Source organism: Heptranchias perlo, chromosome 28, assembly GCF_035084215.1.
Source record: "Heptranchias perlo isolate sHepPer1 chromosome 28, sHepPer1.hap1, whole genome shotgun sequence".
NCBI classification, from domain to species: Eukaryota; Metazoa; Chordata; class Chondrichthyes; order Hexanchiformes; family Hexanchidae; genus Heptranchias; species Heptranchias perlo.
In genome coordinates, this window is record NC_090352.1 from 25391936 (window position 1) to 25968651 (window position 576716).

At 41.9% G+C, this 576716-nt stretch overlaps 1 protein-coding gene across 1 annotated transcript; it reads right to left on the reverse strand.

Annotated features, from left to right (window-relative positions):
* Positions 1 to 28890: 28890 nt before the first annotated feature.
* Positions 28891 to 358341, reverse strand: sez6b (seizure related 6 homolog b). Its single transcript, XM_067967882.1, has 16 exons — positions 358326 to 358341; positions 356777 to 357643; positions 349129 to 349262; positions 245167 to 245359; positions 138034 to 138219; positions 126423 to 126591; positions 125639 to 125805; positions 115704 to 115898; positions 107105 to 107243; positions 70564 to 70760; positions 59617 to 59811; positions 43896 to 44087; positions 40647 to 40841; positions 39843 to 39881; positions 34767 to 34884; positions 28891 to 29056 (listed from the first exon to the last, which is right to left on the reverse strand). Exons 1-16 carry the CDS (start codon positions 358339 to 358341, stop codon positions 28891 to 28893), a joined length of 3168 nt encoding a protein of 1055 aa, XP_067823983.1.
* Positions 358342 to 576716: the final 218375 nt, after the last annotated feature.

Here is a 576716-nt window from a genome sequence, read left to right on the forward strand (position 1 = left end):
AACATTCTATGATTCTATAAGAGGTCAAGGCACCTGGTTTGAGTGGATTGCATGCTGTAGTAATTAAGGAAGTAACTAATGAAATAGGTCACATCCTGGTGGATATCTTCAGGAAATCATTGGAAATGGGAATGGTACCCAAGAATTATAAAGCCAATAAGATAATCCTAGGAATGACAAACAGATGAGCCCAAATTAATTAAAACATTAAGGGACATTTGAAGGATGGAATAATTAAGTACTAAGAGAAATATAGAATATTAAGAGGGAGTCAACTTAGATTTATGGGAGGGGGGTCATATCTGATAAATGTATTGGAATTCTTCAAAGAAATAATAGAACTGATGGAGAAGTGGAACTCGGTGGAAGTTGTACTTACAGAATTTAGCAAAGCTTTTGATGCAGTGCCACATAGGAAATTAGTTTACAAGTTTGGAAGACACAGAAAAGGGAAGCTTCTTAAGTGGATATAAAAGCCCTTTTATATTACAGGCTGGGTCTTGGGACAGCAGCCAGGAACACCACTCTCTCCCATTTACACTGAACCTGCACTATAAGTCTCCCGTTGTGCAGAACAACTGCACACACACGTTGTTATGCTGTTCTGACTTCATGACACATAAAGCATCCAGTGCAACAAAATGAATTACATCACAACTTCATTATGACGGTGGCACATACATAATGATGTCAAGTGTTAGGAGGGGGGTGTCTGAAAATTCTTCCCAATCATGGAGCTGCCAGTGCAGCACTGTTAGTGGCCAGAGTTTGATTGGTGACAGGTGGTAATGACTATGTACAGCAGCCTTAAAAATAAGCAAAAAAGATCTGGTGTATTGCCAGAGGAATGAAACTTAGGAAGTAATAATGAAGGTGTACAAATTTGTAGTCTGGCCCATCTAGAGCACTGTGTACAATTCTGGTTCCTGAGCTAAAGTGGGAACATGCAGGTATTGTAAAGGGTATAGTGAAGAGCAACTAAATAGGTACCTTGTAATAGACAACAGGGCTATGAGAAGGGGCTTTAGTAATCGGGAATGTTTACACAGAAATAAAGATGGTTCAGGGGAGATGTTCAAGATTCAAAGGGGTGTAGATAAATTGAACCCTGATAACATATTTGACATAATCACAAAGCAGGAAACAAGGGAATGCAGTCTCAAGATCGTAAAAGGGGAGATCAAACAATTTAGATTTAATGACCCTGAATTTCCTCAGGATCAGAGGCACACTGTCAGTGTATTTAGCGTGGAATACATTGTAACCCATGGAAATTCAGTTGGGACCCAGATTTGCCCAGGCAAGAAGTTTCTGATGGAGCATGTGGTGAGCAGAACCTCCGTTTGTCCCAAACATGGCCCAAGTCACTGGAGGAGGCAGGATCTAGGGAAGGGCATTCCATGTCAGATATTTCCTTGACTTGTGCCTCTCTTCTGCCGAGCAATCTGGTTGCCAGGAAGAATCTAGCCTTTTGGTTGCTGTATGGGTGGAAGTGTGACTCCCCATGAAGAAAAGCTAATTCGTTCATCCTGCCCTAAACCCAGATAATCCAGTGGGGTCAGAGCAGAGGTCAGTGTAACATCTCTGCTGTACTTACACTGGCAGAGTGGGACCAACGATTTTTGGGGACAATTGTTTTGTTCAGAACACAGAGGGAGACAGTGGAGGTGGATGAAGTTGCAAGTTCAGGAGGGAACCACATAGAAATATGGCAGAGAAGATGATTGAGGAGTATGAGATCTAAGCTATTGTATATTTTTGTTCTGCTGGACATTCCCCAATGGGGGTAAATTTTCACGCATACCACCTGGGCATAAAGTATTACCTGGCAAGAGTATAGAAAGGAAAATTGGTTGGGGTAGATCATAGGTCTCCAATGGAGCCTGCCCGATTTTTGTTCCATTTGAAGGAAACTCTGGCAGCTCCATTATAGATGTATGATCCTCCCCACCTGATTTTCCTCTTTGCGCTCCACCCAGGTGATATTTTACACTCAGGTGGTACAGACAAAAATCTACCCCATGATCTCTTTTGGTCTTGCACATTCTTAACTTGTAGTAAGTGAAAAAATATTGCTTAAATATGACATACGTGGCTTGAAAAGATATTTCTGCTTTGAGATTTAAGCTTTAAGGAAAGACAATAGAGATAAAAATTTGAGTCCACACTTACGGTGGAAAGCTTCACCCCCGGTCGCGTATATCAGAAATTTGGGCCCGATCTTCCGACCATTAAGCTACATGGTCAGATAATTGTTGCATGCCCTAGTATCTCTATGTGTGCTTCCATAGGCGAGGCTGTGTGCACTGCGCACTAATATAGAAAGAGTATTATTTTTATAAATGAAGTAGGGATGCAACATTTTGTTGTAGATTTCCTTTCTCATAAAGCAGACTTTCCGCTTGTATTATATTTTTATGGGTCTTGATGATGTACCAGACTCACATGAATCCTGATTGCCTCAGCATGCGAGTCATATTTGCTCAATTTTTTTTATATTGAGACTGCAGATCCACAATCCGTTCCCCCATGTATTTTTGTTTATGCCATTGTTAATGCATCATGGGGAAAAGCACACGTGTCAGTTATTCTTTAATTAAAAAGATAAAAGATGTAAAACACTCTGCCATCTCCAGAATGTTTCAATGGCAGCACACATGTTACAAAGGTTCCCTCTCCAATTCACCAAGATACATGGTTCAAATTTCCTTCATCTGTTATATTGATCCCATGGATAAAGTCACAGTGGGTAGGTACTGGACGTTACTAGTTGGCTAAATGTAACACATGGATGGATATCCACCTAATGGAGTATTTGGGACAAGTTGACAATCAATGTTATCAATGAAACAATTCAAAAGTGTCATTCATCTTCCCAGTGCCTCATTTGTCCTGAAATCAAACAGTTACTTGTACATTTTCAGACACGTGGAAGTGGACTAAATATACTAAAATTAAGCAGCAATGGGACCCCACATGCCCAAAGACATGGATATAAAGCCAGCCTATAAAACTAGGCTCACTGTACCTACTCTAATGGGACATTTCAAAAGCTGAGTTCTGATACTTATGCAGGAAATAGAGTTTGTCAGTTACTGATGAGTTTACATTTCCAAAGACATCTGCGTACAATAACTGTGCTGCTAAGCATTGACTGCAACAAATCTTATGTCTGGGATAGGGGTAGGAATTCCAATCTCAGGATATGCAGAGTTTTAATTACGAGGGGTTTTCTCATGTAGTTTAAAAAAGAAAGGAGGTGACTGTGCTGGAAGAAAATAATCATTTCTATACAGGACTAAATTGGGTGTTTTCATGTATTTAGCAGCACTGAAACTGGTAAAATGGTTAAGGATGCTCAGGATGACTTCTGCAGCTATGATTCTTTAGAACAATGTAATAAACTCATAATATCTGTTATGCAGCCACAATTGAATTTTACATTGATTTATGATGGTTTTAATGGAGGTATCAACTTACTCAAGTGATGTTTATGCTTGTATAGGGAGTTTATATTTCATTGCCTTTAAAGCGGCTGCGTCCTTGTGCCAACACAACCCTTAATTAACTATAAGTGTTTTTCCATGCCCTTCTCTCCACACAAAATATTGTAACTTGAATCTTCACATTGTACATCAACTGGACAACGAGCTTGGAACTGAGAACATACTGATTCCCACTGGAAAACAGATTAAAATTTGCTTATGTACAGGGTGGAGTGCTGTACATTTGCACCATTACTTCCCGATTTTACATTGGTATCACAGCTCAGCTGGTAAGTTCAGGCTGCAGTCAAAGCTTCACTTTCAGCCAACATTGTGTGCTGCAGGAAAACATTCTATTAAAGGGCAATGTTTACCATTGTCATATTTCAACTGAAGTTTAAATATTAATATTGCAACATAAATTCAATGAGGTAGATCTTGACTTTGTGTGATCGTGTAAAACAGGTGATAAGGAGTCGGCAACCCGTTTTACATCTCTACCGATCTTTATTTCCATTGAAGCCAATTTTGGGTCCACTGTGAAGTGCAATGTTTGTGTGAACATAGCATTTGTTACAGAACAATGCCTCGTTTTCTTTTCACACTGACACTGCTTTGCCACTATATGAATATAGAATTATCAGCAAAAACAATCTTGTAACAACAATTATAACAGGAGCAAATGGAAGTGTTTTTGGCATGTTCTCTTTTCTATTTCTTTATTTTATTTTTGCTGACTAAGCTGAAGGATCTTCACTGGGGATTGGAATAATTTTCCTGTTGGCATTCTCTGTCCAGCATTAAATACTTTCAGGCTAGATGCAACTTTAAATTGTCCTCCATGTTGTCCCAACAATGTGCCAAACACTATTCTCAGCAGAACACCCCCTACTGGCTTGACAGGACAATTCCACTTCACACGTCAGCCAACTGACTGAAGTTGCCCAATTGGTGCCAAAAAGTCGATTTAAATTGACTGGGTGCTGGGTTGAGACACTGGAGAAATCTTTGATAAACCCCACAGCTGTCAGAAGGAAGAAACTTTCATCCTGCCTGTCTGCATTCAGTTCAAAGCCAGATCCTATAATGAGATAACGGTGTTCGAACTGACTGTGATACCTCGATCCACGTAGATTTGTATTTTTAGTTACCAAATATGCATAAATAGCCATCTCATTGTTACATATTTATAATGTTCAAGCAATGAACAAATTCAATTCAATGTTGTACACACAAGTACAGCAGTTATTATACCTATGTAGAACATTTGGTAGCCTGGCTTAGTTGGTAGCACTTTCACCTGAGTCAGAAGGTTGTGGGCTCAAGCCCCATCTAAGGATTTAAGCATGTAACCTATGCTGGCTCTCCAGTATTGAGGGAATGCTGTGTTATTGAAGCTGCTGTCTTTTGAATGAGATCTTAAACCAAGGTCCCATCTGCCTGTTCATGCGGACATCAAAGATCCCGTGACACTATTTCAAAGAAGATTGCTCATTCAAGGAGCAGCAAGGAGTTCTTCCAGTGTCCTGGCCAAAAGGAACACCAACAAAAACAGATCAACTGATCATTCATCACATTGTTGTTTGTTGGATCTTGCTGTGTGCAAAATGGCTGCTGCATTTGCCTACAAAAATTCCACTTTGAAGTAGTTCATGTGCAGTGCTTTAGGATGTTTCTGAAAGATGAGATGCTTTATAAATGCAAGTATTTAAGGGTACGGCTATAAATTTATTCCTGTAGGTTTAGTCCTGAAAGATGCCTGTATATTCTGAAAACACTTCTCTCCCTTTGTTTGCCTCACAGCACCATAAGGCCCCCTGCAATAGCAAGGTGGGGGGGTGGAAATTCAAGCAAAGTTCTCTAACTGCAGCCAATAGTACTCCTTAATTACCTAGTAGAAGGCACAGTTCAATAAGGTTAAGCCAGCTTACTTTGAGCCCCTTCCCAATGGAATGAGCAATTTCAAGGAAATATTCTGCCTAACTGCCCAGTTGGAAACTGATAAAACTCATGGTCAAGGCAGGTAGAATTTAATAGCCGCATAAAAAACTCAGCAAATGCTGGAAACGCACAGCAGACCCATCAGCACCTGAAAACAGAAAAGATAGGTTAACACAGGGTCTTCATCGGAACTAGCAACGTTCCAGCAAAAAAATCTACGTCCAAAACACTAACCTATCTTTTTGTTTCTTAGGTGCTGATGAATCTGCTATGCAATTCCAACAGTTTTGTTTTTACTTCAATATTTAGTAATGGCTGCCTTGAGACGCAAACATATGACTTTCTAGCTGTACGACAAATTTGCATCGCCGCAGAACACTGTTAGCTGTTTTGAACATTGAGGGAACACCTACCTTTGCCTGATTAGAATTTCCCAAGGTATGAATAGGGTAAACCTCCTAAGCATCAACTTTCATCGAAATTGCTGCAGGTAACCTCATTTTACAGCAGTTTGGTGTATTTTTCAGAAGTGAACCACATTAAGCAGCAGTTTTCAGTCACAGCGAGAATTATAATTTGGCAGAATGATTAGTGGTTGTTAATAAAGAAGAGTTTAGCAAGTGCCATTTATGTGCATGTCATTTTACTTGGTTATACCACTTACTGGATGCCCTCTTTTTCTGACATGCTTGTAAATCTGTCGCTGCATTTTACATCTTGTCCCAACAATGTCACTAAGTGCAGCTCATTAAAGCTGGTAGCTACTATATTCATTTTCTTAAACATATAGCCAAGTACGGCTTGGGAAACCAGAAATATATTTGGTTTGGCAAATCAGCGAACACCAGTAAAAGTGCAACAATGTCTATCAAATCACAGCCACAGTTGTTCAAGAGGCACTTTGCCACATTTTCAGAAAAAAATTGTTTATTGCAGATGTGATACTCTTTTATAAAAAGAAATGTTTGTGTGTTTGTTTGTTTTGGGAGGAGGGGTGGGGGGTGGTGGCCTAGCACATTCAATTTATTTATATGAGAGAGAGCTGGCTAGTTGCACTTTTGCTACATTTATGTCTAAGAAGTATGTCATTACGACTGTAGGAATGGCTGATTGCAATCATTGACCTAATTCCTTTCAATGAGTCATCCTTGAAAGTTCTGGGATTCTGTAAACTGTTTTGCATGGGAAAGGAATATAACAGACAGATGATTGGTAGTATGACCAACTCAATGCCAGATCAATGGGTTCACAACCGGACTGCTCACATGGGGGGATTCTCATCTCGATAAAGGAGAAGGTAAAGGGATGGGGAGAGAGTCCAAACCCACAGTGAATAAGCATATCATCCATTGTTTGAGTGTGAGGAGAGGCCTACATGAACCCAAAGATGATAATATGTATATAGGGGATTAATAATGGGAGAGGTCATGAATAAAATAGGAGAATAATTATAAAACTGTACAAACAGAAGTAAACAGCTAACTTTGTATGCAAACCAGCAATGTCTGTACATGTGTATGTGAGTGGATTGTATTGTTAGGATAAGGTGCAAGCCATAAGCTGTAAATGACAACAGGATATATTATGGATATATGATTGAAGTATATTATACATTGTAGGTGCAAGTTATATTGGGTTAGGTTCTTTTTTGTGAAATTACAGTATTTACACAATAATTATATGTAACCTTTTCTGGATAAAGTATCATCATGGTCCTTAATTCAGGCTCAATATGAGGATAATAAGATTATTTCAGTCAGCCTAAACTTGTTACCATGTCGTGATACTTCAGCTGTGTAGTGTCAAGGAAAATGGAACATTACACTAACAGTGGGCAACCGGATGAAGTTAAGTAAACGTATATGTTGTACCAGAAATTTTTTTCTGACTTTTTTTATTACAAAGTTTTTTTTTGTATCAACACAGTTTCTACTGAGAATGCAGAAATAATTTTATTTTCCTTAGTAGTTATGCTATGCCTATTTTAGCCCCCTAGGTTCAGGTTTTGTGACTAAACAAGCCCTTTAGATGTAAAGGGCCCAGCCTGAACTAGGCCAATTGATCCGGTCCCAAAAAGGTTTATGTAATGCACCATGGGAAGATAGATAAAAATGCACATTACCACAATTTTACATTTTAAAACATTTTACATTTTAAAACAAGTGAATAAATACATTGTAAAAGGCTCAGAATTTGGATTATTTTTATCAACTAGAATGGCATTCTTTAACATTGAAGAATAATTATCATGTGACTGTGTCTACAATGCACACAGAAATGTACAGGTACACCTATTACTTAACTCAAACTCACTGGACAAGCAGATTGACATTTCATTGACACACATAAGTGCGGTTAGTCTTTATTCTTTGTTGGAGAGAAAAGTTGTTTTGAGGAATAGGCTTTGGAAAGCAAAGCGGATTTCAAACAGTCGTGAGGGACAGAAGGGTAAGAAGTGCTGAGAAATTGTCTAGAAGGCAAGAGGGCTTTTCTGTTGTGAAAAACGTCCATCTTTAAATTGAAACCTCATATTCTCGTGCCTCCTGAAAATGAAACAACATACAGTAGAGCATCGTGGTATTTTCATGACAGATGTACTCAGCATTAATGATAGGTGTTATTAATGAAAGCATTGAATACAATATTGATTAACACAAGTGTGTCATCCCCGCTCCCCATTATCCCTAATTGCCAAACCTTTAGCCTGCTGAGATCTCCATGGCAACAATCAGCAATGCATTGCAAACACAGTTGTATACCTGTGAATGGAGACTCCGGGTTTAAAACAGATTGTCCTCATTGCAAGACCAACGTTACCCGAGATAGAACAAATAATTAAAAAGAAATGGAGAAAAAGAACAAAAATGCAAAAAAGAGCTTATAGAAATGTAAAGTTTTGTGAAGTTCACATGTATATTGCTCACAAGGAATGATCACATACCTCTATCCCAGCTCCCAAAACAGTGCAAAATCTCCAGATTTGGCATTTCTGAACAATAATAGCTTTGCAACTTGAAAGTCAACATATTTGTAGGCCCTGTGCAGTGCTCTGCTAATTGTTGGGAAACCTGTCTTGCTGCTGAAATTGTCCAGGTTGTTGTCTCCAACAGGGATATTCCTATTTGACACCAGCCACGGTGCAGAAAGGCACATGTACAAGTATGATAGATAATGTCACGATGCTCAGCAACAATATCATCTGTTGGACTGTTTACTATCGCCTATATGGTTGCTGGAAACAAGGGATATTAAACACATGGCCCAGAAATTTGTTTGTGCCAGTCCTGGGCCTGTGCCTGAGTGGGTCGGCCCAAGGTGCACCCGAAATTGGGCCTCGGGCCTCATTTAAATGAGACCGGTGAGATGTGGACACTAACTGGACGTCCCCAGACAGCTCGCCAGCGAAGAGGTTTGGCATTTCAGGCCACTACATTGCTGGCAGCAGCCCTCCAGTAAGAGCCGAAAGGGGAAGGGAAGGAAAGTGGGAGGGGGCGACAGGATGGGGGGGGGGGTGGGGTTACCGGGGGCTGGCAGAGGTCTGCGGGACTGCAGTGGAGCCAGAAGGAGCACTCCTGCACCTCTCAGCTCCAGATACCTTTTTGGTGGCAGCCTGCAGCAGTCCTTTTAAGGACCGCTGGTTGGGCTGCATTACAATTTTGCACAGGAGGCCTCAAACAGGTGTTAGGCCCCTTATTTGCATATTCAAAGGGCCGAATGCCTATTTCAGGCACGGGCCCTAAAGGCCTTTTTTTTTGCCGATACCAACATGGCGAGCAGCATACTTCCAGCTCATAATGAGTGTGTTCTTCCTGCCTGTTATATTGGAGGCTTAGGTGCCTGTTTAGTGGCATCGAATTTCTAGGCCATGGTGTTAGTTCCTTACCACATTTCATTTGATTACGGCATTTCCATGGCAAAATTGTCATTGTTTGCGATGAAAACACAATAATACCACCATGTGTACTGCAGTTTATAACCCAGGCATGCACGGTGGTGTGCTGGACAGCAAAGTATGTCTAAGCTTTTTATCCACCAATGAGGCAATTGTGTTAAGAATAGCCTTTGTCTAACCTCCAGGCTTATGAAATTCAAACCGGACAAACCAGCGAATAAAAATTGTAAGGATAAATAGGACTGAGTTACCTGGCCTTCGAGGACTGGATTGCTGGGGCTTGGGATATTTTTTCAATGTTAAAGGTACAACATAAATGCAAGTTGTCTCTGTTGTTGAGTCTTCAAATAGAATCATCGTTATACAACTGGTGGTGGGGAGGGTTACTTCTTGCTACTTTTTAGCACAGCTATAGTTCAAATCATGAGTCTTACATAAAGTGTAAGGAAATATGCTCAACATTTTAATTCCCTAATGATTTACCTTACTTACATTTAAGGGGTGATTGAGCGATCCTGTACTCCCAGCAAGTGTTAGGGCTACAACATCCTTTAACCTTGATCCTTTAACCTTGTGAGTACGGTTACATCTGGCAACGTTGGATCACGGACTCACACCTTTAGTAAATTGTATCTTTTAATTTTAGTTCTGCACTGCTATTTTGAAATGTAACAAAACCCATTGTAAATAAATTGCAGTAAATACCACACAAAATGCATGATTAGGTTATCAACTGTTGGTAAATACATTTAAAAATATATTATTGTATTTCTATGTAATTCTATATAAATATATTTAATTGGTCTAATTCTCTCCCTTTTTAGCACACAAAATTAAACCCAATATATATTTTCAATATGTATTTATTTCATATATTTAAAATAAATGAATTAATGTTCATGTTGAAATAGCACAGATGGGAATTTATGCAAAAATATAAGCAGATCCACTAAAAATAGTGCAGAGAGCAAAATAACCTTTAAAATTTGTAACAGATTAATCTGCTGGCAGATAACCTCTTTTTTTTAGCTTGGATAGTAAAATCATCCAATCAGTTAGGTTATTTTGGTTCTGACTATTCCGTTGGGTCATTTAGACCGATATGTACAATCAGATTTCCACAAACCTGCTACAAAGTGCAGTTTTTAGAAAGTATAAAACGACTCTGGAATGAACAAGCACTTAAATAAAATGCAAAATACTTCAAATGCCGGTCATCTGAAACAAAAACAGAAAAATCTGAAAACATAATTGGTCAATCAGTGCCTGTGGAGAACAGATAGTTGATGTTTCAGTTCTGAAGTAGGGTCTGAACCCAAAACATTAACTGTGTGTTGTTCCCTCTGAGGCGTTTCAGCTTTGTCTGTTTTTGTTCCAATACTTAAGTAATCTATGAAAGGAAAATGCAGCTGTTTCGAGAACTATTACTAGCAAAAAACAACTGGTTTCCAGAAACTCGTTGCTGCAGCCTGAAGCTATTTTGTGCCGTCTAATTGTCAAAGGCCAGGTCTTTGTGCGCCTCGATATTCTCCCTGTTGATTGACTCTTTCCCCTTTTCATCCTCTCTCATTTTTGTAGGTTATTTTCTTCCGTCTCCCACCTAATTTCTTTGTTGAGAAGGTTTTGCAGGGTTTTCAGGTGTTTAGCTACCTAATTTTTGACTGTTCACTAGAAAGGCACACTGAGATGAAATAAATCAGCAACTTGACTTAGAATCATAGAATGGTTACAGGACGGAAGGAGGCCATTCGGCCCGTCAAGCCCATGCCGGCTCTCTGCAAGAGCAATCCAGCTAGTCCCACTCCCCCACCCTATCCCTATAGCCCTGCAAATTTTTTCCCTTCGAGTACTTATCCAATTCCCTTTTGAAAGCCACAATTGAACCTGCCTCCACCACCCCCTCTAGCAGTGTATTCACAACCACTCGCTGTGTAAAAAAGTTTTTTCTCATGTCGCCTTTGGTTATATTGCCAATCATCTTAAATCTATGTCCTCTGGTTCTTGACCCTTCTGCCATTGGGAACAGTTTCTCTCTATCGACTCTGTCTAGACCCTTCATGATTTTGAATATCTCTATCAAATCTCCTCTCAGCCTTCTATGCTCTGCGAACAACCCCAACTTCTCCAGTCTTTCCACGTAGTAATCCTTCATCCCTGGAATCATTCTAGTAAATCTCTTCTGCACCCTCTCTAAGGCCTTCACTTCCTTCCTAAAGTGTGGTGCCCAGAATTGGACACAATACTCCAGTTGTGGCCGAACCAGTGTTTTATAAAGGTTCATCATAACCTCCTTGCTTTTGTACTCTATGCCTCTATTTATAAGGCTCAGGATCCTGTATGCATTCTTAACCGCTTTCTCAACCTGCCCTACCACCTTCAACAATTTGTGCGCATATACCCCCAGAGCTCTCTGTTCCTGCACCCCTTTTAGAATTGTACTCTTCTGTAAAGATTGACTTCTGTAAAGACCTGATGGACACTGGAAACTCAAAGTGGGAACTGCATGGGAGACCCATACCCTACCACTTGGTGGCGTAATAGGTCAGCTCAGCAACATGCTGAGTGGGCCACCCTGCTCTGTAGTTTGCAGTTGCAGATGATTGCATAGTAAAGCTACCTTACGCTAGTTTACAACAGTTTTCCATCTGGGCATTTGTACACTTGTAAAATGCTGCAACTTAGATTGAACAAGGTTTGCTACATTCTTCTACTTGGAACATTACCAGTTTGCAGAATTCTATTTATGTGCAGCAAACTTACATTGGCTTATTGGCTTTTTGTGTACCTGTTGTAAATTTGATTGCTTTTTGTCCCCTGTTATAAATGCTGTGTCACAACAGTCCAACATTGAGGAAGACCTCAAAGATTGCTTCAAATCTAGACATTAAAAACAAATTTATTAAATAAACGCTAGCTTAGACCCACAATGATTTTAACCTTCAAACTCAGCCACTTCCACTCTTCCTGTGCTCCCTAGAGAATTATAGTAAAATATATACACAAGAGGAATTTTAACTCCTCCAACCCTTCCTCCCCAACCAACCTGGCAGAAACCAAGTGGAGCGGGAGTTAAAATGGAACGGGTCAATTTCCCACTCGGTGGTGATTTCAATGCCCTGAATCAGACGGGAGCCTCATACATTTATACAAATTGAGGTCCTTTGACGTATATAGGACTACGATGATATTTCAACTGCCAACTGAACTGGTGGCTGCCACGGCTCAGTGACACCTGATCTGCAAGAGGAAGGGACCCTGTAATGAAAGTGTTAAACTTTCCTTTGTGAGGCCTGGAGGAGCAGGAGTCTTTCGCCTCCCACTCTGTGACTTACCTGAGCACAGGCGAGCAGCCTCTGGGTCAGAAACAGGCCCAGACTAAAATCTACCCCACTGACTCACCATTAAGTGGAAATAGTTTCTTCCTAATTTACCCTATCAAATCCCTCATAAGTTTGAGCACCTCCATCAGATCTCCACCTAACTTTCTCTGTTCTAGTGAATCTTAACACAGCAAAAAGTCAAACCCTTTAGGAGAGGAAGAGGAGAAAATTGGTGAGAAGTACATAAGAAAAAGAGGATGTCCCTTTAAGGGGCGGTATTACTTTCATAAATAAAATTTAAAATATTCTTAGGTTACTAAGCAAGTAGTTTTGATTTTTAATTTTTTTTTTAAAAGTAGGTATTCCTTGGATTTGCTCATGGTGTGTCAGAGGATACACTGGTACAGGTTACATGATACATGGAGTTACAACAGTTCCAAGTGCCTCCAGCCTGCAAATATGTCACGGGGATCTGTTTACATAGGGAACTCACATTAACCGATGACATAGGCACTTTTCAATGTAAAATGTTTACATGAATAGCATGACTAAAAATCATGACAACAGGAAGTGAAATTTATACATGAATGCAGTTGGATAGGGTTTCAGCTATTTTGGAAGCTGTGGGAGAGCGTGATGTCCGTAACCCAATTCCGAGCGTTTAAATGATCCCAACGACACAATTGAGGATGCACATTTTCATGGGTCTGTGATTCTACTGTCAGGATTGCAATGTAAACGTAGGTTGCTCATTTGTGATCTAAACTATAGAAGTGTCTATTTCGTCTGTAGACCTAGAATTATGTTGGCTGTCAGATAGTAAAGCAGTGCACAATATAACCACAGTGTTTGGGTCACCACAGTCCCCTCATACTCACTCAGAATGCATTACCACATGCTCAGCCAGTGGCATGGGATCCTGACCCATAAAAGAACATTGCTGTGAGCTTTTGTTTCTCCTCCAGAGTTCACTGAGAGGCCCTTGTTTACTGTCTGTTTACAGAACAGTTTGTGAATTTATGTGTACACTGCACACATTCACAAGTTCTAGTAATTAACACATTATGTAGAGTTTTAGCCAATGCTATGAAGTAGGAATAACTTTAAAGAATATTGAAAAATAATTTTACCCACAAAATTCATCTTATTTAGCACAATGCTGAGCGGATGTCCCATGAATTAGGAATCCACAGCTTTGAAAGTGACAGCTTAATAATCAAAGAAAGATATTTCCTAGACCCCCAGCAGCCCTAGTGGCTAGAGCCTTGTCTGACTCCAGGCCAACAGCACAAACTGCTGTTATAGTTGCAGTTTGTCAGACTTATTTTATAAAAGTACTTTTCAAACTCCATTCTCTTTCTTTGCAAGAGAACCAAACCCGAGTTGCATTTCTTGAGCAGCGTCTTAGAATTCCAACCTGCGGCATGTTATACCAAGAAACTCCTGCCTTCCTTCCAATTTCCTACCCTGGGCCCCGTGATTATGCTGATTAGGCATCTGAGGGGCTTCTGTTGCTGCTGATGGACCTTATTGAGGTTCGGAGAGAAACATTTTTCTCTGTGGATGCAGATCAAGTTCACAGTTACTGTCTCTCGACAATGTTATAGGCTTCATTTTAATCAGGCACATCAAAAAGGAAGCAGCAGTACAATTCTAATAATACAATTCAGGAAGGGCATTTTCAGACAGAAGTTCAAACAGCTAAACCTGAGCTTCTGAGCCTTTTCCGTTCTGAAGAAAATTGCAAGTCTATTAAGGTCCACCGATCAAATATATGTTAATAGCACAGAACACTTGTTGAATGACTTGCTGTACTCACAAGAGGGGGAGAAATCTTATTGCCTTCTTATGTCATGGAGTAGGTAATAACGAGACTAAGAATTCCGTTTGTAAAATGTGCAGTTCAAAAAAAAAGCTTCAAAAGAATCTTGCTTGCAAAAAACTTTACGTTCACAGTTTAAAAATTCACTGGGTTTCTTTCATCCTGTCTTGAAACCAAAACTGTTGAGCAAATTTATAAAAACAAAATAGTTTAAGATAGTTAGCCTGAAAGACTTGAAAGGCATTGTCAAAAAGGAAAGGGATTACTGTGTTAAAACAAAGCTCAGCAAGACATTCCTGTTCATTTTAATCCACTTGAACGTCAAACATTTCTTGAATTTCAATCTGAAGCAAAAAACATACCAAATGAAAACCTCTATATTCTTCCCATTACCCAAGGACATCCAAAATATTGTTCAGGACAGTTGATGGACTTAAGAATGATAATATAGCTGGATGATCTATCACTAGTAGGAGTATGTCTGTGTGAGATGAGTACATATTGGAGATTTGGGTGAGGTCTATTTTCCTGATTTGTGGCCTGCATGGTTTTCCATCCATTGAAATTAATAGATGCAAAATTGTACAGATCACAAATTGACTGTGCTCTCATCAGTGGCAAAATTCCCTACATGTGAGGCTCTGTGACAGGAGGAAGGTGACAAAATGGAGAAACCTAGGATGGGAGTTTCATATGTCAAGGGTATAATGATTGAAAAAGTGGCCACCAATGGTAGAGCAAAGGGAGCAGGGATCAGGGGAGCAGAGGGTGTTTCAAACACTATGGTTAATTCTTAGCTGAAAACCTGTACTTACACTGCTATGGACACCAGAATGTTTAGAGTTCACAGTGCTCAATGTCATTTACAATTCACATTCCTCAGAGGTGAAAGTTAACAGCACAGAGGTGTCAGGGCCACATCTCATATCCCACATTTTCATAAGGAGCTAGCAAGTGTCATTATTTGGTTGTTGGCACTATGATCTGCATTCCTAAGTATGGTTGTTAGCACGAGTGCCTGCAATTCTAAAGCATAGTTTTAGCACCATGCCATGCTGATCTGGTTATTAACACCGTGTTCTCCATTTTTAAGTGTGGTTTGGTTGTTAACACATAGGGCTCGATTTTACAATGGTGGCGGGTTGGCAGCAGGAGGGTGGGGGAGGTGTGAAGGTGCGCAAAGCAAACCCGCATGGACAAAACTTACCGTTTCCGACGCGATCGCATGTTGATTGATGATGATTAACGTCCTCTCCGGGTTTCGCGCCCAGCAGCTAGCCTGCTTGACAGGCTGGCTGCCGTCAGGAGCTGCAATACGGGGGTGGGCGGGGGGAGGCGAGAAAGAGATTGAGCGAGACGTCATCCGGCGCTGGAACTGAAGACCTGGAGTGGCGGGGGGGGGGATTGGAAGATCCAGCACTGGACTCGAAGACCTGGGGGGGGGGGGGGGGTGGTCGAGGGGAAGAACCGGGGGTGGGAGGGGAGATCGGGGGAAGTTCGGAGCTGGAGAGATCGGACATCGGAGTCGGATGCAAAGGTATGTTCATTTAGTGTTTTCACTTCCTTCCATGGTTTTTTATTTAATTTATTTAGTTTCTTGTTCCCTGATTTGGCCCTTCACACCTGGTTTCACCTGAATGAGGTACATTTGGCTCTTTACTGTCGTCCCGCTGGCTTTAATTGCCGGCGGGACTTCCATTTTCGGGTTGCCCGCTCGCACACAGGTGGGTCCCTGGGAAACTCGGAAGTCGGTGGGTTGGAGCCGGCTTCCGAACCCGAACGGGATTTCCGCGATTTTCAGAGCCTCCCCATCCCCAACGCACCCACAATTGCCTCCTAAAATCACCCCCATTGACCTTGATTTCTGGGCGTGGTTTGGTTGTTAACACTGCGGTCTCAAATTCAAAATGTGGTTTGGTTGCTAGCACTGTGACCTGTATTTCTAAATGTGACCTGTATTTCTAAATGTGACTGTGTGCTTCTTTACTTTCTATTCTTGCTTTTTCAGTTAAAAGGAACAATCAGAAAAATTTGTTGATTGAATCGCAGACAAATAGACAAATTAAACCTGTGGGGGGGGTTTTCCTACAGACTTGATTTCTGGTCCACCGACTTCTGTTTCTTCTGGAGAAAGATGGCTCAAAGAGGTTGTCATACAGATTTTTTTTTTAAAAAGGACATCGATTGAATCAGATGGACATCAATATGCTTTTGGTAGTCTTCAGAACGTCGCAGTTCCTTCATAATTGATCATTTCAAGATTAAATTTTGATTAAGATTCTCATGGTTAACAGGCCAGTGGCAGTCTAGCTGAGGAGAAAAGGTGCCAAATCTGGTCATCGGGATTGTAATGTGTGCAAAATCCAAGAACCTGTTGTTGTCTCCAATCCTTTCCAAATGGTGTTGAAGGTTCTTGAATAGATATTGTCCAGAACTTGGGGGAAGAACCAAGTCTGTTTTCCAAAATTTTCACTTAATTAACCTCAGTCCGTACGGGAGCTTTCTTCATAATTCCTCATTAGCAAGTCAGAAAATTTACTTTGAGATTTCTGACCGTTTCGAGAAAGATAGAAATGCACTTTGTACAACTTGTTCAAAGCATGTTGTCTTGAACCTGATCTCTTCTTTCCCCTTATAGAACATTGTGATGGTAGAGCTCTTCAGGGAGTCCCATCCATAGTTATAGATGATTCGGTCAATCCAAATAAATGTTCTAAGGATTTTGTAGAAATTTTTTCCCCACAATTTTTCTTTGCGCACAATTTAACTCCGGATGGTCTAACTGTATAAGATCTTCAATGTATATCTGTGTCATATTTCAGGATCTTTTGACCAATTTTCCACAGAAAGGTTTTGGAAAAAAAAAGGTTACCATTAAATGTTGTGTTTGAATGCATAGTATATTCACAGCAAGTTAAAAAGGCTCTTAAATGATCGGTGGTTAAGATACTAATGCCAACTTTAAGGTTCTTTACCCATACACTGTAAATAATAAGCAATTTGTTAGCATGCCTTGCCAATTGTAAAAGACCTCACACTTTGGAGGTGAAATCGATCTTGGATGGTAGCACAAAACGATGATAGTGAATGGTCAGCCAGTTTTACACTTCGCCTGATTTTCTTTTCCATCGGCTTCAAGGGAAAAGAAAATCGTGCAGAAAATAGGCTGCCAATTCAGCAGCATCTGTTTTGCGCTCCAGCTCAAGACAAATTATTATTAATTTGTGAAGATTGAGTTGTACTGATTGAATTAAGGCAGTCCAATCATATCAGGCCATGACTCATCTCAGTCTGCAGTTGGACAGATTTAAGAAGTACGCATACGAAAGACGTGAATATCCAATTCCATTCACGAGGGGTTACAGAGAAAATTGAGCTCAGAGTAACTACAGTAGTTGCACTCTCACCTCTAAGTCAGAAGGTCGTGGGTTCAAATCCTACTCCAGGGACTTGAGCACAAAATCTAGGCTGACACTCCAGTGCAGTATTGAGGCAGCACTGTCGCAGGTACTGACTTTCGGATGAGATGTTAAACCAAGGTGGACGTAAAAGATCCCGTGGCACAATATCGAAGAAGAGCAGGGAGCTCCTCCCTCGTGTCCTGGCCAATATTTATCCCTCAACCAACATCACCAAAACAGATTACGAGGTCATTATCACATTGCTGTTTGTGGGACCTTGCTGTGCACAAATTGGCTGCTGCTTTTCCTACATTACAACAGTGACTACACGTCAAAAGTACTTCATTGGCTGTAAAGCACTTTGGGATGTCCTGAGGGTGTGAAAGTTGTTAGACAAATGCAAGGCTTTCTTTCTTTTCTTTTCAGTTTTCAAGCAGATCAGCTCCTCCTTATTTAGTTATGCATAGCGTTCTAACGCAAATCCTTAGAAACATCTGTATGCAAAACTGCAGGCATCAGAAGCGAAATAGATATGCTTTTCATCTGCACAGTGGGTTTTACTTAGCTGGTTTGCTTGAACATTATCACTACTCTTAAAAGATGAAACCTTAACATTGGCGGCTCTGTGTTTCACTCTCAGCTGATCCTCATCTACAAAAAGAAATGTAGCTGGGTATCACAAGTAGAGGTCAAGGAAGAAAACCTGCCAGAAATTGTAGCAATCAAGCCAGGAAAATAGATAAAAGTGTGTCTGGGCTGCAGTAACAACAAAAAGGTAAATTACAGAAGAAAACCTTCATGCCAAAATCATTGATCAACATGCTGGGATACAGATAGACACCACTCACCATGCCCCAACAGCTCAGCTGATGTCTTTTTCTTTTAGACTGTTTTACATTTGCCAATTCTGTAGCTCAGGCCATCGGAAAGTGATGTCCATACGACAGCTCCCCACCTTTGCAGTTTTGCAGGTCTACAATTCTACAATTGGCATTAGGGAGTGAGTTTTAGCAATGTAAACTTGGGGAGTAAGTGCAGGTCTCCCCAAGACCCGTACTACAGAAGTGCCAAATGTAAAAGTACTTTTAATCTCACTGTTTTCCTTCCCGTTTACCTATTTTTCCCCCTACCTGTCTGTCTACGTTGCCTTGTTTTTATTCTTGGTCTGTTTCTGTACCTACTTTTTCTTCCATGGTCTGTCCTTTTCCTCACTTCCCAAAACATCTGCTGGTCTGTGTTGCATGGCTACATCCAATTTCAGGCTTCTGTTAACTCTGATTTTGCACAACTCAATTGGCTTGAAATGAATGATTCTGTGAAAGTCACATCAATTTCTGATACAAAAATTAACAGCGACTCAACCCATGATACAAATAAAATTAATAACTCAAGCTGGTGATTAAACATAGGAATCAATAATCTCTTGACATTTTAATACATTATCCACTCGGCCTTTGGACGTGATGGACTGGATTTTTCTTTGAATGGCAGTGAGCATCAGAACGGGATTTCCATCCGTCCAAGTGACGGTGCCTTTGACCCAATAAAATTTCCTGAAATGGCCCTCATTATGCATGCGCAGGGGTCGGGGGGGGGTTTATAGTGATAATACCACTCCTCATTGGTTATCATCACAAGGGGCGGGATTCAGTAGGGCTGCAGTGTTTAAGTGTTGCAGCTGATTAAAGGGGTACATGTGTTTTGATAACGAGCAGGAGAACGGTGCAAGGATGAGTCAGGAAGGAGCATCGTAGCGGGTGGGGGTCAACAGCAAGAATGGTTCCCAGATGTTCTACTTTATCAGTTGATGTCCTACTTGCAAAAGTAAGGGCAAGGAGAGAACTACTCATGGGGGCTGGGAATAGGATATTACGCACAATAGCTGAATGTTGCTATGATGTAACCCATTCCTATTAATGAAATTGAGAGGATTGTTGTATTGGGGCTTTCAAGGCACATGGATGCCATGAATTTTTCACTGATTCCATGACCACGGTGAGGGAGCTGTGATTGAAAGAAGCGGATCGGAAATTGGCCAAAACACTGTAGCCCCAATTCATGGACCTGTGCTAACTTTGAGAGCGGCCATCCAGTGGGAGTGCAATATTGGTGAATTGTGTGGTGGAGCCTTCCCACTTATCCATCATCTCAGCTATATGCATGAAACCATCTCCACTGTGTGCGCATGAGATCGATGCTGTTAATTCATTGCTCTTTTGAAGTCTGTGCCTAAGGTTTGGGTCCCTAGGTGCCTCATCCAAGGATAGGCATCTCTGTTCCCTGATCAACAGTTTAAAGGGCAGCGTATCTTGTGAAACATTTTGTCCATTTATATGTTGATGATTTTAGTCAAAATATCTGGAACCACAAATTGAAAAGATCATGGTGCAGCAGATGGTGAGTTTCTTGCATGTAAACCAACCATTGCTACTGCCACATCAGCACTACAGGGAAGTTCTCAGAGCAATGTTGCTCTGAAGGCTCAATGAGTTTATCCTGAGAGTAGCTGAGTCATAGAGATCAGGAGGTCCCAGATTTAATACACGACTTTTGCTGAGTTTGTTGATCTGAGCCAGGGTGGCAGTAGCTGCACGACAACAGACATCAACGCTTTGGGTTAGAGAGGGGAAAATCAACCAGGGTTGTGACTTCTGATCATTATCCAGTGACCTTTGCTGGAGGTGCATGAGTGAATGAGAACAGGATTGAGCTCAGTTGTGATTCCTCCAGTGGTCGAATAGTCTGCGGACACTCAGCGTCAATCTCACGAGCAAACAATCTTTGGCCGAGATTCTGGAGGTTGCCTAGCACCCATGGAACTGTAGTTAAGCATGAGTTGATGGCTTGAACAGAGGACGGGAGAAAATTGGAAATAAGAGAAAAATATAAATTCTCACAGCAGACACTTCCAGGAATTCAGTCTGCTCTAAAATTCCTCCGAACAGCAATACTACTCCTGTAGAAACATGCTACACCAAATCCAACCGGAAATCTTTCAAGATGATTGGAGGGACTGCAGAGAACCAGACAACGCAAGACAATCAGGCTGTTTATATGACATGGTAAATGTTGCTCCATTTTAAAATTCAACATTTTTGGATTATCCCTCTTTGACTTAGGTTTACCTGTTCTGATGGGTGCTGAGTATTTACAAGCATCCAGCCTCTTTGCCAAAAAAAAGAAATCAATGATTTAGCAAATAATCTACATCATGCTCAGAACTTGAAAATTTACTATTTTTTTTGATAGGATTTGATGGATTCTGACAGGATTTGATGGAGAAAGCCAATATTTAGCAGGGAGAGGCTGGAGAAACTGTTACTATTTTCATTAGAACCAGGAAGGTTTAGAGGAGATCTGATAAAGGTGTTGAAAATTATGGGGGATTTTGATAAGGGAAATTGGGAAAAACTATTTCCTCTGGATGCTGAGTCTGTAACTCGATTGAAGATAATCACCAAAAGGAGGGAGGGGGAGATTAGGAGATTTTTTTAAAAGTAGAAGGTTAAGAGCAGCAATGTCATGGGAAGACCATCACCCCCAAATTCCTCTCCAAGTAGCACATCATCCTGATGGACATATACCGGTGTTCCTTCATCGTCAGTGGGTCAATAGCCTGGAATTCCTTACCTAACACCATTGTGGGAGCATCGTCACCACAAGGACTAGAATAGTTCAAGAAGGCGGCCCGCCACCACTTTCTCAGGGCAACTAAGGGTGGCCAAGAAATGTGGCCCTGCCAGCACTGCCCACATCCAGAGAACAACTTAAAAAAAAATTTACATTAATATTTTAGCAGCACACATGGTACTTCATAGAATCATAGTCGTTTGTGTTTTCCATTCAGGCTTATGTCTACTTTTGCTGGTAGAGGTCACAGGGAGGGAGATAGTTGCTGCAGTGCATCCTGTAAATCAGTGTTGTCCAAAAGACTGCTGACTAGCCACAGATGGCAATACCGTTTTAGCTATGTGCACTAATTTTTAGAAAACATCTTATACTCATGCAATATAGGTAAATGTACTTCAGATGTATTTATCTACTTAACCAACATCTATCACCTTTCAGTATCCAAGGATGTAAAACATTCACAATGATCAAAAAACACTTGCACACTCTGCTTTTGGTTTCACCCTTTTACCAACAAACGCACAACAAGGTTAAAGTATACATGCATATGCCGTGCAAATGAGTATTCAGATCACATGCCCAACGATGGTGTCTCTTACTCATTCACCAATTAGAAATGCAATTAGCCACATCTGGGTTCCCAATTAGCTACATGTGGCTGGTGGCCATTACACTCCTGACTTGAGCCTTCTCAATGGTGGAGAGGCTTTGAGGGGCCAGCAAGTGAACCACTCATTGCAGAATACCTAACCTTTATCCTGTTCTTGTAGCCATGGTATTGATATGGCTATGCCAGTTAAGCTTCTTGTCAATGGTGACTCCCCCCCACCCCCCAAGATATTGATGGTGGGAGACTAGGCAATGATGGTACGGTTGAAGACCAAGGGAAGATGATCTTGTTTAAGATAGTCATTACTTGGAACTTATTTAGCGTGAAGTTATGTACCACCTGTCAGCCCAAGCCTGGATGTTATGAATGAAGTGCCTGAGCAGCATTCAAATCACACAGCACCTCTCTGAAATGGGTGAACATAAGAAATAGGAGCAGGAGTAGGCCATACGGCCCCTCGAGCCTGCTCCACCATTCAATAAGATCATGGGTGATCTTTGACCTCAACTCCACATTCCCACCCGATCCCCATATCCCCTAGAGTCCAAAAATCTATTTATCTCATCCTTGAATCTAATCAACATCTCAGCATCCACAGCCCTGAGGGGTGGAGAATTCCAAAGATTCACAGCCCTCTGAGTGAAGAAATTCCTTCTCATCTCAGTCTTAAATGGCCGACCCCTTATCCTGAGAGTATGACCCCGAGTTCTAGACTCTCCAGCCAGAGGAAACAACCTCTCGGCATCTACCCTGTCAAGCCCCCTCAGATTCTTATATGTTTCAATGAGTTCACCTCTCATTCTTCTAAACTCCAGAGAGTATAGGCCCACTCCACTCAATCTCTCCTCATAGGACAACCCTCCTCATCCCAGGATTCAATCTCGTGAACCTTTGTTGCACCACCTCTGAGGCAAGTATAATCTTCCTTAGATGAGGAGGCCAAAACTGTATGCAGTACTCCAGGTGTGGTCTCAACAAAGCCCTGTACAATTGTAGCAAGACTTCCTTACTATTGTACTCCAACCCCCTTGCAATAAAGACCAACATACCATTTGCCTTCCTAATTGCTTGCTGTACTTGCATGCTAACTTTGTGTTTCTTGTACGAGGACACTCACTGAACACCAACATTTAATAATTTCTCACCATTTAAAAAATATTTTGTTTTTCTATTCTTCCTACCAAAGTGAATAACCTTACATTATTCTCTATCTGCCACCTTCTTGCCCACTCACTTAACCTGTCTATATCCCTTTGCAGACTCTTTGAGGGTGATTTTAAATCCCAAGAACAGGTGGTTGGGCATGGGTGGGAGTTGAAAACAATTGTTTTTTGGGTCGCGACCACAACCCGGCTTTATTTCCGGGTTTAACGTCGGCGTGTAAAAGTACAGGCTTCCCACTGGGAATGCAAAGACCGAAAATTTTGCGGTTGCGACCCAAAAAAACAACTATTTCCAACTCCCACCCGCCCCCAACCCACCCGTTTAAAATCACCCCCTCATCGCTTACTTTCCCACCTGGTTTTGTATCATCAGCAAACTTGGATACATTACACTCGGTCCCTTCATCTAAGTCATTAATATAGAGTGTAAATAGCTGAGGCCCCAGCACTGATCCTTGCAGCACCCTGCAAGTGGAAGGGGAAGCCTAGGTTAAAAATTTAAATTGTTTCCCTACGTGACCTTTCCCTTCCACTGTTCCCCCTTCTCCTCCCCCCCCATCCTAAGGAAGATAATCACTGGCTGCTAGTGCCTGAAATTGTAGCTCTTGTCCCCTTCCCCAGCCGCCCCCCCACACTGCACTATCGGCTCCACTGTTTAGTGAATGATATGTTTTGAATCTTTGAGACTAATCAAATGGATCACAGTCCTATACATTCCTATGTTTCTAAGGTGAAGCATTGTTCTCAGATACTTTCCCCACATAGGGAAAGTCGCTCTAGGACACTCTCATATTCTCCCTGTGGAGCATGCTGAGTAGTAGAGGCCTAACAACATGTTTCTGACTATCCTCTTAGCCAGGGAATGGGCGGTGCTGCTGGGGTAAGCATGTTGGGACTTTTTACTACGTTAAAGGCACGATATAAATGCAAGCTGTTGAACCTAGTGGGAAAAGTCTTATGAATAATAACAATTTGGAACTTTAATCAACATTGATTATAATACTGTAAACTGTTATGTGAAAGTTGATTAGAACCAAAGTAGTTTAACAGCACAGAAGGAGGCCATTTGGCCCATCACGTTTGTGCCGGCTCTTTGCTGGAGCAATCTAAAACTAATCTCTCTGCCTTATAGAATCACAACAGTTTATAGCATAGGAACAAGCCACTTGGCCCATCAGTCAAGCCTACTCCATTTTGTTCACATGGTTTACTAAGTCTGGTCTTTTTTCTAATGTCAGCATCTGATGAATTACTATGAGTCCTGAACGGGCTGTCGAATTACAGCCATGGGGACAGTAAGGGTTCATGGCTGTTGAAAAATGAAAGGACTGTTATGTGGTGAGATTCTGTGACTGCCTCCTAGAAATGGAGCTGCTAATATTTTCTGGCACTGTGACATCTTGACAATGTTTTTATCAGCCTAGAGACATTTCTGCAATGATCAGGAAGGGACACTTTTGACCTCCTCCGCAGCATTAAGATCAAAGCACTGACATAGATCAGGAGCAATGGCTGGGTCAGGATTAAAAAGTTTAAAGATGGTTTTTCTCAGAAAAAGGTGACAGCCAAAACAAATGGCTGAAATGTGTGACTATAACAAAAATCTGAGCTGGCTAGGTCAGAGCCAAGCAGCCATTTTTAACTGAAGCCAAGAAAATTTGTACTGACTCAAGGATGAAGTGGTCTCTTAAGCCAAATTCCTTTCCAGTTTGGAGTCGAAGCCACTCAGCCAGTAGGCCTTGCGTCAATCTGCTTGACACCTCTTGCTCTCCCGTGAGCTAAACTCACGGCCAAGTGAGACGATAACATGAGCAAGCGATTATGTTAGCCATAGAGATGTCTATTATAGTTTTAAACTCCAATCATTGCAAGTGGTAGGGCAGCCCACAGGAAGCCAAAGACTTAAATGTCATTGGCTCGAAACCAGCTCTGTAAATTAATTTTGGGGAGCAAAGAGCTGTTAACTCCTTGTCTCCAGCTGCGCTGCTCGTTCTCTGCGACAGAAAATGGTGCCAGGAATATTTCAGCATCCAACCCCAGAGAGCCAATAAGGAAAAAACACAAAATGAATAAAGAATAAGAAACAACAGCAAACAAAATGAACAGATGCCACACACTTTAATAATAAATTAGTATTCATCCACAGTTACTAGAGACCATATTGATTAGCAATCACACAATCCAGTTTGGCGCAATTTTCTTATAGTAAATAACAATTAAATTGGGAGTAAATCTTTGTGCATACAGTACAATCCTTTAATCTGACTGGCATTAGGTTTTTTTGTTTAATATTCCAACTGGCATTGCATGTCATTGCAAATAAAGTTTTTGTACTGAATATACAGATTTTTTTTTCTCCCACAGGGCATTTACTATTGTGTATTTTATTTAAAACTCACAAACAAAATATTATCGAATCCATAACTAGAATTAATGGACCATACGGTAATGCTTTGAGTATGTTTTGGTCATTACTGTTTGTATTTGAAAGCTTAATTCGTCAGACAATCCGGTTTGAAAAATAAATCACCAGCTTGCAAATAACAGTCATTTTTAACAGCTGGAGAAAGGATTCCAAATGTAGCAAGATATCATTCTCTTCGACACAGTTTGGTTGCGCACAATACTTTCTTAAGAATAAAGATTCAATACTCGATCTATTTGTAGATAATTGCAAGTCTAAAATCATAAAGAATTTTCATTTTGTTTTCAACTGGGGTTAGGACTTTTGTGGGATTCACTGCTTTAATATTTTGGTTCAAGACTGATAGCAATAATGCAGGTTACTAGATAAATTGTCACATCATTTACTGAATGTCCACTAAGTACTCGGACAAAATTTTACAAGACCCCATGTGATTGCCAGGGCCTCACATGTGATGGTTGGCTTATTGGAAAATGATGGATGTATTACCTGCCGTCTATTAAATCCAATGGAGCAGGGTCTTGCAAAATTTCTCCCATAGAGTCCAATTTTCCTCCCTGCACTAAGGGTGCAAACAGCATTTGTGAGTGAGAAAATTCGACTTGCTCCCCCTGATAGGGCTGCCAACTCTGGTTGGACGTATTCCTGGAGGTTTCATCACATGACCTCCCACCTCCAACTGCCCAACCCAGTAAAACAGCCTTTTTTAAATCTCCAATATTTTTATAATAAACAAAAGTATTCAAAGAAAATGACAAAAACACCCTATGATTTTTTTCTCCCAGGTTGCTTGCAGCAGTGCCCAGGAGATTAATCTTTAATTCCTGGAGACTCCAGGTCAATCCTGGAGGGTTGGCAACCATACCCCATGACCACATGGCAGGGCTACCTGCCCATATTGTAGTCGCGTGAAGGTAATAAGAAGCTATTGCCTTGGTTCCATTTACTTATTTTTCACTTTGCTGTGGCCAAGCTCTACACAGACAAAGATCAGTGGAGTGAAATTATTCTGGGCAATTTCAGCAAACAAACATTAAACATGTTTGTATGAAATTCAGTTGTCTGTTATTTTAATGGAGCCATTGTCTCATTTATTTTCAATGTGTTAAAGTGTCCGTTAAAATAACAGAGGGGACGGGGGAAGAGCAGGCGATCATTGAGGAGGAGGGGTCGAAGGTCTGGCTGTGGGTGGGATGATTTTTGCGGGGCGAGGAGGAACATTTGTAAACATTCATAAGCTTACCTGGAGCAATTTACGAATGGCCTCCATTGGTTCCTTGAAGGACCATTGGTTAGGCTGTTCTACATCGAGTGCCCGCTGCCCTTTGCAATGTTAAAATTACATCAGAGTCCCATCCACCTCATCGGACCCCAATTTGTACAGATTAATAAGGCTCCCCATCTGTTTCAAGTGGGAACGCTGGCTGCCTAAATCAAAAATTGCATAGGGCGGGCCTCGGCCACTAGTCAGCATTGAGATTTTTATTCCTTGTTTTATTCTCTCTACGCCCTGTTTAAGTTGCAGGGAGATGAAAATCACCCCTGTGTTAGTGCAGCCGGCCCTAATGTAAAACTGCCAGGACTCACCAAGACCTGTGGCCCGTTTTTAATGACTTACCTTTGGTGAGCTGCACACAGTCATTCCTCCTGTTTGTAACTCAGAAAGTGACCACCGTCAGTTCTTGGCACTGAGTAGGAAAATAAATTGTCAATCCCAGGCCATTATTTTGCTCAGTTTTGGGCAGCAAAGAGTGAGAGGAAAAACTGGACCCTTGATTTGTAAGAACAAAGGGGTTATTACCTCCTCAGCAGTGCCTTAAATATAAATATAAAGAAGTAGGAGCAACTGACTGTGCCAGCATCCACAATGGAAAAGCTTCTTAATAAAAGTGAACATCAGACTTTTCATACTAGAGTGAAAAAAATCCAATCCCTGTTTACCCATAGTAAATTAAATGGGGTTTCACCTCAAATTACTCCGTTCACCACTTGTAGCCAAAAAGTAGGCACGAGCTTTAGGTGTTGCTCCTTGCTTTATACTGGAAGCTTTTTTGCTCAAAATAGTGAACGGAGCAAAATCGGCCCACAAGTGAACTATTTCTAAATGTCAGCCTCTCTTGTCCAGGACTTTGTTAAATAATTTACAGCATTTTAAAATCCTGGATCATGGGGTGTACTATACAAATATTTTAACAGGGGAAAAAAATGAATTTCAGCATCAAACGCCTTTTAGATTGAGGTAAAGGGGGCATGGCCCACAGGACCAAGGTTAAAAAGAACAAAGGAGAAGATGAGGTAAATCATAAAGTATTGAACAGGTGATCACAGGCTTGTGCTTTAAAAGCCTTTAAACTGGATGTCAGTGCATGATGACGACTCCCTAAGGCCTGTTGTAAAGCAGTGAGTTCAGTCATTCTGCACCCGGCCTATGGGGAAGTTATTTTTAAGAGCCTGCAAAGTATGCACCAATTCTCAGATAAACTGCTGACGCTCCAGAATTTTCAAAATGTCGGAAACCGCATTTGCATTCTTCTTGAAAAGGACAAAGCAAATCTCAGTAGCTTTGGATGCATTTTGTTCATTATCCACTAATAATATAGGCTCTTCTGGCCAGATTGTTGATATATCAGCTGCCCCTGCATCCCTGAGAGACAGACGATGTTTTGCCAGGTGCTGAGAAAGCTGGGAGTCGGAGGCAGAAACCTCTCAGTTGTGCTGGTAAGGCCTCTTAATAAATATAGGATTTCCAGTTCACTGTCAATCTTTACTGAGAGTGACTGGCTTTCGAATCGCCCAACCCACTTTATTGCACGTTCATATTCAGTAACACAGTAATATCCTGTTAGTGTCCTAATACCCAGAGATACTGCACCAAAGTAACGCTCACATCATACGTAATCGATTCTAAAGCAATATATACACACACAGAGACTGCCAAGAATATAAACATAGACCTGCTAACTTATATAGAAATTCTTGAAGTTTTCCAACAAAATAATATGTTTAAAAACAAACATTAAAAGGAAAAACACACCCAAAATGTCACAACAAAAATTATATTGAAAATAAATTAGAATGGTAGTGATTTTTTAAATATATAATGCAAAGAATTTGTGAGACGACAGACTGATGACATCAGTACAGTTTCATGCCAATGGCATGCAGCCGGTGAGAGGACGACAGTGATGTGATGGAAGCTGCTCAGGTAAGGACAGGTGCACTTTCAGGATCCAAATCCCTCAGCTGGAGGGGCTCGTTACTTACTCCTGTCTCATATATGGGATTGTCGAATGCAGATTCCACAGTGATGTGATTGTAGGGATGAGGGCCGGCCAGTGGCAACCTTAATGTGGACTTTCCCTGGAACCTGAGAAGAAAAGTGCGGTAAAAGAGGTCGTCTCATTTCAGTCAAATCTCTTCATGGAGAAAGAACACTGCATGTCAGGTGGAGGTTACAAATATTCAGTTGTCACACAAACTGAATGCTGATGAACCCTTACACTATAGGCAGTCACAGAAAGTTCAGTGCTACCTATTGCTAAGATGCTTTTAAGGGACAGCTAGATAAACACATGAGGGAGAAAGGAAAGAACAGAATTATGCTGATAGGGTTAGATGAAGAGGTGTTGGAGGAGGCTCGTTTGCAGCATAAACACTGGCATGGACCAGTTGGGCCGAATGGCCTGTTTCTGTGCTGTACATTCTATGTAATTCCCGAGCTGGTCAGTATTTGAGATTTTAGTGCATAAATGGTGCCATTCATAAACGGCAAATAGCTGAATCATACAGAGCAGAAAGGTTCCAGGTTCGATCCCTGGTTGGTTTTGAGTTCGTTAATTTGAGGTGAGGCAGTAGTAGAGGCCCTATAATTGGCCTTGGTGCCCCTGTGTTAGTTTGGGGAAAATCATCCAGGCATCCTATTCCCAATTGCTAATTATTGCTGGAATTGTGCTTGGGTGGAAGTTGGATGAAGATGCAAATGAAGCCAAGATGGGGCCTACGTCTTTAAAATTTAATCCCTAAACTGGTTGAAAGGTTAGATTTCCAGTCAATCAGGAGACCGCATAGAGTTTGATGTGTTTGTGTTATCAGAACCACCAGGTCAAATATTGACATTTTATCGAGCTGTACTTTATAATTATGAAATGCCCGATAAGACAACTTTGCAGAACAGAAAATCAGATGGGCTTCCTAATAATCGTACAACTTACCCTCCCCAGCCCACTCGATTTTCCTGTATTGACTGCACCTAGGCGATCTAATGTGCCAAGGCGCAGGACCGGGAAAATGTATCCAATGTGTGGCACAGGGAGAAATGAAGCAATTGAACACCTGACGATTGTTTAAAATGACAGCTTCCAATTTTTAGCCTAAAAGTACATTAGTAATGAATATTTTTCCAACATGTTCTGATTTACGTCCTTGAAAAACTGGAGCAAACTTCAAAGCAGCTTAACTTAAACCTATGTAAGGAATCTTACAACACCAGGTTATAGTCCAACAGTTTTATTTGAAAATCACAAGCTTTCGGAGATTATCTCCTTCGTCAGGTGAGTGAATGAGTGAAAGGTTCTCAAATCGCATATCTTATATTAGGCTGGGACACGATCACACCAATCAAAGGTGTCGTTGGTGTTCAGACAGGTTAGCCACGGAAAACAATACATCCCAGTATACTGAATACACAATGGGTCAGATTACAAAGCCAGAGAGAGAAAGAGACCCGAAAGGCAGAGAGAGAGAGAGAGAGAGAGAATGTTCAGTTGTATTAAAAACAGATAACTTTTTTTTCCTGCTGGTGGGGTTACGTGTAGCGTGACATGAACCCAAGATCCCGGTTGAGGCCGTCCTCATGGGTGCGGAACTTGACTATCAATTTCTGCTCGACAATTTTGCGTTGTCGTGCGTCTCGAAGGCCGCCTTGGAAAATGCTTACCCGAAGATTGGTGGCTGAATGTCCTTGACTACTAAAGTGCTCCCCGACTGGGAGGGAACCCTCCTGTCTGGCGATTGTTGCACAGTGTCCGTTCATCCGTTGTCGCAGTGTCTGCATGGTCTCGCCAATGTACCATGCTCCGGGGCATCCTTTCCTGCAACGTATGAGGTAGACAACGTTGGCCGAGTCACAGGAGTATGAACCATGTACCTGGTGGGTGGTGTCCTCTCGTGTGATGGTGGTATCTGTGTCAATGATCTGGCATGTCTTGCAGAGGTTGCTGTGGCAGGGTTGTGTGATGTTGTGGACGCTGTTCTCCTGAAAGCTGGGTAATTTGCTGCGAACAATGGTCTGTTTGAGGTTGGGTGGCTGTTTGAAGGCGAGTAGTGGAGGTGTGGGGCTGGCCTTAGCGAGGTGTTCGTCGTCATCAATGACATGTTGAAGGCTGCGGAGAACATGGCGTAGTTTCTCCGCTCCGGGGACAACACACCCGGACGTCCTATCGTTTCAGGCAATGGAACCCTGTGTGAGAACCTCTCTGGATACGTTGAGGGCATCCTGAAACCCATCGTACAGGGAACCCCCAGCTTCTGTCGTGACAATACAGACTTCCTACAAAATCTCAGCACCCACGGACCAGTTGAACCAGGAACACTTCTCACCACGATGGACGTCTCGGCACTCTACACCAGTATCCCCCACGATGACGACATCGCTGCAACAGCTTCAGTACTCAACACCAACAACAGCCAATCTCCAGACGCCATTCTACAACTCATCCGCTTCATCCTGGATCACAATGTCTTCACCTTCGATAACCAGTTCTTTACCCAAACACACGGAACAGCCATGGGCACCAAATTCGCACCCCAATACGCCAACATTTTCATGCACAAGTTCGAGCACGACTTCTTTACTGCACAGGACCTCCAACCAACGCTATACACCAGATACATCGACGACATTTTCTTCCTATGGACCCACGGCGAAGAATCACTGAAGAGACTACACGATAACATCAACAAGTTCCATCCCACCATCAAACTCGCCATGGACTACTCCTCAGAATCGGTTTCTTTCTTGGACACACAAATATCCATCAAAGACGGGCACCTCAGCACCTCACTCTACCGCAAGCCCACGGACAACCTCACGATGCTCCACTTTTCCAGCTTCCACCCTAACCACGTCAAAGAGGCCATCCCCTATGGACAGGCCCTGCGAATACACAGGATCTGCTCAGACGAGGAGGAACGCGATGGACACCTACAGACGCTGAAAGACGCCCTCGTAAGAACGGGATATGATGCTCAACTTGTCGATCGACAGTTCCGACAGGCCACAGCGAAGAATCGCATAGACCTCCTCAGAAGACAAACACGGGACGAAACCAACAGAGTACCCTTCGTCGTCCAGTACTTCCCCGGAGCGGAGAAACTACGCCATGTTCTCCGCAGCCTTCAACATGTCATCGATGACGACGAACACCTCGCTAAGGCCATCCCCACGCCTCCACTACTTGCCTTCAAACAGCCACCCAACCTCAAACAGACCATCGTTTGCAGCAAATTACCCAGCTTTCAGGAGAACAGCGTCCACGACACCACACAACCCTGCCACGGCAACCTCTGCAAGACATGCCAGATCATCGACACAGATACCACCATCACACGAGAGGACACCACCCACCAGGTACATGGTTCATACTCCTGTGACTCGGCCAACGTTGTCTACCTCATACGTTGCAGGAAAGGATGCCCCGGAGCATGGTACATTGGCGAGACCATGCAGACACTGCGACAACGGATGAACGGACACCGTGCAACAATCGCCAGACAGAAGGGTTCCCTCCCAGTCGGGGAACACTTTAGCAGTCAAGGACATTCAGCCACCGATCTTCGGGAAAGCGTTCTCCAAGGCAGCCTTCGAGACACACGACAACGCAAAATTGTCGAGCAGAAATTGATAGTCAAGTTCCGCACCCATGAAGACGGCCTCAACCGGGATCTTGGGTTCATGTCACGCTACACGAAACCCCACCAGCAGGAAAAAAAAAGTTAGCTGTTTTTAATACAACTGGACATTCTCTCTCTCTCTCTGCCTTTCGGGTCTCTTTCTTTGTAATCTGACCCATTGTGTATTCAGTATACTGGGATGTACTGTTTTCCGTGGCTAACCTGTCTGAACACCAACGACACCTTTGATTGGTGTGATCGTGTCCCAGCCTAATATAAGATATGCGATTTGAGAACCTTTCACTCACTCACTCACCTGACGAAGGAGATAATCTCCGAAAGCTTGTGATTTTCAAATAAAACTGTTGGACTATAACCTGGTGTTGTAAGATTCCTTACATTTGTCCACCCCAGTCCATCACCGGCATCTCCACATCATAACTTAAACCTACTCAAATCGAACAACAACTGTTGATTATTGCAGCCGTGAAGTGTTTACCAATAGTTCTGCTTCGATTTGGTCAGTTTTATGATAACACTGCTAAAGGTCGCACCATAAAGTAGCAGAATGTGGGCTCTTGTCCGCAGTTCTCCATGCAGTGAGCTTCTCGTCTTGGGGGAAGACACAGCACAGAGCCCAGGGACTTGTCCACAAGGATAGCAAATCACCCTGGATGGCCATCATGTACATTTTTGTGTCTGGTTTCAGTGTCAAAAACTGGGGCCTCGGAACGGGATGCCCCCCCATCTCTCAACTCGGAAATTTCAAAAAGGTGGGGAAAATTCAAAGTAACAAATGCAAGAAAGTTTAATAATGCAGATGATTGTGAAGCAAAGCCTAGCTGAGTGTGCAAATTGGAAACTGTCTCTCTAATTCCCTCCCCAAAGTACAATTAAGACCCTCATCCCAAGGTGTCAGATTTTAATTCAACCTATAATTGTTCTGGTTGGATGGATAACATTATCTCTGCATTTTCTGTGGCAAGGGACATTTCACATTTAATCCTTGAAATGTGTCAGATGAACATTGTTAATTCAATTACTGGTGTCACAATCAAGAAGAAGGCGCATTTCATTAAGGGCAGGAGGTCTTTGTGCTCAAATGAGACCCAACAGACAATGTAGCTTGTTAAGTCATGGCCATATTTTTAAGATGAAGGTATCCCACTATTAATAATTGGAAGAACACAGCCCACTAAATCCATCATGAAGTTAAGAGACATTTACTAGATTGCTGTGTAGTGACCTGTTCCTGTCTATTCATAAAATATTTTGACATGGCAACGTAAAAAATAATGAATGGGCTTTGCAATAAGGAAAATGCAATTTTTTTTTGTTCGTTCATGGGATGGGGGCGTCGCTGGCGAGGCCAGCATTTATTGCCCATCCTTAATTGCCCTTGAGAAGGTGGTGGTGAGCCGCCTTCTTGAACCGCTGCAGTCCGTGTGGTGAAGGTTCTCCCACAGTGCTGTTAGGAAGGGAGTTCCAGGATTTTGACCCAGCGACGATGAAGGAACGGCGATATATTTCCAAGTTGGGATGGTGTGTGACTTGGATGGGAACGTGCAGGTGGTGTTGTTCCCATGTGCCTGCTGCCCTTGTCCTTCTAGGTGGTAGAGGTCGTGGGTTTGGGAGGTGCTGTTGAAGAAGCCTTGGCGAGTTGCTGCAGTGCATCCTGTGGATGGTACACACTGTAGCCACTGTGCGCCGGTGGTAAAGGGAGTGAATGTTTAGGGTGGTGGATGGGGTGCCAATCAAGTGGGCTGCTTTGTCCTGGATGGTGTTGAGCTTCTTGAGTGTTGTTGGAGCTGCACTCATCCAGGCAAGTGGAGAGTATTCCATCACACTCCTGACTTGTGCCTTGTATATGGTGGAAAGGCTTTGGGGAGTCAGGACGTGAGTCATTCGCTGCAGAATACCCAGCCTCTGACCTGCTCTTGTAGCCACAGTATTTATGTGGCTGGTCCAGTTAAGTTTCTGGTCAATCAGTGGAGATTGGCCCAGGAAATTCACAAGTTGTCTTCAATGGTGCTTTAAACAGGCTTTCAGCAAGTTTACTTGTTAATATCCTTCATCTTGTTCTTGCTGTCATGAAAACTTATTACCAATCAGCTTCAGAAGCTGGATATATAGTGTCACTAAGTTCAGCCTCTGCTGTTAATTTTGCATTTTCTGTACATACTCACTTTGTGAAGTAGAAATAGATCCCACCAATGAGCAGAGCCACGACAATCACAGGGATAAATACTGCGATGGCAATATTATTTCCTTCCATCTGGTTCACAGAGGCCGCGGCTTTGGCCACTGCAAGAGAAACGGGGACATTACGCACAAGAAACAATATGCATCTCCTGATAGACACATACACAGTATACATCCATAAATATATAAAATATATGAAGGGATACATATTGGTAGGAAGAATGAGGAGTGGCAATATAAACTAAATGGTACAATTTTAAAGGGGGTGCAGGATCAGAGAGACCTGGGTGTGCATCTACACAAACCTTTGAAGGTGGCTGGACAAGTTGAAAAGGCTGTTAAAAAGCATATGGGATCCTTGGCTTTATTACTAGGGGTGTAGAATACAAAAGCAAGGAAGGAATGCTAATTTATTAATCACTGGCTAGGTCCCAGCTGGAATAGTGTGTCCAATTCTGGGCACCACGCTTTAGGAAGGATGTTAAGGCCTTAAAGAGGGTGCAGAAGAGATTTAATAGAATGGTACTAGGGATGAGGGACTTCAGTCATGTGGAGAGAGACTGGAGAAGCTGGGGTTGTTCTCCTTAGAGCAGAGAAGGTTAAGACGAGATTTGACAGAGGTGTTCAAAATCATGAAGGGTTTTGATAGAGTAAGTAAGGAGAAACTGTTTCCAGCGGCAGAAGGGTCGCTAACCAGAGGACACAGATTTAAGGTAATTGGCAAAAGAACCGATGGCGACATGAGGAAAAATTTTTTTTTTACACAGCAAATTGTTATGATCTGGAATGCACTGCTTGATAGGGTGGTGGAAGCAGATTCAATAGCAACTTTCAAAAGGGAATTGGATAAATACTTGAAGGAGAAAAGTCTGCAGGGTTATGGGGAAAGAGCAGGGTGTGGGGCTAATTGGATAGCTCTTCCAAAGAGCTGGCACAGGCACGATGGGCCGAATTGCCTCCTTCTGTGCTCTATGATTTTAGGGAGAGGATGGAGGAGCATCTTCCAGGTTGTGGTAAAATCTGGAGCTATTTCAGCCAGGTGGAGAATTCAAAGCTGGGTTGAAAATTGGGTATTCACCAAATTGCTACTGGTCTGAATTGACCCCCATTTCCATAGAATCAAAATTTTACAGCCATTTGGCCCATCACACCTGTGCCAGACCTTTGAAAGAGCTCCCCACTTAGTCCAATACCCTGTCCTTTCCCCATTCCCTTTGAAACTTTTCTTTTGTAAATAGTTATCTACTTCCTTTTTAATAGCTATTGTAGATTCAGCTTCCAGGTAGGACTGTTTCTGGTCGAATATTGCATGTTGTAACAATGCTCGGCAGAAAAGAAATTCTCCCAACCTCTCGCTTTGGTTCTTTTGCAGATGATCTTATATTTGGACCTTCGAGTTACTGACTCACCGACCAATGGAAATATCTTTTTCTGATTTATTTTAGCAAAACCTCATATTTTTGAACATCTCTACTAGTTTTCCTCTTATGCTTCTTTGTTCTAATGAAATTAACCTCAGTTTCTTTTGTATCTCCTTATAAGTAAAGCCTGGTATTATTTTAGTGAAACTCTTCTGCACCAGCTCCATGGCTTTGGCATTCTTCCTAAAGTACGTTGCAGGAAAGGATGCCCCGGAGCATGGTACATTGGCGAGACCATGCAGACGCTGCGACAACGGATGAACGGACACCGCGCAACAATCGCCAAACAGGAGGGTTCCCTCCCAGTCGGGGAACCCTTTAGCAGTCAAGGACATTCAGCCACCGATCTTCGGGTAAGCGTTCTCCAAGGCGGCCTTCGAGACACACGACAACGCAAAATCGTCGAGCAGAAGTTGATAGCCAAGTTCCGCACCCATGAGGACGGCCTCAACCGGGATCTTGGGTTCATGTCACGCTACACGTAACCCCACCAGCAAAAAGGGGGAAAAAATTTATATGTTTTTAAAAATTCTCTCTCTCTCTCTCTGCCATTTTGAGTTTCTTTCTGCCTGCCTGTGTAATAGACACAATGTATATCTAGTGTACTGGGACGTGCTGTTCTCCGTGACTGGCCTGTTTGAATAACAACGACACCTTTTGATTGGTGTGATGCTGTCCCAACATAGTATAAGATATGCGATTTGAGAACCTTTTCATTCATTCATCTGACGAAGGAGATAATCTCCGAAAGCTTGTGATTTTAAAATAAATTTGTTGGACTATAACCTGGTGTTGTAAGATTCCTTACATTTTTCCTAAAGTAAGGCACCCAAAACCTGGAATTTGTGTAATAAAGATCTCAGCAATAACCAACCAGTAACTTGCCTTCATGCAAGGGGTCAAGATATTTTACACAGCAAGATGCTTATCTTCCCACATTGCCTCTCTTTCCTTCCACCTTACTATCTTTCTGCCTCTAGTCTCTCCTTTCCTCCATACATTTGAGGAGTGCATTAAATTGACTACAATGGCAATATTTAATTTTTTGAAGCAGACTTTAAAAATGAAAGTAAGCTACTGAATCTGCATCTGTGCTTTTGTAGTATTGGAATATATATATATTTAGAAACAGGGTAAAGTGGCCTCAGTGATCTAAGCTGCAGGATAGTTCTGCATAAGTACATCTGATTTCCCAGTATAAAATCACAATATTCATCCAACTCGCACCTCTCCTTTTCAGCCCTGGTCTTTCTCCTCCAGAAGAACATCCCCACTTCTTCTCCAGTTGTGCCCTTGTCCTACTCTCGTAATTGAAAGTAGTATTCCGGATTTACCTTTTCCATTCCCTTAACTGTCTTATATGTCTCTATAAGATCACCTCAGATGCCTCCTTGCCAGGCTGAATAAAACAAGTTTCTCCAGACTTTCCTCATAATTCAGACCGTTGACAGTAGTGTCAACCTTTGCTTTAGTGGTAGCACTCCTGCCTCTGATTCAGAGGTTTCTGGGCTCATACTCCAGAACTTGAGCACCATAATCTCGGCCAACACTTCTGAGGGAGTACTGCATTGTCGGAGGTACCATCGTTTGGAAGAGACCTTCTCAGGTAAAAATCTCATGGTGTTATTCAATAAAGAGCAGGAGAGTTCTCCTGGTGTCCTGGCCAACATATGATCTCTCATTCAACAAGTTAAGGTGCCTCCAGAAGTGGGTCAGTGTCTCTCTTACAATCTATGTCATCTGCAACTCTCAGCATTTTAAATATACCTTGATCATTGCCTCGTTTCAATCCTCTTTTTTTCCCAATAAAAACAAGTTCATTTCCACAAATCTTTCCTGACAACTGCGAGCACTTAGTCCTGGAAGCATAACAGTTGCTTTGCTTGGAACCCTCTCCAATACTTCAAGACCTGTTTATAAACCCCCATCCCGCTGGGTAGGAATAGTGCGGGCAGGGGGCGGGGCGGGTTTAGATGATGGGAGGGGAGTGTTTGCGCTGCATTCCTGTTGTATTCCCAACCCTCCATCCACCTTAACTTGCCTGAATTCAGGCCCCAGAGGAGCGGGGGCCCAACTTAGAGGGCCTAAGTTTATGTTTTGTTATTTTGTTTAAATGTTAGTTTGGGCGAGCCATTTACTTCTTGAATTTTGAGTGGTATCACCCGTATAATGGAAAGCTCCTGGTGATACATTCCCTTGGGACTGGGCTTCACTCAGTTCCACGATCCACAGACTTATTTAAATGAGGACCCATTCATTGTATGCATGTTTTCTATTTCCTAATCTACAATGCAATACCTAACATTTATCTCCATTAAAACTTTAAAGCCCTTTTCATTACTCACCGAAGGCAGGTCATGGCCTGCAACACTTTATACTTTGTGAATGGATTAAATAATTTGTTGATCTTTTGAACTACATGGAGCATTATTTGCTACCAAGCAACACTCTTGGCACAGATTTGCAAGTAAATCAGTAGTTGATTACATAAACCCATCAACTGCCCAGACACTACAGTACATTACTGGCAATCAGATATTCCCTGGAGCTTCAAGTGCAATAAAAAGAGCATGGGTTAGACAATCCACAGGCTATCTTGATTTAATGCATTTGTTTGTTGATGTAGCATAATCATTCCACTGCTTTGTAATTGACATAGTATTAGAAATGGCTCTCCTGAATCTGGTAGACAGTCTTCCTAACTAGTATAGGTAGTAAGGGGTCACTTTTATGAATTCATATTCCCAGTGCAATTTCACCCGCAGGGAGCATAGATCAGGAATGTGGGTCCATGCTTTCTATGATTTTCCATCTGTTTAATTTTAAGGAATGAAAAATTGTGGGAGTACGCACCCAAATCCCCAACATGAGTTCCCAGCGGGCAAATTTCTGCCCCGGAGTGTGCAGTCTTAACATTATCAGATAAAAGGGATGACCTGGACTATCTATTTGGGGGGAGTTTATGTACTTGAGATTTACATGTTAAAGGCAGAGTTTGATCTCTGAGGCATTCCCAAGTCAGATATATTTGGTCACCCACATCACTTTCAAAGACTGAAGTTATGGAATGACAGATACTTATGGGCACTAACAATGCAGCAAGAGCTGGGTGAGAAATTTTACATCAAAATAAGAAAAATAAAATCAAGATTACAGTTACGTTTATTTCAGTAATAATATAATTTCAGAAACGTTCAGTGGGTCTGCATTGGTTTCGAGTGCCAATTTATAAATTATAGAGAATTATTTTTTACGATATATGTGAGAGAAAGATTGGTGTAATTTGAAGATTCAAAAGTGCAAGGATTAATGAACAATTCATTTACTATCAAAGATGGGGCCCTATTTCAAGTCCATGTCAGAATGTGAATAGATCACACTTGAAGATGATTTGGCCTTGCATTCTGCATTAGAAGTCTGCCTATTTGAGCAGGAGAGGAGTTATCACCACATCAGGCTGAAACCATTGAATCCGAGATACAAAGGAAAAGATATTTATAAAATAAATCAATGTCTTTTCTGGGGGTATTCCTTTCAGAAGATGTATCCAATGAATTTATGTTGTTCTTGGAATGTGGGCAACACTGTCAAAGCATTACTCATCCCTGAGGGCGTTAAGAGTCAACCATATTGTCTTACCTTCAAGTCTACGTTCATTGAAGTACTTGTCATAAGCAACTGAAATAAAAATCAGATGGATGTCATTTTAAACAGAAGCAACACAGCGTCACTGTTTTACCATGAATGAATAAGTCAAATTGCATTTTTGTTACATGGGATTTGGGGATTCTTACCAGGGTTTTGGGGATTGAATACTGTGATTTTATCCGTTTGTAATGAGATTCCTTGGTTTATAATAACTGATTAAGTTGAAATCTGTTTTTATTAAATGGATTACAAGGTTTTCTGGGATATTTACTGATGCTTTAGGGATTACCTTCTGTGATTTCCCCCCCCTATTATTCTGTAAAAAGAAATGCAAAGCAATGGCCTTGACTCTGATCCACTCTTCATACCAAATGCTTCTTTGGTGGCCCAGTGATAAAACAAACTGCAAACAGCAAAGTTCTGCACCCTGGAGTGATGGAACACAGGGTTCTGCCCACCCTTCTCCACACTGCAAGCTGCCTGTTACACCTAAGCCATTAAAGGGAGGCCCATAGGCAAGTGGAGTAAAATTGGATAAATTAGAGACCGAACGATCACGTGTCATTACTGTCAACTTCCTAACAAATGAACGTGGAAAAAAGCATTAGCAGAGTGCACATGCACGACACTCCAAGCCAGAGAACGCAGTCAAACTAATAGCAAGCCCATTCAAAGTGAATAAAATGCTATATTATTTTTGACAAAGCAGCTTTTTTCCCATAAAAGCAATGAGGATCACAGAAAATAAGCAAGACTTCATAGTTTTCTCTGTACATCAGGTACTACAAATATTACCTTTGCAGAATGGAGGTGGATTGCTCCACTCTGAGGGGTGTCCTGGAATGCACTTGATGCTGGCTTCTCCTATTAGCTCATAGCCATCATAACAAGCAAACCTCAAGGTCTCCCCTGCTTGGTACAATCTCTTCTCTGTGGTCTGGTAACCATTGTCAGGTACCCCAGGGTTGTGACAAGGCTCAAATACCTCCGCTACAAAAATCAACACCAAAGATGTTTTCAATAGTCATAAAATAAAAAAAGAATAGATTTCAGTACATTTCCTTTAATAGAATTGCACAAGTGTTGCAATATACTATCTAAAAAACAGTCTAATGGCACGTAATAAAGAGACATCAATATAAATTGTCTCAATGACTATCGTAACAGTGAATGGAATTCCCATTTGTAGTAATGCAGCTACCCTATCCATGCTCCTTGGCATTAGTTATAATGGTCTGTTAATGAGCACTGGGGTTGGAGGCATCTCTCCATTTCATTTACATGTTTCCCAGTTCGGAGGACTGCTGCATGGCATGATGGGAAAAAAGCTGCTAGAATGCTAAAAGTTGAGGAAAATGCACAATTACAATGAACAAACCATATCAATGGAGACAGTGGGAGGAATTCACAGAGATGTAGGTGAAACAGGAAAGAAGACTGATTAATGGTCCAAAAGCAGAATTGGATATTAAGTACAGAGGAGACCAGGCAGGGCTTAGGAAACAAAAGCAACTGAAAACACAGTGCGAGGGCAAAGTTGGCTTTCAATCCAGACTACATATTTGGACATATAAAGTATATGGGTGTGCGGGCTTTGGCTCTCTTCAGAAATTGAGGCAATGTTGCTTTGGTCTGGAGGTATCTTAGCTTGTCAAACATTTTTTTTTGTGATATGGTGATATATTACTTCAAATGAACTAAAAGTTCAGTAAAGTTTGATTCATTTAGACACAGTGCAAAAGTGAATCAGTTAAATTACAGTGTCTGGGAGAGGTTTTACTTTGTTGGTTGGAGTGCACTATTTAAACGCCTGTCGTTCCCTTCTAGGGGCGAGTGTGAGAAATTCAGAGAGAGGTGTGAGATGTGTTATCTCTGTTGGCGTCTTACTGCTAATATGATGGCCTAGGCTTTCCACCTCTCCCTCGCTGATTTTTAGGTGGCTCCAGGGCTGGCAGCGGTTGGAAGCTACTCGGGGTGGTACTCTGCTGCCTATCAGCCTCCCCGCTATGTTCAAGGGGCCCAGCACTGTCAGGGCATGGGCAGGTATATGTCGACAACATGCAAATGAGAGAAACACAGTGTTTCCCACTATTTGCACATCCTGCATGCTGGACGCAGGGTTTGCTTGTTAGGGTGCGGCATCCAGTGTTCAGAGGTTGGCAGAGAAGATTGGCATATGCAGACGTTCTCAGAGCATGGCCCAACACTGGATTTTCTTTGAGATTTTAATTTTTTTTACTGACAGCTCACCAGCTGCCTCTTCCTCCACTGCAGTGGTAACCCCCCCACCTACCCACTCGATAACCCATCGCAACAAGTCTGTCTCTGTTTGCAGATAGGTAACTCCCTGGTAAAGGCTGGTGAGCTGAACCCCGACCCGGAAATGACCCTCTGGCTGGAAATGCAGCCGGAATCAGGGGGGCATCTCCAGGACAGGCAGATGTTCCTACCTGCCAGAGGTGCATCTCCATCACATTGGGGGTAGGGGAGCCTAAGCTGATGTGACCAACTTGACAATGACACACGTGCACAGAAGGGCATTTCTCTTAAAGGTACAGGCTACGTAAATACAAATCATGTGAAAGGACCCAAATTTGCCCTCATGTTTTTGAAGTGTGCCCAATTTTGAATTGATTTGGGTTTTAAATTCATCACAGAGTTCATGCCTACCGGGTCACGATCGAAACAGACGAAACATGAAGAATAAAACCAGGAACGTAACAAGATTGTTATGAACGTGTGTCTGAAAGCACTACTTTAAAACTGTGACCCGAATCTTTCACTTCTCATGGCACGACTGCCAGATGAAGCCATGGTACTAACTCGAGGGGAGCAACACCTCCCACTGACCTGAAACACTGGTGCATCTGCCATCCAAAAGAGTGCTAAGGGAAACAACTCAAAAAGTATAGGTTTCAGTTTTACTGGCAATCCATTAGTATCATTGAATGTAACATTAAAAAAAACAATATTTTAATTACAAAGTTGACCTATTTTTCATCTACCCTGCTCCCTGCTGGAAGTGGCCATTTTGTGAGCAAGTGACATTAGCCATAAAACACCAAGAAAAGCTTGCCAGCTCATTCACACCACCAGCTCCCTAAGCATGTTGTGAAATAACCTTAACCTCATTCTTCAATTTTTTTTTCATTATAACAGCAGACATGTTGATTAGTGAACAGCAATCAATCCCATAAGATTATACTAATAAAATGATTGGACTTTCCCTCTCATGCAGAGGATTAAACTGACAGTCTTTACTGTATTAACAAGCTGTTGCACACCGAACTGTCAATTCTGAGGTATTAATTTTTCTTTCTCTCTCTCATCCGAAAGACGGCACCTCCAAACAGTACAGTGCTCCCTCATTATTGCACAGAAGAGGCAGCCTAGATTATGTTTTCAAGTCTCTGGAGTGGGGTTTGAATCTATGGCCTTCTGACTCAGAGGTGAGAATGGTAACAAGGCTGACACCCATTTGACATATTAAATTAGAAAGCCAACCTTTTAACTTTCAATGCAACTCTGAGGAACTACTTAAATTTAAAGCATCTTTAGAAACAAACCCGAGAGTTTCAGTCTAATCTGTGAAATTGGAGGAAGAGGCAAAAATGTGTGTCTCTTGAGAAGTACGGCACACAGTGTAAAAGTGTGTAATTGTTCGTACAGCTATCATACAGGATCTGTATGCCATTAATACAAGGGAATACGCTTTTTCCCAGAGTGATGTACATCATAAATGGCTAATACATTAGTTTGGAAATACTGAATAAATGAATACTTCTCTAATGCAACTTGTCCTCTCAAATATCACCTCTTCTGGAGTAGATTTACAATGTAAGCCAATTTACGGTACGTAAGGACAGGAGTTGACGGTGAGAGATACGGTACAAGATAGGTGTGAATTGCCAGTTTCTACTCAGTGCACGCTCTGTGCACACCAGAATGAAAAGAAGGGCTCTGAAGTTAAAAAGTTTACACATGCAACAAATCTGGTATGAAGTACAGAACGCATAGGCAATCAGTAAAGGTTAATGTACTCACGGATACACTTAGGAATCCTGTCACTCCATTTGGGGTTCCCAGACTGTCTGTTGTAACATGTCAATATACTGCTCCCAGCCAGTGTGTAGCCTTTGTTACAAATGTACTGAACTGTGGAGCCAATTGAAAACTTCGGATCTGAAATAATTCTGCGACTATGATCGATGTCACCGGGGTCAGCGCAGAATATAACTTGAGAAAGAAAACACAAAACAAAATATTAAAAAGCAAAACCTGTATTTAGATGTGTTTCATTTGCCTATGATTGAAAGATAAGTTGTTTGACCAAACCCGGCTAATGCTTTCTCTACTGATTCCACTACAGGAATTCTCAAAATGGAGACCTCCCCCAATGGCTCAGTGGGTAGCTGAGCAAAACAACAACAACCACTTGCATTTATATCTCTGTAATCTCCTCCAGCCCTACAACCCTTCAAAGTCTCTGCGCTCCTCCAATTCTGGTCCCTTGCGCATCCCGGATTTTAATCGTTCCACCAGTGGCGGCCATGCCTTCAGCTACCTAGGCTCTAAGCTCTGGAATTCCCTCCCTGAACCTCTCCGCCTCTCTCTCCTCCTTTAAGATGCTCCTTAAAACCTACCTCTTTGACCAAGCTTTTTGTCACATGTCCTAATATCTCCTTATGTGGCTCGATGTCAAATTTTGTTTGACGATTGCTCCTGTGAAGCGCCTTGGGACGTTTTACCGCACTAAAGGTGCTAAATTAATGCAAGTTGTTGTTTTTGTATAGCATCTTTAACATTGTAAAATGTTGCAAGGCTCTTCACAGGAGCATTATCAAACAAAATTTGACTAGAAAGGCCCGTACTCTGGTCTGTGTTTAATTAACTTATATCAGCCAAGGCAGTGCAACTGGGTTAGGAAAGGGAAAATCGACCATGGTTCCTACTCCTGATCACTAATCAATGGCCCCTGCAGGAATTGTGCATCTGCAGAGCTGGCTTGGATAAGAAGTTCCCTGTTATCTATTAGCCTGTGAACACTCACTGACCTATGGCCTCTTGGGTGAGGCACTAATGTTGACTGGGCCCTGGGAGCTTTGGCCCAGCACGAGTCAATGCCTTTGGTGGAGTGGAGATGGAGGGGGAGGAGGTTGGCAGAGAGAAAAAGAAAAATCACCATAAATGGCACAAATATGGCAAAAAAAATAGCTGCTACTCTATTTTAAAGGAGTGCCTTTATTTTAAATATGAAATATTTCATTCCTGTCACTGACATTTCTTTCCATGGCGAGTGACGACAGTGAAATAATTAATATTCCTTCCACAGGCGGGTTAATTCAAAATCAAGTACATAACTTACCTATTATAGGTTTTACTGTTAGATGCTTACTCTCACTTTGAAAAAGAAAGGAATAAATGCTGCTTTTCTGTCTATTTTCCTGAACATTTTTTTCGAAGTGTGCCATGGTGACACTCTTTCCATATCACAATCTCAGTCCAGTTTTACTCCACTGAAGGAAAATGTTGAAACAAAAAGTTGTGGGATGTTCTTAACCAGTTTGGGAAAGATAAATAGCCTGAGCATCAGAACCAGCACCATCTCCTGTGCACAGTCAGAATTGAGTGGAGTCGCCCCTATATTTCCCCTTAACTTCAATCCATTCCTGTGCTGTGTGCACCTTAGGGAAAGTTCCAGGGTTCTCCAGAGGTCATTGAACATATACAATTTTCCATCATTGATATTAATCTCAAAAGCTGGTTTACACTGCATTTCGTGCTGATCCCAAGTTGGAATTCTCAATTCGCACTCCCATCAGATGAAGGAACTCCCTACTTAACAGCACTGTGGGAGTACCAGCCACAGCACAGTCCTACACTACATGGACTGCAGCAGTTCAAGAAGGCGGCTCACCACCAACTTCTTGAGGGCAACTGGGGATGGGTAATAAATGCTGACCTTGCAAGTGACAGCCATATCCCGAGATTAAAAAAAAGTTCAGTGCCAGGAATGCTAAACCCTAAAATTGACATAGGGGTAGATTTTCCGAATTAGAGCTCCCAGTGTAGAGCTCTGCACTCTGCGACGGCATGTTGCGGATTCGGGCATGGAGGTGATCATTCCCTGCACAATTTTCCTTCAATTAGTTTTAATCGATAGAAAATTGTGTGGTGGAACTTACCTTCGTGCTTGAATTCATCAAGTACATTCCCATACAAAAGACATGTCCTTTTGTCTCTCGTACTGCACTTAATACATAGAATATGACTAATTCTTTGACATATAGTACAGCTTGCTATAAGTAATATCTCAGTGAATCATTAACTGTTGTGTTTTTAATCAGTGACATGTTTACACAGAATCTGTCTAGTCAGGTAGGTTCTCATACAATAAGTATATATGAATGACAAATGATGCACCATGTGGTCCATGCTGCTAATTCTGTAGCGCTATTGGAGAGGGAAGAAAATCAGAGTGGGGAGAGGTGACAACACATGGCAACATTCACTCCGAGGACTCTGACGTGTTTCAGAGCGGCTTTAGTCCACTTAGCTGAAGGGTACATCGATCCAAGGAATGTCTAGGCCTACACAGTCCCTGGCATTTTAAGGGAGGACAGCCAGATCTTCAGAATTGAGCACGGATTGCGTGAAAATGTTGCTGCAAATTAACCATCTCCCTCTTCTCTGCCATTCCGGTGAGAAAGCCAGTATCGAGTTAAAGGTATAGCTTTTAAAGGACCACCAGGAGAGTCACTAACACAGATCTAGATTTATGATTTGAGCTGTACATTGTGGAGAGCAACCTAAGAAACATGAGCCTAGGGCATAAGGGAATAGAGGTGGTTCTTTCATGGAAATCTACCACTTTTCCTTCAGAATCCCTGACCTCCAGGGCATTTTTATCTTTCTCCAGTGCTGCCAACTCCTGACCTGCAGGCCTCACACAGTCAACAGCACCGGCAAATATAAACCTGTTGGCCTCCAGATGACTGAAAGCAACGGAGACCTCCCCCCGATGAGCCACTAAAAGCGCTGAGCTGGATTCAACGCTTCGGCATGCTTATGTCATAATGCAAAATTGTGTTAAGGACAGAGGCGAGAGTGCCAAGGCAAAATGGGACTGAGTGAACAGCTCTTTCAGAGAGCTAGCAGAGGCAGGATTGGCCAAATGACCTTCTGTGCTGTAAAATTCCACGATTCTAAATCAACAACAAAATCTTGCAATTATATGGCGCCTTTAACATATGAAAAAGTCCCAAGTCACTCCGCAGGAGGGTAATCAGACAAAAATTGATACCGAGCCAAAGAAGGAGACATTAGGACAGGCGACCAAACGCTCGGTCAAAGAGATAGGTTTTAAGCAGCGTCTTCAAGGAGGAAAGAGAGACAAATAGGTTTGGAACGGGAGTTCTAGAGCTTAGGGCCGAGTTGTACATGTTTCTCGAGGACACCATCTCACACAGTTAATTACTTCCCTGCCTTGCACTGCTGGTGGGCCTGGAGGAGCAGGAGTGTTTCATCCAGGCCCAACAAGCTCACCTGGCCGACAGAACCCCTGCGATCGGCCGACCCCTCGCCTGCCACCCCCCCACCCCAATCCTTGCCCCCCACCCCCACCAGGATCCCTGGCGCTGGAGCTCCCCAATCCCCGATGCTGGCTGACCCCCCCCCACTCCAATCCCCAATGCTGGCTGGACCCCCGAATGTCCTCCACATCCCCCTACCTCCGATTTTTTCCCAGAGCCCCGATCACTCGCTCTCCTTCCTTCCCTCCTCTCTGATTTTCAGCTCCTTTCCCTTCCGACAGGCAGCCAACCGGTTAATCTGGCTGCCTGGCGTGTGAGAAACCTCGAAGTACAAATACTCACCTTCAATTGAGTTGCGAGCGCAGATTGCGATGCGTTCAATTGATTTCCGGGTTCCCCACGCAAATATCTACGTATGTGCTGAGTACCTGTTCTGAGATAAAATCATGCCCCATGTGTCTGCAATGTAAAATCCCATGTGTGACCTCTCTGCAACTGAACATATTCAAATGCTGTGCATGTACACTCGCTTCCAATACTGCTGTCGGCCTCTGAATTTGCCCCGTATTGAATGCCCTGTATCAGCGTACTTTTAATCAAAAGAGTATCACCAGGAAAACAACTGAAGTATTTCATCAGCAGATGTTGAAATCTGATGTTCACAGCTGACCCAGGATTATTTTACATGCATGAGTAATTTTCAGTTCAGATCCCAAGGCCCAAAATTGCAGTTATATCAGAAATATTACTGGCTTCGTCCACAGGATGCTGCTTTGTCCTTGGGGCCCTCCAGAGACCCAAGAAGCTTATTCACACCTCAGCTGCACATATTGAAATCCATGTTCGTGACCTGTAACCATGCTTAGTCTTTAGGTGGTTAAATCAAAGCTCCGCTTGACAAGTTTTGAAGCTTCACTGGGAATCTTGTAAAACGTAGCACAACAGATAGCTTGCGGTGAGTTACAGGATCGGAATTCCATCATGAGACTCTGATGGGATCTCCAAACGCAAGAGCAAAATTGGAGTAGTTTATGAATTACTACTGAGATGAGAAATTAAATGAAACCCTGTAACTCATTGCCTGCTTATTATCCTATACCTATTCATTTTTTTAGATGTTTCTTTTATTTTGTACAATTTTACAGTGACTGTGATTCCATGATGGGGGAAGCATAATGTAGGTGGGGACGGGAGGGGTGTTAAGCTAATATTGATGGAAGACCTGAGCATTTTAGAGTTTTATTTCAAAACCATCGGGATCAGGCAGTATTTATACATAACTTTCCCTGCGATTACTGGAAGGACTCTGTTGCATAAAGTGATGACCTGTATAGCCAACAGTAGCATAATACAGATTATCTTTGGGGATCAAGCAATATTTATACTGAACATTCCCGAATAGTTACCTGGGCTTAATAGAGGAGCAGTGCATGACTAGGCTGAGCAAAGACCCCAGAGCCAGTTGATGATTTAGCAAGGTACAGAGCATCATTCACTGCACACATGGACCCACTCCTGCTCCTGCCCACAATCCTACGCATAACTAAATAGAAAGGTTTGTCATTCATTAAAATATGCAACCCACGTTAGAAAATAATTCATGTTTGTGTCCAATAGGGAATTCAGGAGAAACTTCTTTACCCAGAGAGTGGTTAGAATGTGGAACTTGTGACCACAATTTTACAATGGCTGTGATTCCATGATGGAGGAAGCATGATGTAGGTGATATTAAGCTAATATTGATGGAGGACCTGAGCATTTTAGAGTTTTAGAGGTAAGGCAAATAGCATAGATGCATTTAAGGGGAAGCTAAATTAGCACATGAAGGAGAAAGGAATAGAAAGATATGCTGATAGGGTTAGATTAAGTAGCATGGGAGGAGGCTCGAGTGGGGCATAAACACCGGCACAGACCAGTTGGGCCGAATGGCCTGTTTCTGTGCTGTACATTCTATGTAATTGTATGGAGGAGGAGGGGTAAGCAGGCACATATGACGTGTTCATCATACGGCAGATAAGCACGCCACAGCTTTTTGAAGCCCCTCGGAGATATGGGCCATCCGGGGCTGCTGACCCTTCTGCACTACTCCTGTACAATAGCAGTAATAGTAAGATATGGGGAAACTAAAAGCCTTCATTCAGCAGATACTTTATGTTAAAACAACACTTTAGATGCTTGGACCAGTCGAGGTGGGCTTTACAATGTGCCTCAAAATTTATAGTAGTATGCCACACAATGTTGCCATGGACAGAGGCCTCAGAATAGGCTTGGGTGAAGAACAGTTATAAGTCATGGAAAGCCACAAGGATTATGGTGCAGCAGCCAACAGCAGCAGATCAGGCAGTGCGGTAGGGGAGGCAGTTTTGCCTGTGCAAGAACAGTGTTTACAAAAATTAAATTTTGGATGTAATGAATTTTATAATCCAGCAGGTGGTGCTAACTCCACAATAGATATCCTATTCCTCAAACTGTCGCAAGCTGCTTAATGCAATTTTGCCAAATTGATCATGACATGAAAGATTTAGGAATAAGCTTAAGTAACTGGACTTTGACTTTCTCCCTTGCATGCGTTAATTGGAGCATGGATATTCTTTAGATCGAAGTCACCTAGTGATGGTTCTGTTGTTTACATGACGACTGCTATAGAACATGAAAAAATGGAAGAGGCTTAGTTATTAATATCCAAACCTCTAAGGCGGTCATCCAGGGAACTGAGCCAACTGGTTGCTTTTGACAAGTGTTGTTGGAATCCAGTTATCAGTTACATTTTATTCTACAGGTGTTTGCGATACTTTCAGCAGCATAATTAAGAGCAGTGAAGGAGGTAGCTGCAACTGTTTTTTTTCAATGCAGGCTGCCAGTGGCATAATTGGCGATGGTCAGGCTGGAGGCCACACACAGCAAGGTGTTTGCACATCTTCCCTTCCCTCTCATTATACTTAATTCTCACTCACATATTCAGCATGATAACCTGCTGGTGCATTCTGCTGTCACTCATCTGTTACATCATACCTTTGCCACTATATGCATACGCTTGTCCTTCTCAAAATGGCATCCAGGTCACAATGAAAAACAGGGCGGTACTGAGACGAAAATCGCCCCCGACTATCAGCATCAAGCACTCACGTCAAATACAGATTGGCATAAGATACAGAATTAAGCTTCCCGTTACACTGTCTCAATTTAAACCTCAGAAGAGCACCTGGAGGCTTTCTGAGTGATTGTCAAAATCATGAGGGGTCTAGACAGAGTTGACAGAGAGAAGCTGTTACAATTGGCAGAAGGGTTGAGAACCAGAGGATATAGATTTAAGGTAATTAGCAAAAGAACCAAAGGCAACTTGAGGAAAAACTTTTTAAGCAGCGAGTGGTTAAGATCTGAAATGCACTGCCTGAAAGGGTGGTGGAGGCAGATTTAATCGTGGCTTTCAAAAGGGAAGTGGACAAGTACTTGAAGGGAAAAAATTTGCAGGGCTACGGGGAAAGGGCAGGGGAGTGGGACTAGCTGGATTGCTCTTGCAGAGAGCCGGCATGGGCTCGACGGGCCAAATGGCCTCCTTCTGTGCTGTAACCATTCTATGACTGTCAATTTAGTATCAGTTATTGCTGCATTATGCCAGGGTGGAACAGTAATCATGACCGTGCTGAAAGGTATTGGCTTTTCAGTTTCTGTTTAAACTGTGCTAGCCTGTGGGGTTAGATCTTGCACCAGAGAGCAAGGCTGATTGCAGCTGAGTCAGTGATGGACTTCCCATTTAAGAAACAGTTGGAACTGTGATGGGGCACTGTAGCTTTTTCTAGATGAAGGAGCTGTGATGGGCTGAATCCTCATCCATATTTATTTTGTGATCCAAAGTTGCTTTAAAACCGAGCATTTCATTAGCATCAAAGAATGAAAGTTTTCATCACACTGTGGGAGTTGAGGTATTGAGGGCGGGCCACATTACACACCATATCTGACTGATAACAGTGGCTACGTAATCTTTTCTCAGCCCTCTCCCAATGCTTCAGGGAAGGGTAAATAGCTCAGGTTAAGCTAAGGATGAGATGGGGAACTTACTAAGTGAAGAAGCACAGGAACACAAAACTGTATGCTGCCACTCTCAGTGCATCAAAACAATGCACTGCTGGGCTACTTCACAATGTTTACATCTTCATTGGAATCAGTCACTTATGCAACACGAAGGCCCCTCAAGTAGGGAGTAGCAGCATTTCAGTGACTGGGTTTAATCCAACATTTGAAAAGCACAAACATCAAAGAGGCATGTCACAGACTCTTCCATCACCATCCCAGGGTATGTCCTGTCCCACCGGCAAGACAGACCAACCAGAGGTGGCAGTACAGTGATATACAGTCAGGAGGGAGTTGCCCTGGGAGTCCTCAACATTGACTCTGGACCCCATGAAATCTCATGGCATCAGGTCAAACATGGGCAAGGAAACCTCCTGCTGATTACCACCTACCGTCCTCCCTCAGCTAATGAATCAGCCCTCCTCCATGTTGCGCACCACTTGGAGGAAGCACTGAGGGTAGCAAGGGCGCAGAATGTACTCTGGGTGGGGGACTTCAATGTCCATCACCAAGAGTGGCTCGGTAACACCACTACTGACCGAGCTGGCCGAGTCCTCAAGGACATAGCTGCCAGACTGGGCCTGCGGCAAGTGATGAGTGAACCAACATGAGGGAAAAACTTACTTGACCTCGTCCTCACCAATCTACCTGTCGCAGATGCATCTGTCCATGACTGTATTGGTAGGAGTGACCACCGCACAGTCCTCGTGGAGATGAAGTCCCGTCTTCGCACTGAGGACACCATCCAACGTGCTGTGTGGCACTATCACTGTGCTAAATGGGATAGATTCAGAACAGATCTAGCAGCTCAAAACTGGGCATCCATGAGGCGCTGTGGGCCATCAGCAGCAGCAGAATTGTATTCCACCACAATCTGTAACCTCGTGGCCCGGCATATTCCTCACTCTACCATTAACAACAAGCCAGGGGATGAACGCTGGTTCAATGAGGACTGTAGAAGAGCATGCCAGGAGCAGCACCAGACGTACCTAAAAATGAGGCGCCAACCTGGTGAAGCTACAACTCAGGACTACAAGCATGCTAAACAGTGGAAGCAACATGCTATAGACAGAGCTAAGCGATTCCACAACCAACGGGTCAGATCAAAGCTCTGCAGTCCTGCCACATCCAGTCATGAATGGTGGCGGACAATTAAACAACTAACGGGAGGAGGAGGCTCTGTAAACGTGCCCATCCGCAATGATGGCGGAGTCCAGCACGAGTGCAAAAGACAAGGCTGACGCGTTTGCAACCATCTTCAGCCAGAAGTGCCGAGTGGATGATGCATCTCTGCCTCCTCCCGATATCTCCACCATCACAGAAGCCAGTCTTCAGCCAATTCGATTCACTCCACGTGATATCAAGAAATGGCTGAGTGCACTGGATACAGCAAAGGCTATGGGCCCCAACAACATCCCGGCTGTAGTGCTGAAGACTTGTGCTCCAGAATTAGCCGCGCCTCTAGCCAAACTGTTCCAGTACAGCTACAACACTGGCATCTACCCGACAATGTGGAAAATTGCCCAGGTATGTCTTGTCCACAAAAAGCAGGACAAATCCAATCCGGCCAATTACCGCCCCATCAGTCTACTCTCGATCATCAGCAAAGTGATGGAAGGTGTCGTCGACAGTGCTATCAAGCAGCACTTACTCACCAATAACCTGCTCACCGATGCTCAGTTTGGGTTCCGCCAAGACCACTCGGCTCCAGACCTCATTACAGCCTTGGTCCAAACATGAACAAAAGAGCTGAATTCCAGAGGTGAGGTGAGAGCGACTGCCCTTGACATCAAGGCAGCATTTGACAGAGTGTGGCACCAAGGAGCCCCAGTAAAATTGAAGTCAATGGGAATCAGAGGGAAAACTCTCCAGTGGCTGAAGTCATACCTAACACAAAGGAAGATGGTAGTGGTTGTTGGAGGCCAATCATCTTATCCCCAGGACATTGCTGCAGGAGTTCCTCAGGGCAGTGTCCTCGGCCCAGCCATCTTCAGCTGCTTCATCAATGACCTTCTCTCCATCATAAGGTCAGAAATGGGGATGTTCGCTGATGATTGCACAGTGTTCAGTTCCATTTGCAACCCCTCAGATAATGAAGCAGTCCGTGCCCGCATGCAGCAAGACCTGGACAAAATCCAGGCTTGGGCTGACAAGTGGCAAGCAACATTCGCACCAAACAAGTGCCAGGCAATGACCATCTCCAACAAGAGAGAGTCTAACCACCTCCCCTTGACATTCAACGGCATTACCATCGCCGAATCCCCCGCAATCAACATTGGCCAGAAACTTGACTGGACCAGCCACATAAATACTGTGGCTACAAGGGCAGGTCAGAGGCTGAGTATTCTGCAGCGAGTGACTCACCTCCTGACTCCCCAAAGCCTTTCCACCATATACAAGGCACAAGTCAGGAGTGTGATGGAATACTCTCCACTTGCCTGGATGAGTGCAGCTCCAAAAACACTCAAGAAGCTCAACACTATCCAGGACAAAGCAGCCCACTTGATTGGCACCCCATCCACCACCCTAAACATTCACTCTCTTCACCACTGGCGCAATGTGGCTGCAGTGTGTATCATCCACAGGAGGCACTGCAGCAACTCGCCAAGGCTTCTTCAACAGCACCTCCCAAACCCGCGACCTCTACCACCTAGAAGGACAAGGGCAGCAGGTACATGGGAACAACACCAGCTGCACGTTCCCCTCCAAGTCACACACCATCCCGACTTGGAAATATATCGCCGTTCCTTCATTGTCGCTGGGTCAAAATCCTGGAACTCGCTTCCTAACAGCACAGTGGGAGAACCTTCACCACACGGACTGCAGCGGTTCAAGAAGGCGGCTCACCACCACCTTCTCAAGGGCAATTAGGGATGGGCAATAAATGCTGGCCTCGCCAGCGACGCCCACATCCCATGAACGAATAAAAAAAAACCTCCCATCTGGGACTCGGAATGTATTTGGTCCAATTAGTCCCTATTTTGTCACAAGTTATTTTCAAGAACATTAAAGCAGCTTCATACTGGATCATTTTAGAACATGCTCATTTCTTTTGTTTATATAATACATAGCTAATGACAAATATCATCTACATATGTACAGCTCATAGTTAGTTTAAAAAGAATGAAAAGTTTTGCCCATAAGGTAATTCTGTGTTTATCCAAAAGAATCAGTGGTTAGGTCCTGGCGATCTGCTTTACAGCCCTCATTTAACTCTCATTTCCTCTTTACACGACTGGCTGTCGCATTGCATCATATTGAATGTAGATGGTGCTACAGTTCATACCGTATTAAGACTTTTTTTTTAAGTAATAACAGCTTTCAGTCCAGATTTTAGCAACCGGAGATTAGAGGCTTGCCACATAAATGACTATTTGATGATTTGATATTATGTCAGCGACCTCTGGCTCTTGACCAAGGAAACATGGATGTGGGAGCCAGCCTAGCTGTAAGTAAACAGTAGAACAATACCTCGGTGCATGTGAAGTCATAATACATACAAACATGCTGTTGACATGTTCACTGGATTATGCAAAATAATGGCAGAAGATGGTTTCGTCACTAATTATTGTTGACAAATTCCAAAACCCAGTCGGTAAACTTGGCAGCAGAAATGGCTGCTTGCATTTACCTCGTCTTTGACAAACGAATCCTCGGATTCTATTTGCAGCAGACAATAGTCGATAGTTACCATGTGAACCAGATTTTGGGAAAGTTCAGGCTTGGTTGATATTTTAGCTATGCTGGCTACTTGTTATTCTGCTAGAAGTAAAAGGTTTCATATTCGTTGGCACCGCACCTCAAGAAGGATATATTGACCTTGGAGGGGGTGCAGCGCAGAGTCACCAGAATGATACCGGGGCTAAAGGGTTAAGTTATGAGGACAGGCTGCATAGATTAGACCTGTACTTTTTTTATATTCATTCATGGGATGTGGGCGCCACTGGCAAGGCCAACATTTATTGCCCATCCCTAATTGCCCATGAGCAGGTGGTGGTGAGCTGCCTTCTTGAACCGCTGCAGTCCGTGTGGTGAAGGTTCTCCCGCAGTGCTGTTAGGTAGGGAGTTCCAGGATTTTAACCCAGCGACGATGAAAGAATTCCCTTGAGTATAGAAGATTAAGGGATCTAATTGAGGTGTTTAAGATGGTTCAAGGAATAAATAGGGGAGATAGATAGAAACTATTTCCTCTGTTGGGGGAGTCCAGAACAAGGAGGCATAACCTTAAAATTAGAGCTAAGCAGTTCAGGGGTGATATCGGGAAGCATTCCTTCACACAAAGGGTAGTGGCAATCTGGAACTCTCTCCCCCTTCTGTTAAGGCTCGGTCAATTGAAAATTTCAGAACTGAGATTGACCTTGGAGGGGGTGCAGCGCAGATTCACCAGAATGATACCGGGGCTAAAGGGTTAAGCCTTTGCTATATCCAGTGCACTCAGCCGTTTCTTGATATCAGGTGGAGTGAATCGAATTGGCTGAAGACTGGCTTCTGTGATGGTGGGGGTATCGGGAGGAGGCCGAGATGGATCATCCACTCGGCACTTCTGGCTGAAGGTGGTTGCAAACGCTTCAGCCTTGTCTTTTGCACTCACGTGCTGGACTCCGCCATCATTGCGGATGGGGATTTTTGTTGGGCAAGAGTATTAAAGATTACGGAACCAAGGTGGGTAAATGGAGTTAAGATACAGATCAGCCATGATCTAACTGAATGGTGGAACAGGCTCAATGGGCTGAATGGCCTAATCCTGTTCCTGAGATCCAACTGCTCAACAAAGAAATCAACATGAATGGGCTAAGAATTAAGAGATTTTGTCTTCATTACTATATTTGATGCATACTGGTAGATTTTCCATGGCACTGCTCATGAGGTGTGCTCACGGTGAGTTGGAGGATACTTATTGCAGTGGGGAGGGGGACTGAGACTGGGGAGGGTTGGAGAGTCTGGGATTGGGAGCACTTTAGGAGAAATTAGAGGCTGGGATCACCAAATGGGTAGGTCTGGGGAGGGTGGGGGTGGGGGCAGGGTTCAGGAACACTTGGAGGAAGGGGAGGGGGCTATGGGTTTGGAAGCACTAGTCAGGGGTTGGGGTCTGTGGCTGCCAGTACTTAGGGGGTTGGGAGTAATAATGCTGTATTTTTTATTACTCAATAGGAGTAACAATGTTGTATTTTTATTGTTCAATGGGAGTAACAATGTTATATTTTTATTGTTCAATGGGAGTAACAATGCTATATTTTTATTGTTCAAATAAAACGTTATTTGCATGAGGGTTATTCCTTCCATGTTGCAATGACACAACAGCACTGAAGGCCTGTGTATGATAATAACTTAATATTGCTTAGTCTGATAAACCATTGCCTTTATACTTTGTAGGGCAGGACTGGGAACATCTCAAGGTGGGATTCTCCTGTTGGTAAGCAGGAGGGATTACCCACAGTAGTAGCAAGTTACTTTCTCTGCTGTCATTGTTTTCTCTTGCTGGCAGCAGGGAACTTATTTCAGTATTTCTATTTATCAGTGGGGGAGTGGAAGACTCCCCGGTTGCTCCAAGCTTCCAAGGCTGGAGTCCTGCAGGCAGGTGAATATCCCTTCTTTTCAGTGCCCTGTGTGACTTTAATGCTCCTTTGCCATGGCCCTTTTGACTGCACAGGTTTAAACTTGCAAAGGGGAGCAGGAAACATTTCTCACTCTGTTCCAACTCCATTATCTGGTATGTGGTATTAGTAAGCCATTACTGCTGGTGTGGGATGCCAGTGGAAAATGGATTTACCAAATGGAGCACTGGTAAAACCATTAGGAAATTGGGCACACCTATGGTAACCAGTAGAAACCTCTTGTCCCTCCTCACCATGGTATTCCAATACAGTAAGCTTTGAAAACTTCAATGTTCGAATTATAAGACAGTTTGATTCAGATTAGGTGATGCAATAGTTTCATTTTCTACCCCCCTTTCCCCTAAAGTCCTTGAATATGTGGTTACCTCCCAAAACCTGTGCTCATTTCTTCCGCAACTCCATGTTTGAATTTCTCCAATTAGGTTTCTACCCCTCCCACATCACTGAAACGGCCTTAACCAAAATCCCGAAAGACATTCTCTGTGACTATGACCATGGTACATTATCCCTTCTTACTGACCTCGACATCTCTGCAGCCTTTGACATGGTCAAATACACCATCCTCGTCCAACAGCTCTCCTCCATCGTCCAGCTCAGTGGGACTGCCCTGGCTTGCTTTCACTCTTACCTATCCAATTGTAGCCAAAGCATTCCCAGCAATGGCTTCTCTTCCAGTTCTCACAATGTTTCCTCTGGAGTCCCCCAAGGCTTTATCCTTGGCCCACTCCTCTTCCTCATCTATTTCTTCCCCTTGATGACATCGTCCAGAGACATGCGGACAGCATTATACATACCCTGATGACGCCTGGCTTCACCTCTCCATTACCTTTCTTGACCTCTCCTCTGCCTCCGTGCTGTCAGGCTGCTTGACCAACATCCAATCTTAGATGAGTTTCAATTTCCTCCTAAACACCAGGAAGTCCGAAGCCATCGTCTTTGGTCACCACAAATTCTTTATCATTGCCACCAATTCTACCCTCCCCCCGACCGCTGGCTCGGACTGAACAAGGCTGTTTGCAACTTTGGCATCCTATTGAGCTGAGCTGCTGGTCCCATATCCTCTTCATCACAAACACTGCCTACTTCCACCTCTGTAACATCGCCCACCTCTGCCCCACTTTTGCCCATCTGTTGCTGAAACCTTCATCCAAGTCTATGTCACCTCAACACTTGACTATTCCAAAGAGCTCATCAAAAACTAAGCAGCCTGTACCCTATCTTGCATTGACTCCTGTTTGTCCATCACCCCTGACCTCAACTACATGGGGCCTTCATTGCTTAATTTAAAATTCTCATTTTTTTTTTGTTTAACTCCCTTCATGGCCTCACCAATACCACCAACACCACCCCACCCACCCCAACCGCCCATCTCTGTAACTTCCTCCAGCCCTACAACCCCTGCCCACACCCCTAAACTCTCTGCTCCTCAGACTCTGGCATTTTGTGCATTCCCTCCCTCTCTCTTCTCCACCACTGATGGCTGTACCTTCAGCCACGTAGGCCCCATACTCTGGAATTCCCTCCCTAAATCTCTGTGCTTCTTCACCTCCCTCTCCATCTTTAAGAACCTCCATAAAACCCAACTCTTTGACTAAGCCTTTGACCCCTCCTAATATCTCCTTCTTTGGCTCAGCATCTATATATTACGTCTCTGCAAAGCACCTTAGGATGTTTTTCTATGTTGAAGGTGCGAGATATCTTACTGTTGCTGCCACCACCTTCTCCCTCCCCCAGGAAGTGTCTGGCCTCAATTCAGTGATGTGCAGCGACATCATGACTGAGACTGGGCAGGCTGCAGCTTAGGGATTCAATGGGAAGGCATCTTTTCCCTTCCACTCTGTCGTGCAACACATTAATAAAATATCCCAGTACTCCAACCAGCTGTACCAAGTGAACGTGCTTTAAATATGACTTAGCTAAATAAATGTAAAAAGGAAAATTTGTGTGTGTTTACAAACTGAATAATTTGTTGTATGATACATAGCAAGGGTTTAAAATAATTTTATCCTTTTTTCTTATTTTACATAATTTTTCCCCCTTTATCTCACCAAAGGGACCGACTATAACCATTACTTTGTGGGTTTGTGTGTCTGACTGACGCCTTGTGCAACTGTAAATATCCATGAAGTCTCCAGCTGAGGTACCTGCCTCAGTTGCTCTATTAACCTAAACTCACATGAGTTCATGTAGTGTTGAATGGCTGCAATCTCTTTCCAGGTGGGATTTTACATAAGAATCTGGCCTTTCTCGATTCAAGAAGTAAAGGCAGCCATAAAAATACCAAAGCACATACAAATTCAAACATTTTTCTAGTGGCAAAAAGATAAATGTATAACTCTCAATTATATTCGCAGTACAAGTGCTGATTGATAGTCATAGCTGCCAATCGCCTTTCAGCAGAGGAGGCAAGAAGGGTCACACTGCACACTGGAGCAGGATTGGAAATTTCTGAGATAACCCCTTGTTCCATATAAGTATCATTAGGTGAAAAAAATAACCATATTAGTATGCGATTGTAAGAAGGGAGAAATCCAAGAAATAACTCACTCTTCTCACATGTTGGGGGATCCCCACTCCACGACAAATCCCACTGGCACATAAGGATGTCTGTCCCTGTGAGCTCGTATCCCGGATAGCACTGGTATGTCACCACAGTTCCATGGATTAATTCAGGATGGGAAGTAGTTTTCCAGCCGTTCGGAATTTCTGCTACTTCTGGGCAGGTATCGTTTCTCAAAACCTCTGCGGAAGAAAGTCACCGTGGTCACAAAGGGAATGGTGTTACACCAAGTAAGCAGCATCCAAAAGAATGTGTGAAAAAATGTTTGCCTAGTTACATATTTTTCATTATCAAAATGGCAGAGATTATGTGCTGCGTTTCTCACAGGTAATTAAAGTGAGGGAATCAAGAACCTGCTCTTCAGTTCTAGAAATAAAACATTGAACCAGTAATATCTATATCGTAGGGTAGGCACTGCAAATTCTGCTGGAACAAAATTCTAATTTATTTTTATATATTATAGAAGCCCACTATTGGTCTCAACTCGATGATGTCACATGATGATAACTAACCAAAAACTTGGATTCTGATCGACTGTCTCATGTTAAATTCTAAAAAATAACAGACATGAGATTCAAAGAGGAGAGAATCAAATGAAAGTCTCTTACTTCACTGTGGATTCAATTAAGCTTCCACTGACTTACCCCAAAGTGTCCAACATGTCCATTACATCATATTCCACGTTGAGGAACTTGAATTTAATTTAATGTAAAAAGCGATGTGTCCTTTGGTGACTTTAATCTTGTTGAGCAATTCAATGTGACCACTATTTTTATACATCAAGTGGGAGTTTTAGCAGTGTCTAATTTTCATTGATTTGAGACAACTCATGAGCCACTGCTAACATTTTTAATTCCTGAATCTGGCCCTGTCTCCCTTTCTCAGATCTAGATTTTCTGCTTGGGTTACACTGGCTCCTGGGTATAACTTGAGCTGAAGGGATCGAGAAATTCTTCAGGACAGCTCTGCCAGTTCCCTTCTCACCCTTGACACGTCTGGTATTTTTACACCAGAAGTGACATTGGGATATAATATGGGTGGGTGCGTGACAATTAAATGCAAATGATGGGAATCCCTCATACAATGTACTTTCCAACATTTGGGCCTTAGAAACGTTGGATCAAGATGTGCTGGCGTTCAAAGAAAGAAAAGAATGAACTTACATTTATATAGCACCTTTCACAACCTCAGGGTGTCTGAAAATGCTTTACAGCCAATTAAGCACTTCTTTTTTTGAAGTGTAGTCACTGTTGTAATGTAGGAAACGTGGCAGCCAAAATTGCTAACAGCAATGAGGTAATGACCAGATGTTGGTTGAGGAATAAATATTGGCCAGGACACCGGGGAGAAGTCCCATGCTTTTCTTCAAAATTGTGCCATGGGATCTTTTACGTCCACCTGAGTGGGTAGATGGAGCCTTGGTTTAACGTCTCATCCAAAAGATGGCACCTCCAACAGCGCAGCACTCCCTCAGTACTGCACTGGATTGTCAGCCTAGACTTTGTACTAAAGTCTCTGGAGTTCAACTGGCTATGGACGTTGCAAGGGTGCTTACAAATGAAAGGGTTTTAAAGCCTGTACTGTCGATCATAGAGCTAAAGTGGTTTTTAAGGGAAACAAAGTTGAATTATTTTTACTCTACGCTCAGCCCAAGGCCACTGGCAATGCTACAATGCAGCAGGCCCTTGAGGCCTGTCAGAGCTATTTTTTGGCTGCTCCCAGGCAGGCTCCCAGGTGGAGGGCAGGGAGTCCAACCAAAATTATTCACACAATCCTGACCACATGAACTTGGCTAGGGCCTGGTGCGTACCCTTGCAGTGGGCCAGAAATCTTGCACCTGTCTCCCACCAGGGGTTATGTCCAATTGGAAGATCTAGGCCTCTAGATCTCCATTACATACATTTGAACAATGACGGACAGGAAAAAAACTCTCTGGTCCATCCAGCCTGTCCCACACAATTATGATACCTTGTGCGTCATAATACATACACTCCCCACCCTACCCGAAACACTGCTCTCGGTATCAGCCGTTCACTTCATTGAACTGCATTGTTTGATCAATCTTGAATGAACATTTGGCCTGCCATCTGATTGTGTTAAAATGCCTGAATAAAAATGAGCCACCTGAAAGTTAATGCCCATGCTTTTAACATAGTCAGATAGCAGAATAAGTATTAAAACGAAAGAAGGTTGAGCCATCCCTGGTATTCAGCGAGGTGATTAGGAAGCTGCAATAGTAAGCTCTGTAACACACAATGAGGTGCGAATTTTGGCCTTTTGAAAATTAAAGTTGGGAGCCAAGCAAAATTAGGACCGATAGGAAGCAGTTGAATGAGATTTTGTTAGTCATCTCTTGCATTTATTAAATTCTTAAATGTTCAAACCCACAAACAATGCAAATTTGTTGGATCATGCCCCATCCACTGGTATTTGAAGGCACTCACTAGTCTTTAAATACTTCTGCATTCTTTTAGAATTACAAAATTTAAATTAACTCTTAACGTTGCAAACGTAGCCCATTCTCACTATTCCCAGCACCAGTGGCATTAGACCTACCCACTTAGAAAATTCAAAAGCCAAGATGTTTACACCTAAAAGCAGCAATGGGATAAGTTAGAGCAATGTTCTTTTCTTATTAATGTCATTAATCTGACAGCAAGGAGCAGTTGTTAGGGAAATGTCGGAAGGCGAAGGACAACTGGGCAACTGCTATTTTAAAAGTAGCCTAGTTTCTCCACATTCTGTTGCTTTGGGTGTAAAGGGATAAGTGGCAGAGAAAAAAACCATGTCCCTGTGGTCTCAAGCTCCCTCAAAAAGGAGACCAGTAGGTGTTTTTTCTGTTGATAGTGCTACATCCTCTGGTAGTGGTGAGTGCTTATGCTATTGTTGTATTGGTCATGTTTCCCACCTGTTGGAGCTGGATACATGTCCTCTGTGTCAGAGCTGGGTAAACATCCCTCTTTGTCAGTGCTGGACATGTTTCTTCCAAGTTGTAACTGGGTACCTGTCCCCATGTAATGGTGCTGGGTACCTGTCCCCATTTAACGGTGCTGGTTACCCGTCCCCATGTAACGGTGCTGGGCGCCCGTCCCCATTTAACGGTGCTGGGCGCCCGTCCCCATGTAACGCTGCTGGGCGCCCGTCCCCATGTAACGCTGCTGGGCGCCCGTCCCCATGTAACGCTGCTGGGCGCCCGTCCCCATGTAACGCTGCTGGGCGCCCGTCCCCATGTAACGCTGCTGGGCGCCCGTCCCCATGTAACGCTGCTGGGCGCCCGTCCCCATGTAACGCTGCTGGGCGCCCGTCCCCATGTAACGCTGCTGGGCGCCCGTCCCCATGTAACGCTGCTGGGCGCCCGTCCCCATGTAACGCTGCTGGGCGCCCGTCCCCATGTAACGCTGCTGGGCGCCCGTCCCCATGTAACGCTGCTGGGCGCCCGTCCCCATGTAACGCTGCTGGGCGCCCGTCCCCATGTAAAGGTGCTGGGCGCCCGTCCCCATGTAAAGGTGCTGGGCGCCCGTCCCCATGTAACGGTGCTAGACGCGTGTCCCCATCTAACTGTGCTCAGCGCGTGTCCCCAAGAAACGGTGCTGGGCACCTGTCCCCATCTAACTGTGCTGGGCACGTGTCCCCATCTAACTGTGCTGGGCACGTGTCCCCATCTAACTGTGCTGGGCACGTGTCCCCATCTAACTGTGCTGGGCACGTGTCCCCATCTAACTGTGCTGGGCACGTGTCCCCATCTAACTGTGCTGGGCACGTGTCCCCATCTAACTGTGCTGGGCACGTGTCCCCATCTAACTGTGCTGGGCACGTGTCCCCATCTAACTGTGCTGGGCACGTGTCCCCATCTAACTGTACTGGGCACGTGTCCCCATCTAACGGTGCTTGGCATGTGTCCCCCTGTAACGTTGCCATTGTGTATTGTCATCACAGCTTGTGGTAAATCACCATGGGGGTAAATTTCCCTTTATTTGTTCTCAGGATGTGGGTGACACTAGATCCCTCGGTTCATCATCTTTTAGTAATTGTCTTTTATAACTGAGTGGCTTGCTAGGCCACTTTGTAGGGCATTGAATCAACCCTATAGTTAGGTCTAGTTACATGCAGGCCAGACTGGGTAGGGGAGGCAGGTTTCCTTCGCCCAGTGAACCAGTTAAGTTTTTACGACAATCCAGTAGATTGCCAGATTTATTGATTCCAATTTCACAGCTTGCTGTGGTGCTATTTGAACTCATGGCCTCTGGGATGTCAGTCCACTACACTACCATGACTCTCTGTTTCCTCCGTTCGGTAGTTGCAGGGAGATCGTAAAGTAGTTCTTTATAAAGATTTCATTGCATCTAAAGCACAGAGGAAAACAACCGTCATGTGAGAATGTTGATGATCTCTTCCAGATCAACTGTACCTATCCACTGTTCACATATATTTACCACCAGTACTGTCTCACTATTTTCATACAACAGGATTTCCCTCAGATTCCTGAGATCTTATGAAACCATTCAATGTTCAAATTTAATTCAAAGACTCCCTCTTCTCCCCCTTTCCCCTTGCATGGCTAACCACGTGTTCATTTTGAATAACCATTGTTCCTAATTTTCATTGCATCCATGTGCTCCATAAAGATGGTTTCCATACCAAACTATAACATTATGATAACAAATTTGACCGCTTAAAGAGATTTTAGGCCACACTTCTGTGATATTCTATGCAATTCCTACCTCATCAATTTGTTATTGTTCAAGTACCTCTCGTGTATAATTGGCTCCTAAATGTATCCTGCAATTTATGCACACATTGTACAAGCTGTGAGATATTTTAACTTGCAGACTAATTATGCTCAATTAGCTGTTTAAGGCGCTTTAATGGTTACAATTCAATCTGGCTCAATTAACATTGCAATAATTAATCCGTTCATGTGTAGGGAGAGTAGAATGAATAGTACTGTATTAGAAAAAGATGAATGTGCAATTCATGTGGTTGACTTTTTCTGCATCATATACTTCAGTAATATATGTAGATGACTATTATTTCACTATTGCAGGCAAATTACTTCAAGCAAGCTATATCTCACAAGAATTGACATCAAAGGGCAGTGCAATAAAAAGACAGCTGCCCTTTAATTTTGCACAGTGAGCACTGTTGCCCTTTGTGTTGGTCACTGGCACGAACTTGAAACCTAGAAGAACTAAATTTCCTTTCAGCTTTTAAAATGTATTTATTTCTGTAACCTAACGGAGTCCTACTCAGTAAATGTCTAAAACCAGACACTATAAAACTGCAGTGCGGGAGACTAGCATGCAAACATGAAATACCTGCAACTTTTCCTGAATGCAAGCGTTGCTTTTTTAAAAAAAATCATCGTACCCAGATTGCCACTGAAATGTAGAAATTAAAGCAGGCTAATGAAATAGAGGGCAGGAAGAGAAGCAAAGTAATTGAGATCAAAAAATAATTTTTAAAAAATGAGGGGCCATTCGTATTTTTAAGTTATGATTAACAGGGTTATCAAAACACTGAAGGACAACTAAGAAGGGCCAGAGAGATCAGAAACTTTGGTGCATAAATCACCCCTTTATGTTTGCTTGTGTGCTCTTTGAATATAAGGCGCACAACCTGTATGAATTTCCTAAACAAAGCAGCAACTTTAAAAACGAGGCAGTGATTGATATGCTGCTGCGAGCTATAATCTGCATTTTAGGGTAGCACGTCAGGCTGCATTTATATTGGTGTTGGTGGGATGTTTCTCCACGAGCAGGTGTTACAAAGCTGTGAGTAACCCTAATTATAAGCCCTAATATGGACCCTAATTAAAAACCTCAATATAGGCCGGCCAGATTCAGTAAGGCCAGTATCAGGGAGACCTGCCTTTTTTTAAAACTGAGCATCCTAGATGCCAGTATTGGCAAATCTGGACGGTTTGCATTGGGGTTGCTGCCAGCAAATACCTGTGCTTTGGGAACTGGAGGTGCAAACACTCCACCAACATCAATGTAAAAGAAGGTTCAGTTGAGTTGTGGCTACCTGAGGTACCTTAACCTAGACAAACGTATGGGAGTCAACATTCAGTACCATGATCTAAAATAGGTTACAGACATTGAAATCAGGAGGGTACAGTGTGGTGTTTTGGAAGAGGAGATTTGCCACTGGGGATGGGAAAATGAACAAGATCTTTCCCAAATATGAAAGACTAGAATTTGTGACAAACTAAGTGTAAATGAGTCAGGACAGCTCCATACAACTCAATGAATATCTGTAGTTCAGTGCCAGTGTGGAGATCGTCTGTTTATTCCGTTTCTAATTGTGCATGGTAATTCATTCTGGAAGAATCCATGCTGACACTGAGCACATTAAAATTGACAAAGGCGGAAAAGTATAAGTGGCACTTTTATTGCGCCTGCTGGCTAGTGCACCTACACCATGAACTGACACTTATTGTTAGTTTAACAATGCACTAAAGTAATGCAGAAGATGTAGAAAGACCTGGAGTGTAAGTGGACAATTTCCATTTAATTTGTCACAAAGCAGCGCAAGGAAGGACCATCAATGTCAACTGTCTCAGATTGCGTATATGGATGAAACTTTGATGACTTTTCACCTCCCGTGTATGTTGAATCTGATCAGTGCCAGCAAAGTATTGGGGAAAGCGATGAGACACGAAAGGATGCACTTCACGCTCATGCTAATATGTATTGCAGATGATTGAAACTAATGTTGATCATTTTTAATTGTAAACAATTTTACAACACCAAGTTATAGTCCAGCAATTTTATTTTAAATTCACAAGCTTTCGGAGACTTCCTCCTTCCTCAGGTAAACATTTACCTGAGGAAGGAGGAAGTCTCCGAAAGCTTGTGAATTTAAAATAAAATTGCTGGACTATAACTTGGTGTTGTAAAATTGTTTACAATTGTCAACCCCAGTCCATCACCGGCATCTCCACATCACGATCATTTTTAAGGTCAAGGCATTGACATCTAATGCTAAGTTTCCATTTGAAATAATTGCTTGAACACACCAGAGAAGCTGGATGGACAAAGATGGTACCAAAGACAGATTGCAGAAGGTGTGGAATTTGCACACGGGAGCATTTTTGCCTAGCGCTCTGTGTTAGTGTGGCATATAACTTGAATGCTCAACACTGAATGACGAACCAGGTGAAAGATTTGAGAATGGATTTCTGTGTGACATAGGGGGTCTCACTTCCACCTGGTGTCAGTGGTCCTTTGCCTGAAGAAACTATTCAAGGTAGTTTGGAATTGCGTGGAGTCAGGTGCCGGTTTCCTAACCGAATACTGGTAATAGAAGGAAGGAAAGAAGGAAGGAACAAACGTAAATTTATCTAATACACTTCAAAAGTACTTAATTGGCTGTGAAGCACTTTGGGACGTCATGAGGTCGTGAAAGGCACTGTATAAAAAGCAAGTCTTCCTTTCTTTCTTCTTTCTCTCATGTCCTCAGGACGTCGCAAAGCACTTCACAGTCAATTAAGTCCTTTTTGAAACCACGGATTACACCAAGTACCAAGCTGACATCACCAAAACAGGCAGCAGTGATGATAATGGTTGCACAGAAGACGCTGGCAATTGTCGCAATGACAACAGAAACAAACAAGGCTTTGAAACTATTTGAACATTCTGATTCCAATTCCAATTTTAATTTACAGGAAAAGTTTAGCCGCTACATTATAAAGTCAATATTCAAAGTTGGAAAGCATTCACCATTAAAAGCCTGTATTGTTTTTATTGCGCATGCACTGTTAAAATGTTGGTCCACATCATATACATGCATCATAGGTTTTCGGAGGATTTTTGGCCAGTAAGTAGAGGTTGTCTTATACTTGGGTTGCCCTATATGCGGGAATATATAGTAACTGCTAAATTAACTGATTTAATATATTCTATTTCCTTTTTGAATTTTACACTTCAAGTTGTTTTGTCAAACAGTATCAGAACTGCAAAGCAGATAAAGAATGAATAAGAATAGAGAGGGCATTAAGGGATTCACATTTTGTTTTTGGTGCATTCCTAACACTTGTACTATTAGTACAGTATAGTTCCACTGTCAGTGGGTTTTCCAGAGAGGAACAATAAAACCCATTTCCTTCATACTGACACAGCTTCATAGCGTAGAATCTAATTATTCTTCGTATTGGAATTTGACTGAAATGATATTTTATTTCTGTCCCCATCTACCTTAATTTGAAGTATTGAATTTTGTGACACAGACACAGCCTAATATTCTGCCTGTACACTGAAAATTCTTCATTTAAAGGTCACCTTGAGGCTAAACCAAGATACAGTAGGTTTGTAATTGAAGTATTTTATCATCATTCCTACCCTCAGGACAATCTGCTGATTTTAATTGTAAAAATACATTTAGGCCAAATTTTAGCAATAAAAGCCCAAATTTGCATTATCTGCGCTATTTCTTTTTGGTTTGTTTCTCTACTGCTTACAATGAAATCTATTTTTGGGAGGAGTGTGATTTCCTTTGAGAAGGGGTGCAGTTATTTGCTCTGATACTGAGTGTGCTATCTCTCACTAAGTGTGGTGAGCACTATATCTAGGCTGACACTTCAGTGCAGTGCTGAGGGAGCACTTCAATGTTAGAGGTGCCATCTTTTGGCTGAGACCTTAAACCAAGGCCTTGACTACCTGCTCAGATGGACATAAAAGATCCCATGACACTGTGTGAAGAAGAGCTGGGGAACTTTTCTGGTGTCGTGGCCAACATTTATCCCTTAACCAACAACACTAAGCCAGATTATCTGGTAATTTATCTCACTGCTGTTTGTCTGCAAATTGGCCGCGGTATTTGCCTCAATCACAACAGTGATTACAGTTCAAAAGTACTTCATTAACTGTGAAGCGCTTTGGGGCTTCCTGAGACATGAAAGGTGTTATATAAATGTAAATTCCTTCTCTCTTTCTAAAGGCAGCATACACTCACCTCCATCAATCTCAACAACAGCCCGCACAGCACTGAACTCAGCAGAACTGTCAATTTTAAATTGAATGGAAAACCTGCCTGTTTTAAACATGCTTCTGTGCTGGTGAGTCAGGCATGTGCTTAAGGTAACATTAGCTTGCTACTGTACCAATGGAACGGACGTGGCTGATTAAAAAAAAGTGCTGGCAGCCCTCATCAACACAAAGGAGGTAAATTTGACTTTGACGACAGTGTAAAACGGGTGATATAGGATCAGCTGGCCATTATACATACATCTGTCCTCATTTCCATTCTCATTGACTTCTATGGAAATGAAAATCGGGAGACATGTATAACGGGCGGCTGAATTGATACCATCCGTTTCACACTATCGCCAAAAGTCAAAATTACCCTCAGAGGTTTTTGTGGATAATTAAGAATGTGGTTAAGGGGTGCACAGATATTTGAGGTTCCAATGTATTCTTTTCTATCAACACTGACCAGGTCTAGTGAGATAACATACACATCATTAAATATTTACATTGTACATAAGGTCTACTTGTAAAATATACCAAATAACATACAAACAAACCCATCATTTTCTGAGGGATCTATGCCCCAGCCTCACCCCTAGAAAATCTTAAGGCTTTCACTGGCTGCATCCCCCTTTCAAAATCATCGGTGGCTGAGATCAGTAACTCGGTGGTGTGGCTGACAATAGGCACAAACCCATAGCCCCACCACTCCGTTTTGCCCAACATTGTACTCTCAATGCATAATGTCATTGCACCACCTTCAAACAAAACAGTTCTTTATTTTCACCGGAGAGATCTATTGGGCCAGCAATAACCTCAACCAAAGAGCAGCAAAGCTTGAAGTTTGACTGAAAGCAGAATGTATTGTGGATATTACAGTTAAACTTGCAACTACTTTTGATGGAAGTAAAAATTAATTGGTGATGCTGGAGCAACTGATATATGTAAATATATAGGAGGCCCAGCTGTGGGGGGGCGGGAGGGGGCAGCTGAATCAGTTTTGAAGTCTATATAATGCCCCATGCTATTCCTATCATGAAGAAATCAAGGGAGGTACAATTTACTGTTGCTAATGCCTCTGAAAACCTGAGAGTTTTGATTAATTTTACTTGGAAAATCTCAGCCAAAATCACCTTGTAAAATGGAATTAGATCTACTTTTCCAGTTACAGAACAGTACCATCAATCATTCAGATTATTAAAGCAGGTCCTCTTTAGATCACTGTTTCTGCAATTTTAATTATTTTGATTGGCACACTGAGCTGAGATTTTTATAATTATGTGTCAAATCTGTTTGCTAGAACAATTCTTAAATTAGCCATGCTTAATGAAACAACAAAGGTAATTAGTGGCACAGTAATAAATTGTTAGACTGACCTTTAAAGGTTGTGGAAACTTTCTACCAATGATATGAGGAACAATGCCTGAATACAGCAGAAGGGGCAAAACTGGAGGAATTGAAAACTCCTCTGATGGTGAATAGTTACTGACTAATAGTTGACCTCAGGCTTCTCTTCCTGAGAGAATTTCACTGGGTTTGTCTTAGGGAGTCCTCTTTCTGCAAAACTCATGTGTTGCTTCCAACTGGCAAGACGACGAATCATTATGATTGATGATGTCCATGGAGACATCCATAGCTCAGACTATCCAATCCTCATAACCTCATTACAACTGTTCAGCTATTATCCTGTGTCTCACTAACCTTTTGCCATGGGAATAAAGTTAATGAACAACAAGTGTGGCAGGATAATGGAAATGAATGACGTTGGATCTCAAGCTATGAGCACCACAATAATAGCCATTATTTGTGGTAAATACATACAGCAGCCTAATTAACAGTTGTATGAGGTATATTCCACAAACAAAGCTGTGAAAATCCTGAGTGCAGTTTATTTGCAGGACCTGCTTGTTTGCAGTTAAAGCTAGCAATTGTTGAGTTTAACTGGACAAATGAAATCTTTTGGCTCACCATAGAAATGAACGACAAATCCCTGTTGATATCCAAACACATTGCTTGCTGGATCAGATTGGAACTGGATGGTGACATCAGCCATGGTCGTGTACAGCTTGAACTGATGGTGGGTCCCTGAATACTGCCCCAATATTCTTGCTGTTAGGTCATCCCCATCATAAAAAGTGAGAACATCATTCTTTCCCATGTTTAACCTGTAAAAGGCACACAGTTGTCAGTCACATTTGAAATTAACATTTTCCTAGGTAGGTGGACAGAGTACGACTGGGTGTGATCCCAACAGACAAATGGTATTGTCTATTAAGGCAGTAATGAAGGTATGGATTGAAAATCCAATATATTATTACAGTTGCTTTAAGTGTTATGGGATCATTATATCCAGTCTAGTCAGCAATCAGCTGTGTTGCCTATTTCACTATAAAAGAATGCTGGAGCATTCATTCTAACAATACCGAGGGAGAAATGTGCCCAAATCATGAGTACATCTGTACGCATAGTCATTGCACCCAAGAGTAGAGTAATAAGCAATACCAATAGCTTTAAATGTGAAACTAATAGATAAAACTGAAGAGTGGCTGGATGATTTTGTATTCCACCGCATGCTTCCTTGTAGTCCAGGATTTTAGCACACCACATCACTTTGGCATAAGATAAAATTGAACACAAAAACAGACCCTAAAATCTAGATTAAACATAAACATTTGAGTTCACCTCTCCCCTAAGACAATGCATTTTGTTTATTTTTATCACAGCAGAATGACTGAATTTAAGTTTTACTTGTGTTCGGCAATGAAGCAGAATGATGAAAGATTTTTATAAATCAATTGTCAGAGCATTTCTGATCAATCAAGAGTGTATTCTTCCACGATTAGAAAACACTGCCAATGGCTGAGAGCAGGCTGGAATGCAGAGTCTCTGGCAGAATGCACCTTGTTTCCACAGCAACCCTCTGACATAAGCATTAACTGCTCAGAGCCAGTGCTTGAGAAAACATTTTCATATCTCCTTGACAGCACCTGAAATGTTTTAACCAACAATTTGTAAAATTGTTAGAAGGGTGCAGGGAGTATCTCTCAGTCTCAAATTATGTGGGATGGTCACGGGAAAGGATTTACAAGAGGTGAATTAAATGGAGTTTTTTTTTGTACATTGTTCTCAGCACATCAGAAACTCTCTTATTCTTGTCTAGAACCTAAGTTAGAACATCCGATAAGCAACAGTGGGAACCCAGAAAATAATTCATAGAATAATGTTGGGAAGTAAAGATGTGAATATTAAAAAAATCATTCTTGGGATATAGGTGTCGCCAGCAAGGCTGGAATTTATTGCTCACCCCTAGTTGCCCTTGAGGGATGGTGGTGAGCCTTCTTGAACCACTGCAGTCTGTGTGGTGAAGGTGTCCCCAGGATTTTAACCCAGTGACAATGAAGGAATGGCGATATATGCTCATGTCAGGATGGTGTGTGACTTGTAGGGGAACCTGGGGGTGATGGTGTTCCCATGCACCTGCTGCCCTTGTCCTACTAGGTGGTGGAGGTTGTGGATTTGGGAGTTGCTGCTGCAGAAGCCTTGGCGAGTTGCTACAGTGCTCAAATGGTGGAGGGGGTGGATGTTTAGGCTAGTGGATGAAGTGCCGAACAAGTGGACTGATTTGTCCTGGATAGTGTCGAGCTTCTTGAGTGTTGTTGCAATTGCAACCACCCAGGCAAGTGGACAGTATTCCATCATGCTCCTGACTTGTACCTTGTAGGTGGTGGAAAGGGTTTAGGGAGTCAGGAGGTGAATCACTCACCGCAGAATATCCAGCCTCTAACCTGCTCTAATAGCCACAGCATTTATGTGGCTGGTCCAGTTGAGTTTCTGGTCAATGGTGTCCCCCAGGATGTTAATGGTGGGGAACTTGGTGATGGTAATGCCATTCTATGTCAAGGGGAGCTGGTTAGGCTCTCTCTTGTTGGAGATGATCACTGCCTGGCACTTGTGTGGCACGAATTTGCTACTTATTAGCCCAAGCCTGGATGTTGTCTAGGTCTTGCTGCATACAGGCATAGACTGCTTCATTATCTGAGGAATTGCAAAAGGAGCTGAACACTGTGCAATCATCAGCAAACAGCCCCACTTTTAACCTGATGATGGAGGGAAGGTCACCGATGAAGCAGCTGAAGATAGATGGGCCTAGGAGGCTGCCCTAAAGAACTCCTGCAGCGATGTCCTGGAGCTGAGATGATTGGCCTCCAACAACCACAACCATCTTCCTTTGTGCCAGATATGACTCCAGCCACTGGAGAGCTTTCCACCTGATTCCCACTGATTGCAGTTATATTAGGGCTCCTTGTTGTTACACTCGGTCGAATGCTGCCTTGATGTCAAAAGCAGTCACTCTCACCTCACCTCTGGATTCCAGGTCTTGTGTCCATGTTTGGACCAAGGCTGTAATAAGGTCTGGAGCCGAATGGTCCAAGCAGAACCCAAATTGAGCATCGATGAGCGGGTTATTGGTGAGTAAGTGCCATCTGATGACTCCTTCCATCACTTTGCTGATGATTAGGAGTAGGCTGATAGGGTGGTAATTGGCCGGGTTGAATTTGTCCAGCTTTTTGTGGACGGTACATATCTGGGCAACTTTCCATGTCGGGTAGATAACAGTGTTGTAGCTGTATTGGAACAGCTTAGCTAGCTTAACTGTTCAGTGCACACAGCCATTTCTTGATGTCACGTGGAGCAAATCGAATTGGCTGTTGACTGGCATCTGTGATGGTAGGGACCTCAGCAGGAGACCGAGAAGAAACATCCACTCAGCACATTTGGCAGAAAATGGTTGCAAACGCTTCAGCCTTGTCTTTTGCACTCACGTGCTGGGCCATGCCATTGTTGAGGATGGGAATGTTCATGGAGCCTCCTCCTTCCGTTAGTTGCTTAATTGTCCACCATGATTGGGATGTGACAGGACTGCAGAGCTTTGACCTGAGTCATTGGTTATGGGATTACTTATCTCAGTCTACAGATTATTGCTTTCACTGTGGAGAATTCGTGTAGTCCTGTTTTGTAACTTCACCATGTTGGCACCTATTTTTCAGGTAAGCCTGATGCTGCTCTTGGCTTGCTTCCCCTACACTTCTCATTGAACCAGAGTTGGTCATCTGGCTTGATGGTGATACAGGAGTGAGGGATATGCCAGTGATTACCTGTGGCGTAGTGCTTATGTTAATCCCCAAGATCAATCATGATTTACGTCTTGATAAACTTCCAGGGATTACAGCCCAAACATTATTCCTCTAATATGGACATCATTACATATCAACTGCATCGAGCATACAGGATGTTGATGTACGGTCGACATCTTTCATCAACAAAACAGGCCTGGATTTTATTATATAAATAAATTATGTTTTTAAAAAAAAACAAATACAAGAAAGTGGTTTCAAGGTTGCAATCTCATCTCAAACCCAGCTGAGGGTTACAGAGTTTGAGTGACATCATCTAAATATGGGATTGTGTCAATATTTGAACATTTTTCTGTGTGGGGAATCCCTTGCAAATACTGACACGCTCCTTGGGACCCCTTGTCCTACTTCCAAAAGAGTGCATCAGAAAAAACAAACTGCACTATTTTTATTAGTATATACAGAAAATCTATGATGAGAACGCTGCCTCATAATGGCCCTCAGGAATCGATTATCCTTTGCACAATGTGTTTTCAGTTTGACTTTTATTTGTGCTTGTGCTTTTTCCTATTGCCCCCTGATCATTTTACAGAATAATGGAGTGGATAGCAACTGAAAGATTTGTGTCTTTTATTTGAGAAAATGAGACACTTTTTGTAAGATATGGCTCCATTTTTAAATTAGCTAGCTTGTCGCAAAGTCTCAGGACACGATACGTTGTCATGTCACCCACGATTTCTCAGCTAATATATGCGGGGGCGGTGCTCAGTGTCATGTGGCTGTGACTGACACTCCTGACTGGTTAGTTGATGGATTCTTGGGAGCTGTTGCTCGGTGAAAGTGGAATACCATGTATCACTATAATATCCTCTATTCCCATTCTTTATAGTGCTTGCACTCTGAGTTTTAATTAAAAAATAAAATACATTAATAATAAAGGAACAAAAAGTGCAAAGCTGGCCAAATTCCTGGGAAAGAAAACATCAAAGTTAGAGTCTTAAAGCTAATTTATACTGCACTTACAGCCGGACAAGCCAGGATGATCCAAACTCATTGCAATCCCCCTGGGTTTATAGTTGGAGTTAAATTACCAGCCTAACACATACACTCACTGGCACTTTCCAGCTGAAATGGCAGGAGATGTAAATCCAACCAGATGGAAATCTGTCGCCTCTCAGCTCTAACCAGTTAATGTGGACAACTCCTAACTGCTTATACTGGACCTGTGATTGCAACTTGGCTGCAAATTTGCAACAAATGCTGCAGTTGTGCAGTATAAGCAGGCTCTCTAATTGATCAAAAATATGAAAGATATTTAAATGTGGGCATTTTTAAATTTGCTAGAACTCATCAGGTTGCCAATGCTGTCGAATGGAACATTTTTTCTAGCATTAAGAGGTTGCAGGTCAAGTCTAGTGTAGGCACACATTGGCAGAAGCTCCTCCCACTCTGCCTCAATAATGCGCATCAATCTGAACCTTAGAACAATACTTCTTACTGCACTAGCATGAATTTCTCCATTTTCGATATCGGCCATCCTTGTTGCCTCTCTGAGATTGTTGTAAAAGGCCCATTTTGTGGTCATTAAGTTTAGGCTTAGGTTATGGCGTAAAGCTAGCTTAAAAAGACGGTGAGCTGACAGCTCACAATTGAAGGTCAGGTCACTTATGTAATTATTCATAACTGCCCATGCAGCTTTGGCTTTGGGTAGGGAGCTAGCCTGATGGGTGCTGTGCAAAATTGGCCATCAGTTCAGCCTTAAAGAGACATGTACACTTAAAGGTAAGTGGCTGCATATGGGGACAAATATTGTTTCAGCATTTATAAAGCTTCAAAATGAGCATCAAATATTTGTCAGCCTTTGCTGAGAGAGATGTGCAAGGCAAAAATGAAGTAAAAGTAAACTTAATCAGGGCAAACTGTGGGAAATTGTGGACCTAGGAAATTGAAATAATATTTGTGGGCTTAATGAGGCTTTTGGCGCCATCAGCGAGGGCTTCACGTGATCCCAGCACAACTTGGCCATAAGAAACAGGCTGTACGATCCAGGCACACAGTAGTGCAAGGTCTACCCTCAGGATTGCTGATGTTTCCATCCCAGTTGTGCACATGCATGACCAGTACATAAGATTGTAAAATTTACCTATCAGTGCCAAATTGTGAGCAGTTTTGTGCGGTACACTAAAAGGGTTACACTTTACGGTTGGGTATTGTGTTATTAGAACCTACCTGGCCATTAGGCTGCATCTGATTTTGTAGGGTGAGCTTCAGTTACTTGGGCCCCAATTTTAACATCAAATTGCAGGTGCCTCGGGGTGATAGTTGAAGAACCAAATGTACCTCATTGAGGTACTTAATGTACTTTAATTCTGACACAGTAGACAGTTAAAACGATTTTAAGTTTACCTGGGTGGCTTTCCCACAGCTTCCGATTCACGCCTGGTGAAACCAAGCACGAAGGGCTGGATCAGGCAAAAATAAACAAAATAAATTGAATAAAAAATCATTGCTCAAAGTTAAAATACAAAATAAACATACCTTTCTACCGATGCCACCTGTGCCCCCCTGCTCCGATGTCCCCCTCTCTGATGCCCCCCTCTCCCCCTGATGTCTCCCTCTCTGATGTCCCTTCCGCCCCCCCCCCCCCCACCCCCGATCTTCCCCTCTCCCCACCCCGATCTTCAGCGCCCTCCACTCTCTGTTCCAGTGCTGGATGACATCTATCTCTCTCTCTTTCTCTCCCCCTCCCTGACATTGCAGCTCCTGTCGGCAGCTAGCCTGTCAATCAGGCTGGCTGCCAGGCGCGAGACCTGGAAACAACTTTAGTCACCATTAATTACATCGCGATCACGTCGGAAAAGGTAAGTTTTTTTAAATTCGGGTTTGCCACACGCACCTTCACCACCGCCCCTCCCCCTCAACTGCCATCCTGCCGCCATTTCAAAATTGAGCCCTTGGTGTGGGCATGCTCCTGGCCTATATTTGGTCTGTCATTGGGAGCCCACCAGAGGAGGGCAGAAAATCACGTGTAAAGGACTACTTACAAGGGGTGATTTACCCTGCACTCACTAGGAATTGGTTTGAGACTTTCCAAACTGACTTCATTTAGAGCCAAAGGGAGGAAATCTTCATGCCTTCATGCCTTCAGTCTGGGCTAGATTCCAACCCAGATCCAAAAGGCACTTAAAGGTAAGTGGCTGCAGATTATACTTCCAGATTATACTTCCAAAAAAAAACTTTATTTTTCTCCTCATTCTGTGGTCTCCTTGGATTATGGATCAACTGCATCAAAAGCAAGAAAGTAACCAGCTCCCAGGTCTTGATCTGTGCTGCTCTGAACTAACTCAAATGAGTTTCCCTCCCTCTGATTCTCTCTGCTTCCCTGTAGGACGTCTCAGGCTTCTACTCGTAGAGACCTTGAACCTGGACCATTAGCCTATGGTGCCAAATGTCCCTACTCCAACATACTGCTCCATCAGATTCTTAAAAAAATATCAGAAAACTGTGAAGTCAGTCAAAAGGAATATAGAATGTGATTAAAGTGAGTACATGATCTCTCGATGTGACTAATGCTAATCTTTGCCATGCTGGTGCTCATGGAGCTAGAATTAGATGACATCATGAAAGATAGGTGACCATCCCTTTAAATTGCTCTCCTTACAAAATACTTGTGTCAGATTCTTGATTCTTCTGCGATTCAAATGTTTTTGTTGTGGGGGGGGGGGGGGGGAATGGGGGATGGGGAAAAGCAGAATAATTAGTATTTCTAGCTATTTTACACAGAACAAAGTTTCATTGCCTCAATTCAGTGATGGGTAAGATGAAATACAAGATGCACTCCCTGGCCTGTGCTCACTGCTGGGCATTATGGCACTTGTGTCCTTAAGCAAACCCCTGGACGGTAAGCTAGTTCCAGTCATCTAATTGTAAGAGCGTCAGACACAGATGGCACTTTGCAGCAGCACAAGGTTTCTGCAGTGGCAGCCACACAAGAGGCAAAAATGCACTTTCTGTCTGTTCAGAGTACAGACAACCCTGAGAGCTGCTGGGCTCAGGTCTTGTTGAAAAAAAAGCCGTCATAAAACAATAACGGAAGTCGCTTTTGCACATGATTGTCTCATGCAGACTGAATGTCACCTTGACAACATTATAATATGAACAGCCACAAATCTTTTTCAAGACCAGAGGGTGCCACCACTCTTAACAAAATAAATTTCCATACTGTAATCTTCAGCTCCGTCTTGTGATGAAAAATTGCCTCTGCTATCAACACACGCCTGCTTTGTCTCTATAATTTACCTCGGCTCGATGTCTACCAAGAACAAGATATCAGGAAACATTGCATACCTTTGATTAGATGCTGCATGCAATGTCAAACTTCCCCCACCCAAAATTAATGAAAAGCCATTATATATCAACCATCGCCGTGACCTATTACCACTGTTTAACTTACATCATAAAAAAGCCCCAGGATATTAATTACCCCGACAGCATGTCATAACACATACTCTGTAAACACTACTGTCGACTCTTCTGATTCTCATGGCTGCCCACGAGCCAAATGACATCCACAGCATTACAAACCACTGACACTTTATATGTCTTTGATATTGAAAATGTGTCTGGCAGAATTCATTAGGGGGGTAATCTATGGCAGTAAGCTGTAATAAGTACATGTTTTTGTAGTAGTGACATTTTTTTTATAAAACCTTATCAACCAAAGAAAAGATATCTGCCTGATGCCAAAGGCATATGAGCTACTGTTTGAGACACTTGTGTTCTTCCATGCTAGTGTAGGTAAGAATATTAGACAGGCCCTGCTAAAATGTATTCCAGTGCATAGATAAAGGAACAGTATTTCTTGTACTAGCATCAGACAGGTTGTGGCAGCTCAGGATCAATGTTACTTCAAGATCAATATAACCGTGATCTAGAGCAGGGTGACTCACTAATTTTTGTCAAGAGCTATAACTCAAGCAGTGTTTTATTTGAGAACCACTCTCAGGAATCTTTTATCAATGCACCATTGAGTGAACCAGACATGGGTCTGCATCCAGAAATCCTCACACAAGGTCAGCTCCTGATTTCATTAATCCTATTATGAGCAATTGCCTACTGGAGGATAAGTGTCCTGTACTCCCATCCTCCCCCCAGCCCCTGAATGGAAAAATAAAAACTATCATTTAAATTTTTTTCTTGTTATTTTATCTCTCCTTTTTGGTTCTCCCTCCCTCTTGCCGTATTAGGAATCGTTTCCTGAGCTCTGAGGCAGAGTAAATAACTTGCTCCCAGGTCTCTGCCAATGCTGTTCTATATGAACAAACGAACAAACAAACTTGCATTTATATACTGCTTTTCACATCCTCTTTCTTTACAATAGAAATGTAGCGCACTATGTTCTCCTTCTCTCCTGAAAGCATGGATCTCTTTCTGGGGTATGCTTATAGGGGCAATTTCCAGTACCTCACCCACAAAACCACACTTCATGTGTGAGCCTTGGCAGTGTCAACCACAGCGGGTATCAGGTCCGAGCCAATACGTTTACATCTGATTTCCACACATGAACTTTCAAGTTGGATTCACTAGATAGCGATCAGGTACGGGGACTCTAGCTTATTTCCCTCTCCCCAGACTGGGGCCCCATGGCTAACTGCGTCACCCCATCTGCTGCCCTGCCCGAGATCAGCTAACTCGGCACAGAGTAGAAGTTGAGCCTGGGACTTTCCTCATCTGTATGGGGCACTGTATTCTTCCATCTCTGGGACCTGGTGTTGAACCCAGCTAGGTAAATGAGATTAAAATCTTCTCTCTCCATTAATTCTGAAGATACTATGGGAAGCAAGTATAGATAGTCTCAACCCAACTTCTTTTGAGTGCAAGTTCACAATGCAAAACTGACCACAATTTAGCACAAAGTCGTGCTGAACCAGCGACTGAATCAGAGCGGCCACAAACGGAAAAGTTAACAGTTGGCTTTGTGAAGCGGAGTCCCCTGCACTCGGCTGTACTATATCTGACGTGGCAGGGCATGAGGTGACAAATTAGGCAAAGTGTTTAAATGCCCGGCACTGACATTGTTTGCCTTGAGAAGCGTAACAAATAAATGAAAAAAAAACCTCTTAGAAAGGTCACAGAAAGGTTACAGCGCGGAAGGAGGCCATTCGGCCCATCGAGTCAGCGCCGATGTTGTGCTGAGACTCCAAACTTGATTATTTTTCCAATTAGAAAGGTACAGCTACGACATTTATTGTGAATTGGCAGCCAAGTTGCAATCACGTGCTCAGTATAAGCAGTGAGGAGCTGTCCATATTAACTGGTTAGAGCTGAGAGGTGGCAGATTTACACCTGGTTGGATTTACATCGCCTGTCATTTTCAGCTGGAAAGTGCCAGTGAGTGTGTGCATAGCAGGCTGGTAATTTAACCGCAACAATAAACCCGGAGGGGAGGGGGGACTGCATTGAGCTTGGGTCATCCTGGCTTGTGCAGCTGTAAGCAAAGTAGAACTAGTCTTTAGACTCCAGTTTTGATGTTTACTTTCCTACCTATTAGTCCTGCTTTTGTACATTGTTCCTTTATTATTAATGTATATCTTTTAATTAAATGCAGAATGCAAGCACAATAAAGCATAGAAATCGATTATATGTCAGTGATACACGATGTCCTATTTTATAGAGTACTAGCTCCCAAGAATGTATCACCTAACCTGTCAGCAACATCAGAGAGATAGAAATTGTCAGATGACAGTAAATACAATTACGGAATCAAGGAACACTATAATCTTCCTGAACTTCTGTTTTTGGGGCAGAATTGCTTCAGCAGGGCTGAAAGGGTCCATTTCCAGTGGAACGTTCTTGCATTGCCACTTACTGGGATATTATCAGCCGCTATCCTGAATCCACGCACTCCCCCATCTCAGTTTGTGCCGGTGGGTGAAGGTATGCAGAAGAGAAAATGCTTTCTCTTCCCAATCTCCTGGAGAGACTAAGTGGCTGATTTTCAATTGCTGCCTGGCTGTTTCTTGCCTGACAAAGGGCAGCGGCAGGGAAAAAATGGGAGGGGGTTCCTCAGCCGCCATTTGGATGCCCAGCTGCCGCCTTCTGCAATTTTCAGGCAGGCCTGTTAATGAGCATGCCTCTCCGAAATATGTGGAAATTTGCTTACATATGCAAATCAGGGTTCTACGCTGGTTGTAGGACCCCATTTGAAATTTTAAGGTACAAACAGGCACACACTCATGTACCTAACCTAAATGGACCATTGGAGGTTGAAAGCAGCCTGGAATATTTTTAGGCGGAGGGGAATTTTGCTGGGAATGCTCCTCTCCTCCCGGTCTCACAACAGCACTGTGGCCCACTGCTAGCCACTAGGTGGACTCCTCACCCCCACCCTGCTGTGCCTCTCCCCCGCTTTTAGTGCTAACTTCCCCGCAGTGTGACAAGTTGCCCTCTAGCACTCAATGAGGTCTCCGCAGCTCGTCAGAATTATGCTGGTAAGGCCGGAACCTGAAAATGGTTCGGGCCTCTCAATGCTGACTTCAGGCACATGGTGAGGCTGTGCTTACGGATGCCAACCCTCCAGGATTGGGAATTGAAGATTAATCTCCTGGACACTGCTGCAAGCAACTCAGCAGAAAAATCACAAGGGCATTGAAAAAAATGGTGTGTTTTTTTCATTTTCTTTGAACACTTTTGTTCATTAGTTATTGAAATATTTGAAATGGGAAAAAACGCTGTTTGACTATGCAGGGCCGATGGAAGTGGGAGGTCATGATGAAACCTCCAGGAACACATCCAACCAGAGTTGGCAACCCTAGCCGTGCTGCTGACTTCATGCCTGATTTGGGTGGAAGGTGAAAAAACCCTCCCTCCTAAGTTATATAATTTGAATTGCACGATCATGTAGGAACCTACCCAAGAATGGCTCACAATCAAGGAACAGGATACAGTCCAACTTAAGAATCATTTACCTCAAACATTAGAAGATGCTTTTACCTTGCTGGAAATAAAAGTCTAGTTTCGAGAGAGCAGCTCTAAACTTCCATTTGCACATTGCTCTCACCAGTTTATTTGAACTCATCTGTAAGCCCTATCAGTCAGGAATTTGGGGGGCCCATTTTTTGCACGTGCCACAGCACAATGGCATCATCTCTGTTTCTATCTCAGCATTTCAATTGGGTAGCTTTTGGTGCTACTGGGTGCTGGTGATGCCATAAGGCTGGCTCCACAGGGTTTGAATGCACCAGAAGTGGAGCCAGTAAATTCAATGGCAGTTCACAAGACCCATGATGAAAGTGGTCTCCGGATTCACCAGACAGCACAGGTTGGGCTGTTTCTATTTATGAGTGCAGCTGATGGTGGACAATTTATTTGCCCGTTGGCACTCTTCCAAAGTAGGGCTCATGCACTTTCTCTTCCCAATCTGCAGCTAAATTCACCATCTCCACTTCTTCCTCAGTCTCCTGGAGAGACCAAGTAATGTAATTTAGATTGCGCTATATTGTAAAAAGAAATCCTGCCCAAGAACGCCTCACAGACACAGACTGGATTTCTTTCATCTTGCAATGGGTTTGCCTCAAACGATTTGTCGTCAAATCGGCTAGTTACTGCTGCATTTGGAGGCAGTCTCTTTGGGGATGAGCAAAAGGTCAGACTTTGACTTGCCTCTTTGAGAGGTTTTCTGTCAACATTTTTAATGCTCCTGTTGATTCATGTACTTGGAAATAGCTCAGCTCTATTGTTATGAATGTGACGGTTGCTTTTTTGATAAGATTTATCATTTCACCTGATAAATGAAAGAGCAAACAAAATCCAACATGACAAATTGAAACCTTCGCTGATTCTGTTCTCCCACAGCTTGCCATAAGAGGGTGCTCAATGTGCAGCTGCCAAACAACAGGATTTTATAATCAATCGCTCCATATTAAACGATTTGATCTTCAATGGCGGCACTGACAGACAAAAAAAAAATTGGAACATGTTTCGACATAGTTTGCATATCAGATAACGGAAAGCGGACTTATGAACAAAAGAGTTGAGCTGTTAAATGTGTGTGTCTCAGGAGTTGTGCATTGCCCTGGATATTGGAACAATGGGTCAATTTAGGACAAAAAAATCAAATAATAAATATATTTTCAGAATAATAAATATATCTTCTTTAACATGGTTTATACAGTGTAATTATTTTCAATGATAAATTAATCCTGACAGTACCTCACAGTTTAATGCGGCCTCAAACATTTTCAGTATTGCAAATCATGTAAATGACTTACAAATGCTGTAAAGCAAACAGTATTTATGAATTATCTAAAGCAGAAACAATAAATTAATGATGAGAATAATGTTTTACACAGTGGAGTCTTGAGACATGCTTATCAATGGGGAGCAACGAAAAGTCTTCACCAAACATTACATCACATTTAACATCTTTCTCTAAATTTCTCAGTAAAATGGCTGCTCCGATGCTTGTGATAAGAGACTTGTTTACAGTCTTACTTTAAGATACGGAGTAGCAATTGATGCAATTACAGTTCCACCACTGACTCATTTGCACATCACCAAGACAGGAAACAATGTGACAGTTTTAAGTGGGAGGTCTGCTTGCTGGTCATGTACTACACAATACATAAGGAAAGCAGCACTTTAATCACCAATACTCCCTGCAGCAAAATCTTATATCAATATTTAGCACTTGCCTTTGATCAGTTTAATTATTGGATACTTTCGCAGGAAACTTTTGTGGACTGTACAGTTTTTTTATAGCAGACAGACAGGTTTTTCCTCAACCTCTGTCAGAAAGACAAATTCTCAGGTCACCTGTGGTACTGTCGTAGAAAGGTTTCTCCCTTATTGTTAGGTTATTTTATCCTGCTTCATTAGGTCTTCCTGTGACATTCGCCAAGGGCACAGTATAACTGCCAAGTCCGACTCAGATGAAGTGAGACTCACACATTTGGGTTTCAAAATGTGACCACGCCATCCCCCACCTTCCTAAAATAAACATAGCTCCAGGTTGGGTAATTCTCTGAGTTCTTGCTGCCAACAGGGAGCCTTGCTTGTCGAGCATGCGTATTGGTGATACTGGCTCAGCGGTAGCACTCTCGTCCCTGAGTTAGAAGGTTGTGGGTTCAAGTCCCACTCCAGAGGTTTGTGCACATAATCCAGGCCGACACTACAGTGCAATAGCGAGGGAGTGCTGCACTGTCGGATGTGCCGTCTCTCAGATGAGACGTTAAACTGAGGCTCAGTCTGCCCTCTCGAGTGGACATAAAAGATCCAATGGCACTATTTTGAAGAACAGCAGGGGAGTTTTCCTTCAGTGTCCTGGCAAATATTTATCCCTCAACCAACAGCACTAAAAAGCAACTATATAGTCATTATCACATTGCTGTTTGTGGGACCTTACTGTGCGTAAATTGGCTTTCATGTTTTCTATATTACAACTGTGACTACATTTCCAAAATACTTAATTGGGTGTAAAGTGCTTTGGGGTGTCCTGAGGTCATGAAAGATGATATGTAAATGCATATCATTCTCTACTGACCACGTACTGTGCCTGAGAAGCAAACATAATTTAATAATTCCTTCACTTCCACATTTTGGAAGAAAATTTTGTTTTAACTGTAATTTTAATTTTGCTTCCAAAGCTGTCCCAGCCATTAAATTCTCTGAGTGAAAGAGCCTTGTGATGGATCTGCTTACAACTTTACTTTAAGGTATGAGGTAGCAGCCGCCACAATTACAGCTCTGCCGCAGACTCGTGCCCAAGCCACTAAAACATGGAATAATTTGACAGTTTTAGTGGAAAACATGCCCACCGAGTCACTCGCCACAATACACGAGGAAAACAGCAATTTAATCACCACCATTCCCTTCAGCAAAATCTTACATCAATGTTTAGCACTTTCCTCTGATCAGTTTAACCGCGGTATCATTTCGCAGGGAGCTTGTGCAGTTTGGAGATAACCAATGTTTAGTATTAAATAAAAAATGAACAAGTGTGCTGTTTACATTCAATTAAAAATGGAGTGAAATCCTGATAAATGTATAATCATGCTGCTGAGACGCTGGAATCTTGAAAAAAGGGCTAATGGGAATGGCACGGAGAAGTTCAATTCTTTGATTTGATATTGTTCTGTACTCCAATTCTTCTCTGCAGAATTTTTTTTTAATATGTGATAAATAGATTTACTCCTTTATCTCCAGTAGGTTTCTACAAAAATTCTCCCCTCCTCTGGTAGCTCACGGGCTAACACACTGACATAAATCAATACAGTTGTTACCGCACGTATTTTAAAGGGGCTATGGGCTTATTTTAAATGGGAGAACCGTGTTGAAATAATGCAGAAAGCAAATTCATGGGAATGTGTTAAAAACTGCCCAATCAGAGGCAATGAAAGCCTCTGAAGGCAGTGACTGAATTGGGTTATGGATACACAGGTGGTAGCAAACCCTCAACTATCTCGATCATTCTGTGAGCCCAGAGTTTGTCAACGGGCTGTTTGACTATGGAGGCATCACAGCCATGCCTGTTGGACACACGCACACACACATTTTCTAAATTGGGTGGGGAGTAAAACAGGTGGCCAATTTGCTATTGCCTGTTTGTTTGCCTGGCAATAAAAATTAAAATTTCCACACACACACGCACACACACTTTCCTGCAGAGATCACTGGATATTGATCAAGTTGGAACCTTTAATACAACTGGTCCTGATGAAAAGCTCCATCTGAAACACGAGCCTATCTTTCCCTTGAAGATACTGATTGACCTGCTGTGTATTTCCAGCGTTATCTGCTTTTAAATCGCACTTCCGTCCTGTACCTCCAGATTATCAATGACCTTGATAAGGGTCGTAGTCTTGTAAATCCCCCTCTTCCTGTCACATGATACAAAGCAGCATGGTAGAACTCAGTGGCAATAGTGGCAGCCGTTAGCAGTGGTGGGGAAAAACACACTGCGGACAAATCCCGAACAGGGACTCTTATAAATAAACAATAAAAGGAGGAAGACAGGTGGTATATATTACAACAAAAAAAGATCTTTAAGAATGTGTTCAAGGGGTTGATTCCCTCTTGGGGTTCAGAAAACATCAATAAAAGCTTGAATTTTGGTGCTAGCAACGCAATTCTGAACTTCTCTAACACATTTGGCCTTGCGCACCCTTTGTACAAAAGTACAAGCAATTCATTTGAGCCACTTCCTGCGATTGCTACAGAATCAGGTATATGATGATTACATTGGACACACCACACATCCATGGAGACAGTAGGAAAGCAGACAACGGACTATCTGTGTCTTCTGTGATAATGTATGTGATCGAGTTACTACAAAGATGCCTCTCATGTCCCTTGTGGAGTGAGGTGTCCCACATAGCTGTCGAAGAAATTACAAAGCTCCTTTTTCCTTCATCAAACTTGACTGATGTCACAGACTCATGCATTTCACTCGGAAATGTAGCCAGGATTAATTTCTACAACTGCACAATTTTATTTTTGTCTTAAAAAGAAACTACAGGAAGTGACTTAACTGTCAATTCATACTTGATTTAAATATGGCATTATTAACGCCAAAGCTCCCTCTTTTTTGTTTTACTTATAATCCTTTAACTTTTCCAGAATTTGCCATGCCACTCGTTTAAAACAGGTCTAATTGTCATGATATTTTTCATTTGGCAACAGAGAAGAGCCTTGTAGTATTTTTGACTTAGCAGTGTCACATGTAACTGGTTTGTTTGACATTATTTATCTAGTGTGTTTTGTGGAGCAAACGAATGAAGATTTGCCAAATGCTTCATCCTGAAGAAAATTCTCCTATAAAAATGTAACTTTTGTCCTCGTTTTGCTCGGTGTCCATTTTGCCTCACGGCTTTGTGAAGTGCCTGGGGATGTTTGTCTATGTTAATTTATGCATGATCTTGTTGTTATTATTGCTGAAATTTTGTTGACTGTACAAAGGCTGCCTGGACTCTGCACTATTACTCCAAAGTCTCCTGAATGAACTTATCTACCTTGAAGTTTAAAGGTCTATTAGTTCCAGTAAATCCGAATAAAGGTTATTTTGGTGAATTGAGAATAGCAGTGAAAGAGGATTATGGGTTAGAACATTTTTTCTTCACCTCTCGAGACAAGGCTTTGACTCCAGTTTGTATTGCCTGGATTAAAGCCTCTTTGCTTCTGTCAGATGTAAGGGACTCGCACGGAATAAATCTCAGCTCGGCTGCTGGTGAGTATGCATCTGCAGCACATAACTCTCTGCAATTCAGAAGCAACTGGCATTCTGACTCAAAGGTGCCTTAAGGACTACTGATGTGGGAAGTGGAAAAATTCATAATGGTGCAGCAGGAGGTGTTTTTCTGATTCTGGGGTTAATGTACAATGTGGGAGGGGGTTCTCCGATTGCAATGTGCAACATAACTGCAACAAATAGGTGCACCATTCCATTAATTGACATAGTACGAGGAGGAAATCTTCATCCGTTCTTGGGGTAGAACAGAGGGAGGAGCACTCTTTATCTGGCCCTGCTATATCCGAGTTGGGAGTACTTGACGCTAACTCTGGGGGCGGCCTAAATTCCACATCGTTGCACAATGATAATCAATTTGGCAGAGCACTGGCCCATGCTCGACTGGCACGGGCGTTTGGACTGCCGTTAAATTGGTTGGGGCCTTTTTTTTTGGTGGACCTGAAATGCACTAACAAGTTTGGACTCCCGGGTGTCAAAAAAGGATGTGCTTTATCCTCCGGCACCAACAACACTCACTTTGATGAATGAGCACAAAAATAGAAACGGCACACATCAAAATCATTTGCATTTTTTTCCCGACAAAAATATTTTTTGAGACAGTTTCAAAGTTGCCATCCTCAGAAGGTGGAAAGAAGTAAAATGTTCCTCTGAAGGGAAGTTGTCCAGCAATAACCTGATTGTGCAAATTGATCACAGTTGATACACAGAAATTCATAATCTGTCTATTCCTGATCATAGTGCTCTTCTCAGCTCTGCTGTAAGAAATTGACTTGCAAATTGTTGAAATCAGGACTCATCGTATTGTCTCTGAATCCAACTCATTCTTTCCCAGGTCCTGAGACTGTTCACATCCCTCAGTCTTTCCTTCCCACAGGCTTTCAAAATTTGAGCTTGTGTCAGCTAATTGCTGCTTTTTGATTAACCCCATTTTCTCTCCTTTTCAATATTGTTAATATCCTGTACTTTGAACTCTGCCTTCACCTAAGTTTCTCATTTAAAAAAGTATCTTTTTGTCTTCATTAGTGATGAGAGAAACAATGGGCAATGTTAGTGTTGGCTTTGTGAATTATGCTCAACTGAATATGAAGACAGAGCAGTAGAGAGACAGAGAGGCTTAACTATGGAATTGCAGAGATTGGGACCTATGCGGCTGAAGGCAGGGCTAATGGTGTGACGGAAGGAAGGAGGGGATGGACAAGAGGTCAGAGGAACAGGGAGTTCAGGGGTGGGAGTTTGTAGGGCTGGTGAAGGTTACAGGGGGCAAGGCCACAGAGGAATTAGCACAAGAGAAGGAGGAGGACAAAATACATAAAATGAACTGGGCCCAGTGCCTGCTTTCAAATGCAGCCAACACGGTCATAATAAAGAAATATTATAGCCGTTAATGCTTTTATGACTGCTGAAGCAGGTGTTACTGTGTGTGCAGAGCCTGTCACCTGACTGCTGTCTCCAGACAGAGACCCACCATGCCAGAAACCCAAGGAACGGTCTACTTTGCAATAAACTAATCAATCAGCTGTCATTATGCATTTTGGCCAAAGTAATCACAGGGTAGGTAATGCCGAAAAACGATTACAAAGAGCAAGAAATGCTAATGTTATTAAGGGAGCTGCAGATTAATTTATTTAATAAGGCTCTTTGCATATGCCATTGTAATTCTCAAATTGTCACCGCTACAACAGGCCAGTTGTACACATGGATCACAATGTTCCCACTTTTCAATTAAGTTGCCAGCATCTGTTTGACTACTTTTGTTGAGAATAATTTGCAGGTGGTGTTTGCAGAATTCTTAATTCACGCCTTACAAGCCTTGTAGGTTTAACCATCAATGGGCCACGGTGAACGAAGTTGCTCCATTTTAAGGCAGGCGACTGATATCCACAGACCTGTCAGCAATGGACAAAGCTGAGGTGTGTGATCTTCTGTTGCAAACACTATAGCTGAGGTATAATTAAAAGCGACAGATGCATCCATCAGTCGGCCCGCAGGGAACCCCAACTGGCATTCATAAATACCTCTTCTCTCCTTGCTCTTATCCTCTATTTCCTGACTTTCTCTTTCTTCTCTGCATTTCTTTCCCCCCCTCTCCTCTTCCTGGCCTGCCTGGCTGCACAATTTGCACACGCTCTCATTCCACAACAAGAGGTACCACGGTGATTCTCTGGAGGTGGGGTCAGCAGCCACAATGGCAGCGAACGCCTCATCTTAAAACTATAACACCTGGGAGGGATAGCAACCAAAATGGGCGCAAAGCGGACGGGGCTTCTGCAGCGCCTGCCCAATGACTTGAGCGAGAGGCACAAGTCATTTCCAGGTTTGTGTCTCATTTCCATATGATGGGCAAGGTGGCAATGTTACTTGAGCTGGGCTTTGGCAGTTTGCCCTTTGGGGGAAGGGAATTTGGGCAGGAGTGACGCCATTTAAAGGCAGCCTGCCCCTCTTAAAGGGGAGGTGCATTTTGTCTGTGTTGCATGTTTCTGCGTTTGAACATGGAAAATACAGTCAGACTGATTTTCAGACAACGCCATGGAAATCCTTGTGGAGGACGTCTACAAGAGGATGGAGATCCTGTTTCCAGCTGATGGGAGGAGTGGGCCAAGGCAAATAACCCGCCAACGGTGGGTTGAAGTGGCCGAGAAGGTTAATGCATGGAGAATCTCGCCAAGGACCTGGCAGCAGCGTCGAAAAAAATGTCAACGATCTGACCAGAGCTGCTAAGGTAAGTCCAATCACACCTCTCTTACTCTCTGTTCAGCCCCATACTACCTGTAGCCCAGCATTCGCAAACCTTCCTTCTCCCACTTCCCATCCCTCACCTTCAATCACAGCAGCACACCTCTGCACCTCCTTTTGCTGCCACGTGCACACTCTGTACCTGCTCCTGCCATCACAGTTAACCCCCCCCCCCCACCCTCACCTCCCTACACCTGTTGCTTCTTTCATGCACCATCCAAATTATGTTACCCTGCCACACACATCTTTGCAGCACTTCAACAGGCCACACAATAACACATTCCTTCTTTTCTTGCAGGTCAAGCTGGCACATAATAAAAGGGAAGAGACCCACACAGGACGGGGGCCACCATCAACCCGAATGCTCATGCCAATGGAAGAGGCTGCCACGGATGCAGTGTGCAGAGGCCAGGCCAGAAGCGTGACATGCAGTGAGGCTGGAGGATAAGTCCTGGCCATCCTACTCTCCTTTTGTTTTCTCACTGGACTCTCTCCCTCACACACGCTGTACATTAACCTGTATCCAGCTGCCACTCATCTGCTACCACACTCAACACTAACAACTTGCAATTACATAGCACCTTTAACATGGTAAAATGTCCCAAGGCGCTTCACAGGAGCATTATCAACCGAGCCATATAAGGAGTTATTAGGACAGGTGGAAGAGATGGGTTTTAAGGAGGAGAGAGTGGTAGAGAGGCGTAGAGGTATAGGGCGGGAATTCCAGAACTTAGGGCCTTGGCAGCTGCCACCCCTTGTCCTTCTCTCCTCTTTCCAAGTCCATTGCAAGTCGTAGGCCCAGCTGCAGCAGAAAAAGAGTAGGACAGTCCTCTGGAAGAAGTGCCAACACTTGCTCTCACCCTTGCAAGCACCAGGTCAGAAATCTGCACTCTACGCATTCTAGAGAGTCAGAGAGTTAAAGGGGTCTGCACAGGGCAAATCGCTGAGCACAGGTGAGCAGAAGCCAGGGCCGGGGGAAAGGACTGCCCAGGAACCAATTGTACGAAGAGCGGGCTTGTGTCCCATCTCTCCATGGAAGGCCCAGATGAAGACTTCCAACGCTCAGCCTATAGAAGAAGACTGATAGCCACGCACTAGCAACTGCTCAATGCATTGGACTGCCTACCAGGGAGTATGTGCACAATGTCAGACAGCGTGGAGGAGTCCCCCTCCAGCTTGTGTGAGGTCCTCGCGCACGGCATCGAAACACTGCAGTCAATCATGGAGCGGGTGGTCACCTCAATGCACACTGCCGGAGGGCTCTTAGCCTTTGGCGACAGCTCTGATGGAAGCTCAGACTGGTGCCAGTCAGGCTCTGGGTTCCACTGTCACGGCCTTCAGGAGAGATGGGGAGAAAACTGGCTACAAATCGAATTCAAATGTTCCCATATTGACTGGTGTATCAAAGTACACACAGATTTTTGACCATATGATAGTTGCAAAAATAATGGCGAATTTCTAGTGAGGATTATTATTGGACAAATTTTGAGACAGGTACCAAACCCTCAAAGATTATTTTTATCCCTTCCTTTATATATTATTTCACAAATTCCAGATCACCATCAGTAGAGTTCAGACCGGCCTTCAGGATGTGCTTAAGGGTGTTTGTTCATAGTGACTCACCCTTCAAATCTCCCTCTATAGTTTTTGTGAAACGGGAAGTTACATACATTTTTGCTTGTTGCCTTCACCTTGGGAACACCCCCACGCAGGGAGCTACAGGTACAGAGACCAGCGAATGAACTTTAAATTGTACATCACGTTGGAAGATATTTCTCATTATACCATCATCGCCCCTTCAAGTCTCAATCTCTTTCAACCCTCAATAAGTATTAAAAAATGTATCCCCTCACACCTGTTCTGGTCACACATTCAAGACCTGGGGTTTTCTTATATTCAGATTACAGCAGGTTCCATGAAAGGCAGCTCCGCTGCAGACCCTGAATACACCCTGTGGGCCATCTGTTTCACAAGATTCATTTGCAAGAGAAAAATGTACTTGGCCTTTAAGCGTGTCAGCCTCAGTGTTTGCACAGTACAGTCTGCTTGTTTAAGCCTTTTCACAGTGCAAGTCCACTCGAAGTCAACAATATAGTGTTTTTTAATGAACCTATTGCCAGAGTCTCCTTAAATTGAATTGGAATTTATCCATCCTATTAACGCGATGAAGTTCTAATCCAGTAAGCAAGTTATTTTTCTCTGCCGCCAATGAGAAGCATAAGCTGTTTTTATATTGCGCTGGTGCTGTGTTAGTGCCGCCAGGTGCAAGTCTCACACAACCAAATCCCATGTCAGCTGGCCAGGTTTGCTCAGGCCGACAGCCAGGAAGACCTACTAAAAAAAAATGTCTTCATGGCCTTAAGTGTATCCTGGTGGTACTACTGGCTGTGCGGTATGGAAGTGTTAGGAGTCATCACCAGATCAGCACTAGGGCAATATAAAATGCCTGTAAACCATGTCCACAGGCGCACATGAGGGCAGTTCAGTCTCTGAGGGTAAATTTAACTGTTGGCGATAGTGTAAAACGGGGGTGATATGGGATCAGCTGCCTGTCATACACCAAAGTCAACAGAAAGGAAAATCAGGTGAGATGTATAATGATCGACAGATCTAATATCGCCCGATTCGCACTATCGCCAAGAGCAAAAATTACCCCCTATGTGCTGCTTAACTTCACCTCGCAAGGTGTATTTTTCCAAATCTAAAAGAAGCAAATTAAAGATTTGAGGGGAGGAGGGGGCAGACTGTCTTCATGAAAGTTTGTTTGACTAAACCCTTTTTTCCCATCCATTCACAAACACGGAAAACAGTGACACAAATCAAGGTGAAACACATGAATTGCAAATGATGTCCTTGTGACAACAATGCTCCAAAGCTCTGTTGGTGTGCCCTCTCCAAGAAAAAGAAAAATTGTCAAGCACTTTTTTCATGAAGACAGTATCTTTTAAAGGTATGTCATGGAACATTATCCATTTCCTTGTGGCTCAATTCTTTTGAAATCTGGAACCAGTGTTAATATTTCTTTAAAATGGCCCACCTTATTGAATAAACTAAAGTGTGCTAGAATTAGGGAAAATTAGTACAAAAATTATATATTTTTGTGTTAAAGGGAAGTTTAAAAAAAATTTGCTCACTTCCAGTGGACTATTTAAGCAAAATTGTATTTGGGCACAATGTAATGAAGTAAAAATATTCAGAAGCATCAATAAATAAATCTCTCTTATTGTCCATTTGGTCAGTTTTCTTACTTGTTTAGAGACTGAAAATAAATTTCAATAACTGACTGATGCCGACTTGGGGTATATTGGAATTAACTAAATGCAATTGTTTCTTTTGTTTTTCATAACCAAGCCCTTCCTTGTGTGAATGTAAAAGTCACATCCCTCCTTTTATCAATTCTCTTTCCAGAAAAGCAGGTTTTCAGTACGTTCCTTATTTGGAGTGGAAGGCAGTCTAACAGGCGAAAGGCAGAGTTGTGAACAACATTTCACAGTTCTATGCACCCTCGGCCCTTAAAAAGTTTAGTTTCTGCAAGGTTTCAGTCTGTCTCAGTTGGTAGCACTGACATTACTGAGTCACAAAGTTGTGGGTTCAAGTCCCACTCTAGGACTTGTGCACATAACCCAGGCTGACAATTCAGTGCACTACTGTGGGAATATGCGTCTGTTCTGGTGGTTCAAAGAAGATCCCATTATGCTATTTGAAGCAATGAGCAATCCTCCCCCAACCAACAGCACCAAATACAGATTAAGTGTCATTCATGTCATTGTTGTTTGTGGGACCTCCTCTGGGCAAATTGGCTGTAACGTTTGCATACATAATGACAGTGACTGCACTTTAAAGTAATTTATTGTATAGGGTTGTGGTAGAAGTGTCGCTCTTCCCCATTTTATCATCGCGAAGAAGGAAATCCAACCCACCTTTCTTTTGTTATTTATGTTGTATTCCTTCATTTTTGTGCCTATGGTATTGCTGTATCGTACATTTGGGTGCTGTTGATTAATTAGCTATTTCTACGATCCAAAGATGGGGCAGACTCCATTACGGCAGTGTATCCTAACTCACACTAAGTCCCGTTCACCCATCACCCCTGTGCTCGCTGGCCTATGTTGGCTCCCGGTTACGCCTCGATTTTAAAATTCTCATCCTTGTTTTCAAATCACTCCATGGCCATGCCCCTCCCAATCTCTGTAACCTCTTCCAGCTCTACAACCCTTCAAGATCTCTGCACTCCTCTAATTCTGGCCTCTTGCGCATCCCCTATTTTCATCGCTCCACCACTGACGGCTGGGTCTTCAGCTGCCTAGGCCCTAAACTCTGGAATTCCCTCCCGAAGCCTCTCTGCCGGCCTCTCCTCCTTTAAGAGATTCCTTAAAATACACCTCTTTGACCAAGCTTTTGGTCACTTGTTCTAATATCTCCTTATGTGGCTCGGTGTCAAATTTTGTTCAATACCATTCATGTGAAGAGCTTTTGGATGTTTTACTACGTTAAATAGCCTTCTGGATGGGATTCTGAAAGAAACCATCAACTTAATTAATATACCATTGTTTTTAGAAGCAAACATCTCAACAATTATATGAAGTGAACTGGCAATTTGTGTCATGTGTATAAATGCAAATTGTTGTTACTGAATAGAGATTCCACAGCACAGAGATGCAGAATGATGGGGAACAACCTTTACACCGTGACCCACGGACGGGGGCTGGTGCTGCTCTATGGTATGGGGTTTTACTATTGCAGCAGCCTGTTGCAGTGGCGTTAATGTTGACGTTTTGTTTTTGACTGCATAGTTATGGCTTTGTGACCTTCCCTGGGTGGATGCGGTGATGTAAGCCCTCCTTACGTGGGACCTTGCGCTATATAGACGGTGTTATCCTTTTAATTCCGATCCCATCAAAACTGACCCGACAGTATCGTATGCGCGATTTAATTTACACGCAGCTGGAGCGAATGTGATTAAAAACACATGACACAAATTGCCAGTTCACTTCATATAATTGTTGAGATGTTTGCTTCTAAAAACAATGGTATATTAATTAAGTTGATGGTTTCTTTCAGAATCCCATCCAGAAGGCTATTTATTATGCGCCTGCTTTGCTCCACACTTCCCATCTCTCAGTAAATATGTAAATGAGCAGGTTCTAATTAAAAAGCTGAACAAATTGGTGGCATGAATAATCTATCACAGTTTAGACACTACAGGCCACTCATCTATTGTTGTCACATGATATGATAATTACATAAAACACTCATTTTTACTACTTTGCAAAACTGGCTATACTCAAACAGATGATTTTCCTAATGCTTTGTTACGTCTATATTTAACCGAATTGAAAAAATACTCTGATGTATATTTCCCTAATTATAAAAACTTAATGCATATTTTAGATTATAAAGTGCTGGCTAACTTCAGTGGAATTGCCCAGCGTCTCTACCATGTGGTTACACTCAAGACATACTAAAGTTGCCTTTGTTACATCTCAGGTCACACACATATCCCAATTTAAACATTTCTTTCCCTTCCTTTCCCCCACTCCTCAGTGCCCACTGCAGTTGTTTTCTTTAGAAGTCCAGTAGAGTGGCTAATAATCTTATTTATTTGGAACTCCAACAGAGGCTGCAGTCAGATCACATCAGAATAGCTCGAGCTGAATGCAGTCTTGCAGGGTTTACACTGCCCATATTAAATTCATAAACCAGGCAGTTACCACATTACCAGCCTGACACATGCAATCTAGCCTTTCTCGACCACAGAAAATGCAGGAGATTTTGACCAGGTACGAAACATAGTCTGACACACAAGTCTTTCTTTACACATCTGCTTGGCCAATTATGGAGTCAAGAGGTCAGGATTTTTAAAACGAATTCATGACATGAATTGGTTACTCTGCAATAGGTCCTCCTAGCTGCATGCCGTAAATTTGTCACTTGCATGAATTTTTGGTAGAAGTGGAAACAGGGTTTTAAAAACTTCAGTGCAGCACAGTGGAGTATTTCCAGAAATCATGTACTGACCGCCATTACAGTCCAATCTTCAACCCTTTCACTGCCCACCTAGAAATAACAGTTTCAATTTTTTGTTCTGAACCCTTAGGGCTCCAAGATCCCAGTCAACCAACGATTAAAGTCAGGGTCCCTGGTCAACCACTGGTTGAAGTCAGGGTCGTGGTTAACTACTGGTTAAAGTCAGGGTCCCTGGTCAACCACTGGTTGAAGTCAGGGTCGTGGTTAACTACTGGTTAAAGTCAGGGTCCCTGGTCAACCACTGGTTAAAGTCAGGGTCCCTGGTCAACCACTGGTTAAAGTCAGGGTCCCTGGTCAACCACTGGTTAAAGTCAGGGTCCCTGGTCAACAACTGGTTAAAGTCAGGGTCCCTGGTCAACAACTGGTTAAAGTCAGGGTCCCTGGTCAACCACTGGTTAAAGTCAGGGTCCCTGGTCAACCACTGGTTAAAGTCAGGGTCCCTGGTCAACCACTGGTTAAAGTCAGGGTCCCTGTTCAACCACTGGTTAAAGTCAGGGTCCCTGGTCAACCACTGGTTAAAGTCAGGGTCCCTGGTCAACCACTGGTTAAAGTCAGGGTCCCTGGTCAACCACTGGTTAAAGTCAGGGTCCCTGGTCAACCACTGGTTAAAGTCAGGGTCCCTGGTCAACCACTGGTTAAAGTCAGGGTCCCTGGTCAACCACTGGTTAAAGTTTTGAGCTTACACAAAATGCTGCTGAAACGAACCCTATTTCGGTGTAATCTCCATTATCTGCAGTTTAATTAAATGCCAAAAGGCTTATCGCCTCGCCTATTGGCATCTATCTCCTTCTGTCTGCCATAAATCACCCTCCTAACCCACGAATGATTAATGAAAAGCAAAATACTGCAAATACTGGAATTAAAAATAGGAAAAGCTGGAAACACACAGCAGGTCAGTCAGCTTCTGTGGAGAGAAGAGTCAACACTTTGGTTTTGTAATCTTCTTCAGAGATGGACACGCATATTAATAGGATCAAAAAAGGGGGAAAAAAGAAACGAGCAAAGAGAGACAGTATCAGCTGGCTGATGTAACAAATCATCTGAGTCAGGTAATAGAGTCATCGAAGAAATTCAAGACATTAAAGAAACAAGGGACATGTGAATGGCATTGGCAGGGTGAAGCCAAGGAATCTGAAAACGGGAGAGAAAATGGGATGGAAAACATCGGATCAGCTTTGAAATTTAAATAGAAGATGCTGGCAAAGTGCAGTGGGTCCACCAGCTCCAAAAAGAGAAAGAACAGGTCAACTGTGCTCTGACACAGGGCCTCCCTCATCCAAAACATCAACCTGTCTTCTCCCCTTCTCCTCACCTCCCCCATCCACACAGGACATTGACAGCTCTGCCTCTACTTCTCCAGCAGCCCCTGTTGTAAAGGAAATGGAATATACAGCTGAAGATACTTAAGTCAACGTTCAAACCAGAGGGCTGCAGGGTGCCTTGAAGATGAGATATTGTTCCTGAGGCTTGCATTGAGCTTCGTGAGAACAGTATAAATGGCCAAAGACAGAGAAGTCAGGATGGGAATGGGAGAGGGACTTAAAGAGGCCGGCCAAAGGAAACTCAGGGTCACATTTTCACACAGAATGGAGGTATGTGGCAAAGTGGTCCCTTAATTTGTGATTTTGTATATTTTCCATATCATTTTCTCACATTTCCCTTAGGCTTCCCACTGCCTTAGCCAGTCGCATGTCCTTTGTTTCTTTATTACATCTTTCTATTATTTCTTACATCATCAAGCAGTCATTCTACTGATGCCTACTCTCTGCGTTTGTCTGTTTTTAACCAGATTCCCTCCGCTCCCCCCTTTTTCTGACCCTATTAATACGCTTGTCCGTCTCTTATTTTTCAGTTCTGCAGAAACCTGAAACATCGACAGTCTTGTTCTCGCCATAGATTCTGATTGGCCTTGCTGCGTGTTTCCAAGAAGGATTCAATTTAAGTTATTTTATTTGCTTTGTACTTATTTTCATCCGCACACTTAACATATTCCAGCATCATATGGGGAGCATCAACATTTGGGAACTCTCCATTATCCCTCAGGGGGTTCCCCTCCTTAGAATGGAGGTTCCACTCTATCACATCACCGAGATCAGGACCATGAAAAGAACATTCCACTAACTGAAGTCTTGTCCCTCTAATATTTTCACACTCTTAACCATTCCTATCCTGCCTGGCAGATTATTCCAGACATTTATCAACCTCTGTATGAAGAAGTTCTTTTTGATGTCCGATTTAAATTTATTTTTCACTAGTTTACAGTTACCTCCTCTGATCCTTTTTTTTATTTTGAAGTAATAGTCAGGATTTGCCTCATCTGAGCCATTTATTGTACTATATAGTTCAACGAGTACCACTTTAATTATTTTCTTTCCAGGCTGTAAAGACTGAACTTTATTAACCTGTCCTCATATCTTCCCCTTGGAATTGTTTCTCTGCATCTTCTCCAGTGGCTGCACATCTCTTTTGTAGCTCAGTGATCAGAAGTGTGGTCTGAGCAACATAATTTTACAGGCTCAGCATTATCTCAGTAGAGCACTCTCTCACTATTCTGGCTACATATTAAGATTTTATTAGCTTTTTAATTGCCCTGCCACATTGTCTATACATTGACAATATTACATTGTCAATAATACATCGACAAGAAAGTCCCCTTTCTCAGTCACTCTGTCCTAATTCTATTTCATGCTCTTTGTAGTTATATTGCACACAGTAGGGGTAATTTTCTGAGTACGTACAGACGGTGGGGGAGCCTTGCCTGTTGACAAGTAACCGGCAGGGTGCTTGCTATTTTCCCATATGCACTGCTGGCGGGCAAGGCTCCAGGAGATCAGAAATTGTAAACAATTTTACAGCACCAAGTTATAGTCCAAGTTATATATAAAAATAAAATCGTTGGACTATAACTTGGTGTTGTAAAATTGTTTACAATTGTTAACCCCAGTCCATCACCGGCATCTCCACATCATGGAGATCAGAAATGACCACCACTATCCCAGAAAATGTGTAACACTTGGCCTTAAATTTTACCTGCCATCCGCCCGCCAATCTGCTGGAGGGATCGAAATTCTTCTGAAAATTCACACCTACATTATCATCTCTTACTCATCTTCCTATCTCAGTGTTATCCACAAATTTGATAATCTTGCTTTTTCAGAATCCAGGTCATTTATGTAAGCGCTGCAGGACCCCACTCAACACCTCCTGTTGTCAAACAAAACTCCCTCTAATGAGTACTGTTGTGTTTTGTATCCTTTAACCAACTCCTCACGCAGTCTTTGGATTCCCATGGCTTTCAGCTTATTTAGCAGTTTTAATTAATTACAGTGATAAAGCTGTTCATATGTCAGAAGTAACTTTATTAACCCTGTACTTCTAGAATAAAGAATTAATAAAACAAACTTTAACTAAAAATAAATCCTTTTGGTTGTCCTTTCTTCCCCTTTCCCTCATTCTTTTTCCTCTATTTTTATTATTTTAACTTTACTTTAAATCTATTTCTACATATCACATGATATGTACAAATGTGAACTGTTCACTTACCCATTTCTTTTGTCTCCTCTGTCCCATCTGCCTTTTTAGAAGTAGGGCCCACATTAAAAATAAATTGGTTTCAAATTGGCTAAAATTTGCTTGAAATTTTTCCAGCGAGTTGGGGCCCCAGAGGTCTAAGGATTGACATAGGCCTGATTAGGCCTACCTCTCTATGGTTTTATTTTTACAATTTCCTTGCTTCCCCTCCCAAAGGCATCGTTAATTCCTTGCTGCAGTACAGTTCCAGAGGTATTTCGCAGATATGCCCATTCATGTATTAGCCTCGACAGTTAATGTCAGTATGGTATTCAACCCTCCAGGCATTAGAGTCAAGCTCGGTGCTGTCCTCACCTGACATCTGTACTTCCAGTAATGGCCACTGGATAGCAATCGGGAGCAGGAACCTTGTCTGATTTTCCCCTCCCTAACCCAGGGATGGTGCAACCAATTGCAACGTCCTCACTGCTGCCCCAGTTATGATCAGCTAACTCAGCTCAGATGTCCATGGGACCTCCCAGGTCTGCATGTCTCAAACACTCACTCGACAAAACTGCTGCGCCATCATGGGAACATTTGTGAAGTTTTAAAGCATCAAAACAGAAAGTAGTACCACTTCACCAGTCTCAGCAAAAACTGGCAGACAGACTGGGGCATAAGGGGGACATTACATCCACTGGGCTCGTAGAATTAAAAAGCTCTGGGTTGAAACGATTGAAGGAAAGACGTGCAACATGAAACCGAGCTGAGAGAACCTGGACCTGCTTTACCCTGTTAACAAGTTAACTTGGCAGCAGATTTCCCATTTCATTTATGTAAAGGTCTGCAATCACACACCTTCCCATGCTCCTAGCTATCAGTAAATTGATCTGACATCTTTCAATGACCCAGCATTGCTAATAATAGCAATATAATAGAAATTCAACCCATTAATTTGAACTGTCAGATAAATCTGTAAGTCCTATTCCAGGTAACCTTGCCACAGGATAGAAGTTTTAGCACAGTCAACTCCAAGTGAACACAGACCTGATCTGAGCATAATAAGGGCACATTTTCCAAACAGTGGAATTGCTTATGGAATGGGCAAATGAAGGCCAGGAAATTAGAGCAGAAATCTATATCGTCAGATTCCTGCCTGAATTGGGCAGCATTTAATCTTACAATCAGCCTTCATACAGAACTTAATCTCACAACCAACCTTTCAAATGGATGGAAATTGTATGGAATGAGATTGCACCCATTCCCTGATTTTATCACAGGCTTGTTAACTTGAACTGCAGGGTTTCTGATGGGTAGATTTTTCACAGTGTCATTTTCCTTTGGATATTTTTTCTGATTACTGATTAACTGGAATTTTTTTTTAAAACAAGATTTTTGATTGCTGCTGTCAAAAAGTGGAATACAGAAATCACTACAGGTGTACCTTTCAACTTGTGTTTTTTGGATGAGGAAGGACATGAAGAAACAGAAGGTCTACACCAGAGGCGCACTGCCCACACCTGCCCTTATCCACACATATGTTTGTGCAAAGACAGGAATACTGACCTGGAAATGTCCGAGGCTAATGGTGTTCACAGGATCTACTTCAGCAGGAAGGCAGTGATGGCTGCTCAACAACATCCAGCACATGGATGTTCACCATAACCTGGGAATTTTATGTCTCAGGCTCATATCAACGTCCTCACAGGGGATATCAACAATATCAGTCAACTGACAATGCACTGATGCATCAATCAGGTCACTGATGTGTTGTTTGCCAGAGAAAAAACCTTCGTCACTTTTCTGGCACCAGAATGAGTGGACATTCAGTCAGCTATTTTTCTATTTACTCTAACAGCTCTACATATCAACAAAGGCAGCTTGCATTTACATGGCACCTTGAGCATAGAAAATATCCCAAAGGTACTTCATAGAGTATGCTAAGGGGAGAGTTAGGAAAGGTGATGGCAAATTTGGTTGGAGATGCATTTTGAGAAGCCTTTCGAAGGCAGGGAGAGAGGTAGAGAGCCGGTGGGGTTTAGCAAAGGAGTTCCAGAGAGTGGTGTTGAGATGGCTGAAGACTCTGCCACCAACGATGGAATGGGGAAGAGGTGGGGGGTAGGGTAGGGTAGGGGGTGGTTTGCACAGGAAGCCAGAACCAAATAACTGGAGGGCGTGGAAGAGGACAAAAGACTGGAGCAGGTTGTAGAAGCAGGATGGGATGAGGTCATGGAAGCATTTGTAGAGGAGTATAAGTATTTTAAATTTGATGTACTGTTGATGACAGGGAGCCGGTGTTGGATGGAGGTGATGGTTGAGTGGGCTCAGTGGGGACAGGATATATACAGCAAGGTTTTGGATGAGTTGGAGTTTATGGGAGGTGGAGATTAGGAGCTTGGGAAGGTGGGCTTTGGATAATTCGAGTCTTGAGGTGATGAAGGTGTGAATAAAGGCTTCCGTGGCAATGTAGGTTAGGTAGGGACCAAGCAGGTAACGTTACAAAGTTGAAAGTCATCCCATCCTGCTTCTACAACCTGCTCCAGCCTGATGTCCTCTTCCATGCCCTCCAGTTATTTGGTTCTGGCTTCCTGTGCAAACCACCCCCAACCTCCTGTTGAAAAGTTGAAAGTAAATGGTCTTGATGATGGATAGGATAAAGGGCTCATCTGTTAATTGTATGATTTACATCAATGAGTGTTAATTGTATTCAGGCGGCGGTTATCAATTGGACACTCTCTTGTCTCCTTTTTATAGGAGAGCTTATCGAGGTTGTGTTGTGTATATAAGGGGAATCTCAATGAATAAAAGCTGGGAAACAACTAAAGGCCAGGTTCTAGTATTCTATCCTTCACCACATGGCTTTCCATTAAAACTTCATCTCTGGTGAGCCTTTGCAGAGCCATCTTATATAGTTTCACGAGATCCCCTTTCAACCTAAGCAAGCAGCCAGGTAGAGAGATGGAATCAGTGGCAAGGAGGCAGAGTTTTTGTTGGGAGCTGAAAAAGATGGCTTCGGGTTTCCCAATATTCATTTGGAGAAAATTCTGACTAAACCACAATGATGCCAGACAGGCAGGCAGATACCACAGAGAAGGATGTCGAGTTAAGGGAAATGGTGGAGAGGTAGAGCTGGGTGTTGTCAGCAATTATGTGGAAGCTGACCTCTATGGATGATATCACTGAGGGGCAATGTCGATGAAGAAGAGGAGGGAACCAAGGGAGGGTGGAAAGGATGGGTCTTTGGAGAATGCTGATGGTGGCCATGCAGGGATGGGAGGAAAAGCCATTGCTGGAGATGTATTGGAAGCTGTAGCTGTGCTGCAACAAGTAGGATGGAACTGCCCTTACCTGGATTCCCAAGTTGTACATGAATTCACCTCTACCTTGGTTACCTGTTCCAGTACAATTGGAAAAATAGGAGCAGATTTCTCCACCCACTGAGCCACCAAGACCCATAGTGGTGCAGCTCCTGTGAGGAGCCGCTGGCAGTAGCAACGACACAAGTAAGATTTTGTCGTGCGAGTGCCATGAGAATCAGTTGGAGAATTTGACCTGGAGTATAATTGTATCTCTTCCAGGAGAGGATGGGCTTCTTGTTTAGTAACATACTGCAGTATACACAAGGCTCCAATTTACTGAACCATCAGTTAGACTAATAAGTGCACTATAGTTTTGCACAACGTGTTCTGAAAATGAATGCAGATTCTCTTGTTTGCTCTAAGATTTAAAAAGATCTCTCATTTTAATGCAATGAAATGGGATAACCTTGTACAAAAACTTAAGGGTAGGGGGTCTTTGTGTCTGATATAACACACAGAGATTCTGCTAATGCTGAAAGAATCGAAACAGATGATTTTTAATCTTATTTCATCCCATTGAAGCCCTGTGTTGTTCTACAGGCTCTCTGTGCCTTTTATGCTGTTTCAATGCTCACTGCATCTTTCTGACATGCGGCTCCGATATTTACAGGGAGGGAGCCAGGGGGGAGAACACGGAATTCCCGGGGACGCGGAGATCCTGCCGAATTTAACGGCAGGCCCTCATTATCATCTTTTTATTCTGTTTCCCGGCCAGATGCCGGGAGGGAAAAGTAGGCAGCAGAAGGCCATCAGGAAAGATCGGAATCAGACCGGCAATCGGGAGGGAGGGAAAGATCACTGGTTGAAAGGGCAGGGGTGGGGGGGCTCGGCAGATCACGGCAGCAAGTAGTGGCCGCGATCGGCAGAAGATTGCTTAGGGGGCCGGGGGCCGGGGGCGGGGCGGGGGGGGGGGCACTCCCTTCTGCAGCCAGCTGCTCCCATTTCTGTTTAACTGCCAGGTTTCCCACCCGGTCGGCAATCGTTAAATGTAAATCAGGCTCCCAACTGCACTGTAGGATATGTTGCAGTTATATCTGAATTGCACATTGGATAAATATCAAATCCTAGATTCTTTACTTATCTTCATGTGGCTCCAAAGGCTAGATTTCTCATTAGGAATTATTTTAATGCTGGTGTTAAAATAACACCAATTGGAAAATCAAGGCCCAAAAGTCTGAATTCACGCAAAACTTTTAATATAATTTCATTCATGCCTTATGATCACAGCAGCGTTCTCCTGAAATCAACATTAACTTGCGTGTGTACAGTACCCTTCATGTAGAAGAATGTCCTAAATACTTTACAAAGTGGAAAGGAGATCACAAGCATGAGTTGGGAAGGATTAAAAAGGGTGGGAACATAAAAAGATGCTCTGGAGATAAAAAAAATAATTAAGGGCGACTTCTGAAGGAAGGGAAAGGCAACATGGCGAAGAGGTTTTGGGAGAGAGCTCCAGAGAGCAAGGAGGGTGTTGGGTAATCCAGAGACAGAGGAGTAGAGGGTACAGGCTGTGGATGAAGATGATTATTTGAGCATTGTGGTGAAGTTGTGGAGATATTTGAAATAGTTCATTTTTTTTTCAGTCTCACAGCAAAGAGTCCTGCAGCTCTTGTTATAGACGAGAGTGGAACTATAGTTCCCTTTTGTCTCAGTTATTTTTATACTTAAATGGACAGAGCTACATTTATATATTTTAAGAATAAATACATCTTAATGGCTTCGTCTCAAATGATAAAACATGAACAGAAGCTTGCAGCACTACATTTGAAAATGACAGCTTACCAATGCTTCTAGTTTATTCAAAAAGATTTATTTTAAAGCTCTTCTGATTCCTTGGTATCCCTTATGGTTTCTAAGCAACTTCTCTTACCTCTGACTTCCATTTGTTTGAATCCAGCAGCTTTATTCACGACAATTCTCATTGTCTCGTTATTCTTGGGCTTTCTTTTGTCCTTTAATGTTTTACTATTCTTAAACCATTATTGATTTCATATCTTGGAATCTTTTCACACTTTTGAAGTGTTTTTCTCTCTGGACTTGCCTTCCCTGAACTCCTACGCCAGCTTTCTGGTATTTGCAGCTCAGCAACCATTAGCATGGATTACCGTGGTGATTATCCTCATTACCAAATGGTACACAGACTATATAGTGTTGCTTTATATTTGACTTTCTGGATCATTGTTTGAAAGGTTACAGGTGTGCCCTTGTTTGTTCAGTGGGTAAATGCACTGTCCGCCGTGCACTGACCCACACAAGTGTACCAGCTTTGATCCCTAGTCCGTGCTGAGCTAGCAGACCTCAGGTGCTACAGCTGGCCTCCGAAGCATCGGGTTACAGAGTGGAAACCCGAGCCACGGCTCCCAATCTTTCTCACTACCTGTACGTCCGTGTGAGCTTTACCATTTGAGGAGCGGGGCTGTGCTTGACTGAGGTGTCCCGCATTTGACTAGCTCGCTGACACTCATTGCCTAAGTTCACACATGGCCAAAATAGCCACAGGAGCGAGGTGATGCTTGGATGGTGCTGTCCATAGAGCTGTAACCCAGCACGAGTCATTGCTTTCAGGAAAAGAGAGACAAGGGTAAAGAAATCTGGTGTAAAAAGCTGTAGGTACAAAGGCGAGAGTAAGATGTCATTAACAAAGCACTGTTGGTTGTGATGATGGATTGGATGTACTCTGGCAACAGACTCAGTTGTCAAGTCGACACTTGGAGCAAGATTCAGAACACATGATGAACCGGAGATAGACTCGGGTCACGGGTGAATGCTGCTGTAAACGTTAAAACAAGTGCAGAGTGTTTGGGGGTGACATGGGCAAACAAGCCCAGGCTTAAACTACAGACTGAACATTAAGGCCAGGATTGACATGTCTGTCATTCAGCTTTCAGTCACATTCAGAGGGGACAGCACCTTGTCTCACCAAACAATTAAAAACATTTTCATGTCTGTTCATATAAAGATTAGAATAACAATTCAATAACAACAACAACTGCATTAACAAAGCAAAATACACAAAACAATAATTTCAAAGGGATCTCTATAAGGTGAACTTCCAGAAGTGAAACCCAGGGGAGATTTTTTTGATATACCCAGCCTTGGTGCAGCAGATAGTGATAGTGAGGTATACAAAGTATCTGGGAATAGTGTGTGTGTGTGTGTGTGTGTGTGTGTGTGTGTGTGTATTAACATCTTGTTATAGAGGCCCATATAGAGATCGTAGTAGAGCCTGAATATTGGTAATAAGGTGGAGACAACCAATTGTTATTCAAATTTAGCAAAAGGTCAATAGTTCTGTTTATGCAAAACAAAAAGGATCTGGTTTCACTCCAGTTTCTGTACTGTGTTATTGATGAGATATAATCTGAGCTGACTGCAGATACTTTGCCAGCAAGTCAGCTCTGCTTCCTAACAAACAATGGCATATCTACAGGGTCATCGCAGGTCAGTCAATGTGTTCAGCATTGGGTGTAGGTGGAGAATGTGCTGCAAATATCCAACTAATGTTACTGGCTGCAGAATGCAGGTGAGATACCTGCAGCTGTGGGATATACTGCTTGTGAGACATCTACCAATTAGAAAACACATGTATGAAACCCAATGCAAAAGAGCTACTATTTACACAAGCAACTTTACAGCACTCATGATATTTAAAATGGACGGGGTTGCGGGGGTGGTGGGGAGCATTCAGGAAAAGGTTGGCCAAAGGGAGTCTGAATGAGATTTTTGAAGGTTTGCAGGAGGGATGGGGAAGTTGCAAGGCAGAGATGCTGAGAGACGGTGTTCCAGAGGGCAGGGCCAGGGATGGTGTAATTGGGGGAGCATGGACCAAGCGGTAGGCTGGTGCTGGAGGACTGGAGGGTGTGTAGGGATATGGGGTGGAGGAGACAACAGAGGATGAGGGGATGACAGAGGTAACGGGGGTTGTGGCCATGGAAGGATTTGATGGTGAGAACAAATATCTTAAAAGTCAGTGGAGCTTGGTGAGGAGAAGGGTGTTGGAGATGTGGGCCTTAGAGCAGGTGAGAAGTCAGGTCCTGGCATTCTTGGTCACTTGCAGTTTATGAATGGTCGAAGCAGGAAGGCCTGGAAGAAGAGTGCTTGAGAAATTCAACCATGAGGTTTAGGGTTTTGATGGGCGAGGGGGAAGGTAGGGGCAGAGGCGAGTAATGCTGAAAGAAAGCAGCCTTGCTGACAGATCAAAAATGGGGGAGGAAGCTGACGACAGCCAGGTTCTGCAGCTCTGAGCTAAGCCTGAGGTGGTAGCTGAGGAGGGAGATGGAAAATGACTGCCGAATTGAAGTTCAGAGCATTTAGCAGGTTAATGAGTATGACTGTATTCTAAATGCTCACAAAGCCTTATGTCCTCCTCACAGTTAATAACTTTCATCTCTCACAGTTTAATTTCCACAGGTCTGATGAACCTAAATTTCCAATTCCCAAGCCAGTTGTGGTATTCATGGCACGGTGAGTGCACAGTACCCTTTGCACTATTTATCACTTACACTTGCAGGTCTAGCATGATCCGCTTGTCTTCCTCAACGTGCATCCCCCAAATGCAGTCCTGACCCTTGTCATAGGCTTCTGGCCAATTGGGAGACAGCACAACTCCAGCAGAGTCTGTAATCTCCCCGCTGCAGACAGCTATGATAGAACAAACACTGTTAGTATCTTCAGACAGCTATAAAGTAAACCGCAGACAGCCCCTACTGAGACATTATATACATGGTCCAAACAGTTCAGAGTCACCAAGTAGCTCTTTTCTTTAACTATTTTCTGCCATCTCTAAATTTTCTTGAATCTCCTTGCTGTAATTTTCCGCATGGAAATTTGTAACCTCTTAACCATTATTTTTATATTTGCCGGTGTTTTTATTCCTCTTTAACTGCTTTCTCCTGTCTGTAATCAGATGTAGAAGTGACAGTCAATATGCTTTGCCAATCCCATAACCTGAAATCTTCCAGCAACCATTTGTATACAAAGGCATCACCTTCGACAATAACAACCTGTGCTAAATTTGACAGTCACCACAATGGTGAATAAGACCATGTCAGCCAAGGACTGTATTAAGGTGTTGGCCACATAGAATATTCGGATGTCAAGTCACAACCAAAGTTTGTCATATCCTGAGTTTCTAATGTGGGCTCTTGGGGGCGATGTGCACCAAGCAGAGATAAACATCCCTGTTTCCTGTACACAGGGGAAGAGAGCGGAAAAAGCAGAGGGAGACCTGACGTTGTCACTCTTGACCATCTCTAAGTAACCAGTTGTAGAGCCCTTGGAGCAGTTTCCCTGATCTGTGTTCTTCGTGGAGATCTTGGGCAGGGGAAATCTAAATTTGGATGGCAAGAAATAAAGAAAGATAAAATATATGCTTCTTTCACGATCGGTGCAGCTGAAGAATTTGGTGCCACTGAATGGTGGATTTCTCAACTTTCCTGGATTTTCAAATCTCAGGTAAGTTACTGTGGGGAGATGCTGTGAAGAGGTCAGGCGGAGAGGAAGTGAAAAGCAGAGGGAGAGGGGCTGCCACATCTAGTGACTGGCTCAAGAGCAGTCGGCAAAAATACAGGGAGCTTGCCTTCCCGGTGCGGGAGGCGTATGGGCTGCATGCAACGGCTGTTTTGAATTCTTCCCTCATACACAGAATCTACTGGCAAAAGTGACCTCGTGAACTCAAAGGAATGAGTATATTAGGGGATTCTTATTCAAGTAATTGTTTTAGAATGAAGTGGAAACCTGAAGTTCACTGTTCATTTATTAATTTTGACTTCATTCCCTTTCAGACCAGAATTTCAATAATCCATTGTTTCAATTAAAATATCATCCAGCAACAAAGTTGGCAAAGTATTACACTGCAAGCATTGTGCATTGTACAATTTATGTCCATATTTGGCTCTCAATAATATGCACCTCTGCAAATTCTGATCATTTTCCTACTAATTGTAATTGTGTAGGAGGGGCCTAGGAAGCTGACCCTTCAATTTCCCATGTTGCTCCCTGTGAGGAAATGCTTGGCCTCTACTTGCCTCACATAGTCCCACCAGTTCAGCTTTAGCCTTCTATATGATCTCTGCCCAGCCACACAACACTTGCCCAGTTCGATGCAAACTTCTCATTGTAACACATTCTGTTGCTATATGTAAGCTACTCATCATTGCTCTCCTCTGAGCTAATATATACTCCTTGCATCTTACTTATTCCAAAAGCAACCAGCCTCCATATATGCCAACCATTCACATTTTACATGTGCAGTCAGCATTTTGCATCCAGTGTCCATGTTTATAAGCAAAATGCAGCATCGACTCAGTGTCGATCCCACTGACTCAGCTGCTCTGTGGTCACCTCGTGACCACCATAGCTCAGTTTTAATGATACCACTCCATTTCTGGCTTCTATCCGTTGCCTGGGATTGAACTTTTACAGGAAACAAATATGATAATAGGAAGTGACATCACATTAATCATGAACGTGTCCAATCTTCCTGTATTACCTTATAACAAACCTTATTGACAATTGGGGGGTTCTTGATCTCACAATTTTGCAAGATCAGGATTTTCCACTCAATTAGGGTTGCCAGCTCTGGTTGGACTGTATTCCAGGAGGTTTCATCACATGATCTCCAACCACCTCGCCCTCACACTCCAGCCACTGGTTGCCCGACACGTTAATAATGTATCAGTAATGGCGGCAACAACACCCACAATCCTCTGTGCTCCAGAAACTGCTCTATCCATCATGTGGTTTTACCATTCGAGTGTGTATGTGCCAGGGCCGCATTGCATCCTGGGTGCATAGCGGCCCTGCTGTTTGTTGCAAGTCCCACTGGAGAGATTTTTCTCTCTGGTTGCTCGCAGCAGTGTTCGAAAGATTAATCTTCAATTCCGGGAGACTCCAGGACAATCTGGGAGGGTTGGCAACCCAATGCCCACTGCTTACAACAGAGTTGGATTCTCAAACAAAACAGCAGTAGTTAGGTGACAGGAGCCTCAGTGAAGGAGTAAATTGTGAGGAGAGTCTCTGTGAACTAAGGAGGGGAAGGGAAACAGTATATTAAGTGGGGAGAGGGGACAGAGCATCTTTGTGAACTGCGGGGGGGGGGGGGGGGGGGGGAGGGTGGGGAGGATGTATACTTCTCAACTGGCTGAGAAGGAAACCAGTACCTCAAAACTTTGGGGAAAAGGATGGCTGTGAATGGAAGGATAGGAAGGGGTGTAGTTAATAGTTTACTGCTTTAAAATTCTGGAGGCAAGTTTTTTGGCTACTGAAAATACTCTTGCCTCAATCAATTACTCAATAGAATCCCTCACTTCCCCCAGAAGTGGATGAGGCAGCAGGAGAATCCGCAGCTAGACAGGTGAGAACAATGAGAGACACATCAAAATCAGGACATGCGCAAGGTAGCGTTGGGTTTTACTGTAAAGTTCTTAGTCAATATACCCGTCTCATGCTCTTGACGTGGATTTAAAAAAAAATTCATTCATGGGATGTGGGCGTCGCTGGCAAGGCCAGCATTTATTGCCCATCCCTAATTGCCCTTGAGAAGGTGGTGGTGAGCCGCCTTCTTGAACTGCTGCAGTCCGTGTGGTGAAGGTTCTCCCACAGTGCTGTTAGGAAGGGAGTTCCAGGATTTTGACCAAGCGATGATGAAGAAACGATGACATATTTCCAAGTCGGGATGGTGTGCGACTTGGAGGGGAACGTGCAGGTGGTGGTGTTCCCATGTGCCTGCTGCCCTTGTCCTTCTAGGTGGTAGAGGTCGTGGGTTTGGGAGGTGCTGTTGAAGAAGCCTTGGCGAGTTGCTGCAGTGCATCTTGCAGATGGTACACACTGCAGCCACGGTGCGCCAGGGGTGGAGGGAGTGAATGTTTAAGGTGGTGGATGGGGTGCCAGTCAAGCGGGCGGCTTTGTCCTGGCTCCTGGTCTGCTGCCTTTCCTGATCCTGATCATTCCACTGCTCCCTACTCCCTTAACATAGGGAATCAGAGCTCCCCATCCTCCATTTGTGCTGGTGGTGGCTGGTAGACTTCTGATAGCTGACTGCCAGTTGTCTGGCTGGGCTCTGGTGGCTGGTGGCATTTTCTGGTCTGACTCGGCTATTCATTGAGCCATTAGGAGAGCGTGTTTTGTGTATTAATTGTATGGTGTATTTTAGGACATGATGAGGTAGTGTACACATTATAAAATATAAACACATGCACATAAATGAATAAGTGTGTTGTGATGTATTCTATAAAGTCAACTCCAAAATGCTAGAAAAAACTTACAATTAAGCGTCAAAAATCTAAATTTCCTGGGGGAGAATTGGGGGTGGGTTGCACCTTAACCCTCTAGAAGATACGTCTTGTGCACAACATACAATATCCACTGCTAACATTGCTGCTTCGTCATTGGGGATAAGATGAATGTCTGTGTTAACTGGAGGGGTGGGGAGAAGGGGAGAATAGTGCCTTTGTGTGACTATAGAAACAACTTATCAGATGTAGCAACAGAGAGTACCAATACATAGCCACAATTTTTCTGAAAGAAATTGATGGAAAATCCTTCAGATTTTCCCGCAATTCTCTGCTAAACAAGAGGGAGTGTTGGTTATGCTTGCAGCATCCCCCACCCCTCCCCCTTGCACTTTGTCTAACTGCATGTTGTAGACTTCCTATCTCGGCCTCCTCCCGATATCCCCACCATCACAGAAGCCAGTCTTCAGCCAATTCGATTCACTCCATGTGATATCAAGAAACGGCTGAGTGCACTGGATACAGCAAAGGCTATGGTCCCCGACAACATCCCAGCTGTAGTACTGAAGACTTGTGCTCCAGAACTAGCTGCGCCTCTAGCCAAGCTGTTCCAGTACAGCTACAACACTGACATCCACCCGACAATGTGGAAAATTGCCCAGGTATGTCCTGTCCACAAAAGCAGGACAAATCCAATCCGGCCAATTACCGCCCCATCAGTCTACTCTCAATCATCAGCAAAGTGATGGAAGGTGTAGTCGACAGTGCTATCAACCCACACTTACTCACCAATAACCTGCTCACCGATGCTCAGTTTGGGTTCCGCCAGGACCACTCGGCTCCAGACCTCATTACAGCCTTGGTCCAAATATGGACAAAAGAGCTGAATTCCAGAGGTGAGGTCAGAGTGACTGCCCTTGACATCAAGGCAGCATATGACTGCGTATGGCACCAAGGAGCCCCAGTAAAATTGAAGTCAATGGGAATCAGGGGGAAAACTCTCCAGTGGCTGGAGTCATACCTAGCACAAAGGAAGATGGTAGTGGTTGTTGGAGGCCAATTATCTCAGCCCCAGGACATTGCTGCAGGAGTTCCTCAGGGCAGTGTCCGAGGCCCAACCATCTTTAGCAGCTGTTTCATCAATGACCTTCCCTCCATTATTACGTCAGAAATGGGGATGTTCGCTGATGATTGCATAATGTTCAGTTCCATTCGCAACCCCTCAGATAATGAAGCAGTCCGAGCCCGCATGCAGCAAGACCTGGACAACATCCAGGCTTGGGCTCATAAGTGGCAAGTAACTTTCACGCCAGATAAGTGCCAGGCAATGACCATCTCCAACAAGAGAGAGTCTAACCACCTCCCCTTGACATTCAATGGCATTACCATCGCCGAATCCCCCACCATCAACATCCTGGGGGTCATCAATGACCAGAAACTTAACTGGACCAGCCATATAAATACTGTGGCTACAAGAGCAGGTCAGAGACTGAGTATTCTGCAGCCAGTGACTCACCTCCTGACTCCCCAAAGCCTTTCCACCATCTACAAGGCACAAGTCAGGAGTGTGATGGAATACTCTCCACTTGCTTGGATGAGTGCAGCTCCAACAACACTCAAGAAGCTCGACACCATCCAAGATAAAGCAGCCCACTTGATTGGCACCCCATCCACCACCCTAAACATTCACTCCCTTCACCACCGGCGCACAGTGGCCGCAGTGTGTACCATCCACAGGATGCACTGCAGCAACTCGCCAAGGCTTCTTCGACAGCACCTCCCAAACCCGCGACCTCTACCACCTAGAAGGACAAGAGCAGCAGGCACATGGGAACAACACCTGCACGTTCCCCTCCAAATCACACACCATCCCGACTTGGAAATATATCGCCGTTCCTTCATCGTCACTGGGTCAAAATCCTGGAACTCCCTTCCTAACAGCACTGTGGGAGAACCGTCACCACACGGACTGCAGCGGTTCAGGAAGGCGGCTCACCACCACCATCACAAGGGCAATTAGGGATGGGCAATAAATGCCGGCCTTGCCAGTGATGCCCACATCCCATGAACGAATAAAGAAAAAAAAAGGCCTGCTTTTTAGGGGGCCGGGGTCAGTGTTTACTTGATTGGCATGTTTGAGCCTGTGTCTCTGTGCCTTCCCCAGGATCCTGCTCTCAGCACTAGTGTTAACTGGACAGTAGTCTCACACACCGTCCTTTTCACATCCTATCATATAATCTCTCCTCCTGCAGAGGATTAGTCAGTGCATTCTTTCGTATCACCATTTTGTGGCATGGGCCATTGGACTTCCAATACCCTGTGGCAATACAAAAGCTCTCATCATTAGCCCTTATTTTTTTTTAGCATTGAAAACTGTTGCAGAACCCATTAGCTTTGAATTTACACTAATGGGGAGATTAAAATTAATGGTTGAGTGCCTCTGTTAAAAGGAATTTAATATGTTAAGGGTTTGTACGCTAATCTTTGTATAATTTCAATGCCAGTTGAACCCCCCCCTCCTTTCAATTTAATAGTTTACCTCTAGTATAGCTGCTTCTCTCTGGCAAAAGCTTCTGTTAACTCAGCTGCTTTGCATTGCTGCTTTAGATGCATCACTTCATGATGGTGTAAGAAGATAGACCAGAGCATTTTTCTGAGAGTTAATAAATGTTATTATACAGCCAGGCTCCATAACTGTGCAATGTTTAGTAACTGATAGAAATACACTATGGTGCTATCATTTCCTCAACTGCTAAACGGTTTAAAGGCGCTCCTTTGGAATTATTATTCATTTAGCGCAGTGGCTGTTGATAACAGCGATTTACTGGTGTCACAAAACAAAGTAAGGGACATTCTTCTGCCAGCAGCAAACCATCACAACACTCACACTTCTCACATAAGTACCAATACTATGTTAGAAAGCCCAAATGAATTTGGGGCAATCAATACGTCTCAGACAGGTGGGATAGCCAACCCTTGTGATGTGTTGCCCAGAGTAAACGATAGCACATATTACCATGGTTATCCTTAGGCCAGTGCCTCACCAGTTCAACCTTTGTCATAAAGAGTCTGTTGATGAGGTACTGCAGTGCACTGACACCACGTACTAAACCGTAACACTGTTGTCAAACAAAAAGGGCATTCCCCTGGCACAAATGTCACTGGGTCTTTCCTGCAGGAGGGCAGAGCCTAGCAGTAGGTGCAGGCCAGAGGGAACAATTTGAATAAAGTGGGAGGGGTATTCCCAGTCTCCCACCTCATTTCCCATCCTTCATACCGAATGCCCCAGTGCAAGGGTGCCCAGAAAAGCTAATGCTGTGGGCTGCCCCGGGCCCCTACTAGCTGGGGTGGGGGGGGAGGGGGATCAATGAGAGTCCTGTGGGATGGCAGAAGATCTCAAAGTATACCTCTTTAGGTATTATTTTTTGCCTCCTCCCCCTTTCCCCCAGGATATTCAGATTGATTTTGGACCTTCTGGCTGCCAATCTCCACTGGCAGCCAGAAGGATCTCATCACCCGGACCAGACCTGTGGCAGCCCCTTCCTTTTCTAGCCCCAGCTGCAGTATTAGTCCATGCCAGGGCGTGGGTCTATGCTGAGGCTGCCCTCTGGGTCATTTCAGCGATCCAGGAGAGGAAATCTAGATGATCCTGGGGGTGGACAGATGGAGCGCTGTGCGTTGCTCCTGTTTAGCGGCCAGCAGGGGGTGGGGTCCCAGGAAAATCTAGGATTTCAACTTAACTGTTAAAACACTTGTATCAAACAAATAACACAACAATGAGCAATAGGTGTGTTGGAGACGGCTTAATTCATGATGCAGAAACATTTGAAGAGCGGGAGGAACAGCTAGGTTGTTTGCAACCCACAGAGAACCGGTCAAAGTGTTGGGGTCATATTTACTCAATCAGTAACACCTAACTGTACTACTATGAGTGGGGGAGATGAGGCGATGTAAAAGGTCCTCAGGGAGTTATTATCCATTATTATAAATCAAGATTACAAATAAAACCTCTCAACCCTTTCACAGCCCATGGACAATTTTAGCAGCCACTCTTGGCTGTCAGTGGAATTTCCTTTGTGTGAAATAGCCTGTGAACCATTGCATTTGTCATTAAATTGCTCATAATTATCTTATTAGCTTTTCTCATCAACAGGACTACTTTTTAAAAATATTAAACAGTGATTGAGTCCAACCGGGTGAGAATGCTGAGCATCAGCACAGTCATTAACCCAGCAATGGAGTTGGGGTAGTTCCTTCCGGTCAGGCTCTGTAACTCCTGCCAAGTGAGACCCCTGGGTATCAACCACAATCTTATTTAAATCAAAATCTGGCCCCCCCTATGGGGGGCGGGGTGAGGATGGTGGTGGTAGTGGGCAGCGATTAGCGGGGGGAGGTAGCATTGGCCGGCAATGGTCCATGTGCTTTGAATGCGGTACTCCTGCTCCTCCCGGCTCACTTAGTTGATTGCGGCATGACGGGCGTTCCCTCATACAGGCCTGGTTTTCCTGAGCATAGCCGGCGCCGGCTGTTTCTAGGCAAACCAGTCTTACAGCAGGGGGGGCCCTCAAACAGGCGTTAGGCCCCTTATTTACATATGCGAAGGGACTAACACCAGTTTCAGGTGTGGACACTGCACGCCGATTTTTTTCGGCTTTTACCAATATGGCAGGCAGTGCATTTCCAGCCTGTAATAAGCATGTGATTCCTGCCCGCCAGGTTTGAAGAGTTAAACAACACAGCATCAACTCTCTGCTAGAATTAATATGTTGCTCAAATGAACTGACGTCTTAGCTTGCAATTGTTGTTATTCCTGCTGTTGGTTCATGTAAAAATCATGTTCCTACACTAGATACAACTGGTGTGATCTTACCTCTACAGGCTGGCTCAGTCTCATTCCACTGGGGATCCCGGGTGTCCACACATTCGATGATCACTGACCCCTGTTCCAGGGTGTATCCAGGATCACAAGAAAATTCAGCCACTGTTCCTACTTGATATGATGCGTCACTCGTTGTGAAATTTCCATACTTAATGAATGGCTCATAGCAATGCCCCTGTTTAAAGGCTGAAGCAGAAAGAAAATACACATGCCAAATTAAAAGAAACATTTTGAAATTTAGAATTATATTCGAATACTAGCAGATCTCCCGTGGCATTGCTCACAGCGAGCTGTTTTCTAACAATAGAGGCGTCACCGACAAAATGTGATGGGGAAATGTGTTACAGGAAGTGTGACATCGAAAGGAAATGTACATTATACACAAAATTATTAATATATTATTGACCTAAATTACAACAGTGGCTACACTTCAAAAGTACTTAATTGACTGTGGACTCTTTGAGACGTCCTTTCGTCAATCTCCCGTGACATTGCACATGGACAGTCAAAACTAAATGTAGTCATCAGGAGAAGCTGAGTGAGAGAGCGGGGGGCATAATTGGCCCAGGACATGCAAAGCCTGTCCTTATTTTTGTATCATATTTTATTTTATAATTTTTTTAAAAACATAGGGAATTTGGGAAGCAGACAAGTAGAGTTGGCATATGTGTTTCTCTGCAGCTGAGAAGCTTGGTGACACAAAACTGAGGTGATACAACGTCACCACTGGTGGGAGGCTATAATTACAATATGACAAGTTTACATTGGCAATTCCCATTATAAATGCAGACACAGCAATTTATAATGGAAAAAGCTGACACAAAAGTGTGACAAAAACGTGACAACAGGAAGTCTTGTAGACAGGAAGTGTGCGCAGATGTAAGATTTTTAATTTATCATAGATAGATAGTTTATAAGAGAATCACACTATATGAAAGATTCTAATTCACACATACATGCCAGATCTACTGAAGGACAGAGGGACATGGAAGTGCAATGGCAGTGCGATTATCACCACTATTGATCATATTTTAAGTTAACTAAAAGAACAAAACAACCATGTAAGATGAAAACTGGGGGTGTCCAAGAGAGAGTTCCTGGAATTTTATACTGTCCTTGTATCGTTTCATATCCCAGAAACAGTTCAAAAATATATAATGATGAAATCTGCAGCGGACATTAATGGCCTCCACTAAGCTGCATATTGCCTGATTTGGCCCCATGGAGTTATCAGCTTGCAAAGACACTTTCGCAATAATACATACCTCTTAAAGAAATAAAATGAGAGACCCAATGATCATCAATTATCCAGCTCTGCACACATACTCTTTCTCAGCTCTGTGTTGACCCATTACATACTGGGTGCAAAGCAGGCATTTGCCCACCTAACAGATGGCAGCTACAGTGACGTACTGGGAGAGCACTGCGAGCAGCATTATCTGACGAGAGTATTAGGCCACTTGTCTGAAGTATTCTCCTGTGGACACGCCTATGACTGCAACCTCGAACATTAAATCAGACTTATATTCGTTTAAAAAAAAAAGCAAAAAAAAAAAATCTTGATAAACATTCCCATCTGACACAAAATAAAAAGAATAAAAAAGATCTCAGACTCCTCATTCTTTAGGAAAGAGTGATGGGCAACCTGCTGAAATGGTCTGATTCTAAAATCACTGTACACAAGGTTGCCCCAACAGATCACAACTGTAGTCTGGGGAGAATGGGAGTTCCCAGATTTAAGGATAAATATAAATAAAGAGGATCAGTTAGGTAATCTGCCAAGTAAACATAAAGGGTTTTCTGACCGACAATTCCTTTAAGATAATAACCGTTAGCATCATGGTGCCCTGTGTTGTATTGAATCTCCATTCAGCCATTTTTAGAATTAAACAGAATATAATTTACACAAATTGTGCAAGCAGTTAGAGCCCAAATGAATTTTCATGTCTTTTAAAAAACAAAACACCATTCTCTGTACAATAAGTGTCGGCTCTTATTTTGTGACAAATAGTGTTTTTATGAGATTTTTTTGTTTGGTTTCTATTTCATAGTGGTTGATGTTAATAAATTGTTCAGTTCCGCTGGTGCATCAGCTCATCTCACAGGTGTAATTCTTTGTGAAGCTATTCCCTATTTAACAGCGTGTTCCAGCATACATACAATAATAAACTATTATTGTTGTATTCCATCTCCATTAAAAGACATGACCATCAGATCTTGATAAATGCCTACACAGTTCAACAAAGCATTTTATTCTTACATTAGGGTAAAAACAACCAATTAGTAGCTCCTCATCCCACAGCCCATTTACTCATTCACTCAATTGCTTCAATCCAAACACAAACTACAGAAAATAAAGCACTCTGAGGGTGCATTTTCACTACATTAAAGTACAAATGTAGCCTGAATCCAAAGTCTGGGCCTAACTGGCTTTTGCTTTGTATCAGCAGTGTAAGTGCTGTGTATGTGCAGTGTAAATCAGGTGTCAAGGCCTGAACTGACTCCTGAAAGGCCAAAAGGTCTGGTATCAGGTTCCCAAGGCCACAAAAGTCAAGTGATGTGAGACTCTCCTCTCGAAGCTGCCTCTTACTACTTCAAGTTTGCATCATCCGCAGTATAACTTCAATCCGTTGCAAAGTCTCATTTCAAAAGTGCCTCCGTGGACCATCGAAAATTTCATACGTTAATGTTAGGACAAAACAAATGCTCCCACCTGCAACCTCCTAACATTGAGCTTTAGCTGTCTGGGCGGCAAAGCTCTGCATGTGAATTCCGTTGTCCTTGCACCTTGGTGCTAGTTAGAGTCAGGCCAGTTTGCAAAATAACGAGGTTCCTGCGACTGGCAGATACCCCTCTCGGATCGGTACCAGCTCACTTTGTTCTGTGGAGTACCGTAATGCTAAAATATGTCACACAAAACTACAGCCCACTTGTTGGTGACCTGCTTTACACAGGTGAAGCACAAGTTTTTAAACAGACCTGAAATAGCTAAAGTAATGTATAAAGGGGGACACCATCACCTTCAGGGGTATAAGAAAGCACAGAACAAGGCAATTTAGTCTGTCTTTCACAGGCCATGTACAACCCACTCAGAATGCAGTTACATAGCAAATACCTGTATGGGATAGGTAGCTGGAGTATCAGTTTTTAACCCAGCAGCACCTTGTTTATGCAACCTGCTTTTGAATTGAATTCTCCTGCCCAAGGTAGAACCCGGTGCCTGACAATAAGTGTACACATGCAGCGCTCCACTCTCAGCAGTTTAAATTTGAGAGCATGAGAGCGAGTGTCTGGACACTCGATACATTTAAATCCATTCCCGGTACGTTTAAAAGACATTTAGGACGTCGAGGGGGCCCCACTGAGCACTTTTTAAACCCAGTTTGACACCGCACTGGAATTATGCTCAATGCAATGTCAAGTCCAAGCAGTGCCTGAATGTTTCCTTCGAACAGTCTCACACCGTTCGCCTCCAGAGTCAGGCTGGGAACCTGACTGCAGTTATATCGTGACTCTAGCATAACTGTGAAGGAGGAACCATTTCACAGCAATGTTAAAATCGCAGTCCAAAATTAACCTTCATCTTCTGAGGAATAGTTCTGCAGATACCCACTTGCCCCTCTACATCCCAATCAAGACTTGTCTAATCTCACCTCTTACAATGTACCAGGATGGTTTCCTGCCTTGACATGACACTTCCAAGGTGCCAGCAGTTCAGGAACCATCAGCTTCTGCAGTACAGTTTATCGTTTGTACTTCTCCTTATAACCCTCAAACCAGCTACAATCCACCCCGTTCTCTTTAAAAGGTTTGACATAACATTTGACAAACATTTATTTTTCCTTGGAAAAGAAGAACCAAAGACCTTTGTGTTTTAATTACAACTTCCCATACAAATGATGCAATAAGAAAGAATGAAAGACTTACATTTATATGTACTCTGGATACCCCAAAGCTCCTCCCAGCCAATTAATTACTTTATTTTTGAAGTGTAATCAATGTTGTTTTTGCAGGAAAACACAGCAGCCAATTTCTGCACAGCAAGATTGCACAAACAACAAGGAGGTGAGTGAATCTGCTTTGCCGGTGTTGGCCAAGGGGTGGACGTTGGCTTGGACACCATCTGAAACACCGCACCTCCAACAATTCAACACTCTTGCACTGTCTAGATTATATACTCAAGTCCTGAAGTGGGATTTGAACCCACAACCTTTGACTCAGGAGCATGAGTGCTATCATCTGAGTCAAGCTAGCACCACGCTAACGAGATTTCCTTCACCGAATTGTGAATTAGCATGCAAATGAAAAAATGTATTAAACACTTTTTCCAGCCTGTAAAATCGATACCATCTACTAAAATGTACTGTTTTTGTGGATCACAATACAAAAGAATACATAATTATAGCACAAGGATTAAATAGAAGATATCATCACATGAACTTGTTTTGTTTCTATAATTTTATTTCCTATTATAATTGACTCTAAATTACTTTAATTGACAAAGAGCACATTATTTTGTGTAGTTAATTTACTGCAGTAAAACATGTCTAATAATCTCAGGCATTCACAATGCAAACTAATTGCTTCAGTGAACTGGAATATTCCCTCGCACTCTGCAATACACTACAACCTCTGATATGTCAGGTATTGTTTACAGCTCTGTCTCTAAAGATATGAATAAAACACCATTATTTGAATGCAATGCTCACTTTCGCGTACTTGATGCATGCCCTTTCGGTCTTATCGAAAGGTCTTAATGTATTAGCAACATTTTCGGGGAGGTTCACATGTCTTCTAGTTGTGTCTGATCTTGTGTTTTACAAACCCACTGTTACCAGTTCATATTGGCATTAATTCCACTAATATCCCTGGGCAAAACTGCTCAATATCATCAGAGTGTTGTTAATTTGTACACAGCGTGAATTGGATCTGTATAAATTCTCGGCATATCATTATTAATAAACTATCACTAGTGGACTTGCTTCAATGATCTCAACTTTACAGCTAATGAAGTGAGATATCAGATAGGTTGCAAAGTATAAACAATGCAACAGGACGTATAAATCAGATTTTTTGAAAAGACAAAATAGCTGGAGAGGGATTGAAAATGAGCCCAGATAATCTTTATCAGCATAGCCTCGTATGTAGTCAACAAAAGCTCTTTGAGACTGAATTCACTTCAGTCACATCTGCAAGGGATGCATAGACATATTAGGGGTGATTTTAGGAGGCAATTGTGGGTGCATTGGGGGCGGGGGGGGCTCCAAAAATCACGGAAATCCCGTTCGGGTTCGGAAGCCGGCTCCAAACCGCCGACTTCCGAGTTTCCCGAGGACCCACCTGTGTGCGAGCGGGCGACCTGAAAACGGAAGTTCCGCCGGCAATTAAAGCCAGCGGGATGACAGTTAAAGAGCCAAATATACCTCATTGAGGTACTTAAGGCACTTTACCTGTGACAGAGTAAGTGATTAGAAAGATTTTTTTTATATAAACTTACCTGGGCAGCTTGCCTACCGCTTCTGATTCACGCCTGGTGAAACCTGGCGCGAAGGGGCGGATCAGGGAACAAGAAACTAAATAAATTAAATGAAAAACCATGGAAGGAAGTGAAAACACTGAATGAACCTACCTTTGCAACCTGCTGCAATGTCTGATGTCTCTCTTTCCGATGTCCCCCTTTTCATGCCCCCCTGATGTCCCCCATTTCAACCCCCCGATCTTCCCCTCTCCCCCTCCCGATCTTTCCCTCTCCCCCACCCTGGTCTTCCAGTCCAGTGCCGGATCTTCCATTCTACCCCCCCCCCAACCCCCCAACCCAGACTTCCGTTCCAGTACCGGATGACATCTCTTTCTTGCCCCGCCCCCCCCCCCCCCCAACCCCCCGCATTGCAGCTCCTGTTGGTAGCCAGCCTGTCAATCAGGCTAGCCGCCGGGCGTGAAACCCAGAGAGGACGTTAATCATCATCAATCAACATGCGATCACGTCAGAAACGGTAAATTCTGTTAATGCAGGTTTGCCACGTGCACCTTCACCCCCCTCCCCCCGCTGCCAACCTGCCACCATTGTAAAATCGAGCCCATAATGTTCTCTTTCTGTGTTTTAAAACCGGAGAAGGTTGAAACTCTGTTTCCTTTTATTTGATTCATTTATTATTCCATAAACCAGCTGGCTCCCTTTATGACTCTCAAAGAGGAGGTTCTAACCAGAGATTTTGAGCTCTTGAATTAAGATTCTTTCTAAATATTGATAGCTTCTCACTTGTCGTGTGCTGAGCTCAGTGTCCATCAAGGGTTCAGTTGCAGGAGATGCTGAAAGCTGCTCCTCATTCCCATCAGTGAATCCATTTCTACCTCCATTGTGGAAAAGGGCCTACTATGGATTCTTACTAACAAGCCACAGTGAAAAGCACAATCATATTCCGCCAGCATGCTAACCTGTAGAGGCCATAAGTTAATGCCTCAAGCCATTATCAGCAGAAAAGCATCTTTACTTATATTACTGTCTGAAGCAAGTTTGAGGTATGCATTCCTAACATTGCTTTTCAAGGTAATCACTTCTATTACCTTCCAGAGGTTCCCGTTCTCTTTGGGATTTCCTGGGTCAAAGATGCCAGCTTTATGATTTATAATACAGCCTGCAAATGAAGCTCATTCCCCTGCACACAACATTATGGAATATTTGTATTACATTTAATAACATTTCTGTTGTGCTTTTGCAAATTTTATTCAATTTTAATTTCAGTGCCTAGTATTAGTAGGGAAAGAATGAATTCAAGTGAAATCTAATTTCATAGTCTTTGTTTCTTTATCCCTGAACTAAACTAATTTAAATATATCCTTGAAAATAGATGGGCCCGAAACTCCCCATTTTAATAATACACAGGAGGATGCTCCTTTTCCTTCTGTAATTGATGATTCACTAAAGAAATCGCAGCAACACATGGTTTGGAATATGAATTTATCAATGTTAATTAGAGAGAAAGTTAAAAGAGGAATTGGACCCCAGAAGTGTCAAGCAACATTTTTCAGAACATGCTCTGGCGAAGGTGCAGTACTTTTTTTTAGAATGAAAGGCCCAGAACTCAGGTTCAAGAGCATGAAAATGGTGTTCAAGTTTGTCAAGCTTGATTAGTCATTCATCTTCATATACAGGGCCTGGGCACAAACAATTTCTTATGAAAGAATCTCAATAATAATTTGCCATACTGTGCAATCTTCTGTTTTTTTTTGTGATTTGGGCTTTGAATTATTCAGTAATACTGCCCACAGTATTAACAACGCTGCAGGAGTTCCTCAGGGCAGCATCCTAGGCCCAACCATCTTCAGATGCTTCATCAATGACCTTCCCTCCATCCTAAGGTCAGAAGTGGGGATGTTCGCTAATGATTCCACAGTATTCAGTTCCATTCGCAACCCCTCAGATAATAAAGCAGTCCATGCCCTCGTGCAGCAAGATCTGGGCAACATCCAGGCTTGGGCTGATAAGTAGCAAGTAACATTCGTGCCAGACAAGTGCCAGGCAATGACCATCTCCAAAAAGAGAAAGTCTGACCACCTCCCCTTGACATTCAATGGCATTACCATCACCTCACCATCAACATCCTGGGGGTCACCATTAAACAGAAACTTAACTGGACCAGCCATATAAATACTGTGGCTACAAGAGCAGGTCAGAGGCTGGGTATTCTGCGGCGAGTGACTCATCTCCTGACTCCCCAAAGCCTTTCCACTATCTACAAGGCACAAGTCAGGAGTGTGATGGTATACTCTCCACTTGCCTGGATGAGTGCAGCTCCAACAACACTCAAGAAGCTCAAAACCATCCAGGACAAAGCAGCCCGCTTGATTGGCACCCCATCCATCACCTTAAACATTCACTCCTTCCATCACCGGCGCATCGTGGCTGCAGTGTGTACCATTTACAAGATGCACTGCAGCAACTCGCCAAGACTTCTTCGATAGCACCTCCCAAACCCGTGACCTCTACCACCTAGAAGAACAAGGGCAGCAGGCGCAAGGGAACACCACTTTCTGTATATTCCCCTCCAAATCACACACCATCCTGACTTGGAAATATATTGTTGTTTCTTCATTGTTACTGGGTCAAAATCCTGAAACTCCCTACCTGACTGCACTGTGGGAGTACCTTCACGAGGCAGGCTGCAGTGGCTCAAGAAGGTGGCTCACCACCATCTACTTAAGGGCAATTAGGGATGGGCAATAAATGCTGGCCTTGCCAGCAACGCCAACATCCCATGAAGGAATAAAAAAACAACTGGATTGAACAACTGGTATAGTCACCAGAAGCACTCAGTACTACTGACAAAACATTAACATAATTATTCTGCTGTGCAGGAATTTAAGTTATGAGGAAATGTTAAGGAAGTCTGGCTCGTTTGCTTTGAAAAAGATGAATCTGGAGATGATTTCATTGAAATTTTCATGATCATGAAGGAAATGGACAAATAATGATCGAGGCCTATTGTTCTCTTATGGTGAGGGTTTCAAGAGACTTGAGTTAAAAATGAGGAAGCTCGGAGTAAGAAGGGAAGTCAGGTTGAACTTTTGCGTCCAAAGGAATTACAGTCGTGAAATAAATGACCAGGCAAAGTCATTGAAGCAGTAAGTATAAATGGGACCAAGAGACAATTGAATGCATTTCTATAGAGAGAAGGGATTGAAGGATATGTTAAAAAGGTAGGTAGGGGTTGTGTCGATCTATGAAAAAGGGACAGACTTGTTGGAATAAATGGCCTTTACCGATTCCTAAAAATTGATATATTCATATATTAAGGGCTCAGGGACTTCCTGAACACCCTGATTCCACATTGGCATTGTGGTTGAATGTTTACACTCAAACTCACAGCAGCATCTTCTGTGTTGGTCCCACTGAGTCTGAGGCCTGAGGTCATATACACCTGATTTTAAGTGTTGGAATAGGACTGGAGCCAAGGTGGAAAATTCACAAAATATGTTTGAAAGTTGTCCCTTCAGTAATACCAAGAACAGAAAAGGCAGGTAAAATAGCAGAGAAAGAGATTAAAGTAGATTGCATTGAAAGCACGCTGGATTAAATGATTAAATTAGTGGACAAAAGAATTTCATACAAAGGTGTTAATGAGATTTTGGACAATATTGCACAGCGGGATTTCAAGAAGAGATAGAGTGCAACAAACGCGAGAATACTGAAGGGCAGGAGGGACAAAAGTGACAGATTTCCAGTTGCCGGCCTGAAGTTCAGATTTTGAACTTTAGGTCAGTAATAAGATGTATCCATTTAAAAAGTTCCCATTTTCCTTCCTGCTGCCTGAACCTATGTCAACTTTTGTGAAATGAAATGACAGCACAGCCACAGGCCCGTGGGGAAGTAAGTGGGAACTTTTTAATGGATTATTTTGTTACTGACATAAAGTTCAAGTTCTGAACTTCATGTCAGTAACTGGAAATCATTTAAAAACATTCCAATTTCTTCTCTGTAGTGGGTGAATAAATGCATTTCTGCGAAAGTGACCCAAACCAAATTGAGCTAGCAAAGGCTCAGATGTGGCTCTGCTGAATAAACCCTTGGAATTTGGATTCAGTTCAGTTCACTGCTTGTTTTCAGCATTTTCTAGCATCCATGATGGATACCTGTAGTTGTGCTAAACACTGTGGATGCACATTGGAACAATAAAAGGCTAGACTTGATGACTAAACCAGATTAGGTTAACATGCCTCCTGTTTGATAAATTATTATTCTCCCCCACTTTAAGTCTCTGCTTCTTGTACAGAAAGGATCTACTCCCAATGTCTTAGATCATACCTACACACCAAAGCTTTTTTTGAAAAATCACAAGAAAGATTTTTCCTCTTTTTTTAAAAAAACAGGCCGAACCCTTTGAAATAAAAAGCATTTACAAATGACCTTTCGCAATCTGAATAGTTACCTTCATATCTTAAAGCCAGTCCAGTAGATGTACCAGAGCTGTCCGTGGTCAGTTCAATGAAGAAATGTTGAGACTCGCTGACAATGCCTTCAATGGGCAGATATTCCACTTCATAGGAGTCATAAACTGGAGGAGAATCAATACTGTTCCCATTCCGAATTATGAGTCTGGCAAACAGAAAATAACTTTTAAAATAAGCACTCGAATTTATGTCAAATTGCAGTTGACATTGTTGACGACGAACAATTGAGCTGTGTTTTTCATACTGCATATTTATTTTCTTGATCAATGGTAAATGAGGGACAATATAGATTATTTTATATAAGTACTTTGAGAAGGAACATACTGGATTAGGACCTCCCGGAAACTTAAAAGCTGAAGTAATCTCCTTGTCGGTGCTGTCATTGGTATTCATGTTACAGGCTTGTGCTTACTCAAAGCCTCATATCTCTTCTTACAGTCAGTTCATCGGGGTATAAGTTCTTTATTTACAAGGAATTTGTGAAACTCAGATTTCACAGCCTACCAACAGATACTTAACCGTTTTGAGATTCTTCAAAATACAGCTTTGTATACTACCTTTATGGATGTGTAATACCCTATTTGTCCATTCACTTAATGAAAGCTCTGCAGTCATGGGGCTAGATTCACCCTCCATTTGTGGTCAATAGGCCAAAGAATCCAGCCCATGGATACTTTAGAACAGCTGTTCATTTGCACAACCGAGTCTAAGCTGCTTGCAGGCAAGAAAAGAGTAAAGAATTACATTTACTGCAGAAACTACCTGTCATCATCTTCGGCCAATGCAACCTTCTCAAAGTGCAGGTGTAGCTTTTGCCCTTCAGGAGCTTCAATCAACCAGTAGCAGGTCAGGTTGTTGCTATAGTTACCCGGAAAGTTGGGCGATACGATGCGGCCTACGGTTGCATTTCTAATCAGCCCCCCGCAGGTAGCTGCAAGAGAAAATTTACAGGTTTATTCAGTGTCCATACCTCATCTGAGAGAATGCAGTAAGGACCAGCATCCAAAGCATTGTATTCCACTTTGTTCGGTTTGTAATAGAATGTTAATGTGGCTTTGGAGGGTCTGTGGTAAAGGAATGTTGAGTTGCATAAATGACACCTTTAACATTTCTTCACTACTTCACAAGCAATTGTGATATTTTTGCTATAATTTCACAAAGTTCATCAGGTTATTAATTGTGAAAATGATATTATATAAAGTTAAATTCTATGGTGGTGCTGGCATTGTCCAATATTTGTAAGATAATTATTTATATGTATATATATATTAAATGCATTGTAGCAATTATAGATATTAGACAGTATAGATTATATAATCATATATTAATTTATTATATATATCTTACAAATATTGGGCAATGTATTTAATAGTTCTCTGCAGAAGTCGGTGCGGTACTGGAATGCAGGCTTGATGAGGTGAGCGCTCGATGATTCTGTGTAGCTCCATGAAACATTTGTGAGATTGCAAATGTCAGGGGCCACATTAATGGAATAAACAAAATAGCTCCAGTCATCCACTTTTTCATCATGGGGTAGAAAGGACACTTCAGTACTAAAAGGGTGTTTGCCGTCCATTCCAATAGCCCCAGGACAGCATTGTTTTGGATTTCATTTCACGTTGAGACAACTGAAGTTTCTTTGCTTTCCTTGGAAAAGAACAATTAAAGCCTGTACCTAAATCGAAGGATTTAAGCAACAAATTAAATCCTTGCCTTGGGGAATGAAGAGATAAGGATGCAGAATAAATTCACATGAGATACTTTTGTGAAAATTGGGTTTCAGTGTTCTGCTTGTCAGAGGTGACATTTATTCTGAAAATTGTAGTTTAAATTTCAAACCACTATTAAAGTTACATTTAATGAAGAGGATTATTACAGTAAACATAGAACACAATGGATACCATGGAGTAATTACAAAGTAATAAATAAAAACGAAAGAAAACATGGAATAACAGCAGGCCATTCATCTCATCAAGCCTGTTCCACAGACCTGGTCTAATATATCCCATCATGGAGTACATGCAAGCCATTTAATCTTCTTAAAAAGGTTTTATAAACCTTATCCCAAACCCCTCCCCCCAAAGTAAATTGAGCAGAATGTCACCAGATGTGCTTAGCTTTACATCTTGTATTACATGCCCTTAACTAATCTGATAAAGTTCGCACTTAGAGCTTGTCATTTATAAACATCATCTGATCCCTGAGGTGAAATTGCAGACTTACAATCACTCCAAGGCATCTAGTTTTTTTATAAATACATGTATGTATTTATTCACCCATAAGCTGAGCTGAGCTTCCTTCCCCATATCCGTTTCATTATTACAATTGCTTTCTTCCATCACCACCACATTGCATGCCTTTGCCTTCCCCTCTCCCCCACTATTGTACAAACCCTCATCTGTGGCCTTTAGCAACTTAAGGCTAGACTTCGCTAATATTCTCCTAGACAGCCTCTTTGCCTCAACCCTCCTTAAATTACAATTTGTATAGACTGTCTCATCATTGTAGAGAATTTTGGGTTGACTTCCTGTAAAGATGCTATTTAAATGTAATTTGCTGTTGATCTATTATTTATAACAGAGAAAATAAATCATGTTAATGCATTAAGCACATCTTATTTAATGTGGCACGGCATGATTTCTGGGCTATAATGATTGGATTTTTTTCTAATAATCAACTACTTTATTACGTGACAAATTTGCTGTAATTATGCCATGGTTGTTTAACCTTTCATTAGAAGCAACAAGTTTGAGGGGCTGATTAGCCATTCCTTGTTCCATGCTGCCTACGCTCTTACATAAAATAAGTTTGGGTGGTCTTGGCTGAGTTCCGAGTGATTATGGGACCACAGGGCCAAAAAGTGCTCACAGCTCAGCAAGAATTTCTGCTACACTAGGAATCTCCAAGAACTGCTGGTGTGGGAAATACAAGATATAACATTATTGCCTTAAGGAATATTGTGCCCCTTAATTTCCTCTTTTCTGTTGAAAACAGCCCCAAGGTCTTTCTTTGTATTTATATTTCCTCATATCTGGCAGTATCCTAGTGATTCTGTGCTGTACCCTCTATTGCAACAATATCCTTCCTATAAGGTGGAGTCAAAAATTGCACACTGCACTCTAACTCTGGTCTTACCAAGGCTTTATATAGATTCTTTATTATGTCTCAACGGTTATATTCTACACCTATTGACGTAAAACTCAGTATTCTGCTTTTTATGGCCTTATTCACTTGAGGTGCTGCTTTTAAAGTCTTGTAAACCGGAACCCCCAAACCCCTTTGCTCTTCCACATCACCCAGCTTTCCCCCATCCAAAGTACAATTATTACTTTTATTTTTTTTTAAATATAAAAGTACCACATCACATTTACTGATATTAATTTCCATCCGCCACATCTTATCAATATCCCCATGCAGTTTCCTTTGGTACTCAGAATTATTCACTATGCTTCCGATTTTAGTATCATTTGCAAATTTGGACACCATTCCCTCTAGCTGCATATCCAAATCATTGATGTACACAGTGAACAGAAGCGGTGCCAGAATTGAACCCTAACGGACCACTTCTCACTTCCAACCACTTTGAGGAAATGCCCATAACTCCTGCAATCTGTTTCCTCTCTTCTAAATGCTTAATCCAATTTGCTACCCTTCCCCTAATCCATTCCCCTTGATCTTCTCTAATAGTCTCCAGTGTGGTACCTTGTCAAAGATTTTCTGAAAGTCCATGTCCACCACTTTGACTGCATTTCCCCATCCACCACATCTATCACCTTCTCAAAGAGCTCATCAGCTTATGTCAAACATGATCTCCCTGCCTGAAGCAGACTCTTGGGGCAGAGTGGGAAAGAGCTCTAAGGGGGAATGATCTTTGCTGAGTACTGGAGGACATTCACCAGGCTAATATCCTCAGTTAGATGAACAGAAATATTTCACCAAAATATATCAATCAATTAGAAAAAAACTTAGACTTGGATAGTGCAGAATTTAAGACGTTTGCAGACAGGAATGTATATTCATAGAATATTCATCAAGATTTATAGAACGTGGTGGCTCTCCTGTCAGGATAAGCATGTGATCTTTTGAGTTTTAGCTGAAGATTGAACCTGCAAAAAACAATCATGAACTTCCCTGAAAGGCAGGGCAGGGATGTCCGAGCTTTTGCCTTCATGGGCTGCAAATGAAAGGAGATCACAGCCGCTCAACATTACATTAACTGCTGTGAGTTTAGTTTAAGAGAGCAATTGAGGCAGGGACCTCAGCTGGAGGTTTAATAAATATGTCATAGTTGCACAAGGCACCAGTCAGAAACACATACTTGCCTTGGCACAAAGTAATGGTTACACTAGACCCCTGTGGTGAGGTATGGGGAGAAAAAGGTGTAAAATAATAAAGCCAAATTAATTTTAAGCCCTCACTACATATTATATGGGAGATTACTCAGTTTGTAAACACACCCAAATAACATTTTCTTTTAAATATGTTTAAGACGGATTTAAAGCATATTCACTTGGTACAGCTGGTTGGTGCACTCGGATATTTTATTACTGTGTTGCCCAACAGAGTGTTAGGGAGCAGATGTCTTCCTGTCAAATCCATATGCAGCAGGCTCCCAGTCTCAGTCATAATTTCGCTGCACATCACCGAATGAAGGCCATACACTACCTGGGGGAAGGAGATCACTACAGACGACTCTCTTACATTATCCAGTGGCCGCAGAACAGGCCAACACAAGCCTGGCAGCAGATAGGCTGCAGAATTCGTGAGGTGATCAAAACCAGTATTATCTAAGGTTTTTGTCTTTGTGAGATGTTTGGGTGAATACATGGAGCCTTGGGGACCACTTAAAAAGTTTGAATCCATGTTCCTATTAATTTTCATTTATCTTCAGTTGCTGATACTAATAGATCTTGATGTCCTGATTGGAGATTTATCCATCAATGACACAACAGCGCAAAACACAGCCCTTTCCAAAATTCCAGGCCATAACATTTAAAGAAGACAAACACAAAAATAAGAAATATGAACTCAAATAGGACTGGGTTATCTGGACTTTGATGATTGGATTGCTGGGGCTTAAGGGTCTCGTGTGCCCCACAGGCTGCAGTTTGGATACCCACTCAAGACCCACTGGAGTACTGGGGAAATGGGGTCAGATAACTGCTTATACTTGACAGTTTGAATGGGTCTAAGAGAAGATTGGACTTATTTTTGGAGATGGAAGGCACTGAGGGATATGGTGGGAGGTCAGGGAGGTGGGGTTGAGATCTATCAGAAAGGGACAGGTTTGTTGGGCCTAATGACCTTTTCCTATTTCTAATTTTTTTTTTGTTGCTCTTTTATAGTCATCATTAGAGCACCAGGGATCATCGGACATGCATCCATCACAGGAACTCATCTCACTCTCCATCACAAGAGGATATGGAAGTCATCTTTGTGGTAAGATATTGAATCCCTATGTGGTACCATTTTATACAGGGAAAAATAACACTGAACTCAAAATAGTCTGAACCTGGCTAGATCAGAGACTTTGGAATTAACCTGAAAATGGTCAAATTTGGGCCTTTTTTTTCTGTTCAACATTCATCGCTTAGATGCATGGAAACAGGGGCACACAATTCTTCCAAGCATGCACTGAAAGCAATAAACATATCTTTTGATTGAAGCTATATTACAGTTGGATAAAGGTCAGTGTTCATGCCCCCGGCAAGTATTGATCATGGCTCTCTAAAACAACAAAGGATTGTGTAACTACAAATTTGTAGAGATATTGAAAAAGTTTTTCAGTATTTTCAAAGCTGTTGCTAAAGAATAAAAAGGGAGAAAAGGTGAGATCCCTGAAGTCATATTCTAATCATTGAAACAATATTAATGTCAAGCCCTTTTAAAGCTGCTTTTATACTGCGTTAAGACCTGTGCAAGGGCCACCTGCTCTTGATGCTTGGGTGTCGCACAGCTGGCCGCAATCCAAATGTAAAGTTGTCAGGCTTTATAAAAGCCGATAGTTGGGTAGCTCCATTTTTACTGGGCCTTCCTGGCTGCCGGCCTCCTGGTAAGTTTACTTCAGAAGCAATAATCTGTGTTGAGTATGATGCAATGAGACACCCGAGAGTGTCATGAACTGTAATTATGTCCAATGTGTTCATTGAACTGTACTTGACGTAACCTGCAAATTGTATAATCTGTATTGTGTACGTTTGGAAAGTGATATGACAACTGTATTGTATGTACTGCTGCAAATTTTATGAATAAAGTATATTTTTTGAAAAAAAAAGTTTACTTCAGAGTTGCAGCCAGCAGTGTGAGACCCTCACATTGGAGCCACTGCCCCTAGCACGGGTTTTGCATAAAATAAAAGCAGCTTATGATTCAAACTCTCAGGATCTTAGAATAAACTGGTTCAGCAGCAAATAATCTGTACGATCCCAGCTGTTGCCACTTTGTGGGCAATGTTTGATTAAACAGAAGGAGAGCATTTAGACCTCATCAAAGTAAAACGACTACCTGTGTCCTCACTGTTTTAATTGTAAACAATTTTACAACACCAAGTTATAGTCCAGCAATTTTATTTTAAATTCACAAGCTTTCGGAGGCTACCTCCTTCCTCAGGTGAACGATGTTCACCTGAGGAAGGAGGTAGCCTCCGAAAGCTTGTGAATTTAAAATAAAATTGCTGGACTATAACTTGGTGTTGTAAAATTGTTTACAATTGTCAACCCCAGTCCATCACCGGCATCTCCACATCATGACTGTTTTAATTGTTACAGTTCACTACCCCTCCTGTCTGGAAGCAAATTGATCTGTTTTCTAAACTCATGAAAACATTTCCCTGTTAGAGAGTAAAAATGCCTCCAGACTGACAAATGCATTGAACCAGGGAGATCTGGCCTCCCCAGTCTAAAACAACTGTCCTTGTTTTGATATTTGCAGTTCGCTTCTGGGTTGAAAACTGCAGGCTTCAAAGGTCACTGCAGGACATCAAACCACTGCAGCAGATCTGTGCGAATATTAAACCAACAAACACACACACACACACACACACACACACACTACGGAGGCCGGAAAAGACATTTAAAAAACAATAATATAGACATTTATTACCGAACTACTAATTAGATTTAAAAGCAAGAGGAAACCCTTCAGGTGTGACTGAACCTATTGGGAAAACCTTCAAGTTGATTTTCCAACGTTGCTGAAGTCAGTTTTAGCTTAAAAACAAGATATTGGACTTTTTTTTCCCCCAGGAATAAGCAATGATTCATTAAATTTTAATCTGTGTAGAAATTTCGTTGAATGTGTTACACAGTTTCACAGAGAATCACCAAACTGCAGCCCGTGCTGTGTGAGCTGATCTCAGCCAGGCAGGCAGCAGAAGAGGTCGCTGCACCTTTGGGCTAGAAAGTGCAAACTTGGAAGCTCCTGATTGCTACCCAGTTGAAGTGTGCATTGGTGAACATTGGCTGATGATAGGAGCATCTGTGATGCCTGTTGCAGTTGAATATCAACTCTCACCGTCAAGGCTCACATATGACGGGCTCTTGGGCAAGGTACAGATGACACCCGGTACCCTGGTGAGAAATCAACAGCTCTCGGAGGAGAGAGCATTGGTGTGAAAAACACAATGGGGGTAAATTTGGCTTTGTGTGATAGTGTTGAACGGATGATAGTGAATCAGCAGTCTGTTTTGACTTCAATGGAAATAAAAATCGGAGAAGATGTAAAACGGGTTGCCGATTCGCTATCAACCGTTTTACACTACCGTACAAAGTCAAAATTACCCCCAATCAGTGCAACTGTGAGTTCGACACACACAGGTCCCCATAAAAAGGGATTCTCAAAAGCATTGTAAATCTGCAAGGGCAGTTGCAGACTTTAATACTGTGGTGATTGTTTCTTGCAGAATTGTTCTCGCAGCAATTCATTTACAGCTGTATGGATTTATGGAAATTTCTGGGCCTGCACAGAAAATAATTGACATCTGTTTTGTTGGAGGCATTTTATTACTCGCCAGTCACACATTTCCAGAAACAGTGTGCAACGCAGGCCAAGTCTGCACTTGTTTCTTCTGAAACATCTGTATGGGAACAAAGAGTGTCGCAGTGCACAAAACAATATGAGTGACTGTTGAAGACTTTTTATAATTCAAAGTCTGCACTTACAAGAATAACGTATTAAGAGGGTGCACAATATAAAGGGAAATTCGAGGAGATCGCCTGTGCTGTTGCTCACAGTGTGACAGGAAAACTGTGACAGGGCTATCTTTTGGAAGTAAGTGTAACACCTACAGGAAGCTGGTGCTTTATGCAAGGCTTTTAATATATTATAGATGTACACTACATTATTTTAGGAGTACTAATCTCCATTTAATGTTTAAAGTGTAGAGTCCCTTTTTCAGGTTGTTTTGAGCAGGGTGATTAGGAGGCGTATCGAGATACAGCAAGACATGAGCGTTTAAATTAATTCAGATTTTCCATTGAAGATAAAATTAGACACAATCTGAATTTAAAGTGTAGTGGACAAAAAGGCACATTGCAGAGCCTTTCTGGACCACGGCTGTACACTTGACCTGACTGCACCAGCAGGGAGCTCAGATGACCTCTCTCATCCCACAAGTGCATAGCCATTAGACATTAATATTATATATGTGAAGAGGGGACTTGAGTAAGTGAACTGTCCTTTGGGCATGTGTGACACCATTTTAATAAAGGCACTTGGATCGTATAAATTGACTCCAGAACACATATTTTCAAATACCAAAACTTTTGGCTAATTCAAATCACTTTGGAATAATTCTTTGGATTTAGTCCCCCATTCCCGACCTTAATCTCTTGGGATTTGAGTTTGAATCCAGTTTAGATCAATGAGGTAAAAGACTCTTCTGATAGCTGCAAATTGAGCTTATTGTACAAAATTGTAGTATGTAACAAATTGAAATTTGTTTGCAAATTCTCAACCCTGTTTCCAGTGAATATGAATCATAGCACAAAACAGTCAGTAATATGGGCAAAACCAGAGGGTTGACTAGAGTGGGAATGCAGGTGGTGAGAGGTATGATTCGTTGATGCTGCATTGTAATTGGAGCTTTACTTTGCATCTGACCCTTGCTATACTTCACCATACAGTGCTGCCAACACTTCCAAGATGGAATGTTTTTGAATACACTTTTTGCTATTCAACAAATTAACAAAAACAAGGTATTTAATGTGAATGTAACATTCGCGCCAGACAAGTGCCAGGCAATGGCCATCTCCAAGAAAGAGTCTAACCACCTCCCCTTGGCATTCAACGGCATTACCATTGCAGAATCCCCCACTATCAACATCCTAGGGGTCACCATTGACCAGAAACTCAACTGGACCAGCCACATGAATACTGTGGCTACAATAGCAGGTCAGAGGCTGACTCACCTCCTGACTCCCCAAAGCCTTTCCACCATCTACAAGGCACAAGTCAGGAGTGTGATGGAATACTCTCCACTTGCCTGGACGAGTGCAGCTCCAACAACAAGAAGCTCAACATCATCCAAGACAAAGCAGCCCACTTGATTGGCACCCCATCCACCACCCTAAACATTCACTCCCTCCACCACCGGCGCACTGTGGCTGCAGTGTGTACCATCTACAAAATGCACTGCAGCAACTCGCCAAGGCACCTTCGACAGCACCTCCCAAATCCGTGACCTCGACCACCTAGACGGACAAGGGCAGCAGGCACATGGGAACACCACCACCTGCACGTTCCCCTCCAAGTCACACACCATTCTGACTTAGAAATATATCGCCGTTCCTTCATTGTTGCTGGATCAAAAACCTGGAACTCCCTACCTAACAGCACTGTGGGAGAACCTTCACCACACGGACTGCAGTGGTTCAAGGCGGCGGCTCACCACCACCTTCTCAAGGGCAACTAGGGATGGGCAATAAATACTGGCCTTGCTAGCGATGCCCACATCCCATGAATGGATTAAAAAAAAAATCACAAATAGGATTACGCCATGGCACATTCCTGAATCCTGTTTCAGTGGCATCAAAGCAGCAACGCTACAAATTTAACAGGTGAGTTAGCTCTTCAAAGTACACCTTAAATGCCAGTTGGTTATTTGACTGCAAGAGGCATCACAGCTGAGTCAGATGCTGTTCCCATCTGACGTCCATACGCCATGCATTTTCTATCAGCTTCACTGGAGAGCCATCAGGAGTGGTTGAGATTTCTCTTCCTGACCCAGAGATACTGAGGCCAGATGTAGGTGCACCTACTACCACTCCAAATGAGATGTGCTGACTCTGCACAGGCCAGGGATTGAATCTGGGCTCTTCCTGGTCTGGTTCAGTTACTCACCTGATAAACCCGCCAAGCCACTGAAAGGGGGTGGGGGATATTTGATTTCAAAGAAGCTCCACAAGTTTTATTCTGAAAAGTTAGCTCTGCTCACAAAACCTGAAGAAATTTGCAGCTCAATCTAGTTTTGAAACCGGGTTAAGGGTAATGATATCAAAATTATGCTTCATCTACGATTAACAGTAGCTTTATCACTTGTAAACAGACACGAGTATCTTTGTTTACAACAAATAACTCATCTTAAACCTTTAAGTAAAACACACTGAGACTGTCGTTTTGAAAGTATTGTTTACTTACGTGTAAAAACAAAATTGGATGAGTTTTTGCGCTCATCAATGTGACAGATTATGAAGCTGGGAATGAATCACTTACCCAAGGGGGAATCTGAATTTTAATTTCAATTAATACAAACGCTCACATCGTGCTGTATCCCACTATATCTCCCAGTTATCCTGCTCAAAGGAACTAGGGAAAAGGGACACTGCAAGCCTGAATTAAATGGAGTCAGCAATAATAAGACTGCTGCTCCTGATGGTGTAAAACCTATCAAGAGCTTAGTGTCTGTTCGCTTTGGTTTTAGACAAGATAAAATGTAAAACCCATAAGATTTCTACACACACTGCAGAAAAATCAAAACCAGCTTACTGTTTTGATAGAATATTGATGACATCTCCTTTGTGCAGCTTATGTCAATAATATGTAGAAATAATAATTAGAATTTGTTTCCAGTTGGTGTATTCTATTATCAATAGTGATTATGTTCAAGTAATCACATTAATATTACATAGAACGTACAGCACAGAAACAGGCCATTTGGCTCAACTGGTCCACGCCGATGCTAATGCTCCACATGAGCCTCCTCCAACCCCTCTTCATCTATCTCTAACAGCATAACCTCCTATTCCTTTCTTCCTCACATGTTTATCTAGCTTCCCCTTCAATGCATCTTAGTTTTAAACAAGCTCAGAAGATATTGCTGGTCCTTTAGAAGTATTGACATAATTAGTGGTTTATGCTTGGAGTATATGCATAATTTATTTCCATGGACGTTGAGTGGATTTTTTCTCTATTTTGTCCTCAGTGATAGCATCAATACTCTTGGGTCATGAACAGCCTGGTCTGATGCACTGTAAACCTTTCTCTGCTCTGGTTCAATAATATGTCTTATCTCAAACTTCAGAAGTGCACCTTCTACAGTTCCAGTGTGAATGTTTCCACTTTCAGCCATGATTGTAGCCTCTCTAGGTGAGATTGCTCATTTATGTCACACTATGGGCTGTTGTGCCATGGGTCCGCAGTTATTTTGATCAGAGTTGAGATTTCTTAGGACTGACAGATCAGTCTGGACTGGATTTACACACACATCCCAGAGATGACAGGACAGACTTCTTACTCACTGCAAGAACCCTTTTTGGAATCTTCACAATAAAGATTGTGTGGGAAATGAAGCTTTAATAGACCCACAGTCAGGAGACACCGAGCAGTGATACTGAGGGGGCCTCTGGCTCTTCTTAGTAACACACTAATACAGCAGGAGATTATTGTTTCACAACAAAAATGAACATGCCTACAGGACAGAATTAGTAAAAATCTGGAATCAATTAAAAATGATGAAGAATAATAAGGAGGAAATGAATTAAAGAAAATAGATCAGACAAGTTGAAAAGAAAATATGGAATTGCTAAAGTTATTGAACCACTTAAAATGAAAAAGCAGGCACCATGTTAAATTGCAGCAATGATTAAACAGAACAGCTTAAAAGGCAAAGAAAGATTCATACATAATTGAATTGGAAAATTATGTATTTAAAAGTCCATGACAATTTACCTCGTTTTCCTCCATTTAGTTTTCAGACAGCCACATCATTTTAACATGATGGGATTTGCTTTTTCCCTATTTTTCCAGAGAATAGCTAGGGTGTGATGTGCACTGCAAAGCCCTAACCATTAGGAAGGTGCAAAGCCTACATACAGCCCATCTTGCTTTCAAACAACACTTTCAACTTATTCGATTTCCATGCCCCTCTAATCCTTACCAATGCACTGTGGTTCCTGGTCACTCCAGTGAGGTCTGCTGCCATTGACACAGGTGAGGGAAGATAAACCTTGCAGCCGGTACCCTGAGTTGCAGTAAAAATGTGCCTCTCCGCCAGGGTGGAGGCTGGTGACAGACACATCACCAGAAGAGGGTTTCTGAGGAAATCCACAGCTGAGCAAATAAGCTGCAAAAAGACAGAGGAGAGTATTAGACAAAAAAAAGACAATGAAATCCATTGGGGAAGAAAATTACAGGCACTGCTTTAAAACAAACAATAAAGACATTCTAATGAGAGCATTGGGCAATCTTTGCTTGCTGGCAGCGCCTGGGTGTTATTTCATTGAAAGGAGAAACAGAGGTGAATTAAAATGAAGTCAAAGTCACATAGATACTGGATATAAATGGCAAATACTTAATATTCTACATGAATAATTTTATGGGGAACAAGTAACTCCAATTCCTTTGTTAAGATGATGAACATTTGACGGAAACTGGACTCCGGCTGGCTTTACCTTCTTTTCTTTTTTTGTCTCTGCATCAACCACCTTCCTTGGTTGAAATGATGGACTTCCAGACCATTGCCAATTCAGCCCTATAGCCGACCACTAGGAGGTGCATGATAATGGTGGAGGGGGGACTGTCTCTCTGATTTTGCCTCTCACTGTGGGAAAATGCCTTGTCTTTGTTGAGGAACTTGCTTTGTGAGGAGCTCCTGGTGTTAGCATTCATTTTACAATTGCATGGCCTCAACATTTGCAAAAATATTTTTCTTCACTACTTTTTAAATCATCCCTACATAAGGTACCATTGATAAGCTCATCTCACTGCATGGAGATTCACCAATAAACATGCCCTACCTTGATATATTTTGTTGGAACACCAAATACAAGGCCTTTATGAAGGTTTTAAATTATTTGGTATTTTATGTAGGAGCTTGGTGGCATCGAACTCCAAACTAGAGAACCCAGGTTTCAATGTCCAGCTCTACTGGCACTGAAACTCAGTTACTCTCCATGGCAATCTTTATAACTCTAGGTTTTTGTGAGGGGGGGGGAAGGTGGGGCCGTGGGGGAACAATCTTGGAGAAAGGGAATATAATGAGCCAGCTCTCTATTAAATATGTATCCAGTTAACCAGAGTGGCACTGATGGTGCTCATGGCAAACCTTGATGGCTTAAAGTGTCTCACCATCCTGAAAAACGATGTAGAGGTGACAAAACTGAATAGGGAACAGAAGAGACGTTAGATTTTAGTCTTTGCCTCCTGGGAGGATGGCAGAGGGGAAAAATTGGGTGGGGAAGATTATATAACGGAGTTTACATGATATTCCGTATTAATTTAAATGGAAGGAAAATCATGCAGGGACTGTTCCAGGTGGGTGGTCCTCCCAGCCTGATTTTTCTCGCTGAGCTCCAAGCAGGCGATGCTTTAAGCGCAGGCGGTACAGACAAAAAAATGACCTCAATTGTCTTTGTTGCCGGGGAGAGGGCAGATGGACACGCAGATAATTTCATGACACAGCGATGTGTCGCCACCAGGACTGTAATGTTGTGTTGCGCTGAAGTGTTTGACACTTTAATATAAATACAGTGCCTCTTTTAAATGTAATAATTATAACATGCTTATGAAAAATAATTAAAACCTGCTGACTAAGTTATTTGCTGTGTAGGTTCATTAACTGGGTAAATATCCAAAAATCAGGAGTCCATCTAAAAATCGGCGAATCCTTTTTTTTAAAGTAGTACTTTATTAGCAGCTGTCCGTTATGGCACCTTGCCACATAGAAAAAGAAAATGAGAAAGAGTCACAATACAAAAAGGTGTTAGTTACATGATTACTGTGGAAACAACTCATCACTTTCCCCCCTTGGAATCGAGGGCATTATCTACTTCAGATGTTTCCTATGAGTCTGCTTATTAACACCTTGGTATTGGTTGATTTGTGCAATATATTTGTAATTTGATGAGGCACAGGTCAGACAGTTCTGGACAATTTGAAATCTAAAAGGGTTTTCCTGTTCTCAAAGAAGCATCATCACCTCATCTAGTAGGCTTTGTTCCTCAAACAGCTGAGTACAGCCTGATCAGAACTCTTTCTCATGTAATACAGTGTTATGCAACAAAACAATTTTGTTCTGCATCAGACCTACACCTGTAGTGTGAACTTTCACAATGTTTTATGAAAAAACATGATCAAAATGAATAGCTTCAAATATGACTGGCAATGTCTCGACCTCATTCTGCTCCCTGCTTATTAGACTTCATGATGCAGTCGTTTTAATGGACTAGTATTTGTTCCACAGTATGTGCTCGTTTACAGTATATTTGTCATTGGCTAACTTTTAAACAGATCTGCTACACTTATTGCAACATAATGCTTTCATTTTGAGTGCCTTATCAAGTTGGAATATCTCAAAGCACTTCACACAATGAATTACTTTTTATAGTGCAGAAACTGTTACATAGGCAAACACAGCACCATTCTGTGCCAGCAAAGTCCTATAAACATCAATGCAACGAGTGACCAGTTAATGTGTTTTTTGGTGGCATTGGTGGAGAAAAGAATGTTGACTAAGGCACTGGGAGAACGGCCTGCAAATCTGGTCATGCGATCTTAAGATGGTTATAGTAATGTAAAGCATCCACCTGAGGCAGGGGAACAGGCAGATCGACCTCAGTTGAAAATCTTATCTGAAAGAAGGCAACGCCAATAGAGCAACGATCCCTTAGAACTACACTGGTGTATCAAGATACAATATCAACTCAAATCCTTGTCTGGAGCTCAACCTTCTGACTCAAACAAGAGTGCTACCAACTGAGTCAAGCTATCACATTGGGGAGAGCACTGAAGTTTGAAAATCATTAAATTGAGGGATGGAAGAGAGCATGGTGGTCAAAATCTTATTTCCATTCCAGTGACATCAAAGAGTGACTCAATCAGACAATTTATTCTGGGCCTATGGCCTAAAAAATGTAACTATTTTTAAACTTTGGGATCTTAAAATACTATAAGCACAATAAAAAGATTCTTGATAACATTACAGGGTGCAGCATGTTAGCACACCAGTATGCTTTGGGATGTGAGGTAGCACATGTGATCACCCACAAGCTCCATTAGGAAAGTGCTTAGTGGAAGCCAACTGTTTCCCAAAGAAGGAAGGGAGAACTAGAGAGCCAGTCACCTTGCACCAATCTAATACATCTCCTCATGGCCAACTTCAGAGCAGTTGTATCTGCAATGCTGGGAAGTCGGCTCCCTTGTCTGTTCTTTCAACCACAGCTGGTGCATGGAGACTAAGAAGGGGCTTCATTTAAAAAGGAGCCTGACTTCCAAAAATAAAATAAGTTCAATAATGTTGCTTCCCTTTGTAAAATGACATTTAATCTTGTGAGGCTGTAAATAGCATTTTGAATCCTCTTAGAAGCTTTGAAAATCTCCGCAGCACTTGCATCATGTCACTTGGCAGAAATGATGTTGTGTATATTTATAAACCATCCCAGAGGAATCTGGATAACTGCATGAGTCGACTCAAAATAAACAGACACGTGGTCCGGTTTCTAGACAAACCATTCCCATTCACTTTCTTTCCCTTTCCATTTTCCCCCTTCCCCCACCTCTCTTCTTTGGAAACCACTGACTTCTCGTTGGCGACCTCACTCAGGTGATTATTAGTCATGCACAAGCTCTGCAGATTCCAGCAGGCTGCTCGACCACACGGGACCTGATCCTATCCTCATCCAATATCAATAGCACACACACGGTTGTGTGGTAGGAATTCGGAGCAGGAATTGTCTGACCCTGCCCAATTTTCCACTTCCCTAACCCCACTCTGTCCCAGCTGAGATCAGCTGACTCAACATATAAAACAGGATCAAATCTAGAACCTTTCTGCAGTGTTCGGCTCAGTGGCTTGCTGCATAAACTCTCTGAGTCACTGGAGGCCCCCCACTTACCCTCTTGATATAGAGCTCCTTATTCATAATATTAAAATACAAAATCGTGATGTCAAAGTATAGAATGTTTCCTGATTCACCAGACTAAATATAATAAATGCACTGCCAGATTTGACGCAAAACTAACAATGTATTTTGAGTATGTCTAAATCCATATGATCAAAATTTTTTTCCTGTTTTTTCTGTTGTGTTTTACTTACGCTGAATTGCCAAGGGGATGATTAGCTGGGCTGTGTTTCAAACTGACTATATTTTTATCTGCATGTTTATAGAAATCCTGATTAAGGTAGAAGATATCTTTGCAACGCAGTAAGTACCTAACAGGATTTGACTGGGCTGCAGCTAATCAGAAATTCCCACGTTTAGTCTCCGTTCTCATTCATTCCTGTTAATGTAATTATTTCATGTTTTGACCAACCACTTTAAACGCCTGTATCTGGGATATAGCCGGATCCATATAAAATACATTGTGGTTCAATTAAAACTTGTAGCATCACATCAGTTCGTACGTAAAACAAGTTGCTTTATAAATATATACGAGATGTGAAATTCCCCTCAGGATACAGTTTGCAGTGAAATAAATATTAGCCTCATTTTTCAAATCCCACAGTACAATAGCACTTCTGTTCAATTTATCCATTGAAGGTGTTTTGTCATCTATTACTGTCAGCCATAATATCCCACCTACAAAAAAGGAATGCAAGAAAACATTGAAGGAAATAGACTGCTCGTCCCATCAAGCAAACATCTCCCATACATGTGCAATCTACCCCAAAATGGACTGTATCCCTCCTATTTAATCTCCTGCTGCAGAAATACTTCTCGAATCTCAAAGCTAACTTTGAAATATTCACCCATCCTCACATCTCCACTATTGATCCCTGGCCTGGTGCCCTCCAAGACCGATATTCCTTCTCCCATGACCAAGGCATCAAATGAACCATCACATTCCAGGAAATAGTTATTCACCTCATACTTATTCCTACACCATACAATCTCATTCCCAACCAGATATTTATTCACTTCCTTTTATGAAGGACTTAGTTGACTCAGACTCGGCTGATAACCCTCGAAACACCCCAAAAGGTTTGTGTATGTTACACACAACTTCTGTAGTGACTTTGATGTAGGCAATGTCACAAGGTACTTTTCAGAGGCGGGGGGGTGGGGGGGGGGCGGAGAAAGAGGAAGAAATAATAGATGAAGGAGCAAGCCCTAAGCCATGGAGGGAGAGTTGGGAGAGGTGACCACAAGCTTAGTTGAAAAGAAGGATTTTGAGAGGGTTTTAAAGGAGAGGTGGAGAGGTGGCATGGTTTAGGGAGGAAGTTCTAAACCATAGGACCAAGGTGGCTGAAGGCTCTGCTACTAATGGTGCAGGGACGGAGGGAGAAAGGCAGAACACTAAGGTTCTTTATTAGTTTTATGATCCCCTTTTACAGTATAGATTTGTGGGTGGACAATTCTCATATTTATCCTTAGATTGTGGCAGTGAATGGGCTCTTCATGCTCACAATTGCTCTGCTCATTTGAAGAATGTAGGCTTTTACAACTCAAGACCTTCTCTGCAGGCCAGTCAATGTTGTTTCAATTCTTTGCCAATTCTGGGGAATGCTAATCTGCCTGAGCATTCAAATTAGGTTTTTGGATATCAGAATCTAGAGAAAATTAAGGTCCTAATTATCCATTAGGCACAGATTTATCAGCAGAAATCTTATGGAAATACAAGAAATTTTCATTTGGCTCAAACCTGGTCACGTGTATTCTTTAGGAAATGGCGAACTCTGAGGCGTAATGCTGACTGGCTTTGGTACACAAATAGGAGATATAGCCATATATCATTTTTAAAAAAGCACATAAGATGCACATTTCCTGTCCACAAACTTTACTTTCTGTTGTCATAATTTTTGGTCATGCTTTTGGTTCAACTTTTCTCATTCAAAATGAGTATGTCAACATTTCCCATTGAATTTTGTGATGTAAACTGTTGCCTGTCACAGTTGTTGATGAACCAATCGAATCACTCAAAATGCTTTTTGGCAACAATTCTGCCTTTTCTCCTCTCAGTAACTTAAATTTCAAATGTCCAAATTAAGGTTTTGGACAAAATAAAAAGTTTAAAGGTTGCATATTTTACAATAACATGATTGAATTTACTGACTGTGTCTTTTAATAGCTTCAATAAAGTTTTTATTTCCAGACCTCAGCCTGCCTCAAAAATCTGGGCTTCAACGAGATCTTTGTATCTGACAACAGTTTGGACACAGCTTTCAACTACACTGGTACATTCTGAGCATGTGCAATTTGCTGAATTTTCCAGCAGGTAATCTGCTCAGCAGCATGAATTGAATGGTGGAAAGATGAGTCCTCTCCTCCTTTGTAGATTTGAGAGGTTTTTTTTTTGCTTTCTCAAAATATTTTTTTTAAAAAAAGAACTGGATATTGAATTTTGCAAGCTTCATTTTAAGCAGATTGTCACATTTATTTAAAAATGTTGTTTTCTAAAATGAACAACTGAGATGGACAGCCTCTGGGATCAGAGAGGCTGTGATTGTGGTTTCTTTGCTTTCTTTTCCAACGGTCAACGAAAACATTTCTGGAGAATGGATTTCTTTTCTAGTCACTTGTTTCCCTTTGTTTGACTGAAAAATTTGGTGGAGAAAATCTCTCTTCAGGAAACTGCACAAACAATGACTTTTTGCATGTTTATGAGGTAATTTTTGTTTGTTTAAAAAAATTATGTTTCTTGAAGACTGTATAAATTGGCAAACTCACTCATGGTGCACTAAAGGCTAAACTTTCCATTTCTACACTTCTGCCACATGCTGGGAGCGCATATCGGGAAATTGCACAATGTCAGGCCTTAGTTTTGTGTCCATTAATTTTAAGAAGCAGAGGATTTACATTTAAGGCATATATATAAAGACAGAAACTGACTGACCGACAACGGGAAAGGTCTAGTGATACCGGAAGTCAAAAAGGGGCTGCTAACTGATTGGGCAGAAGGCTGAGGGACAGGAATGTGGTTGGGGGTTGGGACTTGATGGTTCAAAAGAGACCAAGCGCAGTTTAGTTCCCCATTCTCCTGGCCCCTCTTTCCCACTAGGCTGCGAGGTCCCAGCAGTACCCATGAGAATCATTATGCTGAGGGACCCTAAACCTGCTAACATTACTGCTTGCTAAATAGCTTAGGGATAGGTATTGCAATATGCTGAGAGTAGAACAATGGGTCTCAGTCTTTGCAGAGTTAGTGTGCTTAGTTCTCTATTTACACCTCCTGTTAGGCACAGGATGACTCCACAGAATAGATTAGGATGCAGCTGCTGGGTGCAGTAGAGCTAATCACTGGAAGACTGTGCAACTTGAAACAGTCGGGGAGGCAACTGGAGCAACTACTTGAAACAGGCGGGAAGGCAACTGAAGGAATGTACATAGGGAGTTATTTGAAAGTTTATTAAAGAATAGGCCTCTGTGGCTGATAAGCACCTGAAGGCCATTGATCATTAGGGAGGTGGCAGTATAACTGGAGGCAGTCACGCTGAAGGAACATTCTGTGGGTTAGAGATAAGGATACAGCCTTTAGTCGTTTTCTGTAACTTAGCCCGTGCTTTTTAACTAAGGCAGGATTGTGAAATGTATGTATACGTGTCCCACTTGTGATTGACTCTTGGGAACTGTCAGTTAAGCTATGCTCTCGCTGTAAATGGTATAACTATGCAACGCACTGAATGTTAATTGCTGGTTCTGTTGGACTTGACAGACTCTGGTGGGAGTCACTGTCAAGGCAATAAGACCAAGTCCTGTGCGCAGAATAAAGCTTCTATTTAACTCTGAAGGTGTATTCGACTCAGTGATTGCTGAACCAGACTGAGGGTAAAAGAATCCAGTTTGTCACCCATACAGTCAGAACCTGCCCCACCACCCATGCTCCAAAACCTCATCCCCAATCTTGTTGAATCCAGGACCCTATCTCCAGATTCCCATCCACCCCAATTCCTGGAACCTGTCTCACAAACCCCAAGATTGCATTCCCAATACTTCCTGATCAAAGAGCCACCTCCAATACTCCCAGACCCTGACCTCCCTCCCCAGCCCAACCAAATCCTAACAACCCACTCTCTGTGATCTTACATACCAGCACCTACCCGTTATTCCCAGAAGCTCAGAAGCTCAGAACTCCAGGACCACCCCACCCATCTCTCCAGAGCTCCCTAAACCTGAGACCCCCCCACCCCCCCTTCAAAATGCTGCCAGAACCTGAGACTCCACCACAGTACTGCCAGTCTCTGAGCCTTTGCCCTGATGCTCCCAGATCCCAGGACAGCCTCCAATGCTGATAAATCATAGTGCCTGGTAATACTTCTTGCCATAATGTCCCCGTTCCTTATAAAACTTCGAACTTAGCAGAAGCAACGCCACAAAAGATCTGCTAGTTAATTTTAAAAAAAATCATCAGTATTCAAAAGGTTAATTTGAATTGAGCGGGCAATGGAATCTCACAACTGCCAACATGCAGATAGTGTGACAATATCACCACTGTACTGAAATGACACTTAAAGCAGTTCAATTGCTGTCTTAACAGCCAGGGCAGGAATAATGCTTATCTGTGTTGTAATTAAATGGGAATTTGAACAAGCTCCAACTTTTTCTTTGTAACCCTTCATACAACAGATAAGCAGAATGCTTGTTGAAATGGAAATGCGAGAAGCTTACCCCGAGTCTGGTCAATACCGTTTTTAGAAATCATTGCTTTGCACTTAATTACCCTAATTTTCAAAATAAATGATGATTCGAAGAACAGGAAGGGAGAGCAGCGGTGTGCCGAGTGGTGTCTGCCAAACAAAAACCTAAAGCTATTATCAATAATTTGTCTAAACGCGATTTCTAAAAAAGCTGGAGCTTCCAAAACAAAGCTAAACTATCGACAAGGCAATGTACCATTTTAGGTTTGATTGGTGTGACAGGACAACCAGACTAATGCCTCATTGATAGCAAAGAGCTCCATTCTAAAACATGCTGTATATTTGCAATTATCTTCCTCTTTCCCAGTTAACCACCTCATTTACAATGAGGGGAACAAAAGGGAAAAACAATCAATCTGACTGCCTACCATCCTCGAGGGCACCCAGCTCCTGACCATGCTACAACCAAAGTCATTTTTGGATCAATAATTCAGCTCCTGTTTCCTACTAAACAAAGTACAAACCAGATACAATGGAATCCATTGTAAATTAACAGGGCTGGTTAACCCGTTGACACTAACTAGGTTCAATTGGCTCAGAAATCTCAGCTCCAAATGCTGGTGTGAACTCCGCAAACGTGGTTTCATTGCTGTCCCCACCCTTTGTATTTCACCTTCGCGTCCTTCTCGCCCATTATTTCCATTACATCTAGTTCATCCCACCTTCTGTCTATAAAATACACAGGAATTACGTTACGCCTGTGGTGTCATCATGACCTCCAGCTTCCGACATACAATCTACTATAGCGCCCAGTGCCATAAACTCAGCAAGCGAGTTTAATTCCCTCCTCCCGTCTGCAGCAAACTTGCTGCCGACAACGGCTTAATGACTTTTCTCAGATACATAAAGATTACTGTCAACCAGGATCGATGCACATACTTTTCGTAATAACTGGATAAAGGGAATGTTTCATGTGCTTTTGATGAGACCACCCACAAAATTGTTCTATTTATCAAATGTAAAATATGACAATAATTCAGGCCACCCTGATGGACAACAACTTGCATTTCTATAGTACCTTTAGCATAGGATAACAAGAGAGTTAACACACAAAAAATGACACCAAGCCAAAGGAGGAGATATTAGGATGACCTTAAGCTTAGTTAAAGAGCTAGGTTTTAAGGAGGGTCTTAAAGGAGGAGAGAGGTGGGGAGGTTTAGGGCGGGAACTCCAGAGCTTAGGACTATATGGCTGTAGGCACGGTCGCCAATGATGGGGCGAAGGGAGTGGGGGATGTGTAAGGGACAGCATGGTGTCTCCTATTTTTCACATAATGCAGCACGCTCCTCTGTGCCACAATGAAACAATTATTAAACTGCTTCTAACACAAATCACATCATGGTCCAATCATGAAAGATTTTGCCCAGAAGGGTTTTTTCCTTCAGTTTCCGTGCTGATTGTCTCTTCTTACCCCTCCTGCTCTGAAGGCACTAACTCATGCTGAAATGCAGTTCCATGGATACAGCCTTCTGGTCTCTCACCCAAGTGTCCATTTTTTCATATGTAAGCTATGGGTAGCATCCCAATTGAACCTGATCATGTCTTCAGCTGATGAGCACTTCCAGTAGAGGTCTCTGCCTAGCAATGAGGAACAGGACTTTCTCCTTCCCTGCCCTGGGGTTATCAAGGCCAGTTGCAATGTTCCACATCAGATCAGCTAACTCAGTCTGCCATTTGAACTGGGGACCTTAATGGATCAATGCCACACCTCATGGTGCATTTATCTACTTAGCCTCAGGGAACTAATAAAAAATATAGTTTATTTATTTGAAATCTATTTAAAAATAATACAAAGTTAAGCTTATAACCTGTAATACTCCATAATGTTCAAGCATTACTCATTTGTTTTTCCATGTCAATTAGTTACAGTATAATCTCACTAAGAAAACAAACATGCAATGTTCTGCATATTACATTTTTTAAATTATATGTTTTCTTTCAAAAGCTTTTTTTTTAACAGTACCACTGGCTCGTCCAGTTGGGAGTGTGGAACAATCTGGAAATGACTGTCTTCCATGTTACTCTGTGATCATTCCACTGGCTTTGGTCAGCCTCTTCCTCTGCCTGAAATGAAGAACTCCACTGTTGCTTAGCCCTCCATCTACTGCCTCAGCCGAGAACAAATTAAATTGGTAACCACGTTGCACTCAGGCCTTCTGGCTGAAAGCCCACTGCTCAATTGCTTCAGCTATTGAGCTCTTGTTTCTAGGTGTTAAGATTCTATAAAGATGGTGGAAATAAAGAGACGTAGCTATTCCTTAGAAGCACAGTTATGGAAGCAATTCTAAAATACGTCTTTTCATCCAAAAGCAACATCACTTGGCCGGTCAGCCTAACGTCAGCAGTGGGAAAACTTCTAGAGACTATAATCCAGGACAAAATTAATTGTCACTTGGGTTGATAAATGACAGGCAACACAGATTTGTTAAAGGCAAATCATGTCTGACAAACTTGATTGAGTTCTTCGATGAAATAACAGAGGGTTGATGAAGGTTGTGTAGTTGATGTTGTGTATATGGACTTTGAAAAGGCATTTGATAAATTGCCACATGATATTGAAATTGAAGCCCATGGGATAAAAGGGGCAGTGGCAGCACGAATGCGAAACTGGCTAAGAAACAGAAAGCGGAAAGTAGTGGTGAACAGTTGTTTTTCAGACTGGAGGGAAGTATATAGTGGTGTTCCCCAGGGGTCAATATTTGGACCACTGCTCTTTTTGATATATATTAATGATCTGGACTTATGTATAGAGGGCATAATTTCAAAGTTTTCAGATGACAAAAAACTTGGAAATATGGTAAACAGTGAGGCTAGTAACAGACTTCAGGAGGACATAGACAGACTGGTGAAATGGGCAGACACATGTCAGATGAAATTTAATGCAGAGAAGTGTGAAGCATTTTGGGAGGAAGAATGAGGAGAGGCAATATAAACTAAATGGTACAATTTCAAAGAGGATGTAGGAAAAGAGAGACCTGGGGGTTCACATACACAAATCTTTGAAGGTGGCAGGACAAGTTAATAAAGCTGTTAAAAAAGCATACAACGCATTTCCTTGGCTTTATAAACAGAGGCATAGAGTACAAAAGCACGCAAGTTATGCTAAACCTTTATAAATCACTGGTTAGGGCCCAGCTGGAATCGTGTGTCCAATTCCAGGCACCACACTTTAGGAAGGATTGTCAAGGCCTTGGAAAGGATGCAGAGGAGATTCACGAGAATGATACCAGGGATGAGGAACTTCAGCTATGTGGAGCAGCTGGGATTGTTCTCTTTTGAACAGAGAAGGTTAAGGGGAGATTTAATGGAGATGTTCAAAATTATGAAGGGTTTTTAATAGAGTAAATAAAGAGACTGTTTCCACTGGCAGGAAGATCAGTAACCAGAGAACATAAATTTAAGATAATTGGCAAAAGTACCAGAGGGGAGATGAGGAGAATTTTTTTAACACACCGAGTTGTTATGATCTGGAATGCACTGCCTGAAAGGGTGTGCAAACAGATTCATTAGTAACTTTCAAAAGGGAGTTGAATTCATACTTGAAAAGGAAAAAATTGCAGGGCTATGGGGAAAGAGCGGGGGAGTGGGACTAAGTGGATTGGTCTTTCAAAGAGCCGGCGCCGGCACCGGCACGATGGGCCGAATATCCTCCTTCTGTACTGCATGATTGTATGATTACAGCTGCATCTGCTTCTTACATTTTCAGCTTGAACAAAAGTAATCTGCAAACAGCCTCTATGCGTAATGTTGTTTTTCTCAAGGAACCAAATGAAATGCATTGAACCTAAGCACATGCTGCAGTTAAGTGCTCCTGCATGCAAAGCTTTTCTTCAAATTGAACCACTGTTTGATAAATGGTAACAATCTTTCTATTCAGTAAACTGTGGGACACTGCTAAATGGTCCTGCATTTGACCACCACAAATCTATTCCCTGCAGCATATAACAATCTCAGATGAAAAAAAATTAACTTTCTGTGTGTTCATTCCTATAGGTCCTATGGTCTCCACTGAAAACAATATTAAAAAACCGTCATTTGTATAATCATTTTTGTGCAGAATTTGTTTAAAGATGCAGTATTCTATAATCCATACCACAGATTAATCCTTAAAATGCCAGCTATGTCACTCCTCACAGGTTTTGTGCAAGAATTTCATTAAGCCAATAATTTGCCCATGGCCTTATTGGGGTTTAAAACAGATGTAATTTTTGAAATCAGATTTACACTACATTACAGCAGTGACTATGCTTCAAAAAAATACTTCATTGGCTGTGAAGCTCTTTGGGATGTCCTAAAGTTGTGAAAGATGCTATATAAATGCAAGTTCTTTCTTTCACTTTTACACTGCTGCTGTGCTTCCATGAGGGCGATGATGGCTGAAACCCTTCCCCCACTCTTGTTCCTCTCCTTTGCGTTTTGCCCTGCAGAGGTGAGAGTTAATGAGTGGCTGTTGAAAAGCTAAGTGTGTATAGTGGATGTGTTGAGAGGTAGGGATGTATCAAGGTGGAATGAGGATGGGGATGTGATGAATGTAAAGGGAAGTGTGTGGTGTGAGGCGAAATGAGGAAGGAGTGATGGAAGGAGTTGGTGGTTGTGCAAATGGCAGTACGTGAGAACAGAATAGTGTTAGTGTGTGGTGTGAGGAGAGGAAAGGAAGAGGTGAGCGTGTTTGTAATGAGACGGAGAGATGTTGCAGTGCACCCTTGTGATAGGAAGTTGAAGGATGAGATGGAGGGCAGGGAATTGGTGGAGGAGGGATGTGAAATGCTGCTGAGAGAGGTGGAGAGATGAAGGGGTTGCTGCTCTCGTGAGGTCACTGAACTCCTTCTGGCATTGCAGCCAGGTCCGAAGGTGATGCTGGTGGCACTGAGCTGGTCTGTGACCTCTGCCCAGCCATGGACCACTGTTACCCTGGGAATGCTCCTATGGCTGGCGGGGAAGAGGACCTCGCTCCTTGCCCTCACCTCAATTAAAATCTCCAGGGAGGTATCTCAGAAGCAAGGCAGCTCTTCTGCTCATCTCTCTCTCTGTCAGGTACTGAAGATTTGACTAGGCTTCCTGAAAGAACATTCCAAATGAGCTGCAGAGGCTACAATTGAAAGCGGGGATGCAACCTCTCTGTAAGAGATACATCCCCCGCTGTGAATACCCATCAAACGTGGCTCGCAAGAGTTCTGCAGGCTGCCTGATTCAGGCCTCCATTTTGCTGTGTGCAACATTTGCTGTGTTTGCCTACATAACAAAAGAGACTGCATTTCAAAAATAATTAATTGGATGCAAAGTGCTTTGAGATATCCTGAGAATGTGATAAGGTGCTATGTAAATGAAAGTTCTTTCTTTCTTTGGGATAAACCCCACTTATCTAAGTCCAGAGAGTAGGTGCAAATCAGCAGTCAAAACTTATGAATCCCCAAGGGTCTATAGGAGCACTGCTAGAGTTTAACCAACATGAATCACAGAGCACTGATAAGCTTCCTACTGGGACTACTCTACCTTTATGGCATTGGCTAGCATGGTTATCTGGAACCAAGCAGAAAGTTCCAAGTTGACAGATCTTCCAGGTCCCATTAATGAGCCAGGTTGGCTGGTGAACCATCAATAGTATTCTGGAGTCCTGCATACCTGCCTGGTCTAACCCTAACCCGAACAAATTTGCCTAGCGTGTTATCTTGGAGCCACCTCAACCCCAAAGAGACCTTGTTTATTGTCCCTTCCCAAGGAGGATAGTCACTAGATGGTGGGAGGGTGGGTTCTGCAGATGATTATTTCCAATCCAGGCTCCTGATTGACTTCAAAAATCTAAGGATTTTTATTGCAACATATTCTGCTACTTTTACCCCACTTGTTAGGATTGATAAAGTGATTCCTTTGTTGTTTTGAGCGTATGAATCATTTGAATTGTTACTATAAATTAGAGTTTCAATTCATTGTAGTGTAATTCTTCACAATAGATTCAATCTTTACTGTATCTAGCTTCCTGCTGCTAGCACCAAAGAGTAAGTTTAGTGTGAGGTTGTATTTAATAAAGTGTATGAATCAGTCATTTTAAATAATAAATTACATAAAGTCCCACTCTTTCAATTGAATATAGTTTGCAGAAATTTAAAATTCATAGTGTGCTGCAATTTTGACATGCAAAGTAATGAAAACCCAAAGCAATTTAGATTGTTTGTATAATGTTACTTTATCATCTTTGACCAGCAGGGATTCTTTTCATTTTGGTGCTTCGGGGGCTGCTATTCACCAGCCTCCAAATAGGAACTATCTGTCCAATACAATCGTAATAATGCGGCACTTTTCAGATTATTATTCCTAAAACCATTTTAAGCAAAGCTGATATCAAACTAGTAAATTTTCAAGTAATCATCGCTGCAGTGTCTATTTACTGACAGAACCTGACATTTAAATTTAGCCGAAGTGCGCCCAAGATGACATCGATTTGCTACCTCAAATCATTTGTTAGTGAATCAAGTTCTACATCTGCCACGAGCTGTTAAGCTGCAGCAACCAAAAGGTGAACGTCCTGCCTTTTCCCCCTCTAATTTGAATACCATTCCAATCACACCCAAAGTAGCTCCCAACAATGACGAAAGAGGATCTATCACTCTGGCATCCACAACAGAATCAAAGGCTGCTCTTCCAAACGGCATGGGCTCAATTTTAATTGGGAAGTGGGGTTGCATTGGGGGCAGGGGGGGCTACGAAAATCGGGGAAATGAGGAGCGGGAAACGAACCCAGCTCCGACACGCCGACTTCTGCTTCTCACAAAGACGCATCTGGGTGCGCACGCCGCTCCCGAACTCAGAAGTCCCGCAGGCAATTAAAGCCCGCGGCACGATATTTAAAGAAGCAAATGTTCCTCATTGAGGTCTTTAAGGTACTTTATATCTTACGTATTAGGTAGTTAAAATCATTTTCAACTTACCTGGGCGGCTTTCCCACGGCTTCCAGAGGGCCGGATCAGTCAAAAATAAAGTAAATAAATGAAATAAAATAACATTTCACAACGTAAAAAAAGAAATAAACCTACCTTTGAAACGATGTCGCCTGCATCTCCGCTCCGATGTCTCCCCTCGATGTCTCTCCCACCCCCCCCCCGACCCCTCCGATGTCCCCCCCACCCTCCCCTCTCTTGCAGCGCCGGATGACGTCTCTCTCTCTCTCTCTTTCTCAGTGCACCCCCCCACCTCGGCGTTGCAGCTCCTGTCGACAGCCAGCCTGTCAATCGGGCTGGCTGCCGGGTGCGAAACCGGCATCAATTACCTTGCGATCGCACGGGGAAAGGTAAGTTTTTATTTGTCGGGTTTGCCGCACACCCATTGATTGGCCCCCCACCCCGTTACCATCCCACCACCCTTTTAAAATTGACCTCCATGCTTTACTTTGCAGCGAAGTCAAAACCATTAGTTCATGGTTAAGGTGCACTTGTTAATTTGAGTTGCTGCCAAGATCTTGGACTGTTACTTCTATGAGTTTGGCACTTTGGAAGCTTCCTATTGTTGAATGGTCAGCAGAATGCTCATCTGTTTTTAAATCACTGGGACACTCAAGATCTGGCCCCTCTTGATCCCACAAAAATCATTTACAAACCTGTTTTTTAAAAATGTTTAATGCTCCTCCTGGCTCCACAAAAATCAACCTTTGCGATGCCCAACCCTCAGTGGCCCTCCCTCGAGATTGACCCCCTCCCTCCCTAATTTATCTGAATCAGCTGGGCTCCAAGGTGGGGCCGCTGGATTTCCTGCTCCTTCAACTCAGCGAGCTGCTCCAAGTGTGCGAGCAGCTCACCAATGGATAAATAACGAGGCCCGACAATGAAAATTAGATGCAATCCCAGGAACGACTATTGAGCGGGCAGTGGGCTTGCTCCACCCACCTCCCAACTAATGGAAATGGGCAAACAAAGATTACCCCAATATTCCTTCTCAAACTTTAATTGTAGATGAAAGAATGATGCTATCATCTCTCAGGTAGAGCTCTAATAGTTTTAAGAAACATGGGTGTGGGCAAAGTATGATTCCATGCCATCTAAGGGTAACACTGCTGCCAAAAATATGGAACTTATTTCCTCCAGGATCAACAACACCATTATCTTCTAGAGGTCTATGGTGGCCAAAGGCTAAAATGAAGGGTGCATGATCTTATATTGTATCATGTTAAATGCCCAAACCAGAGAAATTACAGAGTGTTACAGATGGGATTAATGGAGAAATCAGGGATCTAGTCTGTTCCAACATAATCCGTGCTTCCTGGCTGCTTTTAGTCAGGATATATCAAAGTAATTTGCTGCTTCTGAGAAGTATTAAATATAAAAAAAAGGAAAAACATTTAGTACCGAGTACTGATGAAGGGATCTTTTATTTAAGCAAACTCGCCAAGTGTGAGGGGTTTTAAACAATAAAATATAGAACTTGTGTATAAAACCTCAATGGGTCAAATATACAAAATGAGGCTTTTTGAATAGGATAAAGTGGGCTTTAAAAAAAATTCAATGACGAAATGGCTCCATGTGCAGATCTTTGGTTTTCAATGCACCTCTGGAATTGTGGTGTGCCCACATCAAGAATTTGTGGCAGTTTATCCAAGCTGCCTTGCACAGCTTTGTTTTTCCAAATACAATAGTGCTTCAGGTTACTAGGAAGATTGGTGCTTCATACTCTTACAAAAAACAAACTCTACAGAACAATGTAGTATGCTGGAACAACAACAAATAAAGAAAGCACTTGTATTTATATAGCAACTTTCATGTCCTCAGGACATCCCAAAGTGCTCTACCTTTGAAATGTAGTCACTGTTGTTTTGTAGGCAAAAACGACAGCCAATTTACAGTCTCACAAACACTAAATGAGATAAGTGACCAGATAATCTGTTTTGATGGTATTGTTTGAGAGATGATTATTGGTCAGGACTCCCAATGCTCTTCAAACACTGCCAGATCATCATTTATGGCCACCTGAACAGATGGACAGAGCCTCAGTTTGACATCTCAACTGAAAGATGCTAACCCTGCCAATGCAGCACTCCCTCACTGCCATTCAGGCATCAGCCTAGATTGCATGTTCAAATCATGGACTCTCTGCCTTCTGACTCAGAGCTGAGATTCCTAACACCAACCCAAACTAACACTTGTATTGCATCAATGGAGGCAGGGTCATTGAATATTTTTAAGGCTGAGTTAGATAGATTCCTGATTAACAAGGGAGTCAAAGGTTATAGTAGGTAGACAGGAAAGTAGGGTTGAGGTCACAATCAGATCAGCCACGATCTTATCAAATGGCAGACCAGGCTCGAGGGGCTGAATGGCCTACTCCTGCTCTTAATTCATATGTTCGTAAACAGTGGATAGACATGAGATCCATTTCCCTTTCCCCTTGTTCCTAATCCCTGTTGCTGTTAGAGGCACCTGGCTTCTACTTGGGAGTACCCACCCACCCCCGAAGGGGATTTGCGAGAAACAGTCATTATTCGGCAAGTTTTGCATGATCGTTAGCAATGCACTGAAACACAACATTGGCAGAATCCCAGGAGCAAGTCATCACCTTCAAGAGGTGATTGAAGAAAGTGCATGACCTGGGAAAAGAGATGTTCATACCTTCAAAAAAAGCAACTAATACCTGAAACCTATCTGTCCTTTAGCAGTAAATGTGTCTTCAAGCTAGACCCTTGCTTAGAATGTGATGTTGTATAAAGTTAATGCCCTGTTGCAAAGTTACATTTAGCCGCTGTGGACAATCTTCATTGGCATTGAAACCATGCAGCATGACTAATGCCTTAGTGGTAAACGGCCAAGCTTCATTTTAATTCATGAGGAGACACTACAAGTCGATCAGAAAGCAGCTTTATCAGACAGCTGCCTGTAACATCATCATAAAAATAATATAGTTTAATGTTCTACAAGTTCTTTCATTAAAGATCATGAAGGCTGATTAAGTCTACAGTTCCTGTTGTACTAATTACTGCCCTACTGACAACTGTTTTTTTTTCTCCCCAGTTTGAGATTGTTTCTGAAGATATGCTGTTTATGACCAGAACATTTATTACATTTCAAACCCTGATCTGTCCAAGTGAAATTAAACTGAACCATTAATAGCGAGTCATTTCTAAATGCATCAAAATGTATTGATAATTTTAAAAAGTATTTCATTGTGTATTTCCTCATTTTGTTTTTGCCTTTTTCTCAACCATTTTTTTCCTCATTGCTGCTATACTCCTAAGTCGTCTTCTCCAGCTGAGAGAGTTGAAATAGGGTCTATAAACCTCTCCATAATAGGGGTGAAGAAGGTCAGTCCAATCTGGATTTGGGTGATTGAAACACACAAATATCTCGTGGCCATTGGGTAAATTTTGCTTCACAATTGAATTTTTTTTTTGTGTTAGAAGTGAGAGAGATTGCTGACTTAGCCCCGAGTCACTAATACGATTCCTGCAGCTAAGTTCCTCTTCAGCTCAAACGTCTCAGACCTATGACAATGACTTGCCTTCCCATTCTTGTTAGTGGACAACAGAGATCAGAGTTCTCTGACCAATGCAACCGTGCATTTTTCATGGAACGCATACATTCCCCAAAGTTCCTGAAGCTCGGCAACAGGGCACTGACCCAGTGAATTTCAAGCATCTCATAGGGGTAGAAATTCGTATGTAAAATGGGCGCAACGCATACCAATTTAGCAGTGGTATGGCTTGCGCCCAATCTGCACAGGTGTTGATGGCAGGATCCATTTTTTAGGCGTCTGAGCAGGCCCCTTGAATATGTAAATTAAGGGCCGCATTCCTGTTAAAGGAACCCTTTTGAAAATCCATCAGCAATGAGGGGGGCAGGTATCGGATCTATCCCGCTCAGGATTCCTTAGCAGCCTCCGTGACCGCCAACGAGAGGCAATTTGTTAGAATCTTTTTTAAACGGCCCTTCCCGGGAAGCCAGCAGGAGCAGACATCCTGGCTCCACAGCAGTCCCAAAGACCGTTGCCGGCCTACGCTCGATCCCCTCCCGATTGCCTCACCCCTCCCATGCCACACTTATGGGCTGCTGCAGGCGCTGCAGTTGGCTAGAATTGATGTCCACTTCACCGGCGATCTGTCTGGGGACCGACAGCTGGCATTCGCAGCTCACAGCTCTAATTTAAACAAGGCCCAAGGTCCAATTTCGACTGGGCTTTGGGCCTACCTGTTCCAGTGCGGGTATCTTTCTTAGTTCGCCCTATTTGGCCGGCACTATGCCATTTCCACTCCATAAAATCTAAATAAGACACTTCCCCCTGACTTTAGAGGCTGCCTTCCAGGAAAAACATGTAGCCCTGCTGTCAGCACAATAACGCAACACCAAGTATGTAAAATCCAGACATCAGTCACACTTATAGTTTTCAATCACTGCAGGGAATGGATGGGTTACCCGAAAAAAATACTTTGGAGCAGCACAGTAACGTGGATTATCTTCAAAGTGTCTACATTTAGTTAAGTAGATTTATTCCACATATGTGGTCTCCGAGCTGTGGTATTTGTAGGATAAGTAGATGTAGTGAGCTATTAGCACGTCTGCAGCTCAAGATTGATTTTCCAACTGCGTGAACAACAAAATTGTTCATGGTAAACGAATAAAAGGTAAGGCAGGCCTATATTTTGTTGTTATCTATTTATAGGGGTGGCAATTTATTTTCCCCTTCGTGAGTCTCTCAAGTGACGTGCAGTTCCCCCAACTGAGAAGATGCACTGGAGGCCTGGTCCCAGGCCTCTGCCTGAGGTACACTTAGGCCAAGGGATTTGCTGTGGCGAGTGACTTGCTATAACTCAGGTACACTCAAAACAAGGCATTTTCACTGCCTCTGAGAATTCTTATACAGGTTTGCGGTACACAGGCAGCCAATCGCACTTCGCGTGGGAAGTGTAGAAATCTGCAGCATTTACTGCACTCTGCTAAATCACTTGCTGTAACTATGGCTGTCTGTTGAGAGATGGATGAGAGCAGCTTTCCAATTTTCCTTCCCTCTCTGTTGGCAGGTCCCTGGCCTCTGCTCAGCAGCTTCTGATGATGGTACACTTGAGATCGAGAAGTCACTGACAAGTTATGGACGGAAGCCTGGGGCCTACTGTCCACCCATCATACAGCACACTGGTATTGAGATCACTCCTTCTTGGGTTAAATTTGCTCCCGCTCAATTTTTTGCCTCATCCAAGATTAAAACCCCGCAAGTTAACTTTTTATTTAAATGTACAATGTATAATAAAGCAGTGGTTATGTCATTGGACTAGTAATCCAGAAACTTGGGTTAACAGTCCAGAGAACGAGATTTCAAATCCCACCATGGCAGTTTGAGAATTTGAATTCAGTTTTAAAAAAAAACTGGTAATAAAAAGCTGGTTTCAGTAAAAAGCGACCATGAAGCTGTCAGATTGTTCTATAAACAGCTTCACTAATGTTCTTTAGGGAAGTAAATCTGCCACCATTACCTGGTCTATCCTATATGCGACTCCAGTACCACACTAATGTGGTTGGCTCTTAAATACCCTCAGAAGTGACCGAGTAGCTACTCAGTTGTATCAAACTGCTACAACTGCAGCGGTTCAAGAAGGCGGCCCACCATCTTCTTAGGGCAACTAGGAATAGGAGATAAATGCTGGCCTTGCCAGTGATGCCCACATCCTGAGAATGAATTTTTTTTTAAATTGGTTAATACACTGATAGATTAGCTTATGATGAAAATCTATAAGTAAAGCTTCCCTTCCCACCTTATGCCCAGAGATGAATAACAAGCTATTTTATAGATGGTACATTTACAAACCTGTGAAGGAAAGCTTGAGAAAAAAAAATCTTTCTCATGGGTTGTCCCTGTCGCATCTTCATTACTTTTCATGAATGACTGCATAAAGTCCAATAAAAGAAGTGAATGAAATGACAGTAATTCAACTTTATTTACTATAGGAAATGCTTGCAACTCAGTCAGCTTTTGCAGCAAGTTGATAAGATCTGGAAGGGCTGGTTGTAAGTTGCAGGGCCAACGGCACTGTTCATCTTAACAAAATATCCAGTTGACTCCATCAGTAAATCAGTCTTACACCAATAATGCCAGCTTAGCTTTAGATCTCTTCTCAAAAACATTCTACAAAAGCCTATTTAGTGAACATTTAGTGAATCTCTTCAGACAATGACTAGGCAAAAGACTTGCATTTGTGCATTAAGAGGGTGTGGTGATCCTATTAGGGTTTGCATATTTATCGCAGCATTTTAGAAAGGTTTAAACTGTGCTACGGGGCAAGGCGGAGCCTCCATGGGGCAAGGCGGAACCTCCATGGGGCAAGGCGGAGCCTCCATAGGGCAAGGCGGAGCCTCCATGGGGCAAGGCGGAACCTCCATGGGGCAAGGCGGAGCCTCCATAGGGCAAGGCGGAGCCTCCATGGGACCAATTCCAGGGCAGTTGGTGACCATAGAGTTTATCACAATTTAGATCTTTATCCAAAAATATTGGTTGAATATATATTCAAAAATTATGACTGACTCCGCCATTACTGTACACCCACAAAATAAACTCCACAGAATTTCTGTCATTTAAAATTCTTTTGCAAGAGAGAGGAATCTTGACAGAAGAATCTTCACAAGAATACTTTCATATACAGACGGCAGTGTTTAATTATCATAACAAAATAACAGTCAATAGCACAAAAATGCAGATGAACTGGTCATTCACCTCATTTTCTGTTTGTTGGATCATGCTGTGTGCATATTGGCTGCTGCACTTGCCTACGTAATGACAGTGATGACACTTTAAAAAAAAACATTGGTTGTGAAGAGCTTTGGAATATCCTGAAGATGTGATAAGGAGCTTTTCTTCTTACTCCAATTTAAAAGATTGCCAGGGAATTTCAGTCTGGCATTGTGATGAATACTGGTTCTTTATATCAGGAATCTGCAGCACGTATATCAGAGATTCCCAGTCACAATGCACCTTTTACACTGACGGGGAAAAACTTCATAAAATTAGACAACTGTGGAGCAAAAAGATATGGGCCTAGTCATCGGGTCCAGACATTGGCATGTCGGCGTGAACCAGGAGCAGACAGTGATCTCCGCGTCAGAACAGGTAGGCCCAAGGCACACCCAATATTGGGCCTGGGGCCTCAGGCCTCATTTATATGAGGTTGGCAAGCTGCAGACGCCAGCTGGGCACCCCCAAGCAGCTTGCCAGCGAAGAGGATCTCAATTTCAAACCTCTGAGTTGCTGGCAGCGGCCCTTGGTAGGTCCTGGGAAAGGGGGCAAACAATCGAGGAGGGAGTGCAGGCGACCGGGAAAGGTGGGGGGAGTGGCCGATCGGGGGCCGGCTGCTGTCTTCGGCACTGCAGTGGAACTTGGTGCAGCACTTCTGTATCTCCCAGCTCAACATTCAGGGAAGTAATGTTTTTAAAACTTACCTCCTTGGTGGCAGCCTGCAGCAGTCCTTTGAAAGACCACTGGTTAGGCTGTAGGTAGACCCCCTTTTCTTGATCGCAGCCGACCCAACTCCGGCTGTGTTCAAGGCAGCCTAATTTTGCACAGGTGACCTCAAACATGTGTTAGGCGCCATATTCGCAGATGCAAAGGGCCTAACGCCTGATTCAGGCGCGGATCCCAGACGCCTCTTTATCTGCCTTGACCAATACTGGCAGGGGGGGGGGGGGTGGGGGTTGGCGCACTTCCAACACGTAATGAGCGCAAGCACCTCACCCGCCATATTGGATGCTTAAGAGTCCATTTTGCACCTTTAAAACGAGCATAGCACCATCAAATCTCTAGGCCATGGAGTGATCTGCACAATGAATCGATCTCCGTTTGTACGCAAATATTTAGACTTTATAACATTGAAGCACCATCTTTATCAAATAGTCATCATTGTATCACATTTAATAGTGACTGCCACCCTTGGAGTCAGGAAGATGCAGAGACATGTGTCTGGAAGTTCAGTTACTGAAAGGTTTCCACTGACCTGAGCATTGATAGATACTAAAACATTTCACACAATTGCTCTTCTGCATTGATTCTTTAGTTCACACCTCATTTAATAAATCCTCCAAAGTATTTAAGGAGACTCAAACAAAATATTTGCATAGGTATAATATAGTAACTCTTGGTGCCAAACCAGAAGACTATCCATACAAATGATGTATTACTGACGAAACCAATTGTCATGTCTGTGACAGAATGTCTAGACACTTCCCACAGAAAGCCTGGGAGGAACCAGACAACCTGACTTGTTTCCATGTAAACATTCTCTGACATTGCCTCGTATTCCCAGAGATGCCTGTGCATGTCCTTTCCTTGTTTCCATATCAGTCCTCTTTCTGGACAATTACAGTGCACTGCTTGCCATAGAATAGGAGGCCTAACAGCAGGATATGCAGAACAGACATAAGCTCTGTCGACTGTACAATGGTTGTCCACCTCCATCGACTATTTGGTGCCAATGGAGGTCTCTAAGAAGAATTAAAACTTTATATTGAATCGATTCCCTACCAAATAAATGTTTGATTTCGAAAGAATTCTAGCTTGATCTGTATTGGTTCTTGTCCAAGCAAATGCAGATTTATTTTCTTATGCATCTCGACCAGGCTCCAGGAGTTCCTGGAACATGCAACACTCTTGCAATACCTATTTCCAATCATCAAATATATTTTATCATTTTGACAAAAGTGAATATTTTCCACTTAACTGAAAGGAGCCATTACTGCTTTGGAAAGATCGCTGGGGAACACCAGGTCTTCATGTCATGGTGCTTGCGGATCAAATAAAGTTCCTCCAACACTACATCACTCTCTATTACACTGATGTCTCCTGTATCCTGCAGCATGGAAATGTCCCCTAAGAGGTGGTGGGCTGGATTTTCCTCTGGTGCAGGACTTCCGCTCTTTGCCCTAACCCAATCTTCCTGGGTTGGGACTCAATACAGATGCAGAGTGGGCTTCAGGGGGGAATCTCTGCCACTTAGAGGCAGCCTGCCACTCCAAAGCAGCAAAATATACAGTAGAACACTTGCTGCAGCGCCAGAAAGAGCAGGGCGCTGGGATAAAGAGGGCGGAAGCACCCACAAAACCTAAAAAAAAGATTTAAATGAAGGCCTGTGAAGCCTCCAAGAACATACTGGAGGGGCAGAAGAGAGGTTAAGGTACCCACTACTAAGCCCTCTCCCTCCAACAGTGCCATTAGTGGTTTTGCTGCCCATCATCTACTGTCGCCTCTCTCCTGCTGGTAGCTGGGGTTGGCGGTACTTCAAGCAGGATGCAGGGCAATCACCCGTTTCCCCTGGCCCTGCACCCCCGTCATCATTTAAATGTGGCAAGGTGGTCAAGGGGGTGGTGGGTAGGAAAAATTTCAGCCTCGTTTACAGGGGTGGGGATCTGTTGGTAGGCCTTCCTACACCATTTTCCACCTCTATCACTTGATTTCAACCAGTAAAGCAGAGGAAAATCCAGCCTGGTTTCTCTGCAGTGGCAAGCATAAATGGCAAACATTAACTTGACCGGGCCTGCTGTCAGGTCTATCGGGTGACTGGCGGGCAAGCTTTTCCAGCCGGCCACCCTGACACTGTTCAGGGAGAACATTTAACCCCCACTATTTCAAGGTGGCTCTATTCAATTGAAAAAGGCAGGAGATAGGTTTATGGGCCCACATTCATAGGGAGCAGTAGCCAGTTTAATCAGTAGTCTCGTTGGACAATCTTGGGCAGGGAAAGAAGCAGAGATCTAACGGCCAACCTTCTGCCCAGCAAGGGGACATCTGGGGGTCAGTACTAGAAGAGTTGCTGAGGGAGGCAAGCAGTAGCCGGTCTACCTTAAGTAATGAACTGATCAGACCCAGAGCAGGCCTAGGTCTAATACAAGGAAAAGGCTAACTAGGAAAAGTCAAGGTAGTCCATTAACAGAGTAGGTTTGCCTGCATTATTGTTTTATATATTACAGGAAGTATTATCGATGAGCGCTATAAGTCTGGATTTACTACTCTGTTCAGTCACATGTATTCTGCAAAATAAACCAGCTTCCTGATTTTTCATTGGCCTCACCTCACCAGAGTGTTTATCAGTTCTGTCTTTCAGAAGATTGGGGAAGCTCACTTGGGGCATGTGCGAGTTTCTGGAGAATGTGAACATATGAAAGGGGGTTCCACTGGAACATTATTTGTATGATTAGATACTGGGCAAAAAGACAAACTCTTGACCATAATGAACGTAGGAACTGCTTACGGGAGAAACCAATGATGATGGACCTGAAAAATTGTATCTAGAAAAGACCCAAAATTTGTAACGTATAGTCGAAAAGTATGAGAAAAGAACAATTGTAACCAAAGGGCTAACTACAAAATAACAGTTTGGCATAGAGTGTGTGTTTATTTATTGTTTTCTTTCAAGGAGTTGCATAGTTGGATATCTATTGTAAATATATATGAATTATACTACTGCTATATCTTCACTTGTTGTACCTATTATTCAGTAAATTCACTTAATAATTACTATCTGAAATGAAGTCTTACATTGTGATGCTCTACGCTTTTTGAAGACACAGAACGATTCTGTGGAGGCACAGATTAGCTCCGGTAGCTAAAGCAATCTATAGCAAGGTTTTCTGTACATTATCCTGAGCTTGCCATCAGAATCTTACCCAGATATCGGGGTCAGTGAAAGTGCTATGGAGACTGCAGGAGCTAAGACTCACCAAGAGAGTGATCTAAAATACAGAAGCAGAAGGATCAGGGGTCAGAGGGGGTGAAAAGACACAAAAACCCAACAGTTCTCTCACAACCCACCCAACCAGTGAGGTTCTGCATCAGGAAAAATTCACGTCTGATATTTAGTGCGACTTGGAAATGATATCGCAATGTAAACAGGCTGTCACAATGTTATAGTCGTTAGATCCCAATTGAAAGAAAGAAATGAAAGAAAGACTTGCATTTACATAGCGCCTTTCACACCTCAGGACATCCCAAAGTGCTTCAATAGAGCCAATGAAATACTTTTGAGGTGCAGTCACTGTTGTAGGAAAATTGTTTTTATAATCTGCTGATACCTGATTTCCTACCAGCAGTAGTGGCTTATTGGAGATTAAATATTGAGAATCTCAGTTTTTATTTTGTAAGTTTATTTAAAACATTTTACAGCACCAACTTTTTAATCTTTGGTTTATTAAAATATTAGGTCCGAGAAATGTAAACGTATACATTACAATTAAATAATCGCCAATGCAGAAATATAATTCATTGAAAGAAGGCTCAGAGAAATATCATTTAAAACTTACCATGGGAGGGGAAGGATTCCTATTTTCCATCATTACCTCATTGATGTTTTAGTTTTTTCTCAGCAGCGGGCATATTAAGATGTAGGCGGAATTTTCTTAATGCATGCTGGCGGTGGGGAACCTTGAAAGGTGTCAGTGGGCATCAGAGAAATGTGGGGGAGATTTCCCCGCTGCCTGCACATGCTCAGAAATTCACCCTCACAGTGCCCCTCAAGTGGGAGAATGCTTTACATGGGAGGGGGACAAAGGGAGGGTGAACAGAAAATGGGAAGAGAGTATGAGGAGAGAACAAAGGCAGGGTCAAAGCAATAATCTTAAGGAGGCATTGGAAGGAAGAGAGAAAAAAATAATTTTTGGGTGTGAGCTTGAAGGAGTAGGGGGTGTAATGGCTGAAAAAGCAGCCTTTTCGTGTGGAGCAGAGGGAATGGGAGATGAGCACTAATGCAGGGCTGGTTGGAGCAAAGGGTGTGGGTGGTGACATGGGTACAGAAGATTGCTCAGGTAATGGTGGAGCAAGACTACAGAGGGATTTGAAAATGGGAACGAGGAGCTCGAAATCAGTACGCTGGAGGACAGGAACCAACAGAGCTTGGCAAACACAGGAATAATGGGTGTGCGGAACTATGTGTGAGAGAGGAAATGGGCTGCAGAGTTCTGGATTGACTGGAGTTTGTGAAGGGTGGTAGAGGGGAGGTCAGTGAGGAAAACATTTGAGAAGTCAGTTCTTGAGGTGATCTAGGCATGGATTAGGATTTCGGCACTGGAATGGAAAAGATAGGGGCACAGGTGTATGTTATGGAGATGGAAAACTATGCGTTGACTGTGCAAGAACAATAGCTCAGAATTAAGATTATGCACTACTTGGTTTGACCCGATCTCCATCAATATAAACTCCTCTTTAGAATGTTGTGTAACCTGTGCACTTCAGCGACCAGTAAACAGCATCAGGACATCCTGCAGATGAGAATGGTTACCATGAGATATTCAGACTGTTGGTAATTTTACTGCCCACTTACCGCCAAGTGGAAGATGTCAGTCTCTGCGCTAAGGGAACACCGAGCATCGTTACCACCACCACTCCATCCCACATGTCCCAACATAATTTTAACACAGCAGTCAATGATTACCGCTGTTGAACTAAAACACCAACTGGGCCAATTAGTCGAGGATGGATCTAATTAAGTTAAGCTATGCGGTATATTCCAATGTTTTAAAAGGAGCACATCAGCATTACCGGGTAGAATCTCCGATCAGTTGCAGGGTTTGCACTGGTGCGTGATCAATGCCCAATTCCTTCTGCCCACGATTTTCCGATCGGTTGGATTTTGTGTGCTGGAGTGCTTGCATAATTTTCATACCATAGTTTCATTGAAGACCCCAGGGGTCATGCAAAAATATTTAAATAAACACCTGGTGCTTGTGTGGAGCATAAACCTGAGCAGTAAATTCTATGTAATTTCATGGGTTACACTTTGGACCGTCAAGGTCCATTTTGTATAGGTGCGAGGGAAGCTCCCTGTGTGATGGAGCTCTTAAAAGGGGAGCAGGTCTGGTATGATTTTTTTTGTTGTAATGTTTACACTATCTTTTTACTATTGTAGTGTTCTTATTACAGATTCAATATTTCTGAAATGGTTAATAGTGCTGATATTGCAATAGCTGCTGTGTTGTTTGCTGCTATTTATGTCCTTCTCCGCTCTTTAATTGCTGATATGTTCATCTGTTTTTCTGCTTTGCAGGAAATGAACTTACAGACAGCTTCATAAAGTTGCATCCCATCAGTCTCCGGTCCTTGGTGGTAACATTTTTGGAGGGCAATTAGTCACCTTCATTAAATCTGCCCTCTCATCTTCATCTACACAGGTCAAGTGGTGAATTCCATGGAGCCTCACATGATTAGAGTGGCAAGAGTTCACAGAAGTAATCAGCGGAAGTGTTTTAAGGTAGCGGCAGATCATTATCTGCAGCCAACCCTATTTCAGGATGATTGATGCAAGGACCTGGGACAGTTGACAACAGGAAGGCCTGTTTGTGTTGCTAAGCATCACGCAATGCCTTTCAAATCGTTGTAAACTGAAATGGTAAAATGCTTTATGCATTTCACCCCAGGTTTTGGTAAATACTTGTAATGGTAGTGTGGATCAGATAACTAGTACCCAACATCATGGGTGCTGAGGCCTTGCGCACACAGAATGCACAATACTGCAGTCCCGAAGTGTCTTTGGTACTGAGAGCCTGTGCCTTTATATTGTATTGGGCTGATGTATATCGGGGTAATGCCCCAAGACACATCTGGGTCACAGTGGTAAAGGCACTCAGCCCCTGTGTGAAATGGGTACTACATGGGAAGCCCCTTACCATATGTCGAGTCCTTTAGCTTGAATGGGAGTAACTTGCTGCCAATAGATGCTGTGTTGTTCGCTGCTATTTATGTCCTTTTCCACTCTTCACCCACTAATATGTTCATCTGCTTTTTCTGCTTTGTAAGAAATAAACTTGCAGACAGCTTCATAAAGTTGCATCCCATCAGTCTCCTTGGTGGTAACATTTTTGGAACTTTAAAGGCAATTAGTCACCTTTGTTAAATCTGCTCTCTCATTTTCATCTACACGGGTCAAGTGGAGAATTCCACTGAGCCTCATATAATTAGGATGTGGAGATGCCGGTGATGGACTGGGGTGGACAAATGTAAAGAATCTTACACCAAGTTATAGTCCAACAATTTTATTTGGTAAGCTTATGATTTTCAAATAAAATTGTTGGACTATAACCTGATGTTGTAAGATTCTTTACATTCATATAATTAGAGTGGCAAGCTTGATTAATCTCAACTAACGTCTGGTTGAATGTATTCACTTACTGATGAAGTGCAATGTATCTGAATATTGCTCCAGGTAAACGACAAAATATTGTCCAAAGTGCCTTTATGCCCGTCAGTCCACACATGGAGTCCCATACGTCTAAAGCAATTGAAGCTGCATATCCAATATTGTGGCATGGAAGTATTTACCAAAACCTGGGGTGAGATGCATAAAGCATTTTGCCATTTCAGTTTACAACGATTTGAAAGGCATTGCGTGATGCTTAGCAACACAAGCAGGTCTTCCTGTTGTCAACTGTCCCAGGTCCTTGCATCAATCATCCTGAAATAGGGTTGGCTGCAGATAATGATCCACTGCTCCCTTAAAACACTTGCGCTGATTACTTCGGTGAACTCTTGCAAAGTACAAGAAAGAAAGGGTTTTTGCAATTAGACTCTGCAGAGCATGCACGCTGGGTGCAGAGAAAGGTGGAAGTGCCACTTATAGCAGTGCCTGTCAAATCTCTACTTGTGGCAGATGAGACATGCTTAACTGCTAAATCTATCTATTTTCAGAGTCCAGTTTGCAAAATTGGGTCCAAATTGGAGGTTATAATATTTTAAAGCAGTGGAAAACAGAGAAGGAATAAAAATAGCTGTCACCTACTGCCGAGATCTCGAAATTCCTTACCTCCCTCAACCTTTTCTTCCTCTTCGAATATTCAAGCTTTTAAAACCCAAGCTTGGCGTCACCGAATCAGTACCTCCCGATTTTCCTCATTTTCTCTTCCTTTTCAACCTCGGTGCTGTGGGCAACTTATTCTGCAACTCTATTATCCTTTCAGTGAAAAAGTTCCATCTGACTTCCTTCTTACTCCTAATTTCCTGATTTTAATGTGTCCCCCTCTGGTATTTAAATCTTTCAGCATATGAAAAATGCTCCTGCATCATCTTTGTTCAGCCTCTTCATATAATCTTGAACACCTCAGTTCGGTCACCTTAAAGCCTTCTCTACAACAAAGAAAACAAACCCAACTTCCCTTAACCTCCCCTGGTGACTGAAATTCCTGTCAGCACCCTCTAGGACAATAAGTCACACACAAAAAAAAGAGCAGTTGTGTTTTTAGATTTAAATCAGCACTTTAAAAAAAAAATTGAATTTATCGGGAAAGTTCCTATAAATAAAATTCTAGCGTAGGTTTGGATGAATCATGACAGTTTAAAACTCTAGCTATTTAGACTTGCTAATGTGATGCTTGCTCCTTCAAAAAGAATGAGAGCAACAATTGGTCTTTTTAAATCAATTTCTATTTCATTATGTAAGCATGAATAATGTAAATGATCATGATCTGTAATGTAAATGGGAGATAATGAAAGACAAAGGAGTGAAATAATTCAGTGGAGTGCTTATTGGAATGCAGATTATTACTGTATTTGCTGCATTACCTTGATAAAATATTTTATATACAATAGATCATTAAGGTACTGCTAGTCATTTTGTTAATGGCTCTATTGAATCTGCTGTCTTTTTAATTGATTTTTGAATTATTTAACCTATTTATATTCATAAAACTATATCACAGTGGCACTATGGTGATTATTGGATCCGAGATTTAATTTCTGTTTTAGGTAAGGGCAATTGATTTTTTTTAATGATAATACATGAAGCGGCAAACAATACAGTATTCTGTGGTCCCAATGATTGGTTCAAATCAACTGGGACTACTAATGGCATAATTATAATGAATAAACAGCTTCCTTCGCATTCATGCTGATCTATAACTTCAGTCACTACGTGGTCTTTGTTTCCAGTGGTTAAAATGCAGAATTTACTAAAATCAGTTTTCATTCCACAATTGAAACAGTGAGAGGTAGCAGTATTTCATTATGTATTAGACATTGCCATATCTTTACATTGTTGTTACAAGACAAGGGTGCAATTTTCATTAACGGGAGACTATCACAGTACGTTGTTTGTTCCATTATGGTATAAAAATAAAATTGAGCAATTAGTTCCCCTTCAAGGTAGTGCTTTGTATCCATATTAACCTCTTAGGTCAAGATAATAGAAGTCCAACTGCTGAATATATCCACAGACACCATTTACTTGAATGGAAAATAATTTCTGCAGAATATTAAAAAGCTAATTAACTGGTTATTTGGACTAATTGACAGTTGTCACTTTTTTTTTTGCCTTAACTGCAGTGTTTTGCCATTTAGAAAGCTTAGATACAATAAGATGTTTAAAAATCACATAAAATCTCAGCCTGTGTTCTTGCTTTTTTAAAAAAAGATGCCTTCAGTTGGAAAAGTTGGTGATTGTCCTCTCTGAGGAAGAGCTTGTGATTCGACAGGTCCAAGAACCGACGATGAGGCAATGAAGTTTGGTATCTGAGAGAGCTCTTTCTCTGACCCCACTCTGCATTGCAGCCTTTCTTGTTTGATCAGTTCTGCCTCGTTCCTCCCAATCCCATCCTGTACACTTCCTCCTCCTCCTCACACTCTTACTGTGTTGAAATCAAGACACACTGGGGGAAAAATTTGATAGGGGCCGTTTTTGGGCGTAGGTAGCGTGATATGCTATTACCCCGCGCCCAATGGCCCCTGCCCAGGCAGGATGCAAGTTTGTCCCACCGGAGCACTTACCTGCAATCAGCATTCCTTTCCAGGTCTTGCACGTGGAATCAATGCAATTCACACTTTCCACCACCAGAGAGAGCTCAATCTCTTAAAGGGAGAACGTTTCTTCGAAATCTCTTAAAGGTAGCTGGTACCTGTTATTTGCTGAAAATAACAGTCGACTATCTGCACGGAGTCTGAATGGAGATCAGAAATTGCACACGTAAAACACAGATGTAGGTCCCATCCCTATGTTTACACACTGATGAGTTATGTTAAAACATTGAATAAAGGTTGCGCACTACTAAATCCCACATCCTCCAATCTGCACGCCAGACCTCACCAATCTGCTGATCTGAGTTAGTACTAGTCCTGCGAGAGTGCGTGCACCAAGGTTCTCTGCTGATGCACTAGAGACCTTGGGTGCAAGAGGTGGACAGAAGGAGGGACATCCTATATCCATGGTGGGGGGGGGGGGCAAGAGCTGGTAGGGGGTCCTCCAGGCACTCTAAGACACATTCAGATGGTTGGGGTTAAGACTGTGCGTTGAGTTGAGCGTTAAGTCCCAAAATGGTGTCTATCACTTTAAATCAGCGTTGCACACTGATTGAAGCCATTTTCTCCCTACTTTACATGATTCCAGCATTCGTTACCTGCGCCTGCGCTAACTCCTATACCACGATGGCGTCTGGCGCATGTCACGCAGGAAACGTGCGTGCGCATCCAAGGCGCCATCTTGGATGTGGGAGAGGCCGTGTAGCGCTGAAACAATGGGCGTTACACGGCCCAATTTAGCGCCCACTGCACCATTTCCAATTCTAAAACTTAACTGTGGAACTTGATGAGCAGTGTGTGAGGGGATGTAGGTTAGACAGTATCATCATCCCAAAGATCTTAGTAGTGGGATTAACAGGCACAGAATGGGGGTAATTTTTACTCCCCCATGACAGGCGCATTAATTCCTAATGGGAAATCTAGGCTTTGGAGCCATGTGAAGGGAAGTAAAGGATCTCGGATTTGATATTTATCCGATGAGAAGTTCCAACTGAAAAATAGATGTTATAACTCCAACATAGGGGTTGATATTAACATGCCCACTATGTTTGGGGTGGGGGGTTTAAAAATTTAAAATCATGTAAGGCGACCCCAACTTGCCACATTGCCTCCATTTTTGTGGGGGCGGGTTGCATGGCGTGCCTGTGTCTCGCTCTCGAGAGGTGGGACAGCTCATTATAATATTTAAATCAGGCTCTCACGTGGCAGTTGGGAGTCTGATTTAAATTTAATGCTGGCCGCTTCCTAGGGCTCAGGAAACCCGGCAGCTAAATGGAGATGGGAGCGGGTGGTTCAAGCAGGTAAGTGCTTTTTATAGCACTGCTTGTGAGCCAGGAGGAGCAGGAGTGCTTCCCCGGCCCCCAGGCATACCTGCTGCCACGATTGGCCGACCCCCACCTCCAAACCCGCGGTCCCAAGCCTATGGCCCACGATTTTTGCTGACCCTCCTCCATATGCCCCGCGATCTTTGCCGATTGCCGTGGACCATCCCCATCGGGCGGGAAACGGAATTAAAAAATGATAATGTGGTCCTGCCGTTAAATTCAGCCAGGCCTCCGCCTTCCCAGGATTCCCTCCCTGCAAACATGCTCACCCACTCCCCCTCCCCCACTGCCTCCCTGTAAATATCCGGGCCAGTATTCAGCTCTGCAGCATTCAACTTAACTCACAGGAATGAAAGCTATTGCTGCCTTAAGTGGTTTTGCCACAAGATTCTTTCAAGCTACTCGGGAAAATGGTGCTGACATTGCTCAGACTACAATGTAAAATTGTAGTAAGGAGGTGATTGAGGCCTTAGTGGCTATAATTTGGCATGTTTCAAAAAGAGTAACAGTTGTAAAAAGTCAGCAAATGTTCTATATTATTGCAGGGTTTTTTTTTGCAAAAGTTGAGAATGTGTTTGACTGCATACACACCAAGATAAAGCAGCCTCTGAAAATCCACTCTCCCCACATTCAGTTCATTTCAAATCCACAAAGTATCATGATGCTCATTATGGCAAATTTCCTTGGATTTACGCACGATTTTGCATAATTCACGTGCAGTTGCTTTGTTTTTAAGCAGGATGACCAAGGTTGTTCGACCTGTTAAAGTTCTTCAATCTACAAGCATCCTTCAATCTACAAGGGTGAGTCAGGCTATGGTTTGATACCAGGGTTAGTGAAACTTGTGCAAAAAGCACAGAATGAGGCAAGCACCCTTAAGAATTAGTTGCAAGATCAACTTGGAAATGCCCAAATATAGATGGAGATGGAGCTATCTGGATTATTCCAGTGGTGCAAACCCACTGAAGTTTCTCTTCCTCAGTGTGCACTACACACATAAGTTCTTCATAAGTTCAAAGTTGTAGGAACTCTGTATATCAGCCAGCTTTGAACTTAAGAATTTATAACTGCAAGGGAAGCTGAGGAGGTAAAACAAACAGCTTTGCTCAGAAGGGTGATAACCTTGCACTGAGTAGAGAGTTGGGCAACCGTGTGACTGAAAACCGCAGCCGAAAAGGCCAATTTGTCCTCTTTGTACCATTCATTGTTACGCTGTTGATAATCTAAATACTATATTGTAAATAATAGATTTCATATATATTTGTGTGCGTGTTTGTTGTAGAATTACTACAAAGTAACACAATCATATAAAGATGAGCCCAATATCCACAAAACATGTAGGAAATCCTTTCCTACGGTTCGTCTGTTATGAAAAAGAATATTCTGAGGTCGTGGAAATATTCTTTCAAACTGACCTTCTTGCTGAATTCACAAAATCAATTGAACGGGACTGTTCTGTGCCCTGAAGCTGACTTTGTGGCCTCTGCCAGAAATTCACCAGTTGGTTGCCTTTCAGATATTTTTTGACACTGATGGGACAGCTCCAACGGGAAAAAAATAAAGTTTTGTTTTGTTCCAAAATCTTTGGGAAAAAAAAATAATTAGCAGATAAGAACATAAGAAATAGGAGCAGGAGCAGGCCATTCGGCCCCTCGAGCCTGCTCCGCCATTCAATCAGATCATGGCTGATCTTCAACCTCAACTCCACTTTCCCTCCCGATCCCCATATCCCTTGATTCCCCTCGAGTCCAAAAATCGATCGATCTCAGCTTTGAATATATTCAACGACACACCATCCACAGCCCTCTTCGTAGAGAATTCCAAAGATTCACAACCCTCTGAGTGAAGAAATTCCTCCTCATCTCAGTCCTAAATGGCCGACCCCTTATCCTAGAAGAACATAAGAAATAGGAGCAGGAGTAGGCCAATCGGCCCCTCGAGCCTGCTCCGCCATTCAATAAGATCATGGCTGATCTGATCCTAACCTCAAATTTAAATTCATGTCCAATTTCCTGCCCGCTCCCCGTAACCCCTAATTCCCTTTACTTCTAGGAAACTGTCTATTTCTGTTTTAAATTTATTTGGTTTTTGTGGGGCTGCTGCCATATATTTTAAAATCGCAGGCAAAATCCTGCAATCTTATTTGAAAGGAAATGGTACATTGTATAAGTATATTTCCACCCAGGACTTTTCATCACGACAAAGAGAATGTTACAAGACTGAAATGTTTTCTCATAATACCCTTTATGTGATGCCGAGCACTCCGATATCACGGACAATATATGTTAGCTGTAATACAAGGCGCCCTTCATTTTCCAGACATGGTAGAATTAAAAATTGGAGCTTTCAAACAGGCTGCCCTTTTCTGCTCTACCTGATAACCTTGCTCTTCCATCGAATTCTCTACAGGACACCAGTTTCAATTCTTGGTGGATGTGAATCATCTCCCACAAGAGGAAAATTTCTGACAGCTTGAATTTTGCAACCAGTGCACCTCCTGCTAGTTGAACAGAGCACCTCATTACCAGAGGTGTGGACAAGATGCTGCACTACTCACTTACCCACCCTCTGAGCTTACGGAGAGCACGGGGGCGTTGGAACATATGTCATTAGGGAGAAGTACACATTTTGTTTTTGTACATTAGATGGCAGATGAAGAGAGAAAAAGCCTCGGGCATGCACGGCGCTCCTGCTGACGTTTAAAGACGGGGAGCTTGAGGTGGTGAAAGAACTTCAAGTTACAAAAACAGTCTGGAGGACAAACAAAAAAAAAGCACCTCAGGTTTGGAAACTGCCAGTTAGAATTCCATTGCACGAGAAAGTGGACAAGAAACGGTGTGGGATTTTCAGAGGCACGAGTGTTCTCATTGTGCGATGGGGGCATTGGAGTGCACCTGACTAGGGTGCAGGGATACCTGGATAGGAGGCTGCGGGAAAGTCAGTACAGCACCAGAATAGGATATGGATGTACCGAACAGATCTTTACTGTGAGACATGATGATTTGGAGTACTGGGGGGGTATGGAAAATATCTGTGGTGTGTTTTGTAGTTTTTATATAGGTGGAGCTGTGGAGCAGCTGGAAAAATGATTCAAGTGCTCAAGAAAATATACGAGTTGACAAAGGCACGTTTGAGAACTGAAGAAAAAAGCATTAGAGTCGCTCAAAGTGAAGTCTGTCATGTACAATATCACTTGTAAAACAACGGGAAGTAGAGACACCAAAGGCAAACAGCCTGAAGGTGCAAGGGTAAGCTTCTACATACTGTTTTGCGATCAAGTGACGATGATCAATTGATGCTGCAGCATAACTATCAATGCAGTTGTACTGGGATGAGCCAGATAGGCAAATTTCCTTTCCTCCAGTGCAATGTTATGTTATGAGAACTGGCAAAACCCCTCTTAGATGTACATAAGTGTGAGCAAGCCCATGGACTTGATCACCTGACCTTCACTGAACATCTGTGACCACTGACAGTGAATATTGGCAACCTTTGACTGTGGAGGACATTACAGCCCAACTTAATCCTGCTCTCTTCCAACATCCACATGTGCAGTTCCAGTGGTGATAAGGAGTGGAAATCCAACAGACTTTTCCTTCTCCGATCTAGAGGTGGTGAGGCCAATTGTAGCGCCCCTACTGCTGCTTGGACTACAGTTAATTAACTCAACAGAACCTAGATTTAACCTTGGGATTTCCCAAGTCTGTATGACTCGGAGACAATGGCCCCCAATTTCCTTGGACCGGCTGCCGAATCACTTGTGCCCCTGACATCATTCTGCTTTCCATGGTTAGGGCTGTTTGCATGTATTGAGCAGTTGCCTGTGCCATAAGTGGTGAAACTGGGGCATCTGCCTAAAGGTGGAAACTCACAGCTGTGCCTGGCACGGTTAGTGGGCCGGACCGGAGATATTTTTTAAATAAAAATTGGCGAGTTGGTACCAGTATAAGTGACCATGAAGCCGTCGGGTTGTCGTAACATGTTCAATAATGTCCTTTAGGGAAAACAACTTATTGTCCTTGCCAGGTCTGGCCTATATGTGATTCCAGTGGTTGACTCTTAACTGGACTCTGGAGTGGCCTAGCAAGCCACTCAATTGTATCAAACCACTAGAAGGGAAAAAAGAATAAAAACTAACAGACCACTCGGCTATGACCTAGGCATCAAATCAGGACACGACAAAGGTATACTCAACTCAGTCGACCCTGCAAAGTCCTCCTCACTAACGTCTGGGAAATGCCAGGTATTGATCACTGAAAACTGCTTAGAAAAACAATTTGAAGCTCAAACAGGAGCTGAAACTATGATTGAGTATTAATAAAGATGTCAGCCCTGGCTCGATGATGGTACTCTCGCCTCTGAGTCAGAAGGTTGTAGATTCAAGCTTGACTCCAGACATTTCAGCGCATAACCTAGGCTGACACTCCAGTGCACTATTGAGGGAGTGCTGTACTGTCAGAAACGCTGTCTTTCGGTTGAGACGTCAAACCAAGGCCCCATATGCCCTCGCAGGTGGACATAAAAGATCCCATGGCACTATTTGAAGAGCAGGGGAATTTGACCCAGTATCCCGGCCAACATTTATCCCTCAACCAACATCACTAAAACAGATTATCTGGTCATTTTCACATTGCTGTTTGTGGGACCTTGATGTGCGCAAATTAGCTGCTACATTTCCTACATTACAACAGTGACTACATTCAAAAGTATTTCATTGGCTGTAAAGTGTTTTGCAACATCCTGAGGTCATGAAAGGTGCTATATAAATGCAAGTCTTTCTTTCTTTCTAATGGGCTTCACTTGTCCTGCACTGAGGAACGTAGACTGACCATCTTATCCTAAATTCTCTGGTACAATATACAACAACTTGCATTTATACAGCACTTTAATGTAGTAAAACATCCCAAGGCGCTTCACAGGAGCGATTATCAAACAGAATTCGGCATCAAGCAACAAAAGAAGATATTAGGATGGGTGACGGAAAGCTTGGTTAAAGAGGTCGGATTTAAGGTGCATCTTAAAGAAAGAGAGGGAGAGATAGCGAGGCGGAGAGGTTTGGGGGGAAATTCCAGAGCTTAGGGTCCAGGCAGCTGAAAGCACGGCCGCCAATGGTGGAACGAAGAAAACTGGGGATGCGCAAGAGGCCAGAATTGGAGGAGGGTAGAGATCTCGGAGGGTTGTGGGGCTGGAGGATGTTACAGAGATAAGGAAGTGGCGAGGCCATGGAGGGATTTGAAAACAAGGATGAGAATTTTAAAATCAAGGCGTCGCTGGACCGGGAGCCAATATAGGTCAGCGAGCACAGGGGTGATGGGTGAACGGAACTTGGTGCGAGTTAGGATACGGGCAGCATAGTTTTAGATGAGCTCAAGTTTACGGAGGGTGCAAGGTGGGAGGCCGGATAGGAGAGCATTGGAATAGTCGAGTCTAGAGGTAACAAAGGCATGGATGAATCTAGAGGTAGTATAGGCTTAAAAAGCCCGAGTGCACATCCTTGATTTTCCAATATATGATGATGGTCGGCCACTTTACGTATGAACATACAAAATTGATGGGTAGGAAAACAGCATTAGGTCCATCAAGCCGACATGGAAAATTTATGCCATAAGTGAACATCTACTATTAATGAAAATGGTCCTAAAACAAAAACAAGAGATGTCATCAGTAAGCTGTTGACTCTGTGATTGTGTGTTGTCAAGATGAGTTCTTTATATCACAATGTCATAAAAATAGACAGAAAAGAACTTGAAATTCCATAGAGAAGTGGATATTTGGACATGGATGACTGGATTAATGTCCTTGGTATGTATTTTTGATGTGTTTTTATTTTAGGCACTTTGCATTTATTTGGTGTCGGGAAAAGTGGGACCACAGGTGAACAGTGCATATCCACAAGTTCTGAAAGAGCCCATTCGCTGTGGCTTATATGTTTAGACGTTTCAGGTATGTGATAACTGTGCCTCACCAACAAAAATTAGGTCTAGTGCTCTGCAATTTTTTTTGATATGAGCCTTCGCTACTGATTTAAACAAAAATCAGGAGTCTTGCCAACAACTTCTTTGTTTTGATCTGAGGGAAAGTGGCTGTCGGGAGTGAAAAAATAAAATCGGAAGAATTGAGACAGACGAAGAAAGGAACAGAGCAAATGAGATGCCCATGGGAAGGGGAATATATATGCATGGAGAGAGCAAGAGAAAGAAAGAAAAAAGACCAAGTCACAGAACTGCAGCAATACGGATTGTTCCCACTGTGAGAGCATTAGTTTATTAAATAGCTCCTTAATCCGGTTTCTTATTTAACACTGGCATGGTGCTAAATATAGATACAAAATTAAATGTTAAGGAAATGTGGGAGGGGGTACAAATGATCTACTAACACTTCCCTTGCTGTGTTTGGTTCAGTCTTGTGGATTTATACTGCTTTAGTCCACAACACACATGACCAGAATAAAAAAGGCAGGCAGAGGTCTATTTTTAATTAGAGACTAGTTTAAACTGTCACATATCACCAGGTTTCTTGAGCGCCATTCTAGTGGCTGTGGATTCAAACGGCACTTCAGGATTTGACCATATAATTAAGGCCGACCCTTTGGTGCAATTATAAAGTAGTTCTGCGTTGTGAGTGGAACCACCCTTCAGAGAAGAAGTTTAAATTGAGGTCCCCACCGTGGTTCAGGTGGATGTTAAAGATCCCCTGGCATTATTTGAAAATAGGAACATACGGACAGGAGTCGGCCATTCAGCCCCTTGAGCCTGCTCTGCCATTTGATAAGATCATGGCTGATCTGTGATCTAACTCCATATACCTGCCGTTGGCCCATATCCCTTAATACCTTTGGTTGGCAAAAAGCTATCTATCTCAGATTTAAAATTAGCAATTGAGCTAGCTTCAATTGCCGTTTGCGGAAGAGAGTTCCAAACTTCTATCACCCTTTGTAGAAGTGTTTTCTAATCTGACTCCTGAAATGTCTGGCTCTAATTTTTAGACTGTGCCCCCTACTCCTAGAATCCCCAACCAGCAGAAATAGTTTCTCTCTATCCACCCTATCTGTTCCCCTTAATATCTTATAAACTTCGATCAGATCACACCTTAACTTCTAAACTCCAGAGAATACAACTCCAATTTGTGTAATCTCTCCTTGTAACTTAACCCTTGAAGTCCGGGTATCATTCTAGTAAACCTACTCTGCACTCCCTCCAAGGCTAATATGACCTTCCGAAGGTGCAGTGCCCAGAACTGCTCACAGTACTCCAGGTGCGGTCTAACCAGGGTTTTGTACAGCTGCAGCATAACTTCTGCCCCCTTGTACTCTAGTCCTCTAGATATAAAGGCCGGCATTCCATTAGCCTTATTGATTATTTTCTGCACCTGTTCATGACACTTCAATGATCTAAGTACCTGAACCCCTAAGTCCCTTTGGACATCCACTGTTTTTAACTTTTTACCATTTAGAAAGTACCCTGTTCCATCCTTTTTTGGTCGAAAGTGGATAGCCTCACATTTGTCTACATTGAATTCCATTCACTTAATCTATCAATATCCCTTTGTAATTTTATGTTTTCATCTACACTGCTTACAATGCCACCAATCTTTGTGTCATCGGCAAACTTAGTTATGAGACTTTCTATGCCTTCATCTAAGTCGTTAATAAATATTGTGAATAATTGAGGCCCCAAGATAGATCCCTGCGGGACTCCACTAGTCACATCCTGCCAATGTGAGTACCTACCCATTATCCCTACTCCCTGTTGCCTTTCGCTCAGCCAACTTCCTAACCAAGTCCGTACTTTTCCCTCGATTCCATGGGCTTCTATCTTAGCTAACAGCCTCTTATGTGGGACTTTATCAAATGCCTTCTGGAAGTCCATATAAATAACATCTATTTGCATTCCCCTGTCCACTGCTTTAGTCAACTCTTCAAAAAATTCAATCAGGTTTGTCAGGCACGACCTACCTTTCACAAATCCATGCTGGCTCTCTCTGGTTAACTGAAAATTTTCGATGTGTTCAGTCACCCTATCCTTAATTATAGACTCCAGCATTTTTCCCACAACAGATGTTGGGCTAAATGGTCTATAATTCCCTGGTATCCCTCTCTCTCCTTTCTTAAAAAGCAGAGTTACGCGCAATTTTCCAATCTAGAGGGATGGTTCCTGAATCTAGAGAACTTTGAAAGATCATAGTTAGGGCATCTGCAATGTGCTCACCTACTTCCTTTAAAACCCTGGGATGGAAACCATCTGGTCCTGGGGATTTGTCACTCTTTAGTGCTATTATTTTCTTCATTACTGTTGTTTTACTTATGTTGATTTGATTTAGTCCCTGTCCCCGATTCAATATTAGTTTTCTTGGGATTTCCGGCATGCTATCCCCTTTTCCACTGTAAATAATGATGCAAAGTAATTATTCAACATGTCCACCGTTTCCCCAATGTCCCCACTTTCAGTTTTTAAGGGGCCAACACTGCTCCTGACCACCCTCTTTTTCCTAATATAACTATAAAAGTTCTTCGTATTGGTTTTGATATCCCTTGCAAGTTTCTTTTCATACTCTCTTTTTGTTGCTCTTACTATCTGTTTTGTGACCCTTTGTTGTTCTTTGTATCTTTCCCATTCACCAGAATCTGTGCCATTTTTTGCCTTTTTGAATGCCCTTTCTTTATGTCTTATACTGTCCCTTACCTCTTTCGTTGTCCATGGCTGTTTTTTTTGGCAAGTAGAGTTCTTGCTCCTCAGGGGTATAAACCAGTTCTGTATCACGTTAAATGTTTCTTTAAACATTTCCCACTGATCATCAGTTGTTTTACCCATTAACAGATTTGCCCAGTTTACTGTGGACAGTCTCTGTCTCATCCCATTGAAGTCGGCCTTACCCAAGTCTAGAATCTTAGCAGCTGATTCACTTTTTTTCCCTTTCAAACACTACCTTGAACTCTATCATGTTATTATCGCTATTGGATAGATGTTCACGCGCTGTTAAGCTGTTAACTAAATCTGGTTCATTACTCATTACTAAATCTAGTATGGCTTGCCGCCTTGTTGCCTCCAGGACATACTGCTGTAGAAAACTATCCCGGACACACTCAAGAAATTCACTACCTTTCTGACAGTTGCTAGTCTGCTTTTCCCAATCTATGTGAAGGTTAAAGTCCCCCATTAAGACCACTATGCCTTTGTTACGCGCTTGTCTAATCTCTGCATTTATACAATCTAGCACTTCAGAGCTGCTGCCAGGGGTCCTATACACAGCTCCCACTATAGTCTTACATCCTTTCCTATTTCTCAATTCAACCCATAAGGTCTCTGTTGGCTGCTTACCTCTTGTTCTATCCTCCTTTATCATTGAAGTGATTTCATCTCTAATCACTAAGGCTGCTCCTCTCCCTCTTCCATTTTCCCTATCTCTCCTGTAGACCTTATAACCTGGTATATTTAGTTCCCAATCCTGACCATCCTGCAGCTATGTCTAAGTAATAGCTATCATGTCATAGCCTCCAATTTGAATTTGAACCTGTAGATCATTTAATTTATTCCTTATACTCCGTGCGTTTGTATATAGAACTCTTAGTTGGGCCACACACCCTAGCCTGTCCTTCAGCTTTGATGCTGGGTTAATCGTTTTACACCTTCTAGTTTTCACTTTATCTGTAGTGCCTAAAGGATACTTTCTTTCTGTTGCTCTACACTTTTCTCCTTCACTTGTTCTTGAACGACTATTTGTATTAGTTGTATTGTAAATTTCCCCTGGGTCCTCCCCTCTCTTGATGCTTTCAACTTTACTCCCTTCTGACTCCCCGCTCAGGTTCCCATCCCTCTGCCACTCTAGTTTAAACCCTCCCCAACAGCAGTAGCAAACCCCCACTGTGAGGATATTAGTCCCGGATCTGTTGAGGTGCAACCCATCCGGCTTGTACAGGTCCCACCTTCCCCTGAATCAGTCCCAATTCCTCAGGAATCTAAATCCCTCCCTCCTGCACCAACCCTCCAGCCACGCATTCATCTGGTCTATACTCCTATTCCTATACTCACTAGCACGTGGCACTAGGAGTAATCCTGAGATTACTACCTTTGAGGTCCTGCTTTTTAACTTATTTCCTAACTCCTTATATTCTGCTTGCAGGACCTCATCCCTCTTTTTACATCCCTCTGAAGCAAAGCAGGAATTGTCCTGGTGCCCTGGTCAACAATCCTTCCTGAATTAACTCCACCAAAAATGGTCACTCATCTCTTGGGGTTTTTTTTTAAACCTTGCTGTACACAAAATGGCTGCCATATTCACTAACAAACACTGTACTTCAAAGTAATTCAGTGTGCATAAGGAACTTTGAGGTATTTCTGAGAGATAATTTTTGGATGCTGACATTCCCTTTGCAATGCTCGAGTGCAGACTTTATTTTTGGTTTCACAAAGTCTGGAATCAACTTTGATATGCTTCAATTGTTTCATCAAGAAGCTTTTCCTAAATTTTTAAAGAGCTCGGGAATAGGAAGAATTGTTTTTCATTTACATCATCTACAAATAATTCATAACACTCAAATACGTCAGCTGCAAAAAATATTCTCAGCTTTTTTTCCTTGCACAATGCAGCATATATTGAGAATATCCCAGTGTTAAAGCACCCCTAGATATTATGCTGTGATACGATAACAACAATGGGACTACTGTAATAATATCTCCGCATATGACACCACTACCACAGAAGACTATTCTTCTACTTGTTTAAAAACATTGAGCACATTTTCCTTTTACATTTGGGGTCTAAATTTGACTTTGAATCATGCATAGGCTGGTGAAGTAAAAGATGTCTTTCTCGCCAATGGAAATACAGTTCCTAAGTAAAATGAGTATGGGTGTTCTCAGTTCAGGTCCTAGTGGGTATGAACCTGGAGAATAGAGCTGTCTATAATTCAACGCTGATTGCCATTACAATGCGACTCTTGCCTCTGAGTCAGAAGGTTGTGAGTTCAAATCCTACTCAAGAGATTTAGGCTATTGCTCAGCACATTACTGAGGGAGTGCTGCACTGTTGGAGGTGCTGTTTTTTTGGATGAAACTTTAATCCGAGGCACCGTGTGCCCACTCAGTGGACGTAAAAGATCCCATGGCACTATTTTAAAGAAAAGCAGGGGAGTTCTCCCTGGGGTCCTGGTCAATATTCATACCTCAACCAACATCAATAAAACAGATTATCTGGTCATTATCATATTGCTGTTTGGGAGACCTTGTGTACTGATTGTTGTAATGTAAGAAACGCAGCAGCCAGTAACTACACTTCAAAAGTACTTCATTGGTTGTAAAGCTCTTTGGGACATCCTGAGATTGTGAAAGGTGCGATTTAATGCAAGTCTTTCTTTCTTTCACAGAGAAGCCACCAGAGTGTCCGGTCTCAGAGATGGAAATGTTGCACGGAAAGATGCAGAGCGGTATAGTGGGTCAGTGCACTGACATGTAGTGTAACAGAATGGTGAGACATGGGTTTGAGACCGCTGTCTCCCAACACTGCTGAGTTACTTACTTCAGCTGGGTGATTGTAGAAGGGAAGTAAATGAAGTCCATGTGCTTCCCCGCAGTGAGGTAGTTAAATGGAGGGAGTGTCAGCCTAGCCACTATTCAATGCATCTGGTTTCAGATGGGAATTGGTACGAGGCCTTCTGCTTGCCATCTCGACCATAGGTGGTGAATCTGGTGGGATGATTTAATGTGGGAAAAGGGAGAAAATAACTCAAAAAGTGGGGCTGTTACCATCAGAAAGAAGAGAGATAGTTGTACTGGTGCATATGTATGTCAACCTAGAAATGGAGCAAATAATGACTGATAGCTCACAAACAGCCCGGAATGTAGGTCTGCTGACATGTAAACTCAAGAAATTACACTGACAGAGCAATGGGATATGGGTTTGTCGGCACTTAAGCTGCAGGTTTGGCAACATTCAACCACTTGTATTGCTGCGGGGAAAAGCTGATGTAAACAAAGCACCATTTGCAGCAAGAGTGGATTTAGAAATTACTGAAGGGAGATGTGACAGCTGAAGGTGCAAGACTTATTTTTTACCAATGCTCCTCCCACCCCCACTTCAGAACATTTAATTTTTGACACATCATTTGGTGCATTTTCTGATATTTTGGAGCCTATTCTAATTCTGGCCTTTCAAGCCAAGAATAATTAATCCTGGAAGGGTTACAAGTATGGCTGATTGCGAAAATAAAAGTAATTGTAGAGATTGCAATACAACTTTACATGGGCCAGTGCCTTTTACTGGGAACCTAACCAAGACACATCACATTAATCTGTGAACTGAAACTTTTTACGACATGCACATACAATAGTCTCAACCGGCAATAAATTCCACATTCAGAAGACAAAACTGGCTCACTATCATATCTGTCTCTGTTTGAGACTGCATGGCAGCCCAGAGGTAGCTGGAGGGATTATCTGAATTGATGGTATGCTGATTAAAACCTTAGAATTGAGTTCTAATGAAGGACCACACTTAAACATTAACCTGCCGTTTCCTCTTTTACAACAACTTGCATTTATATGCTGCCTTTGACATAGAAAAACATCCCAAGGCGCTTCACAAGAGGCGTAATCAGTCAAAAATGAATGCAGAGACAATGAGGTAACAAAAAGCTTGGTCAAACAGGTAGGATTTAAGGAAGGCTTAAAGGAGGAGAGAGATGAAGAGGTGGGTAAGTGGAGGGAATTTCAGGGATTGGGACCTAAATGGCTAAAAGCGCTGTTGTCAATGGTGGGGAAAGGAGAGGTGGGGATACACAAGAGGCCAGAGTCAGAGGAACGCAGAGATCTGGGGGGATTATAGGGCCGGAGGAGCTTACAGAGATAAGGAGGACCAAGGCTATGAAGGGATTTAAACAAAAGGATAAGAATTTTATTTGGAGTTGTTTGGGGACTGGGGGCCAATGTAGACCAGCAAGCACAGGAATGATGGGTAAGCAGGACCTGGTGTAGGACAGGATACAGGCAGAAAAGTTTTGGATTAGTTGAAGTTTATGGGTTGTCGGGGGGGGGGTAAGAGGATGGGAGCCGGGCCTGGAGTCCATTGGAATAGTCACGTCTGGAAGTAACAAAGTCATGGACGAGAGCTTTGACAGCAGAGGGCAGGTGTGGAGACGAGTGATGTTACGGAGGTGGAAGTAGGCAATCTTTATGATGGAAAAGAGACTGAACTCAAGGTCAAATAGGATGCAAACCTGATTCAACCTGTGGTAGTGGCTGCGGAAGGGATGGAATCAGTGTCAAGGGTACGGAATTTGTATTGGAGGCTGAAGATAATGGTTTTGGTCTTCAGAATGTTTAATTGGAGGAAGTGTCTGCTCATCCAAGTCTGGATGTCGGACATGCAGTCTGATAGCCTAGAGAAAGTGAAGGGGTCGAGAGACGTAGTGAAGAGGTAGAGCTGCGTGTTGTCATTGTTTGTGTGGAAGCTGACCCAATGCCGTTGCATGATCTAGGCCAGGGGCAGCATATAGATGAGGAATTTTAACTGATTAACCTACTGTGCATATCAAACATATTCGGTTTTTAAAGTCTTACAACACAAGGCTATAAATTATGGTTGGTGGTGATAGTGGCTGAATGCTTCATACATTCATATGACAATCCTCTGCCTACTACTTAAAATAAATGCTTTAAACGCTGACCATCAACTTAAAATGCTGCAGTTGGCATGTGTGCCAGTAATCTGTATTTCTCTGCAATGAGTGCTCTCCAGTAAAATCCAGTGTACAAAGGATACCATTAGTGCTGCACCCAGGAGACATCCATGGTGCATAATTTTAGTCCGGGGGCAGGTGTGGAATTCCTGCCGGGAAACCCGGAAGTACAGGTTTCTCGCACATCCTTATGAATTTGACATAAGGACATTGTTTTTTTTTGCTGGTTTCCCACTCGACAGGCTGGCTCTCAGTTGGATGGTAGCAGAGCCAGGAAGAGAATGTGTTCAGGTAAGTATTAGATTTGGGGGGGGGGGGCGTCGGGGGTCATCTGGGGGGGAGGGGGTCAGTCATCAGGAGGCCATTCATCGGGGGGGGAGGGGGTTTCGGTCACTGGGGAAGGGGGGAATCAGGGGTCAGTCATCGGGGGGGCGGGTGCGATTGTTGGGGTGGTGTTCACCAATCGTTTGGGGGGGGGAAACATGATCGTTCCGGGGTGGGGGGGGGAAGTGAGTGGGCAATCATGGGGGGAGGGGAGCGCCGATCTTGGAGTGGGGAGGGGCGCGTTGGTGATCGTTTGGAGGGGGGGAAGGCAGTCGGTGATCATTGTGGTGGGGGGGAGGAAGCGCCGATCTTGAGGGGGGCGGTGTTTGTGATCGTTTGGGGGGTGGGGGGTGGTCACTGCAGGTAGGCTTGTTGGGCCTGGGGGATGCACTCCTGCCTCTCCAGGCCCGCAAGCTGTGTTATAAAGGCACTTACCTACAGTTTCGGACCTTCTTGCCTCCTCTCATGTGGCATGAAGGAGAAGGCCCAGGAATCCCGACCCCCAGAGGCTAAAATCAAAAAAAGCTTTGAAAATGGAGGCCCGCAGCCTCCTTAAAAGCTTTTAATGCCCAATCCACCTCCTGAGAGCGGGTTGGTTGCCTGTCCCTCTTCCCGCCCCCATGAAAACCGGAAATGGATGGGTTGGAGGTGGGTTTTAGACTTCTGCAATTTTTACTGCCTCCCCTGCACCCCCAACCCACCCACTTTTCCAGGCTAAAATCATGCCCGTGGTCTCTCCCTTTCGGAGCTGTGGAATTTTATCCTCGGACCAAGGGGTTAGAGAAATTCACTTTGTTTCACACTTCTCAAAAGGTGTGAATAGTTTGTTGACAAGCCCTGATATGTTTCCTTAGGTTTTCCTGACACACAGGGTTTGACTTATTAATGAAAGAACATTGGTAATAAAACCAGGGAATGAAGGACTACAGTTGAAATGATAAGATCACTGAAACACTATAGGTTAACGCTGTCAGGTTCAGCAAAAATTCTCAATCAGTTCCTTGGTCATCGAAATGTAATCAAAGAAATAATCAGAATTGGAGAGAGAGAAAAAAATGGTTAAAGTTGGTGGTAATTATTTTGATTGTTTCACTTTAAACAGTGATGGATGTTGTGGCCCTTCTGCCCCTTTACAATGGGGTGCTGACATTCGAAAAAGAATGAAGAACTCGATTAAACACTGATGAGAGGAGCAGGTCCATCGAAAAACTCTCACTATGATCAAGGGTTCTGACACGGTCGAGGATGTCATTATGAGAATGAGGTCGAGGGGCGAGATCAGTGCCATAAATGCTCTGATGAGTTTGCATGGAGGCGCACAGACATTGCGAAGAAATTCTGGAGAGATGTGTGCTCATGTGACGTTTATTGTCTGATAAAGTTGAAATGTTGTGGAGATGCCGGTGACGGACTGGGGTGGACAAATGTAAGGAATCTTACAACACCAGGTTATCGTCCAACAGTTTTATTTGAAAATCACAAGCTTTCGGAGATTATCTCCTTCGTCACCTGACGAAGGAGATAATCTCCGAAAGCTTGTGATTTTCAAATAAAACTGTTGGACTATAACCTGGTGTTGTAAGATTCCTTAAAGTTGGAATGTGATTAACCTCTCTAGCATCAGAAGATTCAAACTATTTACCTCCTGAGACTTGCACCTGGACGCTCAGACCCACGGCCCAAAGTTCTTCTTCTCTAACACAGTGGTCACAATGGAATAGAGTGGCATGGCTTTGGCACTTATACACCAATGGATGGCTCACACTTGCCTCGTGAGTGAGGAGTCCCCGAGTGTACAGAAGAATCAAGCACAAGCAGAGTACTTCTGCCCACAGCATTCTGCCGTGACTTCAGGACAGCATGGGAAGTTCAATTGATTTTAATCATCAAGCAGACACTAGCTGTGTTGGCTGTGTGTGGGTGCAGTAGGACTGCCTTTCTAAGACAGCAGAGAAGGAGCTACATGACCTGCAGAAATTTGCTGGACTATAACTTGGTGTTGTAAAATTGTTTACAATTGCAGAAATACTGACACAGAATGGAAAAACATTCCATCCCTTAGCAATGATATCCCTTAGTTGCTGCACATCAAAATAACATTAAAAAACAATTGAATCAGCTTTAGTTACACTATTGTAACACACTCCTAAATAACTTATCCTGCACAACGACCATCAAGCTTCTGTTAATTAAACCTTAAACAAACAGAACAGCTGGGAAGCAGAGACACTATTCACAATGAAGAACTGCAATCTTATGCTCTTTGTTAGACGCTGCACACACTTCCACTCATTTTCTCTTCCATCATGGGGTCAAATATCTTCATTTCATTCAGGATGTGCTGTGCAGGAGGAGAATTTTTCATTTTTCAATCAACTATTTGACCCCAATCACTTTAAATATACTGTGTCACAACTATGCCAATTCACTACCAGTCTAACAACATTCCATAGAGCATAGGTTGGTGCTGCACGTAATCTCCCGTTTCAAATTCTGACAAGTAAAGGGTCCCTTATTAAATTTATAATGTTCAAAAGTTCAAATTGCTAAATATACACTGTACCTTGAAAGTAATTGCCAAATTGGCATTGATCCTGTTTGGTCATGACAACTGGTCCATGGGGTAAACTGCTAAAAGAGCAGGACTGACAGATTACCGTCAGTGAAACAGGATGGTGAAGAGCAACTGATAAAAAGAAATTTCACTCTTCACCACGGCCATTTTTTTCCTCAAAAATTTTGTATCATTTGCCTTTTTTTCTTTAAGAGGGTTTTTGGACACTTTGTGGTTAGCCCTTTCTCTGCGATATATGGAGGAAAGGCAGAAAACTGGGATTAAAAAGATAGAAGTGCCGTGGCTAACAAAAGTCGCAAAGTAGGTTCGATGGGCTGAATGGCCGACTCATTTTATATTCCTTTCAGGTTTGCACGACCAAAGAAATAAAAATACCAATTCCCCCTCCCCCCTCCATCCTCTATTGAACGGGATCAGACCAAAGATGGAAACTAGTAAATAATAACTGATATGAAGAGACACATTGCTCCTTCCAATTGGGTCTTTCTCTATATTTGCAAATAATTATTCTGGTCGGATATCTGATCTTAGCTATTTTCCCCCCTGGAGTTTTGCTGTTTGTGCATTTAAGGAACTGCTGGGAGTTGGAAATGTTGAACAGTGAACCTGAGTGAATGACTGGCCCCAAATAAAATATGATTATTTTCAGAGAATGCTTATGAATTAAGTTAAGAAACGTTCCGTAGTTCTTTATATTTTTCTAATTTTAGGTCACAATACCCATGTTATTAAATATTGGAGGGTTGTTGCTTTTGAGTTCACATTCCCAACATGTACGGCTGGCAGGTGAGACTCATTGTGGGTAGCGTGAACTGGAAAGTTACCCCTTAGATGTCACATTGGTGCTCCCGTGTTCTCACCTGGTGAGTTCACAATGTCAGCTGGACAAGACACTGATCAAAGCCCAGGAGGGGGAATCAGCCGCCAACTCACCTGAAACTGCTGTCTTGCAGCTCTCATTAGTCAACTCAAAAGGTATCACTGAGAGGGGTCAGGGCATATAATAGAATTCAGCAAGGCAATGGTACAGGGCATGTGATTTATATTTTAAAAAAATGATGTCTTGGCCTGGAGACAGACATTAAATTTATGGTGCTGAGTGATGGAGCCCTCGGGGAGCAAGGGCAGCAAGACTAACGTGGAAGGAAATCAAACTAAATGTATGAATTCAGAACTCAAAACATACTATAATATGAGTAAGGGAATAAAGAGATAATATTTCCCTTGTGTGTTATTTTTTATGCATCACTTAACGGGGCTGCATTTACTTCCCGTTTACAATAAATAGGTTAATGATCATGTCAAAATGGCACATAGAAGTCATTAATAATTTAGCTTAGAGGTTAATTCACTACATCCAGATTCAAATGCATTGTTTTAATAACAGACAGAATATGCGTGATTGCAGCCCAGCTTAAATCAGTTTGTTATTGGGCACTGCAATAAAAATGTATCTTTTGGAAGAGCTGCTACTGTTTATTTTCTCGCTTGCAAAACATTTTAACTTCTGCCCTCTGAACCCCGTCTACAGCAGCATCATCTGGAAATCTTGTGAGCGTCCTGGATTAAAATACTCAATTCCTTTTTGAAAACATAATAATTGCAGCAGCAACTGTAAATCCAGTTGTTTCGGGGGCTTGAAGGATGTACCGAGGAGCTCAGACACAATTAAAATTTCAGACACCGTACAGTCTATCGTCATTGATGTGGATGAGTAGAAATCTGTTTAGCACATACATATTTAATTGCACTTCTCTGTCAAATTGGATTTATGAAACAAGAAATTACTGAACAGTAAAGCTGTAGACGTACTGCTGAAGAATAAATCAAATAATAGAATTATCAAATCCCAATTCTACTCATTTAAAATGCATTATATTCTTCACAAGCATTAATAATGTAACACATATTGGACTTTGACTGAAATGCTGGAAGCCATTCAGTCTCATTCAAACATCTATATTTTCATTTCTATTTTTACTGCCCCTTTTCCCCCCTCACAGCTGCTTGATTTTAGGCAGCTTCATTTAACCACCAGTGAGCAATGTGTGAGATCTTTTGAGAGCTTTTTCTCGTGAGTTTTGTTTTTAAAAAATGCAGCAAGTTGTCATCATCCGGAATACACTGCCTGAAAGGGGAGTGGAAGCAGATTCAACAGTAACTTTCATAAGGGAATTAGATCTCTACTTAAAAAAGGAAAAATTTGCAGAGCTATGGGGAAAGAGCAGGGGAGTGGGGTTAACCGGCAGCTCTTTCGGAGAGCTGGCACAGGCATGGTGGGCCGAATGGCCTCCTTTTGTGATGTAAGATTCTATCATCTGCCAATCTTACCAAGGCAATATGGGAATTATTTATTCCCTAGCCCACTCCAAATCCAAATGGGAAATTGTAGAACAGGCTGAGGGTATACCAAGTCTGCCCTTGACAGAGCGTGGCAGATTGGAGCATCCTGAAAATATACAACGTTGAGATGCTTTACTGTCAACGGGACTCAAATAATAGTGCATTTTCTTTTGTTATTTTGAAACAAATTGCAGGATTCTTTTGAGAGATAGTTAGTTAATTCATTGATCACATGAGCTGGACTAATCCCCATAGGTTTATCAATGCTGCTTCTTGGTTCACTCACCGGCATGCAGGACCGTAACAGAACAGGGACCCTTAAGCCTGTCCTCCTTCCTGCTCTGCCACACATGATTCAGTTGAGGCTGGCTAAACTTAGAGAAGCCCATCCACACATGTGAGTAGATCCTCACAATCCTAGCCCAGGGCCCTGCACTTTGACCTGCATGTTATTTACAGTTGTTTGGAACAGATGTTCATCCACCTAAGAGGATTCATTCTACGGCATTTTCACTTCACTGGATTTGATTTTCATTTAAGTTCTATGTCTGCAATCTTCACAAGAGTTCAGTTCTGTTTTACAGTGCTCACGACAAATGTCACTAAATTGGTGAACAAAATGTCACCATTTTAATTTAGTTGATTTTTTTCACCTGCGTCAACAATGTTAAAATTCACAAGTGTAAAACATGGTGAATTTCCTGCAACAGCTAGCAGCCTGAAGTCTCGATGCTTCAAACTCCATTTAAAAAAAAAACACCATGTTGCTTAATGTTGGTGAAACGACTCTGTGAGCCTGAGGGCAAATTCACTTTAGCTAATGTGCCTGGATAGTACCTCGATAGTGTCCACTTGGCTCAGTTGATAGCACTCTCACCTTTGAGTCAGAAAGTTTATGGGTTCAAATCCTATTCCAAAATTTGGGATGGGGTCAAAATCCTTTCCTGTCAGGTGGGCAGGATTCCCGCTGAGCGACTTTTCCAGTGGCAGATTAGGGACTCCAGAACTTTGTGCCCGATTGTTATTTTGTTTCACTTCTAGATATGCTTGATGAACAGAATGTTCAGCTTGAAGCCAAGTAGAGCTGAATACCACTGCTGACTAAATAATAATTATAGAATAGGCCAAATAATCACCACGGCAACAAAAAAGCAATATATAATTAGAAGGATCAAATAAGTAGGTTCTGGTGAGTCTTAGTCTTGACCCCTCCTGTTACACTATGATTTAAATCAAAAACTCACGCAGCTTTTAAGAACATCCCATATATCATCGCAGATGACACGGAGATCCTCCTATAGACTCCCTTCATCTCCCAACAGTTTGAAATCTTGGCAAACAATGGGCCAGGCAGGAAACATTACAATTAATTCAAAAATGAGACTTCTGTTATTTGCAAGTATTCATTTCAAAACAAAGTACCTCAACGTGAATTCTCACACGTTAATTGGAATGCAGAAATCCAATAAGCCTGCTGTCAGTTGGAGAGCTGATATCAGGAAACTGTTCACTGTTAAAATTTCAGCTTAATCTGAATTGCATGGTTTACCACGTTTGCAATTCAGATGAGTACATCAGAGGTTACAAAATAGAAGAACGGTGATATCATGTAGAGATATAGCATTTTTCAGATCAACCAGATAGGCATGAGCTTGGACACAGAATCTGAATTTGGATAAGGCGGCACATATGGGCCAGACTACCAATTTTGGTGATGAGGTAGAAACAAAAATCTGAACTGGCCTATTCAGGATCCCCTGCATTCCTCAGTATTAGGCTTTGACCCAACCTAAGCAAGCTCCTCTAACTTTATAGAGACTTATCATCAACATTAACCACATTACAGGAAGGACGGAATTGCTCTGGAGAGAGTGCAGAGAAGATTTACAAGAATGTTGCCAGGGCTTGAAAATTGCAACTATGAGGAGAGATTGGATAGGCTAGGGTTGTTTTCCTTGGAGCAGAGGAGGCTGAGGGGAGACTTGATTGAGGTGTACAAAATTATGAGGGGCCTAGATAGAGTCGACAGGAAGTACCTGTTTCCCCTAGCGGAGAGTTCAAGAACTAGAGGACATAGATTTAAGCTGATTGGCTGAAGGATTAGAGGGGACATGAGGAAAAACCTTTTTATCCAGAGGGTGGTGGGTGTATGGAATTCGCTGCACCAATTGGTGGTAGAGGCAAGGACCCTCAACTCTTCTAAAAGGTACCTGGACCTGCACCTGAAGTGCTGTGAGCTGCAGGGCTACGGACCGGGTGCTGGAAGGTGGGATTAGAATGGGCACCTGGTTGTTCTTCGAGCCGGCACGGACACGATGGGCCGAATGGCCCCCTTCTGTGCTATATCTTTTCTATGGCTAAGGAAAATGGCGACACACAACTAGGACTGGCAAGGTGGACCACAATGGTCTCTTCCAATTTTGGAAATTGCTGTGTTCCTTACTGGATTTCCATTCTAAGTCCTGCCAAAAAAAAAGCAGGACAGAGTGGATGCTGAAAGCATTGATGCATGGAAATGGAATCATGAGGAAAGATTGAATTTTTAAATACGGTGTGCATACAAGGGGTGTGATTTCCTGTGTGTTCGCGCTGACACGTGTAATCGGGGGGCAAAGCAAAAACTCAACGTAAAAGAACGAGTAAACTTGGGTACAAGCGTATTTCACATGTAATTAGCCGAGACCTGAATTTCCACACTCTTTTATACCTGTCTATTGATCCCTGCACTCGAACGCATCTTGGCTCTTTATAATGGCTCCACACCCCTCCCACCCCCAGGCTGAAGAGCCGTACATGCAAATTTCCTGCAGTTATGCTGTTTCAAATCAGGTGTAGAATTAAGACCAAAATTTTAGGGAACAAAGTCAGTTTTCTGGTGTTTGATTTTTTGAGCAATTTTTAAAAATTTATCCCCCGAGGCCTGCACTGTATTTTTTATTTCTTTGCATTTTATGGCATCAGTATAAGTCACATCAAAAACTGAAAAGCTTCCACGATTGCTTGTTCTTAGTCATGCTTCGCCTATTGTGCACAAAATGATCGTTGGATGGCTTGAAACTTTAATTTTCATACTTGAAGAAGGATTATATGGTCTGAGGTCAGCACTTTCCTCAGGCCCCGATTGTTTACGCTGATTTCCACTTTGTTTAAGCCCATTTTTACGTTCCGGCATATGTTAGAGATTAACAGGAAATTTGGGTGTAAATAGACATTGGCAAAATGGGTACACGAATGGGCAACTTCCCGATTACACCCCCACAGGAAATTCCACCCCATTGTGCTAAAGTTAATGAAGTGCGTTATGTGCAAACTATTTCTTTTATAAGCAGTCTTGACCGATGTTGCCTTCCCAAGGAGAAGATGTCTTTTCAGTTATGCACGAGCTTTTGATGACTGATTAAGTTTTTATAATCATTACCTTTTGCCTGCTTCTCTCTGCCAGTTTCCAATATTAATCAAGTTACACAGCACATAATCTTATATAATATCACCTCTGTGTTCTGTAAAGTATTTGCTGCCAATTTAATAGATATAATCACTCAGAATTTAATGGATATTGTGAATGACAAAAAAAACATGAAAATGGGATGTGATGAAAAAGTGCCAGAACGGCTACAAAATTATGATTGCAATCAAATCCTGGTAATAGAAAGTCTGGCAGTATTTCAATTTCATGAAAATGGTACACACAGTGTACATCTAACAGGGAACAGAGATAAAGAGGATTTTATGTGCAGGCAGGTATGGTAGACTACCATTATTAGGGGAACAGCAATTTTCCATAGTTTCTGCAGGGCACTAGCTCGAACACACATGGTGAGTGACTGGCATGCTGTCCACTGGCAGATCCGGCTTGACCACCTTAAGGCTGTACTCTTGCTTCCCTTCCACGGTCGAATCTACATATTACTTCAAGGTCATTCTGGGAGCATATTCCTGTTCTGCACCACCATCCACCTCCTCTGACCTCCCTCCATTACATCCTCAATCCTTACCTTGGACACTATATGCAAATGAACTCAAGGACTTCTTCCATCTTTGAAACTTAAAACAGTTTACAGAGCAGTAGGAAAAAAAAAACACTGGATGTCAAAGCAAGAGGGAAGAAAAGGGAAAACAGGAAGGTTAGGGGGAGCAAAGGCAGAGTCAAAGTGAAGTTTTGAGGAGGCTTTTCAGAATCAGGGAGGGTATAAAAAGAACCAGGAGATAGTGAGTATTGGCATAGAGGTGAACTGTAGAGGAAAATTGGCTGGTGTCAAAGGCAGTAAAAAGATCCAGGAGATGAGAGACTTTTGAGTCATGGTCACAGTCGCATAATGGTTGAAACCATTTACATGGCTGCCCCTACCTCATTTGACCCCTCCTCTTCCCTGCCCCCTCTTGATCCCATCACCCATCCTCCCAATCAAGCCCTCAGCCAGCCCATATTCTCTAGTACCTCCCTCATATCACTCCTCAGGCCTCATTATACTTCTCACATTTATGAAGTCCACCATCTGGTTAATCTATTGCCTTCCATCCCAGCTCCTGACTATCCGATTTTTTCTTCTTCAGCCTCCTGCATGGTGATGTAGTCGACCTGACTATTTTCAAACACATTCCCTACTTCCTTCAAAACCGCTGTTATCGTGCCTTTCCACAAAAATCCACCATAAACCCTCCGTTTCTCTTTACCACCTTATCTCCAGCCTTCTCTAGCTTGTCAAAAACCTGGAACTGCACTCCCACTGATCTCTGTTCAAAACCTTCCAATCCGATTCCAACACCAAGGCTCCACTGGCCATAGACAAAAATGACACATTATGCGACTGTGACCATGACTTGAAAGTCTCTCATCTCCTGCATCTTTCTACTGCCTTTGACACCAACCAATTTTCCTCTACAGTTCACCTCTATGCCACCACTAACTATCTCCTGGTTCTGCTTATACCCTCCCTGCTTTTGAAAGGCCTCCTCAAAGCCCTTCCCTTTGACTCTGTCGTTGCTCCCCCTAACTTTCCTGTTTTCCCTTTTTCTCCCCCTCTTGCTTGACATCCATTGTTTTTTTTCTGCTCTGTAAACTGTTTTAAAATGTCTCACCAAATGGGAGGAGCCCTACAGAAATGTAATTAATTTTTGTGAATTTGGAGCTCCCTATGAGGGATGCTCATGTTTTTACCCAATCCCAGCTCAGGTCAGATATAGCACTGTTAGATACATAGTAAAACTCTCCCTACTCTGCTTCAGCAATGCGCTGGTACCAGCTCCATCCTCAGACTAACACCCCCAATGGAATCAGTATGATACATTTTAATCTTCTATTGTTGATTTAGTGCTGAATTAAGGGCGGTTTTGTGCCATTAGCTCAATCCCACTAGGAATTGGCTTGAGACTGCCTAAGCTCATTTTTCACAGACTTTATCAGCAGCGTACAGAGATGACTTTCATGCTCTGGGCTAAATTTGAAACCAAGATCAAAAGGGGAAAAGCGATTGGCTAATCCATCACATCGTCCAGACAATATTTTAATGTTAACAAAAGTCTGCTTAATGACTAAGTTCCAGTTTTGTTCCTGTAAATTTGTTTTTGAGACATTTAAAACAAATTGTGCAGTATTTAAAATCACATTGAAAGTACAGTTATAAATACTGTGTCCACAAATTATAGTGACATTAACCAACCAAGAATTAACCGATGTGTTATAAAAATAAAACAAAAGCTGCTGTTAAATCTTTGACTAATAATTTAATGTCATTTTTGTAGCTTTCTTTACCATTGCCAATCATAGTACTGCAGGGAAAATTTCCAGATAGAAAATCAAATAAGAACTCGTGAAGAGATTTTTTTAAAAAATGAAGCACAGACAGGGATGTTTTCAAGCCAGGAATATAATTAACTATTTTATATAAAAAAAATCTTTCACATCTGCCTTCAACAGCACTATGAAGGCAGACAAGTGGCAAAGCATTTACAAGAATCTTAATCGGGAGCAATCAGGAAACTATTTAGATTTCAATGACCCCATATGGCCTACATGAATTTCTTATAAACAGATATCAACTTCTGAGTACATGCTAATAGATTTTGCATATAGTGAAGTGAATTGCATTAACACACACCAAAGTGGCACATTTATGAAGGGAGGCGGGCATGGGTTTTAAAAAACTGCCATGTGAATAGATTTTGATGCATGATTTGTTTAAGCAGATTGAACTGTGCACAAAGCCAATAGTTTATTACGCATTTTATTGAAACACCTGAGATATTGAGGTTCTTTAATGGTTTCTGTTTACAGACACAAGGGTGATTTTTTCTGTTATTTCGCTTGGTGTATTGGATGAACTAATGGACAGAAAATCAGGGAGGAGGGGGTCTGTTGTAGGTGTGTGCTCTTCCCCACCTGATATTCCTCTAAGTGCTGCATCCAGGCAAGCCAAAATGGTCAAATGCAGTAACAGGGAAATCTGCACAGCAGTCTATGTAAATGTTAATCTCGTGCACTGGGTTGTGTGGCACTGAGCCGTACAGAATAGAAAGATTCCCAGATTCTATCTCTAGTGTTTGTTGAGATAGCTGAACTCAACCTAGGGCAGCAGCAACAGTAGCGTAGTTGGCTGCTGTATCCATGGCCTGGAAGGGATGATGCTCCTGATTTCTAACCCAGTGTCGTCTTGCTGGAAATGCACCTTTGGATGTTGAATTAGGATAGTATCATGCTTGGCTGTGATGTCCGGCATAGTCAAATAGTCACCAGACTACATATGAAGATTAACCACGTAGGCAAGGGTACTAGAGGTTGGATATTGGCTGAGGAACTGACCCAGCATGAGTTATTGGCTTCAGGATCAAAAGGCCAAGGAGCAAAAACTGGAATGAACATAAATAGGTGCTTTAACTGCACACGGAGTTAAAGAAAACATTGCTGGCTCAAGCCCACTATCTACTTCATTGGCAACAAGTTCCATCATTTGTCAAATGGAATGCAAGAGGAAACCTGTCAAATTATCAAAGCTCTTCTATCTTTGGCGTGTCTGCGTGCCATGTGTGCGCACACACGTGTTTGCGAGGACTGCGGGAGGGGAAGGAGATTGCTTTCCCCAGTTGGCTAATTCAACAGTATTAGTGGCAGCTGTGCAAGTTTAATTTGCTTGTTCTTTCAACTCAAAACTCAAGGATAATTTCAATGGCTATGAACTGAAACACATGGGTTAGGGAATAATAAATGGGATGTATGTGAGGAACATTCTAAGTGAGTATGATTTTCAGTAAGTCTGTAACAAGACAATTTAGGTTGGGTAAGGTTTACTTACCAGCACAGATACCTTATGAGTGTGCTTGGACCAATTACACCACATAGTAATGCCATTCTGAATTATCTATTACACTTTCTTAATGTTGCATATCACAGAACTTCATGTACTGTGAAGTATCTCACCAGTTTTCAAATATGCGCACTAGCACACATAAGACTTAGGTAATAGTTATACTCACCTCTACTTATTTCTGCAGCAAATACTGACAGATGAGGAAGGAACTCAGCTCTAGTACTGATGGATTTGAAAAGAGGTGGGATGTGGAACAATGTATGTATGTGGGGAGACAGGCAATAATTGTTTGTTACTGTTAACATCTTATCCTTTGGGATAACACATTAGATTAATTAACTGACTTTTCCTTTAAAGGCGATAGAAATCATTACAAGCTTTGGAAACAAATCGCAATGGGTTTCCCATGATAACTGTTAATATCGGCAGAACTAATCCCTTTAATTATTCTATAACCGTCCTGCAAGGATCATCGGAGAATTGTCAATTCAAATATAATCAAAAATACAGTACCTCACTTTCAAATAAAGGCAGTCTCTGTCTCCCTCATGGGCACTGTATTAAACTTGTCTAAAGTTCAGAGAATTAACCCTTTAATTGTTTGAAATTACACCATGTGATACTAGTAACAAATGAGTTAACGCATTTGTATGCTACTATTTTAACAAAGGGTTTACAAATTGTGCTCTGCGATAACGGTAAGGTGTTCAACTACAACTTGCATTTATATAGTGCCTTTAATGTAGAAATGTCCCAAGATGCTTTACAAAGGGGAAGAAAAGGGAACAGGTTCTGATCCCACGGAGGGAGGGATTAGGAGAGGTGAAAGCTTTGTCAAATACATGACTTTTGAGAAGGTTATTTGGCGTAGAAAGAAAAGATGGCAGAGAGAGTTAGGGAGAAAATTCCAGAGAGCAAGACTGAAGTGACAAGAGCCTCTGCTACCAATGGTAGTGTGAAGGAAGGGGAGGTTCGAACATATGAATAATGACGGACAAGAAAAGACCTTCCGGTCCATCAAGCCTGTCCAACACATTTGCAAAGCCTTGTGCATCACAATATTTAGACTCCGCACCCCACCCAAAACTCCATGCGATCTCCTGGGAGAGATGAAAGAACAGGTAAAAACTGAGGCCAATAAGGGGAAAGAAATCTGGAAAATTGCTCTCCAGCCCCCATAGGTGATCAACATCCAGGAGATCATTCAGGCCCTGATAATGCCACGCAGTACCTACCTTTTGTACGAGGTGATCTCCGCCCAACCAGAAACAGCTCCCAATGCACCAAAAGGCCTGAGTCGGAGAACTAAAGAGTGAGCGAGGGAACATAAGATTACAGAGATAGGATTGGGCAAGGTGATGGAATGATTTGAAGGAGAGGACGAGGATTATATACTTCATATGTTGGGGAACTTGGGAGTCATTGTAGGTCAATGAGGAGGGGGATGTAGGTTTGCGTGAAATTTATTGGGCGTTAAAGTGTGAACAGAAAAATTTCATATAAATGTATTAATGCATGTTATTAATATGGCACATTGCAATTCAATTCCCATGTTTTATTATATGATTAGTAAATATTTTTTCAAATAACTTGAAACTAAAAATTCCAAACCAATTTCTATGTTGCATGCAGTCTATTCTCTGCTGACAATTGATAATTTTAGCTGTAAATTTCTATTTGGCAGATACTTTTTTGTCTAAAATACAGATTTTTGTACATTAACAGCATTATTTCACACGGTTAACTTCTGGATATCAGATGCATGTTAGAAGTAATAAGAGTACAAAACATTTACATTTTAGAAAATCTTTCATTGCATACAAGAAACTGAACAGAAAATATTTGTCAATGCTTATCGTGAATTGCTGATAAAATGGTAGATATTAAGAATATTTCCTTGGTACCAATTTCTTCATTTGGGAAATCCCGCCTAAAGTCCTGTATTATTAAAACAATGACCTAGAACCAAGCTATGATCCATATAGTCACACTCGTGTTCAAATTTTGTATAAAGATGGAATCCTTCCTTGTGGCTGTCTGCTTTGCATGCTACCCATGGGAGACATCATCGTGTCCAACTTGGGTGTGTGGGCTTCTTGCCTGCACTTCCCCTTCAAGCTGAATTGCTGATCACTTCCCATTTGCCTTGGGAAAGGTCCCGAGTGGAGGTCTTTTTTTAAGAAGTCAATTGCCTGGCACCCAACTCCTGATCAAAGGCCACCCAGAGGGGGAGGGAGTGCCCATGTCTCTTCCATAAAGGTGGAGCCAGTAGTATGAAATTCCTGGGAGTAAGGAGAAGGATTCTTAAAGGACTCTGGTTGACTTCCCAGCAGTGCCGGAACGCATTCAGCAGCTGAATAGACTGGTGCCCATTTATGGTGAATCCCTTGCTCAAGAGGACTACTCCTGAAAAAATTTGTTCGGCTGCAGGGGGATTTGAATGTAACATTTAACCATTGCACCCCAAGGGGTGAGGGTGGGGATGGAGAACAATCAGGGGTAGAAACATCTGTAGGCTCTCACATACTTCATTGAGGGCGCTTCACAGTTACATTGGCAGAGGCCTGGAATCAGGACAATTGACTTGTCGGAGAAAACAATTTGAAGAGCAGATGGGATTTTACCCTCACAAAAGAAAAAGAACAGAAAATTATACAGTAAAAAGGCTGGATGAAAGGTTAAAATTAATTCCTGTTGGGTTCATTTATTTCTACACATCAACCCCAGTATATGTATGCTATAAACTGAAGAACTGCATGCCTACTGCACCAGCAAGGCTGATATTTGAGAGCAGGACAAGATGCTTTGCTGGTGACATAGATTTATCTAAATTCTCAGGTAGGGATCCAGCTGTATAAATGGTGTATAAAAAGTACATGTTTCCTCCTAAACAAAATGTAGGACATGCATATGGTACAAAAACTCGTGTTAACTTTTACATTGTAAAATATTTATATGCATGCAAGTACTCCTTTTGTTCATTGTTATTTCTCTTGATTTTCTTTTCATAAGATAATTACAGATGAGAAAAGCCATTCAGCCCAATTTGATTCATCCATCCAGAGAGATCTTAAAGCCCCCTCACCCCCAATTCTTTCTTAAATGATTACCCTATCTGGAAGTTTATTCCACATGATGATCACTATTTTCTTTGTGTGATGTCTATCCCAAAAAATAGCCTTCCTATTTTGAATCTGTGTCCCCTTGTTGTAATCCCACAGTTTAATTTAAACTAATTTCCTGGGTTAATTGTTTCCATACCCTGAACAGTCTTGTATACCTCTGTATCAGGTGCCTCCTTTCTGGGCTGAAAAGCTCAAGTCTCTCTAGTCTTTCCTCATAACTCAGACCCCTGACACTGGGGATCAGTCTCGCAGTTCTTCTCTGCACTGACTCCAGTCTCTCGTTTCTTGGCAACCAGAACTGGTCAATGAATTCAAGATGTGGAGATGCCGGTGATGGACTGGGGTTGACAATTGTAAACAATTTTACAACACCAAGTTATAGTCCAGCAATTTTATTTTAAATTCACAAGCTTTCGGAGATTTTCTCCTTCCTCAGGCAAATGTTTCAGGATCTCCTTGAAGCCTACGCATTTATACATATTGAACAATACATGGTGTTTACAGACTGCCCCTGCAACTGCCCGTTGCCAAGGCAATCACCGTGTTCAGACAGAGAGGTGTCATCTGCAGAACCCCCGAATACACATTCAACAAAAAAACAAACAGGGAAAAAAAAGAGAAAAAAAAACACAGAGATTGGCAGAAACATCCGGAAGGCAGAGAGAGCCAGCAAATGACCCATTATATTAAAAACAGATAACATTTGTTCGCTGGTGGGGTAACGTGTAGCGTGACATGAACCCAAGATCCCGGTTGAGGCCGTCCTCATGGGTGCGGAACTTGGCTATCAATTTCTGCTCGACGATTTTGCGTTGTCGTGTGTCTCGAAGGCCGCCTTGGAGTACGCTTACCCGAAGGTCGGTGGATGAATGTCCATGACTGCTGAAGTGTTCCCCGACTGGGAGGGAACCCTCCTGTTTGGCGATTGTTGCGCAACAATCGCCAAACAGGAGGGTTCCCTCCCAGTCGGGGAACACTTCAGCAGTCATGGACATTCATCCACCGACCTTCGGGTAAGCGTACTCCAAGGCGGCCTTCGAGACACACGACAACGCAAAATCGTCGAGCAGAAATTGATAGCCAAGTTCCGCACCCATGAGGACGGCCTCAACCGGGATCTTGGGTTCATGTCACGCTACACGTTACCCCACCAGCGAACAAATGTTATCTGTTTTTAATATAATGGGTCATTTGCTGGCTCTCTCTGCCTTCCGGATGTTTCTGCCTCTCTCTGTGTTTTTTTTTCTCTGTTTTTTTTCCCTGTTTGTTTTTTTGTTGAATGTGTATTCGGGGGTTCTGCAGATGACACCTCTCTGTCTGAACACGGTGATTGCCTTGGCAACGGGCAGTTGCAGGGGCAGTCTGTAAACACCATGTATTGTTCAATATGTATAAATGCGTAGGCTTCAAGGAGATCCTGAAACATTTGCCTGAGGAAGGAGAAAATCTCCGAAAGCTTGTGAATTTAAAATAAAATTGCTGGACTATAACTTGGTGTTGTAAAATTGTTTACAAATGAATTCAAGGTGCAGTCTGACTATAAGGTTTGATCATTACCTCCTCTGACTGATATTTGACTATTTTGGCTATGTACTTCAACATGCTATTGACTTCGTTGATTGCTGCACTAAATTGGTTGGATTCACTCAGCTTTGAGAATGCTAAAGCTCCTCAGTCTATTCTCCCATAGTTATTTCAACATCATTCTTCCGATATGCAGCACTTTACACTTTTCTGCATTCGATTTCATCTGCCATTGTTCTGTTCACTTACATATATTGTTCAACCTATTCTGTAATTCTGAGTGCTCTCCCATTTCCACTGCCCCGTCTAGTTTGGCACCATTTGCAAATTTGAACACTTCGCATAAAGTTTCCGAATCAGGGTCATTTATGTAAATTAGAAACTGTAGTGGTCACAGTACTGAGACCTGAGACATCCCACTCAGTAATTCCCCCCCCTCACAATCTAACAAAACTCCTCCAATGAGTACTCATTTCCTACCCTTCATCTTGTTGCTTATCCTTCCTATGGTTTACTGTGAAACCCCACAGTTTTGAGTATAACTAATTCTTCCCTCTTTCTTTAAACTGACTTTCTTATGGCCACTGCTGTCCCATGCCCATTAGATTGTGACTAGCTCTGAGGCAGTGATGGGGATTCAAACACAAGGAACAGTGTTATGGGAGATGCAGTGTACAAAATAACTTTTTAAATTACATTCTAGTAGCACATTGATTGTTTTATTTTCTCTTTTTTTTGTATGAACTCCTGCTGTTAGCAGTTGGAACTCCAATGCTGTTAACCAATCCACTTTTCCAAAATGGAGAAATTATTTGTGAACTGCAGGGTGCTTTTATTCAAGAGATTGTTACTAAACTGTTCTATTTCTTTGAAACAAAGACTACGCTCTCCAATGCTAAAGGTTCCAGGTTAACTTTTTGTCTTTAGCACTTGCGGCACAGAGCTTCACACATCATGGGCTCGATTTTCAGATGTCCGAGCGGGTGTGTTCGTGGCGGGGTGGGGGGGGGGCTCCGAAAATTAGGGATTCCCGGGGCGGGTCCGGAGCCCGGCTCCATCCCGCCCACTTCCGAGTTCCCCAATGACGCGCTTAAATGCGCGCGCAGCCCCCGCATGCGGGACTCCCGCTGGTAATTAAAGCCGGTGGGATCCAACTTAAATCAATTAATTTGATATTTCAGGTCGTTAGCAGACCCGATTTGGAGGATATTTTAGGAGGGGTGGGATTTTCAGGTCAACTGAGCGTGTTTCCTGTACTGGGGGAAACACTCCCAGGTGAAATGGACGTGTGGCAGCCACCAGCCTGTGGGAGCTGCAAAGGTCCATTTGACAGAGGGGGGGACCCTCACTCATTGCAGGAGGCCACTCTGTCACTTTGGACAAAGTTTGGCCTGCACCACCCTCCTCCTAACACAAAAAAATCACAAGCTTGCAACCTCAACCCCGGTGTGCAGACACATTTACCTACCTTGTGGACCCCCTCAAACATACATCTTCCGGATGGGGGCCGCCATAGCTGCAGACATGACCTCCTCGGAGGACGAACAGCATCACCAGCCTCGCCGTCCACCTCTGACACGTGGAGCTCCACAACACAGTGCTGTGACACATCCACCTGCACCGCAGAGAGAGATGTGTCGCAGAGGGCACTACCCTCGCCACAGGGTCTACAGACCGAGGCTCAGCTTCCTGGACCTCTCTAAGGAGCAGTGCACACGGAGGCTCAGAGTCACTCGACATGTAGTCGTGGATATCTGCAGCCTCCTTGATGCCAAGCTGCTCCCGGCTGGCCCGAGCACCATCTTCTCACCTGTCGCTGTCAAAGTCACCACTGCCTTCAACGACTTCTCCTCCGCATCCTTCCAGTGTGCCACGAGGGACATCGCCAGCGTCTCTCAGTCGCCTGCACAAAAGAGCCTTGCAAATACACGTACACCCACTCTGCAGTGACACAATGGGTGGCATCAGGTGTGGGTCTTCATGGTGGTCCTCAGGAAAGGGCATTATTGCACAAACCAGACAAGATTTGCAAAGACGTGGCAGTAGTGGTGATAACAAATTTTTATGTTTTTTGGCAAAACAAACAAAAGTAAGTCAAAAACATGACATTTTGTCTTACACTCTTGTGCATCCCCTTTGTGCTCACAAAACCTTCACCTTACGTTTACGGGAACCCCTACGTGGTGTTACCCCTGTGGCTTCAGCAGAGATAGTGGCAGGTTGTTCTTGTCCATGCCCTGACCGATTAGATGCTTTGCGCGGACGCCCTCTGGGTTTCGGTGCCCGTGACGGCCCCTCCAAAGACTGCTCCACCTGCACCTGTGCAGGGGCAGACTCGGCCACCTGGAGAGGGGGCAGCATTGCGGGTACTGGTTGAGAGGGGGGCAACGGGTGAGACGTGGGAGCGCTTTGAGTGGTGTCCCCACTTCCATGTCCCCTTTCTCCATCATTCCTCTCCTGGCCCAGGCCCACATCACTCCTTCCACCCTGTTGGACGACAGTTTGGAGGACTTGTATGAAGCCTTGGAAGGCCAGTTGTAACGTATCTGTCAGCCTGTTTAAGGCGGCAGAATGTTGCTCACCCTGAATCCGAACGGCCGTTGTCAGGGCCTGAATGGACTCATTGTTGAGCCGTGCTTGAAGCTCGATGGAGGCTAGCCTTTCTTCCATCGCAGACATTCCCGCACCTACCTTCAACACTATCTCAAAGATGTCCTCACGTCCCTGTGACGCTATCTCAGAGGTACCCTCCTGTACCTGTGCCACCATTCCACTCATGCAGGAGTTGGACTCCTCCATCCTCTGCGCGATTGTGGAGAGTGCGCGTGGCAACTGTTCCAGTGCCTCGGCAATGTGCTGCTGCCCCTCGATGACTCTCCTTTTCATGGCTGGCCCCCAGGGTTCAGCATCTGGGTCCAGCTGAGCAAAGCCTGGAGAAGAGTGCTCCCACTGACGCAGACTCTCCATGGCTGCCCGCCACCAGGGTCTGCTCGTGCTCACATGAGCGTGGTGACTCACCATGTGCAAGCCCAACTAAGTGAGGACGGGGACCCACCGAGGTGTGTGTATCTGCGCTGGTGGATGGCTGGCTCAGATGTGACGATGCCCCCTCAGATGCCGGCAGGTCCTCTGAGGAATCGCCCTCCGCAGTCACGGCGCTCGCAGATGGCCCAGCAAGAGAACAGAAAGCAATATTAAGCATGTGTACAGGTGTTAAGGTGCTGAGATACCAAGTGATGCTAAGATCATTCGCTATCATGAGTGCTGAGTGTTAGATTTCTGTCACCAGCCGCTTGTGCACTCCCAGTCTCAGCGTCCGCCACGGACAGGCACTCCAGCGTCCGGCTTATTTCTAGTGCCTGCTGCTCCGCGTTTGTTAAGACCACCTGGTGTGGCGGGCCCCCTCCGGTCCTTGCCCTCTCCCGGGCATTCTGGCATCTCTTCTCCTATCAAGGCAAAACACAGAGGCGTGATTGAGTGATGGTTGCATGGTGACCTGCTGCATGCTTTGGTGTGGGTGGGGGTGAGCGTGAGGAAGATGCATGGGAGGGTGCGTGTGTGACATAGCCATGAGATTGTATGAGGATTGGGTTGCGTGGTAGTGTTCGAATGGGAACTGGGGCGGTGAGTACGTGCAGGCAAGGTGAGGATGATGGTTGAGTGGATGTGAGGAGTGATGTGTTGTGGTGGCAGTGCAGGAATTGTGTGGTGGTGGAGGTGATGTGGAAGACAGAGTGTGGGAGAATGCGTAAGTATACTCACTTTGGCTGACCTGGTTAGGTCATTAAATCGCTTCCTGCACTGGACCCAGGTTCTGGACACATTGCCGCTGCTGCTGACCTCCTCGGCCACCTCCAGCCAGGCCTTCTTGGTGGCGGAGGGAGGACACCTCCTCCCATCCGATGGAAAAAAAATTTCCCTCCTCCTCCTCCTCACTCCATCGAGCAGCACCTGGAGTGAGGAGTCAGAGAACCTTGGAGCAGCCTTGCCTCTGGCCTGCTCTCTACTCCAAAATTGGTTCTTTGCTGCAGGAGGAGCATTGGAGGACTGCCCCTTTAAATAGGGCCCCTCCTGCTGACAGCCTGTGAAGTGGGTGCGCAGTGCGCCCGCTGCTCAGGTCTGGAACGGGAAACCCGGAAGCACGGGTAGGTAACTTCAATTAGCCTGTTGATCGCGTGCGGAGCACCCCGATTTCACTGGGCGCGTTACCCACATGTCCATTCGACCCCCCGCTGCCAACCTGCCTCCCACCTAATATCGGGCCCCATGTGTACATCTGACGCAAACCATTAATTTTAATGGACAGAAAATGTGGGCCCATGAGTTGGGTGGGCTAGAGATGAAAATTTACCTTATTATGTTGGCTGACCAGGTTTGATCTCTGATCATGTGCTGTTAGCTGATCTCAACCAAGATAGTGATAGGGGCACAACTCGCCTCTGTTTTTCCAGGCTAAGGAGTTGAAAAATCAGATAGGCCTCTCACTCCTGATCCTTATCCTGTATCACTTTAAATTGTAAAACCATGTTGAAGAGTCAAGGCCCAGAGTGCAGGACATAATCAACGTTGAAAAGGTAAGACGATGGAGTAAATCATGATTTTAAGTATAAATATGATTGTGCGTGTGGTCCTAGAGTGAAGAGAGGATCAGATTCAGTTTAATGGTCCAACATCCTGTGGTCAACAAACCTGTCAATGCTCACTGCCTATGTTCAAGCAGAAAGGATGGTTATTTGGGTAAGATATCAGAGGGCTGCTGTACCCAGCATGAGTCATTGCTTTTACAAGAGGAAGAGCGATGACTGAGAGAGGAACAAATTATTTTTGAACAGCTAAAGGCAATTTGCTACTTTCAACCCCACAAGCTCACATTATGATTACATTAGAAAAGTCCTATCATCTGGTAGTGTCTCACAAGGCACCTCGTAATGTTTGTAAAGAAAGGGTTGACTAATACGGTGACAGATATCATTGTTTTAACTATTTGCATTTACCCCTTAACATGTTTAAATTTAACCAAAAAAAAGCATTGGAAAAGATTATGTAAATTTCCCCAATAGGTTTTTGGACTGCGCCACCTTTGTGTTCCAGAACATAGCCTCACCCCTCTCAAAGAAATCTTATTCAAATGAACCGCCCCCCACTCTAACACCTAATTTTGCTTAATTTATACGAGTCATCAGAGGATGAGGCCGAACAGCAGCTCAGTCACAGCCTTCCACCTTGTATTTACATACATGGAGAGAAATTCCTCCAGGGAAAACCACAGAGGGTACATGACTTTTCCTGTGGGATAAATGAAGAAATTGCAAGTCATTAATTCCTGAGGAAACAGGTGGTAGTGTTTGCTTTGAAATTCCATCAGAGTAAATAACTTCATACCACTTACTTATAATCAACAGATAAATGGGATTTTAAAATGGTGAAGCAGAACTCTGAAAGGCCGAGTCTGTGAAACACAGATTATCGGATAATAGTTAAATGGAGTTTATTTAAATCCCAGAGATGGATTGTAAATGAGCCTATTTTATGAGCGAGGGCGATCATTTGCAGTATGCATTCATCACTGATAACAGTGGTCCCCAGTCCCATAACTAGCCTATTATTCTACAATAATGTTCAAATTGCCTTTCATGTTTATACCAGATTTAAGCCACTTGCAATTCACAGCACATCTATTTCAGCTGTTTATGTACAGTGGGATGATTGTTGATCTCATTAGATTAAATGTTATTTGTCAGGACACATCACTGTCTGAGAGCTCAAATGATTCAGCAACTCTGTGTGGCATGTGGGATATCAAAGCTTAAATCCATAGTTCCAGACTGTTAGGTTTTAGTCCTTTAAAAAATTGAAAAATAAATTTTTAAAAAGGGCTTGGTTGTAAAAGCCCTAAAATAATTTTACTATCAAAAATATAATTTTTTTTAAAATTAGCCTCTTGACTAGTGGACTTGTTATTTTGTGCCCTAGAAGTAGTAATTTGCATCATACTTGGGGTCATGAATGTCATTAGGGATTGTGTACTGGATATTACATTGATTTTATTGGTGTTACGGGACCATTTCTCAGTGTGAGGGTGGGTAAGGGCAAGGTAGAAAATTGGAGAAGTAGAAACAAATATAGTTCAGGCAACTCACTGATGCAGCAGCACATTGCTCCATGGGTTGGTAGGCCAAAGGTTTGAGTCCATGATCAGCATTACTTGTTTCTGGTGACTGAATAACTTAAATTACATTTTATTATGTAATTCTGGGATAATTCATATTATTGGGGGATAAAATTGTATGATTCTGTCCATTTTTCTGTGCAAATTCCATAAACCAGTGGCCTTGCCAATGACCCTTCATGTGCTGAGTTCCCAATCTCACCGTGATAATGTCCTGAGTGGAATATAGGCAAATCCCTACAGGGAGGGTGGGAGATTGGAGGAAGAGTCACCCTGCACCATTGGCTGTTCAACTCTTTACCCAGCAGTAGGCTACCTATGAAAAATGGTGTGGGGGGGGAATTATTTTATGACTGTAATACACAGTTATGTGGCAGAATTGACTTGGAAAGATGATGTGAAAATAATTCACCAATTCACATTGTGACACAAGTAAACTCACTTACCTTCAAAGTTAGGAGTGACAGTACTTGTGAATTATTAATTCCCATTGGTTATTTTTTGAATAACAAAGAACAGACTCCACAAATTGCATGAGTTCGTGAGCGTGTTGAATTTGACGTTAATAAAGTTCACGTCAAAAGGATGCAGTTAATGTACACTCTGGTTCTCCAAATACCTGCATGTTTAAATCATTCCAGTTTTGATCTCGGGAAGGAAACAGCTGAGAATGCTTTTGTCCTTACGAAGTAATAAATTGTTGTTTCGAGCTTGACTGAACTTTAAGTGAAGATGCCAAACGGGAAAACCTAATTTTAAAAATTAAATTTAAAACAAATCAAAGTTGAACTTATCCATATAAATGGAATATTGCCTTTCTAATCCTCAAGGTTTTCTTTAATCATCGATCAAACAGCTACAACCCCAAAACGGAATTCTTAATAAATATCAAAGTTCAGGTTAACCTTTCAAATGGGATGAAATCACATTGTTATTCTAGATACCTCTGCAGTTTCCGTGGTAATGACAACTTTGTTGAAAGCAATGTGCAATATCTTACAGCTCTCATTGCAAATGCTTTCCATTGACAATGGTTTTACAACACAGGCAGCACATGAAACCATGTGCGAGCTTGGGACTAGTGGAGAACTGGAATGCTAAGAATGGTATCCAGTCTGAATCTTTGATTGACATTCAACCTCCACCTTCCTCAATGGGCATCATGTTGCTGTATTGTCCCTTGATAGACTCTCACTACTATAGTTAATAAGAATTTCTTCAAATGACTTTTTATTCAAATGACATTTCCACATCGTTCACCTGAGGAAGGAGGTAGCCTCCGAAAGCTTGTGAATTTAAAATAAAATTGCTGGACTATAACTTGGTGTTGTAAAATTGTTTACAATTGACTTTTTATTTGTTAGAAAAGTTGTTTTGTATTTTCTACCCTTCATTCCTTAAAACATCATGCACCATTGTCTGTGACAAGTGATATGGCCTTAGACCTTGACTAACACTAGTCTGTAATATGCCACGAGAATGAAAGAATGATCCAGTTGGGAGATGATACTCACTGTGATTTTCTCTCCTTCCCTGTAATAAAATGCCTGGGCTCCACTTAATCCCTCCTCCCCACTCAATGGCTGTCACCCAATAAGGCATCGTAGATGATAACTTCATCTATCACTCTGTGACACAGCACTATGGGGCACTTTCGCACCAGCGTGCCGTTCACCTATATAATATTCTACCTCGATCAATCTTTGAGAATGTTTTGACAAAGGTGCATGAAGCAGTAATCAATCCACATTCAATAATCTGAACTAATCTTTGCAGCCTCAGAAATAAGCCCCTCGTTTCATACTGAAGCATCATCACTGGGTTACAATGATAAGCTACAATTAAAGAAAATAGCAGCTGCGCTTGATTGTACCTTTAAAGAGCAGACCGACATTCTGAATGGCTGAGTGCTCACACCTTCAGCAACTGTTTAGCATCACAGATGCCCTGAGAAGTCAGGGTGAGGAGAGGAAGATTATTATTGTTCAGGACAACAACTATAACATTAACACACCTAATTCAAAACCACTCTATTCCTATTAATTCGGACTGTACTTGTAAAAGGACAAACAGCATATGTATAGAATCATGAAGGAACACTTTTGAAAATCTTATGCTGAAGATAAATCCTTGACGCACTCCTATGGAGTATCATTTCTGATTAATCTATAACTACAGGAAACATCTGATTGCAGTTGTAATCAGCATTTTTTTAAGACTCAAAGCAGAGATTGTAGCAATCAGGGCTAGGCTTCAGCTCATTTAAAGTGATGGCTTTATCACTTATTAACACATATCTTTAAAGGGAATGTAGTAGTTCCACTTTTCAGCATATTTTGGTGACTATAGATCATATTTTAGAGTGTGCCAGTGACTTCTGCAGTTCCATTGTATTGAAGTGCGCTTTAGCAGAGCGATACCATCTTTTCATGGCAGTCTGTAAGAAATTACCTCACTTCACATTTTAAAATACAACTTTAAAAAAAAATCTCAACTTCCATTAGCCTGTTGTACTACCAATACATTTTAAACTGCTTTTCCCAACCATGTTTTAATTAGCATGCTGAGTTGATAGGCACTTCTGGGTCCTTGCCAAAACTGCCCTGCAAGTTGGTTGACTCCATCACAAAATGTCCATCCTCTCCACACCACCTTCACCTGGTGGCCCTACTGAAATCCTGGCATCACTGGGTAAGGAATTCAATGAGACAAGTTTGGCCATTTCTTGGGGGGAGTGCAAGAAGAAACACATTGATTTTGAAAGGAAGGCAAAGTTGGTATCATCCACACACAGTCATATAGATTTGGCCGCAGTAAGAAATCTGAGCACCAATCTTACAAATGGGGATCCTCTTCTGCTGGGAAATCATGGGTCTGAAAATTAATGAACAGAACATCATAGAGAGCACACCTGTGAATTCCAAATGTGCTCCCAGTGGGTGAAGCTCCAGGCCAGAAGCATATATTCATAAAATCAGCCGACTGGAGCCAACACTGTCTACTCAATGGAGCATCAGATTAAATTGTGTAAACAAGCTAAGTGCCCATTAATGGTATTTCCTCATTCCAATATGTTAAAGGAGCACTATCTTCAAGGAAAAGTAGGAAACAATTTATCTTTACAAACACACGATGTGATGATATGAACTATGTCAAAATCCATTACCTGTGCGCAAACATTAAAAAACAAATATGATGCACAATTCTTCCAGCTTTTCTCCCTCAACAAATGGACATTTGCCAAGCACTTTTACATAAAAAAATGTATGCTTTTAATGCAATCAAATCACCAGCACTTACAGAATCATAGAACATTACGGTACAGAAGGAGACAATTTTTCCTATCACACTGGGCCAGCTTTCCTGCAGTAGTGATTTGTAAGCAGCATTAGATCTTATCATTTTTCCAAATGACTTAACTGGGCACCAAAGAAATGATTGAAAGGTTGGTACAGTACTACTGCATGGCACTATTCAAGGAAGAGCAGGGAGTTCTTGGTCAACATTCCTCCCTCAACCAACACCATGAAAAACAGATTAACTGGTGATTTATTTTGTTGCTGCATGCGAGATCTTGCTATGCAAAATGTTTACTGTCTTTGCCTACATAACAAAATTCACTTCAAAGCAACTCGTAGCATGTGAAGTCCATTGAGGCATTTCTGAGATATGTGATAAGGTACTACAGAAATGCAAGGCTTTCTGTTTTTTCTAGAAGTCACTGGTCCGTTTAAGTTGTGTTAAGTAGCGTGCAATCTATTTACAAAGCAAGACAATAATATCTAGGAGTCGAACATAATTACTCCAGCAACTTCGGCTCCTTGAATCCAAAAATGGATTCCCAAGTGTTGGATATAAGCATATAAATAGATGCCTAGCTTTAAAATAGGAGAACTATCAATGTTTGCACGGAAGGATGGTAGATTGAGATTGTATATGGATTCTTATAAAAATGAAGAACAATATTAACATCTATAACCCAAGTAAATATGGGCCCTAAACTATCTTAAACTAATTCACAATAGAAGCTGATTTAACATCTGCAACAATGCATTCCAGGATAATAGGCCATTATATAATTCAGCTTTGGTCCCCTCACATGGTGAGTGATATTAAAGTCCTGAAAAAGGTTCAGAGAAGGGCCTACTAGATTCCCACTTTAAAAGCCCTTCGTTACCACAATAGGCTTAGAGAGCTAGGTCTTTTTACTCTAGAAAAGCGCAGACTTCAGAGAGATTTTATTGAGGCCTTTAAAATAATGAAGGGACTAGACTGTGTCCATGCGGAACATATCACACCTCAAACATCTTTTAAAAAGTACTAGGTAGACAGAAAACCAGCGTGTCCCTGTTGTGCACAATAACATGAGAAAAGCTGGGGAGCCAGGGACTTGAGCAAGGAATTTACATGCAGCTAATGTAGAGACAAACTTTCCTGAAATCATCAAGCAATAGCAATTAGCCTTCAACTGACCTCAATGCTTATTTAGAACACTTCAGTATAGGCAGCAGCTGATCGAGTATGAAATCAGATTTCTGCTCTAGTTTTGTCACGTAAAAGGGAAAGGCAAGGTAAAATGCAGCTCCACCTTAACAGTATGAGAAAAGGGGTGGAGGGAAACCTGGTGGAACTGGGTCCCATCCAAAATTTCCCCCTCACCTGCCCAGATTGCACCAATATTACACCTCGACACAGAGGGATTTCAGGGCACTAATAGGTGAATAACAATTGGCATCTTAAGAGTTAAATTAGAATCTATTTTGGCATCAAGGTATTTAAAGCTTGACACTGGTGTTACTTGTGTCTCATTATTAATGAGAATTGACAACGAAGCACATTCTGCAGATTTGGGATGACAAGGAAACAGCATAAAATGAGTTAACCTTTAGTGCAACCATGTTTAAAAGTGTGGCCCAGAAAAAGGAAATGAAGTTTTTTTGGGGGGGACTGGCGGGATTTCCAGTAGACGATATCATCCTGCCAGTCCTGCCTCTGTTAATTATTGGAAAGATATCCAGTATGCACCTCTTGTGGCAAAATCATAATCGTATCTTTATAATCACGTTCATGATTTCAGTACAAAAACCCTCATACACATCTAACGGCTGCCAATTTTTAGGTGTTAACAATAACGTTATGTAACGCACTCATAACTTAATATTTTTTGTTTGAAAAATATATTGGGGAGAAAACATAAAAATTAAATTTCCCTAATTTTTTATTTTCCAAAAATAGCCTGGCCCACAAATTTTTCTTTTTTGGGGTGGGGTGGAAGTGGGGGGGGGCAAGAAATTGGGGGAGAATCCTTTTTTTCCCCCGATTTCTGCCTCTTCACTTGCTCCAAAACGACATTCTGGGGAGTGGGAACTGCTTCTTCCGCCTGACATCACTTTTAGGGATATGTCCCAGGATCCTTGGAAATCCCGCCAATTATGCCTCCTGTACACTTAATGGTAAGTACACCTGGATGAAGTGGGCTTACTTGTTGTACAGGGCTGTATGTGGGCCTCACAATGCCATATTCAAACAACAATTGGTTGCCTTTTGAATTTGGGGCCCACCAGTGAGGGAGCATTAGAAAAGGAAACTGGAGCCCAATTAATCTTCAGCCAAACTGACATGTGTGCCCCCCCACCCCCAAATCTTGGGCAATGGTGGCAAGGTGCTGTTCTGTGAGCCCACCAGCTCCACTGGTTCAGCACCTCTGTAGCACTGGTACTGATGTGGGCGCTTTTTCCTCAGGTTATGGGATGGGATCATGGTGAGGGCAGGCCGGGCAGATATCCCACCCTGCCACACTTCTGGTGGTGTGCTTGTGCCACCAGAAATCTTGGGACTCTTCTCTCTCTCCCATAAACATGCTGTTAGTGATGGTATTTACGGCAGGTGCAAGGAAAGGGTTAATTCTTTAAATTAACTTTTAGCTTTTGCCTGTTAAGTGTGTTTCAATGTTCAATGTGAATTAAAAGTTACCAGACAAGAGACTTTAGCTGATAAGGATTCAGCTACAAGCTTTCTTTGTCCTAGCCCCATAGATAGCTCAGCTTTCCTTCTAGGGATTAACTCCTCCAAGGACACATCTGCACAAGGCCTTGGGTCCTTGTTACTTCTTCAGTTGAATGATTTGATTGACAGTTCCGTCAAGGTGAAGGCTTGGGGAGTGATTCTTGTTAAAACTGACGTTATCGCAGCTAATTGTATGAGGTAATGCAATGGAACATGTGACACGTAGCAGGGTAGAAAGAAAGGTTTAAAAGGTGGGTGATTGGAATTGATAATTCAGGGTCTGGACCATTCCACACTGCAGGAAGCTACAAAGAAAGGAAGTGAGACTGTTAATGAACTACCACTCACACTGGGGAGAATGAGAAGGACCAGAGATATAATTAGGGTGCTAGTGTAGGCCAAAAGTATACATCTGTAGAATGGGGGAAATTGGGGAGACACGACTGAACCATCCATTTCCACACAAGATCTTAAGTTTCTTCAGCCAGATTTGCTTTTAAGTTACAGAGAAAGTCATTCATAAGTGGACATCTCCCTTGGCAGCGACTAGCTAGAGTCAGTTCAAGAATTGGTCTTGCTTTTCCATTTTGAAAGATAGGCAGTACAAGTAATTAGAGTTAGCAGTGTGGACCCGTAAGAACAGATGGGTCACCAAGAAGCATGAATGTAGGATGGAAAGCAATATATAGGCTAGCTATATACTCTATATTTTGCCAGGAGGTGACACAGGGGCATTCCCGGAACAAATGAGGATGCCACAACTGTCAAAGAATACCAGTACAACTCATTGATTCTTACACCTATTCTATTATGACCATTTGATGTTAAGTGATTTGAGGGGATTTGGGGGTGGGGGTGGTAAATTTTGTCAACCATTCCAGTACAATTCCAACAGAATGGCTCACAAATAGGCAGGAACCAGATACACTGAATCCCAACTGAAGCTGGGATGTATTTTCTGCTCACTCTTGTGAGGGGTAGAGGCTCTGCCCCACCCTTATATGGCCACTGATGTAAAAGGAGTAGGGCCAGGACCAGGGACTCCCAACGCTGAGAGTTTCTACTTGCCTGCCCCATGTGGGATAGTGCTTCCTTTCAAGTAGCTCAGGAATGCTAATGCATTGAAGAAAAAATTTTACAGTCCATTCACTGCTAAAATCGGAAGATGCATAACCTATTTTGACAAGCGATTTTACAGTCTCAGAGAATTAGGAACTCCGCTAGCTGTAGGATAGTAGGAAGTCAATGGTGCGTTTAGTGGGAAATTATCGTGGATTAGGCTGAAAGTACAGAATTTATGTAGAAAAGGGTAATGAACTGTAGAGGTCTGGCTGCTGCGTTTTTGGGTTCTTGCTGCTTGGCCAATAATAAAGCGATTGATCCAATCACCAGTCTAGAACTACACTGACTATAAGGTCAAAGCTGGAGTTGTTTTATTATACATTACATAAAAAGAGCTCCAGTTTCACTCCATTCAAACGTTTTATGAAACATATCTTAAGAAAATGATACCCTTTCTCAAAGTTTACAAATTAACTGTCTGACTAGCACCTGAATGTTATGGGGCAGTACATTGTAATCACAGAACACTCGCCATGCCTTGTGACCGCACAGATATGTTAAAATAGCAATGTTTTTTTTTTAATTGTATTTTCAGTGCTGTCCGTTTGACACTGTGTGTGTTAGGTACACATTGAAGCGGCTAACACTATTAGTTGCATTTGCAAATGCTTGGCAACAGGTTGCCCACCTGCCTTCTCCAATTCAAGGAGGGTGTGCAGGACTGGGAAGGAAAGAACAAAAGAAAAACATCCCAATAAAAAGGCAATAAATGACTTAGCCCCATAGTGTGCAAGTCTCTTTACACTCCTCACACATTCATTCATAGTACACTCAGTCCTGTTCAAGTCTAGTCATACCATACACACACATTCAGTAATGAAACAGTCAGTCTTGTTCAGCTTTGTTTCAGTTTGACTGTTCTATAAAAATACAATGGGGGTAATTTTAACCTAAACCGTCCCGTGGCAATCTGACAGGTTTGGATCAGCCGCTCGTTTTACACTCTGCCCGATTCTACTTTTCATTGACTCTTCATTTTAGAGGAATCCTATAAAAAGAGAAATATTATGTGTTGCTTCATTTCTATTCTGTTTGAATAGATAATGGATTTGATAAAGAAGCTACATTATTCTCAACTTCAAGTTGGGAATGAAAATTTGCATAAATTTGGCCATGGGAATCTGTGGGGTCAAAATTAGATACTTTGGATCTGAATTTGCATTTAACATAGTAGCTGGATGAGGAGACCTTCACAGTCTGGGCTCAAATGTCTACTCCTTCCCTTGACAGAATTACAGAACAACGGACTGCTACAGATTCAGACAAATACCTAACACCACCCTTCCCCTCCCCAACTGGACCACAATGAGCTCAGAAAAATAGCCAGCATAGACCACCAACAAAGACGTTTACATGGTACAATCTGAACCGATTCCAACTTGGACTACTCTGAATGAATTCAAGTCAATCCAGTTTAGACCAGTGCAAATTATCTCTTTAGACTTGATGCTCATCTCTGCTGCTGATTGAAGAAGAGAAAATGCAGTTCTGTGTTGTGAAGTGCTGGAAGCACGCACTGCGTCCAGTTAATTTGGAAGATTTAACCCACTTGCCCTTTGTTACGAGCTTATCTCTTATTTTTCTAAACACTCTTCCATTTGTTCTTCAGGTTAATAGTGTTTATTATAAGCTTCCATTCCTAAAGATATGTACCTCAGGATAATTTATGTGTTTGCAGCAACCAGTCTGCCCTTCAGCAGGCACCTGATATTATAATTAACCCTCAACCAAGCACCACCATTCCATATCTGCATATTGTGTTCTGTAGCAACTAATTAGCATTCTGACAGTTGTAGTCATTTCCATGAGGGATTCAATGAGACAAATTGGCTTCCTTTTGTATTTGAGCATAATTAGAGATAAAATAAAATACACATTGAGCCCGTATATTGCTCCGAGCGTGATCCAACAGTGTGGGCCACTCATGAGATTTAAATTCACCCACTAAGTTACTGCGTTCTTTCTGGCGGCCACCTCCTTGAAATCAGTGTTCAAAAAACAGCAGCGTTCTTTCCCGGGCTATGTGGGCGGGGAAAGGATCTCTATGATTCTATGTTCCCTCAACCAATCAGCTTAAAATCATACAATCATAGAATGGTTACAGCACAGAAGGGGGCCATTCGGCCCATCGAGCCCATGCCGGCTCTTTGTACGAGCAATCCAGTTAGTCCCATTCCCCTGCTCTTTCCCCGTAACTCTGCAAATTTTTTCCCTTCAAGTATTTATCACATTCCTTTCTGAAAGCCACGAATGAATCTGCTTCCACCACTCTTTCAGGCAGTGCATTCCAGAGCGTAACTACTCACTGCGTAAAAAAGTTTATCCTCACATCGCCTTTGGTTCTTTTGCCAATCACCTTAAATCTGTGTCCTCTGGTTCTCGACCCTTCCGCCAATGGAAATAGTTTCTGTTTATTTACTTTAAACCCTTCATGATTTTGAACACTTCTATCAAATCTCCTCTTAACCTTCTCTGCTCTAAGGAGAACAACCCCAGCTTCTTCAGACTATCCATGTAACTAAAGTCCCTCATCCCTGGAACCATTCCAGTAAATCTTTTCTGCACTCTCTCCCAGGCTTGAAGCAAGCTATGCTGCGAGAACCAGGAAGTGAAACTCAATTGACAAACCAGACTAAAAACCAGGAAGCGTCCAATAAGGTTAGTAAATGTACAATAAAATAAGATCGAGAAAGCAAAATAAAGAGAGGGTAAGATTTAAAGCCTAAGATAAAAGAGACAAAGAAAAAATTAAAAAGTTATAAAATTTTTAATTTTTTAAAAAAAATGTCCAAAAACAATTAAAATCAGGAGTAATGAGACTTCACATTTTTAAAAGTTAATTTTCAGTGCCAGAGATGTTGTTTGGCAGCCTTTAATACTTACCATGCCATTAAAAGTTAGTTTACACCTAAAAAACTCAGCGTACCTTATTTGTGGCGAGATTAGTTAGTTTCCAGCAGGTGAGGAGAGCAAGTTGGCGCTGGTCCATTGATTGCAGCTGACGAGGTCCCTTTAACGCGAAGTTTTCACATCACCGGTGAATCAGGAAGAGCAAGTTCCGGATTTCTGCGTTTGACTGCGCAGGTGCCATTGCCAGAACTTGCTCTTCAATTTGCCCATTAATAACGGTGAGCGCTGTAAGGCTCACCATTATTTTACAAGCAATTTCCGGCCCATTCTCTTTTATATTGGGGATTTGAAAACTTGAAATACTACAGAATCCCACTATTTGCAATTGGTCTGGACGAACATAAAGAGTTGTGGGCAGATAGACTAGAACAGAATAGAACTTTGCACATAACTGGACTGACTCTGTAATTACTTACTGTGTAAAGAGGGGAAGGGTGAAATTCCTCTTCAATAATTTCAGTGTGAAAGTCAGCATGAGTTTAAATAGGATCCAATTTTGTACTCCCACTGACTTTTTGACTAAAATTATTGACAAGAGGAACTCCAACCCCCAAATCTCTAGTGCCAGGAAATTCTTTATATCAGGGTTGAATCTGCTCATCAATTTGGACTGTCAATGTGTAGAGGGAGAATTTTAAATGGTGAACTGGAACTAACCATTTATTAAAATCTAGTTATAAACTGAGCGAGATTAAAATAGTCCCACACAGCAATAAGAAGGAAATGCAATAAGTCATCCACAATATTCAGTTCCCCGAGAAACCCTCTCTGTATAGATGAGCAAGTTCCATTTGGGGTGAAGCAACAAGGTCCAAATTCACTCTCCTTAAAGACACAATAGTAGGATTTTGCCCCTATTTTTGGGGTGGTGAGGCAGACTTCTTTTTTGTTAAAGTTGCTGCACCTTTTACTCTGCTTCTGGCATTATTAAAGACAACGTGCATTAATCAAAATGAAAGAAAAGTGAAAAATTTGTACTTTTTTTCTCTCAATAACAACGCTTGGGTAAATAAGGAACATTCTCTGTAGGTCAGGAGAATGGAATCATTTATAACCCAGCTGGCACTTCATTACATGCATTATTAATTCTTCATAGCTTGTGGAAAATGATCCAGCACGTTAACTATGCTTCCTCTTTCATGTACCCACCATTCATAGTCAAACATCTGTATTACAAACTTGTGAGGACTGGCAAAGTTGTTCTTCTTTAGTAGGGGTGAAATTACAAAGAAACCTCTGCCAGGATTAGGTAACAGGCTTAACACAACAAGAGATTTGCAGTAAAGTTCATTCTGAATCCCACTGCTTCTATGCGTTACTGCAAAATACAAGTAATGTTACATTGATTAAGATTTATTACAGTTTTTAAAAAAAAAAGATATTTTGGTTTCAGGAGAGTTAACCAGTTTTAGGATTCGATGTTGACTGCACAAAGACAGGAGGAATCTGTCTGGATGGCCCAAATATGTCAACACTGACACTAGGGAGCCAAAACCACTCTGCTACTGGAAACCATTGACTTGAAAAATGAACACGTTTGCCTCCAAAGGCCTACAGAGGCTGAAGTAATTGAACAGCAAAGATAGTCATGGTAAATGAGTAATTCACACTTTTCTTGGATCAGAATATGAGTACCAGTCATATGGTATACCCAAATCCCGAAAGAGGGCTCCAGGATGGCAACGGTTTCATCTCTCATCATTCTGGAGCAATGCAAAGTTAGCGGGAAGGGCAGACCTGCTCTAACAGAATAACAACTTGCATTTATATAGCTCCTTTAACATAGTAAAATGTTCCAAGGCGCTTCACAGAAGAGTTATCAAACAAAATTTGATACCAAGCCACATAAGGTGATATGAGGACAGGTGACCAAAAGCTTGGTCAAGAGGCTGGTTTTAAGGAATGTCTCGAAGGAGGAGAGAGAGGTAGAGAGAAAGAGAGGATTAAGGAGGGAATTCCAGAGCTTAGGGCCTAGGCAGCTGAAGGCACGGCCGCCAATGGTGGAGCGATGAAAATCAGGGATGCGCAAGAGGCCAGAAATGGAAGGGCGCAGAGATCTCGGAGGATTGTAGGGCTGGAGGAGGTTACAGAGATAGGGAGGGGTGAGGCCCTGGAGGGATTTGAAAACAAGGATGAGAATTTTAAAATTGAGGTGTTGCCGGACCGGGAGCCAATGCAGTTCAGCGAGCACGGGAGTGATGGGTGAACAGGACATGGTGCGAATTAGGATATGGGCAGCAGAGTTTTGGATGAGCTCAAGTTTACGGAGGGTGCAAGGTGAGCATTGGAATAGTCAAGTCTAGAGGTGACAAAGGCATAGATGAGGGTTTCAGCAGCCGATGAGCTGAACTCGCCATGATTGGCTTCAAATTGCTGATACTTCTGATGTATACACTAGAGCTTTGCACAATGACCTAACATTTTTCAAATGTTTTGCTTCTTTTAATAGAAAACAATTAACATCACCATGAATCTACTAGTCAATCTTACATGTAAAGGAAATAATTCACCTTCGGAGTCACTCAGAATTGTTAACTTTTTATAACTTGGGGATCGACTACAACCAAAATACTGGCCTGATCTGATTCTTCAGCACAATTTTTTTTAATTCAGAAGTACTGCTACAGATTTGGACTGACATGTCTTCCAAGAAAGTCAGTAGTGTAGGATTCCAGCAATTATCGTATGCAATACATTGATCTTAGAAACCTAGATGCCATATTTACAACTGAATCCATACTGGTCAGGTGTAAGCATAAATTTAATTTAATCACTGGAAAATTGGGAATTCCGTGAATCGAGGGCGCTGACCTCTGTATCTGATTCATGCTCTCACTGAGATAGGCTCCATGCCAAAAACAGAGTCTCACAAAATTTACCCTACCATTTAAATAGGTGTGTGAAGATGATAACAATTAGGAGAACTTGTTTAACAGACGATTGTTACAAAAACATTAATTTACCTGGAACAAGTTACAACATGTGAAAAAAATTGAAAGTTTTATTGAATCTCATCAAAATGTGAATCATAGGACATTTATGCCTTATCTTTAAAGGGTTAGGTTTTTCTCATTACTCTCCTTACAACAATGTTCCATTTTATTGACAACCCAAACCATCAATAATAGAGTCTGCATAATCCAACTTTGCGACATATTGGGCCGGATGTTAGCAGGGCTGCGGGTTCTCGGCAGGGGGGCTATCGGGCGCATGGGTAACGCGCCCGATGAAATTAGTCAGTGTCCCGCGCGATTGTAGCATCCAATCCACTAATTGGATTCACTTACCTGCTCCTCCGGGTTCCCCGCTGCTGATCTGCGCGCCGGGCGGGCTGCGAATGCGCAGTAAGATCTGTCAGCTGGAGGCGCTCTATTTAAAGGGGCAGTCCTCCACTGACAGATGTTGCAACAAAGAGCAAAAATTACTGCATGGAGCAGCCCAGGGGGAAGGCTGCTCCCAGTTTAATGATGCCTCACTCCAGGTATCAATACATGGGGTGAGGAGGAGGGGGAGGACAGAGATCTTCCTCCCGGCAGGCGGGAGGAAGCGGCCTGCCTCTGCCACCAGGGAGGCCTGGCTCGAGGTGGCAGAGGAGGTCACCAGCGCAACCAACATATCGCCCACCTGCATACAGTGCAGGAGGTGCTCCAATGACCTCAGTAGGTCAGCCAAAGTGAGTACATGTAGTCTTTCCCCTACACTCCGTCTGCCACATCACTGCCCCCACCCCACATCTCCTTCAGCACTGCCAACACAACTCTGTCACATCACCCCTCATGCCCACTCAAACCTCATCCTCATCTTACCTGCACCTACTCACCTCCCCAGTACTCATCCCGCCACTACCACTCAACCCAATCCTCATACAATCTCATGGCTCTCTCTCATACTCACCCTCTCGTGCATCTCTTTCACGGCCAGCCTCACTCAACCTGCCACTACCTGTGCTGCAGCCACAGGGCATGCATCACATATGTGCAGTAGGAAGCGTAAGGCAAACGTGTCGTGAGCATGAAGGGGATGCACAAGGGTGTTTGAGGGTTTGTCAGGTGTTACTTATATTGAATTTCTGAACAACTCACATTACATATTATATTGGCACCACGACTGCCATGTCTTCGCGAATCCTGTCTGGTTTGTGCAATAATGCCCGCTCCTGAGGATCACTATGAGGACCCACAACTGATGCCACCCATTGTGTCACTGCAGAGTGGGTGTAGGTGTATTTGCAGGGCTGTTTTGCGCAGACGACTGAGAGACATCGGCGATGTCCCCGGTTGCACCCTGGAAGGATGCGGAGGAGAAGTTGTTGAGGGCAGTGGTGACTTTGACAGCGACAGGTAAGAAGATGGTGCTCGGGCCAGCCAGGAGCAGCTCGGCGTGGAAGAGGCTGCAGATGTCCACGACTACATGTCGAGTGACTCTGAGCCTCCGTGTGCATTGCTGCTCAGAGAGGTCCAGGAGGCTGAGCCTTGGTCTGTGGAACGTGTGGCGAGGGTAGTGCCCTCTGCGACGCATCTCTCTGTGCGGTAGCCCTCCCTCCTGCTGTACAGGTGGATGTGTCACAGCACTCTGTTGTGGAGCTCCACGTGTCAGAGGTGGACGGCGTGGATGGCGAGGCTGGTGAGGCTGGTGATACTGTTCGCCCTCTGAGGAGGTCATGACTGCAGCTACGGCGGCCCCCATTCCCAAGATGTACATCTGAGGGGGTCCGCAAGGTAGGTACATGTCTCCGGACCCCGGGGTAAGTGTGCAGGTTGGTGACTTTGACTGTCAGGAGGAGGGTGGTGGAGGCCGAACTTTGTCCCAAGTGACAGAGTGGCCTCCTGCAATGGGTGAGGGTCTCCCCCCCCACACCTGTCAAATGGACCTTTGCAGCTGCCACAGGCTGACAGCTGCAACACGTCCATTTGACCTGGGTGTGTTTCCCCCAGTGCGGGAAACAGTCCCACTTTGTTCTAAAATCCCACATAGTCCCTTAATCAGGTCAGTTAATGACCTGAAATACCTAAATAAATATTGTCAAGTGGCATCCCGCTGGCTTTAATTGCTTGCGGGATTCCCACCAGCGGGGGCTGCGCGCGCACGCCGGCGCGTCAGCGGGGAACCCGGAAGTGCGCGGGTTCGGGGCGGGCTCCGGTACCGCGCCGGGATTCTCCGATTTTCGGAGCCCCCCCGCCAGGAACGCACCCGATAGCGGGTGGTAAGATAGAGCCCATTAAGTCTTCTCCAAAAGTTCTTGTTCATTTAAAGATTCAATTTAAATGTGACAGAATTGATTTTATTGGATTCACTCTCAAAGAAAAAGTTAATTTTTTTATTACCAGTGACAATCTATCTGATTTGATACCTCAGAGCAAGGATGAGATTAATGGCAGAAAATGTTCTGTTAACTTAAATCCAATTTTTTGTTGTTGTTACTGCTGGTTTGAAAAACAGTTGAAGACATGAACTCTTGGGGCCTAATATTGGCAATGATGAGCAGCACACTTTGTAACCTGCCAATCCCATGTTAAGAATGAGATGATGGGACCTTTTCTCGATTAGTAGTACAATCCAAGGAGGGACATCAGGTTATTTGAAAAGGGAATGAGTTTACATTGCTACTAGTTCACTGCCTAAATTTGATTTTTCTGTTCAACAGCAGCAACACATAGCACGGATATCAGAATACCCTCTATCAACTCCAAACCTCTGCTGCCAATGTTGAAAGGCACAGAGGTCCACAGTCCAAGGCATGGAACAGCATTCAAGGAGGGTTTCTCAAATCTCACAAAACATGCATTGGTCTCTCAGAAATCAGGGACTGCTGTCGAGACTTGCCCTCCAATATTGGCATGCATGCTGAAGAACACGGATAGGCTGCTACTTCTCAAGTTACTGCCAGTTCCTTGCCAGCACCTGCCACAGGACAAGTGATAGAAGCTTTCCAGAGCATGTAGGCCCCCAGAAAAGGACAGGCTATTCCTGGCACACAGGCAGAACCATCTGAATCTGTAACATGTAGGGGAAGGTGGTCAGCGGCATCACAAGCTCGTGTTCAGGAGAGCTCTCAGGAACCTGCCATACCAAACCCTGCCCAAAGGGCATCACTTTGGAGTAGCATAGGAGAAAAAAACATGGCATATCAGTACATGAAAAATAATTAGATAACACTGTGGCACAGCATGTTAAATATATTGTACATATATGCACTCTTGCACTAATAAAAGCAAATGCTCATCATAAGGACTACATTCAGAACCGTTTTACATAAAATTAAGCAAAGAAAGTAATTGAGCTGTGCTTATAACATATGTGTCGAGTTAGCTGATCTCAACAAGGGAGGGACACTATATTATGGTAAGGAGGGGGAAATGTTAAATCAGGGGTTACTCTTCCTGTTTGCTGTCCAATGGAAAGTGCACCTTTGTGGATGTTGATTGTGGACAAAGTGTGATGCCCTCCACCATTGAATAGCTTGCTGGTATCCACTGTCTAGGCATACACATGAGAAATAGCCGTTCAAGTGAGGTACTGGAACTCTGCTGACATTCCAGCAACAAGTCAGCACCTTCAGGAGAAGAGGCCAGAAAACTGGATTCCCCCTTTAACCCCGCCCCCCCCGCCCCGAAACAAATCAATCAGGCATTAAAGTGTTCTCAAAAACTTCACTCAATTCAGAAATGGGCTCCTGCTGCAAAAGGCATTTGATTCGAAGAAGCGCTGTGCAATTGCTCTCTTGAGTATTTTCAACTTGTGCAGTAAAAATGAACGCTGATCGATTCTATGGCCATTATCCATCTACGCATAATCATCGACATGAAGATTCACTTCAGTGAAAATAAAAATACATTAATGTACCCATGCATCATCACTAAAAGATCTAGACTGCGTGAAATGTTTGGCCACAATCTGAAAATAAATGTCAGCAACTGAAGTCAGGCTCCGAACTACTTGGGAGAAACACATACACAGCGGAAAACTTTAAAAGTTCGCTGCTGCTCCTTTCCAGTTTTGGCCCCCTCACATGGTGGGTGAGAAAGAGGTCCTGGAAAAGGTTCAGAGGAGGGCCACTGGACCAACACTCTAGTTTAAGGGCCCTCGGTTACCACACCAGGCTTAGCGAGCTGGGGCCTTTTACTGTGGAAGAATGTAGACTTTGAGGAGATTTGATTGAGGTCTTTAAAAAAATGAAAGGATTAGACTCAGTCTTAGAGGATAGGGTACTCGAGCTAGATGGGTTGGGGAGGACTAGGGGACATATGTATGAGTCATGTAAGTACAGATCTAGTTAGATGCCATGAGGTACTTCGAGACGAGATGTATAATATCTGGCTGAGAAAAAAATTAAAGGTTTTGGGGATAGGTATAGACTAAGATGATTAAATACTCCACTGGACATGACTCATCCTGAAATGTGTTGGGGCTGGAATGGGGGGGGGGGGCAGGGGGTAGGAAGGCAGCAAGCCATGACTGAATAGTAGAGTTGCATAGATATTCTGCGATATTGCGTTATTATATTTGGGGATCTATTAATCTCAATATTTCCCTTGGGAAATTAAATGGATGGAGTAGAGTCGATGACAAGGTAGATTCTGTGCAGAGAAGGCATGTACATCCATCCTTCCATCTCCAATATTCAGCCCTGGTCTGCTCTCCTCTAGACAACAGGGTCGATTTTGAGGCTTCCTGCCTTGCAGAAATGGGGCTATAATGCCCCAAAAATGATGGGGAATGACTTACCACCCCATTCCTGCCATTATGGCCACCGCAATCTTCTCCTGGCCCACAGAGCACCTGCCTGAGTCAGTTGGTGGGCCCATTTAAAATGCAAATCGGGTAACTATGACATACATAGGATCCCATTTGCTACCTTCGGCCATTACTATGCGGTGGGTGTGCTGTGAATGCTCCACCCAGTATGGAGGCGACAGGTAATTCTGTGTTTATTTTTGTGCGGCCGGGAGGAACAAGCGGCTCAAAGTCTGCTTGAGGGAAAAAAAATATATATCCCAACATTTCTCCACCTCAGCAACGCAGCTCCACTATTTCCTAAATCGCACTTACGCTGAAATTTACACCGGTTTCTACACTGATCTTGCCGATGGGAACTTACCCTCATTTTTCCTGAGAACTGCATGAGCAAAACCAGGCGGAAATCAGGGTAAACAATCGGGGCCTGAGAAAGCACAGAACATGTGCTATCTTCCTTCTTTAAGTCCCTCTTTATTTTATTATGAAAATGAAACTTTGAAGCCATCGAACCATCATTTATGCACATTAAGCACAGCATGTTTAAGAAAATACAATTCTGGAAGCTTTTCTCTTTTTAATGTAACACATTCTGATGCCATTAAAAAGCATTCAAAGATACCGAAAATACAGCGGGGGTCTCAGTCGGGAGAAATAAAAAAGAACTAAGAAAATGCTATAAAACATCATAAATAATGGAGGTAATTTTAACCAGGAGGAAATCCCACAGGATCAGGTGGAATGCCAGTTTTACACACCACCCAATATTACTCTCCACTGACTTTAATGGAGAAACAGGACTAGACAGACCAGATGCAGGGAGGATGTTCCCAATGGATGGGGAGTCCAGAACCAGGGGTCACAGTCTCAGGATACGGGTTATGCCATTTAGAACCAAGATGAGGAGAAACTTCTTCACTCAGAGGATGGTGAACCTGTGGAATTCTCTCCCACAGAAGGCAGTGGAGGCCAAGTCATTAGATGTATTCAAGAAGGAGATAGATATATTTCTTAATGCTAAAGGGATCAAGGGATATGGGGAAAAAGCGGGAACAGGGTACTGAGTTAGACGATCAGCCATGATCATCTTGAATGGCGGAGCAGGCCCGAAGGGCGAATGGCCTACTCTTGCTCCTATTTTCTATGTTTCTATGTAAACAAAATATCGAAGGAGATGTAAAACCAGCGTTGCACCCAATCTCGTCAGTTTCCCAATGGATGGGTTAGGTTACAATTACCTCCAATGACTTTGGGTCTTGCCGCATCTAAAATTTTGGGTGTAAATTTACACCCGTTCAGAACTGCCGTAAGTGCAGGAAACTCACATTCTCTGGTCTTTTGCAAGGCGGGTGGAGCTATGTAATTGAGCCAAGTGGGGCTTCGGCAGACCTAACTCGGGAGCGGTGCAAATCGTCGAGGACATTCGCACAGTGATGTTTCAGCGTAAACCAGCATAAATCAGGGCTCCTTCAACCCACTAGGACATTTTACACTATGCTGTTACCTTTCACATATCTCTAACAACAGATGTTTTTGGTACAATAACCTACCTTTATTCTTTCCTTTCAGTGTTTAACAAATCTTGGGTACGTAGTCTACAAACACACATGTACTAAACTGTGATCTACCTCCTATTCCTCTGGGAAATTAGATTGGAATTTCAATAAATTCACAGTAAATCTTAGTTGTAGTAAAGGGAAATTATGGCATATGACCTTCTAAGTTCTGTTTCGACTAGTCATTAATTGCGCTTGTGACTTAATCTGCAAAAGATTTGTTTTTGCAGCAAATTTCATTGCATTGTGCTATTGATGGCTACTTTCTACAGAATTAGAACCACAACTGGAGGATTAATACAGTATGAGCTCAAAATTATCTTGCCACCTCAATGAATCATAGATGTGATTGTAAATCTAATTTTCAAAACACACCACACAGTCCCATTATAAAGTAAGAACATCAGAATCCCTATGTACTTGAAACATCAATTTATTTAAGTGAAGTTGATTATACCTTTGAACTATGTATTGGCCCATCAATCTTCTCAGCAAGATGCATCTTCAGATGCCAGATTCACAAACTTCCTATGCCTACAAACTATGACTCAGTTATTGCTCCTTTCTCTATAGCCATTAAGCTCCATGCTATCATCAAGCGGAGAGGGCAATGAGGAAGAATTGGCAGTTGCAGCTTTCCACCACCATCAGTGCCACCCTCGGAGTTAATTGATCGGAGGTACACATCAATAGGCCAGGACAGATTGTAAGTTCTGCTGTGTTGTGGAAAGGCAAGTCTGCCTAAGATCTTGCTAAAGATTATCCATGTATTGTACTTAATGTTCAATTATAGTTGTGAAGGAAACTTTAAATAACAATTTGGAAATAAAAATAATATCCTGCAACTGCTGGAAATCTGAAATGAAAACAGACAATAGGTTCGGCAGCACCTGAAAAGAGAAAATACAGGTTGACGTCTTGGGTGTGGACCCTTCATCAGAACGTTCTAATGTCAACTTCTCTTTTTCCTTCTCAAATGCCGATGAACCTGCCTGACTGGGCCATGAAAGGCCTACGTAGGCCAAAGAGCCGGTCCTGTGACACCCTTTGCGCAGGCAGGATCCTTGAAATCCCCCAAACTCAACTGAACCTGATGGAAGCCACCAAATTACCCCGACTCCCAAAGGTTACCTGATTATTCTTAACCATGCCAACAACCTCAACATGTCACTGTATTCTCCTGAATGTAAGATGTAACAAAACGGCAGAGCGGCTTCACAAAATGGATGTCAGGATTTTTTGAATAAATTATAAAGAATTTTAAAACTATTAATAAATCAGTATCCTACAATGCAACTTCAGAGCCCATTTTATTCAAAATCAGTTTTCAAAAGTTAACACTCGTGGATCTCTTCATGGCGTTGACCAAAGAAAGTCAGGACAAGGCAAATTTCCCCCCGATTGCTGCTGGAGCACCATCTAATGGCAGACATGTGCGGCTGCAGACTTGACTGTCGAACAGGTAGCTTAATAATGAGAAATGCCTATTGGGACACCACCCAGCGACACCCGAGCGAAATCGGCCGACCCAGCGCAAAAGATCAGGGAATTTTAAGTATAAGTGAGTTACGCCCAAAACCACTTATGTTCGTGTTTTCCACGATCTTTTATGCTGGATTCAATTTGCCCAGATCAGGCTTCGCCCACAAAATTGGCCACACCCCCAGGTCGGCATTGCGAGCTACCGCCGATTGCACTGGTTAGGGAAGGCTCTTCAAATTGCACTAATTTTCTTAGGCGCACAGGCACTAGTAGGCACGTTTTTTTTTTAAGTTTTTACATATCAAAAAATATTTACTAAGAAACTGGCTAGCATACACCAATGAAACTAGTAAATGGTTCAGTATTTTTTTAAAGTCATTTTCAGTGATTTTAAATCAGGTTACTCGCAGGTAGAGGACTGCACACACTTATTAAAAATGCTTATATTTTGTGTGATAAGCCCACTTTCAGCTGCATTAATAAAACTGCACCAGGTTACCACTCTTAAGTACTTTCTAATAGAAAGAAAAAAATAAACAATTTTGTTCCATTATGCTGCAGGATTACACTGGTTCATGGAAGATTTCATGTTTGTGATTGTGCAAATGATGTTTTATCGGAAACTTGAACTGTAACCTAACCAGTGCAATTTCGAGCACATTTTGGGCACAAATTCCCGATTGCACCCAAAGCGGAAATGCTACCCCTATATTTGGACACGAAGGGAATCAAGGGATATGGAGATAGGGCAGGAAGGTGGTGTTGAGGTAGAAGATCAGCCATGATCTTAATGAATAGCACAGCAGGCTCGAGGGGCCATACGGCCTACTCCTGCTCCTATTTCTTATGTCCTTATATAGATGGAAATATATTAAGTAATAGCTGGGAGTGAGTTTTATCCATAACAATCTTATAACAATACACTGGCAGCACTACATAATCACATTGCTGTGGGAAGGGAATGTCAGAGCTTAATGTATATGCATGAAGTGCTGATTATTGACCTCAATGAGATTTTTTTCGATTGAAAATAGCTGAAGGGAAAATATAACAAGATGCCATAATTTTAAAGATTTTTTTTTGAAGTAAAGTGCAGGTTTTAAATTGATTGTTTTTAAATCAAGGCAATACCCTAACTCCCACCAGGGCTTATGGCACCAGTGCACTGGAAATCTCAGCATGGTACTGGCACCACCAAAGGTGCAGCAGAGAAAAAAAACACAATTAGGGCTCAGACGACATTCATAAACTTATTGAGCTCAAACCTCTTACTTAAAGAGGTCGTCTGAATCCTTCAATTGTGTTACAGCTTGTAATTCCCTTCCAGGCACCATCAATCTAAATGTAAGCTGAAGAAACAGATAAGCCGGGGAATGTGGAATGTGCCGAGAGGAAAGACAAGGCATTTGGGTAGCTGCAAAAAGAACAGAATTGATCTCCGAATCACCGCTAACAGTGCAATAGTAACAAGAGATTTCCTAATATGCAGCTGATTGAAATCCCAGCCCTTGGCTTATGCTAACTTAACAATGAACATTTAAAAGATGGAAATGTGTTTTAATTCCAAGCAAACTAAATTGTCAAAGTATGAAGGGGGTACTTTCGAAGATTTTTTTTCATAAGTGGGTTATTAGGACAGGAATGGGCCATTTAGGCCCTCGAGCTTGTTCCGCCTTTCAATGAGATTATGGCTGATCTGTATCCTAACTCCATCCACCCGCCTTGGCTCCATATCCCTTAATAGACGTGGCTAGCAAAAATCTTTTGATCTCAGATTTTAAATTATTGATTGAGCTAGCATCTACTGCTTTTTGTGGGAAAGAGTTCCATACATCTACCACCCTTTGTGTGAAGAAATGTTTCCTAACTTCTCTCCTGAATGGCCTGGCTGAGATTTAAAGATTATGTCCCACTGTCCTAGACTCCCCCACCAGTGGAAAAAGTTCTTCTCTATCTACCCAATCAATTCCTTTCAAAATCCTAAAAACCTCAATCAAATCACCCCTTAACCTTCTATATTCCAGGGAATACAAGCCTAGTTTATGTAATCTCTCCTCATAATCTAACCCTTGGAGCCCTGGTAACATTCTGGTGAACCTGCGTTGCATTCCTTCCAAGGCCAATATATCCTTTCTAAGGTGCAGTGCCTAGAACTGTACATAGTAATCCAGATGTAGTCTAACCAGGGCTTTGTATAGCTGTAGCAAAACTTCCTCCCTTTTATAGTCTAACTTTCCAATTATAAAGGCCAACATTCCATTAGCCTTTTTGATTATTTTTTGTATCTGACCACGACATTTTAATGATATGTGTCCTTGGACCGCCACTGTTCCTAGCTTTTCATCATTTAAAAAATACTCGGATCTATCCTTTTTTGGTCCAAAATGGATGACCCAACATGTAACTGCATTGAAATCCATCTGCCACGGTTTTGCCCACCAACTTAATCTATCAATTTCTCTTTGTAATTTTAATTCCCGTCGACACTACTTACCATGCCAACAATCTTTGTGTCATCGGCAAACTTGGATATATGGCTCTCTATTGTGTTATCTAAGTCATTAATAAATATAGTGAATAGTTGAGGCCCCAGCACAGATCCTTGTGAGACACCACTAGTCACTTCCTTCCAATTCGAGTACATACCCATTATCCCTACTCTGTCTTCTACCACCTAACCGATCTCCTAATTGCCTTCAATTCTATGAGCTTTAATTTTTAGCTAACAGTCTCTTATGTGGAACCTTATCGAATGCCTTCTGGAAGTCCATATAAACTACATCCATAGACATTCCCCTGTCTACTACTATAGTTACTTCTTTAAAAAATTCAATTAGGTTCGTTAGACATGACCTACTCATTACAAATCCATGTTTACTCTGTCTAACCAGCTCAAATTTTTCTAGGTGCTCAGTCACTCTGTCCTATTGGAACATGGGATGCTTTACCACAAGTAGCTATTGAGGCAGAAATGTGAATATCATTTGTACTAGAATATCACTTAAAAGGAAATTAGACAAGTATTTGAAAAGGAAAAATAACAAAAAGACGAATAGAAAGGACAGCTCCAGTCAAAGAGCTAGCATCGGGACCAGCACAATGAGCCAAATGGCCTCTTTCTGTGCTGTAGTTCTATGATTCTAAGTCACATAAAACACCTATGATGCCCAAGCCCGTGGTATCATTGTGATTGAAGTTCATTACAGGAAAATGATACAATAGCGTCCCCCTTGTGGGGAGAACACAGTGAGGAGAATTGCTCTGGTCACTGCTTGAGGCAATATGGTAAACATGCTAAAAAGAAATACGTTTATGATTTTGCTGCACAAAGCAAGCAGAGAAATTCTGCCTCCACAGTGTTATGAGAGCTTTATTTGTTCAGAACAATTGGTACAATAAATTAATGGCACTTTAAAAAAAATGATGGCACATCTTCCTCCCTTTCTTCTGTCTATTCACGTTATGTAGATGTGGACGCAAGAGTGCTGTCCTTAATCTGTGCGTTATTTCTAGATCACGAGGAGCACCTAATCTTTGGATTCCAGGTACGGGAGACACGGGAAAGGGATTGGAGAAGGGCTGAACCATTAGTTGTGGAGGAAGAGGAGCTATTAGGGTATGATCATTCTTTCAGCAATAGAACAGGAGAATGTCTGTATTTTCCCCCATAATTAATGGCCCACTAAAAATGTGCGGCTTTGAAATGAGAGATTCTTGACAATACATTTTTGCCAGCAGGTGTTTAATTACAGAGAAAAACACGCATTCTGCCATTTTTCGTTAAAAGAGGAATTTCAAGCTCACAGGGTTCAATTCAGGCTTACAGAATGCTAAAGGACTTGTTGGAAACATATTTTAGTAGCATTCATAGATTCAACCCTCCTGGACTAAAATTCTGTAGCGAAATCTACCCAATGATTCGAGACAATACCACTGAAGCCCCCTCTTCATGTATTTAGAGCTTCCCCTGTGTGATGTGCTGAACATTTACAAAACTTGCCAACATCCTCTTTGGGATTGGTTAAAGAGTGCATAAATCCTGGTCACAGCAGGTGACAGTTGTGTCAAAAAGTGACAGAGTCTGCGGTGCAATACCTGGCCACAGAGAAAATAATAATCACACATAGCTTGAAACTCCAAATGCATCTTCTTGACAGAATGTTAGATCCTTCATTATATTGATGCTCAGGGAGTTGCTGAGTGAGAGAATGAATCTTCTTGTATACCAGATGGCATACGATTAAAATGTATTATGACGCTGAGAGAATTAATATAGTGTAGATGTTGACCCTTGGTCGTGTTGAATCATTCCTTGTACAAGATTATTATTCAACTGCACGAACTTTATTAATTTTATGTGTGCTGCTTATTCGTGCCCGGTTTAAAAAATGACAACGTATTAAGATACAAAGTTGTTCAGTAGGCCCTCTCTTTAAGAGAACTCATTGTTTGAAGCTCTGCTACTTGCATTAACATAGCACCTTTAATGTAGTGAATGTCCCAAGGCATTTCAAAGAGGAGAAACAGATGTCAAGCAGTGTTAGGGGAGCAAGGAAAAAATGATGGAAAGCACAGGGAAGAAAATAGGTTTTTATGAGGCTTCTGAAGGTAGGAGACAAGAAGCAAATTGGAGGGGATTAGGGAAAGAGTTCGAGAGAACAGGGCCAAGACAGCAGATGGCTTTAGCACTGGCACACAGGAGGCCAGAGTCAGAAAACAGAGGCTGGGGTTTAGGGTGAAGGAGTTTGCAGAGGTAGATGAATGATGTCAAGGAGGGGTTCGTAACTAATGATGAGGGTTTTGAAGTCAGGGAGTCGACAACAGTTAGTGAAAACAGGGATGATGATCAAGCAGGACAGTATGGGGCAGGATGTGGGTGATGCAATTTTGCACGAGTTGTAGTTTGTCTCGGTGGAGCTCGGGAGGCTGGAGATGTGGCCCTTGGAGAAGTTGAGTCTAGAGGTAATGAAAGTATGGATAAGGGTTTCAGTATCGGTGGGGTGAGGCAGAGATGGACAATGTTGTAGAGGTGGAAGTAAATACTTTCAATGATGGATTAGATGTGCAGTTTGAAGGGCAGCTCAGCTCAGAGTTAAATGGGACATTAAGGTTGTGCACTATCTGATTCAGCCAGTGAGCAGCTGGGGAGAGTTTATATGGAAACCAAACAAAATGGCATCAGTCTTTCCACTGTTCAATTGCTCAAAATCTTGGCTCATCCATGACTTGATGTCAGCAACAAGGAGGTGGTTGTGGAGCAGTGTGTTATTAGCACACATGAAAACTAACCTCATACCTATGAATGATGTCGCTGAAGGCAACATATTAATTTGGAAATAGAGGAGGCCAAGGATGGAGCCTTGAGGTACTCCAAAGGCGACCATATGGGGCAAGTGTAGAATCGAGTGGCTGTGTTTGGAAAGGTAAGAGTGGAACCAAGTGAAGGCAACCTGAAAAAGTGGAACATGGAGCAGAGGTGGTGGAGGAAGATGGAGCAATAGATGTGTTAAAACTGTGGAGAGGTTGAGGAGGACAAAGGCTTCACACTCACAGAGGATATTGTTGGTGAGTTAGACCACGGTAATCTTGCTGATATGGGTAAGGCAGAAGAGTGACTGAAGGGATGTGAAAGGCAGAATTTTTGGAAAACTGAATATGAATCTGGGTAGCAATAGTGCATTCAAGGACCTTAGAGAGGAAGAGGTGATTAGATATGGATGGTAGTTGGCTAGGAGGGACCGGTTAAGGCTAGACCTTTTGAGGAGGAAGGATAATGCTGGTAACTTTCAATGGGAGGGGAATAGTTGCTGTTCAAAGGGAACTATTAGTGATATCAGGGAGCATTGGGGCAAGGTAAGGTAGTTGAGCAGCTGAGAGTTAGGTTGAGAAGGCATTGTGGCAGCAGAAAGTGGCTTGGTGGGGGCAGGGGCAAGGAAGGATGGAGAGAAGTTACAGATTGATATGTGGACAGGCTGAGGGTGTGTTGGGTGAGGAGAAGGAAAAGGAGAACGCAGCTGTGTGGGCAGTCTTGATCTTTGAGAAGTCCATAAGATCCTTATACTTGCATTTGGAGGTAAGGAAAGAGGAATGGGAGGTAGGGGTTGGAGGAGATGATTGGTCTATTAGCAAGGGATAATGGGGTTATCTTTGTCCTCTATGATGATCCTGCATTAGTGATTTGGAGTGGAGAGGATTGAACAATGTTATAGGGGATGCTTTGGATAGATTAGTTAGTTTCCCAGGGATTTTGCAGACAATATTAAGCTGGCTTAGTTCCTACAGAAACATTACCGATGTGTTCTGATGCCAATGAAAATACAAAAACAGAAGAAAGTAAAACACAAAAAAGCCCCCCAAAAACTAGCAATAAAAAAGTAGTTTGAGGAAATAGGCACTGAAAAAATTTAAATAAGAAAAAAATATCGTAAAAAGGCCTTTATCCCTTTAAGAGCTCCATTGTACATAGAGCTTACCTTTATAGTCTAGGTAGGTGAGTAGAGCCCACAACACAATCCCATCCTAAATGGATGAACGCTAGGGTCTAATAATGTATTTTAGATTGGATTTTAATATTTGAATGAAGGTCTTGCACATTTTATGTAAAAACACTTAAGAGAACTTAAGTGGCCTGGCAAAAGAATGTGTGTTGTGCTAATTGAGTAGGACTATGGGCAGCTATAGGGAAACAACAGAGCAGAGGGATTAGTTTTGGATTGCTCCAGCAAAGATCTGGCACAGACATGGGCTGGAAATTTGCTCCCACTTCTCCACCACAGCTTTTCCAGAAGTGATACATAAACAGAGTTTCCACTGCACTTCTGGTGAAGTTGTGGCGATGGAGTAAGAGCAGCTTTGAGGAAAATCCCCAAGGAAAATCACAGCCATGATGGGCTAAATGGCTTCTTCTGTTGTGAATTTTAATTGGATCCTGCAAAAAGGGATCCCCATCTAATTACCCTTGCATGCACATTCTATGTTGATGTGAACTGATCCTGCTGATCAAAAAGATAGGCCCTACACTCTTTAGCTCATTGTAGAACACAGTTAGAATCATAGAAAGGTTACAGCATGGAAGGAGGCCATTTGGCCCTTCGAGTCCGTGCTGGCTTTATGCAAGGGTAATCCAGCTAGTCCCACTTCCCCGCTCTAACCCCTTAGCCCTGCAAATTTTTTCCTTTCAAGTACTTATCCAGTTCCCTTTTGAATGTCATGATTGAATCTGCCTCCACCACCCCCTCTGGCAGTGCATTCCATATAAATACTGTGGCTACAAGAGCAGGTCAGAGGCTGGGTATTCTGCGGCAAGTGACTCACCTCCTGACTCCCCAAAGCCTTTCCACCATCTACAAGGCACAAATCAGGAGTGTGACGGAATATTCTCCACTTGCCTGGATGAGTGCAGCTCCAACAACACTCAAGAAGCTCAACACCATCAAGGACAAAGCAGCCCACTTGATTGGCACCCCATCCACCAGCCTAAACATTCACTCCCTTCACCACCGGTGCACTGTGGCTGCAGTGTGTACCATCTACAGGATGCACTGCAGCAACTCGCCAAGGCTTCTTCAACAGCACCTCCCAAACCCGCAACCTCTACCACCTAGAAGGACAAGGGCAGCGGGCACATGGGAACAACACCACCTGCACGTTCCCCTCCAAGTAACACACCATCCAGACTTGGAAATATATCGCCGTTCCTTCATCGTCGCTGGGTCAAAATCCTGGAACTCCCTACCTAACAGCACTGTGGGAGAACTTTCACCACATGGACTGCAGCGGTTCAAGGCGGTGGCTCACCACCACCTTCTCAAGGACAATTAGGGATGGGCAATAAATGCTGGCCTCGCCAGCGACGCCCACATCCCATGAACGAATATAAAAAAAAGATTCTAACCACTTGCTGTGTAAAAAAGATTTTCCTCATGTCACCTATGGTTCTTTTGCCAATCACCTTAAATCTATGTCATCTGGTTCTTGACCCTTCCACCATTGAGAACAGTTTCTCTCTATCTACTCTGTCTAGACTCTTCATGATTTTGAATACCTCTATCAAATATCCCCTCAACCTTCTCTGCTCTAAGGAGAACAACCCCAGCTTCTCCGGTCTATCCACGTAACTAAAGTCCTTCATCCCTGAAATCATTCTAGTAAATCTCTCCTGCACTCTCTCTAAGGTCTTCACATCTTTCCTAAATTGCGGTGCTCAGAACTGGACACAATACTCCAGCTGTGGCTGAACCAGTGTTTTATAAAGGTTCATCATGACTTCCATACTTTTGTACTGTATGCCTCTATTTATAAAGCCCAGGATCCCGTATGCTTTTTTAACTGCTTTCTCAACCTGCCCTGCCACCTTCAACGATTTGTGTACATATACCCCCAGATCTCTCTGTTCCTGTACCCCTTTTAGAATTGTGCCCTTTAGTTTATATTGCCTCTCCTCATTCATTTGGATGTATCATTGAACACTGCCAAATGTGACAGCTTTTACTTAAAGTTGACTTTAGTGACAAGTATATGCGTACATGTTAAAGTCAGCATTAAAATCATTTGAGCCGTTTAACATCAAATTTCCAAACCAATTTAATTTATGACAGCTCAGCTCCCACTAATATGAACAAGTGTTAACAGGACAACTTCTGTCCATACCAATCATTGCTCTGGAGTTTGAAATGGGTCCTTTGAAACCTCTTTTGATTTGCATTACATTCAAAGTGAAAAGGTTATAGCATTAGCTCAAAAAGGGCATGCTTCATGGTTGAGAGATTTCTCTGAACTTTTTGGGTCAGGGTTTGGGTTCCAGCCTTGAGCATGAGACACATTGTGAAATACATGCTCTGGTTACAAAGTGCATTGGCTTCTCATTGAGTAAATATAGTCTGAAGTATTGGTGTTATTGGGGAGAAGTAAAAAAAAATTGAATTGTCATCTGAATTTGGCCACCTGTTCCTTCAACAATGGTTCTACACGTGTCACTCACTAAACCAGCAAACTATGCAACAGCTGGGGTCTGTGATTATTACCACAACATCAAAGATATGGGTCTCTTCTACATTTTTAGCGTAGAGATGTCCAGTTCTTCATGATTTAGGTATGTGACCAATTGTTACTGAATCAGAGACAAATGTCCATTTGCTACTAATGTAGGGACAAAGTACGAATCTGCCAAAAAAACAAATGTTGCAGCTGTTTATTAACTCTAAAGGGCTAATGATGGATCTTAAATAACTCCCAATATGTCAGTGATAGCCTGGAGGAGACACAGTTGCATCCACTGGTATTCTAATGGTGGGTCTACTCGAATGCACATGTGCCAATGTTCCTGGCAAGTGAAAGGTGAAATGGTACCAGTTGCAAACTTCACTAAGGCCTAAAATTTGGGCCTACTGAAATGCATCTCCAATTTCACCCCCCACCAAAAAAAAAGCTGCACCTTAATTATCGGCATGAGTGTTGACAACAATTTACTGGCTGAAGAATGACTTAAGGATGGTCTCCAATTCAAGGGCAAAGAAAGAATTTGCAATAACATGTGACATCAATGCATGCTATTTTCTGTTGCAAATGTCAATTGAACTGGGAGAGACAAACATAAATATAAGATAGTCATTAATCAGTGGTCACTAATAAATCCAATGAGGAATTTAGGAGAAATTTCTTTAACCAGAGTGGTTCGAAGTGGAACTCACTACCACAAGGAGTCATTGAGGCGACTAGCATAGATGCATTTAAGGGGAAACTAGATAAATACACAAGGGAGAAAGGAATAGAGTGATATGCTGATAGGGTTAGATGAAGTAGGGAGGAAGGAGACTCATGTGGAGCATAAACACCGGCATGGACCTGTTGGGCCAAATGGCCTGTTTCTGTGCTGTACATTCTATGTAACCAACAAAGGCCTGAGTATGTACCCTACATCCTTGATCGAGCATCAGTGAAATATAGATTGTTGCTTGCACACTGACATTTTAAACCATTACAATATATATACATCCTGGGATGGGGAACAATGGTTTGCCTCAATACACATTTATTCATTCGTGCTCAAACTTATTTTAGGACATACAGGCAAACCATAAACTCCTCATTGTAAGTAGTGCGAAAGGTCGTTCCCCAAATCAATACAGCTTATATTAGACTGTCCTGACCCATCAACATATTGAAGTACCACTGCATGTAGGAGAGCGCAATTCAAGCGTCTGGTTTAAAACACACATCATAAATCCCATCATAAATATTAATGCCTTTCTCCACTGCATAATAGAATATTCCTGCTCAACGTCAGTGCACAGGTTAACCCCGGTATCTGTGCCAGAAACTGTCAGCACAGAGCCAGGGACTGAACTTGAACTTGAGCAAATTACACGACTGTATTTTGAACTGGTATAGGGGTACAAAAATCAAATGTCATCACATGCACTCAGCACCAGTGGAAAATTAGACATTGGGAGCACAGCAAAAGACAAGAATCCAAACATTAACAAACAAAACATTGAACAAACAATCAAAATGGGCGTCCTGGACAAGGGACAGGAATAATTTTTGCCTATCCTACTGCGCCAATACAGCAGTTGTCAGCATTCTCAGTGAGTAGTTCATGGCATGGTGGGGGGGTGGAGAAAGAATTAAAACTTGGAATACATATCAGGCACCAGGATTAATGTTACAATTCTAACTTTGGTAAAAAGGATTTTATCAATGATATGCTATTGTAGCGAATTTTGTATTCTGGGTGCTGGATTGTAGAGTGTGCATTTCACAATGGAGGCTATAAGAATTCATCTAGGCAAAGGAATATACCTAAGGTCCTACCATGCCTCACGTTTAATAGCCACGCCATTTACTGCAGCACTGAAACATGGCAAAATCCCTATTACCACATTCCAGAGTGCAGGATACCTCTGAATCATCAGGGTTCCTATAAACATGCAAAAATAGGTAAAAAATAATTTAAATGCTAATGTTACAGTTTAGCCTGAATGAGAATGCTTATATTCCTTGTGCACACAATTTAAAGTATAATGTAATAGCCATTTGGGCAATGTACTGGGTGCACCCAGCATTTGTAGAACTGGGATCCTAGCAAGGACCTCACACTTTCACAGGAAGAGGGCAGCGGAGGAAATTGATGAAAAATGTTCACGTATTTGTCCGAAAATATGTTCTATTTGGCCGCTCGTTGCTAATGCAGTGCACTTTATAGAGATCAGAAAAAAAGAGGTGAATAGAGAAGAAATTATACCAGAGAAATGGTTTTTATTCAGCAGGCTGTCTCGACAAGATTGTCTCTTGGAGGGATGTTATGTGGAAGAGGTTTCTCAGTGACAAAGCCATAAGCTATGCGCGTTATATCAGAGGTAGCTGTAAATCGGAATAGTGTACTCAGTGTTTGCTACTTCTTCATTTTCCCCTCATTAAATCCCATCTCACTGCAGCCATTTTACCTCAGGGAGTTGAAGTGAAACGTTGCCATGGATTTCACCAGCTTCTATCCAAGTGCTGCTCTGTGCTCAGTCTGTTAGATACAGCTTTTCCTGTTCTTTCTGCCACAGCTCCTCCTAAGAATTGACTCTAAACTTCATCATCCAAGAACATTATTGTGAAGCAACGGATTGTGTGCACAAAGCAGCATTTCAGGCAAAATAAAAAAAAACTGGGCAAAACGAAAGTTGATGGTGGTGAGATAGAGTCAAGAACCAAGAAATGATGTGCTATTTTCAGTGCATAATTAACATACTGTTCATTAGCAGGGGAGGCGGGGAATCTGTTTCTGTCAGGTTTCCATCAATTCAAAATTTTGACTGAGTGGGGGGGTGGAGGGGGGAGGGCAGAAATTTCCTCCATCATGTTCTACTTTTGGAGGTGAGGTGGGACTGGTTTGGGTGCCAGGCTCTGCCGGTTCTGTTTATTGTATGCTGCATTCAATTGAGCGAATGTAAGGAGTCATACAACACCAGGTTATAGTCCAACAGTTTTATTTGAAATCACAAGCTCCGAAAGCTTGTGATTTCAAATAAAGCTGTTGGACTATAGCCTGGTGTTGTACGACTCCTTACATTTGTCCACCCCAGTCCATCACCGGCATCTCCACATCAATTTAGCTGCAGTCCAAAAGCTAATTCATACATAACAGTCACTACACTGCAAACAGCAATTCATTATGTGGAGCATTTTGAGAAGCTTCCACAATATGATAAGACACTATCAAATTACAAGTTCTATGAGAAATTTTTGTTTAATCACTTAAATGATACACAATCCTCTCTGTGCCCTCCCCAAAGGCACATATTTTTAATCTTCATCATATCAGACACTATTGACAGTCAATCTCCTTTTATTAAAAAAATACACGTGGCTTCACAACCAGCTGCAATGATGCACAGCACGATACTGTTCCAGCCAAATGTCTAGATAGCAAGACTCCAATACATAAATCGATGCCTCCTTCTTCATAAAGACTACCTTTCCTTATTTGCACAGGCAGTCAATGGCGTTTGTGTGTGTGTTTGAAGACGATAATTAGGAAGGAAAGAGTCCACACATGTTGCTCTCCTCAGGCAATTGCTGGCAATAAAAGCCCAGAGATGACAAATCCAAGTCCAATCTACCGCCACTGTGCTAGTCTGAATAGTGTTGCTTTGAACTTGCAACCAGGTATTGCTGCTCTGCCAATCTCTACAGGTGTAAACAATTTTACAACACCAAGTTATAGTCCAACAATTTTATTTGAAATTCACAAGCTTTCGGAGGCTTCCTCTTTCCTCAGGTGAATGTTGTGGAAATGAAATCCTCGAACCCTTCGCATTTATAAATCACAGAACAATGCCTGGTGATTACAGATAGTCTTTCCAACTGCCCGTTGCCACGGCAATCACAGTGTGCAGACAGAGAGGTGTTACCTAAAAGGCCACCGAATATACAAACCACCAAAAAAAAAAGAGAGAGGCAGAAACATAGAAAAGACAGCAATCTCTACAGGTAACATAAATAGTGTCTTCCAAAAACTTTAAACTTTTATAAATGTTTTGCCTGCGTTATATTCTTTTTCTCCAAAGTTAGCCTCCTCTATCTTGCCTGCCTGTATTATTGCTCCCACTGCTATCTCTTTCACTGCTTTTTATGTAAATCACCGATTGTATCTGCAGGTGACAGAATAACCAGGAGTGAAACAAATGGCTCGAGTGAGATCAGCAAAGCAGAGAATTGCAAAAAAAAAATTATATTTTCTGTGGAGAACTTCTTGCTAGTCAAAGATGGTATTTTGTCAAGAATTTTGTTTTTTTTCCCCCAAAACAGAAACAGCAAACACAAGCTGGGAAACTTGCAAAAACTGACCAACAGCTTCAAAAAGATGACAACTCAAAATCAACCCTGAATATAGGCCTATGATATGTGGTTACACAAAATGTGCAGCGGGGTGCAGACTTGTCCTAACGTAAGCTGCAGGTACACCCAACATTCTAGCACTCACATAGTGAAAGATTGTGGGAAAATTGTGAGGAGTTTCCCTTATTTCATGTGCAGAAAATGCGAGCTCTTGTGGATATGCAACGGTATTCCTTGGCGCTAAATCAAATTGTTAAATTATTGTAAGAAATACGATTTCTAGACCAAATCATAATCATGTATCCCATCCTGCAAAGCTTCAGGCGCCTGGTTAAAAAGCAAGGCTGTGGGCAAACCTTGGGTCCGTGAGAATACAAAGGGAGGAAACATTCCACAGGGAATGATTATCTGACATCAGGCAAAGTGATTGGGAATATTGCAGAGACAATAGATGTGCGAAACAGATACATTGAAGACCAATTGTCAGAAACAGATAACATAAAGTCCCAAAGACTCAGGACCTGGACACAGACTAGTCCTGTTATGTTAATTGCAGAAGCTTTGTGCCGATAATTAGGTAACCTTCGTGATTATACAGGATGAGACACCTTAAATGTCTGCATCCGAACAATCCAAATACACAAAAAGATAAGGGCCCCCATAAGCTAGATTGAATCGGCAATAGTTAACACCAGAGAATGGATAGCCGAAAGATGTCTGGAACAATGGACACCTTGAGGGGGAAAATGTCCAGGACAGATGACATCATGAGACTAATGTCGTTAAGCTACTAGAAGCAACTACGCTTCAGAAAGAAATATAAACTGGGACACTGTCCCACTGAAAGGCAGAAGCAGTTTCTCGGGCCAGACGGAGGTCCGCACACTATGAACCAGGCATGATCATCCTGAAATTTCCTGGGGACAGGTTGTACCATCCTTGTTTATTTGATATAACTGTATTAGAATGTTTTTTGGTATAACCACATTAGAACGTTGTTCTTGTGTCTATAATGAAGCTTGCATGTTCAGTCACACTCGGGCCCCAATCATTGTGGAAGTTATTATTAAGAAGGATTAACAACCCTTGGTAGTATTAATGATAACATATTTCCAACACTGCTCTTCCTCCTTTCTCCAGCTGATTGAAGACTCCTGCTGTGCAGAATTCCTGATCTTGCAGGAATTCCTGCCCAATGTGTACAATGGTATTCAATCCATTGAAGTAGTAACAGGAGATCGGGAGTAGTAGCCAGGAGCGGCATTGAGAGGGGAGGAACCGGGCGTGGCGCCGCGGGGAGGAGCCGGGTCCGGTGCTGATTTCCATCCACAAATGTGGACAACCGGACACCAAGTCAAAAACACCGATGGCCAGCATGAAACAATTGGCATGCACTCATCAAAGACGGCAGCAAAGATACATGTCTGTTGTAATGGGTTTGTGGAGAGCTGCAGGAGTACAGACTTCATATCAAAAGATTTAATGCAATGATTGAACTTCTAAAGCATTTCAATGGCATGGGGGGGGGGGGAGGAGGGGAGATTCCCTCAAGTGCATTCGCGATAATGTAAACAAAACGTATAGAGTTTTACATTCAATATTTCTAGCAAAAAGCACCCTTCTCCTCCATTGATTAGCTGTTCATAAACATGTTCTTTATACTTATACTTACAATTTTGCTACGAATAGTGAACAGAAGAAATTATTACTCATTTATTGCTGTAACTATCACAGTGGACTCTCATCACATACCATCTTTGGCATTAACCATATATGCCCTAGATACCCGTCTTTTACAGTTTACAGTCTACCCCCTTCTCAAGACAAAGGAATGGAAAAAACACTCAGCAGTACAAGAGCGCTACATACTTATTTTAAGTCTTAAACAACATTTCAATTAAATAAGGTGCAAAACTGTCTTTAGAGTCCTTTTAAGAGCTCAGTTTGAGTCAATAGGAAGATATCAGGATTGAGAGCCTTTTCCAAGAGTTTGTGCATGTGTGTGTGTTTTTCTCTGTCTCTCTCTCACACCGCTCCTGACAAGTATCAGTACAATTCCACTCCATTGGATGTAAATTTTCATTTGTGTAAGATCTAACAAGCTAGTGCTCTTTTTGAAGTAAAGTGTCTCGCTTTCAGATTTTAAAAAAGTACTCAGCCACAAAATACTGGCATTGCTTTCGTCTCCTCATTCCAGCCCCGGTGTGTAAGCACTTACCTTGATAATGGAATTGGAATGAGCCTGGGTTTCCAAGTTGAATGCTTTGGAAATGGATAGAAACTTGATTGCTTGGACTGCGAATCACCTGCCCCTTCATTAAAATCGACTCGTTGGCAAGAACAGTTGGTTCATCTCCATCTAGCCCTTCAATTGTTAGCATCTCTCCTTCAGACAGGCTGATGTTTTTGACCTGCAAAGAGATTGATTGGAAACCATAGTTACAAAATGACCAATTACAAATGTTTTTTGGCATGGGCAAAGCAGAGTAGGCATTGGAGCAGCAAAAGAAGTACAACGCTATGACAGTTATAAATTCTGTCTTGGAGTAATGCTTATATTTAACTTTATCAAGGAATGTATGTATAGATGTTAAACTCGGCAGCCCTTCAAGTTAAATCTTAGCTAAGTGTAAATCAATGATCCAGTTCTCCTGGCATTGAGTTGTGTCAAAAGAAACATTGGTTTCAAATTAGGGCTATAACGTTGTAATTCTATCTTTGATTCATGTGAGAGCTATACTGCCATAGCAGACTGTTCCAGCCCACTTTCATCAAGTTTCAGATTGGCATTTGGACAAGTCACCGGCTCATTCTGAGCCATAGATATTGTGTAGCACTGGGAGACAGGAATAGGAAAGGAAAGCCGAGAACAGGGAGTAGATAACATTAAAAGTACACCCCTCTACAAACGCAAGTTACAAACACAAATCCCCCATCGATTTTTATCTCCTGATACCATCTTCCAATCTCTAACTCAGAGAAGGAGGTCACCTAAGCCTCTGCCTTACCTGAATTCGGGATTTATTGCCCATCCCTATTCAACCATGTGAGTCAGACCAGGATCCCCTCCCTGAATCAGTTGTGTTTTTACAATTCTGGTGCCAGATTCATCAAATTCAATTTCATAACTTGCCATGGTCGGATTTGAACTCATTACCTCTGGGTTGTTATTCCAGTAACATAATCACTAGGTTACTATCCCATGCTGAAAGGATTTCTCCTCTTGAGAGCACACATTGCCTCACTCAGTATCCCCAGATTGTGAATTCACTGTATGGCAAATTGGAGGAGAACCATAGTCCCATCATTACACAGTTCCTCAGCATCAGTATCCCTGCTTCCGTTCATCGGCTGCCTGCTCTGGCAAACCAATGCAAACATCACCTAGCGACACAGAACTAAACAAACCAACATAGAGTTCTCTGCATACGTGCAAATGTTAAGGACATCTAATGCTTTCTACAGAGCAATACCAGTCTAATTATGGGTGAATGACATTTTAATTAGTAACAATCTTTTATTATGCTTTTAATTGTAATGCATTTTTTTTTACTGCTTTTATTTTGTCTTCTATGATTTTTCTTATCTTGCCAACAGGGTCCCACATTTAGCCTTGTGGCTAAACGTGTTCCTGTATATAATTAACAGCATAATGATATCAGAGTGAATAGAAGAAAATATTAAGGGAAGAACAAAATAACTGGATTGCCATGAAGCCTTTCTGCTTAGATTTTAAAATGTACCAAATTAATGGAGAAATATTTCAGGATTAAGGAGGCTGACTTGTAGTGTAAAATCACCAAAATATTGATGTCCCCACCACCACTTCATATCTGTATCAACATAGTTCTGTTACAGACAAATTGATTTAATGGCAAAAACTGCATCAATAGGTTAATAAATCTAAAATGAATCATTTGCATTAAAAAGTAAACCTTTGCTAAATATTAAAAGGCAGTGTCAGGGTGGAATAAATTGTTCCTGCAGCCTCCTTTACAGAGCGCCACAGCTGTGATAGCTTTCATTTAGACACTTTACAACCTTCCGGACTCGATACTGATTTCAATAATTTCAGACCATAACCACTGCTCCCATTTTTTCGGACAGCAAGTAATGGTGATGATTCCGCTGTTGCCATTTACAGCTCCCCTAGACCGATCTTTTGTTTCTTAACTTGTCCCATTACCACCCTCCTTGTCTTGCACCCTTTTGTCATTTAATCACTCTTGCCCTCTGCCCTATCATAGACCTTCCCTTTTGTCCTTTCCTCCCCTTCCCTCCCTCTTTCCCTGGCTTTGTACTTGCTTAAAAACTTTAACTCTTTAACATCTTCCAATTCTGATGAAAGGTCTTCAACCTGAAATGTTAACTCTGTTTCTTTCTCCACAGATGCTGCCTCACTTGCTGAGCTTTTCCAGCATTTTCTGTTTTTGTTTGTGATAGCTACAGTTATTGTAACATCAAAATCTACAGATGAATACTTAACTCATATTTGTCACATGCTTCAACAAAACAGTTTTCTGGCACACAGTCTGACTGGCAGTGTTGGTGTTGGGAGTGATTCAAACTCTCACATTGCGATTTTCCAATCAGTTCTATCCCTCAACCAACAATGCCTTTCAACACAGTGGCAATTTGTCAGACTGTTCTTAATAATATGATAAAGACAACAGAACATTTGGCTGCTATAAATAGCTGCAAGACAGCTGAAAACCAAGACAAACTTTGCCAAGATATTTGATCTTGAAAAGGTACCTTCACCCATGGCTCATTCAAGCATCTGCCCAGATATCAAACACAAGTTTTTAGAATGATACGCGGACTTCAAGGGTTAAGTTTATGAGGAGAGATTACACAAATTAGGGTTGTATTCTCTGGAGTTTAGAAGGTTAAGGGGTGATCTGATCATAGTTTATAAGATATTAAGGGGAACCGATAGGGTGGATAGAGAGAAACTATTTCCGCTGGTTGGGGATTCTAGGAGTAGGGGGCACAGTCTAAAAATTAGAGCCAGACCTTTCAGGAGCGAGATTAGAAAACATTTCTACACACAAAGGGTGATAGAAGTTTGGAACTCTCTTCCGCAAACGGCAATTGATACTAGCTCAATTGCTAAATTTAAATCTGAGATAGATAGCTTTTTGGCAACCAAAGGTATTAAGGGACATGGGCCAAAGGCAGGTATATGGAGTTAGATCACAGATCAGCCATGATCTTATCAAATGGCGGAGCAGGCACAAGGGGCTGAATGGCCTACTCCTGTTCCTATGTTCCTAAGTTCAGGTGCCTGTACTCTGCCTCTCCCACTGCCAGGCCCCCTCCCCCGCCACCCCCCAAAAAAAAGAGCTGGGACAGAGCATTACATGACTAAATTGCAAAATGTATAAGTTTATACAGGTCATTTTGATTATTCGTGTCATGTCCAGCAACAGCTCTTGTGTTACAACCTTCAACCTTTTGCAGCTTCAATTCAAAGGCAACTTCTAATTTAGATTTGTCACTTTTTAAAAAAAAATCATGGAATGTACATTTTAGGTAAAACTGCCGAAGACCTTGCACTACCGATAATGACCAAGGTCTATTTCCCACTGCCCTTCTTCTTACTACTTCTTTAGTCTAGAGGGATCCAATCCATAAATCATTTCACATTTAAGCAATGCAGTGTGGTACATATCTCATCACTCCGACCTTAAAAGAACTATATTTCTGCTTTTGCAACTGAACCCGAATCTACTTTTGTGTGTAATTGTTACATCAAGTACATCCTGGAGGCAGAGTAGTTATTAACCCTTTCCCCAGGAACTAATCTAGAAATGACCAATATTAGCAGACAAACCTTTAATGTATTTAGATGAGTTTCCTTTATCCACTAATCTAGTGGAGGCATTAACTCCTTTAAAATAAACAGGCACATTAAAATGGTGGATGAAGGAATGTCATGTGAACACTGCAAGATTCCTTCGCCAATATCTGAGGCCATTATTTTACTGCAGTCACGCAGATGTATGCACTGAATTCTTTGGCGTAACGGTTAATTGAATGAGGATTTTTTTTCAGAAAAACTCCATTCTATGTAGCTACGCATCTGCTGAGAGATCTGTTGTCACAAGAATTTTTGACGTCTGACTGGACAGAGTTATTGATCCTGAAAAAATGTTCTTACCTTGCTCAGGTTTTGAGGGGGAATGGAAGAAACCTCCTTGGCACTGCTCTGAAATAAGAGCCTCTGGTGTATTAATTGGTCTTGGGCGCAGCCAGGGTCCAGGTCTGAGCATTTAGAGGCATCTTATCCTTTTAGTGAAACTATGCTGTGGGGCAAGGTCCACCGACAGGATAAAAGGAAACAAATGTGCCTGTGACAATGGGAAAAAGCCATGGCTACTACCAGCCTTCCCTGTAAGTGATTTTAAAATTGACCCATATTCAACGTTTCTCACCATTGTAAATGCTTGAAAATATTTGAATTACATTAGTGCTCGTTTGCACTTATATGTACTACACGTTGGCACGCATTTTGATGACAAATAGTCTTCACTTTTCTTTCAGCTCCATTTTAGTAAGGGAAGGAGAGGCAATTGAATATAATGCTCTTTTCATTCTGCTAATTGGAAACCAGAGTTCTCAATCCATTATCCAATTGCCAGTAAAAGTGCTATCTGGTCAGCTGGTAATACGAACGGCCTAACTCTGGGCTACACAGCCACTGTGCACTTGACCACAAACTGGACTCAGATTAGGATGTGCAATATTACTGCTATCTTGTACTTCGAAAAATTCTATCAAAGATAGGTCATTCAGCAAAGCATTAAGTTATTGGAGCACTGATGACTTGTGCAAGCATAAATAGCAAACTTATGGGTAAGAATGGGCAGTTCATTATGTCAACTGGTTCAGGCTGATTTGGGACATGACTAAACACAACTGTGGATCATCCAGTCCCAGACCCATATAATAATGGTTACGGTAGTGTCGTGGTTATGGTAAGTGAATAGCAACTCAGAGTTTGTGACCATGGGAAGTCGTGAAACTGAATTAAATAAATCTGGTAATTTGTAGGTTACCGTCAGAAAAAATGACCATGAAAATCGCTGGATAGTTGTGCAAACCCAATTGGTTCACTGGTGTCCTTCAGTGCCCAGCTGCCTGTTTTACGTCCTGTCCATATTCATTTCCATTGAAATGAAGCCTACCAGAGAGACAGATTTCAATTGACCAGAACCAAATTTAGTATATTTACAGTCATGAATGGCAACAGCACTGATCAACTTTATTTCACCAATTTACAATTATGAACAAGGCCTAAAGTGAGCTACTTGCAGGTGCTGACATTGCCAGCTTTGCTCACTGGATGCAAAAGATCCTTTACCTTTTAGCTGAGAGACCATTATTTTTACAGTGGCGTCCTTCTCCCTAAACTGTGATTTTCAGGTATCAGATTTAAAAGAGAATTAAATCCCAGCGGTGAAATCATTCTTTCAATTAAATTATTCATTCCATTCCCTGTTTAATCACTGCTAAATATTCCTTAGCCATTTCTTATCCCTCTGGTTAGAGTGCTCTGTGTTCGCTGATTGAGGCTGTTTGTTTTCCTACAACATACTCTTCCTGTTGAGAATTAATGGTAAGTATTTGAACTAAAGACTCATATGGGGCCTATTTTCAAAACATTTCCCCAACACTAACTGAAGAACTTACTTGGCCCACAAATGTTGAAGCTCAAATGAAGCGCAAGAGACTTATAGTTTTATGCCACTTGGGTGCACAAAATTCACCAATTTTTATAAACAGCCCCAATTCTCCTTATAGAAATGTCACATGGGATTTTTTTTCCCAATTAAATTAAAAAGAAAGTTAATTACTTATCTTGGTGCTCTCTGGACATGTCCTATCTGACATTACTAATGATATCTTCAGGAACTTTGCCATATTGGACCATTATGAATTCTGGAACTTGTTCACCAGATGTAACTTCCCTGCAGGCGCTGTTGATGATGCACATATGTGAAATTTGCATCATTTCACTTTTAATGTAATAATTTCACGACAGCACAAACATTCCATACAAAATCTGAAAGTGCTTTCAAATTGGAAAAGTTTCAGATTTCCTCATAAACTACATAATAGTGACAGGTGTCCTTTTTGCACTTTTCAATCCAGACCATAATTTTTGTGCAAAACAAAGGGTATCCTTCCCCCTGCCCCACTCTCCATGGCTTCAGATTTATATCAAGCATTGGTTTAGACAAAAATAAGGAATTGTAATCAGTGTAATGAATTGAAAGACGACTTGTATTTATGTAGCACATTTAATATAGAAAACATCCTGGGGGGTGGGATCCTGAGCAAAGGGGGTAAAAAAATAAACAAAATTTAAAAAAAGAGATAAGGAAATGAATGCTGCTTCACGATGCAAGATTTAGGAGAAATGACTGAAAGTTTGGTCAAAAAGATGGGTTTTCAGAAGGTTTTTAAACTGCGGAGAAAGAAAAGAGTTTACGGAGGGAGGCTCAGAAAGGAGAGCCCGGAGAATGAAAGCTCCATCATTAATGGTGAGATGAAGGAAGAGGGAAATATTCAAAAGGTCAGAGTTAGAAGCTCGCAAGGCGACGAGTGAATACATTGCTGGAGGAGGTAGAATGGGTTGTGGCTATGGAGGGATTTGAAGACGAGGACAAAGGTTTTGCATTCAGTGCATTGAGAGACAGGGAGCCAATCCTGGTCACCAAAGATATATTGGGTGAGTGGGGCTTAGTGTGGACAGGACATGGGGTGCTGAGTTTTGGACAAATTGGAGTTTATGGAGACTGGAGGATTAGAAGGCAGCATAGAAGACTTCAGCTAAATTGAGTCTAGAGGTGACAGAAATGTGACTAAGGGTTGCAGGGGTAGTGCGGTAAGATAGAAATGGTGGTGGGAGATGATGCGACGGTGGATTAAGCAATCTTGGTGATGGATAGGATGTGGGGTTTCAAACTCAACGCTAGCTCGAGCAGGGCACTAAGGCTTTGTACGGTCTGATTCAGCCTATGTGACTTGTCAGGGAGGAGTCAGTTATATGGGAGTAGAGTTTATGGCAGGGGCTGAAAATTATGGCTTGGTTTTCCCACTGTTCGAATGGAAGAAATTTTGACCCATGGCTTGATCTTGACAAGCAGTCTGGCAGCGCAAAGGTGGTTGTGGGGTTGATGGAAGTGGTGGAAAGATAGATCTGAGTGACACCACTATATATATGGAAGCTGACTCAGTGTCTGAAGCTGTACTTCAGACACTGGGATACAGATGAGGGGGGCGGGGGGGCAAGGATGGGGATTTGGGAATTAACTGTGTAGCGGTAAGAAAAGCCATTGCTGGAGGTGCATTTGGACAGAAAGCAGTGGAATCGCAAGAGGGCAGTCCCCAGGTAGGGACAACAGAGGAGACACGATCAAAAAAGAAAGAGAACTTTCACGACCTTAGGACATCACAAATCCTTTACAGCCAATTAAGTCATTTTGAAGTGCAGTCACTGTTTTAATGTGGAAAATGTCCCACAAGCAGCAATGAGGTAATGATCAGATAATCTGTTTTTTCAATGATGTTGAGGATCAGGACTCCTCTGTACCTCTTTGAAATAGTGCCATGGGATCTTTTACGTCTACCTGAGAAGTTAGATGGGGCCTTGATTTAACACCTCATCTGAAAGACTGCAGCTGTCAGCCTAGATTGTGTGCTCAAGTCTCTGAAGTGGGACTTGAACCCATAACCTTCTGACTCAGAGGTGAAAGTGCCACCACTGGCTAACAATTAAGCAGGAATGCGTGGTCCAAAATACAAATGCTACAGGGGATTTTACAGCTACAGCAAAGGGCACAGATAGACACATGGCAGCATGATATCATTGCTATAATGGAAACCTGGCTTAAAGAGGGGGTTGGGGATTCTAGGAGTAGGGGGCACAGTCTAAAAATTAGAGCCAGACCTTTCAGGAGCGAGATTAGAAAACATTTCTACACACAAAGGGTGGTAGAAGTTTGGAACTCTCTTCCGCAAACGGCAATTGATACTAGCTCAATTGCTAAATTTAAATCTGAGATAGATAGCTTTTTGGCAATCAAAGGTATTAAGGGATGTGGGCCAAAGGCAGGTATATGGAGTTAGATCACAGATCAGCCATGATCTTATCAAATGGCGGAGCAGGCATGAGGGGCTGAATGGCCTACTCCTGTTCCTATGTTCCTGTAATTGGCAGCTCAATATCCCTGGATATAGAGTTTTCAGGCAGGATATAGTGAGTGATAAAAAAGGAGGGGGGTAGCATTATTGGTTAAAGAATCAATTACACTAGTGAGAAGGGATGAAATGCTAAATGGATCATCAATCGAGGCCATATGGGTTGAGCTAAGAATTAAAAAAGGGGCAGTCACACTACTAGGAGTGTACTATAGACCCCCAAATAGCGAAAGGGAGATAGAAGAACAAATATGTAGGCAAATTTCTGAGTGGAAAAATAAGAGGGCAATAATAGTAGGGGACTTCAACTACCCTAACATCAACTGGGATTCAAACAGTGCGAGGGGCACAGAGGGCGCAAAATTCTTGATCGGTGTCCAGGAGAACTTTTTCAGCCAGTACGTGACAAGCCAAACAAGAGGGGATGCAATTCTAGATTTCGTCCTGGGAAATGAAGATAGGCAAGTGGGTGAAGTGACAGTGGGTGACCATATTGGGGTAATGACCACAATTCAGTTAGTTTTATCATTATTATGGAAAAGGACAGAGTTAAATCATAAATTGGGGGAAGGCAAATTTTACAGAACTAAGAGGTGATTTGGCAGAAGTGGACTGGACACAACTACTTGAGGAGAAATCAGTGGCAAGCCAGTGGGAGGCACTAAAAAGTGAAATTCTTCGGGTACGATGCACACACGTCCCCTCAAAGAAAAAGGGTGGCACTGCCAAATTTAGAGCCTCCTGGTTGTCTAGAAGTATACGGGGCAAGATAAAGCAGAAAAAGAAAGCTTGTGACTGTCACAGAAAACTAAATACTGCAGAAAGCCTAGAGAAGTATAGAAAGTACAGGGATGACGTAAAAAAGAAAATAAGGAAAGCAAAGAGAGGGCATGAAAAAATATTAGCTAGTAAAATTAAAGAAAACCCAAAGATGTTTTATCAGTACATTACGAACAAGAGGATAGCTAAGGGTAACTTGTAGAAGCAGAGGATGTGGGTAGGGTTTTAAATGAATATTTTGTCTCCATATTCACAAAAGAAAGGAATGATTGGATGTAGTAGTTAAAGAGGAGAGGTGTGAAATATTGGATAAGGTAAACATTACGAGAGAGGAAGTACCAGAGGAACTGGAATCCTTGAAAGTTGATAAATCACCAGGGCCGGATGGATTGTTTCCTAGGCTATTGAAGGAAGCCAGGGAGGAAATAGCGGATGCTCTGAGGATCATTTTCCAATCCTCACTAGATACAGGGGAGGTACCGGAGGACTGGAAGACTGCAAACGTAGTACCATTGTTTAAAAAGGGTACGAGGGAAAGGCCGAACAATTATAGGCCGGTCAGTCTTACCTCGGTGGTGGGCAAACTATTAGAATCAATACTGAGAGATAGGATAAACTGTCACTTGGAAAGGCATGGTTTAATCAGGGATAGTCAGCATGGATTTGTTCAGGGAAGGTCATGCCTTACAAATCTGATTGAATTTTTTGAGGAAGTGACCTGGAGGATTGATGAGGGTAGTGCAGTGGATGTTGTCTACATGGATTTTAGTAAGGCATTTGACAAGGTCCCACATGGCAGACTGGTCAGAAAGGTAAAAGCCTATGGGATACAGGGAAATGTGGCAAATTGGATCCAAAATTGGCTCAGTAACAGGAAACAAATGGTAAAAGTCGATGGATGTCTTTGCGAATGGAAATCCGTTTCCAGTGGAGTGCTACAGGGCTCAGTGTTGGGTCCCTTGCTGTTTGTGGTATATATTAATGATTTGGACTTGAATGTAGGGGGCATGATTGGCAAATTTGCAGAGAACACAAAAATTGGCCGAGTAATTGATAGTGAAGAGGATAGCTGTAGACTCCAAGAAGATATCAATGGGTTGGTGGAGTGGGCAGAAAAGTGGCAAATGGAGTTCAACCCGGAGAAGTGTGAGGTAATGCACTTAGGGAGGGCAAACAGTAAAAGGGAATACGCAGTAAACGGGAATATATTGAGAGGGGTAGAGGAAGTGAGAGACCTTGGAGTGCATGTGCACAGGTCCCTGAAGGTGGCAGTACAGGTAGATAAGGTTGTGAAGAAGGCATACGGAATGCTCTCCATTATTGGCCAAGGTATAGAATACAAAAGCAGGGATGTAATGATGGAACTGTATAAAACACTGGTAAGGCCACAGCTGGAGTATTGTGCGCCGTTCTGGTCACCACATTACAGGAAGGACGTAATTGCTCTGGAGAGAGTGCAGAAAAGATTTACAAGAATGTTGCCAGGGCTTGAAAATTGCAGCTACGAGAAGAGATTGGATAGGCTGGGGTTGTTTTCCTTGGAGCAGAGGAGGCTGAGGGGAGACTCGATTGAGGTGTACAAAATTATGAGGGGCCTAGATAGAGTAGACAGGAAGTATCTGTTTCCCCTAGCGGAGAGTTCAAGAACTAGAGGACATAGATTTAAGCTGATTGGCGGAAGGATTAGAGGGGACATGAGGAAAAACTTTTTTACCCAGAGGGTGGTGGGTGTATGGAATTCGCTGCCCAAATTGGCGGTAGAGGCAGGGACCCTCAACTCTTTTAAAAAGTACCTGGACCTGCACCTACAGTGCTGTAAGCTGCAGGGCTATGGACCGGGTGCTGGAAGGTGGGATTAGAATGGGCACCTAGTTGTTCTTTGAGCTGGCGCGGACATGATGGGCCGAATGGCCCCTTTCTGTGCTGTATCTTTTCTATGGTTCTATGGTACAAAGTGGTCAGAGGGTGACGAGGAGGGATAATGCACCACAATCACAATCAAAGTTCACGACTTTGGCTAGGATGGTCTTGATGCTGTGAGCAGGATGGAAATTTGACCGAAAGGATTTACATTGGGAGTTTTGGGAGAGATGTGTATGGAACTAAAAGCAGTGACACATCGGAGGATGTTAGAGAGGAAAGGGAAGTTAGAGATTAAAATAATTTCCTTTTTTCCCCATATATTATTAAATTATATTATTTTCATCCTTACAAAATGCACTCTTTTAATCAATGCCATCTTACACACTGTTTATCAGAACTATTGGTTCCCCTTAACAGTGTGAGACCCTTCCGCTGAACTGCCATACAAATCGGAGGAAATCAATGGGCATCAGGTGATGAGTGCATGTGCGGAGCGAGCTGCAATTATATTTTATTTTTGAGTATGCTGCATTTCTCAATGAGCTGTCAGACAGATCTCAAAGCTCTTTATCTCTTTTGTAAGGTGGCCTCTTAGCCAGCCCCGGTAGTGGGGATATTTTCACAAGTGCCGCTCTTGAGGGGCACAGCTCTCCTCAGTTTCACAAAATAACATCTGACTCGGCTGTGCTTGGCATTTGAGTGGCATTCTGGGACAGACTGATGCAATTTAAACACATCTAGAAATTAGTGCTGCTATAACAGGCCTTGCAATAAACATGATCTCCTGTTGAGTAAGTGCTGTAATGCCAATTTAGTTTCTTTCTTTCCCTCTTTTTCAGAAAATGTTCCATCACCCTTCCAGGGAAATTTCCCAGAACGTATATAAATTCAGCACACCTCTACCTCTGCTCTTGCCTAAACGACTACACTGTGGGCAGAATACATCACAGGAATTGCCATTCAGTGTACGAGGTTTGTAGATCAGGAATTGTGGTGTACGCATAATAAATAAACATCTTAGACCCCAAGAGGATCTCTCCCTCACCAATATAGTTTACTGTCATACAATTACAGGGTTAGATCTTCCACAAACCAAAAAAAAAAGTGACTTTGTGGTGCTGCCTATTGATTATCCATTAATATAGAAGTTAACAAAAAATATTCATGATGAAAGTGCACCATTCGTAATAAAATTAATACTTAAAATTACCAATATAAACATCAATTACTCCTTTAAGTGTTTGCCAATCAAATATATATTCCAATTTGAAGAATCTTAATAGGTTTCACAGTGTTTTCACTTCCAATAAAAAACTTGTCCCACCACTTCCCATCTGGGGAACAGATTGCACTGAAGCATGATTTCATTCCTGTGCGATTCTTTCCCTGAAGCAATTTTTTTCTTCAAAAATATATCTAAATGTAGCGTGCTTTGCAAAAATCTCAAAATGTGTAGTCATTGGCATTGTGCCGTTATTACGAAATAGCACAACAACAACTTGCATTCATACAGTGCCTTTAATGTAGTAAAACTTCCAAAGGCGCTTCACAGGAGCGTTAGCAAACAAAATTTGACACCAAGCCACAAAAGGAGATATTAGGACAGGTGACCAGAAGCTGGGTTTTAAGGAGCGTCTTAAAGGAGGAGAGAGAGGCAGAGAGATTTAGGGAGGGAATTTCAGAGCTTAGGGCTTAGGCAGCTGAAGGCACGGCCGCCAATGGTGGAGCGATGAAAATCAGAGATGCACAAGAGGCCAGAATTGGATGAGTGCAGGGATCTTGGAGGGTTGTAGGGCTGAAGGAGATTAGAGGTAGGGAGGGGTGAGGCCATGGAAGGATTTGAAAAAGAGAATGAGAATTTTAAAATCGAGGCATTGCGGGACCAGGACGTAGGTCAGCGAGCACAAGGGTGATGGGTAAATGGGACTTTGCTGCCCGTATCCTAACTTGGACAGAGTTTTGGATGAACTCAAGTTTACGGAGGGTGCAAGGTGGGAGACCGGCCAGGAAAGCATTGGAATAGTTGAATCTGAAGGTAACAAAGGCATGGATGAGGGTTTCCCCAGCAGGTGAGCTGAGGCAGGAGTGGAGACTATTGGGAAAAAAACTCCCTTTGCTCACTGTGGCAAAATTATAAATGTGTACAATTTATCCATAACATATTCATAATTTTCCTACAAATAGTGAACACAGGAAACATTCCCCTCAGGTTCATAAACTGAGAATACGGAGTTTCTAATATCCTAGGAAAATAACTGTGCCCCTTTAGGCTAAACGACCAAATGTTGTTCAATAATCGTGGAAGGCAATTTTTCTATAGGTGTTAGCCGTGGCTCAGTTGGTAGCATTCTTGCTTCTGGGTCAGAAAGTTGTGGGTTCAAGTCCCACTCCAGAGACTTGAGCACAAAATCTAGGCTGACACTTCAGTGCAGTACTGAGGGAATGCTGTGCAGTCGGAGGTGCCGTCTTTCGGCTGAGGTGTTAAACCAAGGCCCCATCTGCCTTCTCAGGTGAACGTAAAAGATCCTATGGTATTATTTCAAAGAAGAGCAGGGAGTTCTCCTTGGTGTCCTGGAAAATATTTATCCTTCAACCAACATCACCAAAAAAAATTATCTGGTCTTTTTCACGTTTCTGTTTGTGGGACCTTGCTGTGCGCAAATTGGCTGCCACGTTTCCTATATTACAACAGTGACTACCTTTCAAAAGTACTTCACTGGCTGTAAAGTGCTTTGGGATGTCCTGAGGTCGTGAATGGCGCTATATAAATGCAAGTCTTTCTTTCTTCTGTCTTTCTTTTAAACATGGGAAATTATACGACTGCAAATTATAGAGACTCCTTGTCCCGGACAAAGTAGATCACCAATTGGGTTTTAAGTACACAGAAAGCTGTCAGAGGCTAAGACACAGTCCATTTAGAACAAGGAAGAGCATGGGGTGTGCTGAAAGCAGTAGACTTGCACTAAGATAAAGTGCCATAGTGCTCCCAGCCTCTCAAGGCTGTAAAAAATGTATGAAGACGGTGGCTCCATTCAGACAGCAGTCATACATGTCTTATACAAGAAAAAAATGGGAATTAAAATTTACTCAGCACTTTCTCACATCGCTAAGAAACATACCAGTGCTTCATATAGAATCCATCACATTGAGCATTTATTATGTGGCCAAATTATGTTTTCTTGAAATGAAGAATACTCCAGAATGAAGCTATTATGTAGCCTATTGGGTGAGGATCCTTTTAAATGAATGCTTTTCACATACTATTGCAATGCTGTGCTTATTAGGAATGTTCAATTTAAAAATCAATCGTTGATAAATTATATTTGAGAGAGAGCAGCGTAGCGGGATTAGTTTTAGATAGATGTAGCAGAATGAACGCCTTCTGTGCTGTAAACAGCCACGGTTCTATAGTGTGAACATGATTAGCAAGATATTTTTAATCTTTTGATGATCTGGTAAGTCGACAATGGTGATGAATATGATATTGGGCCAGAACTTGCTCCGACCAGCGTGGCAAGGCTGTTCGCACATCCTGCGGACGAAGACTACCAAAATACTTACCTCGTGGTCGCTGACATTCACTTGCTCCATTTAAGATTTTTCCTCAGCGCTGGTGAGATCAGCACACCTTCCTTCGTTCCGATGGACTCTGTGGGACTGGAAGCCACGCCCACAGAATCTGTCAAGAAGAGAAGTCCCGCCCACAAGCAGCCAAGTAAAACTCATTCATTTAAAGTGAACTTGTCTATGTTGGTGTGAATAAAAATTTAACGTACCTTATTATAAAAAGCCAAGCAAATGATTTGATTTAATAAAACTTACAGAAGTTAAAAGTTGAAAAAATTTAAACTCTTCAATTTTTTTTTAAATGATCAAAAATATTAAAATAAGAATAATTTGACATTCCACATCTTTAAAATTTAATTTTTTGTTGTTTCGCAGTCATCAACAGTCACCACGCTTTTAAAAAGTAGTGTAGGGCTCATATTTTCCAGCGTACCTTTTGGTGGCATAAGTATCTTCGTTCCAGCTGGGCTGATGGCTAAGGTTACGAATGTTTCCTGATTTTATTGATTGTAGCGTGGGTGGCCCTTTAATTCGGAACTGTCAAACCGGCAGCGAACCAATGGGAGTAGGTTCGCAATTTTGGGGTTTTATTGCGCACGTGCGCATTCGCGAACTTGCACAATCGATTCGTTGGCGGTTGGAGAGGACACCATTATGGAGCAGCGTCCTCAGGTGAGTAATTTCTGGCCCAGTGTTTTAGACTTAAGCGCAGAATACAAGGACATAGATTTAAAATTAACGAGTAGGCTGGAATAGTTGAATAGACTCTCAACAAAGGCAGTTGAGTCTGAGATGAGTAACTCCTTCAAAAAGGAACTGGATAAATATTTGGTCAGAAACAGGACTGCTGGTTGTAGGGATAATAAGAGACGCAGATGATCAAATACTCCACAGAACACAATGATTCCTGCATCATTGGAGGAGGCTGCGTTAAGACGTGGGGATAGTTGTTTGGCGGATAGCAGGCCAGAGTTGAATAATTAGAATGAAAACAGAGACGAATATTTTGGATTTTGTTCATTAATGTTTGGTATTTAGGGAGCATTCATGGAAAACTTTCCCTCAGGAGATTAAATGGGGGCGGGGGGGGGGGAAATACAACCATGATGGGTACATTGCACATGGTCTTTGAAGGGAATGAGCTTGATGGGCCAAATGGCCATTGTTCACACCATGCTTTCTTATATTCTTAATCATCAACGGCTAGAGATTAGCCAGTGTTCATCCCCACTTCGATGTAATTGTTTCTTCAAACTACCCCAAACCACCTAGTGATACAATATTGTAGTCACATTTAATAATTTGCTCATCTTTTGTTCTGGGACTCTGCAATCTAATGACAAACAGGCCAATATACTGGACAAGGACAACCACTATTCAATGCCAGATTCCATTCTCTACAATGTCAGAATGATTTGACTGGGCTGTCAGCCCTCAATAAGATCATGATCAGATCAGTTCTACAGTACTTACTGGCATTTAAGACAGAACTTCAGGTTCATGCCAGGAACAGAAGAACTGCTGCAGGTGCTGCTCAATGTTTTTCTTTAAATCAATCTAAAATGTCTATGCAGCATCCCAGTAAGAGCTTCACATGCCATTTCAACTGCCTGTGGACCTCTTTCCCAGTCACCTGGAACGCTGTCCCTTGCATATTCTAGTTCAAATACAGAATTAAACAATTTCCTGAACCAGGCTAGTTGGAGCATGCATTAGGCTGGGGGTGGGAATTGCTGACTTGTTAAATGGCACCACAGTAAAATTTCTCCAGGGTTTTCTGTGCTCCTAGCAATCAGTAGGGTTAAACTCCTGAGACATTTATCCTCATTAGTTTCTGTTGGCTGAACCTAGCTATTCCCGCTAATATGCAAAAAAATCCTGCATGATTGTAATTATTGGAACTTCTCCAAGTTAGTTTGATGTTGGTAATATAACATAATCCGTATACCCTGCTCTTTAAGTGCATAAAAGTATAAAACATTCAGTGAGACTTTAAGGAGAAATGCACGGTACTTCGCTTAGACTTTGCTCTTGGGTATCTGCTTTTTTTGATTTTGCAATAATATTGGAACATGCTAGCTGCCTGTGTCAGTTTTCAATCCACTGCTGAACCAGAAGCATAAGAGATACACATTAAACAAAATATAAATATGCATCATGCATTTCAAGTAAGTCTGAATATGTGGCAATTAAATAACGCAAATTTACTCCCAACTATGCAAAAGCATCCATGTGTCTTAAATACACTAAAGCATACTTCAAGTGCATTTAGCTTCACTTATGCAGGCCATATATATTTTACTGTATATTGACTGTAGTTGAGGGCACTAATAACAAGTTAACACTCAAAGACTGCAGAGCGTGGCTCGACATTGAAGGCTCAGGGCATATATTACACACTCAAAGGTCTCTTCTGCAAATTATGTGCAATTGTTTACCAATTCTGGCATGTAAAGTGCAGTCAATATTTGTTTTATTTCTTGATCAGATCAGTTCTACAGTACTTACTGGCATTTAAGACAGAATTTCAGGTTCATGCCAGGAACAGAAGAACTGCTGCAGGTGCTGCTCAATGTTTTTCTTTAAATCAATCTAAAATGTCTATGCAGCATCCCAGTAAGAGCTTCACATGCCATTTCAACTGCCTGTGAAAAAATGGGGGAGCATTTTCACTTTTAGTGAATGCTCAGGCTTGCCATGGTCTGGGGATTTTTTAGCAGTGAACGATAGTGGCCGAGGGAGAGGGAGAAAAATCCATCCACCACTGAAAGATGGTAAGGATCCTAAAGGCAACACGTTACTTTATTTTTCCAATTTTCTCATCCCCTGAAGCTCCCTATGCTGAGATTTAGCAACCCTCTGCTCCCTCATCCAAGTTCTTCATATGTGTACCTGGGCTGTGAGAAGCAGCAGTCTATTCAATTGTGAGAGCATCTCAGTCACAGCTAAAGCAGATGTTCACACACATGCTCTTTTGGGCAGGGAAATGCTGGCTCCTTCCAAGCACAGTGTGGGCACAGAGACCAACTGATGTCCTCAACATTGTATTCCATCAATATCCTGTAACAGTTTAACCTTGCATTTTAGAAACTTTTAAAATACAAAAGCATTCAGACATGCAGTAAGATTTTCAGTTCTGATTAGGTTGGATACACAAATTGAATCAGCCCAATCCAATAAATCGATTTTTTTCCACAATGGCTGCTAGATTATGTCATTCCGGGGCCTGTAACATGAAAGGTGCCCAAGATTATTCTCAAGGAAGGCTCTAATTTAATGCTGACACTCGGAGTAAGGTACCAACTCAAAAGGTTGACATCCCTGCAAACTGCTGTGCTTTCTGATATCAGGAATATATCTTTGCTCGAAGACCTTTCGTCAGAATGTTAAAGAGTTAAAGTTTTTAAGCAAGTACTTGCAGTTCTGACGAAAGGTCTTCGACCTGAAACGTTAACTCTGTTTCTTTCTCCACAGATGCTGCCTGACTTGCTGAGCTTCTCCAGCATTTTCTGCTTTCATTTCAGATTTCCAGCATCCGTAGCATTTTGCTTTTGATATATCTTTGCTCTACTGCCTCCCCACATCATTCACTGAAAGGCAGTACCTGCTGGTGTCAATCAGCAGGAAATGCCAAAAACAATTATAATTTCGCTCCTTTTAAATCCTCAACGCCACTGTTTTCCTGTCTGTGCTATTTCACTTAGTCTAAGCTGAATATGGTCCATATTCCTTTATATTGGATGGAGAGAGGCACAAATGGTGAAAGAAGAATGAACTTCTTTTAAACATGGGAAATTATACAGAGAATCCTTGTCCTGGGCACTCCCTGAAGGAGGAGGTCACCTTTCACATCCTCAGGACGTACTTGATTTTGAAGTGTCGTCGCTGTTGTTTTGTAGACAAAATCGTGGAATGGCATTGGACTATGTGATAGTTTTTTATTCCACCCTCCCAATACTGAATACTTCATAGAGAGATTCAGCGAACAGCCTTTCATTTCAGCCACTTAGAAAAGAGGGTGCAAACATTAGCTGAAGCTGGGAGAGGAACCTCCATCCCCACCATAGAAATTCAGTCCTCTAGTGCTCATGAAAGATATTTTTCAAAATAAGATGGACCTCCAATTCTTCACATTACCAGTTTGAGTCTATAATTCATATATTTAGAACTCTAACACATCAGCGTTTCTTGACTTCAATCTGCCAAATTATAAAAAAGTTATAGGTGTACCGTCTATCAAGAAATGTGCTGCAAACTTTAATTTGTTTGAGGAGAGAGATAAACACCCGAAGAGTCGTGGATCTTTTTGTCACAACGAACTTATGTGCAAGTGGTGTAATGACGCAGTTTATTTCATTGTGTTCCATCTTTGCAAATTAATAAAAAAGGATTTCCCTACACTCAAAAATGCCCTGTTCACAACCTTGGCGTCCTATTTGACCCTGAGATGACCTTCTGACCACACATCCGCTCCATCGCCAAGACCGCCCATTTCCACCGCCGTAACATCGCCCGTCTCCGTCCCTGCTTCATCTGCTGCTGAAACCCTCATCCATGCCTTTGTTACCTCTTGACTATTCCAATGCTCTCCTGGCCGGCCTCCCATCTTCCACCCTCCATAAACTTGAGCTCATCTAAAACTCTGCTGCCCGTATCCTAACTCGCACCAAGTCCCGTTCTCCCATCAACCCTGTGCTCGGTGACCTACATTGGCTCCCGGTCCGGGAATGCCTCGATTTTAAAATTCTCATTTTCTTTTTTAAATTCCTTCATGGCCTCGCCCCTCCCCATCTCTGTAACTTCTTCCAGCCCTACAACCCTCCGAGATCTCTGCGTTCCTTCAATTCTTGCCTCTTGCACATCACTGATTTTAATCGCTCCACCATTGGCGGCCTTGCCTTCAGCTGCCTAGGCTCTAAGCTCTGGAATTCCCTGTCTAAACCTCTCTGACTCTCTACCTCTTTGACCAGGCTTTTGGTCACCTGTCCTAATATCTCCTTATTTGACTCGGTGAAGCGCCTTGGGATGTTTTACTATGTTGAAGGCGCTATATAAATGCAAGTTGTTGTTGTCTAGGTTCATTTGCGAAGAATAGCTACTTGAGTGAGAAATCAGAGGGTTGCAGCAGAAAAAGAGGGAAGAAAAAGGGATGGGGACGCATACAGGTTTGCTACCCTCCATCTCAAAAATAGTGCCCCTCTAAAGACATCAGGGCTGATTTTTCTCTCTTCCCTCCACCCTCTGCCACACCCCCACCACCCCCATTCTGAATGTCAGACGGGTGCAACACACCAGAGGTGCGATGTGCTTGTGAAGAGGTAAGATTATCTAGTACAGGCCTTCCCTTTGACTGGGCCTTACATGGGAACTGGTGGTAGAAACTGAGGCCCTGCAGCTGTACTTCCGGCTTTTGGACTCAGAGCCTCCAGGAGAGCAGCATCCAGAAAGCCCCATGGCCTGAAGATCGTGCTGGGGAGGGAAGGCTATAAACTTACCTGGGACCGGTAGAGATCTTCACGTTTCTCCCAGGACTTCCTCAGATTCTCCAGTCTGAGGACTTTCCTGTAGCAAACTGCACTGTCAGCTTTATAGGATGCCCTAGCCTTCCAAAGGACCGAAAGCAAAATGGAGCCAGATAGCCAGGGTGTAGGGTTACCAACTCTGGAGGGTTACCAATTCCTGGAGATTTCATCGCAATTCCAACTGCCCCATCCAGTAAAACAGCCTTTTCCCTTATATCCAATATTTTTATAAATAATAAATGAAAGTGTTCGAAGAAATTGAAAAAAAAAAAATTTTTTATAATGCCCTTATGATTTTTCTCCTGATTTGCTCACAGCAGTATCCAGGAGATTAATCTTTAATTCCTGGAGACTCCAGGGCAATCCTGGAGGGTTGGCGATCCTACCAGGGATGCCTACCTCCTGCCTCATTTCAATATGAAAGCTGTGCTTGCACCTAATGCAGGTGAATGCCCAGTTACATCCAGTTAAGCAAACCCTAGAAACCGCAGGGCAGTGTCCTGGAGGCAGAGACCTGTCTTAATAGGGGTCCATTCCCTTTTCCTCTTTGCAGTTCCTAGGAACTCAGTGTTCCTCCAGTGCAGTGACGAGGGAAATTGGCACAATCACATAAAGATCAGCCTCACTACACATCAAATACTCGACCAGCGGTAGCAACAAACTGAAGCAATCGGAGGGAAGTTACAAATTCTTCAAAGGAGTGTGACTCTTTGAAATTCATCAACTGTCCTGCTTTATCAAAAATATTCTACTATCTTTAATTATATATTCTCTGAAGACTGCATGCATAGCAAGTAAAATGTTTTACAATTCGAAGATGTCATTTCCACTTTAGCCCCACTGGGCACATTCCATTGTGATGAATCTTTCAAAGCTTCCTCTCTTGATATATTATGTGTATGGTACCATTAAACTGCACTTCCAATTATGAAAACTAGTGAATCTACTAATTTTTAAATTGAAACAGCTGAAATAGCCTTCAGAATATGGGAACAAATTAAAAAAGATAGTTTTTTTTTTAACTTCCAATTTTTTGTTCTTCAAACCTTGCATTAGAATTTTCTTTATTTATTGACATGTAATTCAATCAATATATAAGAAAGAAAAAAAGAACTGCCTTTATACAGAACATTTTGTGTCCTCAAGGTGTTCCAAAGCACTTCAAAGTCAATGAATTACCTTTTTTGAAGATGTCGTCACTGTGGTTTTGTAGGCAATCACGACAGCCAATTTGCACAAAGCAAGATCCCACAAACAGTAATGAGAAAAATGACCCAGTTTACCTGTTTTGGTGATGTTGGTTCATGTTGACCAAGACATTCTCCTCATTCTTCATCACATAAATACGATGAAAGTCTTTACCTGGTTAGGCAGCTGGATCTCGGTTTAATATTTTATCGAAAGGTGGCACCTCTGACAATGCAGCACTCCCGCAGCACTGTACTGAACCTAGATCATGTGCTCAAGACCTGAACCCACAACCGTCTAACTCAGAGAGGAAACAGCAGAGACTTGGACCACGACATTTAGAGCTTCTCAATGTGCAAACCATGCCGAGGAACTGGAGGGTAACCAATGTAACAAGTCTATTCAAGAAGATAAACCAGGTAACTATAGACTAGTTAGTCCAACGTCAGCTATGAACAAACCTTTAAGCCCTAATTTTAATGCTGCCCGTACAAATGGTGGCCGGGCCGAGCCTGCTGCGTTCCCATTCCCCGCAATTTTAACTCCCGGGTTTTGGGGAGTGTGGAAGTCGTCCACCGTGGACAGCTTGGGGCCTCATAAATACTGACATGTTAGGGTCTGATGATATAATTTAGAACCCTGAGAGAATTTTAAATCCGATGCGTGCAATTCACAGTCTCCGAGCTGTCAGCAAAACCTGGCAGCAAGCAGCATCGGATCAAAAGGGGCTCAGATAAGCATTAAATTTCTAAATTTTAATCAAGTTCCTTGTGGCCCAAGAGGAGCAGGAGTGCTCCCCCAGGCGCAGCAAGGAAACCTTCGACCTCATCTGGCCTGGGATTCCCCCCCACCTTCTCCAGTCATGATTGGCCCTGACTCCCATCCTTCCAGATTTAACTTGCGCCAACAACTGTTTCCCTGGGTCCCCGGTGACGTCCAACCCCCACCCCAATTCCCACTCCTGCCTGCCGATGCTGAAGTCATTGCGGACAGTTCAGCGCTATTTAAATGAGGCCCATGAGTTAAAATGGCCCAGGCCTCACGCTGAACTCTCCGCAAGGGTTTTCCACCCACCTCACCAACCGCCTCGCGAACAGAGTTAAAATCGGGCCTTTAGAATCCATAATTCAAGATCAAATTAGTGAGCATTTTGAGAGGCACGGGGAAATCAAGAGCAACCAGCACAGTTTTGTTAAAGGCAAGTCGTGTTTGACAAGCTGTGCTTTTGAAGAAGTGTTTTGATGGTATAGAGAAAGCAGTAGTTATACTGTTATATACATTGACATTCGATAAGGTGTCTCACTTGTTAGAAAAATTCAGGTGTATAGTTGTAGCATGGTACCAGCATGGATAGAAAATTGGTTGATTGACAGAAAACAAAGCCTTAGGGTAAATGGGTGCTGCTCAGATTGGAAAATGTTGAAGATAAGATGGTGTACCCCAGGGGTCAGTACTCGGTCCACTTTTGTTCTAGGTAGATAAATTATTTTTACCTGGACATAGGGAGCACAGTATTGACATTTCCTGACAACTCAAAAGGAGGTGGGGGGGGCGGTTTGGCAAACATTAAGGAGAACTGAAAATTTTCACGAGGACGTAGACAGGTGAGTGGATTAAGTAGACTTGTGGCAGATGTATTTTAATGCAGAGAACAGTAAGGTGATGTATTTTGGGGACGAAAACAAGGAATGAGAGTGTACATTCAACGGAGATTAGGAGAAATTTCTTTACACAGAGGGTTATTGGAGCTTGGAATGCTTTGCCACAATGAGTAGTTGAGGCAAAGGCCATTACGTCGTTTAAAGATAAAATGGATAAACATTTGAAGCAGAGGAATATAAAAGGTTTTGGAAAGTGTGTGGGGCAGTGGGATTAGCTTTGGACTGGTGTAGCAAGAAGCCGGGACAAACAACAATGGCCAATGACCTCCTTCTGAGCTGTAAACGTCTATGCTGCTGTGGGACTGGTCATCGTCACCCCAATGGCTATTCTTCATGTGTGAGCCAAGATCAGGAGAGTCAGCAGGCTATTGGACAGTGGATGGCGTCAGATCCAAGTCTTTACACTCAGTACAGAAAGTATGGTTCAATACCACAGCTTCAAATAACTAACTGACACTCAGATGTTGAAGAAACATGGATATGCACTTAATTTCAAATATTTCAAAAAAATGAATGGTAATTCTTATTTACATTTGTTTCACACCAGCAGCACACTCCTTTAAGATAAAAGATTTATTTTTAAAACTATATTCACAGTAAATAATCTATCAAACATATAAATAGTTTAAAGTGAGCAGCACAGTTCATTTAAGATGGCATCATTTTGATGAACTGCCGAATAAATTGCAAAATCATTGAATCCTTTCGAAATTGAATAGTCGTAGAAGGTTTCAAAATATGCATCTACCAAAATGTTTTTTAAAAATAAATATTTGCTGTTGAATACTATAAGTATAAAACATCTGACATTTCTCAAAATGAAGCTAAATTGCAATCATTCCCTTTGTTACGGCATTTGCTTGTGTCTCCTCTTCGTTACTGTAAAAAAAAAATTCTAGTTCTCTGTTCCACAGTTCCTTTAATTCAAACCATCTGTTGAGGGACATATTCGCCTTTGAGAGTCATGGGGAAATTACACCCACAGGACTTGTGGTCTTCTGTAATGTCTGTCTGCTCTATTACCATAATTTATAGAATCAAGTCATAGGAAAATTTGCAAAGAAAGAAAGGGCATCACAAAGTGCTTTACAGCCAATTATATACGTTTTGAAGCGTAACTCATTGTTGTAATGTAGGAAACGCAACAGCCAATTTGCACACAGCAAATAATGTTGGTCGAGGGATAAATATTGGCCAGGATACCCAGGAGAACTCCCCTGCTCTGCTTCGAATCATGCATTGGGATTTTTTACATCCACCCGAGAGGGCAGACCAGGTCTCGGTTTAACGTCTCATCCAAAAGACGGCACCTCCGACAGTGCAGCACCCTCTCAGTAAAGCATTGGACTATGTACTCAAGTCTCTGGAGTAGGACTTGAAAGCACAACCTTCGGACTCCGAGGCGAGAACGCTAACACTGAGCCAAGGCTGACACCTATCTATGATGTTTCGTGGCATAGTTTAAAAGAATTAGAGACTTGAAATAATATAGCACATTGTCACACCTCCTGTAACATTTCACATACAATGAATGACTTCTGAAATACAGACACTTTTGTTATGTGGGTGAATATGGCAGGCATTTTGCCCAAAGCAAGATTCTGCAAGCAGCAATGAACAGGTAATTTTAATTGGTGGTGTTGGCTGATGACATATGGAGAACTCCCAGATCTATGGAGTGCCATGGAAACTTCAAAATCCACCTGAACCATGGGAAATGATTTAACTTCTCATCCAAATATGACACCTCCAAAAATGCAGCACTCCTTCAGTACTGCAATGGAACATTAGCTTAGTGTATGTATTGAGCTCCTGGAATGGGGCTTGACAGCGGTAATATGCCAAGTCACCCTGAGCCAAGTAACCCTGAGTTCTTCATCTGTAAAACTGTAAAAATCATGCACATAGTGCACACTTCCTGTAAGCATCACTCTCACATCCTGTCACACTGCAACAGATCTGCTAGTTATCAAAAAAATGCAAATAAGTGAGCAAAATAAATGACACCAAAAGCTCCAAGAAAGAAAGCATACACAGTAATAAAAGAAGTGCAAAGCATGATGGTTTGAAAGAATTAGCTCCAACATTTATATTTAACTCCTCTCTAATTTATATTATTTTCTGGAGAAGTTATCTATTATTTTGTGGAAAAATACTACAAAAAAGGGATAATCTACAAGTCAGCAAATGTCTGCCGATTGTACACAGTAATAGCTAAATCAGTCTAGACTTTTCCTATCATGTTTTCCCCCAGCGGCTGGAAAATCAAACTACTCTAGGGCAACCATATCAGAGATTTCCACCTGTCACTCAGCCACAAAGGTCTCATACTGATACCGAAAAAAAAATCTCGCTGTCCAGTGGAAGCCCCGGCCTTAACCTGTGGTTTCAGGTGAACAAACCCGTTATAGATGACAAATCACCTCAATCATAACTGTAGGTGTGGGGATAAGAGGAGAGAGCACATTCGCAAATCCCCACATGTAACAGGTCCGAACATTATCAGCTGTTGTGCAATAAATTGAACTTGGTTTCACCCAATGGTTGTATTTTACTCTGGTTTAAATAAAAAGCCCTGACAAAAGGTCTTGAGTTTAGATCAGTCAACAAGTCAACATTATCAGAGAATAAGGAAACAAATGGATTTCTTTGTGAATTTATAGGCCAAGCTACTGTATTATCAATCAGATGGAATTAAGAAGCTTAGTGGAGAAATACACTATCTGCCATTGGACTTACCGGTCCATCTGAATTGTCAGGCAAGGCAGATGGAACCTTGGTTTAATGTCTCATCTTCTGAAAATGTGGAGCACTGTGCGACAACATAATGGGTCAACGTTCCTTCCTCAACTAACTCTACCAAGTGGCCCTAAGCTTGACCCTTAACATGCGTGGTGTTAGGGAATTTTAGTCAGGAAATAGTTGGTGGCAGTACAATTGGTCTCAATTGTGAGCTAGAGCGGGGAACAAAATAGCTGGCATTCCTTCTCCTGGTCATTATTTAGTGAATCCTGCTGGAAGTGCATATGAATGGACAATTAGTGAGGACAGCATCAGGCTTGGCTGTGACACCTTGTACTGTAGAATAGTTTGCTTCCACTTTCATGCATAATAACACTTACATTTATATAGCACCTTGCCCCATCAGAACACCTGAAATGCTTCAAGAATTACTTAGTGCACTGATTATTATCTGGCACAAACAGCAGCCATTTTGTGTCAGTAATATTCCCTCAAATAGAAACGAGAGGAATGAGCAATTAGTCTGTTTCGTTTGGTGATATTGGTTGGGTAAACTCCCTACTCTTCTTCCAATGGTGCTTTGGGATCTTTAGCCTCCACCTGAACAGGCAGACAGGACCTCAGCTTCTCACACATGAAGAATTGATCCTTAGGCTAGGTACAAAAGGATGGCTGACAGCAATGGAGCCAGCACGAGTCATCACCTTCAGGAGAGGAGGGAAAAAATTTTGTGGGAGTGGGGGAAGAGTTGAGAGGGATTATTAAAACATATACTTATACATCCTGCATCTTGATGAGTCAGGGTTCTCAAATTCCATAGTGCTGTTTTATTGAATTCAAAACAGAAAATATCCTGCGACTAGAGAGGAAATGGCTCTTTAATATTCCCATTTCAATGAGATTAAAATTGTCTTATGTTGTGAAGAGGAATAAATTCACATCTGCGGAACATTATCGAGAATACGAGCTTCAGAACTGGCAGTGCAGCCATACATTACAGTAGGGTTACAAATCACCAGCGTTCGAGGCCAGTAAACATCAGCTCTTGGTTTTCCACGCGCTTGTATGTTTTGTTGTGTGATCTGAATACAAATATATTACAAGTGACCTATGCATTCTTTAAAGTAGAATGAGCCTATATTCTCTGGAGTTTAGAAGAATGAGAGGTGATGTCATTGAAACAACTTAAGATTCTGAGAGGACTTGACAGGGTAGATGCTGGAGAGTCTAGAACTAGGGGGCATAGTCTCAGGATAAAGGATCAGCCATTTAGGACTGAGATGAGGAGAAATTACTTCACTCAGAGGGTTGTGAATCTTTGGAATTCTCTACCTCAGAGGTCTGTGGATGCTCAGTCGTTGAGTATATTCAAGGCTGAGATAGATAGATTTTTGGACTATGGGGGAATCAAGTGATATGGTGATCGGGCTGGAAAGTGGAGTTGAGGTTGAAGATCAGCCAAGATCTTATTGAATGGCGGAGCAGGCTCAAGGGGCCATATGGCCTACTCCTGCTCTTATTACTTATGTCCTTAAAGCTGTTCAACTGAATGCAAACCAAGCTGAAAGGTCAAATCTCTTGCCTCTGGAGGATCAATTACTCCTTGCCTATTGCTGTTGATTCTTTATAATAGGGAGTTCTGAAATTCCCAACTGTTATATTATTGATTACCAATGATGCATTCTTAGCTTATTTAATGCTGCTGGTGGTTTTACAATTATTGATTGCAAGCAATTTACTAAGGATTAGGAGGGCCATCTTCACCCAAAGATTCTGAATCGAAAAGCAAAATCTGTCCCTCACCTTCCAGGCGAACGATTACTACTTTCACTCTCAACTCTTTGGGGGTACCCGACAGAGCCTCACTTTGTTTCTCATTTGAGTCATCCACTGTTCTAGGGTGGCTTCACTGGGACTACGAAGTGGCCCACAGGTCTTTGGGGCCCACACCATTCCAGGAATAACATGAGAGCATCCCTGACACTGCCATCTGCTCCTCCCCACTCCATCCTCCCTTTTCACTGGACAGATTCTCCCAAAGTACTTCGCCCGCTGGTCTAGGCCATACTGACAGGACTGCACAGGTTCACCCATTTAACTGAGGGAAGGGGTAGGATTGCCCTGGAGTCTCCAGGAATGAAAGATAATCTCCAGGACACTGCTGCGAGCAACCCGGAAGAACAATTGTACGGCTATTAAAAATTGTCTTTTAAAAAAATTTCCTTTGAACACTTTTCTTTATTAATTATAAAAATATCAGACATGGGAACAAAGGCTGTTTGACTGATAGTCAAGAATCATCCACTGAAGAATCTGTTCACTTTCCAATTGGTGTGGGAAGGTGGTGCACTGCAAATATGGGCGTGATGGGTGTCCAATGGCAGGAGTGTGGGGGCGGGGCAGTTGGAGGCATGTGATGACACCTCCAGGAATATGTCAACCAGAGTTGGCAACCCTAGGAAAAAGAGGGGGAATTGTTTTTGCCAAGTCTGCTTCTGAGCTTGTCTGGATACTTATCGAATGGTTTTCACTCCTCCTCTCTTATGTTCAGGCTTCACCACACTTCCACAACTGTGCTAAACACTGTTAAGTAAGCACCATCTTGTCAACTACACTCGAAAAGCTGTAAAGGGAGGAGGGCTGTTTATTAGGGATACAGTCGAGCCAACTTCACTCAAGGCTCTGAATTTAAAATGGTACAAAGCAAAGCAATGAACACAATCAGATGTGGATTTTCTTAATACAGCTGAGCAAAATTTATTTACAACAACCAAATGCCTCATATACTTCAAACCAACAAGAATGCACAGATTCACCCATTTAACTGAGGGAAGGAGATGGAAACCTCCTTCAGCAGGCTCAGACACCATGCTGTCTCGTAGACTTACTTCAATATGTACAACAGCGGATCGATTCCCACCAAAAAAAATGATGGGAGGAGTTTTTAAACCCGTATGCTTCACTCCGGCAAGGGACCTCTCCAACCCCATTGCTAGTCTGAGCCAGTAGAACAACTGGACTGCCCTGAACCTCGCAGTTGGTTACAGTTTACGAGCAGCTTCTCACTTCTTGAAGAGCAACACTGTTTTGAAGCTTAACTTAATGAAAACACCGTTCCAGCCTTAACCATTCTTTAACATTAATACGACATACTGCTAAACAATAAACAATAACAGTTTAAACATAGTGAGATCAACAAAATACGCATTAATAAAACAGGAAGAATTAACTGCTGCCTTATAGTAGTGGGATCAGCCATTGGATCAACTATCAAAAGGATATATGTGTGTGTTAAACGCACTACTCCTATTTGTGCCCTTCTTGAATAGTATTAGTATCATGTCCCTAATACTGTTTAGTGGGACACAAACCACAAACTTTAACTTGATCTCTCCCAGTAACAGTGGTGCAAAATTTCTGTGTAGCTCTGCTGTGGACAGGGCAGGGGTCAACCGGTGCTGGAATGTAATTTGCACTGTTGCACATGACTAGGGCCAATGTTATGATGGTTAATGCCCCATATTATCTGGTGCAGAGGCCTGAGGCCTACCACATGCCCAATGCACTCAGCCTCCTCCAATGCAGGAGTGAAGTGTTCAAGACCCATCATTTATGCAAAATAGGGGGCCTCTCCATAATTAGAGAGAAACGGGTAATACAGGAAAGCCACGGGGAAGCAAAAGGGTAATTTCACTACAGAGTGGCCTTCTCTTTTACATAAGGCTACCAATCAATTTTTAAAAAAAAATTGTTTCTTTTTTAAAATCAATCAGTCTCGAATGACCAGAAAGAGGACTCAAATGTCAGACATGACAGAATGCGAAAAACATGGCAATGCTTAGGTGGTCAGCAGCCCTTTAGTAGCTGCTGGTGCACAAAATTCTAGTCCCATCTCTCCTGGCACTCACAACACATCAGAACACCAGGAGCACCAGAACAATATTTAGATGAACTGACCTGGCATTATCGGGTGAGGCCATTACATTCGTGCACTAGTGTGCAGACTGCTGGAACAGCTCCAGCCTCAGCCCCAGTGGTGTCACCTCTGACCCACCATAACCATAGACACATAGGGGTAAATTTTAACTTTGAGCTGGGAGGGGAGTGGGGAGTTTCCAGGTGCGAAACCCGGAAGGTAAGTGGGCGGGTCACTGTGGCCTGGTTGGATGTCGGACAAGAAGGCATGTGGCAGCAGGCCGCAGCCGGGGAGGGAGGGAGAGATCGCGGGCCGGGAAGGAGATCAGGGGGCCGGGGAGGAGATCTGGAGTCACAGGAGGTTGGGTGAAGAGTCAGAGGTAGGTGGGGGTCCACCATGGGGTGGGGGTTAGCTGGTCGCGGGGCTCTTGTTGGCCAGGTGAGCTTAAGTATTAACAAAATATTAAATAACTCAAGTATCTCAATGAGGTACATTGCCCTTTTACATGTCGGCCCGCCGGCTATAAGTGGGAGCGGGACTTCTTGGTGTTTGCTCTCCACACGGACACAAACCTGCCTGGGTTAAACTCAGAAGTGGGCGAGTTGGAGCTGCTCCAAAACCTGTTATTTTAACCTCCCATCCACCCTCAACCCACCTGTTCTTGGGGATGGATTGTGTTCATAAAAATATCTTTGCTATTTTAAATGGAAGCATTAAACAATTTGTTTTACACAGGTTAGTGCTTCTGTTAAAATAGCAAAAGGGATTTCAGATAAAGGTGTCCCAACCTCAATGACAAGTTATCAAAAGCCATTGTGTTATTTTGTACCATTTTTTAAAAATGTCATATCACCAGGGAGTTAACATACCCTAAAACATCTTGTGCTGTGTTAAGCTGTTTCTGCTCTATCAAATATTCATTTGGTGGCATTGTTGTCCAGGCATCTTTCTATCACTTCCCCAAATATCACTCTGTGGTCAGCTTATGGGGTCAGGCTTTGGGACCTTCTGGCTGCTGCTCTCTGGAGACTCTGGGGGTAATTTTAATCCCCCCACGACAGGCGGGAGAGGTTTCAGGGGAGGAGGGTTAAATTGTTAAAAACGTGAAACCTGCCGCAAACGTGCCTACTTCTGGTTTAACCACAGCGGGTTTGGGGGCCAGTAAATCGCTTTGGAGAGGAGAGTCAGTAATTAGAATGTGTTAGTGAGGCTCTGTGCCTCAGATTTTAGCCTACATTTGGATTTAACGGTTGCGGGCCGGGTTTCTCAGGTCTCGGGAAACACGACAGCTAAGGGAGGCGAGAACTGCCGAATCCAGCAGATAAATACTTTTCCAGCACTGCTTGTGGGTCAGAAGGAGCAGGAGTGGTTTTCCCAACTCCTCAAGCAAACCTGCTTCCCTCCCCACAATCCGCTGGAAGCCCCCCCCCCCGCCCAAATCAGATCCCCCGTGCGATTGGACCCCCAATTTCCCCCCCCCCCCTCCGTCTCCCGATCTTCTCCCCAGCCCCCTCCACCCCGATGTCCTCCCCGATGTCCCCCTCCACAGGCCTTCCTGTCCGACAGCCAACCAGCCTCTCAATCTGGCCAGCTGCCAGCCGTTAAATGGAGGCAAAAAATTTAAATGAGGTCCGGCCATTAAATTCGGCAGAACCTTCAGGTTCCCCGCATTTCCGGGTTCCCCGGTCACTATGAACCCCTCCGCCTCCCTGTAAATATTGGGGCAGATGAGTTCGAATCCCACCATGGCAGTTTGAGAATTTGAATTCAGTTTAAATAATCTGGAAAACAAAAGTTGGCATCCTTAAAAATGATCATGAAGATTGTCATTAAAACCCGACTGGTTCACTTCATTCTCTGGGGACAGAAACCTGCCGTCCGTATCCAGCCTGGCCTACATGTGACTCCAGTCCCACACTTAGCTGCCCTCTGAAGTGGCCTAGCAAGCCACTCAGTTGTATCAAACTGCTACAAGGAATAACAAGCAGCATTGTAGGGGCACCTTCACCACTCAGATTGCAGTGGGTCAAGGAGGCTTGGTCCAACCTTCTCAGGACAACTACGGATGGGCAATAAATGCTGATCTCGCCAACGACGCCCACGTCTCAAGAATGAATTAAAAAATAATAAATTAATGTTGTTGTTCTTCCAGCTGCCATTTTGGATTTTATTCCATGAATTTGCTTCTTCTCCAGTCTCTATTACCATGGTGACCATGAATATTCCTAACAAATTGCTTAGAGTAATTTTTTCCAATTGTAATAAGCTAAATAAATGAAAATGATGAAGCATGCAGCATATAAAATTAACAGATTGTTTCACAAAGCAATTAAATCCTCACATTATCTCACTAATTGTGAGGAAGAAACATAATTATGGAGCTGATTAATTTACAAGGAATAGTTCCCTGGGCCAATAAGGGCATATAAAAACTGTTCCTAGTCATTACAATACAGTTGCAGACCCCAGTCTATACTTGCAATTCTCCACTTTACTCTTAATTAATATACATTACCAGTTAAAAGCTTTTCAAAGCCAGCACTGGATGAAACAATGCTGACAAGTAGACAACCTGACAGGAGTGAGCATTTAATATCGACCTCTAGGACACCAATGAAATGACATTCAGTACTAATGTTCAGGTCTTTATTTTAAACACTGTTTTATCTCTGCATAGATTCTGGCAAACACATTTATTTTGAACTCTATTTTTAATTTAAAAAAAAACCTCAGCCACTCTTAGACATGAGGGATAAATACATTTGCATAATAACCAGACAACAACGAAATATGTTAATGTAGCGCACATGCCAACCTACAAAACTTGAAAAAAAAACTGCCGACTCAAACAACAACATACAGCCGCAAAACGCCCCTTCAATAAAAGCCTATGACCTCGGTCACTGCTTCAAGGTAACTGAGTAAGTTCAATTCATTTTTATCACATCGGATTTCATGGTTTTTGTGAGTGTTCTGGGAACACATTCCACAGTGTTTTTTCTGATGTAAACTGAAACCCAATGGCTTCGCTTATGACATACAAAAAGAAGTTGTTACAATGGGAGCAGTGTGGAATGAGAAATTGTCACACCCAGTTACACCCAATATTCCATCAGTTGTATTACAGGGGGAAATAACTGAAATACACACAAATGTAATTTTTCCAACAGTGGATGTAGAAACTTTTTAAGGGGGAAATGGCTTCTGACAATATAACATTTATTTTTTGGGGGGGGGGGGAAGGTCAGGGGGCACATTCTCCGCTCCCACGCCCCCAAGGAAATTTACATTTTTTACACTTTTTTGTGTAATTCCTAGCATTTTGAAGTGTGCTATGTTTCAGCATTTATTCTGGAATGATAATACAGATTTTTATATTGAAATAAAAGGAGCTGTTATGAGTGAAAATTGTCTCTGATTTTTCTACCATCAGAACACTGAGGCCTACATGTATGCAAGTGTTTGAGATCATAATGTAAATAATAATCATCTGTATGCTTACTTACATCATCAAATTATTGAAACAGACATGAATACATAATAGAATTCTTTTAATGCAGCAAGCATTGATGCAAAGCGCTTAACAACTTGTGTTTCCATAGCACTTAAGAACAGGAAGACATCTCTTTGCACTCCACAATAAGGAGGTACAAAGCCTAACATGCAGTTAAATTATAACATGAAAGCACCAAATAAACTTTTTAATGTTTTCAACAGTCACTCACCCAAACCCCACTATCTCTGTTCACAAAAGGTACTAGATCTTCTCCAGACCCAGTTTGCTGAGAAACTCTACCCCATCCACTCTTCTCCAGCTAACGCTGTCGTTCTTTTCTCTCTTCCTTGTCAATTCAACCCAACACTCTTCTTCTTGTCCAGCCCAGTTAAGCTGGTAGTATTCTTCCACTCCCTTGTTCAAGCTGGCACTCTTCCCTCCCCAAGCTGGCACCGCTCCCCTTGCTCTCCCCACCCAAGCTGGCACTTTTCCTTCCCCTTTTTCACCACCCCACCTCCCCCCCCAAGCTGGCAGTCTTCCCTCCAACCCCACCTCCCCAAGCTGGCACTCTTCTTTCCCCCCTCCAAGTTGGCACTCTTCCATCCATCCCTCCTCCCTCCCCCTCCCTCCCTCTCCACCCACCCCACCAAAAGCTGGAATTCATCTCAACCTCAAATTCCCGCACCCCCCCCAACAAGCTGGCACTCTTCCTTTTGCCCACCCCCCAAGCTGGCATTCACCCTTCCCCCTTTTTCCTCCCTCTCCAAGCTGGCACTCGTTACTCCCCCCCCCCCCCCCCCCCCGCAATTTGGCACTCTTCCCTTCCCCTCCCCCCATATGCTGGCACTTCCCCTTCCCCACCCCCCCTCAAGCTAGCACTCTCCTTTCCCCTTCCCCCTCCAAGCTGGCACTCTCCCTTCTCCCTTTCTCACCCCCCCAAGCTGGCACTCTCCCTTGCCCCTTTCTCGCCCCCTTTGCTCCCTTCCCTCTCCTTTTCATTGTCATCCATTTCCCACTTCTTTCTATTGCAATTTATTTCCCCTTCCCTTCATTACTCCTCAACTCCCATCCATTTTCACTTTTAATTACCAACCACTCTGCCCATCTTTCAGTTCACTTCCATTCCCCCCCTCCCACCCCTGCTCCCTCACTGCCGTCCATCTTCTCCTTCCCCTTTGACTGCCATCTATTCTGTCTCGATCCTGTGATACAATCCCGCTTCTACTTGAGCCCAGCGGCCAATGTACCAGGGTAGGTGCCTCTCCCCTCCAAGCTGCTCTAGTAGTTCAGGAGCTACCAACGTACCCTCTCTATGGCCAGTACAAGAGCATTATGGGCCAATCTTATGTCAGCTTGTGAAGTGTGGGTTTCAAAACTCCTTTAACTAAAGACATAGGAAGGAAAGGGTTAACTGCCCCTTTTAAACAAAGGCATTTGAAAACCTGCAAACACAGTGATGTAGTAAACTGTGTTCTGGCAAATCCTGTTCTCCCTCCATGACGCTGATGGCATTGGAGAAGTATGAGTTTCGGGATCAAAGACATTGTACTGCGGATAGATATCCAGATTATTAAATAAATAAGCTAGATGGATAATATTGAGCTTAAAAGGTTGTCAGGCTTTCAAACCACATAGTGGGTAATATTGGACAATCCCTGAAACTGGGCGCAGGGGCTGCAGTGCACGATGAACCCGCGCCCGGTCGTTGAGGTGCAGGTAGCACATAACATTAGTGCTGCTTGGCGATTTATCGGATAGCTGCGAGCAACCAGGCCCAGCTGCGCTGCTCACCAGCAGGGGGCCCCAATATCGCGAGAGGCTCGCACCACTTAAATGCAGCCTGCACCTCTTAAAGGCAGCCTGCACCTCTTAAAGGCAGCCTGCACCTCTTTGCAAAATGTAAACTACGGGTCCGCAAGGAGATCAGGCTTTGCACACATAAAACACAAATGCTAGTCTCGTCCCCATGTTTACAAACTATTGAGTCATGTTAAAACATTGAATAAAGGTTACGTACTACTAAATCCCATACCCTCCAATCTGCACGCCAGGCCTCACCAGTCTGCCGAGCTGAGTTTGTACCAGGCCTTCGAGAATGCATACACCAAGGTTCTCTGATGATGCACTAGAAACCTTGGTGTAAGGGGTAGACAGAAGGAGGGGCATCCTATATGCGCACGGGGGCAAGAGGCCCTCGAGACATATGCTCCTGAGGCAGTGGGAGGCTGTAGGGGATGAAGTCAATGCCAAGCGCGTAGCACCACGAACATGGATGCAATGCGGGAAGAAGTTCAATGCTTTGACACAAGTGGTCAAGGTGAGTGAGGTCAACTGTCAAGCGGCGTCTCCTACCAACTACACCACTAGCTGCATCCACTGCTCCACGCACTACACCCACCATCACCCATATACCAACAAACTCTTTCAATTAGTACTCAACTCTTCCAATCAGATGCTTCCTTTCACCCTCACACATTACCACTGTTGCAAGCTGCACACCCACAACTCACAGGTCACACACTCTGGCAGCTATTCAACCATGACAGACACATCACCCAAACATCTTGCAGGACACTCACCGACACACGTCCCGCTTTCTTGCAGGAGAAGTTGGCACATAACAGGAGGCAGCAAGTGGCAGTGGCTCCATGGAACATGAACCTGATGTCCTCTCCCAGGTTGACAGCATTCCTGTCCCACCCCTGTCACTCTGCCAGTGCCCTTGCTGTTGCCTGTCAGCTAGACAGCCCACTCCCTGTAGAGTACTGAAACTTTATTATAGGAACATAGGAAGAGGAGTAGGCCATTTCGCCCTCGAGTGTTTTCCACCATTCAAAGGGAGCATGGTTGATCTGTGACTTAACTCCATATACCCGCCTTAGCCCCATATTCCTTAATAACTTGGTTAACAAAAATCTATCAATCTCGGAGTCAAAATTAACAATTGAGCTAGCATCAACTGCCGTTTGCAGAACAGCGTTCCAAACTTCTACCATCCTTTGAGTGTAGAAGTGTTTCCTAATTTCACTCTTGCAAGTCCTGGCTCTAATTTTTAGGCTATGTTCCGAGTCCTAGTATTCAAGTATAGGAGACCTCCAAAAACAGGTACAAATGCATCAGCAGCCAGAAGCAATAATCCAGCAACTAACCTGTAACCCCTGCATGATCCCTTTAAATAGGGCTGGTGGGGAGGGGGTGGGGGGGGGGTCCTCCATGCTGTTTACGGCCTGTTCAGCTGTGTGAGGTTAAGAGAGTGTGTTGACTGGAGCATTGAGTTCCAAAATCGCATCTGTCCCTTTAAATCAGCATTACACACTGACCTACCGCATATTTTCCTCACTTTACATGCTGCCGGCGTTCGTTAACTGCACGTGCGCAAATGACATTACCAAGATGGTGTCCAGAGCACATCACGCATTCCAGACGTCATTAGGAGGCAATATAGCGCCTACAAAACGGGCACTACATTGCCCAATTTATAGCCCATGGGTTCTTGGAAACACGAGCTTTTCAACACAGCAGGGGGTAATGGAAGAGCAGGCAACAAGGGCACAAATCAAAGGCTTCTGATCGAGAAAGCAATGATTGGTGCGAAAAGGCATGGGCCTCTCATTCCTGTCTGGTAATCTGTTCAAAGAACTGGTATTTGTAAAATATCAAATAGTATTGCATCCAGCATATGGTCAAATGATATAAGAATGGATTTGAAATCAATGAAGCAATCAAAATTGGAGATGTCAGGGCCATTAAGGATGTCTGTGTATAGAAATGACTGGGGCTCTCTCGACATGAAAGGCCATAAACAGAAATACTAAAGGCGGCTTTTACGTTCCATAGTTTGAGCACATGATCTTTTCTACATCAAGGGTCTCCAGCCACAAGATCAAAGCCTAAACTGTCAATCATTGGGGTATGTTAATGATTGAGGCATAGCAACAGGGAGTGATTGGACAAAAAGAATGACACTCCCCCAATCCTACGTCCTGTTGGTAAAAAATTCTCGAAAGAAGAATAGTCTCTTCACCACACAGCAGTCACAAGGAACGCACACTGCAGTCGAACATCACACAAGATAAGGATCTCGTGGACTAAAGAGCTGATCAACCTTCAGACCTCGATGAACAAAATCCTTGCTTTACAGGGTGCAAATGTATTAATGATTTGTCTGATGTGTGTAGGAATTGTTAAGTCATTATATAATAATGTTGCAAATTATTAAGTGTATAATGGGATTTTATAGAGGAAAGACATATGTATAGTTGGATTTTGCTTCAGGAATGCGCGAAAGAATATTAAATAATTACTTTTGATTAACAAAACTACAGTGAGTGAGGGTGACTTTCTTTACTATTCGTCCAGTTCCAAGAATCACAGGAAGTAAGGAATGCCCTACAGAAGTTTGAATCCCTGCGGATTTCTGGATGTAAACACTGATGCACCAACACTAACCGTCCAGACAAAAAGTAGATGCTTGAAAACTACGTAGATTCAAAGCTAACACTAACCAGTCTTGGTTTTATTTTATCATGGCTTCTTTTCACTTTACCAAAACAACTTTTTATTAATTGGTTGGGAATAGATACAAACACACAGCAAAGATGACAATAGCCAGACCACAGAATAATTCTGATTTGTTGTGTATAGATTAACCAGACTATTGAGAAACTCTCCTGGCCGATTTAAACAACAATCCAACAAACATATTAAAACCAAATTAGAACTAACGTACACATTCTTTATAGTGAGATACTCATTTTGAAAAGCTGGTAATAATTACATTCTGCCTTATCGACCATGATGTCAGGAAATACTTACACATGGCTGCATATTTTCATTTGCCAAACAGAACATGATATTTAAGCAAAACCAAGTGGCTTCCACTCCATTACAGCAGTGCCTTTGACAACCTCCCCTTTCCCATAATCAACTGCTGAGAAGCTTTATCATTCAGCACTATATAATCTGTGGTAATTTATCACAATACTATGGGTACCACTTATTACACAGGGATTTCAGGAGCTTATCCATTCATATTGACAATATTTTTTATTTTTACAGTTAGCTGTATAATATTTAGCTGAAAGAGCTCCACATTGCAAGAAAGGTGGAAGATGTGTGCTGTAGACCAGGGCAGGGGTTTGCTGTTGACACGAGCTCGATTGATTAGTGGGGTGATGACGCTCACCGGGTGAGACAGGCCTGTTCCACCACTTTGCTGCCCCTTTTCCCCAAGATGCACCTTTGAAACAAACCCCTCTATTTTCTTGCTTTTCAGGCGAAGGGTTTGAGAATTCCTGAGAAGGACATTTCATTTGCAATTTTTTCCCCCCCTCAATGACGCAATAGCTTCACTGAATAATTCAGCCCTCCAGTTCAATCACATTCTGCCTTATCGACCATGATGTCAGGTAATACTTGCACATGGCTGCATATTTTCATTTGCCAAGCAGAACATGATATTTAAGCAAAACCAAGCGGCTTCCACTCCATTACAGCAGTGCCTTTTACAACCTCCCCTTTCCCATAATCAACTGCTGAGAAGCTTTATCATTCAGCACTGTGACAGATATGAAAAATGATTTTAAAATGGTAAAAGGATTCATTTTACCATCCTGTCATTTACCTTTATTTAATTCTCTCACCATTGCTTTAAAACACTGAAATAAAATGCAAATCAAACAATCCTTGCCTGTTTGAAGATAATTATAGCTGATTCCAATATTCCTTATTTTGCCAACCTGGGGTTTAATTAGTTCCATATCACTTTTCAGGAACCTGCAGGTTCCTATTTTACATTCTTGTCACCCCAACTGTGTCTTGGCCACCTATTCAGCAAAACACATCTGACATTTTGTTGAATTTGCATTGCCATAATCCATCTTTCCATGCTTCAGTTAAATTGTGATATTAATTCACGTGGCAGTCACCATCATACGGTACTCATTTCAAATGGCAATCAGCTGATTCAATCTTTGCACTAAAAGCAGCAGAGCCAAGAAGGCAGCATGCAGGGTCTAGAGAGATCTCTGCAAATAAACTGGTGCTTTTAAAACCCAGAAATGCGAGCAGCTTTCCATTGTGCAGCCTTTTACATACATATTGTATAGAGTCTACAGCACAGAAAGAGGCCCATTCAGCCCAACTGCTCGATGCTGGCATTTATGCTCCGAATGAGCATCATCCCAACCCCTTTTCATCTAACTCTATTAGAATATCCTTCTAGTCCTTTCTCCCTCATATGCTTATCTAGTTATTTATTTAATAAATCACATTATATGTACAAAGAAGACAAGAAAAAGACATCCAGCAAAAAAAAAGCTTGCCGTTTTCTAAAGCAAATAGGAAATGCAAATTATCCATTTGTTGATATGGTTCAAAGATTCTGCATGTAGTTCTAAGGTCCGACACAGCTCTGAAAAGGTTGCCAAATAAAATATTCCACTACGTTATATAGACGTGAATTAGAGTCATATCTTTTAACACACGTTGCAATTATATGTTGTGTTTGGTCTGTTTTTTGATGGAAAGCAAAAGCTTAGAAGGATTTGTAGATTCGTAACAGTAGAACAAAATGGATAAGTCACTGGTAAACCACAACACATATTTAAAATTAAACCTCCTCACTGACAATAGGTTTGTAGTTATTAAATGGATTCTTGTCCTTCACATGTTGAGCTGGCTAATAATTGAGCTATTTCAAACAGACTGAAATTATTAAATATAAAAATACTTATTAACAAGCAAATAAGTTATTGAGGCCATATTAATGACAACATTTTAACATTTAGGAGTCTTCAAAGTTAAATACTGCAAATGTTATTCATGGCATAATTTATTAACAAACAGTAAAACAAATGCTGTTCAAGTGTAACAGTTCTGTGATCTGAATGATTTATGGCCCTTCATTCCAACTATTGCACAATCCCAGCCGTGCAATGGAGCGCAGGACAATGTAATTGTTAAGGATGAGCAGAAGATTTGGATGCGACAGGTCCCTTTAAGGAGTATTTACTGTCATTGCATTCCCATTTTTCAAAAATTAACTTATTGTGATGCTTTTTGCTGCAGTTTGCACTCACTCTGCACAATGGCAGTAAAGACCAGAGACTAAAATAGGACTTATTTCAAAATCTTCAGAAGAAAATGGTTTAAAATAATAAGGCTTCCTCTTCCTCCCCATTGCCACCTCCCCACCCCCCCCACCCCCAACCAATTCCCACAGCCAACTAACTTGCTGACAAATACTGTCCAGGCTCACACAAAAAACAGCTACTCATATGAATTTGCCTGAAAAACAGGCAGTCAGCAACTGAAAAGCAGGGGGGTAGGGGGTCCCTTGACACCCAAGGCCTGCCTGATTCAGGTTTTCAGTGGGCCTATACATGGGCAAGCTGCCCGCCCTCCTGAAACGAGTAGGACAATGGTTAAACATGCAAATAGGGTTCCCCTGCTGGTTGTAGAACACCGATTACAAATGGGTGGAGTGTGCATTGTTCACCCCCCCACGTCAGCAGCCCATACTGTCGGACAGTACTCATGCTCTCCTGGCTCCACGTTAACATCAGCTAAAGAAAATGTTACCTACCTTTTCTTGACTATGCATATCAGAGGCATCCAAGCTTTTATCTTGGGCCACATGGGTACTTATCATGGTACCTTCGGGGCCAGATAGTGTAAACCCATGTGTATATATGTAATTTCCATCTACCCCAAGCTGCATATTCCAACAAATCTTGATTTTCTAGCTTAAGATTTATCCAAGGAGGCAAGTGTTAAAAAACGGCCCTTTTCAAACCTCTAGCCCACAAAATTCATAAAGGGCAAACCACAGAATAAGAAACATGAGCAGAAATAGGGCTAAGTCACCTGGGCGTTGAGGGTGGGATTGCCAGGGCCCCGAGGGCTGCCGGTTGGAGCCCCTCTGACTTATAGTACTGGTTTTTCATTTCCTTGTGAGATTTCTACAGTTGTTTTTTCCACTGGCTGTTGGATATCACAAGATGATGAAAAGTTTCTCCCACCTGGTTTTTGCAGATCTCTTGCCACATGCTGCAGATCTGCCTGTTACTAGTGCAGGCAAGTTTAGTTCAGATCTCGTGCCTGAGCCGTCACACATTGTTGCCTCTCCTCCTGGGGGGGTCTTGTTTACACTCCTTCTCACTTTACCGTGACTCCTGCCAGCCTTGTTTCAGTGTGTATATTGAGGTATCTCATCTCAGTTAAATATAAGGCTATTTCATTATTGATGTCAGGTGATGGATGTAAAAGTTGTGTGTGAAGTCATACTATTGTAGGGGGCAGGGTCAAGTGTATACAGGCTGAATACCCCTTTTAAATGAATTCTACTTTAACCAAAAAGAACATTTATATAGCACCTATCATCACCTCAGGACGTCCCAAAGTCATTTACACCAATGAAGGACTTTATGAAGTGTAGTCATTATAATAACGTAGGGAGTTCGGCAGCCAATTTCCGCATTGCAAGTTCCCACAAACAGCAATATGGTAATGACCAGGTAATCTGTTTCAGGGATGTTAGTTGAGGGATAAATATTGGCCAGGACACCAGGGAGAACTCCCCTTATCTTCTTCGAAAGACGGCATCTCCAACAGTGCAGAAATCCCTCAGTACTGCATTGGAGTGACAGTCTGGATTATGTGCTCAAGTATCTGGAGAGGGGCTTGAATCCACAACCTTCTGACTCAGAGGTGAGAGCCCTACCACTGAGCCATGGCTGACACATATAACCACTACATATAACACAAGTACATTGCTCCAAAATTTGTATTTAGCATTCAGGGATAGCTTAGCTCACGGAGAAAATAAAATGCTCCAGCTGAACACTCATAAGGTAGGTCAGAATAAAACTAATGCTTTATAATAAAGGATTCAATTGTGGACTAACAGGGATCTGCAGATGCTCAGCAGTAATCTCAAGCAGCCTAAAGGTCTCACTAAACTCAATGGCCTTCATAAGCTATCTTATTTAGAGCATCACCAGGGTCACCCAAACGTGACTGAAACCATGATTGATATTGGCCTGGATTTGTCAATGGAAAATCAAAGATTCAGACCTGTATCAGCAACCTCTTCAATGAGCACGAGCCTTTCTGTAAAGGTCCATGAATCAGCTTCAAAAATTCAATTTTACTTGTTTTTCACAGACCCTAAAAAGACATTGGTTGACTTATGTACCACTGAATGGCTCTGTTCATTTAATTCATATGGAATAACAATCTAAGGACTGTTCACTGTCAAAAATAACCAGATATAATTCTGATGAAGGGCATATGCCTTTTTGCTTCTTCAGATATTTACAGGAATGCTGCGTATTTCTTGCCTTTTCTGTTTGTAACTGGATAGACTATAAGATCTCACATCTCAAGTCTCACATTAAAAGGGGTCTATGAACAGCAAGCACCAATAGGAAATAGTTTTTTGTAGGTAATTACACTTCACAGATTACATTTCCTCAACTTTATAAACCATTATCTTTCTCAGCAAACATCAAAAACACTTAAAAAAATAATACATGAAAGAAGGCAAATATCTTTAGGAAGTTATGCTAAACCTTTATAAATCACTGATTAGGCCTCGGCTGGAGTAATGTATACAATTCTGGGCAACATACTTTAGGAAATTTGTGAAAGCCTTAGGGGGAGGGGGAAGGGGTGGGGGGAGGGAGAGGAGGAGGGGGAGCCGGGGAGGGGGGTTAGCAGAGGGAGGGGGAGGCGGAGGGGCAGGGTAGATGGAGAGGTTGGGGAAGACAATTCCAGAGTGTAGGGCTGAGATGGCTGAAGTGGCGGCTACTACGGCCACAACAAGGAGAGAGGGGAGGAATGAACAAGAGGCCAGAGTCGGAGCAACACATTGTTCTTAAGGGGTTTTAGGGCTGGAGGAAGTTACAGAGATATGGAGGGGAAAAGTCACGAAGTTGTTTTGTACGGGCTCATGTGGACGAGGGGCAGGTCCACAAGTATCTCCAAAACAAATCAGGATCATGGTCACATTTGTACTCACCCCTTCAAAACTTGTTCTATATATTAAAATTGAGAAATCTGTTAAATTGGATAAAGCTGCACTGGAAATGCTGCTGAATGTATGTGATAACATTTCAGCATGAAATCCTACTCAGTGACAAGCAAAGAAACTATACAGTGCAGAACTTAGTCACTCGTGAGTCATCATGCGCTGCAAATGTTTAACCAATCCACTGCCCATTGTCTATTGTAAATCAGCCAGGGAAATGATGAAACTTTGCTGCTAAGTAAGTCTTACTGAGGAGGTTTGATTCCCATGGGTCTGAGTTGTGTTCTGATAAGCTTATCTGATCTGAACTAACACACCATTGGGCAATCTTCGGAACCAGATTTCCCCATTGTTCTCTAACACTTCCTCTTTTATTTCTGCCAGATTAGAGCCAGCAGTAAAATGGAAGAGAATGATTGTGATCAACCAACAGGAGAACCATTTACCCTAAACTGATCACAACTCCATACTGTGTATCTGCGGCAATTCTGGTTATTGTACTACAGTGGTACCCTGTAAATCATATTATCTTGCCACTGGATAGGATACAAGGAAAGGGCAACTAAATTGATAATTTAGATTAGACACCTGAGCAACGAGGAGAGGCTTTGGAACTAGGAATGTTTACATTGGTGAAAAGAAGAGTCAGCAGAGATCTATTGACGATTAAAGATTCTAAAAGGATGGACCCCGAACCCTAATATGTTTGACATAATCACAAACTTTACAAGGGGACACAGTCTCCAGCTCAGACGTGGGAACGTGAACAGACATGGTTAAATTTAACTACTTCTCACACAGAGTGCTGAATATGTGGAACAGACTGTCTGGGGATGTAATTGTGGCAGATTATGTTGGCAAATTTAAGAGGGAACTAGGTAGATATTTGGTTAAGAAAGTGATTGATGGATGTGAAAAAGAGAGTAATATGTAATACTTTTCAAACATTGATGCCATTCAGGTTACTGTAGTAGCCTCTTCTTATCCTGCACATTCCTATCTTAATAACACACCACTACTCAGTATTGCTTGATAGTAGAGGGAACAAGGGACTTTTTTCTCCTGTTCATTTTTGCCCATCCTCTACTGCAGCTTTCACTCTACTGAGGAACAGTTCAATGGGTGCTGGTTATTCCTGATTGCCTTAACCAAGTTCCGATGGCAGCTTCGCTGGTGAGTGTTGGTAGGCTATTCAGTTACATGGAAAATCATGCACACACACTCAGGTTGATTGCCCCTCTCTGTAACCGAGGGGTGCTAAGGCCTGGTGTAGTGGCCCTACCACTGCTCCAGTCAAGATCAGCAAACTCAACACAGCCTGGGCATCAATCCAGGGCCTTCCTGGTCTATATGGATCAGCTACTCACTGGATAAACTCACTGGGCCAACAGAGAGGCCTTAGGGAGTGTTTTATTTGGCTTCACTAATTGTGTAAGACAGTCTATAGACAAGCTCTGCATAATAGATGCATGAGTAATTATCAGGCATGTAGGCTTCCAGCTTGTTCGTTTTCCCCATAGAAGCTTTGAAAAGATAGTTTCTTGCATCCTCCAATCCTTCCCCTCCAATCTCTAGAGATTGGTGCTATAAACGATCACACATGTATCATTTTACGGCATGTGCGCTGCAAAATTTGTCCTTTATTCACTTGGTACTTTACCAGATGTATGGAAATGAGAATCTCTGTGTGACCATAGAGCTCATTCTGCCCTGAATTTCTATCTCCAACTTTATCCCCTGACCCACTTCTCTCCCGAGGGTATGACACAGGTTGGAAAGTGGTGCTCCAGTACCTCACCAGAGTGTTGATACTGAAATGCATGTGTCTGCAGGACATCAGGTGAAAATGGGATTGAGAGACCTCACAGCTAAACTCAATCCTGCCCTCACCTGATGTTTACTTTCATTCAGGGCAAACTGGATAGTAATCAGGTGCATGATCATCAATTTTCCCCAACCCTAATTTGGGGTTGCTGACAATAATTGCGCACTCCCAGTGCCATCCCATTTAAAGACAACTAACTTACCACAGACCAGCGAGAAAACCTGGAGTCTTCATGTTCTGTACAACACCACAAAAATCCACTTACTAACTCAGCCACAGGGGAAGTTCTTTTCCCTCCAATTTAAACTTTGAAGTATTGTAAGGCTCCAAATTGATGGCGGTAGATAGAAAATGGCATAAAAAGAAAAAAAAATGAAACCTTCAAACTCAACACTTTGTTTTTTATATACCCCATATGACAAATTGAATCTTTGTCCATGTTGCCTGACATAGAATTTTTTTCAACTAGTAACATTTCTGTATTGCTAAATTCGGCATTTTTCTCAAGAATAAGGCAATAGTTTGAATCAGGCTGATCACCGCAGCGATTTGGGGTGTTAATTAGAAAACAAAGAGTCGTTATGTATATTCTCAAGCATTTTATGCTTTTCTGAAAAGGTAGCCCCATCATGACACCCGAGAGGACAGGCCCCATTTGCACAGCTGGGGGCTGAGCTAATACAGGCATTCCCACATCAAAGGGTAGGCATAGATGTTCCCATATATTTTTAGGAAATCTTTAACAATGGAATGGTAACATTTACATTCCTATTCTGAGATTTGTACTTCCCTGGCTTCAACAGCAAATTCCTTTGGGAGTTTTCACTTTTATAAAGCTGTTCAAGTCAATGGGATGGAGCTTTGGCACCCAGAGTGCCTATCGTGAATTCAGGCATCTCATTTTCTGTCTCAAAGTCTCGTTTTAGATTTAGTTTTACTGCGGGGTTTCAAACAGGGCAAGTGATAATCCGAGTGGGACAAATTCCTCTCAAACCAGTACTGTCCTTTGTGCAATAGAATTGCTGATGATTATGAAAACGACAATTAGATTATTTTAAAAGAAACCGTGAATTTTTCAACGTGCAATCAAATAAATTCTTCAACATTAAAAGGGGTGTCATATAAAGTCCGAATGGAATAATGTAAATTATAAATTACTGGTGCAGCACAAGCCAGTTGAACCTGGTGGTCATGAAATCCATCTTGCATCTAAACTATCTAAGTATCAACACGATAGTATGAATTCACGGCCCATTTATTTTTGACAAATTTGTTCACTTCTACCCTGCTGCTGCCGATTCTGGATGTCCCACTTGCCCCCTCATGCTGATCCGAACACTTAAAACTCAGCATTCATTTAGATCATGAATTGCACATGATTGGCCGCCTCCAATAGCATTTACAGCAAGTTAATGCATATTAAGCAGGGAAGTAAGAGTCTCATCCAATACTGGTGCCAGGGCTCACGGTGGTGCTCGTAAGGAGCTTTTACATAACAAGTGGATTCTGCATTCACTCATTTAGTTTTAGGTGTCAGACATTAAGTTGAGTTTAAGTTATACAAATGTATTACCGACCATCACTTGCATGATATACAGTGATCCTTACACCACAAAAGCTTCCCAGCACGTGGCTATTAGAGTTAAGAATGGGGACTATGCTGATATATGCCAGGAGAAAGTAGTCAGTGAGCAGGTCATTATCAAAGCAGCTTTTATCTTGGGAAATGTTCCAATATTCCTGCACTAGGCTGCATGAAATGGTTGAATACTTTGGTTATATTTATAAACACACTAGTAGAAAAGTGTCAAGGTGAGAACAGCTAGAGAATTATGAAGAAACAGCCCATTCATTCTGTCACCATACATCCTGCCAATAGTTTTACCAAAGTGGAGGGCTGGCTAACTCCGATCTGGAGCTGTAGTTCTATCGTATTGACGTAAACTGACCAATTTATGAAAAGAAATCTTTGTGATTTGATATGGATATCTCCAGATATAAACAGAAGAACAGTAGGATGTTGAAGTATCAATTAATTGTGCAATAGAATGGCTGGCAGCTGGAATTCACTACACATAGGACTCTCCCATACAGTGCGTTTCCAGTCTCAGCCATGACATGGGAGGAAGTGATGAGCAGAGGTGAGATACTCTTCTACAGGCAATGCAAGTTCTCCATGAATTTTCTCATGCACCTCCAAGTGACCTGGTTAGAGAATGGTTGAGGCCTGGGAGCAGGCCACCATACAAGTATAGGAGCTTACAGCACACAGGGAATCCATTTCGCTCATCTTGTCTCATGCTGGCTCTTTGCTAGAGCAATCTAAAATGAATCTCACTATCCTGGTCCCTCCCCATATCTTACACTGCTTCAAATGATCATCAGCTCTTCCCTTAAAAGATGCAATGGTGTCTGCCTCAACTACTCTCAGTGACAAAGCATTCCATGTTATAACTCTCTGCATAAGGAAATTTCTCCTAACCTCTCTCTGTCACCTATCCTTCCTTTCTGCTGTGAAATGGAATGTGCTCAAGGAAACTTAAATAAGGGAGACTAGGAGGGTTAAAAATAGAAGCACAGCCCAACAATCCCCCATCTCTCTCAGCCACACATACACACACATATTTCTATTCTTTAAATGAATGTTTGAGGTGAGCAAAATTTATCTTCCCCATTCATTTTAAAAATGGTTTCTTTTGTCTACCTCTACTAGTCCATCCTTGTCATGGAATGTATACTGTCTGAGGTAGCAGGATCTCCATCCAGGTCTCTACAAATGACAGTCTCGTGCTAAATATTTGGAGATGGTGAGGAATGCCTGGAGTAACTCACACTAGGATAATTCGTCTCTCCCTGTGAAGAAGCAACTTTTTAAATACCTTTCCCAAAGCTAAGAGTGGGAACTTATCGTGTGGGGGCAAGAATCCATATACTCTACCACTCATTGCACAGTGTTTTGCTTCTTCTCCAACCCCTAAAGACTTAAGATAGATTTTCAACAAAAGCAAGTGCCTCCCTGGAGTGGCTTTTCAGACAGATATCAACACGTCGCAAATTTGTCAGCTTATTGTAATGACTCTTCCATTATCTAGAAAACACAGAAGCCAGCAGATACCATGGATTACATTTATCAGACGATTACTATTAAACACTTCCCACTTGTCGACAAAGAGTTTAAGGAAAAATTATTACAAAAATCTCATCCTTAATTGTATTTTATCAACACGGACTGCTGGTGGAATCAGGAGTCCTTTGGGGATTTCTGCACGTTGAAGATGGAGTTTTGACTATTAATTAAACTGTGTAATTAAGGCAGACTAGAAGTAAATGATGTAGCACCAGCAACATCTGTTAGGATGAGGAGTTAGGCCCAATGAGAAAAGGCACTCCAGAAGCATTGGCTTCCAGCATAAATGCTGAGGTCAGGAAAGAAAATACCAACCTTCTAAAATTAAGAATTCCTGTGAAGAAACAGTGGTGCAATCACTTAGCTTTCCAATCTCACTCTGCTGATTAGTACAGCAAGAAATGACCTGGTGTTAACCTTTGAGTGAAAGCGACAAGATTTTCCATCATATTTTACTATTAAATTATTTGGACTTTCAACTTTCATAATGACAAGGCCTGTACATAATGTTTGTAGCAATGACGCCACTCCTATAATGGCAAGGGATTTAGTAGACATATAATTTGATCTGTACAGATACACACACACAACACACCAAGTAAAGCTTAACTCACTGTAACTTTGGCCTATGTTATTAAAAAATTGGAAGAGATCAGAGGGGCTTGGTAATTCTAGTGGGAGAGTATTGGGAGCATTAGACTCTAAACCACAGAGGCTAAGTTCCTCTCCCACCAGTGACTGAAACGGAGATTCTCCTCACTTGGGTACTGCTAGAAGTGCTGCACCACAGCGACTGTCACATCCCACATTTCTTTGTTGGACGATTGCAGAACCATAGAATTACCAAGCCCCTCTGATCTCTTCCAATTTTTTAATAACATAGGCCAAAGTTACAGTGAGTTAAGCTTTACTTGGTGTGTTGTATGTGTGTATCTGTACAGATCAAATTATATGTCTACTAAATCCCTTGCCATTATAGGAGTGGCGTCATTGCTACAAACATTATGTACAGCTTATCCTGCCCTCCAAGCTAAAGGCAGAAGATGGGGGAAGGGGGGGGGGAGGGGAAGTACGAGGAGCCTAAACACAAAGAAAAGTTTGGATTTTTAAAAATGGAATTTATGCTTTTCAAAGTTTGCTTTCAGAGGGAGGTCAAACCTCACAGCAGTCTGATAACCTCAGTATCAAAACATCGAGCAGGCCAATATATTTACAATGGTGGGAGTCTGGAGGGTTAGGGACTTTTTTCCCCCACTTCTAGATACTTATTACAGCAGGCATTTGCTTAAAAAGGTGAAAAAGTACTGAGACATGCTTTTACCATGTTGGCAAAGGCAGCACAACCACTTTTATTCATAAAGTAACAGATCCATAATTTATTTATTTAGTTTCCTATTAGTAGCTACTCAATTCCCTGGTAGTGTTTTTCTCCATATTTTCCAACTTTACAACAGTGATTACATTTTAAAAGTGCTTTGGGACATTCTGAGGAGGAAGGTGCTATATAAGTGTAAGTTAGTTCCTTCTTTCTTTCTCCTCGTTCTTCCGCCTTCCCCATCTAAAGTCAAAGGCCGCGAATATCCTTGGAGCTACTCCTACCGTACTTCCAGCGTAGTTACAGCGGCGGAGCAGGAACAGATCCAAGGAAATTCCCGTCTTAAGGGGAACCTACAGATTATTCGCATACTTGATGGAAAATGCTGGGATCAATTATGTGAGAGAGCGAGAGAGATGTGAATAATAGGGGAAACATGGACTAATCTCTACATCTATTGACAGTATTAAGTGCTATCTATCACTGCTCTGAAAGTGATGTTGTCCTTAAGTAACAGGCCTAAAGGTAAATTTTTACTTGCCAGCCTATTTTGTTGCTGATCTAAAGTAAATGGCCAATTTCTTAGATTGCCTGTATAAACAACAACTCAATTAATCTGTGTCAGATTCAAATTACATTAAAGCCCACCAGGGCTCAGAGTCAGTAGTTTCTTTAGAATTGTACTACTTTCGATAAGTTAAGCTTTTAAAGTTCAACAATAGAGGGCCCTCCCACTTACTTTGAGATCATTTCATCTCAGATTGTAAAGCTAAATTTTCTAATTTAGCTTTACAATCCATTGTAATTCCAAATCAGAACACCAACCACATCTTGCACTGATACAATATTTTCACCATACGCATTATTAGTTCTCAGTCTTTAAGAACAAAAACTTGGGATTTGCATTCAAGGCAGGTTTGTGCTGTAAACACAGGCTCACTGGAGACTAGATCAGGACTGCCAGCACTAATTGATTCTGAAAGGAGACCTTTATCTCTTTTCTCTGGGTTGAAGTGAACCTCTGTTTCCAGAGTGAAAGGAAGCATCTGTCATCCCAGTTTTAATCATTTTCACCATTTAGCCCGGCCATAAATTTTATTTTCAGAATTACTGATGTATACTATAAATAGTTAGCACACAAATATTTTGAACTACCTTAATTGACAGATTCAGTAACAAATACCAAGCAGTGCTGACCTGCAGTTGCTCCCAAACACTGAGGCCACCATACAGTTAGATGAACATGTCGAGATTGCTACTACAAATATTTTGTACTAATAGATCCCAGGATACAATGGAAAATCACACACAATTATGGAAGATTGAATGGGGCATCTAAAATAGCATAGAGAAACTAAGCTAATATCTCTGGTATGGCACTTAGCGAAAATTCAAAACTTAGCACAATAACATTTCACTGGAATCCTGTGAAACATACTTTGACTTCTAACAGAATATGAACTGTTTGCAGTTCTCTCCTTGACAAAAGAACCACTGAAAACATCTGGTAGCGCACATTTTTTCATGTAGCCCAGAAAGATGGAATTTTAAGGTATTGGGGAGGGGTTGGGGGCCTCTCCAGCAGGGCAGGACCTTCGCCTGCCACTAAAATGCCTCCCTGACCAAGGTCGACTTACCAGCCCTGGGGCTATTTGCATGCTGGATGTGGGCTCCTCAGCTTCCGCTGGGCAGTCGGGCCAAGCTGGGGTTGGAAACTTACTGTAGTGGATCTCGGATGGTGTGGGAGGGGGCTGCCACAGAGTGAGGTAGAAGCAGCCTCTGATCAGACTAAACAAAACGACAAATTTTTTCTTCAAAATTTTTGAAATGTGCACCTGTGTGCAGCAACGTTTTGAGAGTGATTGCACAGACCCCTCTTTAAATGTAACCGTTCTGCCCCCCTCTGCTGGCATTTTAACCCTGGATATCAGAGCCTAACCAGTAGCCCTGATGCTGAGCATTCAAACTGGGCAAATGACAGGAAATATGGAAGACGGCTCGCTTCCCCTTATCTCAAGATGATTTGTATGTATGGCTCCCAAGCCTGCCCTCCAGAAAAGGGAGTTAGGCGTGGTGGGGAAGGCAGCAATGTGATGGAGCGCGTCTCTTGAGCTCATCTCCAATCCTATCTGCTCCTGATCTAACAGAACAAAACAGGATATAGCTGCAAAGCCTGTCTGCTGCACTTTAAGTTTTTTGGGAGAAAAATGTTTTTGTCCAAAATCAATTCAAATGTTTTGGGTTTTTTTTCTATCTTCTTCCTATTTTTTTTATTTCCACCCAGTTTCTTTGCAACTGATTTGGCTTTTAAATGAGTTTTCATTTTCTATCAGATGGGATACGTTCAAGGCAATGGGTCTGCCATTCAGATGCACGCAGCCCAGTTGTACCCTAGGGGGCAGGATTTTGCTCCATTACGTCATCCAAACTCAGGCAGCACAGCAGCAGAAGGTGAAAGCAAATGAGGTACGGAGGCCTACCACCACCCTTGACAGTGAAGCAAGGACTCCTCTGCCTACCTGTCCCAGCAGCAAAATCAACCACCCTGCCCTCTGACCCCCCACCCCCACCCCCGCTGCTGTATTTAAATCCTTCATGGGGGAGAAACCAGCTGATTTTGCTGCCTCCCACTTCAACCACCATCAGAAGATGGGCAACAGTACACCCTCGCTCTGGGCAATGTTGGAGAGAAAGCACCAAGTAGTGGGCATCTCTCCCGCCCTGCAGGCTCCTTTACTTCTTCTTTGAGATCCCACTGCTCATGGAGAGTTTCTCTAACATTTTAAACATAATCTTCATGGTGCTTCTAGCCCCTTTAATGTGACTCATTCTCCTTCTGGTGTCTGCATCATTCTTAGCACGGATGAGTTTTGCTCCCTCTTGGGTCAGGTTCCTTATTGGCAGTGAAGATCTCACCCACACCACTCTCCCCCACCCTCCCACATATTGAATGAACCCTGACCAAGGAGAATGGGCCAGAGGCACAGTGTGGGTGGAAGTCCTTTCCCGACCCTCTGCCACCGGCAAAAGTGCCCTGGAGGAAAATCTAGCCCTATTCTTCCCCAAAAACCAATTTCTTTACATTACCCACAAAACAAAGCCATTTATGTGCAAGTTGAAACTCTGTTGTCTACAGATCCTGTCTGAATGAAGCAAATCTTAAAATCGAAAAAATTAATCATTGTGCCTTCCATTTCAGAGGGAATTTGCTGCACACAAGTCATGCGAAATGATTAATGTTTTGGAACAATATTAAAACTTGTCATGTCATTTGTCTGTGACTGAAGAAATGGCTTCCTTTCTCTATTAATTCCTTCCAAGTAATGTGATGTCCCATTAATAGCATGACTGCTGTTTAAGTGAGTGTTAAAAAGCTCATATTCACACATGCAACAGCTGTAATTGATTTAATTGATAATTTATAATTTTATTGAGTAGCAAATGAGGAGAAAGTCTAAACAATTTATTTTTGGTTGACTTTTATTTTTCTCCGGAAGTCATGTTGGAGAATGATTTCATTCAGTTCAAGTATTATCCCTGACTTGAGACTGCCCAGAGTTGTAAGTGCAAAAATAATACCAATCAGATAAATTTGTTTGTCAAATCAAAACTGTACGGCTCTCTCTTTTATGCCACCGCCAACTGATCAGATCAGCCAACTAAATAAACAGTACACCTTCTGAAATCAGGTCAGAATATAAGAACATAAGAAATAGGAGCAGGAGTAGGCCAATCGGCCCCTCGAGCCTGCTCCGCCAATCAATAAGATCATGGCTGATCTGATCCTAACCTCAAATCTAAATTCATGTCCAATTTCCTGCCCGCTCCCCGTAACCCCTAATTCCCTTTACTTTTCACCTTAATTTTAATCTTGAAATAAAACTCTAAGTGCCAAGGTTTACTTACTCAACCCCTTCCCCTTGTATAAACTTAACGTTTTCTTTTCCAGTCAATTCAAGTCTGCATATAAATAAGCTGGACTGTGATCAGATTGTGGTAGTCCATCACTTGCCTGTAATCAGATTGTTGTAGACCAATACTTGACTGTAATCAGATTGTGGGAGTGCAATACTGGAATGTGGTCAGATTGTGGTAGTTCTATTCTGGGCTGTGAGCAGATTATGGTAGTGCTCTCTTTAACTATGTCCCAAACCAGCAGTCCAAATATCCAGTCCTAAAGTTGAACTTGCAATCATTTGTTGACACTCAATGATTTTGTACTTCTCCGTTGTTAGAAAATTATTCATTCCTCTCCAGGGGCTCAGTAGATAAAATGCACTTTGTGGTGTGGTGTGGTATTGAGCCCCATTTAATCTCCAGTCTGTGTTGGGTTAATACCCACCATTTACCCATGGTTTTATCAAATCGAAACGTTCAGGCGCACTCACAGCGATGCACGGGGCAGAAGCAAGCTTCATTAGGATCCTATAGAGTTAAGCTGTCTGCTGGGTAATTGATCAAGAATACTTGACAGTCAGAGGATCTTCAACTTGTAAAAGTATTTTATTACATATTTAATCATAGAGTCTTTTCCAGTTACGCCCTAATTGTGTCTTCAGCTGTATTCAGAATCCATTCCATCATGTTCAGAGACAAGTAACAGATGAAGGGGTTGGATAGGTCTGGACTTACATCCATGTTTCTCTAAAATGATTCAATCTAGCTGTTCTAGCTCTTTCCTGTCACAAGTTAATTCTCTGAGCTATATATTTACTAAAAAGTTGATGTATCTCTCGTGGGCGAAGAGAGAATGCACCAATGGTAATCCATGTTTTGGATAATATTCTCTCTGGCCGATTAAACTCAAACAATGAATGAGGTTTACTTGCACCATCTTTCAAGGTCAAAGTTAATTTGATCGCAGATGTAATTGTAATTAATGCTGGAGACACCAAACAATTTAGTTATCAGCAAAATCCCTAAATACATTATACTTTCTAGGTCAAAGTCACCCCAACCCTAAAAAAATGCTTTAACAGTTCTGCACTGTGTGAACATATTACAATATAGAAAGGTATTGCACTAAAAACTATATCAAGCCAGATGATTGTTGCTTCAGGCTGGATGCATAATAAATACAAATAATTTTGGTGACAACATGTCAATCAAGAGTTTAGATTTTGTTTGGTTCCACTCAGAGATTTTAAAGTTTGATCTGTTCAACTAATAGTAATGATACACTTGAACTTTTGTGATGCAGATCATTGATTTAGCATTCCTGTGGTGACAAATCCAAGTATAAAGCCACCGTATACAAAATGGCACCGAATATGTTACTTCTACTGAAGTCAACCCAAGGTGGTCGCCTGGCCATGAAGAAACAGTGCAAAAGGGGCCAACAAAGTTCAACGTATGTCATAATGCTACAGTGTCATGGAATGCATAAAAGTCATCATTTATACCTAGTTCTAACTCAATTCAAACTTGTCAGCTTTGAATGCACAGATAGGTCAGCGTGTGTGACAGGCAGGGTATGATAGACATGCACATTGGGTTCTGTAGCTTCCTACAAAACTAGGAGCAATAGGTGCACATGGAGACACATGTGGTATATACAATGTGGAGCCTATGGGGATTGAATTGGATAACCCCCGAAACCGGGCATGAAGTCCGCGATGCATGATTAACCTACGCTCGGTCGTTGAGATGCACGCAGCATGTAACATTCGTGCTGCCTGCTGTATTACATAATAGCTGTGAGCAGCCAGGCCTACCTGTGCTGTTGAGTGGCTGCTCACCAGTAGAGGGCCTCAATATCGCGAGTGGCTAGCACCACTTAAAGGCAGCCTGCACCTCTTATTTGCAAAATATAAGATACGAGTCTGCATGAAGTTTGAACGGAGATCAGACATCGCATACGTAAAGCACAGGTCCCGTCCCTATGTTTACAAACTGTTGAGTTATGTTAAGACATTGAATAAAGTTTGCGCACTAAATCCCACAACCTCCAATCTGCACGCCAGACCTCACCAATCTGAGTTTGTACCAGGCCTGCAAGAGGGTGTTCACCAAGGTTCTCTGATGATGCACTAGAGACCTTGGTGCAAGAGGTGGACAGAAGGAGGGACATCCTATATCCACAGGGGGGCAAGAGGACTTCGAAACGTCTGCTCCTGAGGCAGTGGGAGGCCGTAGAGTATGAAGTCAATGCCAGGCGCATAGCATCACGAACATTGATACAATGCAGGAAGAAGTTCAGTGCTTTGACACGAGTGGTCAAAGTGAGTACGGTCAACTGTCAAATGGCATCTCCTACCAACTTACCATTAGCTGCATCCACTACACCCCCCCCATCACCCACATACCAACAAACTCTTTCAATCAGTACTCAACTCTTCCAATCAGATGCTTCCTTTCACCCTCACACATTAGCACTGTTGCAAGCCGCACATCCACAACTCACAGGTCACACACACTGGCAGCTATTCAACCATGACAGATACATCACCTAAACGTCTTGCAGGACACCCACTGACACACAACTCGCTTTCTTGCAGGAGAAGGTGGCGCATAACAGGAGGCAGCAAGTGGCAGTGGCTCCATGGAACATGAACCTGCTGTCCTCTCTCAGGATGACAGAATTCCTGTCCCACCCCTGCCACTCCGCCAGTGCCCTTGCTGGTGCCTGTCAGCTAGCCAGCCCACTCCCTGCATAGTATTGAAACTTTATTATAGGAACACAGGAAGATAGGAACAGGAGTAGGCCATTTAGCCCCCCGAGCCTGTTCCGCCATTCAATGAGATAATAAGAACATAAGAAATAGGAGCAGGAGTAGGCCAATCGGCCCCTCGAGCCTGCTCCGCCATTCAATAAGATCATGGCTGATCTGGTCCTAACCCCAAATCTAAAATCATGTCCAATTTCCTGCTCGCTCCCCGTAACCCCTAATTCCCTTTACTTCTAGGAAACTGTCGATTTCTGTTTTAAATTTATCTAATGATGTAGCTTCCACAGCTTCCTGTGGCAGCAAATTCCACAGACCTACCACCATCTGAGTGAAGAAGTTTCTCCTCATCTCAGTTTTGAAAGAGCAGCCCCTTATTCTAAGATTATGCCCCCTCGTTCTAGTTTCACCCATCCTTGGGAACATCCTTACCGCATCCACCCGATCAAGCCCCTTCACAATCTTATATGTTTCAATAAGATCGCCTCTCATTCTTCTGAACTCCAATGAGTAGAGTCCCAATCTACTCAACCTCTCCTCATATGTCCGCCCCCTCATCCCCGGGATTAACCGAGTGAACCTTCTTTGTACTGCCTCGAGAGCAAGTATGTCTTTTCTTAAGTATGGACACCAAAACTGTCTGCAGTATTCCAGGTGCGGTCTCACTAATACCTTATATAACTGCAGCAATACCTCCCTGTTTTTATATTCTATCCCCCTAGCAATAAAAGCCAACATTCCATTGGCCTTCTTGATCACCTGCTGCACCTGCATACTAACCTTTTGATTTTCTTGCACTAGGACCCCCAGATCCCTTTGTACTGCAGTACTTTCCAGTTTCTTGCCATTAAGATAATAACTTGCTCTCCGATTTTTCCTGCCAAAGTGCATAACCTCACATTTTCCAACATTGTATTGCATCTGCCAAATCTCTGCCCACTCACCCAGCCTGTCTATATCCCCTTGTAGGTTTTTTATGTCCTCCTCACTCTCTACTTTCCCTCCCATCTTTGTATCATCTGCAAACTTTGATATGTTACACTCGGTCCCCTCCTCCAAATCGTTAATATAGATTGTAAAGAGTTGGGGACCCAGCACCGACCCCTACGGATCATGGTTGATCTGTGATCTGTGACCTAACTCCATATACCCGCCTTAACCAAAGTTATTAAGGGATATGGAGCTAACAAAAATCTATCAATCTCAGATTTAAAATTAACAACTGAGCTAGCATCAATTGCCGTTTGCACAAGAGCGTTCCAAATTTCTACCACCCTTTGCGCATGGAAGCGTTTCGTAACTTCACTCCTGCAAGTCCTGGCTCTAATTTTTAGACTGTGTCCCCTAGTCCTAGTATTCAAGTATAGGAGTCCTCCAAAAACAGGTACAAATGCATCAGCAGCCTGAAGTAATAACCAGCAACTAACCTGTAACTCCTGCATGATCCCTTTAAATAGCATTGGTGGGGGGTCCTCCATGCTGTTTACGACCTGTTCAGCAGTGCGAGATTAAGGCAGTGCATTGAGTTCCAAAATTGCATCTCTCGCTTTAAATTAGCGTTACACACTAATCCACCGCATATTCTCCCTACTTTACGTGCTGCCGGCACTCGTTATCTGCGCGTGCGCACATGCCTTTACCAAGATGGCGTCCAGCGCACGTCACGCTAGAAGTGTGCGCGTACATCCTGGATGCCATTTTGGGTCCTTAGGATGCCGCGTAGCGTCGACAAAACGGGCACTACGCGGCTCAATTTATAGCCCTATGAATTTTGGAGAAAGCTGAAGCGTCCATTGTACTTAATGTGGCCTGAGCTTTCCTCTGCGCACTCACTAGCCCGTGATTTTCCTACACATTAAAATGAATGAGGGGAAAATCACAAGCACACAAGCAGAAAACCCAAGTCGAACTGTATAACCTGATCAGCCCAACAGTTATTACTATCCAATGTTCCTCAGGAGTCAAGAATTCAACCTGCACTATGTAGTGTCTTAAACACAGCAAATCGGCTCAAGGGGTTTTATCTGGGAGGGGGGGAGGGAATTGCACACAAGCAAAAGTTCTGAGGAGAGTTAATGTGGGTGGAAGAAGGAGCTGTACATGTAGTACGTTCTATCAGATTAAACTTTTCAAAGCTGAGGCACCACTAGTTTTGTCTGAGGAGTGCAATATTGAAGCATTTCTATCTGTTTTGAGTTGGCATCAAAAATAATCCTCTCTTGCAAAAATACAGTTAACTCTGCGAAAAACAGAGAAAAACAATGAAAGTAAAAGGACAGGGCTTGCTCCTGAAAGAGATAATTTAATTCCAAACTGTTCACTCATCCTTAGTATCCAGGCAATATTCAAAAATTTACGTCTTTAGCAACATGTCATGCTTGCTGCAGAGTTCTTCATTAACTCCCACTGTGAGGCCAATGTTTCACCAAATCTGTCCTGGTCAATCAGTGTAGACGCTTTCTCTTCCCCTACTCTCTCTCTCTCTGCGAGCACTCACTGTAGAAACAGTTTTTCCATTGGCTCAAGTTGAGTGGATTAAACCTTGAGGCAATTGCAGTATTTCCTACATCTGTGAGAAAGAAAAAATTCGAAAAACATCCCCGCGTGTTTAAAATTTATGAATTACATTGTACCTACGATCTGAGTGTGTGAGGCACAACAAATTCTGGGAACTGTCTATACATCCAGCCACATACAGATTAAGGTTTGCATTATATCAAATGTTGACTATGAGTTTTTTAACCAACAGGAGTTTCACTCTCCTCTTCCGCCGTCGTGACCCGCCCCCCGTAACGATGGCCATTCAGAATTACACTGTTTCGAGTGACAGTCACTTAATTGTATTTACTGTGCTGAAAAATATTTTTAAAATGTCCACAAATAACATTTCTCAAAAAGTGAATAAGATAGACTAAAGGTGTTTACTTGATGTCAGAATAGAAACCAAACAGCTTATTTAGGTCTTGAAATGAGATTCTACAGCTCAAGCAACTTGCTACTGCACTGCATCTAGTACAATTCGTACACATTCAGTCTATCAAATCCAAATATAAGGCAGCTGTCACTTGCAATGTATTTCCATCAACACTACCTACATTGGCAACATTGGGCTTGCAAATTATTCAGTAATCTAACAAGGTCAAGTAAGTGCACCCTATATAATTTATAGTGTATATTTAACAAGGCTAACAAAAAGTATCAACATTACATTATAAAGACAAATAGCCATTTATCACGTGTGATACATTACATTAAATGATTCACTGCTGAAATGTTTTATAACTGTGACTGACTAATTAGAATAATTTTGCATAGCAATGAGTATATTAAATGAAGATCAAGCTCTTTTAAAAGCGGCGTGCATTGTAATTCAGCTAACAAATCAATATTGACTTCTAGAAGTCACAAAAATATTTTTTGCATATTGTGAATTAAAAATTGTAAAAGGAATGAATACACTCGAACTGTTTGTTTACTGGAGCCTCTGGCAGAAAATGTGTTGAAGTGGTTCACAAGTTGGATTGGAATAGCAATAATTTACCATTTTGAAGAATCAGCTCTAAGTTGATTCATCTGCACTGATGATTCAATGCAGTAAAAAGTCACAATTCAGAGTTTGCCTACATCAAAAAGATGCTGAAGTGCACTAGAATCTTTTTACAACAAAATTTTGGTTGCGATAAAAAATTTTGTTACATCAGGCATTTTTAAAAATTCGTTCATGGGATGTGGGCGTCGCTGGCGAGGCCAGCATTTATTGCCCATCCCTAATTGCCCTTGAGAAGGTGGTGGTGAGCCGCCTCCTTGAACCGCTGCAGTCCGTGTGGTGAAGCTTCTCCTACAGTGCTGTTAGGTAGGGAGTTCCAAGATTTTGACCCAGAGACAATGAAGGAACGGCGATATATTTCCAAGTCGGGATGGTGTGTGACTTGGAGGGGAACGTGCAGGTGGTGTTGTTCCCATGTGCCTGCTGCTCTTGTCCTTCTAGATGGTAGAGGTCGGGGGTTTGGGAGGTGCTGTCGAAGAAGCCTTGGCGAGTTGCTGCAGTGCATCCTGTGGATGGTACACACTGCAGCCACGGTGTGCCGGTGGTGAAGGGAATGAATGTTTAAGGTGGTGGATGGGGTGCCAATCAAGTGGGCTGCTTTGTCCTGGATGGTGTTGATCTTCTCTTGTGTTGTTGGAGCTGCACTCATCCAGGCAAGTGGAGTGTATTCCATCACACTCCTGACTTGTGCCTTGTAAATGGTGGAAAGGCTTTGGGGAGTCAGGAGGTGAGTCAATCACCGCAGAATACCCAGCCTCTGACCTGCTTTTGTTGCCACAGTATTTATATGGATGGTCCAGTAAAGTTTCTGGTCAATGGTAACCCCCAGGATGTTGATGGTGGGGGATTCGGCGATGGTAATGCCGTTGAATGTCAAGGGGAGGTGGCTGGACTCTCTCTTGTTGGAGATGGTCATTGCCTGGCACGAATAGATTGCAACAAGTTTAATGAAACGGATAAAGCAGCAAGTACAGGTACAGGAACAGCCATTTCAGGTGAAGTTGCCACAGCTCCAATACTGATCCAGGATGATTTAACGGTGTGTTGTCTACTATTTCTGAGGACAGAAACTGGTGGCAGAACAGATTGTGCTCCTCTTCGCTAAAATGGATTCTCATTCCCAGCACAAGGTCTAACTAAGTCTGAACCCAAAATGACCAATTTGGTTAAATAGCCAAATATTAAAAGTTGTACTAATTTGCAATTGTTTGCTTGTCTCTTAAAATAATTAAATACTTTAAAAGCTATTTAATTTTTAATTAAAAATGGTTATACCCTATGTCCCTCAGTATATTTGTGCAACCATTCTGTATATACTACGCCAAGTGCAATCCTCATCTGTTGGGAGCTACTATTGGGCAACAGTGTGACTGACAAGATCAATGAATAAAAACTCTAGATTGTGATGGGGGTAGAGGAAGTAGGAAGGGAAGGAAGAATTAAAATTAAGAGTCTGTACAGAGCACCAGATTCAGGGCACAAAGCTTACAATGCTGCACTCAATTCACTTCACAGCTGCGACATTAAATTCGGAGATGTGATCACTCATTGGTACAAAAATCTTGATTTCAAACCTCAAGAACAAAGGAAAAGCCTGGGAGGCTTTCTCAGCATCCTCCGCAACCAAGAAACAGTGAAGCAAAACCTGGGGTCTCCAGGCTAAATTTGAAGATTGCCAAGTCTGTTCCGAAATCATATGTAATTGAAAAGACGCTGAAGGCTTGATGTTTGGTGCAGTTAGATAACATGGAGACAGCCAGAAACAGAAAATATCACCTTCAAATTTATAATTACATTCAAATCAAATTTTTAGGGACTAAATTTAAAACAATGATTTTAGGATGACATTAAAATCTTGTGAAAGAAAATAGACATCAAGAATAGGGGTAAGAGGGAATTGGTAGGCACAATCATAGCATAAAGAAAATAAATCGATCATTCATCAAAGCAATGACAGGGGTTATGACAGGTTTACAAACACTGAGGAAATAAAGAATAAGGTTTATTTCTGGTTGTATCAGAACTTTTATAAATCAAAAAAATTGCATGAGCAAATGCTTAATGCACTCACACTCCATGCCTGTGTGCGCTATATTTTGCCGTCATTAACAAATCTAATGTAAACAGGTTCACATCTGTGTAAAAATAGCTCAGACAAGAATTCAGCACGAGCATGTTAAGTGAAGATTACTGATCAGAATTTGTACACTATAGCCCTTTCATTCCACCAGCCCAACTGGAATCTGAAAGCTACAAGATGTACATTTTTGTTTTATTTTTAAAAAAAGAAACTCATTCTTTGGTGCTGTGACAATCGCCATAGGCCACCAAGATGGCTGAAAGTAATGACCGAACAATGAAAATGATGACTCATTTAAGCCAAGTGCCTTTTTGTTGCTCTGCACCTAAACAGCAGTATAGTCAGGCACAAAACAAGGCATTGCATAAAAATGAAGAGCTGCTTTGTCGCTCCGTGAATGCATGAAATCAATTTTGTTGAAGGACAGGCACTTTGGAACTAGGTCCAATTTTAGTATTGATAAAATAAACTAATTTGAAAAAAGTAGCCCAATTTAGCTCAGTTCAAATTCCCAATTAAAATTCGTAAACACTGACAGTCATTGCTTTTAGCACCTTGGTTAATAGGTTCCAGCTATCACTTCCAGTGCAGTCATCCAGATTCAGGTCACATTCCATTTGATTTTGGTACTTCTGACATTGACGGGGCAGCGTCTTCAAGACGACGTGTTTGGCTTTTTCAATTTGAGACAAGAGAGGAACCAGAAGAGCCTCATTTTCATCATCACAGAATTACACGTTTCTTGTCATATATTTGCAAACAAAACTTTGCCAAAAAGTCTCTCGTGACGATGGTGCCCCTTGAATAACTCCACAAAAAGTTTTGTGAAAGTTCATGTTCAGTAGGAATCGATAACTCCCGATCAGTATCATAAAGCAGCATTGAGAATTCTGGGTCTTCACCAGTGCTGTGCTCCCAGCGGGTTCAAAAGGAGCACGGATCGGAGAACCAACGCTGCAGTGTTGCAGCCCTATCTCCAAACTGCGCTCCTTTTAAATGCAAGCTATCCACAGGGAGCATAGGATCGGAGAATTTACCATGTGTACTGAAAGTGGGTTTAGTACAGAGGGAATACTGCACTGTCGGAGGCGCCATCTTTTGGATGAGATGTTAAACTGAGGCTCTGTTTGCCCTCTCAGATGGAAGTAAAAGACCCTGTGGCACTATTCAGAGATGAACCGGAGAGTTCTCCCCGGTATCCTGGCCAACATTTATCCCTCAACCATCACTGAAACGGATTATCTGATCATTATCACATTGCTGTTTGGGACCTTGCTGTGCGCAAATTGGCTGCCATGTTTCCTACATTGACAGTGACTACACTTCAAAAGTACTTCATTGGCTATAACGCACATTGGGACTACTTGAGGAAGTGAAAGGCACTATATAAATGCAAGTCTTTCTTTCTTGGTTTTATATATTTGCTAAATGGTGATGAAGCACATTTCCTAAGGTTGAGTGACTAAGTTTGCACGTGGTCTGTCTGTACACCAGTTTGGACCGTGTTGGCCTCAACACCGTTCTCTTTTTGCTGTGTACGAATGATACAGGCTTAAAATCATTACAATTGACACTATTTGTTGCTACTTACAATTGACAGGGCGCGTTTATTAAGGCATGTCAAAATCAATGGAAAGCATGTGTTTGTGTGAATGGATGTCAAGTAAGATCAAGATTAGGCTTGGCTGAGTTGCCCCCCCACCCCAATTCGCTCCATGATTAAACAGCCCATCAACAGTCACTGTGAAAGCCTATACATGAAGGATGGCCTCTTGAGCAAGGTGCCAGAGGTCAACCAGCACTCGTGAAATGGTACCCCGGGAGGAATTAGTGTCTTTGGAGGAGCAGGGGAGACACTCAGGAAAAAAAACTGAAGAAAAAATCCTTGCGGAAAGTCAAGATGGTGCTGCAGAGCGAGAGTCAGGTGTCGGGGGAATTGGCCGTCTTTCAGTTACAATGTGACAGAGACAACAATACGATAATTCAGCATTTTCTATAAATTAGCTTTATCAGCAAAAAAAAATAAATGTAAGTAGCTTGAAATAACCTTGTTTTCTTTCATAGAAAGTTTGCCATTCTTTGTAATCTCTCTATAAAGGTTAAAATCTCGAATGACTCAAGTCACGGTGCAAGCCTACAAAGTAACCAAGATATTTACCGTGGAAAAGTTCTTGGAGGACCCCCTGTAATGACTGCTTTTATGAGAGATTGTGTGAAAATTGCATTTACCCTACATCAGTCCCAGACACGGTCAGGTCTGTATGGTTTGGTGAAATATTGCAGTAATGGCCTAGCTACACAACATTTGATCAAACCCATTAAGCCATATTTGTTTTAAAATCAACACTAGCAGATCTCCTATGGCATTGCTTGCGATGTGTCAAAGAATATACTGTCTTACAAACTGGGTCCAGGTTATGGCTTCTAGATTTGCCCTTACCTCTCTCCATTTCTATAATTTTTGTGATATCATCTTCATTTCCTGGGTGTTGATTTCTCCAATTGTGTCTATAGGCATTTGCTAATAATTTTTCTCTCTCTCTTGTCTGTCTCTCCTTCTCTGTTTCTATCATTCTGCAGTTTCTGTAACAAACTGCTGCTTTTACATTCGGCGGAGATCTTTGCTAGTGGCGCTGGCTGCTGATGTCTAACTCTTGCACGTCTGAGTGCAACCCTGAAAGTAAACTTTGTCCGTATTCGCTAAGGACAGGAAGAGACCTGGATAAAAAAAATGGGTCTTCCTTGCCGCTGGTCGTAGCAAATCCCAGGAAGTTTACTTTCAGTTTGCAGCAGCTGGCTGTGAGAGACCAGCGAGTCAGCAGCCAGTGCTACTTGGGCAGGGCTCAGCACAATATAAAATCCTGCTTAAAGCTAAATACTTGGGGGGGGGGGGGGGAGGGGGGAGCTGGCAGAAGAAAAGTTTAATTGCTTGAAGTGAGAAGAGACAAAAACAATCAAGTCTTAAGGCTTGTCAGAAGTACCTCAATATACAATTTTTCATGGCTGCCCTGGAATTTGTTAGGGACCTAGGTAAGTGAAAAAAGTCTTCCAGTGAGTTGCTCCTCTCAGTCCATCTCTGTCTAGCAACCAATACACTTATTGTACCATCCAAGTGTACTAAGTGAGAGCCTTTTTCAACATTCCCGTGACAGATATTCATGAAACATAAAGTGTGCCACAAGATGTTATGTGGAGAAAGTCAAATTAATTGTATTTAATCAAAATAGCTAGAATTACAAAGTTCTAATTGTGAGAGGATCTATGCTGAGATGGCTTTAGTTACTTTTCCTTTACATTAGAGTTTTAATATGTATATTAGAATGCACTTGGCAACAGATGCATTACCGATATGTACCCTTCATACAGATGCACCTCCTGTCTCCATTGCCTTGCCAAACACTGAACAGTGGCAATGTTCACGGTCAGTCTCACATGTATTGGGATCAATTTGCAGGCCCTCTGAGTACATGAATCCTAAACTCTATCATTGGGCCTGAAACCTGCATAAGGTGTTGGTCTTACAGTCAAAATGCGAGTTCTCTGAATAAAAATGGGCAACATGAAACAACAGCTTTCAAACATAGTTAGCTTTCATGTTTATCTCATCCCCAGAAGACAACTGGCCTCATCGACCTGTCCATTCAGCAGTCTGCAGCCTGCTGTCTCAGTTCTGCTCTGTTGTTACAAGCACACATCTGTGTCACACTCCACTAAATTGGAACTGATGTCAAAGTTGTTTTTCCAATTTCCCTTCCTACAGCGTGGTGCAACAGTGGACGGGGATCGCACAGCAGTTGCCAAGAAAAAGAACTGAAAGTACAGAGATACCCAAAATTACTGTCTCTTGTTCAGTTGCACACAAGCTTGGAACGCTTTTAAGAAATCATAGAATCATAAAAAGGTTACAGCACGGAAGGAGCCCATTCGGTCCATCGAGTCTGTGCCGGCTCTGTGTAAGAGCAATCCAGCTAGTCCCACTCCCCCGCCTTATCCCCGTAGCCCTGCAAATTTTTTTCCTTTGAAGTACTTATCCACTTCCCTTTTGAAGGCCACGATTGAATCTGCCTCCGCCACCCACTTTGGCAGTGCATTCCAGATCCTAACCACTCGTTGTGTAAAAAAGCTTTTCCTCATGTCACCTTTGGTTCTTTTGCCAATCACCTTAAATCTATGTCCTTTGGTTCTTGACCCTTCCGCCAATGGGAACAGTTTCTCTCTATCTACTCTGAGAACCCTTCATGATTTTGAATACCTCTATCAAATCTCCTCTCAACCTTCTCTGTTCCAAGGAGAACAACCCCAGCTTCTCCAGTCTATCCACGCAACTAAAGTCCCTCAACCCTAGAATCATTCTAGTAAATCTTTTCTGCACCCTCTCTAAGGCCTTCACATCTTTCCTAAAATGCAGTGCCCAGAACTGAACACAATATTCCAGCTGTGGCTGAACCAGTGTTTTATAAAGGTTCATCATGACTTCCTTGCTTTTGTACTCTATGCTTCTATTTATAAAGCCCAGGATTCCGTATGCTTTTTTAATTGCTTTCTCAACCTGTCCTGCCACCTTCAATGATTTGTATACATATACCCCCAGATCTCTCTGTTCCTATACTTCTTTTAGAATTGTGCCCTTTGGTTTATATTGCCTCTCCTCATTCTTCCAACCAAAATGTATCACCTTGCATTTTTCTGCATTAAATTTCATCTGCCATGTGTCCGCCCATACCAGCAGCCTGTCTATATCCTCTTGAAGTTTATCACTATCGTCCTCACTGTTCACTACACTTCCAAGTTTTGTGTCATCTGCAAATTTGAAAATTGTGCCCTGTACACCCAAGTCCAAGGCATTAATATATATCAAGAAAAGCAGTCGTCCTAGCACTGACCCCTGGGGAACACCACTGCACTCCTCCGTCCAGTCCGAAAAACAACCGTTCCGCACTACGCTCTGTTTCCTGTTACTTAGTCAATTCTGTATCCATGCTGCTGCTGCCCCTTTTATTCCATGGGCTTCAATCTTGATGACAAGCCTATTATGCGGCACTTTATCAAACGCCTTTTGAAAGTCCATATACACCACATCAACTGCATTGCCCTCATCTACCCTCTCTGTCCAGCACACCTGAGGTCATTCTTTCTTTGTTGAATAAAATCTTTGTCTGAAATCTCTGTTGTTCATGTGCACAGATATGCGCACATCTGATGCCCAGGTGTATGTCACACATATTGTCTAAGAACAAGAAGCCAGTTAACTTAGATAGCTACGCAGCTGTGACCTAATAGTAAAAATGGGGCAGCTCTACCAAATTCTCCCATACGTCCAAAATCTGGAACTCTCTCCCCCAAAAAGGTATTGAGGCTAGGTCAATTGAAAATTTCAAAACTGAGATTGATCGATTTTTGTTAGGCAAGGTATTAAGGGTTATGGAACCAAGGCAGGGTAAATGGAGTTAAGATACAGGTTAGCCATGATCTAATTGAATGGAGGAACAGGCTCGAGGGGCTGAATGGCCTACTCCTGGTTCCTATGTTCTTATTCCATTAGTGAACTTCAAATTCATCACCAGGTCTTGGTCCAGCATTGCCCACATCCCAAGAATAATTTTTTAAGAAAAATCATGTCAATGCATTACTTTTTCGTACCTTTTTGAATCCTGAAATGAAGTAACACAAAATGTGATCTTTTACCAGAACAAACCATGAAATTTAATCTGTGTGAAGTTGAAGGTTGCATATAACCAATCTTAACCTGTGTCCTTTGTCTTAACTTTTCATTTTGATTTAAGTCCAGGATGTCGCTGACAAACAGGATTTATTAAAAGCTTTATCACATCAGTTCTTAGATTTATTAGGATCCTTGCCAATGTGCTTAGCTCCTACTGACAAGAAGGCCTTGAATTTTAATGAAGATGCTGCAATCAATACTGCATATATAGTTGATCCAACAATCGTTTATGAAGTCAGTGGCCAAGAGGTCTAATAAAAATACTGCTAAATAACACAAACACAGATGTGAAGAATCAGCTAGGAGGGTTAAACAGTAGCAAACAACAGTCATTACACAAAAATATATCTAATTAGACATCCAATACAACCCATAAATCTGACAAATAACTTTTAGCAGCATTTGTTTGCTGCTAAGAGAATCATTTGACAAAAGCAGTACTTCACTTCTTCGAAAGCAAGGCCCTGAAATTCCACAGAAGTGCACTATTATGTGGTATTTGAGCAGCCAAATACAGAAGTAGTGGCATTATTATAATGTCTCGAAGGTGGCCTGATCGGTGTTGCTTGGGCCTCAGCCCGATGATGTCAGTTAAAACTAATCAAAGATCCCTCTCGCTGGCACTTGGCACATGCTACATTAACAGTGATTTGCCTGGCAATGGCCCGTGACCTATAATGATACCACATTAACATCTTCTCCCACCATCGATGGAGAGAAGAGGAGGAATTCAAACCTGCCACTGTGACTCTGTGCCATAGCAAGTGGAGTGCTGCATGTCACGTTGCCAATGTTGTTCAGTGCTTCAGCAAAAATACCACCTTACTCACTCTCACAGTGTGAGGTGCACTTAATACACACAGCTGAATTCAGGCCACTGCCAGTTAATGATGGTACATTCAGCTCAGCAACAAGTTGCGCTCAGCAAGCTCTCGAAGCCAATGGCTGCGATGAAGTCATCGGCACTCTCAATTGTAAAAACAAATATATATTTTGTTTAAATCAACAGAAAGAGAGAAACAAAAAGCACTCTTTTGGATCAATTCTGCTGCAGTTTCTGTATAGACCCAGCACAGTCTTTCATGCTGCATCAAGTGCGATATATTTGTAGTTTGAGGCCGCCAATCTAATTTGATATTTTGCAAGTGGTGCGAGGTCTTGAGATAATGCTGTCACACCCCTAGTGCTCATCATTAGCTTGTGGTAGAGCTGCAAATAGCGGAAAGCCATATCTTATTAAGTTTAAAAAGGTACCAAATAGCTGACTGCATCTTTATCCATTTTTAATGTTTGTAAGAATTGGACAAGACTTGATTTTTGCTAACAATAAAAATTTCAGCAGCATTTAGACATTGATTACATATAATTTACAGCACAGAAACAGGCCATTCGGCCCAAATGGTCTGTGCTGGTGTTTATAATCCACACGAGCCTCCTCCCACCCTATTTCATCTAACCCTATCTGCATATCCATCTTTTAGGTTTTCAATTGTAAAAGTATTTACACAAAATAGGCAGAGCTCCACTTTGCCAGAGGACAGATCAGTGCAGAGACAGCAGTATAACTCAGTGCTGGCAGCTTACATCACTCTGGAGCACGTAATGGATCCTGATGGCAACATTCGCTCTTTAAGTGAATTTGTCAAAACATCATCCAATGTTCCATAGACATCAATAAGAAATTTCAGTCTCAATTTTAAAGGTTAGCCCTGTGTAATTTTTCAGGAGGCTGTAGGCAATTTTTCTCCAATTCCGTTACAACTTTTCCCCCCCATTATTCCAGGGTACAAATGATTTCTGCCAAAAATGTCATTACCAGAATGAAATTTTAATTGTTCTCTTCTGGAGGGGTCTCAGCATATCTGTGCCAGTTGTGAAAATGCGATTGATGTTCAATTCACTATTCTCTATTCTTTGTTGTCATGGCTACCAGAGAACCTCACTGCATTTTGATAAATGTAAAAATGTTCTGTTAGATGCTGGCCTTTCACCTGAGGGTCATGAGTTCAAATGCAGCCTAGACTGATTGCTGATGGTTTGAAAGTCTCCTGCCTCTTGGGTGTAATGGCTCTATGAGCAATGAGATGTCATGCTGTAATTATGACCTCTCACCAGTGATAGGCACAAGTTATCATTGGCAGTTTCCATTATGTGGACATAAGCATTTATAACAGAAGCATAAAAATAAGGGCAGAATGTCCGACTTTTAAATGGAGACTGAATTACTTCTGTTTGTGGTGGTCCAATTACCCCTCGACCGGCAAACCCCCCTTCACCTGATGATTATGTTGGGTCCTGATTCCCCTTATCAATGTATTGATCATCTAGTGTTTTATAATTTATGTTCTGGAACTTGGTGCCAATTAGAGAATTATTTTCTTTTAAAATCAGTGCATATATATATATATATATATATATATATAAAAATGAATTATGGCCAGTCTATAATTAGTCACTGCATAAAGTGTGCATTTGACAATCAGATGCATAACTACCTTGACATGTTGAATTATATTTTGCAGCACAGTGACTAGGCAAAGACAGCAGCCACTCTGCCTTCAGCAAATCCCACAAACAGCAATGAGATAAAATACCAGTTAATTTAATGGTATGGGTTGAGGGACGAATGTTGATCAGGACAACTCTCTTGCTCTTCTTTTAATCATTCTACAATGCATTCCACTTGAACAGGTGGATGGGATCTCAATTTAACTTCTCATCTGAAGGACGGCACCTCAATAAGGCAGCACTCCTCCAGCACCGAACTGGAGTATCGGCCGAGATTTGTGCGCTCAGGTCCTTGGGTGGGGCTTGAACCCACAACCTTCTGACTGAAAGTGCTACCAACTCAGCCAAACTGGCACACAAGCTAATTCAACACAATCCAGAGATCGAGCCTGGGACCCTCTTGGTTTGTACGGTCCAGTTACTCACTGGTTAAACCATCAAGGAAGATTTACTTTTATTTTCAATTTTCTTTCATAATAAGAAAAGGGTCCTACAGCAAATACAAATACATTAAGTGGTTCCTGGTTTGAGTCTGTTTCATTACAGATGCAGATATTCTAATAATCACAGAGATAGCGGGGTTATATAGCTGAGGAGCGAAAGGTTAAAGCAGGTGGTGAACAGGAAGAGATGGGGCCAAGGAGCAGGGAGATTTGAAGCCACGAAAATCAGCTGAAAGTCTCAGTAACATGTTCGACTACATTTCCAGGTCATCCCCTCTTTTCCAAACATTCACTGGTTTTGCTGTGCTACCATTTCCATGTGTATGTAATAGAAATGTTCCTAATATCAGCAGTTTCCTAATGAGCTGAGGCACACAGCATCTCGTCAATGAAAACCAGAACAAAATTGTCATTGTTATGGATCATTGGATGGTCTCATCCACCAGTTTTCAGACAAATTTCCATAAGCACATTCCTTTTCGTTGCTAATACGTTTGAACTGCCCTATTCAAGTACAGATCAAGGACAGCAGAGATCTACGGATTCCCTCAGGAAAATTTACTTGAAGTACAAACTTATAGGGAAACCAACTCCACTCTGTCAGAAAGTAGAAAGAGTCAAAAGATACTAAATAGATTGGCACGTGCTGATCAGTCAGCCAGTATCTGCTATTCTGTTGAACCTGAATCCTGACGGTTTAACTAAAATGACGGCATTATGATCTGCAGCACAACAGGCACTATAAACAGGTAATAAAATATAAAAACAGGGAGGTATTGCTGCAGTTATATAAGGTATTGGTGAGACCGCACCTGGAATACTGCATACAGTTTTGGTGTCCATACTTAAGAAAAGACATACTTGCTCTCGAGGCAGTACAAAGAAGGTTCACTCGGTTAATCCCGGGGATGAGCGGGTGGACATATGAGGAGAGGTTGAGTAGATTGGGACTCTACTCATTGGAGTTCAGAAGAATGAGAGGCGATCTTATTGAAACATATAAGATTGTGAAGGGGCTTGATCGGGTGGATGCGGTAAGGATGTTCCCAAGGATGGGTGAAACTAGAACGAGGGGGCATAATCTTAGAATAAGGGGCTGCTCTTTCAAAACTGGGACGAGGAGAAACTTCTTCACTCAGAGGGTAGTAGGTCTGTGGAATTTGCTGCCACAGGAAGCTGTGGAAGCTACATCATTAAATAAATTTAAAACGGAAATAGACAGTTTCCTAGAAGTAAAGGGAATTAGGGGTTACGGGGAGCGGGCAGGAAATTGGACATGAATTTAGATTTGAGGTTAGGATCAGATCAGCCATGATCTTATTGAATGGCAGAGCAGGCTCGAGGGGCCGATTGGCCTACTCCTGCTCCTATTTCTTATGTTCTTATGTTCTTAATAGTGAAAGGAAGTCAAGAGAGGTGAACAAATAGTAAAACACTGTTGATAGCAATCCACTTTTCATAGGGCTATAGTGTTTACCCTACAAAAAAAAGGTCAAATATAAATGATCTTTTACAGATTGAAGCCAGCATTTAAAACGTTAATTTTTCACTATTTGAGTTACATGTCATTTTTCCCAGTTTGAGGAGGTGCAACAGATTTGTTGGAGTATTTCAAAACAAAATAGGTTATATGTAAGCTCAGCTTCTCTTGGACATAATCCTTCTTGGGTGCCATTGGCAACCAAATAAACCTTGCTCACTTCTATTTAGCCTTAGTGCAGCCCTAGTTCCCTGTGGGAATGTTGTAATCCTCTGTACATAATGTGATTTAAGCATTCACTACAATGCACAGTGCTATCCTAATGGTAATATCACTTTGGTACTTCAGGGGCACAAGGCAGGTATTCATAATATGAAACATTTTCAGCAAAAATCTTCCACCTTTCATTGACTGGTAAACACTCAAATTTGAGGCTGCCAGGCGTATGGTACAACAATTTGTACGTGCCCTGTTTTTGACTGGGCTGATGGGGAGGATCGTTGGTTTGATTGGTGAAATTAATAAATGACAACTGGGGATTGGGACATCAATTTCACAAGATCATTAGATAGATAAGGATGAGGAAAGCTGCTTGATTTGTCGTAGCTCATTTGTTCAGGAAGAACCTACATCATTCAGAAAAAAAACTACATCATGGCATCCAGCTGTTTCGAATGAGGCTGCCATAATGAGGGAAATATTTCTTCTGTATGCAACATTCTCTATAAATGTGTTTCTAACTCCACTATATATTAGGGTTGATTCCTGATTTGGATGCTTTCAGCAAATATCCGTGCTCCCAGGGAGCATCGGTTGGAAAACCTCAGACCGCAGCCCAATTTTCCATCTATTTTAATGAATGGATGGAAAATTAAGGGTCGTAGGCCTGTAATTTCCTCTCACCTGCTTCTTGAGAGCGCCTGATTGGGAATTCAGCCCTCTAATAGGGTGTAGAAAATCCTACCCTGTGTTTTCAAATAATTTTCACAATTTAACACTTCAAAAGGTATATGGCTTAATTTTGCTCCATTAACTACAGATGGTAAGAGTTCAATGTTTTTTTTCTAGTTTACACCAATATGAACACATGAAATTGACAGGCAGGAAAAGACCAGCTTGTCCATCAAGCCTGCCCCACACTCATGATGGCTGGAGCATCCTGACTAGACACTCCTAGCTCTCCTCTGCACCTTTAAAACAAAGAATCTTGGATATTATCAGACCCCAACTCTTCACTAATAGTTAATAAAAATAAATATATTGAATGAAATAAACATGTAGCAATAGGCACTTGCAAGTACATTACAAGGTAGTTACACAGTTGAGGGGTTTAGAGTACATTGTAAACCTCGAGGCCACAGCTCAAATGATTTATAACTCCATCTGAAGCCCTAGGTTTGTATAAACAGCCTTGAACTCCTTCATTGTTGTTTGGCTTCTTTTAAATATAAAAATAAATAAATTGCTGCTCGTTCAATCAAAGCTTTTTTTTTAATCATTGTGACATAAGCAAATATGAACTCTTGGTCTCATGATGTACTGCGACATAAGCCGATATAAGCCACTGATCACAGAACGTATTGAGAAGTACTACAAGGCTGTTTTTTTCAGCTGCTCATTGCTTTGTACATAGGCCCCCACCTCCCCTGTCAGACTCTCAGTTACTTCTATTTTACTTCTATACGGCTGCCAGGCTTTGGCTCCAAGCTTCTTCAGATTTCACCGTGCGTCACACAACATTAAATTTAACACTGCAGCTTGTTATAACGTACAGTACAGTCAGCTCTCCAAGACGGTATCATGAAAGCAGCAGAGTGCATTATATGGAGTATAAAAGAGTTGGCAGGGTTTTTAAAAAAAGAAACTTCGAGTTATTTCAACTCCCCTGCCAAATAATTTTTAAAATTGCACTGTGTAGCTTTTGTTACTTTATCCCAATGATACATCCTATTAAAGACGCAAAAAAAACTAATGATTATGGCAGATCTGAGAGTCATGTATGGGGCTAGGGTACTTTGCTATGCTTGATTTTATTTAAGCAAAATATTTTTAACTACAAAAAAGTTACAGCAGTATTTGAAGCTACTCAAAACAGCACATATACTACTATGTAGTGTTGTCAGTTTGACTGGCTATCATCCTTGGGATCACACAGTATACTGTGTGTTAGCAAAATCTTTCTGTGAAATTGTTAATGTCAAAAAGAGTCAAATTGCTTTGAGGAATTAGATTTACAACCCTGCACAGAGCAGACTTTCAAAGCACTTCTTTGAGCCTCTGACCTTCCTGCCAACTAGAATATCGAGGCTTCATTTCTGTTTTCTTTAAAATCAGAAAATTTACTGTGACTTCCAATATGGAGAAACCTTATTTACAATTTACATCAGGACTCCTATGTTTTGTGTGGATGTCAACAGTTCCTGTTTGAGTTTCACTTGCTCCATACAGTTTTGGAGAGTGTGACTTTATTCCTCACACTTTCATTGTCCCAAAATTGCGTAGTCAAAATCTAATTTCTATCATCCATACATTTAACCAAGGTCCCCTGACAGCTTAGCGAGTAAAGACACTTTGTAGATAATGTGATATTAAGCCAATCATACCAGAAAGCACTCAATGCAAGGTTTCACTTCTACCTTGCTCCTAACTTTAAGTGTCAACTTGGTTTAGTGGTAGCATCCTCGCTTGAGAGTCAGAAGTTCATGGGTACAAGTCCCTTTCAAGGATCTGAACACGTATTCTAGGCTCATACTTCAATGCAGTACTGAAGGAGTTCTGTATTGTCAGAGGTCTTGTCTTCAGATGAGACATTAAACCCTTTGCCCATTCAGGTGGATGTAAAAGAACCCATGGCACTATTGGAGATGCCGGTGATGGACTGGGGTGGACAAATGTAAGGAATCTTACAACACCAGGTTATAGTCCAACAGTTTTATTTGAAAATCACAAGCTTTCGGAGCTTTCGTCCTTCGTCAGGTGTGTGAAGGTTTCCATCAAAGCACCGCATATATAGTCACAGAACAATGCCTGGTGATTACAGTTTGTGGTCACTCACCTGACGAAGGAGGTAAGCTTCGAAAGCTTGTGATTTTCAAATAAAACTGTTGGACAACCTGGTGTTGTCAGATTCCTTACATTGGTGATTACAGATAATCTTTCCAACTGCCTGTTATCACACCTCTGAATGGATGGTGTCTGGGAACACCATCCATGCAAAGGTGTGATAACAGGCAGTTGGAAAGATTATCTGTAATCACCAGGCATTGTTCTGTGACTATATACGCGGTGCTTTTATGGAAACCTTTGCACACCTGATGAAGGACGAAAGCTCCGAAAGCTTGTGATTTTCAAATAAAACTGTTGGATTATCACCTGGTGTTGTAAGATTCCTTACTATTGAAAGAAGATCAGGAAGTTCTCCAGGCCAACATTTATCCCTCACCTAACATCACCAAAATACATATCACATTGTTGCATGCAAATTGTCTGTCACATCTGTCTACAAAACAACAATGACTACACTTGAAAAGTAATTCCTTGGCAGTGAAGCTCTTTGGATGAGAAAGGCACTGTTTAAATGCAAGTTCTTCCTTCGTATTGCGCATGATGCTGACTCTGAATGGACAGTTGCTCAGCACTAGCATCCTCCACTAAGCAAAAAAAAATCAATTCTGAAATATTGCCTTGGACCTGTGTTCAAATCCACCCCCAAAATGAGGAGGTGGAGGTCTCATTTTTCATAGTTGAGAAGATACGTTCTTGCAGTTCCATTATGTATCCCAGCAGACAGGAATGTGCCACACAAAAATCAATCTGAATTCAGGATTTAAAATGTCAAACTCTTCCTGGCATAACTGTATTACACAATGAAAGAGGTCCTACAATTGCCAGGGTCTTAGAGAAACAAATGGGTTGAAGTTGCAGTGACTGTAGTAGACATGAACACGATAATGTGTTCGTATGAAATCCCATTGTGCTCTATTTTAACAAAGGATTTAGCCTAATTATTTCAATTTCATACGATCACATTATCATGTTCATTACTCATATAGCACAATGTGATTTCAACCCTAAACAATCCTATCAGAGTGCCAGATAAATGATGTCCATTGGGCAAATGGATTGTGCTGGGTATTGTTACATTTCTATATAAATGAGTACTCACATCAAACTAAATGCTGCAAGTTCATGTCAAAAATGTCTTTGATAATGCAAATGATGCAGTCCCTCAGTATTTTCAGGATATAAATTGTGTACTTCATGGTTATTGATTTTGTCCCCTCAACTTCTCTCCTCTATGATGGAACTGACTTATGCTTCCACAAATAGCCTGCCAACACCTATCCCCTGGCTTCACACATGAAGATCCCCTGCTCAGGGTGCTGAGAACAACTGGAGCAACCTTTCTGCTCACCCAGTTCAGATCAGCTCACTCAACACTGACTTGGTATCAATCTATAGACCTTCCTACGGTGTTAGCCGTGGCTCAATGGTAGCAGTCTCACTTTGGAGTCAGAAGCTGTGGGTTCAAACCCCACTCCAGAGGCTTGAGCACAAAACCTAGGCTGACACGACAGTGCAGCACTGAGGCACTATCGGAGGCGTCGTCTTTCGGTTGGAATGTTTAAACCAAGGCCCCGTCCGCCCTCTCAGGTGCTACCCTATTATCGGACAATCACAATAATTATTTCTCTAGTTTGTAGCAGGTTTACAATGATCCATCAGATGGTCAAGGCTTATTCTATTATGACATAACTGAATTGATAATTGCCCGGAATTTGCTCCAAAAATAACGGAAAGCCAAACAGCGCTCACCGTTGTTTAAGGGCAAATGGAAGAGCAACTTCCAGAGAGCGCACATGCGCGGTCAAATGCCGAAATCCGAAAAGTTGCTCTCCAAGATGCTCTGCTCGTCCGAAAGCTGCACGGGAATGAGATCTTGCCGGGTGGAATGAATGGACCAGCGCGAAGTTGCTCTCCTGCCCAGCTAGAAGCAAACTAATCTACACAGACTAATTGGATCCACTTACCTGTTCTTCCGGGTTCCCTGCTGCTGAGCTGCGCGGCGGGCGGGCTGCGCATGCGCAGTAAGGTCTGTCAGCTGGAGGAGCTCTATTTAAAGGGGCAGTCCTCCACTGACTGATGCTGCAGGAAATAGGAAAAATTACAGCATGGAGTAGCCCAGGGGGAAGGCTGCTCCCAGGTTTAATGATGCCTCACTCCAGGTATCATTGGATGAGGTGAGGAGGAGGGGGAGGACAGAGATCTTCCCCCCGGCGGGCGGGAGGAAGCGGCCTGCCTCTGCCACCAAGAAGGCCTGGCTCAAGGTGGCAGAGGAGGTCACCAGCACCACCAACATATCGCACACCTGCATACAGTGCAGGAGGCGCTGCAATGACATAAGTAGGTCAGCCAAAGTGAGTATACTTACTCATTCCCCTATACTCCATCTGCCACATCAACACCCCCACCCCACACCTCCTTCTGCACTGCCAACACTACTCTGTCACATCACCCCTCACACCCACTCAAACCTCATCCTCATCTTACCTGCACTTACTCACCTCACCAGTACTCATCCCACCACTACCACTCAACCCAATCCTCATACAATCTCATGGCTCTATCTCATACTCACCCTCTCGTGCATCTCTTTCACGGTCATCCTCACTCAACCTGCCACTACCTGTGCTGCAGCCACAGGGCATGCATCACATATGTGCAGTAGGCAGCGTAAGGCAAACGTGTTGTGAGCATGAAGGGGATGCACAAGGGTGTTTGAGGGTTTGTCATGGTTTTTACTTATATTTAATTTCTGACCAACTCACATCACATATTATATTGGCACCACTACTGCCACGTCTTTGCGAATCCTGTCTGGTTTGTGCAATAATGCCCTTTCCTGAGGATCACAGTGAAGACCCACACCTGATGCCACCCATTGTGTCACTGCAGAGTGGGTGTAGGTGTATTTGCAGGGCTCTTTTGTGCAGACGACTGAGAGACGTCGGCGATGTCCCCGGTGGCACCCTGGAAAGATGCGGAGGAGAAGTTGTTGAGGGCAGTGGTGACTTTGACAGCGACAGGTAAGAAGATGGTGCTCGGGCCAGCCGGGAGCAGCTCGGCATGAAGGAGGCTGCAGATGTCCACGACTACATGTCGAGTGACTCTGAGCCTCCGTGTGCACTGTTGCTCAGAGAGGTCCAGGAAGCTGAGCCTCGGTCTGTGAACCCTGTGGCGAGGGTAGTGCCCTCTGCGACGCATCTCTCTCTGCGGTTGCCCTCCCTCCTGCTGTGCAGGTGGATGTGTCACAGCACTGTGTTGTGGAGCTCCACGTGTCAGAGGTGGACGGCGTGGCCGGCGAGGCTGGTGATGCTGTTCGCCCTCCGAGGAGGTCATGACTGCAGCTACGGCGGCCCCCATCCGGAAGATGTACATCTGAGGGGGTCCGCAAGGTAGGTACATGTCTCTGGACCCCGAGGTAAGTGTGCAGGTTGGTGAATGTTATTGTTAGGAGGAGGGTGGTAGAGGCCAAACTTTGTCCCAAGTGACAGAGCGGCCTCGTGCAATGAGTGAGGGTCTCCCCACCCCCCCCCACTACCTGTCAAATGGACCTTTGCAGCTGCCACAGGCTGATGGCTGCAACACGTCCATTTCAACTGGGAGTGTTTCCCCCAGTACGGGAAACAGTCCCAGTTGTTTGTAAAATCCCCCCCCTCCTAATATAACAGGTCAATCAGGTCTGTAAACGACCTGAAATAGCAAGATAAATACTGTCAAGTGGCACCCCGCTGGCTTTAATTGCCTGCGGGAATCCCACGTGTGGGGGCTGCGCGCGCACGTCAGCGCGTCTGTGGGGAACCCGGAAGTGGGCAGGTTGGAGCTGGGCTCCCGACCCGCTCCGGGATTCCCCGATTTTCGGAGGCCCTCCGCCAGGAACGCACCCGATAGCCAGTGCTAATATCGGGCCCATTATTTCTTATCTCTCTTTATTTCGCTTTCTCTAACTGATTTTACATTGAATTTACTGCTGTAGTTTGCACTTCCTGGTCTGACTCTACATGGCTTGTCAAGGATGCTTCAATCTGATTGGTTGACAGGACAGCGAGATCCTTTCACAGCTCACAGAAGCCTGGGAGAGGACACTGCAATTTTTTTCAGCTTCCAATAACAGGAAGTTGCTGCACTAACACCTGTGGATTGTTTGTGGGTAAGTTTAAATCTAACGAGTGGCGGGCACCGTCTGTTCGCCTCTCAGAGCAAATTCCAGGCCAATGTTTTTAAATTCAGAGCAAACTGATCTCAACACGGCAATGTTAATAGACGACTGCTCCCCACTGCTAGAGTGTGGTTCAATGAGTGCTTTGTTTAACTGCCCTGCCTATGCAATTAGTCCCTTTGTGGCTGTTCTCAACCTTTGTTATTTGGCACCTCTCAAATAGGGAGTGTGTGGCAGGTGTGGCGTGTGTGGCAGGTGTGGCGTGTGTGGCGTGGCATGTGTGGCGTGGCATGTGTGGCGTGGCGTGTGTGGCATGGCGTGTGTGGCATGGCGTGTGTGGCGTGGCGTGTCGTGTGTGGGGTCCAAGGCAGCTAAATGGAGCATTGAAAGAGCCGCACTGCAGACAGGGGACAGCCACATGCAATTTGCAAGATGCCAGTTGGCCACCCCTTACTATAAGTTATGAATTGACATCTGTGGGATAAAACAAGAAAAAAAAAAGCTGTAAATCTGAAATAAAAATAGAAAATGCTGCATAAACAAAGTAGGCCTACTAGCGCCTGGAAAGAGAAAAAGCAGATTGATATTTTGGGTGTAGACTCTGTCAAAAACTGGAGATCAGCAAACTCGTTAATCGGACTGAATAAAGTGAAGAGGGTGGGGGAGAACACTAGGTAAAAGTGAGAAATCAGGTATACAGATTCCAGTCACAAAGAGGCTACGATAATTCTATTTTTTTTAAGCACTAGATTCCCACTTTACTGTGTTATTTAACTTGCTTAATTCCAATTATTGGATAATTCACATTTTATTTGGTGTACAGAACAACTTCAAATTATCAGAAGTATGCTGTACGCACAAAAACAATTGTGCAACATGGAGGAGCATGAAGTGGAAAGTGGGTGGGAGAAGCAGAGTGGGAGAGGTAATTACAGTCTGCATCGTTGAAGCCAATATTCAAACCGTAGGGTGGCCAGGAAAAAGATAAAATACTGTTCCTGAAATTTGCATTGAGCATAGTTGGAACACGGTAAAAAGCCAAAAATGAAAGGGCGAGGGGGAGCGGGACGGAGAGTCGTTCGTCGTGGCTCAGTGGTAGCACCTCACCTGACTCAGAAGGTTGGAGATTCAAGTCCCACTCCAGAGACTTGAGCACAAAATCTAGGCTGACACTCCAGTGAAGTACTGAAGGGGTGCTGCACTGTCGGAGGTGCCGTCTTTCAGATAAGATATTAAACCCAGTTTGCCCTCTCAGGTGGACAGAAAAGATCCCATGGCACTATTATGAAGAGCAGGAGAGTTCTCCCCAGTGTCCTGACCAATATTTATCTCTCAACCAACATCATTAAAACAGATTATCTGGTCATTATCACATGGCTGTTTGTGAGGCCTTGCTGTGCACAAATTGGCTGTTGTGTTTCCTACATCACAACAGTGGCTGCACTTCAAAAAGTACTTCATTGGTCGTAAAATGCTTTGGGATGTCCTGAGGTCGTGAAAGATGTAAATGCAAGTCTTTTTTTCTTTTCGAAGTGATGAGCTACTGGGCAGGTTATAAGGATCACACTTGCCGATAGAATGGTGAAGTCCAACAAAGCAGTCACCTAATCTAAGTTTCATCTCCCTGGTGCAGAGGAGATCGCACTGAAAACATTACACTAGGCTGGAGAAAGCACATGTAAATTACTGTTTCACATGAAAGGATCGCTGAAGGCATCTGCTACAGTCACATAGGCAAGTACCAGAGGAAGGACAGCCAAAAGCTGGGGTGACAGAAGACAATAGATGGGTCTCATGGAAGATATCTGTGGGATACTTGAAAAAAAACTAGGTTAGACAATTGATGCGGCCAACACAATAGGATAAAGTCACCTTATGCACGTAGAAGTTATTCCATGTCTGTGAGATAACAACTCAACGGGAACTATCTTGCCCATAGCCACTGGCAGTTGGAGACAAAAAAATATCAAGCAGCTGTGTATTTGTTCTCAGTACCAGCAAGCACTAGCTGTAACCGTAGCAACTCTCGCCTATTACGTGCTGTGGAGCTTCCTGTGGCATCAGGGCCACAGGCAACAACATGCTGGCTCTGCACAGCTGACGCAAAATTATTTGAGACAATGCTCCAGGGAAGGCTCACAGAAATCATACTGTGTGCGAACCTTACCCTGGTATCTGGCAGCTTTTAAGGTCAAATGTTGAAACTTAAACTTGCACATCACGCCACGTCGTCTTGTTCTGGTCTAAGATGGGAAGTATAGAAGCTGCAATCATTTGGATATGCTGTGCAGCTGCCAGCAGGTTTAAAAAACATAAATCAGAAATACAGGTAGTTTTCACCTTGGGAAATCGCAGTTACCAGGCCAAGACTCAAAAATGGGAGTTTTTTTGGCAACCTTTCCTGGAAAATACCTTTAATTATCCCACTACAGCAAACATACAAAGCTATCAACTGATTTAAATAAATATCTGCCAAAACCATTAAAGAGGAGAAATAAATAAATGAAATTAATAAATAAATGAAATTAGTAAAGCAATGAATGCCATGCCATGGTGGGAGAGCTAGGAGGGGTGGCTGAAAGCTTTGCCAAAAAGATGGATGTGGAGAAGGTGGAGAGGCAGAGAGGTTTAGTATGGGAATTCAATCCCAAAGCAGCTGATAAAATTGCCATCAATAACGAGGTACAGGGAAGAGGTGGGAAAATGCACAAACAGCCAGAGTCGAGGGGCTAAAAGATGCAGGAGCAGGTTGCAGAGATAGGGTGAGGTGAGGCCTTGAAGGGATTAAAACAAGAACAAGGATTTTAAATTCATTGTGTTGGGGCACAGGAAGCTAACGTAGGTCAGCAAATATAGGAGGTGATGGGACAATGAGATTTAGTGAGGGACAGGATACAAGCAATAGAGCTTTGGACAAGTTGGAGTTTATGGGAGGTGGAGGACAGAAGACCAGCATGGAAGAACATTGGAAAAATTGAGTCTCGAGGTGTCAAAATCATAATTAAAGGTTTCAAGTGGAGTTGGGGTTGAGGCAGGCAATGTTGCAGAGGTGGAGGTAAGCAGTCCTGGGGATGGATAGGGTGTGGGGTTTGAAGCCTAGCTCTGGGCCAAACAGGACGTCAATGTTTCACATGGTCTGGTTCATCCTGAATGGCTGGAGGTGGATGAAGTCAGTCCAAGTGAGTGGTGTTTTTGGGGACTGAAAACAGAGGCTTCAATTTTCCTAGTGTTTGGTTGGAAGAAATTCTAACATTCATGACTTGATTTCAGACCGACAGTCTGACTGGACTGAGGTGATTGTGGGGTCAGAGGAAGTGGTGGAAAGGTGAGGTGTTGTCAGTATACGTATAGTAGCTGACTGATGTCTGCAGATGATGTCACTGAGGGACGGTGTGTAAACAAAAAAAAAACATTTCAGACCAAGACTCAAATAACGCAAGTCATATTGATTTGAAGCCATTTCATATGAACTGTTTAGGCAGCAAAGATTCTGATTAACTCACTCACAATGTGCAATTTCTGGAGCAAATAAACATTGTATTCAAACATTTCCAATGCAGGATCCTCTATATATTTGTCGAAATTTACAACTGTGATAGAAAGTGATTACCCTGCAGGGAGCCAAGACTATCTATGTTTTACTCCAAATACCAGTTGGGAGGTGGTCTTTATTCATGGAACATATTGCAGCTCCTACTGTTCCCAGTTATGTGTTGCACATATTACAAACAGCTTTCACCAGTCACACAAACAGTTGAAAGTGCACTATCATACAATAATATTAGAAAATAATGTCACAATGTTTGATTTTAGGTTATGGCTTTCACACAAATATTCTATTGCACTGATTCTTGTTTTAAATTGGTATCACACTTATCTTAAAATATGTTGGAAATGCAAAAATGTATAGCGATGTGAAGCACCATTCACAAACACTGGGGCATCAGACCCTGTGCCAATTGATTCAAGCAAACCATAATACTCATCAATACTCTGGTCAACCAGGTCCCATTTTATTTCCGTTGAGAACTGTATTTTTCCACAAAAACGAATGTAATAGATCCTTATCATTTTGACTGCAACATTCAAAAAAAATATTTACCAGGGGATTAAAAAAAATATAAGTTCCTCTCCACGTCTGCTGAATGCAGTGCTCTTCTGCATGTTTTAATGATGAATGAGTCATTTGAAATCGTTTACATTTAAAACCCCGGGGCCTACTCGACTTTGATTGTCTCTATATCGCAATTCATTCAAATGGCACCAAAAGGAGAAGAACTAAATTCCTCCGAAATTGGCTCCCGAGCGACTCTCTTGCCATCTGAAATTTCCCGGAGTTCAAAAACGCAAACATATGAATTCTCAATGGGTCACTGAAATGTTGCACGAGTCAATTAAAGTCCATCACTCACTGTGCTAGCAAGCACTGCATATTATACTCCCATTTACTGGTGGGGCCAACTGTATGTACAAATTAACTTTAAATTTTCTCAGAGAATCCCTGTCTCCGGCAAACGGTCTACTTTCCCACGAACGTTGATGAGTAGTGATGCTGTGTGTGTGTTTTTGAAATTTTATTTAATGTATTTATCTGGCTTTTTACAGTGACAGGATTCTGCACCTTTAGGAATTCTAAATGCTGCGTTAAAGTCCGACCCATTCACAGAAAGGAAATGCCCTCTGTGTCTTTCCATTTAGATGCTCCGTGTCACTTCTACTTCGTCCTGAATGCAGAATGAATTTTTCTGGCCATCATTTGAAAAGCCCAGCGGATACACGCAGTCTCTGTCTTTCCTATTATCCAACACAGATTTCACATGGCTGCTTTCAAAGACCCAGCGGAAAGAATTTGCTGACAGAAGATTTTTTTTTCCTAATCACAACAGGTCAAAAGAAAGTTACATGGGCGAAAACAAAACAGAAGTGTTGCTTCTACTCCGCGACATGCTGCTTTACACCAAACTATTGTGTGCCACTGGGCCAAACATCGTACATTTTAAACATTTTGCTGCCAGCCTTTTTCCTGGAATCCTAGCATTCCCTCACACGTGGTGCTGTAGAGATGGAGACGGGAGGAGCATGAAAAAAGACAGACAGAAATGGAGGCAAACTTGCCAAACGTCTAGATGACGATATATCTTTTCAGTCATTAACACGTACAGACTGGAGAAGTTGTGAAAGTGGACAGGCCGTGAAGGTGAAATGGATTAAGTCTCTCACTTGCAGATTTAAATTGACACAGCTGCCCTCTTGCTGTTTCAATCTGCACCGGCCCTCTCTTTGTCTGGCTGTTTATTCCAGAGGCAAATCATACCCTTGTTATACATCCTCTCATAGCAATCAGCCTGAATACAATAACGCAAGGACATTCTCTCCTTCCTCATGCAATGGATTTGTAAAATGGGACTTTTCAGGACACAAAACAGATGTGTGTGTGTGTGTATATATGTATATGTGTGTTATAGAGATGGGCACATCTATTGTCCTTGTCATTAAATTAATTCAAGAAAATGTAATTGCAGTTCTGGGAGGTGGAGCAAAGGCAGTTCAGAGAATTTTTACGTGGCCAGTGGCTAAAACACAATAAAGACCCTGGGACACAACATGGAATCTGCCTTCCCAGACATACAAAATAAATAAGATAATGATTGATTTTATATTAACTGAACAAAATGTTGGACTATTATGATTTTTCCCCAAAGTTACTGATTACTGAAAAGCTACAATTTATAGGATTGTGATTGGGTCGGAAAGTGATTGGGTTGACCCAGCCCTGAGGCATGAATCACTTGTGATCAGTCTACTACTCAGAAGGTTGATTATAAGCAGCACGTCACTGCCCCGTGGATTGACTGAGAAACAAGGCCAGGCTGAAGATGGGTGGAAATGGCAACTTTCCCTTCTCCTGTATTCAAACTTTGGCATGGCATGAAGAGTGTTTCTTACTTAAAATCAGGTGTGACCACCTGCCCAGTTTTCAGCTGGACAGTTAATTTTTTTCAACGGAATATCCATTTTTTTTCCCAAGACAGCAAAAAATCTGCTTTTCCGCACTTTAATATTTTTCTTTCATCCAGCATTGTGAGGTTTAAAGTAACATATTAAAACTGTAAAAACAACCTGAGCCCTCGAAATCACTAACAGCGAGAGGAGCAGCCAGTCCCAATAATTTATGGCTTTGTGTCTAAATCTGCAGCATCTAAACATGGTGTTGGCATAAAGGGAGGAGCCAGGAAGTTGAAATCAACATTCAACCCTGTACCAATTGAATGTTGAGATCACATCATATATGAAATAATTGGTGGTTATACAATTTCTAAATAGTTTCCTCCTGGCCTATCTGACATCTTTGGGCTTGACAAACCATGGTAACCTGAGCGTACAAATTATTTTTTAGAAGTGAAAATTGGGATGGTAATTTGTTGTTAAGAAACAATGGTAACAATGGAAAGTTGAAAATAGCTGAAACTAAATCAAAGAAACACTGCCGACTGAAACTGAAGATTGAAGGAGGGAAAATAAATGGGAGTCACAGTGATAAATACTTTTAATGGTCTACCTTGTTCCTTCTATCAGAAATGCTTTTTGAAATATTTAAATTAGAGATCTGTTACTCCATTTGACCCAAGCAACAAGGTGAAAGGGAGCAGGATTAGTAAGGTTAATCCTCTAAACTCGAATTCCCTCCCTAAACCTCTCCTCCTCTCTACCTCGCTCTCCTCCTTTAATACTTTCCTTAAAACCTACCTCTTCGACCAAGCTTTTGGTCATCTGTCCTAATATCTCCTCATGTGACTTGTGTCACATTTTGTTTGATAATGCTCCTGTGAAGTACCTTGGGACATTTTACTATGTTAAAGGCGCTATATAAATGCAAGTTGTTGTTAGCCTGAATGGAATCATTTAAAAAGCAGTTGCCAAAAATTTCCAAGTACATGCTGGCAGTGGAGGAGGTTCCTTGCTATTGGCATGTCCTCAGAAAATTACCCTCGGTTTCTTCCTGAAGGTTGAGGGCATGTTGTATTTAACAACATTTTATTTAACAAATATAAAGCACACTGCTCCTTCTGAATTTCATTTTCAATCTACGGTACTTTAGAAAATTTGGTAAAGTATGTTATCTATGACAAACAGTTCATTGTAATTTGTCTCAATTGCTTATTATTTCTTCTATACTGTGATCCTCCACATCAGCGCTCTTCAATATGGCAGCTGCGGAGCTGCAATGTTTTCCTTTAAAATATGGTCTCTACTGTATACGTACTGGACACTATTTTACAATATTGATGCCCCTATAGGTGGATGATTCTAACCTCCTGCATTCCCACTACAGATTGACCAGTAAGTAATTAGATTTATTGAATGTAAACTTTACTGTCCAAGCAAAACACTTTCATTAATTCTATTGCTGATAGGGTTAGATGAAGTAGGGCGGGGGGAGGCTCGTGTGGAGCATAAATACTGGCGTGGACCAGTTGGACTGAATGGCCTGTTTCTATGCTGTAAAACTCAATGTAATTATCTCACCTATACTATCAATACATTATTTTACTCAGATGTCTGTTATTTTCATCAAAATATGCTTTTGGAAATTACTGATGCCAATTTGTTTTGTAGGGAGAATGATTGGTTGGTAGAGACCAAGAACTATGGGGAAAAAAAAGCTTTCAGTCTCTCCTATTTATGTTAGCACTCCTCCCCTAAACCCCTCCTCATCCAGAATATCCTGTCAATCAGAATGTAAACCTTGAAACACCCCTGTGACTTTGGAAGATGTCAATGCCACTTCTACCAGACACAGATTAACAGAAGCAGACTTGAGCTATGCAGAAAGGGAGCAATCTTCACTCCCTCCATTGGCTCCCCTTTTCCCCCAGAGCAACCTAGCCAACATGAAGAAAATTCATTCCATTGAGCAAACCAAATGTGAATGTCAGGCAAAGCTGGGATTTGAACCTGAATCTCCTATTGAACAGCAATGCAAGGAGTGAACTGCCTGAAAGGGGCTTTTACAGTCAATGGTTAGGAATGCGATTGTTTGCTCTGCGCAAACAGGTTGTTTACAGAAGCAGGGAGATTCTGATCTTATAAAGGTTTCAGAGCCCCATGACATTTTGTGATAAGGCAGCTATTTTCATCAGGGCTGTCTGCACTGACTATAGATTTTGATTTACAGTTGTATTGCTTGTACTGTTTATCATTCCATAAATTCAAACTAATTGCAGCAAAGCTATTTTGTGCTCTTCTCAGTCTCCATAATATACTGCTGGCTAAATCTAGTCTCAATTAAATCCAGATAATAAGCACAATAACATTTAAAAGAAATCTATTCATATTCTTGACGTGTTACTGTGCTTATTATTTGGATTTAATTGAGACCAGATTGACATGTTGTAACAGCAGGTAGACAGGATACTGCAGATACTGTAACCTTTATAAATTAAAGACTGCCTAATTTTCAGCACAAAATAATGGTCTCAGCAAACTCCTGCTAAGAGGCTGCCTAATAAATGTTATTGTTCTGCAAATCATTTGTATTTAATATATACAGCATACCACCAGGACATCATAATGGGAACATACATACCCCATCAGTGGTGTCAAATAGCTAAGGTTAAAGTTGAAAGAGTTTTAGGATTTTTAGTAGACTGACACATGCCCATTTATTGCAGAGGAGCAAACAGGATGCTAAACTATATTGCCTAAACCATTCAGTATTGAGTTGGTAGAAGTCATGATCAAACTGTTCTGGTCAGACAACACCCTGAGTACTCTATTCAGTTCTGATCACTGAGGCAAAAGGAAGCTAGTCAAACTGCGGAGGTGAATCAGAGGAGGGCCACGAAACTGATTCTAAGGGTCGGGGACTGTTTCAGCTTGGAAAGAAGATGATTGAAAAGTGACCACATATGGTACAAAAGTTAATAAATAATACAGAAAAAGATGATCCGGACCATTACTTCAAACTAAACTGCAAGGGTAGGACAAGGGCAAACAGGTTCAAACAAGTAAAAGACAAATTTAGGACTTTACCTAAAAAGTGATCAACGCTAGGAATGGACCTTTGGATACAACATTGGAGACAAAAACCTTGGAATCATTTAAGAAATAATTGGATGCCATGATGTGGGGGGACTGCAGGGATGAGTTAAGATGGGCCAATTGACCTTCCTCATCTGTATCTTGTGATTCTCTCTAACTGTTTCTCAGTACAAGTCAGAATACTGGGCTAGCTCCTAGAACCTAGCACAATAGCTTTCAAATTTAAAAATGAACGTGAACAAGGGAACGATTTGTGTATTCACTCTAAGGAGTTCAATAGTTTTGCCTGAAGGGCACATGGAGTTACATGTATAATAAATAGTCATTCATTTCCTTAACATTAACAAATAAGTTTATTGAGTACATCCTCGTGGTGAGGACAACCACCATGTAAACTCTTAATATCACACAGGGATTAAACTATCACTGCAAATATGATTCAAATTCATTGAAATGCAAGTATTTGAGAATTGCTATTGGCTCTAGGCTACATATTTGGAGTTACTGCAGAATAGATTCATAAAACGCAACTGTTATCATCACTGACAGTCCTGCTAAAATGGCACCCATTTTCTAATAAAAGATAATTTATAGAAGGTACAATTGGTTGTCATTAGGAAAAATCTAATAAATAAGCAATTGACCTTCTTACATTGACAATGCATAATGCAATTAGTGTCCTGAGGTGCAAATCAAAAATGATTGCATTAGAGTAGAGATGGTTTAATGGAGCTGCAGCAAATCATGTTAAAGGATATTTGCTTGATTCCCGATGACTGATAACAACACTGACAAAAAGTGACACTTTTGTTTAACCATTTTTCTTTAGAAAATGCAGCCTTGGGTTAGAATATTCTTTCTACACTAACAAGTCATTCAAATAGATTTAAACAGATTGCTCACATCAAAGCCTACATGAATAAAATTCTTGAAAGCATTCAGTGGTATACTCCCATTAAAGCACCAATACACAGTAGTGGCTACGGTAGCCTAGTAATTATGGGACTCAACAAGCAACACAGAGATCACAAGTTCAAATCCCACCATGACAAGTTGTGAAATTGAATTCAATAAATCTGCTAATTTGTGGGCTGGCACCAGGTAAAATGACTGTGAAAGCTGCTGGTGGGTCATAAAAACTCAACTAATTCACCAACGTCCTTCAGAGATGGGACCTGCCATCCCTATCCAGTCTGGCTTTCACCTTGTGGTTGAGTCGTAACCAAGAGCATCCAAAGAACAATTAATAAAAATGTGGATTGCTGAGAACTATGATTGACATTGCTCAATTCCTGATCTTAGGGAGAACACGAAATTCAGAGTAGGCACCAACAATGCTGGAGCTCTATTTCCAACCCTTGGAACTTTTTGAGCGTGGCTACCTCTAGGAGCACAGGATTAGTGAATTAACCCTTATATGTAATCTTTAGTGGCAACTTGCTGCAGAGAAACAGAACACAGAGGTCCAGAAGTAGCTGGGTAAGTAACGGCGAGTTTAATGCGCACGCCGTTATTAATGTGTAAATCGTCTAGCAATTTGCGGCGAGGAAGAGATACCCCGTGAGTTGCGAATCGCCACAAATTGCGAGACGATTTGCGGCGCTCCACCATTGGCCTCGCGAAAACAGCAGCTCAATCTTCCTGTGAGTTTCAAGAAATTGCTGCATTTGCACTGTTAAAACAAATTAAACTCGCCGCATGATACCTAATGATGCAAGGACCCTTTTAATGATGAGATTTATGTTTCTGCGATGCCATTCGACCTCTTCGGCCCAGAAAGGGAACAGTTGAAACTGTGGAGTCTCATTCCTGCAGGTCGTAAATTGTTAGAGGTTTTACATTTTTTTCTTATTTTTCCTCTCTCTTAATCCAATCTTTCTTTCCCTCTATTTCTCTTTCTGTACCTAATTTGACTCTATGACACCCAATTTCCTTCTCCATCATTCTTTATCTTTAAATCTAATTGGTTAAGGAGGTAGACTGTTAGTCTAGTCTTTAACCAAAGTCCCAGATGGCCCATCCACCTCACCGTGCCGTTATGAGCTCACACTTTGCGACACAAAAATGTTTCGAGCTGAATGGTGAGGGAAAAAAAATCTAAAACGGGGCATGTTTTAGATGCCCTGCTCCAACAAATTCTGGGTCAGTGTTGTATTTTTGAAATTAAATCTGCACAGCTTTGCCAAAGGGGATGTGTAAATGTATGAACTATTTTTTATAAAGGAGAGATATACTTATATATCACAAATAAGGATCCTTACCAAACTCTTCCGCAATATGTTACTGCAGTGCACAGCTGCCATTATCTGTAATCTATTTGTTATAAGCATTAATACAGAAGGTGCCAAATCACCTGCACAAACTTGCCTTCAACATCTAATCACAAGTTGGTCAAGTGAAAGCTTCATTCCATTTACACCTTCCACCCCAGTTGCTATCTGTCTGCTACAATGATCGTAGGTGTCCCTGCTCATGGCTAGAGGTCTTCATGGAAATCGTGTCAGGTCCATTAGCTCATTGTGTGAAGTAGCACATTTAACCAACTCATCCCCGAGTGGGGAAATTGTATTTTCCACTTTTTAAATCATTTAAAGTAAACCCTTTCTAAAAAAATAAACATGGTTCACTTCTTTAACCATTTCCGCAATATTTGGTTCTATGTAAGACCACAATGTTCGGAAGAGCAGTAGCTCTGATTTAATCGATTTGAAAAAGTTTATCAATCTCTTCATTGTGGATTCTTTGGAAGGTCAGTCGTAATGCAATTTGGAAATTAGCTATCTCGCTCTCTATTATTGTTACAAAGATTCTGGAGTCAATCATCTATTCACTGCTTCCCAGCTGTGGCCACAGTTCTGACTGGCAGTGTGGTCATGCTGAGTGCTCTAATCCAAGCCATTGTACCACGGGTTTGAGGTTGCAATTTTCTCGACAACAATTTCCCACTCTCAGTTCTGGCGTCACTTGTGAACAGGCGGTAGCACGGCGGCAATCAGGAATTCCGGTTTTCAGGCGGATCTCAATTTAAGTGGCCAGCACTCCCGCCAGAAACAGGTGGAGCCTAACTCGAATATTTCAATCGGGGTCAACTGACATCGTCACAACCCCCGCCGCCATTTTCATGTTGATCAGTGCTGCCACTGCTACTTCCTCAACCCACCCACAAACCATGGTGGTACAGGCGGGAAGGCAGCTATTTTCAGCCAAATTTAACAGGACCCTTAGCTGCAGTCAAGGGAAGCTGGAAGCAGGTCTAGCACTCAATGTTTTCTTTAGTTTCTTGAAGGGCGGAGGGTATTCCCCACCGACCACCTACCTGATCTGCGCTCTACACCAAAATCGACCACTTTCCTCTCTTCTTCCTTTTAATACCCCAACCTACAAACACTCTTCCCTGGTTCCTAAAGGCGTTGAAATTGAGATCACTCCAGTATCTCCGACTCCTTCTTTCTTCCGATCTTAAAACTGTGGAATTGCTCACCTCCCTAAGGCTTCCCTTCCTCCTACAACCTACCAGACAATTAATACAGAATATTAGCACAACTCAATCACTATTTCTTGATCCATCCTGCCTTTCATCCTCTTTTTAATTTGGGGATTTTCTGCAGTATGGGCATTAGTCCTTCAACATGGCTTCTCAATAATCAGTTCATGTTAGCATTTTCTCCAAATGTATTTTCATATTTGTATTTCTTCGTACCAGGGAGAATTGTAGTGATTCTGCATTGTATCCTCTTCACTGCCTCAATATCCTTCCTATAGTGTGGACCCCATTACTGTACATAGTACTCTGAGGTCATAAGGTTTTACATAAGCTCATAATTACCTCTTGGCATTTATATTTTATATATCTTGTGATAAAACCGAACATGTCCTGTAAAACTGTACCCTCAAGTCCCTCTGCTCTTTCACAGCACCGAGCCGACTTCCATTTAGCACCAAAATATATCCCCTCACACTTACTGACATTGAAGTCTATCTACCACGTTTTAGCCCATTACCCCCCATTTACAGAGGCCTGAAAGCAGGCCACCTATAGTTCTCTTAGCCAGAGGGGAACGCATGGCATTAAGAAACCTAAACAAGGAGAAAATACATTATAAAATGAGGATAGGGTGTAAAGCAGATTAAAAATAACAGAGAATAAACTACCACTTAATAAGGATGTGTCTGGGTTTGGTGTCATGTGATCACTGGAAAAAGTCCAATGGAATAAGCTCATAAATGTTTCTCAATTCTTAGTTCACCAGGAGGTAAAGCGATAAACTAACCTGATTGGTCATTAAGAAGAATCAATGGGGTAAATTTTCATCTATTCCATCAAATCAATGAAATGAAAAATCGGATGGGTTCTACAATGGGCAGGCAATCGGCTCAGCCAGATTACTGTCCAGACAGTGAAGACAAGATTTTACCCCAATGTATCTTCAACGAAGAGGGTAAACAAGTCGAGGGAGTACACAATAAATGGGAGGATACTGAGAGGTGTAGAGGAACAAAGGGACCTTGGAGTGCATGTCCACAGATCCCTGAAGGTAGCAGGACAGGTAGATAAGGTGGTTAAAAAGACATATGGGATACTTTCCTTTATTAGCCGAGGCGTGGAATATTATAGCAGGGAGTTTATGTAAGAACTGTATAAAACATTGGTAAGACCACAGCTTGAGTACTGCATACAGTTCTGGTCATCGCATTACAGGAAAGATGTGAGTGCACTAGAGAGGGTACAGAGGAGATTTACGAGGATGTTGCCAGGGCTGGAGAATTTTAGCTATGAGAAAAGATTAGGGTTGTTTTCTTTGGAACAAAGGAGGCCAAGGGGTGATTTAATTGAAGTATATAAAATTATGACGGGACTAGATCAAGTGGATAGGGAGGACCTATTTCCCTTAGCAGAGGGGTCAGTGACCAGGGGGCATAGATTTAAAGTAATTGGTAGAAGGATTAGAGGGAAGCTGAGGAGAATTTTTTTCACCCAGAGGGGTCTGGAACTCACTGCCTGAAAGGGTGGTAGAGGCAGAAACCTTCAACTCATTAAAAAAGTATTTGGATGTGCACGTGAAGTGCCGTAATCTACGGACCAAGTGCTGGAAAGTGGGACTAAGCTAGATAGCTCTTTTTCTGTGCCGTAACTTTCTATGATTCTATGGAACTTCTACTAAGCACAGAATCTGATTATTGAGTTCAACTCATCTTATGGAACCGGGGAATATGCAACCAGGGAATATAACACTCATTAAGAATACCATGAAATGAGAAAAAGCCATTTCTTTCTATTTAGCTTGCTCTTGTATTTAGGATCATATTGTGGACTCGAACAGATCATTCTATGACCTTTATTGTTATTGTTGAGAATTATACTGAAACGTTTTCAATTTAATAAGTAAGGCCTCGGAAAGTTGATTTAGGAAAGATAGATAATTGGATACCCACTCTGCAGTGACACAATGGGTGGGATCAGTTGTGGGTCTTCATTGTGATCCTCAGGAAAGGGCATTATTGCACAAACCAGATAAGATTCGCAAAGACGTGGCAGTAGTGGTGACAATATAATATGTGATGTGAGTTGGTCAGAAATTAAATATAAGTAAAAACCATGACAAACCCTCAAACACCCTTGTGCATCCCCTTCATGCTCACGACATGTTTGCCTTACGCTTCCTACTGCACATATGTGATGCATGCCCTGTGGCTGCAGCACAGGTAGTGGCAGGTTGAGTGAGGCTGACTGTGAAAGAGATTCATGAGAGGGTGAGTATGACATACAGCCATGAGATTGTATGAGGATTGGGTTGAGTGGTAGTGGTGGGATGAATACTGGGGAGGTGAGTAAGTGCAGGTAAGATAAGGATGAGCTTTGAATGGGTATGAGGAGTGATGCAATAGAGTAGTGTTGGCAGTGCAGAAGGAGATGTGGACTGGGGGCAGTAATGTGGCAGACGGAGTGTAGGGGAATGAGTAAGTGTACTCACTTTGGCTGACCTACTTAGGTGATTGAAGCGCTTCCTGCACTGTATGCAGGTGCGTGATATGTTGGTGGTGCAGGTGACCTCCTCTGCCACCTTGAGCCAGGCCTTCTTGGTGGCAGAAGCAGGCCACTTCCTCCCGCCCGCCGGGGGGGAAGATCTCTGTCCTCCCCCTCCTCCTCACCCCATACAATAAGACCTGGAGTGAGGCATCATTAAACCTGGGAGCAGCCTTCCCCCTGGGCTGCTCCATGCTGTAATTTTTCCTATATTCTGCAGCAGTCAGTGGAGGACTGCCCCTTTAAATAGGGCTCCTCCAGCTGACAGCCTTTGCTGCTCATGCGTAGTCCGCCCACTGTGCAGCTTTCCAGCGCGAAACCCAGAAGCAAAGGTAAGTACTTTCAATCAAGCTGCAATCGCGTGCGGAGCAACCCGATTTCACCGGGCGCGTTACCCAGGTGCCCAGTCGACCCCCCACTGCCAATCCGCTGCCCTCCTAATATCGGGCCCTACCTCTCTCTCCTCCTTTAAGGTGCTCCTGAAAACCTACCTCTTCAACCAAGCACCTATCCTAATATCTCCTTAGATGACTCAGGGTCAGATTTTATTTGATAATGCTCCTGTAAAGCATTTTGGGGCGTTTTACTATGTTAAGGGCGCTATATAAATGCAAGTTGCTGTAATATGAAGCTGTGGTAAGCATTAACTTGAATCCCTTCTCCCTGAACACAGATAGGGTGAGCTCGACAGCTCCTTGATACAAAGCACATAATAGCATTTATAGATTTTATTTTTACCCACAGTAGAAGAGATAGATTACAGATATCAGCCTGTGCTCTAAATGAAATAATATTCAAAGTAAATCCTGAAATTAAATTATTTACAGCAACCTTTTCCAATTATGAGAAGTGATGGAACTGTTAATAAGTTGAAAACATTCAGTATACAAATGACTTGAAATGGTTACAGACACTGCGATATTTAGACAGATTCTTATAGCAGCTCAGTGGTGAGTGTTTCCAAGGTTCACTTCGAAGAATTGTGGGGCTAAGAGCTTTGTGCTACCATTGGTGATGCCAATACTTACACTTGACAGGGCTGCTGCTGCTGGCAGCCCTGACTTCAGCCATGGGGTTGCTCACGGTGAGTTGGAGATGATGCTACGAACAAAATGTGACTGGGCAAGTGCAACAGGAACAGTCTGACAGGAATGTGTGACAAGGGAAATGTTGCAGGAATGAAGTTTGTCATGTTGTAATTATAGCCTCCTGCCAATGGTGGCACTGCAGCACCTGCACACCTAACATCAACACTGTCACACTGGTAAATCTTATTGGGATTTATTTCATCCGGGAAGTGAGTTTGGATAAATTAAGCTACATCGAAGTTTAAGACTTTTACAGGAGGTGTGTGCAATAACAAGACTTTTAATATATTATTAATTAATCTACAGTGATGTTGCACATGGGGAATAAAGAATAGGTGTAACCTTCAGGGGAAGCAGAGTTCGGTGTTATGGGATAATTGGACCAGGGCATTCAGACATCATTCTTTCCTTATTTTAAAGTCATACACCCTTGTCCTTATTGATTTGATGCTATTTACTATATTAAAAATCTTACATCTAGGAACATAGGAACAGGAATAGGCCATTCAGCCCCTCGAGCCTGTTCCGCCATTCAATTAGATCATGGCTGATCTGTGTCTTAACTTCATCTACCCACCTTGGTTCCATAACACTTAATACCCTTGCCGTACAAAAATCTATCAATCTCAGTTTTGAAATTTTCAATTGACCGAGCCTCAACAGCTTTTTGGAGGTGATAGTTCCAGATTTCCACGACCCATTGTGTGAAGAAGTGCTTTCTTACATCAACCCTGAATCGTCTAGTTCTAATTTTAAGGTTATGCCCCGTTGTTCTGGACTCTCACCAGAGGCAATAATTTCTCTCTATCTACCCAAACAAATCCTTGAATCATCTTAAACATTCAATTAGATCAACCCTTAATCTTCTATATTTAAGGGAATACAAGCCTAGTCTGTGCAACCTGTCCTCATAATTTAACCCTTTTAGCCCTGGTATCATTCTGGTGAATCTGCGCTGCACCCCCTCCAAGACCAATATATCCTTCCTGAGGTGCGCTGCCCAGAACTGAATGCAGTACTCCAGATGGAGTCGATGCACACCTCTTGTCAATTTTTTCATGATAAAACCCTATGTCCATATTTATAATGGAAATGTTGTAAATACATCCTCCTGCTGATAGTGGCACTGCAGCACCTCCACTCCTGACATCAACATCGTTACAGTGGTAAAGCTTTTAGAGATTTATTTTGTCAGGGAAATGAGTTTAGATAAGTTTAAGACAGAAGATAAAATGGTTGACCTGAGATGTCAAAAAAGTAGGGGACTGTTTTGGGGGCAAAATTGATCTTGTGGTGCTATTATACACTAAATCACCTAATTTCTCGTATCATGGAGAAATGTTATTTTCCATAACTGTCTGTCTTACCAAAATTTATAAGAAACCAAGGGAATGAAGAGAAATAACAGCCTGGAGCAATCTAGGCAGGCCCTAATAAGATAAAGAAGATGTAAACCTTAGAGGCAGGGAGTGTAGCAGAGTTGGAACACTTGGAGGATGCTGTTATAATTCAGCAGTTCATTGTGAATGGAAGGTTGTGCCAGCCGGGAGAATCTGTAAATTACGACTCGAGTTTATGTATATCATTGATCAATTCCAATTGACACAGAGACCAGAAGGGGATAAAAGGACAAGCAGAATTTGCTACTCCAAAGAGCTTGTGATTGTCCAAAACCAATGCTCAAAGAGATACCCATTATGGAATTTGCTCAAATTTGCAAATAATATTTACACAATAAATGCAAATAATTCCATCCTGCATATTTCTGCTGAATTGCAAATAAATATTTTAGTTTTTTAGCCTGTAAAAATCTGGTCTATAATACTCCAGTAATCCAAAGATAGTGTGCGGTGTCATACGAAACTATACTTAATTCAATACGCAGATAGGACAATATGTAAGAGCAGATTATTGATAAGTACAGTTTCCAGGGTACAGGGAGCAAGATCCATTTACAGGAAGCAAACCATTGAGTGTGAAACACAGAATTTGTAACACTGTCCCATAATATCAATATCAGCGTTTAGTTACTGATGGTTTAACTGGGAAAATTAAATCTAAAAATGCCCACAATCTAAAAGCAGCAAGCTCGCTGATGCCAATTTTATTGAGTCATAGAGTCATTGAGTCAATGGCTTTTCCCACAGCCATAGAATCTTACAGCACAGAAGGAGGCCATTCGGTCCATCATGCCTGTGTCGACTCTTTGAAAGAGCTATCCAATTTCCTCATAGCCCTGCAAATTTTTTCTTTTCAAGTATATATCCAATTCCCTTTTGAGCTCTCTGCCATGCCCACTCCTCAATAATGGCATAGGACCAGACTCCATGAAAGGTTATTTGCACAACAAATCATTCAAAAAAATAAATCAGCTGCTACTAATCTTAGGGTAAGTACTTCCAATTTCCAGCACTTGGCACTTCAATAGTCTGGATGCTTGTTTGAAGTTGATTATAAATTCAGATTTTACACGAAACACACAAAGTGCATTGGAAAGATTAGTGAATCTTTTTTGCTGAACAGACTCAGCAAGTACAGAATACCGATTAGAATAATGATATTTTTGTGGAAAATTGTATCTAACCTTAGAAATGTCATAATCATGGGTTGGGATAATCAAATGTCCCAAAGGACTAATGTCCTTTAGGGAAGGAAACCTGCCGTCCTTACCCAGTCTGGCTCATATGTGATTCCAGACCCACAGCAATGTGGTAGATTCGTAACTGCCCTCTGAAATGGCCTCGCAAGCCACTCCGTTGTACAATCCCGCTACAAAACGTCATAATAAGAATAAAACCGGACTGACCACCTGGCATCGGATCACTAGGCACCGGTCACGGCAAAGGCAAAGGCAAAGGCAAAGGCAAACCAAGCCGAGTCGACCCTGCAAAGTCCTCCTCACTAACATCTGGGGACTTGTGACAAAATTGGGAGAGCTGTCCCTCACACTAGTCAAGCAACAACCTGACATAACCATACTCACAGAATCATACCTTTCAGCCAACGTCCCAGACTCCTCCATCACCATCCCTGGGTATGTCCTGTCCCACTGGCAGGACAGACCCACCAGAGGTGGTGGTACAGTGGTATACAGTCAGGAGGGAGTGGCCCTGGGAATCCTCAACATTAACTCCAGACCCCATGAAATCTCATGGCATCAGATCAAACATGGGCAAGGAAACCTCCTGCTGATGACCACCTACTGCCCTCCCATAGCTGATTAATCAGCCCTCCTCCATGTTGAGCATCATTTGGAAGAACTACTGAAGGTAGCAAGGGCACAGAATGTACTCTGGGTGGGGGACTTCAATGTCCATCACCAAGAGTGGCTCGGTAGCACCACGACTGACTGAGCTGGCCGAGAGAAGGACATAGCTGGCAGACTGGGCCTGCGGCAGGTGGTGAGAGAACCAACACGAGGGGAAAACCTAATTGACCTCGTCCTCACCAATCTACCTGTTGTAGATGCATCTGTCCATGACAGTATTGGTAGGAGTGACCACCACACAGTCATTGTGGAGACAAAGTCCCGTCTTCACACTGAGGACACCGTCCAACGTGTTGTGTGGCACTACCACCGTGCCAAATGGGATAGATTCAGTACAGATCTAGCAGCTCAAAACTGGGCATCCATGAGGTGCTGTGGGCCATCAGCAGCAGCAGAATTGTATTCCAGCACAATCTGTAACCTCACGGCCCGGCATATCCCTCACTCTACCATTACCAACAAGCCAGGGGATTAACCCTGGTTCAATAAGGAGTGTAGAAGAGCATGCCAGGAGCAGCACCAGGCATACCTAAAAATGATGTGCCAACCTGGTGAAGCTACAACATCCTGGCTGAACTGCTGAAGATTTGTGCTCCAGTACTAGCCACGCCTCTAGCGAAGCTGTTCCAGTGCAGCTACAACACTGGCATCTACCCGACAAAGTGGAAAATTGCCCAGGTATGTCCTGTCCACAAAAAGCAGGACAAATCCACATCTAGCCAATTACCGCCCCATCAGTCTACTCTCAATCATCAGCAAAGTGATGGAAAGTGTCGTCAACAGTGCTATCAAGCGGCACTTACTCACCAATAACCTGCTCACCGATGCTCAGTTTAGGTTCCACCAGGACCACTCGGCTCCGGACCTCATTACAGCCTTGGTCCAAACATGAACAAAAAAGCTGAATTCCAGAGGTGAGGTGAGAGTGACTACCCTTGACATCAAGGCAGCATTTGACCAAGTGTGGCATCAATGTGGGAATCAGAGGGAAAACTCTCCAGTGGCTGAAGTCATACCTAGTACAAAGGACGATGGTAGTGGTTGTTGGAAGCCAATCTTCCCAGCCCCAGGACACCGCTGCAGGAGTTCCTCAGGGCAGTGTCCTAGGTCCAACCATCTTCAGCTGCTTCATCAATGACCTTCCCTCCATCATAAGGTCAGAAGTCAGGATGTTTGCTGATGATTGCACAGTGTTCAGTTCCATTCGCAACCCCTCAGATAATGAAACAGTCCATGCCCTCATGCTGCAAGACCTGGCCAACATCCAAGCTTAGGCTGTTAAGTCGCAAGTAACATTCGCGCCAGACAAGTACCAGGCAATGACCATCTCCAACAAGAGAGAGTCTAACCATCTTCCCTTGACATTCAATGGCATTACCATTGCCAAATCCCCCACCATCAACATCCGGGGGGTCACCATTGACCAGAAACTTAACTGGACCAGCCACATAAGTACTGTGACTACAAGAGCAGGTCAGAGGCTGGGTATTCTGTGGCAAGTGACTCACCTCCTGACTCCCTAAAGCCTTTCCACTATCTACAAGGCACTAGTCAGGGGTGTGATGGAATACTCTCCACTTGCTTGGATGAGTTCAGCTCCAACAACACTCAAGAAGCTCAACCTCAACACTATCCAAGACAAAGCAGCCCACTTGATTGGCAACCCATCCACCACCTTAAACATTCACTCCCTCCACCAGCGGCACACTGTGGCTGCAATTTGTACCATCTACAGGAATGCACTGCAGCAACTTGCCAAGGCTTCTTCGACAGCACCTCCCAAACCCGCGACCTCTACCACCTAGAAGGACAAGGTCAGAAGGCGCATGGCGGAGGTTGATCTTCGACCTCAACTCCACTTTCCCCCCTGATCCCCATATCCCTTGATTCCCCTTGAGTCCAAAAATCTATTAATCTCAGCCTTGAATATATTCAATGACTCAGTGCCCACAGCCCGCTGGGATAGAGAGTAAAGTTTCCTCTATTCAGGAAAGAACGAGAAGAATACTTTCAGTGGGTACGTTCCCCTCCAAATCACACACCATCCCGACTTGGAAATATATCGCCGTTCCTTCATCGTCGCTGGGTCAAAATCCTGGAACTCCCTACCTAACAGCACTGTGGGAGAACCTTCACCACACGGACTGCAGCGGTTCAAGAAGGTGGCTCACCACCACCTTCTCAAGAGCAATTAGGGATGGGTAATAAATGCTGGTCTTGCCAGCGACGCCCACATCCCATGAATGAACAAAAAAAATGGCCCCCAAATTCTTTAGCATTTCCCTGAAGGAAATCTGTAATTTTTTTTGCCTGCATCTTTCAGCCAGCAAGAATGTATATTGATTTCTCTACAATTGTGTACAAATATTGTTATCCAAAAGGAATCGAATTTCTGTTACAGATGGGACGACAGATCCCAGAGATAAAGCCTCAGCACTGACCATATTTTACCAGCTTTTAAAATTCAGCTTTCTGTCAAAACGTCAAGTTATTTCCCTAAATTCTTTTTGTCTCTTAATGAGCGAGTGCGTGGACCTCTCCAAGGATATTCCGGACAACTCTCCTTTTGACCATTACTTGAATAAAATAGTAGTGGATCCCCCTCCCCCTCTTTCATCTTCTCTGGTATCACTTTATTGATCTTTTAATTTCTATCTATTATCGCACTGAAAGTTGTAAACTTTATGAAATGGATTGTCAAGAAGCATGGCCAGTACTGTACAAAACTCACAGGCATGTAACCAGCAAAAGACAGAGGCCCCAATATAGCATCTCATCTCTATCATTATTATAGCAACCATTAAAACAAGGCAAATATTTCGATTCAACTCTGGCAACTCAGACGCAAAATATAACACTATTCCCAACAACCATAACTACCCACTGAAAGTATTCTTCTCATTCTTTCCTGGATAGAGGATGCTTTACTCTCTATCCCAGAGGGCTGTGGACGCTGAGTCATTGAATATATATTCAAGGCTGAGATGAATAGATTTTTGGACTCTAGGGGAATCAAGGGACATGGGGATCGGGGGGGGAAAGTGGAGTTGAGGTTGAAAATCAACCATGATCTGATTGAATGGTGGAGCAGGCTCGAGGGGCCATATAGCCTACTCCTGCTCCTATTTCTTACATTCTTACTCTACGTCTGGATGTGCTGCACCTGCCTAGGATTGCTTGACGCTGGTACTGAGAGAGAAAAAGACCAGCTGTTCGAACGAGCCTATCCTGTCCTGTCATGGTGTGACTTTTACACATCTGCCCCACCCCATCCACACCATCTTGGGAGAGGCAGAAACCCAGTGAAAAAAAACCTTAGGTCAACTTAGGAAAAAAAAAAAATCTGTTAAATTCCTCCCTGATCCCCAATGGTGATCAAACAAGTTCTAGGAAACCATGGTGACTGGGAGACATATCTCCCAAAACCCACCCACCTTCTACATGCAGTTACATTGGCCACAGGCAGGAGGTTGCACAGCTGCCTTTTGAATATTTCGAGCAAATCCACACTCACTGCACGTGCTGGCAACTTATTCCAGGGGTTGATGACTGTCTGCAAGAGGAAGCACATACTACCAAATAACCTTGCTCTATGCTTACATAAATTATACTTATGTCCTCAAGTCCTCCCTAACCTATCTAACTTGAATATGCTATCCACAGGGACTGAAGTGGAAGAATCTATTCTCCAGCACAACCAATCCACATCTTGATGAGGACAAAAAAAACAAACTTTTTTTTAAAAGAAAAGTGGTTGTAAAGGACAGTATTAAGAGTTATAAAAGTGGAAACTGCTGAAAATGCACCGCAAATCAGTGAGTATCAGAAAGAAAAAAATAGTTTCATATTTTTGGGGATGGGTAGCCTTAAGAACTGGCGAGATCAGGCTGGAGAAGCCTCTTTACAGGACTAGCGCAAACCAAACAGCAAAGGGGTGCTATAGGTTATTCCCTGTATGCATCACTGAAAGGTCATAACATGCATTTAATGTGCATCATAGTGTCATGTTTTGGGGTTTTTTGAACTTTTTTTCCCACAGGAAGACTTAAAATGTTACACTTAAATGTTGTTAAATGTTTTAAAGCACAATATATTTACATAAGATTATAAAAAAAATCTCTAAGATGGTAGGTGGTTAAAATACATCAGTAGTAGTGAAAATGCTAGAGTCTATTATAAAGGATGTGATAACAGGACACTTAGAAAATATCAACGGGATTAGACAAAGTCAACATGGATTTATGAAAGGGAAATCATGTTTGACAAACCTACTGGAGTTTCTTTGAGGATGTAACTGGTAGAATAGATAAGGGAGAGCCAGTGGATGTGGTTTATTTGGATCTTCAGAAGGCCTTTGATAAAGTTCCACATAAGAGGTTAGTGTGCAAAATTAAAGCACATGGGATTGGTGGTAATATACTGGCATGGATTGAAAATTGGTTAACAGATAGGAAACAGAGAGTAGGAATAAATGGGTCTTTTTTGGGGTGGCAGGTGGTGACTAGTGGGCTACCACAGGGATCAGTGCTCAGGCCCCAGCTATTCACAATATATATCAATGATTTGGATGAGGGAACCAAATGTAATATCTCCAAGTTTGCTGACGACACAAAACTAGGTGGGATTGTGAGTTGTGAGGAGGATGCAAAGAGGCTTCAAGGTGATTTAGACAAGTTGAGTGAGTGGGCAAATACATGGCAGATGTGGTGTAGTGCGGATAAATGTGAAGTTATCCACTTCGGAAGGAAAAACAGAAAGGAAGAGTATTATTTAAATGGTGATAGATTGGGAAATGTTGATGTACAAAGGGACCTGGGTGTCCTTGTACACCAGTCACTGAAAGCAAACATGCAGGTGCAGCAAGCAGTTAGGAAGGCAAATGGTATGTTGGCCTTCATTGCAAGAGGATTTGAGTACAGGTGCAAGGATGTCTTACTGCAGTCATACAGAGCCTTGGTGAGACCACACCTGGAGTAGTGTGTGCAGTTTTGGTCTCCTTACCTAAGAAAGGATATACTTGCCATAGAGGGAGTGCAGCAAAGGTTCACCAGACTGATTCCTGGAATGGCAGGACTGTCATATGAGGAGGTATTGGGTCGACTCGGCCTGTATTCACTCGAGTTTAGAAGAATGAGAGGGGATCTCATTGAAACATATAAAAATCTGACAGGGCTAGACAGACTGGATGCAAGGAGGATGTTTCCCCTGGCGGGGGGGGGGGGGGCAGAAAGAGGGGTCACAGTCTCAGGATACGGGGTAGGACATTTAGGACTGAGATGAGGAGAATTTTCTTCACTCAGAGGGTGGTGAACCTGTGGAATTCTCTACCACAGAAGGCTGTAGAGGCCAAGTCACTGAATATATTTAAGAAGGAGCTAGATAGATTTCTAGACACAAAAGGCATCAAGGGGTATGGGGAGAGCGGGAATATGGTATTGAGGTAGAGGATCAGCAATGATCATACTGAATGGCGGAGCAGGCTCGAAGGGCCGAATGGCCTATTCCTGCTCTTATTTTCCATGTTTCTATGTTAATTTTATAGCAGAAGGCAGAGGCAAAAAATAAATAAATCCGAGTGACCTTTTCCTGTTCATATTCTTCTTTGGATAAGTTCCTTATTATTTGTTTCAGCCACTTCACGTGAGTTTCCTGCTGTCAGATGAAAATGTCCTACCAATTATTGTCTACCCCTGGGTTTGTATCTACAGAACAGGGCACAGCTGGTGAAACAGTTCAAAAAGGCTAACACAGAATGTCACTTTAGGATTAGTCATTGTGTTGTTTTCCCTTTACAAGTACAAAGGGTACTAGCTTTAATAAGCTGAGCGAATATAGGATTTCAAAACACTGACCTGAAGTTCCACTCCATATCCTGTGTAGACTGTAATAGTATAGATGCAATCCAAGTTGCTGTAGAACAGGTGACTAGGGTATTCTGGAGACTCGACGTAACCTTCAAAGTCTGTGAAATTTAAACTGCAAGGAACTGCAAAAGAAAATAGACAAAGGAATTAGCTGTTGCAAAACATAGTCTGGGTCTCCCTTGATCCCATTTCACTTTCTATTCTGCACAAAATTGACTCCTTGAAAGGGTTTGCTGTGCAGATCAATAAAGATCCTTTGTCCCCATTGACTATGGTAAAACTGCTGAAGTGTGACTCAGGCTGTGATGAATCAGTTTTCACATCACTTATTTGGGAAAGCTGGCTTACTTCCTTACACTCTTAAACATGAAAAAATCCCACAGGAGATTTCAAACTGTCCAAAGCATTATCAGATTGTACCAAATGTTTCCTCATTTTGGCCTTTATCTCTTACAATCTATAATGAACATCTTTCACAGTTAGTTCACCAAGTACCAATGTTCCAGTAAAATTGCAAAGGACATCCTAAGTAAGTGCCTAACTTTTTGACTTCTCAGTGATTGAAAGAGGCAGCAAAAACAACTGTGTTGCACTTTTCACAATGTCAAGATGGGAATTTACATCCCAACTCAGAGATTTCAACACAAAAGCAGGGCAGTCAGCCACCCCACCTGTACTAGTTCAACATCAGAGCTGTCTATTCTCATCCTGCTTCTGTGCTCTTACTCTGTATTTTGTAATATTTTCCTTCTTCAATAGTTTACCTAACTCCCTAAATAATAGATGGTTCAATTATAATAGTTACAATATGATTGCATCTTCATTTGAGAAACACGGTAAATTTTTGAATAACTCGTCTTATAAGCGCGTACTACAACCACAATTAGATTACATTTCCAAAATAACAGCTACGTTTTTTTTCTCTGGTGAATTTTGTGCTCGTCAAGATGAGAAAAGAACACTCTCATACTTCATGTACCCAGACAGCATCAAGCACTCTCAGGTCATATATGGTACATTATTTGCCGGATAAAGCTGCCTGCATTTTCTCTCAATAATTCACCTCAACTTTAGCCTCAGGAGAGCATTCCTACTAATTCAGTGAGACATTTTCTAATTTCTCAAATTAGGGTCAGTTTTGTGTCCATGCCCATCAGGAGCTGGGCTGAAATTACCTAACTCATTTCATATTTGGACATGTACAAGCAACAGAAGAGACTTTCACCTCATCAGTCAGATCTGGATTTGAATTCAGGACCCAGAGCTAAAAGACTAGTGCCCCACCGCACCACCCACTTACACTGTACTTAGCTTTTAAATTCTGATAGCAAACAGGTCTTATGTTGACAACTTTAAACTCTTTACCTGCATGCTTCAATTGTACTGCAAAAAAAGTATGACATTAAGCTGTATTGACAATGCACATAGAATGGATAAAAAAACAGCCCATAACAAATGGTCTGTTGTACAACATAAACTAGACAATAAAGTGTCAGGTAAATATATTCAGGATTGCAAAACTTTGAACTTTGTTCTTTTCAATAAATGATCTATTCCACATCAGAGTTTTAAAAGGTGAGTGCTAGTAATTTAGGGTTAAAAGTGTTCATACTTCTGGGTCCATCTTCATTTCTTTTTCTCTGGGTCTCACAGTGACTTGAGGATCTGAAAACCAATAATCTTAAATTCCTTCACTGTTTCTGGCTTTAGGTTCATCTTTCTTTTCTAAAACTAAAATGGTTTGCAGCATTAAAATGCTCGACACACTTCGCTAGGAACACGTTATTCACAGAAAATATAGTGAAGAACGGTTTTGAAAAATTACTCCTCAGAATTTTGACTAGTCACATTGGTTTCATAGCACTACAATACAGGGAAGATTTACACCATTCATTATTTGTCGCAAAATCATAAGCACATCCTTTACATGTTCGTTCCAAATAACAGAAGGAATCTTTCCCCAAGTGCATAATATTTGCTAATCTATGCTGCTAAAAACGCAGAGTGAATCTTAAAATTTACTTAATTGCAAGTTTGAGCAAATAATATTAATTTCATTTTCAATAGTCAGCATTGTATCTGTTACTCCAATAAGATGTGAACTATTGCCATAATTTTCTCAAGTTACTGCTTGTACAGATTTTAGTTTTGGAGACTTTCAGTTCTTAATGGAATAGTTACTGAATGTTGTTGCAAATTTTTTAAACCAAAGTTGAGGTACTTTAGCCATTCAAGAGAGTGTTTCTAATTTGATATGTGGAGAATATAATAGAATCATAGAAAGGTTACAGCACGGAAGGAGGCCATTCGGCCCATCAAGTCTGCGCCGGCTCTATGCATGAACAATGCAGCTAGTCCCACTGCCGTGCCTTATCCCCTTAGCCCTGCACATTTTTAAATTTCAAGTACTTATCCAGTTTCCCTTTTGAAGGCCATTATTGAATCTGCCTCCACCAATCCCTCAGGCAGTGCATTCCAGATCCTAACCACTCGCTGTGTAAAAAGGCTTTTCTTCATATCACCTTTGGTTCTTTTGCCAATCACCTTAAATCTATGCCTTCTGGTTCTTGACCCTTCCACCAGTGGGAAAAGTTTCTCTCTATCCACTTTATCTAGATCCTTCATGATTTTAAAAAACTCTATCAAATCTCCTCTCAACTTTCTCTGTTCCAAAGAGAACAATCCCAGCTTCTCCAGTCTATCCACGTAATTTAAGTCCCTCATCCCTGGAATCATTCGAGTAAATCTCCTCTGCACCCTCTCTAAGGCCTTCACATCCTTCCTAAATTGCGGTGCCCAGAACCAGACAATACTCCAGTTGTGGCTGAACCAGTGTTTTATAAAGGTTCATCATGACTTCCTTGCTTTTGTACTCTATGCCTCTATTTATAAAGTCCAGGACCCCGTATGCTTTTTTAACCAGTTTCTCAACCTGCCCTGCCACCTTCAACGATTTGTGTACATATACCTCAAGATCCCTCTGTTCCTCCACCCCTTTTACAATTGCGCCCTCTAGTTTATGTTGCCTCTCCTCGTTTTTCCTACCGAAATGCATCACCTCGCATTTTTCCACGTTAAACTTCATCTGCCACGTGTTCACCCATGCCATCAGAGTGTCTATATCCTTTTGAAGTCTATCGCTATCCTCCTCACTGTTCACTACCCTTCCAAGTTTTATGTCATCCACAAATTTTGAAATTGTGCCTTGTACTCCCAAGTCCAAGTCATTAATATACCTAGCACTGACCCCTGGGGAACACCACTGTACACCTCCCACCACTACTCTCTGTTTCCTGCCATTTAGCCAATTCTATATCCATGTTGCTATTGCCCACTTTATTCCATGGGCCGCAATCTTAATAGCAAGCCTACCATGTGGCACTTTATCAAACACTTCTTGAAAATCCATATACACCACATCAACTGCATTGCCCTCATCTACCCTCTCTGTTACCTCATCAAAAAACTCTATCACGTTGGTTAGACACGATTTGCCTTTAACAAATCCGTGCTGGCTTTCCCTAATCAATCCACACTTGTCCAAGTGACTGTTAATTCTGTCCCAGATTATCGTTTCCAAAAGTTTCTCCACCACCGAGGTTAAACTGACTGGCCTATAGTTGCTGGATTTATCTTTACATCCTTTTTTGAACAAGGACGTAACATTGCAATCCTCCAGTCCTCTGGCACCACCCCCGTATCTAACAGGGGTGATAACTGGAAAAGAGGTTACCAGCAGTAATCTGATTGAGAGCTCCAAATGACATAATTCACCACATGGAGAAGCTGGAGTGGTTACTAAGCTTGGCCCTTCTGAAGTTAGTTATGTCTCTATTGTCTACCAAGTCAAATAGAATGTTATGGTCATTATTTCCTAGTTGTTCATTTATTTCTACTCCCTGAATATATACATGGAGCACTCACTGGAACCAAGTTTAGAAGAGACCCCCTTCTCATGGGCTCCCCAATGCACTGTATTGACAAGCTCAGAGTCCTTCCCACTGGGCATTCCCAGTTGATACACCAGTACTGTCTTCTGTTTCCTACTCACCATATAGTCATAAATTGCTACGTTGTTCTTAATTTGTCCTGGCAATGTCGATCAAACCTCAAATATTTGTGCTGGACTTTTTTTTGATGAACATATCAAGCCAGAGAATTTCTGTGATGCTAGCTTAACCTTTCAGATAGACCCTACATTTAAGGCAACCCTCCCTTTTCTGTGTCCCCTATTCTTCTGGAATCCTCACTCGAATCCTCGCAAGTTACAGATCACATGGATTTACGCTTATCTCAGTGCAACAGTGGCTATGAGGAGAGGGAGAGCAACATACGAATCCTAATATTATCCTTTTCCCTTCTCTCACTCAAGTTCATTGAAGGTCAAAGGTTTCAAATTAGGCTCTGTTTTAATTATAAAGTGCAGAGTACATATTATGGCTGTTGTACATAAAAGCAGGGACTCTCTACTGGATCTAATTAAAGTACAAGATGAGCTGAGCACTTTAATTACCTTAAGGTCATCTAATACAGAACAAAACATGCATCTCTACACTAAAACCATTAGTAGATAGTTTGATGAGCATTTCCTTTAAAAATAGTATCTAGCAACTTCTTAATTGTACACTCAAGCCTGATTTAGAAATGTTAAAATCACCATTTTCCCATTCCGTCTCCCTGTAATGAAAGAAGTTCAGACTTTTATCCTCTTATGGGGGTTTTGGGCTCGCATTACTTTAATTATCTAATACAGGGAAGTGAAGTATTCAGCTCATCATGTATTTGAATTATATTTCAACCAGTATAGAGTCTCTGCTTTTATACATTACACTAACCCTGTATTACAGCTTCAATGCGCTGTATTATTCTATGAAATGTGTGTGGCAAAGGGGTGAATGTCACACATGAATGGCATCCTTCTTATTTCACCGTTACAAAGGGTTTGGAAGAACTTGGTAAGTTGCAGAAGTCACAATTTGAAAAAGCTGAAAGGCAGGTCACTGGAACACCACAGACCATATTAAACATTCAGGGGAAATTCTTATTTAAACAAAAAAAAAAGATTCCTTCAAAGGAAATAGCTGGTGGTATTTAATTATAAATTCTAACAATCGTAAAGAAAATGTGGAACTTAGGGACTGAGTATGGCCTTAAAATAAGGGATTTTGATGTTAGATATTGTGCCCCCTTTTATAGGCATGTGATAAGACTGTTCTGGGGCTTTGTGAATGCAATAAAAGCAACTCATCTACTGGCCTCCCTTGGACAATGGAGATGTGTTTTTTTTAAAAAGAAAACTTAAATTTTACTGAAATAGAAGTTTTTAATTCAATTTTCAATTAAAAACACAATTTCTTTTACCTCCAGCAGAAACCATCTTTAAGAAGCTTTCTTGAGCACACCAAATCCTAGGACTCCCCCCGTGGTCAGGTTTTATAGGCAAACAGAACACTGAGGGCAGTGTCTCAACCCAGTCAAGAGATTGTGTGTGGGACTCTTTTTTTAAGAAGATATATTGTGAGTGACTACACTTCAAAAGCACTTAATTGGCTGTGAGGCGCTTTGGGGTGTCCTGAGGTCATGAAGGACACGATATAAATGCAAGTCTTGCTTTCTTTTCTTTCTTTAAACTGCCACTGTGCACGGTCTCACTTTTTGGCCTCCAAATTGCCTGTCAAAAAAATTGGGCACCCTGCAAATTGGTCACGCAAGGCTGGATGCACAAATCGCTTTTGTACCACCATTGGGGCCTTGCAAAATCAAGGCTATAAAATGTATTGGATGCACAAATGCAAGACTGGCATCTTTGCAAGTAACCCTGAAGGAAAATTGCAACATTAAAACATTTTTTAAAATTATATTTGAAGAAGAAAGGATCAGGGAAGACTTCCTCGTCTTGTAAAAATGGGCTATTATTTAGCTCATGTGCCTAGCAATTCCATTGTGGAACTGCGCTTCCCTAAATAATATGTCTGCTATTTGGGTTGGATTTGGATTCCTGCTATTTAAGTGCTGAAAATGCTGAGAAGGCAATGCATTTTCATAATGTATTCATGACATATTGCCATTGCTTGAGAACTTGTGTGAAAAATTGATTAAATCTTAAACTACATCAGTGGTGAGTTGAAAGCTGCCCACATTTGTTGAGGGTTAATCCTACTTTATTATCAAGATCTCTTAACAAACCGGTCAAATTTGCAGAATATTCCAACTGTTTAATATGCAAGCCATAGGGATGTGCATGTTGAATTTGTCAGAGTTGAACCACTCCAAATTTGGTTTGTTCAGTGGATTTGAACTACAAAACAGCTTTCGTCCCAAAGCACAGTTCAAGCCAACTGAATTGTGAATACAGTAATACTGGTCCAACTTGGCAAATTTGAATTCCTGCTATGGAAGTTCTGAAAATGCAAATGAGGACAGGTCACACATTGCAACAATGTACAAATGGCATCATGTGTTTAATGTACTGCCTGCATGTGATCAACATATCTTTTTGCTACATTTCTATTAGAGAAAGATTTAGCAAAAACTCCCACCATTTCAAAAATCAAAAAGTATCAGAATTGCTTGCAATTGTATTTTTCCATTTATAAAATTTCCTCCGGATCTGTTGTAGAGATTGATTGCTATGATTAGCCAACAACACTCGAGAGGCTCGACACCATCCAGAACAAAGCAGCCCGCTTGATTGGCACCCCATCCACCACCCAAACATTCATTCCCTTCACCCCCGGCGCACTGTGGCTGCAGTGTGTACACCATCCACATGATGCACTGCAGCAACTCATCAAGGCTTCTTTGACAGCATCTCCCAAACCCGCGACCTCTACCACCTAGAAGGACAAGGGCAGCAGGCACATGGCAACAACACCACCTGCACGTTCCCCTCCAAGTCACACACCATCCCGACTTGGAAATATATCACCGTTCCTTCATCGTCGCTGGGTCAAAATCCTGGAACTCCCTCCCTAACAGCACTGTGGGAGAACCTTCACCACACGGACTGCAACGGTTCAAGGAGGCGGCTCACCACCACCTTCTCAAGGGCAATTAGGGATGGGCAATAAATGCCGGCCTCGCCTGCGATGCCCACATCCCATGAATGAATAAAATAAAACTCAATTATCATTGTGTTATGTTACAGAAGGCAAACTAGATGGACCTTGATCTTTTCTCGTCTAGCAATTCCTAGGTTCCTAAATTCAGAGTGATTATGATGTCCAAACTTGGTTTGTTACTTATCCTCAGTCTATCATGGCTTAAACACTTTGGTGCCAAATGACACCAACTTGAACTGAGATCCTATTGAGGGATTTGATGGCCAACTAATATTCAGCGCTGTTGTACCACCTACATTTGTAGCAGACTGTACTATTACTGTAATACTAACAATTATTATTTCTGCATTTTACCTTGTATTTTTGCAGCAATGTACGTGGTTCAAGCAACTTCCCGAGCAAATAGGACAGGTTGGAGTCCTCCTGATGGTTAGATTCAGACCACTGGCAGAAAAGCTAAGTAGGCCCCCTACCTGCCCTTGACTTGGGCTGGCGCATGGAGATCAAGGTGGGAGGAAAAAATACCCTAACTGTACAACCCGAACTCTCCCCTCCCAAGAAAGATAATCTTGTACCTGGTGTCTGCACGGTTGTAATTATAGTTGTTGTAATGATGGTCGTCGTCGTAGTTTCCTCATCAGCCTCATTAGCAGCCGATGTGACAGTTGGGTCTAAAGCAGGATTATCATTTTGTTCGGTGCTAGGTCCTTGCATTTGATGCATTCCTGCTCCGGTTGTTATGGTAATAGCTGTTGGGGTGTCACTAGTTACCATAGTCACTGCCCCTTGGTCACTGAAGTACCGAAAGGTATTGGATTTGCTCTGAGGGGCCCCTGTTGTAATTGAGTGGCTGGCGGGTTCAGTTTGAATGAATGCAGTATTACTATTCTGAAACGCAGTCCCTGGTGTCTCAGATGTAGCTGTGCTCACAACAGCCGTTGTTAGAGAGTCTGAGGTGGCAGCCATTCGCACCATTGGAGGAGTTTTCCCTCCATGTGTTACACCAGTATTGTCTGCCAAGGGAGCAGCATCTGTTACTAAAGAAGCCGTAGTTCCCAACGTTGTCATTGGAGAGGTTGAGGCCATTGTAGTTGTCGTGGTGATGTCAGAAAAAACAGGAGTATCATCAGTGGCTATCTGATTAACCAAAGGATCTTGAGGTTTCTGTGATCCAGAAGCAGGCAAGGTAGGGCCAATTCTCATTCCTATCTTACCAGTAAAAAAGGGTTCCTGTCCAAGGAAATCCTTCTTCAGCAAGGTCTCATGAATGATTTCTTCAAGCAATGGGTGATGGTTGTTGATGTTGATATTGGGTGGTGTACTAACAAAGTGAAATTCACCTTCTGGATCAGTGGTAGTTGTAGCAGTGGTACGTCCAATTTCTGTCTCTGCATTGCTTGTGCCTTTCCCACTTACAGCATTCAGATCTTTGGACAGGGGGTCTTTAAAAACAAAAAAGGTAAGAAAATCAGTCACTCCAGGATTACAGGAAGGAATACAAGTTTACCTTCAAAACAACAGGGACTGCATTTCAAACATAATTCACTGGCTGTGAAGCACCTGAGTATGTTAAAGCAAGTTCCAATTTCTTTTTATTATCCCATAGTGTATCAAAGCCTGTTCCTTCTCCTTCCTACACTGAAAAATAGTCAAGTACCAACACAAATATCTCTAAACCTCAATCCCCCTTCTAACAGGTATTGATCCAACTCCTTTTTGAAGGCATCTACTTCACTCCATCAACTACTGTCTCTGTAAGTTTGTTCCATAGGTCCATTATGCTGTGAGGAAAAAGTTTTTCTGATCTTAATGCTTTGGGGATTTCAAAATCACTGGCAAATCACTCTAAACACTGTCATTATCGGGACAGAAAGTAAGCATTTGTAACCTATGATTAATACTCAAATTCCAGATTCAGTATCTCTTTATAAATGTAAATTGAAACTATAAAAGCATTTTTTTGAAATTCAAGGACCACGTAACACAGTTGATTAGAGTGTTCTCCTTTCACATCAAGGACCTAAGCTCCAAATTGGGATGAAAGTCTTTTCAGATAGTTGTTATGGATCTTAAGTGAATTGAGCTCCCAGTGGACATGAAGATTAATGTCATAAGCAATCATACTGAATGCTGCACTCATAATTCCTGATTGCATGGACCAAGGATCATAGCAAGCACATGGCAATGCATCAACATTGTGAATTAATAGATTTAGGGTAAGCTTGGCTCTCCTGACAATTAAATGTGTGTTTAAAAAAACATGTACAATTTTGCTATACATGACACAAAGAACTCTTCTTCCTTAGTCAATTTCTATGGTATTTCCAAATATTGCAATGGTTTGTTTTGTTGTAATTGTTTTGTTTAAAGTACTAGTTCTAAGTATTAAAATGCCACTATTAATATCACCATTTTGTCTCATTTAAACAGTATAATGTCAAAATATCTGACAAAAATTAAGCAATTCTGTCTTCTTTTAGCTTTGTAGAGATTCTTCTAGTTTAGTTATTGATTATAAGGGGCCCAAAAACCTGGACCCACTGGCCAAATGGTGTTCGTAATAAAGCCATGTTCTTGGGCAGGGAGTGAGGATAAGAAATAGTATCGTATGATATAAGAATTTATTCTCATAATATTTGCTGGTTAATGCCCCTGTGTGTGCTAGCTATTGTGACAAGCTGCATGACACTGCAGCCTTAATGCATATTTAAACCCAAGGTTGTTCTTACCTGTAAAATGCCAATGATGCACTCAGTTAAGTGATAAAACATGGGAATTGTACAGTGAACAAAGAAATAAATTGCGGTTTCAAAACCATAGTTGAAAACCAGTGTTTCAGAGAGCTGACCATGTTTAATAATTCTGATTGACTTAAATGTATTTCATCAATAAAGTCAGATACTGTTCCATAAATATGGCATTTCAAAACACTTTTTTGTTGGGAGTTTTTTAAAAATACAGTCTACTTTTAACTAGAAGTTGTTTAATTTCAATTGGTGGACAATTTTAATTTTTCGAAAACAAAAGAACAACTTTGCATTAACAAGGTAGACTGTACTTCCTCACATCCTCCTTGGTGTGAGGGTGGAATTACATGAGTGATGAAAAGCAAATGGAGATAAAAATGCAATCGACAGAAGACACACTTTGAATGGAGTCATTTAGATTCAGTTTTATCTCCTGTTCTAGCCCATTCCACACCCCCCCCCTCCACCCCTTGAGTTTCAGCCACATGATCCTTCATCGAGTAACCAGCAAGGTTACTCACTGAAACGAGCGCACTGAAAATCTCGTAACCTCAACCACTTGAGCCACCAGGTGAAAACACCCATTTTAAAAATGACGACAATGTCATCACTGCTAAGCGTTGTCATTTTCCTTGGCTAGGAACAGTTCCTGGGCAGCAATATCGATCAGCTGCTTGGCTTAACTGCAGGATAAAACCCAGATTTCATGCTGTGATGCCAGGTGTTATTGGCACAGGTACAGAATAGGTTTACCTTCATCTGGCAACTGTGCCAGCTTCCCAATTTAGAACATGTATGATTGATGTGCTATCAATCACTTTAAAACTGTGGTCACTCGACAGTACTTAATTGATTGTTCCAGGAATCCTCACTCCTTTTTTGCCTCAAAGGTTATGCTTGTTGCACAAAGATGTTAAAAGGGTAAAATATTGCACTTAAAAAGTCCAATTTCACAGTTTCATGATTGAAATGTAAGATGCCTATTTCTAATGCCTATGATGCTTTCTAGAAAATAATTACCACCCCCCGAACATGCTATTACTTAATCCTACAGCAACTTCAGTAAGTGTTCGTATTGTGTCAACAGAGGCAGAGTTTTTAGTCATTAAAACATGTACTCTCAGCACCATCTCTGCTCAGCTGTGTTACAAAATGCCAGCATTTATACTTCACCACCTGTTACTCTGTCTTTCTGTTTACTGCAGTGCTGCTCCCAAATGTTTCTATCAAGGATACATGTATTCGTTAAGGTGAGGGGTGGTGGTCCTGGAGAGTGGAATATTTTTGCCACTTTGCAACGAATATTCTCGGATCGCGTTAGCTGTACATCTGAGTTCCCGTTCGCGTGTCTCCTCAGCTTTAGAAGAGCACCCTTTCTGCCCGTGTCTCCCTTTCAAGCTATATAATCCTACAGGCAGCAAGCAGCTAATTTAAAGCAGAAAGATATGCTCTGTACTATGCTCATTAGCAAGCTCCCCACCATCAGCACCATTGAATATGTATCTCCTCACTCTCACAGAATCTGCGCCCCCATTTCACACTTTCAGCAACTGCCAGAAGATAGCAAGTGCAGGAAGTGAAAATATTTTATAAATGCCGGCGAGATTAGTTCCCACAGGAGGGGGGAGAGGCACCATCATTCCTGGAAACACGCGGCAGTTGGGGGCCAGAGTTATGCCTGAAGTGGCCCTTGTGTCCCAGGCAAATGAGGTGACTTCTCATTAACCTTGCAAACTCTGGTGGGGTCAGTGCTGGAGGGCGCAGTCAGGCGTGATCCCAGCAGTTACGCCAGAATCGTGACCCGAGCAAATTTGGGGCCATGGAGTTTAAATCTACCCGAGCAGGAGCTGGAGCAGAGGAAAAATCACATCAGTGACAAGGCCTTCATTCAGATTGTCTTGCAGAAGCATACTATCATTATGGGATGGACAAACATCGCTCACCCCATTAAGCAGTAAGGCAGGCATGGGAATAGATTTGTGAGAAGGTTAATAGAGTGTCATGAGTGGAACAGACACAAGAAGAACTCAGGAAAAAAAAGAGGTTCCATCTCAAAAAAACTACAAAGGTAAGCAATGAATATTAATGTTATTGGCATAAACAGGCCACATCATGAGTTTAGACAATCTATAACATGTCAGCAGCAGTCTGTTCAGCTTTTCAGTTGAGGCACAAGGGAATAGTCAATTCTTCCTGTAAAAACCGAAAGGAATTAAACAATGTAGATTACAGTAAAGTAGGCCTGCTTCTTATAGAAATGCTGAGAAATATAAAGCTGATCAAAGAGACATGATTGCTGACTGGACCATCTTAGATTGTACTGGAAAGGCAACAAGCATGGTAATGCCAATCTACCTTCACTTTGCATGATGCTAGATGCATATACTGTTGGTACATTTTGCCCTATTTATTAAAAGGAACAGTTTTCTCCAGTTTGGATAACTATGAGATGGTCGTGGTGGACATCATAGACCAAGAGACCTTAGAGGGATGGGGGAAAGTGAAGCAGGGGTACCAAGCCAAAGTTTGCATTATAATGCTCAATTGGTGCAACATTGCTAATAAGTGGAACATTAATCAGGGTGTACACAGCAACGTCACTGGGTACAGCATGTCCAACCTGTGCAGCTGCTATGCGAATTATTTATTTTCACAAAAGCCTGGCCAAACTTGTACGGTACCTTGATATGCCAAGATCGGCTGGAATAAATGTAATGCACATGATCAAAGTGGAGAATACTTTTTCAAAAGCATCGAGAACTGCTTCCTAGGTTAATATATGTCTAATCCAACAAGGAAAGATGCATTTCTTGATTTAGTTAGGAAAATGATGTAGGGCAAACAACTGCTGTTTGAGCAGGAAGAGAATTGGGAAGTAGTAACCAAAATACAGGCCCTGATTTTAACTCTCTGTAATCTTCTATGGTTCTATTGCGAGATAAGAGCTGTTGTCTGTGGAGTAAAACTAGCCCATTTCCTAGTTAAAAGTGTTTTAATATCACTCTCTTGGACTTCCATTCCATGAATCCATTTCAGAGGCATCATTTTTTTCAGTGGTGTTTGAATATGAACTTGCCAGGCCAAACAAAACTACTTCAAAAGATCTATTTTTCCAAATAGGAATTTCATTTTCATTAATCTAACAATTCAAATAATGCAAATAAAAGGAAAAAACAGTTACTGGACAAAAACTTTGAAGCAAGACCACCTAGCACTGGTTATGTGTCACTAGTCCAACACCCTGAACACTCACCACCCCCCAATGACCCACTTATACACCAACATTTTCTGTTTTTCCAAGCGTTCTCATTCAGTATGACATCTCCTTAACAATAGACTTGGATGCGTTTTTCTATTATAGATCTCGATCGAGCAGATCTATAATTTCCAAGATCATTTTGACCTTATCTTTTAGTGGAGCACTAACTATTTTCTAATTTTCTTACAACCCCTGTGTTAAATGAGCTGTGCACAATTCAGTCAACTCCTCCTAATTCTACCTTCATTTCCTTAAGTACTTTTGGATGCATTCTAGCTGGTCCTGTTGCCTTATAAATATTCATGACCTCCAATTTTTTTTAATGACTGCTTCATTTCATTATTTATATTTACTTTCTCATTTACTTGTATTTATTTTCTCATTTTCTCCATCAACTTGGATGTATCTCCTGCCCTCAATCTGCTGGGAAGAATGTACTATCATTTTATACAATCAAAACTGTTGTAGAAAAGAATCCTTTAAAATTCCCATTTTTGTGTCTCTCTCATCATCTCACTATCCTGAGGCCCTATTCGTTCTTGACTACTTGGTCTACTGCGAACAAAACCCAAAATCTATTTGATTATTTCTAACATGCCTTGCAATGTGTTTCACCAATTTTCGTCCTTCGTCCTGGGATTTTTTTTTAAAAGCAATTTTTAAAACTAGCCCCAGGTAAACACAAAACTGCATTATTTACCTATTTCTTTTATATATTTCTTTACCCTACATTGCTAATCTCTCAATCCAATGGCTTGTCTTATGCTTACCTTGTTGAAATACCTTTGCTTAAAGCATTCTTGCTGTGACCTCCTTTTCCATCTTTACTGCAAGACTAACTTGCAGTTATGCAGAACCTTTGACATAACAAAATGTTCTAAGCTGTTTTACAAGGGGATTGGAGGACACAGAGAAGGAGAAATTACAATAAATGACTGAAGCTGCAGTCCAAGAGGTACATTTGAGGAGGCCTTTCAAGGGAAAGTGGGGGAGTTTAGAAATCCTGGCTGAAACCTCTGATCAGAGTGGAAAGAGGCACACAGCAGGTGAGAGTTCAAAAAGCAGACGGTGCATGCTCACCGTAGGGCTGGGACAGATGCATGGCTGCAACATCACTTAACTACTGCTTCCCCACATCTTTCAAGACCTTAAATCTACTTGTTATTTTGACTCCTTTAAAACTCAGCCCTCGTTTCTTTTTTGTTATTTTGTGTTATTGTGTCTTTTGTGCTATAACACACGGACTGCAGCGGTTCATGGCGGTGGCTCACCACCACCTTCTCAAGGGCAATTAGGGATGGGCAATAAATGCTGGCCTTGCCAGCGACGCCCAAATCCCATGAACGAATTTTTAAAAAATTCTTCTACGACATCAACAACCTCCCCATAAAATCATCACTTTGTCCACTACATGTGTACTCATTCCTTTGTTACTGGTGAAACAGTCTATCAATAAACTTGTCTTCCTCTCTGACTTCCCTTTAAAATGAACTGTACTTTAAGTGATGTACACAAAAAGTGTTGGAAAAGCATGGCATGTCAGTCGGTATCTGGAAGAGATATTTGAGGTGAGATTTAGCATCAGAAAGCTCCGACCTTATCTCTTTCAGGCGCTAACTGATCTGATGCATGTTTCTGGTATTCATGTTTTTTCGTAGCTCAACTTTAAGTAATTTTTTTTAAAGTGTATATTGTTACATTTTAGACACACAATCAACATGGCTCTCTTTCCTGCTTCATTTTTCTTTATTTGATATTCTCAGCACATTTTCACATAAACATTAGTACCTGCTACTCCTCTGATTCCTAAAAATAAAATTAATAATCTCCCCTGCTGAGTAAAATCTCTCCACAAAGGAAAACATCCCCCAATTTATATTTCCATGACACCCCTGCTGTAATTCTTCCTTTGTTATCGAATTTCTAAAGTTTACTGTCAATGGAGAAAGCCGAGGAAGAGCAATTTCAGTAGAAAGTGCTTTCCTTTTATCTCCGGCTTGGAAGAGATTTCTTCAATTTAGTGATTAATTTTCCTTCCCATGGAGAACTGCTATTTTGGATTCTCACTCGTACACTGAGGCACTCGGATCACTCAACCACTACTACATTTTCAGGTGCCTCTGTTTGACACCCAAGTTCTATGCAAATGTATCATCTTGATCTGTTACTCACCATCAGCCCTTACTTTGTTTCTCTACTAAGACATTTCCAAATTTCCTAAAATTTTAAGAATCTCCTGAATATATGCAGTTTTGAAGCTGAACATATCTATTGTATCTGAAAGTTTCTTGAATAAACCTTCAACTAACTATAACTGAATGCTTCTTACAATACGCTGACCTTACTTACTGAATAGTTGGGCATCCCCAGTGGCTGAGCTGAAAACTGGTGCTGTTGTATTTAACTATACAGACCATGAAAGGTTCAGTCGCTGGTCTGTGCTGTTAGCTGATCTCAGCCAGGGTAGCAGCAAGTGCACTGCAATTGGTCTCTTTGTGCCTTTGTTTCCATTCATGCTCACAATGCACCCCAGTTGAATGGCCTGCTGAGACTCTCCATCAAGGTTGGCGAGAGGCAAGAGGGAGAGGTATGAACGGCCTCTTGGGTGAGGTTTGGAAGGGCTGTCGGAACCCTGGGAATAGGACCAAAGGCAGTTTATACAGTTTGTCCACAAATATTCCCTCAACAATTGCTTGCTTATGGTCAGTACAGGAGATGTATCAGTTAAGCTCAGTTAGTTGCTCTGGGTTTACGAGCCTGACACCAAGACTTGACCATGTAATCTAGGCTGAAAGTGCAGTACTGAAGGAATACTGCATTGTCAGAGGAGCTGTACTTCAGATGAATTGTTAAACTCAGGTCCTGTCTGCTTGCTCAGGTGGGCAATAAAGTTGCGATCTGAAGCTGATGGGGTTGGTGTTCTGGATCAAGTAAGGGCCTTTCTCATCTGATCCTATCTTGTGATGAAATGAATGGAATGAAGAGTTTGTACAAAGAGTAAGGCGCAATATGCATTACATTACAATAGCATGTCACAGTGCACTACATTGCTGCAATATATAAAACCAAAAAATAATGGTGTCGATAATGTTCTTTCTTTGCCATGATAAATCATAAAACAGGATATGTGTTGGAGATCAACAGTGGAGGGTTTACAACACCTAGGGAAAAACCATTTACAAGAAAAAGGCAGGATTAATGGAATCCAGCAATATCATGAATTACTTTTTTTTTAAATGTATCATCTTATCAAGAGAAAGATCTGGAAGATATCTCTCTGCCAGTCACCAATGACAGCCAGCTCCCTTCAGCTATATGAAGGATCCATAATTCATGAGCACCACAGGCAGAAATGAGTTATGACAGTCTTTTACATGAGGGAAAGAACCTCTGGAACCCACTGTCACTGAAATACTCTGCTTATTCTATGGGAGTGAATGATCGCCAGTCTCTTAGCATGGCATTTAAATTAATCTTCCGCTGCTGTGCATGGCTGCTCTTATACGATAATCCACACATGTTTGTTATCACTTGGACTTTTCACTTGTGTGAATTATTAGCCCATTGGAGCAAATTCCAACATCCCTGTATTTGAGTCCTTTTGAATCAGAATTTAATCAACATTTAATTAAATAAAGCACCAGACAAAAATGGAGCGGCAGTCAATGTTCTCACTATCACAGTAATAAATGCTTTCCTGCATCTCTAGCCCTGCTTGCTATACAATATACCCATGGAGTTTCATTTTAACAGCTGCTGTTAATCGTTCATCTCGTCAAGTGACCAAGCGCCCATCATAGTCATGTTGGACGCATGCACATTTCCACAGCTCAAGACAGATTTTACAGCAACATAAACACTCAAATAAAAGTAAACGGTAACCTAATCCCTGGACAATCTACAAAACAATCATATTCGGGGCGGTGCCACAATCAGGGGGGGGGGGGCGGGGGGGTTCATGTGACATTCATCTGGTGTTCACGCTTTGCTCTCACAATCAAAGAACTCGTACACAACCTTGATGGGGAGATGACACAGATTAAATTATTGTTCGTGGACTATGAGAGCAGGAGTATGAGAGAGAAGCTGGAATAATTAATGAAGTCAAGATACAGTCAAGAGAGACTTGACTGCAACATGCACCTTTATGGCTGAGTACTGACATCCAACCACTCTACGTCATTCTGTACTCTGCAATGGTTTCAAATGTCTGGGCATATGGATACAAATTTGTATGCTCACATTGCTAATGCAGCAACTGATTGCTTGGCTATGAAATAATTATGAAGAATTTAAGCAGATTTGGCCATTGCATAAAGTTAATGTATAAAAGTGAAAAGATATCCCTTATGTGTCAGTGCCAATTTCTCCCGAAAATCACAGGTTAATTTTTTGTTAGGCTTAGTTTTGCTGTTCAGTGTATCACATACAAACTAAATAGTGCAACACTGAAGCTCGCTTCATTCAAGACAAACATCTCTCAGAAGCCTTTGTCACATGTAGCAATTGGAACACTTTGGTGATCAAATGACAAGAGCGAAAGGTGAAATCTTCATGAATGCAATTACAGTTAAAAACGGGGCAGAAGGTGCAAATTCTACTCGTCACAAGTGAAAGTGACAAGTTGCAAACGAGCTAACAATCGGAAAATACTTGCAATGGTAAACTACAGCTTTCAGGGCAAGCAATAACACTAGAGGTTATATTAATCACGCTGAGTAAGACAACATTTTCTGTGAAAAAAACTCATCAAATTGGATGATGCTGTTGGTGGGGGGAAGGAATCAACTAAAAAGAAATCATCTTCTAAGCTTTTTACAAATGTTGATGATTGTCAAAAGGTCGACAGGCTTTATCCAAATTGTTCGGTTCTTTTGATAAGTTGTGCTTGTGCTTATCGGGGAACAAAAACAGGATGAATTCAGTAACAAGATTCTGGAACATTCTGTTCTTAACAGCATCAATGCCATATGCATGGAGACAGCCTGTAAAATGTTGACAGATGGGCCTGTATTTTTATAGAGACATGCTTTCAAAAGTGAGTTATATGTGCAGTGATAGGCTATTTATTACTTGCATTTGTCAGGAAGTGTTTGGAACATCTCCAGATTCTCCTGAGAGCCTGATAGGTTTGTTACTTTGCGGCACAATATGTCTGCAATTTCTACGGAGATGCCAGCATTACGGGGATAAGGGTAAGAGTTTTGTCATAGTAACGAATAGCACAGCCCAAAGCCCAAATGCACCACTGCCATGCTAGTGCTACTCTACAAAGGGTGTCTGAATGTCTTCCCTTTTTCATTACTGAGGATAGGGCACATTCATTTCTGCAGGGGAACCCAAGGCAAAGGCTGACCTATCAATGCAGATACACATCATTCTCATCACAAGGTTCTCAGCTATACCCCACTACTTCTGTTCTCAGGCCACTAAGGGCCATGTTATAATGAGGAAGAAGTAACAATACACAGAACAGATGCTACTCATTTAGGTACGAAATTCTTTTCAACATCTGTAGCTAATACAGCAAATTTTGTTTTGTGTACCATTGAGTAGTAGAATCAAAATTCCAACAGCTTGGTTTGAAAGGCAGTTGTGATCAGAATGCAGACAATAAAACAAAAGGCTCGACACATGAGTTGAGAATGTTGGTAGGAGCATCGTTTTGGATTGGCTGTATGGTCACCAGCATAAAAGTGAAGAGGCCCACTAGACCTCAGGATACAAAAATAACAACATGTCATATTTGGGCTCTCTTCCCCTTCACCTCCCCCCCCCCCCGCTTATCCTGATTTGTTCAGCTTGTTGCGAAGCACGTCAAGACCAGTAGAGAAGCCTAAACAATATCATGTAAATAGACTGCTCTTTATAAAGGGCAGTAGCTGGGGAGTGCCAGGGGAGGTAGAAATTACCCCATTTTAAAAGGTTTTAAGTTGAGGCGAATGGTGAATTTTGAATAAAAAGAGGAAAAAAAAGTTGGCTCTCCCTTTTTTTTTGTTCGTTCATGGGATGTGGGCGTCGCTGGTGAGGCCGGCATTTATTGCCCATCCCTAATTGCCCTTGAGAAGGTGGTGGTGAGCCGCCTTCTTGAACCACTGCAGTCTGTGTAGTGAAGGTTCTCCCACAGTGCTGTTAAGGAAGGGAGTTCCAGGATTATGACCCCGTGACGATGAAGGAACAGCGATATATTTCCAAGTCGGGATGGTGTGAGACTTGGAGGGGAACGTGCAGGTGGTGTTGTTCCCATGTGCCTGCTGCTCTTGTCCTTCTAGGTGGTAGAGATTGCGGGTTTGGGAGGTGCTGTTGAAGAAGCCTTGGCGAGTTGCTGCATGCATCCTGTGGATGGTACACACTGCAGCCACAGTGCGCCGGTGGTGAAGGGAGTGAATGTTTAGCATGGTGGATGGGGTGCCAATCAAGCGGGCTGCTTTGTCCTGGATGGTGTCGAGCTTTTTGAGTGTTGTTGGAGCTGCACTTATCCAGGCAAGTGGAGAGTATTCCATCACACTCCTGACTTGTGCCTTGTAGTTGGTGGAAAGGCTTTGGGGAGTCAGGAGGTGAGTCACTCGTCGCAGAATACCCAGCCTCTGACCTGCTCTTGTAGCCATAGTATTTATATGGCTGGTCCAGTTAAGTTTCTGGTCAATGGTGACTTCCAGGATATTGACGGATTCGGCGATGGTAATGCCGTTGAATGTCAAGGGGAGGTGGTTAGACCCTCTCTTGTTGGAGATGGTCATTGCCTGGCACTTGTCTGGTGCGAATGTTACTTGCCACTTATTAGCCCAAGCCTGGACGTTGTCCAGGTCTTGCTGCACGCGGGCTCGGATTGCTTCATTATCTGAGGGGTTGCGAATGGAACTGAACACTGTGCAATCATCAGCGAACATCCCCATTTCTGACCTTATGATAGAGGAAAGGTCATTGATGAAGCAGCTGAAGATGGTTGGGCCTAGGACACTGCCCTGAGGAACTCCTGCAGCAATGCCCTGGGGCTGAGATGATTGGCCTCCAACAACCACTACCATCTTCCTTTTTGCTAGGTATGACTCCAGCCACTGGAGAGTTTTCCCCCAATTCCCATTGACTTCAATTTTACTAGGGCTCCTTGGTGCCACACTCAGTCAAATGCTGCCTACTTAGAGGGGGAAATTTGTCTTTTGGGCGGTGGTGAATCAGCAGCATTGACTTCGATGGGAAAGAAAATCGAGCGGAGTGTAAAACGGGCCGAGGATTCTCGATCGCCTGTTTTCAATTACTGCCCAAGATGTATTTAACCCCCAGTGGGATCAATTTTGAGTTTTGGCCGACCGGCTGGTGGAACACGCCAGCAAGTTGCCCACACTCGAAGCAGCAGTGATTTGATGCAGTGATTTCATTAACATTGGACCAGTGAACTGTGGGGCACCAAACGGGCATCCTGATGCAACTTGCCGTATTGAAACCTACAAAAATTGGGCCGTGCCGGCCGGCAGAAAAGTCAAAGTGCAGAGTGGGGGTGGGGTGGGTTCCCGGGGCGCCACTGGCCTAGATTATTTGTGTGGAGCCCGGAGGAGGACTCCTGTTCCTCCGGGCCCCAAAAATATCAAACTTAGCTTGGCTGGGCATCTTCTCCTCTGTCGTCTGTGGAAATGATCATAGCGTGCACAGCACATGCTCCAACCATTTCCAACCTAAAATGGCAATTGGAGTGCTGGGACTAAAATTTCCATATTGAAATGTGCCTGTCATCTGAAACAGGCAGGCACTTCGGGAGCCCTGTGGAAGGCCCTTTTCAAAATGGCAGCGGCAGCATTGTGGGGTTAATCGGGTGATAACACTACCAACCTCATTTTGAGGCCATTGCCGCCTAGATAATGCCGGGCGATACAAGTTAAAATTGACCCCATAGAGTCTATAATTCCTTCCTTCTATCCTTATAAGTATTTTTTTTGACAGTTTCACAATATCGTATAGCTGCTATAATTGGAAACAATAAAATGCCAATTGGCTAAGTAATGTTTGTAGGCCCGTAGATATAGAAAGGGAAGGGGAAAGGGAGTGGATGGTCATTTTAAAAACAATTAACTAGTTTTTTTTTTACTTACAGGAATCAAGATATTACTTTTCCGACTTGCTGACTTTGTCTAGCACGTCCTCCATTAGTTGGAGTCGCCAAATCAAAGAATTAACATATAATTTGCATAGGACTGAATAATCAGTACGTGAAATGAATTTTACAGTCGCAAATGCACTGAAACTACCACATGAGACCTTTTGAGGGACTTCTGAAAATCTAGCTTTTAATTCCAAAATTCCCAAACTGTAGGCATTTATCTCCATTTACATATTTTACTGAGATTTAATTGAGAATCTCTGAAATATTAAAAGGCCTAATTGGATTGATTCTGAATAATTTCCTCCCTGCACTCCCCCCAAAAAATCACAAAAATCTGAGCAATGTTCAGTAAGTTCATCTTACATTGTAAGAGAATTGAATTTATGTAAAGTGAACTGCAATGGTCCACTTAATGCAAATTTAATCCTCCTGGCTACCACGAGGTAGCATGACATCCATACCTTAGTCTTTCATGTTTGCATGTGCCCTGTCAGATCTCTCTTTCTGCCTGTGCTTAAATGGTACTGAAATTTAAATTGAACTGATTTAAGTCAGATCAAGGTGAGTCTGAATTTGTAGCCTAAATAAAAAGGAGTCCGTACCCATCACCAACACATAAATTACAAATGTCCACAAGGAAGGATTTAACTCAAATAGATGTGGAAACCTTAATTAGGTCATTTTGAATCTTCAGTTCAAGTCTTCGGTGTGATAGAGTGAAATTGCGGTTTATAAAATGAAAATTATTTTATCAAATGTGAGCGATATGTCAAGCAAGCACTTGTGATAATATCTGCATTTCAATATTCACAGAGATGAGGCATTTTTAAACACCAGATCCAAAAATTAAATAGTTGAAGACATGATGAAAATACAACAGGGCCTGAGGGTTTCAAATATTTTTGCATCATGGCGAGGCTACTTAAAAATAGTAAACACTGACTGTCAATCATGGCAGTGCGATTTTAGAGGCTGGTCCAGAAGCAGGAGGAGTCTTCAGTTCCCAGCAATCCTGCACTGCTGGTTGTTTTTGGTAAAACAGTCGGGGGAGAGGATGCTGGGAGCAGAGATTGAGCATAAAATACTATATTTGGCATGATCGTTCCCAGTGATGCAACTGGGGTAGTTAAGAAATAGAGTGTTACTCCATATTGCTGGTGTCGTGCAACATGCAATTTTCTATCTGGAGTAAGTTAAATGTTCAAGAGCTCAACTAATAGTCAATTCAATGCCAATGCACTCTTGTGCAATTTCCCAAGTTATACGCATGGAATGGGCAGTAAAGGTTAGTCATGTTCTGGTCTTTCACACAGTGATGTCTTAAAGGTGAAGTGCTGAAATTTTGAATGCAGTAGTCAAAAAAAATGCCAAAATGGATTTGGCATTCAGTGCTCGAGGTTTTTAATAGGTCGAAGATGATGATGAGCAAAGATGCCAGAGATGTTCATCTGCACAAGAGGCAGTCTAGCTGCACCTGCCAGAATCCACTGAGCTGTGTTTAAATACCCAAGTGTACCAACTAGGGACTGTCAGAAGAGAACTGTCTAAATTTTACCCGGGAAGCAGTAATGGAATTGTGTTGCCTTCTGAAAGCTGACTTGCAGGCATCCTCAATCATAAGGAAAGCACTGCCAGGGTAGTCAAGGTCACAGACACTCAACTTCTGTGCCTCCAGGTTCTTCCAAGCAAGCATCGGGGGAATCTGCAACAGTAATCAGATGCACAGAAGTGTCAGGCAGGTCCTTTGTTTACTAGGGCAAACAGCTTCATCATTTTCCCCTGACAAAGCAACAACAGAATGACAGAGCAATTCTGCACTGCAAAGACCAGGGCCTTATTGATAACACCTATGTGGCCATCCAGGCCCTTCAAAGAGGTCCTGTTGTAAGAGCACCAGTCTGATCATTCACCAGAGAGCTACCCACTGTGCTTAAGATGTCTGCCACTGGGGTAAAGAACACCTTTACCAAAGAGGAGTTGGGTGCATTTTCTGGCAGGTCAGAAGTGCTCCATAGCAGGTGGCCACAAGGAACCCAGAGAAAACATTTTCCAATGTGCATACTTTACCAATATGTTTTACATGAGGTATTGGTGTCTTACCGTGGCTAATTTCTTCAGGTTTGAAAATTTCTTCCTAATTTTGTGCCCATGTCTCTGGGTTGTGTGGTCCCATAGAAATTATTACTCGGCTTCAGGGGGTGAGACGTCATAACATCCAAACACTTGACCATATTATGCATGCTTTAAGACCAGTAGCACTGGTGAATCAGGGTTTTCAGACTAAAGGTATGTTGTATGCGAGTCATTACAGACTGTTCTAGGTGATAAACATCTTGAAATCTCAATGTGGTTAAGACCACACTGGTGTGTTGCACCACTTCCTGTGAGTCACTGATGAATGTTCTCTTGTGGGGTTAGTACCAAACAAAGCAAACCTTCTGTCCTCAACTTCTTGCAGCAGCACCTTAACAGTTGCATCTGTAAACCTAGATGCTGTTCCTTGGCACCCAGTTCATACTAATAGTTCACAAAGTAGAACCTTCCAAAATTATGTACCAGCAAAAACTAAAGGCTCTTCCCTTGAAAATGCTGCTGCGGCCCTTTAAATAGCTGAAGCACCTGATATGCTGTCCCTGAATCACCAACCACCCTATGACTAGTACGTTATGTGCTGGGAGCTTGCTGTGAATATCAAGCTGAAATTCTCCTTATGGCTTAATGGCTAACTATCACCTGGCTGGGGTCAGGGAACTCATACAGATCAGGGGTCCCTGGTTCGATCCCTGTTCTGTGATGAGTTTCCTGTTCTCATTGGTCTCACTTAAACATTAGCTAGGGCACTGCCAGTGGCCTCAGCACTTCTTGGCCAGGGACAGAAAAAATAATCACGGTTGAAGACAGAATCAAGCTACAATTGTGATGCCCTCCATATGCCTCATAGCCTGCTAACACTCACTGTGTTCACACATGAAGAATGGCCACTTAGACGAGCCATCAACGGGTGACAAGTGCCTTTGGAACTGTGCCACAGCAAGACTTCAGGACAGCAGGGGACAAAATTGTAGGATAGGGAGAAATATCTAGCTATCTTACTCAAATACTCACAAGTGGTCCACTCCACAACAGTCTACCCATTCACAATTGTGCTACTCAGCAGAAATCAGTCACTGGGCTAAGATTCCAAAAGTCACTAAACACAGAAGTTATGAAATTAATGTGTCTGAGCTGTATGGATCATTTCATAATGAGAGTTTGGGGAGGGGAGAACAACAAAATCAAAATAACCCTGGCCTCTGCCTTTTGGTTGTAAATTAAATCTGTGTACAGTAATAAAAAGGCAAATCCTTCACAGCATTCATGAAATAGTTATAACCTTTCAAATTTAATTTTAAACAGGCTGGTGTGCAGTCCAGCCTCAGTCTTCATTGGAATCACTAAAAGGATTGTGGGAAAAGGCTCAGGTGAACTGGTATTAATGAGGACAGCATTTGCGTTTTCTAATTCAAAACTGTAACGCAAAAAAAAAAATCTAAAAAAGGTGAGGAATGGAACATTTTCATGCTTTGTCCTTGCACTGTCAGCACTGGGCACTCCCAGATGGATCAACATGCCTTCTGGGCAAACCTGATGACATGCCTGATTTCACCCCAGCAAATGGTAATTGTGCTGATGAAAGGGGGTGATGGTGGTGGGGGGAGGTGCAACAGAGCAAATAATGGACAAGTATTTTTCCTACCCTTCAGTGCTATTAGTAACCTGCCATTTCCAGCCTGGCAAAAACATTACTTGCTACTCAGCACCAAATTGTACCTTTGTACTAAGCTCAGCAAAAACATTATCTTATTTTAAAAGAAACAAATTAAGATAGCAATGCCCCCAGTAAGACAAAGACCCACAAAATTTAAAATTGCTGGCTTAAATATCTTATTTACAAATTCAACATGTAAATAATCATTAGATTCACTATCACTGCTTCACTGTGTGGTAAATTCTCTTTCTTTAGGCAACGCAAGTCGATAAAAATCACAGAGGGAGGTTTAATGCATAAAATTCCTTTGTGTGCTATTTTAATACAATCAACCTGTTAACTTTTACACAGACATATTAACCAATCTGCAACTGGATGAAATGAAAACAACAGAGCAAATAGTCATTTTGTACAGTTGACACAAGATGCCTAGGCGATGTACAAGTTGCACAAAGCTCATGTGAGGCATAAGCAATGGCACAGACCAGTTGAGCTGAATGGCCTGTTTCTGAACTGTACATTGTATGTTATAGCATCAGGCAAGATGAAAAAAAATCAGGCCCAGTGTAAACTCTGAAGAGCACCACCCAATTCACCATATCTTACACCTACTATCCTTGTGGCTCCTAGGAAAACAGACGTCAATGGGAAAACCCTCTAGTGGCTGGGGTCGTGCCACGGGAAGATGGTTTTGGTTATTGGAGGCCAGTCATCGTAGCCCATGATTTTACTGCCAGGGTTAGTCAGGGCAGTGCTCTTGGCTCAATCATCTTCAATTGCCTCAGGTGACCTTCCCTCCATCACAAGGTCAGGAGTGGGGCTTTTGACTGACAATATTACAATGTTCAGCTCCATTCATCTGATAATGGAGCAGCACAACCCAACCTATAGCAGGACCTAATACTTCAATGGAGGATCAAGACTTGAGTTTTCTATGCCACTGTAGGAATATTTTGGGATTCATTTGCAAGTTTAATGGGTATTTGTGTGCTCAGCATTTCAATTTTTTTTGAGGTTAACGTTTGTGCATATCTCTCATGTTCTGATGAAGGGTACACACACCAAAACCTCATGACCTTTTTTTTCCCTTGACAGGTGCTGACTAAACCGTTGCGTATTCCCAGCATTTTCTGTTTTTATTTCAGATCTGATAGACGTTACACATGGCTGGAAACAAGTAAGGAACGGCAATCTTTAGCAGAGAATGGCAAACGTCCATCTAATTTAAAAGCTGGTTGCACATTGTAAAGGACAATAAATCCCAGTGTGTCCAAATTATATTTTGTTGACGAATGAATGAGGAGGCTGGCTGAAACAGCACTTCACTGAAGCAGCTTTTAGCTACACCAATTTGCATGGAAGCACCTTGGCAACAACATCTAAAGTGGTGAGGGTGCCTACAATCTGCAAACAGTTTCAGGCAGAACCCAGCTTCAATAAAACAACAAAAAAAAGTCGACTTATCGATGACTTCAACAGAAAAATGCAATGGGGTGAAATATTGGTAAATAAAATAGCAGGGACAGGCACAGAGGAAAAGTGAGTAACACAGACTTGCTTACCTCTCATGACTTATTCATTGTGAGACACCAGTGTGAGATACAATTTGCCCTCAAGTACTCCGGCACGTACCTTTCCTACTTCATCAAACAGAAAGTAACAGAAGGGTTCTAACACAGGCTTACGTACTTACTCAAAACAATCACTGGAAAACCATTGCCAAATGGTTTGAAAAAATCTGTTTTTCCTAGGTTTCCCTTCTCAGAATTAACCTGCCACATGGTGTCAACAAATGTCTCTTGTCTAAGGCTGAATGAGGTTCCAATGCATTTATTTTTGTTCATACTATTGTACCTGTAGGAATAAAGTAACACACTGTTTCTGCAGCCTGTTGCAGCAGGTTTTACAAGTGTATTGAATTTTAAAGCACTATAAATATGGGGTACACATGTTCCCAGTATGTTCAATATAGCAGACATCGTGTTCAGTTTACTAGATGTCATTAACAAATAAAATAGATGGAGAAGGAGAGACTGGAATCAAATGATGGAACAAGAATATTGATTGTGAAAGTAATACAGATAGTATTTCACACACTTCAGTTAATGCTGACTCTCCATCCCTTCCATTGCCTCAGTTAATGTTGGCATTAAATTTCTTTTCCTTTCCCTCCCATATTTGATGCTGGCACTTTGCTCTTCATCCCCTACACCAGTTAATGCTAACAGTCAATGTAAAGGACAATCAAGCGGGGTGTGTAACGGACAGATCTTATACCACCAGTTTTATACATCCACCGAGGTTGAAAGTGCTGCCCAATATTCATCAACCTTCGAAACGTAAAGGAAATTATTTAAATGTTTCCTTTTCATTCCATACAAAAACAAGTCATGTGTTGCATACCACATTCATAACAGCTGACAGGTGATTTTGAAGCAACCATTTGCTATCTACTGATGAAAGGGAATGATTTAGGGCAAAATTAACAGGAGTAAAGGACGAATTCCATATAGAATTGCAGGTCGTATATGTGAAATTCTTGGAATCTACAAAGATATCAAAAACCTTCAATTTTTTTGACACTGTTTTAACACTTTTTAAACTTACTTTTATGAACTTTAGTGTGAAAGTTAAACTAGACTCACGTATAATTTCAAGATCGTCATGGGTTCCATATGTGCGTAACAGGTAACATTCCCAAAATCTTGACTACTTATTTGGGTTTACCTAGCCTGGATTATAAATTTGTTGAGTCCTTTATCACCGAACAGGAGGCTGCAGCATCAGACAGTGTTGGCGAGGAGTCTACTAGGTTGGTGAAGAACGAGGCTGGGAGACTACTGCATCAAGGAATTAGCCTGAGGGGTTACTGCATCAAGGAGTTGGGCAGAAGGTGAGTAGCATCAGGTGGGAGTTGGTCCAGCGCACTTCGCAATGTGGGAAATGGCGAGTCAGGAATTTAATTTAGATGGATGGAAAATTGGGCAAGCTATGGGTGTGCATTCTTCTCTGCCTGATTTTCCTCTTCGCACTGTGCCCAAGCAATCCAATTCACCCCGACGCACAAACTGGAAACTCTGCCGCAGAGTCTTCAAGCTATGACCAGATGGGAGTTGGGCCAGGAAGTAGTACACATATGGGATTTCAAATCAACAGAACTGAAATAAATCCAGAAAAATTCAAAGATCTTGAGTTCACTTATAAATGTGGAATCTCCATATTGCAAATGACAAGTTACCACCTCTGATTAAGATCACAGAGGTAGTGTTGATGCTGATCTATCTGAGATCACTAGTTCAAAGCTCATTAAATTTCATTTGAAAATTGGATTTGGTCAGTAAATCAGTATATCCTGCTTTGTAAGTAAGTGAGTAAGCAATGGGACCGATCAATATAATTGTCTTTACAAACCAGAAAAAGTGTGCATCAATGTCAGCCATGGCTCCAATAAACAAGCCAAATGACCAGGAATGTTTGGTAAGTGTATCATATCCCTGGAAAGACAACAGCCCACTTGCATTGTGCCTTGTTTTATACGCAACCAACAGCTCTGAAAATTATCTATTCTATTACACTTCAAAAGGTGCTTTTCCCTGTGAAGAATTGCAGGTCACTCATATTTGACACCTATTTCGAAGTCTCATTTCTAAGCTACTAAGGACAGATTGCACGGACAAGGACACGTTACACAAGTGCGGTGGATCGGGTGACCATGGCAGTTGTGGGAAGCACTTCTGAGGTCTAAATTGAGATGAATGGCAAAGAGAATACAAGTGGAGGCAAACATTTTAACTCATCCATGGCGCATCCAATTCACAAATGCTTAGTACCACAGTGGTTGCAAAGTGGCAAGCACAGAATGTGGACCCAATATACACTCAAACTATTCAGTTCTCAAGGTCATTTCTATCAGAGTGGTCATCAGTTACAGTATACACCAGATAAGACAATATTGGTTCATCTGTCAAACTGCAAACTGAAGTGACCTATATAGGAAATATATACCCTTTGTGACAGGGATATACATCAATCAATCCATCCAAATCAATGGAAAGCAAAATCGGGTGTGGTGTATAACTGGCGGCCGATCGAATCTAGCCCATTTTGTGCTCCCACCAAAGTTGATCTTCACCCCAGTCATTCAATACCATGATGTGGAGATGCCGGTGATGGACTGGGGTTGACAATTGTAAACAATTTTACAACACCAAGTTATAGTCCAGCAATTTTATTTTAAATTCACAAGCTTTCGGAGATTTTCTCCTTCCTCAGGCAAATGTTTCCTCAGGAAACATTTGCCTGAGGAAGGAGAAAATCTCCGAAAGCTTGTGAATTTAAAATAAAATTGCTGGACTATAACTTGGTGTTGTAAAATTGTTTACAATTCAATACCATGAGTGAGTAAAGTGTTACTTTTTGCACATCGTGCACCATATGACCAATGCTATAAAATGCCTCACTGCTGTAATGCATTGAATGGCATGAAGTTGCTGTATTTTCATGGTAGAAATGAACTAAACTCGCCACAGGAAGTTAAGTCTTGTCCCTTTCAATCTAAGTACCCTTTTAGTGACGTGATAAGTGTTAATTACTGCCAGTCAACCTCTCTGGCACTGAAAATTAATTATTACAAGTGTGGAGTCTCATTCCTTCAGGTTTTAATTGTTGGAGATTTAAAAAATGTAAAATTTAACATTTATATATATTTTTAAAAATGTTTTACTTTGTCTCTTTTTTTCTCTCTTTCAACTCAATCTTTCTTTCCCTCTCTTTATTTCACATTCTGGACGTGATTTGACATTGAATTCATCCACTCTAATTTACACTTCCTGGTCCTTGCACTGTTAATTTCACAATCCTTTAATCTGATTGGTTAAGGAGATACACAGTTGCTTGCCCTGTTCACTCAGGCCCCACTTGCCCTGTTACCCTCACTGTGATGTTATCAGCTCACACTTTCAGCAACTTGCCTCGCAAAAAATTTAAAAACCTAAATGTGTAAGGGCAAGTCTAACTAATGGCAGACCCGTTAGATGCCCTGCCACAGCAAATTATAGCCCATTGTGTTTTAAAAACGGCGTATTCCTGCGAGTAACAAAAGGGTCTGAGATGGTAGGCAGTTAAAATGCTAATTAGCTGGCTTTGGTATTGTTTCTACATAGACTGCAAATAGGTAATTCGTAAGTTTGTCTCCATAATTGCAAAACACCTCACACACCCACTGTGTTCAGAGAGATTGAAGAAATACACATGCAAAAGGCACATATATCCAAGGGGTCACAAAAGGATCCACTGCTCGGTCATGCAATTTTACAAATAGGTATAGGACTGTGTGAGTCAACTCCCACAAAAGAAAGACACTGACTGCCTACTGGAGTGACTGACACTCCCGAGACGGTATAGAAAGCAGACCCAAATTCATAACATATATGCTATTTAAATGCATGGGCTTTTTATACAAACCTTCTCTCTTTGCTTGAATGATAGTACAATCCTTCTAGGATTTCCTTCTTTTAGGTTGAAGCATTTGTGTGTTGTTCTTGTTTCTTTCTGTTCTCTCTCAGTTACACATTAATGCACATGGATTTAAGAAATTCAACCACTAACCATTCAAGTGTTGCAAAATAAATAAGCAATGCAAAATTTCATCTGTTACACATGCAGTGCCCACCTATCATGGAAGGGACCCAGTGAACTAACCGGCAATGCATGTCGGTGCTCAAGGGTCACACTATAATGAAATATGGCTTGAAACATAGAAAATAGGAGCCGGAATAGACCATTTGGCCCTTCGAGCCTGCTCCGCCATTGAATTTGATCATGGTTGATCCTCTATCTCAATACCATATTCCCGCTCTCTCCCCATACCCCTTCAATGCCTTCTGTGTCTAGAAATCTATCTAGCTCCTTCTTAAATATATTCAGTGACTTGGTCTCCACAGCCTTCTGTGGTAGAGAATTCCACAGGTTCACCACTCTCCGAGTGAAGAAATTTCTCCTCATCTCAGTCCTAAATGTCCTACCCTGAATCCTGAGACTGTGACCCCTCATTCTGGACTCCCCAGACAGGGGAAACATCCTCCCTGCATCCAGTCTGTCTAACCCTGTCAGGATTTTATACGTTTCAATGAGATCTCCTCTCATTCTTCTAAACTCGAGTGAATACAGGCCGAGTCGACCCAGTCTCTCCTCATACGACAGTCCTGCCATTCCAGGAATCAGTCTGGCGAACCTTCGCTGCACTCCCTCTATGGCAAGTATATCCTTTCTTAGGTAAGGAGACCAAAACTGCACACAATACTCCAGGTGTGGTCTCATCAATGCCCTGTATAACTGCATTAAGACACCCTTGCTCCTGTACTCAAATCCTCTTGCAATGAAGGCCAACATACCATTTGCCTTCCTAACTGCTTGCTGCACCTGCATGTTTGCTTTCAGTGACTGGTGTACAAGGACATCCAGGTCCCTTTGTACATCAACATTTCCCATTCACCATTTAAATAATACTCTACCTTTCTGTTTTTCCTTGCCCACTCACTCAACTTGTCTAAAGTTGTCTAAAGCACCTTGAAGCTTCTTTGCATCCTCCTCACAACTCACAATCCCACCTAGTTTTGAATCATCAGTAAACTTGGAAATATTATATTTGGTTCCCTCATCCAAATCATTGATATATATTGTGAATAGCTGGGGCCCAAGCACTGATCCCTGCGGTACCCCACTAATCACTGCCTGCCACCCCGAAAAAGACCCATTTATTCCTAATCTCTGATTCTTGTCTGTTAACCAATTTTCAATCCATGCCAGTATATTACCGCCAATCTCATGTGCTTTAATTTTGCACACTGACCTCTTATGTGGGACTTTGTCAAAGGCCTTCTGAAAATCCAAATATACCACATCCACTGGTTCTCCCTTATCTATTCTACCACTCACATCTTCAAAAAACTCCAGTAGGTTTGTTAAACATGATTTCCCTTTCATAAATCCATGTTGACTTTGTCATTGTTGATTTTGAAGGTGGGCAAGTGGTCAAAGGAAGCTTGCCTGGTGGTCTTACACTCCTAGACCTATTGATGGCAGACTTGGCCAGACCCACCAGGAGGTCCTCCGATCTGCTTGCCTACATAATGCAATGCCCACGAGCCCTATTTTAAAACAGACCAGTGAGAAAATGGAACCAGCCAAGCCTAGCCCCACTGGAATTCTTTCAAGTGCATCACCACAAAGAATCATGGTGAGTCTGTCCCACCCTGACTGATTTATGATATACAGTAACTAAATTAAAAGAGTGAAATCATCAAAAATAATAATGGAAATTCCATGCAGCACTCACCAGTCCCAAAAGACATCCAGCAAACTGGCAGACATTGCAGGTTCATATTCAAGGGTTATAGCTCAAAAAGTGATCAAACGGTTGGAAGAAGTCTGTTTGGTAATCTTACATCTCCTGAACCTGTAGATGGCATCACTGGCCAGGCCCATAAACAGACCTATCAGGAATCCTCTGATCTGCTTATCTTACACAATGCATTCTCCATTGGAACAAGTTGAAAAAGGAAAGGGTATAGGAGTGATCATTTATTTATACTTTTGAAGGTATCTGGACTGTTTGAGACAGATACTAATAAAGCAAATTGGCTATTGGAGCATCTGGTGGAAATTGGGTTGTCCAATTTCTGTCAGTACAACTTGTCAGAACAAGTTGTACTGACATTGTACAGATCAATGATAAGGCCACTTTACATCTAGTGTGGCATGCAGCTTTGGTCAATCTACTTCAAACATGATCTAGATACCATTAAAAATGGTTCAGAAAAGAGCAATCATGATGTTTCCAGGCCTCAGGAGGCTAAGTTAAAATGAAAGGCTCAAGCAACTAAGCTTATTTTCACTAGATCAAAGAGATTAAGGAGAAATAATACAAATATAGATCCGGGTGAAGTAAAGAAGGTAGTTAACTTGGACAATGAGCATAGGACCACAGGACATAAGGACAAAATTCACAGGATGAGAGCAAGTTTAGAGATCAGAATAAAGTTTCTTCCTCCTATAGGACAGTGGACTTGTGGGACAGACTCCCAGAGAACATAGTTAATTCAGGATCAATCAGCACTTTTAAAAAGTAGTTAAAGCAGCATTTGCTGAGAAGTGAGATTGTGGGTTAGAGAGATAACTAACAACACAGCTGAGTGATTTTTGATGGGAGATAGGGGGGCAAAAAAAAAATCAGTTTTCTCCAAAGTAGGGGATCAACAGGTGATATGGGAGTGAAGTCTGCAATAAAGCAATTACATAATGGCTCTGAATGGAGCAGGCTTGATGGTATGAGAAAAGGTCATCCAGCCGTAGTTCCCATCAAATGCTATTATAAGCTCTTACGCAGTAAATATTTATTTCCCTCTAAAGTTCAAACCTCCATATCAGTAGCTCAAGCCATAAGAATAAATAAATATAATTCAGTGCAATACATCCAAAAATGCCTGACCAGTCATAGGATTCATCAATTACACATGGCCAGAACAAAACAGGTCATGATCCGCAATTTACATTTGCTGGTATCACAATGATAACTGTGTTTTTCTTGATAAAAGGGAGAGGGAGTGTGTAATGGATAGATCACAGAAAACAAATAACAGTAATTAAATTCAAAGCAGTTATTCAAATCTCAGGGTTCATGTGATGCAAACCATTCAAAGCAGACCTCCTCATGCTTTAGGCCATTCTAACCAGCAATATAGCTCACAATTTGAAGCTTTGCACACACTAGATTATCTGCTGCCATTTCTTCACCCACCCACCCTGGTCCCATGCTCCTGAATAGGCAGGCTATTATGTACAAGAATGGGTACAGTTACAAGCAGATATATGGTATGTGAAGTAGTATTTTAAAATAAATTACATAAATATATAAAATTCCTGAATGGTTGTCTGACAAATTTACAAGTCACTTACAGGCATCAATTTCTGACACAATTTATATAGTTGCACCGAATTGTTAATTTAAAAAAAAATCATTAAGCATGTTTTAAATGCACATTAGCTCATACCCATAGAGCACACCAACAGATTTATGGCTTATTCTTGCCTCTGAACTAGTGAATTTATTAATTATTCATTTAACCAGGCCAGTACATCAATCATTATAACTACAACTCTAACCAGCATAAATGTCATACACTGAACTTTCAAAGCTGTCCTAAATTGCAGTAGGATTGTAAATGCTGCACATTTTTTTTCGTAAATAACTGTAATTATCCACTTGCTCATGTAAATTTTTGATCTGCATGAGTCTACGCAAAAATGTGGATAACCAACTGAGCACATTATCGCAATGCTGTATATATATATATATTATTGAATATGAAAGGACAGGTGGGGTGAAAAAGAGCACTGTTTCTTTAATACAAACGAATTGCGTTAGATTGATGCAGTCACAAAAAGCTTTTAGAAATCAATACTTTTTAGAAAGTGGAGAGTTTTTCCAACTTTCCATCTGACATTCTTCTCTTACCTTTCCTTACCAGAAGGTGGTGACTCATGCTGGAGTACAATTTAGTAGTTGCTGGAGGTCTTGCAGTGCCTATCTGATATTTAGACTTCCACAGAGCTAACTAGACAGTGAACAGGAGCAAGAAACTGAACATTTTTTTCCCTTCTCCTGCACAACTGTTCTGAGGTTTATTGTAGTGTTTCTCCCATCACTGCCACTGCAGAGATCAGCTGACTCAACAGGGATTAAGGAATCAGACCAGGGGCTTTCCTAGGGATAAAGACCTTTTCTCTCTGGTGGCTATTAGAATGCAAGAGAAATCAGTTTGCACAGTCTTAACCCAGTTCCCAATGGACAAGTGTACAAGTACAGTTAATATGGTGTCAGCAACACAAAATGTGCTCTAATTGCAGTTATTTGACTCATTCAGCAAAGGGTGGCTGTTGTGGGAAGTAGGAATGTTTTTCTGGTGCAATAGGAGATGGTGTTCTAATAATGACATTGATGAGTCATTTTTCTTGTGCTGTACAGTTACTTTGGTAAGTGACCTTCTATTAGTGCACTACTGGTAGAGGGAAGAGCAGAACTTAAGGCTGGCAATGTCAATGCTTTTAACCCTGAGCTAAATTCACTCTTACCACCACCATAGTGGGGAGAGGGGCAAGTGGCACCTGATGCCTCGAACTTCTGGATAAATTCCAAAGCATAATGAAAAGATGAGACATTTTGTGACAAGCAGAAGCTATCGTGTTTTCATTACAGTCTCTTTTATTACTATAAATCAGCCAGAATACATACTGTACAGAACACAAGAAAGATCAGTGTGGTTGACAGGGCCCTCGACTGAGTCCGTTCCAGTCCCGTGTTTCTGCTCTCACACCTCCCTGCCCCTCTCAGAATCGAGCCCCTTGTCCTCACCCTCCACCCTACCAGTCTTCACGTTCAACAGATCATCTTCCTCCACTTCCAACACAATCCTACCACAAACACTTCTTCCCCATGGGATTGCCACTAGTTGAATGAGTGCTGCGTTTCAGGAACTGGCGGCATATATACCCCATTGACACCATATAAAAGTTACTAAAGAGTGCTAAATATTTCCAAGAACCTTCCAGGTGGATTAGTAGAGACAAAAAAATTATGGATGCCCAGAGTGCAGTTCGATGCTGTAGTAAGAAAGTTAATGCACTTGAGGGATGAGCTTTGATGGACTGAATGGTGTTTTTCCATTATATGTCATCTCACAAGTCACAGTGAGATGCAAATGTTCTCTGACTTGTACCAAACACAACAGTAATTCATATTATGGGCCCTTTTCACTCAATGTAAGAACTGCTGTGATTCTGTTCATCTTCACAGAGATGCTTACTGTTTGTGAGAGTTTAGGTAGGTGGCATGTTGTAAGATAGTTTTCACAACTGCCTCAGGCTGTGGTCTGAAAACTTGAAATGCACAGGATCAGATTCCTGTCAATAAAGCTGATTGCTTTATCTAGGGATGCATTCCCTAGTAAATGGTAATGAGAGATACTGAAACAAGCTAATTGACATTGCAGTCGGTAATGCCAGCAGTCAACCCTGACAATTTTACTACAGTCGCTTTAATACTTTTCCAAGGCTGTAGCTTATTGGCATAAAATATGCAGAAGCTGTAACAGTTGTTCGGAATTTATGAAGGTTTCAAATTAATTTATAAAAAAGAGACAGATATTCGATTATTTTACGCAGCATTACATTTTTAGTTATGTGGCTTTCTTTTCCGGTGACTTTTTGTGCCCATCAAAATGAAAGATAACCTCGCTGTGGCGTGGAAAGCTTCCTTTCCCCCCATTTTTGCCATGCAATGTTAGTGTCAAGCACTCCCAAGGCAAGTAGAGCTTAGCCACTGCACCGTGTTACAAGGGTTCTGGAAGCAAGAGGGCAGGTAGGGCATCTACTCCGCCAATGGTGGAAACACAGATACAATGAAGTGTTATCCTGGAGTGCTGTGGGAAAAAAAAAGGTATGTTAAAAATCTCATCTGTTCCACCAGTGTTATTTTGTCTTCCTCGTGTTAAGTTGCTTCTGGCACCCTGTCCTGAATTTTACTATTTCGCGCACTAGAAATCCTTACAATGTCTGAACGTGCCAATTTAGGACAGCTGTGTGCTCCGGGCTCATGTCCATTTGGAATTGGGCAAGATAGCCAAACCGATTCCAGGTAGGGGCAGAGACAAAGAACTTTACAGTACATCTGTCTAGGTTGGATTTGAAACCATTCACTTTTGTTGAACTACTAATAGGGTTTAGTTATGAGATATTAAAAGACTGAATGATCATTGATAAAATGTTTTAAAATATATTAGTGTACAGAACCACTATTTAGGTGATAAGGGATTCTGATGCTACTTTTGTGACAAGAATACTAGCACTTTTTTTTTTAAAAAGAACTTTCGTTTAACCAGTTTCTGGAACCGAATTCAACTTCCCCTAAATGTGAAGCTCCTTTTCACCATTTTAATGTTTCCCTGTTTTATGGAACTAGAGGAGTGCTCAATGTATTGAAATTCTGGTTTCAAAAACAAACCCAAAGTCCCTAATTATTAAGTTCCCTTCATTTTTCTCAAATGCTTCCTTTGGCATCTATCCACTTTTTTCAATGACTTTCGTACAGAATAGATTTTAAGTATGCATGATGTGATAGGATGTAAAGCACTGATGCTCTGTGTTTTCATCTCTGGGACCTTTGGTTCAAATCCAATCCAGACAAGCAGGCAGACTCCTCCACTTTCTGACAGCAACTTGAAGGACAACACTACATTAATTGGCAAACAAGCTGAAAAGTCAGCACCCTTAGAGCTGGATTTTTTCTATTTGGGTCTCAGGCAAGCTGCAGGTGTCAGAATGCACACAGCTACATCCTGAGCCTCCTGTAATGGATACTCATTAATAAAATCACATGCTGCGTATTTGCAGACCTGGGTCTTGTTAATACAGCAACATTTAAAAACAGTCAGCATGACTCCAAATTTAGTATTGAGGTAGCGATAATTTGATCTGATTTTTCATGAATTTGGGTTATGATGCATTTTTTTTGTCTGTTTTTATGATGTTTGGATTTTTCTTGCTGTTTAAGGGATTGCAACACAGTGAGAAGGAACTAATTAATGAATGAGCATGAATGATTTCCTTGGATTGGTTCTTCCAGCAAAATTGTTTACAACGTCGTTACATATAGCGACCAGAGAAAAGCATTCCCACAGGTCCAGTTGCATTTACATTGCCAGTTTATAATCAGCACCAACCAGTGATGTAAACTAGGTGGCTGTTGGCTATGAAGCCACTAAGAGAGATGGTTTGGGCTGGTGCCTCTGAAGAGAACAAACATGAATTGTTATTGGAGGAAGTGACAGCAATGTTGTTTAGCTGACAGTAGGCTGAGCCACAGAAATACTCATGCCTAACCCATATCGATCACCAAAGAGGTGTTCAGTTCGTTGGACTGTACTGGCCTCCCTCAATGATAGGGAAAGATACTACCACCAATTATAGAGACTTTAAAGCACATGGCTAAACTTCCATATGTATGGTTAGTGTGCAAGCGGTTGCTATAGAAAGTTGCGTGCAATACAAATTAGGGTGGTCTCTACTTGCACATTTGTATTAACAGCATTAGTGGAAGGAGAGTGACTTCCAAGAAAAGGCACCTGATGCACAAGCACTGCACTCTGTAGTTAAAATCCCTCAGGGACAGCCATCACATTCACATGTACAAACGCGCAATGTATGTATCAGTATCTGGCTGGGAAAGGTCTACACAAGCCAGCGAGCACAAATCTGCTTTGATGGACTGTATAGAAAGGTTGAGATGCCCAGCCCTCTGACAGTCAAAAATCATAGGTAGCTCTGATGGTAACCTGGATTCCATTTTTGTTACCATCAGAGGCAATGCTCTGTGGAAACCTCTTTTGGTATCTGTATGGCCTCTTGAAGCTTCAGTGGCAACTCTCAGTTGATAACTGCTGATAATGGGAGTCACTGACAATGACAGCAGATGTAAATGATCTACTACACAATACCAGGTTATAGTCCAACAATTTTATTTTAAAATCACAAGCTTTTGGAGATTATCCCCTTCGTCAGGTGACGAAGGGGATGATCTCCGAGAGCTTGTGATTTTAAAATAAAATTGTTGGACTATAACCTGGTGTTGTAAGATTCCTTACATTTGTCCACCCCCGTCCACCACCGGCATCTCCACATCATACTACACAATAGAGAGGTGGGGGGAGGAAAGAGAGGAAGCAAGAGAGAAAAAGAGGAAAAAAAAGTGAGGAAAAAAAGAGAAAAAGAGAGAGAAAGAGACAGATTGGGTACTGTGTTGGTACTGATTGTGAGATGCAATTATTCAAAGGGAATGTCTCTCTTGAAGTTCACTAATGGATTGGCTTCCCTACCTTGTTTGATAAGTAAAATGACACCACTATTATTTGACAGCTCTCTACTTCTCACAATCACATTCTGTGGACAGCTATCAATAAGAAACTCAGGAACTGTTAACTATCCAAATGTTCACTTAAGAGTGCAGAGTTTTAAGAAGTATGAGACATCGGGGTTGATTTTAACCCTTCCCCCACCAGATGGAAACAATGAGTAGATGGAGTTAAAATCGGGCGAGTGGACTAATGTTGCTCTGTTCCTGCCCAGCACCATTTTATCCTCATCGACTTCCTAGGCAGGTGGGAGCTTCATGAAAATTATAATGGTGGCGTCTGATGACATCATTCGGGTCCCAACGCAAATTTAACCTACAAATCCGCGAATCGCGCACAGCCCTGGAGTGAAAGCAGGCGACAAGCAAGATTTGGGCTAGGTAAGTACAATTTTAAAAATTTTATTAAGGTTCCTTGTGGGCCAGGTGGAAGAGTCACGCTGCCCTCCCTGGACCGTGATTGAGCCACACCACCCACCACCCCCCCCACCACTTAACTTTTCAGGGACCGTTTCCTTCGAGTCCCCGGCGGTGGCCTGCAGTCGCGGTAAACTGTACTCCTGCCAGCTGGTCACCTGGTCACTTCTGCTGGGTTCGGGAGTCGTGGTAACGAGGCACGGCAGTTAAAATTGGCTGGGCCTCGCTGTCGTTCTTGACTTCCAGGGGCGCCGCCTGCTTTGTGCCCCCCCCAACACACAGATCCTGCCCCGAGTTACAATCAACCCCGTAATGATAATTAATACAAGTGATCCAGTGCAATTTACTAAGATGCAGTTTTGAATGGAACTAAAAAAATGGACGCGAGCAGTTTGGCGATTTTTGTTTCGAGGTTATGAATATAATTATAACAAGAGATTTCCTTCAAGCCCAAGTTCATATCTATAGCTTTTATTTGATTAATCCAGTCCAATATGCGCCCAGTACTTATTTATCTTGTATTCTTTGTACAGCCCACTGCTGCTATAACAAAGCTGCAGATTTCTCTCCTTGTGAACCATGAAGTTAACATGAAAGCCCTGCTGGTGTGACCATTTATACAATCTTTTTGATGCCTGAACTAAACATATTTACCAGCAGTAAGGATGCTATGCATTTCAGTATTATGGGAGATGTCACAGGGAAACGCTTTTTTCGTCAGGGTGGTTTTGGTTCTTCAGTAATACACACACAGGATACGTAACAAGGAACTGTGGAATAAATGATAATTCACCAACATTAAATTTGGGGTAAATCAAGATCAGGACATTAAAAAATGTATGGAGAGGCACATACAACGTTTAGATAAGTGAGTGAATAAAACTAACAATAAAAGTTTTGTATAAATTCTAATTTAAAATGGGAAATTAATTGATGTGTTTAATGCAGTCTTTTGTAAAATCGCTGTGAAATTTGTTTGTCCTCTGCCCTCAATTCTGACACCATTTGCCATAAAATACTCCATGAAAATGCCACCATCCGATATGGCACATTTGTTTAACAAATTCAAAATGAGATGAGATCTTGTTTCATTTTCAACTACTGTGTTGAAATTGTGCTGTGTTCTTTTAGTGCCCAAACATTAATGCGTTTGTATGAAATTCCTTTGTACTCAAACTAAAATTAATTTCACTCCATATGTGCCAAACTTAAAAGTAAACAGGTTTAAGTGATACGCAAATGACTGAAGTGGCAAATGACCTTCAAGGTCTACTTTCTATATGTATAAAAATCCTACAAATGGTGTGATTATGAAGGGTATCTTACCTTAAGAAATCCATCGGATGTCATGCTGTCACACCTCAAAAAACATTCAGACAGTAAAAATCATCATTGACTGATATACCACTGTCTGTTAAGTTAGTGATACTGGTTGCTGCACAATTAGTCAGGGGGATATTTTAGCCAATGAGTAATCATTTCCAGTGCCACTTTCAGTTGGTAGGGCTTTTGCCTTGGAGTCAGAAGGCTCCACCGCCACTGTGCACTTGAGCATACAAGTCATGGCTCAAGTTTCTAGAGTGGGGTTTGAACTCATGACTTTCTGACACAGAGATGAGTGCGGTACCATTGAGTCAAGACTGACGCATACAAAAAGCCACTGGACTTCAAAAGTAAATCATTGGTTGAAAATCACTTTGGGACATCCAGAGAGTGTGATAGGTTCTTTATAAATAAAAGTCCTCTCTTTTTCTTTCCATACATTACCATAAAATCACCCAATCCCATCAATCACCAAAAACAAACCAATCAATCAAATTATTCAGGTAATTCCTTCACCTTGTTTTTAGTTGCCATTTCCCTTTCTCACTCAGATCAGTATACGCAGCTAAAAATATTTATAACATAACAAAAAATAAATCAAACACACAAATAAATTTCATAATTCTGGAAGCAAAAACTAAGCGTACCCAAAAAGTTAGTTATTTGATTTTGCAAACATGAGCAAGAAGTTATGCTTAAAAAGGCCTGACCCTCTCTCCTGGGTTTGTGGCTCAAGTTCTGCATCTGTGCATTGTGGGAGTTGTAGTCTCACTCTGCTCGTGTACAACTACAGCACCTAAGAGTGAACCATGATAACCCCGGTCATGACTTCCTGGTGGAAAATTTGCAAACAGCCATAAGGTACGAGTGGCCGAATAAAACAAACAATGAGATTCAACTATTTCCGGCATTTTAAACAGTTTCAGCCGTTGAATAAAAGCCGGAGCTGACAGTGTTGTTTGGGATGAGGTTTTTTGTGCCAGTAAGAGGAACTGATATTTGTGATGATCAGGAAGAGAATGTTAATGAGGCACTTTGATGTTAAACTCAGACACTGTGGTCAGAGCATAGCGAACAAGCACCCGTTCAAGCTGCTGGAGCTTCGACGGTTGGATAAGCCCCACTGGTGCAGTACCACACCAACAGCTTCAGCAAAAACTGTAAGACTCACGAGAACCAAGTGGAAAATAAGAAATAGGAGCAGGAGCAGGCCATACGGCCCCTCGGGCCTGCTCCGCCATTCAATCAGATCATGGCTGATCTTCGTCCCAGCTCCACTTTCCTGCCCGATCCCCATATCCCTCGATTCTCCTAGAGTCCAAAAATCCATCTCAGCCTTGAACATACTCAACGACACAGCATCCACAGCCCTCTGGGGTAGAGAATTCCAAAGATTCACAACCCTCTGAGTGAAGAAATGCCTCCTCATCTCAGTCTTAAATGGTCGACCCCTTATCCTGCGACTATGCCCCCTAGTTCTAGATGGAAGAAAACAATATCTCTATATAATCATTCCATTAGCTGTGAAAAAGGAGGGAGATTTCAGGAGGGAGGAGGAAAGAATAAACAAAATGGGGGGGGGGGGGGAAGTGAAACAAAAAAAACCCTTGCGGAGGGAAAAGAACAAAATTAATTGATCTTACAAAAGTTTTGTAAAGTGGGAGGCAAATAGTATTAGAAATATTATATCTGTGAAGCTATCTCTTTCAGTGTCAGAATGGTGCTGAAATGTTTTTAGCTAGTATCAGCCTGGTGATACTTAGCTACATTGCAGCAAGGGGCAAATCTCTGTCATGTTTAGGCTGCAGTAGACTGCATGTCCTCAATTACCTGTGAGCAGCACCACACGAGGTCCACTAGTCCAGGCTATATTTATTATACAAAACTACAGAAGCCCCGTTTCCAGGTTTGTATTCATTTTCTAGTGTTCTGTAAAACACGGTAATTTGGGATTAGGAGATCAAAATTAGGCTTTGTGCTAATAATTATTTTGATAGAACATTTCAGTTTAAAAAAAATATTTTGAGCTGTAGTGAAGCACTATTTAGGTCTTGAAATATTGGTTTAGAAATATGCTGAAAAACATCCATTGAATAAGGCAGGTCTCTCGAGGTCACCTGAAGCCTCACAGCTCGCCATGGCAACCTTGTAAATCTGGATGTTTTGCTGGGCAGCATTGATTACAGTTGTACTTGCATACAAGTGTACATGCTGATAGACAAAGAACACTAGAAATGTGTGTCATCCAACTGACGTTAGTGATGAGCACACTCAGAATAATTTTTATATTGCTTGCTCACAGTACTGCTGTATGTTTGTGTATTATGCATCGTATTGAAGTAGCTCTTCAATTATTCCTTCAGCTATCTGACTACAATTACACAAAATACTGCATTACTAGAACCATTTAAAAGTTATCTTTGAGTATTTTGCACTGCAAAACATAATTATTCAAACTTGAAATCTGAAAGACTGCTACTCATCATTTGCCCAGTTGTTTGATATCAAGTTTGCATTGCAGCATCTATTTTATTGCTCTACACAGAAAGTGCTATAAAAATTAACAAGTACTGACCTAGATTGTATGTGAATGGTGGAAGTAATATATTCTAAATGCAAGAGTTCACAAAGGGTTAACAACTAAGTCTTTAAGAGAAGTCTTGGATAGTGGGTTCAGGCTAATGAGCCTGCTGAGTGTCCAGTTGAGATGAGAGACAAAAGACAGGAGATGGGAAGCTGAGTGTCACTTTGTTGGCACTAGGTGCTCTGATACTGGTTTACCCCATTGCAATGGCAATAGACTCTAGGACAATAGCACGAGGGAAGGAAATCATCATTGCAGGGGCTGCCCTGAACAACTTCCAGAACAGCCCACCTAGAATAACTCTCCAGTGGAAAGTCTCCCTTCTTCACTTCTGATTTTTGTGAACTATAGCTCTTCCTCCTCTGGTCTGCTTAGCTCCATCTACTATTGCCAGGTTCAGTCAAGCATAACTCTAACAAATAGGTTACCTGTTGGTGACTCAAGATGTTACTGTGTAAGAAATGAAAGCATTTATTTAAGCTTCTCTACGCAGCTGTATGCAGAGTGGAGCCTGCTAAAATATGTCTTATTACATACATTGTTGAGTGTAAATCTGGCACGATACATGTCCTGCTGTTAGGATTGCTAACCTATCTTTTTCAACTACAACCATTACTCCATTTGATTCTGGCAGTGAAAAAAGGAGAAATACATCCCGTGAGAGAGTCGGGCTGTGGCAAGAGGAGGCTCCATTGCAAGCTGCAGATTCACGTATGCTGACTGAAAAAATAGGAACAGATGGTTGCTAAAAACCATATTATTCTCAAGAAGCTGTATTTTGGCATCCTGCCTTCCCAAGGATCTTCTGCTTCTCATATTATGGCTCAATTTTTGTTTAATGCGATGCAATTAAACTAGAATCACTTATGTTCTGTGGGCACAACCTTTCTGCTGTGTAGGGTGCCCACTTCTAAATTTTGACAGAAGCCCAAACATGGTATTGTACCAGCATTTGTAGTTTAATACGAGTAGAAAGGGCACACTGGTGGCATTAACAGATAATACTTGTATATAAATTGCGCACACAGGAATATAGTACGAGAGCATTAATCATTCATACAGTGACTTCACCAACGGGAATTTTTACCCTGTAGTCTCAGCCCTGAACCCTCCCAGGTCAAGTATTGCATAACACAGATGCAGGGTAATGCTCCCACTGTTACCAAAGCAAAATAATAACCCCAGCCTTAGAATGGCACCCTCTACTGCACCAGTGTGAACATTCCTAATTTTCATGCCAGCCATCTTTACAGCCCGAGTGTGATTAAAACTTTAGTATCAATTAGTGCCAAATTATAGGTAATATTTTGCACTGTAGATCCATTAGGAACTGGAGTGAGTCTGCTCTAAACTCACTGGAGTTAAAACCACCACAACCAGGAGAGAAGAAACTCTCTTCAGTAGACTGGAGTGAACTTAGTTTCAGGGGCGAAAGGACAATGAGCCAACCGACTGCAGCACCTTAGGGTATTACTCGTAAGTTACTGCAACTTGATGCAAAACATTTTCTGCTTCGTAGCAATACAAAGAGTATAAATCCAGATCTTGATCTGGTTCTGCAACACAGTAGCAGGTGAGTCCCTCAAGGAGGCTCACGTGCTTGGTTTTGATATCAGGTGTAACTCCAGCAAGGTATCATCAGCTGTGCCCAAGAGTACTTTCCTGGTGGCAGGCTGCAATTCACAAGCAAGGATCTTGCCAACTGAATACAACTGTACTCTCTAGCTACTGGTGGTCAGTCCAGTAGCTCAATGTCATCGTAGCTTCAAACAACCCCAATCATGTAATTTTGCTACTGCTGTAGCTGTTTCCCACGAGTACAGTTTATCGCTATTCTGAAATTAATGCAAATGATCATATACTTCAGTAAAAAGAATTTACATATAAAGTTGGCTAATCGTTCCTACTATAGAACTTCGATTGAACAAACATCATTTGTAGCCACTGTGTGCAACAAAATAGAAACATTTCTGTGTTTATTACATGCAATGTTTTAAAATCATTAAAGTTAAAATGGAAGCTGTCTTCTCATAATAAATTTCAAAATGGAGGTAGAGGATGAATTGTCAGTGGAATCCAGGCCAGGCTGATTAATCTATAAATTAGTCAGGATACAGGTATGAATATACATTTGAAGGCAATTAGCAGGGAAGTCAGGCTTGGACAACAGGGGAGTGCACTTCTTCATCAGCATTCTATGTAAAAGTTTGCATCAGTGTGTCTTTAATTAAATATAAAGAATTCTGAATTCAGAGGTCTTTGAACAGTCCAAATCCTGTAAAACCTTGTTTATTTCTTTAGTTCTGTTTGAAGATCCAAACTCAATGGATGAATTAATCTGCATTATCTACAAATACCACATTGTGAAGGGTTATAAAAATCAGTTTTGTATAAAATCTCTGTTGCTTATCGAGCTGTTTAAGGAACATATTCTAACCCGATTTCTTTTTTCATAGAATCATGGAATTTTACATTGGGGAAGGGGCCATCACATTTGCACCAGTTGTCTGAAGGAGCTATCCACTGACTGCCTCCCCCATTCCTCATCCCTTTCTCCATACCTTCATTTTTTTTCCTTTTCAAATATTAATACACTTCCCTATTATGGATTCTGCATTCACCACCATTTCTGTTGGGGCTTTCCATGTTCCAACAACACACAGGCAAAAAAAATTCCTAGCCTCTCACTTCATTCTTTTGATGATGATCTTAAATTTATCCTTTCTAGTTACCAACTCACCAACCAGTGGAAATAGCTTTCTCCATCAAAATCTTTATCATTTCTAAGCATTGTACTTGCAGTATCATGCAGCGTCTTATTGCTTCTATATATTTAACCAACAAATAAATCTGTTTTCTGGTTTTAGCCTATATGCGTTGGTTTGGAGAGTGATATTTTCCAACTTACGAAGGAGTCAAGAGAACATGATGGGCAACCTACACAATCTCAAATCATTAATCTCTTTGTATACAAAACCAAAAAGAATAGATACAATGGCCAGTGTTGGTTAAATCATAGTGGAGTAAGAGCTAGAGGAGTGGGAGGCCCAAGAGTGAAAAGAGCACAAGAAGCTCTCAATCTCTGTAGTCTCCTGGAACTTGTATGATCACCTTCAGGAATCGGAGAGGAATTTCCCATCTTTTTGCCTCTGACAGGAGATTGCATGGGTGCTGGTGGGTGGAGGACAATGAGGATCATGTTGTTAAGTTGCACCTAGACTATAGGACAGTTGGTCTTTTCATGTCCCTCATTTGTGCAAGTTCATATCAACTTAAAACGACCTGAGTTTACTCAAACTTGAGTATCTACAACATAAATTCTTCCAAGGGATTTCGATTCAGTTTGTTCCTCTTGCGCAAGCCATCCCAAAACACTGCAGTGCAGTAAATTACTTATGATGTACGAATAGAAAGACCTTCATAACTCATTCATTTATTCAGTACTTTCAGGTTTAAGGTTTTCTCCCCCCACAGTGAGTGTTACAGTGCTCTATTAGAAGGCCAGCTCAAAATTTTGAGGGTTAGCAAGATAATTAAGATTTAAATTTAACCAATGTAATATTGGATCTCATAATTTAATATGCATTAGCAAAATACACGTTCTCCCAGCCTTAATGAGGTATGATGTAGTCTTAGTTATGTTCAGTCACTGGAACTTGGTTTTCTCAATCACATTAAAGTTAATGGAAGAAGTGGGTCATTACTCAGAAATTGCTGGAAGGCGGCTCGGATTCTTATTACAGGCTAAATAGCTGAGGACTTAGCCAGGACAATAAAAAAGGTGCAATTATTCCTTTTATTTAATCAGATTATCATGATGGTTTACTTACCTGCTCTCATTGCATCTCCACAACATGCAGTGAACGTTGCCCTGGTCAAATTTGTGAATGTTTCTTGCGATTGTGTCTCTATTTATAAAATAGCAGGGTCAATGTTCCTCTTTTTATGCAAAATAATAGAAATGCAAGTTTATGTCCAAAATGAAGGAACAAAATGGCAGAGAATGCATTGCTTTTAACTGTGATTTCTGAGAATCCAATTTCATTACTATAATGAAGAACAACAGCCACTCGCTCCTGTTATACTGTTTCTTTTAAGCTTCTGAAATAACCCAGTGAGCCACTGAACCAGTGTAAATGTTATTGCAAAGGTGGAAGAAAACTACATTGGAAATGGATTGGACATTGGGTGGGATTGAAGTTCAGCTCAGAGTCAAGCAGTATGTCACAAGTCCATAGCTCCCAGGCCAGCAGCCAGGGACATTGATGGAGTCAAGGCTAGATGTGCATAGATATTGACGAGAGCTAGAGGATGGATTGGGTTTTACTGACATTGAGCGGGAATAAAGTTTGGCTTAACCAGGTCTGAAAATAAGAAGGAAATGCAGCAAAATACATTAAACACATTACCACTAGTATTGCACAAGTAGACAAACTAATTCACTTTTAACATATCTTGTAGCCCGTCATTCTTTCATTGTTGAAAAAAATGAAGTATCATTTGCCCAACAGCCAAACAAGCAAAATGGTCGACTCCTACAATGTTTGCTGTACATGTCTATAAGGGCTCGGAGGCATAGAAGTTGAGAGCAATGGTGAACCTCACTGCCATTGGGAATGCATCGCATTTGGTTGATTATTCCTGTTCGTGGACCAAGAGCTGCATCTCAGTCACAGCTTCCCTAGTGAGCCTGAATCTCCATGCCCTGCCTCTGTGGTGATGCCTGGGGAAGTTCCTAGTTGTGAGTCATATGTTTCCTTTTGTCCTACACGTTACCTGATTGTTGTCATCTTCTTCTGCTCTTTTGCCAGACAGAAAAATAGCCTGTACTGTTCCCTTCCATTAGTGCTGTGGTGATACTCCCCAAATCTTCTCTTTTGTTAAGCACACTAACCTCAGTTCAAACCTGAAGTGATTGATTTTACTCAAACTGCAGAATGCTGAACGATATCACTATTAATGGACAACAATTTCCACTTAAATTGCACCTTTAGCGTAATAAGTATCCCTAGATATTTAACAGGTGGGAAAAATGGACAGTGAGCAGTGAAGAACAGATAGGGAAGATGACAAAGTCAAAGTAGTAAAAGAAAAGAAACACTTTCATTTATATAGTACCAGGATGTCCCAAAGTGCTTTAAAGCCAATTAAGCACTTTTGAAGTGTATTCACTGGTGTAATGTAGGAAACGCGACAGCCAATTTATGTACAACAAGCTCCCACAAACAGCAATGAGATCATGACCTGATAATCTATTTTAATTATGTTGGTTCAGGGATAAATATTGGTCAGGACACTAAGGACAACTCTCTGCTCTTCTTCGAATAGTGCTGTCAGATCTTTTACATCCACCCGAGAGGGTTTAACATCTCATCCAAAAGTAGGCTTTGAGGAGATTTTTTGAAAGGGCAGAGAATGCATGATAGAGGGACTTAAGGTTCCAGAATGTAAGATCAAAACACATGAAGATTCTGCCACTGACAGTGGAGTGGAATTGAGGGGGGTGGTACACAGAAGCAAAGAATCAGAACAGCATAGGGTGCACAGTGGCAAGTAGCATGGAAGAAGTTGCAGAGGAGGCGAAAATTAGGTTGTGAAAGGATTACTAAGTGAGGATGAGAGATTTGAAGTCAAAGCATTGGAGATTGGAGAGGGCAAGGTGATAGCTTAGTGGGACTCAGTGCAGGATGGATGTGGGCAGTATAGTTTTGGATGAATTGAATTTGGAGTGGAGATGGTGGGGTGGCAGTAAAGAAAATGTTGGAGGAACCAAGCCTGGAGTTGAAGAAGGTATGGAGGATGGTGGGGATGAGGTAAGAGTAGAAGCAGCTTATGTTGCGGATGTAGAAATGGGTCGTCTTGGTGATGGCTAGGATTTGGTTTCAGAAGCTCAGCTCTGGGTCAAATAGGACACTGTGATGCATTCAGTTTGATACAGTAGCCAGGAAGGAAGGGGTTTCAGGCTAGGAAGTCAAACAGGAAAATATTACACTTTTTTCCCCAATTTTCAGTAGCCATTTGAACTTCTTTTTTGGTATGAATGCTGAGATCAGCGCTAAACACAGAGTTCTTTGATGCTTTCTCCCAATATCACACCTTTTTAGAACTCATCAATTTTATTATAAATTTAGACAAGAAAAGAATATCAGTTCCAGAATACTTTAATCAACACACCTTTTATTTTATTCATGGATAAGCATATTCTGGAAGTAATAGGTTCAACTATTAAGCAACACATCATCAATTTTCTTCGACACAAATTCATGGTTACTCTCACTTGATTGCATTCTGGGCTGCACTCCCTGAACTCTCGCAAGCAGCTTGCACACGCTGGCGACTTGGCTGCTCATCAGCAATGTGCCATCTGCGGAGGGGGGGGGGCAGTCCTGAGGGATTATACTTCGTTCTCCCAGGTTGTGGTCCCACACACTAACACGCCAGGCTTCAATTGGTATCATTTCCACATTCGATCACATTGGCCCATTTGTTCTCACCAAAATAAAAAGCCACATTTAAAATATCCATTTCCTAGGATTTTCTTTAAAGCACCCAGAAGCGCACAACCATATCACCTGATGGATGTTGATTGCCACTCCAAGTGGTGATTTTACAAATTAGCATTGGTGCATGGTTCTATCCACCAGGGAATTCAGGCAAGGATTGGGGGGTCACCCCAATGCGTTCTGGGTAGAACCATGGAACCATAGAAAAGATACAGCACAGAAGTGGGCCATTCGACCCATCGTGTCTACGCCGGCTCGAAGAACAACCAGGTGCCCATGGGTAGGTCCTGGGGACACAGCAGTCAAGTAACTTTCTTCATACCATTAGAGTTGAGCACTACGTAAGTTCGTAGAGTAATGAAGCTCTCAAATGCTCATCCTCCATTTCAATTTTATTTTTAAAGAGTGCAAATTTATAAAATTAGCCTGTATTGTTAATTAATGCACACAATTATTAAAACAAATCTAATCTATATATTGATAGGATATATCTTAAAATATTGTACAACACTGCAGAACAAATTACAATTCCATTTTTCTCTTTCATTACGTCTCATGGAATCTAACTGAATTTTGCAGGGTACCACTTCAACTAACAGTAAGATTGCAGGTAAGGATTCCATGTGGAGGACAATTAAAATATTAATTTGTTTATTTCAGATTATTCTCAGCCTATGGGTCATTTCATTGACAAGCATAGCATCATTGCACTATTCACACCAACGCTAAACACAGGTAGTGTAAATCCAGAGTAGAGTGTTGACCTGACTCCAGAGGGAAGTAGAGTGACACTCCCTCCTCCAAGGGGACTTCCTCCTTTAAGGGCCTCACTTCACTTGCTTCTCCAGAGAGTCTCACTCGGCTTTGTACCCAGTGTCAGGTCAGGATTAGGGTTGCCAACTCTGGTTGGGTGTATTCCTGAAGGTTTCATCACAGGACCATCCGCCTCACACTGTCCTGTCCCCATACTCCCACCATTGTTCCATCCTTCGGGCACATTGCCTTCCCACGCCAAGTGGAAAGTGAACACTGATACCCAATTGACGAACAGTCAAGATTAATCCAATTAGCCTTTTCTCCCCCATCTCCCATATTTTTAAAATTAATAAATGAAAGTGTTCAAAGAAAATGAAAAAAAACCCACTTTATTTATAAAATACCCCTATGATTTTTCTCCTGCATTGCTTGCAGAAGTTTCCTGGAGATTGATCTTCAATTCCTGGAGTCTCCAGGACAATCCTGGAGAGTCGGCAACCCTACTCTGGATTTAGGTTACATTTGTACTATCACTGAAACATCAGCGCAGAATTAAATCACTACACTTCTACTACAAATACACCCTTTGTTTCTCATTTCAACTTTTAAATCCAGATCAGCAATGGCTCCATTATTTCAATATTGAATGAGGATTTTAAACCAAATATAAACATTCTTTCTTATTGCCAAATTTATATTGCTAGCCCTTTTAATGGACTCTCTTTTCATTTGATAGAGTCAATTACTGAATTTTAGCCATGTTCTTTGTGCTTCCCCTTTACCCCTGTTTATTACCCAATGGAATGGATCATATGAAAAGCAGTGACACAATTTTCAAAAAAAAAATCCTTTATAAAGGTACTGAGTAAATTCCAAAGTCTTAGTCTTACTGAATTTACCAGGGACATTGATAGATACTCTCATCGGGTTATCTCTCTCACACACACACACACACACAATTGCTGGTTTTAGCCAATGACAGATAAGAAATGCTTAGAAAAATTGAACTGGAGGGTGAGAAATTGAGAGCATCATTACTGTACCCACCTACGTATTGCTCAACTCTAATAGTATGAAGAAAGCTATTTTACTGTTGTGTCCTCAGGACCTACCCAGGTTACAGTAAACTGTCCTGAAGATCCAAAAAGGTTAATGTATTCTTTTCCACGGTTAAATAGATATTGAAGCAGGTGACACGAGATTCATCAATTCTTACTTGGTTGCCCTGTGTGTGTGTTGAGGGCTTCTTGGAAACATCCAGTGTTGCCATTCAACGTGAAGCAAGCACACTGCTGATCAGTTGAGCAAAGGCCAGTTTTAAATCCACAGTCCATTTGTCAACTACCCCAGATAAAGGAGGATAAGTGCGCAGCCACAAAAGGCAGTGAATAATGGTGAAAACAAATGGGACCGAGGTACAATAAAACAAAGCCATCCTTCTCGCTCAGCAGGAGGCCAGGAATTGATGCATTCATCACAGTCCCGGCCTCATCTAAGCTCCATCCCACCAGCTACAGAAGTGCAAGAGACAAGCTCCTATTAATCAGCACACCAGCAGTGACAAAGGATGATTTCAATATTTAATGTTATTCCAAAAACAAAAAGATTATATAGGAGAGGTGGCAGATTGGTGAACAGATGAGCAAAATACATTGAAACTCATGAACAGATGATGATAGGAAGCTCAGCAGAGGATTCTGACACTTGATCACACTTGGAAACATTGTTGCTGTCACATTTGTTATTTAAATGCCCTCCAGACAGTGCCAGCAATTTCACACCTTTATAATGAATACTTAGGATAAATGCATTTTTCTAGTAAAAACAGAATGGGCTTCATCTAGTTATTTTTTTAAAATAGCGAGAGCCGCTCCCTTCACACCATGTAGGATGATAGCATGTCACTGAACTGAGGGACAGTATTTCAAAAGCTAATGTTTGAACATGACAGCATTATATTTTGCAGTCAACCATGCCAGAGGTGGCACCTTTTTCGTGCTAAGTCTTGAAGTCAGATATAATAGAAAGACACATTTAAGGGTTTTCATCTTGTAATGTTTTTCTCCAATCTTCTCCCCGGGCAATGTGCTGCTTGTGGCCGAGATGGAAAGCAAGTGGCACACAACCTGGCCTTCACCAGTGTCACTCTGATCCAGCATAGGTTTCCATGGGCCACTTTTCACTTGGTTGGTGCTTGACCGCTGCTTGGCTACCACAGGATAAGGAACTCAACAAAACGGGAGATTCAAAGCTCCAAAATAAATCACATCTACATCAGAAGATCCATCCAGGCAGTACCAAAATTAAAATTGAGCTTAAATTGGGTGCATTTTTTCCATTGTAGTATGATTTTTGTTCATTTCTAACAGAAGAATAGAATTTGAGAAATATACAGAATCAAACACTCACTTTTGTGACATTAATTGTAACCTTGTTCTTTTTAGATTTTGATAGAGATTCCATTCATCAAATGGCTGGGTTTTTTTTTACATACACCTTGATTGAAAATATTTTTTTTAAATACAGACTTTCCCAGAATGGCCACTCTTGACACAATACATGCTTTGTGATTTGTTATATGGATCAGCATGTCAGGCAGCCAAGAGCCAGTACATCAACATTCCAGAATTTGGAAATTCCTAATTCATCAAAAAGGTACAGTTGTATTTTAAGAGGCTGAAATTATTCAATTGTAGAAATGAGAGGAAGCAGAGTGTGAGCCACAAGAAGAGAAAGATCATTGCAGGAATTTTTAATTTGTAGTTTGTGTTCTGCAATGGAGGGAAGGGATGTAGGATTGACTCTCCCTCCAACTGTACAGAGTTCCCAATATCAGCTGTATTGCTACTTCAGGTGCCAAAGCCCAATCGCCTGCCAGCAATCTCCTTGGACCTCTCACACATGTTTCTTGATGGCTGGTCAAGAGATGTATTGCCAGTGACCTTGGATCAGGTCACCTTCCTTTCCTTTGGAGATGGAGGAGAAGCATGGTCTAAGAGATGCGGGGGCGCTGGGACCAGAAAGGAAAGAAAATGGGACGAAGAGGACAAAAGCAGGAAGATATCCTCATAAGATGATATATCCTCTCAAAAAATGCAGGAAATCTTGGATTTTTTGCTATTGGTTACTTAGGCAGCTATATATGACCACATTGCATGTCCTCTGCTCTGCAGAATTAATGACAGCAGTAGTGAGGCTGTCACCATAGCATTAAGGGAATCCCTATTCCTGGATGTCATCTTTATTATATCTGACTTTATATCAAGCCATTCCTTCATAATAGTCATTACCCTTCAATGATATCACTTGAATGGTCATGTAGGCTTTTTACTACTATTAACGACAAATCTCTAGAACGCAACATCTTTTCCCCCTCAGTTTATTCCAGTAGAGTTCAAACTACATAAACTAATACAGTATTTCTTTAGGGCCAAAAACCTGGCTCAACAGGGGATGAAGAAGTACAGCAAAAACTGAGCTCAACACACTATTGTATGCTGATACATGTCTCATTTAAATAATTAACCTGCAATTGGAATATCATGCCATGAATTCATGAGGAGGAAAATACTTCTATTACTCCATGAACCATGAGCCAATTAAAAGCTCGCCATCACCTGCTTGCATTCCAATAGTTCAAGATATCCAACCATCGTTTACTGCTGGTTAAGTCTAAAATATGACTATGATCACTTCTTCAAGTGATCCTTTTTACCCAGAGAGTGGTTAGAATGTGGAACTCGCTACCACAAGGAGTAGCTGAGGTGACTGGCATAGATGTATTTAAGGGGAAGCTACATAAACACGAGGGAGAAAGGAATAGAAGGATATGTTGATGGGGTTAGATGATGAATGGTGAAAGGAGGCTTGTGTGGAGCATAAAAACCAGTATGGACCAGTTGTCCAAATGGCCTGTTTCTGTGCTGTACAATCTAAGTAGTCAATTACAAATTTTGATAATATTATTGAAAAGAAAATAAATGAGATGGGTTGGACACTTCACAATGCAGTTAAACACAAGCCCATTGTAGGTTAACTAATGAATCCAACAGTAGCACACAGCTACTTTTTGATAGAATAAAAGATTTTCCAAAATCTGAACTCTATTTAACAATGTAAATGTCAGGTAGATTTTTTTTTCCTCTGAGACCTGGGTCAAATGTAAGTGGTGTGCTGAAAGTTTCCTCCCTCTACCATCTGTAAAGATCTTGCATGAAATGAGTTTTCACAGTCTCAGTGCAGGTCCCATTGGATGCAGGCCCACATTGCAAAGCTGTCCACAACTCGACACTAATTGACAGTAAATTGGCACTCGCTAACTTAGAGATGCCACAAGGATTGCTGGAGTGGGAAATCAAAATATTCATACTAGGGCAGTACAGAGTGTGCTGGGATTTGGGCAAAGTAGAAGATGCTTTGCATTGAACCTCTATTACATTTGAACTTGGATGGCTCAGCATTGATAATGGGTGCCAGAAAGGAGGAATTCCTCAGTACTTACATCCTTCAACTTAAATGAAGAGGCTTCATGCCATTTGAGGTCATTAAGTCGATTCTGAAAACCGGTCTCTACTTTACCACCTTTACACAATATCACATATGATATGGTGGTGCTGTCATCCCTGACATGCCAGCATTTCTGTATGTGGAGTTAAAAAGATCAATATATTCCACTATCAGCATGCTAGTGTATAGTAGCAAACCGTCATGCATCGGTGATCAAGGGGTAGAGCAACAAGACTGCATGATGTCGTCTCCACGTTCTCACCTCGTATTTGTCAGTATTTAGCAGTGTACTTCATGGGAAACCACCTTACAGATGTCAAAAGGTATCGAGTGACTGTTTAACATGTAGGGGGACACTTTCTGCACATTTACACATGGTGTCAGAATGATACATCACCAAAAAGAGGCCCATCCAAGTCTACACTGGTGTTTGTCTCCACTTAGTCTAATCCCGCTCTCCTGCTTGCTCCCAAAATTGAAATTGTGCTGTGCCGTATCCATAATAAATGCACCAATGCTCTATTTTAAACAGATTGTAACCTTTAAAATAACAGACAGAATAATTTTATAAAATATTTTTGATACAAATATCGCACAGTGCAATTTCACCCCAGGAATGGGAAAAGTTATGTCTGAGAGGGGACATTTCCCCTTCTAAAGCAGGTAGAGAGACACCTTCTCCTTATCCATCTATGGATTAGCAAAAAGGAACGAAAAAAAAGTATAGTCTGCAAATGTGATCACACAGGGTAAGTTGCAGGGATACGGCTCAGAACTGTATATGGTATCCATTATGATCACTTCGAAGTCTGCACACTCATTATTTCTTCAGGACTGTGGAGGCAGGAGGTAGCCAGAAAATATATATCTTTTTTTAAAAAGGGTGTGAATATTACTAATTTTCTTTAAAGGTAAAATGTCCTCAAATTCAGAGAGAAAAACACGCTTGGCTAATTAACTTTTTGATAGTCATCAGTAATATCAGTGAAAATAGTGCAAAAGATTTCAACTGAATGCTGTAACTTTCATAGGAGTGTAGAGGATGCCATGCACAGATGCAGGTTAAATGGCTGACTTGCAAAGGGTTGGCCAATTAATTTGCCACAGTTAACAAGTCCTCGTGAGACACAAGAACACAGAGAATGTTTCAGCAGGTTTGTGGAAAATGATTCCAGACAGGGCTGCTCAAGACCACAGGCATTCTTGGAAAATCCCACTTAAAATGTGATCTGCTCAGAGATAACCCACATCACCAATTCCCTCCTCCCTTCCCCTACAATTTGTGGCAGTCTTTTCTTTCAAGATGCGAGTACTTCAACGCAAGGGTAATGGTTTGTAAGGGGATGGTTTTTCAGTATAAATTAAATGTGAACTACTAATTAGCTATGCAATAAAGAAGAGTTACCTATTTGGTAAAGTAGCACAATTGCAATGTTTCCATCCCTTTTCGAGCTGCAGTTGGATATTGGCAAAACAATTAACTGGTATCATAAACATAACTGTTAATAATATACATAATTGGCAAATCACAGGGTAACAAGAATATTTTCATAAAAGACCAAACCAGTTAGCAGCTCTGAACAAGTTTGTATATGTGATCAAATGAGCAACAGTGACCCAACTTGACAGACATGCAATCAACAGGCAGACTACCAGAAGAGATACATGGAGCTGACGTTCAGAAACAACATGCTACTGTACTGATTGCGTCGACCAAAAAACAGTCCCACCTTTGCATTGCTACAGTATAACTTAGGTGAGAAGTCACCAGAGTTAAATTCAGGCAAATGACTGCACCTTGAGGAAATAGTCTCCCACTGCTTCCACTTTAGAAAAGAACCACCTGCAAATTTAAATGCATGCTTTTTATTTAAAACTTTTTCTAATGTTAGCTGAAACTCGACTGTCCCTTCCACTCAATATAGATAAGTGTGAGGTGGTGCATTTTGATAGGGAGAATAAGGAGGCCACATACTGCTGGGATAATAAGAGTCTAAATGGGGTAGATGAGCAAAGGGATCTAGGGGTACAGATACACAAATCATAAAGTAGCAACGCAGGTTAATAAGGCCACAAAAAAGTCAAATCAAGCACTGGGGTTCATTTCTAGAGGGAAAGAATTGAAAAGCAAAGAAGTTATGTTAAACTTGTATAGAACCTTGGTTAGACCACACTTGGGAGTACTGTGCACACTTTTGGTCTCCATATTATAGAAAGGATATAGAGGCATTGGAGAGGGTGCAAAAAAGATTCACAAGGATGATACCAGAACTGAGAGGATATCCTTATCAGGAAAAAGTAACAGGCCAGGGCTCTTTTCTCTAGAAAAGAGAAGGCCGAGGGGTGTCCTAATATAGGTCTTTAAGATAATGATAGGGTAGACATAGAGAAAATATTTCCACTTGTGGGGGAGTCCAAAATTAGAGGTCAGAAATATAAAATAGTCGCTAATAAATTCAATAGGGAATTCAGGAGAAACTTCTTTACCTAAAGATTGATAAGAATGCGCTACCACAATAATTGGTTGAGGCAAATAGCACAGATGCATTTAAGGGGAAGTTAGATAAGCACATGAGGGAGAAAGGAATAGAAGGGTATCCTGATGGGGTTAGATAAAGTAGACTCACGTAAAGCATAAACGCCAGCATAGACCAGTAGGGCCGAATGGCCTGTTTCTGAGCAGTAGTTTCGATGTAACTGAAATTAACATTACAATTCAGCCGGCACTTGGAGGTTAGGGAGTGGCGCTCTCCTCGAGTGTGCAAGCAGATGAGCACAGATCTTCAATTTCCCTGAATAGAGTGCAGTGCAATGGCAGCAGTATAACTAGGGTGTTCTGGCTCCCTGCACTCCTAAGAAGCTACTGGTCTCAATGCAGTTCCTACAGTAAATCAGTACCCAACATCATCACCATACTTCAGTAGCCCCAGGTTCAGACATTTTTAAGTTATTACAACAACAACTTGCATTGATATAGAACCTTTAACGTAGTAAAACGTCCCAAGACGCTTCACAGGAGCATCATCAAACAATATCTGACACCGAGCCAAATAAGGAGATTTTAGGACAGGTGATCAAAAGCTTGGACAAAGAGGTCGGTTTTATGGAGGGTCTTAAAGGAGGAGAGGTCGAGGCGGAGAGGTTTAGGGAGGGAATTCCAGAGCTGAGAGCTTCGGCAGCTGAAGGCACGGCCGCCGATGGTGGAGCGATTAAAATCGGGGATGCGCAAGAGGCCAGAATTGGAGGAGCGCAGAGATCTCAGAGGGTTCTGAGACTGGAGGAGATAGGGAGGGGTCAGGCCATGGAGGGATTTGAAAACAAGGATTGTGTATTGGACAAAAGTGCCGAGGGGTGCTTATGATTTCCAACTGTTAAAGTCTGCCTAGGTGCACGGCTGTAATTAGAAGCAGCTGAGCATCAGGAATTTATCTTTGTTCACTGCCTTAGTTAACAGATGAGCTTTCATTGCTTTAGAATAATTACAAAAGCATACAAAAAGTCATGCAGAGTCACTGCCGTCTTTATTAGGGGAGCTCAAAGAAAATGAGCTCAGAAGCAAAATGTTCAGATAATATATTGCGTTCATTTTCTTAGTCACTTACCTAAACAGAGAGCATAAATAATAAATCTCATTTGATCTCTTTAGGTGCATAATTAGAATTCACTCTAATCCCAGTCACTTCATATGCCTAGAAGTTAAACATTGACCTTGCTGAAAGACAGAACATCTTCCACTTTATCTCTCATAATAATTCTTATGAGAGCACCTTGGTGATGATAGTGCAAGGGATTGAATTACATCTCCACTTTACACATGCATTAATGGTATCAAGCAGTCTTGGGTCAGGGAAAACATGGGCCACTACATGCAAATACATGGTATGTGCCTCAACAGCAATTCAGAAAATTACCGGCAACAACCCCAGTATAACATTTCCATTTCCCACACCTTTCATTATCGTGAGCCCCCCACCAAGTGAAAATGGCATGTCAAGGTTTACAATTGTGTAAAATTATAAAGCGAGTTTTGTGCTGCAGACTCCAGTCAGCCAGGAACAGCAACGATTGCTGCCCTCATTCATTTCATTTTAAAGCTTTAACAGCATCCTTCAGAACAAAGGGACGATCATCCTATCTGACTGGGCTGGTTTTGAATCAGAGTTAAAAATGTTCCAGGACACTCTTGTCACTTAGTCACCAGTACATCATTTCATGTGCTAGGAAAACAGACTTTGTGCTTTGAAGTGTAAAACAGCTTCAACATCTTTCAGCGGCTGAGGCAGTTAGCTGACAGTAAGAAACCTCCATCTGCTTAAATAGCACAGTGATCTTAGGGGCTTTTTGTGGGGATGCTTTTGTGGGGGAGGGGGAGGAAAGAAAAGGGAGAGAAAATATTCTAGCATTTTCAGTTTTATACCAGAAACCCCTTGAGCTTTTATGATGGGATGAAAACACTGAGTAATAGAGATCATTTCTCTGTTGAGCGATGTACTGTTACTAGGAAATGCAGAATGATAATTCAATGCAATGCATCACTGAGAAGTACACTATGCCTATTCAAAAATGTTACTTGAGTAGCTCTGTGATTTCAAGCTTCACTCCAGGTTTTGAGCACATAACATACGCTGAAACTCCAGTGTAGTACTGAGGGAATGCTGCACTATCAGAGGTGCTGTCATTGGCCTAGATGCCTGTTCAGGTGGATGTAAACAGTACCAAGGCATTATTCAAAGAAGAACAGGGAGGTCTCCCAGTGTCCTGGTCAATATTCCTCCCTCAACCAACACCATCAAAAATGGTTTAAACTGGTCAATCTTAATGCTGTTTGTGGGATCTTATGGCCACATCTATGTACATCACATACAACAAAGTACTTGTTAAGTGCTTTGGGATGATTCCAAGACAATTGTTAAGATGTTCTCAAAATTGTGAAACTTTTAAAATAAAAACAGAAAATGCTGGAAAGCGGGAGGTAGGGTTCTGATGAGGAATCACAAGACCTGAAACATTAACCCATCTCCCTCTCTCCATAAATGCTGCCTGACCTGCTGAGCGTCTCCATCATTTTCTGCTTTTATTTCAGAATTCCAGCATCCACAGTATTTTACTTTTTGTGTTACTGTGAAACTTTTTCCTTCCTCCAGTCTTTCCTTCTTTCTACAATCTTCAGGCTTTTAAAATCCAAGCATGGTGACGGCTGAGCACGACTCCCACATTTATCTCTTCTTTTCCTCTCAGCCTCGGTGGTGTCCTGCACATTAGGCCCTGGTTCTTCACCTGGGTTTCTCAGTTTTAAAAAAAAAATGCAGAAAAAGGTTTGTGAAAATCTGACTATTTCATTCAATAACTTCGACTGGCATATCTAATTGTATAATAAGAATATAGGTAGGAACAGTCTGATTGGTTGTGGGGAATGTAAAAGGGAGGGTCTTCACTTGCAGATTAAGCTGACGCAGACAATTACTGTGTCACATCCCAGAATATTTTTGAAAAATTGCCCATGATGCGATGTAGAATAAATGGAATACCATACGGATAGTGAGTGCATGATTACATTTATTTCACTTTTACCATTGTAGATTCAATTCTCTTCAGCTCAGACCTCTCACAAACCTAAAACAAAGGCAGTAACACACTGTTTAGCCTGTTCCCATGATACCATAGCCTAACTTTTCTGCATACATGCTGGTGATAAGGAGCTTCCCCCCTTGCTAGCACATAGCGCAAAATTGCAGGCATTGCGATGTGCACTGGCATTAGGCCAGGTTTTTCGCTGTTCTCCAATGTTGAAATTTGACCCCCCATTCAGATGCTTGTGCACAGATCACTAAAGGTTCATGACCAATGTAGAAAAACTATAGCTAAAGCTAACAAGTTATTGCGTTGTTTTAATAGATCCGTTCAGTATAAATCAAAGGACACCATTTTGACACTATACAGGTCGCAGGTCAGACCGTATCTGAAGTATTATGCCCACTTTTGGTCCTCCTACATGGCGGGTGATATAGTGGCCTTGGAAAAGGTCCAGAGGAGAGCGACAAGAATGATTCCTAGCTTAAGGAACCTCAGCTGTTCAGATAGGCTCAGGGACCTTGGTCTATTTACTTTAGAGCAGCGTAGACTTAGAGGTGACCTGATAGAGGTCTATAAAATAATTAAAGGGCTGGATAGCGTCCTTATAGCTTATTCCAGTTTAACAGGTTGGGGAAGACCAGGGGACATGAGTTTAAACTATGGAAGAGTAGGAATAGACTGGATTTAAGGCGGTCCTTCTGTCCCCAGAGAATTGAGAGCCTCTGGAATACATTGCTGGCTGGTGTGGTGGGTGCTGACTCTCAGCCTTCAAGAGGGAGCTGGACCAGTTCCTGACTGGGGCAGAGGTCACATCGTATAGAAGGTAAGTGTCTTTATGGATAACACTTGGTCCATGTGATCTCCTGGACTGGTTTTGATCAACTGAGGGGATAGGAGAGGAATTTTACAGAGTATTTTTTCCCTTATTGGCCCTGGGTTTTCTCACCTCTCCCAGGAGATTACATGGCTGTGGGGGTGGGGTGAGGGGGGAGGAGAGGGAGGGAAGAAGTGTTTAGCCACGATGGTCCAGTCATCATGGTGTGGGGTAGGCTTGATGGACCAGCTGGTCTTGCCCTGCCTGCCAATTTCATATGTTCGTGTAAGTCTATTTTCCTTATCGGGGGAAACATACAATCCAGCAGTATAACTTGGATCTATAGCATTGTTGTCAAGATGTACCGGTCTCACACTAGCACCTGAAAATATTATAATACCCGCAAACATATTCGCCATGCCAATCATGCCACTGTGATGAGTACAGAATAGTCTTTTAAAACTGCCATAAAATGTTTCTGAAAAGACAGTGATTCAGGCTCCAAGATCATTGTTACCAACAGTATTATTGCTGGATTCAAAGAGGCAATCATTTCGATTCAACATTTTATTTAAATAAAAAATCCTTTAAGCACAGAATCTGAGCCCAAATCACAAACGTCATTTCACTGACAGTTTAATGAATTTGGTCATCCTAATATGTTAAAAATTTTCATTAACAAATGTCTGTCTGTATTTCGTTTCTTGTCATTAACTCCATTGAATATCACAAAGCTGAGTCAAGGTATTGTCAGGATTCAAAATTTAAGAACCTTTATGCTGAGTTCACAATGACCTGTAAAAGACTTTTCATTTGTGAAAAAGCAAAAAAAAAGCAACATCACATAAAGCACTAAGTACTGCACACATCAGCTCCCAACATGATCAATGCTGCTCATTGGTGACGACTAAACCCACACAAATTGCTTAACAAGTGCATCCCTTAAACTGTACAAATACAGTCTAGATCATTGTTAACTCTTGCTCAGGTTCAGTAGCTTTCTCTGCACGTCCCATGTGTTCTACTATGTCGCCATCAATGTGTTGCTTCACCAAGAGCATCAAGACTCACTTAAAAAGAGATGCTTTAAAGAAATGTTGCCAAAAGGAGAGACTGCCATCTTGTCAGCCTGCACGTACAGGCCAGTGATGCACAGGGGTTAAAATCCTAATTCGGTGCTGGCCGTGTGCATCGCAAAATTCCACACCACCAGCCAAGTGATTTTCTGTCCATTGGTTTTAATTAAGCGGAATTTTTACCCCCTTGGTTTTACAGCTGTCAACCTCAACTGACCTTCCCCGGCCGTTGGGGGGAAAGAGTGCTGCTTTCAGAAAACAAACTCTCTCCCAAAGCACAGCTTCAAAACAGCTGCGCAGTGCCTGAACCCCACGTCAACAGTTTCGAGTCACTAGGGTGTCTCACACTTTAATCTGTCAGGCATGTAACAAGAGGGAAAAAGGCGGCATTAAGAGCACTGTTAACTTGGAGGCAAATGAAAACTGACCGTTCAAACAAATAGCTAGTGTTGAGGTCTGTGTTAATGACAGTAACAATCGTGGTTAAAGAAGACTGCCAAAACCAGCACTAAGGCGGTGACAAGTTTTGCTAAAAGTGGCTGCTTACAGTGGCACTGTCACACTCATGCTGATACAAAACACTTATGGCTTTGGCACACAGTCCATTTCTTTTAGTTTCTAACATATCAGATGCTAAATAGTAAAAGTTATGACACTATAGCAGAGATGGAGTAACACTTTCACCGCAACACTGCTGTCCAGATGAATCAAAATCACGAAGTGATTTGTAGAATAGGAAAAAGATTTCACATGCTTGCAGACTGGCAATGACCCTCCCCCTCCCCCCACCCCACCCCGCTTCTTTGCAGCTGAGAATAGTTTCCAGAGGGAAATGGTTTCCATTACTGAAAAGTCTGTTCTTATCAACCTCACCAAGTGTGACTGGGATGAGAAAGAAATCAAGCTGTGTGCCTGAGGGGAGCGAGAATGTGGGGACTGTCAGCAGAAAACTCACTAGGGTAGGAAGGAATGAAGATCTCTAACCAGCCCAAGAACAAAGGAATTATTTTACTTAAAGACTCAGATCAGTAGTAGGTACAGCCTACCGATTTTCCAGTAAGACTGTGGTAGACTACCCACGTTGATCTGATTTGCTTAGATATCCTCACTTCATGCTGTCTGGGCAGAACTGAAGGCAGATTTAAGAATAGTTGGTAGGGATGAAAGTTGATTCAAAGTTCAAATACAAACTGAATCAAAATTTCCAGATGCCTGTTTCTTTAAAGATAATGCAATGTATGATGATACTAATCAGGGTCTCAGCCTCAGCATGACTGCTGGCATTCGTGGCTTGAGCCACAGCGATTATAACAAAAGAGGACAATTGGGGTTACCTAGGCAACACTGTTTTGGCAACCATGATTTTTGCTGTAAACAGCTTATCTCAGTACTTTTTAAATGGAGACAATTAGGGGGTAACTTAACTTCAGTGGGGACGTAAAGCTGGTGGGTATTGGATCGCCCACCTGTTATACTCCCGCCTGATTTTTCTTTCCATCTTTTTTGTCCTTTTTTTTGTTTACATTTTGTACACTTTCCCTCCACCCCCAATAATTTGGCTTCCAGCAGTGTAGAACCCACTTTGAGGTCTATTTTGAAAAAAAAGCCTAATTACAGTATGGGTCAGATGCCGAGTAATGGTTCCTCAATACTGTTCCATCAAGCACTCATCGGTCAGACCCAGAAGGGGTTAGATGCAGAGTAAAACTCCTCCTAGTTCCACTAAGTGCTCCAATCTTAGTCACAGCATGGGCCAGATTCAGAGCACGGCTCCCTCTGCTCTTACTCAACAATGTTGCTTAACCTCAACTTCAAAACAGTCCCATTTTGTACTTGGATGAATTCATCCATTTAGCATACCAGCCTAATGATTTTTCTATGTTAGACAAAATGCTGAACTCTACTGTGTCAGCCGTTCCTCATTATGATAGTGTTTCTTAAAATAGGTCATTAAGGTAGAAGCTATTAAGGTTAACACTGTTTCAAGCTGAGACTACAGTTGAAGGAATAAGAGTTATTCAAATTAATGGCATTGCAATCATTTCTTATAATTCCCTTCACTGATACATTCCTACTCGTCACATAGGGGCAGCTTGTCCTTTATTGTGCTATAGATGCTTCACACAGGGTGCACTGGGGCAGTGTCCCCTTCCTCCAAATGATCAGTAACTTGGCTTTTCAAAGTTAGGATTTTTTTTGGTGCTTCATAATATTTGATAATAGTGCTACATGTCTTCTTCCTGCTCTACCATCACCAAACCTTGTACCTCTCCAGAAAATGTAGGACATTAGCAACAAATGTACTTTGGATTGCTCGAGCCAAGAGCCGTCACAGATATGATGGGTCGAATGGCCTGTGTGTGTGTGCAGGGGTCAGCTAGGCCACTTGAATGACACACTGGTTTGTGGAGCCAAAAATTCAGGTGCCCTTTCGTTCTGCTGTGGTTTCCAATGAGAAAAATGATGAAGTTGTTCGCCCTGATGAACAATGCATCAGTCACTTGATATATACGTGAACTGCAAATTCAGTGATGATGCTCATGTCTCGTGTGATAGCCTCGAATGAGCCAAAGGCATAAACGTTCAGGGCTATGGTGACCTTGACTGCCACTCGTGATGTCCCTGCGGTGAAGTTTGTCTGGTCAGCTTTGGGTAGATGGCGCAGCTCTGTCACTACCTTCCTGGTCAATCATAGCCTGTGGAGGTAGACATCCTCAGACAATTCCAGATAAGTACCAGGTTTATTTGATAAAGAAAGAATACAGCCTGGGTCTGTCAGCCAGAATGTGCCTGGCAAAATGAACGTACATTACACTCCTGGAGAAAAAAAAAACGGGGAAATAGAATGGAAATTTCTGGTAACATAGGAAAATACAAACCCGGAAAAGACATGTCGAAAATCTCCAAAACAAATACCAGTCAATCGCCCACTCCCTCAAATATTTATCCATTTTTTTCTTAAATTTTTCCACACTATTTCCCATTTCTAATATTAAAATGAACCACTCACCCCCATATTGGGCAAGAGACCCTTAAGCTAGCCTCAAAAGTCAACTGCAACTCCACGTGATATACAATGGGCAGAGATCTGGTGAGATGGATCGCTGCCTGATTTTCTGACACTCAGTGCCTGTTCCAGACATAGCGACTGACATATTCACCCTGGAATTTCACTGGCTGTGCTCTGATATCTCATCGATTTTTAATTTTCACAAATCTTTTGCTTGTTGACACAGTTCAAGTTCACGGAGGCAACCATGAACAAAACATGAGTTTTTCAACAAAAGCCAAAAGTCAAACTTCTGTTCTAAGGCTAAAAATGCTCAACCAATCCTTGCCCAAATGCCATGTCAATATATGATGCTTCATAAAGCATGCACACTGTAAGTCCTTGTGCAGTATTATTTTTAACCTGAATCAAAATATTTGTGGAGTAAATATATAGTGTACAAGTGGGAGTTGTGCAATCCAACAAATGCTTAGTTCTGCAACAGCTTAATGACACCACAGGAATGCACATCACCACCAACATTTCTTGTCCAGTCCTCATACATTATTGTGTTTTACAATGTATATTCATACAAGTTTTTGATTTTCATAACAATAATAGAAAATTCACACACACTTTACCAGAGACTGACAGAAATTCAAGGCTATAATGCCTCATAAGATATCAAGCTGGATTTCTATTCTGAATTTACAAATCTCATGTTATATTCATGCTACCTTCTTCACAGATGGTGCCCCACAACTTGTTTTAGTGTTGGTATGTATAGGAGGAGTAGTGACTCTACAGGAATGATTTTCCTGCATTCCATGTGCACTGGCAAAAAAAATTGCAGAGAGCGCCTTTAGATGTCTAGCAAGTACCAGCCCTTTCTGGTTGTCATTGGTTTTGGAATCATAACTGACATTTTTTTATACCTCAATTCAACAGCCTATGTTAAAGAACGCCATGAATGGATGATACTCCTATTTCCTGATCATTTAGGTTTGTGGGTTACAAACCTGACTTTTCCAATGGAAATTGTTGGCCATGGAATTTCTGATAGTGGCCGAACAGGATAGAAAGGAAAAACTGCAAGTGCTGATAAACTGCAAACGCTGGTGGCAATCTGAAATAAAAAAAACTGGAAATACACAACAGGGTCAGTGAGCATCTGGAAAAAGAGAAAACACATTCAGGTGTGTATTCTAGCCCATGTGATGTCAAAAATTCAGGCTCATTGGCCAGACAGCCAATCCAACAGTCACGGCAGTGCAGACGTAACACCTAGCATTGTCTGTACGTGTATGAAAGCTGATCCAATGCTTCTGAATAATGTTGCTGAGGGGCAATATATAAATGAATAATAGGAGGGAGCCAAGGATGGAACCTAGGGACATAGCAGAGATGTATTAAAATGGGAATTAAAATTTTTGTCCATTTTTTAAGAAAGAATTCAGAAGAATGGCCAACTTTATTCCATGGTTGCTGGAAACTTCACTGCACTTTAAAAACAGCACAATCAAGTCGACAATCGGAAAGCCCCCGCAACTGGTTATACAAATATACACTTGATGATCCATTCCAGATTTGGGGGGGGCTTAATTTCTGTGAGAAATGAAGGAGGAAACGCAGAAGATGGCTTGAGGGCACAATGCAATGTTCTCTATGAAGCAGAAGGCAAGCTACCAATGTCCAGAAGATTAAGAGGGTTTAGGACGCCATCACATAGGAAGTCAACATTGGGTCGCATACCTGTCGAATCTGGAAGCTATCCAGAAGAAGGTGGCAGACCTGTGGGAGGGGGGGGGGGGGGAGGGGGAGGTAGTGCTATCTAAAATACACAGCTCAAAGTATTTACTCATTTAATGCATATTTATCTTCACCTTTCAGAAAAAAGTGACTGTGTTGGACTGAAAAATGTTCACGTATTGTCCGTGCAGATTTATCATGTATCCTTTTGTCCTTTCCTACATTACAACAGTGACTACACTTCAAAAGTACCTCATTGACTCTAAAGCGTTTTGAGACATCCTGAGGTCATGAAATGCGCTATATAAATGCAAGTCTGTCTTTCTTGCCACATTCCCAGGAGCAGCAATCCAGGCCTTTCTCCAACAAGCCTCACCTCAGCACTCAGCAACATCATGACTTAAGCACAAAGATTACAGACACACACTCCAGATGGTGTTAGCTATTTACAAGATCACAAAATACTTACCAGTGAGGAACTCCATTTAGCCTGTTTTAATTCATCCATCCAGAACAACCCCACAATTTCCCCCACTGTTGCATCTAATTGTTTCTTAAATAACTCCTGTATGTATCTTGGATGAACGTCTGGCATAACAGTCCCTGCCTTGATGTCTATTCTAAGTGTTGATCACTCCCTGCATGAACAACCTCCTGATACCAGATCTAAAGCTACCTTTTACTATTTTGAATCAATTTCTGCTTGTTCCACTCCCATTGTTTAAAGTGGCATTCTGGATTAACCTTTTTATACCATTTACTATCTTATAAAGCTCTTATAAGATCACATCTCTGGTGCTTCCTTTCCAGGTTTAAAAGCCCACATCTGTCCAATTTTTCCTCATAACACTGACACTGAGGATCAGTCTCATAGCTTTTCTCTGCACTGCTTCCAGCACTTCAAGGTCTCCTTCATTTCTCAGCGACCAGAACTGGACACAATGGTCAAGGTACGGCCTGACCAGAGCACACTACAGTTTGATCACGACTTACTCGGTCTTGTATTCTATTGTTTTGGTCATGAAGATCAACATTCTATTGGTTTTGTTGATTGTTGCTCTGCATTGACTGGAAATAGCGAGCAATTTATTTATGATAATGTAGAGTAAAGTAGCAGTTAAGCAAAGGATGGGAGTTCATGATAGTTGAAGTGTGGAGCACAGGCTTGCAGAAGGCATTTCTCAATGCCATGTCGACAGCAGCAATGCCTAGAGAGCAACTCAGGCACTTAGCTGAATGTGTCTTGGATGAGTGTTTGGCATAACAGTCTTCTTGGCTTCACTGGTGTTTCTGTAGCTAAATCCTTTTGGTCAGTGTCTGGATTTTTCATTCTGGCTTGTCCTCCTCCTCCTCTGTGCTTAGACCTCTAGTTTAAAAGTGTTTGGCAGCAAAAACAAATTAACATTATTGCTGTTAAGTTTCAGAGAAAGCGCCTGGCTGGCCTTTAATGCCCATTTGAAATAGTCAAGATTAACCCACTTTATGTGAAAACAAGAAAATTGCAGGCTCTCCCCTTAATTAGCATTTATATGAATAATGAGGTGCGACAAAGCACATTGCTGGATTGGAACTCTTGCAGTTATGTTCAGCGGACGGGAAGGGTGCAGACTTGGGAACTCTCAAAGTTGCTGCCTTCCCTTCGGCACAATTGCCAATAATTATTGTATAAACAATTATGCTGACAGCAATTCCCACACTACGGACACTTTGTTATTAGTAAAAGCAGCATTATGGTTTTTGAAAACTCCACCCTAGCCAGTAAATTTTTATAATGGGTGCAGGTCTCCTTTCATATATTAGCTTTGAACTTGCTCAAAGCCAGAAGTGGATTTATTTTCCCAACATCCATGCTATTTTCTAGTGTTCTGGTCAAATTGTAGTTATATTACATGAAGGTCAATTTATTCAATACAATAACAAAAGGCTAATGGACACACCGCACCTTCTCCAGTGTGATGGATTAAAATGAAATATAAAATGTCATAATATATTGGCCGCCTGTCACCAAGCATAAAATTTGGTTGATTATGGTATTGTAGGTTTGTCATGGACTCTGTTTAGATCCTAACCTTCTATTAACCTTTTAGTTTAGTACCTCTGGATGGCATGTTATTTATATTAGGTCCCCTCTCCTGCCACCAAGTTCTTCTTCAGCTGAAAGGAAGAAATGGCCTGAAGCTGTGAACTTCTCAAGGTTATTGATGTTGCTTCATGATCAATTAAGAACAGCCTCAATTTTTTTGGCACGGAATTGATCTTTCCAATTTTTCATCTTTCCAGAGATGGGAGAACTGGAATTTTTCAATGCCACGAAAAAGAGCTCTAACTTGCAGCCTGGCCTTGATTCGACCAATCTTATCCAATGAGTGTTAATGAGCATGAAAATCAGTCAAGCTTGGGCCTCATATCTGGGAATCCCACAATGGAGGCTGAACTAACCACCCTCCAACACCACCTTTTCACTTTTCTTGCATATTCCACAACCAACGTTTTCAAAGGCATGATTCTTATTTTCAAGCAATAGCAAAACTGAAATAATTAGTAACAGAAAGAAGAAAATGTAATAAACCACCTTAAAAATTTATGGAGCCAGTACAGAATGAAAGATTAAATCAAACCGTTATCATATGTTGGAAAATTAAGCTTTGCCAGCATCGCTGGAAATCTTAGATACTGGACAGATGGCTGTCGGATCTGGCTCTCTTATTAAAAAATAAATATAAACAACAGGAAGTATATGCCATAAAATTAACCTTCTCACTGCACGCCAGTTTAACACTCTGCTTCACGTCCTAACCCACAGATTGGTCCACCAATCTTCAAGGATTGCTGATTGCAAGAGAGTTTGGTTGCTTAAATGACTGTGAAAATGTACAGTTAAAGCCTGATAATTGGGATGGCCTTTTGGGAATGCAATTATCTTATTTCTCAGATTGTCCTCATTAATGATGTACATTGAGCACATTTTCAGACCTCTCTGACCCACTAATTTTCTTTTGCATAAATTTTAGCAGCATGAATTAGCAAGGTGACTTACATCAAGATGGTTGCATTTTAGAACAAATTTGTAATTTATCTACAAAAGCACCATGTGCTATAATATGGAGCTTGTTTTTTCCTATTTCCTATATAATTTAGGGGGTGAACTATTATTTTCTCCATTTCAAAGAAGTATGAGCGGTCAGGTAACTTTAATGGGGAAAGGGCACATTTCTCCTCTCCATTAAACTACTGTGGATCACGTATATAACACCTCTCCCCTACAAACAAAGATGAAAAATGGTCCATTAAATTTCTGACCTACTCCTCCAACTAGAGTGTAAGGAATGGCTATTGTCCCTTTGCAGTGATTTAATAAAAAATAAAGCAACAAATGCATCTGAGCCAAAACTGGATCATCAAAAATATTTCAGACTGGAGCAGGGTTGGAAGTGGTGTATGCCAGGGGTTTGTGCTGGGTTACCTTTTGGAATATAATTTTTGATAATATGAACATTGTGTTGTGCCACCAAACATAGCGTTCAATATTTAAAAAGTAAAAGACTAATTCTTAATTTGTCAGAAGTCCTTAATGGTATTTGGATGATTGATTCCTACATATCCTCCTTCATCTTCATGCCGCATCACACAGATAGAACCATAGGAGTTACAGCACAGAAGATGGTGATTCAGCCCATCATGTTAGGCCACAGCTGGAGTACTGTGTGCAGTTCTGGTCGCCACACTACAGGAAGGATGTGATCGCTTTGGAGAGGGTGCAGAGGAGATTCACCAGGATGTTACCAGGGCTGGAGCGCTTCAGCTATGAAGAGAGACTGGGAAGATTGGGTTTGTTTTCCTTGGAGCAGAGGAGGCTGAGGGGGGACATGATTGAGGTGTACAAAATTATGAGGGGCACAGATAGGATGGATACTAAGGAGCTTTTTCCCTTCGTTGAGGGTTCTATAACAAGGGGACATAGATTCAAGGTAAAAGGCGGGAGGTTTAGAGGGGATTTGAGAAAGAACTTTTTCACCCAGAGGGTGGTTGGAGTCTGGAACTCACTGTCTGAAAGGGTTGTGGAGGCAGGAACCCTCACAACATTCAAGAAGCATTTGGATGAGCACTTGAAATGCCATAGCATACAAGGCTACGGACCAAATGCTGGAATATGGGATTAGAGTAGACAGGGCTGATGGCCGGCGCGGACACGATGGGCCGAAGGGCCTCTATCCGTGCTGTATAACTCTATGACTCTATGACTCTATGTCAGCTCTTTGCTACGGCAACCCAAAACTAAGCCGGCTGCTCCGCTTGCTCCCTATAAGCTTTCTCCATTTCAAATACTTACCTAATTTTCACTTAAAAGAAGCAATGGTCTCTGCCTCAATCACTTCCTGTGGCAAACAATTCCATGCTCCAACAACCCTCTTTTTAAAGAAATTTCTCCCGACCTCTTTCCTCAGTCAGTGAGGACTTTAAATTGGTGTCCCCTCCTCACCAACTCCCCAGACAGAAGAAATAACTTTTCCCTATTTACTATCGAAATTGTTCATAATTTTAAAAACTTCTATTTAATCTCCTCTTGGTCTTCCCTGCCCCAGAGAACAAAAGAAACCTAGCACGAACCCTGGGATACACCAATTCCGACCCTGCTCCAGTCTGAGCAACATCCATTTGCCCTAACTCTGTTTCCTGTCTGTCAACCAACTTTCTATCAATACTACTCCATTTCCTCATACCAGAATTTTCCAGTAACCCTCGTGAGGCACCTTCTGAAAATCCATATACACTACATTTACTGTATTTCCTTAACACCTTGCATTTACATAGCACCTTTAACATAGAAAAAACATCCCAAGGAGCTTCACAGAGGCAGAAAGGAAAGTCTAAATTGATCAATTCTTCACAAGATTATTTGATTTGTTAAATGCAACTTGCCTTTAACCTTACCATGCCAGCTGTCCTTGGTTAATTTATGCATTTCTAAATGCTTGTTAATTTTGTCTTGAATTATGGATTCTATGGGATTAATTCTAACCTAATCCCAAGATGCTTGATGGTTCACCAATAAATTATTGATGATAGAGGGGGGGTGTTAGACGCCTTCCCATTAATTTATTAGTGAACCATCAAGCATTTTGTTGACTTCAATGGAATGTAAAATCAGGCAGAGTGTAAAACAAGTGCCCAATCTGATCCTGTCAGTTTTCCACTGGACAAGTTGGATTAAAATTACCCCCCTCCACCCCGCACCAAGAGTTTGCCCACAACTGATGTTAAGCTAATTGGTCTACAGTTACCTCCTCTCCCTTCTTGAACAAAATTGTTACATTGGTTACTCTCCAATACCATGGCAGAATTTGCATATTTAAAAATAATTTGAAAATTGTGGCCAGTCACACCATCTCCACTCTGACTTCTTCCAACAACTTGCAACTAGGATGCACACCATCAGGGCCTAATGACTTATCCATCTAGGAGTTCTGTTAATTCTTTCAGAAATAATTCCTTTTCTACGGTTAGCTCTATTAATTATTCTGTATTCTCCTCTTGTACACGTATGTTCTTATTTCCACCATAATTTGTAAAAAACCAATGCTAAATATTTAAGATCTCTACCATACCTTCATTCTTCACAACTAGACTCTCACATTCATCCCCAAGTGGTTCTAGCCTCTCTTTTACTTTGTATGTGCTTATAAAAGCCTTTACTATTTTCTCTACTCCTTTGCTAGTCCTTTTCCGTATTCCCTTTTAGCCCTTCTAATCTGCCTTTTCATCTCGCTACTACACTTCCTATATCTCGTACAATTATCTTCAGTATTGGTAACCCCAACTTTATCACATGCCTCCCTTTTAAGTTTCAATTTTGTTTTAATCTCTCCATTTATCTAATAGAGCTTTATTCTTTGATGCACCCTCTCCTCCTTATGGGAATATATTTATTTCATATTCGATGCATCTCATATCTTAATTTTTGCGATTGTTGACCTATTTGCTAACTTTTCTTCCCAGCTCCTCTTTTATCTCACTGATTATTGCCTTTTTCCAGTCTAGCAGCCTTATCTTTAACTATCCATTGTCCTTTTCTATTCTTACATTGAACCTACTTATGTTGCGGTCACTATTACCCAATTGTTCTCCTACTCTCATCAGTTATTTGCCCAACTTCATTTCCCTCTACTAAATCAAGTTACTTTCCTTTTTAGGACTACAAACACACTGATCTAGGATAGATCCTGGATGCATTATAAAAAGCAAGTCCAGTTTGATCACATGCGTTACTTCTATTCCATTCGATCTTGGAATAGTTAAAATGATCCATTGTTATTGCCATTTTTATTGCATATCTCTCTGAACTGTCTGCAGTTTTCCACCTCTATCTAATTGTTACTGTTTGGTGGCCTGTATGCACACCAAGCCTTCTGATTTCTTAACTCTATCTATTTGCATGACTGTGTCAAAACCAATATCTCTTATGGTCTAAAATGAGCACTCAAATTCCACTCCAGCAACCCCACGAATGGGAAGTGTTGTGCACAACATATTGTACAACTTCAGTGAGGTCACTGAAGCAGCATTGTATGATGGCTACTTTAAGCAGGATTGTACACAAAGTGTCTGTTCCCAGGCTGTCTTTACTTAGTGGATATTTTCCCCCTTCCTATATTCATTTCTTCTGGAGGCAATGACCCAGTGACTCATGTTGAGGTATGGGCCCCCATCCACTGGTAGAACGTCACTACCTTGGCCAACTAGCTACTTTTCATACATGACAGTGAATGTTCAAACATTCTATGTTCAAGCTATTTAATCATTGCGGGGGGGCATCATACATCACTGGATAGCTTTAAAAGCAGGAACCCTGGTCGATTTTCCCCTTTATAGCATAGGGCATGGACACCCCAACTGTAAGGCCCCTCCCCCCAATAATTTATTACTGAGCTATCTTGCTGACTGCAGGTGACCTCTTTTTATCAAGAACTTTCAGAGTATGGAAATTAATGATGTACCCGTTATTAATCCAGTACATTTGCTGCAGGTGTTCCTGTATATCCAGCAGCTATTAGGTCAGAATTTGTCCTCGTTAAAGTTGGCTTTGACTGCACATTATTACACTACCTAATATATCAAAAATGGTGGATTGTGACCCAGTGATGCAACTCAGTCCTGCATAATATCACAGAGTTGGAACGAAACATTTGCCTGACATAGCACAGCATCAATGGAGCACCAAGTATTACAAATATAGTGCTGAGATTGATAATAATGGAACATCATTTTGTTCAGGCATTATGGCCATTACTGGTCCCAAGGGTCTCATTATCAACCCTTGTGAGTGAACACCTCAGGGCTGGTAATAACCATAATGTTCGAACAAAATGAGGTTATTACTATATTTTCAGGGATTATGTATTCCTTCAACTACTACAGATATCAGAACAACATTATACAGTCTCAGCGCCGTAAAACTTGAATTTTGCTGAAAGGAGCCAAAATTGCGCAAGACATGCTAAAAAAAAACAAAACAGCTGTCATAACAGAGCTGAATAAGTGTAACCCTCGGGGAAATGGGTGGCACAGCTTGTTAGAACTAGGGTGAAGCTTGGATCAAAGCCATACATCAGATATCATCTAAACGTAGTCAGCTCAGTCAAGTTGGAAAATAAAAAAAGAGAATTCGTCAGTTTAGGTTTGGATAAAGCTGGCATTCTTCTTATGTAGGGGAATTTGCAATTTTTCAGCCAGAAGCTTAGCTTTCATACCAAAAAGCTATGAAAAACGCAATAAAATGAAGGCATTAAGCTTGTAATTCAGATAGTTGGAATCAGTTTGAGACATAAGGAACCACAAGTGAATGGGAAATCTCATCTTGATAGAAGTTTTTGTGCCTTGTTTGGTAGAATCCTAATTTTAACAGACAGTACTTCAGTTGTGTTTTGATGCTTTACAGACAATTTGAGGGGACATTTTCAAGGTGGATATGAATGATATGAAACTATTCTATTGACGGAGCATGACAGGGAGAGGAAAAGACACATACTTGAAATTAAGTCATTAGATCCTACATGCGAGATGATCAGATCATGTGTTGAACAAAGAAATTCTTTAAGTACAACCAAAGGAATTGATCTTTCACAAAGAATTTGGCACAATTTGACAACATAAGCAGGATGGATGGCAATGTGATAGTCAAGATATCACAGTTTATGAATTCCATTGATGAATTTGAGAGGAAGACCATAAAGAAGATGGGTAAAGGCACCCGCAACTGATACCAAACAGGTATCGTCTCAGCCCTGAGGTAAAGTTAACCTTTCTTTTTGGCAGCATTGGCCAGAGATGAAAGCCTGAGTTAGCAAAACTACAAGGGTAATTTAATCTGGAAAACCCATTATCAGGATTTTAACGTTAAAGTCATTAAGATAAGAACCTGATTTTATACTCAGCATTAGTGCAGTGAGATGTTAATTGTAAATTTCTGCTCTACAGCACATCTTCGAGAGCTCCACTGAATAAGAGAAATAAAGATACATTTGATTTCTGATGCACTGCTGTGCTGTTGCCATTATTTCAGTATTCAACGCTGAGGAAGAATGACAACGCATAATGCGAGCAGGTGCAGGAACTTATTTCCAGTGATATTTCATATAAAACAAAAACAAAAAGAAGCAAACAAATGTTCCAAACAATAATTATGGAATCGCCAAATTAGGAACGAGTGCTTTTTGGTTTGAATAAGTACAGTCTACTTCTGTTAATTCAAAATAAGCAATTTTGAATTATGGGATCATTTGAATTCCAATCGTGCTAAAAAAGGTAATGTGACATTTTAACAACTGCTGAATTTGAATAACTGGATAATTCAAGTTGTTTTTGGGGGTTTGGGGTGCAAAAACAACATAGAATTATCAGTAGACTATAATGTCAGCTTGGTTCAGTGGTAGCACTCTCGACTCCGAGGCAGAAGGCCAAGGGTTCAAGCCCCACTCCAGGACGGTTGACACTTCAGAAATACCATCCTCCCAGATGAGGCATTAAACCAAGGCCCCACACATAAAAGATCCTGTGGTACTATTTGAAGACGAGCAGGAGAGTTCTCCCAGTACCCTGTCCAACATTTTTCCTTCAACTAACACCGTCCAAAGAAATTAACTGCCGATTCATCTCACTACTGTTTGCGGTACCTTGCCTTGCTATGTGCAAATTAGCTGCCATGTTGCTGACATAACAATAGTACTGCCCTTCAAAAGTAATTCATTGGCTGTAGAATAGTTTTGGAACTGCCTGAAGATGTGAAAATCACTTTAGAAATGCAAGTTCTTTCTTTCTCTAAGACTAAGCGTAGCACAATGTTCATGTGACCAAAATGCAATTAGACTAAAGTAATCTTGATTTTTTTTTCCAGGGGGAGGGGGGGGTTGCGGGGAAGAGGGTGGTTTGAAATACAGGCTCATAGTAGGACTGAGGTTATATTGTTGATAAACTACTCAAAAAATTCAAAGTGCAAAATTCACCAGGTGCCTGCCTGCTGTCAGTCTTTGTTTTAACCTCCTTTTCAAGTCACATGTCTAGAAGGTACTTTTTGCCCACTGATTTATACCCATAATCATGATTTAGTTGTAGTATGATTCTGCTATGCCTATCTTTTGTTTATTTTTCTGTTCTTTGATCCACAAATGGTGCCCTCTGACCCATCAGCTTATATTGATGTGTTCCATCATTATACTGGACTTATCATACTGAATTTGCACTACAACAGTTTGAATTTGATGCAAAAATTCATAAAAGTAACCAAATCAAACTCCTATTGTACAGCTCTGCCTCCAACGAGACTGCCAAAGCTGGTGGCAATAATGGAGATAAGTTTTGTCAGCTCCGGTATAACTCCTGGAAATGAAACGGTATCATGTTGACTCACCAAGATATGCACTGTCCCATCTATTTGTCATCATAAGGTCTCTTTAAGACAGGCTCATGGTTAAGCCTGTTTAAGTACATGCAGCCAAGTGAAGTGGGCCACACATGCTGGGCGTTTTATCTTCTCCACGGGTCAGTGGGAGTCATGATCAAACTGTACAATGATCTAATATGGCCACAGGATGTGTACTGTGCCCAGTTCTGGTCACCGAGACACATGGAGGTGGTGCAAGTAGCCACAAGGATGATCCCTGGTCTTTGAGGTCCTAGTTATAGGAAAGACTGAAGAAACTTGGGCTCTTCAGCCTTGAAAGGAAACATCTGAGAGGTGTCCTTATAGAGGTATACAATATGGAAAAGGTAAATCTGGAAAATCACTAAATTAATGGAGTCACAGGTTTAAACCAGTAAAAAGCAAATGTAAGACTAATACCAGGAATTATTTCATCACACAAATAATGATCAACACATAGGATGGACTCCCAGATCATGGAATCATTTAAGAACCAACTGGATGCTGCAGTGAGGGTCGTTCTGTATGTATGAGCTTAGATGGGCCAAATGGCCTTCCTCATCCATAATTATCTAGTGATCTTGTGACTGAGATTGCTAGTGAAGTGAAGTTCTGAGTTTCAAGGCAAACTAGAGACTGATCAGATTAAGTATAACACTGCTGGCAAAAGGAACACAATATTTAATGCACATAACTAGCACTCATTATAAGAAGATTAGTTGCAAACTATGATTAGTACTTAGGAGGCTCCAATAAGAAAAAATAAATTAACAGTACATGCCATAATAGGTATACATTTTTGTACCAAGTCACAGGCATTTTGCCCATTCTATTATAGTTACAAACCCTTCGCCCACATTGCTGTGAAAGCATTAAGGTGCCAGCTTACACCAGCATTGGTTGGAAACTCATCAAGCCAACCCCTCAGTAAAGGAATGGTGACTGGGTCAACACAAACTAAAGCGGAGAGAGGAGACTTAAAAAGGGTGCAAATTTGAATTAAAGTGCAGACATTCCACAACAGCCAAGTGCTAGCCCGAGTGCCAACTGAAATATTCAAACTGAACAGGTGAACGATAGCAGCTTTGAATCGTGTTCAAAGGCATTGATTACACAAACACCAGCTGCTACTAGCTTTTCAGTCTTCAGGTCATTATTCAACTGTTCTTTGCGACATATCCTGTCCCGTATTGTGAGGAATAATTTATACTCTGGTGCAAGCTTTTAATCTATGCTTTCCACATGGGGAATGAGAGTTCCCATTAAGTCTGCTCAATGGAAGGAAACACACGAAGGGGGAAAAAAAATGAACGAACTGAAACCTGTCAGCTGAAATGGTGACGAACAAGTACATTTTTCATCCATGTATTCATGTGCAATGCAAAATATTTGCAACTGATTTCACAGCGCAGATAGTTACAGCACCAGAAAAGATTTACAGCTAAGCCATATTGTGCCAGCCAACCTGTGAATATCATGCGATAGACTGCTAAGGCAGGTGGACAAAACTACAGTACCTGAATGCTATTGATTTCACTCTTTCCGATCTGCCACTGCCTATAGGCTCTGCAGTCCATTCAATTAACCAAATGAGTGTTATAATCAAGCACTCCTGAATGTTATCTTCTTGGAGAGGCAATATGCCTACTGAATTTCCCCGAGTTCTTGTTGGTTTAGCAGATTTGGAGAATGCTTTTGGAAAATTAAATACAGACTTTAAATTCAAAGATTGCTTTCAATTTATCAATTATTGTTAAATTGTGCATTTTTACAATGTTAACATGCAGACATTCAAACAGCCTAATTTTAAAGGTTGAAAGGAAAGAGCAACAGATGGTCTCTAAATTTCCGAGTACTGTACATGATTTATTCTCCTCTGCTGCTCCTCTTTGATGCTGATCACTTGACATCCTCAAATAGAAATATTTATAATAAATTGGAGGGAGAAAAATGTTTTATTCTGAACGGACAGATACAAATGTTCACAGGGAAGTTACAAACGTACAGCAAGAAAGAGCAAAAGGGCACTCTCTTTCGTTCCAATGTCATGGCAAAGGCTTTTATTTAATAATAGAAAAATGAAATTAATTGCAGCATAACAGAATCCAACTGGTGTTGGTTAAAAAATGTATTTGAACTTCATTAGTTCAACTGACAGTTTACAGTCCATGAATTTTCCTTCTTTGATTCCTTCCATCTTGATAGATTTGATGGAACTCACATTCTCCATGTGTAAAACAGAGTTAAGGCTTACACTAGACTATGAATTAATCCTTATATTACACTGAATTTACAACAAAGAATAGTTAAAATAAAACAGGCCAAAGACTAGAACACCTGCAGTTTGTGAGACTTAATGCCTTTGTACACCCTTCTCAGTCAGTGCTTCACCTGTGTTACTCTGGGTTTGAACTCAGGCAAGACGAAGAAAAGGAGATGAAAGTGCTTGTTCCCTTAAGGCTTTTAACAGGGACTCTTAGGAAATCAGCCTGAGTGACAAAAAAAAGTGAATGCAAATGTAGCACCTTATTCAGCAATTCCTAATTAGGAGAGGTCTCGAATCATCAGAACAGAGCAGGAGGTGAAGGAGGGTTTGGCATCACATTGTACAGATAACAATGGAATTCTATGATAGGTGCTCACCCTTGCAGTGAATTAGTATTAGCACTTGCACCTCTAATGGTTGTGGATTCAAGTCCCACGTCTATGGTTTAACCTTATATCTTAGCTGACACACTGATGCTGTTCTGGAGTGTCGGAACTATCATCCTTCAAATGAGACATTAAATTGAGACTCTGTCTGCCTGTTTGATGCTTTGGGTGAATGTGAAAGGTCCCAGGCATTATTTGAAGAGAGCAGCAAGTTTTCCCATTATCCTGGTCAATATCCTTCCTTCAACCAATACTTTTCCTTGAAAAGTTGGGGAGGTTATTGTTCGGATAAAGAGAGATTATGGGGTGATCTGAGAGAGGTATTTAAAATTACGAGGGGATACAACAGAATAGTTAGGCTAATTTTAACTTAACTGGCCTGGCAAAAATCTGATGGGACGGGATCGATCGCCCATCCATTTTACACCCCGCCCAATTTTATTTTCCAGTGACTTCAATGGAAAGTAAAATGGGGCGGAGCATAAAACGCGCAGCCGATCCTTTCAGTTTCCCACTGGGTGCGTTCAGTTAAAATGGCCTCCAGCGTGTTCATAGCGGTTGAGGGGCCTAGAAGAAGAAGATGTAGATACAAGATCAATAGCGAGAGATTTAGGACAGAGAAAAACTTCACACAGAAGGTTGTAATGCTGTGGAATGCACTGACTTAGTGATTAAAGCAGAGACCATGTAAACGTTTAAGAATAGGTTAGGTCAGGGTTGAAGGAAGGGGGGAGAAAAATGATATGGGATCAGAGCAGACACTGAGGATTAGGACTACTGCTCAATTGGAGGTTCAATACTAACAACTGTTTGGCTGAATGGCCTGCCTCCATGTTGAAATTTCTATGTAATAATAAAAACAGATTAACTGATGATTCATTTTATTGCCATTTGTGGAATTTTCCTGTGTGGAAATGGCTGCCAGTTTTCCTACATATCAAAAGCCACTACACTTCAAAGTAATTCACTTTGATTTGAAATACTGAGATGTTTGGGAGACATGATAAGGTGCTTTATCAATGCAAGTCTTTCTATTTTTGGGTACATGACGATTGTATAATGTGTTACAATGGTAACAAAAAATAAGCCAGCAAGTAACATCTGCCTGACAGTACAGTGTTTTTGTTTATTCCTATACATGATGTGACAAAATAAGGAGATTTGAGTCTTTATTTCATTCAGTTCTGGAAATAGCTGGAGTTAAAATGGATGTGATCGTTCCTTACCAAATTTCAAAATAAAAGATGAGATACGAGTGGTCTACAGGACCGGGTCTGTAAATTTGTTATGATACAGGGACTTTATTCTACGTACAAATTAAATTTGATATGGTCAAGGCATTAACAGATACTAGGAACCCAGACAACCTGCTCTTCAGCATTCTATGCAACAATTCCTACTATTGTGGCTTTGATCATGCAGGATTGATTTCAGACGCCCTTAGAATAATTACTGGTAGATTCTCCCATAGCCTTTAGTTCTTGCAGAAGATTTGAACTCTGTGGATGAACTCTACGTACAACATTGCATCTACTGAGACACAAACCTGAGTTTCATCCAAAAGTTTTGTCATTTATCAGAATCTAAGAAATACATTCCAAGAATGATATTTTAATCCCTCGTGGACTGCTTCTAATTGTATTGTGCTGATTCAGTACTTTGTTATATCATTTGGCTTCTGTATATTATTTAACCTGTAAATAAGTAGCACTAATAATCTTAGCCTGCATACATTTGCCTATTGGTGTGATGTGATATACATTTAGAATGGGACACAAGAACACTGTGGGCATCCCATGTGATCGCCAGTGACCAATATACTCCAATTAGGGTTTAGTTGTTACCTGGGCAGGCTAACCCATAAAGAAGACATTTAACGGCATGAGTTTCAGATCATAGGAGACTTGGTCCACTTATGGCAACCATTTTTTTGCGGTGAACACAAAAGAATTTGAGAAAAGCTTGATGTGTAAAACATTTCTCGTGATCCCAATCTGCCTCCTTCCCTCTGCAAACATACCATCAGTTCGCTCAAAGGCAAATTTGAGTGATGTGCAAGGGTACCCCCGAGGCAGATTTCCCTGCCTCCCTCAAAGAACAGCAGCTTTTAGAACACACTTGTCTTTCATTCCATTACCCCTCCCTCTGCTGAAAAATCAGGGCAAGAATACCAACCAATATTGGAGCTGAATTGGGAGTTCAATGCTTTACCAAACCACACCTTAAGTGATTTTTTTCTTTAAGCAAATCAAGACATTTCAGCTGTATATTCCACTATTCAGTATATAAAATACAATGCGTTTCAAAGCAGTAGACTGCAAAAAACATTCCCCATCAATGAAGCCTTGTGGCAAATGTAGTCATCAAAAGCTATTCCATTCTCCTTCCCATCATTGATAATGGAGGGTTCCACAAACATTGGGGTGGAGGGTTCCACAAACATTGGGGTGGGGGGGGGTGCGAATAGGGCATACTTTTATAGACACACAGTATCCTCGGAGTGCATTAAAGGCTGAAACTTAATTTGAGAGTTGCAGGCAACATTAATAGGCAGATGAAAGAATTAACTTACATTTATATAAAGCCTCATCGTGTCGTCAGAACATCCAATAGAACCACAGAAATTTACAGCACTGAAGGAGGCCATTCAGCTCATCACCGCTGTGTTGCCTCTTTGCGAGAGCAATCTAGAACTAATCCCACTGCCCTGGCTCTCTCTTTCCCCTGCAACTTCCTCTGCTTCAAACATTATTTCTCTGAGTCAAAGCACTTCATATTCAATCATTTGTTTTTGAAGTCTAGGCACTGTTATGTGTTTTTACTACGTTAAAGGCGCTATATAAGTGCAATTGTTAAATCAAAATCCAGTTTGTGCACAGCGAGATCACAGCAAAAGCAAGGAAGATGAATGTATCACTTAATCTGTTTTTGCTGATGCTGGTTGCGAGAGCAGTGCGAGCCAGGACCCAGGAGAACTCGCTCTTGTTCTTTGAATAGTACTGTGGATTTTTGACATCAGCCTGAATAGGCAGATGAGGCTTTAATTTAAGGTCTTAGGTGGAAAACGGGATCTCCGACAATGCAGCACTCCCTCAGAAATGCACTGAAGTGCCAGCCTACATTATAAACTCAAGTCCTGGATTGGGGCTTGAACTCAACTTCTGACTCAGAGGCACGACTGATAGCAACTGAACCAAGCTGATGTTAAGATGTGCTCCGACCTCCTCAGCTCTGTTACATCCTTTTAACACACTCCCAGAAATCTGTCTACGTTTGGAGGTTTGGTCATTTTGATATGGGATCTGATTTTGAGGTGACTACCTGTGGTTATTCATTCCAATGGGGGCTTGTTGCAATGTAAGTGTTGGGAGTAAACTAATCAAATTCTATGAAAAAAATTGAACATCTTCTCTTCAATAATACAACTTCCAACTTGTCAGCTGCAACAAGAAGTTGTTTTGCAATATCAGCAATTAACAAGTTTGCTAAATTAGGCTATAAATATTTACAAGATTTTTTTCACTATTGGTGAATTAATATAGTCATACGCCAATAACACGGTTACATTTTAAACAGGCAGCCCCAGTCTCTTTTCCAACTGAAGCTGCTTTTATATTGTTCTTTAATCCTGTAACCTGGATCTTCCACATGGCCAGATGAAGGTACACTGCTGGATTTTTCTAAGACTGGCAGCCAGAAAGAACCATTTTTCTCCTGGGTTTTAATGCTTGCAGTCAGGACTGCGGTGCCCAGTAAAAGCCCTGCACCAAAAGCAATGAAATCATCACCGTCATCCCCACAATGAAGTTATGCTATGATGTCATCATTCCTGTTGCAAGTTATGATGTTGCTGGTCAATGATGCCACAATACAATTACATTGCACACGCACAGTGGCCAATTTGTCACGGCCATTCTGCGCATCCATTTTCTGTCAGGATGCACTTAGCTGCTGGTTCACGGGCAGTACGACTGAAGTAAAATCAGGACAGTAGTGTTGTTAGGTCTGTAATATAAAAGTCCACTAAACAACCAAGATTTGGGGGTTCTTGGATTGATTTAGTTGAACTTGGTTGAAGCTTGGCCTTGTTTGAATGAGGGTGGATTTTGGTCTATTGTTCGTTGCTTTCTTAAGCTAAAAATCCTTTCCTGAGAAAATAACATTTGTGTTCCAGTCTCAGAGTTAGAAAGTTCCCCTGGCTGATTGTTCTACTTAATTGGAATGATTATCCCTCCTCCTGCTGACTGAGAGGCACGACTACCTGGTATACTATTCTATCCAAGCAAAACAATTGCCTGCAACTGCCCAAATAGATGAGATGTACCACCTTAGTTGACTACCTGAAGACAACAACATTTTGCCTTCTGCTCTTGGCAACAGGAGCTCAGATTGGCAGCTACAGAAATACATAGAAGTTACAACAGGGAAACTGGCCATTTGGCCCAACCAGTCCATACTGACGTACACTCTCCATTCAAGTAAATAGCAGTGAGTTTCTTCACTTTAGCAAAGAAAAAGAAATTGTAAAGAAATGGCCTTCGCTAACTAAAAAACACTAAAGAAGATTTAAGATTCCAACTAACTGGATGAATCCAGCTATTGAAAAATAAGACAAAACACACCAACAATACTTTATTGTTGAAAACAGACACCTCGTAAAATGTGATGCAAATTTCCCCACTCTTCTACTCCAAATACTGCACAGACTTACTACAGCAGTAAGGAGGAGGAATTTATATGGCCCAGGGAATGCTCCAGGAAATTTAAATTGGAAATTTCACAGGCAGATGAAAGCAATAATGAGACAGAGAGCGAGAATGTGTTTGTGCACTTTTGGTTGCTCACATTGCAATTAAATTTAAATTGGGCAATTAAATAATCACTCCACTGCACCTCTGGAAAAAAATTCCCACAGATTAGGAGGTAATTGTATTGTATAATAAGATATTTACTTTCCATAAATTTGTAATGTTAGTAATGCCGCATAAAAGGCAGAGAGAAGCATCAATGCCACTTCTAACTCGGAATTTATCCAAATTCAACTGGTTTCGATCAATCTGCATTTCCAACAACACACCCATGTCAGGACAGATCAGATGATCAGCTTCACATTTCCTTTGAGCCAGCACCCGTGGTTTAAAAAAAACCCTAAAGTCATGCCACAAAAAGAGCTGTGAATCTGGATTCATCATTGCACAGTGGAAGTTTAAAAAAAACTGCCACAAATGCTGGAAATTTACAGTCAGATCAAGCAGCACCTTTCTCTTTCAGTTGTCAATGGACCTTTTGCTGCACTTCCAACGGTTTCCATTTTTATTGCATCGTCATGCAACAGAGCTCCTCTCAGATGTGTTTTCTTTTAAAAAGAATTCCTGCATGTGGCGACACTATAAATGCTTCTGTGAAACTTCTTTTAATGAGAGATGGGAAAAGCTGAGATTGTTCTCTTTAGAACAGAGAAGGTTAAGGGGAGAATTATGAGGGGTTTTGATCGGATCAATAGGAAGAAACTGTTTTCACAGGTAAGAGAGTCAGTAACCAGAGGACACAGATTTATGGTAATTATCAAAAGAAGCAGAGGGGCGTGGAGATGAGAAGAATTTTTTTTCACAGCGAGTTATGATGACCTGGAATGATTCATTAGTAACTTTCAAAAGGGAATTGGATGTATAATTGAAGGGGAAAAAATTGCAGGGCTCTGGGGAAAGAGGAGGGGAGTTGGACTAATTGGATAGCTCTTTCAAATGAGCCAGCACAGGCACGATAGGCCAAATGGCCTCTTTCTGTGCTGTATGATTCTATGAATTGCTATTTCTAGCAAAACCCTAAACCTATTGTAAAGTAATGTTTTTACAATTTTGCTTGAAAGAATGATCAGAAAAATGCATTTACAATGTTGCTAACACAAAGACCGGAGGAATTCTTCCCCCAACTTACCTTTCTGGATTTATTTCATTTAATAACATTTACTTTGGAGTACTATGCACAGTTCTGGTCACCATATTATAGAAAGGATACAGAGGCACTGGAGAGAGTGCAATAAAGATTCACAAGGATGATATCAGAACTGAGGATATCCTTATCAGGAAAGGCTGAACAAGGTGGGACTCTTTTCTCTAGAAAAGAGAAGGCTGAGGGGGTGACCTGATAGAGGTCTTTAAAATTATGAAAGGGATTGATAGGGTAGACGTAGAGAAAAAGTTTCCACTTGTGAGGGAGTCCAAAACAAGAGGTCATAAATGTAAAATAGTCACTAATAAATCCAATAGGGAATTCAAGAGAAACTTCTTTACCCAAAAAGTGGTAAGAATGTGGAAAGTGATACCACAAGGAGTAGTTGAGGCAAATAGCATGGTTGCATTTTAGGGGAAGCTACATAAGCACATGAGGGAGAAAGGAATAGAAGGGTAGGATTAGATGAAGCACGGAGGGAGGAGACTTGGATGGAGCATAAACGCCAGCTTGGACCAGTTGGGCCAAAAGGCCTGTTTCTGTGCTGTAGTTTCCATGTAACTTGTTGATGTACCAAAATTAATTTTATTCCATTCACATTTTTAAACAGAGCATGGTTATTAAAATGGTATGGTGCAATGCAAATTTTCCTTTTACATACAAACTGTTAAAGAGCAACGAAGAGCTAATGTTCTGACTTTATGCTCTCAGCAGGGAACATTCGACTGTGTGCTGCGCATGATTTTCTAACCACCAATTTAAATAGTCAGAAAATCGAGCGCAGCATGTGCCCAAATTTCTGGGATGTGCTATCAGCAGACAAAGCTCCCTGCTGGAAGCACCACGTTGAAAGATCATCCCTATAAGGTAAGAAGTTGGAGTGTTCCTTCAGTTCTGGAGTTCAAATCCGGTATTGTGCAATCAACTGACTTCAGCAGAACAGGGTCTTTTTAATTTTATTTTAAATGAAACTAAAACAGTTGATTGCAAGATTACATTCAATGGCATGTGCACTTTAATTACTCTATGGTTGAACAGTGATGTTAAATTGATTGGTATTTTAATGCATAATAAAACAGAAAGCAGATGCATGCTGATTGAGGGAATGCAAGTGCAGAAAAAGCTGTGCTGGTGAAGTGCCTGGGTGGAGGGAGCAGTCAGTTTTAGAATTTCCTTCCTCCACTGTAGAAATATATGGACTATGTCTTTTTCCCCTGTTAGCCTGTCCTTAAATCCTTCGATGCGATGTTGTTTATTTTTGTCAATGATTTTTAAAAAGGCTTATTATAATGTGGGCCATTAGCACTTCGAACCGTCACCAATTGTGAAATGAATGCACCTGGGAGTTTCATTTCCACATTAACCAGTGTGCTAAAATAAGGTAATGTATTCAAGCTAAATTCCTGCCTACGTTATTTTAATGAGCTTCCCAAACTGTTTATTTTTAAAATAGCACAGAGGAAATTAAGCCCCATGGGGGAGAAAGAGTTTCCGCTGTTCAAGATTTATAATGAAATGTGTAAAATTAATGTGTTTATCAAATCACTATAAACCGGGAACAGCAGAAATCTCCCCCCATGGTGCTGAATGTAGAAAAGTGTATTTTCCAGGATTTGGTTTTGTTAATTCTTGATCCATCCCTTTCTCCTGAAAACTCTACAATTCTGCTTCTCCTGGTCAAAAAGAAAATGCATTTATCTCTGATACCACTACTCAGAATCTCTCAAGCAAATCTTAATAAAAGACAGCCTGATCCTCCACACAGACAGCTCACAGGGTGCTGCATAGAATCATAGAAAAATCACTTCCCCTGCAATCAATGGGAAAACACTGGCCTTAAACACAAATAGCATTTGGGCCTTTGCATCCAGGAGAAATGTAGTTCTTTAGTCACATACACGTCACTCGTGAAAGGTTACTCCCAGATGAGATTTCTCTACTTTAACCAAAAACAGGTAGCAGCTAGAATAGAAACTTAGGTAACAGCACGTGGAGGAATGTTATTCAAAGTGAACTACTTGTAAAGTTTCTGAGCATATGATGGTGGCATAGTCTTGCCCACTCCCAGCAGATAATTGGAAAATTCCAGACAACGTGACCCCAATTTTCTGACATGCACCAGCCCATATCTGGAAAATGCCTCACAGGATTCTGCTAGTAGTGAGGTTAACTTTTGGCCTTTTAGAAAGGGGTTATCATTAAGCAACTTTGCTCCACAACTCAGTCTCCATACTATAGTGGAATAGGTTACATTTTAACATATTTTGCTTGAAAACGTCTCAGTGTTGGTAGGCAATATATGATAAAAGGCAGCTATTTATGTTTACAGTTTTGTTTGTAATAATTTTAATGTAAAATACCACTGCAGTAGCACAGGCAGCAGCAGTAGGGATGGAGATTGTTGTGATAAATGCAGCAATTGTTCAGGGGGGGGGGGAAGAGAGCAGAGTTAGATTTTGTAAACATGGATTGGCACATAGAACAATGCTGAAAGGGCAGGATAGGAGTCACAGGTACAAATCTATCATCATATAGAATAAAGAGACAAAACAGAGACAGAAAAAAAGGGAAATTAAATTAAAAAGGAATTTGGAAATGAATGCCATGCCGAAAAGCCTCCTCGTGTATGGGAATGCTGAAGTGATGGGCTTTGTCCACCACATTAGAAGTGTTCTTGACAGACATTTTCAAAAGGTTCCCCTGAGAGAAAGAGAGAGAAGAGGGAAAAAGAAAGAAAGAGGAAAAGAAAGGAAGAGAGGAAGTCAGAACTAGATTCAGCAGAGATCTTTCCCGTTTGTTGCTAGAAAAATATTATAGATAGATTATGGGGAGCATACAAGACTGTGGGATTAGACTAGGTAGAACACCAATGCAGATTTGATAGGCCCAGTGGTCTGTTTTTGTGTTGTAACATTCCTTGATTCCATGATAAGTCAGTCATTAAGACCTGACCATTCACGTATGAGAACTGTGCAAAGTTCCATAAACTGGCAATGTAGCAGAACATAGTGTGTGCTCTGTAGAACGAACAATAAACATGTAAATTTGTAAAGATGTGTAATAAATTGTACTGAAATATTTTCTATCCCACTGCTGCTTGGCAATAATTAGCAACATATTTACTTTCATTAATTCAACTACAACAAAGTAAATCCAATTAATATTATCTAAAGTATTTAAAAGCTAATGTTTAGTACATTTATAGCTATATTGGTCCCTAAATGGATTTAAAAACTCAAGGTTCAATTGAAATAACTTTTGTCCTCAAAGAGAATTCACAAACTCTTGGTATGTGCAGTAATAAGTCCATGTCTCCATGTTTTAGCATAGTCTCTCGGTGCTCGCTGTACCTCACAGAGTACTGGGTGCACTGCAGATACAAAGCTTTTATGTCAAATATATATTTCTGCTTTCTACAATACAATAACCCAATTATAAGACAAGCTAAAACAAAAGCAAAATACCGCAGATGCTGGAAATCTGAAATAAAACCAGAAAATGCTGGAAGCACTCAGCAGGTCGGGCAGCATCTGTGGAGAGAGAAACAGAGTAAACATTTCAGGTCGATGACCTTTCATCAGAACTGGATGAAGAACCCAATTCTGATGAAAGGTCAACAGCCTGAAACCTTAACTTTGTTTCTCTCTCCACAGACGCTGCCTGGCCTGCTGAGTGTTTCCAGCATTTTCTATTTTTATACAAGATAACATGGATTTGTATCATGATTAACAGTAGTTGATCCGAGACTTTTAGTTACAGGTTGCTTAGCCACGTTGAGTGTCATAAGATTTAAAATCCTTCACATTCCCCAGTAGAAGAAAAATTAGCATTTTTGCAAACTTTCTAAGAGGCTAAGATGTACACAGCATGAAATGAATTATTTTAATAGGAATCATTTATTATGCTATAAAATTTAATGAGTTTATACTGAAGGGTGCCAAATCTCTCTCTCTCTGTTTAATCTGGATTATTGTGACTCTATGACTCCCCCCAATGCCTCATTAATTGTGTGTTACAGATTCATTGCCTCTTGCTTTCTCTTACAAGGATCAAAATAGCTTTAGCTGTGTTTTATGATTGGTATGCCTTTATGATACATTTTCTTATATTGTATTTCTGGATTGAAATCCAAGAAATCAATGAAATGCATCAATGGCATGGTGTAAATTCAGCTGCTTCGAGCAAACTAACCCTCCCATCAAATTAACACCGACTTTAAGGCGGTCATACTTGGCATGTTGACTTTGCTCAGTTCCTAGGATTCTTGCTTAATAAATATTGACACCTGCAAAGGTTAGATGCAGACATGGAACTACAAACATGTTTCCAAAATGGGGAAAGAAATGGAAATATCTTGGTTGAGATTCAAACAGAAGGGGGAAAATCTTCCCCAGTTGGATTTTTGTAGCGAAATCACTAATGAGTTTGTAATACACATGTTCATGATTTCATTAGCCAAAAAAGGAAATCTTCCTCCAAAAGGATAGTGGTGGGTCACAAGGAGGTTCTTGTAATATTATCAATAATGAAAGCAATTGATGAGTAACAGCAGAACACCCAGATTGACTACAGCCTCAAACTCACCATCATTGGAACTGAATAGCATGTTAAACAAAGTAAATTTTGTTTTCTATGGGGGCACCAAAACTTCGGTAAAATGAGGGCTCCAGTGCTTCAGCCTCATCTCTGACCCATTCTTCCTTCAACCAAAGAAGCACTGAATTTACCTGCAAGAGTGTTACTTCTGAGATCTATTAGAGCCTGGAGACTTATTATCTTGAAACAGGAATTGTAAATTAGGCAAAGTGTTATAACCTAGTGAAATCTGTTATATTTGCTCTTGCTTCTTTTTAATTTTGCTTCTTAATAAACTGGATTTACATTTGTAGCCAGGGCTGTCAAGGGCATTGTTTGTCCAGAAGCTGGGTATTCTGCGGCGAGTGACTCACCTCCTGACTCCCCAAAGCCTTTCCACTATCTACAAGACACAAGTCAGGTGTGAGATGGAATACTCTCCACTTGCCTGGATGAGTGCAGCTCCAACAACACTCAAGAAGCTCGACACCATCCAGGACAAAGCAGCCCGCTTGATTGGCACCCCATCCAGCACCCTAAACATTCACTCCCTTCACCACCGGCGCACTGTGGCTGCAGTGTGTTCCATCCGCAGGATGCACTGCAGCAACTCGCCAAGGCTTCTTCGACAGCACCTCCCAAACCCACGACCTCTACCACCTAGAAGGACAAGAGCAGCAGGTACATGGGAACAACACCACCTGCACGTTCCCCTCCAAGTCACACACCATCCCGACTTGGAAATATATCGCCGTTCCTTCATCATCGCTGGGTCAAAATCCTGGAACTCCCTCCCTTTCAGCACTGTGGGAGAACCTTCACCACACGGACTGCAGCAGTTCAAGGCGGCGGCTCACCACCACCTTCTCAAGGGCAATTAGGGATGGGCAATAAATGCCGGCCTCGCCAGTGACGCCCACATCCCATGAACGAATAAAAAAAACCCAGAAAACATGTACGGCAGTAATGAGTGCTATTTGCAGTGTGTACCTCATCAGTAAAAGGGTTCATTCTTCATCCTGAGACACGCCATCCCAGATTATTTTGCACACAAGTTCATGTTTCAGAACACAGGGTGTGTGTGGGCTTGTCTGTGGAAGTGGACTGCAGAATTCAGTTGCTGTTTGTAGATATTGCTTTTGGGCAGCATTTCTTTTTTTGGCAGGTGCCAAATCCTAGACAGTGACATCCCTTCGGAACATCTGTAGCACCAGCAATTAACTGTATTCAATATGTACATCAATCATAAGAGGTCTACAGCAGACAGACAAACAAAGAACTTGGGCAAGTGGTAAAGATATCAGATGTCTAAAATAGGCCATCCTCTGTGGGTTTGTGGTACCCTGTAGCTGGTTAGTGATGATGCAAATAACACGTAGATGCATATTACATATCAGCAGTTGCTCGAAAGGGAATACATGGACAAGAACTGGGAGTTAATGAAATTACCTCCTCCCCTTTGCCTCGCCCCCTCCCCCACGCACACACACAAACCCCACACATACATGCACAAACAAACAGAAAAATACTTCCATTTCTAATAAAATTACAATCAAGCCTGTGGGCAGCTGAATACTGGGAGTTTGAGCCCTTTTCATTCATTGAAGGCACCTCAACATGGGGGGAGCAACTTAGTTCTTTTTAAAGAAAAGCAGCATCAACATATGAAAGTGAAATGAGTTGCATATAATCTAATTTAAAGAATTATACAGAATAATTCAGCTTTATAAAAACAACAAAGATCCTATTCCAAACACAACAGGAGCCCAGTTTAGGATATGTATTGCTTCCATTAGTACAAAGCTGCAAGACACTTTGTATAAAATTGTTCGGCTATTAAAATAACATAAGTAGATTTTTGCTTCACATCAACCTCATCCAAGACCCAAAATATGCTCAGCCATCTCTAAAGTTCCAATACCACAAGACAAGAACGTGTAGCATTTTCAGCACTAGTACAATTGTAGAGTGCACCAGAGAAACGGAGCAATAAAGGGGAGCTTAAGTGACCATAAAAGACACTTTGAGAAAACAAAGGACAGAGCTTCAGTCGCCAAACCCACTAAACACATTACACTTGGATCAAACTAATCACTGTACCACAAACACAGCTATATGTTTGAGAGATTAGGAAAATAATTGATGTTTACCTGGGGATATTTTGATTTCTTTTAGGCTGATTAATATATATTATCTGAGGAGGGTGGCGGTGGTGATTTTGTAGGTTGTGTTTGGCATTCGTAGTTTGTTCTTTTAAGGCCTATGGAGCAGTGTGATGAATAGGAACCTATTCGGGACCTCATGCTGTTGTATAAAATCGGAGCCACACTGGTGTTACCACACTGCTCCAAAAATGGTACAAGAGAAAAATAAACTACCATTCAAGCCGATCGGAGTTATTTAGTCTGACTCTATGACTGCCAACTTCTCCATGAATTACCAAATTTAGACATGCACCTTAGTTATTGTACATTGATAATTAATGCATTGTAAAATCAGAAAGAAGTGTTTGCCTGCTAACATTTCCAGCAGTGATTTCTAGACTAGAGAGTTCATTTAAGGATTTACAAATAAACCAAATAAGAACTTTCTGACAGCAATGATGTGAGCTATTGGATGTTGAAGAAATGACTGCACTTTCCAAGAAACTTTTGAAAGGTCTTTGCCTACAGTTTAACTGGTGATTGATCTCATTGCTGTTTGTGGGATCTTGCTGTGCACAAATTGGCAGCTATATTTCCTTGCATAACGACAGTGACAGCATTTCAGAAGTAATTTGCAGGAGGCACATTGAGATGTTCTCAGAGAGCATAAGACTCTATATAATAACAAACGATGACTTGCATTTAGATAGTTCCCCACAGCACGTCACAGACACACAAGGTAAAACTAAAGTTCTTTAGTGCATCAAGGCTGGAGAATGGGAGGCATGCAATATATCAGGACATTAAAATCCATCCCCAGCTTTCCCTAGCTCGGCCCAGAGCCATGGAGCAAAGGTTTGGAGGATGTGACCAAAAACTTAGTCAAAGAGGTAAGTTTTGAGGAGAGGGACACCAGGGTCAAAGAAATGAAGAGTTCAGAGGCAGGTGGGTGGTGTTGTGGGCTTGGACGAAGTTACAGAGATAGGAAGGAGAGGCCACAGAAGTTTTAAACACAAAAATAAGAACTTTAAATCTGAGTTGTTGAGACACCAGGGGCCAATGTAGGCCAGCAAGGATGTAGGTGATCGACAGGCGGAACTAAGAGCAAGATAGGATACAGGCAGTTTTGGATGAGCTCAAGTTTATGGTGCATGGAGCATAGGAGGCCAGCCAGGGGAACACTGAAATAGTCAAGTATGGAAGAGATAAAAAGGCATGGATGAGGATTGCAATGGAAAATGAGCTAAGGTAGGAAGAGAGATGGGTAGTCTTTGTGATGGGGAGGATATGGGGTCAGCAGCTCAATGTCTAAATAAAATTTAAATGAATCAACATTTTTAGAATCTGAGGGACTGGGGCTGATCACGTGACAGGTTCCCTTCAAGTAAGATTGTATAACAGAAGAAAGCATCAAAAGTTGCGAATAATCTGGTACAGTCAAGACATGGCCAAGGAAAGGCTTGGAGTCAATGGTGAAGATACGGAATTTGAAGCAGGGGCCAAAGATGACAGTTCAGGCCTTTCCAATGTTTAGCTGGAGGAAATTGTGGTCCATCCAAGAATGGATGTTGGGCAAGCAGTCTGACTGCATAGAGGCAGTGGAGGGATCAAGAGAGGTGGAATTTGACCCCACGTAAATATAGATCTTGCTTTTTCTTTTAGGTCAAAAGGTAAATAAAAATGCTACTTTCTTTTGTCATACAATATGTTGAAATTTGAAGGAAACATGTCAAGTGATCAGTCCATGCCCTCAGATTCTAAAAATACGCTGATTCACTTAAATGTTATTTATATAAAAAAAAACATCAACGTTTCGCAAAGTCATGGAGGTTAGTGGATCAGCATCAAAACAATACTTCCTGGTATGTCTTTTCAGCCATTTAGGAGGTTAGCCCTTTGTTGTTTTTTGCCACATTGAGCACATTAGATGGACATAGTCGGCATAATAAAGATAAATTATGGAGCTACAGCTTTTGGCTTAATAGGCTATGGATGCAAAGCAATAAAAGAACTACAAGGCCAAAGACCAAACGTCGTTAGTGTTGTGGGAAATCACCACTCGGAGTCAGACTTAAAGATTCAACATGCAGTTTATTGAACAAAGCTTTGGGAGAAGCGCTTGGCACTCCGCAGTGCACGCAGTCACCTTCTCAATTTTAAAATGGTCGCTGAGCTTCTTTTATACATTTCAGAGAGTCGACAACTACAGACATTTAGCAGTTAGTACATCATCAGCCTTGGTTAGTTACACATTAGCCAATTAGGCCCCGAAATCAACAATTGACCTCCAATCACATTAAAACAACTATTATCAACTTATGACAGTCTGGTTTTTGTCTGTTCCGTAGTTTTTATCAGTTCATTGTGGAATGTCTTTGTCTAAGTCAGCACATTTTAATGTCTTTTCAGAGAGTCCATTTTGTTCCACAGAGTCCATTTTGTTTAGCAATACACTAACTTGTGAATCATATTATGGTTCGTGCAAGGCGCATCTCAGTGTGGTCTTGGGGCAGCGACCGCAGCCACGCACACATTAGTCGCCAAAGGTCATTTTTGCCGGTTTAACCCAACAGCTTAAATTTTACTTCAACAGTCCCCCCTTTTGGTCATGATTATGGCTTAATAATCTCACTGACCAACAACGATAAGGTTCATGCAACATTGGTCCGGTACTCAATACACAGCCTTTTTGGGTATCTACCTTCCGTGATGTTCTGTGCGTATGCCTAACCCGTAACTCACAGGTTACATGTTACAGATATATTTCCCATGTGGTGTTCTTCTTCAGTTACCACGCTGGCCCCTGGCACAATCCGAGCCATCATGACTTTAAACCAAGCATAATAAACTTTCAAATAACTCCCTTGTACATTCCTCCAGTGATACTACCACCTCCCTAATGATTAATGTCCTCTAGGTGCTTATCGGCCACAGAGGCCTGCTCTTTTACAAGGTCGTAAAAAGCTTGTTTGATAAAGACAGCAAGCCCTTTATTCACAGCTAACTAACGTATATTTTACTTTAACATAAGGTTTACAATAATGTAGAAAGCTTGTATAGTGCTTTTCTTACATTCCCTCCTGTTCAGCCTACAGGAAAATTCCTTTTAGGTTCATACCTTGGTAAAACAAACTGAGCAAGGGTTAGAAGAGAATTCTAGCCCAGGGATGTTGTCCTTCATTTTATACTGTTTCCATGCATGATTCGAAAAGGTAGATGTCCCTTTTTCAATGTTAGCATTGCATTGTTTCATTTCAGTCTTTCAATCTTAACCTCCAACAACCCCGGGTGACCTCACATGGCCTTATCTAATGTCCTTATTTTGTCGGCATCACCTACCTATCTGAGCCATTTGCTCTTTTGGTCTAGGTGGGCTGTGGACTTCCGACTGTCCCCAGAGGTTCTAATTTTGGGTGCAAAGTGCCCTATCTTTATGCTATTCGGCTGTTGGGGCTGCACATACGCATTTCTGTTGTAAATTATCCCACCCTGTGCTTCTGGGCTGTGTCCAACACTATGTGGACATACAGTGACAGCATGTCTAATAAAACATCCCTCTAATTTTGTTCCAGCAAATCAGCTTAAATCTATGTCCTCTAGTTCTTGAACCCTCTGCTAGGGGAAACAGGTACTTCCTGTCTACTTTATCTGGGCCCCTCATAATTTTGTAATTTTGTATCCATCGTGTGGATATCTTCTAAGTATTGTTTCTCTCAATTTCATTGTTAACTGATGGGAACCTAACCCTGAATTTTGGAAATCCAAATTACTATGTCTCTCTTTACTTTAATTTCAGTCCTTCTGATTAGTACCAGTGTTTCCTGACTGTTTCATTAATTAGTCGGTTTCTCTATGGACCATGTGTCAGTGCCTTGTTTAAAAGGATTTCTCACTCGCCTGGACCACATTAACCATTTCATGTTGTGCTGTTGTCAAGTAACTGAGCCTGTCTGAGACTCATTCTTCAGTGTATCTTCTTCATGTATTTCCGCATACTAGCAACATATCATAGGTAGTGTTCTTGGATATTAACTTTCTACTGGCCAGTCTCTTTTTCCGCATGGTATTTCCGAACGTGTTTTCCATGGCACACATCATATGTCCAGTGGGATTCAGTCCTGTAAAAGCAACTGGTTTGTTTAAAGAGTGGTTCCACTAGCTCACCAGGCCATAGGCCTTTGTAATCATGTTCTTCATCCTGGTCTCCGTTTCCGATGATGGCAACATACATTTGTATCTTTTATGTCCACTGCAGCCATTCTTAGGTTTTCAGGTTATCTTATCAAAAAGATCAGGGGTGTCGAGAGTGCTTATCTCCCCCTGCATGGTCCCGATGTCAGGGTAGTGGCCAGGCTATTGAATGTAGCTTTCTCATTGTTCATTATAGGCAAGGACACAAATATCTCCACGAGAAAGCTATCAATTTACTATTCTCAACTACACTTTCCTGACTTTCACTAGATTGTATATTTATGCCAGATTGATATTTTTTTTTGTAAATCATGCCCAGTTCAATGACTTTAGAGAAATTCCCATTTGGTGTAATTTCTCTGTTTCTTTACTTTAATTCTCAATCACTTCCTCTCATCCAATTTTACATAACCCACTATATTACCTATCATGAGCCCTGGAGGAACGTTACTGTCCGATACAATATTTACAGTCAGGTCCAATATCCCAAAATGTGTTTACTTTATGTAATTTCTTCTTGAACCGCTTTTCATTTCCCAAAATATCCCACTACATTGTGCCCGAGTCCCTTCTATCATTTCACAATTATCCCAACTTGAGAGCAGTATTGTTGGACTGACAGGACTTGTCAATGTAAAATTTTCTTCCGTCTCGAAAAGAATTCTTCCTTGATACACAATTAAAATATTTGATTATCCCCTTAAATTACAAGTAATTTTTTCTTTCTCAAGTGCTTGAATAGCAACTCATATAAATTTTTCTTATCAATTCCAATTTCAGAAACAAATTATGTCCAGGCTTTGTGGTTTTATAGTAGAGATGAAGTGCTCGTAATTACTTTTGGATGTAACTCCCATATCTTCCCACCTCGAGCACTCTGTCTTGGAAGACAATAAATGGGTTAAAACAAAACAAATCAAAATGTTTTCAAAAGAAGAGAATCAGGTTGATATCACCAAGCTGTGACATTTGGTATCTGCCGATGTCTGCAGCTAAAGTCTTAAATTTTTAACACCACTGGATCGTTTCCTGCACCAAATTTCTCCAGCAAAGGTTGCACTGTAACTTTGTAAAGCCATTTTATGTCAAAGAACTACTCTTGGTAATCTTGCACCATCAACACTCACGTGGTCCCAAAAACCAGGGTCACCTGTTTTAAAAGAAACACAGAAAATCCATTGCGGCTCTTCTTGAGAGCCCAAGGGGTTAATTTGTCAAATCATCATTTATTATTTATTTTGTCCAAAGGAATAATCCCTTTACCCGAAACAAATCCAGAAAACAAAACAGGAGAGAGAAATTGCCTAGTCTCTCTCTCTCTCTCTGGAGCTCGCAACCTGTCTGAAATAAACACTGTCTCTCCCACATACAGATGTACGTAGGACTGCAGACTGGAATTTCCAACTCCAAGTCCTAATCTCTGTGTTTTCAAGATGTAACCACATTAAGAAAAATGATTTGTGGTTTTGATTTCATTTATTCCCTCAGGTAAGGACAGACCCTCCATCATGCCCACAGGTCAGGTTCACCCTCAGTTTGTTGATTCGTTATTCATAAGGGTACTTCTCCTGCCTGTATCTGGGCTAGGTTCTCTCGTGTCTGTTCCACAATCCAGTTACCATATGTACTGCAGATGTCATTAGCAGCCGCCTGCTAAGATACGTTATATTCCTCTTTTATTAATTTATTAATGGTTTGGGCATGTGTTTCTAGCACTGTAGCTATCTTTTGCAAATGTATGGTCAGCATTTGATCTTCAGACAATTCCTTATCTGTATTTTCATTTATTTTTAAATACATGTTTAATGCGAGACCCTAAATCTCTGACCTTTTGATCTAATGTTGCCAAATCAATGGTGTTAACAACTGAGGCACCCGTATTAAAGGCAGTTGTTATATCACTTATCACAGATCTTTACGTCTCCATATTTGTTTATCTCTTTTACGATGTCCACCCCCATTCCATGTCGCGCTTTGTTTTAACACTTGAGTTAGGAGGTGTTGATATAATTGTTGAGTTTTCTTAGCAGTCTCAATGCGAGTTATATAATTTGTCAGGGAAGGTCTCCCCTCTTTGGTCAGATCTTGTATTGGAGCTACTATTCGTGAATAGTTTCAAATAAAATTGAACAGCCCCAGAACTTGTCGAACTTCCTTATCATACTGTGGCGGGGTAAAACTGATAGGCGTTTAGTACCCTGTGTCAGTACATAGCTCAAGTAATGGACTTCCAATTGTCCAACCTATGCTTTCTCTTCATACGATTTGTTTTACATTCACCTTTCTTATCAATTTTTTTTTCACTGTAGCATTGTCTGTGTGGAAACTTATATCTCAGTCAATTGTAGCCTTTGGCATTTCCGAGTAATTGGGTCAATTTTAATAATATATAACCTATACCAATTGTTACCTCATGTTCACCTGTGTTCTGGGCAAGCCTCAGACAGTTCTCAACCGACTGTCATTTCTATCTGTTTGAACTGCTCTTGGCATGACAGTCTGGCTTCTTGGGATGGAAGGGGTTAACATTAACTGGCTCTCGTGGTAGCAGTAATTTGATACTTCTCCCTCTGAGATTAAGTTTCCACATTCCATTCCACCCCACCAGACACTCAGCAAATTGATTTTGTCTTCAAATTTTCTCCTCATACAGGTTTGACTGATTTTTTTTTTCACTTCTCACATTTGTGGATTGCTTTACACGATATATTTTGCACACTATTTTTGAGATTTATTTTAATCATAGTGTTTTCTCCAATGTTTCTTATTAACCAACTTGTTTGCTCACAGCTTCTTTACTTTCTTTTCAGACTCTGCTTTAGCTTTGCAAACAGCCTTTTCCCTAATCTTATCTTTCAGACGACAATTAAAATCCAATATGATAACCAGAGATCATCCTGCAACTGTAACTTGTAATTCTTTAAATCTGCACTTTATCTTTTCTTTTACAATTAAACCTCATTTTGTAAAACAGATGTCGGTGTCCTTAGATGGGGTTAACTTTTTTTTAACAAAACGACGGAGCCAGATATCAGATTCACGCAGCGTTCTCAGCATACGTCAACGTAATTTTCACATAAATTCTTTTTTAAAAAAATTCATACCGGGAAACAACATCTCCCATCGTACATTTCAGCCCACAGCCAGTCCAGCACCTCCAGACTGCTGCGACCAACCTCCGCCCAGGCTCCCCTCAACCTTCACACCGCCTCGCAAATTCTACAATTTGCTGTCCAATTCACTCCTTTTTTTCCCACATACTTTTAGTGGGTATGATTATAACCAACTCTCCGAGCTGTTCCAGCTTTCTGACTTTTCCTATCACGGTGATACCAGATAGCTTTTTTTATCTGTCCCGTTCATTTTTCTTTAACCTCTTTTTTTTTTAACCACAGCCAATCACAAGATAAAAATTCAAAATGCCAATTCTTTTTAGAAGATCCCATGTCTGGAATTTAACATGCTCACATTTTATAAGAACCAGAATTTAATAGGTCACTTAACCTCAATAACTCCAATTTTAATTCAGCAATATCAGAATTAAACACAAGACAAAACAGATACATTACACAAAAGAAGAAAACAAGTAAGACGCAGTAAGAAGGGGGCGTGGCCCACAACACCGACAGAAAACACTCACAATAAGGACAGGCTTTTTAAAGAGACAGTACACTGAAAAACAAAAGAACCTTTCTTTTCCGGGTCTCTGTCTTTTAAACATTTTAATTGATTCCTTTTTTCTAATTCCCTTACCCTAGATTCTAATTTCTTAATTTTGTCTTTGTCTTCATTCCACTTTTTAGTGGAAGAGGCTACTTGTCCCATTAGTCCAGCTAATTGATGTACTAATAATGCCCCTGCCTTTTTTGTTTTGTCTTTCTTTTCCCTATCTACCCACTTTCTCTGTTGTTCTGAGGTCTGAGAAACATCCCAGCTGTCCGTTTGCATCTTCTTAATCAACGAGTGTCTCTCTGTCATATATTTATCAATAAGGGAAACCGCAGGTCCCCACTTAGTTTCCCCACCTGTCATCTTGCAGGCTTCTAAGCCCCCTCGTTGGGGTTTCTGTTTATACTCACGGCCACGAATACCGACTCGGTAAAGTGTTTTCTCCACCAGATCTATTTATACTCCCGGCCACTTTCTCCACCGGATCTATTTATAATCTCGGCCACGATTACCGACTCGGTAACGTGTTTTCTCCACCAGATCTATTTATAATCTCAGCCACGATTACCGACTCGGTAACGTGTTTTCTCCACCGGATCTATTTATAATCCCGGCCACGATTACCGACTCGGTAACGTGTTTTCTCCACCGGATCTATTTATACTCCAGGCCACTTTCTCCACCGGATCTGTTTATACTCACGGCCACGATTACCGTTTTGGCAACGTGTTTCCTCCACCGGAGTCCGGCTCTAGGTCAGGGTGATCAGCTCCTTACCGCACCGCTTAAAACTTCAGACAGTACACACCGCAAATTCTTATGCTCTAACTATCTCTGCGTTTGTTCGCCACTACAGAGTTTGATGATGGATGGTCCTTACTACTTGTGCTTCACGATCCTAAATGCCTTTATGCCCACTTCATGGTCCTGACCATCGCGTAGGGGATTTCCCCTCTTAACAACCGGTCTAAGGCTGCGCGTTTGAGACAGGCACTTCCTTGTCCTTAGTCGATCAGCACAAGCAATCAATTCCTGTTTCTACCCATAAATTTCCCTAATTTTCACCCATTTTTAACTGCATTGTTGGCTCAGTATGACTCCCACAGTTCAATAATCTCTACTCCAGTTCGCCGATCAAGGCCAACCGATCAACTCACCAGCAGTGAGATCCTGCCGACTACGACAATTTGTTGTGGGAAATCACCACTCAGAGTCAGACTTAAAGATTCAACATGCAGTTTATTGAACAAAGCTTTGGGAGAAGCGCTTGGCACTCCGCAGTGCACGCAGTCACCTTCTCAATTTTAAAATGGTCGCTGAGCTTCTTTTATACATTTCAGAGAGTCGACAACTACAGACATTTAGCAGTTAGTACATCATCAGCCTTGGTTAGTTACACATTAGCCAATTAGGCCCCGAAATCAACAATTGACCTCCAATCACATTAAAACAACTGTTATCAACTTAAGACAGTCTGGTTTTTGTCTGTTCCGTAGTTTTTATCAGTTTGTTGTGGAATGTCTTTGTCTAAGTCAGCACATTTTAATGTCTTTTCACAGAGTCCATTTTGTTCCAGAGTCCATTTTGTTTAGCAATACACTAACTTGTTAATCATATTATGGTTCGTACAAGGCGCATCTCAGTGTGGTCTCAGGGCAGCGACCGCAGCCACGCACACATTAATCGCCAAAGGTCATTTTTGCCGGTTTAACCCAACAGCTTAAATTTTACTTTTGGATCAACATCAAAACAATACTTCCTGGTATGTCTTTTCAGCCATTTAGGAGGTTAGCCCTTTGTTGTTTTTTGCCACATTGAGCACATTATATGGACATAGTCGGCATAATAAAGATAAATTATGGAGCTACAGCTTTTGGCTTAATAGGCTATGGATGCAAAGCAATAAAAGAACTACAGGGCCAAAGACCAAACGTCGTTAGTCATTAGTCAACTGTTAACAAAATATTCTTTCAAGGCTTGAGTTAAAAATGATTTGCTTCTGCATCACTACAGAAAATTAGTTGACAGCAGAGATATGTCATTTATTTGACCAAGTACTGCAGATAATGACAAAAGCAATCAATGCTGCATAATTTCAGATGAAGCACAAAAGTACATTTCAACATTTTCAGGATGTTAATGATGGCTATTACTGCCACATTATTTTTTTGTATGTCACAGCTTCCAGATATCTAATGCATCAGCAGCATTGGAAAATTGTACATAAATTAATGAGCTTCTATTTAAAAACCTATTTCAAACACATTCTTTTAATATAACACCATAGGCAGCAACATTAAAACCACATCATGATAATCTATCATTTATTCAAAGCAAAGTGAAGGAAATGGCAATCTAATCATTCAAAAGCCACTTTTAAAATTCAAAAAGGTCAAATTTCATATAGTTGCAATTTAGTACTGATTGTTCCTTATTTTATGAAACAACTGACCTCTCCACAGGAATTAGTCTACACAACACAAGACTTAGTCTACACAACACAAGACTTAGTCTACACAACACAAGACTTAGTCTACACAACACAATATCAACAAGATATCAATTTGCATTCAAAAGGTTAGATTATTTAATCATTAAGTTTGTATTCTGGTACAAGGTTCCACTGCTGTTTTAGACCAGGGTAATGTAGGTTTCTGCTTTGCAGCAATGACAACTGCCACCATAACCCCAGAGTCAGATCAGCATTTGAGTAGGAGAGAAGCTGCTCGGCGGCTGGTGATTTCAGGTCCAAAGTAAAAACTCTCATGCTACAGTATAACTCTGGCTACTTGGAATTCAGTTGGACAGAAGGATATCTGTCGAACATGCTGCATCATAATCTGACAAGCATTGGAATAGGAGTAGGGCCATTCAGCCCATTGAGGCTGTTCTGCCATTCTATTGGATCATGGCTGATGCGTACCTCAACTCCATTTACCCGTCTTATCTCCCTATCCCTTACCCAGAAAAAAATCTATCAATCTCAGTCTTGAAATTTCAATTGATCAGCATCCATAGCATTTGAGTGTTCCAGATTTCCACTACCCTTTGTATGAAATAATACTTCCACTCCTAAGTGGCCTAACTCTAGTTTTATTATGTCCCCTTATTCTTGATTCCCCCACCAGAGGAAATAGTTTCTCTATAATCGACACTACTGAATCCCTTTATCATTTTGAAGACCTCAATTTGATCACGTCAACCATCTAAACTCAAGTTAATACAACTTATTAAAATTTAACCCTTTAAGCCCTGGCATCATTCTGATGAATCTGTGCTGTACCCTCTCCAAGGCCAATATAGCTTTCCTGAGGTGCAGTGTCCAAAACTGACTGCAGAACTCCAGATGGGATCTGATCAAGGCTTTGTACAACATGGTGTCAGCCTTGTCTCAGTAATAGCACTCTCGCCTCTGAGTCAGAAGGTCATGGGTTCAAGTCCCACCCCAGAGACTTGAGCACATGACCTAGGCTGGCACAGTGCAGCATTGAGGGAGTCTTTCAGATGAGATATCGGCCTTCTTGGGTGGACGCAAAAGATCTCGTGGCACTATTCAAAGAGCAGCAGAAGAGTTGTTTCCTCAAAGAGCGCAAAACGATAAGCAATTGGTTAGCCTGTCTCAGCAATCAATAACCTCACACTTATTGTGTTGGGAGATTCCTGGTCCTGGGCACTCAGTAGTGGTTGTCGAGCATAGGTTTTCCTTTTGGGTTGTGAACATGGAGATAAAAAAAAGATAGGCACACAGGCAGTCGGGTATTAAACTGAAAGCAACAAGGGCAAGCTTTCATCAAGTGCAGAAAAGGCCTACCGGGGTAATTAAGAGTTATTTTAAGTCAAGCAAGACGATCCACCAATGCGGGGAAGCATAGTGTGCTCATTATTACTATTTGGAGACAAGTTGCACTGATTGAACTAAGTGAGTTTGATCATAACTATTGCTCTTTACGTTCACTTACCGTGAAATAAAGCAGTTTAATAATTCCTATCCAGCCTCGTCTTACCAAGTGTTTTCTCAGTCCACCTTCAAAAAAATTGGAGCGCCCCGAGGGCACACATGCAAAAGACATGAATATCCAGTTCAGATCAGGAGGAGATACTTTTGTCGTACAGTTAGATACTGAGCAGTACTATCACATCGCTAAACAGAAGACAAGCAGACCACTTGCGGAAGTAACCAGCACCATTACCGATTTTCATCCATATTGGGGTGCACTGCAGTGACGATTTTACATTGCAACGGATGGGGGAAAACTTAAAATCAGATCTTAAAATGTAGCATTAATTTTAATGTAACAATCCAAGTTACACAAATATTGAATTTGGTTCAAATGCGTGATTTGCAATAAGATTTTTTTTAATTATTCGTTCATGGGATGTGGGCGTCGCTGGCAAGGTCAGCATTTATTGTCCATCCCGAATTGCCCTCGAGAAGGTGGTGGTGAGTGACCACGTTCTACTCCACAGTTTAAATTAATGTAATTTTCCAGATTGATCTTTTCTTCACGATCTTGTGTACCTCTAAAAGATTCTCTCTCAGAAGCCTCCTTTTAAGACTGAAGAACAAACTGTCTCCATTCCTGGCTCATTACGGAGACCTCCAAGATTAGAGATCAGCCTTGTGGCTCTTTACTGCACTGCCTCCACTGCTTGAATTTCTCCCTCTCGATTAGCAGAACTGGGCACAGTACTCAAGGTGTGGTCTGACCAGAGCATTGTACAGTTTGATCATGACCTACTCAGTTTTGCCCCTATAGTTCAACATTCCATTGGCTTGGTGGATTGCTGCTCTGCATTGTCTGGAAAATTTGAGTGCCAAGGATCTTAGGTCTTTGTCAATTTCATCTTTAGCTATTACTGCACCATTCATGGTTTATGTGTGTTGCTCATTTTTTGTTTTTGATGTGTAGTATTTACAATAGTCTGTATTAAACTGGATCTTCCCCACCCAAGGCTGGAAACTACAGAGGAACATGAGGCACTGTGATGCTCCTGTTAAAGTTCAGCCCAAGTCATAATTCTTATGAGTTCTTAACTGCACCATTGACTCGTAATTCGAAGCAATCCAGACAACCTAAGGAGAAGGGATGAGGAACTTGAGAAACTGGGATTGTTCTCCTTAGAGCAGAGAAAGTTAAGGGGAGATTTAACAGAGGTGCTCAAAATTGTGAAGAGTTTTGACAGGAGGGTTGGTAACCAGAGGACATCGGTTTAACATAATTGGCAAAAGAACCACAGGGGAGATGAGTAGAAATTGTTTTAAGCAGTGAGTTGTTATAGTCTGGAATGCACTACCTGAAAGGGAAGCAGATGCAAAAGTAATTTTCAAAACGTAATTGGATATATACCTGAAAAGGAAAATTTTTCAGGGCTATGGAGAAAGAACAGGGTAGGTGTACTAATTGGACAGTTCTTTCAAAGAGCCAGTAAAGACACGATGGGCTGAATGGCCTCCTTCTGTGTTCTATGATTCTTCTCTGACCAGAGGAATAATAAGTATTAAGGAACCGTCATTTTAATTAAGTGAAAAGAATGAACAACAGTGTAACAAAAGCAACAACAAACATTGTTGTAACGAAAGGAATGGTTTTACTACAGAAGTTTAGTTCCTTTGCAAGTATGAAGCTTAGTCCACCAAACACCACTGCTTTATTAAAAATGACCTCAAGTAAGAGAACATTAAGGTCAATCTAGTGCTATTATTACATTATGTTTGAATAAAATGTGCCTTTACATTTTAATAGGAAAATGTGTAAAACTCTGAAGTGTCAAACTTTACAAGGAGGAAAATCAATAATCCTGTATTTCTAAACAGACGAATAGCAAAGGACAATAAGGCTATTTATAGGATAAGTTTTTTTTAAACTGTTTTCACCATCAAGGAATAGTTGAAGTGGTTAGCAAAGCATGTTAGAGATATTGGCATAAATGTTTTTAATTGTAAAGGGCGGAGAATGATTCCAGAGTGCATCAATATGCTTTGACATACTTAACTGATACTTTGACAGTAGGCAAGTTATGTTGTATTTATATTAGATTAAAAGAAGAGGCCTATAATGTTGGCAAGAAGAGTAGTAAGCCTGAGGATTGGGAGAGTTTAAGAAACCAGCAAAGGATGACCAAAAAATTGATAAGAAGGGAGAAAATAGAACATAAAAGTAAACTAGCAAGAAATATAAAAACAGGTTGTAAGAGCTTCTACAAGTATGTAAAAAGGAAGAGAGTAGCAAAAGTAAACATTGATCCCCTAGAGGCTGAGACAGGAGAAATTATAATGGGGAAGTGAATTTAGGGACAAATATTTTGTATCTGTCTTCACAGTAGAAGACACAAAAAGCATACCTGAAATAGAGGGAAAACAAGAGGCTAATGAGAGTGAGGAACTTAAAGTAATTAATATCAGTACAGAAAAAGTACTTGAGAAAATAATGGGACTAAAAAATGATAAATCCCTGGACCTGATAGCCTACATCCTAGGGTTCGAAAAGAGGTGGCTGCAGAGATAGTGGATGCACTGGTGATGATCTTCCAAAATTGCCTAGATTCTGGAACAGTCCCAGCAGATTGGAAGGTAGCAAACGTAACCCCGCTATTCAAGAAAGGAAGGAGAGGGAAAACAGGGAAGTACAGGCCAGTTAGCCTGACACCAGTCGTCGGGAGAATCTTGGAATCCATTATTAAGGAAGTGATAACAGGGCACTTAGAAAATCATAATATGATTAGGCAGAGTCAACATGGTTTTATGAAAGGGAAATCGTGTTTGATAAATTTATTAGAGTATTTTGAGGCTGTAACTAGCAGGAAACCAGAGGATGTAATATGTTTGGATGTTCAAAAGGCATTCGATAAGGTGCCACATAAAAAGTTGTTACGCAAGATAAGGGCTCATGGGGTTGGGGTAACATATTAGCATGGATAGAGGATTGGCTAATGGACAGAAAGCAGAGAGTAGGAATAAACGGGTCATTTTCAGGTTGGCAGGCTGTAACTAGTGGGGTACCACAAGGACCGGTGCTTGGGCCTTAGCTATTTACAATCTGTATTAACAACTTGAATGAAGGGACTGAGTGTAACGCATCCAAATTTGCTGAAGATACAAAGCTAGGTGGGAAAGTAAGCTATGAGGAGGACACAAAGAGTCTGCAAAGGATATGGACAGGTTAAGTGAGTGAGCAAGAAGATGGCAGATGGAGTAGAATGTGGGGAAATGTGAGGTTATTCACTATGGTAGGAAGAATAGAAAAACAGAATATTTTTTAAATGGTGAGAAACTATTAAATGTTGGTGTCCAGAGAGACTTGGGTGTTCTGGTACAAGAAACACAAAGTTAGCATGTAGGTACAGCAAGCAATTAGGAAAGCAAATGGCATGTTGGCCTTTATTGTAAGGGGTTGGAGTACAAGAGTACAATTGTAAAGGCTTTGGTGAGACCTCACCTAGAGTACTGCGTGCAGTTTTGGTCTCCTTATCTAAGGAAGGATATACTTGCCTTAGAGGCAGTGCAACAAAGGTTCACTAGATTAATTCCTGGGATGAGAGGGTTGCCCTATGAAGAGAGGTTGAGTAGAATGGGCCTATACTCTCTGAAGTTTAGAAGAATGACAGGTGATCTCATTGAAACATAAAAGATTCTAAGGGGACTTGACAGGGTAGATGCTAAGAGTTGTTTCCCCTGGCTAGAGAGTCCAGAACTAGAGGGCATAGTTGCAAGATAAGGGGTCAGCCATTTAAGACTGAGATGAGGAGGAATTTCTTCACACAAAGGGTTATGAATCTTTGGAATTCTCTACCCCAGAGGGTTGTGGATGCTGAATGGTTGAGTATATTTCAATGCTGAGATAGATAGATTTTTGGACTCTAGGGGAAATCAAGGGATATGGGGATCGTGTGGGAAAGTGGAGTTGAGGTGGAAGATCAGCCATGATCCGATTGAATGGCGGAGCGGGCTCGAGGGGCCATATGGCCTCCTCCTATTTCTTAGGTTCTATATGATGGAAGGTTCTTCCAGTTGACATTGTTTGAATTTTGAATCCATGTCAACAGTGAATTCTCACCTGTCTTGACCAGCAGTGAGAAACTCTGAGTAGTCTGGCATAGAGACACAAACATCTGAGGAGCCTAAATGTTTGAGATGTTGGCCATTTTTTTGTTTGCATCCAACTTGGGAAAACCATCTCATCCTATAACTGTGCCATGGTACTTTCATAATTTAAAGCGTTTCTTTTTCTTTTACATGCTAATTCTTTGGAAGAATTTTCATGAAGACTGAACTGATAAGGACAGATACAGATGACAGGCACAAACTGGTGTAACTACTGTATCTGTGCTGACAGCACAAGATCAAATACATGAGCATAAAACTAGACTGCACGTTTTAAGAGTAGACAATGTATCCTATAAAGCTTTCAGGGCTTGACCTATATGTGGTGGCTTCCACGTAATTTTGCATTTTCAGAACAGCCTTAGGGTCTTTGAGTTGATTAGATATTACAAAAATGAAGGCACCTGATTGGACTTGACCAGTCAACTGGGATAGTCATCTGTGGTTGAAAGAATACTTTCACTGGTGTAGTGTGAAGTGTTGTCCACATTTTTAGAAAGTCTCATTTCTGTAAGTTCTACACGGTTTGAATTATTTGGTCACATTTGAAGTCAAGATATCAATTCTGAAAGTAAATAATACCATTTGAACAGCAAGAGAGCTTTTAAGCCATGAAACAGAGAACTAGTGGGATGCAGATACAAAACATCAGAAACTGTCTCTTTTACGAAAGCTCAACGAGTGAATAGAATCACCATGAGGGAGTAATGCTTTTCCTATCTATGTTGCTCGGTGCTGTGCCGAGATGAAACCATTTAAATGCAAGAGTTAATGGAGGCAGAAGAGCTGTGGTATCAAGGGTGATGATTGAGTGCAATTGGGTTTTATGGTGCTCCCTCCATGCCCATAACACAGTGCATCGGCATGAGGCCTACCTGGCTGCAGTTAGATAAGAACTTGGCACTGGGAATGACTTGAGAGGTGCGGCAATCTAATTATTACAGTAGAGCAGCCACATATACCTCAAGCAAGGTGCATACAGGTCTGCATGATATGAATCCTTAATATGAACAGTTTTTTTTACGTAAATGCTGAAGGTGTGTTGTACAGTACCTCATGAGAAGATAATTTTCCTCAATTATACTAAAACAAGTTTCATTGTTGTTCTTCCAACTTCTCCAATATGATTATTAAATTACAAGACTGTTTAAGCATTGATGATTGTAATTAACCACTGATATGCTTTGCTGCAGTTGGAAATTTGCACAAGCTTCCTAATTAAATAGGTTAAAATTAATTATCTTATATGGCAGCTAGATGCCACAGCCATGAGCAAAATTTGCAACCAAATAACATTCCTAGACTTCACCACACTGCATCCGTGAAGTGACAATTGAAAACATAAAAGCTTATTACATTACCCAAGGTGGTATTCATGTATAAAAGCTAAACTGATTTCTCCAGTAGTCCTGCTTAATCATTCAGGGTGGCTTCTGATTAGTGCATTCAAAAACAAGCTGGGACTCAATTAAATCTAAAGAAACAACAACATTTTGGCTGCTTAAAACTAACTCCAGTATCTCCTGGTTCATTGTTACATGTCTATGGGACATTAGTTTAATGTTTTTAATTATTAACGAAACTAATGGGCCAGAAATCGCGCAGAACGGCAAGGCAACGCTCACCACAGCTCCTGCAAATTTAAATTAACGAAAATACTTACTGCGGGCTCTGTGGCATCCAATTGCTTGAATTTGAACTTTGAACAAAATGTGCGCCATCAACCCAGCCTCTGAGCAGCGTGAGTTGCCGCGCGGCTGGAAACGTCTAAGGAGAAGTCACGCCCACAAAATCTGTCAGGTAGAGGAGTCACGCCCACAGAATCAGGCTGCATTGCTCAAGCAGGCAAGCAGACTTCATTCATTTAAAGTTAGTGTTCTGTATATCATTATGTCATTTTTTTTTAATGTACAAAAAGCCAAAGAAATAATTGAAGAATTAGAAAGGAAAAGTAAAAAAAAAGTTTTTAATTTTTAAAAAATTATTTCAATGACCAAAAACTATTAAAATAAAGAGTAATATGAGACTCCACATTTCCACAAGTTAATTTTTAGTTGTTTGGCAGTCATTAAGACTGACCGCGCTTTTAAAACTTAGTTGTCTTATGAGGAAAGATTGAACAGGTTGGGTCTATACTCATTGGAGTTTAGAAGAATGAGAGGAGATCGTATTGAAACATACAAGATTCTGAGGGGACTCGATAGGGTAGATGCTGAGAGGATGTTACCCCTCATGGGGGAATCTAAAACTAGGGGGCATAGTCTCAGAATAAGGGGTCGCCCGTTTAAGGCGAAAACGAGGAGGAATTTCTTCTCCCAGAGGATCGTGAATCTTTGGAATTCTTTACCCCAAAAAGCTATGGAGGCGGAGTCACTGAATACATTCAGGGCTGAGTTAGACACATTTTTGATCAGCAAGGGAGTCAAAGGATATGGGGAAAAGGCGGGAAAGTGGAGATGAGGTAAAAATCAGATCAGCCATGATCTCATTGAATGGCGGAGCAGGCTCGAGGGCCGAATGGCCCACTTCTGCTCCTATCTCTTATGGTCTTATAGTTCGGACCTGGTATTTTAAGTTTGGTGATGTAGTTAGTTACTTTCCAGTTGGGCAGATAAGCAAGTTGGCACCTTTTCAATGATTTCTCGGATTGCAGCGTACAATGGCTCTTTAATTCGCCAGCGAACCACGAGGAACAAGTTCACGATTTCCGGGTTTTACTGCGCACGTGCAAACGCGGAAACTTGCTCCTTCAATTCACACCTAAAAACTGAGAGCACTGTTGAGCTCCTCTGTTATTTCGGGTGCGATTTCTGACCCCATATTTTATTTGCTGGAACATGTTACTTTTACAGTCAATTTTTTTCCTTTCCATCTCTAATTATTCTCTGTCAGGTTGGCCCAATTGGTAGCACTGAGTCAGCAGACTGAGTTCAATCTCTGCTCTAGTGCAGTACTGAAGGAGTGCTGCATTATCAGAGGGGTCGTCCTTCAGTTGACAATGCGGCATGACAGGCTAATGTCTTGATTGCAAAGCTGTTAAGACATGACGTGCCACACCAGAACACGTCCTGTAATCCCATAAGGACGGACTGTGGGAAGGTGGCGGCTTTGCTTTTGATCCGAAAAATCAATTAATTTAAAGATTCTTTACCAGAAATGAATAGAATTGCGTCCGATGTCTATGGCGAGTTGAAATTTTATCAAATTGCCTAAGTCCAGACAATATATATTTGTGGTCTTCATCAACAGTCCATGTGGTCATCCTCATAGCTTTTGTATCAAGAGGTTAGAAATATCTTTGATACTGGAAAATCTCTTATGGTATTGCACAAGGGGAATCAAGACTGTATTGTCTTCAAGTGAAGCAGGGTTACAGAATGGGGGAATAATTGCACAAGGATGCAATCCAGTGCCCTTTTTGGAAATCATACATTCGTCCTTATTTTAATATAATACTTCAATGTAATATTATTTATGCTTAAATAGCGAAACTTATGGCAGTTTGGGAAGCAGAGAAGTTGAGCTGTTGGGAGCGCAGGAGTTTCACTACAGTACAGACCGAGCAGCTAAGATATAAAACTGAGGTGTCACAATGCTACCGCGAAAACAAGTTTTCATAAGCAGTTTCCATTATAAATGTAGACCCTTAAACAGAGCGCATATGAACCCACTTCCACTCTTCTTGTAGGAAAAGCTGGCACAAAACAGGAGGGAGACAGCCAGAACAGGAGGAGGTCCTGCCACTCAACAGACACTAACACCAATGGAAGAAGCTGCCATCAACATTACTGGCAGAGACAGAGCCTGCAGCATTTGGGATGGCCAGGATGGAGGCCAAGCACAGCAGGGTATTTGGGAATTTTCCCTTCTTTTTCTCTTTCTACTTAACTCGCACTCACACTCAGCATGACCATCTTTGCTTTGTTGCTTTGCTTTGCCACTCATCTGCTACTGCTTATCCTTGCCATCAAATGCTAACCTTTGACCCTCTTTTTTTTCTAGGTCCATCAGATAATTCGAGCGTTGCTGTCACACAGACTGAGGCAGAGAACCCTCCAGAAGAAGCACCATCACTTGATCTGACCCTTCCAAGCACCTGAACAGTAACTGACACCCAATATGACATAGCGAGTGAGTTAGAGAGGCCTGCACTGGGTGATTCACCATGCACAAGTGAGCAGGAGCAGGAAGGCCCAGGAAACAACTTGCTCGAGGGCCAACTTGCATCCTAGCTCTGTTGAACTGGGCAAGTTTCGGTGGTGGATGGGGTGCCAATCAAGTGGGCTGCTTTGTCCTGGATGGTGTTGAGCTTCTTGAGTGTTGTTGGAGCTGCACTCATCCAGGCAAGTGCAGAGTATTCCATCACACTCCTGACTTGTGCCTTGTAGATGGTGGAAAGGCTTTGGGGAGTCAGGAGGTGAGTCACTTGCCACAGAATAACCCGGCCTCTGACCTGCTCTTGTCGCCACAATATTTATGTGGCTGGTCCAGTTAAGTTTCTGGTGACCCCCAGGATGTTGATGGTGGGGGATTCGACGATGGTAATGCCGTTGAACGTCAAGGGGAGGTGGTTAGACTCTCTCTTGTTGGAGATGGTCATGGCCTGGCACTTGTCTGGCACAAATGTTACTTGCCACTTATCAGCCCAAGCCTGAATGTTGTCCAGGTCTTGCTGCATGTGGACTGCTTCATTATCTGAGGGGTTGCGAATGGAACTGAACACTGTGCAATCATCAGCGAACATCCCCATTTCTGACCTTATGATGGAGGGAAGGTCATTGATGAAGCAGCTGAAGATGGTTGGGCCGAGGACATTGCCCTGAGGAACTCCAGCAGCAATGTCCTGGGGCTGAGATGATTGGCCTCCAATAACCATTATCATCTTCCTTTGTGCTAGGTATGACTCCAACCACTGGAGAGTTTTCCCCCTGATTCCCACTGACTTCAATTTTACTAGGGCTCCTTGGTGCCACACTCGGTCAAATGCTGCCTTGATGTCAAGGGCAGTCACTCTCGCCTCACCTTTGGAATTCAGCTCTTTTGTCCATGTTTGGACCAAGGCTGTAATGAGGTCTGGAGCCGAGTGGTCCTGGCGGAACCCAAACTGAGCATCGGTGAGCAGGTTATTGGTGAGTAAGTGCCGCTTGATAGCACTGTCGACGGCACCTTCCATCACTTTGCTGATGATTGAGAGTCGGCTGATGGGGTGGTAATGGGCCTACAGTTTGCTCTCCAGCAGGTCAGTAGGAGGTGCTGCTCTGCAGTCAGATAGTCAGATTGTGCAATGGGAATGAAACATGGTAGAGAACGAGAGGGCAGGGGCCAAGCCACATTTGAACAAAAACATGCAATGTGATTTATTTAGTTATCTATATGACTGGCAGCACCTTTTGAATTGAGCTGACAGTTATTCATATCCAACACGACCCTGCAACTGTTCAAGGAGTATTTAAACAGGATGAACTGTTCAAATCAAGGAGCTGGTTGGAACCTCCAGATAGATCAGGCCAATGAGCTACCACAGTTGGAAAGAAGAAAATAATGTGGTGCATGTAAAGGTCATCTACAAAATAATAGCTTAACATAGAGTGCAACCATTTGATTTGAGGAACCAATGTATTTACCATAAATACATACAAATTTTACTGTTAGATATTCACTGTGAAGTACAGGATAATTGTAAACAATTTTACAACACCAAGTTATAGTCCAACAAATTTATTTTAAATTCCACAAGCTTTCGGAGGCTTCCTCCTTCCTCCTTCCTCGGGTGAATGTTGTGGAAATGTTGGACTATAACTTGGTGTTGTAAAATTGTTTACAATTGTCAACCCCAGTCCATCACCGGCATCTCCACATCACAAGTACAGGATAGCCAGTAGCCAAAGTAGTTTGCAATAAAGGTTTTCAGTTTGTTATCAGCAACTTACCTCGATATCAGGGCACGAGAAGATATTTGAGTCCTAAGGGATTCAGGACTCAGCTATGAGAGTAATTTAAAATATACAGAAGTCCAGGTATCTTAAGAAAGGCAGAAAAGACCCAAAAATGTAAGAGGCTGCTTCTTAAATATTTTCTCAACATTAGTTATGCATGATTTTTTTCAGTATTGATTTGCTTTCCTCTGCAGTAAAGGGATAGTTTTACTGGTCAACACTCTGGCTCCCTGCCACCAGTGTGGACACAAAAAATTACCCCATAGATATTATAGTAGTAACTCTACAGCGGAAAGGAAGAAAGAAAAAAAGTTAAAAACTTAACAGAATGAAAGCCACCTTAATAGTGTAAATGCAGGGATTGTCTGCCTGTGTGCATTGTGTTGCAACCAGCTCCCATAACCCAATGGCACATTCATAGATCCAAGTTTTTGTGGGTGTACAATCCCACCAGGGCATTTAAATTGCAGGTTTCATCTAATGGAAAGAAAGCAGCAGGTCTGCCGTCAGCTTCACCTCTGTATTATAAAAGTACCTGAGGGAATATGTGCTGCAGTCCAGGGTTTCTTCAAACCTTCAAATTACGGCTAGGGAATACCACTGCAGTGCAGTGCAGGATATTTTCAGATTCTGGCTAGGGAATACCAGTGCAATGCAGGACGCCTTCCGATCCTGGATAGGGAATACCACTCAGTGCAAAAACAATTTCCGATCCTGGCTAGGGAATACCACTCTGCGCAAAACAACTTCAGATCCTGCTTCGGGAATACCACTCAGTGCAGGACACCTTCAGATCACGGCTAGGAAATACTGCTGCAGTTCAGGGCACTTTCAGGTCCTCTCTAGGGAATATTGCTGCAGTACAGGACAACAGCACAGGTTACCTAGGAAGACTGACTACAAAAGCAGCTTTGTATTATTGCTTAAAACACAGACCTCCCCCTCCCCCCTCTCAGCCAGCACTATCACCAAAACAATTGTACAACAACTTACAATCCAAATTTTACATGTAGGCCATTAATTTGATACCTGATTCTTTGTACAAAAGGTCAGTACTGTTACACAAATAGGGCAGCTTTAAAAAATGTCAAAAAGTGGTGATTGACTTTCTGTCAAATGTAAATTCAATATATTCGGGCACAGGATGTTATTGGCAGCTATGTAGCAGAATTGCACCATTTGAGTAATCAAGTGAATCAACCCAGTGTACTATACAAACACAGGAATCTGCCAGAGAGGGGAAGGGGCAGGGAAGAAAGGCCTTTGGGGTCCTGCACATACAGGCTTCATCACTAGAAAACAGGTCTATACATTTGTCTCCTGTCAAATATTCCTCCAGAATCTTCAGAACAAATTCCACAGGATGCCCAAGGACTTATATTACATTTTACAGGATTTAGCCAGATCCCTCGTGATAGTTTTGAAATGCCATCAGCTTTGTGTTTTGTTAGCAGAATCCGAGAAAGGAATGGAACTTTAAACCATGTAATTGTCAACTCATTTTTGATGCATTCGTAACCTACATTTTGTCTGTTTCCAATGAAAAGAAAATCACTTGTTTTGTCACACTCTACATGTCCTTCTGGTTTAAAAGACAAATAGCTCGCAATTATTAATCATTCAAGTACATAATAAAGGCAGAGATTGGAAATATAAACTTTATTCTTTCACAAGATAATTAATTTCTTCAAAACTATATATAAAGTTGAGAGTCTGTCAAACTTTAGATGTAATAAAAGTATATAAAAAGAGAAAGAAAGCCAATCATTTCATGTTTCTTTCTTCTGACTGTAAACTTCCCAAGTAACAGCAAGTAACCTGTAATTAGCCTCAGTCTCCTATTTATAACACTTAGAATTTGCGACCTTAAAGAGACAGGGCTGGATAAACACAGCTGGACTTGAGCAGCAGAATAATACATTGTCAACACATGCCCTTAAAAAATACTGTATCATCCAACTTACCCCGTGTAATGCCACAGGAAATCTGCTAGCGTATTTTTTTTAAGATAAATCTCAAAGCTTCTTGTCTGGGGATAAGGGGGTTAGACCTCTGCATCTCAATTTGTAACTAAACAAGGTTAAATCTGAGATCCTACTCTCCCAGTGGGGAAGCCACATTTGGAGGGAGCGCAAGTGAGACACACGGCCACAGCAGTGTGACCCCCATTCTCTCCATTGCACACTCTGTGGGCACAGCTCCCCGCTGGGGAATGCAGGATTACAGGAGTAGCCCTAAATTGCAAAGGTCAGCTATGAACTGCAAAAAAAAAGGATCTCTGCCATATTCTTAAAATTGACCTGCTTGTACCAGAGACATTTAAATTAATTACGTCCTTATCACTGGGGAAAAATGTACGAAAGCACACTGAAGGTTCACTTTGTCAGTGTCTGTGAATTGATCATGATTAATGTTGAAACAAAACCAGATAATGCTGGAAACATTATCTATGTACATGTGTAACCACTCATCAGTTCTGATCTGGCGGACAACTGGTTTAGCCACCATTGCCAGATCTGGCTTGGCCGCATCAAGCAACATCAGGCCTCATTCTCCTCTGCCAAAACCGTCCTCCACTGCAGGATCATCCTGGAGAACAAAGATAGCCCCCTGGATTCTTCTCTCCACTACTAACCATCTCCTTAAACCCTTCTCCCCCACCCTCATGAACATCTTTGACATCTAAATAGAGACCATTTGTTTGGCTGGCTCTGCAGCTTCCCGCTTTCCCTATGCCCACATAGCCAAACAATGCCCCCAGGCTCTCCCTTGCCTTAGCCTGGATTACACTAGTTTCTTTTCAAACTCTCTTCATGCCCTTTCTGAGCTCATCTTGTCCATGAAACCCACCTCCTGATCTCTTGACTCCATTCCCACTAAAGTGCTCTGTCTTCCCCTTCCGAGCCCCCAAGCTAGCCAACATTGTAAATGGTTCCCTCTCCTCAGGTACTGTCCCCTCCATTTCAAAACAGCCATCAGCATCCCCTCCTCAAAAACTCACCCTTGACTCCTTTATCCTTGGAACCCAGCACACCATCTCCAACCTCCCTTCATTCTCCAAAGTCCTTTAATCGATTGTGGCCTCCCAAATCCTTACCCATCTTTCCTGCAACTCCCTGTTTGAATTCTCCAATCGGGTTTCTGCCCCTACCACAGCACGGAAACGAACCAAAATCAAAGTCAAAGTTACAAATGGCATTAAAAGACAAAAACTTGCATTTATATAGCGCCTTTCATGACCTCAGGATGTCCCAAAGTCCTCACCAGCTAATGAAGGACTTTTCAAATGTAGTCACTGTTGCAATGTAGGAAATGTAGACCTCTGCTGTGACTGTGGTGCATTAATCCTGCTTGTCCTCCTCGACTTCTCTCAGCCTTTGATATGGTCAAACACACCATCCTCCTCCAACTCCTCTCCTCTGTTATCCAGCTCAGTGGGACTGTCCTCGCTTGGTTCCACTCTTATTTATCTTATCATAGCCAGAGCATCTCCAGCAATGGCCTCTCCTCCCATCCATGGACCATTACCTTTTCAGTCCCCCAAGGATCTATCTTTGACCCCCTCATCTACATGCTACCCCTAGGCGACATCATATGCATGCAAGAGGTCAGCTTCCACAAATATGCAGACGATACTCAATTCTGGCATATGGTTCAAAAGATGATGGTCTCTCTTCTTGGCTCCTTATCCAAATGGCTATTCCTCATGTGCTTAGCTGAAATATTACATCATTGGCAAGCTATTCCACCATGGGCTGAATCACAGCCAAGTCCAATCCTGTCCTCACCCAATGTCCACATAGTTTCCAGCAGAAGTCATTGGATACTGATCAAGAACAGAAATCCTGGCTAATATTCTCTTCTCTAGCCTCGGGGCTCTGATGCCAATGGAACTGCTTCTAGCCGTCAACCTTACGCTGCTTCAAACAGGAAGAAGAAATGGATCCCCTTCCAAACTTACCTCCCTCTTGCAGAGAAACGCCTAGTCTCCAGTTCTCACTTCATTGCAGTGGCATGACTGAGATTGGTAGCTCCATGGTGGGGGCATTGCAGGTGAGAACCAATGCATCACCACACAGTGCCAAGATGTATTGCAACTACCTCTATTAATGTTACCTTCGAGGTTATAGTCCAGCATACATCACAAGGCCAAAGGCTTATAATTCCAGATTTAGCAACATATTTTGATCTTATGGACAAAATTTACACAACCGATGGTAATGTAATGTAACAAGCAATGATCTCATATATCTCACTGAAATGTATAAAATTCTGACAGGGTTAGACAGACTGGATGCAGGGAGGATGTTTCCCCTGGCTGGGGGGCTCTAGAACAAGGGGTCACAGTCTCAGGATACAAGGTAGGACATTTAGGACTGAGATGAGGAGAAATTTCTTCACTCAGAGGGTGGTGAACCTGTGGAATTCTCTACTACAGAAGGCTGTGGCGGCCAAGTCACTGAATATATTTAAGAAGGAGATATATAGATTTCTAGACACAAAAGGCATCATGGGGTAAGGGGAGAGAGCGGGAATATGGTATTGAGATAGAGGATCAGCCATGATCATATTGAATGAGGGACCAGGCTTGAAGGGCCGAATGGCCTACTCCTGCTCCTATTTTCGATGTTTCTATGTTTCTCAACCTGATTGCTGAGATTTCAGAATTACCTTTATTTTTATACATCCCTCAAACTGTTGGAAATCGGTGAGATCAATATGAGCTACTCTACCTGACACTAGGAAGTAATAAATTATACCATGCAAGTTATAAATTATGCACTTTACTACCTGAATCCAGATCTGTCAAAGTAACATAAAGCAACTTGAAGTACATTAAACGAAGTCTAAAAGGTTAGCAATAGATTCTGGAGTAGACACAAAAGAAAGTCAAAACCTTAATTCATTGGGAGTGAAATTGGGATAATCCAAGAATCGATAAATATTAGACCCACATTTTCACAGAAACATGTTTTAAAACCCACTACCTGGTAGTCATTACATCGAAGCATCCAACATTTACCTCAGGCACTACTAATACATTCATAATACCTACCCTACTTATTCACTATTCATGGATTACGAAGATGCTGCTCTGCCTACACAACAAATTATTCATTGTATGTGAAGCACTTTCAGATATTTCTGAGATGTATTTGGTGTTATATAATGTGTTACATAAATACTTTATTTCCACCCGCCCCCATTTACCCCCATTGTTTCACACAAAGCTTTTATGTTAAGTGTACAATTCTCATGTTCAATTAGCAACATTTCTATTAAAAGTAGATTAAGATTTTTCCAAGTAATCATCATAAACGAAGCTTTTGAGAACTTCACAGTGGGGTTTCCTTTGTAAGTTCTAAGATTCAGAAAGTACTGAAATACTGTAGACATTTGAGATTTGGGTTACATACTTGCTAAATTTGGAATAATTTTTTTTATTCGTTCATGGGATGTGGGCGTCGCTGGCAAGGCCAGCATTTATTGCCCATCCCTAATTGCCCTAGAGAAGGTGGTGGTGAGCCGCCTTTTTGAACCGCTGCAGTCCGTGTGATGAAGGTTCTCCCACAGTGCTGTTAGGAAGGGAGTTCCAGGATATTGACCCAGCGACGATGAAGGAATGGCGATATATTTCCAAGTCGGGATGATGTGTAACTTGGAGGGGAACGTGCAGGTGGTGTTGTTCCCATGTACCTGCTGCTCTTGTCCTTCTAGGTGGTAGAGGTTGCGGGTTTGGGAGGTGCTGTCGCAGAAGCCTTGGCGAGTTGCTGCAGTGCATCCTGTGGATGGTACACACTGAAGCCACAGTGCGCCGGTGGTGAAGGGAGTGAATGTTTAGGGTGGTGGATGGGGTGCCAATCAAGCGAGCTGCTTTGTCCTGGATGGTATAGAGCTTCTTGAGTGTTGTTGGAGCTGCACTCATCCAGGCAAGTGGAGAGTATTCCATCACATTCCTGACTTGTGCCTTGTAGATGGTGGAAAGGCTTTGGGAAGTCAGGAGGTGAGTCACTCGCCTCAGAATACCCAGCCTCTGACCTGTTCTTGTAGCCACAGTATTTATATGGCTGGTCCAGTTACGTTTCTGGTCAATGGTAACCCCCAGGATATTGATGGTGGGGGATTCGGCAATGGTAATGCCGTTAAATGTCAAGGGGAGGTGGTTAGACTCTCTCTTGTTGGAAATGGTCATTGCCTGGCACGAATGTTACTTGCCACTTATAAGCCCAAGCCTGGATGTTGTCCAGGTCTTGCTGCACGCAGGCTCGTACTGCTTCATTATTTGAGGGGTTGCGAATGGAACTGAACACAGTGCAACCACAGAATCATAGAATCATAGAAGTTACAACATGGAAACAGGCCCTTCGGCCCAACATGTCCATGTCGCCCAGTTTATACCACTAAGCTAGTCCCAATTGCCTGCACTTGGTCCATATCCCTCGATACCCATCTTACCCATGTAACTGTCCAAATGCTTTTTAAAAGACAAAATTGTACCCGCCTCTACTACTGCCTCTGGCAGCTCGTTCCAGACACTCACCACCCTTTGAGTGAAAAAATTGCCCCTCTGGACCCTTTTGTATCTCTCCCCTCTCACCTTAAATCTGTGCCCCCTCGTTATAGACTCCCCTACCTTTGGGAAAAGATTTTGACTATCGACCTTATCTATGCCCCTCATTATTTTATAGACTTCTATAAGATCTCCCCTTAACCTCCTACTCTCCAGGGAAAAAAGTCCCAGTCTGTCTAACCTCTCCCTGTAAGTCAAACCATCAAGTCCCGGTAGCATCCTAGTAAATCTTTTCTGCACTCTTTCTAGTTTAATAATATCCTTTCTATAATAGGGTGACCAGAACTGTACACAGTACTCCAAGTGTGGCCTCACCAATGCCCTGTACAACTTCAACAAGACATCCCAACTCCTGCATTCAATGTTCTGACCAATGAAACCAAGCATGCTGAATGCCTTCTTCACCACCCTATCCACCTGTGACTCCACTTTCAAGGAGCTATGAATCTGTACTCCCAGATCTCTTTGTTCTATAACTCTCCCCAACGCCCTACCATTAACGGAGTAGGTCCTGGCCCGATTCGATCTACCAAAATGCATCACCTCACATTTATCTAAATTAAACTCCATCTGCCATTCATCGGCCCACTGGCCCAATTTATCAAGATCCCGTTGCAATCCTAGATAACCTTCTTCACTGTCCACAATGCCACCAATCTTGGTGTCATCTGCAAACTTACTAACCATGCCTCCTAAATTCTCATCCAAATCATTAATATAAATAACAAATAACAGCGGACCCAGCACCGATCCCTGAGGCACACTGCTGGACACAGGCATCCAGTTTGAAAAACAACCCTCTACAACCACCCTCTGTCTTCTGTCGTCAAGCCAATTTTGTATCCAATTGGCTACCTCACCTTGGATCCCATGAGATTTAACCTTATGTAACAACCTACCATGCGGTACCTTGTCAAATGCTTTGCTGAAGTCCATGTAGACCACGTCTACTGCACAGCCCTCATCTATCTTCTTGGTTACCCCTTCAAAAAACTCAATCAAATTCGTGAGACATGATTTTCCTCTCACAAAACCATGCTGACTGTTCCTAATTAGTCCCTGCCTCTCCAAATGCCTGTAGATCCTGTCCCTCAGAATACCCTCTAACAACTTACCCACTACAGATGTCAGGTTCCCAGGCTTTTCCCTGCCGCCCTTCTTAAACAAAGGCACAACATTTGCTACCCTCCAATCTTCAGGCACCTCACCTGTCGCGGTGGATGATTCAAATATCTCTGCTAGGGGACCCGCAATTTCCTCCCTAACCTCCCATAACGTCCTGGGATACATTTCATCAGGTCCCGGAGATTTATCTACCTTGATGCGCGTTAAGACTTCCAGCACCTCCCTCTCTGTAATATGTACACTCCTCAAGACATCACTATTTATTTCCCCAAGTTCCCTAACATCCATGCCTTTCTCAACCGTAAATACCGATGTGAAATATTCATTCAGGATCTCACCCATCTCTTGTGGTTCTGCACATAGATGACCTTGTTGATCCTTAAGAGGCCCTACTCTCTCCCTAGTTACCCTTTTGCCCTTTATGTATTTGTAGAAGCTCTTTGGATTCACCTTTGCCTGATCTGCCAAAGCAATCTCATATCCCCTTTTTGCCCTCCTGATTTCTCTCTTAACTCTACTCCGGCAATCTCTATACTCTTCAAGGGATCCACTTGATCCCAGCTGCCTATGCATGTCATATGCCTCCTTCTTATTTTTGACTAGTGCCTCAATCTCCCGAGTCATCCAAGGTTCCCTACTTCTACCAGCCTTGCCCTTCACTTTATAAGGAATGTGCTTACCCTGAACCCTGGTTAACACACTTTTGAAAGCCTCCCACTTACCAGACGTCCCTTTGCCTGCCAACAGACTCTCCCAATCAACTTCTGAAAGTTCCTGTCTAATACCATCAAAATTGGCCTTTCCCCAATTTAGAATTTTAACTTTTGGGCCAGACCTATCCTTCTCCATAGCTATCTTGAAACTAATGGAATTATGATCACTGGTCCCAAAGTGATCCCTCACTAACACTTCTGTCACCTGCCCTTCCTTATTTCCCAAGAGGAGGTCAAGTTTTGCCCCCTCTCTAGTCGGGCCATCCACATACTGAATGAGAAATTCCTCCTGAATACACTCAACAAATTTCTCTCCATCCAAGCCCCTAATGCTATGGCTGTCCCAGTCAATGTTGGGAAAGTTAAAGTCCCCTACTATTACCACCCTATTTTTCTTGCAGCTGTCTGTAATCTCCTTACATATTTGCTCCTCAATTTCCCGTTGACTATTTGGGGGTCTGTAGTACAATCCTATCAAAGTGATCTCTCCCTTCTTATTTTTCAGTTCTACCCATATAGACTCAGTGGGCGAACCCTCGGATATATCCCCTCTCACTACTGCCGTGATGTTCTCCCTAATCAAGAACGCAACTCCACCTCCTCTCTTACCTCCTGCTCTATCTTTCCTATAGCATCTGTACCCTGGAACATTGAGCTGCCAGTCCTGCCCCTCCCTTAGCCATGTTTCAGTAATAGCTATAACATCCCAGTCCCATGTACCCATCCATGCCCTGAGTTCATCTGCCTTGCCCATCAGACTTCTTGCATTGAAATAAATGCAGTTTAATCTAGACTTCCCTTGGTCTTTGCCCTGCTTTCTCAGACCATCTGTCCGGTCATGTTCTGTACACTCTCCCTTACTGCCTTTTGTTTCTGTCACCACTTTATTTCCCACTGACTTCCTGCATCGGTTCCCATCCCCCTGCCACATTAGTTTAAACCCTCCCCAACAGCACTGGCAAACACTCCCCCTAGGACATTGGTTCCAGTCCTGCCCAGATGCAGACCGTCCAATTTGTACTGGTCCCACCTCCCCCAGAACCGGTTCCAATGGCCCAGGAATTTGAATCCCTCCCTCTTGCACCATCTCTCAAGCCACGTATTCATCTTAGCTATCCTGTCATTCCTACTCTGACTAACCCGTGGCACTGGTAGCAATCCTGAGATTACTACCTTTGAGGTCCTACTCTTTAGTTTAACTCCTAACTCCCTAAATTCAGCTTGTAGGACCTCATCCTGTTTTTTACTTATATCGTTGGTGCCTATATGCACCACGACAACTGGCTGTTCACCCTCCCCCTCCAGAATGTCCTGCAGCCGCTCCGAGACATCCTTGACCCTTGCACCAGGGAGGCAACATACCATCCTGGAGTCTCGGTTGCGTCCGCAGAAACGCCTGTCTATTCCCCTTACAATCGAGTCCCCTATCACTATAGCTCTGCCACTCTTTTTCCTGCCCTCCTGTGCAGCAGAGCCAGCCACGGTGCCATGAACCTGGCCACTGCCACCTTCCCCTGGTGAGCCATCTCCCCCAACAGTATCCAAAACGGTATACCTGTTTTGGAGGGAGATGACCGCAGGGGACCCCTGCACTGCCTTCCTACTCTTCCTCTGTCTGTTGGTCACCCATTCACTATCTCCCTCAGTAATTTTTATCTGCGGTGTGACCAACTCACTGAACGTGCTATCCACGACTTTCTCAGCATCGCGGATGCTCCAAAGTGAGTCCATCCGCAGCTCCAGAGCCGTCAAGTGGTCAAACAATAGCTGCAGCTGGACACACTTCCCGCAGGTGAAGGAATCAGGGATACAGGAAGGAGCCCTGAATTCCCACATCCCACAAGAGGAACATGACACGGCCCTGGGATCTCCTGCCATGACTTAACCCTTAAATTAGCTTAAGAACAACTCCAAAGTCAAGAGAAAAAAAAAGGAAAGAAAAACTACTTACCACTAACTTTAAGGAGTTTACTCCTTTAAATTGTTCTCAATATAGAGAATGTTAACTACACTAGGGACCTTGATTGACTAAAAAATAAACGCTACTTCCTATAAGACCTGCAGACCTTCCCTTTCTTTTTACTTCAGTTACTGTCGATAAGTAGAAATACTCACCTGAACCTACTCACCAATCAGGTGCCTCCCCTGTGTCGCGTCCCGATCTGATTCCTGACGTCACTTCGAACTCGGTCGCAGCTCCGCTCCGCTCGGCTCCTCTCAGCTGTTCTCAGCGCTCTGAAATCCCGCCTTTTATCGGACGCTCCCTCCGCTCCACTCGGCTCCTCTCAGCTGTTCTCAGCGCTCTGAAATCCCGCCTTTTATCGGACGCTCCCTCCGCTCCGCTCGGCTCCTCTCAGCTGTTCTCAGCGCTCTGAAATCCCGCCTTTTATCGGACGCTCCCTCCGCTCGGCTCCGCTCCTCTCAGCTGTTCTCAGCGCTCTGAAATCCCGCCTTTTATCGGACGCTCCCTCCGCTCGGCTCCTCTCAGCTGTTCTCAGCGCTCTGAAATCCCGCCTTTTATCGGTCGCAGCTCCGCTCGGCTCGGCTCCTCTCAGCTGCGAACATCCCCATTTCTGACCTTATGATGGAGGGAAGGTCATTGATGAAGCAGCTGAAGATGATTGGGCCTAGGACACTGCCCTGAGGAACTCCTGCAGCAATGCCCTGGGGCTGAGATGATTGGCCTCCAACAACCACTACCATCTTCCTTTGTGCTACGTATGACTCCAGCCACTGGAGAGTTTTCCCCGATTCCCATTGACTTCAATTTTACTAGGGCTCCTTGGTGCCACACTCGGTCAAATGCTGCCTTGATGTCAAGGGCAGTCACTCTCGCCTCACCTCTGGAATTCAGCTCTTTTATCCATGTTTGGACCAAGGCTGTAACGAGGTCTGGGGCCGAGTGGTCCTGGCGGAACCCAAACTGAGCATCGGTGAGCAGGTTATTGGTGAGTAAGTTTCGCTTGATAGCACTGTCGACGAAACCTTCCATCACTTTGCTGATGATTGAGAGTAGACTGATGGGGCGGTAATTGGCCGGATTGGATTTGTCCTGCTTTTTGTGGACAGGACATACCTGGGCAATTTTCCACATTGTCGGATAGATGCCAGTGTTGTAGCTGTACTGGAACAGCTTGGCTAGAGTGTGTAACAACTCACATGCCGAATCAACTAGCCCTGAAAATGGATGATGCTGGAGGGTCGGGCCCATATCCGGCCACCATCGGCAGTGCAGAGCCACAGGGGCTAGGCCGCGACGAGTAGGAGGGCCGCTGCGGTGTGCACGGAAGCCCAGGGCGCGGGCCCGGGTCGGGCCGCCGCATGTGCAGATCTTGGTGGTAGTAGCAAATATTCAAAAAAATTTGGAATAATACATAAAGATGTGATATAAGTTTACAAAATAAGAGAATCAAGAATTTAGGAGGAGGGAGTTTACCCAAAACCAGGAAAGGTGAATCAGAAGATGTGACAATGTTAATGAACCACAAGATAAACCTAACTTCTTCACATTGATGCAGTGAAATTGTGCAACATGATATCAGTAAAACGTCAGTGGATTTGTATGGAACAACGATTTTAACCTGAAACAACTTAATGGCTTTGTTAAAACAACGGGCCAGAGGAATTTTCTAACAGGCTAACATATCGTATATTAATATCACACGGAGCGACATCACCCCATTAGTCATTGACATGTACAATGGGACATGGACTGTTAAAATCTTCAACAGGGAACTGGGTCAATTCCCAAGTGTACAAGCAAGTATAAAGAACCAAGCATTTGGGGTCGGAACGGATAATGATTAGATTAGATACTGGAAGAGGACTTGAGAAAGTGAACAAGGTGAGCTCAATGGTCTTTTCCATTCTTCCGTTGTTAGACCTTAGTTTTACTTATAGTACAGCTCTGTAGGTTTTGTCCCCCTCAGAAAAAATACGATGTCACTTTTCAGAATCTTATTTTACAAAGGATTTGGAAAAAAAGAGGAAAAAATGCAATTTTCAATGTTTTTAAAATACTGCACAACTGACAGCCACTGTATGTGGATGCTGCATTTGTAAAAGTTCTTGGGGGGCGAGGGGCGCAGGGTGAGGGAAACTGTTTGCCCAACTTCAACCCACTGGGTGAACACTGAATAGCTCCTATAAACTGGATCAGACACGGTAAGGGAACACTTGAATCTGTCAGCCCCCTTTACTATGGTAACTGCCGACTTTGTCTTCACCACTGCCACAACTTCAAACAGCGGCAAAGTGAAACCGAGAGTTGGGTCACCTACTTCTGGAAACCCACCAAAAAAAAGGTGGGATTTTTTTTCCGACTTATTTTGTGAAGTCACACAGTTAGTTGTGGGTAAATGAGCGCAAAAATCAGGGGCCCGATGTTAGCAGGGCTGCGGGTTCGCGGCGGGGGGGCTATCGGGCGAGTGGATAACGCGCCCAGCGAAATCAGTCAGCTCCCCGCGCGATCGTAGCATAATTGGAGCCACTTACCTGCCCCTCCAGGTTCCCCACTGCTGATCTGCGCGTCGGGCGGGCTGCGCATGCGCAGTAAGATCTGTGAGCTGGAGGAGCTCTATTTAAAGGGGCAGTCCTCCACTGACAGATGCTGCAACAAACAGAAAAAAATCACAGCATGGAGCAGCCCAGGGGGAAGGCTGCTCCCAATTTGATGATACCTCACTTCAGGTATCAATACACGGAGTGAGGAGGAGGGGGAGAACAGAGATCTTCGCCTCGGTGGGCTGGAGGAAGCGGCCTGCCTCTGCCACCAAGAAGGCCTGGCTCGAGGTGGCAGAGGAGGTCACCTGCACCACCAACATATCGCCCACCTGCATACAGTGCAGGAGGCGCTCCAATGACCTCAGTAGGTCAGCCAAAGTGAGTACACTTACTCTTTCCCCTACACTCCGTCTGCCACATCACCGCCCCCACCCCACACTTCCTTCGGCACTGCCAACACTACTCGGTCACATCACCCCTCATACCCACTCAAACCTCATCCTCATCGTACTTGCACCTACTCACCTCGCCAGTACTCATCCCGCCACTACCACTCAACCCAATCCTCATACAATCTCATGGCTCTATCTCATACTCACCCTCATGCATCTCTTTCACGGCCAGCCTCACTCAACCTGCCACCACCTGTGCTGCAGCCACAGGGCATGCATCACATATGTGCAGTAGGCAGCGTAAGGCAAACGTGTCGTGAGCATGAAGGGGATGCACAAGGGTGTTTGAGGGTTTGTCATGGTTGTTACTTATATTGAATTTCTGACCAACTCACATCACATATTATATTGGCACCACTACTGCCATGTCTTCGCGAATCTTGTCTGGTCTATGCAATAATGCCCTTTCCTGAGGATCACTATGAAGACCCACAACTGATGCCACCCATTGTGTCACTGCAGAGTGGATGTAGGTGTATTTGCAGGGCTTTTTTGTGCAGACGGCTGAGAGACGTCGGCGATGTCCCCGGTTGCACCCTGGAAGGATGCAGAGGAGAGGTTGTTGAGGACAGTGGTGACTTTGACAGCGACAGGTAAGAAGATGGTGCTCGGGCCAGCCAGGAGCAGCTTGGCATAAAGGAGGCTGCAGATGTCCACGACTACATGTCGAGTGACTCTGAGCCTCCGTGTGCACTGCTGCTCAGAGAGGTCCAGGAAACTGAGCCTTGGTCTGTGGACCCTGTGGCGAGGGTAGTGCCCTCTGCGACACATCTCTCTCTGCGGTAGCCCTCCCTCCTGCTGTACAGGTGGATGTGTCACAGCACTCTGTTGTGGAGCTCCACGTGTCAGAGGTGGACGGCGTGGATGGTGAGGCTGGTGATGCTGTTCGCCCTCCGAGGAGGTCATGACTGCAGCTACGGCGGCCCCCATCCGGAAGATGTACATCTGAGGGGGTCCGCAAGGTAGGTACATGTCTCTGGACCCTGGGGTAAGTGTGCAAGTTGGTGACTTTGATTGTCAGGAGGAGGGTGGTGGAGACCAAACTCTGTCCCAAGTGACAGAGTGGCCTCCTGCAATGGGTGAGGGTCTCCCCCCCCACCTGTCAAATGGACCTTTGCAGCTGCCACAGGCTGATGGCTGCAACATGTCCATTTGAACTGGGAGTGTTTCCCCCAATATGGGAAACAGTCCCAGTTTGCTCTAAAATCCCACCCCTCCTCACATAATCCCTTAATCAGGTCAGTTAATGGCCTGAACAAGCCAAATAAATAGCTTCAAGTGGCATCCCGCTGGCTTTAATTGCCTGCGGGATTCCCACCAGCGGGGGCTGCGCGCGCACGCTGGCGCGTCAGCGGGGAACCCGGAAGTGCGCGGGTTCGAGGCGGGCTCCGGTCCCGCTCCGGGATTTCCCGATTTTTGGGGCCCCCCCGCCAGGAACGTACCCGCTGGCGGGTGCTAAAATGCTGCCCCAGGAGTTCATTTTGACAGCTAATTTTTTGACTCGCTAATATAAGTGAGGCACTGTGACACAAATATTCAAAGACAGTTCTCTGAATAATTTTGAGAGCAAGCAGAATGTAGTTATCTCATCAGTGGTGTCAACAATAATTTGTTCAAAGATGTTTTTGAAAAGTATTCATCAAGACAACAGTGTTTTATCAGTATGCCAATTGGGAAATAAATCATGTTTAAGTACCAATAGGGTTGTTCACATTGGGAAATTCCACATGTCTGGAAGTCTACAGTTTTAAATGTGTCGAAAATACTTTTCTCCGGGTGAAATACACAACACCAACCGAACATTTAAATTTTGCGTCGGAGTTGTCACTTTTGCACATGTTGCTATGAAAGTACAACATTTTTGAAGTGAATTTCCATTATAAATCAATTAGCAGCAAAAGACTTTTATTTGTTCTGCATACAGATTTGAATATAATGGGAAGTGCCTTCATTTTGTAACATTTCAAAGGTTTAAAAGTAACACAGGGAATTGCTTGCAAAAAAGGAGTAACTTTGGGACACAGACAGTGTGAAGGGTAGAAGGCGCAAAATTCTTGAATTGCATTCAGGAGAACTTTTTTAGCCAGTACGCAGCAAGCCCAACAAGAGAGGGGGCAGTTCTGGATTTAGTTTTAGGAAATGAGGCTGGGCAGGTGGAAGGACGACAAGTGGGAGAGTATTTTGATGGTAGTGATCATAATTCAGTTAGTTTTCGCATAGTTATGGAAAAAGACAAAGGTAGAACAGGAGTTAAAGCTCTCAATTGGGGAAAGGCCAATTTTACTAAGCTAAGAAGTGATTTAGCAAAAGTGGACTGAAAACAGCCACTTGAAGGTAAATCAGTGTCAGAGCAGTGGGAGGCATTCAAGGGGAAGATTCAAGGGGTGCAGAGTAAACAAGTTCCCACAAAGAAAAAGGGTGGGACTGCCAAATCTAGAGCCCCCTGGATGTCAAGGAGCATACAGGGTAAGATAAGGCAAAAAAGGAAAGCTTATGCCAGACTCCGAGAACTCAAACTACAGAAAGCCTAGAGGAGTATAAAAAGTGCAGGGGCGAAATTAAAAAGGAAATTAGGAAAGCAAAGAGAGGGCATGAAAAAATATTGGCAAGTAAAATCAAGGAAAACTCAAAGATGTTTTATATATACATTAAGAGCAAGAGGATATCTAAGGAAAGAGATCTATTAGGGACCAAAAAGCTAACTTATGTGTGGAGGTGGAAGGTGTTGCTATGGTTTTTAATGAATACTTTGTATCTGTCTTCACAAAAGAGAGGGACGATGCAGACATTGTAGTTAAGGAGGAGGAGTGTGAAAAATTGGATGGGATAAACTTAGTGAGAGAGGAAGTATTAAGGGGATTAGCATCTTTGAAAGTAGATAAATCACCAGGGCTGGATGAAATGTAGCCCAGGCTGTTAAAAGAAGCAAGGGAGGAAATAACAGAGGTTCTGACCATCATTTTCCAATCCTCACTGGATACAGGGGTGGTGCCGGAGGATTGGAGGACTGCTAATGTTGTACCATTGTTTAAAAAGGGAGCGAGGGATAGACCAAGTAATTACAGGACAGTCAGTCTAACCTCAGTGGTGGGCAAATTATTGGTATCAATTCTGAGGGACAGGATAAACCGTCACTTAGAAAGGCATGGAATAATCAAGGAGAGTCAGCATGGATTTGTTTAATGAAGGTAGTGTCTGACCAACTTGATTGAATTTTTTGAGGAGGTAACAAGGAGGGTCGATAGCGGTAGTGCATTTGAAGTAGTCTACATAGATTTTAGCAAGGCTTTTGACAAGGTCCCAAATGGCAGACTGGTCAAAAAGTAAAAGCCCATGGGATCCAAGGGAAAGTGGCAAGTTGGATCCAAAATTGGCTCAGTGACAGGAAGCAAAGGGTAATGATCGACGGGTGTTTTTGTGGCTGGAAGGCTGTTTCCAGTGGGGTTCTGCAGGGCTCAGTACTAGGGCCCTTGTTTTTTGTGATATATATTAATGATTTGGACTTAAATTTAGGGGGGCATGATTAAGAAGTTTGCAGATGATACAAAAATTGGCCATGTGGTTGATAGTGAGGAGGAAAGCTGTAGACTGCAGGAAGATATCAATGGACTAGTCAGGTGGGCAGAAAAGCAGCAAATGAAATTCAATCCAGAGAAGTGTGAGGTAATGCATTTGGGGAGCGCAAATAAGGCAAGGGATTACACAATAAATGGGAGGATACTGAAAGGTGTAGAGGAAGTGAGGGACATTGGAGTGCATGTCCACAGATCCCTGAATGTCGAAGGACAGGTAGAGAAGGTGGTTAATGCGGCATATGGAATACTTTCCTTTGTTAGCTGAGGCATAGGATATAAGAGCAGGGAGGTTATGCTGGAACTGTATAAAACACTGGTTAGGCCACAGCTTGAGTACTGTTTCCAGTTCTGGTCACCAAAATATAGGATGTAATTGCACTAGAGAAGATACAGAGGAGATTTACGAAATTGTTGCCAGGGCTGGCAAATTTTAGCTATGAGGAAAGATTGGATAGGCTGGGGTTGTTCTCTTTGGAACAGAGGAGGCTGAGGAGTGATTTAATTGTGTTGTACAAAATTATGAGGAGCCTAGAGTGGATAGGATGGACCTATTTCTCTTAGCAAAGAGGTCAATAACCAGGGGGCATAGATTTAAAGTGATTGGTGGAAGGATTAGAGGGGAGCTGAGGAAATATTTTTGCCACCCAAAGGGTGGTGGGAGTCTGGAACTCACTGCCCGAAAGGGTGGTAGAGGCAGAAACCTTCAACTCATTTCAAAAGTACCTGGATTCGCATCTGACCTGGGGTAACCTACGAGGCTACTGGAAAGTGGGATTCGGCTGGATGGCTCATTTTCGGCTGGCGCGGATACAATGGGCCGAGTGGCCTCCTTCTGTACCGTAAATTTTCTATGATTGGGTAGTTAATGAATACTTAGCAGAAAAATCTGCACATTGGGCTATTCTGATCATTTATTAAAGAGAAATATTTAATTTTCACGGTGGTCCTGATGAACACAAATCTTATCTGTAGCCTGCTGTAGTATTTGTGCTCCAAAATCAAGAGCAAAAATCTTGTGTTGGGACATAGGTTCAAGCTTCTACCGAGCTTCAGATCTTGCCTGCACTGTGAGGAGGAGGAGCAGGACAGATTCTGAGCACTCCCCTGCACAAGGAAGGTAAAATCAAACCGGTTTTAGGCCGAGGGGGGGGGGGGGGGGGGGGGAAGAAAGAAAGGGGAGGTGGGGGCAGGTGGACAGGCTAAATTTTTCTTTACTGTCCCACTTGAAATTGGGGAGGATAGTGGTGGGAAATAAAGGGGGAAAAAACGAGTGTGGAGGCCTACCACTGCGTTTCCCCACCCCGACCTCTATTTCCCTCCCACTGCCAGAATGACCACTGGCTGCCCCTTCCCTGCCCCCTGCCCATTGCATGTAAATACCTGTAAAGCAGGTCAGACCCAGCAAGCCACCAGATTTTTCTGCTCAACCACCACCAGCTCTACTGACCACAGGGAATGCCAGGAAAAGGTGGGGAGTGCCTAAGCAGAAGCCTAACACAAAGTTACGTTCCTTCTCTTTGGGGTTCTTCTGATCCCTTTAAATCCCCTCCTCCTCCTCCAGGCTTAGCATCAGCAGAACTTTCCATCCTTGCAATGGCAGGCTACCATTTGGTGGGATCTCACTGAGAACTGAGAACTCACCATCTACAATGATCCCTGACCCAGGGAAACAGGTCAGGGTTATAGCAGGGTTTATCCCTGCTGCTAACTCACCAATGACCGGAAAATCCAACCCAGGGTGTCCCCATTGGGTCACTATTATATGCCGCTCAGTATTCAAATAAGAGCAACTTGGCAGTGTCTGGGGAAACATAGAAACAGGAGTAGGCCATTCAGCCCCTCGTGCCCATTTGATAAGATCATGGCTGATCTGTGATCTAACTCCATATCCCTCAATACCTTTGGTTGCCAAAAAGCTATCTATCTCAGATTTAAATTTAGCAATTGAGCTAGTATCAATTGCCGTTTGCGGAAGAGAGTTCCAAACTTCTACCACCCTTTGTGTGTAGAAACGTTTTCTAATCTCACTCCTGAAAGGTCTGGCTCTAATTTTTAGACTGTGCCCCCTACTCCTGGAATCCCCAACCAGTGGAAATAGGGTAGATAGAGAGAAACTATCTGTTCCCCTTAATATCTTATAAACTTCGATCAGATCACCCCTTAACCTTCGAAACTCCAGAGAATACAACCCCAATTTGTGTAATCTCTCCTCGTAACTTAACCCTTGAAGTCCGGGTATCATTCTAGTAAACCTACGCTGCACTCCCTCCAAGGCCAATATGTCCTTCCGAAGGTGCGGTGCCCAGAACTGCTCACAGTACTCCAGGTGCGGTCTAACCAGGGTTTTGTATAGCTGCAGCATAACTTCTGCCCCCTTGTACTCTAGTCCTCTAGATATAAAGGCCAGCATTCCATTTGCCTTATTGAAGACCCTCTTTCTTCTCCCCACCTTCCCCCCCCAAAAAAATCTCCCAGCTATTGCCATCCATAGAAATTTGTTAAAGGAAATATGGGAAGAAAACAAAAAAAGGTATAATTTCCTAATTATATCAGTAATTACACTTCAAAAATACCTAAATGGCTGTAAAGCACTTTGGAATAACCTGAGGCACTAGAAGCAGCTATATAAACGCAAGTCTGTCTTTCTTTTACATACTTTATCCTCTAAATGATAATGCTTTGAAAATGAACTTCAAGACCATTACAAGTATTCTACGACTCTGTACATAACATGGATCCTAGTTTAATAATTTATCTTTAGAAATTCAACTTTGCAGATACTGCACTGTAGGAAAGATTTGTATATTTTATGGCTGAATTTTCTTCCAGTACACAGAGTGAGACTCAAAGATCACATCCGGGAGTTCCCAGAAAATAATGAAATCACAACCTTAGAGTATGGACGCATCAGAATGCCAGAAAACATAGGGTTCAGGAAAGTTAAATAGTGAAGTGGGGTATTATTTGGTCTCGTCTGGATTTATGGAGATTTGCACAGCAGAATCTCGAGACTAAATCAGGATTAACTTAACCAGCCTTTCTTCCTCCAGTTTTTTTTTTTAACATATTCAGAACCATGTCTTTTATTTAAAAGTTGAAAACACTGGACCATTGCTTTTTAATCTGAAAAATACATTGCCCATCTTACATTTGGAATTTCTAATAAACTGAATAGCTTCAGGCCCAACTCTCAACAGGGTAATATATAATGTCCATTCTAGAAACAAGTTGATAGCTTAGTATGCACAACACGGAGAGATTAAATGTCAGTTCCTTCCTACCGTAGAGAACATTATACCACCATCAATTGAAATAGACTTCTCAATAATGAATTTCTCCATGTAACTTCATACTGAGAGGCAAATAAACAAAGCAACAAAGTTCTGAACATTTATTAGAATAAAGTTATCAACATAAAGTATACATAAGTCATGACAGATGAGTTACACATTTGACACTAAAAGCCATACGCAGCAAATAATATAAGTACTGGTGCATGACTGAATAAACATGATTTTCCACTGAAACATCCATTATTCCTCCTTCATCTGTCAGCACTGCCTGTAGGACAACTCGGAGAGTTTTACCAAAGGAACTTCATACTATGTACACCAGCCTCAAAATTCTAGCATTCTATAAAACTGTACTGGTTTAGTAATTTGTACTCAAACAAAACTACAAGATGGGATCATTCTCGGACCAAGCACACTGGTTTTACGAAGAAACAAAGTTAGATAAATTAAAAATAGTGACATCCTACCTGGCTATATAATTGGCTCAGTAGTTTTATAAACTCTTTCCTTTCAGGCATACATCAATTGAAAAAAGAGGGCTTGACCCATATACCATGCATAAGCTTGTTGGCTTATGTACATATGGATGTCCATGTAGGTTTTTCCTGTAATATTCCATAACGCAGGAGGTAATTTGACATCCACAATGCCCTACCTTACAATAGTATTAAAAACAAGCAAAAATTAATATTTGACCCCCTTATCATACAAGAATATAAATTCTGAAGAAATGACCAATGTTCAGGTCAAGGAAGGTAATGTCAATACTTCCTTATCTAAACCTTTTATTATTTTAAAGATCTGTCATGACATGTCTTAAATACATTATCCTTCATTTATCCACATTAAAATCGATCTGCCACATCTCAGTCTAACTAATTGCTCCAAGTCTCTTGAAGACAATCAATCCACTTTCTTAATTACCTGACACAAGGCTTTATGTCATCAGCAAATCTAATAATTCTACACACACCATATTTCCAATATTGATGATTGATATGGAACAGCAGGACCTCATGAATCACCACATTTTCCCATTTCATATTTATCACCACCTTCTGTCTTCTGTTGCTATGCCAATTCTCAATCAACCTAAACAATTCCAGAACCTGTTCACACGCATTTGTGGAAATAATTATAACCTAGTGTAGATCAGTTGTCTGTCCTATTAATTACAGGGTAGAGGGATTCAATGGGTCATTCATAAATAAATTAGCACTCAAAGTTACTTGTGCATGAGAGCAATGTTTCTAAATAATGTTAGATTAAATATAAAGTTACCACATTGTTCTCTTACTTGTGGTGCAAATAGGACATGATATAGAGTGGAAATACAGACATGAAGAGCTTTTTGTATAGAGTGAAAAAGAGCAATATTAGAAAGTGAAACAATACTAGTCATTACACTACAATCTTCAGCATTCACATTCACAAAAATATATAATTATTGCATTCCAGATTAAATAGTTTTAAACTGGCATCATAATTTGAGAAGTTAGAGGAGCTATATACATTTTTCTCAAAATACGAAAAAGATTTTGCAACACAGCTATGCTTTTACCTCATAGTAATGTATATTGTCAACAGAATACGTTGACGTAAACTGGTTTAAAAAAAGGTTTGACAATTACTTTTCAACTGTGATGATCCGTTTTAACCAAAGGCTACTCATTAATTTTTTACTTTCACAAGTAATTTATACTCAACCTCACTCATGATATAAAACAATCCTAATAACCTCCAGGCTTGATTTCTCCAAAGCTCTCCTCGGTAGCCCCATCCTACGCCAATTCTAACTCATCCACAACTCCACTGCCTGATTACTACCCTGTTAAAAGTTCTGTTCACCTGTCTTTCCACTGTCCGAGCCAACCTTCCTGGCTCCCCGTCTCCCAAAGTTAGAGGATGGGTATTCTTATTTATAATTTACTCATAAAATCAATAAGGTTCTAAACATTGACTATCAGCTGTCACAGATTTATTAAGCATACAGCACATGTAATAGTAGGTAAATATATACTTAAAAGATCATACTTGAAACCAGACCTAATGATGGTTAGTTAGAGATTCAAATGTGTTACAGTTCTGAGCTCAGTAGCTTAGGCCTTTACAAATCCAAATACAAACACAATTTTTTATACATCTCTTACTCCTTCTATGTGACAATCCATACCATTCTGCATTATATAATACAACTCTTATATATGATGAATTTTTAATGAGCTTGTCCTTTATCAATAGCTTCAGTTTTAACGAGTTATTTATCCATGGACCGGTACAACTCCCCTACTTTGTTATCTTATTGATAGTTTCACTCGTTACATATAATTGCGATTCCACCAAGTGAAATTTTTAATTATGATTCGATACCATTTCGTACCAATCTCCTACTTCTAAAAAGAATGATGTACATTCATGTTTTTCTTTTGCAGCACTGTTTTTCCTGCACTTATCAACTGATTAACTGTTAGTATGCACTGGCATGTCTTATAATTAGGTTTACTGAAGTGACTAAACTGACCATTGCTTTAAGGTCAGCCTTGGTTTAACAGTTTAGTGGTCACTGCATCTAAATTGACATAATTCCCTGTCCAAGAGAAATCAATAGCAGTAGAACATGAGCAGACTTCAGGGCAATCTGATTAACCCTTTCCTTACACAAAGATTTTGAAATCTGTGTCATAATTTGCTAATCCCTCCACGCCCTTGCTTCACCCAGTCTCTACAACTTCCTGCATCCCAACTCACACCTTCTTCAGATGCCGGCCACTCTTGGATTCCCATGCCTCTGCTCTACCATCAGCCCGTGCACTCAAAACCTCGACATAACCCCCTCCACCTTGTTGCATCTTCAACCATTTTCAAAAGCCTCTTCAAATCTTACTCTTCAATCATGCTTTCAGCAGCCTCCCCAAACTCTTATCTCAACTCCTGCTTCAGTATCCAATCCCACTTATGAAGCTCCTTAGGATATTTTGCTACATTAAAAGGTGCTATATATTTTGGTGCCTGCCAATAACAACTGAGATTCACAACAAATTGATGTTATTTCAAGTCCAAGTGCGTCATTTTATTATCCACCTGGTAGGTTTTAGTGGTTTTATCAAGCTTGTAGATCCACTACCTACTGCCTGCAAATGTTCTAACTCAGGGAGAGGGGTGGAAAGAGAATGTGTACAAAAGCAAGAAAGAGAAAGATCATTCTTTATTTTGCTCTATTGCAATTTGTTTTTGTCATGGAACAATACTTGCCAGTGCTCATTTAGAAGGCAGTGACTTGGATTATCTTCCTATGTAAAAAGAGAGCAAGGGCCTTCATGTGGAGAAGTACAAAACTGCTGATGGGAAGTGAGTAGCTCAGTAGCACAATGTATTGGAGCATCAACTCACACACTACCAAGTGATTGTTGTTGATTTGCATCTGAAATCCACCTGGGCTTCCAATCTCAGGCACTGAACTCACAGAATGAGGGATAGTTGCAAGAAGCCTGCTCTCTCTCACTTCCCGAATGGCTCAGAATAGCATTGCGGACCCCGGGAGCAGGACATTCACCCACCATCTTGACCACATTTGGAGCTCAAACTTTACAAATAAAAATAAACAAACAATCTGCAAAATAAACCATTGGAGTAGATGAGAAACCATTCCTCCCACTGCATTACTGGGTATAAGAAATAGGCTCCGAGCAAAAGCTTTTGAAGTGCTGGTAAATACCTCATACATGTCTGCTTAAGAACGGGATTGAGCATTGTAGAGACAACCACAGATGCAGAGGAGCAAATTCTCCAAGGAACACGGTGGGGATGAAACTGGTCTTCGGCAATAGTGCAGATGGGAGATAACAAGTCAGCAGCCTGGTTAACACCCTGTCCGATTTTCTTTTCCATTTACTTTTTTTTTGCCCGTCACTAATTGCCCTCGAGAAGGTGGTGGTGAGCCGCCTCCTAGAACCGCTGCAGTCCATGTGGTGAAGGTTTTCCAACAGTGCTGTTAGGAAGGAAGTTCCAGGATTTTGACCCAGCGACAATGAAGGAACGGCGATATATTTCCAAGTCGGGATGGTGTGTGACTTGGAGGGGAACGTGCAGGTGATGTTGTTCCCATGTGCTTGCTGCCCTTGTCCGTCTAGGTGGTAGAGGTCGCAGGTTTGGGAGGTGCTGTCGAAGAAGCCTTGGCGAGTTGCTGCCGTGCATCCTATGGATGGTACACACTGCAGCCACTGTGCGTCGGTGGTGGAGGGAGTGAATGTTTAGGGTGGTTGATGGGGTGCCAATCAAGCGGGCTGCTTTGTCCTGGATGGTGTCGAGCTTCTTGAGTGTTGTTGGAGCTGCACTCATCCAGGCAAGTGGAGAGTATTCCATCACACTCCTGACTTGTGCCTTGCAGATGGTGGAAAGGCTTTGGGGAGTCAGGAGGTGAGTCACTTGCTGCAGGACACCCAGCCTCTGAACTGCTCTTGTAGCCACAGTATTTATGTGGCTGGTCCAGTTAAGTTTCTGGTCAATGGTGACCCCCAGGATGTTGATGGTGTGGGATTCGGCAATGGTAATGCTGTTGAATGTCAAGGGGAGGTGGTTAGATTCTCTCTTGTTGGAGATGATCATTGTCTGGCACTTGTCTGGTGCGAATGTTACTTGCCACTTATCAGCCCAGGCCTGGACGTTGTCCAGGTCTTGCTGCATGCAGGCTCGGACTACTTCATTATCTGAGGGGTTGCGAATGGAACTGAACACTGTGCAGTCAGCGAACATCCCCATTTCTGACCTTATGATGGAGGAAAGGTCATTGATGAAGCAGCTGAAGATGTTTGGGCCTAGGACACTGCCTTGAGGAACTCCTGCAGCAATGCCCTGGGGTTGAGATGATTGGCCTCCAACAACCACTACCATCTTCCTTTGTGCTAGGTATGACTCCAGCCACTGGAGAGTTTTCCCCGATTCCCATTGACTTAAATTTTACTAGGGCTCCTTGGTGCCATACTCGGTCAAATGCTGCCTTGATGTCAAGGGCAGTCACTCTCACCTCACCTCCGGAATTCAGCTCTTTTGTCCATGTTTGGACCAAGGCTGTAAAGAAGTCTGGAGCCGAGTGGTCCTGACGGAACCCAAACTGAGCATTGGTGAGCAGGTTATTGGTGAGTAAGTGCCGCTTGATAGCACTGTCGACAACACCTTCCATCACTTTGCTGATGATGGAGTGTAGACCGATGGGGCAGTAATTGGCTGGATTGGATTTGTCCTGCTTTTTGTGGACAGGACATAGCTGGGCAATTTTCCACATTGTCGGATAGATGCCAGTGTTGTAGCTGTACTGGAACAGTTTGGCTAGAGGCGCAGCTAGTTCTGGAGCACAAGTCTTTAGCACTACAGCTGGGATGTTGTCGGGGCCCATAGCCATTGCTATATCCAGTGCACTCAGCTGTTTCTTGATATCACGTGGAGTGAATCGAGTTGGCTGAAGACTGGCTTCTATGATTGTAGGGATATCAGGAGGAGGCAGAAATGGATCATCCTTCAGCCAGAAGTGCCGAGTGATGGTTGCAAACGCTTCTGTCTTATCTTTTGCACTCAGATGCTGGACTCTGTCATTATTGAGAGCCTCCTCCTCCCGTTAGTTGTTTAATTGTCCACCACCATTCACTACTGGATGTGGCAGGACTGCAGAACTTTGATCTGATCCGTTGGTTGTGGAATCGCTTAGCTGTCTATAGCATGTTGCTTCCGCTGTTTAGCATGCATGTAGTCCTATGTTGTAGCTTCACCAGGTTGGCACGTCATTTTTAGGTATGCCTGGTGCTGCTCCTGGCATGCTCTTCTGCACTCCTCATTGAGCCAGGGTTGATCCCCTGGCTTGTTGGTAATGGTAGAGTGAGGAATATGCCGGGCCATGAGGTTACAGATTGTGCTGGAATACAAATCTGCTGCTACTGATGGCACACAGCACCTCATGGATACCCAGTTTTGAGCTGCTTGATCTGTTCTGAATCTATCCCATTTAGCACGGTGAGAGTGCCACACAACACGTTGGATGGTGTCCTCAGTGCGAAGACGGGACTTTGTCTCAACGAGGACTGTGCGGTGGTCACTCCTACCAATACTGTCATGGACAGATGCATCTGCGACAGGTAAATTGGTGAGGACGAGGTCAAGTAAGTTTTTCTCTCACCACCTGCTGCAGGCCCAGTCTGGCAGCTATGTCCTTCAGGACTCGGCCAGCTTGGTCAGTAGTGGTGCTATCAAGCCACTCTTGGTGATGGACATTGAAGTCCCCCCACCCAGAGTACATTCTGTGCCCTTGCTAACCTCACAGTGCTTCCTCCAAGTGGTGTTCAACATGGAGGAGAACTGATTCATCAGCTGAGGGAGGGCAGTAGATGGTAATCAGCAGGAGGTTTCCTTGCCCATGTTTGACCTGATGCCATAAGATTTCATGGGGTCCTGAGTCAATGTTGAGGACTCCCAGGGCCACTCCCTCCTAACTGTATATCACTGTACTGCCACCTCTGGTGGGTCTGTCCTGCCGGTGGGACAGGACATACCCAGGGATGGTGATGGAAGAGTCTGGGACGTTGGCTGAAAGGTATGATTCTGATGTCAGGCTGTTGCTTGACTCGTCTGTGGGACAGCTCTCCCAATTTTGGCACAAGGCCCCAGATGTTAGTGAGGAGGACTTTGCAGGATCGACTCGGCTTGGTTTGCCTTTGTAGTGTCCAGTGCCGGGTGGTCCGTATGACTTTTCGTAGCGAGATTTTACAACTGAGTGGCTTGCTAGGTCATTTCAGAGATGCAATTAAGAATCAACCACATTGCTGTGGGTCTGGAGTCACATGCAGGCCAGACCGGGTAAGGACGGCAGGTTTCCTTCCCAAAAGGGTGCTAGTGAACCAGATGGGTTTTTAACGACAATCCGGTAGTTTCATGGCCACCATTACTAATGCTAGTTTTTTTTTTAAATTCTAGAATTTTTATTTAATTAATTGAATTTAAATTCACCAGCTGTCATGGCAGGATTTGAACTCATGATTATTAGCCCAGGCCTCTGGATTACTAGTCCAGTAACATAACCACTATGCTACCGTATGGTTGCTGGTTTGCTATCGCCCGTTTTGCTCTACTGTCAAAGACCAATTTCACCCCCTGTGGCTGCAGGGGGCATGAGATTATCTATCCCATGTAATTAGTCAGGGTTGACCCAACATATATTAGACTGATATTCTGTAACATCATTCGATTACCGTTGAGAGCCAGGGAGGAATTTTCCATAATTTTCATCAAGAGATTATTTTAGTAAAGTGGAGTCTCTGAATGGACAAATTTTACTTTGTTTCTAGAAGATAAAAAGACTTGATGAGCCAAATAACCTTTTCTTATTTCCTGTTTTCTTGTGTTACTTTAGAATCTCATTGAAACATAAAAGATTCTGAGGGGTAGATGCTAACAGGTTGGTTCCCCTGGATGGAGAGTCTAGAACTAGGGGTCATAGTTGCAAGATAAGGAGTCGGCCATTTAAGACTGAGATGAAGAGGAATTTCTTCACTCAGAGGGTTGTGAATCTTTGGAATTCTCTACCCCGGAGGGCTGTGGATGCTGAGTCGTTAAATATATTCAAGGCTAAGATAGATAGATTTTTGGACTCTAGGGGAATCAAGGGATATGGGGATCAGGCAGGAAAGTGCAATTGAGATCGAAGATCAGCCATAATCTTATTGAATGGTGGAACAGGCTCGAAGGGCCATATGTCCTACTCCTGTTCTTACTTCTTATGTTCTTAAACCGTGTGGTATAAGGGCTTTTTTTTCCAAAAAGTGGAGATGTTGAATATTTCTGGGAAATTACAGAAACCGATTCAAAATAATCAACCGATATTCATCTATTTTTATAAAAATCAGATGATCTTCTCCCAGTTCTCTACCACAGCTGCACTGTGTTTATCCAGCCAATGTTGCATGAAAGATACTTCAGTGAACTGCCTCCCTGTAAAAAACAATCTTTTTCTCTACTCACAATGACCCTCAACGCCCAGCTGATTATGTAGTGCCTCTCAACTAAATTTCCCAAGGTGCTTTTACAGGAGGAGTGGTGGGCAAACAGAAAGAAGGAAAAAAGGAGGGCAAGGGAAGAAAGCAAGAAAAGAACAAAAAAAATAGAAGGGAGGAAAGAAAGAGGGGAAACAAAAGGAGGGGCAGGTAGAAGGAAAGAAAGAAATGATTTAAAAAAACCATAAGTGACAAATACAGCTTATCACACCATCACCCAGTTCTGCACGTACACTCTAATAGTAAAAGGCACAGGAGGTACAGATAGAGTGAAATGACACATAAGGATCTGCACTATAAGACACACATTAGTGCACAATGACTAATTGAAATTTCCTACTGTCTGTGGCTATTCCATAAAAAGCAAGTGATATCAGCACATGATCGTTATTAACCATTATCCTCAAGGTGAACAGCACCGGTGTATGAGGGGATAGAGTGAACAGCAATGTTCTTTTCACAAAACTGTAACCTATTAGTAGCTCAGTGGAAGAATTCATCAACAAATACTCAACACCCATCCCTTCAGAGGGGCTCTTCTTGAAGGTCAGATCTTTTGGCCCCTTCACATCTCCTCATACCGTGGTGCCTACTGATTAGGAGACTGCGAGCTGATGATTCTAGCAAAGGAAATGTTGTGCAGAGAATCACTGTTTTGGTGGCCTTCTCAGGAACAGATGTAGGTGAGCTCCAGAGTGGTCCGGGCACTTGAAGTTCTGCTTCAGCACGAGAAAGGCCTGCTCGATCAGCACCTTGGCTGGTCATAGGCATCATTGCAGCTAATCTTCTCCCCGGTGTGCAGACAATGCAAAAATGCTGGCATCATCCCTTGGGAGAGCTTCGTAGCATCAAAATGCTGCAGAATTATGAATCATAATACATGTGTAATGCGCACCTAAAGGGAGTGAGAGCCCTTTAAATTTATATATGCCATGACGTATTCCACGAACCTTGGGGAATCACACAGGTTGATAGAAGTTTTGCTGCCTTTGGGATTGCAGGGGCTGCTCCATGCCAAAGTTGAAACAGTTGCGTGCATTACCAAACAGCATATCAGCAACACATTATTCGACTGGGCTTAACTGAAGCTCACCCTGTGACGTTCTTTGTTGGAGTAATGACGCTACTAGTGGCATGGGAGTTGAAAACTGTCTTAATCTCAACTACAATGGGAAGGGCAATGCTGACTGACAACTCCCTGCAGCTCGTCTCTCAGGAGATGGACAAGTCAGTAACCATCACCCGAGGCAGCTTTAGCATTTGCATACACTGATCCTCCTTTAGGGATGAATAGATACTTCTTGATCTGTGCACATTCCTGTAGGGATAGTTGTTGGGAGTGATCTTGAAGTCTTTGTTCCCATTCTGCCCTTTTCCTCCTATGGTGATGCAGTTATACAATGCAACCATAATGCTCAGCAGTATGTTTATCTGTCTCAGAGATGCAATAACTGCAACTAAGGTCTGGAGCAATGACCACTAGTGGAGAATTTACTGCACCAGGTGGAAAACAGCACCAAATGGCATTATTAAGCTATTAACTGGCATTAAACAGTCCCATTAAAATAATGTTCATATTCAGCTTTCAAGGTGGCAGGACAAGTCAATCAGGCTGTTAAAAACAGCTTACAGGATCCTGGGCTTTGTAAATAGAAGCATAGAGTACAAAAGCAAGGAAGTTATGCTAAACCACTGGCTAGGCCTTAATTGGAGTATTGTGTTCAATTCTGGGCACCACACTTTAGGAAGGATATCAAGGCCTTGGAGAGGATGCACAGCTGATTTACTGGAATGGCACCAGGGATGAGGGACTTCAGTTATGTGGAAAGGCTCGATAAGCTGGGCTTGGTCGCCTTAGAGCAGAGAAGGATAAAGGAAGATTTAATAGAGGTGTTCAAAATGATGACTGGTATGGATTGAGTAGATAAGGAGAAACTATTTCCACTGGCAGGAGGGTTGATAACCAGAGGATACAGATTTAACATAATTAGCACAAGAATCAGGGGGGAGATAAGGAGAATTTTTTTTTTAAAAAGTGAGTTATGATGATCTGGAATGCACTATCTGAAAGGATAGTGGGAGCACATTCAATAGTAACTTTCAAAAGGGAATTGGATATATACTTGAAAAGGAACTGGTTGCAGGGCTATGGGGAAAGAGCAGAGGGGTGAGATTAATTGGATAGCTCTTTCAGAGAGTCGGCACAGGCACGGTGGGCCGAATGAGCTTTCTGTGCTGTTAAGATTCTATGATATGTTATTGCTCATAATTACTTTCTCCACAGGGTGGGAAAACTAGGAATAGTGCAAAAACCACGAGAGTCCGCTAGTAGCACATTCCAGTTCTCTTTTAATGCAGACCACCATTGGTGCTTGTAATGGAAAATAAACCCAGTGGTTTTATACAGAGCTGGGTCAATGGCATTGTGCATTTGAAAAATGAGAAGCTCTGTCCCGATTACTTCCAGACGATCTATCGTTTAAACCTGCTGTCTGAGTCAGAGTCAAAGTCTCATCCTTCTAATAAGGGTCACAAGTGAATTTACTGTGGTTTAGGCAGCTTTATCCAGCTCCCAGCAGATTGTAACTCTTCGAGCACTGGAAGACATGTTCAGCTTATAAAACTCAGTATACATTGCTTTTCTTATGAGCAACTGCAGAAATCATTCTGTAATCAATGTTTATCGAAATAGAATTAATAAAGCAATTAGTTGTATTCTTTGAGCAAGTGTAGTAATTAAACAAACTATGGGGTAAATTTTCCCATTTTGCGCTCCTCGTGCAAAGTCTAGCATTTCAGGAGAACGTATCAGAATATTGGATGTGGAGAATTGTGCATCCATTACGCAGTTCACTTGATTTTACTGTTCCAAAAACTTTCTGCATCATCAGTTTTCTTGTTTGTTCTAAAGCATCTTGAAAAACCGTTCCCTTCAACCATGCTTTTGGTTTCTCCTGCCTAAGGTTTGCACATACACAAATCTTCGAAGGTGGCAGGACAAGTTGAAAAAGCTGCTAAAAAAGCATACAGGATCCTGGGCTTTATTAAGCGAGGCATAGAGTACAAAAGCAAGGAAGTTATGCTAAACCTTTATAAAACACTGGTTAGGCCTCAACTGGAGTATTGTGTTCAATTCTGGGCATCACACCTTAGAAGAGTGTCAAGGCCTTAAAGAGGGTGCAGAAGGGATTTACTAGAATGGTACCAGGGATGAGGGACTTCAGCTATGTGGAGAGACTGGAGCAGCTAAGCTTGATCTCCTTAGAACAGAGGAGGTTAAGGGGAGATTTGATAGAGGTGTTCAAAATCATGAACAGTTTTGACAGAGTAAATAAGGAGAAATTGTCTCCAGTGGCAAAAAGGGTCGGTAACCAGAGGACACAGATTTAAGGCGATTAGCAAAAGAGGCGACATGAGGAAACATTTCTTTTTAAAAACGCAGCGACTTGTAATGATCCGGAATGCACTACCTGAAAGGGTGGTGGAAGCAGATTCAATAGTAACTTTCAAAAGGGAATTGGATAAATACTTGAAGGGAAGAAATTTACAGGGCTATGGAGAAAGCACAAAGGAATGGGACCAATTGGATAGCTCTTTCAAAGAGCCGGCACAGGCACGATGGACCGAATGGCCGTGTCCCATGCTGTACCTACTCTGATAATCTCTCTCACCTCCGGTTAATTATAGGCCAGTTGGTTTAACATCTGCAGTAGGGAAGATTTGGGAATCTTTAACTAAAGATGAAATTGCCAAATATCTATATGAAGAAAAAAAATAGAAGCAATCAACGTGGATTTGACATCGTACCATACAAGAGACTATTGGAGAAGATTGAGGAGTATGGAATTAGGGAAAGAGTAGCAAATTGGATGAAAAAAATGGTTAGAAAAGAGGAAATGGAGTGTAGGATTGACGGGCAGTTTCTTAGAATGGTTGGAAGTAGGATGCAGTGTCTCACAGGGTTGTGGGACTGCTTTTGTTCACCATGTACATCAACGATTTGGATATACAGATGGACGGAGTAGTGTCCAAATTTGCAGATGATACTAAAATGAGGTGGCAAATTAAATAATTCTAAGGATCAAAGGAAGTTGCAAGGCGACATTGATCAGATAATGGAATGGGCAAAAAAAGTGGTGGTGGTTGAGAAAGTCTAGAATGAAGGGGACATAGATAAGATTAAGTGTAATAGATTTAGGACAGAGGGAGGAGCAACATTTTTACACAGAGGACTGTGAGGCAGTGGAATACACTGCTGGAATTAGATTGAAGCAGAGACCCTGTCAACATTTAAGAATACGTTAGGTGGTTGAAGGAAAGGACAATAAAAAGAGATACGAGAACAAGGAAGGCACGTGGGATTAGCTCTACTGCTGATGTGGAGGATAAACAACAAGGACTGGTTGGGCCGAACAACCTCTTTCCATGTTGCAATTTCTATGTTATTCTAGCTTGTTTTTCTCTTTCTCCGCATTGTTAGGCACCCTGAGACACACTCCTTGATGATGGGTGCGATACAAATGTAAATTGTTATTATCGTATTTGCAGCTCAGGACGGTCAGGTTTGTACAAGTTTATCACCTTTCAATACTGTCCCTCAAACGACTGAAATGTCTGATTTACAATCTCCAAAAAGAGTATCACAAGGCCTAATAAGAGCTTTCATACAACAAGTACTTCAATAAAGTTCCTACAGCAGGATCGTCAAGAAAATCACATCTATTTAAATGAAAATTTATCCAGCACCACTTCCTTGATGAATCAATTTGTGAGGCGTGGTAGCTTCATTTTGAGCTGCAGCAATAAATTCACCTATAAGTGAAGGTATATTATACACTGGATTTTACGGTAGCTCAATAACATGCTCCGATAATCATATTGCTAGATACAGCAAATAGAAAAGATGCACAGGGACACTGAACAGCCTCAGCAAATGGAAGTTTCATGGTCGAAGATTTTATCATCATGATGGAGTTTGTTCCAGTTACAATTATAGGACTGCCAATGGTCTGCTTTGCTTGCTCTTTGCAGCCAGGAATTCCTTGCGAATATTATTTCGCTGGTGGATGAGCATACAAAGCATTGCCTCTACTTAGATACTGCAGGCACTTATCTTGTTGGTTTTGGTGCAAAGATTTTACTACAGGCTTCAGAGGGTTAACACCTAATTCAGTAGTCTCAGCTTTCATTTGCTGAAGATATTATATAATTTGTGATAGGGCAGCAAGTGGCAGATAACCTTCAGAGGGAAGGCATCCCGTGGAAACATTCCTTCTAAGATAATCTTAATTGGTCAATAATGCACTGAAATTTCATTTGACATTTATTATTTTATGCTGATATATCGTCATCACCAGTATCAATAGTACCACAGTTCCAGCTCAATGTTATTTGTTCCAGCCGTGGCAAACTCTTTCTTTAATTATTAGTACGTATTTAATTTGCATCAATAGTGACATCACTATACAATCAATAATGTACAGGCTCCTCAAATCAAAGTTGCTCAATTCAAATTATCTGATAATTCAGAATTTTAACACTACATTCCCACTTTGCTGTGTTATTTAAATTGTGTAATTCAAATTATTGATAATTCAAATATTTCTTAGCACAAAGCAGATTCAAATTAGCAGGAGTAGAATGTAGAAAGACTTAGCAAAGTAACAATTTGATGTAAGTTATTGAAATTCAACTTAAAAACCAAAAAAGTGAAAAGTTACACTATACAAAGGCCAATATCCTCATCCTGATCGTTGTCCTGAAGGTCTAACATACATGTCTTAACGACTAGCCAGTTGAATCTTGAATTATAAAGACAGTAATCAAACGAATCAGTACGGAGGACTTTATTCACAACAAAGGCTGCAGAAATTTGAGTCTCTGTTAACTGGTCTGCACATCTAATGGCAGTGATATTCTCTCACAGCAGTCCGTCTGCATTTTGTTTTGAAGAAATAAGGCTTTCATTAAAATGTACTTGAATATCAAAGAGATGTGGGCCTGGCTGACATTATCTCCATCTTTGCGTACCATTTCCGCTGGCAGCAGCATGAAAGTTACTCTTAAAGGCGGCAGAAAATTGGGGAAAAAGTGATATGAGCATCAGCTTTTTCCATCTAGTGGGGCAAAAAAGGGTTCACACTAAATCTGCCCAAATGTTACTTTCCGGTGCTCAATAATGCCAATGGGAAGCTCATTTTCGGTTCCTAATGCCAATTCATCATGTTTTCTATTGGATGCTATAAATTCTCTGACAGCACCTGGTGCTCCTGGGCTGAATTGAAGCTACAGTATTTCCTGGAAAGATAAACATGCTGGTGAGTTACAGAAGCTCAATGTGTGCTGACTAATACTAGCACAGGAGCCAGAGCGAAAGCCGCACAGAAGATCCACAATCCCCCAACAATTGGGGAGTGGTGGGCATGGCAGCTAAATCAAGGACTAGATTCATACATGAAGATTGGCCACTAGGTCTCGGTATCGGACGGCTATTGGCTGCCATGGAGATGTATCACAGCATAACTCGATGTCTTCAGAAGACTGAAGTAAACTGGAGGGTGTGGGGAGAAGTTATAACCGCAATATATTTGATAAAAGCCATGGCTATCTGGATTTTACTGATGATATAATATGCTAAGTACATTATCTTTCTACAATGCATTTTGTCCACAAACTAAAATGTGTTCATGGTAATGTAACAACAATGATAATATAATGTAATAAATCCAATAAAGAATTCAGGAGAAACTTCTTCACTCAGTGGTTAGAATGTGGAACCTGCTACCACATGGAGTAGTTGAGGCAAATAGCACAGACACATTTAAAGGGAAGCTAGATAAGTACATGAGGGAGAAAGGAATAGAAGGATATGCTGATAGGGTGAAGTGAGAAGCAAGGTGAGAGGCGCATGTGGAGCATAAACACCGGCATAGGCCTCTTGGGCCGAATGGGCCATTTCTGTGCTGTAAATTCTATTTCATTCTATGTGATATGTAACAATATTAGTAACAGAGAACCACAAACACATTCATGAAAAGACACAAACAGGGCATCAATTTTTAATAGCCAGTTATAATTTTCTTTAACAACAGTTGGCATTTGTTTGACACAGAGGCAGCTAAAACAATAAAGACAAGCTTGTATACCAGAAGTCCTGCCAAATACAGCAACACTGAATGTCTTCAGGGCTCATTCTAAAAGAAATTATTTCCTATTTACTCCCATTTATATCACTTTAAATATAACATTTCAAGTAATTTAAGCTAACTTTGAATCCTAGAGTAGAAACACTGCACTCGCTCACTACATTCCCCTCAGTTATTCTAACTACATACACACTGGCATTAATTTTTTAAGTCCTCAGCTTTAAAATTGTGTTGCCAGGTCTTCAGTGATTATCAAAGAGCACTGCATCATTATTCATGAGAATTGGAAGGTCAAAGGCTATAAATGGCTTTCTTGTCAGCAGCAGAACAAGTAAATGAAAAAGGAAAATATTCTGCCTGCCGGTGATGACATTTCTGCTGTTTTGTACATATAAATACCAGGGTCCAAGGCTTTTGAAGTGAAAGAGAAATCTTTTAATGCTCTTATACAGTACAATAGAAATCAGTGCAGTTGGAATTACCATTTCAAATGAAACCAAAAGGAGCACTGACTAACAGGACTAAAGAAACTAAAATATTCAACCCTTTTTATTTGAAAAGCCAATCCTGGTACAACTGAACAATTTTCTCTTCTCCACTGTAGCATGAGAATTTCTGGTAACAACAGTGTATAACAAAAAAAAAGATTTATATTTATACAGTCCCTTATCACGTCACTCAGAAAATTTCTCAAAGCCCTTCACATGCCATGAATTATTTTGAAGTGCAATGGCTGTTATGTGGCCAAATGCAGCAGCTATTGTGCAAGATCCCACAAACATCATTAGGTTAATCTTCACGATAATCTTACCCACAATTACCGGCACAGACACGACGGGCCGAATGGCCTCCTTTCGTGCGGTATCATTCTATGATTAGCTTTGACTAAGACAGATACGTTTTGAAGTTGACCTGGATGGTCTCTGGAAGCAGAGAGAACAAGGAGAAATTGTAATGGGGCCCAATGGACACAATTCAGAGATTTCTCATTGCATGTTCCAACATCCCTGGCTCAGCCGAGTGATAGTTCTCTCTGCAGTGCTGCATATAAGGGACAGTGACGATGCTGGGGTAGAGTTCAACAGGCACAAGAAGTGAGACGTGAAACTTTGCTGCTAGTTTCCCATAGAGCTGTTTTTGGATTGACATACAGGGGCCAATGTTATGGCACTGGCCCTGTTCAGGCGCTGTGTAAGCCTACGCAAAAATGAATGGACTTTGCTCAACAATTTGAGTTCAACTCATTGCCACAATTTTCTGGTGCGTTGCGTACATCACTCATGATGTTGCAGAAAAGGAGCTGTACATTATGGGGCAGCCCATTTAATTCTAATCCTTTTTGAAGGCCTAAATAGCCTTGTGCCCAGCTGTGTTCAGGTCCCCTGCCTCTTTTGTGCTGGCTGCCCCCACTGGGGCACGTTCAGCACCTCATGTCTGTTAGCACAGAAAACGTGTGCCCTACGTGTGTCCACACATCAGATGCCCTTCACCAGATTATCAGCCGCAGAATGTGAGGTGGAGTCACAAAAAATCTTGTATTTGAGGCACAAACATATATGCCCATCACTCCTAGCTTAAATGTCTGAGACTCCTGAGGTGCTCCGCTACAACAGCACTTAATTCATAATTCAAGTGCATTTAACTCTTAATATAGTTAACTGTTGTGGCAAACCCATTTAAAAAAAAACAAATTAGAGAATTAAATGTATTGGCTTATCATAGTTGATAGCCATTAATGGCAATCTATTGCAGATATTTCTCTTTGAAGTGTTGCTGCAATTTGTCAAATTTTTATGAGTACAACTTCTTACAGCCAATGAAATATTTCCCTATCAAAAAGGCACTAACTCTATCAAAGATTTATCAAAGTATGTTTCTGTCAGCTTGAATTCATATCTCAAGGGCACATACATTTCTTATTTGACATACCAAGTAATAAAGGATACATGATGGGAGCATCCGCTAAAACTTCTGGTTGCAGAAATAGCCAAAAAGATTCAGAATGGCAAGCTGCCATTAAACTGTCTGTCATAATCCATAGCTTCAGGGCACGGCTGTGCTAAGCATCCTTACACAGGACTTGATAAAAGGAGAAATGGTACTAAAAGCAAAATACTGAAAATGCTGGAATTCTGAAATAAAGAGAGAAACACTGGAAACACTCAGCAGGCCAGACTGCACCTGTGGAGCAATAAAAACGGTTAGCTTAATATTTTAGGTCTATGACCCTCTGTCAATTCTGATGAAGGGTCATAGACAGGAATTGTTAACCTAACCGTTTTGCTTTCTCCAAAAGGAAGAACGGAATCTAATATGAACTCGAACTCAAGAAGCAGAGGGGCAAGAGACAAAAGTTATTTTTTTAAAAAAGACTTGCGTGTTTAAATTAACGGCAATTGATACTAGCTCAATTGCTAAATTTAAATGTGAGATACATAGCTTTTTGGCAACCAAAGGGATTATGGGATATGGGCCAAAGGCAGGTATATGGAGTTAGATCATAGATCAGCCATGATCTTATCAAATGGCGGAGCAGGCACGAGGGGCTGAATGGCCTACTCCTGTTCCTATGTTCCTATAAAAAAGAGCCTCTTTTTAAAAAACTATGGAATGGTTGAACTGAAGGGTGTCATATAATTAGGGTTGCTGAGGACATGTTGAGGGCATTGCTGCAGGAGTTCCTCAGGGCAGTGTCCTAGGCTCAACCATCTTCAGCTGCTTCATCAATGACCTTCCCTCCATCATAAGGTCAGAAATGGGGATGTTCGCTGATAATTGCACAGTGTTCAGTTCCATTCGCAATCCCTCAGATAATGAAGCAGTCCGAGCCCGCATGCAGCAAGACCTGGACAACATCCAAGCTTGGGCTAAGTGGCAAGTAACATTCGTGCCAGACAAGTGCCAGGCAATGATCATCTCCAACAAGAGAGGGTCTAACCACCTCCCCTTGACGTTCAACGGCATTACCATCGTCGAATCCCCCACCATCAACATCCTGGGGGTCACCAGAAACTTAACTGGACCAGCCACATAAATATTGTGGCGACAAGAGCAGGTCAGAGGCCGGGTTATTCTGTGGCAAGTGACTCACCTCCTGACTCCCCAAAGCCTTTCCACCATCTACAAGGCACAAGTCAGGAGTGTGATGGAATACTCTCCACTTGCCTGGATGAGTGCAGCTCCAACAACACTCAAGAAGCTCAACACCATCCAGGACAAAGCAGCCCACTTGATTGGCACTCCATCCACCACCGAAACATTCACTCCCTTCACCACCGGCGCACTGTGGCTGCAGTGTGTACCATCCACAGGATGCACTGCAGCAACTCGCCAAGGCTTCTTCCACAGCACCTCCCAAACCCACGACCTCTACCACCTAGAAGGACAAGAGCAGCAGGCACATGGGAACAACACCACCTGCACGTTCCCCTCCAAGTCACACACCATCCCGACTTAGAAATATATCGCCGTTCCTTCGTCGTCGCTGGGTCAAAATCCTGGAACTCCCTTCCTGACAGCACTGTGGGAGAACCTTCACCACACGGACTGCAGCGGTTCAAGAAGGTGGCTCACCACCACCTTCTCAAGGGCAATTAGGGATGGGCAATAAATGCCGGCCTCGCCAGCGAAGCCCACATCCCATGAACGAATTTTAAAAAAGCTACAAAAAAAGAATGCTTGAACAAATCTGGTAATCAGACTCAAATTATTTTTTTAAATTATTCATTCATGGGATGTGGGCGTCGCTGGCAAGGCCAGCATTTATTGCCCATCCCGAATCCTATGGATGGTACACACTGCAGCCACAGTGCACTGTTGGTGAAGGGAGTGGATGTTTAGGGTGGTGGATGGGGTGCCAATCAAGCGGGCTGCTTTGTCCTGGATGGTGTTGAGCTTCTTGAGTGTTGTTGGAGCTGCACTCATCCAGGCAAGTGAAGAGTATTCCATCACACTCCTGACTTGTGCCTTGTAGATGGTGGAAATGCTTTGGAGAGTCAGGAGGTGAGTCACTCGCTGCAGAATACCCAGTTTCTGACCTGCTCTTGTAGCCACTGTATTTATATGGCTGGTCCAGTTAAGTTTCTGATCAATGGTGACCCCCAGGGTGTTGATGGTGGGGGATTCGTTGAATGTCAAGGGGAGGTGGTTAATAATGTACAATACAATTTTTATAAAGTAGCTTAAACGTTTTAGGTCTGCGGAATTTTGGCTTAGTTAGGTCAGTGCAGATCCATTACTGCTGTTACCTTCTTTTACTGTTGAAAACCTCTTTTTAAAATTTGTTCATGGGATGTGGGCGCCGCTGGCAAGGCCAGCATTTATTGCCCATCCCTAATTGCCCTCGAGAAGGTGGTGGTGAGCCGCCTTCTTAAAGGGGCACTGCACTATGGCATTGCATGAAATTGATGCTAAGATGCATTTTCATGAAGCTGGCATGCCTTTTTAAAAAGGGATGGATACCATACTGTGGAGATTTCAGCAGGCTAAGTTCTTAGTGAAAGGCCTATTCCCAAACAAACCTCAGCGCTTCTGTACCTGCTGCTGTTACGAGTCTTCAAATTGTGGTTTTTGCATTTTGTTCTCAAATAGCTTGGGTGAATTCTGTCTTCCTTTAATAAGTGAGGGATGTCAGTGCTGGGAGATAGAAGGTCTTGTTGCATTTTGCACAAAGTTTCTGCATCAAGCTCAGATCAATTACAGCGCACATTGGACACAGACCAAAATTCTCCATCAATTATAGGAGTGTGTCAATGTGACATTTCTGTTTTCCACAATAATCCTTGTGTCTGTCTGAACAAATCTGCCAGCAATGCCACTTGGGGATGTTGTGGACAGCTTGGTAACAGACTCATGCCCATTAACAACTGGGTGAAAGTTGTACAAACTCCTTTCAACTACGTGCATAAAAGAAAGGAAGTTTTATCCCTTCTGTTTTACACAGATTCAGACCCAGGATTTAAGAATGAAAAGGCAGTATGCAAACATCCACTGTACCATTTCATGTTTAGTAAATGTAAAACCATTTTGCAGTAAATAAAAATTGATTGAAAGTGCATTGCATCTGTCTGGCTGGTTTTCCCACTCTGCATACCTGTTTACCAACTTGCCAAAAGTGTTTTTATGATGCTTTAATGTCCTTCTCTTTTCCCTTTGAGCCTACAATCAGTTATACAGTACATGGACAGTTGATGATGACTGCCACATAAATCTTCAAGAAGATGGCTGAGATATCTTGTTTCAATGCAGTCAATAGGCCCTTTCCTTGTGCAATTTATTTTTATTTGGTGCCAAGATGTGGGCAGTATTGGCAAGGCCGCATTTATTGCTGATACCCATCAGGCCGCCTTCTTGAAGTAGCAACTGTTTTTACATCTGAATGGCTTATTAGGCCACTTCATAGAGTATAGAGTCAAACTTGAAGTGTGGGGCTGGAAAGCACATATAGGCCAGACCAGGTAAGGATGGCAGGTTCCCTTCCCTGAAGAGCTTGGTACTGTAGGACATTAATGAATCATGTGCGTTTTTATGGCAATCCAAAAGCTTTCATCGGTCATATTTTCTGGTGCTAGTCGTCAATTACCAGATTTATTCAATTTCACAGCTTGCCATGGTTGGATTTGTACTCACGATGTCTGGGTTGCTTGTCCAGTATCGTAATCCCTACACTACCATACCCTGCATTCTTCACTCAAACATCATTTTATTTTCCAGGAATAAAGGAGCCAATATTGAACCAGTGATTCTTACTGCATCTACTGATATGCAACACACAGAAGATCATTGGTAGTGTTTGACTTGTTGGTCAATTTGAATTCGTAATTCAAAATATTAAGTGGAGTAGAACTAAGTCACCCATACACCATCATTAGAAATAACAACATATCAAATTAGGTCCAATGCCAAATCATGCAGGCCAGTTAACAGCAAAGAGCTTCTTACTTGAAACGAGTTTTCCAATTGTTCCGGAAGATTAACTAGTCAGTACAAAATTACACCAATGCAGAGCAGCACTGAACAGCATATGTTTCACATGACAAGCAATGATTGTGTGAGATTATGGATGACAGAAATTGTAACTTGGTGTAGAACATGGTGCCCTATTGAGGTTAAGGTCAGTGCTCCATTAAAATGATGTCCTGCACTATTGCTGACAACTCAATCTATCTGAACCAGAGGCCATCCAATATTTCTGATGAATTGTTCCATTCCTAAGAATCAAGGCACATTAAAAGTTCTCACTTGAAGTGACACCTGCTTTAGACTCATTTTTCACAGAATTCTTCCATTGCTAATATTAGAATCAAGATCTCGAGATTAGAAACCTCTTGCGACAGAACAAATTGAGAATATGCAGCAGAGACCGGTTGGACAGCATATACGTCAACAAAGTTAGTGGTTGGGTATTTAATGATTGCCCACTGGATAGTCACTTGGCAAAGGATTGATGAACTTGAGGTACTTACACACAGGAACTGAGTTATGTAGAGAATATTACAACAATGCTAATGATAACAGAGCTGTTTTTGAATGTTGGTGATGCAGAGTCTGGGCTGCTTCTTGAAGTACAGTCATTTCAGTGCAGGTCTTCAAAGCCACAAAATATATCTAACTCTGGAGAGAGAAAGGCTACAATACAATCACCAAAAGTAAATGTCTAGGATGGGGATAAAGGATGCATGAGGCTGTGCAACAGTGGAAGGCTGCAGCAATAAGAAAGGCTGAGTGTTCAAAGCATTGTTAAAATTGGAACTGTTTATCTTAGATATTGGAAAGCTGAATTCTTTAATATGTTGGCATCTTAATTCTATCAGTAGCAAGTCTGAAGTTATTTTTAAAAATACTTTCGGGTGAATTATTTTGCCTCTCTCTCAAAGTGAGGGATATGAGTTCTGAAGAGTGTTCCCCCTTTTTACTTTGAACATCCACCCACAATGTTTTTCCACTTCCCGTGCTAATCATCATTATGGTTTCTCTTAATGAGAGCCTGCCAAACTGGGTAAATACTGCCAAACTCAATTTGCATATAGAAACTTGGCAGAGGGAAGGACTTTTATCCCAACAGCAAAGGTTAGGTTTGAGCCAGGTCAAAGGGATGGCGAATAGCATGCAGACATAAAAAAAAATGAACGAACTTGCAATTAAGTGTTTCAGGACACCTTAAAGTGATTCACGTACAATCAATTGTTTTGAAGTGCAGTTTGCCCACAGCAGTGTCTCACAAGAAGTAATGAAATGAATAACCAGTTAACTGCTGCTGGTAGTATTGACTGACAGAAAGATGTTGGCCTGGACATGGAAAACCCTGGCTCTTCTTCAAATAGAGTCATGGGATCTGTAACTTCACCTGAACCACAGGAACAGGCAGACAAAGACTCAGCTTAACATCTCATCTGAAGTATGGCATCTGATGTTATACTGCACTGGTGATTCCGGTGATGGACTGGGGTTGACAATTGTAAACAATTTTACAACACCAAGTTATAGTCCAACAATTTTATTTGAAAATCACAAGCTTTCGGAGGCTTCCTCCTTCCTCAGGTGAATGTGGAAATGAAATCCTCGAACCTTTCGCATTTATACATCACAGAACAATATCTGGTGATTACAGATAGTCTTTCCAACTGCCCATTGCCAAGGCAATCAAAGTGTTCAGACAGAGAGGTGTTACCTACAGGGCCACCGAATATACAAACAACCAAAAAAAAACAGAGAGAGAAAGAGGCAGAAACATCGAAACATCCGGAAGGAAGAGAAAGACAGCAAATGACCCGTTATATTAAAAACAGATAACTTTTGTTCACTGGTGGGGTTACGTGTAGCGTGACATGAACCCAACGGTTGAGGCCGTCCTCATGGGTGCGGAACTTGGCTATCAATTTCTGCTCGACGATTTTGCGTTGTCGTGCGTCTCGAAGGCCGCCTTGGAGTACGCTTACCCGAAGGTCGGTGGCTGAATGTCCTTGACTGCTGAAGTATTCCCCGACTGGGAGGGAACCCTCCTGTTTGGCGATTGTTGCGCAGTGTCCGTTCATCCGTTGTCGCAGAGTCTGCATGGTCTCGCCAATGTACCATGCTCTGGGGCATCCTTTCCTGCAACGTATGAGGTAGACAACGTTGGCCGAGTCACAGGAGTATGAACCATGCACCTGGTGGGTGGTGTCCTCTCGTGTGATGGTGGTATCTGTGTCGATGATCTGGCGAGTCAACCTAGCCAGTCTATTACATTACATCATGCCCTAGGTATAAAGGCGATTTTTAATACACGAGAGGCTGACATCTAACAATTGTAATCCATAGCATTAAGTAGGGGGGGGGGGGGCGGGGGGAGAGGAGGGTGTAAGATAGGCGTGGAGAAACCAATGTATTGGACTCAAGACATAGCAATTTAACAGATATTTTTGGAATCTTGGATGCCTTAAGCCAAAATTCAATTGAAGGCATTGAACAGATCCCCTTCATTGTTAACATCTCAAAAATTTCATAGACGCAATCTCTTGCATTGCAGTTTATACTGCTAGGCCTCTCACTCAGGACTCAATGGAGCAGAAATCTTCACGGCCTACAGGTGATTGAACAGTGTTGTCAGCTTTCTGCAGGCTTGCTATATGAGACACCCCCACTGTAACAAAAACTACAATCTCCATCTGTCATCCTTAGGTCTTCACTACTTAACTAAGCAAACGTAGAGAACAATTATTTTGGAGGGACAAAGGAAGAAAAGATGGAAACCAAAAAGAAATACCAAGTTATAAACATTAGATCCAAGTTTCAATGTTTAAATGAGATTGAAGAAAAATAGCTACTTTACTTCAATCCCATTTCTCGGTTCCAATTCCACTTCCTTAATTCATTAGAGATAAAAGGAAAGCTAATGAGCTTTTCACCTTAATTTGCTTAAAGTGCATTTTCATAGGATGATAGATAACTCCATGAATTACTAATCACTACTCCAAATGTTGTCTTTGCTCTCTAATAAATGAGTCAAGTGTTCAAAACAGCTTATTGCAAAAGTAATTAAACACATGGGTTTAAATGGAATTAAATGCATTAATGTATTATGGGAACTTCTGCATTGTACATATATTAATATCTGAATTGTAAATACAGATTTCACCTTCATAGAGGCCAAATACAAGCTTTCTCAGCATGGTATTTCATTTGTACTCATGACAGAGTTGACAGGGCTTAAGACTGGAAATGTTTTCCTCCTTTGCACTCAGGTCAAGCAGAGCCCACAGGCTATTGTAGCACGAATTGTTCTGTATTGCTTCAACAACGTTTGACTTCTCCAGCCTCAGAAGTGCTCCCCATCTGCTTCAGCATGACATTTCCAAGCCTCACACTCTCTCCTGTTCACAGCAACGTTGTGCAATTAGCACCAGAAGATCTTTAAGCACTAACACCTCCTGAGACCTGGATTGAAACCTTCAAGATTTAATTTCACTCATCACTCTTGGAAGGCAATATTGCATTAGGTCCTTCTTGCTTTGTAAGCCGGGTAAAGCCATTTATTTATCGACAATTGCTATTGAGAAATGGCTACGTTTATGGAAACCGTAACTTTTTAAGATCATATGTACAACTTATTTATACTTCTGGATCTCCTGTGATATGGCTTGGCATGTTTAAAATTGATAGTTTTTCTTTGCATCTTCTTTGATAACAATGACAATCCTTGCTTTGTTGTTCTCCAGTCCTCAGCCAGTGTTTTTTTGTCTTTGGTTTGCTATTTTATTCTTCCTTGGTTTTATGCAAAATTTCCTTGCGTCTTTTGTGTTAGTAGTAAGGTTTATTGTGTTTTGACTTTTTTTTTTAATGCGGATACTTACCCAGGGGGAGAACAAGAGCTGCTACTGAGTGTGGGTGTAGATGTGGGGTGGGGAAATCAGTGAGAGCAAAGTGAGCTGGCATTGAGGCAACAGGAGAGAGGAGCAGAAATCAGAGGGGAAACAGGGCTCAGCTGGAAATAAATAACTGAAGATGAATGGGTGATGCAGCAGAAATGAAAATAAATCAATTGGAGTTGATGGGGTAGAAGTAATAAGAAGGGTGTAAGGGGGAATGGTGGAGCTTGAGAGGGGTAGAAACATGACTGCTGAAAGGGCTTGGGGAATAAATTCAGAGAGATGTGGCTCAACACTGTGAAGTAAGTAGAAAAGAGTTTTTTGATCGGTTCTTGAGAAATACGAGCCAATGATTTTTTTTGGAGCCAATCATGATTTTTTTTTGCTGCAAATGTCCCACACTTTTTTTTGCCCTACTTCCTGCCCAAAATGCAAAACTTTTAATACAAAAAATGTAAATGTATTATCGTATACATATATGTATACATACAATAGTAAAATGTGATATAGCCATCTTTCCCTGCTTATAATACTTAAGTAGTTGGGAGACAAAATACTGCTTCACCATCTGAAAGGTTTGTCAAATTGACAGTTGGAAAATCATTCATGTGTTTCTATGGATTTTATATGTTTCCTAAAAGGGTACCATATCTTAATAAAGCAAATCTGTTCCAGAATTAAGTGGCTGAATTGCCCTTCTCAAGACAGTGTCAACAAAACAAAACGCTTATTCCTCGGTTGGACTTTTTTCCTCCAAATAATGGTCAATAGTTTTGGTGATTGGTTTGGATCAAAGATAATAGTAAAATTCCAGTATCCTGTGGCTTTTGCAATTGTCTGGGCAGAATTCAAGAATATAATCTTCAGTACTAACACCCGCCAAATCTGTGACTGCAGTACATACCATCTACAGAATGCAATGCAGCAACTCACCTAACTTACTTCAACAGCACCTCCCATCCTCATGACCACCACTGCCAAGGGCAAGAGCAGCATTATCATTGGAACACTACCACCTTCTAAGTTCCATCCAAATCACAAAAGATCCTGACTTGATCATACATCAGACTTTCATCGTCACTGAATCAAAATACTGGAGTCCCCCGAGGCCATCAAGAAGGCGGCCCACCATTACTTTCTCCAGGCAACTAGGGATGGGTATCAAGAGTGGCCTTGCCAGGATTGCCAGCATCCCAAAAACAAAACAAATACACTGGACTCTTAAAAAAAAATTGTGCTGAACCTAGGCCATCATTACAAGATTAATTTTGCCTGTTCAAAGCCAGTGTTACAATCATATAGCTTTCCCTTCATCAATGTAAGTAGATAGCAACACATTTAAAATGTATTGGAGTAATCTTTTTATGCTCTTGATTAATTGAAGTAATAATTGAAATACTGGAGTGCAGTGTTATAACTGGATAGCCAGGAGGTGAAGGAAAGAATACTAGAGCCTGCTCTTCAGTTGCTTCCAAGCCTTTATTCACAGAGATCCACATTACACCCATTCCACAGCCTAGATAAGCTCTCATATAAATGGATACATGAGCCCCCAATTGATATGTACCACCTGAATACAATTAACACTAATTGAAGTAAATCATATGGATACAATTAACAGATTCCCTTCTCTCTTTAAATAAAAATTGAACTTTATATATATACACACACACAATATAACCAAAAATTTCAAAAATCAAAAACTTCCATACTCAGTACAATTTATTCAAAGCATTATATTGTGAGATGACCCTTCTCCAGGACCCCGAATAATTTCTTTGTACATGTACTTTTAGTAAAACAATCCAACAGCTGATGACTTGAATCCGCCCATTTAATTTTTCTTTTTAAAAAAGAGATTTCCTTTCTCTCCAGCATTTGTTTCAAGCCAACAAGGACAGTCCGTAATCTTTTCTCACTCACATTTTTCATAGTGTACATTATCCCACATTGAATAATGGTATACCCATTGAATATTATGTAGACAATCTTCAGTACTCCCATTGTACAGGATGTCACTCAAAATATTTGCCAAATAGAATCCCTAATCTACTGCTTTGACAAAAGCCAGTGTTTCAGCAGCCAGAGTACTTTTAACCACCCTTTTTATTTCCTTGGCTTCCCAAGCTAAAAGGACAACATTTCCCATTCTCACCCATAACACACACTATGAAACTAGCTGCACTAGAATACCCATCAGGAAGATTAGCATGTGAAGCATCGCTAAAGATAACTAGTTACATTTTCTTTGGGTCACCTAAGGATGGGAACTTAAGTACACATTTATCTATATTTAATTTTCGTAATGTTTTATTGGCCCTTAAAACATTCTCTACTACGGGGTGTTTCATTCAAGTACTTAACTCAACACATCAAAACTAGCATTGGCCAGTTCAACTGACCAATCAAGCTTCGTAATTGCTCCGTCTCTTCTTTAGATATAACATCCCCTTTCTGTGATGACCTAGTACGATTCAGCGGGATGGGAGTATCACTCTCTAAATAGGACTGTTGATTTAAACTTATACCAGACTCACTCTGCTGAATATCTAAACCAATATATTAAAAGCCCCACAGGCCTGACTCCCAACTTTAAATTCTACCCTAATCTTATTAATGACGAATTTCTCAAATTCCGCAGTACCACCCCATAAGAGATCATCAACGTTCATCATGAAGGTGCCTGAAAGTTTTCCGTTATGGTTGCAATGGCGGGATCTGATTTTAGTTGACCACAACCTATTTTCATTAAAACAGATCTCATCAAAAAATACCATACCCTGGAAGCATCATTCAGGCCATCGACACATTTGTTTAGTTTCCATAGTTTTCCTTCCATATCTATTGCCTCTTTAGGCGGTTTCAGACACACTTCTCTCTGAAAAATATCACCCTGCAGAAATGTGGTTATGTCAACAGACCTACACTCCCATGGATATGTTGCCACAAGAGCCAAGAAGATTTTTAAGATTACCCTTCCAGCAGTGGGAGAATCCACTCGAACACCTATATCACCCAGTTTCTCTTTAAAACCCCTAGCTACCAACCTCACTTTAGCCTTATAAGTCTCACCTGCAAGGAATTTTCAGTACAAACCTATCTATGCAACAAAGCTGGTTGACCCTTACCTCGGAATAAACTCCAAATTCTTTCCAACTATCTAACATCCTTTGTTTTGCCTCTCTTACTCGTTTATGAAGTTTATTGGGGACGTCTGCTTCTAGTTCTGTTACGTGACTGTTCTGTGGTCTTTGTTTCGTCATTTGACCTCGTCAAGCTACGTCTTCTGCTTCCACTGGTCATATGGTTCAAACTCCGGGAACATCGGAGGGAAAAGCGTCCCTCGGCGATATAAACTTGCTTTCTTCCATTTTCCACAATGGCCTCAAGTTTTTCTTCTTTCTGTCCAAACAAAATCGTAGTTTCCAACCTCCACCTTTAGGCAACCATTCTCTGCTACCATATTATAACTGGATAGCCAGGTGGTGAAGGATCGAATACAAGAGCCTGGTCTTCAGTTGCTTCCAAGCTTTTATTCACAGAGATCCGCATTACACCTACTCCACACCCTAGATAAGCTCTCATGTAAATGGATACAAGCGAGTCCTCAATTGATATGCACCACCTGAATACAATTAACACTAATTTTATATAAATCATATGGATACAATTAACATGCAGCCAGTTGTAATTGAAGGCAGAAAAGTTAAATAAAGGACAGAGTTGCTGATTGAATGCTTCCATCAAATTGTGTTAATTTCTTCCAATTATCAGCTTTATCACATGCACATTTATCTATCTAAATATTAAAATGGCTTATATTTCTAACTGTATATAGTAAATAAATAGTACTTTATAAAGCCTGTAGTTCCCCCCGTTACCCCACTTTCTTTGGTTGAATCCAACAGTTGAGAATCACACACTATTATAGTAGCGTCAGGTATCCTGGATCTCACTCAATTGTCCTTGAACTGAATCTGAAGGACACCTACCTAGCAACCAGAGACTTAATTGCCACTACATGACTGAGAATGCTAAAAAAAATGCTCTGGTTATTGAGTAAACTCAAAATGCTATACAATGTTTGCAATGCAACATGTACACTGATTCAATTTGTGCAAATTCCTCTGCAGATTTTGTTATCCAAATTATTTCACCGGGGAATGAGTAGGTATTATACTATGTACTGTACAATTTTCCATTATGTGGGAGTTTGCATCAGGCAGTGATTAAACTAGTGACATCACTATAGTTATCCCCTGTAACTACAGTGATAGGAGATAAAGACACACCCAAAAATGATACTACTTGGGCACTGAAGACAAAGGGCGATAAATGTTTGGAATAATCTCCAAGGCATGGTAAGAGAAAGCTTTTGGGATATTTAATTAGACAGTATGCTGGAAGAGTTGGAGTATTAAAGGGATGAAATGGCCCAAATGGCCTCTTTGCATTCTTGACTTTAACTGTCCAAGAGGTGCTATCCAGAACAGGGAGGTGTTCCTCTTGTTGTTCCCATTCATAAGGCCCAAACAGGTCATAGAAGATTTTATAACCTCCAAGTGTATTGGCTGAGGCAAACAAAAGCAGTGGGTATGCAGCTATCACACCTGCAAACTTGCAACAGGTGCCATTCAAGGCCAGAACTAAATGACTCCTCTGGAGTTATGGACGAAGCTAAAGCTTGTATCCATTGGTTAAAGAGTGTATGGGAATCTGACGCCCTGAATTTAACTCCCGACCGGGAGTCATGCGGGCAGGGGCTGAGGTGGACAGCAAATCGCCCATTCTTCCACAGTGCAAGGCCCTGAGATTTTAACTCCCAGGCCTCCTCTGCATGGGCCCTGTCAGTCCACCACCCATACCCAGCGGGAGGCGGTATCTGACTGGCAGGCAGCAATGGGGGGATTTTGGGCAGCAGGAGGCCACGCTGGGGACCCGAAGAAATGGTCACCAGCACTCAGGTACGTGGTTGGCAGGGGCGTTGAGACTGCATCGCAGTCAAGGGAAGGGGAAAGAAGCCCGGGCAGAGGAGGCCTAAGGTTTCCTTGTAGTGTCCAGAGAAGCACTCCTGCTCCTCCTGGCCTACCAGGAAACTAAAAAAAATACAAAACAACTTGCCTTCCTGGGCCTCTTATGGCCCTCACTCCTCTTAGCAGCAGGTTGGTCTGCAGGGGAAGCCACAATACCTTCCGAGCACAGGCCTCTGAAATTGCAGTCCGAGCCCTAGCTGTATATTTAAAGAAGGACTCCACTACCTCTGGCTGGTGACCCACTTGCCTGCTCATAACGGCAGGTTAATACTGGAACCCAGGGAAGGCAGCAGGATCGATGCGGGTTGGATGCACCGGCCATTTTAACTGCCTGCGCAGTTTCTGCTGGGCAGACAGGATTCAAATCGGCCTCAAGTCTTTTAACTGCTGCCAACATAGAGGCACATTCTTCTATAATGAAAACTGTATTTTTTTCCCCGGGGGGTGGTGGGAGGGTAAAAAAAAAAGGCAGAAATATCCTTATCTCAGAACTTCCCAGAGTAAATTCCAGCTATTTATAATGCAGTAACTTCAATGCTGGTCAGCACCAGAGGAAGATGATTTAAAATCACAATGAGCTGAACAGATGCTCCTGGCCCACATAGGTTGTCCAGAGCAGAGGTGTCAAATTGGCAATTCATGGAACTGCTTCGAACCACGTGGAGGGAAGCTATCGGCTTGAGGTCAAAAGGCCCTCAGACCAAGGTGCTGGTCAGAGCAACTTTCACCAGAAGCCCAACACTTGCACGCTTGCTCTGAGAAACGTTAGACAGATACTCTGATAGTATACTGGATCACAGCTTCCTTGGAACAAAACTTTAGCGAGCTGAAAGAAAACAGCCAGTATATTCAAGGATTCCTTTTCTATGTTTTCTGCCAGCCATACAAAGATGATATCGAACTCGTATTGACTGAGGCTCTTGTGTGCAGCCACTCCAACGAACACCCGTGGTATTATCTGTTAGACAGAATATCTTCCTGACTTAAAAAAAAAACAAAGGGTTCAATAGAATAAGACTGCCGTTCCAGTTCCAAAGGTGGACTCTCGCTATATACAGGGGTATTGAGCAAAGCCACCCTATCGTCAGGAAGCTCTTGAGGCTGTTGGCATACTGTTCTGTGAAGAGTGACAAGCTTCACATTCTTCAAAATGTTTGCTGGAACACAACAAAAACACTTTCCATGACTGCAGATTGTTGGATAAATCCTATGATAGGATGTAAAAAAAGCTTGAACACTAATGCAGGCACATGCTGAGGGAAACATTCAAAATGAGCAAAACGCAATAAATTGCACTAGTATGGATACACATACATTGATGTTGAATCTTTTTTGGACAACAACAGAATGATTAGAGTTAACAACCGGTTCCAAAGCAAAAACTTTGGGAAAGTAAAACATCGGGATAAGAATGGGAGAAAAAGAACCGAGGGGTAGATTGGAATGGCATTTGGTGCAAGAGGAAATAAAAATCATTTGCTTTAATATGAGGTGAAGAGACTATTGAACAATGGGCCTACCTTAATTCATGTGGAAAACAAAGAAGGAACATTAACCTCATTCAAGGTAAAGGCTTACTGTCTACAAAAAAACTTCTGTAGAAATTAAGTAAAATGTCTCAACACATTGAATATTCCAATCTGAAAGAGGATGCATCATCTTATTTAATGTAAAATATTCAAACAAGATTTAGAAACATAGGAACAGGAGTAGGCCATTCAGCCCCTCGAGCCAGTTCTGCCATTCAGTTAGATCATGGCTGATCTGTATCTTAACTCCATCTACCCGTCTTGGTTCCGTAACCCTTAATACCCTTGCCTGTCAAAAATCTATCAATCTCAGTTTTGCAATTTTCAATTGACCCCAGCCTCAACAGCTTTTTGGGGAAGAGAGTTCCAGATTTCCACTACCCTTTGTGTGAAGAAGTGCTTTCTGACATTACCCCAAACGGCCTAGCTCTAATTTTAAGGTTATGCCCCCTTGTTCTGGACTCTCCCATCAAAGGAAATAGTTTCTCTCTATTCACCCTATCAAATCCTTTAATCATCTTAAACACCTCAATTAGATTACCCCTTAATCTTCTATATTCAAGGGAACACAAGCCTAGTCTATGCAACCTGTCCTCAATAATTTAACTCTTTTAGCCCCAGTATCATTCTGGTGAATCTGCGCTGCACCCCCTCCAAGGCCAACATATCCTTACTGAGCTGAGATGCCCAGAATAGAATGCAGTACTCCAGATGGGGTCTCCAGAGCTCTGTACAGCTGTAATATAACTTCCACCCCTTTGTATTCCAGTCCTCTTGAAATAAAGGGCAACATCTTTGAAACTATTTATGATCACAAATAACACATTACAGACAGCAGAACCTATAGATTCTTAAAAATCATATGGAATGCTTGCTATCCTAATATTTTAATACAGTATATAGCACTGTTAACAGTTCCATCACTAATTAGATCATCTTCCAATTTTTCTTGGTAAAATTAAATGATCTCAGGATTTGACGAGTTATGACTAACAATGCAGGACAGGGTGAAAATCATATTCGTAATACACAATCTAAAATAAGTCAAACCACCTTTTGTATTTCAATACTATGTGAAAATATTCAATTGAAGATTCAGGAAATGTACGGCTTCCAGGGCAATCTTTTTCAATCAATCTTTGGTGAATAGGTTGCTGGTGAATTACAGATCCTTTCATTTCTCAGACAAGCTGTGCACACCTATTGATTTGGAGGAGGCAGACCGTTCTACACCACTGAATAAAACACTTACTTATGTCTATTCATTAAGATTTTAATGCACAGTTTTCATGGACTTGGGATTATGTGATTGCACTTCCCCTGATAGGACTATAATTCTTTGCTACCAAACCAGAGGTAAGAAAAATGTTTCAGGTTAATTGAAAACTCGAGTTTATAGTGGAAAAATTGTAAAAGAAAAGCCCAAATATCTTTCTTAAAGTCTGTAATGTCAGATGGGAAAAATATTAGTGAACAACACTAACAGCAATTAAATATAAATAGCGAAGAAAGACATCAAGCACTTTTCCCCATCTCAGTTACAACTTGTGCTTATGTTAAACTTGTCTTCCATGCAAAATCATGTCAATGGTGAATATGTAATAATGATTCACAATTAAATGTCAAACTGAATGACAATGAGTAACAGCAAAACACAAGGTGCTCTGCTGTTCCTCACAGCTCCAGCTGACAGTATAGTGGACACATAATATGCCAGTTGCGGGCTTAATATGCTCAAGAGCTAGCGTTTTTTAAACTTGTAAAATGCAATTAATCTCCATGCACGTTAGAGAACATTTATTCAGTTTTGTTAAGTGGTGTTCAGTATAATTCATTTTACACATGTTCTGCACTGCCACTCTCATTCTAATTGTTGCAGCTACATTTGAAGCTAAGAACATCATTTTTTATGAACAACCATTAGGCCCAACAACTTTGCCCCATTTGGATAAAATAACTATAGCCACCTAAACACCAATTCAATCCAAAAATCGGTGTAAATGTCTCTTGAACACAGGGTGAAAATATTAAGCCAGACTTGCTTTCTTACTATACATTCCTAATTTTTTTTTAAATCGCGTACTTTCTGTATTTGAAGCTTCACTATCGTGAACAAATTGTGTGGATTAATTTAATCAATTCCCTTCATACTCCCAAAAAATGTAATTAGCTCAATTCAAAGTCTCCACTTTTCCAAAGCAAGCAAGGCTTAACCTTAACCTTTCCTCGCAACTTAAATTTTAGATACCCTTTAAGGACAATAATAATCTTCCTCTGATTGGGTGAGAAGCACACACAGAAAGCTGGACCAGGTACAGTAAGGTACAGTAATACAACCTATTTTAGAGTTGCACTCTATCCTTCTACTAAAGCAAGCCAGTATTTTGTTTACCTTTTCACTCCAGCTAAGCACCGGGCTAATAATTTCATATTTACCCACCTTACTTTTCTTTCCTGATCAATTTATTACACCACTATGCCATTTAAAAACATACTCCTGTGGAAATGCATAAAGAGATACTTGACAATATTAATGTAGCAATGCATGAAGGGATATTTGACCATATTAACTCTTTGTTGGCTCACATAATGGGGTAGCTACAGCACACACACAGAAAGGCACAATTGTGTAATTACGTTTAAGCCTTGGTATGTTGATAATTAAGTTAGCTGAGCAGGTGCTTAGTACCATCTGGCCCCCCTAGCAGATAAGAGTATTGCTGACCATAAAATATAATGAGAATACAGTTTCTTGAAAGGCCATGTGGCCTTGAGACTGACTTCAGCCCTACTGATAACCAGGACAAGAATGTGGGGAGGATAGGTATGCTCAGGCCTACGTGCCAAGATAGGAAAGAGCTATGGACATTCAGAGGGGGCAGGCTCACTACTTGATTGACCAACTACCTGAACCAATAAAGAATGTACGTGTACGCCCATATTCTACGACAGGTGGGCGTTGCTGATTAACTGTATAAACATGAGCTGTTTCACTGACTCGAAGAAGCTGCGCCTTCAACCTTTACTTGAGGGCGCTCTTCCCTTGTATACAAGTCAATTAAAGTAAAACTTTTCCCTTTGAGATACTGGTCTGGGTGTGTTAGTGTATTGGTATAGTGTTAAGTTTCGACACTCCCTTTTTTTCCCTTCCTAATACTAATTAGTTTACACTTATCCACATTGAACTGCACCTACCACCTTCTGAACCTGGTTGCATTGTTCCTCACTATTTTCCTTAGCTCTTATTGTGGCATCATCTTTTGGAGTTGGTTCCAAAAGGATCTAATCCTAAGACATCTCTAAACTCTTGCCAGAGTTTCAAACCAAAGATGTTCAAGGAAAAAATGATGGTGCATGTTGGAGTCTGATTGAATTTAAGAAAGCCTTCTGTATCCTTAACTGAAGGCTGATAAGACCGACCCAGCATTGTGGCATTTTTAAGATATGCCTAAACTACTGCAGTTTAAAATTTCTTGATGCTGAGAACTGATAGATGTACTTTGAGTTCCCTGAGAATTTTAATCTGGACATTTTTCTTTTAAAGATACAGTAAGATCACAAAAGAGAAATATTTATTTAAAATGTTCTTGCTAAATTAAAATGACTTATTACACTCTCAAATATAATTTCTTATGCAATTAATTATCCTGTGGAAGACAGATTTACTGAATTGTATTGTCGATGTGACCCGTTGTACTCAAGGGATTCTCATTTTGTATAGTGTTATTGCTGTTATAATGGCAATACTTGGTTAGATAATATCCCCTGACTTTCTATGACATTTTTGAAATCAGGGTTAGACTTGTAATGATCAACATAAGGTAACAAAATGTTACATAATGCTCTTAGAATTTTATCATTAAGCCAGTTCTGGACATTTCATAGCACCACACATCGGACCTTGTTCTGCAAATAAAGGGTGATCTTTTATTATATAAATATCAGAATACATTTTTAGCATTTCAACTTCTAGCTGGGAAGGGGCTGGTATAGCTCGTTGCTAAAAATTGCAATTCAAACATGTGCAGGTTTATTCAGCAGGACATTAGTAGAGTGTCAAGATGTTTAATGTACATTTAACTAAGAAATGACAGCTCAGTGTACCTAGTTACTCATTCCTAGAATAGACAGAATATTAAAATTCAAAACTAATTGGCTGGGACCGCCCTTATTTTCTTGTATCCTATCCATAGCCCATTGAACAGCTCACTGTTTAAAGGAACAATTTTACTCAAGAAAATAATCATCTTATTTAGGTGGAGTAGTTGGCCCACGTCGCACCCCTTCTGTGGGTGGAAAATGAGGGTTTGGGGGAGAAATTTTTTAGCAACACTCTCCCCCGCAAGTGTACCAGCTGCGGCGACTGAGTGTCCAGGGTGCCCTCCTGAAACCAGCGGTAGGCCCCCTTGTATATGCTAACAAGGAGCACAATGCCTGTTTTACGACCCCGCTGCCAAATTCGGCAGAAAATTGGACGCAGCATGCGTCGCGCACACTCCGCTCAGTTTCTCCCGGGTCCGCTGCGGCCTAACCAGTGGTCGTTAAAGGGCCGCTGATGAATAAGCAATTTTTTTTTTAAAACGTACGTTTATATGGAGCCAGGAGTTCTCCTCCTGGCTCCACAACAGTAATGTGGGCAACTGAGACCCAGGCTCACTCCCTCCAGTTGGCCTTCTTACTCTGCAGGCCAGCTTGGCGCCCAAGGGATATTAATTTCTCGGCCTTCAAGTTTTACCAAGAATAAAGATCTTCATGTATATTAATATCTACAACACAAAGAAAAATTAAGAGTGCGCCATCATCTTTTGTATATAATGGACTCGATCAATCTGGAATCAAGGACATACTTTGCAAGCAATGATAGATGGAATGGGGCCTCGTTTGAAACGTTCCTTAAGTACGCACCAACTCCTTCAATTAAAATAAAGAACTTGCTGTCATATTTGTGCATTTATATTCCTGTCCGCTTCAAAATTCCTCAGCAACTATTTAAAAATACTGATCCCTCAAACAGTCCTTCGGTAATGCCATTCGGGACGAATGAAGCAAGCATGAATTTTCTTATTGCACAAGTTCATTCAGGAGAGATTTTCGTTGACTCCATCTGTGAAAAACCACAAGTTCACTAGCAATCGAATTGTCACACTTCTGGAGGACAAGATATTTCAAACTGATTTATAAAAAGTTGAAAAGATTCACTGTGCACAAAACAGTGACTATTAATTTAATACCAATGTATTCTTCAAGATCATTTTAAAGGCAAAGGTCACTGAATACTGCTGTTTTACATGAATAATCCATTCAATATATTCAGAGAATGAATTATGTGTGTGCATTTCAATGTATGAGTTGGAACATTTTTCACTAATGCACCACAAGACTGTGACAAAGCTAACCTTGGAATGCTTCGTTTGTCATTAATGACCTGCACATCATGAATATTTGGTTACTGCCTCATGAATATTACTGAGTTGAGTAATAGTTTTAAATATTAATTTCATTCTTAAGTGAATCGTATTTAAGTTGAAAAGGGAATAATTTCCACTCTTTAGCAAACCAAGGAAAGATTTGCATAAAATATGCATAACTTAAGATGCATAAAACCTTTGTTATTTTCAGGTTAATCACTGGTCCTTCTAAGCAAACTGACTGTTGTGGAGAATGATGCTGGGGCCATCATAGTTCCTTCAGGAACCTATTTGATTCAATTGAACCACCACCTTGTAAATAATTTCCTGAAACCTCCCACCACAGTACTGGTGCATCTATGCTGTGCAGAAACTCCAGGAAATTATGGCGTAGGTGAGTTATGCCATTACTACGGGACGCATTACTTTCCTGGAACTTTGTCGCCGCTCCACCAAGACCCTTGTCGAAATCTTTCAAAGATCATTAAATTCAATGGTGATCGCAAATTTGCTGAATTAACGCTACCTTGATAACTGCTGCAACTTAAACCATTACGGAATGGCGCTGGTGGGCTTAGAATTCAATTCGCCATCCATGATTTGTGGCATCTCCCGAATGCTACTGGGCGGTACGCGTGTTAGTACTATCCTGTAGGATTTAGAAGTGGATGAGGAATAAACACAGCAAGGCAGTGCAGCAAAATGCTCGAAAACCGCTATGATCAGATTATCAATCGATTATGTATTGCATCAAGAGTCAGTGATTTCTGACTGGTACTGAAGACGGACATAGAAATGTGCAGGGCTGGAAAAGTTGGCCATCTGGCTGGTCCCAGTTCTTCCACAATCACTCTTAGACACACATACGCTTATTTTACTCACATTTGATATCTTCACATAGTTACCTTCCACAATAGAGCTGACTGTTTTACTAACATTAAAGTATAAAGATGTTGAGGGTGAAATCAGTCTTCACCAGTAATGCGAAACAGGATCATAGCGAATTGGCAGCACGTTTCACACTGCGCACAATTTTCTTTTCCATTTAAGTTGAAGAAAATCGGGCGTGGTGTAGAACAAGCTCCCACTTCACTATGAGCTCATTTCGCTCTAGTGAAGATGACCAATTTCACCCTGCTGGAAAAATCCCTGTTTGGAAATAGCCTGATCTTCAGCTCACGAATACAAACCTAAACTTGATCCTTTCTCCGTTATTGGAATTCTAGCAGTTAATTCCCACTGATTCTTATAGTTCAAAGACTGTATTTTCTTCAACTGGGACAAGGTAATTCCATTTGGGATGACTGAAGCACAGCTTTTGTTAGTTCACAAGTTCATTCAGCTCCATTAAAAGGTTGACGACATTGAATAATGGAACATTATTCCATTTTGATTTCCACTGAAGCAACTCTGGCTTCTACCAAAGAGTGGCAATCTGAGGCATCTCTGTACATTCTGACAAAGCAACCTAAACCTCTGCTTTTGAAACATTTCTCCTGTTGCACAGAAGGGGGATTTTCCATTCAGATTACCCCTTGTGCCAGTTAAAGCCAACTGTGGGGGAAATGACATGTGCTGTGAACTGTTGCTTGTCAGAAGTTAAGACAAGGCTGATGAAAGTCCTCTCAGTCTCTCTATGGCATCGTTACACAGACCTGTCAGAAACAAACCCGGGAACTTCTTCAGCACTCCTCCCATCCTGGAAGAACACATAAACGGGGCTCCCAGCGCACTTCCAGCAAAGTTACAGCAGCAGAGCGAGAACAGAACCAAGGAAATTCCTTAAGGTCTTATCAGCCGTCGATTTGTCTTTTTTTGAAGATAATTTCAGCTTATACTTAAGGGCTCCTTTTAGATTCCTACTTGTTGGCACTTCAGTAATCCTTCAATTACTAATGGTTAGGAAAGAAAAAAATAATTCTCACATGTGTCACCAGGTCAATAAAATGTGAACATAAAGACAGTACTGCAGTGTAATTTGAACCAGCCCTTCAAAAAACTTCAGATTATAAAATCCACATGCTGAGAAGATATTAGTCATAAGAAGATTTCCCATCTCGGCTGGCTGCTTAACTGAGCTAGATCCTTGTTTGGGTGGGTGGGGGGGGCAGTTGTTGGATGGGAGTTGGGATTCACGTCAAACTTCTTGTGCACGTCCTTGTTGCTGGTTGAAGAAAAGCACTGTAGGAGGCTCGAACACAGGCCTCCCAAGCCTGGTTGAAGATGATTGTTTGGGGTCAGACAAACGGCAAAACTTAAGTAACAAGGGGAAAATTTAAGGAATTCTATACGACCTAACCAAGTTCTCAGTAGATAACCCAGTATCATTTTCTTTTTCAGATACGTTTACTTGCAATCGCAAAACTTTTAAATGCAAGAAAGATAAATTAGGAACAGTTGAGCATTGTGGAATCATGAGCTATGGGTAGCAAACTGAGATTTCATTCAAAAAGTAACTGACAAAACAAAATGTACATTTATCTTATTTCCCAAGGACCCATTCTGCTATGAAAAGAAGCCAGATGTCAAAGCAAACCTTGGTGTATTAAAAATCTAGCAAATACCTTTCATCGTATTACAATTAGATTACAGTTACGTGCATCTATCTTGCACTGAATTACTTCTGGGCACAAAGCTATTAAAAACACCTCCAGATAATTGTGGAATACAATCAAAAGATAAAATATATGCATGACCTATGCATAAAATTAATACACACTCAAAACCCTTCCCTGATCATTTGTAAAGTTTCCTGTTCCAAATGTGAAATATTGCATCAGTTGTGTGATTTTTTTTCTTGAGATATGGGCCCCGATATTTACAGGGAGGCGGGGAGGTTGCAGGGAAGGCCCGGAAATCTGGCAAGGCCAGGGAGGTGGAGGTCTTGCCGAATTTAACAGCAGGACATCTTAACATCCTCCCCAGCCGTCGGCCAAATGGACAGCCTGGCCGGCGGGCAGATGCAGCTGGGGACCCTTAGGGATGGTCTCCAACAATCGGGAGATGGGGGGGGGGGGGGGGGGGAGGAAGGAAAAAAAAGGCCACATCGGGAGGGTGAAAGAGAGTCGTTGGCAATTGGGAAGGCTGGGCAGGGAGGCTGGTGATCAGGGCTGGGGGAGTCAAAGGAATCCTCGAGGTGCCTGGTTCAACTCATTCCCCGTTATTTAACTCCAACTGCCCCCCGACCCTCTCCTGCCCGCTTTGGGGGGGGGGGTATTAATATCGAGGCCCTGGTCTTCATAGAATATGGTTAGTAATCACACACAATAATTGTAAATTTCAAATTCCGCATCTCGAGAGTGTTGTTACCATTATGAAATTGGAATGTGGTTCTTCATCCACTGCCACCAACCCCCCCAAACAAAACAAAACAAAACCAAAAGGGCTCACCAAACAATGCTTTGTGCGGAAAATGTGTCATTAATGATCATGGCACTAAATGCAGTTAGTCGCCGTTCAAAATTTCATCTCGAAGCGGCAACACATTTATGACTTGATTCATTATTGTGAAAAATCTGCTCTTTTGTTTAGCATTTTCTGCTTTTGTTTAAATTAAAATTAAATGAATAAATTAGGCGAGGTGCAAAGATCAGATATTTTATCTGTACATTCATAACTCTGAATTCATGGCTCGGCAGACAAATTATAGGATTGAGTTGTATTTTTTTTAATTCGTTCACGGGATGTGGGCGTCGCTGGCGAGGCCGGCATTTATTGCCCATCCCTAATTGCCCTTGAGAAGGTGGTGGTGAGCCGCCTTCTTGAACCGCTGCAGTCCGTGTGGTGACGGTTCTCCCACAGTGCTGTTAGGAAGGGAGTTCCAGGATTTTGACCCAGCGACAATGAAGGAACGGCGATATATTTCCAAGTCGGGATGGTGTGTGACTTGGAGGGGAACGTGCAGGTGGTGTTGTTCCCATGCGCCTGCTGCTCTTGTCCTTCTAGGTGGTAGAGGTCGCGGGTTTGGGAGGTGCTGTCGAAGAAGCCTTGGCGAGTTGCTGCAGTGCATCCTGTGGATGGTGCACACTGCAGCCACAGTGTGCCGGTGGTGAAGGGAGTGAATGTTTAGGGTGGTGGATGGGGTGCCAATCAAGCAGGCTGCTTTATCTTGGATGGTGTCGAGCTTCTTGAGTGTTGTTGGAGCTGCACTCATCCAGGCAAGTGGAGAGTATTCCATCACACTCCTGACTTGTGCCTTGTAGATGGTGGAAAGGCTTTGGGGATTCAGGAGGTGAGTCACTCGCCGCAGAATACCCAGCCTCTGACCTGCTCTCGTAGCCACAGTATTTATGTGGCTGGTCCAGTTAAGTTTCTGGTCAATGGTGACCCCCAGGATGTTGATGGTGGGGGATTCGGCGATGGTAATGCTGTTGAATGTCAAGGGGAGGTGGTTGGACTCTCTCTTGTTGGAGATGTAATGAGGAGATGCCGGTGATAGACTGGGGTTGACAATTGTAAACAATTTTACAACACCAAGTTATAGTCCAACAAATTTATTTTAAATTCCACAAGCTTTCGGAGGCTTCCTCCTTCGTCAGGTGAACGGTGTGGAAGCCTCCGAAAGCTTGTGGAATTTAAAATAAATTTGTTGGACTATAACTTGGTGTTGTAAAATTGTTTACAATTGTTGGAGATGGTCATTGCCTGGCACTTATCTGGCGCGAATGTTACTTGCCACTTATCAGCCCAAGCCTGGATGTTGTCCAGGTCTTGCTGCATGCAGGCTCGAACTGCTTCATTATTTGAGGGGTTGCGAATGGAACTGAACACTGTGCAGTCATCAGCGAACATCCCCATTTCTGACCTTATGATGGAGGGAAGGTCATTGATGAAGCAGCTGAAGATGGTTGGGCCTAGGACACTGCCCTGAGGAACTCCTGCAGCAATGTCCTGGGGCTGAGATGATTGGCATCCAACAACCACTACGATCTTCCTTTGTGCTAGGTATGACTCCAGCCACTGGAGAGTTTTCCCCCTGATTCCCATTGACTTCAATTTTACTAGGGCCCCTTGGTGCCACACTCGGTCAAATGCTGCCTTGATGTCAAGGGCAGTCACTCTCACCTCACCTATTTCTACTTCTTCAAATCAAACAAGTGTACTTTATAGAAAAAAATGCTACTCAATTTAAATATTGTATAGATATGGCGAGAACCAAGTGTAATATTTTACATTCGTCAAGATTTGTACAGATATTTCAGTCTTTACATGATGGAACGAACAGCAAGATTGCGCTGTGTATTTTGTAGGGTTGAAAACCCACCTTGTCAACCACAACCTCTCAGTATCATCAAACCTGCTTCCTCCGGCCTTCTAATCTAATCTCTTGCACTAAAATTCACAACAAATGTTAAAATAACACACGTGGAGAAGGTACATTTCTGTGCTTGTCAAATGGGAACCATGCATTGGACAACAATGCTTTCAGGGAAAGGAATGGATTAAGTATATACAGTGCTCATCATCATCTTTTATGTTTCTTGACAGAAAGTCACTCCCCCACTGAGAATGAACAAGGAAATGGGGAGAAAAAGCACAGAAGTGTCAGATAGAAAAATGTAACTTGGCCGCTGCTGTCACAGAGGAGCCCGTGAATTAGTGTCTTGGTGCTGCCAATATCTATCTGATGCAAACCATTAGGAGTCATAGCCACCTTATTCCCTAGTGCTAGTCTCCTCTTTTGTTGTGACTTCATCTGTCATAATGAGAAATGACTACAGGGTTCAACAGTTCCGTTAGCTTTAATAATCAAGCAGAGCAATTATTTGTTAATTGGCTTGAGTTCTTCGTGTTTTTGCTCTCGCAGTAATACCACTAGGATTCTCTTACAATTCATTAACTCAGTTTTGAACAATTCAGATTTCAATATTTCCTCATCCATAATTTGCTATTTGAGAGGGAACATAACAGCCATTCAGCCCCTTGAGCCAACAAGTGTATTAAAAGAAATGGGTGAGGAAATTGCAGATAAGTTAGTCATAATTTTCCAAGGCGCTTTAGATTCGAGAATTGCGCCTTTGGATTAGAAAATTGCAAATGTCACGACATTCTTTAAAGAAAGGAGGGAGGGAGAAACCAGGAAACTGCAGACCTGTCAGTTTAACATCAGTTGTGGGGAAGTTACTGGAATCTATCATCAGGGACAGAGTGACTGAGCACCTGGACAAGCATGAGCTGATTAAAGAGAGTCAACACGGATTTGTGAAAGCTAGGTCATGTCTGTCTAATCTAGTTGAATTTTTTTTTTTAGAAAGGAGGTCACTTATGGTGATTGTCCAAATAGGCTTCCCAAAGGCATTTGATAAGATTCTGCACAAGATATTATTAGCAAAAATAAAAGCACATGGAATTGGAGGTGACCTTGTGACATGGGTAGTAATTGTTAGTCATAATTTTCCAAAGCTCTCTCGATTCAGGAATTGAGCCTTTGGATTGCAAAATTGTAAATGTCACTCATTTAAGGAAGGGAGGGAGGGAGGGGAAAACCAGGAAACGACAGACCTGTTTAACATCAGTTGTGGGGACACATGATGGGCAATTGATATTGCCAGACATTACAGAACAGAACATTTGTGCACCATTTGTTTACATGCAATGCACAAAGCAGTCCCAAATTACATTCAAAATTGATCTACGGCCAATTAATGCCTTTAAACCAAATCAAAGGAACACAAGAATGTACGGGATCGGAAAAGACCACTGCGCTCCATCAGGCTGGTCCCAGTGAAAATTGGCTCGAAGAAAGCTTTGCTTTTACTTAAAAGTCACGGTGATTCACCAGTTTATTTCAGGTCAATTTTATGTATTCAAACTCATGATTTTTGAAATAAGAAAGCACCATTTTGAAATAGGGGCCTCATCATTAAAAAAATAGCTCAGCCCGTTATGTGTAACTTTCATCTTTACTTGTGGCAGATTAAATCATTGATTACAGCAAATTCTTTGGAAAACGTACAAAGAAATAATACATCCTGAAGGAGAGTCATAAACAAAATATATAGAGAAATGCTTACAGCAACACACACAATATAGGGAAATGTATACATTACCCAACAATTTGTTTAGTGTCATATAATGAATATCTTTTAGAAAGGATTTTTCCCACATCAATGATACAAGGTTTGATTTTTTTTAAATATCCATTTTGTTCAATAGAAATGATTTAGCATTCATTATATGAAAATTATATTTGGCTGCTTAGGACATAATATTGAGTCATTGATATAAAAACATTTTCAACAGCACTTAGCAACTATTGTTCTGAACAGTTAATCACTGGGGACAGTTACGGTAGAGATGAGTGCAAACTGCTTCTAATACTTGCTAATAAAGCTGCCAAAGCGTCTTTCTTTCATTATCAAAAATGTAACTCATTTAACAGGAATTGAACTTCTGACCTTCACGCAGCAAGCTTTCAAACTGTTCTGGCCACTGGGCTTATCTCGTAACTGTACAAAGGCTTATTTTCTTTGTGCTTTTTGATTTCCAAATATAGCAAGCTCATTAACTCTTGTTTAGAGCAGCTGAGCGTGTGTGTGTGTGTGTGTGTGTGTGTGTGTGTGTGTGAGAGAGAGAGAGAAAGAAATGAGTTTCAGTCACCCTTACTAACTGAGGACATTCTGCTGCAGGGAAGCTATTTTACTATATAAATTTCCCATTTCCACCAATATGATAGCAGAATGATTAATTTCATTTCACGATGCATGCAGCATTTCTAGCACATGAAGTGTGGGTAATATATGCACTACCCTTTACCATGCACGTCTTCAGCTTTCAATATAAACATTTAATTATATGATGGATGCATCTTCAGATTTGAATGTTTTGAGTCCTTAAAAAGGTCTCCTCATAGTTATGCTTTAAAATAAATAAATTCTGTGTTGCTGACCATGGTCAATTGGTAGAGTGTTTGTTTTATCTGCAAGGTTGAGAGAGTTGTAGCAGCGACTTCAGAAAGTCGCTCCACAAAGCCACTTATCGGTCAGAGCTTGTAACTACATCACGAGAGTTAACAAAATGGGAACCGTTGGCATCGCTCTTTACAATGGTAAGTGCTGACGGAAAAGTGAAACCAAAAATTGTGACAACAGAAAATAAGGATTGCTTGCCATACACAAGATATTTAAATATATTTTATTTGTTTTTGTACATTTTATTAAATTTAGGCCCCCTTGCACCCAATGAAGCAGTCTGTTTCCAGACCTTTGCCAACGACACTATGTTACCAATGGCTAGCATGCATGAGTTAGTGGCCTGTTTAAACTTCTGATGTTTGGTTGTGGCTCAGTGGGTAGTACCCTCACCTCTGAGTCAAACAAATGTGGGTTCAAGTCCCACTCCAGAGACTGGAACACATCGGGCTCGATTTTCGGACCCCCGAGCTGATAGGTTTGTGGCGGGGGGGCTCCGAAAATCAGGGATTCCCGGGGCGGGTCCAGAGCCCGGCTCCAACCTGCCCACTTCCGGGTTCCCCAGTGACACGCTTACATGCGCGCGGGACTCCCGCCGGCAATTAAAGCCAGCGGGATGCCACTTAAAGTAAGTAAGTAGGTACTTCAGGTCGTTTACAGACCTGATTGACCTGATATATTAGGAGGGGTGGGATTTTCAAGTCAACTGGGACTGTTTCCCGCACTGGGGGAAACACTCCCAATTGAAATGGACGCGTTGCAGCCACCAGCCTGTGGCAGCTGCAAAGGTCCATTTGACAGGGGGGGGGGGGGGGGGGGGGGGGAAGACCCTCACCCATTGCAGGAGGCCACTCTGTCACTTGGGACAAAGTTTGGCCTCCACCACCCTCCTCCTAACAATAACATTCACCAACTTGCACACTTAACCCGGTGTCCAGACACATGTACCTACCTTGCTGACCCCCTCAAACGTACATCTTCTGGATGGGGGCCGCCGTAGCTGCAGTCATGACCTCCTCGGAGGACGAACAGCATCACCATCCACGCCGTCCACCTCTGACACGTGGAGCTCCACAACACAGTGCTGTGACACATCCACCTGCAAAGCAGGAGGGAGGGCAACCGCAGAGAGAGATGTGTCGCAGAGAGCACTACCCTGGCCACAGGATCTACAGACCAAGGCTCAGCTTCCTGGACCTCTCTGAGCAGCAGTGCACACGGAGGCTCAGAGTCACTCGAAATGTAGTCGTGGGCATCTGCAGCCTCTTTCATGCCAAGCTGCTCCCGGCTGGCCCGAGCACCATCTTACCTGTTGCTGTCAAAGTCACCACTGCCCTCAACATTGGTGGCAGAAGCAGGCCACTTCCTCCCGCCCACCGGGGAGAAGTTCTCTGTCCTCCCCCTCCTCCTCACCCCATCCAATAAGACCTGGAGTGAGGCATCATTAAACCTGGGAGCAGCCTTCCCCCTGGGCTGCTCCATGCTGTAATTTTGCCTATTATCTGCAGCATCAGTCAGTGGAGGACTGCCCCTTTAAATAGGGCTCCTCCAGCTGACAGCCTATGATGCGCCTGCGCGGTCCGCCCGCTGCGCAGCTTTCCAGCGCGAAACCCGGAAGCAAAAGTAAGTACCTTCAATCAAGCTGCGATTGCATGCGGAGCACCCCGATTTCACTGGGCGTGTTACCCACACGCCCAGTTGACCCCCCGCTGCCAGCCTGCCGCCCTCCTAATATCGGGCCCATAATGTGGGCTGACACTCCAGTGCAGGCCTGAGGGAGTGCTACACTGTCAGAGGTGCCGTTATACCCAGGCCCTGTCTGCCCTCTCAGGTGGGCATAAAAGATCCCATGGCACTATTTTGAAGAAGAGCAGGAGAGTTCTCCTGGCTGACCTTTATCCCTCAACCAACGCCTAAAACAGATGATCTGATCACTTATTTCATTGCTGTTTGTAGGACCTTGCTATGTGCAAATTGGCTGCCGTGTTTCCTATATTACAACAGCGACTACATTTCAAAAGTATTTCATTGATTGTAATCCGCTTTGGGAAGTCCTGAGGTCATGAAAGGCGCTATATCAATGCAAGTCTTTCTTTTGAGAATCCAGTGACTAGGCTCTATTCGGTATCTGATGGCCCAGCTGAAATCAGAAGTTCATTACATGGAAAATCATGTTCTTTCAATGCATGATCCAGCAGATTAGTATATCAATGTGCTGTGTTAGTGAACCTGGGCTTCACAGACCTTTCAACTCATCTACCCAACCTTTAAGGAACTCCTAAAATAGTCTTAAAGTATTAGCATGCAAGTGAATGATTGGGAATAGTAAATAATGACCCAGATTTTCCTAGAGACTTGTGTCATTGGAATGTCACATCTACGGCAATGGGCCCCATTTTATGGCACAAAGAAAGGGAATTATGATGCAAGTGACTTACACCATTACTTACGACATTGAATTTCTCCAAAAGTTTTGCGCCACTTCACAATCACTCTCACAAAAAGAGTATTTTATGTAATCATAGCTCCTCCCCCCCCATTAAAATCAATGGCGAGACTTAATTTCCTTAACAAACCCTTGTTTTCTTGCAACTGCCTCTCACACTGGAAAATAAAGGCATTGGTGACCTGGCAGCGGTGTGATTTATAGATTTAAAACATCCAGCAATGAAACAGACAAAAATCTACAGCTTAACATAACAAGTAGCAAACATCATAGTAACTTAACAGTAAAATGTGTGAAGTGCCTTCTTCAATAAATTGTTCCGATTACGGAAACAAAATAAAACAATCGCGGAGTCAAGATTTCGTGGCCTTGAAATTCGGGAGCGCCCATTTTCCAGCGCTCAGGGTAAATAGCCTGCGCCATAATCATGAGGTTTGCGTCGCCCAATATTGGGCCTTGAACCTCACTGTAATACAGCCAGCGTGACACTACAGCTCACCGGCAAAGCGTGGAGAGGACAATGAAATTAGAAATACCTCCATAAGAAGCACATACAGAAGTAAAATACTCAAACTCATTCATCTAGTAAAGCAAAGTAATGCCAGTCGTCTTCTGCAGAGTAGGCCTATATGGTGCACCCCAATCTTTGTGATCGTCTGAGCAATGGAATATCCACAGGAGAGCACGCAGTTTTAAAAACTCTAACAATTTTACTTAAGCTACTGTCAACTAAAATACCTGCATCTAAGTGAAATTTTGTTTTGCTTTATAAAATTTTAGCTCTATTGATAGAAAGGATACCCTGTAGCTTTAAAATCTTCAACCTATTTATGCAAAAGTTATCTTAAAAAGGTAATTGATAGAGACAACAGAGATAAACAGCAAGTGCATTCATTACCTCAAGATTTATACTATTTATTGCTAATGTACCATACAAAACGAACCTTCTCCAGTACACCAGGGACTAATTAGTAGAGTCTCAGGACAGTTAAATTTACAGGGTATCAGAATTGTGGCGATTGTTGGAAACACAAAGCCTAGAGAAATCATATCAGAGCATTAAAGAGATCAGGTTTCCCAAAATAATACAAGTTCCAGTGATTCAGCGAGTGACAGTTCGGTCTGTTGTCAACTTCCACATACAGGGGTCAGAGTTCCAGGCGATGGCAGGCCTGGGTGTGTTCATAGGCAGAAGCCATATCTACTGACATTGTGTGGGCTTTTGTATTTATAGCAAATGTGGAGACGCAACTTCATCAGCTTTATGTTCCTAGTACAAAACTGAGTTCTAAAGCACTGGCAACTTTTGCAGTGCTACTCCAGTCATAACATTATAGAGCACCAACGGCCCTAATCACGTATCTTTTGTGTTGGAGAAAATGGATTCCCGCATGCATAGGTTCTCATCGGGTCCACTGATCTGCATTGCTTTGGACTGGTGTAACACAAAGACCAAAAAGAAACTGCTAAACATGCTGCCATAATCCATAACTGGGTAGATATTGGTTTTGTACAGCATTGAAGTCCCCATCGTTTTCACCAGAATTGCTACCTGTCCACCAGCTCTGCCAGAATTCTCATCACTCTTGTGATGCAGAGTAGATCAGATCAAATCAAATGCCAATACCAATCCAAGCACCTAAACGTTTGCTGCTGAAGAAAGTCTGCAACCCTTACAGAATAAAGGCAGGTGGGCACCATCATAGTCAATCTTTGTCATGACTATTGATTTGGTTTTCTCAGAACTGAAGATTACACACCATTTGCTTGGCACAGTCCAATTATATCTATATCTTCAGCAATGATTTGGTTGGAGTCTTTCTTTCAAATCAGATGACAACAGTGGGTGGCATGATCAGCCAAGGGAACATTACTTTTGAGTCCATCAACTGAGTCGCCAGGCCTACACATCCTGCATTGAGCAGGTCTACCACGTGGGAAATCAATCTTTTGATCGTGGTCTCTCGTGTTCAGCTAATAATTTGATTGTGCCAGGAATTCATAGAATTTCATTTACTATACAAGTGGGGATACACAGTGCCTGAAGTTGAAATAGACCGTTTTTGGGGCCTCCGTGAATGCTGGGATAGCCCTGTCCATTGTTAAACCAAGAGAAAATGCTTGAAAATCTCAGACAGATTAAAAAAAAGGAGAAATACCATGCAGAAAAGGAAACTGAGAAAGTGAAAAATCAGGGGGAAAAGGACAAGAAAGAGAAAGGATACATTAGTACTTCTGAGCATTGCTCTGTCACTAATGAAAGGAGATGCTTGCCACTATGTTTTTGGTGCGAGTCAGCACCTCAAGTATATGGCCTGAGACTAATTGTCTCACGTCAAGCAATTATCCAATGTTTACAGCTCTGAGTCACTTGGAGATGAGAAACAGGTTGAGCACACTTCCTTGCACAGGTGTTGCATATGATTAGGACATTTAGTTGATTAGTAATTGGCCAAATCTGACACTGCAAATAGTAGACACAGGAAAATTACAGGAGGTTCAAGATTCCTCATTTGGAAAATACTGAGATTGTTAATATTCTGCAAAAAAGACATGCAAAGTGAATTATGGATTATGAACCACAGGCTTTGGAACAATCTAGTCATTCCGTGCATTTTAAGCCCAGCTTTTCTTTCAGAATGCAAGACAACAATCAACTCAGAAAATTCTTCTCCTGTTTACTTAGGTTAAAAAAAATATGAAAAGCAATTAAAACTTTCTCTTCTAACATTTAATTTCCCTATATACTTTACCAGCTATTCAGTGTGGAGTATCTGCTGACAACCTGTTCACAGCAGTAAAAGGCAGCTCTCAGTAAGTGGAAAGAATTTCTTTTGAATCACTTATTTTCTCTGCGTGGGAATGCAATACGTTTAGTACTTTTATTTCATCCAACAAAATTACTTGTACAAAAAAATGTTGAACATATATCGCAGGATGTGATTACGCCTTATATCAAAATCTCTAAGTAAATCTTGGATTGGGCATTATGTTGTTGGCTTCCACCATGATCTCGAAACAAAGACAGCTGCCCCAATGATCCAAATTGGGCTTTAATTTCACCAAGCATCCCAGAGGAAGGATTTCTCAAGATGCTACATCAACCAGACCCTCCGCCATCATTTTATTCTCCTCTCCATAGACATGGAGCACCCCAATAAAGCAGGTTTGTTGATGGAAAGTCTCCAATTTATTTTACAACAACTTGCATTTATATTTTTTTATTATTCATTCATGCGATGTGGGCATCGCTGGCAAGGCCAGCATTTATTGCCCATCCCTAATTGCCTTTGAGAAGGTGGTGATGAGCCACCTTCTTGAACCGCTGCAGTCCATGTGGTGAAGGTTCTCCCACAGTGCTGCCAGGAAGGGAGTTCCAGGATTTTGACCCAGCGACGATGAAGGAACGGCGATATAGTTCCAAGTCGGGATGGTGTGTGACTTGGAGGGGAACGTGCAGGTGGTGGTGTTCCCATGTGCCAGCTGCCCTTGTCCTTCTAGGTGGTAGAGGTCACGGGTTTTTATAGCACCTTTAACATAGTAAAACATCCCAAGGTGCTTCACACGAGTGTTATCAAACAAAATGCAACAGCGAGCCAAAGCGATATTAGAACAGGTGACCAAAAGCTTGATCAAAGAGGTAGGTTTAAGGAGCGTCTCAAGAGGAGCGGGGCACAGAGAAGTTTAGGAAGGGAATTCCAGAACTCAGGGTCTAGGCAGCTGAAGGAATGGCTGACAACACATTATCTATATTTTCTAAGACCCAGGGAATCATTCCACAGGGGCACTTAGGGGCTAAAGAATAAGCTTTCCAACAAGATAATCTGGCTGGAAGTATGCAATGCGAAGGGAGCAAAGTTAATACTGAGCGTTTGCGATAGACCACTGGGTAAAACAAAAAGGAACAGCTTGCTCTATGAAGAGATAAGCATCATCATATATCTTACTTATAAGCTTTTTAGCTAGGTTTATCTTCTGGCACCAGTGGACGTCTCACTTGTGACTTAAAATCTCACACCAAAAATCTCAAACTGAAACCTGGTAGATTTTTGCACAAGGGTAGATATGTGTTCTAAGTGGAAGACAGTACAAGGTCAAAGCAATTTGGCAGGATTGCATCAGTAATCCTTTCTCTTTTAACAAGTGTCCTCCTTTAAGGCACTCACTTGGCTAATGAACTGAAAGTGACACTAACAGAATTTGATAATCACAGGTTCAGGTCCCCACAATGACAACCAACCAAGTATACCAGAGGTTTTGTAAGCTATCTGCTGAGCTACCTATTATATAGAGAGCAAATGGCGCTTTGTGTCTATCATCCAATAAAAGCTCACCTTCTCTGAACCGAATCATAGAGGAGCATTAGCATCACAAGCTACGAAGTAGAGTGGGGCAAACATGCATCCAAATGGAACAGATATAAAGCATAGTACAGGTGCTTGCAAGGGTCAAATGTTAAGTTTAGAATTTATTTATATCCAATTGGCTCAGCTTGGCTTGACCGATGTTTTTGGCATCCTCAGCAAAATTGCTGAATCTGCTGATTTTGAAGCCCTTGAAACACTTGGGCATTTGATTTTGGTTTGGCACAGATGGAACTTTGCTGATGCTAATCCTCCACAACAGAGCAATCTGCAACCTATAACTTTCTGGAAGGTTGCATGGTATTGAATGACTATGAACAGAAGGGGAGAGGACATAAAAACCTAATACGAGCCAGATGCTGGCTTTTAAAATATGAGTGTCTCAAATACTGCTGAGGTATGAAGGATAGGCAAAGTCACAAGTCTAGACACTGAAGGCACCTTGCATTACGACTAATCGCAGTGGTTTGAACAGTTGAGTAATTCATCTATCTCTTTGGAGAAAATATTGAACCCATTACACAATGGGTCATTGATTTCCACAAGAATTGTGCAGTTCTGTTCCTAGCACTTCCTTGTCTGAGTCTTAAACAAAGTTAGGGTACTGTATGAACCCTGGCTTACGTGTACAGGGGAGGGGAAGCAGCCCTGATCTCTCAGTTCATCGTGTTATTTTTTTGACACTGTTCACTGTGAACTCTTGGGCTGACCAATTCCACCTTTCCACTGTGGAATGCCGCCGTGTAAAATTCCTTAATAGGATATACGTTCAAGGAAACCTAAACATGTTACAAGCTATACAGGTACCATTTAAAAAAGAGAAAGCAAAGTTTTGTTCATTCAGATCAGTACCTGGATCAACATTTACATTTACCGACCCAAACGTGCCCCCACCCCACTCATTTATTTGAAATGGTAGGAAATAAACTCTGAAATAAATCTCTTCTGCGTCACCCAGTAAATGACTGCATACAACACTCTCCAGAGAAATCCTGTAAACCGAAAATTAAATAAAAGCAGGGAGATGCTGTCGGACTGAGCATTTACATGCCAAGGATACCTTCCCCTGTAAGGAGGTCCTGATGCTGTAACAGTCACACTCACCACCCTAATTGTTAATTGAAGATTCACTGGAATCCGGTTTATACTTATTAGCTGTATGAGTGACAAAGTGACAATAATACAGCTCGATTCCAATATCTAGGCTTTCACAAACATTTGAAACACTGCCACAACCTTGAACAAAAAGCAGCTCGGGAATCAGAACACTTGCATCAATATATACATACATTAAAAAAAAATCAGCATAGTCAGAGGGAGATAGAAGAGCAAATATGTAGGCAAATTTCTGTGAAGTACAAAAACAATAGGGCAGTAATAGTAGGGGATTTCAACTACCCTAATATTAACTGAGATACAATCAGTGCAAAAGGTATAGAGGGCACAGTATTCTTAAATTGCATTCAGGAGAGCTTTTTTAGCCAGTACTCAGCAAGCCCAACAGGGGGGAGGGGGGGGCAGTTCTGGATTTAGTTTTAGGGAATGAAGTTGGGCAGGTAGAAGAGTATAAGTGGAAGAGCATTTTGCTGGTAGTGATCATAATTCAGTTAGATTTAGCATAGTAATGGAAAAGGACAAAGATCGAACAGGAGTAAAAGTTCTTAATTAGAGAAAGGCCAATTTTTTTTTATTCATTCATGGGATGTGGGCGTCGCTGGCAAGGCCGGCTTTCATTGCCCATCCCTAATTGACCTTGAGAAGGTAGTGGTGAGCTGCCTTCTTCAATCGCTGCAGTCTGTGTGAAGGTTCTCCCACAGTGCTATTAGGGAGGGAGTTCCAGGATTTTGACCCAGCGACGATGAAGGAACGGCAATATATTTCCAAGTCGGGATGGTGTGTGACTTGGAGGGGAACGTGCAGGTGATGTTGTTCCCATGTACCTGCTGCTCTTGTCCTTCTAGGTGGTAGAGGTCGCAGGTTTGGGAGGTGCTGTCGAAGAAGCCTTGGCGAATTGCTGCAGTACATCCTGTAGATGGTACGCACTGCAGCCACTGTGCGCCGGTGGTGAAGGGAGTGAATGTTTAGGGTGGTGGATGGGGTGCCAATCAAGCAGGCTGCTTTGTCCTGGATGGTGTCGAGCTTCTTGAGTGTTGTTGGAGCTGCACTCATCCAGGCAATTTTACTAAGCTGAGAAGTGATTTATCAAAATGTAGACTGGAAACAGCTACTGGAAAGTAAATCAGTGTCAGAGCAGTGGGAGGCATTCAAGGGGGAAATTCAAGGGGTGCAGAGTAAACATGTTCCCACAAAGAAAAAGGGTGGGACTGCCAAATCTAGAGCCCCCTGGGTGACAAGGAGCATACAGGGTAAGTTAAGGCAAAAAAGGGAAGCTTATGCCAGACACCAAGAGCTCAGTACTGCAGAAAGCCTGGAGGAGTATAGAAAGTGCAGGGGCGAAATTAAAAAGGAAATTAGGAAAGCGAAGAGAATGCGTGAAAAAATACTGGCAAATAAAATTAAGGAAAACACAAGAGGATAACTAAGGAAAGAATAGGGCCTGTGTGGAGGCGGAAGATGTGAGTATGGTTCTTAATGAATACTTTGCATCTGTCTTCACAAAAGAGGGGGACGATGTAGAGATTGTAGTTAAGGAGGAGGAGTGTGAAATATTGGATGGGATAAACATAGCGAGAGAGGAAGTATTAAGGAGATTAGCATCTTTGAAAGTAGATAAATCGCCAGGCCTGCATGAAATGTAGCCCATGCTGTTAAGAGAAGCAAGGGAGGAAATAGCGAAGGCTCTGACCATCATTTTCCAATCCTCCCTGGCTACAGGCATGGTGCCAGAGGATTGGAGGACTGCTAATGTTGTACCGTTGTTTAAAAAAGGAAGAGATAGACCGAGTAATTATAGAGCAGTCAGTCTAACCTCGGTAGTGGGCAAATTATTGGAATCGATTCTGAGGGACAACATAAATCGTCATTTAGAAAGGCACGGGTTAATCAAGGACAGTCAGCATAGATTTGTTAAGGGAAGGTCATGTCTGACTAACTTGATTACATTTTTTGAGCAGGTAACAAGGTTGATGAGAGTAAAAAGTGTTTGATGTAGTGTACATGGATTTTAGCAAGGTTTTGTCAAGGTCCCACATGGCAGACTGGTCAAAAAAGTAAAAGTCCATGGGATCCAAGGGAAAGTGGCTAGTTGGATCCAAAATTGGCTCAGTGGCAGGAAGCAAAGGGTAATGGTTGACGGGTGTTCTTGCGTCTGGAAGGCTGTTTCCAGTGGGGTCCCACAAGGCTCAGTACTAGGTTCCTTGCTTTTTATGGTATATGTTAATGATTTGGACTTGAATGTGAGGGGCTTGATCAAGAAGTTTGCAGATGATACAAAAATTGGCCGTGTGGTTGATAGTGAGGAGGAAAGCTGTAGACTGCAGGAAGATATCAATGGACTGGTCAGGTGGGCAGAAAAGTGGCCAATGGAATTCAATCCAGAGAAGTGTGAGGTAATGCTTTTGGGAAGGGCAAACAAGGCAAGGGAATACACAATAAATGGGAGGATAGTGAGAGGTGTAGAGGATCAGAAGGACCTGGGAGTGCATGTCCATAGATCCCTGAAGGTAGCAGGCCAGGTAGATAAGGTGGTTGAAAAGGCATACGGGATACTTTCCTTTATTAGCCAAGGCATAGAATATAAAAGCAGGGAGGTTATGCTAGAACTGTATAAAACTGTATAAATTGGTTAGGCCACAGCTTGAAAACTGCGTACAATTCTGGTCACCACATTACAGGAAAGATGTGATTGCACTAGAGAGGGTACAGAGGAGATTTTTGAGGATATTGCCAGGGCTGGAGAATTTTAGCTATGAGAAAAGATTGGATAGGCTGGGGTTGTTTTCTTTGGAACAAACGAGGCTGGGGGAAGATTTAATTGAGGTATATAAAATTATGACGGGACTAGATAGAGTGGATAGGGCGGACCTATTTCTCTTAGCAGAGGGGTCAGTGACCAGGGGGCATAGATTTAATCTAGTTGGTAGAAGGATTAGAGGGGAGCTGAGAAGAAATTTTTCCACTCAGAGGATGGTGGGGGTCTGGAATTAACTGCCTGAAAGAGTGGTCGAGGCAGAAACCCTCAACTCATTTAAAAAGTACTTGGATGTGCACATGAAATGCCGTAACCTACAGGGCTACGGAAGTGCTGGAGAAAGGGATTAAGCTGGATAGCTCTTTTTCGGCCGGCATGGACACAATGGGCCAAATGGCCTCCTTCTGTGCCATAACTTTCTGTGAATCTATAGCTTCTTCATTAATGGATTGCCAAACAAACCTTTCCAAATGAACAGTCCTGCTAAAATCAAACATGCTCATAGGTTGAACAGCTTCAGGTAAAAATGGGCCTTTTAGATGAAGTACCGGAGAAGCTGCCAATGCCCATGGAACCAAAGGCCAACATAAGACATCAGTTTCAGGAGATGAGGGCAGAAAGTGAGAAAAAAAAATTGGGGAAGAAAAAAGGAATTGGGGTATCAGAGGGGAAAAAAGTGACAATATACAGAAGTGTGAAGATATTAAAAAGTAAAATATATGGTACATCAGTTAAGTTGAATTCACATCTAACATAAGTAAAATAAACCACACTATGCCACACAATGAAAAGTTGATGGATGCACTCAGAAATGATTGAATTACAGCCTATTACTCCAAGCATTAGAGTAGAATTGATGACATTATAACATCTAACTGCATAAATCAGTGTCATTTAAAAAATAATCACTAGAATAAAAGGATAATTTAGAATTAGTAATAAACACTGACAAAATGCAAAAGCTTCGTCTCATTTGTCAATTTCTGTCTCTCTCACCACACTCATTTTTCTTTTTGTCTCATTTATTTCACTCTTGTACTCTATATTCAGCTTCTCATCTCATTTTCTCTGTGCTGCCTTATCAAGTAAAGTGCCTTCATTCACTTGCGTTCTCCCTCTCTCTCACACTTTCTCCCCGATGGTTTTACTGCGGTCCCGCTTTTTAAAAAAAAAATGCAGTCTGTTTTCTCCTCTATTAACTGTATCCTTTGCAAACATGTCATTTTGCCACTAGTTTTTTTTAAAATTCTATTTAAAACAAATGTGACCATGTCGGTTCTAACCTTCAGTATAACAGTCCCTTTCTTCACACATACATTCAAGTTTCATGAGCAGCAGTCTTTGATATAATTGATCTGATATCTTTGCTAAATTATGAGTAGATATATGAAGAACACCTCACTTATGTTCCAAGACAAAAATATTAAAAGTAATGCTACGTACTAAAAACCAAAGATGGGCTTGACATTTAACATGATACAAGAGTGATAGATCACTCCTATGTTACAGCAAATGTCTCTGTTGCAGCGATGCAAAGCAAATAACCTTACTGTCCTTCCAGCTAAGGTTGAAAGCTGCAAGTTCTACTTCAACTAATGATTTTTCCCACTTTAGCACATTGATCATATTTACAACATATCACCAATTGCCAGTTTCTGTAACCCTGCTGCAGAGAAATATGCCCGAAGTTTTCCACTTAAAGTGAACAACCTTAGAAATGAAAAGTGTATAAAATGGAAAAAGTACAAGAAAGAAAATCAATACAGAATAAAATACAGGATATGAAATACAGTCTGAACAGAAACATTTTTTAAACTTAAATGTGTTTCATGCCCCCATAGTCCAGTAAGCTATTAAGAACACAAAACAAATCCAAGCCATATATTACAGAATCAAAGAAAACAGAAAGAGAGAATTTATATGGCACCTTATGTTGCTCAGAAATGTCTCAAAGTGCTTCACATACAAAATGTGGCAGCTATTTTGTATAGACAAGGTTCCACCAGCAGCAAGACTGGTTAAGCCGCTTTGGTGAGGCACTGGATGAACTCCTGCTCTTCAAATAGTGCCATGGGATTTTTTTTTACATCCAGCCATTTACTGTCTCACCTGAAGGACGGTGCCTCAGAGAAATGTAGCTCTCCTTCAGCCTACATGATGAGCTAGACTTGAATGCAAAATGTTCCGAATCAGAGGCAGGAATACTACCAATTGAGCCAAGCTGAAAGTTAGCAAAGTACAAGCCTTCCAACCTTTAAATGGAAACTCAATTTAACATACAGTTCTCCTGGAAGGTCATCTCAAACACAATGAAAATGTGCAGCCCAGATTATTACTAAACTCTTTCTTTAATATGACATTGTTGCAATGGGATCTGAATCCAGAATCAGAGAAGACCCAGTTCACCATTTTAGAAGCTGGCTGAAGATAAACCCATCAGAACCCATCATCTGAGTGACTCCTCTGCAGCTGAGACCCCTATTATTTAAAATATTATTTTAAATAGAAAACATTCTTCTTCAGGGAGTACTTTAAATGACTTATCTCTTGGGTTATGTTCCTCTTTAATTAGAATATTGTTTTCCACTAATCAGTTTGTCGGGAAAGAAAAAGCTTTTCTCATGAGTAGATTATGTAAAGGGTCTCCCAGATCAAAATTGATGGAGAGAATGATAGGAATATGTAAAGAACACTGAAAAGGAATATACTTCCTTCCAAATGTTAATGAAAAGGACATTCCCAAAACATATGCACTGACTTCGAGGGAGCCATTGAAAAACTGCTCTCCCAATGGTAAATTTCAGGGTTCATTACACTCCCCCTATGAGATTTGTTATGATTAACTCACTAGGCAGTTACCTGATCAATTCCTGGGGTCATTGCTGGCTGCCCAACACAGCTAATGATCCAACCTCCTAACATATGAGGAAATTGAATGCAATACAAGAATGATATAGCGTACATGTTTTAATTGGATATCTATAGAAGCCTTGTGGACTTCAAAAGAAAAATTTCTCCATCTAGATCCTGAATACCTAAGTCAACCTTCCACATTCAAGTAGGGGCTTTCCACTAGCATCTCATCTTCCCTAATAGCCTGTGCATTTTGAATACAAAATGAGGATTATTCCAGTTTTCAATCCAATTCAAGTACAAATGCATTTTATGATGGGAAGGCTGATTAAGAGTTGAATTTTTTTTTTCAAAAGTCCACTGCAATTGGAGAAAAATCAGTCTCTTTGATGGTTATCCTAGATATTCAAATTTTCAAAAAGGACAAAGGGTCTAATAAAGATCTGAAATGAGTAAAGTGCCAAAATTCTGCCAATTAATCAGGTAATCATAATGTTTAATTGTTTCAAAGGACCAAATGCCAAAAGTATTTGTAATTTTTGATCGTAATGCACATTTTACAATGCAAATGCCGACAAAGTTTTCAGTCTTCCAATACTTTTCACATCCTATTCCAGCTGATTGTTGCTTCTTCCTGCCAGTAAATCTCTGTAGGGTTACTAGTAGTTTGTAGATACATTTCTTAGAAATAAATACTGCGTGCTTTGAATGGAGTATAGGATGATGGATGGGTTTAGTTTTCATTCGTATTAACCTTTTTGCACTTACCATCTTGAACTGCTGTTACATGAAGCAAGATTATATTTAGTAAAAATACAGTTTGGAGGAACAAAGGATTTAAATAAACACAGGGATAATGTTGCAGGATTTTCTTTTTAAAGTTTGTGCTGATCAAGGTGATGAATGTAAAGTGTTTTGGATAGGAACACTTCCCATTTCAGGCACTCATTGTCAACATCCATTATTCCCAAGGAAGGTACAGTACAGCCAGGTACTCCATTCATTCTGTTCCAATGTTCTTCAAACCAAACCTTTGGAGTGCACCTTCTTTGAAACTTCATGAAAGTGACATTTGCAGTGAAGAATGCTAGAGGCTAGAGTTAAGGGACATTGTTGAGACAAGAGTAGATAGAGTTTTCTTCTGCATTTGGTCATGCTACACAGGACTTGGGAATGCTTGATGTCAACAATGAATGCTCAAAGTCAAGAGTTCCATTCCCTAGTACTGCCATGCCATACCTTTATGAATACAACAAACTCCCCACAATATAAATTGAAATTAGTGGTATAAGAAAGCTGTTGACCAACCTGGAGTATTCATTGTCAAGAGGCACCATTTGGAGAATAATCCTGTCACCGTATAAATTTAAAATATAGAATTACAGACTTAAAGCTTCTCTTTAGCCCCTGAAGCACATACACCACGTTGATTTTGCTTCACAGTTATATACACCGTCCCCTAACTTAGCCCAATGCAAATTAGACCATGAACAGAGCCGGTCAATAATTGGCCTAATTAGATGAACCATCTCATTTGGTTTATGTGCATACCAGGGCTAGGCACCATCATGCAAATACCAATGTTCCACAGACTGCCAAAGCAATCATTTCACCATACATTTGAGTGCACGCATGCACACAGAGACCCCCAACACTGTTGCTTGTTTTAAAAGGGAGTCTACATTTTTTGTCTGAATGCTTTCATCAGCCCATTCTGACGATGATAACCCTCCCCGATACAATCTGCATCTTGTCTTTGAACTAAACTAGTGCCATTTCCAATATTGGGGGAGCCTTTATTCCAAGGTTTATAATTGCAGAAGTTGCAATATTACTCTAAGGTTAACAATTGAAATGAGTTTTACAAAAGTGTCTAGCTGCGTTGCTCAATTATATTTTTAATGTGGCTCAGATGTCTGGAATTCCTCCCTCTCCCTCAAAAAATATGTTTAGGGGTGTGCAAAAATTCAAAGGATGGATTTATCTGGGTATTCCTTCTTCTCTCCTGAAATCAGACAACAGACATGGCTCATTCACCTGTGTGCACCAAAAGCATTGTCTGGAGCACATTAAATGGCTGTACAGATACAGCAGAAAGATTCTGACATCACATTAACTAGATGCAGCGAAACCTGTCAAAAAGGTCCATGTAGAATATTTACACATGTTCTCAGCACTTACTCAACAGATCCCATTGGCATTAGCCTGACAACCCTCAACATGTACAATCCTATTCAATCCAGATTCAACATTTCCCACAGTGGTCAGTGGAAAGTTAGGCAGTGTCTGGATAATTTAATACCTACTGACTGGCCCTCTTGCTATGTGGGTATAAAAAACAAAGCAAATATTCACTGACAAATTTTCAGTGTAATTTTAAGAGTCTGTGGAAATGGCTGAAAGTGTTGAAATTAGGTCATTAATTGAAAGGGATACACTGCTACTAATATACTGAATTTGCAGTGACTGAATACTCTATTTGGTTTCACAAAGCAACATATTGCTGTATTTATAGAAGATGGTCACTACTACAGGTTTCACTGTAGTTTGGAAATGACCAGATTGCAGCGGGGGAACTTCTTCTACTTTTGGAAACTGGGCTATTAATCTCGCCACTTTTTATTTATTTTAGCAGCACCAAATAGAACTTTCAGCTTTCTGCTGTGTGAGTCTGTGGATTTCTCTACCCTTACTGGCAGAAATTTGGCCAATCGGGATTCGCCCGCGATACCGCTCAATTCACACTTCTCAAATGACTTAATAGTCACTTAACTAGTCAACTAATGGCCATTGATGTTAATCTAGCTCTGGAGAGCAGAAAACTGAAAGAAATAAAGCAATGGGATGAATTGGTACAGCCTGATTCACAGGCAATTTTGGATTTTGAAGGCCTGATATACAGACCCACTAATGGAACCAAAATATTTTCTCTTATGCATATAATCAACTTTTGACTTTTCAAATCACAAAGTGTAAACCAATTCAAGCTTTAAACAGTATGTATAGTTTATATTGGAAGTTAATTTCTTTTTCAGTCCTGGCCTTCTTTATACTTGAAAAACATTAACTTAACGATCCAAACCTTGCAATTTTCAATTTCCCATGATGGAGTACAAAATATACAGATCAGGGCTTTTTGACTGTTTACTGCCCATCTGTTTACATGTTGCAGAGTCCACCTACACTCGGCTATTAAAGTGCCAGTGAACAGACTGTCTAAATGCCTGATAGCAGTTGGAAGGGGAGATGCTTCATCTTGGATGCAGCCCATGCTCCCGGACAGCCCTTTACTGACATTACTGACGCCAAAACAGTTAATGTAATAATTGCAGAAAGATCCATATTGAACAGATACTCTGCTAAAGAGTTTTGTTGCTCCATCCAATTAACTGCAGGTTAGTAGTCGAGCTAACTTCCACCTGGTCATTTTAATTTCTCCATACAGAAAACTGTCATAATTTTCTTTTTCAGATTTCAAAGGCAGACAGACATTATACAGTCCCTTTCACATCCTCAGGAAGACCCAAAATGCTTCACAGCCAATGAATTACTTTTGAAGAGTCCTCACACTTGTTATGTAGGCAAATGCAGGAACCAATTTGAATACAGCAAGGTCCCAAAAACAGCAAATGAGATAAATGACCAGTTAATCTGGCTTTTGCTAGTGCTGGTTGAGGGATAAATGTGCCCCAGAACACTTGGAATACTCCCCTGCTAAGCTTCAAATTGTGCCATAATCTTTCACATCCGCTTCAATAGGCAACCCATAGCCTGGGTTCAATGTTTCATCTCCTCCAACAGTGCAGCACTCCCTCAGTACTGCACTGGGGCGCCAGCCTAGATTATGTGCTAAACTTCTGGAGTGGGTCTTGGACCCATAATCTTATGAATCTGTGGTGAGAGTGGCACCATTGAGCTAAGCTGACACTTAACAAGCTTCAAGAAGCAGGAGTAGATTCTTCAAAACAAAAGGGTTCATCAATTTCAATCCCTTTTTTGAGGAGTGCAAAAGACAAAGCAGGGCCGAAAAGGATTTTTTTTTAAACTGCCACCTTGAACAATGAGTTTATCTCCCTGTTTCCTTCCAGTTTCAACACACATCTGTCACTGTTGCTCTTAAACAACAATGCAAAGTATCTCCCAACATACAGTAGTCATTTGGGAGACATCAGAGGAATACACTGATCAGACTGGAAGATAATGTGGCGAAACTGGCATATAGGAAGAGCCAGGAATTTATAACCAGCTTTAAATCTCAAGAGAAACCTCTAATTGATCCCGGGTCCTATTTCCAACCATTAGGCCTTGCCATCTTAATGGAATGCAGCTCCACTCAGCAGCAGAATGATATATTGTGCATTCCATGGTACAATGCTTCTTTTCTTATAAAGCAATACATCCTCTGAGCAATACATCCTCTGAGCAACACCACAGAAAAGGTGCTCAAATGAATGAAAAAATGGATTTTGGCCCACACCATCCAAAAAGAGGTCAGTTTTTTTAAAATGAAAACCTAGAACTCTAGGTCATGGGATCATTGCCAAATAATTTTTTGTCACCCCAATTCTAGAATTGGACATAAAATACCCCATAGCATTATTCAGAGAGGAGCTGGGAGTTCCTCTAGTGACCTGGCCAATATTCATTCCTCAACATCACCTACAAAATAGGCCAACTTGTCATTTATCGCATTTGCTGTTTGAGACCTAACGATGCACAAATTGGCTGCTGTGTTTGCCTACATAACAACAGTGACTGTACTTCAAAATTAACTCATTAAAGTGTTATGGGACAGCTGGAGATATGAATGGTGCTGTTCAAGGTGCGATATAAATGCAAGTTGGTGTATATAAATGCAAGTTCTTTCTTTCGAGAAGTATATCTTAAAAATATAATCAGCTTTGGACATTGTTATTTTAAGACCAACACATTGATTGTGATCATCATATGATGTTTTGTGCATGCACTTAACAAGTATCGGGGAATACTTCATATTTCAAACTGTGCAAGTCACATATGCAGAGTTCCCCACGATTATCCAAATAAAATACCTAACTTCAGCTTCAAAATAGCCTCCAACCTGATAAAACACAAGCACAAGCATAATATTCCCACTTCTTGTTCTATCCTCTTGGCAGCTCAAAATAAGGATCACTACATTTGTGCCGAATGTTACTGAACTTGGGTCAGTTTTATGCTGTAGACTGATGTCTACAGAGAACTGCAGGGACACTACTTATTTCACTCAAGGATAGTTACCATCTGCCAGTGACAGATGACTTTTGTCCCATGCTGTCTTGTCTGCACAGCTTCCAGTCCATTTTTTAAAAAAAAATTCAAAATAATTTTATACAAAATCTGAGGTTATAAATATTGGTAACCCACTTCCTTCCTTGAAGGGACAAACAGAAACCCCTTGAAGCCAGAGGGTAGCCCAAATAGATCACCAGGTGGTCAGAAAATAAATTCCTCAGCGTTCCGAGCAACATCACTACACATTCCTGTCAGAGAAGAAAAATCTATACAATAATTTTACAAACAAGAGTCTTAATGAAAGTGAAGTACATTTCTTTGTCTCGCACCTCCATTAACCTGTGCAGTGCATTTCAATCTTACAGTATAGAATTAAGTTGCTTTCAAATTGTTTTTCGTGTCAGCTGGGAGAGCTGGGCACTCTTGCAGGTTTGTGAGGGTTTGAAAATATACTGCAAAGCTGCAATGTGACCACAATGGAGAATAGCAACATTCTGCATCATATGGCGAGACTTAATTCTAGCCCACAGCAACTCTACATTTAAAAAACATGGATGCCAATCATGCAACCCTGTCCTACATTCTGAGATAACCAAATGACAGCCTCAAATCTTATTTGGCTACACTGTAATGAGGTTTCCAAGAGAGGGGACAATCTTATAATGAAACATAGCAACATCTATTTATCTAATCCACATTGATTAATTCTGGCGGCCTTGAAATGCTAATAATATTAACTTTGTTAGTTAAAACAGACAATCTCAGGAAATTATTTCAAGGGGAGCCCAATGTTAAAAACTGAGCTTTTATCATTTTATCAATTTTTTTTAATTAATTTTTTTTAATAAAATGCTTTGTTTGACCAAGCAGGAGTCTAGGTTTTCTTAAAACTGCAGTGTTTCTTTGCATTTTTGTAGTAGAGATCAAAATCAGTAATGCACTGGTTATATACTTAGCCATAGACTCCACACGAAGCATGGGGTGCTCCAATACAGGGAGTGGTTAAGACAGACCATTGCATTTTTTTTTAAAAAAGCAAATGTAGAAAAACATTTGAAGCAGAGGAAGATACAGGGCTATCAGGAGGGAGCAGAGCAGTTGGATTTGTTTTGGATTACTCTAGCGAAAGGATAGCACAGACACAATGGATCAAATGGCTTCCTTCTGTGCCTCCCAAATCTGTGCCCATCTTTCCCACAACTCCATGTTTGAATCCCTCCAATCAGGTTTCCACCCCTGCCACAATACTGAAACAGCCCTTATCAAAGTCACAAATGACATCCTATCTGACTGTGACCTTGGTAAACTATCCCTCCTCATCCTTCGCGACCTGTCTGTAGCCTTTGACATGGTTGACCACATCATCCTCCTTCAAAGCCTCTACTCCATCGTCCAGCTGGTTAGGACTGTGCTCACCTGGTTCTATTCTTATCTATTCAATCGTAGCCAGAGAATCACCTGCAATGGCTTCACTTCCTGCTCCGTTATATCTGGAGTCCCCCAAGGATCCTTGGCCCCCTCCTTTTTCTACATGCTGCTCCTCGGTGACATCATCCAAAAACACATCAGTTTCCACATGTACGCTGACAACACTCAGCTCCAGCTCTACCTCATCACCACCACCTCTCAACCCCTCCAATGTCTCTCATTTGTCACGCTGTTTGTCCGACATCCAGTAATGGATCAGCAAAAATTTCCTCCAACTAGATATTGGGAAGACTGAAGCCAGTGTTTTGGTCCCAGCCGCAAAATCAGTTCCCTAGCCACTGACTCCATCCCTCTCCCAGGCTACTGTACAAGGCAGAACCAGACCATTCGCAACCTTGGCATCCTATTTGACCCAGAGATGAGCTTCCGAACACATATCCGCTCCATCACCAAGACCGCCTACTTCCACCTCTGTAGCATCGACGGTCTCCGCCCCTGCCTCAGCTCATCTGCTGCTGAAACCCTCATCCATGCCTTTATTACCTCTTGACTCAACTATTCCAATGCTCTCCTGGCTGGCCTCCCATCTTCCACCCTCCATAAACTTGAGCTCATCCAAAACTCAGCTGCCCGTATCCTAACTCGCACCAAGTCCCGTTCTCCCATCACCCCTGTGCTCGCTGACCTACATTAGCTCCTAGTCCAGGAACGCTTCGATTTTAAAATTCTCATCTTTGTCGTTAAATCCCTCTATGGCCTCGCCCCTCCCTATCTCGAACCTCCTCCAGCCCAACCCTCCGAGATCTCTGCACTCCTCCAATTCTTGCCTCTTGCACATCCCCAATTTTAATCGCTCCACCACTGGTGGCCGTGCCTTCAGCTGCCTAGGCCCTGAGCTCTGGAATTCCCTGCCTAAACCTCTCCGCCTTTAAGACACTCCTTCAAACCTACTTCTTGGAACAAGCTCTTGGTCAGCTATCCTAATGTCTCCTTATGTGGCTCGGTGTCAAATTTTGTTTAATGTTGCTCCTGTGAAGTGCCTTGGGATGTTTTACTACGTTAAAGGCGCTATATAAATGCAAGTTGTTATTGTAAATTTTTAGGGTTCTATGGCACTTCCACTATCAATGGACATGTGTACATTACGGAGAACTTTCTCCACTGTAAACAAAGTCCAATCTGTTGAGAATGCTGTGCGACACATCTCGATATACACGGGTTCTTTAAACCTTGCTAAGAAAAAATGTAAGGGAAAAGTGCTGTAGTTTCAGGGGAATTTTACAGCAATTTTTTGCAGTCACTTTATGTATTGAAAGAAACAAGCCTCTCAGCAGTAAATTTACAAGTCAAGGCATACGAACTCTGTTAGACGTTTGCAAGTATCCCTGATATAAAAGGGGTTAGCCACCTACTGCTTCAGGACAACACCGAGAATCACAGGTGTATCAACACATTAGGAACTCACTAGGTTTCACAATTGAGCCAAAATAATGTCTATTGTACTTCTGTAATCCTGTGTCATAACACAAAGCATTAGAAGTGTACAGATAGACATCAAGCTATTTCAAACCTGCAAAGAATGTTCAGGTTGTAAAATATTTTGAGAGAAATTGTTCATAGCAGTGAACAAATGACATGATTAAGAAAACATGATTTTAATTACCTTGGCCGTGTCAAAAACAAAATCTATTCAGCTTCCATGACTAATAAAAATATAAATTCATCTCCAGCATACTGCTCTTTTGCTTTCAAAATTACTATTCCATAACATGAGTGAGTCAACCCAGATCACTTTCAGATGCACGCTAGTAGCTGGCTCCAGTGGAGCAAGGGCCCAGTAGCAAGGAACAGTTGTGGAATGAACAGAGAGGTAATGAGGAAGACAAAAACACTCCAGAACACTTTTGCGGGAGCCTTTTCAACCACATTTTAAAAAAACACCAGCAGAAAATAGAGTTTCACTTGTCAGATCTGACCTCATTATTTTTAATTGAATGAACACTTAAAAGTACAAGGGCGTCACCTTTCCCCCTAGAGGTGAATGCAACTCAACAAGTTACACAGCTTAACTGCAGTTCTGGCAGAGTGCCATCAATGGAACTTACTGACAGTTATCAGCACTGGCTGCCAATGTAGACACAAGCACAGAATAATATTAACAAAGACTGATTCTGTATAAAACGGACGTCCAGCAAATAATTTTAATCTGGGGTTCAAACAATGAGCATTAACTCAAGTTTCTCTTTTGAATCCACTGGTTTTGGAGATTTCAATTGAGAGAAATCCATTAAAAAAAATTCAAAATGGTCTCCAAATAAAAACACTGTCCACATCAACAGCAAAGTTCAACAGCTCAGTTCTTCCTTCCTTTCACTTGGCTGACTTAAGTTATTTAAAGACTCTTGCTTGCTTACTTACTCTGAATTAAAGCACCAGTACTTTATATTATAGCTTTGCTATTTCTCTGAACTTCAAATCTGGACTGCTGTTTAATTCATGGGGCACTAATCAAGCAATGTACTGGTTTTCTACGTTGCAAATAATTAGATTGAAACCACTTTTTCTAATAAATGGGCTAAGTTTCATACCAATTTGATCCAGGATTTTTGATCGACATAATGGTGTGCAGCAGTAACTGACTACATTAACTTTATTGCTCTGATATACAACCTCGGAGATCTGACTAACCCCGTTCTTCAGTTCACCTTGAGTTGAGCAGCTCTTCACAAACACACATCAGTACAAAACAAACCAGAGAGCGCAAGTGGCAATTCTCAGGATGATAAATGCTTGTTGACATTAACTGACTCTTTGCTGCAAAATTAGGGTGTATGTGAAATGCATAAAACCCCTGACTGTCCTTCCTAAAAGAAATTATTCATGCTTCATTTATGATGATAAAGTGCTGACAGAAACCTGGTTACTTTCAAGGTTGCCAGCTACATTGCTGCAGAGTTTGTGCAATTAAAGTAGCTAACAATTGTTAAATGCACAAAACTGCAGATTATTTCACAATGAACCTGCCATAATAATATCACAATCATCAATCCTCTTATCAGCATCATCATTGAAATGCACTGACTGTTGAAGTAAAAACAAAAATTGACTGTTTACAATGGATGTACAGCAAGTAATTTTTGATCTTGGGGTTCAGATAATGAAAGTTAACTCCTGAAGTTTATCTTTTGGATTCATTAATTTAAGGGATCGGAGTTGAGGGAAACAATGGATTTTCTCCCAACTTACTGATAACCCTTAACCAAATGTGAAAATATGTCTGGATTTTTAACTGAACAGATCCAAACTGATAATAAGCACCTACAAATTGAAAAAAACCTGAAAGATTTGAACAAACTTTTTACATCTCCACATCTTACAGGTTTGAATATTTGAGAGACATAACAAATTTCAATATGCATATTAATACTCATTTATATCAACATACCACAAATCTTAATCTGCATGCACTGCCTGGTGTCATATTTTTGATACGTTGTATCAACTTTCTCTTATAAATTCCCATGTCCACACTTATAATAGAAATTTCTTATGTAAACTTGTCACGTTGTATTTACACCCTGCTGCAAGTGATGGTCCTGTACTTCCTTAATTTTGCGTCTCCCCGCTCCTCAGCCTACATTACTGAGAAGTTCCTATGCTCTGACCTTCTCTGAATCACTGCTTCCCAAATTGCCATGTTTTGCTATTTAACTCGAATATCAAAATCAATAATATTAAAATAATACAAAATCAAAGTATTATTTAAAAATCAGATTAAATTGTATGACTTTAAGATGGGAACTGAATTAAGTCGACATGTCCTGATTTAATTATCACCCACCCTCCCCTTGTAGCCAAGCTTCACAGAGAACACAACCTGCATAAAAATGTAAAATTAAATGTAGCAGAACTATAACAGGGACAAAAAGGACTCTTTACCCTATTAGTAATTTCCTCTGGGTTTCGTTGCCATTTAAAGGACTATTTGGTTATCAACCTCCTCTGCTATCACTGAATCACAAATATAATTGCCTGCACAGTCAGCTAAAAATTACCAGTGCATGAGATACAACAAATGCACCAAAGATTTACTTTGTCGAGTGCTGGAAACTCAGGCTTTTTTTTTCCTCTTCTGCTTATCGTTTCACTAAGAATGATAGATCTACAAAACTTCTGCCCCTTAACAGTCAGAAGTAAATCACTAGGCAGGCACTTGCCTTTTCACTGATCAGTGCCAAGAACAATCAAACAATTCTCAAATCATCCGGCAATGTCTACAAAGTAGTTAACAACACTGCATGCTCGGAATCCTTGGGTATCATCTCTTTTTATTAAAAAGGTGCACTATGTTTAAATAATTCAATTTTAAGAAGTCTCACTAGTTTAATTAGAGGAAATACAAATGGAATGATATACAGGAGGTCACTTGAGGAAGTCAAATGTAACATGCCCATATATGATGTGGCACATATAATTAACATTCACTATCAATTAGTGTAATCGTTAAAATAGAAGTTACATTCACAAAGGCACTCACCTCCCAAGTCTATATTCAAATCGATTATAATTTTTTTTTTAGAAAAGAGTTCTTTGTTGCCAAGTTGAATTTTTGTCATTCTTTTACTCTCAAGTATCCTTCCATGAAGAAACAAATTCTGTGACAGTTTACTTGTTATGGTTCAATAACCTCAAGAATCAAGAGATTGGCTCTGTTTTCTATGAATAAAAAGCTTTATGGCTAAACAGACTTTATGATGTGGTAATGAGCCCAATAGACCAGGAAATCCCAGGTTCAAACTCTGGTGAGCCCCAAGTTAGCATATCACAGCCAGGGTAGCAGTCCAAGCAGTATAATTGCTGTAAGTACCCAGGCTAGAAAAGGAGAAAACATTTTCACTACTGATTACTATCGAGTAAGTGCTGCTGGAAACTGTACATGTATGGGCGTCAGATGAGGATAGGATTGGATGCCCTCCATGGTCAAACACCCTGGCAAAACTCACTATCCATTAAAAATGGTCACTTAACCGAGGTCCCAGAGAGCTGCCAGGACCCCAGGAAGGAGTCAGTTCCTTAAGCAGAGGCGGGAAGTCAACAATTTGAGGAAAAAAAATATGGCCCAAAATTTAATCGCCGTCCCAGGATTGTGCCCGACGGTCCTCTGGTGCTGACCCCGCCAGGGCTAATGCAAGGGCACCTCATTTACATGGGATATGGATTTATATGGATTCCCTAAGGAATTTTGGACTCTATGTGACACATAGTTAGAACATAGAGAGCAAATATATACATCTGACAAATAAGACTGTCACATCACTTCTAAAAGCCTCTCATTTGTATCTCATTTGCTATCCTTTCTCTTTTCCTTCTATCTTGCAAACAGTCCCAGCAGTCAAGAGGCAAACCCATTGTTTAAAATAATAATCCTTCAAATCAGGCTAATAGAACTCGGAGTCCATACCTGGGCGTCATTTAATGAAATCGGAATTACCATTGTGATGTCACTCTGCAAAATTACATTTAACATTTCGTCTAAACCTTGTCTAAAGTGCTTTGAATACAGACCCATCAAACTTATTATGACAGTCTTGGATGCATATTGAGCACATTACACCAGAAAAATCCAGATGAAGTTTAGATTACAGTAGTTAATAAAATGTTCCTTTTAAGAACAATTTTTGAAGAACAATTGGTACCAGCTACCAGAATAAATATTCTACAACAGCAGCCTGATTTGGCTGCAGCCATTCGGTTGATATTTTGTAACTCAGTAAGTTTAGAGAGAAACCCATCTCAAGCTCTACTGCAGTCTTACGGGCAATTCTTTCCTTAATGTAGTGATGATAAAAAATGCATACTGCTTCCTTCCTCTGTAGTTACAAAAAGGCACTGCCCATCATCAGACATTTTTTCTTCATTTGGCATTAAAGGGAAATACCACACTTCCATCTGAAATGGAAAGCCCTGGCCTCACTGAATCTCACACTTTCAGCATCTGAACACAAGGTGATTGCACAGTAGGAAAGAAAGGGAAAGGGGAGAGGGAAATCAGGCAGTGCACAGCAGCTACAGCAATGTATAAGTTTTTTTTAAAAAAGGTAATGGGAAAATTGCAAGGAGGGCCAATGGCAAATAATTGGAGCATCCTTTTTCAATTTAGCAGAATTGCTTGGTAGAGCATTAAGAAAAAACAACTGGCACTTTGTAATAATGTGAAATATTTCAACACAATCAATAGGAGTTTCAGATTATTTGTCATTGTTATGCAAATTGAATGCGGTTCCGTCACCAGTGTTCCAATTACAGTTTGCTCAGTGCTGGAGCACAGTATGTAAATCGCAGTCCTGAAATAAATTGTCATGCAAAGGTAATTTTTCTTCTTCCAAATTGCCAAAACAAATGATAAGAGGTTACAGCGTGAATGGCAGATAGAATTTAAGTGGTGTCAGAAAGTAGATCTAATTTATTGTATTTTTTTTCCTTTTCTCAGCTAACCATTCCTATTATTGATACTCTCTCCCTTCCTCACAAATAATAGTTTTCATTCTCTGTGCAAGGCAGGCATTTTTGGGGAAAATGAATATTAAATGTGGTTATTCTGACATGGCAATCCATAGGAAAAATTTTACAATTCTGCACTGCCAGCAAGGAGCCTTACACACCAGGAGCGCATATCAAAATTTGGGCACATACCGTCCCTGATTGGACATCAAAACTACAGGAATTGCACACCAGTATCTCCAAACGTGCTCCCACAGGGCAAGGCTCTCCGATTAGGAGTTAGAGTTAGACCAAGTGCAAGCACCAAGACCAAAAGGAAAAAAGGGCTCTTCCAGGCCACAACTCGAACAAAATTTGGGCGTTTTAGCTTCACTTGGCCCTGGGCTGCAGAAGCCCTGGATTGCAGGCAGCCGAAGATAAATGTAAAGGTACGTTAAGAGTCTACACAATAAACTGTGTTTTAGGAGCTTGCATATCCAAAACGGAAATTGGATACATTTGTTTTAATTTGCTGAACAGTACCTTATTATTTTGAACAATTTCACTTATTGACTAAAAAAATGTCCCAATCATCAGCACAGCAACCTTGGAAAGTAAAAGACTCTTCACGATCCCTAATGTTGGTCCCATTTTTCCCAAAAGTAGATGGTGCTCCACTATTGTGGGAAGCGGAAACTGCCAAAATCATTACGTATGATCTCAATCTTTCAAAAGCAGATGATGTCCTACTGCTCAATTCGGAATTTCAGATAAGAGCTGAGAAAACCTAAACACATCTAGAATATTTAAAATTCTCATACTTATAAACTATAGAACTGAAAATGTTTACTTTTCAGACGATACCATTGGATCTCCTGTGGCTTTGTCCACAGAAAGTCAGGACAAAGCAAATTTCTCTCCAAGTGCATTAGTGATGTTGTAGGTGTCAGCCATGGCTCAAAAGGTTGTGGGTTCAAGTCCCACTCCAGAGACTTTAGCACAAAATCTATGCCGACAGTACTGAGGGAGTGCTGTACTGTCGGAGGTGCTGTCTTTCGGATGAGATGTTAAACCGAGGCCCTGTCTGCCCTCTCAAGTGGATGTAAAAGATCCCATGGCACTATTTCTAAGAGCAAGGGAGTTCTGCCTGGTGTCCTGTCCAATATTTATCCCTTAACCAACATCACTAAAAAAAAATTGTCTGGTCATTATCTCATTGATGTTTGTGGGACCTTGCTGTGCGCTAATTGGCTGTCGTGTTTCCTACGTTACAACAGTGACAAGACTTCAAAAGTACTTAATTGGCTGTAAAGTGCTTTGAGACATCCTGAGATCATGAAAGATGCTATCTAAATGCAAGTCTTTCTTTGTTTCTTTACATATATGTAAGGGGATCTGCAGCTTATGATGCTCCGTCTAGTGGTAGAAATGCATAGCTGCACCTGTTACGGTGTCACAGAATGGTGATGTCCAAATAAGGAGTGAAACACACGTGTATTGTAGGCTACCAGGTCAGCGACAAATCTTCTCGTGGGTAACTTAAAAATATGCACCACTAGAATACAAGAGGTTTAAATGGGAACTGTTTCATGACAATGATTTTGGCATCTCTCTTACTATTTGGGTAGATAGAGAGCTGCGCATTGTTTTAACGAGGCCAAATTCACCACACAATCGATGTGACAATGCAATTTGTGTTATTGTGCCACACTTGTGGATGTAAAAAAGGTTTGCCACTTTTTCCATGAAGACAGTGCCATTTTAGAAAGTCACTAATTATTTCTGGACAAATTACAAGTAAATGGCTGCTAACGAGAGCTACATTCTGCTTTATGAATATTTGACCAATATATTTCATTGTAGCTTTTGCCCTGATTGGCAAAATCACAATGCACCAAATGGAAAGTTGAAGTGGTTTCTTGCTTTCAGTTTTCCCCTTCAAAAATCACTAGATATTCAGAGTCAGGTCAAGGTGCAAGAATAAATGGATATTAAAGGTTAATGCTGTAGTTGCTCCACTTCCCCGCATTCCAAATGTTCCATGACTGCAGGGTCCCATGAGGGTTCTGATCAGCTACCTCAACTCAAACCAGCTGTCAGCTTGTCAAGGTACCGGTATATTGTGTGACTGCACAACAGTATTTTCAGGCAATGTGCTGAACCTTTGTCATTTGCATTAGTAATTAGGTAAACATTTCAAAAGGCATAGCAAGATTTTTTGTGGCCTTTTTACCAGATCAATGGAAAACTCAACTTGAGTCGAGTCAAGGTCAGGGCAAAAAATATTCCATCCCCTTTATTTAGAAATGTAATAAGTAACATTTCCACATTTTACTACTACTGCAAAATTGTTCAACCTAGTTTTTGTTAATAATTAATGTGCAGATATTTCACAACCTAATTGACCTACAATTGATAGTTTCCTAAAACTAATATTCAAAGCAGAAAATCTAGTAGCATTAGATTTAATCCTGCGATTGTGATAAATCCATTATGTTTTAGAATTACAGATAGCCGATATTAACCTAATAAAGCAGAAGATATCTGATCATTATCCACGATTATGCAAAAATGTCATCCTTACTTTTTGAACCTTGAAGGTTAATGCAACTGGTTATCATGAATTTGAGCTCAATCATCTTTTTAAAAAATAAAAAGTTCCCTCAGCAATACATTCCTCTACCCTGGTGCTTCACCAGATACCTCTTTCGTGTGGTGAAATGGAGGCTGTATAGGTAATGTTTGTGACAAGGTCATTATCTATTCTTATTGCATCACCACCGTGAATTGACTTCCTAATTTGACCTTTTGGAGCAGATTTTCCTTTAATTGCACCTGGGTGTAAAAAAAAATCTCCTGTAGTGCCCAACAGAGGAGTACTGGGCAGGTACGATCACATGGACGTACTGGAGCCTGCCAAATTTTCCATTCATTTAAACAAATGACTAGAAAAGTGAGTGGGGTATGAAATGGCCATGTGATCCTCCCAACCCAATTTCCCTCTATGCACTGCAGCACAAGAGGTCAATCTGTCCCTTTAACTCTTTTCCCTCAAAATCCCAGTCTAGATATTCCAGCCATCTGTAGTCAACTGGCTGAATATCTAGCCTAGTTATCGAGCCTGATTCAAAGCACAGTACTGGGTGGTAGAGTGCTGTCCTATGAACTGTGACTAGGAGAAGTGGTTTCCAGCCCAAAAACCCTGGGTTACATGTCCCACCTCAAACCTTTATTTGCTTTAATAAAAAAAAGTTAGCGAGTGCTGCAAGAAAGAGAATTTCATCAGCTTAAGAAGAAAATATTTAGAAGATTACACAGTGCTGGCCGATTTTACAAAATTGTGCTTCTAGTGGGGAGCCTCCCCCACCAGGAGCACATTTCAGGGAATTGTGAGCACACTCCCCACAATTTTTCAATCCATTAATTTAATGGGGAGCAATCCTGTGATCTCCAATATGCACTTCTGGCAAGCAACCTCACCTGCCACAAGCACAATTATGGAAATTTGGCTCTTCTGTCTCATTGTGGTCATCTTTCCTCTCAGATCCAACAGATAGTAAAGTAACTAGAATTGTCACCGTCGTGAAGAAAAACTGCAGTTGAAAGTAAAGGAAATTGCCTTCAGAGCACTCTTTTCTCATCAAATGTAAATTAGACTCACAAAACATAAAATGCATGAACCTTCATTATTCAAAGACGTGCAAGAAAATTGCCACAAGTAGGGATATAGGCCTGGAAATTGGTCCGTGCAGTGCCCATTGTTCGGACTACTAAGGCCTTGGATATGACAGGCAGGAAACGTGCGCATCTTTCCATCTGTTAGCGCACTGCCGCCATATTGGGCGAGGACAAACAGGTGTCCTTTCCCATGCCAGAAGCAGGCATTAGGCCCTTTGCACATGTAAATAAGGAGCCTAATGTCTGTTTGAGGGCCCCGCGACACCCCCTCGATATCCCCCCCCTCCCACCGACTTACCTTATATTTATGCAAGCAGCGGCCAGATGTTCCACTACTCTTCACCAGCTCTGAGGCCCACCAGTTCCATTATAATGTGGCCCAAGGCCCAATTTCTGGGAAGCCTCAGGCCTCACCATTCAGGTGCAGGGAATGAACCCTGCGCTCTCCATGCACCCAAATTTCTGGGCCATAGTGTTTATTGTTGTCTTCCCGGATAGGCTAGTCATAGCCAGGTGCATGCATTAAAAATATTTTTCACAAGTTGAGGCCTGAGGTTGATTTAAGTCAAAACAGAGGTGATAAAATGTCACCTTGCACCAAATCTTTATAAAAGGTCAAAAATGAATTGACAATTTCAGTTTAGTAGGATTATGCTGTTATGGAATAAAGCAGCCTATTTTAATTTGTACTACAAGGAACATAGGATAAATGTGAACAGAAAGGGAATACCATCGATTGACACAGAAGAAATATAGTTACTGTACCTTCGAGACCAAATACTTAATCCTTCATTGACACCTGCAATCCACTACATACTTCTAAAATAAAAACCCTCAGCAAAATTACAGAAACTACCATTTCCATCCACACTGAATAGCATTTGGAATGACCAATTCAGGCAGGAAGACCAAATTTCCTCTTTGCTGCAATGGCGGCTATTCAACAAGGGCAAGACTCGCACCTGGGATTGCGTAATTTATAGATGGAAAAGGTGGGGGGGGGGGGGGGAGCAACAGGGACCATTTATGACATTGCAAGGATATCTCCCTCAATTGAGGAAGGGGAGGGGGGAAAAAAAAAGGATTTTTTTTTAAATTATGCCGTTCTGAGTCAAAGAGGCCATTTAAACTTTTAGCACTGCTCCACTATGGCCGCTGGAAACACTGGATGCCAGGAATGCACTGGCTATGGGCAGGTAAAGGAAATATGTTGTACGATTCAAGGTGACAGGGTGATCTCATACCATAATATGTCCAACATATTTGGGCAGATATATTATGCTCCCAATTTACTTCTGGTGAAAAACCTCATCCAGCCCTATAACTCTCTCTCCTCCGCACCCTCCATTCCTTTGACTCTGGCCTCTTGTGCATTCCCCTCCCTTCGCGCGGCCATGCCTTCAGCCACTGAGACCCTTCCTCCGTTCCATCTCCCTCTCCCCTTTAAATCCCACCTCTTTGACCAAGCTTTTCATCACCTCTCCTAATAACTCCACCTTTAGCTTGGTGACCATTTTTAAAATTACATCGGTATGTAGTGCCTTTGAATGTTTTTCTACATTAAAAGGAGGCCTAGAAATTCGTTCACACCAGCCTGCCGATATTGGGCCTTGGGCCTCATTAACATCAGACCAGTGAGCCGCAGACACCTGCTGGGAGTCCTGCAACAGTGGCCCTCAGGTAGGTCTTAAAGGGGTAATGGGGGAGGGGAGGGTTCTTTTTTTGGGACTAGCAGACCTAATGCAAGTTTCTGCTCTCCTGCATCTACAGAGTTTTTTTTTTGATCACTGGCTCTCCAATGTCCCTCATGTTCTTGCCTTCTCTTTGGATGGATCTCCGCCCTTAACTATTTTTCACCACCTTAACTATTTTTACATTCCTTTATTCTTTTAATATCTTTGCATTTCCTCACAGAGATGATCTTATGCATCATCTATCAATTGTCTATTGAACACTTCTAGATTATTCAACCCATTGACTTCTCTGTGGTGGGATTATCTGCCCTTTCTCTCCCCCCTTCTTTTCTGAACCCTATTAAAATTCCCGCTTATTTTTAGTTCTGACAAAGGGTTACACCTCAAATATTAACCTGTCTTTTCTCTTTACAGATGCTGACTGATCTATGTATTTCCAACATTTTCTCTTTATTTCAAAGCATTATTTGTAGCTTTGTGTGCAAGTTTGGGAACGCAAAACTACCACTACAGGACTGTGAAGAATGTTACTTTAAAGCGTCACTACTAAACCATAATTTCTCTCCTCTCTTTGTACAACAACTTTCCTCTTACACTATCTTCAAGAGAGCAGGTAGGTACACGGTAGATTACAGACAATGTTGCTCTATCCATAAAGCAAGAATGTTCTCCATCCAGCAAAGGACACAATGGTTCACAGATAGGCCTGGCAATGCAGAATGTTAGCAAAACAAACCAATACTGAAAAGTCTTGTTGGCCAGAGGCTGCAGAAGACTGCTGAGCTGAATTCAAAGTGCTAACAAAGACACTGACCTTTTGAACTGAGGTGACCTGGAGTTCAGTCACTGGTCTGAACTGGCCAGAACCGGTTTGAATTCGTTCCGCTTCTTAGAGAGACAAAGAAACGGTGATGCTACCTGAGCCCTTGGAACAGAGCCAATCAGGGGATGACATCGGTCACTCCAGCAACTTTGAGCCAACCGGAGAAGATAGCATCGTTCGAAAAGACAGACTTGGGGAATAAAAACTGAAGAGTTGCTGGCTTGGGCTCAGTGTGTGTCTTTGTTTGTTTGTGAGAGAGAGAGAGAGTGTGTGTGTGTTTTTGTTGGTGTGTCTTTGTTTGTGAAGGAGACTCTGGGAGACTCTGGAAACTAACCCTCGTGGAAGTGAATACCTTACGTCAGGGACGTAAAGACTGCGTCGAGGACGTGGAGACGACGTCGGGAGTAAGAGGGAGAATTGCCTGGCCAGCAACGTCTCTCTTTTCCGGGTAATATAATATCCTTTCTATTCTGGGACCACTCTGGGAGTGTCGTCAGAAAACCTAGTGGGTGTGCGTTTAAAGCCTAGTTTGAGTATAAACCTGTATAACCTGCTGTAAACTACATGCCTATATCTAACTAGACGTATAAGCGGTATGTACATGATCTAATAACGTTAAAAAAGCGAATTGAGAATTAAGAGAGAATTGACTCTTCCTCTGTGTACTAAGCTAAAACCGTTAACCAGTGACTTCCGGTCAACAGTCTCAAGAAGTTTCCCTCCATTTCTCACCTCCCGCCAGGCTATGCAGTCCCACTGCTGTCACTTAATTTAGGAGTCGTCAAATTTTTGTTAAGCCCAAAGTTCAAAATCACAACACTGTGAGTGAGAGTCTGGTGATCTATCACCAACACAACTAGGATGCCGTTGATAACCCTCTTGTTTTCACGTTTTTAAATTGAGTTATCTATTGAGACTGGATTAACAATAATCAACAAAATCCCAACAAAATATAATTGATCATTCCTCAGCACAACTTTGTTCATTGCACAGCCACGACATAGGAAAACATTCACCTTCACGCAGCATTTCCTGCTACAACTACTAATCGTTAACTGAGCTCCTGCCAACCAATTAATAGATTTATGCTCCCAGTTTCCAAAATGTGTTTTGGCATACAATTACCCTGGAGTCCATTGTCAACACATTCGCATTCAAGTGAAGCCAAGTGAACTATCACAGGCGCAAGTGGATTCTTGCAAGTAGGTTACAGATAATAGGTTATTGGGATTTTTCTTCAACTCAGAAAATTGTGTCATTAGTCATGAATATATCTGCGCTTATGAGATCGATTACATAGGTGGCATGGACTTCAAAATATAAATACTATATTACAGGTATTCATAAAAAGAAGTGAGATGCGATAAGAACACTCTTAAAGGTGTTTCACCTCATGAAAAAGTACTTGGGGAAACAGAAAAGCTGCAGATACTAGAAATCTGAAATAGAAAAATAGACAGCTGCTGTGGAGACCCCTAGGCAGAGGTCTTGGCCTCCATCACACAACCTGCTCTCTCCTCTAGTTTCTAGATTCTGGCAGGTTGGATCACCAAGGCTTTCACAAAGGTCATTGGTGCCACCAGGTCTGCAATCATGCAAATGGTGAACTATTTCTGAAGCTATCAAGAATAGGGGTTTTGTCTTTCTGGACAGCTCCACATGCAGAAACTCACACCAACCCCCACTTCAGTGACTGCACACATGCAGCACCAGGCAGCTCCTGGTAGCACTGGATGTGGTGGACCTAGTAGCTGGGTTTTCTCAAGATTCAAGTCAAGGAGACATGAGGGCCTCCTCAGCCCCAAAAGGCTCCAACTGGCACTCAGAAGGAGGCCCTCTTACTATTTAAGCCCAATTAATCTTATCGTGATGCACGGAAACACTTACAGGGAACAAATATTTGGTTGCACATTAGCAGTTATGTGTTCAAACAGCATGTTATGGCCTTGCATAATATGATTAATCAGAAGGAAGGAAGTGAATAAATGAGAGTGGAGATGCAGCATTGGGCAGTTGAATAGGGTGCATGTTACATGTTGGGACTTTTGATCATTTTTTTCTTCACAGCAAGGATTCTGGGATTGTATTTTGTTTATGGGTTGCATTTTGAAACAATGAATTCTGACAGATTTATTTTAAAAAAAGGAACGCCACTGGCTGCCCTTGAAGATGAGTGTTCAAACCAGAAAGGCCAGTTTGTGAAATATCACAGCTCACAATCTGCTTCAAACAGATTTGTCTTAGTCCATGGCAAGAAGTTTCATTGACAAACTGACTGGAAAATCACTACGAGAAGGAAGTCAGAATCTCAATCCTTCCCTGGATGGGGACAAAGGGCAACGTGAACAAATAACGTAAACAAGAGATTGTCGCACACAGCGCTACAACAGGTGCTGAAAGCTGAAAACTGAAAAATGTAGGTTAGTTTTTGACATTTACAAGTAGTTTGAAAGAAAGGTAATGCCAAAAAGTCAGCCCACCCACAGAAGTGACAGGACATGTGGTTTATTATTTTATCCCCATGTTTGAGAAGAGATGTGATATTCAGTTACGTAAGTGAACTTTGCTTTGACTGTTGCTCTGTAAATTTACTTGCCATCTGTGAAATTAAGCATCTTACTAATTCATATCTGGCCTCATCTCCCCAAGTGTTTCAGTCTGTCTTTGAAAAGATTGGAGGGGCACATAATGGAGGCACATGCGAAAGACTCAATATCCAGTTCAGATCATAAGGGGGTCCTTAGGTCACTATCATCTGGGTTAATGATTGGGATGTGTGGGCACATCCCTAAATGTAAGATACTCAGACAACTTACATGAGTGTCCAGCACTACTGTACCCAAAAGAATATCTAAGACTGACCCTAAACCTTTAATACTCCACTTGGCCATTGTATAGGACAGATGACTGCTATGTGTTGGGTGCCAAGGAGTACTTGGTTGAAGTTTTGATCTATTAAAGTCTGTTTTAGGTCTCGCCCTGCAGTTATTTCTTAATGAGTGTCTTCTCCTGGTGCGTTGTATTCTGTTCCTCCCACAACAACTCTGTGGATGCCACACTGCAAGGTGAAGTAGTGCAGCATGCAGCACATGATGATGATGCGTGAAACTTTCACAGGATTGTATTGCAACACACTTCCTGATCAGTCAAGGCACCCGAGGCATTGCTTTAGGTTCCTTGTGACTTGCTCTATTTTGATCCTGGTGACTGCACATGGTTGCAGTGATGTTCAGCCAGAGTCTAAGTATTTTAATAGGTATCATTACCCAAAGCTGCACACCCCAGCAGCCAATCTTATGACTGAAAAAAAATGCAGGCACACTAGTAAGACCCTCTGAACTCAAGGGAATCCCGCTAAGTGAAAGAAATTCATAGTGTGATCACTACTGCTGCTCATTATCTATGGGCACAGTAATCATTCAGCTGCCTTTTTCAAATAGTCCATCAGTTCCTTGGTGTATGAACCTCTGGAGAGCATGTTGGTAGATATAGGTGATGTCCCTGTGGTTATCTGGGAGGTCCCCGACATATAGAAATCATGGACTGTCCTCACCTTTGCAGCTCAACGCTGACAGCCTCTCTGCTGAAGCACAGCATACGGTAGCACTGCTCCTCAGACACACTGAAGTACAATCCCTACTGTTGATGTGGGGCTTGGTGCTACGAAAAATGCAATTATGGTGCAACCTAACCTGCCAAGCATTGCTCCCTTTGCTTCTCCTTTCAAGAAACGTAAATACAGTAGAATTCCCTTGCTGGCACTTCGAGACTAAAAGCAAACAATTAGGTGCAAAGAGCACAATAAGCTCCTCGCAAAGTTTCTGAAGGATAAACAAACGAAAAACTTACACAAAAAGCCTTTTCAAGTTCGGCTGTTTAGACCGTTTCCACTTGAGAGTTCAGCTTTAAGGGAAGTCTGCTGCTCCTTTATATTTTCTGCTATGGTTGACCGAGCATGCTCACTTGCATCGAGTGTACTTCGTATGCAAAAGCCAGAAATAAACGTGCTGCCCTCAGCTGCTGATTACTTTAACAGTGAAATCAGCATCTTGCCAGTTTTCGGAGAGTGTGCTGACTTCGCGCCTGACTGGAAGTGGTTGGACAGTGCAAAAACGAACACTGCCGATCCCCCCATCCTTTGAGTTCCTAACACTGATTCCACATAAAGCAGTGGAAGATTACTATGTCTCATTATGTTCAAGAAAAGGAGATGAAATATAAATAAGAAAAGTATTAACAGGCTGTGGAAAGAGGCAATGTTTTGCACAATCCTTTGTATGGATAATGAAGGTTTGACTGTGCCTTGTATTTACTCACTTTCAAAATCAACCACATGGAATAACTACTGTTCTGCCAAAGGCTCCAGTCTGATAGAAGCCTGCAGTCCCACTGATGCTCATATTACAATGTAGGAACATGAAAAGCCAATTCTATCCATTCTGATCATACTGGTTTATATCTGAATCTAAATGGATCATTTTATCTTTGCCCAGCTTCAGTTTCAAGCCTTTATGCCTCTACTTCCTGTCGAATCATGAACTTAGCCCTTTCTTTTGTAAATGCTTAAACAGTGCCTGCAGACTGAATAGTGGCTGCACTTGGTTGCAGTTTATTCCAAGTGTAAAGTTACTCCTCCAGCAATATTCAACTCACAATTTCCTAAGATTATAATCATACCCTTCTTTTGTAGGCAATTGTCTACATTTATATTAACAGTTATAGAGCTACTTAAATCACACCCTTTCCGATCTTTATATTCTAGTGAAAATAAGTAAAACTGCTTAGGCTCTCTTCATAATTCAACAATCCAAGATGAAAAATTACAGGAACAACCATTAACATTAGATCAGAAATTTTATGCAGAATATCATAATAAATTGACATTCTTATTCAGCATTACTTTTCATCTTTGTTCTCCTTCTTAGATTTCTTTTGAATTCTCAATATATTTGGTAGTGCTGTTGGGATAGATTTTTTGGTCCCCGAGGCTGGGGCGGGGGGCATAGGAGCAGACCGGAGAATCTGGATAATAGCCAGATCTGCATCACTTTCAGGCTGAACACAGTTTGCTGCTCAAGTAGCCAATTCTCTTCTGGCCTAAAGGGATTTCGCCCAGAAACAAACTATAGTATCATGTAAATATTACAATGCATTGTGCTCTTTGCATCTAATTGCTTTTAGTCTGAAGGTGCATTGAAAGAAAGTTGCAGCATTTGATTATGATTGACCTTCTCTGCTGACCAGGTCTGTGGGACTGCCACCTTTCTGAACACTGCTGCCTTGTTCTGCAATAGTTTGAAATATATAAAGGAAACATTTACAGCACTTTTAAAGGCCAGATTTTTTCCACATATTCTGCCCACATGCAATCACTTACCTTTTATTTTCCCAGCTACCCTTTAAGCTTGCAATTTCCCATCCCGGCCCCAGGTTAAGTTTGAGCCGATACAGGAAAATCTTGGGGGAATGGCCCTGCTAGCTCCCGAGTATTGCACTCACCATATAGTTGTTCCACCAGTTTCTCTGGCCACATTGATAATCTACCTTAGTGACCCAACTGGAATCAATACTCAAGTTGAGTGTGTGAGGACTGGACTAAGTCAAATCAAATTACACACTGGGAGCACACATTTTGCTAAAGGCTGACTTCACCATGTATTCAAGAATCGTTCATTTCGACAAAAATTCAAAGTTCCCTACAAGAATCGTACCTTGTGCAGCGAGTTTATCAAATGAGGAAGAGGATGGGAAATCGCACATGCTAAATGGCCTTAAAGGACTGCTGGGTAAACTAAAAGGGATGCAGCCACTTAAAGTTAAGTCATTGCACATGGCCAGAATATTGCAAAAAAAAACACATTAAAAAGACTAAATATTTCCAACAAATATTTTAGCCTCTCCAAACTCTGGGGCACAAAAAGTTGCTTGCAAAATAAATGTGGAGGCAGGAAATGGAATCTGACCATATCTGGGGAAAAATCTTAGATACAAAGACAGAAAATGTATTTAAAACATTTAGAAGCCTTTGCGAAGGGCTGTATAGGGGGGAAGTGGGTGAGAGATGAACAGTATCTGGCACAAAGTAAAGTCAAGGCAAACCCAATGTGAAGCCACAACACAGTCTGGATCAGCTTTTGAAACAGTTGGTAAAATGAGGTGGGTTCACTCCAGGATACCCTTCTCAATGCACCATGTCTAGCAGGAGGCAGTGACCACACTCAATCCGGTCTGTCTACACTCCCTGCAGGAGCTGGGAACAGGTGCAGGAGAACAGGGAATCTGGCAAAGTAACAGCACCATGCATTAGATAGCACAAGACTGCATACTACAAAGTGTTGCCTGTAAACGCTCCACATTTACTGCACATGCATTCCAACCCCTCATACAAATTAAAGTTCTTCCATTGCATCTCATCCATACTTCAGCATGGCAAACAAACATTCAAACTGCAACTTACAATTTGCAGCCTTGCCACAGTCACATCTTCCAAGGGCTTCACATAGCAAATCATTGTAACACATTCTAATTGCATGACGTATGGCCACTTACCGACACCTAGAATAGACAACTCTTCAACCCATTTACTAAAATAGGAAGACTTCTGACATTCTTTTATGCATAGATTGATAAGGATCATATCCATTACTATACCTGCATGTCTCTTGAGGAAAAACAACACATAAGCTTAGATTTTCCAATTTAGTGGAACTGGGAGCATATTGTCGATGTGGTGGGACTGTTGCCGGCCACAAAGTTAAGGCCCTGACCTCCACCAATTTTCCGTTCTTAGGGTCATTTACATAATTGAGTGGTCCACCTGGAATGGATGACAAACACGGCTGCTCATGCACAGCATCCCTCGGTGCTGCCAGTATAAATTCACAAAAACATATGTAAAGTTTGTTTTGAATCTGCCATCTAAGCAACACTGGGCGCCAGGGACAATCAGGTATCGCTTGCAATTAGATCGCTCGTCTGACATCAAGTTGCAGATGAATCAAAATTTCACCCAACTGAACATGGGGAAGAGTGACGCCATCAAATCCCAACCACAAATACTGCTCCCTTGCCACAGACTCCATTCTGCTTCTCAGCCACTTGCTCACACTGAACTATACCACGCCAAACATTAGCACCCCGTTTGACCCACAGCTGAGCTTCAAGCACCACATCCCACCCATCACCAAGACCACTTACATCCATCTCTGCAATACTGCCTTTTTCTATCCCTACCTCACCCACACCACTGAGAAACCTAATCTATTCTTTTGTCTCCTCCACATTAAATGTCTCCAATGTCCTCTTGGCCAGCTTCCCATCTTTTTTATTCCCCCATAAACTTATTCAAAACTCAGCTGCACATATTCTGTCCATCACTCCCATCCTTACTGACGTACATTGGCTCCATGTCCCCGACATACTAAATTTAAAATCTTGTCTTTGTCTTCAAACCCCTTCGTGGCTATGCCCCATCCTATTGCTGCAGTCGCCTCAAGCCTTACGTTCCCACCCATATTTCTGACTTGCTTTTTGGGCATCCTGCTCATCCTTTACCCTACCATTGGTGGCAAAGCCTTCAACCATCTCAGCCCATCTCTTCGGAATTCCCTCTCTAAACCTCTCCACCTTTAAAAGTCTTTCAGTCACTCCCCCAAATCTGTGTATCCATGGTCTACATTCTAGTGAGAGGTACAAAATAAAATATGTAACGTAGAATGCCACAGTGTCAAAGCATCCAGTTGGTAAGAGGTCCATTTACTGGAGGAGGATAATTAATATAAAAGCTTCATTAAACCTAAAAGCTTATTCACAACAGATTCTTCCCCAAGGGCACTTGGAAGACAAAAGTATCTAGACAACATTATGTGCGATTATGCTAATTAGAAATGCCAGCTTTGTGCACGACAATGTTTATAGGCGTGATTCGATGATCCCATGCTCCCGGTGGGAAAACTGCATTCAGAGCCTATATGAAAGGCAGGACTACAATATTGTAGCTCTAATTCTTCTAAGCACAGCTCCCTGCTAGAAGCGTATTAATAGTGGGATCGGGCTTGAAATAAATAATATTGGCAATCAAGCATTTTCACACATTTGTATGAAATTCCTTTGTCCACTACTTTGACGGAGGCATTAATTTGTTTGAAATGAAGAAGTTAACTCCTCCATTAAAATATCAGATAACGTAATTTCATATAAACATTTTAGATTTTGAAATTGGACTGAGATATTAACATGTTACGCTCAAGTGTACTGTGATCATCTTCATAAACAAACACAGGTTAAATGCTCAAAGCTAATGTAGAAGGATGTGGAAAATTAAAGGTGGCCCTAAATAAACATTTATACATATTTTCAACCTTATAATCCCTCAAAAAAAATCTAGCATAAAAGTGATAACATACTGCAAATAAAAATTGATCGAATTAAAACTCGATCTTGGAGACCTAGGATTTAATGCATCACACTATCAGGTTAATGAGGCACCAGCCTGTCCTCATCAAATCAAAGCAGATTGACATAACTCACGTAGCAAGAAAACAGACAGTAAATGGTCAAACATGAGGACATTGTCTCTAAAGGTCATTGTCGTCATATCATGTACTTCACATCATATGCATGCACATCGCCTTGTAGCACTGCAAAAGAGGTCAAAATGATATGTAGCTGTTGGAAACAGTGGTGATCTAAATGTGTCCGAATGGCCTGCAGGGAGATAGAGACCTCTAACTACAGATGTAAATGACCAAACTATAGAAAGAACAATATTTGACATTTATTAGGTGTACAAGGCTACAACCTTTCTAATTGGTAAATTTCAATTTTATTTTCTCCCTTTCTTTAGGGCTCCTGAGAAGCAGATTATCCCTTACATGTGATGGGAAAATTGCCAATCTTTTCACTCATTCTGTAACAACAGGTGGTGTGCAAAACTGGCTCAGTATGGCTTGGCCTCTTGTTACGGATTTGGGACTGCTGTAGATGCTACTGAATCCAATAAGTATCAGTCACTCTCTTAAGCGGTCAGAGCATTTTACTTTTACTTTTATGGGATTTGACTCTCACTGTCCCGTATCTATTTGTACAATAGTATAACTCAGGGACCCAACAGTAGCATCTCCTTGTGAACTGGACTGTCTGTAGCACTCTGAAGGCATGGAGTTAACACCAAGTGAAGCAAAGCTTCATTCAAATTGTTACACTGCTCTTTCCCCCCCCCCCCCACCCCCCGATAGAAAGGTGAATTTACAAAGCAATTGTTATGATTACATTCATTTAATTCAATTGATAGAATGCATTGTCATGGAACGATACAACATAAACCTGCCATGGTTTCCCACTTCATTGTTCATCTTACTTGACTTAAGCAAGAGGTCTCCTAACTATCCTACAGCATTTCTAACCTCTTTGCCCCAAAGACCGTTACAACTTTCCTTCTAAACTAAACTACCCTTGCACCCTAAAAGCCCATCTCTCCTGTGATTTTCAAAGCCTGACTCCAAATTAACTTTGTCAAAACTTATAAAAACCACCCCCCTCCTCCCCTCCTCTAGACCAAAATCTACCCACCTAACTAGGCAATGACCACTGCTGAGTTCAAATGAATCGAATGGTTGCAGCAGCAATGAGGATGAACAATCCTCCAATGTCAAATTATCTTTTATTATCAGATGCCCTGTCTGGAATTCACTATACAGCAGCCAGCCCTGCATTCTTGTGAGTTTAACCCAAGAGGTTAAATTCCACTCAATAGTAGCATTTTTAACATGTATTACACCATGGTTTCATATAAATCTCTAGTTGGCCATAAAGTACAATGAAATCCTTGCATGCCAGCTATTTTCAGTGAGGCAGCACACAGGAAGCTGTACACAATATATGCTAGTGCACAGAAATATATTTCAGCATTGCCTAGGCAGAGGAGAGATTTAGACTGCTGCTTGTTTGTCACCATTTTGTCCCAAAGATGATGTTCATAAGGTTGTTATGTGTAAAGAAACCTGAACTAGTGAGTCCCTATGCAGAGAGTCCTAGGGATGCAACTGTCAGAGCGGAGGAAGGGTGTACAAACTTCTGACTACTATTTAGTTAGATCCTTACTCTGAAGGCAAGTCACCCTGGATACTGCGACATTTCCCGATAGCCATTTATACAGCAGCACTGGCAGAAGCCCACGAGTAGACTGCCTGCCAAGCCACTTAACCAGTGAATGGTGCGTGACCCAGGAAGTCTGTAGAGGAGGGGGAATAAAATAGAAGGACTAAAAAGTGAAAAGGTTTAGCCTTACACGGCCAACAAATGTGAATAGTTGTGTTGGTCCCTGTACCCAGCTACTTGTTTCTGTATTTAAATGGTTTGGAGTAAATGATTACAGATAATTATGTAAAATTAAGACTTGGTAAAATGTGGCTTAGATATGGATTTACTATGTTCATAATTAATGATAATTTTACTTCCAGAAAAAATCTTTGCAAACGATAAAAGTAACCATGTATAAACTAAAAGACAAGATGGTAGGATTTACATAGCCAGTTCCTTGTGGAATATCACGCAACACTGAAACACAACTAAAAACTATTCTGTTAATGCAATATGAATTTTTGCATGATGATCCTTTTAGTTTTAAAAATATACATTGACAGTTCTCTTTTAGAACGATCACAGCCCATTTATTTGAAAGGATTTCTCATTGTCCCCTAACCAAGCAGATTCTGGCTGAATTAAATCTACAACTCACTTACGGTTTCTAAGTACCCGTGTTTTAATCCAAAAGACAAAAGTAAGCGCACATTGGAAAGTGGAGGGGTCAAGGATCACTGCAAAGTGTTCCGCTGAAGTATGTATGTGTCATGTATCCAGGCAACGGGAGAGACTCCTATATAATAATACATAACCATCATATTGACATCCTTAATACACGAGTGGTGCTGTCACTTTGGGTTCAAGCCTTACAGCCCCAAAATGGAGCTCTCCTCAATGAAATTCGATGGAGGAACGTGCTGGGTTCTGTTCAACCAGATTATGTGAAGTATCAGCATCAGAGCTACTGCAGGCTACTGGCAACCACATCTGCCTTGAAATTAGGTTCCTTGAACATTTGCATATGAATATGCTTAATATATTTGTATGAAATTCCTTTGTCTGTTATTTTAACCTGTTCAAATAAATGGGTTAATGCCTCTGTTAAAATGGTGGACAAAGACATTTTATACAAATATGTTTGGACACAAATATTCAAAGAGCTTAATTTAAGGGCACTTATGTTCAAATAACAGTCCCCGCGGCCACAGTAAGTCAATGTTTTTTGAACCAAGAGTACACGGCTTGAAATTAATGGCTGCAAGAATATCATGTGCTGCCCCACAAAAGTACAACTATAAAAAAGGACTCCGTAGAGTTGTGTTCCTGTCAAAAATATACATCTTGAATGTTAATTTGATAGAATGAACCACTTTAAACTGCCTGAAAAGAATGACACTTCAATGTGCGATTTATGGTACTTCTCCACAGCTCTGGAATTGTGCGAGTTCCCAATCCTTCAAAAGAGAAAACATACAACAAAAACAACACACTGCAAATGTAGCATGAAATAAAACCTAATTGCAGCTCGTGTAATGCAATTTTGTGAAGTACCTCGCCATGTGCTCTTCTCAATGCTTTCTGAGATTTAAATATTCTATCTGCCCAAAATTAAATGTAGCATGAAAGAAAAAGCTAACTTTGCCGTGCACTTCTAGCATGGCTTCTAGTTAAACTGCCTGCAATATTAGTCCCAGGGAAACTAAACAGGGTTTAGATGGTTTGTCAGTTTTGCCAGTGAAAAGAATTGAAAATGTATTACAACTCGACATTTTTTTTTAAATCACAGATTTAGAGATCAGCAACAGGAGTTCTACCCAGGATGGAAGCTAATACTTTATTTTCTGCAATAGTAAGTAAATGGATCATAGTCGCATTCAGAAGGATTACGGAACTGGGGGAGCGGCGAAGAGGAGAGGGCAGTTGAATCTGAAGCATCAACCCAATGACCTGAAAAATGGATTGGATAAAATGTGCAATTGGGCTCTTGGTGGCAGCTGAAATATAATATTGGTAAGCATAAAAAGTGCTGTTTATGGAAGGATAAAATGATTGTGCGGAGTGTATATGGCATTGTGTTGAAAACAGCTAAGGGAGAAGCTGAAAGAAATCTAGGAGCTTTAGTAGATTAAGCCCGTACCAAGATTGGTGACTGCAGACCAGGAATCAACAAAGCAAATAGATTGTTGAATTGTGTTGCTAAAACAAGGGGATTTCATACTAGAATTTTACAGAGTTCTGTCTGGTCAGACTGCCCTGTAAAAGATTAAAAATCTCAAAAGGAACCGACTGAGATGGGACCTCAGGAGATATTCAAAATAATAAAAAAGGTAAGTGAAAAAGGGGAAAAAATGCTGCAAATATGAAACAAAAATGGAAAATGCCAGAAACACGTGGTAAGGCTGCCAGCATTTGTAAAATCGAGTGATCAACAGCTGGAGTGGACTTTCAGGTAGAGTGTGGAATCGTAGAAGTTTACAGCACCGAAGGTGGCCATTCAGCCATCATGCCTGTGCTATCTCTTTGAAAGAGTTGTTCACTTAGTACAATTCCCTTGCCCTTTCCCCCTAGCCTTTCAAAATTTAAATTTTTCAAACAATTATCCACTTCTCTTTAAAAAGATATTATGGATTCTGCTTCCACCATTGTTTCTTTAGGGCATTCCATATCCAAACAACACTCTACATGAAAAAATTCTCCTCTTACTCTGTATTTTTAGTAATATTAAATTTATACCATCCAGTTACTAACTCATTCACCAGTGCAAATAACGTTTCCTGATTTGCCATACTAAAAACTAAAGAATTTTGAACACCTCTAATCCGATCTCCTCTTAACCTCATTTGTTTTAATGAAGAGTCCCAGTTTCTTGACTATCTTTTCAGAACTAACTAAAGACTCTATTCTCTGCTTTCAACATGTGTCAACATGAGCTTGACATCTTTTCTAAAGTAGAGCACCCAAAACTGGACACAATATTCTACCACAGCCTAACCAATGATAGTATAGGTTTAGTAATATCTTTTAGTCTTTGTACTCTACACCCCTACAAAAAAAACCTAGGACCTCATATGCTTGTTTTTCTTAAGCACAGCTTTGCATGCAAAAACTACAAATCATTCAAGAAACAGCTTCTGTGTTTAGAGGACTATAAAGCTCTTTCTGAAAGGATGAGTCAAGTGACCGTTCTCATCTTGTAAAAGTTTGATGTGTTGGGATACAGACTAATAATGAGTAAAACCATACTTGGGCTAACAGTCGAACTACATTTACGGGCAAAAGCTAATTTTCTCGAAGGCCGAGTGCCATAACTGGCTCCGATCTCTAGCCGACCAATTCTACATGCTCAAGGAGCAGCAGCGCTCACAAGGAGCACCTCACATGAAATCCTAGCCGCAAAGCCCACGATTATCCACCCACTAAAAGTTAAAGGATGGAAAATCATAAGCTTTGCACCTTCCAATATTTTCCCTACGAGTGTTGCTCAGGAGCACGGAATTTGTCCTTATGCACCTTTTAAGCTCCATAAAATTCACCTATACTCAAATTCTGAGTAAGGGCATAAAATCCAGACAAGAAGGGATTGTGTCATCCCCTGTAACACAGATAACTACAGATCTGTCTGCTATGTATAATGGTTCTTCAACCAGGGCCAGCAGAAAAATGTTACAAGGTTTAACCATCTGGCTTGTATGTGATTTTCTACCAGATAGCACTAAATTCAAAAAATCCAAATGATGCAGAAAGTGAATTCATGGAAAGATATATTGAAAGCAAATTTTACATCCTAAATCATACACATGGTTTGACTACTAGAGTGATGGGATATCTCTTCCAGCTTTCAAAATATAGCAATCTAGGACTTCCAAAAGCTCATCTTTGCATCAGACGACAGGGAGAGATTAAGTTTCTGCTCGTTGTATCAGCGCAATCCAGGTGGAATGAGCCGAACCAGCGCAAAAGATCAGGGAAGTTTAAATGTATGCTTATGTTTTCTGCGAACTTTTACATTGGTTCAAGATTCAATTGGCCTGAATCAGGCCCTGCCACGCCCCAGATTAAAATTTCCCGATTGCGCCCAAAGTGGGAATTCTACCCTGCAGTCTTTATAGACGGGTTATCTCCGAATAGCAAAACTGAAAAAAAAATGGAAGAAGGTGATAGAGAATTAGTTTCTGTTAGGACTCTTACTACAGACCAATAGAGCATAATATTGGGCCAGGTTTTGCTCTGAGCGGCAAACAAACAGCACCAGCCATTCGTTAGACTTGCACTTGCCCGTAGACTTACCATGGGCAGGGCAAGTTCCTGTCATCAGGAGGTCAATACAGCGCAGCATCCTCTACGGGGCATCTGAGCAGCATTTGGAATCATGCAAGAAAATGTCTGATCACGTGGGACGATAAACAGTGAAGGGAAGACTCGCCCACCAATTCAACCAGGAGTCTTAGGGAGGGGAGTAGGGTCTTCAAAATGACCTCAGAAACAGAAAGTTAGCTTAATCATATAAAGTTTTTAAAAGTTTATTTTCGAACAGAGGAATCCTTAGTGGAAAACGCATTTCTCCCCCCCCCCCCACGTACAGGCCTCTTCAAGCACTCCCAGAACTCTTGATGTCACATAAATTTGAAAAAAATCTGACACCAGCTCTCAGTCTTTTTGTTTAAGGCTCTTGACAGCTAAAAAGCTCCCTCCGGCTGAATCCTGTCTTAATTAAATATGCACGACCTTTAAATGGCAGCACGACAGGTTCCTCGCGTCAGTTCAGACAAGCCCTAACCTTTTCTGGCAAGTTACGACGTCGGTGCAGGAACTTTACGCTGTTCAATTCATTTGAATGGGGAGCCAGATGGCGCGATGCAGGTTTTTGCGCAGCTTACGGAGGGGCGACGCGTCTCGGACAGCAACTTCCCGATTTCCGCATTTAACTGCACACATGCACTCGCCGAAAGTTGCTGTCCGATTTACACATAAATAACGATGAGCGCTGTTAGCCACGCCGTTACTCTCACAGCAAAATCCGGCCCATTTTGTTTGGGTGAACATTGATGCATTTATCGCCAATTTTTCCTGACAGAAATATTACCATACGATTCTGAACCTCCCCTCCCAAACAGTTGGAAGAAATTTTTATATGCACGAGTTGGCTTCATGCAATATAACAG

Excerpts from the sequence above, each read along its gene's own strand:
- sez6b (XM_067967882.1), bottom strand. Across the intron at positions 115,899-125,638 it reads ACTGGCTTTAAGATATGAAG|CCTTTAAACAGGGGCATTGC; the intron begins GTAACTATTCAG and ends TTTCTGCTTCAG. Across the intron at positions 39,882-40,646 it reads TCCACCTCCATTCTGCAAAG|TTGCTTATGACAAGTACTTC; the intron begins GTAATATTTGTA and ends TTTTTATTTCAG.